The following is a 576,716-nucleotide window of genomic DNA, read 5'->3' on the forward strand; positions in this document are numbered from 1 at the left end:
GCAATTGGGATTTTGGTGGTGTTTTTTCAAAGAGAAAATAAAATATTTCAAATGTCTCAAGTGCAGTGTTAAAAACAGTATTCATGTGTGGGTATAAATTCCTGACTAAAATGTTGTATTTAATTTGTTTTAGGGAAAGCAAAATTCTTTACTCAGACCTCATTTTGTTCACTGGAAGTCAGTGTTTGGGTGCTTTTCTTAATCTGTCACCATTCCCTACTCTGGAATAAGATAAGGTATGAGCTATTTTCTTTCCTTCCTCTGGTTTTATCTTTACAGAGCTTTAGATGTTAAATAAAAACTAGATAAAGCAGAAAAACATACTACGTATTTTAGACTCTGAAATGTTGACTTTGGTGACAAAGTTAATAGTTTCTATTGAATTTTGATGAATTAACCCATTATTATGCTTATCAATAAAAAAATGGTTCATGGCAAAGCTATTGCCACTTTATTAATGAAATTTTTAAAAGATCAGTATAGCATTTTCCATGGGTGAAAACACTAACAAAATTTAAAATATAATTAAAAGGTCAGGCTGTTTATGCACTTTTTAAAAATTAATTAATTAATTAATTTTTGGCTGTGTTGGGTCTTCATTGCTGCGTGCAGGCTTTCTCTAGTTGTGGCGAGTGGGGGCTACTCTTCATTGCAGTGCGCGGGCTTCTCATTGCAGTGGCTTCTCTTGTTGCGGAGCACGGGCTTCACTAGTTGTGGCTCACGGGCTTAGTTGCTCCGCAGCATGTGTGATCTTCCCAGACCAGGGATAGAACCCGTATCCCCTGCATTGGCAGTTGGATTCTTAACCACTGCTCCACCAGGGAAGTCAGTTTATGCAATTCTAATAGTCCATATTTATAGCAACTTATGTGTAAAAGAAGCACATAATTCGTAGTAATACTGGTTGAATTCTTTTTTGGCACTAAAATGTCTCTACAGCTGCTATTAGATGAATTTTACTTATTGGATATTATTGCTGTGATTAACTGATTTGACACCAGATGACAATATATAATGTCAGTATAATGTAGTATTATAAAAGAACTAACTTACAGAGGTTTACAGTCTACCTTCTAGTACTCAATATTAAATGATTTGCTTCTAAGTGCCATCTCCTTGGATTCAATGGGCTGCATATTGAATTTCTATGACTATTCACATAATATTAATGAAATTAAATCTTTCAACAAGATGTAAGAATGAATACATGCTCCATGTCCTGTGGAGATAGTATGTGTTCAAGAAGTATATTTTTAGAATGAACAAACACATAAGTAAATATACCTATAGCTAAAATCTCCCTGAATCCATTGTCCTTCTATGCTTTGGACAGTATGTTTCCACAAACCTTACAATGAGTAAGCGGCTAGACTACCATTATTTAGTTTATTAAACTAAAATTGTTTGGGCCTTTAAATTTTTTAATTTTAATACAGTTAGCTAACACCCAGCTCTTACAATTTTACTTCGAATAATCATTCTATCGGAGATTTTGAGGTACTTAGAATATATTAAATAAGCTGACAGTACAACTGTCATTTAGCTACTATATTCCTCCAAACATGTCACAAATCAAGGTATTACTTTTTGTTTTGTTTATAAAGGGTAATGGAAACAATTCTATTTTTTATTTTTAAAGTGAAAAATCACCTCATATTAATTCACTGTAATCATTCTTTATTAAAATTTATCCTTTGTTTTTTAGATTATCAAAGTACATACAATTTTAATGTAAGATCAATCTATTTCTGCCAACTTGATCATTTTATAATGTGCCTATTAGAGACTAATTTCAGCTTTCAATAAAAATGGAATTATTAAGAAATGGTTTACTGTTACATCTAGTGAGTAATTCATCATGGCCCTAGGTACTATTTTCTTTGGTTTTCCATCTTAGGTTATAATACCGAGACATTTCCACTTTTATATTTCTACTTGAATTGCTTCTGCTTAATGGTTAATAAGCTTTGCTTTGTTCTGATCCACCTAAGTTTCACCACCTATAGTAGAAAGAAAACCAATGTTAGTTTGCGTATTTTACTCATTTAGTTTTTAACATGTTTTTAAAGAATTCTCTTTTATGCTACACGTTCTTTGCAAGGCTGCCCTTAACTTAAGCGTAAGTGTTTCCTTTCAGATCGCTTCCTGCAACGTAATTTTGACAGAATTGTCACCCTATCCACATCTGATACATTGGTAGCCTTCTTAGCCTTCTACTTGGCTTTTTGGTAGATTAAACTGAACAGCTGCCACAACAAACTCACAACAGGAAGTCATGTGGTCTTTCTTTACACTTCTATCTTTCAGGACTGACTTGGCTCCCTCTGCTGGTTAGTAATATAATTCCTTTCTTAGTTCAATAGGGTACATATTTGTATTGGTGAAGTATTTGGGGTGAATAAGCTTTGGTTCAATAATTGAGTTTGAGATTCTCATGTCAGTTCTCTAGAAAATTTTGTGTTTAGCTGAGGTTTTAATCAAACTAGGCCTTAAACATCTATAATCAAAAGGGAGCTGGTATCATATGTCTGAAAAAAAACCTTTCATTAACGCTCACCAACATTACAATACTGAAATCTATACTGAAATAAGGTGAAATGGTAATGAAATGTTTAACTTTTTCAAAATGTCTAAATTTTATTAAAACATTTCAGTATAACATAATTCTCATTTTCTGTTTGGTAGGTAGTTTTCATCCCACTGATCACACTATATTGCCTCCCTTTAATTCTATACACAATTCTCTCATTTTAAAATTTCCCTTTTAAATTCTGCAGACAGTTTTAAGTACATTTATTTAAATACACAGATGAGCTAGATGGCAAATGAAAGTTAACTATTTACTTAAAGTTAAGAAATTATTATTTACTTTGGCCAGAGAGAAAAACCTTATTGAAAGTTTGTTATTTTTCAGGAGTTTCATTTTCAGGGAATAACTTGTTTGTATGATAATCACTTTGTGAAGGTAGCAGTTTGCTTTGCACTCCTATGACTAGTTAATATCTGTTTTGAGATTGAAGGGAAGGTAGGAAGAAGCAGAAAAACATTTTTTGCGTTTTATTTATTATTCTGCTGTATTGGGCATCTGAGATTAGAAAATGCGCTACAACAAATCAGTAAGAAAATAGTTATGGACCTAAACACACCAAATTTAGCTCCACTAGGAAAATAATTCCTTCTCACAACTTCAACCAAATTTGATGTTTCCATTGATACATAGTTTATTACCTACCTCTTACCTTAAGATCACCTTTCTGTAACCAATATCAAACTTCTCTAAAATATCCTAGTGCCTCCTCTAAAATTCCTCACTATTTCATAGGCAATCAGAACTTTCTAGCATTTTTCTTTTTCATTTTCTAAGGGGGGAAGTAAAGGAAAATCTGAACGGTAGATAAAACGCTACTTTTTCTGGCCTATACCCAGAATAAAAAATATATTTTACAAGGTAACCCGGCACATGCACACACATAAATGGAATGAATGTTTATAAATACAGACTTTACCATGTGTGATATACTCTTAGATTTTCTATTCTTTCCTCTATTTCAAATAAAAAACGCTAGTCTCAACCCACTGAATTTATTTCATGACCCATAATGGTACATGACCCAGTTTTAAAACACTGGTCTAGAGGAGGTGCTTTGAAATGTGCATCATAAGCACTCCCTTCATACCTATTTTAGATGTTAAGTTTTTAATGGATTTTGTATTTTTCCTTCATTGATAAAATCTTTTTTTAAACAGTGTTGTTCCAGATTAGTTTAGTATTAAAATGCGTGTAGAGTTTAATTCTCTGGTTCACATTCAGCATATGCATAGGTTCCATTAAGATGAGGCTTTCATGATGATTTAATGACCCTAAATAATTTTATATTGAATTTATATTTCAGAAGTGCACTTTTTGAGGGCCCTACAGTAATGCAATGCACAGTGAAACTTGCAATGTAGTATAACACAGAACTAGTCACTTTGATCCAGGAACATAAGGCATAGCTACACAAAAATATAAATAACAATATAGGAAAGTCACAGGATTATAAATGGATAGCATGAATAATAAAATCTGTGAATTTAGAGAAAATCCTTAATTAGAGGCGAGAAGGATTCATGAAAAGACAAAGCCTGTTCTCCAAGGCCAACATGAACTAAGTCATTCAGGGGAAAAACAATTCATTTCTATCATCTTAACAAAAATCGATAAGATATGCTGAATAACCTTCATAAACACTATCACAAATTTGATAAAGGTATTTACTTTGAGAACTTGAAATAGAAACATTTACAGACTATTTGATATTTTTGTAGCTCACCCTCAAATCAACATCTATAATTCTTTGTCAAAGTTTAAGATAAAAACATTCCTAAAAGTAACCTTAATTATCCGATATGTGAAATAATTTTGGTAGTTTGAAATAATCTATGAAACGTATATACACTACATGTCTATTTTTTCAAAATCTGTTCCTGTAAGTTAATTTTATCACTAACAAATGATAAAACTGGTAGAAAAAATGAGAAGAAAATTATTTTCTAAAATTTTTTATTCCTATCATTTTATGGCAAATTGTATTTATCTTAAAGAAAAATATTTTCAATAAAAATAATTCATAATTTGCCAATTGTACCAATTCCTGTTGATGACATTCAGTAGTTAATACTTAAAATCCATTTTAAAATATTTTATTAAATCTTTTGCCATTTATTGATCAAGAATACATACAGGAATATCCAGGAATCTCCTTGGCAAATAAAATGAGTAGTGCAACCCAGTTCTTAAAGCAAGGAGGCAATATTAGGTCAGATTAAAGGTTTACTGGGCTACCCTACAAACTAAGAATTGATACATCAATGATCTAACAATGAAACATAAGCCCACCATAAATCAACTGATTTTGGACATAAAGGTTTTAAAATGTAAGAGCGAAATAAATAGATGGTGGTGAGGAAAATAATTATTAAGCAAAAAGACCCCCAAAAAACAAACACCAAGAAACAATGAAATAGAGAAAACACTAAGATTATATTAATAGTCTACACAAGATCTCAACTTGGATACTTAAATTTAGGCAAGCAAAACACTTGATTTAATGGAGAAATATCCTGATATGCACTGAAACAATTTCATTAATTCTATGATTTGGAAAAAAATTGGTATAAACTATATACAAGTTAAAACACTTAAAGGCAGGGACCCTGTCTATTTTTAATTCACTAATGTTTAGGAGGTGCCTATTGTAAAGCTAATTATAGCACCTAGTTAAGTCCTTAATAAATGAGAGAAGAAACTAAAAAATATCTAAAATTTTAAATTAAATGCTACAATAATGCCAAGAATTTCGTTACCTGGACATGCAAAATTATCAGCTTACCAGTAACATTTAAGGAAGTATATAAGAAGATAATGGTGCTTCTCTAAGCAAACTGAAATATTAGTATTTTGAAAATGAACAAAAAACATATTCTAAACCATCTATATATTAAAGCTATTCTTTAAGATTAAAAGGTACACTTATAATGAACAAGCGGATTTACTAATCAGTGTCTAATTAATTGTATTAATGGTTATAAAATACCTTTTCTTGTCCAAAAATTCCATACATGAAATATGATTATTTGTAATATCACTGCCAAAGGCTTATAGCATAGTTGTTAGTTTCCTGGCATTTGTATTTTAATTTAAAAGCCCTGTTTATCCAACCACTAGAAAATAAAAATTCTCAATTTATTTCAGTTTTCAAAAATCATTTATCAATTAATTTATTGGTATACCTGGTGCTTATCATAAAGTAAGTAAATGTAAATGAACAGCAAACTAAGAGGTGGATTAAAATATCCACACTAAGCCTGACCTCAGCATTCACTGAACCTTTTCTTCAGAAGGAAACTGTAAAAATAAATCTCACTAGCGTTGGCTTTGCTTGACAGCATAATTGAGTAGTAACCAAAGTAGCCATATGTGGTCCTTTAAGCCTCAGAAACACAGCACCTTTTGAATCTTTGTGCTGGGCACACATTTTGTGCCCGATAGATACTTGCTGAATGAACTTTTACAGTAGTGCTGGGTTTGTGCTAAACCAACCAAATTTTCAGACTTTAATTTAGTGATTAAATGATTAAACGATTTTGCAAGAAAGAGGACAGACTGGATGAAGAACGCAGGTTGTCATTCAGGAAGAGAGCAAAGCTAACTGCCCCAATATGCATACGATTATATAATCCAATAATGCACTGTCCTCTAGCAAGCCCATTTACAGAAACCCCAAAACAAATAATTATCACAGTTTGTGGGCTTCTGGTGTTGTTGTGGACGACTTTCAATGTCTACAAGTAGTACCGTTTCCTAGAACTTTGTAATAAACTTGCATTTTTTTCCCCTAGGTTTTTTTTTTCCCCCATAAATCTTTCATAAAGTTCTCTGTAGTGTGTAAGTATATACATATGTAAGGGACAGAGTTCAGAAACTGGTGTATTGTGTGGGTGGGGTCAGGGCCCTTACAATCGTCATTCATTCATTAACCAAATATTAAGCATCTGCTGTGTGTCAGGAATTATTTTCTCCACAAAACAACAGTGGAGGAAAAAAAAAAACCTCGCCCTCCTAGAGCTTACGTTATTCTATTGGTTAAAACAGATAACGAGATAAACATGTAAGATATGTAGAACGCCTGAAGGATAAAAATGGGGAAAAGGTACCGGGAACTAGCAGTTTAAAGAGTGGCCACGGAGCCCCGAGGACACAGTTGCGCAAAATCCTGAAGGTGAGGCAGCAAACTCTGTGGTCCTTGGGGAAAGAGCCTGGCCGAAGGAAAAGCCAGGACAGACGTCCTGCCTGCAAGGCGGCCGAGGAAGCCTCCCCCGGCCCCACCGCGCGCACCGCCTTTAGGCCGCGGTCAAGGCTTTGGCTTTTACTCCCAGCTAAACAATGGCAGGGTCTAGAGTCAAGGAGTGACAAGATCTGATTTAGTCCTTCGAGTGATGTGAGGCAAAAGGAATAACCTGTGGGGAAAATTTTCCTATTTAAGCGTACCGGTACATATGCATATATAATTAACATACCATTTAAGTAAACTCATGAAAATATAACACAGATTTCGTCCCGTTTGAGTAAAATTAGCTTACCTATGCACTTTTTACCTGAAGAATAGCCCCCTTTTAATGTACAGAAGTAAACTTAATAGTGACCTGTACGGTAAAGTTATTTCACGTGTTTCAGTCAGAGACTACAGGAGGCTTGGAACTGTACACACAATCACATTTGTACTCCAGCCTTGGCCAGTACCTCACTGTTTCGAACGTAAAGGAAAACGAAGTCTGAAATCGTCTGGCCCCAGGCCCCCCCGCGGCCCGCACTCCGCCGGCTCTCCCCGCGTGCTCGGCTCCACCCACAACTAGAGGGGGGCGCGGACTGGCTCCTCGCTCGAACAGCGTCGCCTATAGGCCCTTCTCCCGACTGCTAGGCAAGAGCCAAAACCACAGGCAACAAAATGCAAGACCAGAAAAGACCACATATTTCCAGAAATATATGCATCACAAACATGGTTCCATTTCAATCCAGCTGAGAATCTTCGTCTCCTCCACGCGTTGCGTTCCCACTCCTCAGAAATAATGCAGAGACTGGCGTAAAGTCTGGCCTCTCAAAAGGAGAGAAAGGTGTACAATACGATACATCCATCCACCCGGCTGCAGGGACACCATTTAAAAAATGCTCGGTCGCCGTCGGATCGCGGGCGTCCTCTACGTGGCCGCCCCGAGCTCGGCTCCCGAGAGCTAAAGACGAACAGTTGGGGCGGCGTGCGCGGGCTGCGAGACGGTCCGGGCCTGAGCGCCCCCCACGCACGCTACCACCACCGAACTCGGGCCCCGCTCCGGTCGGCCTCCAGGAAAATAAAGACCGGGAAGACCCGGCCCGCCCGTGCCGCAGCGAAAACGCCGCTCCGCAGGATCGACACTAAAAGGCAACATCCACAGCCGCCCTGAGGAGAAAGGCGCAGAGGAGAGCCGCCGCCGCCTTGCTGCCGGCCGCCGCCCGGCCCCGGGTGCGGTGCGGAGCGGGCAGTGCGGTGCAGCGCAGCCGAAGACGCGAACCGAAGTGGCGGCGGCGGCGCGGCGGTGGCGGAAGTGGAGTGGGGAAGAGGGGGTGGTTGTTAGTGTTTGGCGCCGGCGGAGGGAGTCATTCCTGCAGCTGCACTTCCGGTCGGCATTTTGTTCTGAGAGGGAGAGACGAAACGAGAGAGACACACACACAGGGCTCCTTCCCCCCCCGCCCTCCCCCCCCTCCCTCCGTCGGTACCGACTCACCCGACACCACCAAGCCGCAGGGAGGGACGCCCCCGCCGACTGGAGGATTGGTTCCCGGGCCGGCGGCGATGCCCCCCCGGTAGCTCGGGCCCCCGGTCGGGTGTTTGTGAGTGTTTCTATGTGGGAGAAGGAGGAGGAGGAGGAAGAAGAAGCAGCGATTTGTCTTCTCGGCTGGTCTCCCCCCGGCTCTACATGTTCCCCGCACTGAGGAGACGGAAGAGGAGCCGTAGCCACCCCCCCTCCCGGCCCGGATTATAGTCTCTCGCCACAGCGGCCTCGGCCTCCCCTTGGATTCAGACGCCGATTCGCCCAGGTAAATTCCTGCTCTTTATTTCGGCGGCGGCGGCGGCGGCGCCAGGTCCTCAGCGTCTCTCCTCCTCGCTCCCCTCCCCGCCGTTTCCTTAGCGGCCCCAGGTCTCCTCCACGGGCGAGTCTAGAGTTCGCTCCTCTCTGGTGGCAGTCGCCCTGGGTGGCGGTGGTTTGGTACCCTCTCCCGGCCGGCTCCGGTGGCGGGGACTGGGCTCCTGCCGGGCGGCCGGGGAGGCGTAGGCCCGGCGGAGAGTGCAGGCCGCGGGCCAGCGGAATCTACTTGAGCTCGGGGATTAGGAGAGCTTCGGGCTGAGCGGAGCTACTGCTGGTCGGTGACAGGCCTTGCCCGGGAGAAGAGCCGTAGCTAGTGAGGAGGCGGAAACAATACAACTAACAGCAAATGTGCCTTGACCGTCCCCATATTTACAACTTTCCTGGTCCGGGAGTGGGGAACGTCCCAGTGAAACAAACAACCCCCCTTCTTCCCCCTGTGACCCCATGAAGGGAGGAAGTAGTTTCAGTTAGTGAGACAAATGTAAATACTCAGACACGGATCCAGTGGTAATTCTTTTCCTGTGTAAAACTTGTTTGGACGTTGGAAAGTTAATAAAGACTCATTTTCTTTTTAAAAAGAATTAAGTCGTCCACATGAATATTTCATATAGGAACCCGTAGTGTGGTAGACAACTGCATATGACCCCCACCCACGCAAAGAGCTTTTATGTTGCTGTTTGACAGTGTGTTGCACATGGACTTTTTATTCAAAGACAAGTATAAAGTACTTGACAGGTTTACCCTGCCACTTTATATTTGTGTGCGTTGTATAAGGACAGTTTTAAACGATTATACATAACACACTTAGGTACTTCCTGATCTAAACGTGTAGAAGCTTAAAAAAGATTTTTTAAATGTTCTGAGAATTGTGCTGAGATACAGGTACAACCAATTTTCTTTAGAAGGATGGAAATTAAGTTATGCTTAAAATCCCTGGGAGGTTAAAAAAAAATGTAGAAGGTGCCATCCTTTCATGTCAGGGCAGATCTTCTTGAGGTCCCAGGATTGTCATTGGCTGTTTGTGCCCATGATGTTTGACTGTGTAATGAGAGAGGTGTCATTTTAATAGGTCAAATGTATCTGTAAATGCTGGAGAAAAAGGTCAGTTCTATCTTAAATTCTAGTTCACAAATAAGTTAAGTGTTTAGGTCTTGCTTATGGAGGCGTTGGTAATGTAGGTTGGCATAAAGGAAAAACCAGTTTAAAAGTCCTCAGCCATACAAGTTGCACAGAAAAATAAATGTACCTGGGTTAGACTGTTTTGATACTTTGTCTCATAGTCACTGAAGGAAACCTTTCATTGCTTAAAATGAAGCAACACTGATCAAAAAAGTCCCTTGTTTTATTAGTGGGTGTTAACATTGGTTCGAATTTTTTGTGTCTCATTGAATTATTATTGTCATTGTAGAAGTAACTTTTCTGAAGGTTGTTCTTGAGTTTGGCCCTCTGCTTAAAATAAATTGTTCCACATTTCCTGCAAACGTATGGATAAATGTTAAAAAGAGTGAAGTTAATATAGCTGTCACGTACGAGGCATGTTTTTAATGCTATAAATCCGTGTAGTAGTCAGTAGCGTGTCCGTGATTTGTATTGGTCAGGGAGCAGTTTGAATTTTAAAAAGCCTGAAGCTCCTGCTGAGCCCCAATCCCGGCCTCCCTCCCTCCCACTAATCTCCCATTCCTGTCTTTGTGCTGCCTGCTCCTGTTAGACACTGTTTGCTACAGGGCCTCAGGCCTACACTGGGTGGGGGGCACGCTAATGGGGGCTGGGGAAGGGGGGGGAGAATACAGAAGGTAGGAACAGTTCACTTCTTAAGCGGAGGATTTGGGGGTGGGAGGCGGGGTAAGGGCTTCAATGTAAATGTTTAAAAGGCCCTTATATGAACCTGCGATTGTCTTTACAACTTAAAATACTGAGACCTATGTCAAGGGATGAACATACTTCTACTAAAGGTAATGGAAAGAGGAGTTCTGCTTGCTTAGTTTTCATCAGCAGGAACAACTTATCTTTAGCGTTTTATATAGTTAAAGGGAGCTTTCTTACACAGATGTTTAAATCAGTATATTAGATATCTATTTATGTGACTGATTTTTTATTGTGACTTGGAATTAAAGTGAATTAGTTCTTATCAGACCCTGTTTTCCTAATTCTACATATTTAGTAATCTGTAAGTAATATAGGTTGTGTGATAGCTTTCGTTCAGATACCATAAATATTTCTTTAAATTACATTGAAAATATTTTTTGTTTAGTCCAAACCGATTAAATAGATTATTTTTAAAGGAGACATTGTGAAACTTGAGTAAAACCTAAACTTGAACTTTACATTTTTGATAACTTAGTTGGAAGGAATAATTTGTGTTTCCCTAGAGATTAGGAATAGTCTGCTCTACCTCCCCTGTATTGGTCGGGATAGTCACCAGTGGCTAATCTTGTATTTCCATTTTTTTTTTTTTAATTCAGCGAAAGGAAACAACTATAAGTGTTCCAGAAATCTTATAATGCTGGTTATATTATAGGATAAATATTTCATAATATACTTAGAAGAAATTTCAACAGTATGGTTTATTGTTTCTTTTGAGTCTGCAGAGTTACCAGTAACTTATAATAATTACTTGAAAAGAAAGTAGTTTTAAAGTATATCATGAAAGTCTAGTAAATCAAATTAAAGTTGAATAGTAAATAATTACTCTAGTGTTTTGAGATGAGTATATTGGATGCTTCCTTTTGAAAGCCATTCAACAAATTTGTTTACTAAAGTTATTCGAAAGCCTTTTGAACCTGTGCTATGGATCATTATTAATACCGTCCACCTTTAAGAAGAAAAGAGTTATCTTCGAAGAAAGACTATTTCAGATTCTCTTTGGGGATGAAAAGTGAAAGTTTTCAGTATGGTAGTAAGCCTAGTTTTGGTTTTCTGCATAATGATCATTATTAAATTTCAAAAATATTATGAGCAAAGCTGTACCAATTCAAACATGAAGTTTTCTTTATTTGGAGCCAGGCTACCCAACTCAAACATGTATTTTCTATGGCTTCCTAAACTAATTTCATATTTAATTTTTTGGTACCGATTCATCATCAGACTGCTATAGAAACATTTGAACCCATCTGTGTTATATTTTGACATACTCTTCTATGGTATTTTTACTCTCCCAAAATAAGGTGTAAAAATTAATAATAAAGAGTAAATAAAAACTAAAGAGTTTGTGTTTTACACAGTTTCATTTAACTTTCCGCACTCTGTTGCTTATTAGGAAAAGCATAATTTGTAAGTAATTCTGAAATTTTTTAAATAATGTAAGATTTCAGTTTTATATAAAGTGACTGGGAAGACTGAGGTAAATAAAAATTCTTTTCATAGAAATGTAACTTCAGTTCCGTTTATCACATTTATTTGCCATAAAACGAATAGGAAATTACTGACTAGGAACTTTATAGAAGCCTGGTAATTAAGTGTTTAGTTGACATCTTTAATATCCTGAGCATACTAAGTTGGCTTTGGTGGTAATGTATGGTCTTATGTAGCTTTTACAAATCATTTAAAAATATACTTTTTGAACAAAGTTTTTTTCTATTTTTAGCAGATGTCAATAATTATTCTCTGTATTTTTAAGTCAGTCCTTTTTCAGGGTGACCTGAGTTCATTCATAAATATTCTCATTTCCCTGCAAGGTAAATGACCAGCGTGATTTCCATTTTTTGATGAAAAACTCAGAGGCCACATGATTTGTAGAGATTCATGTAGTGACTCAGTGGGAGATTAGGTATTCTCTGACTCTTAGTAGTTTCTTATTAGATTATGTTGCTGTAAGAAACCTGTGAGCTTTGGTCATGAAGCTAGGTATTGCTCAGTGCTGACACTGATACCATTTGTGATTTTTTTCAATTATCTGAGTCCAAGGTGCTTTTCTCATCTCCATAGAGAGATATGATACTTGTCTTTTGGTTGTATTTTCCTGGTATAAAAATAGTACTTTTACATTAGAAATCTTGACCTTGTGTGTATATATTTGGTGTTCAGGTGATTAAGTTTATTTACATATGTCCCTCTTCAGGAGTGTAAGTGAATTAACTGTATGTGTAGTAAATAATGACTCCTTAAAGTTTTATTCTTATTCTGTTTTTTAACTACTAGAGTGGAATTTTAGTGTTTCTAATTGATTTAAATGCGATTTTAAACACCAAGTCTGCAGTCAGTTTTAATGAATTGAGTTTTGTCAGATTGCATTATGTTTTAAGGCAGGTTTCTTTCTATTCCCAAAGTGATATTACTAGGAGAGATCATTTCTTGATACAGCATTGCCAGCTAGGTAAGATTTTGAGGGGTTATTATTTGCCAGGAATTGTGTTAACGTGTGTATGCCCCCCCAATATTACCTCATTTAATTCTTCTAACAGGCTCCTGAAATAGAAACAATTATCATCCACAATTTACAGATGAAGAAACTGAGGCTGAAAATGTCAGAAAACTGTCTATTGTCTTATTAGTATGATCAGTCTGACTTATATTTGTTCTTAAGGACTTAGGATTCCACATTTCTGGTTTTAGTAAATTCTTAATTATTATCCTTTAGTTGCTCAGTTGAATCAATACTTAAAAGTCATGTAGTCAAGGAAATTATGTACTTTAGGCAAAGAACTAAAATAGAATCTAGACTATATATGCTATATATATTAATAATAATTTCAATAATTTTGAAGTCAGCACATCTTTACTGTCTTACATTGTAATTTTGAGTTTGTTAATCTGAATTTTTTACTTCTTTTAAGTTTTTTATATTGAGTTGAAACTGTCAGAGCATCTTTTTAGAAAGGGAAAATTGAGCTTTAGAGTGATTTTATTCATAGAAATGTATATGACCAATTTGTATTGTAGTAGATGAATCTATAAATTAGTATGACTGGTACTTTTTAAAAATTCCAGTATTTATATAGCCAAAGAATGTGGATTGTTTTGACGTTCTCAGCTTGGGAAGTTGTGCACTTATTCCAGAGCTGTTGCCATTACATACACTCTTATGGGGATTCTTTTAGTGAATACCTTTATAGACCTCGAGCTAGTATTTTTTTCTCATTCTTAATGGCATACGTTTATCTTCAGGGGTGAATTTGAATTTTAGAGACAGTAAAAAAGTAATTTAGAACTTAGGAAAGCTAAGATTTAAGATCTTTTTTGTGTCAGGCATTGTGTTGAGTGCCTTACATTTGTAATATGTAATATTATTGAGTGATTCCCATGTGCCAAAAACTGTGCCAGGAGCTTTATATGGATTTTCTCAATTCTTCAAGGTATAGTATGAGTTTGGTTATATTTATTACTCTAAGATATTAGAGAAAACTGAGATATAGAATGATTAAGTGACTAAGGTCATACAGCTAACAAGTGGAAGAAAGTGGAGAAAGGACTCTGGAGTTGATGCTTCACCCACCACCCTTAACCACTACACTGTTTATCGTGATTACCTCCCAACTATCCAATGAGGTTAGTGATAATGTTTTTGTTTTACAGACAAGGAAGTTGAAGCTCATCATGTTTAATAACCTGTCCAAGGTGGCAATTCTAGCAGGTGTTAGAGATAGGATCCCAACTCAAATATGTCTAATTCTAAAACTTCTATTCTTTCCATTCTGCCACTCTGTCTCTTCAAGATTTATAATACTTTTGTTTGTTTTTTTTTTTTTGATAAAAAGAGTAGGCTTGATTATAAAGTAGTGAGACTTGTTTTTCTTGTGTGGCTTATAAAGCTATCCTATGGCTTAAAAAGAGGAATTCTAAAGTTTTTTGGTCAGTTATAGCTGATACATTATCTGATTACAGTCTTTTAAAATACACCTTGTTAACTTTACACTATACAAAATGTTCCTATGTACAGATGTGCATTTAAATAGAATATTGATGTTAAATATAATGCATGCTGTATTTTTTGAAAGTGTGGAAAAGCCACTTTATTTTCATAATATTGTGATTCTTGAATTATTTTTTATAAAAACATTAAGCATTAAAAAATATTCTCAAGAATACACTAAATTTTTAACATAATTAATGTAGGTAAATTTTTTTGCCATCTTACGTTTGTGTAACATTTAACATGATATAGCAAAACTCTTAAAAATTTTCTTTTGTATGTATTTGCCTTTTGGCAGAAAGGAAAAACTTTAACAGGATGGAAAAACATGGAATTAGCAACATTGATTAATTTATTTATTTAAATAATTTTGTATACTTTTACCTCTCCTGAGAAATTCAGAAGCTGTGACATAATTTTGAAATACTGGATTCCTTTTCGTTAGAATGAACACATTTGGGTCACTTATACTCTCAATTCTTTAGTCTTGTGCCAATAAAATGCATGTGTACTTCATAAGTACTGTTTTTTAAAAATAGTCATTGATTCTAGATACGTTAAAAACTAACAGTGCTTGAAACACTAATGAATTATTAAAATTCAAACTATAGTTTACTGTAAAAATATTAATATTTATGATGGTATATTTAATTTCTTTATTTACAAACAAACAAGTCCTTGAAATTAGTCCTAGTAAGGAAATAGGAGTTTTTTCAACATTCAGTTTTCTCAACACTGCTACTTGGCAACCCGTTTGGGATTTTATTTTATTTGTTGTTTTGCTTGGTTTTTTCCTATATTTGCTATGTTTTATTTTATTTGGTTTTTTTTTAATTGAAGTATAGTTGATTTACAATATTGTATTAGTTTTAGGTGTACACCATATTGATTCAGTATTTTTGCAGATTATATTCCATTATAGGTTATTATAAGATAATGGGTATAATTCCCTGTGCTATCCTATATATCCTTGTTGCTTATCTATTTTAACCCTTTCAGGATTTTAAAATCTGCTTTTAGTTCTCTTTGTCTGATAGGATTGCCAGTTTCTACGTAAAGAAATTGATGATCTGAGTATAGGCTATACATAATTTAGTTTTTCTTTGGTAATGACCAAATTGAAATTTTACATGGGTATATATTGGCCCTAACTCCCATTAAAAAAAAGTACTGTTCTTAAAAAATTGTTGCACATAACATAATCTTTTTCCCAGGGTTCTGCCTATGTCTCAGAAAACTCTTAAGGTTGAAAGTTGAAATGTAATGGCCTAAAAGCTACTGCTATCATTTTTTTCCCTTTGAGAAAAGAATTAAGAATCCAGTATTCATGCTGTAACCTACTCCAGGTTATCCTGAAAGACATATATGCAGTATGCTTTTTATTTAACTCTACTAATATTCTGTTTCCCTTTTCTTATGTATCTCTTTCTCTCTCTGTCAGTGTGCAATCTTTATCTCCCCCCCTAAGCAAATTTTTACACAGCTTGGTGAATATAGGTGATATTTTTAATGTTAATGAAACCTAGAGCAGTTTAAAAGGCCTCAGATTCTGAGATCTTCATAAGTTCAAAATATTGCTGGTGAAAAAGCATTGACACTAACTGTGAAAATATATACTAGGGTAGCATTCTTACTTTGTTCTGGAGGTGTGTTACTTCTCAAAACGTCAGCTCAAGGACCAGAAATTTTTTTTTAAGGAGAAAGAGAAGGCATGGCCTTTTTTGTTTAAGTTTCCCTGGCCATTTAATTTCATAGCATTTGTCAGTTTATTGCTTATACCTCTTGATAAAATAATTTGTTCCTATGTTTTTCAGACATACTAAACCACCAGCTCTATGAGAGCAAGGAGACATTTTCATGTTTATGTCTGTAACACCATCGCAGTGCTTGTCCTGTGCTAGAGGTATTCACTACATTTTTGCTGAACTGATTAATTAGAATTAAACTATATGATAGTATTTACATATATCCCAATCAGTACATACATCACATAACTTATGTATTAAAAGAATCAAAGAAAAACTTAAAACAGTTATTTTTTTAGCTGTTAAGATTGTAAAGCATAGGAAGGAGCTTTTGTTTTGCTCCCTTGGGCAGTAGAATTGAGAGTAAGATACTGGGATTTATTGTAAGAGGGAAAGTATCTAAATACTTTGTTTTAAGCTTAAGATTGGTTTATTGTAGTTTTTGTTTTCTTTGCTAATTTAAGTATTATATATAATAACAATTTAGATAATTAGAAATACATTACAGCACATTAAAAATGCTGTTTAAATATAATAGTGATATGGTGACTGAATTTTTTTTAAATAAGACTTATTGAGGTATAATTTACACTATAAAATTCACTATTGCCGTTGTACAGTTTGATGAGTTTTGACAAACATTATCTTGCAACTGCTGCCTTAATCAAGACATATAATATTTCCATCACCCCCCAAAGTTCCCTTATATCCTTTTGTAATCAGTTTCCTACCCCTAGTCTAGCCCCTGGCAGCCAGATCTAATTTCTGTCCCTGTAGTTGTGTATTTTCTAGAATGTCACGTAAATGGAATCATACTTATATAGGCTTCTGGGTCTGGTTTCTTTCACTTAGCATAAGGCTTTTGAGATCCATCCATGTTGTTGCCTGTATTAGTAGTTTGTTGGTATCTGAATTTTGAAATTGAATTTGATATACTCTTTAACTTTGGTACTACCCTGTCAAAAAATACTTTGAATAGTTTTAGATATTTGTCTCAGATTTTGCAGCTGCTTTATTATTGGACATAATTTTACTTGCCCATGTTTACCCCTCAACTCCAAAAATCTTGTAATTTACATTACTGTTGAGTGGCGTGCATTTATACTAGTCAATTCTGTTAGGTTAGCTGCTCTACCAAGTAGGTAAAATAGACATTGCCCTCTTTTTCATCATAATTAAAATAGGTAGCATCGTGTATTTTGAACATACAGCACATAGAAACTGGAACAATGGTGCAGTGATAACTTATCCAGAAATTGAGTTTACACTTTAGTATAAAACTGCTGTTTATACTAAAAATAGAGCATAGGTTATAGTGAAGAACAGTCATCGCTTCTCCTCTAATCCTTAAAGTTAGAGAAGTAGTGCTATTTCCTGAAAGTTGGGGCAGATAATGATGAAAAAGAGTTATTTTGTTTGACCACCTATTTTGTTCCCCCTCCCTCCTCCCTTTTTGAAACCGCTTTCTCTCTTGGGTGCAAGGATATCAGTCTTATTTGTAGACTCTTTGCTAGCTCTTCCATCTCTGCGCACTCCTTAAATATTGGTATTCCCAAGGTGGTTCTTCAACCTTCATTCTGTTCTCTCTTCCTATTGATTTAATCTATTCATTTGACTTATTTTACATGCTGATGACTCACATATCTCTCTCCAGAATATAATTTTCTTCTGAGACATATCCAGCTGTCTTACCAGGCACCTCCTGATGTCCCATAAATACTATAAATTCAAAAGTAGTGTAGAAGTCTGAACTCATGTGTCAGTTCTTCCCTAACCTTATCCCCTCCCACTCAAAAAGAAAAAGTATTCTTAGAACTATGTGAAGTAGGTTAATGTTCCCATCATTAACTCAAGTTGCCTAAACTAGAAACTTGGTGATAATGCTTGACCCTTCTTCTTTAGTGTATCTCCAAACAAGTTGTTTACCCAGTTGTTCACCCATTCATAGCACGTCCCTGAATATCACTTGAATCCATCCCTCCTTTACAGTTTGATTCTGAGAGTGGGCGTGTACGTGCAGCTTGTTGGATGGAATAATTTATAGCATTTTAGGAAAGATTTAGAGGTAATTGTGAAAGATGTATTTAGTGTTAGGATACTTTTTGCTCATATGCTTGGGCTCTGATAATTTAAAATTACGGTGTAACTTTCAGTACCTTTCATGTTTTATAGCTTAAATGTCAATGTTTTCTGTACCCATTTCCATATTTAAAATCCAGAACTTCTTACGTTAGAACCCAGTGTATCAAGTAGAACAGTTTGAACTCAGTCTTCTTTCCATACCTTACTTTTAGAGCACTACATTTCATGGATGTGTACGTTCATTTAAATGCTGCATGTTTATGTGTTCAGGGGCAGAGTCTGAATTGAGAAGAAAATGAGAATGTAGGAGCAAAGGAAGGCTTTTAATTGACTTTCCTGTACTGTGGAAGCAAGTTTACTTGTATAACATTTTCATTTTTATTGCAGGTAACAAAACTAAAGAAGCAAATGCAGTGGGGATATGATACTGTTCAGTTGCTAGGCATGCAAACATTTTTAATGGCAAGAGTCACATATACTGTAGCTGTATTACATGTTTGTGAGTTAGGAGGTTGTTGCTCATGGTTTTGTATAACCTTGCAATGTTTCTTCCTTAGAATAAGAAGTTATCTCCTTATTCCCCAGTTTGAACAGAAGGGTATGCTTAGAGTCACTGATTTAAATAACCCTAAGTATCTCTTGTGAAGGGCATCTTAAAATGTGATGCTACCTTGAATAATGAAGTAAACATTTTCCTCACTGTATCTAGAATTTATAACTAAAGAAATAATAGGTGCTGTATTTTGTTCTAGTGCTAATTGCCATGTTTTTGAGAAAATGGGATCAATCCAAAGGCTGTTTACAAAGACTGACCAAGAACCTTGCCTAGTTATTGAGTTGTGGTGGCTTGCACATAGTAAGCATTCAACGAACAATTGTTGAATACATGAATTTGAATTATATTTTAGTTTTGAGATATAGGACTGATTGGAGTGACAGCAGATAGGTGGGGCTTGCTAAATATTAAGCAAATTTGATAGAGGAAAGAGAACACTGAGCCCGTAAAAGGTAGGACAGCCTTTAAAGCAAAGAATTGTGTAATTTAACTACTTGTATTTGGATAATTAGGTTTGTTTAGCTGGATAAGAGGAAGATCTATGTACAGAAGTGTTTTTGAATTCTTTCTATTCTTTTATTCCCACTCCAGTTCTGCTTCTGATTTCAAGTATTAGCTCTGGACTTCCATCTTCAGTGGTAAGGGACGATGTAATAGGCTCAGGGATAAAATGACCTGCATAATCCAGATATGCATATTAGGACATGGGAGGTGTTGGTGGGAAAGGGAGAGATATTATAGTTCTTCAGTCGTTTCCAATTATTCATGGTTTTTAGCTTATGTCAAAGTGCCATTGTCCTCAGTATTGAGATGAGGGGGCCTAAACACTAGAATTTAAAACGACTTAGAGATTACAACATGCTTGTTACTATGCTACCTCGATCTTGAGCCATGTTGCCACCTATGCTAATTATCATATGGTTTTAGTGATTCTGTTTTCAACTAGACGACAGCCACCAAAATTTTAATGTTCTTTATAAAATTTCATACTTCAGCCATTCTCCATTCCCTTAGTTTTCTTGGGAACCAAAACTACTTATAGTGTGCTGGTATGATAGGTAAGGCTAAATTGTGGGATTTAGAGCTTAAAAAATTTTAAGAATCTCAAAGCGAAAGCTTTTCCCTCTCTTTTTTCCTTTAATTATAGAAGCAGTATGGAAAAAAACTACATGCTATTTGGAAAATAGGAAAAAAAATATAATCTCATATTTTATGTTTTTCCCTACTATGTTTTTAATAAAAATATTTGTAGAATATAATTATGGTTAAATATGTATTTACGGTATAAATATATGTACCTAGTCCTGTTTTCTCTTAAGGTTTTATCATAAAGATATTCCTAATTTTTTATATAGTGTTCATAAATATTTAAAATGTTACCCAACATTCTGTCAGTGGATGAACCGTAATTTTCTTAGTATTCTACTTTGGACATTTTACTTGCTGTCACTTCTTTCTGTACGAAAATGAGGCAGTGGAACATCTTTATATGTACAGTTTTTTTCCCCCTTTGGGGACTTTATTCATTTAGAGTAGAATTCCGTTAGTGGTAGTTAGGCCAAAAGGTTTGAACCTTTCTGTGGCGCCTAATATGTATTTCCAAAAATAGTTTTACCCTTCCATAATCTTTATTTTCATTCACGTCTTAATTCATTCAGTGAATTCATTTCTTTCATATGATGCACCTTTCCTATTAAGATTATTGTTAGGTCATTTAAATGCTCATCTCCTCCACTGTTGTGGCTGTGGTCTCTTTTCAATATATTTTTGAACTTCATAATAAAAATAATGGGTTTTTCAAACTGGGTATATCATTTGGAGGTATTATATAGTGAAATTAGCATAGAATCTTGTCTGAACTAGCTACTAGCCAAGTGACATTTAGACCGGTCATTAAGCCCATTTCTTCAGCTGTAAACTGAAGGAGTTCTCAGCTTTTAGGATTTTTGTGGACTAATAAAAACACAAAGCAAAGGGGGAAAAAAGGAATTTAGATAAATGAAAGAAGAGAGTAGGTAGGTCCTAGAGATACAGTTATAGTTAAGGGATCATCAGTCTTTTATCTGCAGAAAAGTAGTAGGTAGATTTTAGATTGGAACGTATGAAAAAGAAAAATCAGTTTTTTGGTAGGTCCTATTACTTAGACTTAATTTTTGAGATACGAAACATCTAGTGTGATGTGGACTTGGCTTTGATCTCATATTCATTCTTTTGTTCATCAAACATCAAGTGTTTCCTCTATCTCAGGAACTATAAGGCATTACAAGTGGTGAAATAAAATATTTCACTCTTGCCTTCAAGGATCTTACAGTCTAATAATAGATAAAGATTTTGTTACAATATCAAGATTAACAAAGAGGATACAGTAGGAACACTGAGGGGGATCACCTAATTTAGGCTAGAGATGATGTATAAACTAAGTTTAGAAGGCCATTAATTAGACTTGGGAGTCTGGGGCAACAGTTTGATTTTGGAAACTGCAGATGCTTTGATTATTGGAGCATAGGGCTGGAAAAGGAGCGTGCCAGAAAGATTTGAAGCTACAGAGAGGGGCAGGGTCCAGATTATGAAGGAATGTATATGCCTTTAAGAATTCTGCATTGGCTTCTGAGTTGAGGATTGATTCTCAAGTTCCTTGTTTCTGGGCCTTGAAGTATGAAAGTTCCATTCACTAAAGATCAGGAATATAAGAGGAGAAGTTTATAAGAGTTGGAAGATGGGGTTGTAGAGGAAGGGAAGGAGATGATATTACAGTTTTAGGCATGTCAGTGGGACATTCAGGTTTGTGGTAGATATGAGAGTCTCAATACTTCAGAGCTGAGAAGACATTAGGCTTTTCTTTGGCAAAGTCATAATTATGAATTAGTCTATTAGAGAATTATTTTTATGAGGACATTTCTAAATCTATGTAGACTTTTAAAAAGGATATGTAAAATTTAAGTTTAAAACCATGTTGATATCCTAGAATTTCTTTTATTACCTTAACTGAGACTATCCAAGGCAATATTCAATTTATTATTATAGTTCTCGTATAGATATACAAATTAGAATTAGCATATAGCTTTTATTTATTTATTTAATTTATTTTTTAACATCTTTATTGGAGTATAATTGCTTTACAATGGTGTGTTAGTTTCTGCTTTATAACAAAGTGAATCAGCTATACATATACATATATCCCCATATCTCTTCCCTCTTGCGTCTCCCTCCCTCCCACCCCTCTAGGTGGTCACAAAGCACCAAGCTGATCTCCCTGTGCTATGTGCCTGCATCCCACTAGCTATCAGTTTTACATTTGGTAGTGTATACATGTCCATGCCACTCTCTCACTTCATCCCAGCTTACCCTTCCCCCTCCCCATGCCCTTAAGTCCATTGTCTAGTAGGTCTGCATCTTTATTCCCATCCTGCCCCAAGGTTCTTCATGACCTTTTTTTTTTTTAGATTCCATATATGTGTGTTAGCATACGGTATTTGTTTTTCTCTTTCTGACTTACTAGCATATAGCTTTTTTTTTTTTTTTTTTTTTTTTTGTGGTACGCGGGCCTGTCTCTGTTGTGGCCTCTCCCGTTGCGGAGCACAGGCTCCGGACACGCAGGCTCAGCAGCCATGGCTCACAGCCCCAGCTGCTCCACGGCATGTGGGATCTTCCCGGACCGGGGCATGAACCCGTGTCCCCTGCATCAGCAGGCGGACTCTCAACCGCTGCGTCACCAGGGAAGCCCACTAGCATATAGCTTTTGAAGCCAACATAAAATGAATAACTTTTGGCTGGTTAGTAGGAATACAGTCTACCAAACACTGTATCACTTTTCACATTTTGGATGGAATGGATATTAAAAAATTTAGTGACTTGGTCAAATTGTTGTAGATACTAATAGTCATTTGAAAATTTCTTTCAAGGCTGACCTAGAAGATCTCTCCAAACAGTCTTAAATCAGGGTTAAAGGTAGTATTTAAAAAAAAAATCTTACTTGGTTTAAATTACCAGAAGATAATAATACCATTTCTTCTTATGGCTTTGTTTTCCAGTGTACTGACTATTACTATGAACTTAGGATAACAAAATGAATGTTCTTGTATGACTATTTTCTATTGTATAAGGCTGTTCTTAGGGCCTTCCTGGTGTATTTGTCTATCCAACATAATCTGAAGACTGCTTCTTTAGTTGGTTTTATACTAAATGCATACATATTATGAGATCTTTAGTGAGAACTATGTTGCTTTGCTCATGAGGGGATTGTCTTTACAGATATAATTTAAGGCCTGCTTTTAGAATAATTAAATAAAAAATGAAAAGCAGTAGCTTTTCAAAAGTATTATATGCAGGAATAATTATGAAGGAATCAAACTGATTTGTCAAAAATAATTTACCAGGTCAATATCAAAATGAAAATGAGTGCTTTCCTAGTATTTAAGTACATTTAAGTAAATGTACTTCTTGTTTTTTGTTTTTTTTTGGATTAGAGAGTTGGCGTGTCAGAATCACCTAGGGAACTTTTTCAAATTATAACCCTTTTATGGAGATGTAAGGTAAATTTTATAAGTTTCTCTATTAGCTAGTTCCTTAGTAATCATTCCACAAGAATTAATTGAATAACTATTGTGCTCTCAGCAATGAATTCTAGGCATTTGATGCTAGGAATTTTTTTCAGCCTCCCTCTCAAAGTTTACATGGGTGCCTAAGAGATGCCTCTATTTTATTTATTTTTTCTATTTCTATTTTATTTTTTCTATTCTATAAAAATATCATCTGCGAGGCATAAAGGAGCAAAGAACCATGGTGAGCAGAGTTATTAATGCCTTAAAATTAAAAATAGAGGTAGAATGGAGTGGAGTTTCTGGATACGAGAGAGATTGTAGTAGAATCAAGGAAAGAAGAGTAGCAGATACTACAAATGAATTTGGCAAAAGAATTAGTGAGAAAAATTGAAGTTAAAAACTCAAATACAGGGCTTCCCTGGTGACGCAGTGGTTGGGAGTCCGCCTGCCGATGCAGGGGACATGGGTTCGTGCCCCGGTCCGGGAGGATCCCACATTCCGCGGAGCAGCTGGGCCCGTGAGCCATGGCCGCTGAGCCTGCGCGTCCGGAGCCTGTGCTCCGCAACGGGAGAGGCCACGGCAGTGAGAGGCCCGCGTAATGCAAAAAAAACCCTCAAATACAAGTTAGCAACAGTACTTAGAATAAAATAAAAAATGATGAACTGACTGATCTCTTCGTAAGGGTGGCTTATGTTTAGAAAGTTTACTTAAAAGTCAAAGTGCCTTATTTTATATATGTTGGATATACACTTTTACAAAGTGATGTGTAAAATGCTTGGAACCGTGCTGTGCACTTACAATAAGTCCTCAGCAAATATTTATTCTTCCCAAACCCGTGTCCCCCGCATCGGCAGGCGGACTCTCAACCACTGCACCACCAGGGAAGCCCATATTTATTCTTTTTATTTGTTGACAGCTACCTTTCTAATTGGTGATTTGATGAAAAACATACTTGTCAAGTATATTTTTAAATAAAAGTCTGCTAGTTTTTGACATAATAAATTATTATTAGGAAGGTATTGGATAAGAAACAGAAAGTTATCAAATCAACTCAAGTTCATCTGGTATTGAAATGTGATAAGTACTCCTTCACAACACAACTTGGCTATATACCCCAAATCAAGTGAAGTATCCCAAATAATAACTCTACTTATACAAGGAACTTCATTTAACTCATTCTGTTATCTAAAGTTAATTATGCCTCTAAAGGTATTGTACTATACTGCTGTGTATGGCAATATACATATATATACAAATATATCCACTATATTTTGTTAGCTCATTTTGTATTTTCCAGCTTCACACCTTTTAGTCAAAACATTTACCTCCTTTTCTCTCCATCTATCCAAATCCTACCTTCTTTCTATGAAGATCTTAGGGGTTTTGGGTAGTAATGGAGGTAGGTAGCATATTAGAGTCACCTGGGGTTTTTGTGGGTTTTTTTTTTTTTTTCCCCCAAGCTTACATTTTCTCTCTTTGCTCTTGCCCCAATTCATGTGATCTCTTCCTTTTCTAATACATACCTGAGTGTAGGAGTTAGTAATTTAAGTTATATGCTGACTCATCACATTTTCATATTGTATATCAAGCTATGGCTTATTTTGTTTCATTTTCACGTTATTTATATTTATAATCAGTCAGATTATAAACTCTTTGAGGGCAGGATCTGCCTGTGGTACCTTATAAAGTGTCTTGCCTGGAGCAGGCTTTTAGCAAGCGTTCGCTGATTAAGTGGCTCATCTGAACTAGTTTGAAAAGGTTTGGAAACTATTTCACATTCTTAAAAACCATAAAATTCACTCTTTTAAAGTGTACAGTGGTAAAAGTTCAGTGGTTTTTAGTATATTCACAAAGTTGTACAACCATCATCACTGTCTAGTTCCAGAACATTTTCATTCCCCTGAAAAGAAACCCCATACCCATTAGCAGTCACACTCCATTCTTCCCGCAGCCCGCGGCAACCACTATCTACCTTCTGTTGCTATGGATTTCCTTATTCATATAAGTGAAATCATACAATGTGGCTTTTTTGTACCTGGCTGCTTTCACTTGGTCATCCATATTGTAGCATGCATGAGTAGTTAACTGCTTTTTATGGCCAAATAATATTCTATTGTGTGGGTATACCACATTTTACTTAACCTTTTGTCAGTTGATGGACATTCGGGTTGTTTTCACCTTTTGGCTATTATGAATAAAGCCTCTTCTGTGTTTTCAGTTCCCCTGAGCAGATACATAGGAATGGAATTTCTTGGTCATATGCTAACTGTATGTTTAACTCTTTGAGGAACTGCTAGACTGTTTTCCAAAGAAGCTACAGGGTTTTTACATTTCCATTAACACTGAGGTTTACACTTTCTCAGCATCATCTCTAATACTTGCTATTGTCTGTTTGAGTATAGCCATCCTAGTGGGTGTGCAGTGGTATCTCACTGTGGCTATGATTTTATTTTGGGCATCTTTTCATGTGCTTATTGGTCATTTATCTCTGGAGAAATGTTTATTCTAATCGTTTGCCCATTTTTAAGTTGTATTATCTATCTTTTTATTCTTAAATTATTAAAATTTTAATATATTCCGGATATGTGTCCCTTATCAGATGTATGATTTGCAAATATTTTCTCCGATTCTGTGGATTATCTTTTCACTTTACTTTCTTGATAGTATCCTTTGAAGTGCAAAAGCTTTTCATTTTGTTGATGTCTGATTTATCTGTTTTATTCCTTTGGTTGCTTGTGCTTTTGATACCATGTTTAAGAAACCATTGCCTAATCCAAGATCATGAAGATTTACACCTATATTTAGTTTGAGCTCTTTAAGTCTGATCCATTTTGAGTTAATTTTTTGCATATGGTATGAGGTAGGGATCCAACTTCATTCTTCTACATGTGACTATCCAGTTGTGCCATTACAATATGTTGAAAAGACTGTTCTTTTCCCATTGAATGGTCTTGGCACCCTTGCCAAAAATTAATGTAAATATAAGAGTTTATTTCTGGACTCTCAATTTAATCCATCAATCTGTGTGTCTCGCCTTTTGCCAATATCATGCTATTTTGATTACTGTAGCTTTGTAGTAAGGTTTGAAAATGAGAAGTATGAGTCCTCCAACTTTGTTCTTCTTCCAGATTGTTTTAGTATTATGGACAGTGTACAAGTGTTGCACTTCTTTTGTTAAATGTGTTCCTAAGCATTTTATTCTTTTTGATGATACTGTAAATGGTATTATTTTCTTAACTTCATTTTTCAGATTGTTCATTGCTAGTGTATGGAAGTACAATTGATTTTTATATATTGATCTTGTATCTTGCAACCTTGCTGAACTCCTTTATTAGCTCTAACTTATACTCCTTTCTCTAGGGACAATTTACGTTTGTTCAGTATGGTTCATTCTGTTCTCCGTTCTTCCAGACACTACATGCCAACAGTAGTTACAAGACAGAATTTTTCCTGTTGTCCAATTCTGCTGCTTTGTGGGCTGGAAAAAAACCAGACAAACTTGTACATATATGGAAAGTAAGATTAGATAGCTCAGAAGAAAAATTATGGTCACATTATGTCAAAATTTTCATTTAGTGCTATCTGGCTATAGCATAAGATTAAAAATTGAGGAATTGTGATCTAGAACTTAAAGCAGTGTGCTTTACCTGTAGTAAGGGCTATCTCAAATGTTTGTTGCGGGAATAAATAAGTGCTTATGATAACGATGTGTATATATGGATGCAGAATAAATTCTGTTGGTTAGTAATTTCTAAAGTCTTTGTCTTCCACTCGTCAGTAAGTGATTTTCATTAGTGCATCTGGAGAGCTTGAACCATACGGGATGTGGGGTGGGGGGATAAAAAGAATGACTAGGCAAAGAGGGTAAGAGTATTAGGGAAGAGGAAAAGAAGGTAAGAGAGAAGAGAGGCAAGGAGGCAAGATTAATAAGTTGACTTTTGTTAATACAAGCAATATAATGATATAAAAAATATATCTGCTGATTAGAAACAAAAGAAGAGAAACAGTGATAGTGCATTATTATTCCTCAAATTCAAACTTCTGTTTTCTTTTTAAATTTATTTATTTATTTATTTTGCGGTACGTGGGCCTCTCACTGTTATGGCCTCTCCTGTTGCGGAGCACAGGCTCTGGACATTGCAGGCTCAGCGGCCATGGCTCACGGGCCCAGCTGCTCCGCGGCATGTGGGATTTTCCTGGACCAGGGCACGAACCCATGTCCCCTGCATCCGCAGGCAGACTCTGAACCACTGCGCCACCAGGGAAGCCCCAAACTTCTGTTTTTTTAACCTGAGTCAGAAGTCAACCTAAAGTGGCAAGTACGTATATAAAAAGATGTTCATCATCAGTGGCAATTAGAGAAATGAAGAGGTATACTCTAGTTAGCTTATGATGTGTTCTGTTGATCAACAAGGATTAATCAAATGCAAAAGTACCTTAAAATTGTTCTTATTAGATAAATTTTAGCTTCCATTAACATTAATACTGTTCTTATCACTAACCTTTAAGTGTTGTAATACATATAAAAATGGGTAGGGTAGTTCTTCCTGCTCTCCCTCCCCCTCTTTACACAAACATTTATCAAAAAATTTCTATATATTACTCATTGTCATATTTAACACTCTTAGAAAAAACCTTCTGGAGTAGATATTATTTGCATTTCCAGGTAAGGAAATTGAAGCTTAGGAAGTCAAGGTTATACAGCTTACACAGGAGGAAGGAGAATTTGAACACAAGTTTTTCTGATTCTAAAGCCTAGTTTTGAAATCTTAACTACTATACAAGTACTGCTTCTCCAGTTCCTTTGAGGAGCCTACACTGAGGTTGATAATGTTATACATAATACTCCTTGGATCCTTAAACTATAAATAACTATTAAGTAAGATTTAAAGCAGAATTTTAAAGTTGGATTTTAATTTTACTTCAGAAAAATCTCAGGTCTTTGCTTTTGGAAATCAAATATAGTGTTTGCCCATTCTTTTAATGTTGCTGTATCACTCAGTTTTTGTGGTTTCAAAAATTTCTTTAGTGTCCTCACTTTGGAAAGTTGGCTCTTAAAACTCACGGAGTCAGGCTTTGAGTCCAGAAGCTAATAGACTCAGTAAAAGAGGAAGTCCTGGGAGAGTTCCTTGAATAATTTTAGGATGATAAGTTTAGCTTAAAGAGATGATGGGTCAAAGTTAAGAGTAAAAGAATTCTGAGTTTTCTCTGTTTTGAAAACTTCTGTTTTATCTTAGATCTTAACCAGAGTAAAAAAAAATAAGTGTAATGTGGTTACCTTATAAGTACTTAAAAATTAATATGTATTATATTTCTTTTTGATTGAGCCTCTGTGGAAGTTTTATATCATTTGCTTTTTTGTTATACCTTTCTTGCGGAATTCCACATTCAGTGCACATCTTTGTTTTGAGTTTGGTTTTGTTGAGCTTTGAACAATAGGACTTTGTAGAATGAAATTTAGTTTAAAGAAATCATCCAAAACTTTGGATGGTGTTGTGCCCTTTTAAAAATGACTTTTTAAATAGGTTTAAAATAACTGATAATCCTTCCAAAGGATTGCTTTCTAAATCTTGGGTCAGAGACATGTTTGGCTCCTGATTTTGTGAACTTTTTCAATTTTAATCCTCAGTTTGTTTATTTTTTTCCTTTCCTCTTTTTTCATCAATTACTGCAGGTCTCTTATGCTGTTCAGAACATCCCTTCCAATGTATATCAGTTTCTTATTTTTAATTCTTAGTTTTTTAGATTTTAGGCCCATAGTGAATTTATTAAGGTTTTCTGTCTGTTATTCAATATTACTTCTTTTAAAAAAAAAATTTTTTTTTTTTTTTTTTGCGGTACGCGGGCCTCTCACCGTTGTGGCCTCTTCCGTTGCGGAGCACAGGTTCCGGACGCGTAGGCTCAGCGGCCATGGCTCACAGGCCCAGCCTCTCCGCGGCATGTGGGGTCTTCCCGGACCGGGGCATGAACCCGTGTCCGCTGCATCGGCAGGCAGACTCTCAACCACTGCGCCACCAGGGAAGCCCTAAAAAAATTTTTTTTTTATTGGAGTATAGTTGCTTTACAGTGTTTCAATATTTTTTTCTTTAAGGAAATCTTTTTTTTTTTAAATAAATTTATTTATTTAGGCTATGTTGGGTCTTCGTTGCTGCGCACAGGCTTTCTCTAGTTGCGGCGAGCAGGGGCTACTCTTGGTTGTGGTGAGCAGGGGCTACTCTTGGTTGTGGTGCATGGGCTTCTCATGGCAGTGGCTTCTCTTTTTGCACAGCACGGGCTTTAGGCACGCGGGCTTCAGTAGTTGTGGTGCATGGGCTTAGTTGCTCCGCGGCATGTGGGATCTTCCCAGACCAGAGCTCAAACCCGTGTCCCCTGCATTAGCAGGTAGATTCTTAACCACTGCATCACGAGGGAAGTCCAGTATTACTTCTTAAGTACACTTATACACAGAGTTGAAAGTCCTGCTACTAATAGAATCAATCCCAGATTGTATCATCAGAGACTATGTCTGTGGATAGATTAAGTGTTATTTTTAGTACTCTTTTGGGGGGACATTGTGACAGACTAGGGGTACTTAGTGCCTTGGTTGATGACATTATTGCTTCCTATACTTTGTAGAACCTAGAAGGAGTGAAACAGAAAAGTGTCCTTTTCAGTTCCTTAAGGATTTAGAAAACAGAAGAATTCTTTACTAAAACCTTTAATTGCCTTATTCTTAGCAATGAGGATAATAACAGTAAAAGCAATAATGGCTAATATTTATTGAGCTCGCTGTTTTGAATATTTTACTTGCATTATTTAATTCTCACTACAATCCTTTGAAGTATACATATAATATTATCCCCAGTTTACATATTAGGAAACTGATGCTTACAAAGAATGTGACTTGCCCAAAGGATAAGAGAGGGAAGGAAATCTCATGAGCAATTCGGAGTTGGCATAATTAAAATGAAAATATGCTCTCCTAAGTTGAATTAGACTCTAAGTTCCCTGAGGTCGAGAACTTAATATCATGTTTATTGCTTTGTTTGTATTACCTAACGGGATTTGAGTTTTGCACAAGTGCCAGGTGTATGGTATATACTTAGTTTTTTAAAATGAATAAATGAGGTTGTGAGAGGATGGTTCATTAGCCTTAGCCATGAGTCTTCTGGATGGAATCCATACGAATCTCATTTGCATTGCATACTTGTTCTTTTTCTTTAGACTACCATTTTCCCTGTATCTGGCAGTGTACCTGGCACATTTCTGTTCATTTTTCAAGTTCCAACTAATTCCATCTTTTCTGTTACCCCTTCTTGTCTCTTTTAGGCAAGATTTGTTGTTCCATTCTTTATCTGCCCATTTTTTTTCCTTTAGCCTTTATTATAATACCTATTATATCATATTGTAATTATCTTCTTCCCCTATCCTGGGAATCCGTATAGGTCAGGAGAAGGGTGGTGGTAGACTGTGTCTTATTCATCACAATTAAATTCAACAATGAGTATAGTTTCGGGCACTTTAGGTGCTCACTAAATGTTTGGGGCTGAATGATTTCATACAAACAAGCTAAAAGTAGACTTGTGGGTGAATGTTGAGGGACTTTATTTCAATGCTGTCCTGTCTGAATTACTGTCATTTGCTTTGTGACTTTAGATTAAGAAAAATCATTCGTCTAAACTGCTTTCTTTCAGAAATAATAATTGAGGAGATACTGTAGTATCTCAGGATTGTTACTAGGGCTTTCTAAGAAGTTCTTTGACATCCTTACCCTTTGGGGAAAAAGATTTAAGAAAGGAGGAAAAAACTTCATAAAAGATGTGCTCATAGATAAGCCAAATATCTAGGAATGAACAAGTTATTTAACAATTTGATTAATATTAGATTAAATTTTAGGATCCTTAAATACAGGACATAAGTCAGAATTACATTTGTTCTTACACATACCACATTGCACATGGAATTGTTTATGAGGTTCAGTAGAGATAATAAGAATAGAAGTGCTTATAAATAGGATAGTGCTATATGTTAGTTTCTGCAAAAGGAATTTTATTCAACTATTAGGACACTGTAAATTAAATGATTCTTAGGAATTTTGTCAAAAACCATGTTAGTTACCTATTGCTATATAACAAGTCACTCCAAAATTGCACAACTTAAAACAGTAAACACTTATTATCTCCCAATTCCTGGTTTAGCTGGGTGCCATGTAAACTCTGGGTGTCTCCCAAAGCTACACTCCTCCTACAGTCAAGGCATCATTGGGGGCTGCCGTCATCACAAGACTCGACTAGCAGAGGATCTGCTTCCAAGCTTACTCACTTGGCTCTTGGTGGACTCAAGTTCCTCACTGGTTATGGGCTGGAGACTTCTGTTCCTTGTCGTATGGACCTCTCTGTAGAGCAGCTCACAATACAGCAGCTGACCTCCCTTAGAGTAAGAGAGGGTTCTCCTAGCAGAAGCAGTAGTCTGTTTATAATGTAACCTCAGAAGGACATGTTGTCACTTTTTCTGTTATTGATTTGTTAGAAGCAAATCACTAGGTTTAGCCCACACTCAAGACAAGGGGGGGTTACACAAGGGCATAAGTACTGGGACGATGGCATCATTGGGGGCCATCTTGGAGACTTCCTACCGCAGTGCCCTATGGGATTAGAGTAAGGATTTAAGTATTGCAAAAGTTCAAAAATGCAACAAAAATAAGAACAGGTCGGGAATTCCCTGGTGGTCCAAGTGGTTAGGACTCGGGGCTTTCACTGCTGGGGCCTGGGTTCAGTCCCTGGTTGGGGAACTAAGATCCTGCAAGACACATGGTGTGGCCAAGAAAAAAAAAAAAAGGAACAAGTTGAGTTTTTTAAACATACTTTTAATGCATAAAGGATAAATTGCATAAAATTATTAGTCAAGATAAAAAATATGTAGTTTGTCAGGAATCAGTTGGAAGAGGTAATAAGGAGTGAATTTGAGTAATCTAACTTTAAAGATAGTATTACTACAAAGTGTGCCTTCGTGGAATAGGGTCCTCTCTTGGTATACATTTCTCGTTTCTGTGTTGATTCTGATATAGAAATCTTTTCCTGGTTGAAGGAGATCCACTAATGGAGGATTCTTATTTGAAGATATGAGACTTAATAGTGGGTGATTGAGCAGAAAAGCCTACAGTTCGCTTATAAGATCAGGGTTAGACTTGACTATGGAATACTTTCTTAAATTTAGTTTTTCATGTACGAAAAGGGCAGTTTCCCTTGTGCTTTTTTTTCTCTTTCCTAAATTAGTCTTAATGAGGAATGTATGTGACATATAAAGAAAACTAAAACTTTGAGAAAGGCAAATAGAGAAAATATTTTGAAGATACCTATTTCTGAATCATTTTTTGGTTTAATATATTTTCAATCAAAATTCAGTGAGGTGTTGTGGAAACTTGAAATAACATTTATGTAATTTATCTAAAAATAAATAAGAAAAATTTGAAAACTATGAGTTAATAGGGAGGGGAAAACAGACATGCTTTACCATATGTTAAAGCATATTATCAAGTGACAATAGCTAAAACATCACTATACAATAAATCATAATAGGTAAGTCAGTGAAACAGAGCAACCATAAAATAAATCCTGCTATCAACTTATGTCTGCAAATTAAATATATAATCAGTATAATATGTAATATATAGTATATAATAAATATACATAAAATATGTAAATGAATTGTGTATTTTTAGCTCTCCTAGAACAATTTTAAATAGTGATAGTGATACTAATAATATTATGATATCTTGGGACTGTTTTAAGACTAGTTTTAAAAAGAATAATTTATGTTAAACATAATCTTGGGAGCTGTTTACGTAATTTTTCCCGTTAAAATCATTGTGTTGTCTTTATTAGTCTTTCTATTAAGAATGACTTTTTTTTCTAGCAAACTACTAATACAGTGGCTTTTTAAAATTTATTCTGTGTTCATTGAATGTATCAATGAAAATAACAGTCTTGGTGGCTCCGAGTCTTCAGTGCTGTCTACTCTGATTCCATCTCCACTAACCACTTTAAAAGTTATTCAGTAAATAACTTCTTTGGCAAAGTGAGATGTCCAGGAACCAAGGATCTACCTGATGCTGTTCCATTCAGCTCCAGGTCTTGCTCCAGTGGGAAATAGATTTATAATGTTAAAATGATTCACGTTCTCAAAGTCCCACCCACCAGCTTACAGCACAGAAAGATGCCCAGTATACATTATAAGCCTGTATAGCTTCATCAGTGGTCTTAAAATGATCTTAGAAGTGGAAGCCAGTAGTCCTCTTAGGTAATCTTTCTTTTACTGTAGCCTCAGACTCAAGGTTTTCTCCTTTCCTTTATTTATTTATTTGTTTGTTTATATGAAACATACCACTGTAACTGAACAGATTTTGTTTTATTTATTGTTAGCTTAAAATTGTTCTCTGCAGAAGGAAGTGAGGTGAAAATTTGATTACAATATATGGACTTTTCCTCTCTCCCTAATAATTTTCCTTAAATTAACTACGTACATTGATAAAAAAAAAATTAATTGACTTTGTTGCAACCTGACTTTTTATTTTGTCAGTATGTAGTTATCTTTCTCACTAAGTCTTAAATAGAAAGTATAGTTAATACTTAGTGATTTCTGAGTATTGGAGAAAAGGGCACAAAATTGAAGAGTGCTAGATTTTGAATATTTTCTAGAACTTTAACCTTTTTGTTCTTTGAGGGAATGATAGCTTATTAAACACTGTATTGCTATGGGAAAACTGATCCACAAGAAATACAAATGAGTTTCAGAGTAGTGCTAAAATGCTGTGGTGTGTTTCTTTGCACAGGTAATGACTGTGGTAAACTATGGATTCCACCTGTCTTGGTGAGCCATTTCAGGTGTCTGCATTCTGAAACAGTGGTTTTCAAACTTTGCTACATATTACAGTCACCAGGAGGGTGACTTAAAATCCTGGTTTTCCCAGCCCATACTCCTAACAGTGAAATCAGTATATACAGGGGTGGTAACCAAGGCATAAGTACCTGTTTAGAGTTTTCCAAGTGACTCAAGTATGCAGCCAAGTTTAAGAAACACTCTTAAGAGATGCTCACTGAGCATCTTTTTTTTGTTTTTGCGGTACGCGGGCCTCTTACTGTTGTGGCCTCTCCCGTTGCGGAGCACAGGCTCAGCGGCCATGGCTCACGGGCCCAGCCGCTCCGCGGCATGTGGGACCTTCCCGGACCGGGGCGCGAACCCGTGTCCCCTGCATAAGCAGGCGGACTCTCAACCACTGCGCCACCAGGGAACCCCTACTGAGCATCTTTTAAAATGCAGATTATGATTCAGTAAATCTGGAGTAGGGTCCGAGAGTCTGCGTTTCTAACAAACTACCAGCTGGTATGATACTTCTGGTCTGTATTCCACACGTAGAGTAGCAAGGTTCCAGAGTACTAAATTGCCTAGATAGACTTTAGTTGTTTTGATGTCTTTATTCAAAAAATACTTCATTCTGTTCTTGGTCTCATAATTGCAAGATATTTTGTTAAGTGAGTCCCATATGCTTTTTCTATTTTAAACTTCACAACACACCTGCAAGAGTGTAGTACATGTTCATTATGAAAAATTCAGATAAGTGATGAGAAGAATAATAAAATTAGGTAGCTACCAGAAATTAAAATCATACTTTTTTATAGCTTTGTCTAAGACTCCAGGTAAAAGAACTTTAAGAAGCGTTTCATTATGTTGTCCCCTTAGGTAAAGGAAACAAAATACTGTGGGAGCAATATGGCTAAAACTGAAATGCATTTGCTCATAAAAGACCAGAAACAAATATGCCAAAATATAATGCAGTTACAATACATTAGGGTGACAGAATTATAGGTACTTTCTCCTTTTACCTTCAGTCTAAAATATTTATAACGTGCATATATTACCTTCACAATAAAAAGAAAAGAACCTTAGACTTCTCAAAAATGCCTCTGAAGAACAGGCTTGACTAAATAATTGACAATTCATATGAAAATCACCAAGATTTCAATAGATGAGCAAAGAATAGGTACATACTTTCTCCTAAAAGAAGTGCTTTAGAGCTGATTTCCAGTGCTGACAAGGTACAGTAAAACTAATATATTCATTAATTTCTGGTGGCACTCTGCAGCCTTTTGAAAGGCAATATGGTTAATGCAAAGAAAGATTATATTTAATATAATGGCAATAAAATACAAAAGTACTGTACACACTCCAGCTGCCACTATGCAGAATGTTTACATGCCGAAAGACAATTTTTTGAAGTAAAATCCCTGATTTGAGTGTAAAGAGATGAGACTGCAAAATGCTTTAATATTTACCAAAAAAATTATTTAATCTTGCAAACTGTCTCTTCAACTTAAAAAAATCAAGCCTAAGTTAATTTTACATATGATAGTCTTCTGACTATAGGGTGAACAAACCACATTTTATATATTATGGATGCTTAGGTTTTATTTGTTTTTATGTTTTTGGCCCTCTTCAGTCTATGTCCTATAGAAGTTTCCTAAATAATAAACCAATTTTCATCGAGATTTGTTTGTAAATTTCCTAATATTAAAGAGCCAACCTTTTATCGAAGGTTTTGTGTATGTATGTATGTATGTATGTATTTATTTATTTATTTATGGCTGCACTGGGTCTTCGTTGCTGCGTGAGGGCTCTCTCTAGTTGCGGCGAGCAGGGGCTACTCCTGGTTGTGGTGCGTGGGCTTCTCATTGCAGTGGCTTCTCTTGTTGTGGAGCACGGGCTCTAGGTGCGCAGGCTTCAGCAGTTGTGCCTTGCAGGCTCTAGTAGTGTGGCGCACGGGCCCAGCTGCTCTGTGGCATGTGGGATCTTCCTGGACCAGGGCCCGAACCCCTGTCCCCTGCATTGGCAGGCGGACTCACAACCACTGCGCCTCCAGGGAATCCCCTAGTGAAGGTTTTTTGAGCTGACTTTGTATGTCGTACAGGTACTGTGTAGGGAACACAGAATTAGGACCACAAAGAAATTAAGATTTTAAGAAATAAAAAGGTATTAAAGATGTTGCTTCAGAAATGACTGAAGGACTTTGGGCATCTTTAAAAAATAATCTCTAAGTTCTGGTTTCAGTTTCTTCTTTCCAGTATCCAAGGTTGCATCCAAAATAGTGCAGCCACTGACAAACATATACCTTAAATCTTGGAGAGCAAAGAGAGAAATAATCTATGCCAGTAAGCCACAACAGTCAAAAGTTGAAGCAGGGAATTTCAGAAGTAATAAGTCAAATGCAGTTTCTTTAGAAACTTGAAGCCTTACCAAAGGAACTAGGTAAAGGAAAAGAAACTTATAATATTGCAGATAGTTCACAAAGCTCAAATTGTTACTGTGTCCCCACTTGAACCTCTTTGACTGTCTTTCCAGGCTTCTTAAACCTGAAATTGAGCAGCATACCCCAACTGTATATTTCCCAAACACAGGTTGGGTGAGTTCTGTTGGCATTTTGGGCAAGACATTCATTGTGCTGGACTGCTCTGTGGTCCAGTGTCTCACTCACTGTTGTCAGATGCATCCCTCAGGTATTATGAATACCAAAAATGCTCTCATAGTTTTCTGTCGGTTGATCAGTGAGTACCACCTTCCGTTGAGAATTTATCAGTCTAGTCTCTAGAAGAATGCCAGTTAACTCTTTTAAAAATAGATTAACTTAATGTTGTAGAGTTTAGATTGAAACTTCACATTGGACATGAGTGAAAAAGATTAGAGTTCAGTGTATTGGGAGGGATTTGGGTCTTCTTTTTTCATTCCAACAATTGATGGTTTAGAAATGCAGGAGAGGACTTGTTACAATCTTTTTGGAGGGTGATTTTGCACTACTGTGTCAGTCTAAATTTTAAATGTCCATTACTCACTAACACCACTTTGAGGAATCTGGCCAATAGAAATCTTGGAGGGCATAAAAATTCATATTTTAGGATGTGCATTTGCAGTATTGGTAATAGTGCAGTACAAATACACAGAAGTTGAAAAAAACAAACAATTAACCAACAACAAAAAACCCCACCCAACTAAGTGGCTATAAATAGCAGTTAAATAGTTGATAGTATATTCTGTACATCTACTTTTTTTTTTTTTTAAAGGAAGTAGGACTCTATATACTGGATAAATTGTTAACAAACAATATACCATTAAAGGAAAAAAAACAAGTTCGAACAGTATGATTATTGCAGTTCCAGTTTTGCAATAAAATTGTGTGTGCATTCAAGTATATGTGAGGCCTGGAAGGTGATTTTTGATACTGTTTAAATGAATAAATTAAAAAGTAGAACCAACCAATTGTAAAACAGATAGCTAGTGGGAAGCAGCGCATAGCACAGGGAGATCAGCTCGGTGCTTTTTGACCACCTAGAGGGGTGGGATAGGGAGGGAGATGCAAGAGGGAAGGGGATATGGGGATATGTGTATACATATAGCTGATTCACTTTGTTATACAGCAGAAACTAACACACCATTGTAAAGCAGTTATACTCCAATAAAGGTATTAAAAAAAAAAGTAGAACCAAGACTTTCAAAGGTTGAGAAAGCGACAGTGTAATACTTTCTTTGTTCTAGCATACAGTTAGTTCCCCTATCATTTAACCTTCATTTCATCCTTTTTCTCCTTTAGAGAACCCAATTACATTCAACAGAAAAGCTTGCTTCTTGAATCTCTACATCAAAAGGCTTGAAAAAGATGTAGTAGCTAATGGGTCAGCACTTTCTTCATGGGCACCCTAGGCTCAAAATTATTTTTTGACTATTTCTCTCTTTCCTTGTACCTCTTCTTCACTTCAGTTGTTGGGTCCAACCTGCAAAACATTGTTCTCATATGTACCTTTGTTCTTATTGCTTTTACCCTAGTTCATATTCTCATTACTTTGTTTGGACTATTATAGTAACCTATGAAATTGGTTTCCTTTCAGCTTCAGCCCATTCCATTTCCTTGCTAAGCAGTGATTTCTGAGCATATGATAGTCAGGGTTAGTACTGTTATCTTAAATGCGCTTGCAGAAGCAGTCTTGTGTTGTGTATTTTCAGCTGTGCACAGGATACCCCAATAAAAAATGTTGCTTTTGCAATTTGTACCTCTTTCCTCTGTAAAGAAACAAACTTTTATCTCACCTCTTTTAGTAGTGGGGAGAAAAGGTAAAAGAAAAGGGAGATATAGAAGCTGTTACTACTGTGTTTCAGTACCAGTGTTCTATCCCTAAATAATTATTACATAAGCTTATACACTAATTCAGCTCTTCCAGGAGGAAAGGATGTTATTATAACCAAGATTTAAAGTAGTTTTATTTATGGGAAGAGCTTGCATGGTGAATTGTGTTTTAGGATAGAAATGCTATAGTGAATAAGCATGTCTGCTCTTTTCATATCTTTTAAAGTCTTGGTTTGCTTTATTCTTTTGATGTCATTCATCTTCCCTTTGAGAAATTCTTAGCCAAACTAAGAGGAAAAAAGGATTTTGTTATTGTGATCTGTGTCTTGACTAGCATTGTATGAAGACTGTAGAAATCTGGAGAAACTTGCTTAGAAGTGGTCAGATGTCCTTTTGAGAGCAGATTCTTATTTAGAGGGCAAAAGAACCTCAAGAGCTTTTCCCCAAATGACACTTAGCAGATTCTGAGATGGCATCCCATTTATTACCATTCTCCCTTTGAGAATCGGTTTTAATGAGCCATTATTACTAAAATAATATGTCATATTCCTCATGCGTGTAGGGGCAGAAAACTGATTTAGAATAGTTGCCTTAGAGAAAGTGAGTTGGCAATAATTATGATTATTTTCTTCACACTCATGCCCAAACCTTTCATATTCTTCAAGGCTGCCAACTGCCACCTCTTCTAGGAAATCTTCCCTGACTTCTTTCCAGCCTTTCCCACTCAGAAATAATTTCTCCCTCCTCTGAACTTACTTGGATCTTATTTATGACCCTGGTAGTTTTCCGCCTACCTGTAATTGTATGTGTACCTTTTTAAAAAATCTATGTTCTGTACTGGAAACTCTTGCTAGAACAGGGTAGATGTCTAACTTTTGTATTTCTCACAGTACTTAATACAATACCTTGCACATACTGTAGAGGCTAACCAAATATTTCCTGATCAAAGTATTTGTTGTGAAATTTACATAGAATAAAGTTCATGAACTTCAAATGTCATTGTTCTTCTATCTCCGTGAAATGCCTTTTGCCCCAGAGGAAACTTATGGCAAAAATTATAAAGCTGATATCCAGTGACTAAAGTGAAGAGAGTGATGTAACTGAAAAAAGTACCAGTGCAAGTTAAGAAGTGTCTAGAAATGTAGATAGGCAATCAACTTTGTAAATCTGTGTAGGTGATGTTGAGTTTGAACTCTGTTATGTTCCTCAAAGAGGAACCATCGAAAGGTTTTAAGAGGTGAGTCATTTGATCAGATTTGTGTTTTGAATACATTAAACTGTTACAGTGAGGAAGGTATATCTTAAGATGGTAGCTGGGACCCAGTTAGGCTATTGTAAGAGGTCTAGTAAAGAAAAAATCCTAAAATTCTAGAACAAAGGCAGTATAGTTTGATAGAAGAGAATGGATTTAAGAAATACAGATTAGGGCTTCCCTGGTGGCGCAGTGGTTGAGAATCTGCCTGCCAGTGCAGGGGACACGGGTTCAAGCCCTGGTCTGGGAGGATCCCACATGCCGCGGAGCAACTAGGCCCGTGAGCCACAACTACTGAGCCTGTGCGTCTGGAGCTTCTACTCCGCAACAAGAGAGGCCGCGATAGTGAGAGGCCCACGCACCGTGATGAAGAGTGCACCCCGCTTGCCACAACTAGAGAAAGCCCACGCACAGAAATGAAGACCCAACACAACAAAAATAAATAAATTAATTAATAATTAAAAAAAGAAATAGATTAAATTGATAGGTCATCTTGGTGTCTTAGTTGATGTGGGTTAAGGCAGAGAGAAGTGTCTTGACTGGGCTTTAGAGATTAGATGAAGTGCTGATATTTGAGTTAGAGAAGGAATATAGGAGGAAGGAGAGAGTAGCATTAAGTTTTGTGGCTGAGTTGTTTTGAACATGCTACTGTAAATTTGAATTGTCTGTAGGACAGCCAGTTGAAAATACCCAACAGTCAGTTGGTTATATAAGCCTCAGGCTTAGGGAGCGTCATCGGCATGCAGTTTCAAAGTAAGAGTGGTTAATGTTTTCCTGGAGAGTATGTATTCTAGAGTTTAAAAACTCATTTCTTCTTCAGTGCTTTCTGTGATGACCCCACTAGCCAAGATTTGTTATGGTTTACTTTCTATATATTTTTTATTATAAAAACACAATCTCTTTTAACTTGACTCTAATCATGAGGGAAAAAAGCAAAGCAATTGAAATTAAGGAAAACTCTATGAAACAATTGACATTAACTCTTCAAAATACCAGTGTCTTGAAAGATTAAAAATGGGAATTCCCTGGCAGTCCGGTGGTTAGGACTAGGTGCTCTCACTGCCAGGGCCCCAGGTTTGATCCTTGATCCCTGCTCAGGGAATTAAGATCCTGTAAACCACGTGGCACGGCACCCCACCCCCCAAAAAAAAAGAAAGAAAGAAAGATTAAAAACACAGGTCGGGAAATGTTTCTGGGTTAAAGAAGACTAAAAGAGACAATGACCAAATATAATGTCATCCTTGGTTAATTGATTGAATGATCCTGGATTGCCCCTTTAGGGGACATTATTGAGGTAATTGGGGAAATTTGAATACGGACTATATAGCAGATAATTTTATCAACATTAAATTTAAGTGTGATAATTTATTATTGTGCAGGAGAATGTCCTTTTTCTTAGGGTGAAGTGTCATAGTGAAACTAAATCAAGTGGTTCAGCATCCAAAAAAAGAGAGTGTATAGGTAAAGAGAAAGGTGTAAAACAAATTGGGTTTGTATTGTAAGAGTTTTTTTACTTATGTGAAAGTGTATTTTCATAAAATTGTCTAGTTTTCCAATTTTCCATTGGCTTTTAAATATTTCAGCCATGAAATGATAAACAGGTCGTTTCTACTTGTAGCCCATTAACCAGAACCAGTTGCATGGCCCTACCCTATTGGTAAGGGTCTGGGACATGTGGACAGCACATGGATACTTGGTGAGCAATAAATGTCTCAAATTTTGTAGTTCACCTCAAGAAATTTTTAGCATCGATAGTCTTTAAAACCTATGGATAATGGCCATTGTTGCCATAACTCTGCTTATTAAACTGTAGGAAAAGTTTTTATTACTTTTAGTGTCAGGAAGTAGCTTATTACTTTTATATTAACTATTTCTCACATAACCCATTTTTATTTATTACCTTCAAAACTGTATAGTAAATGTAAACTGAATTTGAGGGAAGTTTAGTAATTTGCCCAGTTACAGAGTATATCATTTGGAGAACTTGTGTTTTGAGATTTTGCTTTGCCATTTTATTATTTTTTTTAATTAATTAATTAATTTATTTATGGCTGTGTTGGGTCTTCGTTGCTGTGCACGGGCTTTCTCTAGTTGCGGAGAGCGGGCACTACGCTTTGCTGTGGTGCGTGGGCTTCTCATTGCGGTGGCTTCTCTTGTTGCGGAGCACAGGCTCTAGGCGCGCAGACTTCAGTAGTTGTGGCACGCGGGCTCAGTAGTTGTGGCTCGCGGGCTCTAGAGCGCAGACTCAGTAGTTGTGGTGCACGGGCTAGTTGCTCCTCGGCATGATCTTCCCGGATCAGGGCTCGAACCCACGTCTCCTACATTGGCAGGCAGATTCTTAACCACTGTGCCACCAGGGAAGTCCCTGCCATTTTAATTTTAATGATAGCTACTTTTAAATACTACTTTAACATCAGACTTTTCTTGAGATTTTTAAAAAGGGGGTTTCCTCAGGTTTTATTTTTTATTTAAAAATTTGCATTATTTACATTTAAACTAGCATTAGGTACTGTTTTTTCAGTGTCGTCTATCAACCACTTGTATATAACCCTGTATATAATCATTCCTTTATTCTTAGGCATTTAACTTGACATTTCTCAGAGGTAAACATTCTAATGTATTTCTGAACAAATATCCAAAATGTTTATCTTAAATGCATTTGAAAAAGCTACATAGATTAATTAAACCTATATAAACTTTAGTAACATATTTCCGAGGTATGGTTCAAAATTAATTTCTAATATTAAAATTTTGGGTAGAACTACAAATAATAGAAAACTTCATTTCGAATATCTAACCTTAGGATGTTTGTTCTAAATCTATTACAAACAAAATCAGTTAGCCAGACTCCTTGGTTGACCAAATTGGGTAAATTATAGGCCAAAGCTCTTGTTAAGTGAAGTTCTGAGGTCAGTATGGGTTCAGTACAGCCTTTTTGCCTCAGTAATTCTTTTTTTTTTTTTTTAATTTATTTATTTTTGGCTGTGTTGAGCCTTCGTTGCTGTGCGCGGGCTTTGCGGCGAGCGGGGACTACTCTTCATTCCGGTGCACGGGTTTCTCATTGTGGTGGTTTCTCTTGTTGCGGAGCACAACAAGGCGCGTGGGCTTCAGTAGTTGTGGCACACGGGCTCAGTAGTTGTGGCTCGCGGGCTCTAGGGCACAGGCTCAGTAGTTGTGCACGGACTTAGTTGCTCCATGGCATGTGGGATCTTCCTGGACCAGGGCTCGAACCCATGTCCCCTGCATTGGCAGGCAGATTCTTAGCCACGGTGCCACGAGGGAAGCCTTGCCCCAGTAATTCTTGATGGGAGTTTTGTTCTCAAAACAATACCCTTATGAAAACACATTGGAGCTGTATCATAACTGTAGAATCAAAAGGAGATAATTATTTTAATATTAAGAATGTATTAAGGTTTATATGCTTGAAACAGTAACTTTCTTTACCTTTTGTTCATTCATAGTCAAAAGAGGATTTTTAAAAAATAGCCACTCCTATTCATCATTCTCATTTAAGTAGTTTCTGACCTTTCTTTTGACATAGAAAGATGGTATAAATCTTATTGCATGGTAGTATGCGGTCACACATGCCTAAGGCTCTCCATGGCACGCCTTCATCTTTTGTGGAAGTGATGCTAACTGAACACATCAGAAATTCCTTGCATTTGTATCAGACTCCCTAAGGATCCAACTGTTAGCTTATAAGTCAGTGAAATCATATTTCATCATTTATTATCATTGGTAGGACACAGACTAAAAAGAAATGCAGCTGGTATCCATTTCTTTACCCAGAGCATTATCTTCAGTGGAAAATATATGTGAAATGACTGCACTCAGCTGCAAATGAATTGTCATTGTCATTTTATTTGTGGCAGTTTTCCTTTCTTTTTCCCCCAAACCATCTATTTCCTGAAGAAAAGGAAAATTAGTGAAATTTCTTCTCTCAGAATACTTTATCCAAGTTTGAAGTTTCCTAATAAAACTAGATAATTGCCTTCTGGAAGGTACAAGTTCATTTTGATGTTTGAATTTGTTTTTCTGGTAAGTTAGACGGATGACCCCTGTTTTCGAAGTTATTTACTAAAGTATTGCTTTAATTGAGAAGAAACCGACAGCTTTCTCTGAAACTTTCAAAAATACAAGTAAGCACCTCGCCAAAGTAAAGCCATCTCTTTATTTTTGTATTGGACATGCCAAGGGTTTTTTTTTGTTAAGTTTTAAAAGAATTTTATTTATTTAATTTATTTTTGGCTGCGCTGGGTGCTCATTGCTGCCCATGGGCTTTCTCTAGTTGCGGTGAGTGGGAGCTACTTTTCGTTGCGGTGCACGGGCTTCTCATTGCGGTGGCTTCTCTTGTTGCGGAGCATGGGCTCTAGGTGCGCGGGCTTCAGTAGTTGTGGCATGTGGGCTCAGTAGTTGTGGCTCACAGGCTCTAGAGCACAGGCTCAGTAGTTGTGGCACACGGCTTAGTTGCTCCGCAGCACATGGGATTTTCCCAGACCAGCGCTCGAACCCGTGTCCCCTGCATTGGCAGGCAGATTCTTAACCACTGAGCCACCAGGGAAGCCCCTGCCAAGGTGTTTAAGTGTTTCACTAGATGAAATTGTGGGACAGAATTGTTAACCTCCCTTCCCCCCAGGAGGGGACACATTTAACACAAAAAGGGTAAAGTAGGAAAGATAAAACTGCAGAATCAAAGACAGTCCTTCCATATATTAGTTGACAGTATCACATTGATATATTTATGTCTTGCATTTATCTTTAATTCTCTTTTCACCATGTGCTTCTGTGAACTTTATTTTCACCCTTATTTGAAAAGCATGATTTTGAACGTTATCTTGTGATGAACTTTACAGTGCTTATTGCAATAGAAAAGGAGCTTTTGATTTTGTAGGGAAAGTATGTGGCAAGTACATGACTAGTAAAACAAAATATTTTCATTTGAAGTAAATTTGTTTGCATAAGCAGAGAATTCACTACTTTTTTCCTAACACAGCAAATTGATCCATATGCATGATGAAAAAATCCTCTGATGACATTGACATACAGATTCTCATTAATTGCAGTGTTCACAGGGATAGAATTTTTTTAAGTACCACACAAACCAGGTGTTTGGTAGCCATCAATACTGGGCTGAATACTCATTAAGCCAAGTACAGACTTTAACAGAACTATCTTGGTTATCTTCTAAAATTATCCTTTAAAACTTGTTGTCAGATATTCTAGTTTATCTTATTAATTCTAAAATGGATTGTGACAGGGAGTCCATATAGTGTAGTCTTTAATGACTTGGACCCTGAAGCCAGGTTTCCTGGGTTTGAATCCCAGCTCTGCCACTTACTAATTATGAAACTTTGGATAAAATGGATTGTTATATTTGAAACTCACTAAAATTTCTCTTGCACATTTGATGTTAATATTCTTTTGCCATTTTCAGGATATAGGCTCTCATCATTTTTAGCTGTTACATTAGGTAGCCTTTTTGGAAGGGATAGGGGATGCAAATATCAGAAAAATATAAATATTGCACATTATGTCCCTGATTTCATAGGTAAAAAGGAGTAGTTAAAAAAAGAAAAAGCTTCACAAATGACACAAATGCAAACATTTTCAAAGACTAGGAAGACATAAATAGATGATGGCAGAACTTGAAAGGCATTTAGGTCTGTGTCACTTGAGAAGCACTTGTTGCAAGCATCTTATCGATTTGTGCTGCGAGCATTTCAACAAATAGCCATTTTAAAGAAAAACATTAGGTAAATAATGGTACACAGGTGATACTCAGATATGGTGAAGTCGTACAGGTAAACCTTGCATTAGAAGTGAACGTTTTAGGATGTATGTGACTCTCAACTTTTGATATTTGACTATGCAAGTTTAGAGTTGATACTTTAATTTTTTAGTAGGGTGAATTTGGGATTTATTGACTGATATTCTTTGGATAACAAAGAACACATTAATGTAGAATAAGAAACAGTGTTCTCAAATGGTAATTACAAGACTTTCATATCTATGTTGAAGCATGGACACAGCACATTATGTTCTTTGGCTATTAAAATAGACTCATTTTATAATTGTTTTCCAGCAAAGAATAACTTTGCTTGTTGCCATGGCCACCACCACCATTGCATTCCTCACCTCAATGGCTTGGCTACCTTATATATTTTCTTTCTCCCCCCCCCCTAATTTTTATCTATCTATTTATCTATTTATTTATTTATTTATTTTTGGCTGCGTTGGGTCTTTGTTGCTGTGCGCAGGCTTTCTCTAGTTGTGGTGAGCAGGGGCTACTCTTCGATGCGGTGTGCGGGTTTCTCATTGCAGTGGCTTCTCTTACTGTGGAGCACGGGCTCTAGGCGCGCGGGCTTCAATAGTTGTGGCATGCGGGCTCAGTAGTTGTGTCTCGCAGGTGCTAGAGTGCAGGCTCAGTAGTTATTGTGCACAGGCTTAGTTGCTCTGCAGCATGTGCGATCTTCCCAGACCAGGGCTTGAACCCGTGTCCCCAGCATTGGCAGGCGGATTCTTAAGCACTGCGCCACCAGGGAAGTCCCAAGCTACCTTATGTATTTTCAATGGCATCTTTAACCTGTGTCTGGGGTCTTGCATATCTTTTTGTTAGTTTCCTGTTTTCTTCAAAGACCACCTGAGCCTTTTCTCTCATCTTCAAGTACTTTGTTGACTAGTTTTAGCAACTTTTGAAAAAGCTTAAATCATAAGGTTTAACCATAATGTTTAAATCAAACTTTGAAGATGTTTAAGTCATGCCTAGACTCAGAAATAGAGATCTGTATTCCCCAGCCTCTTCTCTACATGTGCCATAGGCACTTTACTCTCCATTCCAGTTCTTTGTTTTAACTACTGCAAAGTTATCTTTTGATTTTGTCATTGTGGGCCTATGTAAATTACATTTTACCATGGGTCAGGTAAAATTTCTATTGCTGCCCATTGCCTACTCTCTTGTTTTTTACATATGACCTTGGGTTTTGACCCATTTCTTAAAAATTGTAATTTCTTTATTGTAATTTCTGTACTTTTACTGTAAATATGCCTGTTAGTTTGATTTTTGAATAAGGAAAATCATGCTATTCATAGTATAGGTTAAATCTCATTTTGAGGTTACCCAATTTGGGAGTATATTCTTAGAAAGAAATTTTTGAGTCTATTAAGAGCTACATGTGAAAACTGGAGTTCAATTTTCCTTTGGCCGTTAACGAGTGTTACACTTTTAAACTAGGATGAGCTGTGGGAAGTATCAAGCACACTTCTAATTTCTCTGGGCTCACTCTGGCTTTCTTTCTGTGGTATTTGGGACTACTACACAGTGAAATAAAACTTATATTAGGTTTTATTCTAGAAAGTCCTGGATTTGACTTTCCTGCTTACTCATTTTATGAAGTTGGGCAAGTAACAGTCTCTCTGAGATTAATTTTTTTTTTTTTGCTTTTCTAATATATCACCTAATTTATCTGAAAGCGTTGTTATGCCTAGAGTTGATAATTTTATGTATCATGGCAATTTTGTTGACAAGATAAATGAAATGTCAAAACGCAGACCCTTGTAAATTGGTTTATCTTCTTTACCCTTCCTTTGATAAAGGGGATTTTAAAGAATGTGAGTGGTGACAGGGTAGGCAGTATGTTTGTAGATTTGAACTACCGCTTTCTTTCCACCACCTTTCAGTACTTTTAGGTACTTCCCAATAATATTTCTGTAGACAGAGTTAAAGAAAAATACATTTGAAATAAAATATTTGTTATAACTGAACTGATTAAAGTTGGCTTCTGTGGGCCAGTGATGCTGTTCTCTAAGTTGAGGGTATTATCTTTATTGATATCTCTTAATTTGGTAACTGGGTTATTTTTACATTTTAAAAAAAGTTTTTATTAAAAACTACTTATCAGGGTCATCTGCAGAAATTGACCATATCTCTCTTGTATAGTTCTTTTTTCTGTGACCTGAAACATAGAGTATTTGGTTATATTACTTTACAACTTAGGTGTATTCTTATAAATACTCATCTTGTGAAAACTCATATCCAGGAGAAATCCTTTTCTGCAGGCACAGAAGTTACTTATAACTTAGCTCAGTCTTTTAACCTCTTTTGGCTTTCTGTGTAAAGTCTGTGTTATATACCAGCTGTTTGGCTTGAATATGAGACTAAGGGGATATTTATTAATAAGTGATAAAACCCAGCTAACACTGGTAGGTGTCAAAGTGTTCACTACTATTTGTAGAAACTTGAAATATAGTAGTATATGAGAATTACAAATAGAGTCTTTTCAGTGTTTAGTCTTATAAGGTGTAAGGTGAGATCCAATTTCGAGAGTGTTTTATTGATGACTAATTTCCATTCTAGAAGTTCCTAATGAAGGTGGTTAAGAATTTTGTTTGCAAGTTCCAAGTTAGTTGTCTGCATTCTAATAATTGTCCTATAGATGGCATTGTTATAATTTGTTTGCTCATGCCTTTGCTTTCCACAAAGATCCCTTATTTTCATCTTTAGGACTTTCTGATTTATTAATGTTTGCTTAAGTGATTAATCAAACTAGATCAGATAATACAAAATTCTATGAATATAGCTGTTAACTTTGGATAACAGCTATTTTTCTCCTGAACTAATATCTGAATTTTTAATCTTTTAAGTGTTAAAACAAGTTAGCACAGAATATTATTGAATTAAAATTAAATAAAATTATTTTATTATAAATTATTAATAAAACATTTGAATAATGTGATTGCTTTTTATGTTTCTTAAGGAAGTTTTATATAAGTTCATATAGTTTCATAGTTGGTCAGCATTATAGAAGTTTTTTAAAAATTGTGTTAAGGGCAGGGACACGGGTTCGTGCCCCGGTCCGGGAAGATCCCACATGCCGCAGAGCAGCTAGGCCCATGAGCCATGGCCACTGAGCCTGCGCGTCCGGAGCCTGTGCTCCGCAACAGGAGAGGCCACAACAGTGAGAGGCCCGCGCACCGCAAAAAAAAAAAAAAAAAGAGAGATCATGGTTCTTTTGCTGTTTACAAAAACCTTAGAATATTTTATTACATACTGAAATTTGCTGTCATAATCGCAGAAAGTTAAAGTAGTTATATGTTGTCATTTAAGTTTTAAGGAGTAAAGTGGGAAATAAGTTAGAAATAGTACATATATTTGGTTTCCAGAAAAAAGGAAAAGAAAATATAGGTTTATTAAATTTCTTTGTTGCTGATTTAATAAAAATGTTACTATTTGAGTTATCTCTTGCTGTGTAACAAAATACCCTAGAATTAAATGTGGCTTAAATTAACAATCATTTTCTTATGTCTCAAGATTTTGTGGGTCAAGAATTCAGGTAGGGCTCAGCATTGTTCATGTGGTGTTGATGGAGATTACTTGAGAGATGTTCAACTGACTGGTTTGTATGGTCCAAGATGGGCTCACCCAATGAGTGCTACTTTAGTGGAGATGGCCAGAAAGCTAAACTCAGCTGGGACATCAACCAGAGTACAGAATCACAGACATAGAATCACCAGCATGACTGATTCATGGTAGTCTGACATTTGACATAGTGGATCAGAGCTCCCAGGGAGTATAATAAAATGCTTGTGTGGAAGCTGTAAGGTTTCCTATAACTTAGCCTTGGGAGTCCCAGGTCATTTTTTGCCATATTTTATTTGTCATGAAAGTCACTAAGGTCAGGCCAGGTTTAAAGGGAGGGATATTAGACTTCACCTCAATATGAGGTCTAGCAAAGAATCTATGGCCATTTTTAATCTGCTACAGTGAATCACACCAGTTATCTGAGATTGTGCAAATTCAAGTGAAAAATGAATTGGTGGTAGAGAGGGCAAATGATTTCATGTATTTTCTACCATGAACAGATTTAAACAATTATTGTTAGAGCAGCTGTAACTGAAGATCTTTTCCTGGAACTCAAGAAAAATATTTATTGGTTTGATTTGAAAGGAGATGGTTTTTTAACATTAGAACTATAAATCCTTTTCCCTATAAATGTGTGTATTCTCCCTGTAATATTTGTTTTATAATTAACAGTATAAAGCCATATACTTTTATCTCACATGTCTTGAGTTCAAGAAGTTAGCTGTATGGGATGTGATGAAAGACAAAGAATCCCCTGCTCCATTTCTTAGCTTCTGAGCCAACATTATATCTTTTTAACCAATTTATATAACACTTAAATATTATAAATAATGTTTCCTAAAATAAGATGCAGGCTAGTATTTTACTGAGTGAAGAAAAGAGTATTAAAGCACATTTCTGGTTAAGAAATATTATAATTCCTATTCAAAACTTGTATATCATTTTAAAGATTCTGGGTTTTATCCTGACTGAGAAAGGAAGTTATTGAAGGATTTTGATCAGAGAGGAGTGACATGATCTGACCTATATTTTAACATAATATCTGGCTGCTCAACTTGACAAGGAGTGGCTGGGTTAGAAAAGACCAATTAGAAGCCTATGAGGGAGGAAGGCGGCTTGGAAATGGTTGAATTCCAGATATATTTTGAAGGTAGAGGCTCATGATCCAAAAGTGGGGTGAGAAAGATAGAAGTCAAGAATAATAACAAGGGGCTTCCCTGGTGGCGCAGTGGTTGAGAGTCCGCCTGCCGATGCAGGGGACGCGGATTCGTGCCCGGGTCCGGGAAGATCCCACATGCCGCGGAGCGGCTGGGCCCGTGAGCCATGGCCACTTAGCCTGCGCGTCCGGAGCCTGTGCTCCGCAACGGGAGAGGCCGCAACAGTGAGAGGCCCCCGCGTACCGCAAAAAAAAAAAAAAAAAAAAAAAAGTCTTACAGCATACTTCTAATGAAGCGTATTGTAGAGTCATTGAATTCTAATGAAGCATATACTGCAACCTGATTGCCACCTTCCTGGTTTCATATAACATTGTCAACAATTGTTTCAGTGATTTTTCTGTAGCTCAAAAAACAAACGTTATTATTTGTAAGGTTAACAGATTACTTGCTGCTTTTACTTAAAAGCCAATGTTAGTATTATGGAAATATATTTTTGTTGTTGTTGTTTGTTACCTAAATTTTTTTTCCCTACCTAAACACTGTAAACCTTTTGACAGAAAACTTTCAGTCTATCAGAAACATTATAATTTTCAATTATTTGTACAGTTTCTTCACATTCGTTTAAAAACTTTGATTTTTAAGTAAGAATATCCAGCTTTATTGATGGAGCTGTTTGAGCTTTTAAGTGGATATAATCCCAATTCAAGAGCCTAGGCAAAAAATAAGAATAGAAAAACACAAGTTTAATAGAGGAATTAATTGAATTAGAAGTACAGGAATTAAAGCTTTTAAATGAGGGTAAGGTTTCAAGAATAGAAGAAAATTTCAAAGGAGGATGGTATTCAGTTCTGGAATAACACAATAATATCTAGAATAGTGGTTTCCAAAGTGGTGAATGTGTACAGGAAAAGGTGTAGTATGGTGGGACTAGGGATATGCAAAATAATTTAAGCTTATTGTGCAAAGGAAATTAGAACCTGTAGACATTTAAAAAATCTTCTCCTTTTAAAATGTCTATATTGTGGCTTTTCTAATAAGCATAATTTTTGTATATTGGAGATGTAAGCACAAACAATATTTATTGAAAGGAATTGTTTGGAGATCACTGCTGTGAAGTATCTGAAAGAAGTGTGGAAAAATGGGCATGGGCTTTAAAATCAGATAAATTTAGTTCTTTTAAATTTTGGCTTTATTATTTATAAGATTTCTAGTAACTATGGCAATTTAATTATTATTATTTTTTTAAATGTTAGGGTTTTTTTTTTTTTTTCTTTTTTTAATTTGGGTGCACCAGGTCTTAGTTGCAGCACACGGGATCATCGTTGAGGTGTGTGGGATCTTCACTGTGGTGTGCGGGATCTTTAGTTGCAACATGCAGGATCTAGTTCCCTGACCAGGGATCGAACCTGGGTCCCCTGCATTGGGAGTGCCACGAGTCTTAACCACTGGTCGGACCACCAGGGAAGTCCCTATTTTGAATTTCAGTTTCTCCAGTTATTAAATAAGGTAATTCTCGGGCTTCCCTGGTGGCGCAGTGGTTGGGAGTCCGCCTGCTGATGCAGGGACGCGGGTTCGTGCCCCGGTCCGGGAGGATCCCGCGTACCGCGGAGCGGCTGGGCCCGTGGGCCATGGCCGCTGGGCCTGCGCGTCCGGAGCCTGTGCTCCTCAGTGGGAGAGGCCACAGTGGTGAGAGGCCCGTGTACCACCAAAAAAAAAAAAAGGTAATTCTCTTCATGAGGATGTTTTGAGTACTAAATGAGATAATAAATATGTAGAAGGCTCTCTAAAATTTCCCTTCCTTGTTTGTAGAATACAAAAGGAACCAACAATTGGGGTTACAAGAGATTTGTTCATAGGGTGAAAAATTAATCATTTGCTTAGCTGTTGCCTAGATATTTTCCCTGTGATTATTTTTTATAATCTTCTACCATTTTCTTCTTTCAGTAAAACCATAGTCAGTGCACAGAAAGAGCAGGAAAGTTAGGAGAAAGTTAGGAAGACCGGAAAAGATTGGGAAGCTTTACAATTAACTTTCAAAAGTGTGCTCTTGAATGTGTCATTTTATCTCTTTGCTCATATGTAAAACAAAGGGATTGGACTAAGTTATTTATAAAGATGCCTTCCTTCTCTTAAGTGTCAGTGATTCTATTCAAAGTAAGGTAATTGTATTGAATGTAACTGCCATCATAGGGTAAGTGAAATAGTCTTTACATGCTCGTGACAGTGAACTTTCTTAAATAAACATGATTGCTTTCCTTATTCCTCACTAGAAGTTTTAGTCAAGTGCAGGTTAGAGCTAGTTAATGCCACCAAATCAGTGTCTGTATTTGAATTCCCAGAAGTTGTTAGTATATGACTAATATGTACAATGTTTTTTAAAAAATTATGTATCATTATCTTTTTAACCAGTCTTTTTTTTTTTTTTTTTTTTTTTTTGCGGTACGCGGGCCTCTCACTGTTGTGGCCTCTCCCGTTGCGGAGCACAGGCTCCGGACGTGCAGGCTCAGCGGCCATGGCTCACGGGCCCAGCCGCTCCGCGGCATATGGGATCCTCCCAGACCGGGGCACGAACCCGTGTCCCCTGTATCGGCAGGCGGACTCTCAACACTGCGCCACCAGGGAAGCCCTCATTATCTTTTTAAAGAAAAAAAATATTGAACTATGGAAAAACATATATAGCCAGCTCAGGGAGAGTAATTTCTCCAGTTGCATTTTTATTACTTTATTGAGGTATAGTTTACATGATATAAAATTCACCTGTTGCAAGTATACAATTTACAGTGTTTTTAGTAAACATTTAGAGTTGTGCAGCTATCAACACAATACAGTTTTAGGACTTGTCCATCACCACCAAAACACCCCACAAGCTGATCTGTGCTCAGTTCTCACTCCTATACCCCTTCCCCAGCTTCTGGCAACTACTGATCTGCTTTCTGTTTTTATAAATTTTTCTGGACATTTCATCTAAAGGGACTCATACTATCCATGTAGTCTCTTGCACCTGGCTTCTTTCATTTAGCATAAAATGTTTTTGAGGTTCATCCATGGCATAGTGTTTATCAGTATTTTGTTCCTTTTTAATTTCTGAATGATATTTCATTGTATTAATATACCATATTTTATTCTTTCATTAGTTGATAGACATGTGGATCATTTCCAGTTTTTGACTATTATGAATAATGTGTTTTTGAACATTCATGGACAAGTCTTTTTGTGGGCATATGTTTTCACTTCTCTTAGGTTCCCAAGAATGGAATTGCTGGGTTGTATAATAAATTAGCTTTTTAAGAAACTGCCAAACTGTGTGGCTGTACCTTCCTACCAGCAATGTATAGGGTTTTAATTTCTCCACATTCTCCAAACACTTGGTCTTTTTTTTTTTTTTTTGCGGTACATGGGCCTCTCTCTGTTGTGGCCTCTCCCATTGCGGAGCACAGGCTCCAGACACGCAGGCTCAACGGCCATGGCTCACGGGCCCAGCCTCTCTGCGGCATGTGGGATCTTCCCGGACCGGGGCACGAACCCGTGTCCCCTGCATCAGCAGGTGGACTCTCAACCACTGCGCCACCAGGGAAGCCCGGTCTTTTTGATTATAACCAATTTAGTGGGTGTGTTGTAGTATCTCATTGTGGTTTTAATTAGCATATTCCCAGTGACTAATAATGTTGAGCATATTTTTGTGCTTATAAGTCATTTATATGTCTTCTTTGGTGAAATGTCTATTCAAGCAAGTCTTTTCTCTTTTTAGATTGTTGTCTTATTCAGTTGTGAGAGTTTATCTGTATTCTGATACAAGAGTATTGCCAGAAATATTATTTGCTTATTATTTTCTCCTAGTCTGTAGCTTGTCTTTTTCTTGTCTTTTTGGTGTCTTTTAAAGTGCAAAAGTTTTTAACTTTAAGGAAGTCCAGTTTATCAATTTTATCTTTTATTCATCATACTTTTGTTATCTAAGAACTCTTTGCCTAAACCAAGACTCAAAGATTTTCTCCTGTAGTTTTCTTAAATGGTTTTATTGTTGTAGCTCATACATTTAGGTCTTTGATCCATCTGAATTAATTTTTGTGAATGGTGTGAGGTAAGGGTTCTCGTTTTTTTTTTTTTTTTTTTTTTTTTGCAAGTGCTATCCAGTTATCCCAAAACCATTTGTTGAAAGACTATTCTTTCTCTCATTGCATTATCTTGGCAATTTTGTGAAAATTCAATCAAACATAAATATAAGGTTGTTTTTCTGGACTCACATTCTCTTCATTGAATTATCCTTATACCAATATTACACTGTCTTGATTACTGTAGCTTCATACTATGTTTTGAAATTGGGTAGTAAAAGTCCTCCAACTTCCTTGTTCTTTTTCAAATTGTTTTGGCTATTCTCAGTCCTTTGATTTCCCTATAAAATTAGGATCAGCTTACTTCTATTTTTTTTTTTTTTTTTTGCGGTACGCGGGCCTCTCACTGTTGTGGCCTCTCCTGTTGCGGAGCACAGGCTCCGGACACACAGGCTCAGCGGCCATGGCTTACGGGCCCAGCCGCTCTGTGGCACGTGGGATCCTCCCGGACCGGGGCATGAACCCGTGTCCCCTGCATCGGCAGGTGGACTCTCAATCACTGCGCCACCAGGGAAGCCCCTTCTATTTTTTAAAAAGGCCAGATGGGATTTTGAAAAGGATTGTGTTGAATCTATAGATCAATTTGAGGAAAATTGCCATATTAACAATATTGAGTCTGTTGGTCCATAAGCATGAAATGTTTCTGTTTATTTAGATCTTTTTCTTTGAGCAGTATTTTGTAACATTGTATAAATCTTATACTTCCTTTTTTTCACATTTTAAAAATTGAACTTTTAATTTTGTGATAATTGTAGAGTCACATGCAGTTTTAAGAAATACTACAGGGAGACCCCTTGTACCCTTTACAGTTTCCCCCAGTGGTAACAACTTGCAAAACTATAGTACAGTAAGTATCACAGTCAAGATGTTGAGATTAAAACAGTCAAGGTACAGAATATTTCTGTCATCACAAGGATCCCTTTTATTGCCCTTACCTAACTCCCACTTCTCCCTTCTCCAACCCTGATACTTCTTTTAAAGGTTTTTTTCCTAAATATTCTTTGTGGTGCTATTTTGAATGGAATTGTTTTCTTAATTTCATTTTCACATATTTGCTAAAATATAGAAATGCAGATGATTTTTGTACTGTGATCTTATATCTTGTGACCTTGCTAAGCTTGTTTATTGGTTCTAGTAGTTTTTTAATGGTTTCTTAGGATTTTCCATATGCAGGATAATGTCATCTGGTAATAACAGTTTATTCTCTTTTAATTTTTTAAATTTAATTTTTAAAGTTTCTTATTTTTTGACAACACTGCGCTGGCTATAACCTACGGTACAACATTCAGTAGAAGTTGTAAGAACAGACATCCTTCTGTTATTCGGGGAAAGCCTTCATCATTAAGTATGATGTTAGCTGTGGACTTTTCATAGGTATCCTTTAATAAATTGAAGAAGTTCTCTTCTATTTCTAGTTTTTTGAGCATTTTTTATAATGAATTGATATTGGAATTTGTCATATGCTTTTTCTGCATCTTATGAAAATGATCATGTGGTTTTTTTCTTTATGAATATGATGTTTTACATTAATAGATTTTCAGATCATTAAACGTACCTTGCATTCTTAGGATAAATCTCACTGGGTGATAATATATAATCCATTTTAATATGTTGTTGAATTCAATTTGCTAATTTTTTAAGAAGGATTTTTGTATCTATGTTAATGAGGGATATTGATCTATAGTTTTCTTGTGTTTATGTCTGGCTTTGGTATAAGGTAATAATGACCTCATAGAACGAGTTATTTCTTAAATATCTCAAAAGCTTCATTAGTTAAACCATCTATTCCTAGGCTTTTCTTCGTGCGAAGATTTTTAATGTGTAGTTCAGTGTCCTTAACTGTTATAGATCTATTCAGATTTTCTGTTTCTTGTAGTCAGTTCTGGTAGTTGTGTCTTTCTAGGATTTTTGACTTTTTAATGTAAGTGCTATGATTTGTTGGTTTAAAGTTGTGTATCATATTCCATTGTGATCCTTTTCATTTCTATAGGGTCGGTAGTGGTTTCTTCTTTTCCATTTCTGATTTTGGTCATTTGTATCTGCTGTTCTCTTATTTTATTTTTTTTTAATCATTCTGAGGGTTTGTCAATTTTCTTGATTTTTTTTTTTTTTTAAAGAACCAACTTTTGAATTCATTGATGTTTCTCTTTTGTTTTTCTGGGTTTTGTTTCATTCATTTTTACTGTAATCTTTACTATTTTTAAAAAAATAAATTTATTTATTTATGGCTGCGTTGGGTCTTTGTTGCTGTGAGCAGGCTTTCTCTAGTTGGGGTGAGCGGGGGCTACTCTTAATTGTGGTGCATGGGCTTCTCATTGCGGTGGCTTCTCTTGCGGAGCACAGGCTCTAGGCATGCAGGCTTCAGTAGTTGTGGCACATGGGCTCAGTAGTTGTGGCTCGCAGGCTCTAGAGCACAGGCTCAGTAGTTGTGGCCCACGGGCTTAGTTGCTCCACAGCACGTGGGATCTTCCTGGACCAGGGCTGTAACCCGTGTCCCCTGCATTGGCAGTCAGATTCTTAACCACTGCGCCACCAGGGAAGTACTACTATTTCTTCATGCTTTGGATTTAATTTGCTTTTTTCTGGTTTCTTAAGATATAGAAACTTACATTACTGATTTGAGACTGTTCTTTTCTGATATAGGCATTTGAATCTATAAATATTCCAATAAATACTGCTTTAGTTGTATCCTATAAAGTTTGATGTATTGTATTTTCATTTTTATTCAGTTCAAAATATTTAATTTCCCTTCTGCTATCTTCTTTGACCCAGGAGTTTTCCCAGATTTATTTCTGTTACAGATTTTTAATTTTATTCTGTTATTATCAGGAAACATCCTTTTTGTGATTCTAAATTTGTTTAGATTTGTTTGTGGCCCAGCATGTGGTCAGTTTTGGAGAATGTTCTATGTGTGCTTAAAAAGAATGTGTATTCTAAAAAAAAAAAAAAGAATGTGTATTCTGAACAGTCTTTGGGTGGAGTGTTTTATGAATGTAAGTTAGGTTAAACTGGTTGATAGTGTTACTCAAGTCTTTGGCATCCTCGCTGATTTTCTCTCTAGTTCTGTTTGTTCATTCAATTTCATTATGTCACTTTTTGCCTCACGTGTTGGCAGCTCTGTTGTTAGGTATGAGTGAATACATTTGTAAATGTGATATCTTCCTGATGTATTTATTAACTCTTTTATCATTATGAAATACTCCCTCTTTGTCTTTAGTACTGTTTATCTCAAAGTCTATCTCATTTGCTATTAATAATAGCCACTTGAGCTTTCTTATTGTTACTGTTGATATGGAATAAATTTTCCATTCTTTTACTTCCAACCAGTTTGTATCTTTAAATCTAAAATGTGTCTTTTGTGGAAGTAATGTCAGTTGGTCTGGGTAGTTTATCCATTATTTTAACGTCTTGGCTTTTGAATGACATGTTCAGTCTATTCCCATTTAATGTAATTATTGATATGATTGGATTTATGCCTGCCATTCTTATCTTACTGCCTTCTTTTGTGTTAAATATTATTCTAGGGTACCGTTTAAGTTCTTCCTTTTTTTTTTTTTTGCCACTTTTACGAGTTGTTTTTTTAGAGGTTGCTGTAGGGATTACAATATGCATCTCAACTTATCACAGTCTACCTTTATAGTTGAATTTTTATCCCAATAGAGTAGTGGAAAAGGAAAGTTAAAACTAGATTTGTCTAGAATGGTAGTCGTAAAGTATTTTCTGAATAATCATACATTTTTTAATACAATGATGATTCTGTTTATATTTCTTTTTTTGTTTTATTGTGTTTTTTATTTGTTTTGTGTTTTTGTTTGTTTTAATTGAGGCATAGTTTAAGTTTCAGGTGCACAACATAGTGATTCACAATTTTTAAAGGTTATACTCCATTTATAGTTATTATAAAATATTGGCTATATTCCCTGTGCTGTACAATATATCCTTATAACTTATTTATTTTATACATAGTACTTTGTACTTCTTGATCCCCACCTGTATCTTGACTCTCCCCCCCTTCCCTCTCCCTACTGGTAACCACTAGTTTGTTCTCTATATCTGTGAATCTGCTTCTTTTTTGTTATATTCACAAGTTTATGTTTTAGATTCCACATATAAGTGATATCATTATAGTATTTGTCTTCCTCTGTCTGACTTATTTCACTAAGCATAATACCCTCCAAGTCCATGCATGTTGTTGCAAATGGCAAAATATCCATTCATCTTTTGATGGACACTTAGGTTGCTTCCATATCTTGGCTGTTGTAAATAATGCTGCTGTGTACATTGGAGTGCCTATATCTTTTCGAATTAATGTTTGTTTGCTTTGGATACATACCCAGAAGTGGAATTGCTTCATCATATGGTAGTTCTAGTTTTAGTTTTTTGAGGACGCTCCATACTGTTTTCCACAGTGGCTCCACCAATTTGCATGTCCACCAACTATAAACAAGAATTCTCTTTTCTCCACATCCTTGCCAGTGTTTGTTACTTATGGTCTTTTTTTTTTTTTGGCTGCATTGCATCTTCGTTGCTGTGCGCGGGCTTCCTCTAGTTGTGGCGAGCGGGGGCTACTCTTCTTTGCGGTGCATGGGCTTCTCATTATGGTGGCTTTTCTTGTTGCAGAGCATAGGCTCTAGGCACGCAGGCTTCAGTAGTTGTGGCATGTGGGCTCTAGAGCACAGGCTCAGTAGTTGTGGTGCATGGGCTTAGTTGCTCCGCAGCATGTGGGATCTTCCCAGACCGGGGCTCAAACCCATGTCCCCTGCATTGGCAGGTGGATTCTTAACCATTGTGCCACCAGGGAAGTCCCCTACTTATGGTCTTTTTGCCGATAGCCATTCTAACAGGTGTGAGGTGATATCTCATTGTGGTTTTGATTCACATTTCTCTGATGATTAGTGATTTTGAGCATCTTTTCACATGCCTGTTGGTCATCTGTATGTCTTCTTTGGAAAAATGTTTATTCAGGTCTTCTCCGTATTTTGTTTATTTTATATTTCTAAGCTATGATATTGTTCTAGTGTGTTTTCCATGGTAGTTAACTATGCATTTCAGTATTTTTTTTTTTTTTTTTTTGGCTGCGCTGGGTCTTAGTTGTGGCACGTGGGGTCTTAGTTGCAGCATACGGGATCTCGTTCCCTGACCAGGGATCAAACCTGGGCCCCCTGCATTGGGAGCACAAAGTCTTAACCACTGACCACCAGGGAAATCCCATGTGTCAGTATTTAATAGAATTTATATCTAGTTAAAGGTGGTATCAGAAGCTATATTGAGTTCTGTTATTATGTGAGTTTCACAGTTAAAATAAATTACCAGTTTCCCTGTTACAACAGCTGTAGTAATGACATTTCTCCACACTGTTGCTCCCCAAAAGTTTTGTAAATATGCAGCATTCCTGTTTCTTATGTAAAATAAGCAAGTTGGACTAGTAATCCTTAATTTTTCTTCTACCTTGAAAATTTTCTGATTCTATTTAGTCAAAAGATCTGTGGAAATTATAATATTTAATTTGAAACATTTGCATAGTGGTTATTTAAAACTTACCCATTTTTTGGCTGATATCTGATCCGATAGCAGTAGAGACATTTCTGGGCTTTGGTTTTAGAGAACTTCATCTCTTAATTTCAAGAAGAAAAAAGAGGCTTGTAAATTTAGGAGCCATCACATGCCGAAAGTAGAAGTTTGTTTTTAATATCAACTTGGTAATTTTTGATAAAGAATTTAATTTTTTTTAAGGATTTAATTTTTTAATATAGTAATTAAATCTAAGACTGAGCAGATTTTAGTTGTGGTTTCAGAAGTCAATAGCGAAAATTACCAGAGTCCATTTAATTCAGCACAGATATCAAGTGGATCTGATTTTTTACCTCTCCTGTTCCCTCATCAGCTGTACAGCATTTATGTTTGATAAGTAAGAAGTTAGTAATATTACTAGCTTCTTATGGAGCTGTTTGGGGCTTTATCCTAGATTTTCCCAAGGATTTTAAATTATCAGTTTGTGTAAAAGTTCAACTCTAACTTTTCTAATCTCCTTAATAAGGTTATTGAAAGGGGGGAGGAGAATTTTAGAGTTTAACTGATAGGTTTCTCTTAAAATGTGTTTCCCTTTCCAATAAAAACAGATATGAGGCTGCTAATATAAGCTTAACGTGAAGATCATTGTTTTAAGGTCATCTGATTATGTTCAATTATGACTCCCTGCTGTCATCACCTTATATATGGACTTGCTTAGCATCCACATTTCAAGTTCTTTTTACCTTGTGTTTGATTCTGTAAGGCCTTGAGTTATTTGTCTAATTCATCTTCTAGCAGTTTCCCACTGTTTTCATTTCTATTTAACCTACTAACCATGTGACCATCATTTTGTTAGGTATTATGGGAAAACGGAAAAAAATTAATGAGACAAGATTTTGCCCTTAAGGAGCCAATGAAATGATTAGAGAGAGTATAGCTATACATGGCCAGATCCTGAGTTGTATGCATGTAACACAGGAGTTAATTAAAGGAAAAGATAATGAAGTACGGTAGTGGAAGAAGATTTCAAGGAAGAGGAGCTTGAAGAATGGGTAGAAATGGTTGGATATAGAAAGGAAAAAGAACAGTATAAGGAAATGTATTGGTGCAAGATTTGAGGATAAGCATGTTTTGGAAATAGTGAAAAGACCAGTCTGGCAAGAATTGACAGTTTATATTGGAATAAAGGAAAATATACTTGAAGAAAAAACTAAATTATGGAAAAGATTAAATGTGAGGATAAAGGCTTTGGAATTAAGTTTGTAGATGTTTTTATTATAGTTAATTATGGAAATAAATAATAAAAACAATTGTTTAAAGGCAATTCATTGCATACCTATATGAAGGACAGCCAAAAGTAGAAAAGTACGGAAGTTAAAAAAAAAGACTAGCTCGTTGGTAATCAGAATAATCCAGGTGCCTGAGAATGAGATTTTTTTAAAAATGCAGGTTAGAGTTTGGGTGGATTTTTTTGTTTGTTTGTTTTCTGTTTTGTTTTGATGCTTATAACCCAAGAGTTTGGATTACTATGAATGGGAACAGTGGTAGAAATCATAAGATACAGGAATTGATTTTCATTTTAGAAGTGTTATTTGAGGTTCTGACACTTTGAGGGAGATGATTGTTGAATGTCAGACGTATTGACACATTGGTACTGTAAGAGTTTGAAGTGCCAATGAAGAATCATGAATGAATTCTCATATAATGAAGCCATACAGGTCTTTGAGAAGCCCATGAAAGTAAATGAATTTTGGAGGAAGTATACATAGAGTCGAGTAGCTAGACTTGAGAAATGATGAAAGGTAGTAAACCATTGGAGAAAGTGGAATCAGTGAAGAGTTAATCAATAAGGTACAAGAGAGAAGATAGGGTTACAGAAATCAAAGGATTAAATTATTGCAGGATGGAAAGACTTATTCACAAGCAAAGTCATCCCTTGGTATCCACAGGGTAGATTAGTTCCAGGACCCACCATGGATACTCAAGTCCCATAGTAGGCCCTCTGAGTCCACAGATTTGCATCTGTGGATTCAACCAACTGCAGATTGTGTAGTACTGTATTCACTTTTGAAAAAAAAAAATCCACTCTGTGAGTGTGCCCCCACGGTTCAAACCAGTGTTGTTCAAGGGTCAACTGTACTGAATGTTTTAGTACTGTTTTTCTTTACCCTGATACCCCTATTTCTCATCTTATACCTTAAATTCAAAGGTCAGTCATAGGAACCCTCTTGCACTGTTAGTGGGAATGTAAATTGAATCAGCCACTATGGAGAACAGTATGGAGGTTCCTTAAAAAACTAAAAATAGGGCTTCCCTGGTGGCGCAGTGGTTGAGAGTCTGCCTGCCAATGCAAGAGACATGGGTTTGAGCCCCGGTCTGGGAGGATCCCACATGCCGCGGAGCGACTAGGCCCGTGCGCCACAACTACTGAGCCTGCGTGTCTGGAGCCTGTGCTCCACAACGAGAGAGGCTGCGACAGTGAGAGGCCCGCACACCGCGATGAAGAGTGGCCCCCGCTTGCACAACTAGAGAAAGCCCTCGCACAGAAACAAAGACCCGACACAGCCAAAAATAAATAAATTAATTATTAAAAAAAAAAAAAAAAAACTAAAAATAGAACTACTATACGACCCAGCAATCCCACTACTGGGCATATACCCTGAGAAAAACATAACTCAAAAAGAGTTATGTACCACAGTGTTCATTGCAGCTCTGTTTACAGTAGCCAGGACATGGAAGCAACCTGTACATCGACAGATGAATGGATAAAGAAGATGTGGCACGTATATACAATGGAATATTACTCAGCCACAGAATGAAATGAAATGGAGTTATTTGTAGTGAGGTGGATGGACCTAGAGTCTGTCACACGGAGTGAAGTAAGTCAGAAAGAAAAACAAATACTGTATGCTAATGCGTATATATGGAATCTAAAAAAAAGAGAGAAAATCATTCTGAAGCACCTAGGGGAAGGACAGGAATAAAGATGCAGATGTAGAGAATGGACTTGAGGACACGGGCAGGGGGAAAGGTAAGCTGGGACGAGGTGAGGGGGTGGCATGGACATGTGTACACTACCAACTGTAGAGTGGAGGGCAGCCGCGTAGCGCAGGGAGATGGGCTTCGTGCTTTGTGACCACCTGGAGGGGTGGGATGGGAGGCTGGTGGGGGAGATGCAGGAGGGAGGAGATGTGTGTGTGTATAGCTGATCCACTTTGTTGTAGAGTGGGGGCTAGCACACCATTGTGGAGCAGTTGTACTCCAATGAGATGTGAAAAAAAATTAAAAAATAAATTAAAAATAAATAAATAAAAAAGTCAGTCATACTCGCTCCCTTGCATACATTTTCAGTTCCTTTGGCCTTCTCTGTCTTGGCAAAACTACAACTATGGTTAAATTTCACTCTTAACAGTTGAATAGAACTGGAGAAAAATAGTAAAACCATGATGACTGGTCTTACTCTAAAATAATAACAACAACAGTATACTCTTAATGCTCTCAGCATTTGTACCACACTTATTTGATCCTTTCACTTTCCTAGGTGACTATTTCATAATTTCTCCCCGTCCTTAAAACCTTCAGCATTTTCTCCCTCACTTTAATTTTAGCTGATGAACTTACTTTCTGTAACAGTGAGAATATTGAAGCAATCATAAGAGAGTTTTTATAAGTACCTGGCATCACATTTATTTATCTATCTACTTACCACTCTCTATACTATATATGCTATAGAATACATGTATACTCTATTTTCTCTTCTGTCACTATAGGTGAGCTGTCCAGGTTCCTAAATCCAACCCTTCCACTGGGGTCTCACTCCCTCACGTACTCAAAGATACCACACTCCTGTATTCTCCCCTCTTTCCTGTGTCATTTTTTTCCCTCTTGATCATTCATTTTCATGAGCATACAAACATAATGTTATATCTCTCATTTTAAACAAAAACTTCCTCTTCTCTTGACCCTCCTGCTACTGCTCAAAATCTCATCTCCCCTTTATAGAAGGTTTGTCTGTAATTCACTCTTATTCCTCTCCTCCCATTTTTTCTTAAGCCTATCCTAAACAAGTTGTTGCTGTTACATTCCTTTACTTTCTAAATTGGTCTTCTCAGTGTTACCAGTAATTTCCATGCTGCCAAGTCCAGTGGTCATTTCTCAGACTTCAGTAGTAAGTGACACAGTGGAAGATGTTCTTCACTTGACTTCCAAGACCATATTGTATTTGAATTGCTTTATTAACACCACTGCCAAAATAAAACACACTAGGCAAGTTTCAGGATTTCTCTTCAATCTTTTCTGTCCTTAGAATATATCCCAGTGCATTCGTTTACCAGGGCTGCTATAATAAATTACCACAAATTTGGTGGCTTGAAACAACAGGAATTTATTCTCTGACAGTTCTAGAGGCCAGAAGTCTAAAATCAGGGTGGTAGCAGTCTCATTCTCCCTCCAAAGGCTCTGGGGAAGAATTCTTCCTTGCCTCTCTTCCAGCTTCTGGTGGCTCCAGCCATTGCTTGGTTTGTGACTGCGTAACTCCAATCTCTGCCTTCATCTTCAGGTGGCCTTCTTTACTGTGTGTCAGTGTGTCTCCCAATTCTGTCTTTCATAAGGACACGTTCATCAGAACGTTCGTGTCCTTATCGGCCCTGATTTAGGGCCCACCCTAAATTCAGAATGGTCTTATCTTGAGAGTCTTACATTCTTACATTTGAAAGACACTTTTCCCAAATAAGGTCACATTCATTGGTTCCAGGTGGACATATTTTGGAGGAGGCCGCAATTCAACCCACCACACCCAGTAATGGTTTACAGTAAGAGCACTGTGGTGAGAATTACTTGGATTAAATTTTTGTGTGTGTGATGATGTTATTATTTGATAGTATAGTTATGCTGCTTGTGTTTGATTTTAGGGTTTGCTTTTTTATTCAGTTTGATTTAATATTGATTTTTGAATGTAACATTTACATGGTTCAAAAGTCAACACTGTATTTGGAAGGTATACTCAGAAGTCTTGCTACAATTCTATTTCCACCTTCCCTATGGATAATGATTTCATTACTTTCAAGTTTATCTTTCCTGATTTCTTTTTATGATTAAACAATACCTATATATAGTTTCATTTCTTCTTCTTCATTAGAGAAAAGATTGTACTCTGTATATACTTATTTGGTACCTTGCTTTTTCCACTTAGTTTATCCTGGGAATTACTCTGTCTTGGTTCATAGTTATTGCTCATTCCTTTTAACTGCTATATAATATTCCACGATGCAGATGTACTATGGTTTATTCAGTCAGTTTCCCATGCTTGGACCTTAGAATGATTCCAAATATTTATACTGCAAACAGTGCTGTAATGAATAACATTGTGCATATATGTTGTACATATTTGTGGAGGGTCAATTTCTAGAAGTGAGGTTACTGAGGCAAAAGTTTTTGTAAACGCATATGTACTTCTGTTAGATATGCTAAATTCAACTACATTTTGCATTCGTACTAGCAATGTATGAGAGTGCCTGTTTCTCCACAGCCTCCACAATAGTGTCTTAACATTTCTCATTTATCAGGTTGGCTAGAATTCAAAAACTTGCTTTCTCAGTGTAGTTTTAATTCACATTTCTCATATATTAAGAGTAAGGCTGAACATCTTTTTTTGTGTTTAAGAGACATTTTATAACTTTTCTATCGAAATGATGACAAATTGATTTTGAATACTGATACCACATTTTAACTAATTATTATATTTTGGGCTAGTCATTTAAATTTGTTCTCATCTTTAAAATGAAGATAATGAGACATATTCATTGGGTTATTATGAAGATCAAATGAAAAATAAAAGGAGAAGAAAAGCAACTGGCACAGTGCCTAGCTCATACTAGCAAGTGGTAGATACAAATTTTTTTCTCTCCTTCTATGCTGCAGAATATAGGCCATATACTGCCTACAATTAAGCAGTCTAGTAAGTGTATGGGGCAGGGGGGACTTTTCTATAATGGAGATTTGTGATGTGTTAAATACTATAGGCAATATTGCCTAGAGTAAGATGTTTTATTAACTTTCTGGCTTTCAGATTCTGAAAATTGCAATAACATTTTGCATAATTTATAGTTAGTAGAAATTTGGCACCATGATCTGCTCATTCATCCATGCATTAGAGCAGCATCAGAGTTTCTTTTTGAAGAAGAAGATTCTAACCTGCCTGAGGTTTCTATGTAGAAGTGGGACATGTTTTGGGTAAACTTCTTAAACTTCGTAATGTTATCTTCTCTTCATTTTCCTTGCCTTGATTGATTGTTTGGTAAAACATATATTGCTGCCCTTAGTAATATTGCATGTTTGTATTCCACCATGTACTCTGGACCATCTCAATTTTTCAAAAGCCCAGTTCTGAGAAAATGTATTAATGGAGGACTGCTTAATGGCGATATTCTGTCCATTCCTCTGAATATTTAAAATTTTACTCTTAGATTAAACCATACCATTAGAGATCCGTGTACTTGGATAGATTGCATTATTTTGGCCCCTTGTAGATTTGCTTTTACTGAATTGTGCATTTAGGATGTGATTTTTTTTAAGACATTAAAAAAATTAACTCAAAACAGATTTTTGGTTTTTTTAGGGATGCTTTCAAAGACTTTCTCCATTATATCATCCAGAATCTTCTTTATGAGGACTCACTGGTGAAATTTCTCTCAGATTACAGTATCTTAGAAAAGCTGGTACTTCTCCTGAGCAACTGATTCACTTTTAACAGGCACTGTGTATTTTCTTCTTTGCCTTGCTAACTAGGAGGCTTAAGCCACATTTGAAGGCCAACTCTCGGAGTTTTGGAGAGCAATATACTGTGCTTTACTCTGTGCTATTTTTACTTATTTTCTTTCTCTATTTATTTTCCTTATCCCAGTGTATCCTTTGCCTTGAATCCTTCACCTATTTATTTTTCATCCTATGTATTCTTCTGGTAAACTGCCTCAAATCCTCGTGAAACAACGCAGGATGTGGTGTCTTATGTTTATGAATGAATGGGTATGTGCATATTACACCTTCAGTTGCCCAAGCTAGAAGCTGTAAGTTGTCCTAGATTCCCTCTCACTTACTCTCCACATCCAAGTTGTCACCAGATTTCTCTCTTTTATCTCTGTATATCTATCCCTTCCTTGCTGTTACCTTGCTGTGTCTTGGTTCAGGTCTCATTGCTTCATTACTTTATTTCCTACCTTATTGTTCTGCCTACCTTCTGGCACCTTCCTACAAGTCTGGCACCTTTTCCTTTTCCACAGTGCTGCTATAGAGCATGTTCTAATATCAGAACCTGTTCATATCATTTTCTTAATACAAAAATCTTCTACGACTGCCTGTATCAGTCCAGTCATATTTGGACTCTTTAATCTAGCACATAAGGCTTTTTAATGATCTGACTTCTGTTTAACCTTTCCTCAGTCCACATACTTGTCATGCAGTTTCACACCTATCTGCCTTTGCACTTGCTTTTCCCTCTGCCCAGAACACCCTTCCCACTCTTCATCAGTTCCTACCAAGCTTTCAAAATTCATTACAGGTGACATCTTCCTCAAAAGGTTTTCCCTGTCTCCCAGCCCAGTAGTTACCAGTGTGGTCCCTGGATCAGTAGCATTTGCATCATCCTGGAAAATTTATTAGAAATGCTAAATCCTTGGGTATTGCTCAAGGCTTACTGAATTAGAAACTCTGGGCATAAGGCCCAGCAATCTGTGGTGCCCATTGGTTTTCAGATTTTAGCATGCATCAGAATCACTGGGGGTGGGGGGTGGGGGCTTGTTAAAATATCAGATTCCATTTCTGAAAAGTCTTGGGTTGGGTGGGTGTGATGCATTGTATTAATAGCCCCAGTTCTTCACCCCTCCCTGCACCAAGCCCTTTCCCAAGTGACTGTGTAGTTCCTCCCACTCTTAAAGAAGCAGAGAATATTTCCCTGCCCCTTGACTTTGTATTTGGTCACAGGACATGCTTTGACCATTGGAATTAGTGGGTGTGACATGACCAAAGGCTTGTAAAAACGTTTGCAGGATTGGGCTTGCACTTTTTGTGCCTCTGCCATGTCTGAAAACCAACATGTCCAGCCTGGCCCACTGGTTCTAGGAGGAGATTGAGAGACTATTGTTTTAAGCCACTGAGTTTCTGTTGCGTATATACCTAGGAGTGAAATTGCAGGGCCTAGGGTAATCACCTAGCAGATAATGTCCCTTATCCAAAGTGGTTGTACCCATTTTATATGCTCCCACCAGCATTGTATGAGCATTCCTGTTGTTTACTGTGCTGCCATTCCAACAGTTGATTAGTCTTTTTAATTTTAAGTGAATCTCATTATGGTTGTAATTTGCATTTTCCTGAAGACTAATAAAGTAAAGCACCTTTTCATATGGAAAATTGATCCAGTTTTCCGTATTATGATCTAAGCTCTGTGAGGGCATACAGGGATTGTTGTCTGTTTTGTTCACTGCTGTATCCCTAGCCACAACAGTGCATTGCACATTGTAGGCATTCAATAAATATTTGCTGAATAAACAGTGTAAGAGCAGAACTTGATGAGCATTGAATTGAGAATTTGCTGACTTTGGCTAATAATTTATTCTGTGACCATATTCAGGATACCTGACATCACTAGGTCTTGGTTTTCTTGCCTGTAAAATAAAAGAGTTGGTTATCCCTGAGATATTTTTTGCCTATGAAATTGTATGATTCTGGAATTTATGAATTGCTTTTTCACGTTTATATTATTTTGGGACCCCTGCTTTTACATATTTGTTTTCTCTTGATTCTCTGTTTTTCATTTAATGTGCTTGACTTACAAACGATACACCAGTAGCAGAGAGCACAACTAGCACTGTATCTAAATATTATTCTCCACTAAATAGAATCAGAGCGCCTCCCTCAAGAAAAGGCTGGTTTCCACTACCGGGATAGGGAAAGTACGAGATGAAGTTGGAACATCTTCTTGCACTGGAAAGTAAGGAATCTCTTAAAGAATGATAGAGCATAACAGAAGGATAAGGAAGTCAGCTTGAAGGAGCTGCCACTGTCCAAATCTGGGACAATTTGAGCATCAAAATAAATGAATAATAATAGATTGTAACCCATTCAATAAAAAAGAAGTTCCCAGTCCATACTGATATGAATGAATGAATGAATAGGGAGGAAAGGATGTTCCATTACAGTAGAATGTCAACAAATAAATATAAAATCATTAATGGTGTTAAAATTCAGGAGTAAAAGTTCAATGGGAATCAGATATTTAATAGCCTCTCTCAAAGTCTCTCTCTGCAAATTACTTATTAACTAACTGCAAGGGGTAACTTTATAGTGGAGAACATGTCCCACACCACATTAAAGTGACCAAAGTTAACATCACCAAATTAGCAAAACAGACTGGTATCAGGTGCTTCCTGATATAATGCACTAAGAACCTTTGGTATACCTACCAAAAACGCATCACTTGAATCCCAAATCTACAGATTTCCCTATCTACAGTGATTTGAATTCAAGTTAATAAAGACTAAGTAGAGTCTGTGTGAAAACGGAGAAATGGATTAAAAAATTAAGCAACTGCAGTTGATGTGTTCAGTAACTAAGATATGTAAATGGCCAGTAGATTACTTTTTTTTTTTAAAGTGGCATGAATCGAAATCAAAAGCCCCTCAAACTGGCCCATCAGGCTAGGTATGATCTAATTTGTATGTACCTTTTCTCCTTAATCTTGTATCAGTCCATCATTATGTACAGCCACATAATCTTCTTTTCCTTTGTACTAGGTTCTGGCCTTCTGTAGGGACTTTAACTTGCTATTCACCCACCCCCCACCCTGTCCCCATTTCTTCTTCCCCTTTTGCCTATCTAACTCTTATTCATGAGACTTCCTTAATGAGTCATGGTTACTGCCCACCCTCCAATATAAACTTGTTACAGTCTTTTCTTCTCTCAAAGTGTCCAATTCTTTTCATTTAGGAAAAGAGCAAGGACTCCAGAATGTTAAGATCAGGCACTCTGGAATCAGACCTTGGGCAAGTCACTTACCTTTATATGCCTCAGGTCTTATTATCTTAAATGAAATTAATAGTAGTACCTGTTTGATAGGATAAGGATTAGCTGAATTAAAATATGTAAATATGAATGAACTAAATATAAATTAATATGAAATTAAATATGTAAATCCCTTAGAACAATTCCAGGCATATATTAGATGCTAAGTGTCACCCATTATTGTTGTGAAATGTATCACAATATGTAGTTATATGTTACATGGTGATTATTCATAATATCACTTCTACTGGACTCTCTAAGCTCTATGAGGGTATTAACCAGGTCTGGTTTTTTTTTTTTTTACCACATTATACTCAATACCCACCATCTGTCAGATCCTATTCTAGGTGTTAGGTGCTAAGTGCATAACAGTGAATACATAAAGACTTAATGTTTTAAAAATCAGGAAATCAGGTCATCAAGAAAAAGGAAATGAGTCACTTACACATTTCATCATCAACTGATAGGCATACTTAATATTATCAGGTACTGGTAAAGAGAAGCTAAACTACTTCCTCAAGTCCAGGCAATTCAGTATTCTGATTGAAATTGAAAGTGTTTATTTCCATTTTAAGTTTAGTTTGCTTTCGTGTTTATGTGTAATAGTGACTTGTGTCAAAATATTATTTGAGAAACCAACCTTTTTATTTTTTTAAAAAACTTTTTAAAAAATTTATTTATTTATTTATTTTGGCTGAGTTGTGGCATGTATGCGGACTTCTTAGTTGTGGCATGCATGCAGGATCTAGTTCCCCGACCAGGGATCGAACCCAGGCCCCCTGCATTGGGAGCATGGAGTCTTACCCACTGGACCACTAGGGAAGTCCCCAAACCTATCTTTTTACATCCCTCTTTTCTGCACACCTTCCTCCTCCCCACCAATTTTACCTAGATTTCTTAAACAACTATAAAAGTCCTCTATAACACACAAAGTCATTTTATTCTGTATTTCCGTTAACCTTCTACCTTAGAATATAGTTGATGTTACATTTTCTTTTTAAGTAAACTTTCATAGAAAGTTCACTTTTGTGTAACTCATCATTATATAAATCAGAAACTCCACTTAAAATTTAAAAATCCATTTTTCCTAATGAAACATTAGTCAGACTGATAATGAGAGAATTTAAATAACCAAAAATTGTTTTAATTTTATATACAGAAAGGATATGGCATTTGATGTTATAAACATCTGCATTTTATGATTAGTTCATTTTTCAAAAATATACATCCTTAATTTATATACTTATGTCCTATAAAGTGACATAGTGGGAGGGACCTAGTGGAAATTATTTAAAAGTTTCCTGTAGGTATGTGGATGAGAAATTGCTTTTTCCATTTATTGTTTCTTTTCCTATAAATTGAACTATTTAAAATAATTTTGATATTGAGCTTCTTAATAAGGAGTTGTTTGTTATTGGTTTTAACTGACTTTTTACAAGGTTATCTTCCCTGAAAAGGTACCCCAATATCTTTTCCACATTCATTAGTTATATAATAATTATATTTGGGTCTCTTGAATTCTTTTACTGTTTTTTTAAAAATACCAATTACAGAAATAGAGTCTGAGGGAAACATGGTATCTTAGTCCATTTAGGCTGTTATAACAGAATACCATAGACTGGGCGGCTTATAAACAACAGAAATTTATTTCTTACCATTCTGGAGGCTGGGCAGTCCAAGGTCAAGTTCCCAGCAGATTCATTGTCTTGTGAGAGAACCCACTTCCTGGTTCATAGATGGCCGTGTTCTTGCTGTGTCCTCATATGGCGGAAGGGACAGAGGAGCTCTCTGAAGTCTCTTTCATGATGGCATTAATCCCATTTGTGAGAATTTGACCCTCATGACCTAATCACCTCCCATGGGCCCCACTTCCAAATACCATCACACTGGGGATTAGGGTTCAATATACGAATTGGCGGGGGGGGGGGCGACACAGACATTTACTTCATGGCACATGGTTTAGCAGTAATAGGTCTGATAAAGAAAAGGCTTTACTTAATTCTGACTTAAATATGAGACAATGATATTTTGTACCCAACAAAAAATTTCCCTTAATTAAAAAAAATTTTTGAAACTTAACACATTTTATATCAACTATATTCCAGTAAAAATTAAAGAAAAAAAAAGAAAAAGCAAGATACATATGAAAAAAAAGCTGTTTATTATGGAAAACTTTGTATGTGCAAGGTAAACAGAAGAGTTTAATGAATGCCCAGTGTCTATCACTCAGCTTCCATAGTAATCAACATGCTATCATTTTAATTTCATCTATACCATCATCCATTCTCTAACCATTGCTAAATTATTATCATTATTACTTTTGCAGTATTTTGGAATTTGGTAATATTTAGATATATTGAAAAATAGAAATCTTGGATATACTCATGTAACCAATATCTCTCCATGATATAGAACATTTTGATCACACCAGAAAGATTCTATATGTCTCTTTGTAATCAAATCCCACCACCACCATCATAAAAGCATATATTTATAAGTTGGACTTCATCAGAATTCCAAAAGATATTAAGAGGATGAAAAGGCAAAGCAAAAGATGATGATAAAATATTTTTAAATAGTATCTAATAAAACTTTTATCTAAAGCATATAAATCATGCTCTCAGAAGTCAGCAATAAGATTGCCAACCTCTACTCTAGACCTGTACTTACTGGACATCAAAGCAGAGATGTTGAGTAGGTAGTTGGATATATGAATATAGTGTACGGGGGAGAAGTCAAAGTAGGAGACATAAATTTTAGAGCCATCAGCATACAGGTGCTATTTTAAAATCATGAGATCAGGGACTTCCCTCGTGGTGCAGTGGTTAAGAATCCACCTGCCAATGCAGGGGACATGGGTTTGATCCCTGGGCCGGGAAGATCCCACATGCCGTGGAGGAACCAAGCCCGTGCGCCAAAACTAATGAGCCCACCTGCCACAACTACTGAAGCCTGCGCGCCTAGAGCCCATGCTTTGCAACAAGAGAAGCCGCCGCAATGAGGAGCCTGCGCAATGAGGAGCCTGCGCACCGCAATGAAGAGTAGTCTCCGCTCACTGCAACTAGAGAAAGCCTGCAGGCAGCAACAGAGACCCAATGCAGCCAAAAATAAATAAATAAAACTTTTTAAAATGAATGAAAAAAATCATGAGATCAGATGAGATCAACAGCAGAGGTAGGACAGGAAGATGAGAAGGAACCAAAATAGGATTCAGGAGTGGCCTGTGTCCTATGAGGAAAAACCAGAAGAATATGTTGTTCTGGAAAACAGAAGATTGATCAACTCTGTTGAATGCTAAGTGAAATCAGATGAGATATGAGGTTTGTCCATCACGCTTAGCAATGTAGATGCATGCCATTACTAACCGTGGCAAGACTTCTGGTGGAATGATAAGAATAAAAACACATACAGTGTGGTTTCAAGAGAAAGGAGAATTAGAGATGAATATGGACAACTGAAGGAATTTTGCTGTGAAAGGAAACAGAAAATTAAGTAGTTGTTTGATGGAGGGTATAGGAGTCAAGGGTTTTGTGTTTTTTGGGGGGGGGAGTAGTAGGAGTTATCAACATATAGATGTTCATATGCTGATTGGAGTGATCCAATAAGAGGGAAAATTGATACAGGAGAGAGAAGAAAGTTGCTGGAAGTGACATCTTTGAATGAGTTAGGGCAGAATAGGGATCATTAATGCACATTATGCATGAATGATCATGATTTTTTTGCATATCTTCTGTGTATACCCTTTCTCAGTTGTTCTTTTAGGTACTTTAAGTAATGATCTTTAACTCTTGAATTGGAAGAATTTCCTAAAGTACTTGAAACATATCCATTTATTCTCCTACTGAGTGTCTTAAAGAATTTATTGTTCCTAGGGAATATGTCACATAATGAGGATCAAAATAACCAGACAGAGGACCTGGATAGGCTTATAGATCATGAAGACTTATAGATGGCCAAGAGGCATGTGAAAAGATGTTTGACATCACTAATCATCAGGGAAATGCAAATCAAAGCCACAGTGAGATAGCACCTCACACCTGTCAAAATGGCTACTTATCAAAAAGTCAACAAATAAGGGAACTCTCATGCACTATTGGTGGGAATGTGCAGCCACTGTGGAAAACAGTACAGAGGTTCCTCAAAAAATTAAAAATAGAAGTACCATACAATTCAACAATTCCACTTCTAGGTATTTTTCTGAAGAAAACAAAAATACTAATTTGAAAAGATACATGCACCCTATGTTCATAACATTATTTACAGTGTATGGAAGCAACCTAAGTGCCCATCGATAAGTGAATGGATAAAGAAGATGTGGTTATGTGTGTGTGTGTGTATATACACACACACACACATTTTTTATGGCTGATGTCATTTGCGACAACATGGATGGACCTAGAGGGTATTATGCTAAGTGAAACAAGTCAGACAGATACCATATGATTTCATTTATATGTGGAATCTAAAAAATAAAACATATGAACAAACATAAGAAAACAAAAACAGAGATACAGATACAGAGAACAAACAGGTAGTTGCCAGAGGGGAGAGAGGTGAGGGGATGAGTGAAATAGATGAGGAAGATTAAGAAGTACAAACTTCCAGTTACCAAATAGATGAGTCACAGTGATGAAATGTACAGTGTGGGGGATATAGTGAATAATAATGTAAGATCTTTGTATGGTGACAGATGGTAACTAGATTTCCTGTGGTGGTCATTTGAAATGTATAGAAATATCAAATCATTATGTTGTGTACCAGGAACTAATAACATAGTGTTATGGGTCAATTATACTTCAAAAACAAACTCGTAGAGAAAGAGATCAGATTTGTGGTTATCAGAGGCGGGGGTTGGGAGGTAGGAAACTGAATGAAGGTGGTCAAAAGGTGCAAACTTCCAGTTGCAAGATAAATAAGTACTAAAGATGTAACGTGCAACACAATAAACATGATTAACACTGCTGTATGTTATATATGAAAGTTGTTAAGGGAGTAGATCCTAAGAGTTTTCATCACAGGGAAAATTTTTTTTTTCTTTGTATCTGTATGAGATGATAGATGTTCACTACACTTATTGCGGTAATAAAAAAAAAAAATTTCCAAGTAGCCAGAGTTTTTTTGAAAAGATTCTTAGGGCAGCCAAATTCCAAGTAGCTAACAGGACCAAGATGGCTAATAAGACTATTACATACTTTTATCATTTAATATTAATGTAGAAGTCTTCATGTATTCAGGCTTTTCTTATATTTTATATGCATCCAAAAAATTTGCTTGTGTGTGTTTAAACAAAAAGAATTACAGACTTCAGGATCTCTTGCTTTCTAGTGGTGTTGAATGATCAATTCAGAAGAATCTGGCCAATATATTTGATGCACTAGAAAAAAAAGTGAATTAAAAATTTTTACAGTAGTTGAAAGTGTGCCCTCTTGTGGACTCTTCAGTAATTTTACATAAAAGCATTTTCTCTCATAATTTAGATTAAATTAATTGTGTATCATCAAGTGTGTAATGGTCAAAAGTTGTAGGTTAGACCTACATCCAAATGTTATAGTTCTTTAAGACCTCAGCCTCATTTAGAAAGAAATAAAATGACCATTGTTTGATTTTTGTATTTCTAATACCATTGTATAGGAAATCATCTTGTGTTATAAGAATCAGTCTTAAACTATATTGAGATAGGCTCTTTCTTTTGCAGTGGAAAAGAATGAGAAATAAAATTTTCGATGTGAAGGTGTACTAGTAACCCAAATAACTCGTAGTAGCACTTGGAAATTTCCTCCATGGCCTCTATGTTTTTAAAAAAAAAACAAAACAAATTCCAGGGCTCAGGACTATTTTTCTCCTGATGAAGCTTGCAGTTTTGTGTATTTTGTTATCATTAGACATCATGTAACTACTCTGCACCTCTGTAAGTCAGTTTAACTGTCATAATCAAGGGGGACCTTTTAAGGTAATATGAACTTTTGTTAAAGTCAGTTCAAATAAAAATGCATGTGAAATAAATTGATAAGAACAAGACTGATTAGAGAAATATATAAAGTTATACTAATTGTTTTACTTCTCAGTGAACATACACATATTCTATAAAGTGCTTTTGAGACACCCTAAATCTCAACCAGATTTACTTCTTAGTGACTTCTCTTTCTCTCTCTTTTTTTTTTTTTTTTTTTTTTTTTTTTTTTTTTTGCGGTACGCGGGCCTCTCACTGTTGCGGCCTCTACCGTTGCGGAGCACAGGCTCCGGACGCGCAGGCTCAGCGGCCATGGCTCACGGGCCCAGCTGCTCCGCGGCACGTGGGATCTTCCCGGACTGGGGCACGAAATCGTGTCCCCTGCATCGGCAGGCGGACTCTCAACCACTGCGCCACCAGGGAAGCCCTCTTTCTCTTCATAATAGTACTCAGTAATGTAAATATATCTTCCTATTACATACTAAATATATTAAGATATAACAACATTGCTGAATACGCGTTATTGGTATCCAGCATGGTGGCTGCAGAGAGCTCAGGATTCCAAAAGCAAAGCATGTGTTTAGAGAGAGCTTTAGAGCTTTGTTTTATTTTGCATTTTTCTTATTTAATGGAAATAATTTAGAACTATAGAAAGGGAGAAATGTTTTAAAGAAGTGAAAATTTTTACAGACAGCTGATTGGGAACTGTTTTTGAGCTAGGATTTGAAGAAGGTCTTTTGGAAGTGTCTTTAAACAGAATGAAAAATTCATTCTTAAATAGTAGGCAGCAAAAAGGAATCTGGAGGTAACTTGATAAAGTGAAAGGATTCTGCTGGAGAGGTGCCACTCTAGGGGGTCGCTGTTACCTATTTAAAATAGTAAATAGTACAACATGTATTTATTTACTTATCTAGCTACGTAGGATTTACATGCCACCTATTTCCCAAAAGAATTTGAGATAGCTTATTCTATTAAATGTAATATAAACTGAGACAATAAAACTGTACTAGTTTTAAGCCCTCTCGGGAGGGAGCCTCCTTCCTCACCAAAGAAAAAAGAAGGAAAAAAAGAAATTAACATTACTAAGGAAGAAAAGTGCTAATTAGCTAAATAGTCCACACATATAAAATGTTGGTTTATTCAAAATAATGTTATAATCATGTAAGACAATGTAGTATAAAGAATACTGAACTAGAAATCCAAACATTTGTAGTCTTGACTAGGTCACTTACAAGCTGTGAGACCTTCAACAAACATTTAGCTTCACTGAGGAACATTTCCTTTACCTTTTATTGGTTTGTCTTTTCTGTCCTAGCAATGTAGATATTTCCCGGTTTTATGCCCTTCAGATATGCTTGAGAATGTAAGGTTTGGTTAGAAACACCTGAGTTCACATATCATCTCTGCTGTGTGCTGTGTAGCCACAGGCAAAACATTTAGGCTTTTAGCCTTATTTTTGCATCTCTGAGCTAGAGATCATCTTCACAATCCTCTGACTTTGGTAATTAAGGAAATGTATGTGTTAATGTCTGGCATGTAAGAAGTGCTAAAAAAATTTCTACTACAAAAGTTACCTGGTCTCTTGCCTGTCTCATCTGTTATTATAATTTAACTGTTACCAGTCTTCTATGGATCACTTCCATATTTATAACTGTATTTCTGACCTCTTTTGTCGATTCCAGAATTTCCAAGTTCCTACTTTAGACATCTCCTACAACTGGATGTTACTTTGGCATTTTAATCTGAATGCATCCAAAATCAGACCATCATTATATTTCAATATTGCAGTATTCTTCCAACAACTTACTGCCTCTATTTTCATTCTCTACCACCCCATCTTCCTTATCACTCTTATTTTAGTCTTACTAAGTTCATTTATATCAAGGGTATTAGAAAAAAAAATCAGGGCTTCCCTGGTGGCGCAGTGGTTGAGAGTCCGCCTGCCGATGCGGGGGACACGGGTTTGTGCCCCGGTCCGGGAGGATCCCACATGCCGCGGAGCGGCTGGGCCTGTGAGCCATGGCCGCTGAGCCTGCGCGTCCGGAGCCTGTGCTCCGCAACGGGAGAGGCCACAGCAGTGAGAGGCCCGCGTACCACCAAAAAAAAAAAAAAAGAAATCAACATTTCATAACAAATACTTTTGCAGGGTCTAATTCATCTTTCTGGCCTTATGCTCTGGCCAAAGTGCTTATTAATGTACCCTGCATATTATATTAGTCTTTAACACCTAGCACCGGGTCTTCATACAGTAGATTCTTAACATAGGTTTCATAGATAATTATACAAATATACCACAGAAATCTGTGTACATATAGCAGCACCTATTAGAAGGCTCATTTAATGTTTTTCATTTCAATACATATTCTATATCATTGTTGTTCTGATTTATAAAATAATTGTCTAATAGTTTTTTTTTAAATCCAAGCAACACAGATATAAATATTACAAAAATAGGAATTCCCCAAAATACCAGAATACATCCTAACCATTGCTAATGGTTAAAAAATATATTCTTAAAGAACCTTTTTTCATGCCTATCATTTGTGTAAACATGTATTTTAAGCAAAAATGGGCTTGAACTGTACACATTGATATTATTTTCAGTTTGCAGTATCTATATGAGAAGCTAACATCCGTCTTCTCATGTAGATACAATTTAAAAACAGGAAGAAAAAAGGGAAAAAATTTTTTTCTCCTTGTACCTCTTAGGATTTAGATTTATTCTCTTAACAACTTTCCTATATATCATACAACAGTATTAGCTATAGTCATCATGTTGTACATTACATCCCTGCTAATTATAACTGTAAATGTGAACCTTTTGACCACCTTCCTCCAATCTCACGAGCCACTCCCCCACCCCCGTGTCTGTTTACTACAACTCTTATCTCTTTTTCTGAGTTTTGTTGTGTGTTTGCGTGCGCACGCATACGTGTGTGTGTTTAGATTCCACATATAAGTGAGATCATACAGTATTTGTCTTTCTCTGACTGATTTCACTTACCATAATGCCTTCAAGGTCCATGTTGTCACAAATGGTTCAGGTTTTAATTCAATTATTGTTTTTCCTTTTCTCCTCCTGGAAGATACACTCCCTTTATAACATTCCCATAGCCAGACTCAAATTTCGAACGATAGAGACTGTTGCCATCTTGTTAACCATTGTACTTTGCTTGGCTAGCATAGTGTCTGACACAGTGACACAGAATACGTATTTTGGATGCATCGTCATGAAGGGCTCAATACTATAAAAGCACAGTGTGTTCTTTTGGCTACCATTTATAACTCAAGGAGTAGCTAGCTGTGTGGGTTTGGATGAGCTATTGATCTAACCTAGTATGACATTTTGAGACTATTTTAACTATCAGGTAAAAGGAAAATGCTTTAGTTAGGTCCAAAAAAAGGTGACACATATTTTCTGGAGAACAATACAAAGTACAATTTAATGGAATTTCACTTATTAATTTAAGGCAGACTGAATGGCTATTATGGGAAAAGTTACCAAATTGATATCTTATATTTAGCATACATTTATCTCATCGATGATATGCTCAGAAATGGAGGAAATAAGGGGTTTGTGCTTGACAATATTTAATAAAATGTTATTATATTATGCCAATTTTTAGAAGTTATTAACTCAGCATAAAAAGTATGAGGGTGTTAACTTATTCTTTATAATCTTTTATCAAAGACTGATTTTCTTCAACGTGAGTTTTCCTTACTGCTCTATAGTCCGATCAAGAAGAAAGTAAGAGTACTTGAAGTACCATAAAATGTGAACCAAGTTCAAAATAGACATGGTTATAAATTATCAAGTAAGGAATCTGATTCCATAAAGCCATAGTTGCCTTACTTTATATTTACATGATATAGTTTACTGAATAATATTCATTTAAATTTGATATTTCAGTCGAGCTATAAAATAATATTAGAAAAAGAAGGAGACATATCTGCATTTATGAAAGATTTCTGAGATAATGTGACAAATCAAGAAGTTTCCTCATTAAATAAAACTGGAATATTAGTACCTCAGGTTTATATAAGAATTGAATGAGAGTACATTTGATGTGTTTATTACCAGTTTTTATTATATAGTAGGTCCTCAATAAATGTTAGTTATCATTTCTACCAGTTTTTCACTACTAAAAAAGTGCAATTGTTGAGACAGATTATACACATTTTGGGGCTGTGGGGTACAAAGTGGCCGTCCAGGAAAGTTTATCTACCATCAGATTATGAGATTGCCTTTTATTCCAAATCCATTTCAATTTGAATATTATTATTATAACTTTTACCAATACTGTTTTATTTTCATTTCTATCATTTACATTAGGAAATCATAAATTTTGAAGTGAAATTAAATGAGTGAAGGACTAGGGTCTTTAAAAATCTTGGCAAGTGCTTAGAAGTTCCCTTCAGACTCATTATAATGGGCTGAAATAGAAATTTACCAAAATATCTTCCACTAATTAACGATTAGTAATTGTAGGTGTCTTGTATTGAAAGACCCCTTTCCCCTTATGCACCTGTGTTTCCCCTCTGCTCCTCCGGAAGTGTTTTTCCAGTTAGCAGTAACATTGTTAACTTTCTGGATCACTTACTATGTGCCAGGTAGTATGTCAAGTGATTTACATGCATTATTTTATTTCATTCTCATTACCACTTACGCAGTGGGCTACTTTCTTTACTCTTCCATTTCTTTAAATCAGCAACTTTCAAACTGCTTTGATTTGGTGACCCATAATTAGAAAGACATGTTACCTAGACTCTCAAAGCAATGTGCAGTGTAGCCTTACAGTTCTATTCTCTCCATCTCTCTCAGTATTGCTCTCAACCCACTAAATTTATCTTACAATCTACTATCAGTCACCATTCACAGATTTTAAATAAAGCACTGCCTTAAGCGACAGTTCTAAAGCACTCATTATAACCTTTACCATTTGGTTACCATTTCATTCTGGACACATTCTTCCCCAGAGATAATGACTTTCAGCTTCAGTTTTGGTAGTTTCATGAAAGACAGTGTACTTTCACAGAGGCAGGTGAACCAAACACTACCCAATCCAGAGCCAGAAATGCCATGTCTAATTAGGAGTGTGTATATTCACTTTTAGAGTTCTAGGAATGTTGTTTCTTGATGGTCTTTGGTCACCTTCTAGCATAAGGCAGCAACATTTCTATAGATTACTCATATTCATTAAGATCTATGACCTTAGCTACAATTGTAAGTCTGTTTCTACCGAAGTCTTCTGTTCTTCAAAATCTTCGATTACATGAAGTTGTCACAGTTCAGCAGTATGGTGTAAATATTTGTCAGTAGCCAAATACTTAATTCATAGTTAAAGCACCAGGCAAGCACTGTTGCTCCCTGCTTTTTCCCCCGCTTACTCCCAGTTTTGAGTTGACATCAGAGTGTTTAGATGCCTTTATTATATCAACTGAGAAAAATATTATGGTTAGATTTATTAATCTTCCAATTCACACATGATAACTTAATATGTAAATCTTTTTAGGCTAAAAAAACCTCCAGCCTAGGGTTGGGTCTACTTTACATGTTACTCTTCTGAAATTCAGGAAAATAGAATAAAGTCAAATAGCCCACAATAGAATCCCCTAGCATATTGTTCTTTATGGGTTCCTATCCTCTGAATTAAATACTTAAACATGGTCACTTGTTACTTAATCTGCTTGAATGAATATGGCAATTTACATGTTCAATAGTGAGTCATGTATGAATAACAGGAGGTTTTGTGCTGTTCCATACATAATTTGCATTCAGTGATTTTTTTTCCCCCATCAATTACTAATCATAAAATGGAACTTTCTTATTAACCTAAACTTAGAAAAACTGTACTGTGTTTTGATGACTCTGTCAGCTTTTAAATTCTGACTGATTTTTTAAAGTGCTTGATGCAACTGTTAAATATGCAGTGCTTCTTTAAACTTCTTTAGTGATTATTAAATAATCAAATTAATTACTTCAAAGTGTAAAGTCCATCGTGTAGCAAAAGGAAAAATAGAGGATAGCCAGTAGTAATTGTATCTTTCCTATACTATTTCCTGTGCCTTTTCCCTATAGTGGGCTTCTACTAGCAAGTTTTGTGTCAGTCATTCATCAAAGGAAAACAGTGTTTTTTCCTTAGCCAGCTACTAAAAAAGAATGTACATATAAAAGTCATTAAAGGAATAAAAAGAAAAGGAAATGATTACTGTTGATAAAAAGACAGGATAGTTGTTATCTTTAGAAGGAGCTAGATTGCTAGAGTGGTTCCATGGATGCTTTTTAACTGTTAAACCATACATATATGTTTTAGGAAGTTTCTCAGTATATCTCATTTATCATAAAAGTGAGGAAAAAGAAAGTTCTTAATTTTAACTACTTATATACTTCTACTTTTTTAATGAAAACAACTTAAATTGTAAAGTTGCATTAAGATATAGGAGTAAGGGGAGTTATTATTATATCATTACACTGTTTTGAAGTTTTTAATTCAAAAAACTTAGAGGTTCTCTTAAAAGTTAATGACTAGCAGGTATAACCTCAAAAAACAAAAACATTTAAACTGTTTAAACTAAAAATTACAATTCAGTTTTCTATTTTAGCACTATGTCTTAGATAATTGATGTAGAGCAGACTTCTTTTGTTTGCCATTTATTTTATGAAGCTATTTAGTAAGACAAATCTTTTAATAATGTGCACATTATTTACTAGAAAGGCAAGTTGAAGCTAAATTTTTATGTATTTATGATGTGGAAAAGAAAATAGTGCTTGTCAAAATTGAGTATCCCTGTCTGGAAATATAGCCTACTAGTTACACGGACTCTTGAGCCAGATTGCTTGGGTTCTAATCTTTGCTCCACAAATTACTTGAAACTTCATGTAAATTAATTTCCTCATCAGTAAAATGCAGAAAATAATAGTACCTACTTTAGTTGGTTGTTGTGAGGACTAAATGAGTTATTGTATACAAAGCACTTTGCAGTGTGTAACATACAGTAAGTGGTGTATGCATGATGGCTATTATTGTTATATAGCTTGAGCAAACAAGAAAAGCAGAAAATTTTATTTTTTAAGCACTTCCCTAGTAGTAATATATTCGACATATTGTTACAAATAATTGTCTGTTTTTTGTTGCAGTGTTTGGGAAATGGGAAGTAATGACAGCTGGCACCTGAACTAAGTACTTTCATAGGCAACACCATTCCAGAACTTCAGGATGAATGGGGATATGCCCCATGTCCCCATCACTACTCTTGCGGGGATTGCTAGTCTCACAGACCGTAAGTTTGGTTATTTTATCTAATTTATGTTCTACTTTGACATTGATTTTTAAAGAGACTGTAACATTAATTATTTGCAGCATCATAAATAACAAAATGTGTAAAGATTTTAGATTTTGAATGACACACAACATTATTTTCTTTGGTTTATTGGCATAAATGTGAAAGTAACAGAATTAGTGTAGTCAACTAATAATAGATAAGACCTTAATTTCTGTTTCATGCTAAGGACCCATTAAGAAATGGTAGTGTGTGTTTGTTTAAAGGTCTTATATGATAAAGGGATAAATGCAAAAGTAAGGATCAAAGAAGATGAAACAAAGCATTAAGAAAAATCAAAACCAGAGAAGCATGGGTTTGCATATAGGAACTATTACAGACTTTTAAAAAAGCGTTTATGGAAATGGTAAGTGAAACTGCCCTTCAAAGAAGAAAATTTGATAGCCCAACATAATCTGATTTCTTAGTGACGTTTATTTTGGATGTCATGTTTAGTAATCTTTTGGAGTTTGTCATAGATGTCAAGAGCCTATTTTACCCTGAACACTTAAGTTTAAGAACATCTTCATTCTCTTGAGATTTAATTAGTGTAGCATAATATTTTAGGGACTCATTCTTTTGGTAGGCAACTCTGATTCTCAGTCCCTGGGTAATGGTGCAAAAAGCTCCTCACAATGTTAGTCTTTATCCTACCTGAATAAAGGGAAAAAGAGATATGAGAGGGGAGGGTAGACTGTGAGGAGATGACATACTTTTCTTTGTATAGCAAGCATTATGCAAGATATGGGGCTTCATAAAAGGAGCTATAAGAAAATAACTTCAAGAAATGTTTTCATCTGTTTTCCCCAAAATACTATTTTTTTCTGTTATTAATTTCCAGCTAGTTTAAGTGGGGGTAAAATAGATAACAGCCTACAGCTTTGCAGCAGGGCTAGTTTATAAAATCTGACATAACAAGAAAGTAGCCAGTAGGGTTAGAATAACTCAGGTAAGAAAGCTTTTGAAACAGTCTTTAGTTTTGGTTATCACTTTGTTATAGGTAAGGCATAAATTCATATAATATGTAGGAGTACAGAATCAAATATACTACCAGGAATTTCTTTGCTGGGGGGGGGTGCGGTGTCTGCCCATTATCTCAGCTGTACCTCATTTTAAAAATTTGCCCAATAAGCCCTACTTATTAAGTAATAATTTGTTTCCAGTGTTTTTATTAATAGAAACCGTGTTATTACCCATTGTGGCTGAGTGGCATGATAGTTATACTATATAGGTGATTAGAAATTAAACCAAAAACAAAGACACTGTAGTTAACTTTAACTATTAGTTTAGACAAATGAACAAATTTCATTTATATGAAGACATTAAATAACTGAATTTAAACTACTGTAAAACGTTTATGCCCTTTTGTTTGCTGTCAGAATAAAATGAAGAGAGACTATTTAGTAATTTATAACTTAAAGCAAAATTCCTTAGATATTTTTCTTCCTTCAGAATCCTATTCTGTGGACATTATTCTGCTACCAAAGTGAACTCTTTATTTTTGTATTTATTTAAGCTTTTAAAAACACACATTACTTGTCTATCTGGTGAAGAGTCAGGTATTGTTACTTGGTTTATTTATTTGATTCTGATAAATCTTATAACAGAAATAATACAGTCTCAGTTCTTGGAAATTACTTAGTTTTTAACCCTACTTTTTTTACTCACTTATTAAATTAATAAAGATTTAAGACATGAAAAGTTAGCACAGAGTTTTATTCTTAGAGAGTAGTATAATCTATTATGGTCCAAGGGACGTTTGGGGAGTTTTAATAGAGTTGTTTGGGGTTTATTGGGGGAGAGACGGAATGCCTTTTAATAAATTTGTCACATTTATATTTATAACTTATTTTTAATCCCCAAATACATTTAAACACTAAAGAGATTTCTTTCTGTCACTCAGTTTCTAATAATATGATTTTATTCCCAATAGTCCTGAACCAGCTGCCTCTTCCATCCCCTTTACCTGCTACAACTACAAAGAGCCTTCTCTTTAATGCACGAATAGCAGAAGAGGTGAACTGCCTTTTGGCCTGTAGGGATGATAATTTGGTTTCACAGCTTGTCCATAGCCTCAACCAGGTATCAACAGATCACATGTAAGTACAATCTGAAATAAAATGAAAAGTTTTGGTCTTACTAAGAGAATCAGTATTCCTGGTTTTACTTTCATTTCAAAAAATTTTAATACATAGTTTATTTTAAATTATTTGAATATCCAAGTGAGAATATAGCCTGTGATGAGATATTAATGAGATTTAAATAGGCCATAGTTATTTTGAGACAGTAGTTCTGACCATGTGATTCTATGAGGATCTTTTCGATTCCTATAATAATCATGGGATTCATCAAGACGGATGTGTGCAGAGGTCTAATGTTGCTCACGAAGTTAGCTCTCTTTTTCCTGGAATTGCTGGAGTAGTTAGAATTCCCAGGCACTAGGGACTTTAATGCTGGCTTTATTTGGAGTAGGCTTACATGCTTTTCATGTAAAGTATAACAGGAACTCAAAGATTAACTTCAAGGCTACTACAGAATTTGGGACTAATTTTTTTCTAGAATTTATCATACAATCTGAACATAGGTGTGTATTTTCACACAATAGACTTTTCAAATAATATGCACTTAAATTACGTAGCTTATTTACAGGACTTTTGCACGAGTAGACTTTTTAAAATTTACTTTTTACTACAAAAGCAGTAAATACTTGTAATATCTCAACACAAAAATGTAAAAAAGTTCAGAAGCCACTACTCAGCGGTACTCATGTGTCCTTCCATTCTTTTACTGTTGGTTAACTTAAAGTTCATTATTTAGGGGAATGAGGATAAAGCACATTATAATGGAGAGGTCTCTGCCATTAGCTGTAGCACATACTTCAGGGCCATTTTTAAAGCTGATGAATTTAGGTGAAATACTAAATGTGAATTTTCTGATGGAGAAACTGAGAAATGATTGGTTATGTCACTCCAGAAATTCAACAGTGTCTAAATATTATATCACTTCTTATACATGTACATCCTTAATCAAAAGTTTTCACCACATATTTAAAGAGATAAGGGAAATAGCACATGTATAGTTATGATTTACTGTATGGAGAGCTGCTTTAACATTGCCCCCAGAAATTAATTTTATCAGTGGATACCATCTTTATGAATCGTACTAGATTTAATGAGTGGAACAGTGACGTGTAGAATATAAGATTTAAAATACTGCCTATATTTAATTTTTTTATCATTTACCTTCCATAGTTGTGAACTTAATTTGCTACTTCCTAATTGCAGCTATTCTTAACCACTTGCTTGGGTTTTTTCCCCTGATGGCTTTATTTGAGAAGAGAATAAAGAGGGGAAAATTATGTAACCTTGGGTCTTGTCTTAACCAATGTGCCAACATTATTTCATTCAGAGGACATGCTCAAAAAGACAGATCCACTCACATTCAGATGTAAGGGAGAAAATATATTCCAAGCCCAAATATCAACTTCTGTGCATAATTATCACTTCTACCCTTCCATTATTTTGAATAGTTTAGAATAGACACTATTTTCTCCTTTGAAACTAATATGAACATTCTTAAATAAACTTAAAATTCCATAAAATAATGTTTGGGGGTTTTTTTTTTTTTTCTGTTTAAAATAAAATTGGGGGAGGAAGAAGTCCGTAGAAGAACTCCCCTCTATCATTTTTTTGATAATTCTCTTTCTTCTAGGATTAGCGTCTTCAAAAATCCACGAAACTGTTAGACATGCTTGTGTAATTTATTTTTATACCATGTCTTCTTGATTTTCTGCCTCAGCATTTTCTGAATTTCACTGGTGAATTCTTAATCATCCATCACTGTTTTAATGTTTTGTATTTATTTTTTCAATGCCAGAGAGTTGAAAGATAACCTTGGCAGTGATGATCCAGAAGGCGACATACCAGTCTTGTTGCAGGCCATCCTGGCGAGGAGTCCTAACGTTTTCAGGGAGAAAAGTATGCAGAACAGATATGTACAAAGTGGTGAGGTTTTTAATAATTGAATTTCATAGTATATATATATATTTTTAATGTGTCCCATATTAGAACTTGTTTCACATGTAATTAAAGTCAGGTGTGTCCTTTAACAAGCTAGCTTGTCATCTGTTAATGCCGTGTTGATACCTTGAATGAAGCCAAGAACGAAAAGGAAACTAAACGGATGTTAACATTCTTGCAGTTTAATATGTAACTAAATTCCTTGGGAATTAGGCAAAGCTTAATATGTGGTTTGCTAGATATTTCAGACTTTATTAGTTCATTCAATGAAAGAGCTTTAGGAATTTTTTTATTTAAAAAAATCATAGAATAGATATGAAAGGAGTCTTCATTAATCAAATAATAAATAAAAATATCTGCAGAGCTTCTCAACATGTAGTACATGTATAAATAATTATACCAGGTATTAATTTTAGAATCGATGGTGACTATATTCATGGTTATGTAGTAATTGGTTTAACACTTCTGTTGCCTTAGCAATAGAAAAAGGTTTATAATAAGTATTACTATTAAGGAAAATTCTATTTATAGTAAGCATTAGAAAACCCATAAAAATGTGATGTCCAACACAGATATGATTTTTCTGTAGTCAAGAAGAACCTTTAAGTTAGGAGCATTGTTCTGGTCTGAAGCTTACTGAATCAGGCAAGCCCAAGTACTTGCTTCCCTCTCAAGATTAAAACAGTCAGAAGGGAATAGTTTAGAGAACCCAGGAAGGTCTAGTTTATTTAATTGGTTACTTGTATTCAAGAATATTGCCACATTTATTGACAGTACCTCCATGAAGCTTGCCATTCCATTTCTTAGTTTTATTTTTTAATAGTATTACTTTGTTGATTCTTTATATTTGTGTGTAAGTTGTGTTTTTAAAGCAATTGCATAGTTACTATCCATTTCCCAAAGTGAATCCAGGGAAATTTCCTTTCAGGAAATCAAAGGTAGGTATGCAGGGCAAGACTATATCTTCATCAGAACTAATAAGCTAGATGGCAGTCGTAGGAGACAGATAGGAATGGTGAAAGGAAAGCTAGAATTACACATACTCTGGAAGAGTGTTGGAATGAAAGAAAATATGGAGAGATTGTTGATTGGAAGAAAGGCTATAGGCATACCTCGTTTTATTGCACCTCGCTTTATTGCGCTTCTCAGATATTGCCTGTTTTACAAATTGAATGTGTGGCAACCACACACTGAACAAGTCTGTCAGTGCCATTTTTCCAGCAGCATTTTACTTTGTGTCTCTGTCACATTTTGTTAATTATCACAATATTTGAAACTTTTTTATTATTATTGTATGTGTTCTGGTGATCTCTGATTGGTGATTTTTGAAGTTACTATTGTAATTGTTTGAGGGCACTAGGAACCGCGCCCGTGTAAGACAGTGTAATCAATAAATGTATGTTTTGGCAGGACTGGCAGTTCCCCTCTCCTTGGGCCTCCCTATTTTCTGAGACACAACAACATTGAAATGAGGCCAGTTAATAACTCTACAGTGGCCTCTTAAGTGTTCAAGTGAAAAGAACAGTCACATGTCTTTCACTTTAATCAAAAGCTAGAAATGCGGGCTTCCTTGATGGCGCAGTGGTTGAGAGTCTGCCTGCCGATGCAGGGGGACATGGGTTCGTGCCCTGGTCCGGGAAGATCCCACATGCCGCGGAGCGGCTAGGCCCGTGAGCCATGGCCGCTGAGCCTGCGCGTCCGGAGCCTGTGCTCCACAACGGGAGAGGCCACAGCAGTGAGAGGCCCACGTACCGCAAAAAAGAAAAAAAAAAGCTAGAAATGCTTAAGCTTAGTGAGGAAGCCATGTCAAAAGCCAGGATAGGCCAAAAGCTAGGCTTCTTGTCCCATATAGCCACCTAGCAAAGGAAAAGTTCTTGAAGGAAATGAAAAGTGCTATACCCCAGTGAACACTTGAATGTTAAGAAAGCTAAATAACCTTATTGCTGAGATGGAGAAAGTTTTAATGGTCTGGGTAGAGGATCAAACCAGTCAGAGCATTCCCTTAAGCCAAAGCCTAATCCAGAGCAAGGCCCTAACACTCTTCAATTCTCCGAAGGCTGAGAGAGGTGAGAAAGCTGCACAAGAAAAATTTGAAGCTAGCAGAGATTGGTTTATGAGATTTAAGGAAAGAAGCTATCTCCATAACATAAAAGTACAAGGCAAAGCTGCAAGTGCTGATGTAGAAACTGCAGCAAGTTATCCAGAAGATCTAACTAAAATAAAAAATGAAGGTGGCTGTGCTAAACAAAAGATGTTCAGTGTAGACAAAACAGTCTTGTATTGGAAGAAGATGCCACCTAGGACTTTCATGGCTGGAGAGGAGAGTCAATGCCTGGCTTCAGAGCTTCAAAGGACAGGCTGGCTGTCTTGCTAGGAACTAATACAGGTGGTGAATTTAGGTTGAAGCCAGTGCTCATTGACCATTCTGAAAATCCTAGGGCCTTTAAGAGTTATGCAAAATCAACTCTGCCTGTGCTCTATAAATGGAATAACAAACCTGGATGACAAACATGTTTGTTTATAACATGGTTTATTGACTACTTTAAGCCCACTGTTGAGATCTGCTTCTCAGAAAAAGATTCCTTTCAAAATATTACTGCTCATTGACAGCACATCTGGTCATCCAGGAGCTCTGATGGAGATGTACAACAAAACTAATGTTATTTTCATGCCTGCTAGCACAACATCCATTCTGCAGCCCATGGATCAAGGAGTCATCTCAGCATTCGAGTCTTATTAATTTAAGAAATACATTTCATGAGACTCTAGCTTCCATAGATAGTAACTCCTCTGATGGATCTGGACAAAGCAAATTGAAAACTTTCTGAAATGTTTCACCATTCTAGATGCCATTAAGAACATTCATGATTCATGGGAAGAGGTCAAAATATCAACATTCACAAAAGTTGGAAGAAGTTGATTCCAGTTCTCATGGATGACTTGTGAGGGGTACGAGACTCCAGTGGAGGAAGTAACTGCAGATGTGGTAGAAATAGCAAGAGAGCTAGAATTAGAAGTAAAGCCTGAAGATGTGACTTAATTGCTGAAATCTCATGATTAAAGTTTAATGGATGAGGAGTTGCTTCTTGTGGATGAGCAAAGAAAGTGGTTTCTTGAAGTGGAATCTACTTGTGGCTGAGATGCTATGAAGATTGTTAAAATGACCACAAAGGATTTAGAATATTACATAAGCTTTAGCTGACAAAGTAGCAGCAGAGTTTGTGAGAATTGACTCCCAATTTTGAAAGAAGTTTTACTGTGAGTAAAATGGTGTCAAATGGCATTGCGTCCCACAGAGATGTCATTCATGAAAGGAAAGAGTCAATCAATGCAGCAAACTTCATTGTTGTGTTATTTTAAGAAAGTGCCAGAGCCACCTCAACCTTCAGCAACCACCATTCTGATCAGTCATCAGCCACCAACATTGAGCAAGACCCTCCACCAGGAAAAAGATTACAACCTCACTGAGGGCTCAAACAATGGTTAGCATTTTTTAGCAATAAAGTATTTTAAAATTAAGGTATGTACATTGTTTTTTTAGACATAATGCTATTGTACATTTAATGGACTACAGTATAGTGTAAACATAACTTTTATATGCACTGGGAAACCACAGGAAATGCATGTAACTCCCTTTATTGCGATATTTGCTTTATTGCGGTGGTCTGGAACCGTATCTGCAATATCTCCGAGGTATGCCTGTAATAGGAAATAGGATAAGGGCATTGAGTATAGGATGACGTAAATAAATGTAAGGTTGAATAAAGGAAGTCTTCCGAGGCTATTTATACTACATTTTTATAACTTATATCTTTAATAAGAAACTTCGAGTATTCACCTTTCAGTCACATATTCTGTGGTTTTTACTATATATGCTTATTTTTTAGTCTGAAACATTGTTTCATTTCTCCATATCCTACTTTGTAAAAACAAACTAGCATTTAAAAACTGATTCATTGCATGTTGTGATTTTTTTTTCCTAAGCATTTTCCATCTGGCTTTAAAATTTTAAAAGGTGATTTTTTGGTTGTTAAATATAAATGTGAGTCACACATTTAGAAAAAATTTAATAATGTGCAAATCACTTTGTTCATAGTTCTTTGGATCTCTGAGAGAATCAGAAAGGACTACTAGTATTTCATTTGCCCCTTTTATTTATAAAGCCACTGCCTCCAAACTAGTAATTCCAGCTTGTCACAGTGATGACTGTTAATTCAGGAGAAAATACTTTTTAATTCCCATCTCATGGAGTCTTGCCCCCTTTCTCTCAAAAAAAAAAAAAAAAAATTCAGCAACAGTAGTTATAGTAATTAAATTATTAAGCCATGGAATGTATGATTTAGTACTGAATTTGAGTTGGAAGAGAAAATTCATAAATTGAAATTTAGACTACATAGAAAACACGCTATTAGTGTTAGACTTTGAGGTGCTCTCATCTCATTCAGCCACTGTGGTAGAGCTAGAATCCTTTCTGTAGTTCCTGGCAAATGAACATGTAACTTCTGTTTGAATGTTTCTGGTGAAAGGCACTTTTCATAGCAGCAGCAGGAAATGAAATTTGGGGAAATAATGTGATACTTGAAACTCCCAGAAAGATTGGCTATACATACCATAAGAAAGGTCAGAGTTAATCATAGATTTTTATCTTTGATTTTAGAGTGTCTAAATAGCTGAATTTTTCTGCATCTCCTATATAACAAAATGCCACTTATGCAACAATTGAAGGAACAGTGTCTAACTTGAAAAGAAATGTGAGAATCTGAAAGCTCTTTTCACACTTTCATTCACTAAACAAATATTCACTTAATCCTATTTTATGGCAAGAATTACTGTGGAAGAAAGAACAGGAGCATTCTGTTGTTTGTTAACAGACTTTCAGATGGTAATTTCAGTACTTCAGACTTTGGACCCTTAAGTAAAGTACTTTTTAAAACTTAGGTCCCGGGCTTCCCTGGTGACGCAGTGGTTGAGAGTCCGCCTGCCGATGCAGGGGACACGGGTTCCTGCCCCAGTCCGGGAAGATCCCACATGCCGTGGAGCGGCTGGGCCCGTGAGCCATGGCCGCTGAGCCTGCGTGTCCGGAGCTTGTGCTCCGCAACGGGAGAGGCCATAACAGTGAGAGGCCCGCGTACCGCAAAAAAAAAAAAAAAAAAAAAAAAAAACTTAGGTCCGAATCACAATGAAATAGAGTTGTAAAATTAAGCTCCTAAGGTGGGAGATGTATGTAATAAAGTATTCCATGTAATAGAAAAACCATCCAAAAGCCTGTTGTAGACAGAAGTGTGTAGTATTTGGAAAGAGGTTAGATAGAGCAACTTCTGAAGGTTCTTTTCAATTCTAAGGCTAAATGATAGGACAATAAGTAAGCAAGTAAATTTAAAAACAAAAAATTATATCTCTGTCTCTGTCCCTGGATTAGTTATATGCTAAAAGGATGTTTTGGTAAAATTGGTTGTACTTGAAATTTATAGTTTCTATATTTTGCTCTACAAACTTAACATGTTGGTCAAAAAGAAAAGAACAGAAAGAACTTTTGAATGTTTGTGAAAGAATGATTGATTTAAATCACTTAAAGAATGCTTTACCATTGGAAGAAAATAACATGTTTTACCATTTTTGTATGTTGTGTAGGAATGATGATGTCTCAGTATAAACTTTCTCAGAATTCCATGCACAGTAGTCCTGCATCTTCCAATTATCAACAAACCACTATCTCACATAGCCCCTCCAGGTAATGTATATATCATTTTATTAAGTACTGTTTTCTGTAGTAAATATGCTTAGGAATATATAGTGTATACATACATTTAGGTAATGGTGAATTACGTGTAGTTAAAAAGTTTAGATGCTTAGCCTTAAATAGTAACCCACATGAATATTTGCCTTAAAATGTTATATGTGGAAATGCTCTAATATACTAATTTAAATAAATAGTAACTTATTTTCATACAAACAAAAGAATGTGTTAAAATAACCAGCGTGTTTGAGATAAATAAGAAAATTCATTGAGTAGAATTTAGGGAGCATGTAAAATAAATGAATTACTCCAGTTTTTACAAACTGCTTAATATAACTCTTAGATTATGAATTGTGAATGACTTTTGTATGTTATTTATTTTTCAGAATTTTTCTGTGTACATATATTTTATACAAATTAGAGTTTGGAGAATTTTATGACAGTGAAATATCAAGGAATATCATATTTATTTCATTTCCTGATATTGTTTATTTGGATTTTGGGTTTTAGCCGGTTTGTGCCACCACAGACAAGCTCTGGGAACAGATTTATGCCACAACAAAACAGCCCAGTGCCTAGTCCATATGCCCCACAAAGCCCTGCAGGATACATGCCATATTCCCATCCTTCAAGTTATACAACACATCCACAAATGCAGCAAGGTAAGAAAGTTGCTTGTTTATTTAAAGGGAATGCCTCTAGTTCCCAGCAAATTCATTTTTTTCTTTTTATAAATTTTAAAACACAAATACTAAACTGTATACTTTTTTGTCAGTGAACGTTTCTTTTAAGCTGTGGCTTATATTATTAAAAATGTTACATTTATTACTTGGGAAGTCATCTGGGAGATAAAAAGATCAGTGTAATTTGACTCTTTGGATTACCTTATTATATTATACAACTGAGTATATCTGGTTATGAAATTAGGAACTGCTTTATTTAATTGGGCTTCTTACAGTAGCACTAAGTCAAAGAAGAATTACGTTTTAATTAGTAAAGTATATGTTGTGTGAAAATTATAATATCAAGTAGATACAGTACTGGTAGAGGAAAATTAATAATCTTGGATTCAAAATTTTCTGGGATTAGATTATTAGTTCTCATTTGAAGTCAATTGTTGATGATATGATGTCTTTTTTTTTTTTTTTTTTTTTTGCGGCACGTGGGCCTCTCACTGTTATGGCATCTCCCGTTGCGGAGCACAGGCTCCGGACGCGCAGGCTCAGCGGCCATGGCTCATGGGCCCAGCCGCTCCGCGGCATGTGGGATCTTCCCGAACCAGGGCACGAACCCGTATCCCCTGCATCAGCAGGCAGACTCTCAACCACTGCGCCACCAGGGAAGCCCTATGATGTCTTTTTAAGATCATACTGTGTTGGGCTCTATGTCATGGCTATTAAATAATGTATTTACTAGTATATTGTACTTTTTTAAAGAAATTTTGAAAAGTACAAAAGATAATATAACAGATATCTGTGTTTTTATCCCTCATAATTAACAGCAGATTTTTAACATTCGCAGTCAGTCATTAGTACCTGTTTATATTCTTGGTTTTTTATTATGCATGGATCAAAACATGCTTCATTTATAAACTTTTATCTTACAAACTTTTAACTTAGTGTCATCTATTAAAACAGCCAACTTCTGGTTTTCCAAAGCTAGATAATGAAATGGTAGGTTGAGCCTATTTGATACAGTAAGTCAAGGAAAAACTTGGAGACCAATCACACCTTTGGAATAGACACCTCCAAAATTTTAGAATTTAGTGTGAGTACTGAACAGAAGTATGCGTGTATATGGGCTCTTGATACTTGTGAAATATTACTCTGGTATGCCAAAGTTATGTGAAACATTTTAAATGTAATTAATAAAGAGGGAAAATATTGAAAGGACATATTTGCTTCATACGGAAATATCCACATAAATATGTGTAGAAAAAAAACAAATTTTTACTCTAAACACTGTTGTTGTTTTATAACAAGATAAACCCAGCTTTTTCAAAAGAATACATTGAAATCACAAAATCAAAAGAAAAATGTAGTTTGAGGGCCTATTCAGTAATGAGTCATTTCTTAGAAATTCTCAGATACTTGAGAGACCAAAAATAATACAAGGGATTAGCCCCACACAGATACCAAAATTACTGTAAATAAGAAAATTTAATGTGGTAAGGAACAAATAGATTGGTAAATGGGACAGTAATGGGTCCAGAAATAAGGCAGATGTCTGTGGGAATATAGAGTTTGTGAAAGGTAATATTTAAGAAACACTTTATAAAAAAAACAAAAAAAACACTTTATATTATAAAAATTTTAACCATGCAGAAAAGTTGAAAGAATAGCACAGTGAAACATTTCACCAACAGGCATTCTGCCTCTCTGTCCTTAAATACATCTGCTGGGAAGTCAGTTCTCCTTTATAAACACCAAGTGTAATAATTTACCCCTAAAAAAATTAAGAACATTTCTGTAGTATCATCTGATGCCATCTACATTGTTTTCACCAGTTGACCTCAAATATGTCTTTTATAACCTTTTTTTCCCCACATAGGATCTAATCTAGTTTCTCACACATTGCATTTGGTTTTTACATCTCTTGACTCTTTTAATCTAAACAGTCCCATACCCTTTCCCCATGACAGTAATTTTTGGTTTTTTGAGGAGTCTGTGCTACTTTTGTTGTAGAATATCCCATATTCTAGACTTCACTGTTTCCTCATTGTGTTGTTTAATTTGCTTATATACTTTCTATATTTCCTACCAACTGGAAGTTATCTTTAAAGGCTCTGTTAGTTTCTAGTTGTATATTTTTGGCAAGGGTACTAAATAAGTAATGTTGTACACTTGATATTGCATCACATCAGAGGGCATATAATGGCAAGTGGCTTCATTATTAGTGACATTTAGGTGATGACTACTCCATGTCTTCTTTTATAAGGAACATAATATTTCTTTGCAATCAGTGAGCAATCTGTCAGGTGATATTTTGAGATCATGTAACTGTCCTATTTCCTATTAATCTTTATCCTAAAGGGTTTACCATCCAATGATTCTCTTTTCATCAATTTTTACACTGGTCATTGGAAAATGGTGATTTTCCAATTTTGTCATTCTAAAGATGGTATTTTGAATCAGTGTGTAATAATGGATTGTTTAATAAATCATGTTGGATTGGTTGGCTAGGCATTTTGAAATTTTATTTGGATTCCTAGATCATCTAGAGCAAAAGTGTTCTAGACGGATGAACTATTTACGTTTGTATTTTAAGTCATAAAATTATAAGAAGAAGGGGCTTCCCTGGCGGCGCAGTGGTTAAGAATCTGCCTGCCAATGCAGGGGACACGGGTTCGAGCCCTGGTCCGGGAAGATCCCACATGCTGCGGAGCAACTAAGCCTGAGTGCCACAACTACTGAGCCTGCACTCTAGAGCCCGCGAGCCACAACTACTGAGCCCGTGTGCCACAGCGACTGAGCCTGCGCTCTAGAGCCCACGCTCTGCAACAAGAGAAGCCACCGCAATGAGAAGCCCGCACACCACAACGAAGAGTAGCCCCCACTCTCCGCAGCTAGAGAAAGCCCTCACACAGCAAGGAAGACCCAATACAGCCAAAAATAAATTAATTAATTTAAAAAGAAATTATAAGAAGAAAACATGGGGTGAATTTTGGATACCTTAGGGTCAAGAAGGCCTTGTTTCTAAGCAGGACTGGATTCTAGAAATGGAAAAAAAAACCCAGATTAATTCTAAATTTCTGTGTAATAGGAGAGAACAAATAAGAACAAGTAAATTTAGGGAAAAAACTTTTTCAATATTTATTACAAAGTATTAATTTTAAATACAGCAAGATCTTATGCAGGTTGATAAGAATAAGACAAAAATAGACTGAAGAATTAAACAATTTACTGAAGAAGAAAAACAAAGTGGATACGGAAAGATTTAATACATATACGAAAGTACGGTCAACCTGGCTCACAATTAAAGAGATGCAAATCAAAATTAAATTGAAATAAAATTTTATATCTGTCAGATTAGTAACATTTTATAGTGTGCAGGGAAATTTGAACTTCATACAGTCTTCATAGGGACATAAATTGATAAAACCATTTTAGAGAGCAGTTTGACAATATCTGTTCCCGTTTAAAATACATACCTCCTTCAGTTGTTAAAAATCTATCTCCCTGGGCTTCCCTGGTGGCACAGTGGTTGAGAGTCTGCCTGCCAATGCAGGGGACGCGGATTTGTGCCCCGGTCCGGGAAGATCCCACATGCCGCCGAACGGCTGGGCCCGTGAGCCATGGGCGCTGAGCCTGTGCTCCGCAATGGGAGAGGCCACAACAATGAGAGGCCTGCGTACCGCAAAAAAAATCTATCTCCCTTACAAGTAGGAGTGGGGCTAAAAATGCTCAGGCAGTTTTATCTCAAGTTCTAGCAAGCATTCATGGAAAAGATATTCTATTCTTACATGGATTAAAGACTAAGTGTGAAGAAACAAAACTATGAAACTTTTGAAAGAAAATATCAGAGAGTAATTTTTATGATTTTGTGTTCAGTAGGGAATCTGAATGTCCAATACACATGAAAGATGCTTGGCTTCACTGTTAATTAAGGAAGGAAATGCTAATTAAAGTGGCTATCAGAGACATTTCCCATCTTCAAATTGATGAAAATCATTGGCAAGGATATAGAGCAGTATGAACACTTATCTACTACCAGTAGAGTGGACATAAATAATTTGGAAAGCTATTCGTTAATATTTAGTAAGGTTTAAAAACAGGAATATCCAGCAATTTCACTCCTAAGAAACATTTGTAAAAAAGTCATATACAAGAATACACATTACAGCATTGTTTATGATGACAAAAATACTAAAGCGATCGAAACTACTAACAGGGGACTTCCCTGGTGGTACAGTGGTTAGGACTACACGCTTCCAATGCCGGGGGCCCAGGTTCAATCCCTGGTCCAGGAACTAGATCCTACATGCATGCCACAACTAAGAGTTTGCGTGCTACAACTAAGAGTTTGCATTGCCACAACTAAGGAGCCAGCAAGCCTCAACTAAGAATCCCGCCTGCCGCAACTAAGACCTGGCACAAACAAACAAATAAATATTTTTTAAAAATAAAAAAATAAACTAGTAACACAAGGATGGATAAAGTGTGTACATTATGCAGCAGAATATATGTATTTATTCAAAGTAAATGAATTTAAAACTACATATATAAAAATGGATACATTTCAACACAATATTGAATTTAAAAAGCAAGTTATAGAAGGATATATACAATACATATACCATTTATACAAAGTTATAATGTGCAAAACAGTGCTATGTGTTATTTAAGAATATATTCATTTATAGCAAAGGTAAAAAGGTATTCATAGGTAGAGTGAACTCTGAATTCAGTATAGTGATTACTTTTAGGGAATAAGGGGAAAGAAATAGAGGAGAGGAATATGCAGATATATGGAGAGCTTCAGCCATATCTAATGTCTTATTTCTTTTCAAAAATCAATCTGAATGACTTGTGGCAAAGTGTTAAGATTTGATCAAGCTCTGGATAGTCAGCCAGCTCATTATATTAGTCTTTGTAATTTATGTATGCTAAAATATTACTTGTGAGCAATTATTATTGTCCTGTAAGAATTTTAACAGTTTATTTTTATAAAGCTTTTTTAAAATTCTTATTAATTTCAGCATCGGTATCAAGTCCCATTGTTGCAGGTGGTTTGAGAAACCTACATGATAATAAAGTTTCTGGTTCGTTGTCTGGCAATTCTGCTAATCATCATGCTGATAATCCTAGACATGGCTCAAGTGACGACTACCTACACATGGTGCACAGGCTAAGTAGTGACGTATGTAATATATTAGTTGTCATTAAGGTAATAAAATAGTTCTAATATTTGTCTTATAACCTAGTATTTCAGTTCTGTAATTTGAAGGATATCTACCTTTTATTGAGGATTATACTGGGTCTGAGAATCTAGCTGTACCTGTAGAGCAGGGTTGATAAACTGGCCAATAGTCTGACCCATAAACTAAGACTGATTTTCACAGTTATAATAAAGAGTTTAAAAGAACAACAACAAAGAATGTTATGTGACAAACTGTATATGATCCATAAAGCCTGAAATATATACTATCTGTCCCATTACAGAAAAAGTTTGCCAACCTCTGGTCTAGAGGTTGAGGTCCTTAATGAAATATACTTCATTTTTAAATGTTTGCTCACACAGATGTCCTCTTAAATAATGAGCCTTTATTTATTAGTGCTTAGCTCTTTTTCCCTCTAAGACTTGTACAGAAATTTTTTCCCTGAAATTTAATGTTGCTTTAATGTTACTGAAATATTCCACATACTGGAAATCTGTCTTGTCATTGGTTTGGTGGTATTATCGCATAAGTTACATGTATTTAAGTTTAACAAAGATGACATTGGACTCTGCCCTCAAGACATTTACATTTACAGCCTGGTGGGATGTTCAGAGCTCCTTTGGTAGAAAATAGCAAACAAAAATGGAGCATACTAGTAATACCAGTTTTCTTATTCATTGCTATGCTTAGGCTGTTGATTCTTTTGGATACAATTTCAATTCTTCTAAGATATACCACGAAGAAAACAGGAAAGTGCAGAAGAATAATGCTTTTGAATACCAACACTTTACCTGTCAGTAATTTATGTCTTTTATTGGTTCTCTTTAAGATTTCTATAAAGCCTCTTCTATCATTCAAGATATAAATGTTATACTCTATTCCTAGGATGGAGATTCTTCAACAATGAGGAATGCTGCATCTTTTCCCTTGAGGTCTCCACAGCCAGTATGTTCCCCTGCTGGAAGTGATGGAACTCCAAAAGGTATCATTGTAACTAAAATTTCCTTAAATTTTTCACATTTCAAGTTGAGTAAAGAATTCAGACTTCTTAATGCAGTTACCAAAAATTATTCTCTATTGTTTTTCACTTATTGTAGAAAAAAATGAACCTGTACTTACTCATACTGTTTTCAGATATATACAGTATCATTCTTACTAATAATCCAGTGGTCTTTTCAAACCACAGTCTTTTTCATCTTTCTTAAATATTTGAAATTATTGATCAGCTTTCCCTAATCTTCACCCTCCCCCCCAAACTTATTTTATATTGAATCCACCTATTTTCCTCATCCTTTTTTCATTGATTTTTTTTTTCTTCATTAGCTCTTTTCTCTGCTCTATCGTTTCTCAAGATTTCTGTCATTAGATTTTTAATCTTCCATTGTACTTTTTTCCTTGGCTATTTTACTCAGTTTTGGTAATAGCGTTTGTTACTTTTATGAACAGGGCCCCCAAATCAATGTCTTTTGCTTCCAGTCCTGTCTCCCAAGTTGTAATTTTTCATTTCTGGACAAAACCTCCTCATATCTAGCTGGTATTTCAAATTCATGTTCAAAATTGTACTCACTGTTCTTTCTGCCATTCCTGTTTCTCTTAATGCTATTCCAAATCCTGAATTATCTTTAAAGTCTTCTCTTACTTCTTAGGTAGTCATTTATCAGAATCTGGCCTGTTCTATGTTAATTACTTCACTAGATCTCTTACACCTACTTTCATCTCTGCTTATTAAAATCGTATTAATTCTTCAAATTCTAAGTTAAATGGGTGATCTTCTATTGACCCTTCCCTGGTTTCCCCAAGCCGTTAGTTTCTGTTTTTTCTAATAACTTATCCTGTACTATCTTATGGACGTGAATTTTATTTTATCTTCAAATTCCCAAAGAACCTTGCGTGGTCTTCTGTGTATAATAGAGTCACAAAATTCTGAGTCCATGTTTGAACTATTTTTTAAAATACTTAAAACTAAGGTCTAATAATTGGAGTCATCCAAGTTTGTTGGAAGAGAATATTGTATCCACTTTAAAGAAGTAGCTTTTAATTAATTGCAATATAGCTGATAATAAATTTTATCTATCTGTGACAAATTCTAATTATAGCCGTCTAAAACATGGACTGGTCTGCCTCATTGTAAAGATTTTTTTTTCAGAGATTATGTTCCAACTCTTTGATCAGGGATATTCTTCATGAGGTGAAAGTTGAACTTTTATGAGCCATTCTAATTCAATAATTAGAACTATGAGCCATTCTAATTCTATAATTCTGTGAATTTCCAGACATAGAAGTAACCCAGCTTCTGAAAGAGAGAACAACTTCCAGAGTAACTCTATTTGTACTTTAGGTGTCAAAGTTAGGTACATATCTCACAAGTATTTTCAGAGTAAGAAATAATCAGAGTGCCAGGGAGGAATAACAGTGGGATAGCTGGTTGCTCTAGATAACCAGACCATTTTTCCTCTAACTGTTGAGGATGGATAGATGAGTGAATGGATGAATGGATTGTTAGGTGGATAGATAACTTTAGATAGAAAGAGAAGAAAACTTTAGGACAGTTAACCTCACGAACACATTAGTCATCAGAAGCCTCTATTTCTGTTCGTGAGGGGTTTTTCCAACTAGTTTTGAAGGTTGAATGCATCTTCAATTAGCCTAGTTTAATTTTTAGATAAATTGTTGGAATTTAAAGTTTGTTCTAAAATATATATAATGTGACATGTAAACTTTAAATAAAAAGGCAATATGACGTGTTATAATGTGTAAGATGTTATGGAAAACCCGAACGAACATTTTTTGGCCAACCATATATAAAGCACTTTTAGCTTGACTGATTTTTATAATTTCCTATGGGTTTTTTAAATTTTTATAATTAATTCAAAGAAATGTATATATTATTCAGATACAATTATACTTTTATTTCTGAAGCATATTGATGTAGTTCTTCCTCATTGACAACTTGTTAACTAGGAAAAATTTTCCCATTCGATTAGCTTACTTTTAACACTTCCTTATATTGTATAGTGTTTAATTTAATGGGATCTGGGCTGAAGATATTTTATTTGCTGGCCCTGCATATTTTTCTAATAAAAGGAGGATTAGCAAGCTGAAGAGAGTATGTGAATGATGTTAAGTGGAGGGAGAAAGAGAAGACCACATAAAGGTATAAATTAATACTTTACCACCAATTTTTTAAGTAAGTGAAGACTGATCATTGTAATTTTTCCCACTTCCTTTTTCTTATACCATTAAGTATTCCTGTGAGTGTACACCCTAGGATTATTTTTTTTATTTTTTTGTAATTTGACAGACTTATTTTTACTTTATACACATCAGTTTTCTTAGATAATAAGTGAGAGAATAGAGATTATCATACCCAAAATATTTGTGTTGCATCTTTAGAAATAGTGAAGTCTTTGCCATTTTCAAGCTAAGTATTTATATTTTTTACGTGAAAAAATAGAAATAATACTGGTCTGGAAGATGGAATACTCATATTTTAATTCAAACCTGGATCATCTGCCAGCAAGCAAAAAGACCATGGGGGACACATCTTTAGGCTTTCTTTTCATATTCTGTAAATAAGTAGCTTGGATGAGATAATTTAACATTTTTTCTAGTGGTACTGTATTGTCACTTATTTAATGTGTCTATCACATTGTCTGAAAATGTAAAACTAGCACAACTGTTCGTTCCTGTTGAATTGTTTTTCTAGGATCAAGACCACCTTTAATCCTACAGTCTCAGTCTCTACCTTGCTCATCACCTCGAGATGTTCCACCAGACATCTTGTTAGATTCTCCAGAAAGAAAACAAAAGAAGCAAAAGAAGATGAAATTAGGCAAGGATGAAAAAGACCAGAGTGAGAAAGCTGCAATGTATGATATCATTAGCTCTCCATCCAAGGACTCTACTAAACTTACATTAAGACTTTCTCGAGTAAGGTCTTCAGACATGGACCAGCAAGAGGATATGCTTTCTGGTATGGAAAATAGCAATGTTTCAGAAAATGATATTCCTTTTAATGTGCAGTACCCAGGACAGACTTCAAAAACACCCATTACTCCACAGGATGTAAACCGCCCACTAAATGCTGCTCAGTGTTTGTCGCAGCAAGAACAAACAGCATTCCTTCCAGCAAATCAAGTGCCTGTTTTACAGCAGAACACTTCAGTTGCTACAAAACAGCCCCAGACTTCTGTGGTACAGAATCAGCAACAGGTATCACAACAGGGACCTATATATGATGAAGTGGAATTGGATGCATTGGCTGAAATTGAGCGAATAGAGAGAGAATCGGCTATTGAAAGGGAGCGCTTTTCAAAAGAAGTTCAAGATAAAGGTAAAATAGTCTCATTACTACCACTTCATGCTCTTGGCAAATATTTAATTATAATGTCAAAAAAGTTTTTTAAAGTAACTCTTCTTTTTCTCATTATATTTTATAATTTTTAATGTTTCTCCTCAATTATGGTTTTATTACTAAAATGCTCGTCCCTCAGAAGTTAAAGCTTAATTTCATTTTTTATCTAAAACCACTATCTGAGATATGGTAATTCTATATAACACATCTGTCACCTATTATATACCAAGTGATTTTATCTGTGTTTGTCTACTAAAATGAACATAAGCATTTCTATATTACATGTGTTTTCCACAAGTTATGTTAATAGAATTTTGCATCTTTATCTTTTTTCTACCAAAACAAGGTTAACCACTATAGAATTATTTTGAATCATTACATTTACGAAAAGTTTGTATGTTTATTATGCGATTAGATTTTTCACTTAGTTTCTAATTCTGTCATCTCTTAATAAATGTGAGGTTTTTTTAAGTAAAAAAATTAGGAAAGAATTTTAATATGAAATAGCAAACTTTAAGAATCAGGGATCTTTTGTTGGTGATTATGGTTAAGTGTTCTCTTTTGTCTGACTAGTGTATTAGGATGGGTTTTCAAGACACCTGTTCTATGAGTTTATGGGCTTTCTTTTTGTGCTTTATAAAAATTATAATCAAAGTAAGTTTTGTTAATTTCTTGATTATTTGGTGAACATTGTGTATAAAATCTCTTAAATTTTTAGAGAGACTAATGAATCAGTGGTTGAAATTAGTAATTTATGAATTTGATGTCTCTACAGTAGACGCATATACATATTTGAACATTCAAACCAAAGAATACTTTAATATTTAATTTTATAGTTAACTATTCTAGATTAATTTATAGTTCTTAGAGTTTCTATTTGGTCATTATAAAACAAAACTTCTTGATGTTGACTAGAGCTTATTTTTATCTATGATCTTGTTCATTATGTGACAGGATCATTTCTAGATAATTGTGTTCCTCTGCTGAGAAACATGCTGAAGATTCATACTATGTTTCCTGTCTATCATTTGTCTCTTTTTAATGTTACTGGAAAAACAGACTGTATTTGGTAATTGTTGTATTACAGTGTTTGCTAAGTGCGTAAATCACGGGTAGATGCAAATAAAGAGATTGCTAGAAATCTTCATTTTATTGGCTAGGGAACTGGTGGTGTTTTTTTGTTTTGTTTTTAACTAGCAAATCATGGACATTAAAGATGAAATAAAGTGTTGCTTGCCCTTTTTCTCTTTGCTTAGTAGTGTGGGATTTAGGAAATAACTCTATGTGTTCCAATATATATCTCTTCCTCTAACCTCTTATAAAAGTATACGCATGTCAAATGAAGAGAGCAATATTATTCAGCTGCTCTCAATAATATTAACCTTTCCAAAATTCCTGAGTCCTGTGACAGTTTTGCAGAAAACATATACAATTGTAATTTCTTGACCAAGAAATATTAGTTGCCTTGAGAACTGAACTTTTGCATGACGTTTTAATCTGTGTTTTGGAAAATTATATTCTTTAAAAGGAGTATAATCTTTTTTTAATGACCTGATTGTTGGTAGGAATGAAAGCAGAGGAAATGGTGAACTTTTTTTCTTACTTTTTTGAACTTTTACTCTGTCATATTTGTTAAAACCAAAGATTTTACTTATAAAAACTGAATGGAAATAAGGATAGTAAATAATGCTAATTGCATGTTAGCAAACTTATTTTAGACTACTAACTTTTCTTTGGGAGATTAAAACAAAATCGACAAACAGCATCATACTGTTCTTCCTGACACTTGTTATGTATATTTTAATTTTAATTACCAGTTTTCTCTGTAATCTCTGATGGTGTGACTATAACAAAGATAATTGAAAAGTTGAGTGAGCAAAGTTGACTTACAATTTTGAAACAATGTAATTTGACTTACAGAGGTATCTGGTTCTATGAAGATTTAAGGGAAAAGATGAACTATCTGATTTTCAGTTTGATTTAGATGGTTTTTCCAAATTGGTTATGCTGATTTGGCCGACCTCATATTAGTGCTGTCATCTCTAAATTGCCTTCTGACAGCTTTATTTGAAAGCCTTTGGAATTTTAGGTACCAGCTGACATTTGTATCTTGTCATTTTGTATTCAACTTCTGCATTGTATGATGAGATAGTGTTTTATATATAAGCAGTTATCTTGAGATTTTGGAAAGATTAAAGGGTTGGTATGTTGCTCTAAGTTTGTAGGTGAGGTCATAAATAAAAGTAAAGTTTTCTGAAGTGGTAGTCTTACAGTCGGCCCTTGAGAGACGAAATACTTCTTTGAAATGAATTTATCACTAGTTACCACTACATTTTAGAACTACTGTATATTGTAAAATTGATATTTACTGTATTCTAAAGTTTGACACTGAGTACTTTTTTATAACTATTTTATTGCTGGTAGCAAGGAGCAAACAAGACTACTTGTGTGGTATACATGGTTTTACTGAGTGCTCTGCTCTAGTTTCTGAGCTTGTTTCCCATTATATTCATTTGTTACGAATGAATGAAGCGTTCCCCTCAATAGACCATAAATCAAAAACCTGTACCTTGTAAATAGATTAGAAAGTTTGGCAAACATGGTTGTTTGATAACTATGGAATTCAGGAAAAGAGATAGAATACTCTTAGAAATATTTTACACAGGCTGTGGTATAACCTAATACACCTCTGTTGCACACACAGAAGACACTTTTCTGGCTGCTAGATATTTATGTTCCTTTGGCCTGTTCTCTCTTCTTTGGAGAGATTTATATACACTGATAGGTTAATTCTGTGCAACCTAATATTTTATAATATTCCTGAAGGACCTTCTTCTCAGTCTTTTGCTCAAACTTTTAACATCTGTAATTACATAAATTAATTTCAAAAGGCTCTTTTTCTTTGCTTCTGGGATGAGCTGTCATAGACATTAATATCTCCATGTGCTGAAAATTCCTGCTTTCTCTTGTTTAAGAGGGGGTTTCTTTGTTCATCTTTGCCTGTTTCATCTTTTCCCAAGGTCCACTTTCCATGTTAGCAAGTATAAGGAATGGTCTAGCTTCACTAATGTTTTTTATGATGTTAAAATATTCTTGCACTGTAACCCTGATTAGAAGTAAATTATTATCTATTGTCATTTGGAATAAGAGACTGGGATTTGGGACAGGAATAGGACAATTAGTCACTTAGCCTGTACTGTGGTTTAGGTATGGGACTTTTTCATTTTTTAAAATTGGCTATTGTGTGTACAGTTGTTCTGCTTTTTGCTTTAAGTGTTTTCATTTATCACTTGTAGATTTAGGCAAGTGATATAGTTTGTTTCGTACAAGCACAATTGAGTTCACAATTTCTTTAAGGGCCAGATATTATTTTCAAAATACCAGTATCAAGATGACAAGTGTTGTTGGTCTTAAAATTATATCTTTTTGTATGCATTTTCTTCAGGAACACCTGTATTTTGATAGCTAATTTTATGGCTCCCAGTGCTTTAGAGGGCTTACAGGTAATAGTGTCCCAAATATTAAAATTATTCTTCATAGAGATGGCTTTCCATCATTAGGTGAAGATTATTATATAATGAAGACTGATAACAAAAGTGAATAGACAAAAGTGGCCTGTGCTGATTCAGAGCCACTTTACAGGAATAAGTTCGTGGTGGAACTGAATCAGATGAAGTGAATCAGAACCTGCATGCTCTTAACGTATCCAGGAGTTCTTGCAGCAGTAATGTAATTTTTCCAGGTTTTACAGAACAGGTGTAGTACCTTTCAATAGTTGAAAAATTTGAACTTTGTATTTAGCAATATTTTATGCATAGTAGAGAAAATTATAAGATCTTCCCCAATCTTCATACACCACTCATGTGCAAATGCTTTTCATGTTTTTATTATAAATAATCATAGTATCTATAAAGATAACTAAATCGAACATGATAATTTCTTTGAAATTAAACACTTTGCTAAATTTCCATTTTAATAATGAAAGATAAATTAGAATGAGGTTAATGATCTATTAATTATTAAGTATTTTGTAATCTTTTAAAATTTAGCCTTCAAGTTATTTTAATGTTCTTCTGAAAGACAGATTGTTCATATTTATAGGATGAGCCACAGATCTCTTAAGAGAGATCTTCAGATGCCTGAGATCTATGTTATTAATAGTTCTTAAGTATGCTTAGGTTACCATTTTAATGCCTTTCATGAAGCATATTTCATTGAAAAATATAAAAATCTTAGATTAGATTATACTATTTAAATTTCTAGATCCTTAAAATTTTTTTCTAAATGCTTATCATAGAAGTTTAAGGGATAAGTATAAGGTTACAAGCATCCTGTTTTTGAGGTAATAATTATTTGGTGTGCCCATTGGCAAGATATAAAGATGATTTTGTGTGGCAGAACATTCAAAAGCAAAATTCTATAAATTAGTATTCTAAGTGCTTTTTTCTTAGGTATTGATGCAGAAAGCTTCATATAAGTTCTTACCAGGTTAGTTTTAACTAGGGAAAACAGTTTAATGATAATATACTTTATTATTATCATCGTGTAGTTATTTCGCAAGTGGAGTATATGTGATGATAGATTTGACTTCTGAATTACTGAAAAAGCAGAATGGCTTAGTTCTTCAAAAAATTACTGGCAAATATCTGAAGTAAATTTTAGTAATATTTGATTAGATTGTAAGCTGTAAGGGACTGCTACTTCTCACTTTCAAAACAAAATGATGAAACTTTGGTGTATAAAAGCATCATTACTATTAAAAACATTTTTTTCAGAACTTGGTTCCCTAATATTAAGGGGCTGTTTTTAGTGGTCATTTTGACTTTTCACCTTGTGATCTTTTCCTTAAGTGATACTGTATCACATTAATGAATAGTATAAGAGAATCTAAAGATTCTCCTGAATAATAAAAAAGATTAAAAATAACTTTTAAAACAGCCAGGCAATTCAGCAAGTATCATTAAAGCAGGCAAAGTCTCAGGGTGCTATAGTGTTATAGTTATATATCATGTTATGATTCCCAAGACCTAATTGGAAATTCAATTTATAGAATTGGAAATTCAGTTTATAGAAAATGACCTAGGAGCCTCTTGAGTCAAGTGGAATCATGCACAGAAATACATAGCTGTTAAAAATACCATGACATTTTATTATAGTGGTAGATTTGTGTTTGTGTGTATTTTTGTCTTTAAATTGCACATAAATACTGTAAATAATTTCTTCTTAAGCCAGTATATAGACCCCTAGAACTTTATGTTGAAGAGCTGAAGCATTTTTCTTCAGTTGAAGTTGCTTAAGAAAGATAGCATTTATCTAAAAAGTTCTTATTATAATGCTTCTCATTTTTATAATTATGTTTCCTTGTCTAAAGATACTTCTAACTGTGTGTTAGCTTTTAAATTCCATTTGTGCTGTTGACACCTTGAAGAATTTGAATCCTGGATCAAAGGTTAATAACAAACTATTAAATTCTTTTTTTTTTCTTACTCTCCTCATTTACCTATTTTCCAGTGGCATGATTTCTATTTTCTTTTGAGTTTTATTCTTTTCCATACTTCTCTTACATGTGACAAAAGCACCCTGTTTTGTATGTTGGCAAATTTGGGGCTCTTTGTAGTTTTTATTCAGTTAGCAGTTTAAATGATCTTTATACTATACTTGTTAATATTTATTGAGGTACAGCAAGCATGAATATTTCCTCAAACATTGGTTTAAAAGTATTACGCCATTCGTGCCTACTATTTTATATATGTGTATTGACATTTGCATTCACCACATTTTTTAAAAATGTGACTTTAAAAAATAGTCAAAGTCCATATGGTTTTTAATAAGATAAGAATATATGTCTATTACTGATACTGAATATTTATCTTTGAATTTCAGATAAGCCTTTGAAAAAAAGAAAACAAGATTCTTACCCACAGGAGGCTGGGGGTGCTACAGGAGGTAATAGACCAGCTTCTCAGGAGACGGGTTCTACGGGAAATGGGTCAAGGCCAGCATTAATGGTTAGCATTGATCTTCATCAGGCAGGAAGAGTGGACTCTCAGGCCTCTGTAACTCAGGATTCAGACTCCATAAAAAAGCCTGAAGAAATCAAACAATGTAATGATGCACCTATTTCTGTTCTTCAGGAAGATATTATTGGAAATCTTAAATCTACACCAGAAAACCATCCTGAGACTCCTAAAAAAAAGTCTGATCCTGAGCTTTTAAAGAGTGAAGCGAAACAAAACGAAAGTAGATTGGCAGAGTCTAAACCAAATGAAAACAGATTGGTAGAGACAAAATCTAGTGAAAGTAAGATAGAAACTAAAATTGAGGTACAAACAGAAGAACCTAAACAGAATGAGAACAGAATGATCGAATCCAGACAAAATGAGAGCACCACAGCCGAGCCTAAACAGAATGAAAACAGAGTGTCTGACACAAAGTTAAATGACAACAAACAAAATAATGGCAGATCAGAAACAACAAAGTCAAGACCCGAAACCCCAAAGCAAAAGGGTGAAAACCGACCTGAAACTCCAAAACAAAAGAGTGATGGGCATCCTGAAACCCCAAAACAAAAGGGTGATGGACGGCCTGAAACTCCAAAGCAGAAAGGTGAGGGCCGACCTGAAACTCCAAAGCAAAAAACTGAAGGTCGGCCTGAAACACCAAAACATAGGCATGAAAATAGGAGGGATTCTGGAAAGCCATCAACAGAGAAAAAACCTGAAGTGTCTAAACATAAACAGGACATTAAATCTGATTCACCTCGGTTAAAATCAGAAAGAGCTGAAGCCTTAAAGCAGAGACCTGATGGGCGATCTATTTCTGAGTCACTAAGACGTGACCATGATAGTAAACAAAAGTCAGATGACAGGAGTGAATCTGAACGACATCGGGGGGATCAATCTAGGGTTCGAAGACCAGAAACATTGAGATCCTCTAGTAGAAATGAACATGGCATTAAATCTGATGGTTCAAAACCTGATAAAATAGAAAGAAAACACAGACATGAATCAGGGGACTCACGGGAAAGACCATCTTCTGGGGAGCAGAAAGCAAGACCTGACAGTCCTCGTGTTAAACAAGGAGATTCTAATAAATCAAGACCTGATAAGCCTGGTTTCAAATCACCAAATAGTAAAGATGACAAAAGGACAGAGGGTAACAAGAGTAAAGTAGACAGTAATAAAACACACCCTGACAATAAGGCAGAATTTCCAAGTTATTTGTTGGGGGGCAGGTCTGGTGCATTGAAAAATTTTGTCATTCCAAAAATCAAGAGGGATAAAGATGGCAATATTACTCAGGAGACAAAGAAAATGGAAATGAAAGGAGAGCAGAAAGACAAAGTAGAAAAAATGGGATTAGTTGAAGATCTAAATAAAGGAGCTAAGCCTGTAGTAGTCCTGCAAAAACTGTCTTTGGATGATGTTCAGAAACTTATTAAAGATAGAGAGGATAAATCAAGAAGTTCCCTTAAACCTATCAAGAATAAACCATCAAAGTCAAATAAAGGTAAGAATACTTACTCTGATGTCATCTGTGTTCTAGTGAGTTTTCTTTTAAGTTTTAGGGTTACTATGGATAAAAAAAATGGAAATTTACAAAAATTGAAACACTACTGCATGGAAAGAACAATATAAAACAACAGTGAAATTATTTGCCGTAATAATAGATAAAAAGTTCTCATTGAAAATTCTTTTTCTCCCACCCCTACTACTCACCGTAGTCGTGATTTTTACTGTTGGTTCACAGAGAAGAGTTCCTTTTGCTGTTTAATTATTTCAGTATTTTTGAAAGTTGCTTGCTAATCAAGTGAATGATTTGAATGGATGAGTGAAATAGATGTATTTAACAACTTTTTAAAAAGTTATTTTGACTGTAGAGAGAATCCATTCTCTATAATTAGGTAATAAATTGACTGAGTTTTAATTTCTAAAGTCTCAGTAAAGCTATGTGGTATAAAAAACTCAACATTATAAATTCTTTTAAGAATATTAAGTGTCTCTTAATATTGTTTTCTCACAGATCTGTCTCTGAGTTAATTACTGATGAATAGTTTGAATGTATATAGTTTAGAAGGTTATATAAAAGGTTATTTCATCTTTTTGTGGAGGAGGTGATTAGTTATGAATGTATCATTTTTTAAAATATGTAGTTTTACCCTTTTCTGTGGAAGAGTAATAGGGAATGGTAGTTACCTCTTAAATTGGGTTAAATCATCAGTTTTAAAGGTTTTTTGGTATTTTTATTTGTTTGGGTTTTTTTTGTTTTGTTTTGTTTTTGGGGTTTTTTGTGGGTTTTTTTCTCATGGTTCTGAGTTAAATTCTCTGGTTACATAAATAGTATTGTTTCCAGGAGGAAAAAAAAGTCTTAAGTGCTGAGAATACAGTGGCAGTTTGTATAGAAAATATTATTTTGTGTTCTTTTGTATACTATTTTTTTATATATGTATATATAAAATTTAATGATGCTGTGTGGTAAGACCTGTTTAGCCCATGCAATATAAATAGATTGGGATATAGTTTTTAAGGCAACAGAGGTGATAGTTTATTTGATTTTTAAATTCATATTCTATGAAAGAAGTTCATTAAGAACTTAGATTTATACTTATTAACAAATACATGAGGGGCTTCCCTGGTGGCGCAGTGGTTGAGAGTCCGCCTGCCGATGCAGGGGACACGGGTTCGTGCCCCGGTCCGGGAAGATCCCACATGCCGCGGAGCGGTTGGGCCCGTAAGCCATGGCCGCTGAGCCTGTGCGTCCGGAGCCTGTGCTCCGCAACGGTAGAGGCCGCAACAGTGAGAGGCCAGCGTACCGCAAAAAAACAAAAAACAAAAAAAAAAAAAAACCCCAAAAAAAAAAAACAAATACATGAAACTCTAGAGTTGTGATGTCCAATATGACAGTCACTAGCCTCTTTAGGCTATTAAGTTTAAACTATATACAATTTAAAATTTATATTTTCAGTAGCAACATGTGACGTGTTTACCTTATTAACACAGAGAGAGAACATTTGCATCATCACAGAAAGTTGTGTAACTGCACTTAATGTATTAGGAGATACAGAAGGTGTATTGGTTATTAGTTTTGTAAAATGCCGTTGTACCTTCTCTATCAAAAAAAGTTCGTTGAAAACAGTATTACTACTAAGAACTGTATTCGAATAAATAACGTGTCACGACTAATCTGTTTTTATTCTTGTCTTCTCAAACGTTTACTTTCTCACTGTTAATTTATTTGGTTTTGTCTTTCAAAAATGAAAAAAGATTGCCTCTGAATCACTAATATTTGTACTATTTTAGTGAAGCTTTCAGATTTTAAATTTGGCTGTCAGATCTATAAAAATTAATTAAGATTTTAGTTTTAATTAATAGTCTTTAGTATTTAACTTGAATGCATCTTTTCAGAATCGTTTAGGTAAAAGAGCTTGTTAGAATGTAGTAGCTTGCACTAGAATTGTTGTCTTTTAGATAAAGATTGTCTTTATTAATTTTCACTGAAAGTTTGGAAGTGGCTTATATATATAAACTAAAGAGTGTAAGTTATACAACTTTAGAAGAGTCAGATGGAAAGATGGAAAGTGGTACCCTCTTGTCCCCTTGATCTAGACCATCTTTTTCTCCCCTGCCCTCTGTCAGCTTATTTATGCCAGCCTTGCTTTTCTAAACTCTGTTCTAACAAAGAATCCTTATAGCTGAATATCAAGAAATGAATATAGCTCCTAATTAGTAACTGCTGTATTATTTCTCCTGGTTTTTTCCACATGTGATTTCATTGCTTGTGAATACAAAGTTTTTAGTACTAATCCAGTGTTTTTCCTAAATATACCTTTTAACACAAATGTATATACTTGATATGTTGATGTTAGTGAGTAACTAATCTGGGTGTGTCTGCCTGTTAGAGTATGGTGTTTGTGTGTATGCATGTGCATGTATGTATATACACACACATATATCAATATATATGCAACTATATTAACTGAACCTTTTCATCAATGCTTAGATTCATTTCGGGATCCCATGTAGATATCTTTTTGGCTTTGTTTATACCATAGAATTAATATCTGCTTTTCAGCAATGTACTAATTTTGCTTTTATTTTAGATCTCTGCTACTAAGTTTACAATAGCAGAGGTATATAATTGTGGACTTTTTAAATTACATGCATAGGAAGGCCAGTTGTGGATTACTGACGCTTTGTAGTACACATTACTTGGTATTTTCTTCAGAGAGTCACAGAAAATCACATATTCTGACATATTGGTGTTTTCTAAGTAAAAATTGAATATTGCTGGGATACTTTTTTGTTGATCCTTAGGGCCAGAATTCTTGGTAGGTTTTCCTTTCTTGGAAGAGCCATAAAATTTCATCTGATACCCATATTTAAAATAGCCATCCTTTAGGGTAATTTTAAATTCCTTGAATATGCTTTAAGCTGGTAAATTTTGAATGGTAGGGGTATAGGTTTATGACTCCCAGTATAGGTTACTTACTTTTGTCTGTTGTGTGAACTTATTAAATGTAAAGTGACATTGTTACATTTAATTTTATTTCTTTGGGGATCTGTGTATGCCCTAGTACCTAGCATAATACCTAGTACGTAAAAAGAGCATATTGCGCTTCCCTGGTGGCGCAGTGGTTGAGAGTCTGCCTGCTGATGCAGGGGACATGGGTTAGTTCCCCAGTCCGGGAAGATCCCACATGCCGCGGAGCGGCTGGGCCCGTGAGCCATGGCCGCTGAGCCTGCGCGTCCGGAGCCTGTGCTCCGCAACGGGAGAGGCCACAACAGTGAGAGGCCCGCATACCGCAAAAAAAAAAAAAAGAGCATATTAAATGCCTGTTTAATGAATAGACAGTATTGCTACCATGTTAGAAAAGGCTTTTGTGTGCAGATTAAAATTGTATATGTATCTTTTATGTTCCCACCTGTAGATCCTAGCTCAAAAGCTACATAATTTTCAGCTGTTCCCTGAACTTTGTAATACCTCTTTCCACCCTGTCAACTACTAGTTTTTGTTAAGCTCCAAAGGAGACCTACTCATATTCATGTCTGTTTAATTTATTCTTTACCTTTATTTTGCTCTATAGCTGTTACAAGATTGGCTCAGAATCCATTCTGTTCTGATTTCCTGGGGCTGTTATCTTCCCAGTCTTTTTACCATCACCTTGTTTCTTCCTTGCCAAGGGGAGATGGGAGTGGAGAACCAACATAACCTTTGTAAAAACGTTAAATTAAAAAAAAATCTTCTATCTATTAAAATATACTTCAAGCAGTATACTAAATGCAAAAATAATGTCTTTATGGTTAAAATATTTTTACTTAAAATATTATCCTAATATACCCTAATGTACAGTATGTCTCCAAATTAAAATATAAACTTATACCATCTTTAAGTCTGGGCATGATCATTAACTAATTTGCAGTATGTGTTGCTAACAGTGTATTATTTGTAATTACACACCATAACAATTTGATTTTGGTTTTTTACAATTCCTGAGTGTCTCAAAATACCTAAGGTTTATATCCAAGGAAATCACTTTTTCTTCTTCCTCCCCTTACTTCCTTCTTAATAGTGTATTGTTTTCCATCATTTGCACTTACTGCTTTCAAGAATATAACATACCATCTGTTATTTGAGATCATGGCCTTTAAACTAAAAAGTTATCTAACAGCTCTAATAGTCAATAGTGTTTAAAATATAGTGCTCATTTGATTAGTTAATGATTGCAGTCATTATTAGAGGCAGTTATTTCACCTCAGTTACTACTGTAGTAAAATGTTGGTCACTAAAATTAGTTTTTGCCTTTTATGTAGCATTCATATTTTATGTAGTATTGGATTGTGTTTAGGACTCTAGGCTTCGTAAGTCTGAGAGAAAGTACTGTTTCTGAGAGTGAATTTTTGGCATAGTTTATGAATTCCTAAATTGAGAAATCCTCAGTAAAGTAGTTATGATTATAATATTCAAAATCCTTAATTATGCTACAGTAGAAATTTACTTTGGCTCATTTGAACAATATATAAAATACTTTTCTAAAAAAATAAAACTTTTAGTTTCCGTAAAGACTTTATCATTAGTTATATCTTTAGGAAGTTTTTGGAGAGTATTTATTACAGAAGTTGGCATAATACACACTTGACTTGTAATTTTAGAGCAATACTTTGAAAAATTTTGTCCATGATTTCTATTTATAGAATTTCTCTGGTTCAGATATTACTCAGTAGATAATTGATATAACTATTGATTTAAAGAGATTCATTAAGTAGAATTTTTTCATAAAAATTAAATGTATTGAAGTTTGCTAGCAGTGTTCTCTTTCCTTCCCATTCATTATCTCAGGCCAGCTAAAGTCATAGCTTCTATAAGGTTTTCTTATCTGTAGAAATAGATATATGGTTGAAGGGTGAGAGAAAACAAATGATTAATTCTAAGAGAACCCTCTACTGTTTATGAAGAAATACACATTACTCCAACATACTGAATTCTCTCATTCTAAAAAATGTTTTTGAAACCCACCCCTACAAGAGCGTGGTACAGATATTAAGATAATGAATAGCTACTTGATAACTGTAACATTGTATGTATATCATAGTATTATATTAAATAGTTAATATATTTTAATATTATTGTATATAGTATAATACAGTATGTTATAATACATATTATAATGTATTATAGTATATCAAGTAGGTATTCATTATCTTAATATCTGTATCAAGTTCTCGTATGGGGAGGTTTTCAGTAGTTTTTTTAAAAATTCAGTATGTTAGAGTAATATATATTAGAGTTAACAGTATATGCTGTACTATACTATGATATAATATGATACAATATAATATGAATTTTTAAATATGGATCCTCTTCTGCACCTACAAAAAAATAGCATTCTTTGACTACTGACATGCTAACTTTTGACAATTCCGTTAAGCCCATTATACATTGTAGTTCAAAGAGCACTGGAATCAGAGCCTTCAACAAATCATAGCCTTTCAAAGCTCTGATTCAGAGTTCATTCACTTTTAAAATAGAGGAACCAGTTTTTTTCCTACTTTGTGCAGTTATGAAGACCAAAGTGAATCTTATAGTCAGAGCTAAAATTTGTCTAGTTTTTTTATATAAAGAAATGTAGTCATCCCTTTTTTTTTTTTTTTGCATTACACGGTGCTCTCACTGTTGTGGCCTCTCTCGTTGCGGAGCACAGGCTCTGGACGCACAGGCTCAGCGGCCATGGCTCACGGGCCCAGCCGCTCCGCGGCATGTGGGATCTTCCTGGACCGGGGCACGAACCCATGTCCCCTGCATCGGCAGGCGGACTCTCAAACACTGCACCACCAGGGAAGCCCCAGTTATCCCATTTTTAATTGAATTTATCTAATGAAGTAATTTTTTAAGATAAGTCTCACTTGTGTATACATACTTTATATTCAGTGTATATCTGAAAACATTGCTGCCATCATTTATTTCATTCCAGTTTTATTGAGATAAAATTAACGTTGTTAATTTTAACAACGTTATATATAACATTGTTTTAGTTTAAGGTATATAAAATATATAATAAACGTTGTTTTAGTTGAAGGTATATAAAATATATAAAAACGTTGTTTTAGTTTAAGGTATATAAAATAATGATTTGATATACAGTCATCTCTCGGTATCCACAGGGAGTTGGTTCCAGGACCCCTCACAGATGCTTTCAGGTCCCTATATAAAATGGTATCATACAGTCAACTCTTTGTATCCGCAGGTTCCCCATCCGCAGATATGAAGGGCTGACTATACGTATTTATTGTGAAATGATTACCACAGTAAGTTTAGTTAACATCCATCATCTCATGCTGTACATTGTATTCCCAGAACTTATTTATCTTATAACTGGAAGTTTTTACCTTTTGACTGCCTTTACCCATTTCATCCACCTCCTACAGATTGCAAAGATCAATCTGTTCTTTGCTTCTGTGAATTCTGTTTTTGTTAGATTCTATGTATAAGTGAGATCATACAGTATTTGTCTTTCTCTCTCTAACTTATTTATCTGTCTTAGCATAATGCCATCAGAGTCCACCCATGTTGTTGCAAATGGCAGGATTAACTTCTTTTTTTGGTTGAGTAATATCCCATTGTGTCTATATGCCACATTTTCTTTATTCACCCATCAATGAGCTAAACAACTTAGGTTTTTTTCCCATGTCTTGGCTATTACAAATACTGCTACAGTGAAAATGGAAGTGCAGATATCTTTGAGATAATGGTTCCATTTCCTTCAGATATATAACCAAAAGTAGAATTGCCCAATCATATGGTAGTTCTATTTTTAATTTTTTAAGGAACCTCCATACTGTTTTCCATAATAGCTGTACCCATTTACATTCCCACCAGCAGTACATAAGGGTTCCCTTTTGTCCACATTCTCATCAACACTTATCTGTTGTCATTTTCATAATAACCATTCTAACAGGTGTGAGGTGATATCTCATGGTTTTGATTTTCATTTCCCTCATGATTAGTGATATTGAGCACCTTTTCATATACTTGTTGGCCATCTGTATGTCTTCTTTGGAAAAATGTCTGTTCAGATCCTCTGCCCATTTTTTAATTGGATTGTTTGGTTACTTTACGTATTGAGTTGTATGAGTTCTTCATATGTTTTAGATATTAGCCCCTTATCAGACATTGGATTTGCAAATGTTTTCTCCTATTCAGTAGGTTGCCTTGTTTTGTTGATGGTTTCCTTTGCTATGCAAAAGCTTTTTAGTTTGATGTAGTCCCATTTGTTTATTTTTGCTTTTGTTGTCTTGCTTTTGGTAAAAATCATTGCCAGGACCAATGTCAAGGAGCTTACCGCCTGTTTTCTTCTAGGAATTTCATTGTTTTGGGTCTTACATTCAAGTCTTTAATCAATTTTGAGTTGATTTTTGTGTATGGTGTAAGATAGCTGTCCAGTTTCATTTTTTTGCATGTGGCTGTCCAGTTTTTCCAACACGATTTAATGAAGTGACTATCATTTTCCCATTGAATATTCTTGGTGCCTTTTTGGTAAATTAATTGACCATATGTGCATGAGTTTATTTCTGGACTCTCTGTTCTCTTCCATTGATCTATGTCTCTGTTTTTATGCCAACACCATACCACTGAAATTGCTGTATCTTTGTAATATAGTTTGAAATCAGTAAGTGTGGTGCCCCCAGCTTTGTTCTTCTTTCTCAAGATTGCTTTACTCTTTGTCTGTTTTGTGGTTCTACACAAATTTTAGGATTGTTTGTTCTATTTCTCTGAAAAATGCCATTGGAATTTTGATAGGGATTGCATTGCATTGAATCTGTAGATTGCTTTGGGTGGTATGGACTTTTTAACAATATTAATTCTTCCAGTCCATGAGGATGGAATATTTTTCCATTTATTTGTATCTTCTTCAGTTTCTTTCATCAACTATGCCTTACAGTTTTCAGTATACAGATCTTTCACCTCCTTGGTTAAGTTTATTCCTAGATGTTTTATTCTTTTTGATGAAGTTATAAATGAAATTATCTTAATTTCTCTTTCTGGAAGTTTGTTAGTGTATCAAAAAAGAACTGAATTTTGTATATTGAATTTGTATCCTGCAAATTTACTGAATTTGTTTATTAGTTCTATCAGTTGTGGTATAGTCTTTAGGGTTTTCTGTGTATAATAACATGTCATCTGCAAATAGTGACAGTTTTACTTCTTCCTTTCTGATTTGGATGCCTTTTATTTCTTTTTCTTGCCTAGTTGCTCTGTCTAGGACTTTCAGTACTATGTTGAATAAAAGTGGCAAGAGTGGCCATCCTTATCTTGTTCCTGATCTTAGAATGAAAACTTTCATCTTTTCACCATTGAGTGTAATGTTAGCTGTGGGCTTGTCATATGTGGCCTTTATAATGTTGATGTACATTCCCTCTGTACCCATTTTGTTGAGAGTTTTTATTGTGAATGGATGTTGAATTTTGTCAAATGTTTTTTTTATGCATCTATTGAGATAATCATGATTTTTATCCTCACTTTGTTAACGTGGTGTATCATTGATTGATTTGTGGTTGTTGAACCTTCCTTGCATCCCTGCAATAAATCACATTTGATCATGGTATGTGATCTTTTTATTGCTAATATTTTGTTGAGGACTTCTGGATCTCTGTTCATCAGGGATATTGCCCTGTAATTTTTCTTTTCTTGTAGTGCCCTTGTCTGATTTTGGTATAGGGGAATGCTGGCTTTGTAAAATGAGCTTGGAGCTGTTTCCTCCTCTTCTATTTTTAGAAGAGTTTGAGAAGAATTGGTTATTAATTCTTCTTTAAATGTGTGGTAGAATTCACCAGGGAAGTCATATGTCCTGGGGTTTTCTTTGTTGGGAGGTTTTTGGGACCAGTCACCTAGTAATTGGTCTGTTCAGATTTTCTATATCTTCATGATTTAATCTTGGTAGATTATATGTTTGTAGGAATTTATTCATTCTTCTAGGTTGTCCAATTTGTTGGTGTATAATTGTTCGTAGTAGTCTCTTACAGTCCTTTGTATTTGTGTGGTATCAGTTGTAATGTCTCCCCTTTCATTTTTAATTTTATTTGAGTCTTTTTTTTTTTTCTTGGTAAGCATAGCTAAAGGCTTGTCTACTTTATCTTTTCAAAAATCCAAGTCTTTCTTTCATTGATCTTTGCTATTCTCTTTTTAGTCTCATTTTTGTTTATTTCTGCCATGGTGTTTGTTATTTCCTTCCTTCTTCTACTAACTTTGGGCTTAGTTTATTCTTCTTTTTCTACTTTATTCTTCTTCTTCTACTTTATTCTTCTTTTTCTAGTTCCTTGAAGCAAGTTAGGTTGTGCTTCTGTCATTTCTTTTTCTCACTGTGTATATATATTAAGGAAAGGATCTTATGATCCCTGCTCCTAGTTTCTATATTAGGTAGTAGTAAATTGTCATTTACATAAAAAACTTCTAAAATAAAATGTTTCCTTTTGTAGTTCTTCCTCATGGTAATTTGACAACTGCACAATATCAAAACCATGATGCTTAAAACAAGAGTTTTCTTAAAATCTTTTCTTGTGCATTCTTCATTTGTAACAGTGTTCTTTCAGTTGCTTTAAACCAACTCCTTGGTATTTTGTCTTCATTAAATAAACCAATTTGCAGTGGCCTAAACTGTGCAGAATATACCTATATAGTGACTGCACTTGCAGGCTGGGTGGCACTTTGTTTCATATTGAATAAAGTATAACAGGATATAAATTGGGGGTAGGCAAACTTCTTGTGTAAAGGCCCAGATAGTAAAATATGTTAGGCTTTGTAGGCCACTTATCTCTAACATTGTAGTACGAAAGCAGGGATAGACAATATGTAAATGATTGTGTGTCAGTGTATTCTAATGAAACTTTATATACAAAAACAGGTGATGGGGCAAATTTGACTCACAGGTTTTAGTTTGCTGAACATAATATAAATATAAAATTGAAATTTTATATAGGTGCATCTGATAACTAGATTCCTTATTCTGTAGCAAATGAGACTCAAAATTTGTATTTCACACTATCATTTGAGTATTAAAAAGACTGATCTAGATAGAGTTTTGAATTATTTTCCTATTTTTTATCCAATATTTATAAATGTAGTATGAAATTAGCCAAATATAATATTTTTGCCAGGATATTTAATATTTGTGAGCACTTAGTTTTATGTAGTAGAATTATATATGTTATTCGTATATTAATATATAATTGATATATTAAATATAAACATATAACAAGTGTATACAGGCTGAAATTACCTTTAAATATTTTATACTTGTTGCATGTCAATTATGAAATCTTCTCTCCCATCTTTTCATTTTGTGGATAACTTCTCTGTAATTGTCAATGTAGAACAACTAAGAACTGCTTTCAGGGTTTAAAAAAGAATTTTCAATTGGAAAAATTTCTTGAAAAATCTCATAAATTTATTCTAATGATTACACTAATCATTCAATAAATATTTATGGCCATCTTCAACATCCCATGCGTTCTGCTAGATGATGCAAACTGGAACACAAGTCTGTGACTTTATCAAGCTTATGATCTCATGGAGAATATGGGTAACTAAAGATACAGTGACAGTGTAATATTCTTAAGAAAAAAGGTGTATATGAATCCAGAGGAATAAGGAATCACATGTGTTTTTAGCACAAGGGCAGAAGGAAAAAGCACTACAAGTTTAGAGAAGTTAAACATTTGGCTAATTTAGAGTACAATGTGGCAGAAGTAAGGTAAGAGTAGATTAGTTAAAATTAAACATTGTTTTACAGCCATTAGTAGTAAAAACATAATCAGGAAATATGCCATTCCTAGTGTTGTTAGAAAATGTTTTTCTAGCATATTATAAAATAAATGTTGCTAAAATTCCCTACGTATTCAACCTAATTTAATAGTAGTTAATTGAATAGCTAATAAACATAGTTTAATACTTGATCAAATTGATTAAAATATTTAAATAACAGATGTCAACAGTGAATTTTGTTGTCCTTGATTTCATATTTTCTGGTTTCTTCGTGATCTTAAACATGTTAAATAGTTAATATTATTTTGAGCTAAATATTCCTTTCTAAAGTTTGGCATGATAAGTATATAATAGTAACATTACCACTTTTCGAAAATGGTTAAATTCATGGCATCTACTTACTTTTTTCCTGAGACATATTGAATATCTTTTAGAAGATTTCCTTTCTAATGTCTTTCCCCTTCCAGTCCATCCCACAAATTACTGCTAGAGTAACATTTCTAAAGTACATTCTGATTCTGTCCCTCCTCAAAAAGACTGTAACATCTAAACCCTACCTACTTTCATGGGCTTACCTACTTTTTCTCCCTATTGAATATCATGCTCTGTCCAGAGCAGACAGAGCTGGAATGCTGTAAAAGGGCTACCAGTTCCTAGTGCTTGTCCCCTGTTCTCCATCCTCTACCTCAGTCCACCTCATCTCTGTTGAAAACCCACTGTGTTCATGAAATACCTCCTAATCCCTCACAAATAATCATTGACCTTTTTCTTGTTTCCATAAAATATAACTTTTATTTCTTTAGGAAAATTCATCTCAAGTTGGTATAATATTAGCATTCATTTCCTTCAACTCCTGTTACAAATATCTTTTACAAAGGTGCAATGTAGTATACCTATCATTTTGCATTCTGTTTTCTTTACATTTACTATCTCTGTACTAACATTGTTCATAATTATACTTAATATGATTTACTCTTCCACTGTGTTCCCCTGTTGTTGGACATTTTGATATTACAATAGATGAAACTGATCTAAACATCTTTCTTCATAGAACCTTTTGTTATACAAATTTCCTTGGAATAAATTTCCAAGGATGGTATAAATGGGTTGAAGGATTTGAACACCATTTGCTGTGTGTTATATATTCTATCTACACTGTTAGCAGAATCTGAGTGTACACATTTCAGCAAATTGCAAGCAGACCTACAGAACTCAGAAGGAAAGCATAGATCATTTTATATCATTTCAAACAGTCTTATGCATAGCAGTTAACTCCTAAAGGCATTGCCATGTAAAGCAAAGTGGAAAACTTGATCTTTTCAATGATGATCATGAGTCAAGAAACTTGTCTTGTTAAAAAAAGATGCATAAAGTGCTTTTTTAGAAAGGTTTACATAAAAAATAATTAAAAGAGTAATTTCTGAGTATCCAAGGTTTTATTGTAACAGGGCTTCAAAAGTGTAGTATTGGCAACTTTTATATCAGACTTAAAAATGTAGATAATTAAGTTCTCTGATACAAGGTAGTGAATATTCTATCAACATAAGGTAGTGAATATTCTATCAACTTAAGGTAGTGAATATTCTGTCAACTTATAATGAGTAGAATCACTTTGATTTGAGTATATTATTTAAATTATAGTTTATTTTTCACTGAACCTGTAGTTTAAGAAACAATGGGCTGGGAATTCCCTGGCGGTCCTGTGGTTAGGGCTCCACGCTTCCGTTGCAGGGGGCATGGGTTCAATCCCTGGTCAGGGAACTAAAATCCCCCAAGCTGCCTGGCATGGCCAAAAAAAAAAGAAAAAAAGAAACATTGGGTAGATTAAGTTAGAAGGACCTTTTCAATTTGAATTGATTCCTGTTTTGAGAAACATGGCAACCATAAAGTTTGATTGTGACCTAAGACAAATAAGATGCATGTTGTGACCTAATATGCACATACAAACACATAATAACAACACCTACCTTTACTACAGGCATAACACTAACATCTTCTCTTTCATTTTAAACATATTGCTAGTCAACACCTACAAAACTGATTCCACAACTTGCTTATGGGTCACAATCTGCAACTTGAAAAATTGCTGGCTAAAACTTAAAGGGAGACTTGCCAGTTCTTAGGTTACAGCATTCTTTATATAGTGATTATATAATGATGATTTACATTAGTTTCAGGAGTATTTCTCAAAGACCGTCAGGAAGAGAATAGCTTCAAATTTGACCCTGATGACTGCTCCATAGCCACAAATGAATAACTAGTCTTTCTTTTTAAATTAAAAAAAAAAAAATAATCCTGAACAAGCTTCTAGCTAATGCTTAGGATTTCTGCCTCTTTACCAAAATTATGACAACTTTAAACATGATTATCTCATTATACATCATTTCTTTTTATCCTGAACCATCACAAAAAAACATACCTTTCAGTTATTTCTTGATCCTTTTCTTCTAGAGGGTGTAGTCTACCTGATCCCCTCTTTCCTTAAATTAAGACCTCCTCTTCAGTTATAAACAGATCCAACCCCCTTATTATCCTGATGACTGTTAACATCTACTGTAGAAGATGTGAATTTCACTCCCCTCATTTTCACTCAACCAAGGAGCCTTAGCACCAAAAAGTAATATCTCCTTTTTCCTAGTTTGCTATTGCTCTTTCCAAATAATTGATAAAATACACGTCAGAGTTCTTTGTCTAAGGTCAGCGTTTTGTGACCTCAAAACTTTTATTCATCAATATTCAATGTCCCTACATTCACTTTGGATTTTGGCTGTTAGTGCACAGTCTTCCTCTTCACCCCTTGTTCTGCATCAGATTAGGTAACGTTGGGGGTGCCTGTGGAAGGAACATTCAGTGTTCTGGTCTCATAGTTAAACCCCACGTTTTTTCAGCTTCTCTTCACGTTGCCTCCCTTTGTTTCTGCCTCCCAAATGTTAACTTTCTTCAAGGCTGTGTCATCAGCATTTCATACTCTTTGGATGCTCTTCCTATTAGTGGCTTCAAATAAAGAAGTTGACTTGCATTTAGAAACCATTTGCACCAAAAAATACATGTCTTCAAACCATATTAACTTAGGATTCCAAGAGGGGCAGATTGACAACCTGCACTTCTGAACTTTTTTTTTTCTTTTTGACCCTGATTGAAGTAAAAGATCCATTTGTGCTAGGTTATTGGAAGGATTGTCACTGAACTACATTATGACTACTCAAGGTTTTTTTATGACTTACCAAATTTGGAGGTTTATGTGAGTTTCTTGGTTTGTTTCTGAACATGACTGGCTTCCATTGTCTGAAGCTTCAGTCCTAAAGAGTTCATTGATTGAAGTGATTTATTTTAATCTCAGGATTTCCACATTTAAAGAAACAGACAACACAATGTTAGTTATCAAATCAGTGACTCTTCGGGACTTTTAAGTCTTTTGATGACTTCTGGTTTTAATAATCTGGTAAATGTGCTAGCTAGTATGAGTGATTTATACTGGAAAACCAAGGTTGCTAAAATATAGCATATCTAGAATTAAATGTATTCTTTAGCTTTATTAGAGCCAGAAAACAGAGATACACTGTATCTAATGGAATATATATCTACAGAAGTGTGGTGCCAAACAAAATTGTGACTAAATGGCATTATCCCTCAAGCCACTAAGTTAAAATTTTGTGGTATTTCAAACAACCTGATGTAAAGCATAAAGTAGCTGGGACGAGAGAAATGAGGTGAGAAAGATAATCATAAAGTATTAGCAGTCTGAAGGTTTTAAGAACAAATAGTTCAGCAAACAACAATAATCTCTAAAATCATCAACGTATTAAGAGGTAGCCAGTTAAACACTGTATTTGCATTATTTAAAGGACTATTTCCTACCTAATTCAGGGAAAAGAACGTAACCAGATATGTTCTAGGGATCATTTGCAGTACTCACGTTTTTTTCATTTCTCTTGAAGCTGAGTCAGTTATCCAAACTTTCATGTATTAAAGATCCTGAGTGTGAGTATGGGAATGTCAAGCATTTTATTGCTTACCCTTTATAATCAAGGGACCTTGCTGAGTCAATTTATAAAGTGTTTTATGAAAAGGAAGAAATACAGAAAATACATAAAACTGTGGAAGAGATATTTCTATTCAAAATGAGGCAGTCCACTTTTGGAGGACAGTATACTGAGAGACATTAACCATTGCTGGGTTTTTTTTTTTTTTAAGTTGGTCATCTTTAGAAGTGGAACAGTTGGTCTTTGAAATATACTGCCGTAACTTTCAGAGTTGTACAGAGGTTAAAATGATGTACAGAATAGTAGAGCTCTTAAATCTGATAGTATTATTTTTAATTTAGGGAATAAGAAATGGTAAACTACAATGAATAAACTTTGTTACCTGCTTTATCAGATATAAGACATAAATTTTCTGTATTTGGCTATTGTGCTGATTTTTTTTTTTTAAAAAGAGAACAAAGAGAGTAGAGTCCTTGTTCTTGGGATATAATAAACCATTGTAAGGAGAGTGCAAGTACCCATACATATCTTAACCCTTGATTATTTATTGTATATTTATCTGCAGAATAATTCTATGATATTTTATCAAGTCAGCATATCTTTGTGAATGGAAATTTAAGCAGAACATAACAATTAGGTAAATCTGCTTCTTAAAATCTCATGGTGAACTAAAAGCCAAATACTTTGGGTTATCCATATTTATAGACTCCAAAAGGTTATGTTTCATGTAGTACAAAAAAGAATTTCCATTAAAAAAAATTTGGAACTGTCTTCATTTGTATAAAATATAGCAATTCTGAAATTATACAGGAAGTACATCTGTAAGTGAACATAAGTAATTGTGAACCAAAGAGTCAGAAATCATTTATTGACCGTCTATATATACATACTTAATATTGTAGGTCATGTGGAAAGGGGAAGATACATACTAGAAGATATGATCCTTCCATCAAAAAACCACATATTTAGTTAGTTAGAGGTGCTCAGAGCATTAAGGACTTCTAAATGAGATGAAGAGTGTGTTTACCTTGGGGGGTTGAAGATCCAAAGCTAAAGTTGATTTTTTACCTCTAATAATATTCTAAAAAGTGGAGCTCACTGATAAGATACAGTTAAATTAAGAAAGACAGAACAAAGAAATGTAACATGATTTGAAAATGACACAGATAAGTTAAACTCAACATGAATATGTCACAATTCCAAGCAATGAAGTCTTTGGAATATTACTAGTCACGAATGTTACGTCTTTGTTGGGTAAAATTGTTGCTGTGGGTGTCCTTAGAAGAATAGAGGTTAACAGTTACTGAAATAACTCCATGATGTTGAATAAAAGTTTCATGATGAATAAAAAAAGGATTATTCTTCATTTGAGATTAATAATTTATGTTTCATATTCTTATATTATTAGTATTGTATATTCTTGAGGCTTTTAAATTGTCTTAATCAGTACCCATTTATTTTTGGAATTATTTATTTTTATTCTTTATTATCATTTGAATGTTATAGTCTTAATGTTGATTATAGTTACTAATACTTCCTGCTGTAAACCACTAAGGTACTCTTTGCTCCCAGTTCTTAAAATTTAGCAGGTAAGACATCATTTTTATACTTCCACTCAAAGATTTGCATGGTTAAGTTTAAATCGTCATCTTTAGGCATCAAGGACAAATTATCCTGAATAAATAACTTTTTCTAGTTCTGCTTTATTTTTAAGCTCTCAACAGGATGTTATGGATTTATTTCTTCATAGCAGCTGTTTGTGTGTTTGTGTATATGTGTGTAGGATTAAATAGTTAATATTATGTTAGTAGTTCTAATTATATTTTGTTGATATATGTTTATCCTGTCTTTACTCTTTCATGGAAAAATATGAATTTATTTCATAACAGGCTTGAATTTACTCTTTTCAGTTATTGACATTTATATATTAAAGTATTGTTTTCCATTTATCTTGCCTTTCATGTTCCTGTTATGTTCAGTTAAATGCATATTTTGGTTTATCTGTTTGAGGAAATTTTCCGTAACAGTAAAGGCATTACCGTGCCTCTCAAATAGACAGTGATGGGTAAAAGCATATAAAGCTCTTGTCACAGCCACGGCACAGGGCCACCAGGATGATAGCGGATGAGAAGCAAGTGTTAAGTAGAAGAGAATGAGGTGATAAGTGTCTTCCAACTCTTCTCATCTGTACTGATGGATAGCATTGCTTTCAAACTAACTGCTCCAGACCTCTATAAAACAAATTTGGGTGCTACCAAGAATGTGAGATGTACCCCCGACTACAAATACACCTGATAATGCAAGTGGATCTCTAGTTTCAGAAAGTTTTTAGTCAATGCAGACAAATGAAGGCACTAATTGTAGTAAAAATTGATGATATAACTACCCTCCGTTGCTATGATAATAAGTATGTATTTTAAAAGTTGCTATATGATGATATATGTATTAAAAGCTGCATTATCAGTTTAGGATTAAGACTGTTACAGTTGTAAATATGAACGTGTCTTATTAAAATACAAAAGTGACTTAGAAAACTTACATAAATATTAATATTTCATTGTGCTTAATTTAGTTAAAATTTCCCTTTTATCTTCAGATTTATATTTTTTCTTACCTTTTATTAATAGGTAGTATAGATCAATCAGTGTTAAAAGAATTACCCCCCGAACTCCTGGCAGAAATTGAATCCACCATGCCACTTTGTGAACGTGTGAAAATGAATAAACGCAAGCGTAGCACAGTTAATGAAAAACCAAAATATGCTGAAATCAGTTCAGATGAAGATAATGATAGTGAAGAAGCTTTTGAATGTAAGTATATAACTTTATTATTACTTTAGAATTAAAAAGCAGATTGATATGTTTGTTTCATTTATAATTTTGGGGGGTTAGCAAGAGTACCGTGATCATAATATAGTATAGCAAGTTTTTTTCTTTGTACTTAAAAATGTGTGAAAGATGAGATCAGTTGGCACCAAGAAAAAAATTTTTAATGAGTTATAATTAGTGTCAGATAACACAAGTATGCCTCTATATGCATTTAGCAAACATTTATTGAGCTCCTACTATCTGCTAGGCAGTGAGAATAAAAATATAACAAATAGGATGTGGCCCCTATCTTTGAAGAGCCTTCAGTCTAATGGGGGAAATATGTAAACAATTGTAGTACAGTGAGAAGAGTGCAATGATAATAGTAAATCCAGGGTGCTGTGGGAGCACATTGGATTGGCATCAAAATTATACTGGGGTTCAGAGAACGCTTACTGGAAGAGGTGACACTTGAGTTGAGTCTTGAAGGACACGTAGGAGATAGCCAGATGAAGAAATATTTTAAACCATACTATCACTAAATTATGAATGGATTAGCCACATTGCCAATTATCTGTGTGGTTTGGACCTGGCTTCTCCTTTTTGCCCAGCTGTGTCCTGGAATTCCTCCCTTGTTTCACTGTTTTCCAGAGCTGGCTTCTTCACTACACAGCTACCTCTCTACAACACTGTGATCACCTGTCTTTGCACTAGACTTGCTATACCTCGCCTGTCTTCCTACTGGTCCACTGAAAAAGTTCTTCTCTTTTATCCCTATCTTCCTTCTACTGGAGCAAGAGAATTGAGCCTAGCCAAGAGGGGTCAGCAACCTTGTTTGACTTAAACGGCATTCAGTGGAAACAGACTATGGGAGATCTTCACTTGTGTGCCAACTGACTTAGTCATTATGACCAAAAGAAGTGGGAAGACTACCAGTGTGTTCTACCTTTTCCACCTAGTGTCCGTAGATTGAGGTGTGACAAGCAAGGGCAGGAAGGACAGATGCATGCTGCCATTTTAAAATGTATATCGCTGATGGAAGCCCTTCACCTCCAGAGTTTTTAATCTATGTTCGTTTACTCTGATCTTCTCAAAATTGTGAGCTCTTGAGCTATGAGCAGTAGATTATGAATACTGAACAAGTCTGAACAAAGTTTTAAAATTGAAATAAAATATGGCAAAATTAATCTGACATTTAATTATATGTATAAGTGTTATAATTTGTATTATCATGAGATGTATTTACATGCAGTATATTTCAATGGCTAAAGCTAATATTTTTATTATAATCAAACATTTTGTTCATACGGGAACATATGATCTGGAAAGAGAGAAGAGTAAGGAGATCTGGTGTCCTAGAAACTCACTCCCCTTTGTATACATGCCTCTGCTTCACTTTCCTTCCTTTCCCCTGATACCTCACCCATTTCTAAAAGGAATAACTAAAAAGGAGTTCCTTAATTGCAGACTGATTTCAAATCACACTTCAACTCCAGTTAATTGAGAGTGGCTGCCTGCATTGCTAAGCTGATGAGAATTTTGTAGCTACCTCACAGTTAAGTAAAAAGGGTAGCATAATCAGAAAAGCCCACCAAATGTAAAATAGAGGAGAGAGCCACACATGCCTCATGTTTGTCCTCATTGCAACCTCTGTTCTTTGCTTTCTATGATGAGAGATATTGTCTCATCTTACGGGAGCACATAATTACATCTTAAAAGCCATGGATCTATGCCCCAAAATATTGAAAGCTAATATTAGTTAAGGAACCTTAGCTTCAGCCCCTGCTAGGAAAAAGGGAAGTTTCTCTGGGTTTTTCAAGAGACCTTAGAATATAGTTCCCTGGTTTGGGGGGGTTTATTTCTGTACAAGTAACTATAGAAAAGTTGACTCTGAGGCCACTGAAATGAGTGATGAAAGAAGCTGACATAAACAACCAAATAACCATTATACCACACCAAAAATAATGTAATAAAAATAGAGTACAATACAAAATGTAAAAATATTATGAGAACATAGTAGCAAGCATTATCCTGATTTGAGAGAGAGAGACCTTTTTGAAACAAAATTTTATTGCAATTTAATCAAACTGGTTTCCTAAAAATCTAAAACTACGGAAATAGTTTTGTTGAAAGATAGGGGGAACTATTGAGGGTTAACTTTGAAAGTTCGGCCACAAAGATTTGGATAGTCATAGCACAATTACAAAGTCTCTGGGTTGCTGGGGAAGGAGGAGGGGAGATAGAAGAAGCTAAAGAGACATACAGGTGAAATTTGGAAAGGGTTAGGGTGGAAAACACCTAAGTCATATTTTACATACCTCTCTGTTGAATTCTTCCCCTGCTTCTTCCAGGGTAACAAGACATATAGAGAATGAACAGACGAGTCATAATGAATTGGGATCCTGATAGAACCTTATTGCAGCATACAGTGTATCATAGAAGTTGTGTTTCTTTTTTTCCTTAGTTTGCCATTCCTTTTTTTTCAAATTGCTTAGTTTAATGAATGTGAAAAAAAAATCTCCAAGACCTATAAAAATTACCACCGATACAGCATATTGTATGTACTTGCTAACCATAAGGTTTTTCAAGCATTTTCTACTCATAGAATTAAAGGATTGAAATAAATTTCTTATGAAATTAATTAAAATTCAAAAAGACTAACTAGGTCATATTTGAGGTCATAGAATACTACTTTCTGAACAAGTTTGCTTGTTAGTTGTTATTCCTCAAAGTAGGTATTTCGGTACTTGTTGAAAAAACGTTTAGTGAATGCTATACATAAACGACCTGTTTCTCTGACATATGCATACACACCTACTTTTATTAGTATATGAGACAACCCCTCACTAAGAGAATGTTCCAGGGCGCACTAATCATAAAAGGGGGGAAATCCTCCCTCTCCTTCATATATTTCATAGTCAAATTTTTGCCTAATTATGAAGAAAATCACTGAAGATTTAAATACATCCGTTTACATTCGTCCTCTTGCTATGCCAAACCTATGACCACAAAGAAGAGGAAACAAAATTATCTTTGCCATGCTGTCAGTAGATTCTTGAATAGGAATAACTAGGGCAGCATATAAAGGTAAGATTAGCCAAGGTATAGACATTGATTACCCACACAGAAGGACATCGGCATAAGCATAGATGCAAAGCAACCTTTGCATGGGCCAAAGGTTGGCATCCTTAAATCTTAAGCCAAGTAGGGGACTAGGGACTCAAACAAGAGTTTTGTCTTAAATACTTGGGTATTTGTCATAGTTAAGGATTCAGAATAGAAGCGAGTCACAAGAAAGCAAGGGAGTCAGATTCAGATTAACAGACTAGAAAGTAATTCACTGTCAGCAACAAGTGGTCACTCCAACAACCAGTGTATGATCCCAAGATGTAGAACATATCAGTTCTCTATCCTGGTTTTAACGTGGTAGTGCTTATACTCTAGAGCAGGTATAGTAAATATTTTTCACTTGTATTCCCTCCAGTTCTCACTGGACAGGCATTTCTAATCAGTCTTTCTTGCTGAAATAGAGTGCTTTGTCTCAGGGCTCAGAATTATTCTCAACATTATGCTTTAGGCAGCTACTACCAGTTGATCAGAGTTGATGTGTCAGATGAGATCTGTTTGCCAGTTCTGCCTAGAGGCTCCTGTCAGTACTGATGATTTTAGCAGAATGCTTATACCTCTGGAAGAATGGGGAAGGGATTGAAGGTAACATACATAAATATGCTTACCTAGCATGCATAAGCTCACAAGTTGTCTCCTTGGGTTTAAGCAAGTATATTGTTGGAGAACTGAATTCAGTATGTGAGTATTTACAACTATACAGGTTTATTCTGTCTTTGTAGTTTGCAATGTTAGGTTATCAGAGTTTGTTGAATTTATAGCTGAGTTGTGGGCTTAACTTGGCTGTTAATTGACAGTATGCGTGGTTACCCACATTCTGTAACACTTTCTCAAAAGTTTACTTTTCCTCCAAACCCCACTCCCCATTAACAATCCAAATGCTTAAAGGTGTTTCTGGTTTTTATCCAAACTCTAGATAAAGTTTGTTTTATATGTCTTAATTAACCCTGAAGTTTAGATATTATCTTTACTGACTCACTGAATACCTCTTTGAAATGAGCACTGTGGTTTAATTCCCAGAACATTCCTATCTACATTTATTAGCAAACCCATTTCATGTAAAATTTTCTAAATCTAGATAAATGCTAAAATAAGTGATACCATTTCTGTACCACAATTTATATTTCTGCTTAAACAGAATGATTCAGAATTTCCTAGACCCCCACAATGAAGATTTTTTCTTCCATGTAATTCATTTTAAAGTACAAGTTTTAATAGTCTTTTAAATGAGGTAAATTATTTGTCATGGGGATTTGCTTCTAGCCTCTAGGAAACGACATAAAAAAGATGATGATAAAGCTTGGGAATATGAAGAGCGTGACAGAAGAAGCTCTGGGGATCATAGGAGAAGTGGCCATTCTCATGAAGGAAGAAGGAGTTCAGGTGGTCGTTATCGAAACCGAAGCCCGTCAGATTCTGACATGGAAGATTATTCTCCTCCTCCCAGCCTTAGTGAGGGTAATTCATCAGTGTCAACGGATTTCTTACATAAGCTGATTTTAAATTTAGGGCTTTAACTTTGAAGAATTTTTATACCTTTTTTATGGACTAATAACTAATTTTTAATCAAGACAAAAGTTTGGATTGGCAATGATTATTGTTAAAGTATTTAATGTTCAGGAAGAAAGTGAAACAAATACATATATTTTAAGTTGTAATTACTGCATTTCAGTATTTCTTTTTGTTCATTTTAGTTGCTAGAAAAATGAAGAAAAAAGAAAAACAGAAGAAGCGGAAAGCTTATGAACCAAAATTAACACCTGAAGGTAACATTTTAGTTTGTCTTTATTCATAGTCTTCGACTTCAGTTTTCTACTTGGAATGTGGATAATAAGTTTTGGATTTTTTTCCCTCTGTTCCAGAAATGATGGATTCTTCAACTTTTAAGAGATTCACAGCCTCAATAGAGAATATTTTGGATAATTTAGAAGATATGGATTTTACTGCATTTGGTAAAATCATTTTAAAATATATTTGTTTACCTCTAAATATAAACTGAATTTAAGATATATTTATTTACCTATGTGTTAAGCTTTCTGCCAGTTACTCTAGTGGATACAGAGTACAGAGGCATGGTCTGTGCTCTTAAGAAACTTGAAACCTAGCTGTGGAGTCAAGTCTAGTCTGTGTTATCAAGTAACTGAAAACTTTGGTATAAAAATCAAGTATTAAATTAGTTGAGTGTTGATAGTGTTTTTTTAAGAGTCCTGAGAGTGCAGCTACCGCAGTAGGTTAGAGTAATTAGTAAAGCCTTTATGCAGATGAAACTTGAATGGGCCCTAGATAAGACGGGTACTAATATGAGTAAAGATGTAGAAATAGGAACATATTTAATTTATTCTAAAAGCCAGTATTTATTAAATAATTGCTGTTTGTCAGTAGTATGTTAAGTGCAAGAGGTGCAGAGATAAATACCCCAACCTCTGGCTTTAAGTAATACAGAATCTAATATGGAAAACAAAATAGAAAAGCAATCAATACAGTAGGATTAATGTAATATTACATTTACGGTAATATGTAAAGGTCATATCTATAGATCTAAAGGTGTTAGGCTTATAAAAAAACACTGCTTACAGTGTTTAGAGCTACTCTCAACAATTTTATGCCACTTTCAGTAGATACAAACACTAATTTATACAACAGCTAGATGGCGTACAATAATTCTGATATTAGTACATCTATTTGAAAATGCATTAAAAGGTATATTACCCTTTATTTTAAAAGTATTTGTTTTTGTGACAGTTACTTGCCTAAGTATCATTAATGCATTTCCCCATTATTTGAAGTATCTATCTCATCATTTCTAAAACTTTCCAATTCTGTGCTGGGAAACTGTCTTCCATGTCATTTAAGATCCGAACAGGAAGTCATATGGCACTCTCAAATTAGGATAATTTGAGAAGGAGTTATTTACAAAGAGACTGATTACAAAGATTGGGGCAGAATACAGCCAAAACCCAGACTTCGAACTTTTACCATCCCTACACCCAAAGGAACAAGGGTAAAGTGAAATCAACAGAACTCAGTCAATAGGAAAAGGAAAAAAAGTTGTAGAATAGGTTGCCGTGAAAAAAGAAGTAATCTTTTGGTCAGAGGACATAAGCAGCTTGAGCAGACCTTGCAAGGAAGGAGTCAGGGATATAAATACCCTGACCTCACTCTCCTCCTCTTTGATCTTCTGACAGGGCAACCCACTGGCTGAACCCAAACAGAAGCCAGAGGGCATGGGAGACTGTTGATGTAGTCCATACAGGTCAGCCTCCTGGGGCAGAGAGTTTGGTTGAGAAGGGTCATAAAGTAGTTAAGATAAGATATCTCATCTTCCCATCTTAGTCAGAGCTCTAATTTTAACCTCTGTCCCCTTTCATTCAGGGTTTGCTTGAGGTTTACAGAGGCGTCCTAGGATGTTATTTTAGTTTGTTTATATCTGTTTGTATATCCAGAAATTATTAAGAAATAAAGCTTACTATTTTGAACTGTTTCTTTTACCTAAACTGTGTATGTTTGGATTGGTTTTTCAGGTGATGATGATGAAATTCCTCAGGAACTGCTGTTAGGAAAACATCAACTTAACGAACTTGGCAGTGAATCTGCTAAAATTAAAGCAATGGGTATAATGGATAAGGTATCTACTAAAGTAAAATTTATAACTTTACTTAATTGAAATTAAAGTTTTAAAGGTAAATTGCAAAGTTTACATAAAATAATGATGAAAAGAAAATTCACGGTTGCCTTCTGAGAGTGTAACAGAATTATTATTTATTTTTTTAAAATATATTTATTTATTGTATTTATTTATTTTTGGCTGCATTGGGTCTTCCTTGTGGTGCACAGGCTTCTCATTGCACTGGCTTCTCTTGTTGAGGAGCGCGGGCTCTAGGCGCGTGGGCTTCAGTAGTTGTGGCTCTCGAGCTCTAGAGCGCAGGCTCAGTAGTTGTGGCACACAGCTTAGTTGCTCCACAGCATGTGGGATCTTCCCAGACCAGAGATCGAACCTGTGTCCCCTGCATTGGCAGGCGGATTCTTAACCACTGTGCCACCAGGGAAGTTCCCAGAATTATTTCATAGAAAAAAGAAAAAAAAAAAAAAAAAAACAGGGCTTCCCTGGTGGCGCAGTGGTTGAGAATCCGCCTGCCGATGCAGGGGACACGGGTTCATGCCCCGGATCCGGGAAGATCCCACATGCCGTGGAGCAGCTGGGTCCGTGACCCATGGCTGCTGAGCCTGTGTGTCCGGAGCCTGTGCTCCGCAACGGGAGAGGCCACAACAGTGAGAGGCCCGCGTACCACAAAAAAAAAAAAAAAAAAAACAAAACAACAAAGCTTGAATCCAAGAAATATTCTGCAATCATTCTAAAGAAAATCATTTTTGCATTGAAAGAGGCACAGTCCTGGATTTTTGTCACTGTTTGTTTTTTCATTGTCTCACATATTTAGATTATTTAAATGCAGAAATACACTAAATTTTTCTTTGACATTTCCTTTAGCCATTTACATTGGTGAAAGAGTAAAGCCACGGTTTTAACCCATTAATTGTTGGGATTTTTTTTAGTTTATTTATTGAAGTATAGTTGATTTACAATGTGTTAATTTCTGCTGTACAGCAAAGTGATTCAGTTATACATCTATATATATTCTTTTTCAGATTCTTTTCCATTATAGTTTATCACAGGATATTGAATATAGTTCCGTGTGCTATATACCTTGTTGTTTATCCATCCTATATATAATAGTTTGCATCTGCTAATCCCAAACTCCCAGTCCTTCCCTTCCCCACTCCCCCACCCCCTTGGCAACCACAAGTCTGTTCTCTATGTCTGTTAACACATTAATTGTTAATAAGTACAGAACCTCATTGCTGTAGGCTTTATAATGACTTTCGTGAGTTGTCTTTCCTCTGAGCTCTCTGTTGCTGAGTAGTCTCATTACACTAATGGAAGAGCAGAATATTTTTTCATTAATAATAACTTTAAACAATAGTGACAGCATCAAGGGCTAGCTTCCCATAATCTTTATGAGCTACCAGTCACCCCCTAAACCACTGCATGATTGCTATGCAAATATAATTTCAAGACAAATCCTCTCTCCTCATCTTCTAATCAGTCTCCTCTTATACACAATTATCTACTCTTAAGTCTTAAGTTTCTTAGTCTATAATGTAGAGATAATGATTTGTTCTCCAGGAATAGTAAAAGAATTAATAGAAGACTATATTTACCTGAAGAATTTATCCTCTCAACAAATTAAACTTATTTATTGAGTTTTAAAGTAGACTGGGAAATATTTTAATGTTTTTTTCCAAAGATAAGATATAATCACTTACTCATTTTGTATTCATTTATATTAGTTTCAGGTGTACAAGGTAACAATTCAATATTTGTATGTATTGCAAAATGATACAACGGTAAATCTAGTTAACATCGTCACCACACATAGTTACAGATTTTTTCTTATGATGAGACCTTTAAGTTGTATTCTCTTAGCAACTTGCAAATATAAACTGCAGTATTATTACCTATAGTCACTGTGCTGTACATCATATTCCCAGGACGTACTTATCTCATAACTGGAAATTTGTACCTTTTGACCACCTTCACCAACTTCACCCACCCCCACTTCCCACCTTTAGCAACCACCAATGTGTTCTTTATATCTATGAATTCTTTTTTTTTAGATTCCACATATAGGTGAGATCATAATGGCATTTATCTTTCTCTGTCTGACTTCTCTTAGCATAATGCCATCAAGTTCCATCCATGTTGTTGCAAATGGCAAGATTTCCTTCTTTTTCATGGCTGAATACACACACACACAGACACACACACACACACACACACACACACACACACACACACACCACATTTTCTTTATCCATTCATCTACCAGTGGAGTGGACACTTTGGTTGCTTCCATGTCTTAGCTATTGTAAATAATGCTCTACTGAACATGGGGGTGCATATAGCTTATGAATTAGTGTTTTTGTTTTCTTCAGATATGTACCCAGAAGTGGAATTGTTTGATTATATGGTAGTTCTATTTTTATTTTTTTGCGGAGCCTCCATACCGGTTTTCCATAGTGGCAGCACCAATTTACATTCCTACCAACAGTGCACAAAGGTTCCTTGAGTTTGGTTTTTAAAGCTATACAGACATATCACATAATTAACCAAGAATTAATGTACTGTTAGTTCACATTGCTATTACTGTGTGCAATGAGGAATATGTTGATTTCTTTTGTATACAGGAATATGGCTTCAGTTTTCTGAAGTGCCAATGCCAATCTTAGGTTTTATTTCATAAGTTCTATAGTTACATGTAACTAATATTTCTATTTCAAAAGGTGAATTTGCTGAATATTTTCAAAGCATGGACAGTTTACCAAAAGTCTCAGTAGTTTAATCTGTTGTGAAATTATCTAAAGCAATATTTGGAGGAAATTTTTTCTGTAAGCCAGCATACGAATAATCAAAATGTACTTAATGTCAGGTTATTTTGTTGATGCTCCCATTTGACTCTTCTGGCTGATTCCAGTAAGTGTCCTAGCTGCATGATAAGAGTCTAAAAGGAGACCTATTCAGTCAAGGGAATGAGTAACAGTTGCTTCCTCGCAGAACCTCTAAATCAACTATTAAGTTTTTAAATATAGGAAACATTATTTGTAAGAAATGAAACATATTTTAAAAATAAGAAAAATTTCTACCAAATAAAGCAGTGTTATCACATTTGTAACTTTTATCATTCTCAGATTCAGGCTTCTGTTATTCAAAATATTACCTGGGATTTTAAGACACCCACTAAATAACATTGTAGTGTGGAAACCATGTTATAATTAATTCAACAGATGAAATGTTTAGAGAGTGTGTGTTTGTGCCTGTGTGTTCATATGCATGTTCAGTGTCACTTTCATGAGAGCAAGGGGCCAGACATCAGAACAAATTCAGTCTTAAGTAGCTATGTGGTAAGATTTGAGTTAGTAACATACATATGTGCCCATTCTGTGTTTGCTATCTGTCTTTCAAAAACAAGTAATTAAGTTCTCTACATAATCAGATTTTAGTAGAGGATCTAAGTAGGAAAGTTTTATGTTTCCACTCTTTAAGAGGGTGTTAATGCTGTATATTCCATTGGCCAAAGGGAATAATTGTACAGAATAGTTCTTGAATAATTTATTACATTTACCAATGATTGATGAAAGAATTTATGCTTCAATTTTAGCTTTCCACTGACAAAACTGTGAAAGTCCTAAATATCTTGGAGAAGAATATTCAAGATGGGTCAAAGCTCTCCACTTTGTTAAATCATGTAAGTTTAAGATCCATGTTGTTAATTTTACCCTTTCTATTGTTAAGATGTAACATTTTTCATATGGAACTTTGATTTATAGAGAAAATTCCGAATTTCATTAATTTGAGCTTGTTACCACATTTACTAGTTCACATTAAGCCTTGCAGTTAGAATTGGATTTTTTGCTGTTTAAAATTAATGTTACACATTATCAATTCACAGATTTGATATAAATAAGAATAGTAACAGATGTAAATTCATTCAATTCAAAAGACCATTCTTTAATCTTACATTATGCTCTTCCTTTTGTAAGTGGATGAGTGTTTAAAATGTCTTTTCATTTATAAAATGTTAGTAGGTAGTAATTCTTTTCCTTGAACTTCCCTGGAGAAATAAATAGTTGGAAACCTTATGGTGATTTCCTAATGTATCCTAAAATGTTAATCCTTATGTATTGTTTTTATATGTAGCTCAAATGGTTGTTGAAAGGATATTAAATAAATTAATTCATGTAACCTGCTTAACAATGTCTGGCACATTATAAGTTCTCAATAAATGTTAACTGCAACTGTCGTTACATTTTAGTGTGTTTTATCAAAAGCAGTGGCAACGTGGTATAATGATTTATGAACTGGGATCTACCTTCCTAGCATTATAGCAGACTTTCAAAATCATATGTGCATTTGAATTGATCTTGGTGTCTAACATTAATGAATTCAAACACTAATTCTTATTGGAATTTAATGTAAGAGATAAGGATCTGGGAATGTTTTGAGTTAATGAAATTTCTTTATTTTTAAATGACTGATTACAAAAGTAGTGTATTATAGAAAATTTTCAAAACACAAAAAACAGAAAGGTTCCATTTTCATCCAGCAGCAACCACTGTTAACAGTTTTGGTAGATAATACTTCCATTCTCATATGTACATATATACTATATGTATTTAGCACGTGCACTGGATTATATCTCGTGAGGGAAATGTTCTTGATATGTTTGCAGAAGCCACAGGAGTGCTAAGTGATCTACATGGAATTTAAAAATGTAGAGAAATAATGTCAGGTGGTATTTCTATGCTTTATTAAATATATCCATATTTTTCCAATGCCCTTTTTAAATTAGTTTTTGAATCATAGAAACTAAGGGATTAGAGGACCTATAGTGGCAATATACTACATTTTTAGTCTACACGTTTTATTTAAAACACTTTGGCAAGAAATTGTGGTAAATATCAAGAATCTACAGTTCTGGAGAACTGGCTGAGTCAGTTTTAATGAAATTATTTTCATTCCTGAAAACCTTAGCACTATTTAGTGTGTTGCATTTAAGCCTTAATGTTTGATATGAGCGATGAGCCTCCTAAACTGACTCTTCGAAACAGCAATTTCAATATCAAAGAAAAGTTACTTTATTTTTTTAAGTAGGTATGTAAGTAGTAAAATGAAAGAGATAGAGTTTTTAGGCATGAGTGATTTAGAAAGCCCTTCTGTGTTTTACAAATATTATATTTTATTTATTCCTTTTCCCAATGTTATAAGCTTTGAATAGCATGCATACACAAGTATTCCTAGAACATAAAGTTGATATTTCATAACTAAGGATGTGATAGAAGAATTTTCACTTTAAAAGTAAGATTTAAAGCACTTTTTCCCAATTGTAATGCAGGTTGCTGATGTGTAAATTAAAATATAGTCTGTCAGTTGTTGAATAATCTATTTTAGAAAATAAATTATGTTTTCAGTAGTCTACATAATCACCACTTTTTAGTCTCAGTTTCAAAAATACAGTATTGTTGAAAAACAGTTATTAGGAGTGATTTGAGTCGATAACATTTTACTACTTTTAAATAAGGGTCTATCCTTTGTTGTTAATTTTTATTTGCTCTCACAAGAGCAAGCAGAACTAAAAAGCTTTAATATTATCATAATGTTTTTAACCCCAAACACAAAATGATTTATGTATAATTATGATCTTTAACTAAAATCGTAGATTTGAATAAATTACACAAAAGATAAACATAACTATAAGTTTGTGATTGGAATGTCATTTAGTGGTGAAATTAGGAGATAAGAGTACATTATGTTTGAAAACATTGAAACAAATCATACTTAATGTAATATAAGTATTTGTACTTCATTCCTGATTTCTTTAAATATACATACACACACCATAACTCTCACCAAGTTTTCAACCGTGAAAATCAAATATATTATAATTTTTTAAAAATATTTAACCTATAAATGTGTTTATTTCCATTTCATTAACAATGTACTGTTTTATAGAATAATGATACTGAAGAAGAAGAAAGGTTATGGAGAGACCTTATTATGGAGAGAGTGACAAAATCAGCAGATGCCTGTCTTACAACTATCAACATTATGACATCCCCTAACATGCCAAAAGCTGTATATATTGAGGATGTAATCGAAAGAGTTATACAGTACACTAAATTTCATTTGCAGAATACACTTTATCCTCAGTATGATCCTGTTTACAGATTAGATCCTCATGGAGGTTAGTTTGCCCTTTTATACTGATAGTTTTTTAGTATAATATCAAAATTACCTGTTATATAATTTTACCACGTCGGATGGGTCAGAATGCAGTGACTTAAAATGGCACCGAAATTGTTTGATTATATAAATTGTAATAAACACTGGCTTACATTTGACTAGAATATAGAACTTGTTTTAATCCAGTACTTGTTCAGTAATAATTTCTTTAGCAACTATTTACATATAATAAGAAGTAATTTCTACTGGTCTGAGATTTTCCTAGGTAATAGTAGCTTCTGGTTCCATTTATCACTTCCCCCAAATTTTACCCAAAATACTATCTACAAAATGGATTGATTAAAGATATATAATTCTTTCTCTTATTTATAATCTTTATAAATGAGTCATGTATGTTAACATGTATACATTTAAAGAGGAGGGCAAACTTGGATCACGAATACCTACCATTAATTACCTGTTGTTTAATTATTGCAAGTTGATTTCAAGGGAAATATAATCTTAATATCCTGCTCCAGTCAGTGGAAAAAAATAGAAATAAAGTAATCCTTAAGATACAAGAATTTAATAGCCACTGAAATGTACCATGAATTATCTGTTATAAGGATGTTGACTTTCTAACTGAATATTCCCTAAAGAATAATTTTCTCTTTTAATAAATAGACAGCTTTATTTGCCAGGTTGTATTTTTATATAGGGGGGGAAAAAGGTGTGTTCTTTTAATTCAGAAAGCGGTTTTATTATTTTTTAATAAACATTATTAAAAGTTGATATATTCCTTGTTTTGATTTTTTTTTCATTTTAGGAGGCTTGTTAAGTTCAAAGGCAAAACGGGCTAAATGTTCTACCCATAAGCAAAGAGTAATAGTAATGCTTTATAATAAAGTTTGTGACATTGTTAGCAGCTTATCAGAACTACTAGAAATACAGCTTCTTACAGACACAACAATTCTTCAGGTAAGTTTTTTTCAAGCATTTTCCATATTTCTAGACCAAAAAAATAAAGGAGAATAAGGGACCTAATTGAGTTCAGTATAACCTCGCTCACTCAATAATACCAGCACTATGTTAATTTTTTCCATTCAGAGTATTTTATATCTAAATGGAAGAAATAAGAGCCTAGGGAAGTTTTAAAAAGAAACGTTTGGGGCAGAAGACAGGTGAATGTAGTATAAATTCTAAACTGTAAATTATTTGAAAGATAAATGATCATTTCCTTTAAAATGTGTGAGGATACTTCTTCCAGAACAGTGAACTTTTTTTGTTTTTTACATTCCTGTGACATTTATCAATCCAGAAGTTAGAAATCAGAGGAATGGCAGCTATGAAGGAAGGTCTGTGCTAATTTGCTTGAGGGTGAAAGGGAACAAAAGGAAAAACTAGGTGCTGATTGATGAGGGAAAAGAAAATGCTCTCGTTGTTTTCCAGAAGTTTATGAATGCTTTGGGATTTAGTAAGGCAGAATGTTACTGAAATCTCTTACAGATGTGTACTGATTACTGTCTGTGTCTGTGCAGGTATCATCAATGGGAATAACACCATTTTTTGTGGAAAATGTCAGTGAATTACAATTGTGTGCCATTAAGTTAGTCACTGCAGTAAGTATAATCACTTCACATTTTTAGTTATCTCTCAGAAAAATAACAGTGGTATCCTTCAATCCAAATGTGCAAAAACTAATGCAGATTTGAGTTTTCTGTGAGGACTATTTTAGTATGCCTTAGATTTCAAACACTTCTAAATATTTAAAAATATTTTAGTTAATTCCTTAATATTTACTATAAAATCAATTATTTTAAATCATTTAAATCTTGGCTTACGTTTCAAACCCAAGATATCATATTCCTCTAGATGAAACTAGCATACTATGACTTCTACAAGAATGTCATAATTAATGATAGAAAAGTTGAGCAAATTAAGTCATTGCCATCGAAGATGATGAAAACATTTTCATTCTGAATGGCAGATAATATTTTTTATCACATGGTATAGTATCATTTTTGTTTATTTTCAAATAATTATAACAAACTAAATTTGGAATCTTATAATTACTAAATAGGTATTCTCAAGATATGAAAAACATAGGCAGTTAATTTTGGAAGAAATTTTTACTTCACTTGCAAGATTACCTACCAGCAAGAGGAGCTTAAGGAACTTCAGGTAACTAACTATAGCAAAGTCTGAGTATAATGAAGAACTCCATTGTACTGTAGCCATCATATTTTAATTCTTTATCATTTCTGTCTGATTTTTATTTTGATGATCAAATAAAAGAGAGGCAATTCAGTCTCAGAACAGCGTGAAGAATACCGTAGGTGTGAGAAATAACAATGCACATTTTAGAGACTTAAAAGTTCAGTGATTCTCAAGTGTAAAGATCTGTGGCAAGGATTTTCAGTCTTGGCGTTATTGACATTTGGGGCCAGATAATACTTTTTTGCAGTGCTGTCCTGTACATAGTAAGATGCTTAGCAGCATCCTTGACCTCTACCTAATAGATACCAAAAGAAATGCACCTTTTCAAATTACAATTACCAGAATTTTCACTAGACACTGGCAAATGTTCTCTGAAGGGCAAAATCATCCCTGGTTAAGAACTATTGGCCTGTGAGAAGAGCAATAGGAAATACGGCTCCAGAGTCAGAGGCAGTTCAAGGATTTTATAAGCCTTACGAAGGAACTTGAACTTAATCCTTTATACAGTAGTAAGTCATTACATAATATTTTTAAAAGAGAGCTGAAAAATTACTCTAACAGAAGTATAGAAAATAGACATGACAATTAAACGCTCTTAATCACTAAGCACAGAGTAACTAAGGAATGTTATCCACTGCTGTGGTCAGCATTATTGCCTTTGTTGGCATAGGTAATCATCATGATTTTCATAACTATCATTATAATATTCCTGGCTGATTAAATGTGTTGACCTAGCATATAGGGTTATATTTAGATTGCTTTGAAGGCTGTCTTCTGTAAAATAATTGTTTTTATCTTAATTTTTTAGACTGTGTATTGATAAACATCTATTGTCCATTAAAACCTGAAGAAAAGCTATCAACATCTAAAGGAATTCTTACGTTTTTAACTATTTTTTAAACAAAAAGATTTAAAATTTGATTTTTTATATTCTATGTCATAAAATATTCTATAACATAGATTATTTTATATTCTGTGTCACTCATACTCTAACATATGATCAGGAGCTGACTATGTAGCAGATTTTAATAAGAAAATGAATACCAGAATGCCTGGGCATTGGGAAATCCTGAAGACTTCTCATTTTAAAAATCATTTTGAAAAATATTGATATTTTTTGTTATAATTGTTCAATCTGCAGTACGTATATAAAGTATAGAATTTTATATTAAATACTGCATTTTTCCTTTGACTATTTTAATTATCTATGCATACGCATTTAGTTGGTTTTTTGAGAAGTTAGAAATAATTAGACTTAAGGATGCTATTATAAGCAGTAAAGACAATGCCTAGAAATATTGGTAAAGAAAGCATCCTGAAACTTTCAGATCATAGATGACATGTAAAATGAAATTCTCTTCATACTCTGTAAGATTTAAATATTTTCTTCTCCATTAAAGGTTAAACAGTAGTGATATGGATGGAGAGCCTATGTATATTCAGATGGTTACAGCACTGGTTTTACAACTAATTCAGTGTGTGGTACACTTACCATCATCAGAGAAGGACTCTAATTCAGAAGAGGACTCAAATAAAAAAGTAAGGAGTCATTTGTAAGTTTTATAACTGTGTATTTTTGTAGGAGGAAGCAACTATATTCTCTGCCATTCTTATAAAACTGAAGTTCTTAATTAGGGCTTCATGACTGGGCTTGCAGATCCTTGTAGAGCATTAAACTAAGTTTTAGGAGACTTGCGTTCTTGTCCTGACTATTATATCCACCAGTCATGAAACATACAAATCATTTTACTCTGAGTTTGTTTCTTCAGCTATAAAATGGGGATGATAATACCTAACAAGCCTACTATTACAAGTTGTAAGACTCAAGTGAGATATTGAATGTGAAAGTGAATAATATTATAATTATAATATGTAGTATCTATAATCACATACAGTAAATAATCGTTAATATAATTAATGTTAAATTCATGCAGAAAATGAGTTTATGCCCTCACTATTGAATAACTCATAGCTAAGATTTGCTTTTGGTTTTGTAGCTCTTACCCATCAACACTTAAAATTTTTCCAAGTTTTATAGTTTTACCTCAAAGAAGTTCAAAAGAAAGAGGGATAATTTTATTTCCTAATTCTGTTATAGTCGTGGCTGTGTGTATAGTAATAAATAATAAAGTGACTGGTTAATAAAGTATAAAATGAATATCAAAAATGTTGAGGTCCCTGTTGTTCTCCCCTTCTCCTAATCTCACTGTTCTCTTTTTAGTTTTTTCCTTACCATTGGTGAATGTTTATCTTCGTCCATTTATTTATTTATTTATCTGTATAAATTTGATGCAGAATTTTTTAATTTACATAAATGATATAGTGACATATTTACAGCTAATTTTTTCACTCACCATTGTTTTTAATACATGTAACTAATGCTAGATTCTTTTTGATTTAGGTTAAACACATCATATATGACATACAACAACTTGAAGCAAAAGTTTCTCTAGATATACTTAGAAATAGAATATTAAATCATAGTGTACATGCACTTTTAACTTCACTGGAACTTGTCAGTTTTCTCACTAAAGTGGTGTTCTAGTTTACATTCTTACATTTTGATTTTGCCTAGTCTGGTTAGTATGAAATGATACCATGTTTTATTTTGCATTTTTCTGGTTACTAGTGAACTTTTTCATATATTTATTCACTTTTCGGGTTTCCACAACTTTGAATTAACTATTTATATCCTGGTCTTTAAATTTGTAATGAAGGAGTTGAATTTTTTTAGTATTCTAGCATTCCATAAACTTTGAGCTTGGAATTTTTTTTGAAATTCTTTTTGTGTTGATATTTTCAATCAGAACTGTTCTGATCATGATAAACAACTGTTGATATTTCATTTGTTAAACACATTTGTCACTCTTAACATATTTTAATAAATAAAAATGAACTCTTATCAATATTTTAGTTTTTATGAAGTATTGAAATATATTTAGTATGCTAATTGTAGCTTCTCTTTTTATATCTAATAGTTAAGATTTTTAGTATTTAAATGTATTGCCCCTATATTCAGTAATAACATGGCAGTAGCAACTGAAATAACTTGTAGGTTATTTCTTATATCTGTATAAATTCATTTTTCTCAATCTAGGTTGACCAAGATGTTGTCATTACCAATTCTTATGAAACAGCCATGCGAACAGCCCAAAACTTCCTTTCCATCTTCCTTAAAAAGTGAGTAAAATTAACATAATCTGATTTTTATTTTCGCCATATAGAGAATAGTTCATTTATTTTATGTAAAAGATTAATCCAACTTCCTGCCATAATCTGAACCTTGACTATATCTCCCTGACCCCTGATTTCCTTATCTTTAAAATGAGGAAATTAGAATATTAAAAATCTAAAATTTTATAAACTCGCTCATATGTTGAACTTCCAAAGTTAAAGTTCTATTTGAAATTCTATAATTTTTTTTCTGTGAATTTTGGAACTTTCTAATTGAATAGGAAAGTTTGGGGAGAGAGGTTTCCTTAGCTTTCATAAGAATTTATAGTAATCTCATAGAAAAACAATGGTCATTATTTAAAATGTGTTACACTTACCAGAAAATTATGTTAATGTCAATAAATGAATTCCCTGTAGTAGGGGGAAAAAATGAAGATTGAGAAACAGATTCATTTTAAACCATATTTTATTTAATGTACTCTCTTATACCATGTTTAGTTGTGAGAGAAGAGGAAAACTTAGTTAACAAAGTTTTAGTCATATTGGTGAACATGTCACCTAAATTCACAGCCTTTCCATTATTTATCTTTGAACAGATGTGGTAGTAAGCAAGGTGAAGAAGATTACAGACCACTATTTGAAAATTTTGTTCAAGACCTTCTTTCAACAGTCAATAAGCCTGAATGGCCAGCTGCTGAACTACTCCTTAGTTTGTTAGGGAGACTGTTGGTAAGAGTATAGCATTTAAAGATTATTAGATTACTAGAAGACAACATAATGAGGATGTACTCTGATTCACAGATGATGAATTCTTTAAAAATGTGTAAGGAAATATGACCATTGCATCTCTATTTTTGCATGTGCATAACTGTACACAATACTGTCAGTACCTCGTAGAAACTTTGAAATGTTGTGACTTTCGGTGCTTTCATTTCATTACATAAGATAACAGTGCTTTAAAAAACTTTTTTTTGTTGTTGTTTTTTGTTTTGTTTTGTTTTGTTTGGAGGTATTGTTAGTTAAAAGCATCTCAACACTGAGTCATAAGTTATTGTAGTTAATTCATTTCAAAGCATGAAACTGATTAATGTGAACTCTGTCATCTTTAAGAGTATTTCTAAAAACATGACACGTTTTAGTCCTAATGTAATATTGTATTAGGGAAATGCAAAGAAATACTATTGTGATTTTTCTTTTTATCTTTAGACTACATTTGGACTTGTGCAATTGTTACAAAGTTTTTGGGACCTTACTTTTTGTCAGCTGGAAAACTTAATACTATTCTGAAACCAAGATAATTTTTCATAGGCATCAGAATTCCAGCCTAACAAATTCTTACTCAGTAATAATCCCATTTTATAGAGTTTAGCCTACATTTAAAGAAAGTGACTGTGTTCTTAGGAAGGTTTAATTTTATATATATATATATATTTTTTTTTTTTTTTAATGAAAATGTTAAAAATTCCAGAAACTCAAAAGGCAATTACTGGGAGTTTCCTGGTGGCCTAGTGGTTAGGATCCTGGGCTTTCACTGCCGTGGCCTGGGTTCAGTCCCTGGTCTGGGAACTAAGATCCCATACGCTCTGGGGTGAAACCAAAAAAATAAAATAGAATAAAATTTTTTAAAAAAATTACTTTGTGGAACAATATCACAGGGGAAAAAAGTGTTTAACTTTCAAATAATACAACATAGATTTGGTACTTATAAGTTGCTATTAAAAATAGTATAAATCGGTTAAATTAAAAGAAAATTATTTTTCATGTGTAGGTTCATCAATTCAGTAACAAGTCAACAGAGATGGCTTTAAGAGTGGCATCTCTTGATTACCTTGGAACTGTTGCTGCACGACTGAGGAAAGATGCTGTTACAAGCAAAATGGATCAAGGGTCTATAGAACGAATTTTAAAACAGGTATTGAGATAAAGAATTTGAATTTGGGGGATAAGTAATAGTTAAGTACTTTTTTTAGATATTCTTCTGTTAGTGTTGCATTTTATTTTGTAGATTCAGAATAAAATGTTACTCCTAAAAATGGGCTTTTTCAAAAGCTCCACTGAGAAAATTTATACCGTAGGGTGAATTATGTGTAATAGGAACTTTCAGATGATTTATATAATCCTTAATTTACTTTCTTTTTGTGAACTACTGTTATGAATGTATGATGCTATTTTTCTATTTGGTTTAACAATACCTTTTTTTTTTTTTTAAACTATGGACGAGATGGTAGTAATACTAAAAGTTACTTAAGAAAATTGATAGGTAAATAATCTCTAATCATACCATGCACAATGTTTTCATTTTCTTTCTACTCTTTTTTCTTTTTTTAATGTCCATAACCATATCCATTGCTGGCCATGACAAATGCCTCTAATTTTTTTTTCTTGTTACTATACTTTGTATTTTGAAATAATTTTAAACTTACAGAAAAGTTTTAAGACTAGTACAAAAAGTTCCCATTAATCTTTCACCCAGATCCCTTACTGGTTGACATTTGCTTTATCATTCTTTTTCAAAATACACACGCATATGTATCTGTATATGCATTTTTATTTTCTTCTGAACCATTTTGAGCAGACAGGATGCCCCCATGACCCCTGAATTTCAAAGTGTGATTCCCTGGACAAGCAGCACCAACTTTTACATCACCTAGGAACTTGTTAGAAATGCAAATTCTCAGGACTCTCTCTGGAACTACTGAATCAGAAGCTCTGGTGGTGGGGACAAGCAGTCTGGTTTAACAGACCCTCCAGGTGATTCTGTTGAATGCTGAAGTTTGAGAACCACTGCTTTGTGTATGTTTTCTACGAACAAGAACTCTCACTTAAATATCCACAGCACAGCTATGAAAAGCAAGAAATTACCATTAATATAATACTACCATTTAATGGAATATTACCATTCCTGTTGTATTTGATAGATTATCATTTGTTGCTGTCATTATTGTAGCACTCAAATTGAACTAGATTTGACCAGTGGGAGCCCCTTTAAACTGCCTTTTGTATCTTTTTGATATCTTCCCATCTTTCCTTGAGGACTTTGTGGCCCAAGATGTTTCAGACTCATCTTTTACTTTCCTTGTGCCAGCCCTGGAATCAGCCATTTCTCCAAGTATTGCTGATTCCTTTCATTGAAGAATGGTAACTAGGTGATTTTCAGTATTTCTGAGAGTAGACCTAGGACCTCTTATTTGCCACATACGACCATGTACTGTACACTGTAAAACTTGAGGGGAGTGATCCTTGGTAAATATTTTTATGACTCTTGACAGACTTCCGAAAAGCTTTTGGAACTTTACAGTGTACTAGTTTACAGTTCTATGACTAATTTCTGAATGTATCCATTTCACTATACTCCAAGAACATAGGTTATTCTAATCTTTGTTTTCTACTTAGATATATTCTTAACCATATATTTGGCATTTCACATGGTAAACCAGAAAATAAGCTATAGACATTAATGTCAACTCAGAGTTAATTTCTCCTTCTGTATTGTTCTTGACAGAACCAAAGACTCAGTCCCTTTCTGATTCTAGATCAAATGCACAGCTCAAATATACCTACTGTATATTTAATATCCTACATGAAATAAAGTACTATTTTATGTTAATTGCAAATAAAAATATTTCCCTTTCAGAATGTTTTTTTAAAATAATATCCCAAAGACACCTGTAACACATAATAATTCAGGCAATAATTAGTTTCCATTTACTAGATTAAAAGTTTGGAATTCTCTCTTACCAAACAGAAAACCAGTGCTAGACCTTCCTACCTCTGAAGATTTACATACATGTTGTTCTAATAATTATTATGTCAGCTACTTACGAGCTTCTTTAAAGAAAGTTAACATGTAGTTCATAAAAATAAAGGTTAACCTCAGCTCTTAGTACACTTCAGCTATCGATATATAACGTTTTTCAAAAATAGTATTCTTCTGTTTCTTCCTATACTTATATTTTTATCATTTATCAGATTTTTCCCTCAGATTTGTATGTGCAACTGGATGATTTGTTAAAAAACATTAGTAATATCTTTTTCGTTACTACTTGGTTTATTTTGTAGGTTTCAGGAGGAGAAGATGAAATCCAACAGTTGCAAAAAGCATTGCTTGATTACTTGGATGAAAACACTGAGACTGATCCTTCACTAGTGGTAGGATTCTATTCTCCCTTTTTATTGGAGAGTTTACATGTTTGTTTCAAACTTGGTCTGTAAGAAAGTTGAGAAGTGTTGTAAAGAGGAAAGTTGTATTGGAATCTTGATTTATAAAACGGGTACATGATAGTCTAAACGAAAAAGAGTGATTATGGAATGATTTGTCTTAAATGGAATTCTGGTACAGATATTGTAGTGTACTAAAATTGTGTGACATGGGAAATATTTAGAAATCTTTCCATAGGTTATCTTTGAGACCAAGTGAGATCATTTGTCCAGGTGGTGCATGAGATGATCTGTTAGCATATAAAAAGAATATTAGAATTTTATATCTATATTTATTTTTAACTATAATCCTTAATTCTGTTTTTTTATATATTAGGTATCCAGAATATTAGTAAAAGAAGTTTATATGTAAAATTTATATACTATATTGGGGCACTTTTTAATTTTTTTTTTAATTGATGGGATATGCATCTAAAGTGGTTGGAGATAACTAAGCTGTTCAGCCAACTACTGCAGGTTTTCAGTCTTCGTGGAAAGGAACAGATTATACAGTGATGTACGTCCATTATTTCTCAATAAAAGTGAAAAAATAAACAGGAACAGATTAAAAGGAACAGATTATAGGTGTACCTTAGTGTTAATATATTTCAATAATAATTGGCTATGTATTTCTTGAAGAAGTAAGGTGAAATTTTGAAAATAACTATAGAGTCTTCTACCTTCAGCATTTTATCCATGTGTTCTAAACTTTTCTAGTTGACCCATCATCTCTAATTTTACTAACTCGTTGTGTGATACCGTCCTTAGTTAAGTAGTTATAGTAGTATTGTAGACTTAATACAGTTGTGTTTATAAAATTATCTTTTGATGTCATTGATATAACAGTTAGGACAAAGTAAAATAATAAGTTTTATATCATTTAGATATTCTAAAAGTTCTAGCTTTCTTAAAATCTGTCTTTATCTGATGGAAGTTTTTTTAAAGTAAACCTTGATATTTGTATTCCTGATTGTGAACACTTTATCAGTAGGTTGGAAATTTTGTTACTAATTTCATCAAACTCAAATCTCACCAAATTTCTTTCCAGTTTTCTCGTAAATTCTATATAGCCCAGTGGTTCCGTGATACAACTCTGGAAACAGAAAAGGCGATGAAATCACAAAAAGATGAAGAATCATCTGAAGGAACACATCACGCAAAGGAAGTTGAGACAACTGGTCAAATTATGCATCGAGCTGAAAATCGGAAAAAGTTTCTTAGGAGCATTATCAAAACCACACCTTCTCAGTTCAGCACATTAAAGTAAGATCCAAAGAGAAAACATCTTTCCTTTTTCAGTTATCTCTTTGATATCTATTTACCTACTTTACAAAAAAATTAAATAAATTAAAATTTAATGACTTTTTGTTGCAGGATGAACTCTGATACTGTGGACTATGATGATGCTTGTTTGATTGTTCGATACTTGGCCTCTATGAGGCCGTTTGCCCAGAGCTTTGATATTTATTTGACACAGGTAAACTGGACCAGAATTCCTTATACAATGAAATTGATTTTTCTAATTCTGGTTACTTGCGTTTGAGTATGATGTCTATTCATTGTTGAGAACAGATATTTTAAAAAATCATGAAAGTAACATTTGTTTCTGTGTTCCATATTTGTTAAAATATCTTTGTTCTGCATGCCTTTTACCTATTGATTCTTGTTTTACAGATAAATGGATATGTATCTGTATGGTACAGGTAGAGTGATGGTATATAGGTAGAGTGATTGATGTTATAAAAATATTCAATTCCAAGTTATTATTTAAATGATACTAAATATCCTTGATTAAAGTTACAGATAGGAAGGTTTCAGTGGGGCTACAGGTTCTTGCAGATGAAGCATAGCAATAAAAAACAGGTTTAATTGAGAATGCCAGGATAAAGGAAAGTCCCTAAAGCATAGAATGCCATACCATGTTTTAAGTTAAAGCTTTGGATCAGTAAGATAACAGATCTTTTACTCACTTATATAAAAATTAAAGGAAAGTGAGTATGATATTTATTTTAATTTTTTTGCATGTTTTCTTTCTATATTTTGTTAAATGTTATGTGTTCTAAAATTGATGAAAATGTCAATATTTGCTTGGCAGATCCTTCGAGTTCTTGGTGAAAATGCAATTGCCGTTCGAACAAAAGCCATGAAGTGTTTATCTGAGGTTGTTGCTGTAGACCCCAGTATTCTAGCAAGGGTAAAGAGGAGCACAGATGATTCTTTTTATTTGAGTTTTCTATTCAAATTAAAATATTCGTTCTACTTAGTATAAATTACGTTTTCTTTATTTTTCTTTAGCTGGATATGCAGCGAGGAGTTCATGGACGATTGATGGATAACTCCACTAGTGTCAGAGAAGCAGCAGTAGAATTACTAGGTCGATTTGTCCTTTGTCGACCTCAGCTTGCTGAGCAGTATTATGATATGCTGATTGAAAGAATATTGGTATGTTTGTTATGTCATTTTTATTGTAATTTATGAGTATAATTTTGCCTTCCTAATGTCACTTTTTAAAAATGTTAAGCTAGAAATGTAGATATCAATTATGTATTTATATTACCTAATCTGTAAACTATAGCAGCTTTCTAAAGAAGGACATATTTCAAGAGGAGGGCTGCTCAATATTGTAAAACAAATCATTGGCAAAAATTGGATTCCTTTTTACAGTTACTCTTGCCTTTGATTATGCCAGTTTACAATGAGTAAATGATAGGAGCTACATGGCATAGTTAAATATTTTGGACAGGAATCTAGAGTAATTATATATGTACATATATAAACAGGAAGAATTGTTTCAGTGAGAACTAGGTATAGAACTTTGGTGTCTGACAGTATTTTTGGCCATTATGTATATTCGCATGTTTCCTGAAAGCTGAATTATGACAAGCTCAGATACCTGCAAGTTAAACAAGAAAGTCATTTGAGTCTTAAGACCAAACTTAAGAAACACTATTCTAAGATATTCTTTTCTTCTATGTCATTGAATTCTCTGGCCCTGAAGTATTTCCCTGGAAAATGAAAGAATGAAAAAATGAAACACTGGCATTACAAAATATCTGTAGAATTTTCATACCACCCACTGCGGACATATTGATTTCTTCTGTAACTCAACAGAGATGCATTAGGTACAGGATTAGGTATTTCTGAAATGATAAGAGTTTATTTTATCACCTTTAGCCCAGCATTAGAATACAGTGGGACTGAGAGTTACAGATAATTTCATCTTCAACTAGCATAAAATCTTGATGGAAACAAAGAATTTTAAGGAAAGAGTGGAAGAATTTTTTCCATTTTAGTGCCTCACTCTTTTCAAGAGTGAAAGACAAACTCCTCAGGATTTTCAGATATAATGAACTCTGACAGTGTCTACCTTAGTAATGTATCCTAAAATATTTTCACAATTGCTAAATTGCATAATGGAAATAATTTTACAGAATAACTGTTCAATGCTTTTTATTTATTTTAAAAATGCTTTAATTATGAAAACTTGTAAAGTTAAAGAAAAATATTACAATGAACAGCCAAGTATCCACCACAATATTTCACCTCTATTTTTTTTAATATATAAATTTATTTATTTATTTTTGGCTGAGTTGGGTCTTCGTTGCTACACACAGGCTTTTTCTAGTTGTGGCAAGCGTGGGCTACTTTTCATTGCGGTGCGTGGGCTTCTCATTGCAGTGGCTTCTCTTGTTGCAGAGCATGGGCTCTAGGCACACGGGCTTTAGTAGCTGCGGCACGCAGGCTCGGTAGTTGTGGCTCGCGGGCTCTAGAGCACAGGTTCAGTAGTTGTGGCACATGGGCTTAGTTGCTCCACAGCATGTGGGATCTTACTGGACCAGGGCTTGAACCTGTGTCCCTTGCTTTGGCAAGCGGATTCTTAACCAGTGCACCACAAGGGAAGTCCCTCATCTCTATTTTATGTAGAGTATTCTCTAGCTCTTTTTTACACATATCCACCATGACATTGACTAATTTAAAAAGGCCAAGCCAGAGACTTCGCTGGCAGTCCAGTGGTTATGACTTTGCCTTCCGACGCAGGGGTGCAAGTTCCATCCCTGTTCAGGGAGCTAAGATCCCACATGCCTTGGGGCCAAAAAACCAAAAGATAAAACAGAAACAATATTGTAACAAATTCAATAAGGAATTTAAAAATGTTCCACATCAAAAAATCTTTTAAAAAAAGGAAAATATCATTAAAAAATAAATAAATAAAAATAAAATAAAATGGCCAAGCCAGTATTGTTATTTCCTCATGGTTTTTTTCATTTAATCTGTTCCTTTGTTTCTTATATTTACTATAAATCATAATATAGTGACAATGGTTTGAAAGAGTTAGGTTAAACATTTTTGTTAAATATACTTCATATGCTGTTTAAGCGCCAGACACTGTCCTAAAAGTTCCATGTTTGTTATCCCATTTAATTTTGGCAAGCTTATACTCTAGTCTTGTGTTCAGTGCCATTTCGTATTTTTCCATGTATTAGATATATTTTAAAAGCAAAGACAACATAATAAAATAACTTAAATTTATAGTAACATTAATAAAAGAGCATATAAAAAGGAAATATATAGACCATGTTTATCATGTTAATAAATAGTGTATATACTGCTTGTTGGTATTTTCTGATTTCATTTTACCAAATTTCCCACACCTAAGCATCTCAATTTTTCTGATGTTTAAAATACCTTTCTATTCCTAGGATACTGGTATCAGTGTCAGAAAAAGGGTAATAAAGATTCTAAGAGACATCTGTATTGAACAACCAACATTTCCAAAAATTACAGAAATGTGTGTAAAAATGATTCGCAGAGTGAATGATGAAGAGGGTATTAAGGTGAGATAAAAATGTTGACTACTTTAAATTTCATTTTTTAATTAATGTTTTAAATAATTTAAATGTTTATTTTATATAAATTTTGTTAGTTTACATATATATACTTTAAAGTGAATCATTTTAGATTATAAATTCAAGAAAAAGACATATATTTTTATTTCTAGATCTTGCATTAATTAATAAGATCTGATCTTAACCAATTTAGCAATTATAATATTTAATATCATTGTAGAGATTGCATTGTATATAGGTAGTTTATTATCAAGTTAAATTTATTTTGATTTTCAAATGGTATATGCTTGGTTTTCTAAATTAGTAAATACTTTGTTGAAAGTTTAATCCTGAGTTCATTAGTGAATTTACGTATATATGATTGTCCCTATATTTCTTTTGGGGGTTTTTCTTTTGTTTTTTAACAACTTCTCCCCCAAAAGTAGAAAAAATGTGTTTTTAGTTTGATTAAAAGCATTTGAATGTGTACTCTCCAGAAGTTCTATACTAGGCATCGTATTACCCATTTAAAATCATTGCCAAGTTGAAAAATATTATAATTTTTGTAAGTTAATTGCTGATTTAAAAAAAAAAATGAGGATGTCATACCAGTAGTTTCTGGTAATTTGTGTTTTGTTTAGTTATTTATAGGTTTTTTTTTTTTTTTAATAGTTCTGTTTTGGGCTTTAATGAGAATTGGGGGTTAAGAATTTTGCCACATTCATTGTAGTTACTTAGTTTGAAATTTTTCTTTCTTCTAGAAATTAGTAAATGAAACATTCCAAAAACTCTGGTTTACTCCAACTCCACACAATGACAAAGAAGCAATGACAAGGAAAATTTTAAATATCACTGATGTGGTAAGAAGGACTGGAATAAGGGTGGTCCCTGTGGATGCAAACCTCATTGAGGTCTGCCTTGTCTTACAAAGGGAGAGACAATGACAAGATATTTGGTTATTCTCTACTGCATCCCTTCCTTTATATTTCTGGATGTACTCAAGGGATGCAAATAAGATGAGAGTGTTGTTTTCACCTAGCCCCACTTGTTGGCATCCACTGAGTTAAGCGCTGATATTAAAATTCTCCAGATTCTTCCAATGATTGAAAACTGAAAGGGAAAGGAGAAGTGGGTAAAAAGATAACAATAACCCATGGATGGCAACCTGAAATGACATAGTAATTTCTACCTTTTTCAGAAAACATGAATTAAGATTAGTTTCATTATGTTTAATTATACACATAAGCCTCAATTTTTCTTGACCCAGAATACTGTTCATGTTTTGAACATAAGAAATTTTATATTATGGATTACATGATCAACTCTGTTTCACTAATGTCTTTAAATCTTCTATCTAGAAGGAAAATAAGAAGCAAACATTTCCATTTTTATTGTTTTTAGACCTTACAGATTTTTCTGATAGTATGTGATTCAATAATACTGTTCAGAATGTATACCATTTTTAAAATTTCAATACATTAATTTCTTGAATGTCTTCTAAGATATTTTTAGAATAAAGTTCTTTAACATGGTGAATTATTGGCTCACTGAAAAAATAGTTTACTCTAAAAATAATTTTTTTAATTTAGAACTTTGGATATTTATATACTTGAGGCTACAGCATAGCAAAAGTATATTTTAAAGTAAATTTCTAACTTTGATAGCTTCACCATTTCTCCCCTTAGGTTGCAGCATGCAGAGATACTGGCTATGACTGGTTTGAGCAACTTCTTCAAAACGTGAGTTTTTGTAGACTTTATGATTTAAAAGAAGTTTTTCAGTTATTTTTTAAGTATATACTTTGTGGTAGGGAAAATTTATTTCAATATATTAAGCTGAATGTTTTGGTTAATATCCCTGTTTAATGAATTGTTCAATTGCTTGCTACAAGTAAGTTTTCTAAATCACTAATATTGATATTCTGTCTTCCCATCCTTCTAGATAATTTTTTTATCCCTTTAATCTAGATGATAGACATGAGATCTATAAATAGGTATATAGATTACATTAAATATATATTTACATTATTTGACATGTTATAAAATATGTAGAATTTCCTATAGTAGTGCAGGATTAAACCACAATTAGTGTTCTTTAAAAATTTTGTAAATTGAAATGTGAATTTTTTTTATTTAAGAATTTTCAAATAGATAGAAGTACCCATCACCCAGCTTCAAAAATTGTTAGCACTTTCCTAATATCTTATTTATCTCTATCCCTCCCCCATCTTTTTTTTTTAATTTTTTTTTTTTTTGGCTGTAATACCTTTAAAGAAAATCCCATACTTTGTATCATTTCACCCATAAATACTTTAGTATTGATCTCTAACAGAAATGACTTTTTAAAAAATAACCAGAATATCTTTATCATCTATATCAAAATAAATATTAATAAAATTATTTCCTAATATTTAATACCTTGTCGATGTTCACATTTCCCTGATTGTCTCAAAAATGTATTTTTATAGTTGGTTTGCAGTTGCTTTGGTTGACATGGCTGTTAAGTCTTAGTCTATAATAGTCAACCCTTCACTCCTTTTTTCATGCCACTTACATGTTTTCCTGTAGAGTGTCCCACATTCTGGATTTCATAGACCTCTTCTTTCTGGTGTCATTTAAGTTGTTCCTCTGTCCACCGTTTTTTTCTGTAAACTCTTAAGTTAGATCTAGAGGTTTACTAATACTGAAGTTCAGTTTTAGGAGTATAGACAGAAATACTTCACAGGCAATGCTAAATATTATTGCCTCACATCAAGAGGCACATAATGTTTGGTTGTTACATTTTCAGTGATTTTGATTGCCTGGTACATCTGTTATACAGTCTTTCAGGACTGGTTTTAAATGATCATTACCTAGATTCATTATTTTCAGTAGAAGTTGCAAAACACCGATTTTTTTTCTAGTTATTTTATTTATTCCATATTAATTAGCAAGGATTCTTCTTTAAAGAGGAATTTTGTCCTAATATTTGGCTACTGTAAAATATAGTTTGTACAGGAAGGGCAGGAGAAATACTTTATTCTTTTCCATTACTTAATCAAGTTTCAGAATAATGAGTTTTCCGGTCAATATCAGTGTGAACTAAAAGATTTTTGTATCTCTGTATTTTAATTTATTGCAATCATAATTCTTTTTGAAGCTCAAATTGTCCCGTGTTTGCCCAGTGGTAGTCCCTTCAAATGGATCTTGTATCTTTTTGGTATAAACTCATTATTCTTTTGTAGCCTGATTACTTTCTGCCTCTAAAAGATGCCCCAGACTCAACTTATACATTTTCTGTCCCAAACCTGAAATGAACCATTTTTCCAAAGAACCATGAATCCCTTTGGTGGGAATAATCTGGGTGCTGTGGATGTTCATTGCTAACAGGTTATCATAGCTTTGGGCCTTTTCAGAGGATAGAGCTAAAAGATATATATTTCTTAGAAAGAAAAACATAAATCAAGAATTTATATTGTTGTTGTTTTTTTTGTTGTTTTTTTTTTGCGGTACGCAGGCCTCTCACTGTTGTGGCCTCTCCCGTTGCGGAGCACAGGCTCCGGACGCGCAGGCTCAGCGGCCACGGCTCATGGGCCCAGCCGCTCCACGGCATGTGGGATCTTCCCGGACCGGGGCACGAACCCGTGTCCCCTGCATCGGCAGGCGGACTCACGACCACTGTGCCACCAGGGAAGCCCTGTATTGATATTTTTAATTCAAATTTAAGATTATGAGATTCTGCTTCTTTGATTTTATTATTTCCTTTAGGCTAAAAATCTTATTTCCAAGGAAAGGGACATAATTTCCTATTTGCTTTGCCCTACTATATTGACAGTAAGATTACTGGATACAGTTTAAGATTTTTTTTTTGCATTTCTTTTTATCTGTAGCTCACTAAACATATACCATTAAAAATCTATCATGAAGTAATTTTTTCTGTTCAATTATGTCAACAATTTACTATCTGTTAAGTCTGTTTACTTTTTTATTTTTAATAATACTTTTAGTAATAAAACTGTATTTAGCAATATTTTTAACAATCAATCAAAATTATTTTATTGAGGCATAATTTACATGCAAAAATATTCACCAGTTTTAGGTGTACATTTTGATTAACTTTAGTAATTATTTACAGTGATGTAAAGAATATCACTCTTAAAAGCTTCCTTGTGCCTCTTTGTAGTTGATCCTCTCCCCTTGGTCCTTGGAAGACACTGATTCACTTTTTGTCACTACAGTTGTCCCTCTTGTAGAATTTCATATCAGTAGAATCATACAACATGTAGTCTTTTGTGTTTGACTTCTTTTAACTAGCAGAATGTTGCTGGTGTATTAATGTTTTATTCCTTTTTATTGCTGAGTAGTGTCAATAGTATGGATGTATCATAATTTCTTTATTCACAAATTTATGGACTTTTGGGTTGTTTTCAGTTTGGACTATTATGAATAATCCTGCTATGAATATTGGTGTGCAAGTTTTTGTGGGGATAGGTGATTTCATTTCTCTTGGGTAAATTCCTGTGATCGTAGTTGTTGGGTCATGTGGTGAGTGAGAAACTGCCAAGCTGTTTTTCCAAAATGGCTGAACCATTTTGCATTTCCACCAGCAATGTTCCAGTTGCTCCACATCCTCACCAGTACTTGGTATTGTCATTCTTTTTAACTTTAGCCCTCTGGTAGTATGTAGTAATATGTTGCTTTTAAAAAAATTTTAAGATGCCTTTTTTAAGCATCCTCATGGTGTTTGCCTCTGTTATCCAGTCTGTAATATCTTTGACTCTCTTCATCAGTCATCTTCCATTTTATAATTTTACATGATATATTTGACATCCTTTCCCTCCTAAGTCAAATAATTAGCTCTATATTATAGAGCCTTATGACTGTCTTAGTTATATTTATGTCAGCCATTCCAAAGGGGCATAATTCCTAGAAAACTCTACAACAACGTTTCATGTGATAATTGTAATAAAAGTTAAAGTAAGAATTAAGTATAGCTATCAGAAATGTCATTAGTTAGTATTAATAAAAAGAATCTAAGATAATATCCCTATGTGTTATTAGCAAGTTGAAAGTAGAAAAGAGAACACTAGATTTATAATCTCTTAGTAGTTTTATATTCTTTATATCTTTACTCTCTAGTCCTCTTTTAGTTCATTGCTTTCTGTTGCTCCCTATTCATTGCTTTCCTCCTTTAGTTTCTGCCAACAATTTAGTTTACCAAAATGACATTGTGACTTTCTGATACAGTCATTAGACTAGCAGAGTTTAGTTTAATGAAATAAAGAAAACTAAAAAATATTTATATAAATACATCTGATGGAGATATAACCACTCTTAGCAGTTGTAACAGCACTGTGCATAAATTTTAAGAGAAGCTGGGAAGGATACATAGAAGGGACTACTGGAATTGTTTGAAATTCTTGAATCAAAAATAATTAGCACTCTTACTGTTTCCACATGGATTCATGTACACACATTCCATTCTGTCCAATTTCAGATATTTCTCATTATTATTTTTATGTTGGGTCAGCTTCGTATAGATCAGTGATTCCCAATTCATGGAATATGATTTCCTAGGCAAACTTGAAGTACTACATGAAATAGCTTCATATTTACACAGGCATCAAACTCTGTCCACTAAGTACATATACACATTTTGTAAATGTATGGAAATTCAATTCCCTTATAACTTAATGAATTCATAGCTTTTTTGTGATTTTTTTTCCAGTAGTATGTGAAAGAAAAAGTTCTATCATGAAAGTCCTTACATTTTTTTTATTTCTAAAAAGTGGTTCAATTAATTTAAACCACTGTCATAGCCTATGGTGGGTACACAGAATTAATTTTACAGAGCCACTCATTGTCATCGTTTATGATCTAAGACTACAGCCTTTTTTTAGTTTACAAGAAAATGCAGGCAATGAAAAAACTTGAATAAACTATATTTCATCTGTTCCTGGCCTTTGTAGTCCAAAACAAGATCTCCTTCTTGAAGTTTACAATCAAATACTCTTATTGCCATCAATCAGTGAATGAATAGAGAAACCGATATATCCATACAATTTGATAGTGCTCCACATCATAAAGGAACAGACTGCTGATACATACAGCAACATAGACGGTTAATGAAAACACTGCAGAATGAAGGAAGCCTTACACAGAGGAGTACATACTCTGATTCCATTTATATGAAGTTCGAGGAGAAGCAAAACTAATCTGTATTGGAAAAAATCAGAGGAGTGATTGCAGGGGTCAGGGATTGACTCAGAAGGGACATGTATTAGTCATGTTTCTCCAGAGAAACAGAACCAACAAGATACTGAGAAAGGGAGACAGATTTATTATAAGGAATTGGCTTATGTGATTATGGAGGTTCTTAAATCCCACAGTCTGCTGTCTGTAAACTGGAGACCCAGAAAAGCCCCTAGTATGTAGTTTAGTCTGTGTCCTAAGGCCCGAACCACGGAAGCTGATAGCGTAAATCCCAGTCCAAATGTGGGAGGAGACCAATGTCCCAGCTCGAGTACTCAGAAAGTGGTTGGATTCTCCCTTCCTCTACCTTCTGTTCTATTCAGCCCCACCCACATTGGAGAGGGCAGTCTCCTTTGCTGAGTTCACGAATTCAAATGCTAATCTCATTTAGAACCACCTTTACTCACCAACACATCCAGTAATAATGTGTAACCAGATAACTGGGCATCCCTTGGCCCAGTCAAGTTAACACTTAGAATTAACCATCACAGTTCTACCCTTTGTTAACTTGGTACCCATATACATCTACTTAAACCATACTAAATCTCCAAATAAAGACAATAACAAGGTCATGGTTCTACCTAACATGATACAACTATCATGCATGTAACCAAAAATGCACCAACCCCTTCCCCAGAAGAAGTCCTTGAGTGATGTTTACTCTTCTTGATATCCCATAATTTAAGTACTGTGATGTCAGATTAACAACATTTAAATACTGTGATATGAAGTCAGTACACTTTATGTTATGTGATAAAGGAATAAGCGGGGGGTGGGGAAGAAAGATATTTTCTCACTTTCCCTCTCCCCCACCTCTGTACACACAACACACACACACACGCACACACACACAAATGTATTCATGACAAAATAAGTAGGAAATACTCATGGCAATTGAAGTCCTTATTTCTATAACTGGTAATGTGATCACAGCTGGTATAATACTAAGAGATGGCCTAAGGGATCTCTTGTATTCCAGACATACTCTTCCGTACCTCCATTATAGAGTAGTACTCCAGTTTCTTCTTGGTAGTCAGGATCAATCACTCCATCCAGAACCCTAACTCCCTTCTTTGTTGTTGATTCAGAAGCATGAGGAGCACACAGTAGTTGGGTGACAGTACTAACTTTCAGTTCAGTGGGATTATGGTTGTGTTTCCTGGTAGAAACATTCCCTCTCTAGAACCTCTCTCTAAGCCAGCAGAGCATAAAGTAGATGGAAGAGAAGCAAAAATTTTGCTAATGGGTCAATTTTGCTAATGAGTGATGCCCCTCAAATTTCCACCTCTTGATTCCTGGACTAATCCTGGCTATGGACTAAACAGCACCATGTATCAGTGCTGACTCAGAGCATAAGAGCCTGCTGGAGAATCTTGCCTGAGCCATTGCAGGATATTGCCACCTATCTGGTGCTGTAACTGCATCTTTAAAGGGACATTCCACATTCTATCAAGTCAGCTGTTTCAGAATAGTCGGGAACATGAGCATGGGCTTGTTGCTACACTTCTTTTGCTGTGAAGTGAGTTTCTTAATCAAAAGCAATGCTGTTGGGAGTACCATTATGGTAGATAAGGTATTCTGTAAGTCCGCAGGAGATAGTTTTGGTAGAAGCATTGCCTGCAGGAAAGGCAAATCTGTATCCAGAGTGTCTATTCCAGTAAGAACAAAATGCTGCCTCTTCCATGATGGAGGCAGTCCAGTGTAATCAACCTGCCACCAGGTAGCTGGCTGATCACCACAGGAAATCATTCCATGTGAGGGACTCAGTGTTGGTCTCTACTGCTGGCAGGTTGGGCACTCAGTGGTAGCCATAGCCAGTGTGGCCTTGGTGAGTAGAAGTCCATGTTGCTGAGCCTATACATGGCCTCTATCTCTGCCACCATGGATAGTTTGTTCATGAGCCCATTGGGTGATGACAGGAGTGGCTGGGGAAAGAGGCTGATATCCTCAGAGAAGGTATCTGCAGAACAGGTCATCCTATCCACTTGATTTTTAAAATCCTCTTCTGCTAAGGTTACCCTTTGGTGAACATTCATGTGGGATATAAATATTTTCATGGATTTTGCCCATTCAGAGATGTCTCCACATGCCTCTTCCCCAGATTTCCTTATCAACAACTTTTCAATCATGTTCCTTCCAAGTCCCTGACCATCCAGCCAAACCATTGGCCATGACCCATGAATCAGTATATAATCACACATCTGGTCATTTCTCCTTCCAAGCAAAGTGAACAACCAGATGCACAGCTTCAAGTTCTGCCCAGTGGGAAAATGTCTCTTCACCACTGTCCTTCAGGGATGTCCCAGAAAGGAGTTGTATTGCTACAACTGTCCACTTTTGGGTGGTACCTGCATATTGTGCAGACCCATCTATAAACCAGGCCCAAGTCTTCTCTTCCTCTGTCATCTGACCCTAGGGTCTTCCCCATGGTCAGCTGAGGCCATAGGTGCAAGCTGGGAGAGAGAAGGTAGTGTAGCAGAAGTGGGAACCACAGGCATTTAGGCCATTTTTTCAAGTGCCCCTTAGCCTGCTCTGACCTAATCATGTATATACCACGTACATTTGATAATAGAGTACTGCTTTTCACACCCAACTTTATGGCTTGGTGAGTCAGAAAACACCCAGTTCATGACAGATCGGAATGCATGATAATTTGGTGGCCCATGGCTAGGCATTCAGTATCTACTGAGGCCCAGTAGCATGCCAAGAGCTATTTCTATGGAGGATGGCAAGCCTTTGCTCCGAAATCCTAAGGGCCTATACTGCAGTTCACCTATGGGGGCTTGCCAAAGACTCCAAACAGCATCCCTGTCTTCCATTAACACTTCAAGCACCACTGGATCTGCTAGATCATATGGCCCAAGTGGCAAAGCAACTTGCACAGCAGCCTGGACCTATTCCAGAGCCTTCTTCTGTTCTGGGCCCCACTCAACACTGGCAGCTTCTTAGGTCACTCAGTAAATGGGCCAGAATAATATACCCAAATGAGGAATTTGTTGCCTCCAAAATTCAAAGAAACCCACTAGATTTTGAGTCTCCTTTTTGGTTATAGGAGGGACCAGATGCAACATCTTATTCTTTACTTTACAGTGAATATCTCAACATACCCCACACCACTAAGCCCCCAGGAATTTCTTTGAAGTAAAAGACCTCTAAATTTTTGTTGGATTTATTTCCCACACTTTGACACGCGCATCTTACCAGTAAGTCTAGTGTAGTTGCTACTTTTTGCTTACTACATACAGTCAACATAATGTCATCAATGTAATGGGCCAGTGTGATATCTTGTTGAAGGGAAAGATAATCAAGAACATGCAAACTAAATTATAATGTATGGCTGGAGAGTTAATATACCTCTGAGACAGGGCAGTGCAGTGTATTGCCGGCCTTGCCAGCTAAAAGCAAACTGCTTCTGGTGGGCCTTTGACAGGGATGAGAAAAAGGCATCTGCCAGATCAGTAGCTGCACACCAGATCCCAGAGGATGTGTTAATTTGCTCAAGCACTGATATGTCATCTGGTGCAGCAGCTACAATGGAGTCCCGACCTGGTTAAGCTTATGCTGATTCACTGTCATTCTCCAGGATCCATCTGTCTTCTCAGGCCAAATAGGCAAGTTGAATAAGGATGTGGTCGGAATCACAACCCCTGCATCCTTCAAGTCTTTGGTGGTAGCACTAATCTCAGCAGTCCCTCCAGTGATACAGTATTGTTTTTGATTTACTATTTTCCTAGGTAGAAGCAGTCCTAGTGGCTTCTAGTTGGCCTTTCCCACCACAATAGCCCTCACTCCATTGATCAAAGAACCAACGTGGGGATTCTGTCAGCCTGTGAATAAATCTATTCTAATTTTGCATTCTGGAACTGGTGAAATAACCAGAGGGTGGGTTTAGGGACCCACTGGACTCACTGTGAAACAGACCTGAGCTATACCTTCATTGATCATCTGACCTCCATAAGCTCCTACTCTGATTGGTGGGCCACAGTGATGTTTTGGGTCTCCTAGAATTCGTGTCAGTTCAGAGCCAGTGTCTGGTAATCCCTAAAAGGTCTAATAATTTTTTCCCCCAATGCACAGTTAACCTGGTAAAAGACTATAGGTTCCTTTGGGGAAGGTTGGAGACAGGATTAACAGTATAAATTTTCAGTAGTGCATGGAACTCCTTCCTCAAGAGGATTCTTCAAAGAATGCTGTGGATTGAGTCTTTGTTGAATCTTCAACATAATGTTGAAGCTTAGTACCCGGTGTGATGGTATTAGGAGATGGGGCCTTTGGAGGATAATTAGGTCATGAGGGTGGGGCCCTCATGAATCAGATTAGTGTCCTTCTAAGAAGAGACATGAGAGAAATTACCTGTCTGCTCTCTGCTGTGTGAGGATACAACAAGAAGACAGCCATCTTCAGGCTAGGAAGAGGATCTTCACCAGAAACCAACCATACGTTGATCTTGCACTTCCCAACCTTCAGAACTATGAGAAATAAATTCTATTGTTTAATCCACATAGTCTATGGTATTTGTTAAAGCAGCCCATACTAAGAAATTGGTATCAACAAGTGAGGTGCTGCTGAAATAAATACCTAAAAATGTGGAAGTGACTTTGGAATTGAGTAGTTGGTAGACACCAGAAGATTTTTGAGGTGCATACTAGAGAAAAACTGATATTGCTGTGAAGACATTTAAAGGCAATTCTGATGAGGGCTCAGAAAGAAAAGAGAAGAACTATAGGGAAAGCTTCCTTCTCTTTAAAGCATATATATAATCATGTACAGAATGTTGGTAGAAATATGGATGGTTAAAAGCCATTCTGATGAGGTCTCAGATGCAAATGAGGAACATGTTGACATTCTCAGTCAACAGAGAAAAGTGAGTCTTTGTTATAATGTGACAAAGAACTTGGCTAAATTGTGTTTCTGTTCTAGTGTTTTGTGAAAGGTAGACCTTCAAGTAATGAAATTGAATGTTTAGCTGAGGAGATTTCTAAGCAAAGTGTTGAAGGTGCAGCTTGATTTCTCCTGCCTGAGTTTACAATCAAATAGTGTCTGTCTCCATCAACCAGTGATGGGTTAAAAAAAACCTGATGTATCCATACAACTTAATAGTACACCATATCATAAAGGAACAAACTATTGATACATACAGCAACATAGGTAAATAATAAAAACATGCAGAATGAAAGAAACCTTACACAGAAGAGTACATATTATGATTCCACTTATATGAAGCTCTAGGAGAGGCTAAACTAATCTATATTGGAAAAAAATCAGAAGAGTGGTTGCAGGGGGCCAGGGATTGACTGGAGAGGAACATGAGGGGACTTTCAGGGGTGATGGTAATAATCTATATCAGTGGTTCTAAAAGTTATCAAGATTACCTGTGACTTGTTAGAAGTGAAGTTCTAAGGCTTTACCCCAGACTTAATCCATAACTCTGAAGTAGGAGCCCACCTAAACAAAGTCTCCAGATGATTCTGATATAAGTTAAAGATGGAGAAAGACTGTCCTTTATCTTGATAGGGAGTTTGACTTATATAGGTGAATACACTTAACAAAACCGGGCGAGTACACACTGAAGATTTGTACATATTTCATGTAAATTTTATCTCAAAAGGAAAAAAGAGGGCTTCCCTGGTGGCGCAGTGGTTGAGAGTCCGCCTGCCGATGCAGGGGACACGGGTTCGTGCCCCGGTCTGGGAAGATCCCACATGCCGCAGAGCGACTAGGCCTGTGAGCCATGGCCACTGAGCCTGTGCGTCCGGAGCCTGTGCTCCGCAACGGGAGAGGCCACAACAGTGAGAGGCCCGCGTACCGCAAAAAAAAAAAAAAAAAAAAAAAGGAAAAAAGAGGAAATACACTGATGTCTGCAGCTTACTTTGAAATGCATCAAAAAGATGGATAGAGATGTGTATATGTTTACATATACATATGCACACATATATCTATGCATGCATATCATGGGGCTGGTTTAACATCACATGTGTGTATGATTTAACATTAAACAAAAAATAATCATGTCAGGATACAGGAGAAATCGTTGATAAAATTTAATACCCTTGAATGATAACTTCTAGTAAACTAGGAATAAAATCTGACAGAGAATAAACTATAAAACCTAAAATGAAAATCGTGCAAAATGGAAAGATATTAAAAGATCTCATCAAAATCAAGAACAAAAAGTATTCATTAACCTGTCAAAGTGATTAAAAAATGTATATGGAAAAGTAAAGAGCTGAAAATAATTGTCACTTCTGAAAATGCAGGGACACTGATGTGCCTTAACACACATATCAGGACTTATTTTTAGAGATACAGTAATTAAGGTAGCATGGATTTTTCAATAAATGAGACTGGGTCAAGTGGCTATCCATAAAGATTTTTTTTTTTTTTAATTCTTCAACTCAGCAGTCAATTCCATATAGATTAAAGGAAATCTTTAAAACTTACAGAAGAAAGTATATGTGTGAATATATTTTTGACCTTTCTTAGGGAAGAATTTCTTAAGTCACAAAAGCCATTAACCTGGAAAGATTGATAAATTTCACTGCCTTAAAATGAGGAACATTTATGAATCAAGAAAACACAGGTCACAAACTGGGAAAGATATTTGATACACATATAGCTAACAAAGGATCATTGTTAAAAGTATGTAAAGAACTCCTGTCCTGCAAACCAGTATAAGGCAGGAGTCCTGGCAGGAAAACAGGAGAAAGTCATGAATAGGCAGTTCATAGAGGAGATAGCACACATGGCCTATAAGGTATTCAGCCTCATAAGTAATATAGGAAATACAAATCAAGACCCCATTTTACACCCATTTGATTGGCGAAAGTTGAAGTTCGGTGATAACAAATGATGGAGAAAAGATGGATTAAATAGCATCTCTTAAACACTGGCGCTGAGAAAATATTACAACAAAAGTTTTTAAATTTAGTATTATTTCATAAAGTTGAACTTTCATATATCCTATGACCCAGTAGTTCCACGCCAAGGTATATACCCAAGAGAATCTTGCATATGTGCACCAGGAGACAAGAATGTTCATTATGCCACTAAAATTTTAATTAACCTATCTTCAGAAGAATGGATAAATGAATTGCAGTATGGACATAAAACGGCCTGTTGTATAGCAGTGAAAATGAATAAAGTTGTTTCATGCAACAACCTGGATTACAGTTAGTGACATGTTAAGTGAAAAAGGCACATCTCAGAAGACTACATCCAGTATGATACCTTTCAGAAAGTTGAAAATCCAGCAAAACTATAAACAGTATTTAGCTTAGACAATTTTTTTTAAGCAAAGAAATGGTAAAATTCCTGATAAGTGGTACCTTGAAAGTTAAAGAGGAAGATGGGATAAAGGAAGGAGCACATTGGGAAATATAAGTTATTGGAAATATTCTTGAGTTAGGTTCATAGTGCATCATTATATTTATAAGTAAATAAATTAAAAGGGCACATAACCAGTATTGGCAATGTCATGAACTAAAATTTATGACTAATACTTTTATGTAAACTTGATGTCTTGGAGAGCAGAAAGAAAAAACAGGCGAGGAGATTGTTTTCTACTCCTGCCTGAAAAAGACCAGACTAGCATATAATTTTAATAGCTGCTTAAGGTTGAGTTATAGAGCAGGACAAGGAGAATTTGCTGTTCAGAGTTGTAACTGGGTAAATTGAAGTTCTCTTGCTTACATTTATTTCTTTAAATTGGAGGGAGCAGGGGAAATGTGTGTGATATGTTATTCTGATTGCTATCAGTTTTAATCATCCACGCATATTGTAGTGAAAGTTTAAACTTGTGCTGTCCCATACTAGCCACACATGTTTTTTCATTTAAATTAACTTGAATTTTTATTTACTTTTAATTCCTCAGTTATACTATCCACATTTGAAGTGTTTTGTAGCTGCATGTGGCTTGTAGCAGCAATAATGGGCAGCACAGATATAGAACATATCCATCATTGTAGAAAGTTACATTGGACAGCACTGGAACTCTTTTCAGAAATTAAACATTTCAGTTTCTTTAATAGCTCCAGAATTGTATTAGCTATTCTTTATTAACAAAACAGATATACCTTAGATGACTTTACCATTGACCTCTGATTATTATGAAAGATTGGATTGGTTTTATTTTTTGGCTATAGTTAAACTGATCTCTTTTCCTCATATCATTATTCGTAACACTTTTCTAACATTGTTTATTAATAACTTGGTAAAAGATAACACAGGGAAGAAGTCCAGCCTTGTGTTTTATAATTGCGAATTATAAGGTGCAATTCAGATGTAGTTACAATTATTTTAAAAATGTACTTAACCCATAATATACTTTTTTGAGACATCAAAGAACTTGAAATAATAAGGAATGGAATTCTCATTCTTTAAAATCATTCAACTAACATTGAGTGGTACTCTTAAAAGAAGGTCACCGTTCTCATTTCTCTCATATTCTACCTTAGGTCCTACACATAGCAATTTAAATAACTTCATACTAAAATTGTTTGAAAGTATCTATAAATTACTGGTTTATAAGATATTTTTAAATATTTGTTACATATTTTTGTTTATTAATTTGCATTTTCAGTATTAAATTGTTAATAACCAATTGAAAAGCTTATTACTTATGGACACATTTAATGCGTTTATATTATTATTGTCTAATGAATAATTATACTGGGATTTTTTTTTTTTTATATATATACATATATAGTTGTTGAAGTCCGAAGAGGATTCCTCATATAAACCTGTGAAGAAAGCTTGTACTCAACTTGTTGATAACCTAGTTGAGCACATTCTTAAATATGAGGAATCTCTAGCTGGTAAGACATTTTATATATTGGTCGTTAAGTTGATTTTATAAGATATTTTAAAATACTTTGGGCACATTTCTCATTTTTGCCTTTAGCTCTGCTTAGCCTAATAATTAACTACTTCACTTTTAAATGAAATCTGTTTTTTGTTTGGTGTTGAATCCTAGGTTATATTGTTATGGTTGAGTAATATTATCTAGAGCAGTACAATAAAAGCATAGGACTTGTCTCTTCCACATACCTTTCAATAGCACATAATTTTAGATGTCATAATGAACAGGAATTAAAGTAAGTCCAGGGGCTAATATGTATTTAGCTAAATGCACTCATCCAAAAACTGTTCAATATCTTTTAAATTATATAAAATTTTCTATCAAAATGAAATTGTTTTAATTATTATAAAAATGTTTTTAAAAGATTTGTAGTATATACCTAATATCATTTATAATTATTATATAACATGTGCTTAATCTTGACCTAGAAAGCTCTTAATATTTTTAATTGAGAAATTCCTTAAATATTTAATATTTTATATTATTTATCACACTGTCAGTCACAAAATTGAAGTTAATGAAAATATAAATAATTATATAAAACTTATAAAAGTCATAATGGATATCTATTGCTTAAAAGCACACAAGACTAACATTATTTCCCATCCCCTAATGTACATTAATGAGGAACAATAGTCAGCCTCAGTCAGTTTTCAGAATTGGGGGCCAGTTGCCTCTATACAGAGGTATCATTTATGGTAAAATTGTTGATATTCTTTATATTTTTATTGCAGTTTTTTTTCTTTAATTTTTTTTTCATTTTCCATGTTTACCTCTTTTTCTTTGTATATTTTGTTGTTTCCCCTACTTTTCCCTATCCTAGATTTTAAGGGTGATACTGTTGTCACTTAATGTTAAAAAGTTTCTAATCTCCTCTAAAAACTCCTGAGAACCAAGAAACATTTTATCTCCTAACTAGCAACATTTTCCTCTCACCTGAACAGCATTTTGTTTACTTTTCTAATATAGCACTGGTCCACCTTCTTATCATTCCTGTCTTCTAACATTCTTCTGCCACAGCAGCATCTCTTTTTCTCCCCAGTACCCTTAAACACAGTATCACCTCAGCTAAATTGTCTTTGTCCTCCTTTGCTAATTTTCTTTCCCATACTCATTTCCATCCAGTTTTAGATATAATCAATACCATGTTTATTCTGAAAATTCCATCTCTAAACTTCCCAACTTTCATTCTACTTTTTAACTTCAGTCCTACTCCCCTCAGTGTAAAACTTGCCTTCCCTAGTGCAGCCTCCTTGTCCTTTATCCTTTACATATGTAATATAACAAAGAAAAAATGAAATGCAGGAAGTCTAGCATCATAAGAAATGCTAATCTGTTGTATTCAGGCATGCACTGAATCTATTCAGGGGATAGTATTGAGTAATTTAAATAATATTCTGTATAATTTCCATTGCCTTGTCATATTTTAGTGTCTTATTTCTCTGTTTGTTTTTCCAGACTCTGACAATAAAGGTGTGAATTCTGGACGATTGGTAGCTTGCATAACCACTTTGTTCTTATTCAGCAAAATAAGACCCCAGCTCATGGTTAAACATGCCATGACTATGCAACCATATCTTACCACTAAATGTAGTGTAAGTATTAGAGCTGTCCTATTTTTCTCTTATATAAACCATGTAGTAAATATTTTAAATTTAAAATTCACATTGTGTCATCCACATTTTCACTGACAGATGACAGTCATTTTCACTGACAGATCAACTGGGTTATGTACTCAAATGTTTGTTCTAATATTTGTGGCAAGTTATCTACAAACATCCTTTTTCTGATGTATTATAAATAAAGTTCAAGTCCCATTTCTTTGTGAACTCCTCAAGATAAATCCTCAGTAATGCTTAATAAACGTTGTAATTATCGTTAGGACTTAAAAGGTGAATGAGACAGAGTTCCTGTCACTGAGAAATTTACTGTCTTTCGGATTCTGATTTTGCTTTTCATTTGTCATTTTTGATATATTTTATTTATTTTTATAACGTATCAGTATATTGAATATGGAAGACCTAGGATCATCAGAGATGCTAGGCTGTTATTTTAAGTTAATATTACACATACTATATTTTCCTAAAATCAAATGTGAAGATTAAATATTACTTGAGTAAGATAATCTAGCAACTTAACATGACAGCTTGGTGAGTTAAGTGGCTTATTATAACACTAAATTTTAAAATACTCTAAAAACCTATAAATGTAAATAGTTTTTTACTTACTATGTTCCCAGTGTTCCTAAGGAGCTAACTTGAACTGTTTACTAAATTTGTTTTGTTGCCACAGTCAGGTTTTTTTGGCGATCTAAATTAACAAATTCTAGGTGAAAATCTTCAGGATGTCCTGAGAAATTTTAAAGACAGAGGAAAGTACCAGAAGATAAATGCATTAAAAACAATATATAAAACAATATATAGGGCTTCCCTGGTGGCGCAGTGGTTAAGAATCCACCTGCCAGTGCAGGGGACATGGGTTCGAGCCGTGGTCCGGGAAGATCCCACATGCCGCGGAGCAACTAAGCCCGTGTGCCACAACTACTGACCCTGCGTGCCTAGAGCCCGTGCTTCGCAACAAGAGAAGCCACCACAATGAGAAGCCCACACATCGCAACGAAGAGTAGCCCCTGCTAGCCACAACTAAAGAAAGCTCGTGCGCAGCAGCGAAGACCCAATGCAGTCAAAAATAAAATAAATTTATTTTAAAAAAACAAAAACAATATATAGTACTTCTGAAAACAACATTTAAGACAACATTTAATTCTATCTTTAGGACTTAGATCTTGGTGTTAGATCCAGAAATAAATTGATTAATATGTAATCTGTGGCTAATAATAATAGATAATATTTATTGAGCACAGTGCCAAACACTGTGAAGAATTTTACATACATTATCTCATTTACATTTTGAGGTCGGTACCGTTATTATCTCAGTTTTACAGATAAGGAACGAAAGCTTAGAGAATGTAACTAACTTGCCTAGTGTCACACAGCTAACAAGTCCCAAAACTAGAATTCAACACCATGGCTTGCCTCTAGAATCTGAACTATAATGGAACCTTTATAAATTGTCCTCTTTTCAGTCAATATTTTTTTAAAACAAGGTTACTTTGAAAACATTTTGTATAATTTGTTACGCATATATACATATTTTTATATATACACCAATATAGAGTTTTATATAAATAAGGCCATCTCATAAATACAATAGACACATTTTAAAATTGTTTTTGTTTTTTATATCCTACCCCCATCTTTATTCCTCCTCTTCTCAAGATAAGCAATCTGGAATATCCTTGCCACTTTATCCATGTTTCTATAATTGTAGGCACACATAGACATGTAAACAAATGGTTGACCAGATTTTTTAAATATCAGGTCATGTTATATACATATCTGTTAGGCATTTTTACTAATCTCAAAACAACTGATATATGTTTAATTCATCCTTTTGAATGGCTACATAATATTCATTTTATGGACGTCCTGTGATTTATTTAACCATTTCCCATCTTGGCAGGTACTTATTTACATTGTTTCCTATTGATAGCCACTACAAACGATTCCTTAATAATCATTCCTATTCATATACTTCTAAATACTGGTGCTTTTTTTCTTTTGGGGTAGATTCTGAAGAATTAACTTCCCAGCTTGAGGGAATTTTTTTTTTAGTTTTGGTTTTGGTTTTGAATAGATCTTTCCAGATTGCTGGTGGACATGTTTCATAGCCTCTTTGGAAACCAGTAAATGACAATCTGTGTCATTTTTGTACTCTTTGCCAGTCTAACAGGTGTAAAAGAGTATAGTTCATTGTTGCTTCAGTTTCCTTTCCCTGATTTCTAAGAAGGTTGAGCATCTTTTTTATGATATTAACCAATTGGACTTGATTTTCTGTGATTTGACTGTTGTTATCATTTGCCCATTTTACCTTTGAATTGTGGACCTTTTTTTGAAAACTCTTTAAATGTTTGAGATACTGAACTATCTTATGTATATTCATTTCAAATATTTCTTATGTTCTACAGCTCTTTTCCTTCATGATTTACATCTTCATTTAAATTTTCCTTCTAGAATTTAAGATACTTCATTTACTTGATTTTTCAAGCCAGTTATGTTTCAAAAATTTTTTACTACATATTTTTAAGTAAAATTTCGGCAGTGATTCTCAAATGAATTTATCTTACTTGACAAAAACTAATTTATCCCTACACCCACTTTAACTCATCCCCTGTTGCTTAAAGGAGGTGGGAGTGGGAGATGGCAGGGAACAATAGGATATCTATGTTACTTGGAAAAAAAACATTCATCTTAGCCTGTTTTTTTATTTAATCCTCTGTGTATCCTGAAAGGAAGGATGAATGTAAGGTCAGAAAGTTTTTAACCAGTGCGGTAATAATAAGCTCAAAGAGTTCAAAATGAGTGTCAAAAACCTGTTGCTAAGAATAAGGAATGAGGGACTTCCCTGGTGGTCCAGTGGTAAAGAATCTGCCTTACAATGCAGGGGATGCGGGTTCAATCCCTGGTCAGGGAACTAATATCCCACGTTGCCACAGGGCAACTAAGCCCATGTGTCACAACTACTGAGCCTGCGTGCTGCAAACTATAGAGCCCACACGCCACAACTACAGAGCCCACGCACCCTGGAATCTGCACACCACAACTAGAGAAGAGAAAACCCGCACACTACAACTAGAGAGAAGCCTGTGCACCACAATGAAAAATCCCGCCTGCCTCAACGAAGACCCCGCATGTCACAACTAAGACCTGACACAGCCAAAAATAAATAAATAAAACAAATAAATAATAAATCTTTAAAAAAGAAAAAAGAATAAGGAATGATAACTTGGCTAGATAAAAAAACGTATGTTAAAACCTTAGTCAAGGAAGAAAGAGAAAGGAAGGAAGGGAGAGAAGAGGAAAGGAAAGAAAGAACTAGTAACTTTATTTGCCTATGGGCAGGGACACCCCTGGTTGACTGGAGGACAGGGGTAGGAAAGAGACTTTTTACTGTAAATCCTTTAATATCTTTTTTTTTTTAATCACTAGCTTTTACTTTATTTATTTTTAAGATGTTTTATTTGGCCCTGCCGCCTGGCATGTGGGATCTTAGTTCCTCGACTAGGGATCAAACCCGCGCCCCCTGCAGTGAAGTGCAGAGTCTTAACCACTGGACCGCTAGGGAAGTCCCCTTTGTTTCTTGGTTTTTTCGTTTCTTAATGTTCTACCTATTTTTTAAACCGCTTAGTTTTTAATCAGCTTTAAAACTTTTAAAATTAAAAAATAATTTTAATAGAATATTTTAAATTTTAAAATAAAGGAGACTTATACCTAGTTCTGGGATTCCACATTTTCATCTATCATAAGAAGGGTTAACACAGGGCTTTTCAACCTCAGCACTGTTAACATTTAGGGCCGGATTATTTTTTGTTGTCAAGAGCTATTCTGAGCATTGTAGGATTTTTGGCAGTATACTTAGCCTGTATCCACCAGATGCCAGTAGCACCCCTGTGCCCCTGTTGTGACAACCAAAAGTGTCTCCATATATTGCCAAATATCCATTGGGGGGCAAAGTCACCCTCAGTTGAGAACTACTGAGTTAACATACCCTAGTTTGAAAAATACTAATCTTGAAAACGATACCAGTCTTGGTAAAATACTCTGTTAGTTAAACCCCATTGTTCAGAATTGACTGTTAGTGCATTTTAGGAAGAAAAAGAGTAATTGTAGCATTGTGATTAAGTGACCCAAAGATCACATGGTAAGTTAGTGACAGAGCTAGAATCCAGGTTCCTGTCACTATCTGCTGCTCTTCCCTTCATTCTTTAAAGAAGTTCTTTTCTACTAATGTTTTTGTTTTGAAAAAAAGCTTTATATAAATATACATATATATATATATATATATATAATACCAAACCTCCCAACTACGTAAAGCTGTATATAGTTTGTTTTCAGATTTTGTTTTTCATAAAGCACTAATTTTATCCTTATAGACACAAAATGATTTCATGGTTATCTGCAATGTTGCAAAAATCCTAGAGCTGGTTGTACCACTGATGGAGCATCCAAGTGAAACTTTCCTTGCCACTATTGAAGAAGACCTAATGAAGCTTATCATCAAATATGGCATGACTGTAAGCATTCACTTTACCATCTCTGTGTTGATCAGTATATAATTCACAAATGATAACTTAATCATGTGTTTTTACCTTTGTCTTTAACTTTTGTCTAAACAGTAACATTTTCTCTCTTTTAGGTAGTGCAACATTGTGTAAGCTGTCTTGGGGCAGTTGTAAATAAAGTGACACAAAATTTTAAATTTGTGTGGGCCTGTTTCAATAGATACTATGGTAAGTTCAGTGCCTGGGCTTTAAAATCATTCTGCTAGATCCTGCAGTGTATACAGTTCCTTTTTAACACATCTGATAAGAGGTAGTGTCAAGGGAATTATAAGAGGTGTGATGATTGTCCTCTCTGGTCCACTCTCAGAAGCAATATTTTCTGGTGTCTTTTATATTCCCTTAATAACCCAGTATGATTACTTCAGAAATTTATCTCCTCATAAGTAAATGTTGGTAAGTTTTTTGTCTACCATGTAAAATAAAATTTAAATATCATTTTTTTCTTACATTAATTCTTTTAGTCTCAATGGAATGCCCTTATATTTCTAGACGTTTAATACTTAGAACCGTTAGTAAAATTTAATTTTAATTTATTAGCAGTAATTATTTGAACATAACAATTTAAGGATAGAGGGTGTGTTATAAATAAATATTACTTACTTTATTAGGTGCCATTTCAAAATTAAAAAGTCAGCACCAAGAGGACCCAAATAACACTTCACTGCTAACAAACAAACCGGCACTTCTTAGATCCCTTTTCACTGTTGGAGCACTATGTCGGCATTTTGATTTTGATCTGGAAGATTTTAAAGGCAACAGTAAGGTAAAGATCCTAATATTAATTATTTAGTATGCTTTAAAAACAGAACTGTGTGACCCTGGGCATTGAAAATGACTGTAATGACTCAGGATGAAGGCGGCATTAGGGTAGTCTGGTTTAGTTCTGAAACAGTGCTACTCAAAGCATGGTCCTCAGACTGGCTTCTGATCCATGAACTGTTTGTTACAGGTCCATAATAAGATAAGTTTACGCAAGTTATATCAGCTTTGTGTTAGTAGGCACACTGCTTATGTCAGCAGCAGTTCATTTTTTTAACATTCTCAATGAATGTCACTGTTCTAAAATTTATGGATTTATAAATGTATTGGTGAATTATTCCTTAGTAAAGTTCACATGTGGAAATTCTCATTGTTTGCTTTTAGGTATTTTTTTCCTTTATAGTTGAAAACCGATCTAAGTTAACTCTTCCTTATACACTTTAACATGGTTTTTTTCCCCCTTAGGTTAACATAAAGGATAAGGTACTTGAACTATTGATGTATTTTACAAAGCATTCAGATGAAGAAGTACAAACAAAAGCTATCATTGGTCTAGGTAAGATAAGTCTAAATTTCTGCATATTCTTTAGTTGTTTGAGAGGTTGAGCAAATTTTAAAATGTTGTGAATTTAAATTGTTGAGTTATTTAAGTATGTTTTTGTTTAAAGTAGGATCTGGTATCTCAAATATAAGTCTGGGGATTAAAACAACTGGGTTCCATTATTGGTTCATCCAGTGACTTCCTGGGTAACTTTGAGCAAGTCGTGTAACTTCTATTTGTCAGTTTCCTCATTAGTAAAATAGAGATGACAATACATTCTTCTACCCCTAATTCATAGGGTTTCATAAAAACATTCATTAAAATACTTTAATAAAGAAAGGTGATATAGAAGAATTTGTGCTGTTGCATATTTTTTAAATTGTTCTTTTTCTTTGCAAAGTTTTGTCATTATATGTGTCTGCCTCTTCTAAGGTGAAAACAATGGGCAGTCTACCCAAACATTTATTTATATAGAAGCACAGGGTAAACAACCCCACAGGAACAATTTGGATGTATACTTTTCCTGTATTATTGTTCAGGGATCATTGATGTAATAAATACATGTCTTTGCAGAAAATTAGGTTTTTGTGGCTTATCTGGAAAGATATTGGTATATGGGAGAAATATGAGAAGGGTAGAATTAAAGTACCTGAAATGAATGCACTGTAAAAAAAATTAGAAGAGCACTCTCTCCAGGTTTTTGTGTTGTTGTTGTTTGTTCTGTTTTTTACAAATACGTGTAAAGCTACTCAGTAAGGTTAACAACTTATTTAGAAATTTTATTTTGGCAGCATTAGCAAGGTTTATAATTTAATATGCATGGACAGTTGCTAATATTTCTAAGTCACCCAAACTTCATTAAATGTTTACTGATTTCTTTAAATAAATTTAAATCTTAATATCTTATTACTTCTTCATCTCTTTCAGAAAATTACATATAGCAAATATAGTAAAAATTCAGATGTCACTTACTAGAGAGTTATATTGATAGAGTATTATCTTTTAAGTCACATGTATACATTTGAATATTCAATCTGGACATACATTCTATAAAGTGGCAAAAACTAATAGTGTTACATCTAATTCAGAGAACAAAGAGTGTAAATTTTAACTTGCAGCACTATCCAGAAAATAGTGCCTTTAGACTAGTTGATAAAAGACATCTTGCCTGGGCCATAGTTATCCTGTGTCACCTTGGGCTAGTTATCTGATCACTCTATGCTTTGAATTTAGTTTGTTATTTGGCATCCATAATACTTGCTTTCATCAAGGATCTTCATTTTATCTCACATAAATAAGCATTTTGTACAAATAAACATGGACAATATTATTTTGCTGCTTATTAGCTTGTGGTTGTAGAATTCAGCATTGTGGCTTCAATTATAATGACATATGAGAAACAAATAGAAGATTTTAAGCTTTATTTTAGAATTATTCCATTTCATCAAATGAATATATTTCAATATATATATTTTTAGTAGCTCCAAGGTAGTACCTTCTGCTAGGAATCTAAAAAATGTTTGCAGACATTACCTCTTAAATCCTGAAAATATCCCATTGAGGTAGGTGGGTGGTAAATATTATTGTCCCCATTTTACAGATGGAGAATTGAGGCACAGAGATATTATGTGACTCACCTAAGGTCACACTACAAGTCAGTGGTGGAGCCAGGAATAGAACCCAAGACTCCTGACTCCTAATCCACTCCCCTAGCCACTAGGCCCTGCTCCCTCCTCAAGGTTTCCTCTTGTGTGAAATTCTCCTTTGAAATGCAATTTCTTGTTTTTAATTCATGGGGAAAGAAGTACCTGCTGTAATACTTCTCTAGGTAAGGCCACCAGCATATTCTTCCAGTCATTTTAAGTTTTAATTTTTGAAATAAGGAGCTGTTTATATAATTTTATCAACATTAAATGTTATATTTAATTTTAATGTGAATATATCAAGAGAATTTTTGTTTTCTCTCTTCTTTAGGATTTGCCTTTATTCAACATCCAAGTCTAATGTTTGAGCAAGAGGTGAAAAATCTATACAATAATATTTTATCTGATAAAAACTCCTCAGTAAATTTAAAAATACAGGTGTTAAAAAACCTCCAGACCTACCTACAAGAAGAAGATACACGTATGCAGCAGGCAGATAGAGACTGTAAGTAAAAACATACTTTCAAAAATGCAGAGTGTAGCTGCAGTTAGCATACCCTATGACTCTTTTTTAATCCAGATATCTAATAGATAAGGAATTTTAGGTAAAGGAGTTCCGTTAAAGAAGAATCCTTCATAAACTCCCTGAAGTAGTTTATAAAATTTAATATATGTGCAGACGAAAACATTTTGATGGAGGGAGAGAGATTATAGTTCTCATCAGGTTCTCAAAGAGTCTCTAACAGACCCTCCTCCCCCCAAAAAAAAAAAAAAAATTGAGAACCATTGGGACAGCTATAACATTTTGTGCTTTTGGTTGTGGCCTAATTTAGAGTATTTAGTAAAGTTAATGTACATGTTCTTAGTATGTTTACTTCCTTTTGTAGGGAAGAAGGTTGCAAAACAGGAAGATTTAAAAGAAATGGGTGATGTTTCCTCAGGGATGAGTAGTTCCATCATGCAGCTTTACCTCAAACAGGTGCTCGAGGCGTTTTTTCACACCCAATCAAGTGTACGCCACTTTGCCCTAAATGTCATTGCATTGACTCTAAACCAAGGTCTTATTCATCCAGTTCAGGTAAGTATGTTTTATAGCAGCGGCACTTAGCAAAAGAGCCAGATTTGTTGCCATTTGACGACTTGGTGATTAGAAAATAAGTAGTTCGTTATTCCTCTTAGTTGTTGATTTTTTTTGTCCCAAACTCTTAAGAATCCAAGTTTTAGTCCATCTTTTAGGTTGTCTTTACTGCAAAATACCCATATATTCATAACATCTCTATTAAACAAACTTCCAATTTATATTTGCAGAATACGTACTCCGAATTATTTCTTCTGAAATGATAGATATGTTTTAATTGATATTGACTCTTATCTCTAAGAACCAACCGTATGTAATGTCAAATATGTAATGTAACTGGGGTTAAGAGTATAATCTGTCTTAAACAGGGTGGATTTTAGTCCACAGAAAAATAACCTATATAATCTGAACTCAGTTCCTTCATCTTTAATTGGAAGTAATATCAAGTACCCAACACCTCAAAACACTGATGTGTAGACTAGATGATGTACTCAAGACATATTAGTACTACAAGGAATTGGCAGCTAATTCTGATGTTGTAGTATTCACCATCTGACATGTTCAGGAGGGGCAGAAGTAAATTTGTTAGATAACCAAAGCCTGTACCCTCAAGATTTTTATTTTGGCTATGTTTTGTGGAACTTTTCTAAAATATGCTCTATGTTGTTATGCTGTGTTCTTCCCTGTGTCCTGAAACAAAACACAGTAATGCGTATTTAGCCTGTTCTTCATGATTCAGGGCAAGATTACTTAATTAAGTATACAGTACTATGTTGATACTCCTGAATTTTTTAGATACTTAGGGCTCTTTGCTGGTATTCTAAATGGTCTCAGGTGGTTGTGCTTTTATTATATCTTCTCTTTTTAAGCTTTTCTTTTAAATTTTACAATTATAAAAAAAATTGCAAGAGTGGTACAATAAACTTCTTTATACTCTTCACCTATATTTCACCATTTGTTAACATTCTGCCACATTTGCTTTCTCTCTCTCTCTTAATACGTACACTTTTTTCCAAATCATTTGATAGTAAGTTTCAGATATCATGATTCTTTACCTCCAAACACTTCAGCGTATATTTTTTTAAGAACAAGGACATTCTCTTACAAAATCATAATGCAGTCATCAAATTCAGGAAATTTAAGATTGATACAATATTATCTAATATATAGTTCATTTTCATATTTTGTAAGTTAAGCTAATAATATTCTTTGTGGATTTCTCCCCCCCACCCCACCCCAATTCAGGATTTAATTCATGATGACCCATTTCAGTTAGTGCTGTGTCTACTTTTTTTAAGTTGTTTTTTGTTTGTTTGTTGTTGTTTTTCTCACCTCCTCACCTCTATCTAATTCAGATTCACTTAACATAGTAGTGGTGTTTCCTGACTTTTAGAAGTGTACAGTGAGTATGGCTGTTACCAAATTGCTAGCTATCCAACTGTCTGACCATTGAAGCCATATTTAAAATCAACTTTGTGAGAAAAAATTTATATTTTTCTAGGTTTGAGTATGGAAGACAAATTACTTTTTCCCCTCTATTATCTTTACATAGAAAATTCAGTCAGGCTTGAAAAATTATTGAATTATACATTTGTAGTATATATCATAATCTTAAATGGATATTCTTAGTCTGGGAGCCCTTTAGTTTTAAAGAACCTTAAAATCACACTGAAATTGCTTAAATTTCACCACATTATTTTCTTGCTGATACTCCAGTGCTTTTTTGCTTTAAGGGAAAGATTTAAGGGAAGGTTAATAGTTTTTAAAAAAAAACACTAAACCATGGCATTTATAGGAAGGCCTATAAAGCTAAATTCATATGTCCCAGATATGTAGCAAGTTTTAACATATATCAAGATACATATAGAGCTTTTACTATGGTGATGTCTTATGAATTCTTTATTTTTATTTCCAGTGTGTACCATATTTAATTGCTATGGGCACAGACCCAGAACCAGCTATGCGGAACAAGGCTGATCAGCAGCTTGTGGAAATAGACAAAAAATATGCTGGATTTATTCATGTATGTATTTTTAAATTGTGCAATCTAAATTTAAACATCGTTCTTTGGTAAACCATTTCTTTAGCAAATGTTGTGCTCAGATTCATATTAGAATAAAATATTTTGCTTAGTAGTTACTTTTAAACATGCAACTAAGTTTGTCCCCCAGGGTGTTTACTCTAGTTTAAAATTAACTCTTAAAATTGAGCTAGAGGTAACAGTACAGCACGCACACAGGATAAAAATCAGGATGCATGGGTTCTGGTCCCTACTTTGTATCTTGGCAGTGATGGCTCTTCTGAGTCTCCATTTGTTTCTTCTATAAAATGAGCAGATTGCAGTAGATGATCTGCAGTATTCCTTCCAGCACTTGCATTCTATGATTTTTATTATTTTAAAGAAAACCAAATAATGAAGTTTGCCTTGAACTATAATACTCAAAATTATATTTTTAATTTGACTCTTCTAATTTCTGTGACAAAAATAAGGCTTTTATTGATTTCAGATGAAAGCGGTGGCTGGTATGAAGATGTCTTACCAGGTACAACAGGCAATCAATACATGCCTAAAAGATCCTGTAAGAGGTTTCAGACAAGATGAGTCCTCTAGTGCTTTGTGTTCACACCTTTACTCCATGATCCGTGGAAACCGCCAACACAGACGAGCCTTTCTAATTTCTTTACTCAACCTGTTTGACGACACAGCAGTAAGTATTAAAAACTTATTATTTTAAGAAAATAAGTGTTCTATAAATTTTATGCCTAAAGTAGCCAACATTTTAAAAATATTACCATTTTAGTAAATAATAGAGGCTATCTTAAATGTGTTTATTTAGGTCTATGTTAATTGCAAGGTATACAGTCAAAATTGAAGGGGAAATTTTGCATGAGAATAAACACAATGAGGGATAAAGTATAATTGTGGGATAAAGTATAATTGTGTTTCCATACTGAGTGTCTTATAAACTTTGATAGCAGTTCCTTTAAGCATACCTTTAAATAAGCTACGTTACTAAACTGTCACTTCCAGGGATAGATTACATAGATAGATGGATGGATAGATGAAGTGAAATTTCGCTTGTTTCTGTCAGACTTGAATGCTGTTAGAGTAACTATTCTAATACGGTTTTGGCTGCTGAGATCCCTGGTTGTTCAGCCTGACCTCCTTTAATGAAGAGCCCACTTTTGTGTAATTACAATTTTGACCCTTTAGGAGGCTATTGCACAAGTTGTATTGGCCACGACCATAAGGCAAGAAAATAAAACATCCTGTTCTTTAAGCTTATCTCAATTTTTTCATTCATCTTATATCAATATTTATTCGTTATGGTAGCATTGTGCTAGGAGATGAAGATAAAATAGTAAATGGGACAGATGTGGTATCTTTCCACGTAGAGCTTACCAATTAGTGTATTGTGTAAAGCTTTAAAAAGAAAAAAAATACTTTTTTCCTATTTTAATCACTTGATAGCTTAACTTTGTTGCTGTTCCAACACCAGATTTTTTCAATAAAGTAAAATTAAAATTACCAGAATGTAGATGTCTTATTAGACCTCTTCTTTTTAAGTACAACATGAAATTTTTGGATATATTATCTAACAAATAAATATAACAAACTTCTATTTTAGAACTACTTGGACTATAATTTTAGTCATCATCAGGGCTGTCATCAGTATTAAGCTTTCATTGTGTGTAAGATATTTAGATAGGAGTACAAAATGCTATGATATAGTGCTCTTTTCCTCATTGGATCTTACCTCCAGTCGGAGGGATAGGACACTAAGTAAAGGAACTAACGGTTAAGATTAGCATAATCTGAGTCCCGGTGGTTTGTATCGATACTGCCCTAGTCTTTATCTCCTTTCTGAGCTTAATTCCTACGTGGTTTCATTGCCTGCTGTATATCATTAGCTGGATGCTCTGTCACCTCAGCATGTGAAATGCTAAACTGGAAATCCAGCTGTCATAATACAGTGGATGTCAGAGGAGGAACAAATCTCTGAAGGCCTAGGGGATAAGATGGATCTACTCTTAAGGCAGGGCAGGTGTAAAAACATGAATAAAGGTACAAAGATAAGAATGTGTGGGAGGGACTTCCCTGGTGGTCCAGTGGATGGGACTCCATGCTCCCTACGTGGGGGGCCTGGGTTCAATCCCTGGTGGGGGAACTGGATCCTGCATGCATGCCACAACTAAGGATCCCACATGCTGCAACTAAGGATCCCTCATGCCGCAGCGAAGATCCCGCATGCCACAACTAAGACTGGTGCAGCCAAAATAAATAAATAATAAATAAATAAATATTTTTTTTAAAAAAAGAATGTGTGGGAAATAATGAATAGATGTTATTTAACTGCAGCAGCAAGATCATAATGAGGCATGGTTAATGGAGGATCTTGTAGACAGTGGAAAACTGTTGAAAGTGTTAAATTCAGTGATGAGGACAGGTGCCAGAGAGCATTTTAGGAACACAGATTTTTTAGCATTGTGTTCACATTGAAGGTAATACGGGATTGACCTGTTACGATGAAAGCTGGAAAGAAAACAATGACAGTAGGAAAGAAAAGAAGAAACGTTGTGAGGAAGGAATAAATTAAATGAGAGTCTGTGAGAATAGTCAAAGGATAACTGAAATATTTTTGTCCTAAGCACCTAAAAGAACAGAATGTTGCTAAAAGCAGTTTGAAAAGGAGTTGGTTTGAGGAGATAGAAGAGGAATAGTCAAAGAGCTAGGAAGAGAAAACTAAGGAAGAAGGTTTCAGGAAGGAAAAGGCTTGTCTGTATTTTTCCAACTTTAACATGTAGGTATTGATACATATTTAAAAATAAAAACGTGCGGGTTTCATGAGTACTAACAGCAAGTTCATTCCGTCTGTCCTATGGGATTTTTGTTATTACTACTGCTGATACTGTATTTTATGTTGTTTGGACAGCAGGATAAGGGAGATGGTAGGAAGGAGTGTTTTTTAATTGCCTATTTTTTCTTTTTTTTTAAGCTATAAATGTTTTAAAGGAATTTAAGTATTAACATGTCTTTCTGTTTATATTCTGTATCATCATGTAAATGCTGAAAATCTCAGTTTGTTACTTCTTTTTAAGCAAACAACTAGTAGTAACCATAATTTGCCAGCATTAGTTTTTTGGTGTGAAACTGGTAACACCGTCAGAATGACTCTGATATTCTAAATTATGTACACATAGGAAACTGACAATTGTTTTATGAGTACATGAACTTTGATTTTTTTTTAACCCACATATTAGTACTATAATTACCACTTACTTTTGAAGGCAGAATAGTAACTGTGTGTAACTGATCTCCATATGGGTTAAACTTTTAGAGGCACAATGACAAATAATTATGAATTCATATGTATACTTTCTGATGTGGTATGGATTTATCTTAAAGATTCTATATACTCTATAAGAAAACTTCAGGGACTCCCACTTGGGTGCACTAAAAAAGTTCACCCCTTCCCTTCTTAAGGTACCATGGTTTAAGTCATTATGCAATCTCTTAAAATGGGTTTAAGATTATTCTGTAAAATCCGTTTCTGTTCCACATCCTCCCTTCTTCCTTCCCTCTTCCGCTCCCCAACTCTCTCTCTCGTTCTGAAACATTAACTGAGGTGAAAGTGCCCTGTAATATTTTCTCTAAAAAGGCTTTTGTGATGGATTTCTAGATTATCCACTAAACATGTGTACCTTTTTTTCTAAAATTTACAGAAAACAGAAGTGAATATGCTCTTGTATATAGCAGACAATCTAGCCTGTTTTCCATACCAGACACAGGAAGAGCCGTTGTTTATAATGCATCATATAGACATTACACTCTCAGTTTCTGGTAGTAACCTACTGCAGTCGTTCAAGGAGGTAAGTTACACACATTACTATTCTTAATCTTTCAAAGTACAGGCATGCTATTTTCACTGTTTTGTTTCTCATTGTTCTTTTTATTCTTTTCATAGGTATATAAAATCTTTCTAAATAAACTTAACTGAAATCTGGGTAGTGCTTGAATTGGGGAGAGGAAGTGGGTTGCCATTTCATTTCCGTTAAGAAAGATCTTAAAACCATTTCATTCCAGATCATTTAGGTGGAATTTATACACACACACGTGCACGTGTGCATGCGCGCGCACGCACACACACACACACACACACACACACACGTGGATTGTTCTCTTGATAAGCCATCCCGCTTTATCTCACTTCAAGCATTGACCTTAAGTGTTTGGTGTTCATTCATATATTTGTTTAAACCCCATTTTAAAACACTTTGCTATTTTATAAATCTGGTAATGCTGTAGATAATAGTAGTATACTTGAAGAAATACAGAATAAATATAAGTAGCTTACTTACAAGTAAACACAGAAAATTTATACTATTGATTTGCTTATTATCCCTGAACACCAGCATCATAATGGAGTTGGCATATTGTATGCCCAAAATCTTTACTAACTTTTTTGTTGTAAACTTTGTATCTTTTCTTTCATGGTTTTTAAGAAGGAAATATAATTGGTTTCATTGTAAAAGCACCTGGTATAGCCCTGGGTACATAGTAGGTGCACTCAGTAATTTCCATTCTTTGTAAATTAATTGGAGTATTTTCATGTACCTGATGATATAAGTATATATCTCATTTTACAATATCGTAGTGCTCAAAACTCAGCCTGGTCAAACTCGTAAATCAGGGAGATCCTTTTTTGGTTTTGGTTTTGGTTTTTTGTTCTTTTGGGGGTTTTTTGCTGTATGCGGGCCTCTCACTGTTATGGCCTCTCCCATTGTGGAGCACAGGCTCCAGACGCGCAGGCTTAGCGGCCATGGCTCACGGGCCCAGCCGCTGCACGGCATGTGGGATCTTCCCAGACCGGGGCACGAACCCGTGTCCCCTGCATCAGCAGGCGGACTCTCAACCACTGCGCCACCAGGGAAGCCCAGGGAGATCTTTTTAATACCTAAGGGTTGGAATTACAGAAGTATCTAAACCCTTGCTACTGGAAGTGCGGACCGAGACCAGTAGCACTGGCCTCACCTGAGAGCTTGTTAGACCTGCAGAACCTCAGACTCCACCCTAGACCTGTTGAAACAGAGTTTGCATTTTTAACAAAATCTCTAGTTGTTTAATATGCACATTAAAGTTTGAGAGGTTAATAATTTCCCAGGAACTTGATCCATCATGTTATCTTATTTTACTTCACTTACTGTTGTACATATACTTGTATTCTCCTGTTTTATTTTTTAGCAGTTACATTTTGAATATTGCTTTGTAATCTGGTCTTTTCCACCTTGAAACCAGCTGACTTTGTTTCTTTTTAAAAGCTAACAGTTTCGTAAAGTACAAAAAACCAGAATTTAAGTATTTAAAGAAAGTTGCACATTATCTTGCTGAAAAGTTCTTAAAAGGGAGAGTTTGATAGAAGCTGGGGAAATCAAGCCTATTATATTTTCCCCAGTTAAATTATAATTACTGGCTTCCCTGGTGGCGCAGTGGCTGAGAAGTCCACCTGCCAATGCAGGGAACACGGGTTCGTGCCCCGGTCCGGGAAGATCCCACATGCCGCAGAGCGGCTCGGCCCGTGAGCCATGGCCGCTGAGCCTGCGTGTCCGGAGCCTCTGCTCCGCAACGGGAGAGGCCACAACAGTAAAAGGCCCGCGTACCACACACACACAAAAAAAAATTATAATTACTTCTTTTCCTCTATAATGGCTTACCTGTATATCAAATTGTTACTTCTATAACTAATTTATCTTTCATTACTATAAGAAAATTCTCTCCCTTTGAATGATATTTCAGAATGGTTTAGGGAGGGTGGAACAGTGGTTGAAGGAGTGGATTTTATTTAGTCTTGGAACATAATTTTTTCCCCCAAGGATTGCATCCCCAGTTGTTTATGGAAAATCAGAGGGTTTCAGTATATAAAATATTAATATAAGGATACTTCTGAAGCTGTTAAATGGCACATATGTATAGTTGTAGTCGTATTTTTGTTTTATTATTTTTCAGACAGAATAATTTCCTCTTTTTTTTCAGTCTATGGTAAAAGACAAAAGGAAAGAGAGAAAATCATCTCCTCCTAAGGAAAATGAGTCAAGCGAGAGTGAAGAAGAAGTCTCCAGGCCTCGGAAGTCACGGAAACGTGTAGATTCAGATTCAGATTCAGATTCAGAAGATGATATAAACTCAGTGATGAAATGTTTGCCAGAAAATTCAGCTCCTTTAATTGAGTTTGCAAATGTCTCCCAGGGTATTTTATTGCTTCTGATGTTAAAACAACATTTGAAGAATCTCTGTGGATTTTCTGATAGGTAAGGTTGCATAAGCAGTGAGAGAAAAAACTTGCTGTGTTCAAATAATGAACAAATATGAAACCCAGTTTTGATTGCATGCTGAATATTTAAAATGCTCTTTTTAAAAAAGGAATTTGTTCCTTTTAATTGGTGTATACTATTTTGTTGTATAATCTACCATAATTTGTCCATTCTGTTATTGAAGAGAGGAAAACTATTCCTCTAATTGGAGATAATGCATTATAAATTATAAATTAGAGGACTTAAATCCTTAATATACTTAAAAGAGAATTATATATTCTTTTATTATATATATATATATTATACATATATAATATATTCTTATATTATATATAAGTATTAATATACTTAAAAGAGAATTAGACTAACCTTAAAAATAGATAACAAATTCAAGTTTTTAAAGAGCTGTGGGGACTTCCCTGGTGGTGCAGTGGTTAAGAGTCTGCCTGCCAATGCAGGGGACATGGGTTCGAGCCCTGGTCTAGGAAGATCCCACATGCCACGTAGCAAGTAAGTCCGTGCAGTACAACTACTGAGCCTGCGCTCTAGAGCCCGCGAGCCACCACTGCTGAGCCCGCATGCCACAACTACTGAAGCCGGCGTGCCTGGAGCCTGTGCTCTGCAACAAAAGAAGCCACCACAATGATAAGCACGCGCACTGCAACGAAGAGTAGCCCCCGCTCACTCGCAGCTAGAGAAAGCCTGTGCGCAGCAATGAATACCTAACACAGCCAAAAATAAATAAATTTTATTTAAAAAAGAAGAGCTATGAATGAAGAATAGATGCAGACCAACTAGGCTAAGTTCTAACAGTCTAGCAGCCTTTAATGTACACTATCAAATAAGAGATAGAAAAGTACTAATAACTTAGAGTGCCCTATAATTTTACCCATTGTCAATCACTATAGGTATCTCTTTTCTGCCTGTACCCGTGGAATTCTGGACATTTTTCACATTCATTGAAACCCTATGAAGTCACATGTTCGTAGGGACAGATAATGAAATGAGTAAAGTAGACCTGGTAGGTCAGTGGCAAAATGAAAAGAACATGTTTCTTCTAAAGGGTTTAGATATTACTCAGATGTTCATCAGCTTGTTGCCATGGAAGAGAGTGCGAACAATGTGGCCAGAGCTTCCATCTTTTCAAGAGAAGCTAGATAATCCAGATTTTAATGAGAACTATCTCGATGTTAAATATTGGCAGCCACAGGCATACCTTGTTTTATTGCACTTCGCAGATACTGCATTTTTTTCAAATTGAAGGTTTGTGGCAACCCTGCATCAAGCAAGTGTGTCGGCTCCATTTTTCCAACAGCATTTGTTCACTTTGTGTCTCTGTGTCACATTTTGGTAATTCTTACAGTATTTAAATTTTTTTATTATTATGTTTTGTAGTGACCTTTGATGTTGCTATTACAAAAAGATTACGATTCACTGAAGGCTCAGATGATAGTTAGCATTTTTTTAGCAATAAAATATTTTTAAATTAAGATATGTATGTTGTTTTTAGACATAATGCTGTCGCACACTTAATAGACTATAATATAGTGTAAACGTAACTTTTATACACATTGGGAAACAAAAAAATTCATGTGGTTTGCTTTATTGCAATATTTGCTTTATCACGATGGTCTGGAACCAAACCCGCAACGTCTCCAAGATACGCCTGTAATTCAGAATAATTTAAAACGTTGTAAAGTCTTGGGGCAGTGCTAAGGTGTTGGAAAAATTTTGAAACAGAGTTGTTAATAATGTGAAACAGGTTTGTAAGCAATAATTCTGGTCACTGTGTAGAGAATGAATAGTTGGGGCACAAAACAGTAGAAGGAGGTAAACCAGTTAGGTAGTATTGAGTAGTTACATTAAAACTGTCCTACAGTCACAATCATGGTGCTAAGAAATAGACATGAGAAACTACTTTCATTTAGATGATACCTCTATTCAAGACAAATACTGACAGAAACAAGAGAGTATTCTTTTTAATCTTTGATTTTGTGTCTTTACTTCCCTTTTTAAAATTATATTTATTTTGTATACAGTTTCACTGGTTAAAATCTATATAACAAAAAGTTTAATTATAACTAAATAAAATTTAACTAGAATCAATTTAAATGTAAATGCCTAAAAAATTTGTTTTAAGTTAATGGTTTTGCTTTCCCAAAACAGTAAAATTCAGAAATACTCTCCATCTGAATCTGCAAAAGTGTATGATAAAGCGATAAACCGAAAAACAGGAGTTCATTTTCATCCCAAACAAACACTGGACTTCCTGCGGAGTGATATGGCTAATTCCAGAATCACTGAAGATGTGAAGAGGAGTATAGTAAAACAGTATCTAGATGTGAGTAGTGAAACCAAAATATATTTAATTTTGATAATGACTTTTTTAAAAAGTAAATTCTTTTGAGACAGATAGCTACCTCCTTTCATTGAAGGTATGCTTCGCGACCCATCACTCCTTATTTTTGTCTATGTAGTTTTAATGAGTTAGTTTAAGCTTGTCTTTCCCGCTTCACCCACTGCACTACAATTGTTTTTTCCTAGGAAATACCAGCTGACCACTAACTTTATTTTAGTGAAAAGCAAAGTTTTTAGGCAAGTTTTAGAGAAAAGCTGTGACTATATATGTATTTTTTTAATTCAGTGGATTACATGGTTTATATTTCATCAAAGGAAAAACCATGAAAAGTCATCCTCCTGCCCTCTTCAGCCATTCTATTCCTCTTCCTTCTGGCAACCAGTATTACTACTTTTTCATGTATTCTTACAGAAGCAGTACAAGTGTGTGTGTGTGTGTGTGTGTGTGTGTGTGTGTATTTGTATATCTGTTACATATAGACCCATCTAAGAAGTATGTGAGTATGTGAGTGTATAAACTGTGCTTTTGAAGTGTCTTTAAGAATAGGCAAATTCAGGGAATTCCCTGGCAGTCCAGTGGTTAGGACTCCGTGCTTTCACTGCCGAGGGCCCAGGTTCAATCCCAGGTCAGGGAACTAAGATCCCTCAAGCTGCAGTGTAGCCCAAAAAAAGAAAAAGGCAAATTCAGAGAGTCAGAAAATAGAACAGAAGTTACGGGGTGGGGGGGCAGGAATGGGGAGGAATGGGGAGTTGGGTGGGGTTTTTTTAGATTTTTTTTTAACTTTTTATTTTGTATTGGAGTATAGCCAATTAACAATGTTGTGATAGTTTCAGGTGCACAGCCAAGCAACTCAACCATACATATACATGTATCCATTCTCTCCCAGATTCCCCTCCCATCCAGGCTGCCACATACCATTGAGCAGAGTTCCCTGTGCTATACAGTAGGTCCTCGTTGGTTATCCTTTTTAAATATAGCAGTGTGTACATGTCAGTGCCAAACTCCCTAACTATCCATTCCCTCTACCCTTCCCCCGCAGTAGCCATAAGTTCATTCTCTAAGTCTGTGAGTCCATTTCTGTTTTGTAAATAAAGCTCATTTGTACCATTTTTTTTAGATTCCGCATAAAGCAACATCATATGATATTTCTCTTTCTCTGTCTGACTTCACTCAGTATGACAATCTCTAGGTCCATCCATGTTGCTGCAAATGGCATTATTTCATTCTTTCTTATGGCTGAGTAATATTCCATTGTATATATGTACCACATCTTGTTTATCCATTCCTCTGTTGATGGACATTTAGGTTGCTTCCATGTCTTGGCTATTGTAAACAGTGCTGCAGTGAACATTGGGGTGCATGTATCCTTTCGGACCATGTTTTTTTCTGGGTATATGCCCAGGAGTGGGATTGCAGGGTCACATGGTAGCTCTATTTTTAGTTTTTTAAGGAACTTCCATACTGTTCTACATAGTGGTTGTACCAATTTACATTCCCACCAACAGTGTAGGAGGGTTCCCTTCTCTCCACACCATCTCCAGCATTTATTGTTTGTAGATTTTTTGATGATAACCGTTTTGACTGGTGTGAGGTGATATCTCATTGTAGTTTTGATTTGCATTTCTCTAATCATTAGCAGTGTTGAACACCCTTTCATGTGCCTCTTGGCCATCCGTATGTCTTCCTTGGAAAAATGTCTAGGTCTTCTGCCCATTTTTTGATTGGGTTATTTGTTTTGATGATATTAAGCCACATGAGCTGTTTGTAAATTTTGGAGACTATCCCTTGTCAATCACATCATTTGCAAATATTTTCTCCCAATATGTGGGTTGTCTTTTCATTTTGTTTATGGTCTCCTTTGCTGTGCAAGAGCTTTTGAGTTTAATTAGGTCCCATTTGTTTATTTTTGTTTCTTTTTCTATTACTCTGGGAGATGGATCAGAAAAGATATTGTTGCAATTTATGTCAGAGAGTGTCCGTTTCTGCCTGTGTTTTCCTCTAGGAGGATTTATAATGTCCAGTCTCACATGTAGATCTTTAATCCATTTTGAGCGTATTTTTGTGTATGGTGTTAAAGAATGATGTAATTTCATTTTTTTACATGTAGCTGTCCAGTTTTCCCAGCACCATTTGTTGAAGAGACTGTCTTTCCACCATTGTATAGTCTTACCTTCTTTGTCATAGATTAATAGACCATAGGTGGGTAGGTTTATTTCTGGGCTTTCTGTCCTGTTCCATTGATCTGTAGTTCTGTTTTTGTGCCAGTACCATACTGTTTTGATGACTAAAGCTTTGTAGTATAGCCTGAAGTCAGGGACCCCGATTCCTCCAGCTCCATTTTTCTTTCTCAAGATTACTTTGGCTATTTTGGGGTCTTTTGTGTCTCCATACAAAGTTTAAGATATTTTGTTCTAGTTCTATGAAAAATGCCATTGGTAATTTGATAGGGATTGCATTGAATCTGTAGATTGCCTTGGGTAGTACAGTCATTTTGACAATATTTATTCTTTCAATCAAAGATCATGATATATCTTTCCATCTGTGTCTTCTTTGGTTTCTTTCATCAGCATGTTATAGTTTTCGGAGTACAGGTCTTTTGCCTCCTTAGGTAGGTTTATTCCTAGGTATTTTATTCTCTTTCATGCAGTGGTAAATGGGATTGTTTCTTGAATTTCTCTTTCTGATCTTTCATTGTTAGTGTGTAGAAATGCAACACATTTCTGTGTATTAATTTTGTATCCTGCAACTTTACCAAATTCATTGATGAGCTCTAGTAATTTTCTGATAGCATCTTTAGGATTTTATATGTATAGTATCATGTCATCTGCAAACAGTGACAGTTTAACGTCTTCTTTTCCAATTTGGATTCCTTTTATTTCTTTTTCTTCTCTGATTTCCGTAGCTAGGATTTCCAAAACTATGTTGAATAAAAGTGGTGAGAGTGGGCATCCTTGTCTTGTTCCTGATCTTAGAGAAAATGCTTTCAGCTTTTCACCATTGAGTATGATGCTAGCTGTAGGTTTGTCTTATATGGCCTTTATTATGTTGAGATAGGTTCCCTCTGTGCCCACTTCCTGGAGAGTTTTATCATAAATAGGTGTTGAATTTTGTCAAAAGCTTTTTCTGCATCTACTGAGATGATCATTTGGGGGTTTCTTAATATATAGATTTATTTATTTTTGGCTGCATTGGGTCTTTGTTGCTGAGTGTGGGCTTTCTCTAGTTGCAGCAAGCAGGAGCTGCTCTTCATTGCAGTGCACAGGCTTCTCATTGCTGTGGCTTCTCTTGTGGCGAAGCATGGGCTCTAGGCGCGGGGGCTCCAGTAGTTGTGGCACGTGGGCTTAGTTGCTCCACGGCATGTGGGATCTTCCCAGACCAGGGCTCAAACCTGTGTCCCCTGCATTGGCAGGCAGATTTTTAACCACTGTGCCACCAGGGAAGTCCTGATCATATGGTTTTTGTCAGTTTGTTGATGTGGTGTATCACACTGATTGATATGTGGATATTGAAAACTCCTTGCATCCCTAGGATAAATCCCACTTGATCATGATGTATGATCCTTTTAATGTATTGTTGAATTCGAATTGCTAGTATTTTGTTGAGGATTTTTGCATGTACGTTCATCAGTGATAGTGGCCTGTAATTTTCTTTTTTAGTGGTATCTTTGTCTGGTTTTGGTATCAGGGTAATGGTGACCTCACAGAATGAGTTTGGGAGTTTTCCTTCCTCTGCACTTTTTGGGAACAGTTTCAGAAGGTTAGGTGTTAGCTCTTCTCTAAATGTTTGATAGAATTTGCCTGTGAAGCCATCAGGGCCGGAACTTCCGTTTTTGGGGAGTTTTTGTTTGTTTGTTTGTTTTTTGGCTGCGTTGGGTCTTTGTTGCTGCACGCGAGCTTTTTCCAGTAGCAAGGGGGGCTACTCTTCGCTGCAGTGCACAGGCCTCTCACTGCAGTGGCCTCTCTTGTTGCAGAGCACGGATGGGCTCTAGGCATGCGGGCTTCAGTAGTTGTGGCACGTGGGCTCAGTAGTTGTAGCTCGCAGGCTCTAGAGTGCAGGCTCAGCAGTTGTGGCTCACGGGCCCAGCCACTCCATGGCATGTGGGATCTTCCCAGACCAGGGCTGGAACCCATGTCATCTGCATTGGCAGGCGGATTCTCAACCACTGAGCCACCAGGGAAGCCCGGGAGTTTTTAAATTACAGTTTCAATTTCAGTGCTTGTAATTGGTTCATATTTTCTAATTATTCCTGGTTCAGTCTGGGGAGACTGTACCTTTGTAAGAATTTGTCCATTTCTTCCAGGTTGTCTATTTTATTGGCATACAGTTGCATATAGTAGTCTCTTATGATCCTTTGTATTTCTGTGGTGTCAGCTGTAACTTCTCCTTTTTCATTTTATTGATTTGAGTCCTCTCCCTTTTTTTCTTGATGAGTCTGGCTAAAGGTTTATCAGTTTTGTTTATCTTTTCAAAGAACCAGCTTTTAGTTTCATTGATCTTTGCTCTTGTCTTCTTTGTCTCTATTTCATTTGTCTCTGCTCTGATCTTTATGATTTCTTTCCTTCTACTAACTTTCAGTTTTGTTTGTTGTTCTTTCTCTAGTTGCTTTATGTGTATTGTTAGGTTGTTTATTTGAGATTTTTCTTGTTTCCCAAAAGTAAGGTTGTATTGCTATAAACTTTCCTCTTTGAACTGCTTTTACTGTATCCCATAGGTTTTGGATTGTTATGCTCTCATTTTCATTTGTCTCTATAGATATTTTTTTTATTTCCTCTTTGATTTCTTCAGTGATCCATTGGTTGTTTAGTAGCATATTGTTTAGCCTCCACGTATTTGTGTTTTTATAGTCTTTTTATTGGAGTTTATTTTTAATCTCACAGTGTTGTGGTCAGAAAAGATGCTTGATATGATTTCAGTTTTCTTAAATTTACCAAGGCTCACTTTATGGCCCAGGATGTGGTCAGTCCTGGAGAATATTCCATGTGCACTTCAGAAAAATGTGTATTCTGCTTTTGGATGGAGTGCTCTATAAATATCAGTTAGGTCCATCTGATCTAATGTGTCATTTAAGGACTGTGTTTCCTTACTGATTTTATGTGTGGCTGATCTGTCCATTGATGAAAGTGGAGTGTTAAAAGTCCCCCACTATTATTGTGTTACTGTAAATTTCTCCCTTTATGGCTGTTAGTATTTGCCTTATATATTGTGGTGCTCCTAAGTTGGGTGCATATATGTTTACAATTGTTATACCTTCTTCTTGGATTGATTCCTTGATTGTTATGTAGTGTCCTTCTTTGTCTCTTGTAACAGTCTTTATTTTAAAGTCTATTTTGTCCTATATGTGTATTGCTACTGCAGCTTTCTTTTGATTTCCATTTGCATGGAATACCTTCTTCCATCCCCTCACTTTCAATCTGTATGTGTCCCTAGGTCTGAAGTGGGTCTCTTGTAGACAGCATATATATGGGTCTTGTTTTTGTATCCGTTCAGTGAGCCTGTGTCTTTTGGTTGGCACATTTAATCCATTTACATTTAAAGTAATTATCGGTATGTGTGTTCCTTTTGCCATTTTCTTAATTGTTTTCGGTTTGTTTCTGTAGGTCTTCTTTCTTTCCTCTTTTGTTCTCTTCTCTTGTGGTTTGATGACCATCTTTAGTGTTATGTTTGGGTTGCTTTTTCTTTTTTCTGTATCTATTGTAGCTTTGGGGTTTGCTGTTCCCATGAGGTTTTGATATAGCAGTCTGAATATGTACAAGATTGTTTTAAGTTGCTAGTCTCTTTCCCACCTAGAGGAGTTCCTTTAGCATTTGTTGCAAAGCTGGTCTGGTGTTGCTGAATTCTCTTAGCTTTTGCTTGTCTGTAAAGCTTTTGATTTCTCTGTGGAATCTGAATGAGAGCCTTGCTGGGTAGAGTATTCTTGGTTGTAGGTTATTCCCTTTCATCACTTTAAATATATCGTGCCACTGCCTTCTGGCTTGCAGCGTTTCTGCTGAGAAATCAGCTGTTAACCTTATGGGAGTTCCCTTGTATGTTATTTGTCATTCTTCCCTTGTTGCTTTTAATAATTTTTCTTTGTCTTTAATTTTTGTAAATTTGATTACTGTGTATCTTGGAATATTTGTCCTTGGGTTTATCCTGCCTGCGACTCTGCACTTCCTGGACTTGGGTGGCTATTTCCTTTGCCATGTTAGGGAAGTTTTCAACTATAATCTCTTCAAATATTTTCTCTGGTCCTTTCTCTGTCTCTTCTCCTTCTGGCACCCCTATAATGCAAATGTTGGTGCATTTAATGTTGTCCCATAGATCTCTTAGGCTGTCTTCATTTCTTTACATTTTTTCTTTATTCTGTTCCGTGGCAGTGATTTCCACCATTCTGTCTTCCAGGTCACTTATCCGTTCTTCTGCCTCTTATTCAGCTATTGATTACGTCTAGCATATTTTTCATTTCAGTTATTGTATTCATCTCAATTTGTTCATTAATTCTTCTAGGTCTTTGTTAAACATTGCTTTCATCTTCTCAATCCTTGCCTCCATTCTTTTTCCAAGGTCCTGGATCATCTTCACTGTCATTATTCTGAATTCTTTTTCTGGAAGGTTGCCTATCTCCACTTTATTTAGTTGTTTTTCTCGGTTTTATCTCGTTCCTTCATCTGGGACATAATTCTCTGCCTTTTCATTTTGTCTCTCTGTGGTTGTGATTTTCATTTCACAGGCTGCAGGATTGTAGTTCTTCTTACATCCACTGTCTCAGGAATGGGGGGGAGTATTGAATGGGTACAGATTGAGTTTCTTTGGGGGATGATGAAAAAGTTTTTGAAGTGACTGTGGTGATGATTGTACAACAGTGTGAATATACTTACTGTCAATGAATTAAACACTTTTAAATGGTAAATTTTATGTTATGTATATTTTACCAGAATAAAAGTTTTTTAATGTTTTCAAAAAATTTTTGAGATTGTCCTAAAAAGTAAAAATAAAGTCTTTAATTTTAATCTACTTAAAGCTAGTAGTTGAACACAACTAATAATGACTTTTTTTGACCAAGAATGTAATGTACACAGTGGTTTTCATATTATTCATAGACTGCAAACCTTGTACTCTAAATTTGACATTTATTTTAGTTCTTTAAAATTCAACATTTTTTGTTTCCTGTTGTATCCTCTTATCTTGGTGGAGAGCAGAAAATGGGGGCAGAAATGTTTAAAAGTCTGTCAATAATTAGTAATCACTTGGCTGCTTGATAACTTGGATCAGGGTCCGCAACATCTGGCTTATGGGCCAAATCTGACCAACTGCCTGTTTGTGTAAAATAAAGTTTTATTGAAACAGCCATGCCCATTCATTTTTGTATTGCATTTTGGCCTGCAAAGCCAAAAATACTTACTATCTGGCTCTTTACAGAAAATGTTTGCCAGCCCCCAACTTGGACAATAGCTAAAGTCTGTTTCACCCACACCAAACCACTACCATGGAAAACATTTAGGAAAAAATTTTAAATAAAGGAAAACATTTAGGAATTTGGCAGTCTTGTTTGAAAAAATTTACTTAAAATTCTAAATTAATATCTAATTTTTGTAGTTCAAACTTCTCATGGAACATCTGGACCCTGATGAAGAGGAAGAAGAAGGGGAGGTGTCAGCTAGCACAAATGCTCGGAACAAAGCAATTACCTCGCTGCTTGGAGGAGGCAGCCCTAAAAATAATGCAGCAGCAGAGACAGAAGATGATGAAAGTGATGGGGAGGATAGAGGAGGAGGCACTTCAGGGGTGAGGCGGAGGAGGAGTCAACGTATTTCGCAGCGTATTACGTAAAATGATTTTTATGTGCTTATATATGTCAGTCTATTAAATGTACACCAAGTAATGTAATACTTATGAGAGAAAACATTTTGTAGATAGAAATTCTCTACTTATCCATTTATACATCCTTTTGTAGAAAGTTTAACATAAAAGACAATAAAAAAGAAAAAAACAGAAATGAGATTTATCCAGCATAAAGGGTTATTAATTTTTCTTTGGATTGTATTAATGTGTGTTATCCTTTTTTATTGTTGATAAGTTTTATGTAGCTTTATGGTTCATATGTATATATAATTTTATATATCAATAAGAGTAAAGACACGGGTACAAATTAAGAGTTACATGGTTTTACAAGTATATGTTAACCCCTTGGCGCTGGCGGTCACGGTGCGTCTCATTGCCGGCAATGGAAGTGTGCTGGGAAATCCCAACTCCCGGCGTCAAGGGATTAAAAGCAATAAAAACAATAATTTCACTAAAATTATTTTGTGTAACACTTGGTCTTTTTTCCCCCCTCCCAATGTTTTAGTCATTGAGAAGGTCAAAACGAAATTCAGACTCTACGGAGTTGGCAGCACAGATGAATGAAAGTGTTGACGTCATGGATGTCATCGCTATTTGCTGTCCAAAGTACAAAGATCGACCACAAATTGCAAGAGTAGTACAGAAAACCAGCAATGGCTTCAGTGTTCAGTGGATGGCAGGCTCCTACAGTGGCTCCTGGACTGAGGCTAAGCGCCGTGATGGCCGCAAACTGGTGCCTTGGGTAGACACTATTAAAGAGTCAGACATTATTTACAAAAAAATTGCTCTAACGAGTGCTAATAAGCTGACTAATAAAGTTGTTCAGACTTTACGATCCCTGTATGCCGCCAAGGACGGGACTTCCAGCTAATGAATTTGTACATGCAGCCAAATTTACAGGAGTTTTTTTTTAAAGGCAGAAAAACTTGAAATATCAACATTCTGGCAAAAAAAAAATCAGTTTTATGAAGAGTAAGAATGGAACCTGGGATGCAGGAACAAAAGAAGGAAATGTTGGGCAAAACATTTTTGTGGGAGCTCCCTTCGCTGTTGTGCAGCAGAAACAGATTCTCAGTTCATTTTTACTCCCACTGTATTATAGTTTAACAAAAATTGTTTATATCTTGGAAAAAAAACTTTCTGTTTAAAAAATAAACAAGTGAATGTTGGAAATTAGTCTGTTAATGTTCTTAATAAAGTGTTCTTGGAGTTTAACCTAGCAGCGGATGGCTTTCTTTAGCTTAGCCCAGTTTCCAGGGAAGCATTGTTTTTTCCAGGCTGTAAAATGGCAGAATCTCCTGGATATATAATTTATTCTGTTGGAAAAAAAAAAAAAAAAAAGCATGCAGTATCTATGACCTATCTGCAGAAGGAGTTTTTGTAAATGTAGATTTTGATGTATTAGGTCACCCTGAAAACAATACAAGAAAAGGGATCCCCAGGCAATCTGGTGGAGCGAATACTGCAATAAATTTTTTTACTTCTCTTTGTTACTTGTCTGTTTCCATTTGAATTTCTTATTGTAAAGATCTGTTTAAATCCATTTATATTATTTTGCAGTCTTTTATGTAAAATTTATTATATCACTGGTTTTCAAAACAAAACATGAAATATTGTTTATACAGTTTGTATAGGCTGACTTCTGAATAATTGGTATCTATTATTTTCATTCCCATAAGAGGGTGTAAACAGTTAATTCCAGGGTTTTATTGTATCCTGCAATATTTAGTATTAACTATATATGATTTAGCACTGTGCCAAACACATTTTCAAGAGTACATTTTGATATAAAAAGAAACTATAGTTTATTCCTTGTATGCTTCAATTTCTTTCTAGTAATGTCATGATGGTAATATTTATTTTTTAAACCTTGGGAAAAGATAACAGTCTTGGGGAAAGGTAACAGTCATGCTATTTTGGAAAACTAGCATTTCTCTTAGTTAAAATTATGCCATGTGTTATTTTCAAAATAGAATTGAGATGACTATGACACTTCATAATAACATTACATTTTTCACAAGTTATTTTTTAATGCTGAAAAAGGAATAATTTTACTAGTTGAGATGTTTACTCATTTTCTATTCTAAATGTTTTATACATCTTTTGGGAGCAGTTGTCATTTATCTGTTACTACAGATGGGGAGGTGGGTATTTAATTAGTTGATTTGCATAGTTGATGCTCAGAAATAGTAATGCCTAAAATTTACAGGGGATGAGGTCTGTTTCAAAGTTAAGTCTTTTTAAAAATATGTACTATTTTTAAGTCAGCTTTTTAAATCTGACCTCTAGAATGTTAAGTTTTATGAAATTGGCCAATAAATGAAGATACTCAATTTGTGAGGAAGAGTGACATTGCCATAAAGTACCTTTTTGTGAACACCTATTAAACCACTATGAAAATACCTTTACAGGATCCATTTCCTATGTGGAATTATTTCAGAACATTTTCTTGAAGGAAATGTTTTCTCATTCTTCTTTTTCTTCCACTTAATTGCATGTTTCCTCTTCCTTTTTACCATGAACCACGTGGGACAAAACTATTATAGATTGGGTTTTTTCGCCTCTGGAGTTTTATCAGCAAAAGATTTGAGGTGGCTTTTGAAAACAACAATGATATATCAATAAGAGTAAAATACCAGTTAGGAAAAGTAGAATGTAAAACCCAGCCTCTAGAATTTTAAAGAATAGAGATGTGGGTAAAAAAAAAACAGCCAGTTTTGAATGCTGACATTCAGTGATGCATGGTGTTTGTTTTTTTTTAAAGGAACATTTATTTATTTGTTTGTTTGTTTTTGGCTGCGTTGGGTCTTCGTTGCTGCATGCGGGCTTTCTCTAGTTGCGGCGAGTGGGGGCTACTCTGCAGTGCGTGGACTTCTCATCGAGGTGGCTTCTCGTTGCGGAGCATGGGCTCTAGGCACGTGCTCTTCAGTTGTGGCACGCGGGGTCTAGAAACAGAGGCTCAGTAGTTGTGGCACACGGGCTTAGTTGCTCCGCGGCATGTGGGATCTTCCTGGACCAGGACTCGAACCTGTGTCTCCTGCATTGGCAGGTGGATTCTTAACCACTTCACCACCGGGCAAGTCCCCATGGTGTCTTTTAATTTTTACAAAAACTCTGCTAGTTAAATCTTTTTTCCCCATTTTGTAGATAAGGAAAACTGAGGCTCAGCAGGATTTAGTAATCTGCTTTTAAGTGTTATAATAGGGATTTAAATTTGGAGTTGGAGTAATTGCATCTCACTACTCTTAAGTTAATTGAACATCAAGCATTAAAGGAGAGGATCCCTCTTGAAAGTAAACAGTTCTTAAAGGATCCTTGGAGTATATATACTTGGGGATCCTATTTAGAGTAATGCTTCTGTTAGCTTGGTTGGTCATAGATGAATTGCTGTCTTCAGGAATTTTCCATCTATGCTAAGCTCCAATATTTTAGCTATTAATATATTAATATTGATATAATTGATGAAACCCTTAAATATACAAACCAAGGTTTTCAAAAAGTAGATTTCTCAAATGTGATTTTAGGTCTTAACACTAAAATAAGTTAAGGCCTTGGCAGTCAATTATACAAAATCAAAATTTTGAAGTGTATTGGGAATATACAAATTTCAATCTATAGTTTGTTGATAAGTAGTAAGCTGTACCATGTTTTATTGATTTGTATTGAAAAGAGGTTATATTTGAAATGAACATTTCTAAGTATGCCTTCACTTTTTATATTAATATGAAATTTAATATTTTCTTATTTAAATTATTTGTTGTTTTGACGAATGGGTCATTTTTTAAAAAATCCATACCAAGATACAAATTCAGGAAATAGAATTTAGTAATCTCTAGGAGAAGAAATTCTGAACTTTTAGGGGAAAGTAGTATATGGCTTATTCTGTTAATATGTTGAGTATTTGAATTGTTAGCAGGTAAACTGAAGGACACGGCAATTTGTAACAACTGTAGTCTGTTTCATGAAGACAGGTAAGTCTTTTTGGCCAACCCAATAGATTTCATGACCAGCAAGCAAATTTATCATACCTTCATTTAGAAAGTGAATTTAACCAAGAAGGTGTATGGTTCTCCCTCTCCCACACACCATTTTTAGTTGCATAAAGCACTCATCCTGGTCCCTATCTTAATGTTCAGGTAGTCTGCATCTTTAGAAATATTGATATCAACTGGAATAAGATTACTTTTGCAAATATAAAATGCATCAGTTTACCCATTAAAAATAATAATTTGAAACATTCGATAGTAATGTTTGCTCTACAAAAGTTCTGCTTGTGTGAACCTTTTGCCTTGCTCATTTTAAAACTATTTATGAAGTTTAACCCTTCGCTAATTTTTGTCATAGGAGATACTTATTACACAAATTGATTTTATTTTTATTTATGTGAAGGTTTTTTTAATTCACTTGTCCTATTGGTCCCATCTGAGAAACATTTGTGTGTAAATTTGGTATGATAGAAAGGTCACTGACCAAATTGCAGTTTGTATAGTATATTGACCAAGTGGTCATAAAATCCTCATACGTTTTGCATGACAACCAAGAGAAAACCACCAACCCCCCCTTCCTTTTTAAGACTCCCGTTGTGTATGGCTTCGTTGCTCATAGTGATGCCATATGCACACAATTTTTTTTTCTCATCAGAATTTAACTTTTAACTTTTTGTTATGGAACCACCATGTAGTTACCACTCAGTTTCAATCAATTCTGAATTTCTGATCAAGCTTGTTTGCATTATACCCTATACACTCCTCTCCCTCATTTTTCTGAAACAAATCCGAGGCATCATATTATTTCATCTATAAAAATATCTTTAAATGTTAAATACTCCTTGACCTCAAGTATCCAGTAAGTGTTCATATTTTCACTTTCCTCAAAATACGTCCTTTTTTAGTTTTTATATGGATCTTCATCTGCCTTTTATTTGCAAATTTTTCATGAATAAAGTCTTTGGATTCTTAAGAAAATAGTTAATTCTAAATAGAGGGATAACAGTTATTTTCTGGTTTGTAATCATTTTTCTTACCTGAATTTATTGTACATTTAAGAGTCGTTGTCTCTCATCCAAACTCATGTATTCTTGAGCGTGGATAATTAGAACAGAGGTACCATTACAGAGATAATGAAGTAAGGAGATAGGTCTAGTTTTCAGACAGATGGTGATAAACATCCTTTGAATTCTACTTGGCAAATGCCAAGCAAGCAATTGGAGATAAAGAACTGAAGTAAGGAAACAGAGGTTTAAATAGATAACAGAGGATACCCTAGGATTATAGTCCCTCTGTTAGAAACTTTTGTGTTAATTATTGTTTGAAATAAGTGGACTACAAACTGATTATTTTTTACTCTATAGTTCATAGGCATTACAGTTTTTGCTGAATGGAATTTTGCCTCTGTGTTTGTATTTGTTATTTTTTTCAGTCATTGTTTAATCTCAGTCACTTAGACACTTAGAAATGAAAAGTTATTTTGTGTTACTTTGTCAAGTAGTTCTAGGGTCTTCACCTTTGACATTAGCCTTTCTTCTGCTAAGACATGCCTGTAAGTTTGGCTTGATCATAACTTGCCTAGAATTATAATTTAGGCTTACCCTTATTAGATTTAGATTCTGAAATGAAAGGGAAAAGTAATTATAATCTAGGTTTGTCATAAAAGCTAAACCAACAGTGGATCTGCACATTCCATAGTTTTAAAAATACAGAATTACACAATCTGAGGAATCTGAGAAATCCTTTAATCCAGATGTTCTTAACCACTTTGTAATTCATGAACTTCTTTGAGAACCTAATGAAAACCATGAACTCTCTCTCCTTAGAAAACTGAACAAATTTATATCCAGAATTGTGCATACAATTTCAAGGGATTTATGGTTACCCCACCCAGGTCTATGTATGAATGACCTGACTTGAAAACCTACGGATTACAAGTTAAGAGATCCTTTCTAATCCAAACCCTTCTTTTTAAGGTGAAGTTGAAGCTCAAAGAGGTGACTTGTTACCTATAAGCTACATACTTACTTAGAGCCAAGAGTGAGCCAAGAGCAACCCTCCAGATGTGCTTAATAAGGAAGATTTCGTCAGGTCATTCTTCAGGCACACGTTGAAATCTGAATGAAGGCTACTTGATGGCTAAATGTAACTTTTGAGATGCCCACCATCCTGTTAGATAAATGGATATGGTAAAATGTAGTATGTATATATATATATTTAATTTATTTTTTGGCTGCGTTGGGTCTTCGTTGCTGCGCCCGGGCTTTCTCTAATTGCGGTGAGTGGGGGCTAGTCTTTGTTGCTATGCACAGGCTTCTCATTGCAGTGGCTTCTCTTGTTGCAGAGCACGGGCTCTAGGTGCACAGGCTTCAGTAGTTGTGGCTTGTGGGCTCTAGAGCGCAGGCTCAGTAGTTGTGGCGCATGGGTTTAGTTGCTCCGCGGCATGTGGGATCTTCCTGGACCAGGGCTCAAACCCGTGTCCCCTGCATTGGCAGGCGGATTCTTAACCACTGCGCCACCAGGGAAGCCCAAAATTTAATATTTTATGTGTTCTCTTTTTAATTATCTTTTACATTATCTGGCTTAATATAGAAGACTAAAACTTGGATTGATGAGAAGTCAGAAGACATAGTCTGAAGCCATTGTTTCAGAAATAAGTGTTACATGAAGTTTGGTAAATAAAATCATTTAGCCATGCTAAGTGGGAACTTGAAGTGTGAGCAGCACAGGGTGTGGGTAGAAAAGTATCGAAAAATGAAGTTACAGAACTAAGGAGAGGTAAGTATAGAATTACGAGAATTTAAATGTGTAGGGAGTGGAAGGACCTTAAGCAAGGGATTACTGAAAGCTCACTCCGGCTGCTACTAGAGGATAGATTTAAGGGTGTCAAGAAGAGGATATTAGTGCAATATAGTCTCAGGGATGGTTAGAGCCTGAACTAGGATAATGATAATAGTAGGGATAAAGAAGATTGGAGAGATTGCAGATGTATTTAGGAACTAAAAACAGCAAGACTTGACAGTTGACTGATAAGGTAAAAGAAGGCCGTTGTCTAGAATAGCTATCGGGTTTCTCTACTTTAGATGACTAGTTTCAATTTTAAATCTGTTGAAAGTGAGTGCCTATGGGATGTTCAGGTGATGTGCAGAAGGTGGGAACATGACACTTTCGGGGGGACGTTTGGTCAAGGGCTGCATTTGGGACTCATCAGCCACGTAAGTTGTAGTTACAGCGAGCAGTGCAGAGCCAAAGAACAACCTTGGAGGCTACTAACATTTAAGGTGCAGCAAGAAAATATGCATTTGTGATGGAGGCAGGTGAAATGATTAGAAGAGCCTGGGAAGAATCCAGAACTAAGGGATTATAGAGTTTCAGGAAGGTAGAGAGCAGCACGTGAAATGCCACAGTAAGACTGAGACTGAAAAATGCTTGATCCCGCCATTCAGGATGTAAATGGTAAATTTTAGGGAGAGTTGTTTCAGGGAGGATGAGAGCAAAGCCAGATTGTGGTTGAGTTGAGAAATAAATGAGAATCAGGGAGAGTGGCAAGGGCGGGAAGAGAGACAACAGAGTACTGAAATGCTGAGTAGTGAAGCTAGAGAGAAAAGCAGATAATAAAGGGCCTAAAAAGCATATTTAAGAGTTTGGAAGGGCTTTAAACAGTAAATATCCTCAGGGTTGTGGTTCAGAAAAAGCACTCACTGGCTACAATGTGGGGGATTGTGAAGATGCCAAACGGCATTATTTTTCCCAGCAGCACTCAGCTGCACAGCAGGAGTGACTCATCAGTGAGCCAGGGGCGGGAGTTTGTTGGGGGTATAGTTGAAGAGCTGGACTGAGAGAAAATGGAAGGATCAAAGTTCAGAGGTCTCCATGAAGTGGGAGAGCAAGTAGAATGAGAGTGGCGGAAGTGGAGTAGTGGAGTGATAAAGTCAGAGGACTGTGTGGGATTTCTGAGGTAGAGTGGTTCTGGAAACCGGGTAGAGAATGTGACCGTAAGAATGAATGAATCAAGTGAACAGGTGGAGTTTGGTACTGCAGAGATGAAGGAATCACAGGCTACATTCTGCACTCCTTTCCTGAGCTTAAAGCATTGGATTCTACCTCTTTTTTTTCCTGTCATACTGTTTGTCTTGGAGATCACTTGGTATTGACACTGGTTCATTACTTTTAGTTTTTGCAAATTCAGTTATTTTACAAGTATTTGCTGAGTGCATACTATCAGCAACAAACTGTGCTGGACCCATTGGCAACAAGCTTGTGTTTCTAGTGGAAGAGATAGGAAATGAACCACAAAGTACACAATTATAGTTATTAAGTTACAGTTGAAATGAGTGCTTAAAAGGAAAAGTAACAGAAATCATGAGAGTATGTAGCACTAAAATAGTCTGGAGGGTTGGGGGAGACAAGAAAGGCTTCCTTCTCCAAGTGAAACTAATCCTCGGATAAAGCCTGACATGTAATATATATAATAGATACCAAATAATGTTGGTTGAACCACTGATAAAAGGGAGAACTTCTCTTTTTTTTTTTTTTTTTTGGTTCCCAGCAGTTCATTCCTTAGGGACATGATAGTTGAACTCTGTAAAGTCTGAGGGAAAAAAATTAGATGAAAGAAGGGGATGCAAGAAGAATCCCAAATTGATGACAAGGCATATGCAAAGGGCCTGAAGAAAAGCGCATATCGCTTAAAGCTTTGCAGTTCCTGTGAATGGCAGAGAAAAAAAAAGTAATGATGAAGCTGATGAAATAGATGGGCCAAATCACGCTTTTGTAGGCCATGTTAAGGATGTCCTATGAGCAATGGGGAGCCATTAAGAAATTAAGATAGGTGGGAAGTAGAACAGGGATTTGCTTTTGTGAAGTCAGATTTGCATTTTTAATTATTTATTTTTAAATTTATTTTATTTTATTTTGGCTTTATTGGGTCTTCATTGCTGTGCAGGGGCTTTCTCTAGTTGTGCAGAGTGGGGGCTACTCTTTGGTGCTGTACGAGGGCTTCTCATTGCGGTGGCTTCTCTTGTTGCGGAACCCAGGCTCTAGGCACGCAGGCTTCAGTGGTTGCAGCATGCAGACTCAGTAGTTGTGGTGCGCAGGCTCTAGGGTGCATGGGCTTCAGTAGTTGTGGTGCATGGGCTCAGCAGTTGTGTGGCTCGCAGGCTCTAGAGCGCAGGCTCTGTAGTTGTGGCGCACGGGCTCAGTCGCTCTGTGGCCTGTGGGATCTTCCCAGACCAGGGATTGAACCTGTGTCCCCTGCACTGGCAGGCGGATTCTTAACCACTGCACCACCAGGGAAGTCCAGATTTGCATTTTTTAAAGAGCACTGACAATGATATGGGGGGACCAATAACGCCCTGTGGAAGGTGATGATGATAACTCTGGCTGGGGTGGTGGTGGTAGAAGGAGAGAAGTAGCCTTATTTGTAGAAGTGGTTAGGATGTTTAAGTTGGTCACATAGCTTTGGTAGGCTGAAATAATGGCCAACAATTAAAAATTAAATTGTAACAAGGAGAGAACAGGTGTGAATTTCCTTAGTAAGTTTTGATGAGTGAGACAAGTATTCCTGGGTAGATATCCACACAAAAGACAACATGACTTACCCCTGATTCATCTGGAGGACAGCCCATGAGGAATAATCATGATTTGAAGTGAGGAAAGGAACCAAAAAAGAGAAAAATAGTCTTGGATAGCTTAAAACTGTCAACTGAATCTTTAAAATCCTTTTTATACAGTTCAGAGTAATTCCAAGATAGATTTTAATGAGACAGGCTTTTAATATAATTACAGGCAACCACTCTGATTTCCTTGGGTAGCTAACATGCATATTTCTAAAGAATGTACTGTTGCAATTTATTAACTCTGGAACTTAGATATTGAATTATATTATCATCTATTGACTTAGTTTATTTTTGCGGCACACGGGATCTTTGTTGAGGCATGTGGGATCTTTTGTTGCAGCGTGCAGGCTTCTCTCTAGTTGTGGCATGCAGGCTCTAGAGCACGCGGGCTTAGTTGCCCCGTGGCATGTGGGATCTTAGTTCCCCGACCAGGGATCGAACCCGTGTCCCCTGAATTGGAAGGTGGATTCTTTACCACTGGACCACCAGGGAAGTCCCCTATTGACTTTTTTATGATAAAGACTTGGCTCTTATAGTCTTTCCCTCTCCTCCCAGTATGGATATCAGTATATTTAATAGGAATTTATGTAATATAAAACTATGTAAATATTGTTCAATTAGAGCTAAGTTTACTATGAATACATTTCCTTTATCGTATATTCTTGTTTTCCTTTTAGTGAAATTGCTTTGCTTTTTCACTTACATAATTTCCACATAGAGCTCCAAAAGAATTACAGATTTCTTTCATATCATTCATTTGTTTGAGTCTTCTCCCTCCCTGCCCCTCTTGCATTCCTCCATCAAGAAACTCCTTCCTGGAGCTGTTCTTACTTTTGCACCAATCTGGACCGATTTTTCAGGACTGCTGCAAAGGTGTTCTACCAGACTTTTTCTATCCCTCTTCTGGTAGGATCCAGAACCCATGTCTGGAACCCAAAACTTCCTCCTTTTTGCTTAAAAATGTTCAGTTTGGTTGAGCATATCCTGTAGTAGTTTCCTAAGAATGGACACATAAGGACAAAATTTTCGAATCATTAGATGTCTGAAAATGTCATTATTCTCACCTCATGGTTGATAGCTGGGTCTAAAATTCTAAATGGAAATTTTTCCCTTTGAAAGTATTTTCACCATAATCTAGCCTGTGTTGTTGCTGTTAAGAGGGCTGCTACCACATTGATGATTATTCCTTTGTTTATGACTTGTGCTTTCCCGCTCTAGAAACTTAGAATATTTTCTCTATTTCTCATATTGTAAAATTTCACTATGGTGTTTCTTAGTGGATCTCTTTGTGAAATTCATTCTACAGAGCATGTTATAGACTTTTGATCTGTGTTCTTAGCTATGGAGAATTTTCTTTGATAATTTCTTCCCCTTGGTTTCTTCTCTCTATAATTTTTTTTTAAATTAATTAATTTATTGGCTGTGTTGGGTCTTCGTTGCTGTGTGCAGGCTTTCTCTAGTTGCAGCGGGCAGGAGCTACTCTTCGTTGTGGTGCGTGGGCTTCTCATTGCGGTGGTTTCTCTTGTTGTGGAGCATGGGCTCTAGGTGGATGGGCTTCAGTAGTTGTGGCACATGGACTCAGTAGTTGTGGCTCGCAGGCTCTAGAGCATAGACTCAGTAGTTGTGGTGCATGTGCTTAGCTGCTCCGCGGCATGTGGGATCTTCCCGGACCAGGGATCGAACCCGTGTCCCCTGAATTGGCAGGCGGATTCTTAACCACTGCACCACCAGGGAAGCCCCTCTCTATAATTTCTGTTAGTCAGATATTATTCTTCCTGGACTGATCTCAGTTACGTTTTTTGCTTTTTTTTTTTTTTTCTTTTGAGTCTATCTTTGAGAGTTTTTCGACTTTATCTTCTAACTCTGCTATTAAAATTTTTATTTCAGCTATATTTTAAATTTCAAAGAGTTTCTTCTTGTTCTCTGATTGCTCCTTTCATACAGTAACTTGTTTTATTTTATGAATGCAACATCTCATATTTATCTATCTGTCAGATTAAAAAGTAGCATCCTCGCCATTTGGAGGCCTGAGCTCAAGCCACAGCCAGTGCTTCACGTGTTCAGAGTTAAGGAGGCTGATAAATCACATTCCTCAGTCCTTGGAATTCTGATTAGAATTATAAACTGCAGTCAGATACAGATAAAACTAACAGCTTTATTGTCCGTAGAGCCAGGGGAGAGAACATATTGTAGCCTGGACTTGCAGTCCAGCTGGCTGCCATTTGCCCCAAATCTAGACACCCATCCATCTGCTGGGGGAGTGCTCTGCAAAGCAAACATTTAATCTACTTAGCTTCCTGAAGTAGCTGCCCCTTACTCGTCAAACGCCAGAAGTAGGGACTTGGTGAATGCATGTATACTCGTTTTTAAAATGGGAATCAATTGATGTTGAACTCTTGCCACTCACCAATAAGAAATATGTCTTCTTTATTAACGGAAATGTGAGAATAGGGCTTCCTCTGTCGTTGCCTGAGCCTTCCAATTTGTTAGCTTTAAAAAACCACTTGTTCTATTTCTTGCATGATCTTTTTGTTGTTGTTTTGCTCATTTAATTTTGACTCTCCCTTTCATGAAAAGGGCTTTCTCTTTGTGTCAAGTGATGCCTAACTGTCCATTCAGGTTTTTGAGCAAGGTACTAGAAAGCTTATTGAAGCTCTTTATTGAAGCTCTGAAGGGTTAGAGGTGGATTTCATCTGGTGAGCTCCACTCTAGAGCAGTGGTTGGCAAACTTTCTCTAAAGAGTCAGAAAATAAGTATTTCAGGCTTTGCAAGTCACATGGTCTGTGTAGCAACTATGCAACTCTGCCACTGACAAGCAAAAGCAGCGTAGATATCATGTGAATGGATGGGCAGGTTGTCTTTCAGTAAAACTTTATTTACAAGAACAGAAAGCAGGCCAGATTTGCTGGTCTCTGCTCTAAAGTAATCAGGTGGGAAGTTGGACTCCTGCCTCGGGCATAGCTACTGGGAGCTCTTTGCACAAGGGATACAGAGATGAGGAGTTGCAACTGTTCTAAGACTTACACCGTGATTGTCTCCCTGGGTCCCTTTCTGTGCTTGTCAGCTCTGAGTCTTAAATTCACTGTTCGTCACTATCCTCCTCTGCACAAATTCTATTATGGCCTCCTCACCCTCTTACACCTCCTGTGACTTCTCTCCTCCAGTGATATCTCCTCTCCAGTTCTCTTCGTTTGTGTTGATTTGTACATTTAAAAATTCTTTTATTATCCTTTCACTTAGGTCTTAGAAGGAATAAAATTAATTTATCAGTAGGAGCTGAAGTAGGAAAGGAAGGCTGCAGTTGGTGTTTCTAAGCCAGGCCCACGGATATAATTTCTTGGCGGCTTTGTGTCTGAGCTTCCTTTGCTAACAGATTCCAAACTCAGCCAGAATTAAGAACAGGACACTCAGATGTGGCTTTAGTTTAGATATACATGATACTAAATGCCGTATATTTTCTAATAAAAATGTGAGCAAAATAATATTGTTTTGAGAAATTGGGGAATCCTTTTGATAACTGGAGGTATTCCCAAGCATGGTAAGTGCTTGAAATCTAGATATGGAAACTGCTTCTTTTAACCCTTGTTTGGAAGGTATGCAGTCTAGACCCTTCCTTGTAAGGATGTTTCTTTCCTGTGTCAGGCATGCTACAAAACTGTCGTACTGCAGTTTTTTGAAGACTAAGAGAACATATTCAAGCTAGAGGCTGGAGGCTGCCTAGGACCATCAGTCTTCTGCTGACATGCTCTACCCTCCTTCAGTCCTTATTTTCAGGTTTGCTGTACGGATGTAAAATTGACTGAGACCAAGAAAAGACTTCCACTTGCAGCTATGACAAAGTAACTGGCACGTGACCAGTCTGCATGCCTTAACCATAAAATTGGACAAAAAATGTGAGGCAACTGCTTTTAGACACTGGACAGCATCGTGCAGTGCGAGACAGTGATCCCCGAGGGAAGGGAAGCTCATGAGGTAAGTCTCATAAATGCTTGGCTCTCTGCTTTAAGGGTATTATCCCAACTCCAGCATAACGAGCTATGTCCAAGCAGACCACAGTGGCCCCACTGAGCTGACAAGGCAGAGATCAAAGTGCAGGGTAGTAGCAGTGGCCAGACTCTGCAAGGCACCCAAAGTATCCAACTCTTTCTACCTCCAAGGCTTTTCACGATACAGGGCAGAGGACAGAAGACCTGGCCCATGTGGAACATGTTTTATTTAGAAGTTCAGGATTAGTGGAAGGTGGCTGGTTCCTTTTCACCCCACAGCCAAGTCCTACACAATTTTAGGATATCTTTTAAAATGGAGTTCATTATTGAGCGTCTCTGGTGAGAGTGTGATTTTCTTCACCTCAATGAAAGCATTTTTTTTCCTATCAGGTTGACCCAGCTAAGGTTGCTTCTTAAAACTCAGGGGGTAAAGGATGAGGCAAGACAGAAGGTTTTTATTGAAAGAAGCTTAAATATTATACAAGCTTGGCTTGAAAGGTACTGTTTATTTCATCATTTAAAAAATTATACCTAAAGATAATAAGTCAAATGCAAAAACATATAACACATCTATAGTTAACCCCTTTCCCTCGAAGGCAAACTTATTGAGAAATGTTTATTTTTCCTCTTAAAATGTCTAATCCAGGTAATAATATGCCTGCAGGTGGTAAATTCACATTGCTTCTTTCATTGCTTCTCTCCCTTAAACCCCCAGATCTTTCAGAACTACAACACTGAGTTGCTGGCCTTTGCGTGGAAGCAGAGTGACATTCAGGTCTTACAGGTCCAGGGCCCGGTGGACAGACGGGCTCTTGTCCTCCACACCGGCCACCATATCTTCGACGGCATCCCAGTCAAGCTTGCTGAGGATGCTGCCTGTGCTCTCAGACAAGCTGTCCGGGCCACCCACCCCAAAAGGAGGCTCTGGCTTTTCTTCAGTTGGTGATGAGTCCTATCAAATTGAGAAAGACAGTAAGTTGTGGTCCTAGCCTGAGAAAAAATAAATGGAACATGAACTAAATTTTCCAAAGATTCTAGAGCTGCTCATCCACCGAGCACTGAAGGAAACATGAAGGGAACCAGGGCTGCGGTTGCCCAGCACATCTAGATTGGCAATGGGCTGAATGAGCACCACCCGACACAAGATGCTGGTGCCAGGTCTGAAGAGTGGACAGAATAGATTTTTATGTCTATAGTACAATGATCTGTTCTTACATTTTTGTTGTTGTGTCTTGTTTTTTGAGTCTTTTTTTTTTTTTTTAGATTAAAAAGAAAATACACAGTCAAGGAAAATTCTGCATGATATATGCTGGAGTACTAAGCCACAAGTGTAGATGCTTTGAATCGCTACTTCAAACTGACCTAATAATCTTTCAGTATGTCTACATCCCACTAAATAAATAAATAAACAACAACAAAAAAACCCTAAAGAACCCAAGGAACCACTAGGCAAACTGGAACCTGGAACAACGTGTACCTGTAGAAGGGAACTGTGACTCTCATACAGAATCGCACGGATGTCTGAAGGTACCATCCAGGGGCTCACCACAGTCTCCTCTCTCTCATACTCTAAACATACCTCCTTGGTTTGAGGGGCAAGACCAGCACTTGTGTGATTTTCTGTACACCGCAGACAGGGAGCATTAGACCCTTTCAAGGGAAAAGAACAATGCATACATTAGGACTGATTCATTTATAAGTTTGTTACTTACAATGACTTTTATAATCAAACCCAAGGCAGTCACACCTTACCTAATATTTAAATCACAAGGTCTGGATATGGTTGGCTTTAGGGTTCCAGCAATTCCTATTCTATGTGAGAGAAGGAAATTGAATTCTGGCCACCTCTTTTGTTTTGTTTTCCTTTTTATTTTATATTGGAGTACAGTTGATTAAAAATGTTGTGTTAGTTTCAGGTGTACAGCAAAGTGATTTAGTTATACATATACATGTATCTATTCTTTTTCAAGTTCTTTTCCCATTTAGGTTATTACAGAATATTCAGCAGAGTTCCCTGTGCTATAGTAATAGTAGGTCCTTGTTGGTTATCTATTTTAAATATAGCAAGCATGTATATGTCAATCCCAAACTCCCAATCTATCCCTCCCCCCCACCCTTCTCCCCTGGTAACCATAAGTTCGTTCTCTAAGTCTGTGAGTCTGTTTGTTTTGTAAGTAAGTTCATTTGTATCATTGTTTTTAGATTCCACATATAAGCGCTATCATATGATATTTGTCTTTCTCTGTCTGATGTACTTTGCTCAGTATGATAATCTCCAGGTCCATCCATGTTGCTGCAGATGGCATTATTTCATTCTTTTTTTTTTTTTTTTTGCGGTACATGGGCCTCTCACTGTTGTGGCCTCTCCTGTTGCGGAGCACAGGCTCCAGACGTGCAGGTCCAGAGGCCATGGCTCACGGGCCTAGCCGCTCCGCGGCATGTGGGATCTTCCCAGACCGGGGCACGAACCTGTGTCCCCTGCATCGGCAGGCGGACTCTCAACCACTGCGCCACCAGGGAAGCCCTATTTCACTCTTTTTAATGGCTGAGTAATATTCCATTGTATACACGTACCACTTCTTCTTTATCCATTCTTCTGTTGATGGACATTTAGGTTGCTTCCATGTCTTGGCTATTGTAAACAGCACTGCAATGAACACTGTGGTACACGTATCCTTTTGAACCGTGGTTTTCTCAAGATATATGCCCAGGAGTGGGATTGCTGGATCATATCGTAGCTCTAGTTTTAGATTTTTTAGTAACCTCCATACCGTTCTCCATAGTGGATATACGAATTTACATTCCCACCAACATTCCTTTTCTCCACACCCTCTCCAGCATTTATTGTTTGTAGACTTTTTGACAATGGCCATTTTCACTGGTGTGAGATGATATCTCATTGTAGTTTTGATTTGCAATTTTCTAATAATTAGCAATGTTGAGCATCTTTTCATGTGCCTCTTGGCCATCTGTTTATCTTCTTTGGAGGAATGTCTATTTAGGTCTTCTGCCCACTTTTTGATTGGGTTTTTTTTTTTGATATCGAGGAGCTGCATGAGCTATTTGGAAATTTTGGAGATTAATCCCTTGTTGGTCACATTGTTTGCAAAAATTTTCTCCCATTCCATGGGTTGTCTTTTTGTTTTGTTTATGGTTTCTTTTGCTGTGCAAGTTTTTGAGTTTAATGAGGTCCCATTGGTTTATTTTTATTTCCATTACTCTAGGAGACGGATCAAAAAGATATTACTGTGATTTACCTCAAAGAGTGTTCTGCCTGTGTTTTCCTCTAAGAGTTTTATAGTATCTAGTCTTAATTTATGTCTTTAATCCATTTTGAGTTTATTTTTGTGTATGGTGTTAGGGAGTGTTCTAATTTCATTTTTTTACATGTAGCTGTCCAGTTGTCCCAGCATCATTTATTGAAGAGATTGTCTTTTCTTCACTGTATATTCTTGCCTCCTATGTCATAGATTAATTGACCATAGGTGTGTGGGTTTATCTCTGGATTTTCTATACTGTTCCATTGATCTGTATTTCTGATTTTGTGCCTGTACCATACTGTTTTGATTACTGTAGCTTTGTCATTTAGTCTGAAGTCAGGGAGCCTGATTACTCCAACTCTGTTTTGCTTTCTCAAGATGTCTTTGGCTATTTGGGGTCATTTTTGTGTTTCCATACAAATTGTAAAATTTTCTGTTCTAGTTCTGTGAAAAATGCCATTGGTAATTTGATAGGGATGGCATTGAATCTGTAGATTGTCTTGTGTAGTACAGTCATTTTGACAATATTGATTCTTCCAATCCAAGAACATAGTATATCTTTCCATCTATTTGCATCACCTTTGCTTTCCTTTCATCAGCATCTTATAGTTTTCATAGTACAGATCTTTTTGCCTCCACAGGTAGGTTTATTCCTAGGTATTTTATTCTTTTTGATGCAATGGTAAATGGGATTGTTTCCTTGATTTCTCTTTCTGATTTTTCATTGCTAGTGTATAGGAATGCCAGAGATTTCTGTGCATTAATTTTGTATCCTACAACTTTACCAAATTCATTGATGAGCTCTAGTGGTTTCCTGGTAGCATCTTTAGGATTTTGTATGTATAGTATCATGTCATCTGCGAACAGTGACAGTTTTATTTCTTCTTTTCCAATTTGCATTCCTTCCTTTTCTTCTCTGATTGCTAGAACTTCCAAAACTATGTTGAATAAAAGTGGTGAGAGTGGACATCCTTGTCTTGTTCCTGATCTTAGAGGGAATGCTTTCAGCTTTTCACAATTTTGTGTGATGTTAGCTGTGGGTTTGTCATATATGGCCTTTATTATGTTGAGGTATGTTCCCTCAATGCCCACTTTCTGGAGAGTTTTTATCATAAATGGGTGTTGAATTTTGTCAAAACCTATTTTTTTTTTTTTTTTTTTTTTTGCCATACGCGGGCCTCTCACTGTTGTGGCCTCTCCCGTTGCAGAGCACAGGCTCCGGATGCACAGGCTCAGCAGCCATGGCTCACGGGCCCAGCTGCTCCATGGCATGTGGGATCTTCCCGGACCGGGGCACGAACCCATGTCCCCTGCATCGGCAGGCGGACTCTCAACCACTGCGCCACCAGGGAAGCCCTATCAAAAGCTTTTTCTGCATCTATTGAGATGATCATATAGTTTTTATTCTTCAATTTGTTGATATGGTATAGCACACTGATTTGCAGTACTGAAAAATCCTTGCATCTTTCGAAAAAAATCCCACTTGACCATGGTGTATGATCCTTTTAATGTACTGTTGGATTTGAGGTTTTTCGTTTGTTTTTTGTTTTATTTGGCTGCATTGGGCCTTAGTTGCGGCAGGTGGAATCTTCACTGCAGCATGCGGGATCTTTGTGGTGTGCGGGCTCTTCGTTGTGGTGTGCAGGCTTCTCTCTAGTTGTGGTGCATGGGCTCCAGAGAGTGTTGGCTCAGTAGCTGTGGTGCACAGGCTCACTAGTTGCAGTGTATGGGCCCGGAACGTACAGGCTCAGAAGTTGCAGGGGTTGGGCTCTCTAGTTGTGGTGCGCGGGCTCTAGAGTGCAAGGACTTGGTAGTGGTGGCACAGGGCTCACTAGTGGCATGTGGGCTCTAGAGCACACGGGCTCAGTAGTCGCCATGACTTGCCCTGTGGCATGTGGGATCTTAGTTCCCTGACCAGAGATTGAACCTGCGTCCCCTGCACTGGAAGGCGGATTCTTAACCACCGGATCACCAGGGAAGTCCCTGGATTTCGTTTGCTAGTATTCTGTTCAGGATTTTTGCATCTATATTCATCAGTGATATTGGCCTGTAATTTTCGTTCTGTGTGTGAGTGGTATCTTTGTCTAGTTTTGGTATCAGGTGACACTGGCCTCATAGAATCAGTCTGGGAGTATTCCTTCATCTACAATTTTTTGGAATAGTTTCAGAAAGATAGGTGTTAACTCTTCTCTGATTGTTTGATAGAATTCACCTGTGAAGCCATTTGGTCCTGGACTTTTGTGTGCTGGAAATTTTTTAATTGCTGTTTCAATTTCAGTGCTTGTATTTGGTTTTCATATTTCCATTTCTTCCTGGTTCAGTTTTGGGAGATAGTACCTTTCTAAGAATTTGTCCATTTTTTCCAGGTTGTGCATTTTATTGGCATAGATTGCTTGTAGTAGTCCCTCTGTATTTCTGTGGTGTCTGCTGTAACTTTTTTCATTTCTAATTTTATTGATTTGAGCCCTCTTTTTTTCTTGATGAGTCTGTCTGGCTAAAGATTTATCAATTTTGTTTATCTTCTCAAGAACAAGCTTTTGGTTTCATTGATCTTTGCTATTGTTTTCTTTGTTTCTATTTATTTCTGCTCTGATTTTTATGATTTCTTTCCTTCTACTAACTTTGGGTTTTGTTTGTTCTTCTTTCTCTAGTTGCTTTAGGTGTAAGGTTAGGTTGTTTACTTGACATTTTTCTTGTTCCTGAGGTAAGATTGTATTGCTATAAACTTCCCTCTCAGAACTGTGTCCCATAGGTTTTGGATCATGGTGCTTTCACTGTCTTTTGTCTCCAGGTATTTTTTGATTTCCTCTTTGATTTCTTCAGTGATCCATGATGTTTATTATTATATTGTTTAGCTTCCACATGTTTGTGTTTTTTACAGTTTTTTCGTAGTTGATTCTAATCTCATAGCATTGGGGTCAGAAAAGATGGTTGACATGATTTCAGTTTTCTTAAATTTACCGAGGCTCACTTTGTGGCCCAGCATGTGACCAATCCTAGAGAATGTTCCACGTGCACTTAAGAATGTGTATTCTGCTGCTTTTGGATGGAATGCTCTACAAATATCATCAATTACATCCATCTGGTCTAATGTGTCATTTAAGGCCTCTGTTTCCCTACTAATTTTCGGTCTGGATGATCTGTCTACTGATGAAAGTGGGGTGTTAAAAGTCCCACACTATTATTGTGTTACTGTTGATTTCTCTTTTTATGGCTGTTAGCATTTGCCTTATATACTGAGGTGCTTCTATGTTGGGTGCATATAAGATCGTTATATCTTCTTCCTGGATTGATCCCTTGATCATTATGTAGTGTCCTTCTTTGTCTCTTGAAACAGTCTTTATTTTAAAGTCAATTTTGTCTTATATGAGCATTGCTACTCCAGCTTTCTTTTGATTTCCATTTGCCTGTAATACTTTCCATCCCCTCACTTTCAGTCTGTATGTGTCCCTAGATCTGAAGTGCATCTCTTGTAGACAGCACATGTATAGGTCTTGTTTTTGTATCTATTCAGCCAGTCTATATCTTTTGGTTGGAGCATGTAATCCATTTATGTTTAAGGTAATTATTGATATGTTCTTGTTGCCATTTTGTTAATTGTTTTGGATTTGTTTTTGTAGGTCTTTTTTCTTCGCTTACTCTTTTGTTCTCTTTTGATTTGACTACCTTTCATGTTGTGTTTGGATTCCTTTTTTCTTTTTTGTATATCTATTGTGGATTTTTGGTTTGTGATTACCAAGAGGTTTTGATACAGCAGTCTACATAAAAAGGATAGTTTTAACTTGCTGATCATTTAATTTCAAATTCATTTCCAATATCCTCCATTTGTACTCTCCTCACGATTGCTGCTTTTGATATCATACTTGTGTGTGGATGACTTCCTACCTTTACTGTATGTTTGCCTTTACTGGTTAGCATTTCTATTCATAATTTTCTTGTTTCTATTTGTGGCCTTTTCTTTTCCACCTAGAGAAGTTCCTTTAGCAGTCGTTGCAAAGCTGGTCTGGTAGCGCTGAATTCTCTTAGCTTTTGCTTGTCTGTAAAGCTTTTGACTTCTCCATCGAATCTGAGTGAGAGCATTGCTAGGTAGAGCTTTCTTGGTTGAAGCTTCTTCCTGTTCATCACTTCCCTTCTGGCCTGCATACTTTCTGCTGAGGAATCAGCTTACAACCTTTTGGGAATTCCCTTGTATGTTATTTGTTGCTTTTCCCTTGTTGCTTTTAATATTTTTTCTTTGTCTTTAATTTTTGTCAATTTGATTACTATGTGTCTTAGCATGTTCCTACTTAAGTTTATCCTGCCTGGGACTCTCTGGGCTTCCTTGGACTTCCTTGACTTTCTCCCTTCCCATGTTAGGGAAGTTTTCAGCTATTATCTCTTCAAATATTTTCTCAGGTCCTTTCTCTCCCTCTCCTCCTTCTGGGACCCCTATAATGCGAATGTTGGTGCATTTAATGTTGTCCCAAAGGTCTCTTAGGCTCTCATCATTTCTTTACATTCTTTTTTCTTTATTCTATTCTGCAGCAGTGATTTCCACCATTCTGTCTTCCGGCTCACCTGTCCATTCTTCTGTCTCAGTTATTCTGCTACTGATTCCTTCCAGTGTATTTTTCATTTCAGTTATTGTTCATCTGTTTCTTCTTTAATTGTAGGTCTTTGTTAAACATTTCTTGTAACTTCTCTATCTGTGCCTCCATTCTTTTTCGAAGAACTTGGATAATCTTTTCTGTTATTACTCTGAATTCTTTTTCATGTAGATTGCTCATCTCCACTTCACTTAGTTGTTCTTCTGGGGTTTTATTTTGTTCCTTCATCTGGGACATATTCCTCTGCTGTCTCATTTTGTCTAACTTTCTGCGATGTGGTTTCCGTTCTGCAGGCTGCAGGGTGGTAGTTCTTGCTTCTGCTGTCTGCCCCCTGGTGGGTGATGCTAAGAGGCTTGTGCAGGCTTCCTGGTGGGAGGGACTGGTTCCTGACCACTGGTGGGTGGAGCTGGGTCTTGTCCCTCTGGTGGGCAGGGCCGTATCAAGGGGTGTGTTTCGTGGGTAGCCATGTGCTCAGGAAGACTTTAAGCAGCTCTCTGCTAATGGGTGGGGTGGGGCTGTGTCCATCCCTGTTGATTGGCCTGAGGCGTCCTAGCACTGGAGCCTACAGGTTGTTGGGTGGGGCAAAGTCTTGGAGACAAAATGGCAGCCTCCTGGAGTGCTCACACCAAAGAGTACTCCCCAGAACCACCGTGTCTTGTCACCACACTAAGCCACAGCTGCCCCACCACCACCTCTGCAGGAGACACTCCAATACGAGCAGGTAGGTATGGCCCAGGCTCTTATGAGGTCACTGCTTTTTTCCCTGGGTCCTGGTGCGCACAAGACCTTGTGTGTACCCTCCAATAGAGGAGTTTCTGTTTCTCCCAGTCTTGTGGAATTCCTGCAATCAAACTCCACTAGCCTTCAAAGCCAGATTCTCTGGGGGCTCCTACTCCAGTTGCCAGACCCCCAGGCTGGGGAGCCTGACGTGGGGCTCAGAACTTTCACTATTGTGGGAGAGCTTCTGTGGTATAATTATTTTCCATTTTGTGGGTCACCCAAATTTTGTGGGATTTGATTTTATTGCAATTGTGCCCCTCCTACTGTCTCACTGTGGCTTCTTTGGATGTAGGATATTCTCTATGGTAGGTTCCAGTGGGTTTTTTTTGTCTATGGTCGTTCAGCAGTTGTTATTTTCATGCTTTCCTAAAAAGAGGTGAGCTCACGTTCTTCTCTGCCATCTTGACTCCATCTCCTCTGGCCACCGCTTTTGATTTTAAAAGTAATGGTAACCGAGATTGGTTCAAGATGGCCGAGTAGAAGGACGTGTGCTCATTCCCTCTTGCAAGAGCACAGGAATCACAACTAACTGCTGAACAATCATCGACAGGAAGACACTGGAACTCACCAAAAAAGATACCCCACATCCAAAGACAAAGGAGAAGGCGCAATGCAGGAGAGGTGCAATCACAAACAACTTGTGGGTGGGCAACTCACAAACTGGAGAACAATTATACCACAGAAGTCCACCCACTGGAGTGAAGGTTCTGAGCCCCACGTCAGTCTTCCCAACCTGGGTGTCTGGCAACAGAAGAAGGAATTCCCAGAGAATCGACTTTTGAAGTCTAGCGGGATTTGATTCCAGGACTTCAACAGGACTGGGGGAAACAGACTCCACTCCCGGAGGGCATAAAGTAGTGTGTGCACCAGGACCCGGGGGAAGGAGCAGTGACCCCCCTAGGAGACTGAATCAGACCTACCTGCTAGTGTTGGAGGGTCTCCTGCAGAGGCGGTGGACAGCTGTGGCTCACCGTGAGGACACGGACACTGGCAGCAGAAGTTCTGGGAAGTATTCCTTGGCATGAGCCCTCCTGGAGTCCGCCATTAGCCCCATTAAAGAGCCTGTAGGCTCCAGTGCTGGGTCAACTCAGGCCAAGCAACAGGGAGGGAACTCAGCCCCACCCATCAGCAGACAAGCGTATTAAAGTTTTACTGATCTCTGCCCAACAGATCAACACCCAGCTCTACCCACCACCAGTCCCTCCCATCAGGAAGCTTCCACAAGCCTCTTAAGACAGCCTCATCCACCAGAGGACGGAGAACAGAAGCAAAAAGAACTACAACCCCACAGCCTGTGGAATGAAAACCACATTCACAGAAAGTTAGACAAAATGAAAAGGCAGAGGACTATGTACCAGATGAAGGAACAAGATAAAACACCACCAGAAAAAGAACTAAATGAAGTGGAGATAGGCCACCTTCCAGAAAAAGAATTCAGAATAATGATAGTGAAGATTATCCAGGACCTCGGACAAAGAATGGAGGCAAAGATCGAGAAGATGCAAGAAATGTTTAACAAAGACCTAGAAGAATTAAAGAACAAACACCTAGAAGAACTAAAGAACAAACAAACAGAGATGAACAATACAATAACTGAAATGAAAATATACTAGAAGGAATCAATAGCAGAATAACTGACGCAGAAGAATGGATAAGTGACCTGGAAGACAGAATGGTGGAATTGACGGTGGTGGAACAGAAAAAAGAATGAAAAGCGATAAAGACAGCCTAAGAGACCTGTGGGACAACATTAAACTCACCAACATTCACATTATAGGGTTCCCAGAAGGAGAAGAGAGAGAGAAAGGACCAGAGAAAATATTTGAAGAGATTATAGTCAAGAAGTTCCCTAACATGGGAAAGGAAATATCCACTCAAGTCCAGGAACTGCAGAGAGTCCCAGGCAGGATAAACCAAAGGAGAAACACGCCAAGACACACAGTAATCAAATTGACAATAATTAGAGACAAAGAAAAATTATTAAAAGCAACAAGGGAAAAATGACAAATAACATACAAGGGTACTCCCCTAAGGTTAACAGATGATTTCTCAGCAGAAACTCTACAAGCCAGAAGGGAGTGGCACGATATATTTAAAGTGATGAAGGGGAAGAACCTACAACCAAGGTTACTCTACCCAGCAAGGATCTCATTCAGACTTGAGGGAGAAATCAAAAGCTTTACAGACAAGCAAAAGCTAAGAGAATTCAGCACCACCAAAACAGCTCTACAGCAAATGCTAAAGGAACTTCTCTTAAGTGGGAAACACAAGAAAAGGACCTACAAAAACAAACCCAAAACAATTAAGAAAATGGTATTAGGAACAAACATATCAATAATTACCTTAAAGGTGAATGGATTAAATGCTCCAACCAGAAGACACAGGCTCATTGAATGGATACAAAAACAAGACCCATATATATGCTGTCTACAAGAGACCCACTTCAGACCTAGGGACACATACAGACTGAAAGTGAGGGGATGGAAAAAGATATTCCATGTAAATGGAAATCAAAAGAAACCTGGAGTAGCAATACTCATATCAGATAAAATAGACTTTAAAATAAAGACTGGTACAAGAGACAAGGAAGAACAGTACATAATGGTCAAGGGATCAATCCAGGAAGAAGATATACAATTATAAATATATGTGCACCCAACACAGGAGCACCTCAATACATAAGGCAAATGCTAACAGCTATAAATGAGGGAATTGACAGTAACAGTAATAGTGGGGCACTTTAACACCTCACTTACACCAATGGACAGATCATCCAGATAGGAAATTAATAAGGAAACACAAGCTTTAAACGCCACAATAGACCAGACAGATTTAAGTGATACTTATAGGACATTCCATCCAAAAACAGCAGATTACACTTTCGTTTTTTTATTTTTTATAAATTTATTTATTTTTAATTTTTGGCTGTGTTGGGTCTTCGTTGCTGCACGCAGCCTTTGTCTAGTTTCAGAGAGCGGGGGCTGCTCCTCGTTGAGGTGCACAGACTTCTCACTGCAGTGGCTTCTCTTTGTTGCAGAGCACAGCCTCTAGGCACACGGGCTTCAGTAGATGTGAAACATGGGCTTCAGCAGTTGAGGCTCGCGGGCTCAGTAGTTGTAGTGCACAGGCTTAGTTGCTGTGCGGCATGTGGGATCTTCCTGGACCAGGGATCGAACCATGTCCCCTGCATTGGCAGGCGGATTCTTAACCACTGTGCCACCAGGGAAGTCCCTACACTTTCTTCTCAAGTGCACATGTAACATTCTACAGGATCAACCACATCTTGGGTCACAAATCAAGCCTTGGTAAATTTAAGAAAACTGAAATCATATCAAGCATCTTTTCCAACCACAACGCTATGAGATTAGAAATAAATTACAGGGGAAAAACATAAAAAAAACAACACATGGAGGCTAAACAACACATTACTAAATAACCCAGAGATCAGTGAAGCAATCAAAGAGGAAATCAAAAAATACCTAGAGACAAATGACAATGAAAACACGACCATCCAAAACATATGGAATGCAGCAAAAGCAGAGTTCTAAGAAGGAATTTTATAGCAGTACAATCCTATCTCAAGAAATAAGAAAAATCTCAAGTAAACAATCTAACCTTACACCTAAAGGAACTAGAAAAAGAAGAACAAACAAAACCCAAAGTTAGTGGAAGGAAAGAAATCATAAAGATCAGGAGCAGAAATAAAAGAAATAGAAACAAAGAAAACAATAGCAAAGATCAATAAAACTAAAAGCTGGTTCTTTGAGAAGATAAACAAAATTGATAAACCTTTAGCCAGACTCACCAAGGAAAAGAGGGAAAGGACTCAAATCAATAAAATTAGAAATGAAAAAGGAGAAGTTACAACAGACACGCAGAAATACAAAGCATTCTAAGAGACTAGTACAAGCAACTCTATGCCAATAAAATGGACAACCTGGAAGAAATGGACAAATTCTTATAAAGGTATAATCTTACAAGACTGAACCAGGAAGAAATAGAAAATATGAACAGACCAATCACAAGTAATGAAATTGAAACTGTGATTAAAAATCTTCCAACAAAAAAAGTCCAGGACCAGATGGCTTCACAGGTGAATTCTATCAAACATTTAGGCAAGAGCTAACACCCATCTTTCTCAAACTCTTCCAAAAAATTGCAGAGGAAGGAACATTCCCAAACTCGTTCTATGGAGCTACCATCACCCTGATACCAAACCAGACAAACATATCACAAAAAAAGAAAATTACTGACCAATATCATTGCAGAATATAGATACACAAATCCTCAACAAAGTACTAGCAAACAGAATTCAACGGCACATCAAAAGGATCATACACCATAATCAGGTGGGATTTATCCCAGGGATGCAAGGATTCTTCAAATCAATCAATGTGATACACCATATTAACAAATTAAAGAATAAAAAGCATATGATCATCTCAATAGATGCAGAAAAACTTTTGACAAAATGCAACACCCTTTTATGGTTAAAAACTCTCCAGAAAGTGGACATAGAAGGAACCTACCTCAACATAATAAAGGCCATATGACAAACCCACAGCAAATATCATTCTCAATGGTGAAAAACAAAGCATTTCCTCTAAGATCAGGAAGAAGACAAGGATGTCCACTCTCATCACTCTTATTCAACAGTTTTGGAAGTCCTAGCCATGGCAATCAGAGAAGAAAAAGAAATAAAGGGAATAAAAAATTGGAAAAGAAGAAGTAAAACTGTCACTGTTTACAGATGACATGATACTATACATAGATTATCCTAAAGATGCCACCAGAAAACTACTAGAGCTAATCAATGAATTTGGTAAAGTTGCAAGATACAAAATTAATGCACAGAAATCTCTGGCATTCCTATACACTAAAAATGAAAGATCAGAAAGAGAAATCAAGGAAACAACCCCATTCACCACTGCAACAAAAAGAATAAAATACCTAGGAATAAACCTACCTAAGGAGGTCAAAGACCTGTACTCAGAAAACTATAAGACACTGATGAAAGAAATCAAAGATGACACAAACAGGGCTTCCCTGGTGGCACAGTGGTTGAGGGTCCGCCTGCCGATGCAGGGGACACGGGTTCGTGCCCCAGTCCGGGAGGATCCCACGTGCCGCGAAGCGGCTGGGCCTGTGAGCCATGGCCGCTGAACCTGCGCGTCCGGAGCCTGTGCTCTGCAACGGGAGAGGCCACAACAGTGAGTGGCCCGCGTACCACAAAAAAAAAAAAAAAAAAGATGACACAAACAGATGCAGAGATATACCATGTTCTTGGATTGGAAGAATTGATGTTGTGAAAATGACTATACTACCTAAAGCAATCTACAGATTCAATGCAATCCCTATCAAATTACCACTGGCATTTTTTACAGAACTAGAACAAAAAATCTTAAAATTTGTATGGAGACACAAAAGACCCCAAATAGCCAAAGCAATCTTGAGGGAAGAAAACGGAGCTGGAAGAATGAGACTCCTTGACTTCAGACTCTACTACAAAACTACAGTAATCAAGACAGTATGGTACTGGCACAAAAACAGAAATATAGATCAATGGAACAGGATAGAAAGCCCAGAGATAAACCCACACACCTATGGTCAACTAATCTATGACAAAGGAGGCAAGGGTATATATACAGTGGAGAAAAAACTGTCTCTTCAATAAGTGGTGCTGGGTAAACTGGGCAGCTACATGTAAAAGAATGAAATTAGAACACTCTCTAACACCATACACAAAAATAAACTCAAAATGGATTAAAGACCTAAATATAAGACCGGACACAATAAAGCTCTCAGAGGAAAACACAGGAAGAACACTCTTTGACATACATCACAGCAAGATCTTTTTTGATCCACATCCTAGAGTAATGGAAATAAAAACAAAAATAAACAAATGGGACCTAATGAAACTTAAAAGCTTTTGTATAGCAAAGGAAACTACAAACAAGACAAAAAGACAAACCTCAGAATGGGAGAAAACATTTGCAAACAAATCAGCGCACAAAGGATTAATCTCCAAAATATATAAACAGCTCATGCAGCTCAATATTAAAAAAGCAAACAACCCAATCAAAAATTGGCAAAAAAAAAAAAAAAAATTGGCAGAAGACCTAAATAGACATTTCTCCAAAGAAGACATACAGATGGCCAAGAAGCACACGAAAAGCTGCTCAGCATCACTAATTATTAGAGAAATGCAAATCAAAACTACAGTGAGGTATCACCTCACACCAGTTAGAATGGGCATCATCAGAAAATCTACAAACAACAAGTGCTGGAGAGGGTATGGAGAAAAGAGAATCCTCTTGCACAGTTGGTGGGAATGTAAATTGATACAGCCACTATGGAGAAGAGTATGGAGGTTCCTTAAAAAACTAAATATAGAATTAACATATGACCCAGCAATCCCACTACTGGGCACATACCCAGAGAAAACCATAATTCAAAAAGACACATGCACCCCCAATGTTCATTGCCGCGCTATTTACAATAGCCAGGATCATGGAAGCAACCTAAATGCCCATCGTCAGATGAATAGATAAAGAAGATGTGGTACATATATACAATGGAATGTTACTCAGCCATAAAAAGAAACGAAATTCGGTCATTTGTAGAGACGTGGATGGACCAAGAGACTGTCATACAGAGGGAAGTAAGTCAGAAAGAGAAAAACAAATATCGTATATTAACACATATATGTGGAATTTTGAAAAATGGTACAGATGAACTGGTTTGCAAGGCAGAATAGAGACACAGATGTAGAGAACAAACGTATGGACACTAAGGGGAGAAAGCAGGGGTGGGGTGGGCTGATGAATTGGGAGATTGGGATTGACATATATACACTAATATGTATAAAATAGATAACTAATAAAAAAGAAACAAAAACAAAACAAAACAAAAAAAGCAACAGTAACCTCTAGGACAAGAGAGTCCAGGGAGGAGAGGCCACAGGAAAAAAAAAAAATGGAACTCTGGAGAAGTTCCAAGTTAAAAGCTGGATGAACTCAGAGAGCTGGGCCTTCCTTGCCTCTCTCTCTTATGGAAAGTCTCGTGGAAGCTTCACAGGAGTGATGTTCTTGGCATCGCCACTCACGCTTCACAGCTACAATTCACCTTTGGGCATAGGCATCAAGGTAAGTGCAGTAGCCACACATTATAGCCCCCTTCCTCCTTCCTGAATATCAGTATTTGCTGAAAAGAAACATTCATCCCAGCTCTCGCGCACAGGCAGCTTAGCGCATCGGCCCATCGACAGCGCTTCTCCGCACGAGGCCTGGAGGAGCTGGCCCCACCTAACACACTTCATGTTCCAAAGCCAGTATTACAGCACATTCTACCCCTACTGGGTGACCTGAAGAAACACCCAAGATGGTTGTATATGTGGGGTATACGATGGGAAGTAAACTCAGCTCCCAACAAGCAGGCCTGTGGCTCCTTGAAGAGGGGAAGAAGAGGTAACAGAGTGCTAAGGTTTGGGCCACCTGGTCTTTCATCTCTCTACCAACCTCGTGCTAAGGATACCTCCAAGAAATAAGCACCCCCCGGCCCCCAAATAACAGCAGTACACATTTTGGCATTTACTATGGGCTATGCACCGCTACCTACATTCAGTCCGCTGAATTACCAGAGAGCCCCAGGACCTGGTCATTGGTCTTTTTACACATCTACATCCTCCCTCGCTGACCTCATCTAGTTCCATGGCTGGAAATACCTACATGCTGACAACTCTCAAACCTGTATCTCTAGCTTCACAGGGCAAACGGCCTTCTTGACACCTTGCCTTGGATGTGCAATAAACATCCCAATATTAACATGTCCAAAATCAAACTGTTAACTTCTGCCCTATTCCGGGGAAATGCTCTATATTCCAAATCGAATGACTTCCCCCCATTTTTATTATTATAACCCTAGTCCAAGGAATATCTCTGTGCTTGTCTGCTGCCTTCTGTTCTTTTTCTCCCACATGTTCTAAAATGTAAATTATATTATCTCCCTGCTTAATTCCCTCCAATGGAGTCCCACTGGATGCAGAGTAAAATCCAATCCAGGCAATCTATCAAGGTTGCCTCTGTAGCAGGGCTTTGAACTTGCTCTTCTCGCCGCCTGGAACTGTTCTTCCTTATTGTTACATGACAACCCCATTTTCAACATTCAGCATCTTCACTCCAATGACACCTCCTAAAAGAGACCTTCAAGGTCTCCCATATCTTATTTTTGTGCTACCGTCTGCGTTGTTCCTGACTGACAGTGCCTGGTAAGTAGCAGGAGCTCAACAGACTGCTGCAGAATAAATACTCTTCATGAAAGTCCTGTGGGGAAACAGTTACTATCCCCATTTTGCAAATGAGGAAGGTGAGGCTTAGGGCGTTATGTAATGGCCCAGATGAGAGAGATGATCTATGCCCAGAACCTGAGCTAGTATGTTAACTTCCTGTTCTTTTGGGGGAGGGAAGAATAGTACTTAGAGGGCTCTTTTGGATAATCTTCACATCTGTAAGTGAGAAACGGGTCTATTTATCTGGATCCCCAAGGCAGCAGCTTTCCAATAGCTTGCTTCCTGGATTACAGGGAGAAGGGTGGCAGTACAAGAGGGCTTAGGGATTCTTCTGATTAGCCCCAAGGGTCTGAAACAGAAGTAAGGTTAACATCATCCTGTAGCACCTGTGGTCACCACTTCAGAATCCAATGTGAGGACTGTGCTCTAGTTGAAAAAGGGCTGACTTTTTTTTCTGCTATTTAAAGACACCACTGAGTATTTTGGGGTGTAATTGAAAGTTTCATATTAAAATAATTATTTCAGTAAATATTACTAAGGAACAATTTTTGAAAAACTGTGAAAGAAAAAATATCTATGAATGCACAATTGGAATGCACATGTGAACACACTGTGTTTAAAAAAAAAAAACAGCTGGTAAAACAGAAAAGGTTGAGACTGAGGATAAAAAGAAGAGAAACCAACAGGTAGTTAAGCAGTATTGTGACTACAAGGGTAGGCTGTCCCTCCAGAGTAGATGGAAACAATGGAGGCGGGGTGCTGAAGTTGTTCTTTCAAGTCTTCCAGGTATGGTAAGAGATTAGCAAAGATTGTGACCATTAACTAATCCCACCCCTATCTCCGCTGTAATTAATTTGGTATCTAACCTTTGCTACTCTTGTTTTGTCAAATGAACATAATTACTGCCATCTAGAAAGAATGATAGATCATCACCAAGTCGGCTGATACTAAGGTTAATAAGCCTACATTTTAGGGTAAACTTTTACCTGTGGGGTATCTACAAACCTCGAGAGGCTATCACTGGCTTTCTCTCACCTTGCTTTACACAGGGATGGCTTTGTAATTTCCTTTGCTTCAGATCAAAGTGCACTTCTCTAGATTTATTTGGGATATCCAATTTTGAGATAAAAAAACAATATGAAAAAAATTCTGTGAAACGGAACATGTGCAAAGCTTCTCCAGGTGGGGTGTTCCTACCCCAACATGGCCAGGGAAAGCTTTCTAAGGTCAAAAGTAAGTGATATATCAAGAAGAAACCCCACAGTGGAAACTAGTGGGCAAGTGCACCAGCTTCCCCTAAAGTAGCATCTTTCTCTGTAGGAGAGTGAATGCCGCCTCTGTTTCTTCATTGCCAAATAACTCTATAGAGTCTTGCCTGAGGAGTCTGAAACTGAACAGTAACCCTGAGTCCATTAGCTCCATCTCCCCTAGAAGAAAACCCTGCTCCTCCTCTTGCCCAACCTGGGCCAATTATTAGGCCACAGTCTAGACAAACACCCAAGCTAGAAACCTGGAATCATACTCTCAGGGGCTGGACACTGGACAGTGAAGGAAATACTTCTCTTTGCCTTTCTACGGGCAAGGCCTCATGCTAGGTCATAACTCACTTCAAGAACACAAAACCCTGAGTCTCCGGAGGCTTCATAATACAATACAAAGGTACATATAATTTCAGCTATTTTTAGGGGTAACATTGTATTTTGGGGCATTTTATCTGTTAAAATAAACATTGCTCCATATTTGCTTAGAAAAGAATAAAAAGCTATGGGGTATTCTAAATTAGAAAACATCGTAACAAAAGATTAAAATGAGAAACTTTGAAAGAAAAAAACTAGCCTGGGATTATAAAATTAAAAGCACAGGAAATGATGCTTCTTGGACTCAAATTAATCCCAGTAACTGGAGGCTTGGGTTTTAATGCAGACAGTGGGGGAAAGTATGGAAAGGACCAAGTAGAATTTCTAGAAGGTATAGCCATCGACACTAAAACTTGATAAATATGTTAAATAGCAGAGTAGACACAGCTGAAGAGAGATGTGATGTAAACTGAAAGAAGAATCTGCAAAGAAAGGAGACAGCAGTGGAGAGAGGCATAATAACAGGAACAGATTAATTCACATCTCTCAGCATTTTTATGGTATATATGAATTAGTGTTTTCATCATTATTCCCATCAAATTTAGTTCTTTAATTCCACAGATACCTCACTGGATTAAATGAGATCATGCACATAAGATGTTAATACAATGCTTGGCATCAAGTAAGTTCTCTATAACTGCCAGCTGTTCTTTCTATTGTTCTAAGGGGATTTGAGCAGGCCACTTGGCTTCTCTATACCTCAGCTTCCTCAGCTGTAAGATGGGGATAAGAGTTGCCCTGACTATCTACCAGGGTTGTTACAGACAGCTAATAGGAGGATGAATGTGAAACTGTTTTTTAAATTGTGGAGAGTAACAGCAGTTGAGGGGTGGGCTCGGGGAGATGTCAGGGACTGAGATAATGATGTATAATTTCCCTCTCTCTCCATCAGAGCAGAGCTAATTGGGCCAAACTTATGGGTCTGTGTGCTCCATGGCTATGTGATCACAGCACCTTCCTGAGTACTTGTTTTTATGTTCAGCACTGTGCTTATTAAACCCATTACCACCACCTAGCCACACTCTTCATACTGAAATCCGTATTTGACATTTCTAAGAGTGATTTATGATTTAAAAATTTTTAGTATTAAGCTCAAGAACTTTCTAACCTTTATCCCATACCTTTTTGGATGGTAACTGGAGACTGCACAGCCTTTCTTACTGCCACTTTGGCTCCACCAGCTTTCCTCTGTATGGTAAAAGTAGCAGTTCCTATAAAGACAGGCAAACTTCTTTAGCCTTCCATATGCACCTTTCATGTTGTAAGTTCTTTGATGACCGAAATCTTCTGCTTAGTAGGGGCCCAATAAATGGTGGTTGATTTGAACCAAGAAAGCAAAACAAAAGTGCAGATGAAGGAAGGGAAAGTCTACTTTGAGACTTGGTATCCTTATAGCACAACCACGGACCTTTCTCATATGGCAAATGTGCCCTGGCAACTGGAAAAGCCAGGTGTATAAGCCTATTTCCAGTAAATACCTAGACAAAATGCAAAGAGAATGATCAACTAAGGTTTCTTAAATTCCAGGATTAGTAGCAACTATTTACTGTTTGTTATGCAAAATGTTTTATGTTATGATCCACAACAGCTCTATGTGGTAGGATTTAAGAAACATCTGAGAGCACAAAGTGAGCAGCAGAGCTGGGCTATGAACCTAGGCCCGGATGATTTCAAAGGCTAGACCTATTATTTATGCTTATAATGCTTCTCAGATACTTATCATATAGTCCTTATATATTGTTTTTGACAGAATTAAACACAAAACAAGCAAAAAAAAAAAAAGAAAGAAAGAAAACTCTTAAATTTAACAGTTTGCGCACGGGGCTGAAGAAGTTAGCCAAAAACTGTATACTGCTTTATAGAAGACAGATAGTTGGGACTTCCCTCGTGGCACGGTGGTTAAGAATCCGCCTGCCAATGCAGGGGACATGGGTTCGAGCCCTGGTCCAGGAAGATCCCACATGCCACGGAGCAACTAAGCCCGTGCGCCACAACTACTGAGTCTGTGCTCTAGAGCCCGAGAGCCACAACTACTGAAGTCCGCGCGCCTAGAGCCTGCACTCTGCACCAAGAGAAGCCACCGCAATGAGGAGCCGGCGCACCACAACGAAGAGTAGCCCCTGTTCGCCGCAACTAGAGAAAGCCCGTGCGCAGCGATGAAGACCCAACCAGCCAAAAATAAATAAATAATTTAATTTAATAAATAAATAAAAGACAGCAACATATAGTCAAACTCAAAGAATTTTCAGGAAAACTTCTTTTCCAGAAGAACTGCAGGGAATTTTTAAATCTTGATGGATCCTCACTTCCCACCTGTGCAACAATTAAACTTGCCCCAGCGGGCTCATGTTGTCTGTGTCACGGACTGGAAGAGCCCGGTTTCTCCCACTGCCGCTGAATGTTGTCAGGGGAATGGCTGGGTTCTGGATGTGGCAGAGGCAGTCAGGGAGGTCAGTGTGTTCACAGTCCCTCAAGTTGACTCTCCTACCTTTGCCTTGGAGGTCCAGGAAGCTGAGTGACAGGTCAGCTCAGATAATAGTTAGGCATATGGTGTTCTATGACACAGTATAAATACTACAATACCTGCCCATTAATATTCTTGAACAATAATTAGTTTATATATAGCTATTTTTAAGCAAAAAAGCTAAATAGCCTTTTTTTCCATTTATCCAGTTATTCAATTATTTCATTTGTTCAATGTGAAGGGGTAACACAGATGTAGAAAGTGTTGCTACCCTCAAATCATTTAGTCTATCCCGGGACATAACCAAGTTTATAAGTAACTACAACATAAGACCTGTTGCAGTAGTGCCTCAAGAAGGGCAGAAACACATGACTGAGGGTTCAGAGGACAAAAAAAATAACTATATTAGTTACCAATGCTACTATTTGTCTCTAATATTCACAACTACCATGCAAGTTAAGTACCAGCCAGTTAAAAAATGAAAATATGGATGTTAAAATTCATTACACTGGGTTGGAAGAGCTAAAGAATTAAAATTAGGGATGCCTTCCAAGACACGGAGGGGAGGCATTTAAGGTATAAGGGAAATTTTCAAGGCAGGAATGGGAGCACACAGCACGTGTCTGGAAAACAAGCCTGCACGTGCTATGGGTCATCCGGATTATATGCGGAAAGGAGGCTAAGGAGGCAGAAGGGGAGGACACCTTAAAGGCCAGGGAGAGGGTTTGGACTTATCTGTGTGGGGTACTGGTCACTGAGGACTTCTGAGTCTCTGGGCAGCAGGAGCATCTCATCAAGCATAGCTCAGCAAGGCAGGTAAGGGGACCAAAGAGGGCCAAGGCCTCAGCCCAGCCAAGTGCAAGGTAACAATACAGGCCTGACATTGGACAGGTCCAAGAAAAAGACATATTTCCACATAATCCAAGACTTTAAGAAACCGTGATTCAAGTTTAAAATCTTTTCCAGTTTTGGATATTTCTTTTCTTTAATTTTGGTAAATGTATCAGGTATAAAATAAAACTTAAAAAATTTTTTTAAATGGTTACTATTTTGAAATTCTAGTTTAAAAAAGAACAGTGTTTTCTTATTGTAATTCATCAATCAAAAGCAAGAGTTAACCAAACTATAAAGTTCTATCAAAAAGACTGCAATATATGGATACTTCCATTTTCTCAGTTAACGTGCATACTGAAGTTCAGGTTCTAGGTGTGGAGGCTCTAGACCCAGACTGGGTTCAAATCTAGACTCTACCACTTCCTAGATATCTGATCTTAGGCAGTTATGTCAACTTCCTCTGCCTTGGCTTTCTCTTGTTTAAAATGGGAACATAATAGTACCTTTCTCACAGAGTTGTAATTCAAGTGCTTAAATGGAACCTGGCACATTAGTTATTATTATACATTCTTAGCTGTACCTATGTATACTACATGTTAACTATGATTATACATTTTAAAACAAATAAGTATGTTTTACTTTAGTAATCAAAACCCACATATGGCAAAATGAACTAAAGGCAGGCTAGTAATAAATAACAAATACTATATCTTCAAATGTGGAAAAGAATATTCAAAAAGGGTAAAAACGATACTATTTCAACCTGCTCCTGTTCTATTCCTACTCTATTATATATATCCATCCTGAAATCTATCAGAACTTGATTTGTAAAAATGCCTACATCTTTAGCCACACAAAAGAAACAGATTCCCAAATAAGTCATATCACACAGAACTGACTGTTCAAATTCTATTACAAAAAGGCCTTTAGTTTAAAAAGATTCCTAGGGTCTTCTCATTTCAAAGCAATAGAACAAAATCCCAGTACCGCTAACTCTTTATCAATCCCTTGCATTCTGTTGAAATGGGAACTGCTTTTCACTAAGATTTACAACTTTTACTAATGAAAACACAACTTTGGAGACAAGAAAAAATAGGTCCAAATTACACAAGATAAAAAAAGTTTTCAGTCTTACCACATGGCCAGGGTGAGCCTTGAGTTTGCCCCAAAAGTCTCCCCTTTTGGGTATAACTTGGTTTGATGGATATATATCTGACTTTTCCAGGTCTATGTATTGGAAAATTGTGATCATGTCGATTCTCTCTAAAGTAGAAATTACACAGTTATTATATTCCTAGAATCTTCTATCAGTGATAAACTACAATATTTCAAAAGATATAAATTCCAGCTCAGATTAATACATTCATTTTGTACCTCAGTGATGCATTCAGTGTATAATTCTCCTCATATCTCAAACTTCACTCATTTTTTTCCAAAGAACTTGTTTTTATCTCTCTATCCATTTCAAATGCTCTATACATTTGGCAGTTATTTATGTATTAAATACCATGCAGTATTCTAGGAAATATTCAAGGGGAGTCTCTGCTCTTTTGATTACACCCCAAATTACACACACACAAGTAATTTGATTACGTCTAGCTTTGTGTCGGGTAGCATTTCCTCTAGGCTCTTAAGTTACGTGATTATGTTTACAATCCTAATCAATTATTTTGCCAAAGGTGGTAATTTTTAACAACACTATACTGTCAATTCATTTCCTCCTTATGGGTCATTAACAAATATAATTTTGTGTTTGTTTGCCATATATAAGAAACTTTACACTTGGGTACTTTTCTTTAGTATCTATGTTTAATTAATTCTTGCCTAATGAACTAATATCCAAACCTAATGCAGGTCATTAATTTAAGAAGAAACATGTAACAGTATCTACAATTGAATCAGCAATAACTGGGTGGGAAGAAGAGGGAGAAGTGGTAAGCTGGTGATGACTATCTGTTTCTACAAGAAACAGAGCCAAGCAGAGAAACAGGGGAGCAGTTAGGAGGCAAATTACAGAAGGAATTATTAACAAAAACTACAGAAAAGAAGAAAACAGGATTGAATGGACATAAAAATTGTATTAGGCATACAGAAGTGCTTTGTTATATCTTAATTAGACATTTAATGACATTTTTGTCTTTTTCCTTGGTGATTAAAACTAATGAAGACCTCATAATTACGGCACCATTTTCCCCTTCACTTTATTATCATAACTCAGAACAAGTCCACTGAACTTGAGTCACAAGAGCGCTTCACACTTATCACGCTTGACATTATCTTGCCAAATGATGTGCCAAACCTTGTCTTACCCTCTTGGAGAAAGGGAGCGTTGCCTTCTGGGAATTTGAGCAGGTCTGGGTTTGTTAGGCAATGGTTTCTGTGCAGTTGCTGGAAGCTGTACTGATTCAGATAACAGTTCATTCATCAGACTGTATGCTTGTGAGATTCGACGACTATAGTGGTCAGAGAGTAGCAATCTTTAGAGAAAGAATTAAACAACATTTAGTAAAAGAGTCACTTTCAGTTCATATTTCTAGAGGGAACATAGTGTTCAAAGACCACCTAGCATTTATTTTCTTCCATGCATTTCAATTCAAATTTCAGATTTCTGAAAACCATTAGGAGGTATTATTAAAGGCATCTGTAGTTATGGCCTTTGGGGTATTTTCAAAATGCACATACATATCTGGATTGGGAGAGGGAGGGGAATAGCAGAAATAAGGTATAAAAATTGAATGGAATAAATAATATTTGAAAGCAAATTCCGAAAAAGGCTATTGGAGTCTAATTATTTTCCTTGCAGTTAGCTCCCATAATTTTCTGTTTATCAACAAAAAAGGGACTACTATGCAAACCAGAATCCCTAAGGCATTATCTACGGCCTTGAGGAAGCAAGAGAGAGAATGATCAGGGTGCAACCACCAAAATCACCTGTCTTTTTCGTGCTTCATCTTTTGTCTCAGCCTGATTTCCCTTGAAGTCATGTAAAACTGCACAAGAAATAACCAGTTAGTCCATTACTGTTCAATTCAAATAATTAAACCATTATGACCCTTGGAAAACATGAAAATTCCACTAACATATTTTAATAGGAAGTTAAAACATAATTTTGTTATTTAGTAAACAGTACAAAACACTGTCATATTTGATGAAGCTTCCTACCCCAGCACAAAATATGAAAATGTTAAATTAAAGCATCATGTAATTAAAATAAAATCCAATTTAATAAATGGAATGCAAAGTCTATTTTAGTAAACTAATGTATTTTCTCAAAAGGAGAAATCCTTATCAGCTGCATTTAAAATGGAAAATAGGAACATTTTAACGATGGAGACACCCATACTTTGTACTCTGTACTCTGTCTTATGATTAATCTCACCAAGAGCTTGGTTGATTAAAGCAGAAATGAGTCAGACATTTAAAACCATCACTTTAATGTTTTAAAATGTTTACCAGAAACCTACTATAGTGGGTTCATCGTGACTTGTAAACTCTTCAAAACTTATGCACCATGGGGTAAACTGGCCAACATCAGCTATATATGTCTTATTCCAGAACATTAAGAGTTACTGTTGAATTACTAATGAGGGTAAGTCCTTTCACATACAATTGTGTATATAAAAACGTACACACAGAAGTGGATTCACTTTCTCAAGGTCCTATACAGTAGTCAATAATAAATTTAAGGTCTTATTGATTTCTGATAAAAATGAAAACGAAAATTTTGATTACATTAACCCCTCACTAGTCCCATACCTTTACCCAAACAGAAGCTAAAAATAAACAATTATCTGCGATACTGAAGGAGATGTCACAAAGTCTATGAACAAAACAGTCCCAGTGCCCTCAGAGTTCATTTATTCTAAATTTGGATACAATTCTAACCATCTGGGGAATCTGCTTGGCTGACAGGGAGGGTGATATGCAAACTCATCCTCCGTGGGGTAGAAGAGCACAGATATACACACACACGGTAAGATTCTGGTCTTCAAGTAGCCCTGAAGGTCATTACCATGTCCCCAGAGCTATCAACAAAATGTCATCTAACATCTGCATGCTCTCTTCAGACACAGGTAAGTAAATTACACTCTTTAAATAATAGTTCACCTACTTTTGCACCATTTGGTGCTGAAATGTGACAACCTTATCTGGAAAATTCACTTACAGAATATGTTCCCCCCATGATGCTGAAAAAAGATGAAGTGCTATTATATTTTATTTCAGATGACAAAGTGAAAGATAAACTATAATCCAAGTGTAATCTAAATGTGAGTTTCACAGTTATGTAATCATCAAAGGAACACTGCTTTGTTTCACCTTCTGAAGAAAAACACTTTTGACCTGGCCATGGTGATGTCCATAGTCAGGGCTCAGGAAACGAATGTTGACAGTTTAACGGACAGTTGAAGCACACACACAGAAGTGCCACTGTTCTGTTGGTTCATAACTGGACCATACTTTATGGACCATACTTTAATAGATTTTTTTGTAGATAACTTATGGAGAGAAAATTGATTTTTAAAATAGCTTTACTACACACACAGTTGTTCAACTGCCACTGACTTTCACTGAAAATTAAGGGAGTGACTCCAACTGGTCACCCAACCCCTCGACCTCTTCATTTGGTTAAAATGCTAGAGCCACGGGACTTCCCTGGCTGTCCAGTGGTTAAGACTCTGTGCTCTCAATGCAGGGAGCCTGGGTTCAATCCCTGCTCAGGGAACACTATCCCACACACAGCAACTAAGTGCCTGCACGCCACAACTAAGACCTGGCGCAGCCAAATAAATAAATTAATTAATTAATTAAAAATAAAATAAAATGCTAGAGCCATAATTATCCTCAGGGAGAAAAAATAATCTAAGATAGTTCAATAGAACATGGTTTGTAGAATTCCCTGCTACATTTTGTTAAGGTAATTTCTTAACTTTTCCAGACTTAAGTAAAATGCTGACTTTTCTATCAAACAAAAAAATGCATCCAAATTATGTTAATCCTTTTCTTGAATACTTGCCAGGAAAACAACTACACGTATTCTGTGATAATTCCATTACCCTTGATACTGCAGACTTACTGGGTTGCTCCTGGGGCAGAAAGGACGATGTTCTTGCCCTCTCTTTTCTGCTAGCTGATTTAAGTACTCTGCCATTCTTTCTTTTCGTTTTCTTTTCATCCAGACTTGAATCTCTTTTCTCTCCTTCTCAGTTCTTTGTGGACGTCTACCAGAGGAATGCTGAATCCTAAGAAATTTAACCACCAGGGCATAACTTGATGTTAAATTTGTTATGGAGATAAAAAGTATCACAACTACTGTTTCTTTGGACAGATTCTGCCGCATCTTGAAGAGTCAACTTGCTACAACCTGTCCCATGAAATCCACTGACAATGATCTCAGGTCACTGACAGCCTCTTCAGTCTTCATCTTACTGCACTTCTCTATAAATTTGGTACAACTGGCTTCTCCTTCCTGCTTTAAACTCTCTCTTACCTGGATCTTTCTCTAACTCTCAAAACACGATGCAGCCTCTTAAACTGGTGCCTTTCTTCTCTGCTCACCATGAGATATTAATGTCTTTAAAGGTTCTGGTTTGGATTTCTTCACTTATAACCTATTTCTGGACTATCGCAATCACTTCCAAAACTTATACTACAGAGGTGACTTCTAAACTGATGCTTCTCTGGATGTGGCCTCACGTTCGTGCCCAGGCCGCACCTCCCAAGGGCCAACCCGAGCTAACAACCGAGCGTGGCAGGGATGTTGTGGCTGGCCCCGATCTACAGAGACAGGACTCCTCTGATGGGCGATTTTGGCAGGATGTCTCACCACTGACCCAGCTGAAACACGCTTAGAGCTACACTATACTCTGGGATTGCTTACCCAACCCTCTCTCCTTCACTGGCAGGGGTCAGAACTGCATTGGGGTCTGATGCCTCGCCCCACTTCTGATGTTTCCCTTCACAGGCATTTCTCTCAGTAAATCTTTTGTACATCTAATCCCATCTTGGCTTCTACACAAAGAGTACTGAGAGTGGCCCAAAAAAACAGGTGTTGTAGACGGGGATTTGGGGCAGACTCATCACCAAGTATGCGAAGAAGACACCATCCTAACTGGAAGATGGGTCACGCATACAGACGATGTGGCTGATACTGAACACCTGATTTCCTTCTGAGAGACTGGACTCTTTGTACATGCCAGGCAGAGGGTACCCTACCCAACCAGCCCCCAATGAATCAATAAGCCAAAAGGCATATGTATCCCAAAGAAGCATTACTAGAAGAGGCAGCCTTTATTCTATCAGGAATGAGTTCTGGGCCCAGGAAAGGCTACAAGAAAAAAACATTTTACCTAATGTTCCAAGGAAAAGCTATTTAAAATGTATTCTAAGGGTCCATATTCAGGGTAAAGTACTGTGAAATAAATCATTAATGCTTCTAAGAAGAAATAGGATTAAATCTATGTTGTACTCAGGGTGATGAGACCTTGGGAAAACTCAAAGGATACAGATGTGCTGTATTAGTTAAATAAACCAATCTATATATTGGAGGAGGGGGAGGAATGACATACACACCACAAAATGTATTTACAAAGAAAAAATCTATTTTAAGCTTTGAATTCGTTTCTTAAAAAATCAGAAAATTAGAAATCAATTAGAATTCAAATACAGGAAAAACAAACTATAAAAAACAAAAATACATGGAGGCTAAACACTGCACTGCTAAATAACCAAGAGTTCACTGAAGAAATCAAAAAAATTTAAAAATACCTAGAAGCAAATGACAACGAAAACACAATGATCCAAAACCTATGGATGCAGCAAAAGCAGTTCTAAGAGGGAAGTTTATAGCAATTCAAGCTCACCTCAAGAAACAAGAAAAACCTCAAATAAACAATCTAACCTTACACCTAAAGCAACTAGAAAAAGAAGAACAAAGAAAACCCAAAGTTAGTAGAAGGAAAGAAATCATAAATATCAGAGCAGAAATAAATGAAATAGAAAAAATAAAACAATAGCAAAGATCAATAAAACTAAAATTTGGTTCTTAGAGAAGATAAACAAAATTTATAAACCTTTAGCCAGACTCATCAAGAAAAAAAGGGAGAGAACTCAAATCAATAAAACTAGAAAACAAAAAAGGAGAGATTACAACTGACACTGAAGGAATGCAAAGGATCATAAGGGACTACTACAAGCAACTGTATGCCAACAGAATGGACAACCTGGAAGAAATGGACAAATTCTTAGACAGGTATAACTTTCCAAGATTGAACCAGGAAGAATTAGAAAATATAAACAGACCAATCACAGGTAATGAAATTGAAACTGTAATTAAAAATCTTCCAACAAACAAAAGTCCAGGAAGAGATGGCTTCACAGGAGAATTCTATCAAACATTTAGAAAGGAGTTTTAACACCTATCCTTCTCAAACTCTTCCAAAAAACTGCAGAGGAAGGAACACTCCCAAACTTGTTCTACAGGGCCACCATCACCCTGATACCAAAACCAGACAAAGATATCACAAAAAAAGAAAATTAGAGACCAATATCAATGATGAACATAGACGCAAAAAATCCTCAACAAAATACTAGCAAACAGAATCCAGCAACAGATTGAAAAGATCATACACCATGAGAAGTGGAATTTATCTCAGGGATGCAAGGACTCTGCAATATATGCAAAAAAATCAATGTGACACACCATATTAACAAATTAAAGAATAAAAACCATATGATCATCTCAATAGATGCAGGAAAAGCTTTTGACAAAATTCAACACCATTTATGATAAAAACTTTCCAGAAAGTGGCATTGGGGGAACCTAACTCAACATAATACAGGCCATATACAATAAACCCACAGCAAACATCATTCACAATGGTGAAAAACTGAAAGCATTTCCTCTAAGATCAGGAAGAAGACAAGGATGTCTACTCTCGCCACTCTTATTCAACATACTATTGGAAGTCCTAGCCACAGCAATCAGAGAAGAAAAAGAAATAAAAGGAATACAACTGGAAAAGAAGTAAAACTGTCACTGTTTGCAGATGACATGATACTATACATAGAAAATCCTAAAGACGCTAACAGAAAACTACTGGAACTAATCAATGAATTTGGTAATGTTGCAGGACACAACATTAATGCACAGAAACCTCTGGCATTCCTATACACTAACAATGAAAGATCAGAAAGAGAAATTAAGGAAACAATCCCATTTACCATCGCAACAAAAAGAATAAAATACCTAGGAATAAACCTACCTAAGGAGGCAAAAGACCTGTACTCAGAAAACTATAAAACACTGATGAAAGAAATCAAAGATGACATTAACAGATGGAGAAATATACCATGCTCCTGAATTGGAAGAATCAATGTTGTGAAAATGACTATACTGCCCAAAGCAATCTATAGGTTCAATGCAATCCCTATCAAATTACCAATGCCATTTTTCACAGAGCTAGAACGAGAAATTTTACAATTTGTATGGAAACACAAAAGACCCCAAATAGCCAAAGCAATCTTGAGAACGAAAAACGGAGCTGGAGGAATCAGGCTCCTGACTTCAGACTACACTACAAAGCTACAGTAATCAAGACAATATGGTACTGGCACAAAAACAGAAATACAGATCAATGGAACAGGACAGAAAGCCCAGAGATAAACCCATGCACATATGGTCACCTTATCTTTGACAAAGGAGGCAAGAATACACATGGAGAAAAGACAGCCTTTTCAATAAGTGGTGCAGGGAAAACTGGACGGCTACATGTAAAAGAATGAAATTTGAACACTCCTTAAAACCATACACAAAAATAAACTCAAAACGGATTAAAGACCTAAATGTAAGGCCGGACACTATAAAACTCTTAGAGGAAAACACAGGCAGAACACTCTAGGACATAAATCACAGCAAGATCCTTATTGACCCACCTCCTAGAGTAATGAAAATAAAAACAAAAATAAACAAATGGGACCTAATGACGCTTAAAAGCTATTGTACAGCAAAGGAAACCATAAACAAGACGAAAAGACAACCCTCAGAATGGGAGAAAATATTTGCAAACGAATCAACGGACAAAGGATTAATCTCCAAAATATAGAGCAGCTCATGTAGTTCAATATTAAAAAAAAAAAACCCAATCCAAAGATGGGCGGAGAACCTAAACAGACATTTCTCCAAAGAAAATGTACAGATGGCAAACAAATACATGAAAAGGTGCTCTCAACATCACTAATCATTAGAGAAATGCAAAGCAAAACCACAGTGAGGGGCTTCCCTGGTGGCGCAGTGGTTGAGAGTCCACCTGCCGATGCAGCGGACACGGGTTTGTGCCCTGGTCTGGGAAGATCCCACATGCCGTGGAGCGGCTGGGCCCGTGAGCCATGGCCACTGAACCTGCGCGTCTGGAGCCTGTGCTCCGCAACGGGAGAGGCCACAGCAGTGCGAGGCCCGCGTATCGCAACAAAACAAAACAAAACAAAACAACCACAGTGAGGTATCACCTCACACCGGTCAGAATAGCTATCATCAAAAAATCTAAAACAATAAATGCTGAAGAGGGTGTGGAGAAAAGGGAACCCTCCTGCACTGTTAGTGGGAATGTAAATTCATACAGCCACCATTGAGAACAGTATGGAGGTTCCTTAAAAAACTAAAAATAGAGCTACCCTATGACACAGCAGTCCCACTACTGGGCATATACCCTGAGAGAACCATAATTCAAAAAGAGTCATGGACCACAAAGTTCACTGCAGCTCTATTTACAATAGCCAGGACATGGAAGCAACCTAAGTGTCCATCAAAAGATAAATGGATAAAGAAGATGTGGCACATATATACAATGGAATATTACTCAGCCATAAAAAGGAATGAAACTGAGTTATCTGTAGTGAGGTAGATGGACCTAGAATCTGTCATACAGAGTGAAGTAAGTCAGAAAAAAAAAAAACGAATACCGTATGCTAACACATATATATGGAATCTAAGAAAGCGGTACTGATGAACCAAGTGGCAGGGCCTGAATAAAGATGCAGACGTAGAGAATGGACTTGAGGACACAGTCTGGGAAGGAGAAGCTGGGATGAAGTGAGAGAGTAGCACTGACATATATACACTACCAAATGTAAAACAGATAGCTAGTGGGAAGCTGCTGCATAGCACAGGGAGATCAGCTCGATGCTTTGTGACCACCTAGAGGGGTGGGATAGGGAGGGTGGGAGGGAAGCTCAAGAGGGAGGGGATATGGGGATATATGTATACATATAGGTGATTCACTTTGCTATAAAGCAGAAACTAACACAACATTGTAAAGCAATTATACGCCAATAAAGAGGTAAAAATAAAGTCACATAAAATATGGTCAATTTTAAATATTCTTAACTATAAACATTTTAAGCAGGTTAAAAATGAATTATTCAATGATTACCTGGAGATGCTCCTCGCCTGTTGTTCTGTTAAGCCAAGCTCTTCACTGGAAACTCCATCTTTTGCTATAAGGTCATTGATAATGTCTGCAATATCAGTCAGTTCACTCATCTGGAGCGGATCTACTGAAACACTTCATTCCCAAATGCAGTATGAGAGATATAAATCAGTATCTACAACTTAATTACATTAAGCAAAAATGAACATGTAAAACTATGCTCTCCAAGAGTATAAATGAACACAAAAAATGATAAACATATAACTAATTTCCTTCTATTGCTTTAATTCCAGTAATCCTCGGTGGAAAAGCCTAATCATCAATAATTGATAACTTCATATGCACTCTCAAAGGAGTAAACGTAAGGCCTAGGGGACAACTGGGACAACTAGGACAACAACCTGTCCTGCCTATTGAAATTTAATACATACGTAGTAAAAGAAAATGTAGCAAATGTAAGCTACTGTATTCTAATTACCTATGCTGAACAGTAAGGGATACAATATAACAATCCTCAGTTTCTTAAAACAGGAGGCCCCACCCCGGGGCTGTGGACCACTACTCCGCTACTGGTCTGTGGCCTGTCAGGAACAGGGCCACACAGCAGGAGGTGAGCACGGTGGGTGAGCGAGAACTTCATCTGCCGCTTCCCACTGCTCGCATTACTACCCGAACAATACTCATCCCCCAGCCCTGACATCTGTGGAAAAACTGTCTTCCAAGAAACCAGTCCCTGGTGCCAAAAAGGTTGGGGACTGCTATCTTAAAACACCCCATTCCCAATGGGAATTACATTCCTTTAATCCACAAAAAATATGTAGTGTAGAAGTTTATATACATATGAACAACAAAATTTCCACAACACATAATTTATACCTAACTCTAAGTAAAACTGTGAATTAATTCTTAAGATATTTACCTCTCAAATAATTCATCACTGTTATTCACACCTTAAAAAAAAAACATTACTATTAATAAAAATTTCAGGTCAGTTACTTTTTCTATTTTCGATTATTAACCTGATCTAGAAATTATATATACAGAAACTGAAATATTTTTAAACCTCCATTTGGTAGTGAATATTGTCCACATTTTAAGATTATTACTTTTCTATCCAGAGTACTCTGAATAATACATTTTAGGAGGTACAATCTTTCTTTGCTTCATACACAGTTTAGAATACTGGAGTGAGATTTACTAAAAAAACAAAAAACAAAAACTTCTGATGATCTAAAAGGAATACTTTTGGGAAAATATCTAATTTAACTCCAAGAGCCTTTACTTGGAAGAATATGCCCCAAAGAATAATTTTTAAACCTTGTCCAATATTAACAACACGTCTTTAAAGCAAAACACTTGGTCTACTCAATTTTCTGTATGTTTAACCCTCAAAGAGAATTGAGTTAATACAGGGAAAAGTGTCCTGACATCTCTTGTCAAAAACACTTCCTTGTTAAGATTTTCTTATCCTAAGATAAATCCACCCTGCCTCTAAGACTTAGAACATCCACATTTTTTTTTTTGGTTTAAGGCCCATGTTCATCATGTCCTTTATTATATCATCCATGCTCACATGTTTTTAATATTAAAACAATTTTGCTTTCTTAAGCACATGTTGTTTTGTTTGTTAATCCTCAAATCAAGAATTTTACATTATCTTTGCTCTCAGAGTCTGGTCATTTGCGAGTTCTTCGATAATGGTGTACATATAGGCTAATGAGATATAAAAGATCTGACTAAGAAATGAAACATTCCTTTCATCAAAAGGCAGAGAAGTGTTATATTCAAATAACTACTTTTAAAAGTAGTTACATAGGAAGATTCTATCCTTACTTCATTTTCAAAGCATTTTTGGAACTTTTTCTTTGGGACAGGCTTCACAATTTACTAGACACAATGGATCAGCTTCATTCCTTGATAGTGACGATTCCTTTTTTTAAAAAATTCCAAACAGTGACACTCAGCCTGATCATTTAATTCACTTATCAGAAACACCTCTGAGTAACTTATGGCTGTTAACAAAAATTAAATCCATTCTCAGTGACTAAATTATTTGGCACTGACAAGAACACTCAGAAGAATTTGCTAAGAAGTTAAAGTCAGTTTCAAAAGAGTAAATTTGAGCTATTTGTGAGCACTAGAAGTAAAGGAATGACTGTACATCTTTCCAAGAAGTCAACCATGGAGAAGAAAACACCCATTAGGGCATCTAAATTCTGCACTTCTAAAAAAATACTAATTAGGTTTCTTTTTTAATTTATAATTAAACATTGAATACTAGAGAAAAAACATTTTTATTTATCCACCTTGACATGTGTTATGACATTTATTGACACTTCTCCTTGTTTTTTCTTCTTGCCTTAGAGTTTAAGAAGCTATTACAATCCTGAATGAATCATCGCCTTAACCTGGTACTCTCAATTTCTCTTTTCCTAGTACTTCCTTTTCTTCTGCCTTTAAACATAAGAGTTTATATTTATCCCCAACTCGAAATGATCTTTGACTTCATTTCATTTATCTCATTTCTATCTTCATTTTTCTCATTTCCTTTTACTGTCAGAATTCTTAAGTTGCCTACACTTAACAGCTTCTTGAGCCTGTCTTCGTCCCCAACCTTCTACCCTTGATATTACACTGAAAGTCCTCAAGTCCTTAAAAAAAACTCAGTCTTCATTCTTGACTTTCTGGCGGCTTGTGAAACTGTTAGTCACTCACTTTTTCTTGAAAACCCCTTTACCAGAGTCTGCTCATCCATTTCCCTCACTGGAGGTAGGGGCTCCCCTTGCTCTCTAATGGGTGGCATTTCACAGGTTGGTCCTCAGCTTTTCTCCTTTTTCCATCTTTCTTGCAGAAAACTGATACACTCTCTAAGTCTTAACTATACAATTAGGCAAAAGGCTTTTACATCTGTTTTTTAAGCCTAAAGCTCTCAGCAAGCTCTACTTCCTTATCAAAAACTAAATCCTAAATATGACATGGCCCTGCATCACCTTAAATGCTACATGTGGTCCGAAAATGCTCTAGAGTTTGATGTTAAGACCTGGTGATATCCTTGCTCTTAGTTTGACAATGCTAACCAGCCATTCACGTTCTCCTTCCTTTCCAACCACTTAGTCAGTGCGTATCATCAGCTGCCTATTCAGAATGTCTCTTGTTGCTTCTCCTTTCCCACAGCACTGCCCAGGCCCTCATCACTGCACAGGTCAGGTTAATCTAACAGCTCACTAACTGACCTAGGCCTCCACCCTGGTCCTCTTCCTAACCTCTTCCTAACCTCCACTGCTCAGAATTTACCAATGATTCCCAAGTACAAAATGGAGTTTAGACTTCTCAGATACAGCTAGAACCCACTAAAGCCTCTTTAACCTCATTTCTCAATTCTCTCCCCACCCATAAGAGGGAAGAGGAAAGATACTGGTAACCAAGAACCTATAGGAATCAAACAGATTCTCAGCTAATTGCTCTCTATATAGTACCTAATCTTCTCAACAACTCTATGAAGTAAAAATGATTATACCCATGTGATGATGACTGAAATACAAAGAGAATCTAGAAAGAACTTAGAGAAAAAAATTACAAAGTTTAAACCAGCTTCTTAATAGCTTTTGTTTAAATAACAGCAATGTCATTTAAAAATAGCATTTCTTAACTGATTATATTAAGTTAATAATGGTAATAAAACATACTGTAAACATTCAGTAGAATCATCATTATTGACCATAAATATCTGAGGACAAAAAAAATATTTAAAGCCACTGTTAGTGGTACAACTGTGATATTTAGTATGCCCTGCTATTTACCCACTGCGCCACCAGGGAAGTTCCTAGTATGCCCTGCTATTTATATGACACAAAGTATTTGTCAGGACCAAGGGACAGCATTTTGAATTGCCAGCTCCAAATGAAATGGAATGAACTGTGGCACTGAACTTGTCTAAGGCTCAATATCCTCAACTGTAAAATGGGGATAATAATGGTAGCTACGTCACAGGTCAGGCTTACACCAGGGTCAATGCATGTAAAACAACGTCTGGCACATGGCAGAGGCTCAATAAATTACAGCTATTATTATTGTTTCCAAATCAAAACTCTCATAATTGACAGAGTTGGAATTTCTTAATTTTTATAAAACTCAAATATTATAGTGTTATAGTATAATATACCAGTATAATGGTATAATACTTCAGTTGCTATGTATTTAACATTAATAAGTTACACAGAGATATGACACGTTTGCAGTGTATCTTATGAAGGTGACAAGATGACGTAGCTCTTCACGTGAATAGCACAATTCTTAACATCCCTTCCCCGAAACTTATAAGTATTGCCAAACGGCTTCACGAATCCTTCACAATTATATTCCTAGTAAGTACTCTTCAGTACGAGTATTGGAAAATAAGAGTAAATGAAAAAAGTTAAGAACGATACCAGGAGAAGTCAAATTCTGGTCACTGGAAAGGCTGACAGCTGAATCGGCAGAAGGAAACACACAGGTTTTCTGACTAGGATGAGTTTCCGTTACTGAAATCTGTTCGTTGTCCCTTTGATCTTCTTTATTCGTATGAGTCAGGAAATGCACTATCCATAGTAATATATTACAATTAAAAGAAAACAGCAGAAAAAAATCACATGGGAAAGACATAGCACTTAGCTAACACTTCCACATGGCAACAGACACATTAGAAGTTTACAACATATTATTCTGATAGCTTTCTATTTACCCCATAATAAAATAATTTAATACAATATTTAAAATTTAAATTCCCTCATGGTTAAAAAAAAACAAAAAACTATTAAAGTTACTATCAACTTCAGATTGAGCTACAGTGGATAGGCCCATGCCCTGTTATAAAACAAAGGAGAAATGCTAAATTTAAAAAAACAAAACAAAACAGTTTCATACACAACCAAGACCTGTAAATAAAGAAATCTTCTGGTGCCATAAAAGCAAAAGGAATTCAAAGCTGGGCAATAAATGGACAATGATGCTGGCATAGTCCACGGAGGAACAGGAGACGTGGTTTCTGCAGATTGCAGTGAGGGGAACTGAGCTACCTTCCTATGGCTCAGAGTGCTGAAGGACAGTTCTGTCCATAACATGCAGGTAAGAGGGCTTCCCTGGTGGCACAGTGGTTGAGAATCCGCCTGCCAACACAGGGGACATGGGTTCGAGCCCTGGTCTGGGAAGATTCCACATGCCGTGGGGCAACTAAGCCTGTGCGCCACAACTACTGAGCCTGCACTCTAGAGTCTGAGAGCCACAACTACTGAAGCCCATGAGCCTAGAGCCCGTGCTCCGCAACAAGAGAAGCCACTGCAATGAGAAGCCCGCGCACCACAACGAAGAGTAGCCCCCGCTCTCTGCACTAGAGAGAAACCCACGCGCAGCAACGAAGACCCAACGCAGCCAAAAACAAATAAAATTTTTTTAAAAATGCAGATAAGAAAAACTCTGCCCTAAAAAAGCAGCAAAGAAGTTTTCTATCTCCATGGATAGTGGACGGGAGAAAAATAAAAGTCAACTCTGAGAAATAGAACCCCCTGTCTTGCTACAGGCAAATGTGGGATCTGAATTTATACTATCTATGTAGTACAGCAACTCCAAGCCAAAAAAATATATATATAAACTTGTCCCCATTTTTTTATACTTCAGTAACAGCAAGAAGTAAATATAAAACCACTCCAGGGCTTCCCTGGTGGTGCAGTGGTTGAGAGTCCACTGCCGATGCAGGGGACACGGGTTCGTGCCCCGGTGCGGGAGGATCCCACATGCCACAGAGTGGCTGGGCCCGTGAGCCATGACCGCTGAGCCTGCGCGTCCAGAGCCTGTGCTCCACAATGGGAGAGGCCACAGTGGTGAGAGGCCCGCATACTGCACAAAAAAAAAAAAAAAAAAAAACCTCCAAAGAAAAACATATACAACCTAGCAGAACCACCCCCTACAAAATAAGCTCATGATAAAAAAATTAAAACTCACACAAAGAAACAAGCAACCCTGAGGACAGTATATAGATTTGACAATCAAGAATATGCACACAAGAAAATAAAATAATCTGAAAGGGCATAAAATATTACTAAAATAATTAAATTGATGAAAGAAGGTATAGAAACCACAATAAAAGAACAGGACAGACTACATCCAAAGAACAGATAGATTTGAAAAAGAAACAAAACTTCTAGACATTAAGAATGCAGTCACCAAAATTAAAATCCTACAGCAAAGACAACACAGCAGAAGAGAGAATTCGTAAACTAAGAGAGAGAGATCTGAGGAAACATCCTGAGCACATCACTGAGAGATTAAAAAGGTGGAAATTAAGAAGTGATTAAAAGACAAGAAATAGACTGAGAAGTTCCAACATACCTCTAACAAGTGTTTTAGAAAACAGAACAGAAAGAATGGGAAGGAAGCAATACTCCAAAAGAAACCAGATGAAAAATTCCCAGTGTTAAATCTGTAAATTAAAGAATCATTCCTCCCAGGCTGGTTCCCTGTCCTCCAAAGCCCCCTCCAGGTGGCGTGGGTACTGAGGGCGTAGGAGGGAGACCCGGGGAGATCAGGAGAGGCAGGCGGGAGAGGCCCTCCGGGACCGGAGGAGCAGAAGAGGAGAGGAGGGCGTTTGCCCTGCCCACTTGAGGCCAGACAACCTGCTGGGCTCCCAGGTGAGGTCCCCCACCCTCTGAGACCAGGGGTGGGGGGCACATCTGGGCCCCTTCTGTTCCTGGAGCCTAGCCCCACCCTCCCATAGCCCCCAGGGCCTTTTCCAGTCCTGTGGGTCCTGAGCTTTGGCCCCGCCCACCACCTAAACCTCACCCTTGCTTAGGACCCACCCTCCACAGCCAAGGCCTTTTCCCTGTTGTTGTTTTTTTTTTCTTTTCTTTTCTTTTTCCCTCTTTTCCCTCCTTCTCTTTTTCACTATTGTGTACTGTTGTACCTTCTGATTGTTGATTCAACTATATTTTTATTTTTATATTCTTTCTAACATATCTGTTAGTTTCCTAGTCTATTTTTTACTTTGTTATTGTTCTCTCATTTTTTTTTTTTTTTTTTTTTTGCCATCACATGCGGCTTGTGGGATCTTGGTTCATGAGCAGGAGGTCAGACTGAAGCTCCTGCGGTGGGAGCTCTGTGTCGGAACCACTGGACTAACAGAGAACCTCAGAATATTCATTGGAGTGAGGTCTCACGGAGGTCCTCATCTCAGCACCAACACCCAGCTCTACCCAACAGCCTATAAACTCCAGTGTTGGAAGCCTCAGGCCAAACAACCAGTTAGACAGGAACACAATCCCACTTATTAAAAAAAAAAATGAGACGGCAAAAAGATATGTCACAGATGAAGGAGCAAGGTAAAAACCTACAACACCAAATAAATGAAGAGGAAATAGGCAATCTACCTGTAAAAGAATTCAGAGTAATCATAGTAAAGATGATCCAGAATCTGGAAGTAGAATGGAGGCAATACAAGATTGAGAAAATACAAGAAATGTTTAACAGAGATCTAGAAGATCTAAAGAACAAACAAACACAGATGAACAACAAAATAACTGAAATGAAAAATACATTAGAAGGAGTCAATAAAAGAATAACTGAGGCAGAAGCACGAGTAAGTGAGCTGGAAGACAGAATGGTGGAAATAACTGCCAAGGAGCAGAATAAAGAAAAAAAAATGAAAAGAATTGAAGACACCCTCAGAGACCTCTGGGACAACACTAAACGCACCAACATTCTAATTATAGGGGTCCCAGAAGAAGAAGGGAAAAGGAAGGGTCTGAGAAAACATCTGAAGAGATTATAGTCAAAAAGTTCCCTAACATGGGAAAGGAAATAGTCACCCAAGTCCAGGAAGCCCAGAGAGTCCCATACAGCATTAACCCTAGGAAAAACACAACAAGACACACATTACTCAAACTAACAAAAATAAAATTCAAAGAAAATATATTAAAAGCAGCAAGGGAAAAACAAAAAATAACATATAAAGGAATCCCCATAAAGTTATCAGCTGATTTTTCAGCAGAAACTCTGCAGGTCAGAAGGGAGCGGCAGGATATACTTAACATGATGAAAGACAAAAACCTGCAACCAAGATTACTCTACACATTAAGGATCTCATTCAGATTTGAGGGAGAAATCAAAAACTTTTCAGACAAGCAAAAGCTAAGAGAATTCAGCACCACGAAACCAGCTTTACAACAAATGCTAAAGAAACTTCTCTAGGCAGGAAACGCAAGAGAAGAAAAAGACCCACAAAAACAAACCCAAAACAATTAAGAAAATGGTAACAGGAAGATACACATGGATAATAACCTTGAATGTAAATGGATTAAATGCCCCAACCAAAAGACACAGACTGGCTGAATGGATACAAAAACAAAACCCATATATATGCTGTCTACAAGAGACCCACTTCAGACCTAGGGACACCTATGGACTGAGGTGAAGGGATGGAAAAAGATATTCCATACAAATGGAAATCAAAAGAAAGCTGGAGTAGCAATACTCGTATCCAATAAAATAGACTTTAAAATAAAGACTATTACAAGAGACAAAGAAGGACACTACATAATGATCAAAGGATCAATCCAAGAAGATATAACAATTATAAATGTTTATGCACCCAAAATAGGAGCACCTCACTACATAAGGCAAATGCTAACAACCATGAAAGGAAAAATTGACAGTAACACAATAATAGAAGGGGACTTTAACACACCACTTAAACCATAACACACCACTTAAACCAATGGACAGATCATCAAAAATAAATAAATAAGGAAACACAAGCTTTAAGTGACACAAAAGACCAGATAGATTTAATTGATATTTATAGAACATTCCACCCAAAAGTGGCAGAATACACTTGATCTTCTCAAGTGCACATGGAACATTCTCCAAGACAGATCACACCTTGGGTCACAAATCAAGCCTCGGTAAATTTAAGAAAATTGAAATCATACCAAGCATCTTTTCTGACCACAACGCTATGATATTGCAAATGAATTACAGGAAAAAAAAACTGTAAAAAACACAAATATATGGAGGCTAAAGAGCGCGCTACTAAATAACCAAGAGATCACTGAAGAAATTAACGAAGAAATAAAACAACACATACAAACAAATGACAATGAAAACACGATGACCCAAAAACCAATGGGAGGCAGCAAAAGCAGTTCCAAGAGGGAAGTTTAGAGCAATTCAATCTCACCTTAAGAAACAAGAAAAATCTCAAATGAACAATCTAACCCTACGCTTAAAACAACTAGAGAAAGAAGAACAAAGAAAACCCAAAGTCAGTAGAAGGAAGTAAATCATAAAAATCAGAGCAGAAATAAATGAAATAGAAACAAAGAAAACAATAGCAAAGATCAATAAAACTAAAAGCTGCTTCTTTGAGAAGATAAACAAAATTGATAAACCCTTATCCAGACTCAACAAGAAAAAAAGGGAGAGGATGCAAATCGATAAAATTAGAAATGAAAAAGGAGAAATCACAACAGACAACTCAGAAATACAAAGGAATACAAGAGACTACCAGAAACAACTGTATGTCAATAAAATGGACAACCACGAAGAAATGGACAAATTCTTGGAAAGCTACAATTTTCCAAGGCTGAACCAGGAAGAATTAGAAAATATAAACAGACCTATCATAAGTAATGAAATCCAAACTGTAATTAAAAATCTTCCAACAAACAAAAGTCCAGGACTAGATGGCTTCACAGGCGAATTCTATCAAACATTTACAGAAGAGCTAACACCCATCCTTTTCAAACTCTTGAAAAAATTGCAGAGGAAGAAACACTCCCAAATTCATTATACGAAGCCACCATCACCCTGATACCAAAACCAGAAAAAGACATCACAAAATAAGAAAATTATAGACCAATATCACTGATGAACAAAGATGTAAAAACCCTGAACAAAAAACTAGCAAACAGAATACAACAGCACATTAAAAGGACCATACACCATGATCAAGTAGGATTTATCCCACGGATGCAAGGATTCTGCAATATATGCAAATCAATCAATGTGATGAAACCACATTAACAAATTAAGGAATAAAAACCATAAGATCAACTCAATAGATGCAGAAAAAGCTTTTGACAAAATTCAACACCCACTTATGATAAAAACTTACCAGAAAGCGGGCACTGGGGGAACCTACCTCAACATAATAAAGGCCATATATGACAAACCCACAGAAAACATCATACTCAATGGTGAAAAACTGAAAGCATTTCCACTAAGATCAGGAACAAGACAAGGATTTCTGCTCTCACCACTTTTGTTCTTTTTTTTTTTTTTTGCGGTACGCGGGCATCTCACTGTCGTGGCCTCTCCTGTCGCGGAGCACAGGCTCTGGACGCGCACGCTCAGCAGCCGTGGCTCACGGGCCCAGCTGCTCTGCGGCATGTGGGATCTTCCCCAACCGGGGCACGAACCCGTGTCCCCTGCAACGGCAGGCGGACTCTCAACCACTGCGTCACCAGGGAAGCTCCTCTCATCACTTTTATTCAACATAGTTTTGGAAGTCCTAGCTACGGCAATCAGAGAAGAAAAAGAAACAAAGGGAATACAAATTGGAAAAGAAGAAGTAAAACTGTCATTGTTTGCGGATGACATGACACTACACATAGAAAATCCTAAAGATGCCACCAGAAAACTACTAGAACTAATCAATGAATTTGGTAAGGTTGCAGGATACAACATTAATGCACAGAAATCTCTGGCATTCCTATACACCAACAACGAAATATCAGAAAGAGAAATTAAGGAAACAATCCCATTAACCATCACAACAAAAAGAATGAAATATCTAGGAATAAACCTGCCTAAGGAGGCGAAAGACTTGTACTCAGAAAACTACAGAACACGGATGAAAGAAATCAAAGATGAAATAAATAGATGGAGGGATATACCATGTTCTTGGATTGGAAGAATCAACATTGTGAAAATGACTATACTACCCAAAGCAATCTACAGATTCAATGCAATCCCTATCAAACTGCCAATGGCATTCTTCACAAAATTAGAACAAAAAATTTTACAATTCGTATGGAAACACAAAAGACCCCAAATAGTCAAAGCAACCTTGAGAAAGAAAAACGGAGTTGGAGGAATCAGGCTCCCCGACTTCAAACTATACCACAGAGCTACAGTAATCAAGACAGTATGGTACTGGCACAAAAACAGAAATATAGATCAATGGTACAGGATAGAATGCCCAGAGATAAACCAATGCACATATGGTCACCTAATTTATGACAAGGGAGGCAAGAACATACAATGGAGAAAGGACAGCCTCTTCAATAAGTGGTGCTGGGAAAACTGGACAGCTACATGTAAAAGAATGAAATTAGAACACTCCCTAACACCATACACAAAAATAAACTCCAAATGGATTAAAGACTGAAATGTAAGACCAGACACTATAAAACTCTTAGAGGAAAACATAGGAAAAACACTCTTTGACATAAATCACAGCATGATTTTTTTGACCCACCTCCTAGAGTAACAGAAATAAAAACAAACAAAAAAAACCAAATGGGACCTAATTAAGCTTAAAAGCTTTTGCACAGCAAAGGAAACCATAAACAAGACAAAAAGACAACCCTCAGAATGGGGGAAAGTATTTGCAAATGAAACAACAGACAAAGGATTAATCTCCAAAATATACAAACAGCTCATGGAGATCAATACCAAGATAACAAACAATCTAATTAAAAAATGGGCGGAAGACCTAAATAGACATTTCACCAAGACATAGAGATGGCCAAGAGGCACATGGAAAGGTTCTCAACATCACTAATTATTAGAGAAATACAAATCAAAACTACAATGAGGTATCACCTCATGCCTGTCAGAATGGCTATTATCAAAAAGTCTAGAAACAATAAATGCTGGAAATGGTGTGGTGAAAAGGGAACCCTCCTGCACTGCTGGTGGGAATGTAAATTGATACAACCACTATGGAAAACAGTATGGAGGTTCATTAAAAAACTAAAAATAGAACTACCATATGACCCAGCAATCTCACTACTGGCATATACCTTGAAAATACCATAATTAAAAGAGAGACATGTACCACAATGTTCACTGCAGCACTATTCACAATAGCTAGGACATGGAACAAACCTAAATGTCCATCCACAGATGAACGGATAAAGAAGATGTGGCACATATATACAATGGAACATTCCTCAGCCATAAAAAGAAACAAAATTGAGTTATTTGTAGTAAGGTGGATGGACCTAGAGTCTGTCATACAAACTGAAGTACGTCAGAAAGAGAAAAACGAATACCGTATTCTAACGCATATATGTGGAATCTAAAAAAAAAAAAAAAAAATGGTACCGATGAACCTAGTTTCAGGGTGGGAATAAAGATGTAGACATAGAGAATGGACTTGAGGACACGGGGTGGGAGGGGGAAGTTGGGCAAAGTGAGAGTAGCATCGACATATATACACTACCGAATGTAAAATAGTTAGCTAGTGGGAAGCAGCCGCCATAGCACAGGGAGATCAGCTCGGTGCTTTGCGATGACCTAGAGGGGTGGGATAGGGAGGATGCGAGGGAGGCTCAAGAGGGAGGGGATATGGGGACATATGTATGCATATGGCTGATTCGCTTTGGTGTACAACAGAAACTAACACAGTATTGTGAAGCAATTATACTCCAATAAGGATCTATTAAAAAAATAAAAGAATCATTCCTACTCCCATATAGTATAAATAAAAACAAATATACACCTAGACAAACTGTATCAAAAATGCAAAATAAACCAAACATAAAGAGGAGAACTTTAAAAGGAATAAGAGATAAAAAACAGCAATTAGACAGCACATAGGTATTATAAACTCAGCAATTAGAGATGTCAGTGGAAAATGGAATAATATCTTTACAATGCTGAGGGAAATAAGCATCAACCTAGAATTTTGTACTTAGCTATAAGCCATCACTCACAAATTGTAGTAAAATTAAAACTATTTTCAAAGACTGGGAGAACTTGCTACTAACAGACTCTAGTTGAAAGAACTAATAAAGGAAGGAAGAAGAGAACAATCCTCGAAGAAGTGGATGCCAGAAGCAATAATGGCACAGAACAGAAAATGCCAGAGTGCATATCAGGCAATAAGGACAAGTATTATTTGATGAAACTTCTGTTTTGGTTTCATATATTTATTGTTTACATATGTACACTATTCAATTTACAACTTTTTTTAAAAGAGAAGCAACTGAGGGGAAAGAAACTGGCAAACATGCTGATAAATTCAAATTAGTATTTACTTAAAAAAATACAAGACAGTGCAGTGGTTAAGAATCCACCTGCCAATGCAGGGGACACGGGTTCAAGCCCTGGTCCGGGAAGATCCCACATGTCACAGACCAACTAAGCCCGTGCACCACAACTACTGAGCCTGCGCTCTAGAGCCCACGAGCCACAGCTACTGAGCCCGCGAGCCACAACTACTGAAGCCTGCGTGCCTAGAGCCCATGCTCTGCAACAAGAGAAGCCACCACAATGAGAAGCCCGCACACGGCAACAAAGAGTAGCCCCCGCTCGCCACATCTAGAGAAAGCCTGGGCGCAGCAACAAAGACCCAACCTAGCCAAAAATAAATAAATTAAAAACAAAAAAAATGTTTAACAACAACAACAGCAAAAATACAAGACAAAGGAGACTAAGTGGGTGGGTTAAAAACAAGGTAGAACAAAAATACTAGAAAACATTATCAGAGAAAATGTGAAAAGGCATATCAGTGTTAAAAGTCTAAAGTCCTTATATTGTTTGGGAGGTAAATATATTCATCTCAACACTCAACTCTGAATGTTGAAAACTGAAGAATAATCACTAGGAGATTAAAAATAGAATGCATTATTTCTAAACAAATAGGGAAACAGAGAATATAGAAAACTCAATACAAGAGACGGAAAGAAAGGACAGAAAGTAAAGAAAAAATAAGGAGTAAATAGGAAGCACAAAATAAGATAATAGAAATAAGCACAAATATATCAGTAATCACAGTAAATGGAAACTGATTATACTTGATGATTAAAACACAAATTATGTAGTTATTTAAAAGAATGAAATCTAGCTGTATGCTGGACACAGCTATAACATAATCACTCAGTTTGAAAGTAAAGGGATGTCTAATGTACAGGAAATACAGGGAACAGAGGAACATGTTAAACGACACCACAGAGATTCAATTAGTAAATTATAGATTCCAAAAAATACTTAAGGACAAACAACAAGGTTTCTTCAACAAATAAACTAGAAGGGAAAAAGAGAGATAAAGGAGTAACACAGAAGTTAAAGGAAACTTTTACTCCATCAACCAGCTGCCATGTATATGGACTCCAACTAGACCAAATAAACTATTTTTTAAAATGAGGCAACTGGCAATAGTTGAACACTAATTAGATACATGACAGTATCAAGACTTTTTAAAAAAGAAATGACAATACTATTATTTTTTCAAAGGAGACCTTATCTTTTAGAGATACATATAAAATATTTATGGATAAAATAATGTGCTGTCTGGAATTTGCTTTAAAATAATTCAGGAAAAGGTAGAAGAGTGGGTGGGATTGGCCATGAGTTTGTAATTGTTAAAGGTGATTGTTGGGTACATGAAGGTCAATTATACTATTCTGTCTGCTATTGAAATATGCTTGAAATTTTCCATTATAATTTTTTAAAAATAAAAAGTACTAAAAAAGATATACCAGGCAAAAGAAAGCAGGAATGGACATATTAATATTAGACAAAATTGACTTTTGAGTCTAAAAAGCATTACTGCGAATAAAGAGCGTCATTAATGATAAAAGGGACAAAATTCAACAAAAATAATCATCATGAACTATATTCATTTTATAGCATAGCCTCAACTACATAAAGAAACATTTAACAGAATTATAAAGAGAAATAAATAATTCCACAATCATTGTGGGTAATTTTTAATGCACCCTTCTGAACAGTATAATTTAGAAGTCTGACTATTATATATGTGTGTGTGACTACATATATGAATTTATTTATTTATTTGTTTGTTTGGCTGTGCCGGGTCTTAGTTGCACCATGTGGGATCTTTGTTGCCGTGTGCGGGATCTTCGTTGCCATGTGCGGGATCTTCGTTGAGGCATGCAGGATCTTTAGTTGCGACATGTAGGATCTTTAGTTGCAGCATGTGTGCTCTTAGTTGTAGCATGCGGGATCTAGTTCCCTGACCAGGGATTGAACACGGGCCCCCTGAATTGGGAGTGCAGAGTCTTAACAACTGGACCATCAGGGAAGTCCCCATATATGAAATTTTATGTAGGATTTTATGTAGGAGATGTGTGTGTGTATATATATAAACCAACATAAAACGCTTATTCTTTTCAAATAAACATAGAATATTTACAAAAACTGACTGTATATACTGAGGGAAATGTTAACAAATATCTAAGAATGACATTATTATACACTCATCTAATCACAATACAATGAAAATGGAAATAAATTACAAAAATATAGCCCAAGCCCCATAATATTTGGAAGCTAAAAACTCCTTTTATGAGCTAAAGAAGAAACCTTAATATAAACTGCTAACTATTTCAATCTGAACACCACCAAAAGATGTAACATATCAACACTCTTATCTGGGTCCTTTCAGAAACATGTTCAGCCTCAAATGCCATTTATTAGAAAAAATAAAAAAAGAAAGAATGAAGTTAGGAAAAATCCAACAAGGTAAGGCCCCAAAAGCAGAAAAAATAATAAAGCTAGGAGTAGAAATTTATGAAAAAGAAAATTAAGAAACAATAGAGAGAATCAATGAACTAAAACCTGTTTTTTGGCAAAATGCATTAAACTGCTGACAAGACTCAATGAGAGAATGTAGATATAAACAACTATAGTTACAGTAGAAATTTATTTAAATAACTACCCTAATTCCATTCATTCAATAAGAAACGAAAAAACGTAATACTTCACCATTGCCGTGTCATTTAACCTGAACCTCAAATTCTAGCTCAGCTGATGACCACAGACAAACAAGCACCTCAGCACAAAGCTCTGTGTGACCCTCAGCAGTGTGTGGCCGCGGATGTGGAGTGACAGAAACTAAGGTCCAGCCCACAGTGTCCACCTCTGGTTCAAACGCCAGGGGAGGGTACAGCGTCGGGCTTCTCGGAAAAAACACTGGCCTGAGGTGGAAGCCCTCATCTAAAAATGAGGGGACGGATGGCTTCAGCTCCCATAAGAAAACTATTCTCAGTTCTGGCACACCAAAAAGAAATACTTATTCTTTCAAAGAAAGGCTTCAGTCCCACCCTTGACCCCTCACAAACCTTCTTCAGGAATGTTAACGGTTTTTGAAGGCAGTGTTTTTTCAGATTCAGCGCCAGAAGACAGCTCAATGTGATCTACAGGTTCAACCTGTAGAAAAACATGCACAACAAAATAACTGCTACAAATTTTATGGTTTGATAATTTCAAAACATCATAAACGATTTTATGTAGGTTTTACACATTTGTATTAATGCAACAAATGAAAGAATAGGATTAAATCCAATATGAGCTAAATGGTGAGAACTGATGAAGAGGAGTAAATTTTTACTTATTTTGTATCTTAACCGATTTAACCTTTTAAGAGGTTCAGGAAAATTGCATTATAAATTTTACAATGGGGAGGAATGATAACTACCATCTAGACAAAACTTTTCTTCTATTTACATAGTTCACCTTTATTTTATTTATTTTTTATTGAAGTATAGCTGACTTACAATGTTATACTAGTTTCAGGTGTATAACACAGTAATTCAATATTTTTATACACTACACATCATATAAAGTTATACAATATTATTGACTATTTTCCCTGTGCTGTACATTACATCACCATGACTTATTTTTTTTAAAAAATAAATGGTAGTTTGTACCTCTTAATCCCCTTTACCTATTCGGCCCATCTCCCATCCACCTCCCCTCTGGCAACCACTGGTTTGTTCTCTGTATACATGAGTCTGTTTCTGTTTTATATGTTTATTTGTTTTGTGTTTTAGACAGTCTCTTCAACAAATGATGTTGGGAAAACTGGACAGCTACACTTAAAAGAATGAAACCATTTTCATAGACCATTTTCTTACACCATACACAAAAATAAACTCAAACTGGATTAAAGACTTATATGTAAGACCTGAAACCATGAAACTCCTAGAAGAAAACAGGCAGTACACTCTTTGACGTTGGTCTTAGTGATATATTTTTTGGATCTGTCTCCCCAGGCAAGTGCAAGAAAGCAAAAATAAACAGAGACTACATCAAACTAAAAAGCTTTTGCACAGCGAAGGAAACCAACAACAAAACAGAAAGGCAACCTACAGACTGGGAGAAAATATTTGCAAATACTATCTCCAATAAGAGATTAATATGTAAAATATTTAAAGAACTCATACAACTCAATATCAAAAAAACAAACAATCCAATTTAAAAATGAGCAGAGGACATGAACAGACATTTTTCCAAAGACAACATACAGATGGTCAACAGGCACATGAAAAGATGCTCAACATCACTAATCATCAAGGAAATGCAAATCAAAACCACAATGAGATATCACCTCATGCCAGACAGAATGGCTATTATCAAAGAGACAAGTATTGACAAGGATGTGGAGAAAAGGGAACCCTTGTGCACTGCTGGTGGGAATGTAAATTAGTGCAGCCACTATGGAAAACAGTATGGAGGTTCTTCAAAAAAAATAAAAATAGATCTAACATACAATCCAGCAATTCCACTTTGGGGTATTTATCTGAAGAAAACAAAACCTTCCATTTTAAAGATGAGGGAATAAGGCCCAGAGAAATTCAGTGACTTGCAAATCCAGAACATGAACCCGTATCTTTAAGGCATGTAGTCGGTGTGTCCACGGTGTCCCTCAGCCTCTTCCAGACCTACAAGCTGTTTTCTTAAACTAAAATGGGCAAGTAAAAATCTTTGTATTTATGTGTGCATTATAATAGGGTGAGAACATTTTAAGCCAATATGCCAAACCTTTCATTTAAATCAATTCTATTTCCTTCAAAGTAGTCACCTCGGAAGAATAGAGTTTGATCAACCATTTTTAGAACTCTTCTTTTGAAATTGTCTCCCAAGCTTGTACTATAATTACTAATAACTGTTCCATTAGTAAGTCTTTATTATATGAACATGATTTTATTTCTGTCAGAATCTAAAAATGAGAGCACGGAGACAGCCATTAAATAAAGTTATCAATTGCCTGCATGCACCAAGCAAAAGACATAATCCCTACCTTCCAGTTTGGAAAGGCTTGGGCTGAGAGGGGACCTGTATCAGAATTTGCGGGAACTTCAAAAAATACAAGTGTGTGACCTACGCCCTCCTCCTTGCAAAGTCACTCCCCTTCCTCTCTCTCCGCCCCACGCCTTTCAATAGGGCTGGCATGTATATTTTGAAGAAGCATCCCAAGTGATCTTGACATGCACAGCTGGTCCTTTTATCTAATGACCCAGATCTGTGGAAATTCTTCTTGAAATTCCTCCTCTGGCTTGCTTTCTCCTGAGCATCTTCCCTCCCTCAGATTATTTTCTTAAGCTTTGTTGAATCCCCATCCTTAAAAGTTAGTGCACCCACAGAATTCTGATCTTAACCCACTTTTTCCTTACTCAACATGCTCTCTCTGGGTGAGTGCCCTCACTATTGTAATTTGAACTTTCTCCTAACTGATGACTCTAAAATCTGTACCATCACCCCGGATCTAGCTCCTGAGCTCCAGAAGCATCAACAGATATCCAAATGCCTACTAATCTCACAGCACCTCAAATTTCACGTGGCCCTCACTGAAATCTCTGTCTTACTCCTCCCAAAAGACACACACTTCCTCTACCCTAGTTTAGAAAATGACTCCAACATTCACCCAGGCTGGAAATCTGGAGTCTACTGTGAATCTCTGCATTATTCTTCACCTTCCCACAGCCACTCAACCTCTGAATCCTGCTACATCCTCCCTCCATCCCCAGTGCCAAAGTTCAGGTTATTATTATTTCTTGGCTTGGTACTATTCACCAGATCCCAAACACCAATCAATAGACCTGATATAGGGCTTCCCTGGTGGGGCAGTGGTTGAGAGTCCGCCTGCCGATGCAGGGGACACGGGTTCGTGCCCAGGTCTGGGAAGATCCCACATGCTGTGGAGCGGCTAGGCCCGTGAGCCATGGCCGCTGAGCCTGCGCGTCCGGAGCCTGTGCTCTGCAGCGGGAGAGGCCAAAACAGTACGAGGCCCGCGTACCGCCCCAAAAAAAAAAAAAAAAAAATAGACCTGATATAGAGCTAACTGATTAAGAATCATTTATGAAACTTGTTAATAATACAGATTCCTGGGCTCTAACCCAGACCTAACTAAAATCAGAATTTCATAGGTATGGGGCCCATGAGTTTGCACTTCTGACAGTTCCCAAGTTGATTCTAACAAACAGCTAGCCTAGAACTACTGTGACCCAACCAATCTCCCTGTTCCTAGTCTCTTCCTCTCCATTCTATTCACCACATGGCTGCCAGAGTGTCTGATCATATCATTTCAGTGCTTAAAATTCCTCAGTGGTTCCCTATTGCCTGCTTATAGAATAAAATCCTACTCTCTTGGCACAGCAAACAACACTTTCCATCCTTCCCTATCTGCCCTACCTACCTCTCCTGCCAGGCATCTTAAAGCCCAGTCCCATCAACTGCTACCTTCCGCTAACATTGATGTAGTTCCCCAAATACTCTATGCCATTCTGCTTTTGCTCACGATGTTTTCATCAGCCCCTGCTCATCGAACTGATGAATATCAATTCATTATCAGTTCAAGAATCACCTCTACGAAGCCTTCTCTGGTGCCATAGCTTCACTTACCTATACAGTCACAACAGGCCATATGTACCTGTGTGTCCTTACAGCACCCTGTTCACATGTATTTTTGGTGCATACATCTATCTTCTTTTATTAGATTCTAAGCTCCTTGAGAGTAGGGACTATGCCTTATTTACTTTCCTATTCCCAGAACTTAGCACAGGGCCTAGCATGTGGTAGAAGGTCGATAAATGTTTGTTAAAGGAACGAATGATTCATGGGCTCTGGAGAGAGTGAACAAGCCAGGAACAAGACTAGATTCAGGTGTAAGCAACATATCTGGCTTTAGATACGCTTAATAAACTAGAAGATAAGGGATTTTGAAAGGGATTCCTTGGAATATGGACTTCCAAGGACAACTCTGACACTCAACATTAATTTGGATATAACAGATCTAAACCTGGATTAAAAACAAAAAGGAAAACAACCAACAAAACACCATAATGTCATTACTTAATAGTAGTCCTGAAACTAACACAACATTGCAAATCAACTACACTCCAATAAAAATTTTTAAAAAACCCAGTAGTCCTACTTCATATATTTTTTTCAGTGTAGTTTCACATATGTTTAACCTTAACCTTTTAATAATTGTTAAATGTCTGGATTAAAGAAATGCTGTAAACCTAATAAATTTATCTTTTAAAATATCAACATCTTAGCAACCTAGAATATTTGTTAGACATGTCACTGATGGAATTCGTTTCCTGCAAACCAATTTGCATTTCTCAATATAAGGCTTTAACACATTCAAAATATTTTTACCATTTGTTCATTAACCTTTATTTTATATAAATTTTATTTCCTAAAAAAAAAGACAGGATGCTTGTGCAAAGTAAGTAATTAACGTTTGAGACTTCCTTCCTATTGGTCTAACTACCATGATATACCAATATACATAAACATCAATCTCTTTATCCTGAATACTTTTTAAAGATACAGAAAACTTCTAAGCACTAGTAATCCCGTTGTATAAAATATCTGAAAGAAACAGAATTCAAAATATAAGGACAACACTGTTTGTAAAGTTATAAAAATCTTGCCGAAGAAAATGATACTGAATTATGAGCAGGGTTTATCTAAAACCACATTCTGGTTTTGTAATTCATATATTTATTTTCCTGGTAGGAAGCAAGAGTTCACTTCTTAAAAGGTTAACGTTTAAGTGGTTCTCAACTGGGAGTGATTTTTTCTCCCAGGGGACATTTGGCAATGCCTGGAGACATTTTTGATTATTATAGCTGAGGGGAATGCTACTAACAGCTAGTGGGTCAAGACCAGGGATGCTAATTATCTTACAATGCATGGGACAAACTCCCACAACAAAGAAATATCTGGCCCAAATGTCAACAATGCTGAGGTTGAGAAACCCTAGCCTAAAGATACCAAATTTCCCATTATTTTGAAAAATCAAGAGTCTAAAATTATATAACACTACAAATTTAATAAGTAGGTAACAAACAAAAAACTAAAATAAAGACAGCCTACCTTAATACAATGTCGGTCTAGCATGATACGTCTCGGGTAATTCTGCTCTATGTTTTCAGCAATGTTCTGTATTGCTAACAGCTGTTCATCAATTTTCTGAAGCTTTGAGGTGAGATGCTCTAGCCGGCGAGCTGCAGGGCTTGGTGCAGGACGAGTGGCAGAGACATCCTGTAGTAGTTCCCACAGCGGGTAATCTGAGGCATCTGACTTTGAGCTTGGTTCCTTGAATCGAAGATCTGGCTTCGGAGTATCTAAATATTAATAAAGGTAATATCAGAATTGACTACAATTAAAACAGAAGTAGGGGCTTCCCTGGTGGCGCAGTGGTTGAGAGTCCACCTGCCAATGCAGGGGACGCGGGTTCGTGCCCCGGTCCGGGAGGGTCCCACATGCCACGGAGCGGCTGGGCCCGTGGGCCATGGCCGCTGGGCCTGCACGTCTGGAGCCTGTGCTCCGCAGCGGGAGAGGCCACAAAAATGAGAGGCCCGTGTACCGCAAATAAATAAATAAATAAATAACTTGAGTTCAATAACAAAAAAAATCATAGAATAAATTTTTTTAAAACGAAAAAAAAAACCAACCAAAAAACAGAAGCAGGGCTTCCCTGGTGGCGCAGTGGTTGAGAGTCCACCTGCCAATGCAGGGGACGCAGGTTCGTGCCCCGGTCAGGGAGGATCCCACATACCGTGGAGCGGCTGGGCCCGTGAGCCATGGCCGCTAAGCCTGCGCATCTGGAGCCTGTGCTCCGCAACGGGAGAGGCCACAACAGTGAGAGGCCCGCGTACCACAAAAAAAACAAAAACAACAACAACAACAACAAAAAACAGAAGTAGATGCAGATCTACTTTTTTGAAGACCTCATTTTAAGTCAGCATAACATTCCCTTCCAGATCAGTTTTAACTTAATATACTTAGAAATACCATTTCAGCTTCTTGACTTCTGAGATTTGTCTTTGTTGTGAGATAAGAATACATAACAGTGTTACCATTACCACAAAGTTCCATATACAATGCAATTTGAATGTTACTTTTATCTTCTGCTACAAAAATACACTTCATCAAAAAGCAACCTTACTATTTTTATGACTTTTTAAAACTCTCCTTGAAAACCAACAATGTCACACAGTAAAACCTAGGTCCAATGTTGGCCATTACTGCTTCTACGTGGGCCCTTAGGCAAACATTAAACCTCCCAAGGCCCATATCAAAGCCAATGACTGACTCTACTCTTAAGCCCAACTGACTGTTGTCACAAATTTAAAACATTTTTGGCTTCTGGGTCTTCTCCTCCCTATCTCGCTCTCCCTTCTCAGTTGTCGTCTTGGTCTTCCCTTCCGCCACCCACTCCTTTTACCCTTCAGTATTTCCAGCGCGCCAGTCTCAGCTCACGTCTCTTCTCACTCAACCCACCCTCTCTGGGTGAGGTCTCAGATGCACTGCTGACTCTCACATCCAAATGGCACTCTTTCTGAGCTCCAGCCCTTAAATCCATCTGTATCCTGGTCATCTCAGTTAGGCTGTCCCCAAAGCATATAAAACCAAACTCATCACTTCAGCCCATTCACCTTGCTCCTTCCCCGATTCCCCAGCTCAGGGAGTAAGCACTATCATTCACCCAGCTTCCCAAGCCAGAGGCCTGAGACACATTCGAGGTTCTTCCTTCCTTCAGTTCCAACGTGACACCAAATATTGAGGATCCACGTACCTATCATCTCCTCATTCCTACTACCAGTGCTTAGCTGAAGCGTTCACAACCAATGGACCCCAAACAGTATCCTTATCTCTAACTTATTTCACTTCTCTCTAGCCCAACTTCCACACAGGCCCTAGAGAGATCTTTTAAAACCCAAATCTGGTATTTTTCCTTTTCCACCTGAAATCCTTCAGCGTTTCTCTAATGCCTTCACCTTAAAAGTTCAAATGTCTCAGTATGAGAGACAATGGCATTGTCTTCCCTTGGCCTGCCTATCCAGCTCATTTCTTGCTATTTCTTTAAAAAACAAAAATTCCAAGCACACTGAACTTTAATTTTCTCACACTCAGCAAGCTCCGTCAAACCTCTGAGTCACTGCACAATCTATTCTCTCCATCTGTATGCACCTTTCCCTCGCTAGATCCTACTTCTAAGATTCCATTTAGGTGGCTCTCCCCTAAATAGCCCCAATCCTCCCCAGATATGGATTAGATGCTATATTTCCCAACAGTCTCATCCTTATCACTGTAACTGCACTTACCATGCTGTATCATAATCATCTCTTTACTTCCCTGCCTTCCTTCCCCCCATATATGAGCCCAAGGACACAGAGCCTGGTATTACTCTCTTCCTCAGTTCCAATATATTGTCCCTAACTTAGTGTTGAGTGAATGAAGAGTTGGTCAAATGAGGATTATGATGCCTGTCCTACCTAACTCATAGAGATTTTGTGAAGATCAAATTATCCAAAAAAATACTCTGAAAACTGTGAATTACTAAACAAATGTTAAGTAGTGATTATACTTCAGTCCCAGTCTAAGGAGAAGCTTCCCATGAGAAGATAAAGGTAAATTCCAGTGTTGGCAATGGCAGTCACATAATCTTTCCCTACCTGTTTTGGCCCTACCCTTTTTTTAGCTTGACCCCCACAGTACTTTGACACCTATCCTTCTTGTTTCTTGGCATCCTGCAGTATCTCCCTTATTCACGCAGGAAAGAATCTGGTGTGCAAACTTCAAGTAGAATATACAGCAAAAAAGAGATGGATGTGCTCAAAATCTGGAATGACTTACATACATAATGAAACTAGTTTCCCTTCCTATGGAGAAACTGTTCCACTCTCACTGACTAACTGAAAAAAAATCACTTAGGAGGTGATTTAAGATACTGAGTTCCACTGACCCTGCAATGCTCTCCCTCTGCCTAGCAAAGCTCTGCTTGCTGTTACTGATAGTATTCCTGTTGGAGATGGTTTCTAAAATAGTAAGCTACTGTCATTCAAAATGGTGAGGTCTCACTAAAACAGAAATGTATTGTTTGTTTGGCTTTTGCTTTTGTTTTAAATACCTAAGAACCCTGTCCCTCCCTTCTCCCAGCCTTTTCTTATAATACAAATCCCACTCAACTCTACGGTGACTATATTCTGAGTCTTTAAAGTATACTATGTATACCATGACAGAATTTAATTTCACAATATAAAACTCTTCCTTTTAAACTGGCATTTTTAAGTTCTCTTTAGTAATAGCAGAAGGGTCCACTGACATATTTTCATGACCGATCTCCTCAGAGAAGGATCTTCCAAAAGGTTGAATATAGACTTGATCTCACTGATGGAGGAAATTAACCTGTAGCTTATAGTCATTTTAAATGCTGTCCTAAGATATTCTGAGGTCACAGGGAGATCAGTCCAGTTCTAGTTTGTCAGAAGTTCAAAAGTCAAGTTGGTGTGAAAATGAAAGGAAACTAACAGGGTACTTAAGTAGTCACAGGCATTTGGCTAGATGTAACCCTCATGACAACCCTATGAGGTTGTATCCTACAGAGATACAAATGAGGATCAGATAAAGTTAATTACCTGCAAAAAGTCTCCAAGCTATTAAGTAACAGGGCTGAGACTGAAAGCCAGGTCTGTTCTATTTGAATCTACTGATAAAAGCCAAGGTCTTGTCATTTCCCCACACACTTCCCCAGCCTGAAAGACTGTCAGCTTCAGACATCCTCCCTCCACTACCCATGCACCTAGCAGTCCCATGGCAGGGGAGAGAGAGGACAAAGGCTTCAAAATCTGAAATGCTGGTACTTATTGTATACGCAGCTGTAATACACATGCTCTAACACATCCTAAGGTGAAGTTTCCCTGCTACCCATCCCTTCCTTGCTCCTCACATCTCCTGAGTGTCTGCTGTTGATGCACAATGAAAAGGCAGTGCTGGACTTTGCACCCAAGCAGCTGATGACCACAAGGATAGGCCCATTCCTCCCAACAGTTGTGGAAGCCAGAAGAGGCATTAGGTCTCTGCTGCAGGAAGTCTGATTACATACTAGATTAATCTAATGATTCGCAGATGTAATAAGTTTAGGTTTTGGAGAAACATTCTTGTAAATCTTGCAAATATTTTACAATAATGCAACCTGATTTATGACTATAAAACTGAATATTTTACTAATAAAGTACTATTGGCTACCAAGCCTGTGTATTTTCTATGTGCTATTCTAGAACTTCCCACCTTCTAAAATATGAGAATTCCTTTTTAATACCAAAACACTCATGAAATTCCACAGGATATTTATTTTTAGCCTCATTATTTGAGAAAAGACATATGCACAAACAGATCTGTAGTTTCCTTGCACAATATCCCTGGGTCCCAAGCTTGGAACCATGACTCTATCTCATTTACCTATCTGCCCCTACTCTCCTGAGCAAGGGAAAAACCCTTTTTCTGGTTTCCTCTGCAGTGATCAAGTTTTAGTGCTTATTTCTAATATAACGGTTAATTCAGAGAAAGGGGAAAGTTATGCTATAAATCTAGGGCATTCACCTTTGTCCTGCTGTATGTCTGATGGTGGAGGTGAGGTGATGCAAGGCTCCTTCACTTCTGGAATGCCTGCTCTCCAGCTTCTTCCATCCAGAAAGGTTGGAGACACTTCTGCAGGTTTAAAAAATAAATCCATAGCAGAATTGCCAGATTCTATCAAGAATACGAAAGGCATAAAAAGATTGATTCTAAACTTATAAACAAGGTATTTAAAAGATTAATAGAACATTTCTAAATGTGAATATAAACATCTAAAATTATGAATTTGGACTTCCCTGGTGGCACAGTGGTTGAGAATCCACCTGCCAATGCAGGGGACATGGGCTCGAGCCCTGGTCCAGGAAGTTCCCACATGCCACGGAGCAACTGGGCCCATGTGCCACAGCTACTTAGCCTGTGCTCTAGAGCCCGCAAGCCACAACAACTGAGCCCATGTGCCTGGAACCCATGCTCCGCAACAAGAGAGACCACTGCAGTGAGAAGCTCACACACTGCAACGAACAGTCGCTCCCGCTCGCCACAACTAGAGGAGGCCCGTACGTAGCAACAAAGATCCAACACAGCCAAAAATAAATAAATAAATCAATACATACGTTTATTAAAAAAATAAATAAAATAAAATTACAGTGGATTTGGAGGAGGAGAGCTAAGAGACATAAGTAGGGGTAACAATGCTATATTAAAGAATTTTTCAAAATGTTTTAAATTTATTTTAAAAGTAGAAAAAATTATTACCTTGACTCTTAAAATTGTGCAGGGGAAGAGCATTAGTAACTGAAGCTGCCATGTAATGTAATTCTGCAGAAGATGGGACTTCTAGACGATCGCTTTGCTGTTTGATACTATTATCATCTGAAGGCTTTTCTCTAACAGGTAATTTGTGTAGATCATCAGCTTCAATGTCAATCACATTTATGTAAGTGTGCCCAATCTGAACTTCTTTTTACTTATAGTACGGCCACTCTACCCTACCCCTGCCCCAAAAAGGTTTAATTCTCAAGGCAAGAAGAGCTTATATAAGCCTAACTTAGGGCAAACTTCAGGAAGTATGTGTGATGGTTTTGGTTTACAGTATTTGGGGGCACAATATTTAAATTTTAAACTAATTTTTGACCTTTCCAACAAATCTATGTAGATGAGATTTTTGGCCTCATTTCACCTACACAACTGAATAATGCAGATGACCATAATAAAATTTAGCACAAAGGTATTATTAAAACTTCCAAATTTAGTACCGTTTCACTTGCTGAAGGTGACAAAGGTTCCTCTGGTATTTCAGTGGAAAGTTTGAGATTCAGATATACATCTGGTGCCAAAAGTTGAGGAACATTGAAAGATTCATGTTCTAAAAATAAGAAAAATCAGGATAGTAAAAAAATCTGTAAATAGCTCTATGTCATTAACTTGGTAAGAAAAAGTTAGCAACAAACAACATTAAAGACATTTGTTGGACGGACTTCCCTGGTGGCGCAGTGGTTAAGAATCCACCTGCCAATGCAGGGAACACGGGTTCAATCCCTGGTCCAGGAAGATCCCACATGCTGCGGAGCAACTAAGCCCGTGCGCCACAATTACTGAGCCTGTGCTGTAGAGTCTGCGAGCCACAACTACTGAGCATGCGTACCACAACTACTGAAGCCCGCGCACCCTAGAGCCTGCGTGCCACAACTACTGAGCCCACACACTGCAGCTACTGACACCCGCGTGCTCTAGGGCCCGTGCTCTGCAACAAGAGAAGCCACCGCAGTGAGAAGGCTGCACACCACAACAAAAAGTAGCCCCTGCTCGCTGCAACTAGAGAAAGCCTGCGCACAGCAACGAAGACCCAACGCAACCAAAAAAAAAAAAAAGGATATTTGTTGAAAATCTAAGTAGAAGTTTCATAGGTATAAATAAATTAAAGCAAACTGTATTCTATTCTAAGGGCAAATTACTCTAGAATAATTCAGAATTGATGCATATTGACTATTGCTTTTCTCATATGAATGGCTCACAAGAATAATGAAATATCTAAGTCATACCAAGAACATGCTATAATTTCATTTTTCAATTTCAGATATATTAAGTCAGTTTTGCTTGTTTAAAATTTCAATAAAACCAGGCTTTAGGAAATTAATCATAACTAATTTATTTTTTTACTTTCCACACTGTTTCTTGTTGCTTGTTCGCTTGTTTAACCAGCTTTATTGAGATGTAATTCACCTCCTTTAAAAATGTACAATTCAGTAGTTCTTAGTATATATAAAGACCATAGTTAAATTTTACCACTTAAAATGTTTAATATCTTAATTTTACAAAAGTCATTAGCTTCTTATTCAAAACAGTATAGAAGCCTGTCACAATAAGTCAGCAGTCTAACTCTGTGCCTTTTGTCCTACAACTCTAATCTTATTTCCTAGCATTGTATTTTTTTTCCCTAGCATTGCATTTTTAATAGAACATTACTTTCAAATTTCACAAGCAAAATATAACTCGTTGCAATACTGAGTACTGGAAACTTGGCACCAAGGCTTGAATTTAAACCACATGACAACCAAAAAACTAGAAAAAAAGGGCTTCTCTGGTGGCACAGTGGTTAAGAATCCACCTGCCAATGCAGGGGACACAGACAGGTTCGAGCCCTGGTCCAGGAAGATCCCCCTATGCCGTGGAGCAACTAAGCCCATGCGCCACAACTGCTGAGCCTGCGCTCTAGAGCCCACAAGCCACAACTACTGAGCCCACGTGCTACAACAACTGAAGCCCGCGTGCCAAGAGCCCATGCTCTGCAACAAGAGAAGCCACCGCAATGAGAACCCGATGCACTGCAATGAAGAGTAGCCCCTGCTTGCCGCAACTAGAGAAAGCCCGTGTGCAGCAACGAAGACCCAATGCAGCCAAAAATAAATGAATAAAATAAATAAATGTTTTAAAAAACTAGAAAAAAAGAAAGTGAAAATACTTAAATTCTCATTCTATCTCTATTAAATCAATTGATTGGTTTAACTGCTTTTTTTTATGGGGGTCGGTAACTCCTGTTTCGGCCGTCATGCGGACATAACCTTTAACTAGTCATGGTGTTCTCAGAAAAAAAAAGAAAGAAATCACACCTGATGAGGAAGAAATGATTTGCTGATTTTTATGACATTCAGAAACAACTTCTTGAGAAGCAGCATCTTTATCTTGTAGTCAATTAGGAGATTTGGGACAAAAAGAGAAAACAGAAAAAGGATTTCACAAGCACAGAAAAAATTAAATATACAAGTGCAGATTTTTATATATTGTGTATAAAACGTGGTAGAAAAGTAGACAGCTTAAGAATTTAATTTTTTAATTAATATGATAATTTTAGATTTTATTACTATTTATATCCTGGGCCTGATCACCTGAATGAATAACAAACTTCTAGCAAATAGGCTGCTGACTTTAGAAGACTACAGAGCAGTCAAGTACCTCCTAGGCTTTCTCAAAGATACATTTAAGAATGTTTCTCAAATGCGCACTCACCATTTGCATCAAAAAAATCTTATTAAAAAAAAACTTGTACATGTTCAACCTCATTCAGAAAGAAATAAAAATTAAAATAACAGAGGCCTTTTTCTTTAATCTACTGGATTGGTAAAGGGTAAAAGAGTTAGCTAAATCATAGTGATGAACAACGACAACAAAAAAGGCTCTATGCAAGAAGTTACTCACTGAAGCATCATTCATAGGAGAAAAATACTGGAAACCACCTAATACATTCATTCATTACGTTAATGAAGAAGTCTGTCAGGCAAAATTCCAAAAAGTAGCTTCTCCAACATTTATTTCCTCTATTTTTGGACACAGTTACATATATTCTTCCCACACTAAACCCAATCTAGTCCTTCTCTTCCTAACTCAACTTCAGTAGCCACGGCTTCAGGCCTCTCAATCTTAGGCATAAAATTCTAGTAAAGTCAATTATGGCACAGAGAACCCAAATTCAAAATATTATTTCTACCAGGACTTCCCTGGAGGTCCAGTGGTTAAGACTCCACTCTTCCAATGCAGTGGGTGCAGTTCAATCCTTGGTCAGGGAACTAAGATCCTACATGCCGCATGGCGCAGCCAAAAAATAAAAAATTTTAGAATATATATTATTTCTACTGATTTAGGATGTAGTCCGTGGCATTTTTAAACAAATATCTATTACGCTTTAATGAAGTTACCATAAATTCAATTTAAAATTTAATTTTAGTTTAAAATGTGTGAAGTATATACCAGGGCTGAGGACAAGAAGCTGGGATGAGTAACTAATATCACATAATTTTATTCATTTATTTTTTACTTAAATATTTATTTATTTGGCTGCGCTGGGTCTTAGTTGCGGCATGCCGAATCTTCATTGCCATGTGCGGGACCTTTAGTGACAGCATGCAGGATCTTTAGTTGAGGAATGAGGGATCTTTAGTTGTGGCATGCAGGATCTCTCAGTTGAGGCATTCGGGATTTAGTTCCATGACCAGGGATTGAACACAGGCCCCCTGCACTGGTAGCGTGGACCACCAGGGAAGTCCCTATCACATAATTTTAAATTCCCTTTAAATCACTGTTTTGAAAAAAAAGTTGAGATATATTAAATATTACAAAATGTAATGAATTTTAAAAATTAAAGTGAAATAGCATTTTACCTGGGTCTGTATTTGTACTTGCATCCTGACATCCTTTAACTTTCTTTTTTACAGAGGCCATGAAATGCAATCCAGCTGATGTATTAACATTATCCTGGAGTTTTTCTTAAATATAACAACAAAACATTGGAAGCAATCATTGAGAAGCCAATATATTACCAGGAGCCCAGAAGCAGAGTACCTAACTCAAGGGAGGTGAGGAATTCAGTGTCAAGATGTTACCAAAATGGACTTTCTGAGTGAAGTGGTATCTAAGTTGATCCTCACAGGCAGCTCAGTAGAATTAAAACCAAAATTGTGAAGGACTCTGTATGCCCAGGCTAGAAACCTATTCTTCTGACTGATGCAGATCCAGTAGAAGTTGTTGAGCAGGGAAATGATATGGTCAGACTGATGTTCTAGAGAAACCACCCCAGCCAGTGTGTGGAAAATAAATTTGAGTGGATAAAATTAAAGTAAGGCAATCACATAGATGAGGTTGCTGCAGCAGTTCAAATAAGTACCTAGTAATGGTGAGGAATAGAGGAGAGAGGATAAATTTAAGAATTACAACGATAGTAAAATAGGCAAGAACTGGCTACTGATTGGTTGAGAGGGGGAAGGGGAAAGCAGAACTCAGAATAATGTGTGTTTTGATGTTAAGTTGGTAGTGACACAAAAGGAGAAAGAGAACACAGAAGAACAAACCAGTTGGTAGGGAAGGGATAATGAATTCAGACTGCACATGCTGTACCTGAGGTAATTTCCACCCTGGAGGAAACATTCAGCAGGAAGTAGAATCAAAGTCCAAAGACTATTATGGGAGTTTAGGTTTTGATGTGGATATTCCTGGGAGTGTACCCAGGGAGTCTAAGTAGAATAAAAGAGTATCAATGATGGCACTTGGTAGTATAATAAAAAATATTTATATTTGGTCTTTGTCCTTGGTTCCAGGAACAAAACTCCTTACACCCTTGGATTTTCCTGAGTGGTAGGAGTATGTTTTGTTATTCATGATGAGCCCCTTTTGATCATATCTGAGTTTAGGCTAATGACTCCTGGCAGGCCCCTAGATACTTTCAGGATGGGTGCTGGTCACCAGAGGAACCAACTATCAGCCCCACCTTACTCCCACCTCCATGGAAGGGAGAGCAGCTGGAGTTCAATTACCAATGGCCAATGATGTAATCAATCATGCCTATGTAATGAAATTTCAGTAAAACCCCTGAGACAACGAGGCTAAGGGGGCTTCTAGGTTGATGATTAAGTGGATGTGCTGGGAATTGGTGCACCCAGAAAGGGTGTGGGAGCTCTGTGTCCTCAAACCCCATACCTTGCCCTATGCATCTCTCCCATTTGGCTGTTCCTGAGTTGTATCCTTTATAATGAAACTGTAACCACAAATAAAGTGCTTTTGTGAGTTCTAGAGTTGTTCTAGAGAATTAGTAAACCTGGTGGTAGGGGGCGGGGGTGTCATGGGAATCCCTGAATTCATATTTGACCAGACAAAAATGCAGGTGTTGGGGGACCCCATTTGCAGCTGGTGTCTAAAGGAAATAGGGAGTCTTTTGGGACTGATTCCTTAACCTCTGGGGTCTGTGCTAACTCTAGGTTATTAGTGTTAGAATGGAATTGAATTATAGGACACCCAGTATATGTCACAGAATTGGAGAATTGTTGTTGTTTGGAATGACACAATATACATTCACTGGAGTACTACGCAGTCATTTTAAATGACATTGTAGAAGAATATCTAGTAAAATGGGAAGATATATACCTTAATACTAGTAGTAAAAACAAGTAAGTTATAAACAAGTAGAGGAGGTATTCTTTTTATATATAAATATATATATATATACACACACATATATAATTTATAGATATATACAGAGTAGGGATATTCAGAAAATAAACTCTAGAAGAATATTAACACTGGTTATCTCTAGACATAAGGATTATTGGAGATTTTAATATTGGTCTTATTTTCTACTTGCGTTTTCTAAATCTTCTCCAGTGAATATGTACCACCTTTGTGAAGAGAAAGAATGTTATCAAGAATGAAAAAGAAAATGGTTTTAAGACAAGTGCGTGGAAAAGAAGAACACCAGACGGATTAAGAAGCTGAGAAACAGAAGCTAAGCAGGTCAGTGAGGAGACAACTGCTCAGCACGCAGAGGCCTGATGCTGGGTCGTGGCACCAAAAAAGGGAGGGAGCACCAGGCCAAGGATTATGTGAAGGAATGGGGTAACAGATGTGAGGGATAAATCAGGGGTGACTTCCAAGGTAAAAATCTTGTCCAATCAAATGAGTGGTGATATCACTAATAGGAAAATGCCAGTTTAAAATGTGGACATTGGGCTTCCCTGGTGGCGCAGTGGTTGAGAGTCCGCCTGCCGATGCAGGGGACACGGGTTCGTGCCCCGGTCCGGGAGGATCCCACATGCCGTGGAGTGGCTGGGCCTGTGAGCCATGGCCGCTGAGCCTGCGCGTCCGGAGCCTGTGCTCCGCAACGGGAGAGGCCACAACAGTGAGAGGCCTGCGTACCACCAAAAAAAAAAAAAAAAAAAAAAAAAAAAAAAATGTGGACATGTTTTTTTTGTTTTTGTTTTGGCCACGCCATGCAGCTTGTGGGATCTCAGTTTCCCGACTAGGAACTGAACCCGGGGCCACCACCGTGAAAGCCCAGAATCCTAATCACTAGGCCACCAAAGAACTCCCGTGAACATGTTGAATTTAAGGGGAAAGTAGAAAAGAAAGAGAGGGAAGATGTATATTTGAATGTCACCAAAAAAATTTAAGAGCTGAAGTCATGAGAGTGAATGGTTGCAGAGGCACAAGAGTGTTTGTGTGTATATGTGTGAAAAATACTGAAGAGAAAGCCTGGAGAACATGTACATTCAGTGGCAAGAAATGAATTGACCAATTCAAGAAAGAAAAGAATTTACTATCTGTAAACAAGTTCTTTTTTCTGAACTAATTCCTTTACTTTAATGTGTATGTATTTTCTATGATTAATTTGACTCCAGGCGTGTTCTCCAATAATTTCCTTTTAGGCCTTATATATCAATATCTTATTTGAGATTCTAATTAATTGCATTGCTCTACTATAGGGGTTGGTAAACTCTGTAAAGGGCCAGATGATAAATATTTTAGGCTTTGTGAACCATATGGTCCCTTTTGCAACAAATGGAACCTGCTGCAATGTGAAAGCTGTCATAGACAATGTGTAAATAAATGGGCATGCCTGTGTTTCAATAAAACTTGATTCACAAAAGCAGGTGTAATCCAGATCTGGTCTGTGGGCCATACTTTGTCAACCACTGCTCTAACGGATAACACATCAAAACAAACACATACACATACATACACACATAAACACCATCCTGTCAAAGATAACATGAAAGCAATTTGGTCTCATTTTTATCTACATATTTTTATATTTTTTTCATATATCATAACTAACATTTTAACAGTGCTTACAACATACAACACTTACATAAACATTTCTGCTTTTCCCAGTATCCCTGGGAAGTGGGTGGGTATCTACATATTTTTAGAAAGCTGATTTTAACTCTGAATGGAGATGTGACATTAATCATGCATATACATACCAAAAGGAATGTCAAAGTCTTCCAAAGGCTGGGAACCATGATGTTCTTGTTGCTCCTAAATGAATCCCCAAATGATCAAGTTATGATTAACTCAAAGACAGTCATTATTTTGGGAAAAAATATTCAATAGCTATGAGAAATGTTGATTTTTTAGGTATAGTTTAAAATCCTTTAATTCTAGAAATATTTATTCTATCAAATTATTTACTCTATCAAAGTAACTCCACAAAGATACTTACGAAATTCACAAGTCAAACAATAAAAAAGAGGATTACCAATTTAATGCAGTTACTAAATTACAATATGCAATTCTCTCCTGCAAGACTAGCTTTAACTCACAAATAATATCAAAACTGTTCATGGACTCAACATTTTACTAAGTGCCTCTAGACATGTTCTTGAGGACTTACTGAAAAAAGGGTGCTAAGATTCAAGTAAACAAAACTATTTCTGTTTATTTAAACTCTTGTTGCAAATACAGGTAAATAGTCACCAAATTTAGAAGGAGTGTTCGCAAAGATCTGATATAAAATATAGGTTGCGTAACAAACCTATGTTTGGGAAATCCTAGAGGCACCTAAAAGAGTTAGGTGAAACTATCATAGGAGAAACCCAAATAACATGATATGCATTAAGATGTCATAGAAAAAAGGAAGAGTGATTTCAAATATAAGTCACACAAGCAGATGCTCTAAACTACAGTTTTTGATTTACCAACAAGTTGCTTTTCACATTCACAACTGTTTGTCTACTGTTGCACAGAGGGATGCAGCAGAGATTTATGTGCTTAATGATGTTAAGGTTCTCCTAGTCACAATCAGAAGCTTCCAGCAATCAGACGACTAGATAAACCACAGACATTCTAAACTCTGTGTACATGCAGACCAGGGAAGAATGTATTATAGTTTTTCTATACCTTGGGCTTCATAACTATTTCTGAATCATTATCATTAACGATGAAATTCTCTGTTTGGAAAGTCACACTTGGTTTTCTCCTTAGTTTCTCTGATCTTTTTTCTTGCAGCTCTTTTTCAGCTCGTCGTCTTTGTCTATTAAAAACAATAGTGCAAAATATATTTTTACTATTTTAGTAACATCAGTTTTTCATTTGTATCATGCTATGCAGTGGGACAGTTATCAAAATTTTGCCAATAAATTATTTTCAGTGCCATTTAATTAAATTAGCAAGATATTCTGCTAGAATACAAGCAAATATAAGCAGAAGTCAGGGACCCATGAAAGTTATTTCTAGTTCCTCTACTACTGAACTGACTTTTCTGTGTTAGTCACTAGAGTCCCAGGTTAGAGTTACACCTTTTAGGTAATTTTCAAATTCTCTTTTCTGCAGATTCTAAGCTGGCCCCAGAAACCTTACTGGATACCTCTATTCACCTATCTGAAGAAGTTAGGCAAACTCAGTCACCTCAGCAAGGAGGAAATCCCAGCAAGGAGGAAGGAGAGCCCAAAAAGTTAAGGGGAAAACTTACTTTGAAGAGGGTTTACCTGGAAAAGATGGAAGGAAAGACCATTTCTGGAAAGAGAGCACTGGTAGTAGATTTTAGGGTCTGATAAATGTGAAATTTTTAAAGTACTTTCTAAACTAAGTAATAATCTACCAGTTAATACATGTTTTGAACATCCATTATGAGTAAAACATTATAAATGCTCTTCATTAGAAGTCACAGCCTTGCTTTTTACATGCGCATTTCTTAGTGCCCTGAAACAATTCACATCACTGCTTCCTGTAAGAGTCTGGAGGATAATGGTAAGAAGAATAACAATAAACGTTACTTCAGTGTATTGGACAGTATATGGAAGATTTCATGATATCAAATATTTGTGCTGCAAAAGATGACTGCTCATCCTGTTAGAGAAAAATGTAAAAAGAAACCTCTAGCCTATGAATGCCAGGAAAGAATTCCTTAATAAAATGTAAAAAATAATAGTATTTGTTTCTCACATTATAGGAATTTTTCTCATCACAAGATGTGTTCAAATGCATGACACTTGACAAGGAAACTGAATACGCAATTGTGTCAGGCTGGGAGGCTGAACCAGATAACTTTCATCTTATAACTATATTATTGTCACTAATAATAAACTTGCAGGTACATTTGCAGGTATATGCTCAAATAAAATTTCACTTAAAACTTGCCTTTTTTTACTGTCCTTTCCTTGTCTCAATTCAGATGATTCTATTTTGACTTGTAGAAGCTGGAGGTGTCCAGGATCGCCTTGTTCAAATAAATTATGCGTTAATTTTTGTTGCATTTGTTTAAATGCAATAAGGTTTTCAAGTGGAATAAGTTGTGGGTTTTGGTACTATAAGAAAAAAACAAAGCATAGTAATTTACAATTACAAACCTCAATTAGGCAATATGTTAATAAAAAACTGAGAAAAACATTGGTTTAAATTAAACTAAGACGTGCAAGAAATAGAACATATCAAAGAAAACAAACTGATTTGGACTGGTAAGATGAGTACGCAGATCTTAAAGTACAAATGATTTTAGAAATCATTTCCTGAAAATTTCAACTGGGCATTTTATTTCAGAAAATATGTTAAAAGTCCTCATCTTCTTAATTTCTTTTTCATATTAAAAATCTTCCTTCTTAAAATTATAAATGAAGTTATATAACGTCTAGCTTTGATTTAAAATTCTTTGGAATAGGGAGGATGCACACGGGTGGAGATTATGGATGGAACAGATTAGCAATATGTTGATAACCACTGATGCTGGGTGATGGTAGCTTGGGGGTTCATTATACTATTCTAATTAAAAATATTTCTTTAGAACCTTCCCAAAATGTCTACTTTTCCACTCCTTTAATCCTTTCTTTTTTGTTCATAATACGTTCAGAAGAAAGGAAGGCACGATAAGTACTTTTTCTAAGGAATGACCATTTCTTTTCCCAGCACCATTTTCAAATCTTAAAAGTGTACCAGAGAATGAATTACTCAAATACTCAACTATACTGACTTACAAAACTAGAACCTAAAACAATCTTAATTTCATAAATCAAAGGTTACAACTTTAAAGATGATTTGGTGGGTTTATAAAGATTTAATCTTTGTGTTTAAAGTATTTTAAAAAGATACAATTTTTTAATATGTAAAACTACTTACAGATCTGGGTCTAAATTTAACAATTTTAACCTGTAGTAGATTTGAAGGGAATCATATCACGATTGCTAGGAACCCCAAACAATGCTCTCTCTCTAGACAGACAGATATACACACACACACACACACACAAGAACACTGGTCATTTTATTTTACTTCTTATTTCTTCTCTGAGCAGAATCTCAGAAACATCTTTTTGAAAGAGTCTAGAAAACTCTGGTACTGATACACGAAAAAGACCTAAAACCTTTAAGGTACTCCATTATTTTTTTAAACCAAATTTTGTATGTTATTTTCAATAACAGAAGCATTATTTCTTTAAAAAGAAGTGTGTGGGCTTCCCTGGTGGCGCAGTGGCTGAGAGTCCGCCTGCCAATGCAGGGGACACGGGTTCGTGCCCCGGTCCGGGAAGATCCCACATGCCATGGAGCGGCTGGGCCCGTGAGCCATGGCTGCTGGGCCTGCGCATCTGGAGCCTGTGGTCCGCAATGGGAGAGGTCACAACAGTGAGAGGCCCGCGTACCGCAAAAAAAAAAAAAAAAAAAAAAAAAAAAGAAGTGTGTAAGAGCTTTTCACTGAGTGTATATTTATGGTATGAAAAAGGCAGGACTGTGCTTTTGTATCACTCTGCAAAAATCATTACCATATTTTCTTGGGCTAGACATGAATGAAGTAGTGATAGTCTTGGGTATTTGCTTTCTTCTGCTACAGTTCTAATAGGTATTGATGGAACTGTAACTGATGCTCTTGAGGCAGAGGAAAATACAGAAGGAGGTTTAAGTTGCAGGTGCAATAATGGAAGTCCAAAAGAATTCTGAGGAGATATCTCAAAGGGCCCTGGCTTAACATCAAACAGTTTTTCTGGTTTTATAAATGTTGCAGAGTCCTGCTGAGGTGTCAAGTTTTCTTGTCCAACGTACTGATCCAAGTTCACATGCTTAGGAATTTCTGTAATTATTGTCTCTGCCCATTTCTTCTGCTCAACTGCTTTTTTTATGGCTTCAGTATTGTACTGGCTCAAATTCAAATGGGACATTGAAGTAGTGTCCATTGCTCTCTTTGGCAAAGGAGGCTGGAAGAAATCAGATAATCCCCAAGCCACTCTTGGCTGTGGTGGAGGACTGAAGGGAACTTGAGGAACTCTTTCTGTATGGAAGGAAAGGGGCTTAAATTCAGGCTTGGGCTGAAATTGAAGCAAAGGAAAACCATCACCAGGTCTGAAAGTTTTTGCAGTGGGGATAAGTTCAGGTGTCTTCAGAATGGCAGAAGACGTGGACAAAAGGTGGAGGTGAGTATTTCCAGCAGGAGCTGGAGACAATGAAGTGGTTGGTAAGCTCTGAGATGCTGGAGTTAGTCCTCTATTCTGGGTTTGGCCTTCTAATTGACAAAAAGGAACACTCCTATGTGGAACATTCTGGAAGAGAAAAAAATATTATGTAAGATTAAAATACATTATGAACTCCTACTTTTTAAATGATGTTCAATATGTTTTGGAGGAGGTGGAATATAATTACTAAATAAGTTACTTACTCAAATAACCAACAACTGAACTACTAGGACAACTTTAATGGTATTTTAAAATGCATTACCTGTAAATTTCCATTACTATTTTCATCAGATTGCACAATTCCTTTATGGCAGTGTGGGCTGTTCTTGCCAGGCTCTCTGGTGTACTCTCCCATGGGTTGTGGTTTAATGAAAAATCTCTCCTTCAGATTTCTACTGGTGTCTTCAACATCATTACTCCCTCTTGTGGGGTTTGATCCTTGGCTTCCCACCAAATGCACAGACTGAGACTGCTGTAGAAGTTGATGTATATCCGGGAGGTTAGCAAAGGATGATCCTACTATTTGCATTAGGCTCATGAAGTTGATCTGTTGCAGCTAGGATAAAATAAAAATTAAAGAAACATCTTAAAATATAATGAAAAGAACCTAAAGAAGCAACAATAATTATCTGAGTATTCCAGAATAGTCATACTTCTGTCTTAGTAACTGCTGGACCCGTAAATGCTGAATAGGAAGCAGAGCTGGGAGAGATTTTTAAAAAAAAGGAAAAGAAGAATAGCTTCCTGTTTTCAAGGAGCTGTCAACTAGGAATATGAACTCCTAGTGAGACTTGGGACTATCTGTAAAGCAGTTTACATAAACATCCCTGGGACCATAAAGGAGTGGTCTGATGGAGTGGGTGAGGATAATTAAAGAATTCCTAAAATGGGTGTGTTGTGGCAGGGTTTTTTCAGGAAAGAAAAAAGCAGAGATTAGCAACAGGTGAAGAGAGAGGAATTCCTGTGGAAGGGCTGACTGAGTGAAAGGAAAGGTATGCACTGTGGCTGACAAACCTTGAATAACAAAATCACTTGAGGAGCATTTAAAAAGTCCCAATGGCCAGGTCACACCCTATACCAATAAAATCAGAGTATCGGGGGATGTGAGCCAGGATTAGTATTTTTTAAGATGACTAGGTGATTTCAATGTACAGAAAAGCTTGGGAACCACTAGCATGTACACTGGCTTAGATGGAGCAGGAAATTTATAGCTAATGAGAAGAGAAGTTAGTACAGTGGTCCAAACTGTAGCATGCATCAGAGCCACCTGTAGGACTTCTAAAAGCACTCTTTGTTGAGCCCCATCCCCAGAGTTTGATTCCAGTAGGTCTGGGATGGCAGCCTGAGAATTTGTGTTCCTAATATCTAAGTGATGCTGATGCTAATGGTTCAGGGCCCACACTTTGAGAACCACTGGACTTGTGAGAGTATGGTGGGAAAAGAGGGAAGATAAAAGCTGTCCATGGGGGTCTTTCAAGCCCAACAGAGGAATTTGCACTTCTTAAAACAAGCCAATAAGGAAACACTGCGGGTTTTAAAAAAAAATGTAGGTCCCTTCAATTACAAAAGAAATATATGCTTATTACAGAAAAAAAAAAGGATAAAAAAGAAAATTAAAATGATTCATAATCTTATTCCCAAAGATAACTAGTATTGACATTTTTTAGTGTATATCCTTTCATTCTTCGTATTTTTATTTTTTTATTATTTATTTATTTATTTATGGCTGCTTTGGGTCTCCGTTGCTGTGGGCTTTCTCTAGTTGCAGTGAGTGGGGGCTACTCCTCATTGCACTGCACATGCTTCTCACTGTGGTGTCTTCTCTTGTTGCAGAGCATGGGCTCTAGGCACATGGGCTTCAGTAGTTGTGGCACGTGGGCTCAGCAGTTGTGGCTCACGGGCTCTAGAGCGCAGGCTCAGTAGTTGTGGCGCATGGGCTTAGTTGCTCTGCAGCATGCGGGATCTTCCCAGATCAGGGCTCAAACCCATGTCCCCTGCATTGGCAGGCAGATTCCTAACCACTGCACCACCAGGGAAGTTCCATTCTTTGTATTTTTAAAACATGACTGATATCATATAGTATACAAATTTGTGTCTGAAATTTACTGAAGATTTTAAAGCCGGAAAATAAGAGTATTAAAACAATATCTGGGGAAAAATGTCTCAGAAATGCATATATGAGACAATGGAAGTATGAAGTTCTAAGAATCTAAGGTTGGCTACCGCTATAGAAATAGCAAGTAACTGTACTGACATACAATGTAGGCAAAAGAGTCAATAGGGCATAGTAAAACACTGGATATGCATAGTGAAAGAAGGTAAAGATGACCCTCTAAGACAGTGATTCTTAATCTTCTCCAGAATTATCCGGAGAATTTGTTAAATATACAGGGCAGTGACCAGCAAAGTCCCTAGGTAATCCAAAAAACAAGTTTGACAAATGCTTCTAAAACCTTAAGCAGGTAAAATAGGTCATGCTAGTAAATAGAAAAGGGAAAGAAGAGACTCAGAAGAATAAGAATAAAATCAGTTTCAAAAAGTTCCATGGCACAGTGGGACATGCTGAAAAAGTATTCCCATCAGGACCCATAGTTCAAAGATTTTTTTTTTTAGTATAAACATCCCAGCAACAGCACATGGGGAGCTGTCACGGAGGGCATAGGTCTCTATTGGAGGAGGGGTGTGGGCAGGGCATGAGGAGGGGTATGGGCATGCTAGGAGGATGGGAACAGTCCTGGCTGCCCCACAGTGGGATGTGTGAGGGTCTCTGGCCAGGCCACAGTCCACATGGGAAGACACCAATCAGTCACGAAGTCATGGGAACGCCATGGGAACACAAGCCTGGCTGTGGGCCCAGGCACCACACAGGCACATTCACTGTTAAACTATACAGGATGAGGCTGTACATGAGTTAATTACAAAAGAGTCGTATTTATAAAAATCTGTACACATATTTGAAAAACTCACAAAATTAGTGCCCAGAATTATCCATATAAAAATGGTATACTGGGGCTTCCCTGGTGGCACAGTGGTTGAGAGTCCGCCTGCCGATGCAGGGGACACAGGTTCGTGCCCCAGCCCGGGAAGATCCCACATGCCGCGGAGCGGCTGGGCCCATGAGCCATGGCCGCTGAGCCTGCGCGTCCAGAGCCTGTGCTCCGCAATGGGAGAGGCCACAACAGTGAGAGGCCCGCGTACCGCAAAAAAAAAAAAAAAAAAAAGCTATACTGCATCACATAAAAGGATATGAGGGCTTCCAGGGTGGCGCAGTGGTTAAGAATCTGCCTGCCAGTGCAGGGGACATGGGTTCACACCCTGGTCCATGAAGATGCCACATGCCGCAGAGCAACTAAGCCCGTGAGCCACAACCACTGAGCCTGCGCTCTAGAGCCCACAAGCCACAACCACTGAGCCCGCGTGCCACAGCTACTAAAGCCCGTGTACCTAGAGCCCATGCTCCGCAACAAGAGAAGCCACTGCAATGAGAAGCCCACGCGCGACAACGAAGAGTAGCCCCTGCTCGCCACAACGAGAAAACCCACGCACAGCAACTAAGACCCAACGCAGCGCAAAATAAAATAAATAAATAAAAAAGAAAATTGTACAATTAAAAACAAAAAGGATATGAAAGTGAATGTAGAACACATGAAGAGAAGAGAAGATCTGAGGGAAATTAATGTTTAAGGAATAAAACAGAAAAGGGAAATATTTAAAAATTGTTGGTAGACAGAGGAAAGGATAACCAGGTGAGAAAAAGATGATGGAAGGCAAAGTGAACAATACTTTAAAATGCAGCTGACAATTTCAAACCAAGCCAACATTTGGTTTGGGGATGATAAATGTGACGTGACAGGCTGTGTTAGAAAATAAACTTTGCGCACTTTTGAGCAGGGGCCGCTGGTCTGGTTTGATTATCCCCCACCTCACTTTTGTGAGCAGCTCTGCATCCCCAAGAGCTCAGTAAAAAAAAGTCGCCATGGGAAGTAGGGAACTCAGCCTAGACTCTAGTCCCTAGAGTTAGGACTTCTGAATAACAAAGCAAGAGTGCCCAAAGCAGAGAAGCCCTGCAATTTAATTTTAACTTGTCCGTCTCTGGAAGTTTGTTCATATTTTAAAACCTTACATATATATCATGTGTAGACTTACTTATTTATATGAAGATGTGCTTACCTGAACTAATTTAAACATTTCATCTTGGAGCATTTCCCTAACAGAATCGGAATAATGTGATAACTGAGCCCTGGGTTCGTTTCTCTGGGTTGGCTGAGCTGTTGGCCCAGGTGTTTGTGAAGCAACAGTGACTCTATTTGATACCAAAGGTGGAGCTGAGGAAGATTTATCTTTACATGCAGAGATCCGTGCACTATGTGGAAGCATATAAATAAAAAACACACATTAATCAAGAAAGAAACAAATTAGATGTCTATGAGCTGAGTATTTTGATCCTACTTTTTAATTCTACTTTAAAAGCTTTCTGGAGGTTTTCAGGAAATTTAAACTCTAAAGCCGATCTCACTCTATCCCTCAGCCCCCAGACACATTTGTCATCAGCACAGTTATTCATCCAAATGCTGTAATTAAAGGACATGTAATGTCTAGTCAGCCATGGTCCTCTCCCTATGGTGTTACAACCCAGGACAGTTCTCACATTCATTTTACTTGCCTGGTCCCTACAGGCATCTGAGTTTGAGACCTGTGCAATCATTCTGATTAGGTGTACAGAGTATGTAATTTGGCTTAGGAATATATTTCTTGGACTAAATTTAATGATCCAGAATGGATTTAAGAAAACTGTGGAAAGTATGGGTTAAAAAAATGTTTAATTCTAACATGGATAGAGCAAACTCCTGTCGTTCTTCATTAAATGTGAAATAACAGTATTGTGAACATTTCATTTCCAAACAGTTGATATTAATAATTAAACCCTAACGAAAATGCTTATTTAGAAATAAAAGTTAAAAATCAAAGTAAGTTTTGTTTTATAAAATGATTGTTTGGGGATGATTCCTTAAAACATAGAAGGGACTCAATGTTGTACAAGCAAATCAATTTTATAACCTAAATTAGGGAACGGGCACTATCATGTCGAAATAAACTGATCATTGTCTCTATAAAGAAAATAACACATTAAACTGTGTTTATATTTATTTGGATTTACATTCATTCCCTTTCAGCAATAACATTTGCCTTTTATCAAGCATCTCACAACCTTAATAACAAAACTATATTTGGGAAATCCATAAAAAAACAGGCGTTACAACTGACTTGCCTATTTTAAGACAACTTTATTGGCCTTTGCTTTCAACAAGTAACAAGGAGATAAATTCTAATACTGGAGAATTTTTTTAAAGCAAATTTGTGCTATATCATTCTCCTATTTCAACACGATTTGTAAACACTAAACACTGTTCAACTTCTGTAAAATAAATACAGAAGACAACTGGATGACTCTTTTCTATGAGAGAATTAGAAGCATTTCATATGCTATTAGAGATCTGCTAGAGGCTGAAAATGAGCAAGAACTACATCTTTCAATAATATATCCACTACTTCTTTTTTCCAGAAAAGACTTGTTCTAAAATAGTTCCTGCATGTCTTTAAAACACAACTGTTAGAGGAAAATCTTTTACTCTCTTAGTTTTTGGTCAAGATGTTAGTAATTATTTCAAAATGGTACAGCAGGCATCATTTCATTCTCTTATCTATTTGTAATTATATCAATATGGTACAGTATGCAAAAATTCTCACCTAGAAACTTCTGAACTTGTATCTACACCAAATGAATGAGGAGTGATGTGTTCTGGATCTATAAAGCCTTCGATCATTCTATAATTAAAGATTAATAATCAATTAGGAAGCAAGATATTCTTCGCATTACCTAAGGTCCAGGTGATCTAATGCTCCACAATCTAAGAGTCTCAACATCCTCTAATCTTCTGTAATGCTTAGCTCATAATTACAATCTATTTACATCTGTCTCTATAGCAATAGTAACAGATTCAAACAAAAGCAAAGAATATGTCTGGATGGCTTTAGTATACGACTTGACCACTATTAAATGCTTGGCAACAGAAATAATATAATCTAAAATGAGCAGAAATGAAGTTAGCTGGGACCTCAAATTTTACCTAGGAAGAAGCAGACACTTTGCTCAGGAACACTACAGAGACCATTATCACATCTGAAACTGTAATGACTAGCTTTTTATTAATAGAAATATCTATATTACTTGTAAAGGCACAGGACATTAAACATATTTTTTTGTTAATTATCCACAGAAGACCCCAACAAAAAAGAAGAGAAAGAAAATCTAATTATGTTGCCTCTCTTATCTGAGGTAATTCTAAAATTCTAAAACATCAAAAATTCTAAAAATTAAGAAATCATGCCCAAACTGCAACAAATGAAAACTGCTTGCAGCTATCCTTGAAGCAATAATAAGCTAGCGGGCTTCCCTGGTGGCACAGTGGTTGAGAGTCCGCCTGACAATGCAGGGGACACAGGTTTGTGCCCTGGTCTGGGAAGATACCACATGCTGCGGAACGGCTGGGCCCGTGAGCCATGGCCACTGAGCCTGCGCGTCTGGAGCCTGTGCTCTGCAACGGGAGAGGCCACAACAGTGAGAGGCCCGCGTACCACACACACACACACACACACACACACACACACACACACACACACACAAATAATAAGCTAGCAAGCAGAGTATGTGTCCATCAAAGCCCTATGGACAGTGTGCAGTAATCATACCATAACACTGAAAGATTATACATATATGACTCATAATGATTCTTTACTTGACCCATGAAAAGTGGAATTAGTATGGAAAGGGAGTACCCTAATTAGCAGCTGAATAACTCTGGTATATTCATAGCTATATTTTACTTTAAGGTTGATAGTAACAGGAGAACAAACAGCATTTTAGACATCATTATTTATTTCACTCTACCAAGATTTAGAAGTATAGAATTTACTAAAAATCATCACTACCATTACTATTAAATTGAGGTTACAATTTCACTAGGAACACAGTATCACCATAAAATATATATTGTCAATGATGAGGAAAACAAAAAACCCTCTTCATCAAGTGAATCCCAGATGAGCTCTGAAAGCTTTCCATACTTTTTCCCCCTTACCCTTTCTGTTCAGTTGATTTTTCCTCCACACATGTCTCTAACACTTCTTCCCTTGGACACTGAACCTCTCCTGTGGAATGCTGTTAAAATTAATAGTACCCAAAAAGAAAATAGGTGAAACAAACAGGTATTACTGTCTTAGGTATCTTGAGTTTCACGTTAGCCATTCGCCTGGAATAAAAACAGTCTAAAAGCAAGTGCGAAACCAAACATTAAAATGTACTCCCAGTCCTGCTCTGACTAGACTTTTATTCTGTGATGCCTTTGGCCCATCACCCTGAGCCACTGAGCATATTAAACTACAAAGACAAATGATGTCACTAGAAATCATTTACAATGTATTTACAATGTATTTGTAAATTAAATTACACACACATCACTACATAAGTAAGTACAACTGACCTTTGAACAACAGTGGTCTGAACTAAGGGGGTGCACTTATATGCAGATTTTTTCAGTAAATACACTACACCATCTGGGGTTGGTTGAATCCGCGCCAGGTCCTGGAACCAATCCTCCGTGAATATTAAGGGATGAATGGATGAGGATTTTTGACTGCATGGGGGTCAAAGCCCCTAACTGCCATGTTGTTCAAGGGCCAACTGTACGCTGTGAAAACAACTAGAATATCAGAAAAAAAAAAAAATCCTTCTTAAAGGAATTGTTTCAATAATTAGAGATGTCTGTGTTCTACCTGGAAATCCAGAGTATAGGGTTTTGAGAAAAGAAGTAATAAATAAAAGTGCATGTATGTGTACAAACTGCACACTACTGCTGAATTATACATTCTGAATGTGGAACACTTGCATCACTCTTGATTAAATTAATTTACTACAGCAGTTTATGAAATTAACATTTCATTGCCTGAAATTATTAGACATCTAACTAATTATAGAATTTCAGTGAAAGAAAAATGCTGCATGGCTACACTCTACAATCCACAGTACACTTTTGAGAGAGAATAGCCTTGGTTGGATATATTGAAAAAAACACTATAGTGTTACCATAGCATAATTTAAGTAACTTTATCCACTACTTATAGACTTACTTCTTCTAAATGCTGTGGTAAAGTCTGCATCTGCATGTAAGACGCAATACTGGGACTTTTAACAATTCCAACAGATTCTTTGGCATCCTCTACACGGAAACAAGAAGGAAGAGAAAACTGACCTTTTGAAAAATAATCAATTTTCTTTTTAGAATGTTCAGAAATACTATAGGAAACAATATAATGGCAGAAACATTTTCTATCCTCCTTACAAAAATATCTTTAAACACCTAGAGACAACCCCTCTTCATCAAGTGAAGCACAGGTGAGCCTTGAGAGGCCTCATATCAGTGTGTGTAACTCCATATAAAGCTCTGAGAGTTTCTGTTTTAAAGAAGACTGCCAAGGAAAGGTTCATAGAATTGGTTCACAGCAATGAGGAGACCCATAATAATTACACAGCAAGGCAAAAGGCCTCAAAATTGTATATTCAGGTTATAAGTTAATATGCTTAATGTTTCATAAATATTAAATACTCTTTAAATACTTGGCTTTAGGCTATTATAAACATGCCAATTTAGATGTAAGACTAAGTTATCTCAGATAATCATTCACCAATATCAAATTAGTAAGGTCAAACAAAAAGATTAGCTAAATGAACTGACCTTCATAGTCTGATGGGTATATATCCATTTCCTCCTGTGCAAATGTTTCTACTTCTAAAAGATCCTCCTCAATATCTACAAATACTTTTTCAGTATCATCAGTGACAGAAATAATTTCATCATTGGTTCCTTTTATTTCGGGATTTTTTACTTCAGTTGGCATTCTACTGACAAAAATTAAGCAGCTAAAATTATAACTCATTCTTGGGAACAAAGAGCTTGCTTTCAATTGATTCAGTTTATTGAAAAAGAACAAACTAAGCTTTCGTATTTATAAAGTTTGTTTTTTAACCATGTATGGCAAATACCAGAAGCTTAACAAAAGGTTGTTCAATAAGTAATTGAATGTCCCGTTTTTATTTACTCAAAGGATTAGAATAGTTTCGACTTTTCTAAATTTGCCATTCTCACAAAGGAATCTTCCTGCTACCAAGGCTTCAGCTTTAGTATTCAAAGATACATTACTTGTAGTATTACTTAATATGGAAAAATGGATGAGATGATTAGTTCAACTTCCTCTGACACAGGAAATCAATGAACATAATAAAGGGATCTCTTGGGATGAATTAGCTCCTCTCTTACAAGATATAAGCTAGACCAACACGTAAAGAAACAAAATTTGTAATGAATTGTTAAAGTACTTCAGAAAGCACTTGCTTACTGCTTCTCTAGTTCAAAGAAATGCTCATTTCTTTAACCTTCAAGGGTTCAATTCTCCTTTAAGCCCAAACACCATCAAACAAGGTACTTGAAAAGGAAGGTATAATCAGCAACTTACTTCAAGATACTTTGACAAGATTCATTCTGATCATTTCTTTCCTCACCCCCACCTTGAGTGGATACTGCAACAGAACAACCAGCATCTGTTTTATAATCACTCTCTATATTGGGTCCATTCTGAGGCTCAGGGTAATTATTCTCTAGCACCTAAAACAAACCATTTATAGTACTTAATATTCATTACTGAATCCCTTACTTTTCATTATATTTTTAGATTATTAATACTTTCTACAGAACTTCTCCTGATTAAGTCTCTTATTCATTTACCAAGTATTTACTGCATTTCTAATACTCAATATTTGATGCTGAAGCAATGACTGTCTTTATTCCACCTAGAAAAAATAAGCTTGACTACCTAAAGAGTATTCAAAAGAAATCAGCCTTACACACTTGAAAGGTATATCACCAGTGTTTTCAGGCCACAGAACAATAGCAATAAAAATGTAAAGTTGCTTTCATTTCACTCTCTTTACAGTTATAAAGACATTTAGTAATTATTTCAAAATGACATAGTGGGCAAAAATATATGCAGCTAAAAATACAAGGGATGTACCTCTTTTGTTTTACTTAGAAATTTAGGTATGCATCACCTAGAAACACTTAAAAATTTCCATGACAACAAATATCACAGTATCTTCTAAACTACCTTACAATAACAGAAACTGATCTCAAAAAAAGGGGAAAAAAAACACAAAAAGAAAACATAAAACAACAAAATTTCTTCAACCCAGAATAAACTAGTTTAAAAATGAAGGCAATTCAAAATAGAACAAACGAAGAATTAAAAAGTGTGGAGGGGTGTTGACCAAGATGGCAACACAGGAGGCTCCTGGATTCTCCTCCTCTCACAGACACACTGAATGTACAACTACACACAGAAAATTACCACTGAAAGAAATCCAGAAACTCACTGAGTGACTCCTACGCATCAGGGGAATAAGAAAACACATGTTGAAACAGGCAGTTAAGGCTGAAACACAATCTGACCATAAACCCCAACCCTGGAACAGTGCCCTACAAGCAGGAGGGAACTTCTAACTTCCAGCTTCTAAAAAGCAAAGGGTTTCGACCCTACATTTAGTGCCCAGACTTTTAAGACTCCTACTTGAGAATCAGGCCCCCAAAACACCTAGCTCTGAGAGCCAAAGAATCTTGTATCCATGAAACCCACAAAAGTATAGCAAACAAAGATGCAGTTATTAACAAGTGTGTGAGCACTCCACTGCAGCTATCCCCACAGGGCTTAGCACAGAGGGGCAGGCAAAAACAGCCATCTCCCAGTCTTCCCCTGGAATAAGTCCATCTGCATACTTTGTAAGCTGCTGCCTGGGGATCCCGTGCCTGGCTCCAGCCCTCCCCAGACACCAGGGAAGCCAAAGGACACCTCCTCTATCTTCTCTATCTAGCCTGCTCCAAGTCATCAGTATCTCCCTAGAAGGAGCCTGTACACGCATATGTTGCCCCAGTTTTTGCAGCTGCTGACTCAGGGGGAGGTCCCTGGACCACCTGCCTCTGATAGCCAGTACGGCTTGTATTCACAAGTCCTACAGGACTGTAGCAAACAAAGAAGCAGTTCTTAATGGGTGCAGGAATACCCACAATGGCTATACACATGGGCCCAGACCACAGGGAGCAGGCAAAAATACCCATCTCCCGGTTACTCCCCAAGAAGGGCTTAACTACATACTTTGCCACATGCTGTCTGAGGGTCTGGCTTCCAATCAGCCTGCATCTGGTGCTAAATGTGATCTACCCCTTTGGGACACTGACAGGTCTTCGCATAACCTCAATTACTAGGAATCACGAAGAACAAAGGAGGCTTAGATAATCACAAAGGTTTCAGAGACAACCAAAAGCTCAAGCCAGGCTAACTGATGAGGTTCATCTCCTACATAAGACCACTCTGTTCAGACTGGGCGATGTGGCTATTTTATCTAATGCTCAGAAACCAACAAAGAGACTCAAAGAAAATAAAGAAACAGAGGAATATGTTCCAAACAAATGAATAAGATAAATCTCCAGAAACAGATCTTAATGAAAGAGATAAGTGATTTACCTGATAGAGATCTAAAATAACAATCACTGAGATGAGGCCAACAATGCATGAACGAAGTGACACTTTCAAGGAAGAGACAGAAAATACAAAAAAAGTACAAAACGTAAATTAGAACTGAAGAACACAATAGCTGAACTGAAAAAGTCACTGAAGGGATTCAGTAACAGACTAAATCAAGCAGAAAAAAGGACCAGAGAACTCAAAAATAGGGCAGTGGAATCAAAGAAGCAAGAAGGAAGAAGAATAAAAGAGTGCAGATAACTTAAGGGACCAATATATGCATTAAATTACAGAGGTTCCAGAAAGAGAGAAAGGGGCAAAAAGCTTATTCAAAGAAATAATGGCTGAAAACTACTGAAACCTGGGGAAGTAAACAGACATCCGATCCAGAAAGCCCAGAAAGTTCAAAATAACATAAATTCAAAGAAACCTACACCAAGAGACAAGAGTTAAAAACAAGGAGAGAATCTTAAAAGCAGCAAAAGAAAAACAATTTGTTACATATAGAGGAAGCCCTATAATGTTATCAGTAGATTTTTCAGCAGAAATTCTGTAGTCCAGAAGGGAATGGCATGATATATTAAAAGTGCTGAAAGAAAAAAACTGCCAACCAAGAATACTCTACCCAGCAAAGTTGTCCTTCAGAATTGAAGGAAAGATAGTTTTCCAGACAAGCAAAAGCTGAAGGAGTTCATGACCACTAAACCAGCCTTACAAGAAAAGTTAAAAAGAGTTCTTCAAGCTGAAACAAATAGATGCTAATTAGTAGCAGAAAAACATACGAAAGTATAAAACTCATTGGTAAAGGTAAATATATAGTTAAATTCAGAATATTCTAGTGTTGTAATGGTGGTGGGTTAAACACTCATAACTCTACTATGAAGAATAAATCACAAAAGTATTAAAGATAACTATAACTACAATAATTTATTAATGGATACACAATGTAAAAAGATATAAATTGTTACATCAAAAATATAAAATGCAGGGAGAGGGGTAGTGTAATAAATATGCAGAGCTTTTGTATGCATTCGAAGCTAAGTTATCAGCTTAAAACAGACTATTACAAATATAACTTGTTTCAGTATAAGCCTCATGGTAACCACAAAGCAAAAGCCTATAGTAAACAAGTGAACAAAAAACCCACAAAAGATTTTTTAAAAGGAATCCAAGCATACCTCTACAGAAAATATTCAAATCTCAAAGAATAGAGCAAAAGAGGAAGAGGGAGTTCCCTGGTGGTCTAGTGGTTAGGATTTGCATTGTCACTGCTGTGGCCTGCATTCAATCTTTGGGTGGGAAAGAAACTGAGATTCTGTAAGCCATGTGGCATGGCCAAAAACAAACAAACAAAAAAACAGCAAGAGAGGAAGAAAAGAACAAAGGAAATACAAAACAACCAGAAAACAACAAAATGGCAGTATTAAGCCCATACATATCCGTACATATCTATAATTGATTTAAAGGTAAATGGACTAAATTCTCCAATCAGAAGACATGGAGTAGTTGAATGGATTAAAAAAAGACCCAACTGTATACTGCCTACAAGAGACTCGCTTCAGCTTTAAAGACACACGCATACTGAAAGTGAAGAGATGGAAAAGTATTCCATGCAAGCAGAAACCAAAGGAAAACAGGGGTAGCTATATTTAGACAAAACGAACTTTAAGCCAAAGACTATAACAACAAAGAAGCTCATTATATAATGATAAAGGGGCCAATTCATCAAGAATATATAACATCAATTAATATTTATGCAGCCAACATAGAAGCCAACACAAAAATTAACTCAAAATGGATTAAAGACTTGAAAGTAAGACCTGAAACTATAAAGCTCCTAGAAGAAAAGACAGGCAGTTAAAGCTCCTTGATGATGATTTTTTGGATTTGACACCAAAAGCAAAGGAAACAAAAGCAAATTTGAATTATACCTCAATAAAACTGAAAAAAAAAGAACAAATTTCGGTACTATTGGAATTCTCCAAATATTAAAAAAAAAGTCCATGTCCCAACTACTTTACCATATAGAAATTTGTTTTCCAAGAAATTCACCTCCATCTTTTTCTGGAGTACAACAGCAAGTACTCAATCAAAAGATATTTATGAAAAAAATACTTGCCTTGCAAACAGTTAGGTTAAAAGAGCAGCCTTTTTCTTGTCACTGGGTAGAGAAAAGAAAGAATAGCCCAGGCTTCCCTGGTGGCACAGTGGTTGAGAGTCTGCTGATGCAGGGGACACGGGTTTGTGCCCTGGTCCGGGAGGATCCCACATGCCGCGGAGCGGCTGGGCCCGTGAGCCATGGCCGCTGAGCCTGCGCGTCCGGAGCCTGTGCTCCGCAACGGGAGAGGCCACAACAGTGAGAGGCCCGCGTACCGCAAAAAAAAAAAAAGAAAGAATAGCCCATAAGCATTAATTTCTCTACTGATATCCATCTGCCTTCCTAGGTTTGGTCCTCCAACCTCATCTGCCAGATAGTATAAGAAACGATGATCCCCTAATACATACAGTGAGATATCAGTAATAAAAACTGGACAGCTGCCTAGTTCTTCCTCATCTGAACAAAACCCTAAAACTTTAAAAAGAAATAACAGAAATGTAATACCACTTGTAATATCACTTAAAATTATCTCCTTTTTCTTCCTCTTTTTTTTTTTTTTTTTTTTATTTTGGCCACGCCACGCAGCTTGCAGGATATATCAGTTTCCCAACCAGGGACTGAACCCGGGCCACAGCAGTGAAAGCACCAAATCCTAACCACTAGACCACCAGAGAACTCTCTCTTCTTCCTTTTTATAAACACATATGAAACCTCAAAACCTCACAGCCTCTCTGAAAGCACTTTAACCCTAATTTATCATTTTTAAGAATTAAAGGAACCACTTTAAAAAATTAGGTGATACAGGTTATAATCAGCATTGTCATTAACTTTGTTACTTAGTGATTCTTTATTATATAAGGAAATATAAATATAGCTTTAATCTAAAATGAGAATTCTCATTTGTATGTAATTAACAATTCAAGTATTTACCTTAATAATGGCATTTTTTGCCTTATATGTAGCAAAATAGGGTTGTTTCAAAAGCCACAATGATGTAAGAATGGCAGCTGTAGAGGTCTTTACACGAATGACGGGACTGTACTCACAGGATGACGCAGTGAAACCAAAATCACAGAGCAGTCTTCTATCAGACCATCTTATCATCCATTCCAACAGCCTTCTTATACTGCCAAATGTGTTATTTAGTGCTAGAGGAAGATCTTCTCGAGGGTTAATATCATTGCGTTGAATTGCTTTGAAAATACATCTTCTAGTTTCAACAGACTTGGGAGTGTAAAAACTATGGTTTGACCATCTCTGTATTAAAGTTTTCTCTGCGTTGTCATCTTGTATTCTGTAAAATGACTTCTGTTTTAAACCAAACAACCCACTCTTCCCTTCATTTTTACTGACTTCATTCAAAGGGTTCTCTAAAAAAGGCCTGACCCCTTGATTAACCAGTACAGAAGCTGAAAGTGTCTGGTTTTCTGATTTTTCATACTCATACGACTCAGGAGCAACAACAAAGCAAGAGCCAGCTCTAAATACATTCTGGCTTTTGGTTTTGCCCTGACGTCGTTTTAATGTTGTATGTACATCAAAAAGTAAAGAATTAAGTTCATGTTCTCTAAGATGTCCAGAAAAGCTAGTTAGAAATGGAATGCCAGCATCCTTGGAACCAAGTAGGTCTCTTTCAAGAACATAACTCAAGAAGAGTTCAAGGAATTTAATATATTCATCATCGTCACGTTCAAATTCCCAAACACCTATTACAGGAAGTGCATTTTGTAACAACTTTTCATGATCTTCTTTTCTTTTAGGGTTTTCCTTCTGATTACATATTTTCTTTTTTCCATTGGGCTCACCACTCAATGTTAATTCCATGTGATTTGGGGCATTTCTATAGCAAAATAAAATTTAAAAAGATCATTTAATCACTAAAAATGATCTTTTAATCATTTAATCACTAAAAATGATCTTAGCATTTAATCACTAAAAATGATCTTAGCATTGACAATAAAAATTCTCTCTGCTGGTTAAGTCATATCTCTTGTTTTTTGATGCCTTGATAACCTATCTTTCAATTAAGGGGCAAAGATCTCTAAGTATTCACTTGAGCTGAACATTCTGAGTCCAAAAAATATAACAGATTAATATCAAAAGGGAAATTTTATGTTAAAAAAGATTAAAATGTGTTCACAGAAATTTCACTATTAAAAAAAAAACATGACTTTTTCTGGGGAAAAAAAAAAGGTCCTCTAACAGGTCAGAATTTAGAAATACTATACAAAGTCAATAAAAAATCACAAGCCACCAATACACATCACAGTTTACAGTTTTCTGTTTCTCTCTTGCATCTACCCCTTTCAGCTTCCCTGTATGACATGCAAGAAGCAGGACTGCCCTCAGGATTCTTTACCACACAAAAGTTGGGTATTTTTCTACACTTTCTGCTGCTATTAACCTGTTGGGCAGGCACCTAACTACCAGCCATAATTACTTTTAAATCTGTTTCCTTTCAACATGGTTCTTAGGGCAGAACACAGATCCTTAGTTCCCTCAATAAAAGAAAGCTTCCAGTTAGGCACCTGGGCTGAAGCCGCCATGTCTCTTCCTATTAAGAATACAAAACAAGCAGTCTCCAAGGTATTCCTGTGCTAACACTGAATTTGTTTGGTGAAACAAGCACATCATTTATGATACTACCAGATACAGTTTAAGCAGATGTTTGAAGTAGATGATATTATTTCACTTAAGCAAGATTATGGTTGATTATATAGTCTTTCAGTCATGAGAAGGATAAACTGCATTGTAGATACTGAATTATAAAGAAAAAAATCTGCTTAAATCAAAGTAACAGAGGTTTAACTGATAAGCAAGAATTTCTCAACAATTTACAGACAAGCTTTAAAGATGAATGTGCAAAAAGAAAAAAAAAGATGAATTTGCAAATTCCTTCCCTGGAAACTCCAAAAATAATATAGCTAACCAAATAATCCTGAATTATTTAAGTCTAAGATAGCTGAAAGAACTAAAAGTCCTCCAGTGAACTCTAGAATTTCATCTACTCATTTTATTTTATACCTTCAGGTGGCAAAATTATTTTGTATCTCAGTAATATTTTAAATGGATTTTCAACAGTCTCATCTTACACTCCTAACATTCTTGTGGGTATGGAGGGTGGTAATAATACAATCAGTGAGGTTACTGGAAATAAAAATCAGTTGCATGAAAATACTGAAAGTACTTTGTTCCCAAAGGAAGTGAATGCTTTCTATTACAAGATCTCAATTGTACCTTTGAGAGAAATGTATCCTACTTTTTTCTCCAGCCAACAAAGCTTCTGAGAAAGTATCAGCTGTATCTGCATCACTGTGGACCACAGAATTCCCTGGTTCTGTGAGTGTGCTCCTGCTCAAACTAGTTCCCAAGGAAAACTTGTCAAAACCTAGAACCTCAGCCGGTTTTTCTTCTTCAGTTGGTTCCCATATATTCATCTCAAAAGAACCTATATTTCTCTGCACACGTTTCAGAGCTTTCACCCTCACTTTATGGATAGAATGCATGATAACAGACATCATTTCTTGAGTTTGGGGACCTAGAAAGAAAAGAACAAAAGGCCTTAAAGTTCATTAAAATGTTTCAACTCAAGACATAAGGGGACGCAATTCTGGTCCCCCCTGGGAACATGAAATCTAACTGATGGCTAAGGCTTAGTTCTACAATCTTACAGATCATGCTTTTTTTCAATATCTGTTAGAAAGGTATGGTCCATATTTTTAAGGTAGAACAGGAGAAGCTAGAAAAGGTCCATTAAAGAACAATAAAAGTGACTCCATAAAAAAGTATGCCCTGGAAAACAAAAAATTTAGAAGCAATTTAACTGGTTCAAAAATCTGATAATTAGAGAAAGAATCACTAACATTCTTCTCACTCCCATAGAGTGGCACACAAGAGAAAATAAGTATAATTTCAGCCAAAGAAACAAAAACACCTTTCTGACTTCAAGTAACAGAAAACAGTAGAAAGGGAGGTTTTTCAAGACTACCTGCATAAAAATTTTTAAGTATCATTAATACATAAACATGACATTTTAGAGATTTCAAAAAAGTCTGAAAAAATATAAATACAATGTAAGTACATTAATGCAATAATGTACATCATAGGATATTACTAGACTTAAATAACTATAGTTCTAAAACAGAGAGTAATCTGAATTCTTTAAAAATTTCTACAACATTATGAATACCTCATTTCATTGTACTTCACAGATATTGCATTTTTTACAAATTGCAATATCTGTGAAGGTTTGGGGCAACCTTCAAGCAAGTCTACTGGTGCCATTTTTCCAGCAGCATTTGCTCACTTCATGTCTCTGTGTCACATATTGCTAATTCTCACAGCATTTCAACTTTTTCATTATCATGAGATTTGTTTTGTTGACCTGTGATCAGTGATCTTTAACGCTACTACTGCAAAAAGATTATGACTTGCTTATGATTATGACTCAGATAATGGTTAGCATTTTTTAGCAATAAAGTACTTTTTAAATTAAGGTATATACATTGCCTTTTTTTAGAGCACACTTAATAGACTATAGTATACTGCAAACATAACTTTTATATGCACTAGGAAACCAAAAAATTCATATGACTTGCATTACTGCATTATTCACTTTATTATGGTGGTCTGGAACCAAACCTGAAATATCTCCAAGGTATGCCTGTGCTTAATGCCATTGAACTGTACACTTAAAAATGGTAAATTTTGTATTATATTTTACCACAATAAAAAAAAATTTTCACAAGGTCATCTTGAATGCATAGTATAAAATAAGGAGCATAAATAACCATAAAAGGAGAATACTAGTTTTCAATAAAATATCTGATTATACAAAGCACTATATATTCATTTTATATATTTTATCTTTTTTAATCCTCTTTCAATACATATTCATAAAGAAGTATTAATATACTCATTTTACAAATAAGGAAAAGAGGCTCAGAGATACGGAGCAACTTGCCTATGGTCACACAGTTACTAACTGACAGAGCCATGACATGAAGTCAGCTTTGTCTGGTTCCAAAGCAACAGAATTGGTGCTTCCGTAATGGGGAAGTGCTTCTGACTTCTCATACTCCTATCTCCAAAGAGAAATGCATAAAAACATAAGCACTAGAAAATAAATGCTTTCAAAACAAAATGAGAATCTTCAGCAATTTATCTATCAGATATCTAAGAAATGACAAATAATACCTTTCACAACATAGTGTCTGAGTCTCTGTTGAAGAGAGTGATATTTTTCTCTTACAGGAACCCTTATGTCCTCAGGATTGGGAAACGCTTTCACAAAAATTTCTGCTACCTTCAGAAAAATGTAAAAATGAGTTTTATGAGCATCATTCTTAATTATAAATAAAATTAAAATTCTTTAAAGTCTCTGATTCTGATTTAGTTTATTTTCACCTACATTTACATTACCTCTCTGATTGGTGGCAGTTCTCCAATGAGGCTCAAAATTAGATCCTGAATAAGTTCTTCAATATTGGAAAACCGAGAGAACGGTAGCATTCTACAAGCCCATTCCACTGCACTGAGACAGTGCTCAACCATACAAGAATCAAACTTCACTTCGAGGTCCTAAATGGATATTGAAAAATATCATTTCCTTTTCACTTTAGACAGATAGACTAGATTCTTCAATCAAGCAATTATTTCCCAAGTAATATTTATTTTTCTTATTCTTGTGTAATTGATACCTTTTTTCCCTCCACATTTTCCCTTGCCTTCTGATATTGCCTGCAACTATAGGATAACTTATCACGGACATGCAGCATCCAACACAAAGCACAAAGTTCTCTGAAGCAACCTAAATCAGGAATGGAAATATGAAAGAAGACTGTATGAGTATATACATTAATATTATAACAACTGTTGGTTATTTTTTTTCCAAAATAAATGTCTTTATACTGTTGATTACAAAAGAAACATGCTCATACTCAATACTTTATATAAAAGTTGTGGAGATCCTTACAGAATTTTTACACATATTATTCCAGAATATTTCATACATGTCATACTCGCATGAAAATATTAAAAACACTTTATAGAGTAAATAAGCTACTCTATTTATTGGTAGTTTACTTGTTTTAAATTTAGAGTATATTGTAAATATTTTTCAAAGCCAATACACATAGCTCTACTTAATACCATATTGTTAATTTATTTGGAAAATCACTTATTAATAGGCATTTAAAGGACTTCCTGGTGGCACAGTGGTTAAGAATCCGCCTGCCAATGCAGGGGACACAGGTTTGAGCTCTGATCCGGGAAGATTCCACATGCCGCGGAGCAACTAAGCCCATGTGCCACAACTACTGAGCCTGCACTCTAGAGTCCACGAGCCACAACTGCTGAGCCCATGTGCCACAACTGCTGAAGCTCGCGTGCCTAAAGCCTGTGCTCCACAACAAGAGAAGCCACTGCAATGAGAAGCCCGTGCACTGCAATGAAGGGTAGCCCCCGTTCACCACAGCTAGAGAGGGCCCGAGCACAGCAACAAAGACCCAACACAGCCAAAAATAAATAAATAAATAAATTTATAAAAAAAAAAAAAATAGGCATTTAAGTTAAAAAATTTTCAATATTAGAAATATAATTTCCAATATAAAACAATTTTTTTATTAAAAGTAATACAGGTACACAAAGATATATAAAATCATACTATGTATATACAGTTTTGCAACTATCTCTTTTTTTTCACCTAATGTATCTTAGATATATTTCCTTTTTTTTTTCTTTTTCCCTGGCCGCACCACGAGGCATGCAGGATCTTAGTTCCCCAACTAGGGATCAAACCTGTGCCCCCTGCAGTGGAAGCGCAGATTCTTGACCACTGGACCACCAGGTAATTCCCTCAGATATATTTCCATGGTGGCAACATACACATACGGTCTTTTCATTATCAGCACAGTATTGTTACATGAAACTTCCCCGAATCAAATGTAAAATATATCATTACTAATATTTAGGCCTAATTTATAAGCAAACAGCTCATTTTGGACAAACCTATTGCTTTAATGGACACTTCATCAAGCTTGTGGTCTCCAGTTGTCCCGGGTCGAAAGAATGCTACACCTCCTTTACAGAAATTAAGTAATGACTGAGGGAAAGGACTCAATGAAGGAAGGGATCCTTTCATTCGAATCTGAAAGTAAAGAAAGAATATGTTAATTACCAGTCATATAAGTCAATTTTTTTTTATAAGTCAATTTTTAAGGAAACTATAAAGCAACAAACAAGGCAGGTAAGATAAACCATAAAGAGTGGAAAACACAGCATGGTTCCCATACAATGTAAGACAATATCCCTGAAATCACTTGTACTTTCAGAAACGTAGCTCACAAATTTAACTCAACAAATTCACTAGGCTAAATCTCAAAGGAAAAAAAAAAACGTTCTAGCCAAATTAACCTCTCTTGTCACTCAGTTTTGCCTAAAAAGTTCTGTATAAAAAGAATTTAATGCTATTTCCCCTGACTTTCCCCAAAGGAATAGTAAAGAAAATAAACTTAAGTATCTAACTCTACCTACGTGCATTACCTAAAAACTAATACAGAAAAAGGTATATCTACATACAAAACTTTAAAAAACTAATCTATAAGTGACAGAATTATAAAGTCATCATTTGGCAACTCCTAATAAAAAAATGACTCTAGCGAGGATCATCAATAAATGCTAAATTAGGTAAAAAATTGATGGGTTGATGGAGAACATGATAGTGGGTGGAACATGACCCAAATTCACTGATCCATCTCATACCATGAAAAGTGAAAGAAAAAGACGTATGTGCAACATGATATGCTGCAGAGGGGAAGTATACAATACCACTTATGAAGGATTCAATTCTAAGAAAATGTTAACCTGAATTTAATCAAATCTGTCTACTTTCATGAGGATAGATTAATTACCAGCTTATAGAAAATAAAAAGAAAGAGGAACAACTTAAATGACACTAAATGAAAAATGACAGACAAATCCAAAATATAGTTCAGGACCAACTACCTAATCTCTCTAACAAATCAAGAATAGAAAATAAAGGAAACTACTGTGTGTTAAAAGGAAACTGTGGTAGAATAAAAGAAAAGCGGGACTTCCCTGGTGGCACAGTGGTTAAGAATCTGCCTGACAATCCAGTGAACACGAGTTCAAGCCCTGGTCCGGGAAGATCCCACATGCTGTTGAGCAACTAAGCCTGTGCGCCACAACTACTGAGCCCGTGTGCCACAACTACTGAAGTCCACACACCAGGAGCCCGTGCTCCACAACAAGAGAAGCCAACGCAATGAGAAGCAAGTGCACTGCAAAGAAGAGTAGCCCCCGCTCGCCGCAACTAGAGAAAGCCCACACGCAGCAACAAAGACCAAACGCAGCCAAAAATAAATAAATAAAAATAAACTTATTAAAAAAAAGAATAAAAGAAAAGGGATCTAAGAGACATAAACCTGGGAAGAAAAGGATTAGCAGTAGGCTTGTAATCTATTTTCTCCCTCTACTATTCACTTCCAGAAAGACATGATCTAGTCAAATCCCCTTGTAAGCATGCTAAGGACAGACTTCTTGCCAAACAAATTAATGGTATTTACCAGACGTACAGAGTCAGTCTAGGCTGGTTATTAGAAACAAATCTAGAATGTATGGATTTATGGAGTATGACCCCTGGAAAATGTTACCCAAGCTATATAATTAGAGAGATATAAAAAGGAGATGTTAAATAACTGAAATAGTTCCCTTTTGTGTCATGACATTAAAAAAAAACCAGGACACATTCTTCTACAGTGAGAAAAGACTTGGAGCAGTGTATGCAATTCCAGAGTTCACTACATATCATCTGTATCTTTTGGCTACCTATATCCTTGCAATTATTGGTGCAGTTTGACCCATGGATGAAAAACATGTGTCTACACAAAAACTTATACATACGGGCTTCCCTGGTGGCACAGCGGTTAAGAATCCGCCTGCCAATGCAGGGGACACGGGTTCAATCCCTGGTCCAGGAAGATCCCACATGCTGCAGAGCAACTAAGCCCATGCGCCACAACTACTGAGCCTGCACTCTAGAGCCCATGAGCCACAACTACTGAAGCTCGCGTGCCTAGAGCCTGTGCTCCACAACAAGAGAAGCCACTGCAATGAGAAGCCCGCGTCTGAGGCCATGCCTCAAAACTTCCTTTATAAATGTCCAGGAGTATTCTACTTTGAGAAGCAGGTTTCGTACTATAAATAAGCCTGAAATTTATGGATTTATAGGGCAGGACTCCTTGGGAAAATATCACAGTTATAAATATTAATAAATATTAGTATATTTAAATTGTTTACCATACTGTTACCGAGTCTAAGCTCATACTGCTTGCTGCACTACAGGCCAATAATCGAGAACTGAGTTCTTGGGGCAAGGAATAACGACTTTATTCGGAAAGCCAGCCAACAGAGAAGATGGTGGGCTCATGCCACAAAGAACCATCTTGCCTGAGTTAGAATTCAGGCTCCTTTTATACTAAAAGGGGAGGGAGTAAAGTCAAACACTTCCTGGTTCCCATCAGCCTCTGGAGGGCATGTGTTAATTTCTTCCTCCCTGCAGTCATTCACAGGTGGGCCTGGTCAGGATGTTTCCTGTTAGCTAAAAAGAGGTATTTTAGCTTAATGCTCATTACCAGGGAAGCAGGGTTCCCAAAGATGGGCCATTATGTATAATTCAAGGTTAGAAGCAATAAACCTTTAGTGATTAACTTGCAATAGAATACAAAAGGTTCTTCCCTATTTCAATAGCACATAAGTGACTAGGACATTTCCATACCTTCTGCATGACTTTTCTTGCCCATCTCAACTGCAAGATGTACCACTGTGCTACAGGAAAAGAACACCGAGCTGCCCGGAAAAGCAAGAGAACACGTTGAAGGATTCCAGACACCTTCTGGCGATTATCTTTTTCAGCTTTTAGAAGAAGATCATCACCATCTTCCTAAAAAGAAACAATAACAACAATTTTAGTAGCTAGTAAAACAGAAACTTAAAATGTTAAAGTGAAAATAAAGATAGTGCTTCTCAAAGTAGAATACTCCTGGACATTTATAAAAGAAGTTTTGAGACATGGCCTCAGAGATTAACTATTGCTATTTCTAGTGTCAAGGAAACACTTCTCTCACCTCAAACAATGTAAAGGGGTGAGTCGACCCTAATCCCAAGTCTTTGGCTACAACAGTTGAAGCCATCACCCCGGGCTCCATGGGTGGAATGTTACAGAGAAAGCTCCTTTCAAAAAGAATGACTTTTCCCTTCCTCTTCCTGGAAAAATCCCATTATATTTCAATGTCACCTCCTCTGTGAAGCCCTCCCATTCTGTGCTACTATGAGTCTTTGCTCAGACTTCCATTATAGCTTTCACTAATCTATTCTTGCTGATTTATGTATCTGTTTCCCACACTATTGAGAACTACCCAGGAGCAAAGGTCTTGTCATATAGTGCATAGAGTAAACTCCAATATGTGGTAGGATCCAACAAAATGTTTCTTGAATAAACACAATTCAAGTCAGTAGCTACAGATTAATTTCCCAGAGAATGAGATAATGTGAATACTGTAAACATTTGCTTCCCCAACCTTCTCCTACCATTGTCACTTCTTAAGAGTATTCAGTTTTTATTTGGGTATCTGCCCCTCTCCTACATAGCCAAATGATTCAAGGAGAGCTGATCCCATATCCCTAGCTGCCAAGGAAGGTCCTAGTCAATTGCCAAGCAGTACTTTGTATTAGCCCTAGTCAAGGTGTTTGATTCGAGGACAGGGAAGTGACCTCAGTCGGTCTTACAAGAGTAACTCTCAGTACTCTTGCTTGGAATGCTGGGAAAGAAATACTTTTTTACTACTTTTCTTTCTCCCATTCCCACTCCCTTTGGACATGGACAAGGTATCTTTAGAAGCTACTGGCAGCCATTCTGCTCCCACAAAGGGAGCCAGCCTTAAACTGAAGCTGACACCTTAGAAAACAAACTAAAAGAAAGAGCCCAAGTCTTTGGTAACATAACTGGACTTCTCAATTATGCCAGCCAATATTTACCAAGTTTTCTGTTACTTACAACCCAAAGGGTTCTAACTGATACAGAGGGACATTTAAGAAAAATCCTACCATTGGAGATTATTTTACTAAAAAATAATAAAATGAAGTACTACTAAGGATAGGTACCAAACTAATATCAGCACAGCATATCTAAAAATATCTTAAATGCTATTTCTAATTCCTAAACCAACATACTGAAGACTCAGATATGAGAGGAAAGAGGAATTACTGAGAAATACCATGGACTACTTATTCTTTCCATTTGTAATATATTACACCTGAAATATCAACAAATGAAATATTTTAATCTACTGAAACGTAACTTGAAATATAACAATGAGAATACAGCAAATAAGTCTAAAAAAAGAAAAAGAAAAAAAGTTGCTAATTCTGAAAAAGTAGTAAAGAAACAATACCAGAATCAATTTAAACAGCTAATTGAATATTAAAACAATTTAAATGTAAATAATTTACATTAACACTTTAAATCCTAAAACCAGCTATGTTATGATTTTCAATAAGAGCAGAGGAAAAGTTCCTGAGAGGAATACAGTATTGCTATTTATAAGACAGAACTATCAATTGAAAAGTATAGGAGAAAAAAAATGACCTTTCAAATCAAAGAAAAATCAAACTAAGTCTTTCAAAAGAGGCACAGACAATGAGATGAATAAAAGACTAAAATAATGTATGGCTTGGGACTTCCCTGGTGGCACAGTGGTTAAGAATCCACCTGCCAATGCAAGGAACACGAGGTTCAAGCCCTGGTCCTGGAAGATCCCACATGCCGCAGAGCAACTAAGCCCATGCACCACAACTACTGAGCCTGCACTCTACAGCCTGCAACCTGCAACTACTGAGCCCACATGCCACAACTACTGAAGCCCACATGCCTAGAACCCGTGCTCCACAACGAGAAGCCACTGAAATAAGAAGCCCACGCACCACAACGAAGAGTAGCCCCCGCTCGCCACAACTAGAGAAAGCCCGCACGCAGCAACGAAGACCCAATGCAGCCAAAAATAAATAAATAAATAAAAAATAATGTATGGCTTCTAAATTCTGACATTCTTTTTGCTACCCTAAACAAATGTTTATTTTTTAAAAATCTGGATACAGAGAAATATCTCTTAATTTTGTTTTATTATTGAAATAATTTTAACATTTATTGAATGCTTACTATGTGTCCTAGGCCCTAAAGTAAAAGCTTTTACAGGATATCTCATTTAATACTCTCAATAATGCTGTCAGAGGTACTATCATCAACTTCATTTTACAGATAAGGAAACTTAAACATCAGTTTAGTACATTGCCCAATATTACACAATAAATAAACAGCAAAGCTGGAATCCAGAAGTTAGCTTCAGAGCCTGCATTTTTAACTTGATGATTATTAACAAGTTGATTATTTTAAAAATTGGACAAAATCAACTTTAAATTAATTGAAAGATTAAGCACTAAGCTTACTTCACTAAGAATAGCTGGCTGAGGACAATATAATGGAGGAGCTGGAAGATACAAGCCGACCGGCACTAAGCCCCACAATCTCTGACTGAAGTCCTTGGCAGAGTTTATCAGAAGCTGAAATGTCTCTGAAAGAATATCTGCATCAGCCATAACTGCTGCTTTCAGTACTTCCTGCACAGAACCAAATAGCAGATCTGCATCTTCTTCTTCAATGGGATCTAGCAAATACAAAATTAGGTAAAGTAGTTAAAATTTATATTATACTTTTCATGTTATTTTGTAGGATAAAATTTCATATCTGAAAAAGCTGATTGCCAAAAATGAACATATTGGTTGACATGCAAAACACCCAAACTTCTAGATAGAAACTTAATAAAGATTCTCTTACTTTTAAGATTATAGGTAATCAGAGCACAAAGACTTTTCCAAAATTATACAAGACACTGTAATAACAATTATATAATAAAAAATTCTTGGAATATAGTTGTGACTCAAAAATAATAATAAAAGAAAAAAATATTAATGGGAAAAATAAAATGTCAAGAAAGACTCCAAAATAATATACAACATTACATGAAGGCAGTGAGAGAGTAATTATTTTCTTTTTCATAATAGTCCATCACAGTACTTTTATAATAAAAAGGACTTGTGAAGCTAAAAAAACCCCCAGAAATATACAAAATAGTCATACAGTATGGCTTCAATTATATAAGTGTATGTACATATGGAGACATGTTCCAGAAGGCAAAATGCAGAGATGCAGGTGGCAGAATTGGAGACTTACGCACTTTTATATTAGGAAATATTTTAAGCATACTTTAAGGTATAGAATATAATATGAAAACACTCACGTACTGACTTCATCCTTGTCTGATATTAACATGTTTCCTACATTCAATTTAGATTAAAAAAGAATGTTGCAAATACAGCTGAAATTCCTTAGGTACCAATCATATTTCACTTCCTCTCTCCAGAGGTAGTCACTATCCAGAATTTGGTGTGGCTCTACTGAAACTCCTATTACACATATGTTGTGTCTTCCACAACATTCTATACAAAGTTTAACTTCTCTTTCATATTTTCCAACTCTTTTCTTTATATCTATACATTTTTATCTCTCTCTATATATTTTTTTTGTGTGTGTATATATACAGAGATAGATCAAATTCATTTTCCAGTTCACTAACCATCTGCTGAGTTTTTTGTTTTTAAATCAGTTTGTTGAGGTATAATTTACGTACACTAAAATTTATCCTTTTTAAGTGTACAGTTCAATGAGTTTTGTTTGTTTTCTGTTTTTTAAAATATTTATTTGGCTGCACTAGGTCTTAGCTGTGGCACGTGGCTTAGTTGTGGCATGCGGGATCCAGTTCCCTGACCAGGGATGGAATCTGGGCCCCCTGCACTAGGAGTGCAGAGTCTTAACCACTGGACAACCAGGGAAGTCCCCAGTTCAATGAATTTTGACATTTTCATCACTCCACAAAAGTTCTTATACCCTTTTGTTGTCAATTCCCCCCTTACTCTCATGTAACCATTGATCTGTTTCTTGTCCCTATCGTGTTGTTTTTTATAAAATCACATAAATGGAATCACACAGTGTGTAGTTTTATTTCTGAGTTCTTTCATTCAGCATAATGGTTCTTCAATTCATCCATGTTGTTGCATGTTATCAGTAGTTTGCTACTCTTTATTAATTATTATTCCATTGTACAGATAAATTGCAATTTGTTCTTCCATCCACAAGTTGATAAGCATTTGAGTTGTTTCAAGTTTTTGGCTATTATGAAAAAGCTGCTATGAACATTCAATATACAGGTTTTTCAGTGGACCTATGTTTTCATTTTTCTTGGGTAAATACCTAGGGGTGGAATCCATTGACTTTTTCTCTTTCTTTCTGACCCCTGGAAATTTCCCTTACTTTCTTTAAATCTTAGCCTTTAAATGCATATCTTTATATTTTATCTAGAAACACACTGTATCTATGTATTTATTGTAGGAGAGTTTTCAGATCATCTAAAACAATATATTGCCAGAACTGGAAGTTCAGACTGGGAATTTTTTAGTCCTTTTTTTCAAAATCAACTTTCATGTAGATACATTATCCTTTCATTACTTAAAAAAAAACCTGACAGAAAATTATCAAAGAAATTTTCAGTCTGATTTCCAAGTATTATGAATTCTTTCCAGAAAGAGAAGTTATAATTAATAAGCTCTACGAATCTAGAGAAGTCTCACTCCTTAATGGAGACAAGCACTAATAAAACAAAACAGCTATCCTGGTTTTATCATTAAATATATGACTTTAAATAACAGACTTCATTACTTTTTGTCTAAATTTCCCCCTCTTTAAAACAGACGAATTTTATAGGGCTCCTGGGTAAATCCATGTATTACATGTAATATTATATTATTTTTTTATAATACCACTCAGAACTTTTCAAATTAAAAGCAAAAAACAACTCTATGATTTATGCATTAGGCAAGAGGTTCTAAGTACCCCTTGACATCTGAGATTCTACGATTCTATGACTGCAAAAGAAAACAATCTAAATGCAGCAAAATACCACTAGTATAAAGAAAGGCTATGTATGGAAAATCAGAATATCATTCAGATACTGAACATTGTATTTTGAACTGCATCAGTTTGGGATGCTCCCATTATTAAGAATAAATAGCAAAATTTTATTTTTGATAAGCTTATTACTTCAAAGCATTAATATATGTGTGGGTACTTAAAAGCTTTTTAAAATACCATAAGCTTTATATTAATTAAGCCGATACATGTGTCGACCATACATAGGTAACACACCTGTAAACTGTTTGTATTTTGAGCCCATTTCTTTTTTTGCTTCCAAAGAGGCCGGCTGACCTAAAAAACACTGCAGTTTTTCCTGGAAAATCTGTGCTGGAGTCATATTTAATGGTAGATTCAGACCCTTTTTCCTGGACCTGAAATCACATCAAATTAAGGGAAAAGAATACAAATTTTGAAAAAAGGAAACATACACACATCAAGAGCTAAACATGAAATTTTAAAGAACAGAGAAATTCTCTTTATTCATCCTATATTTAGACAAGAAATAAGCAAGGAAATACTGTATTAAGGATAGTATTAAGGCTTTCCATAATTATGGTACTAATATATCTCCTCATCCTTACCTCCCACTGCTGCCCTACAAATGTACTCTATCCAAACCAAGCCAAACTTGCTTTTGCCAAATGCCTTTGCTCTCATTTGGAATGTTCTCTCTCCCTACAGCTACTCAGTTTGTCATGATCCCATCTTCCCTTCAATGCCCATCTCAAATGACATCTCCCACATAAAGTATTTCCTGTCCTTCCCTCACTTGATACTAGTGCTCTCCCTACTGTACCACAGGCACTTTTCTTACCATACTATGTAAATTGTAATAATGTTTTGTCCTGTTTTCCCTATTAAACTATAAATGCCTAAGCATAGAAACTATGTACCATTTAAGTTTACAATCCACTAAAACACCTGGCATAGAGCTTGATAAATAATAATAATAAACATACATACATTGTTAATAACATACATACATTGTTAATAATAAACATATTAACAATGTATGTTAATAAATAAACATACATTGAATTATTGAATTAAAAAATATAGAAGACACAGCAATACCATAACCTTCAGAATAGTTAAAATATAGGGATTAGTTTGATTAGCTTAAAACTCAAATCCTGTTTGGGAAAGACAAACTTTCCCATTGACTGTAGGCCCTTTGAGGGCACTACTAACAAATTAATGTGCTAAATAGATGTTTTAACACTGTAAGTAAGCCTCTGATCTGTCCAATACAGTAGCCACTAGATGTATACAGCCCTCTAAATTTAATTAAAATTAGATGGAAAATCCAGTTCCTTGGTCTTATTATCCACATTTCAAGTGCTCAATAAATATATGTGGCTAGTAGCTATCAGATTGGATAGCACATACAGAATATTTCCATTACTGAAAAAAGTTCTATTGGACAATGCTGAACTAAGGATTCCACAAAATGCATAAATACCAGCAATGACTGAAATAAAAAATATTTTAGATGACCATCATACTTTCCTAAAAATACATACCTTGTGAAATTGCTATCATGTTTACAGAACAGCTGCAAGGCCACACCAATGGAAACAGACGTCTTCCAGTCTCCAAGTTTCTGTGCCAACCACACAGCTTCTGGAACCAGGCCACCAATAAATAATAATTCAAGGGCATATTCAACTGTCCACACATTAGAAAGATTCTGCTCTCTAACAACACTGGCCACCTTCGAGTGTTGCAGAGGAATAAGTCGAAAGGGCTGCTCTGTGAGTAAATTAAAGAAAATGGATTTTACAATTTTATATACAAGAACTCACACCTCTTTTTATAGATCTCTTCAATCAGTATTTCCTACACAAAACCACAACAAGGAAGATACATACAAAATGGCCTAAAATAATGCTTAACGTACTCTAGAATAGTCTTTTTAACATTGAACACTGTGTCTCTTTAGTGGGTCATGAAGCAAATGTCAGCATTCCTAAAAACATGAAACTGAGTAGACATAGAAACAAAAGAGACAGTATCAGAGTGCATTACACAAAATAAAGGTAAATAAGTACAGTTTAATGAAACTTTTTGGTCAGATAATATAAACGTACACACACACGTAAACGTACCGGTCACAGTGTACAGTTTACTACTGTGGGCTGCTCTGAAATATATAGCTATTTCTCCTACTGCATTATGAAATCTGGAGGGCAGAGACTGCATCTTACCTGACTTTGCATTCCTCATAGTGTCATGGGATAAAAATCTAGTTTGAGGTAATACTCAAGCATATTAAATGTTCAATGTTCAGTGTTTAACAGAAAGTAGAAAACTGTGATTTTCAGTAATCCTGAACAAATGACAAGATTTCAGTCTGGCCTGAGATTAAATACAAAGGGTAATAATATCCTTCTCCCCAGCCTTCTGTATCTTTCCCTAATTAAAGTAACTTGAATGAGAAATTTGAAAATACTATGACAGAACTGTTATCTTTTAAAAAATACATATTGCTAAGATTTTCACTCACTCCCTCAAAATAAAACTGGTAATTAGTATATGAAGGTTTTTGCTCCTTGAAATGAAATGATTAGTTTCTTATGTGATCTGCATAGGCTCTGCCCACACCAAGCACTAACATTTTAGCTCTTTGACAAAGATATGGAAAGAAACGAAAAATTTAGTCAATCAATGACTGTTTGATTCTGCATAGGCAAACAGCCAGGAGATTGATGAAATTTTTCCAGTTTTTAATTCACTATGAGTAAGGCACTGTACCATTAAAAGAATTTAAATGATTTAATTTTCTGAAATTTTTACTGCTTTCACACAGCAAACATCATACCAAATAAGCAACTCAAATCCGCAATACATTCTGCCACTAGTTCTGATTTAAAAGATTAACATGAAATATATTCTAAGTCAAGCCTGCTAATATCATTTTTCAAGACAGAGGGAGATTAAAGAAATTAAAGGATATATAACAAGTTTCAGATATTTAAATTGTCAACAATCATAGTCTAGTCTCGGGCATAGGAAAAGAACACAAAGTCTTCTCTCCTACTCTCTCCTCTAACTGGGAAGATATTTACGTAGGGAATAAAAAGGTATGTCTCTGAGCTTTTATGAACATTTATGAGTCTGCCCAGAAACAATTCAATAACTCTGTCACTTTTCTTCACAAAGTGTGATAAATATCAGTCTCCCTTAGGTATGTAAAGTCATCTGTAAAGATAAAAATCATTAGCAAAGAGCAAAAGTCCTATAAATATTGTAGGACAGAAAGATAAGAAATTGAGATAAATCTTCTGAATACCAGGATTGTACTTCTTTTTTTTTTAAGATTTTTCTAAAAACCACATGAGGGCTTCCCTGGTGGCGCACTGGTTAAGAATCCGCCTGCCAATGCAGGGGGCACAGGTTCGAGCCCTGGTCCAGGAAGATCCCACATGCCGCAGAGCAACTAAGCCCGTGCACCACAACTACTGAGACTGTGCTCTAGAGCCCGCAAGCCACAACTACAGGGCCCACGTGCCACAACTACTGAAGCCCACGTGCCTAGAAGCCACCACAATGAGAAGCCCGTGCACAGCAACGAAGACCCAATGCAGCCATAAATAAATAAATAAATATTTTAAAAAATTAAAACCACATGAGTTCTGCCTCTCTCCTTCAGTAAAATTATATGGATTAAGGATACAATTTGTTATCAGAAACATTATTACCAAAAATAGGGAGCACAAGTAGTAAATACCTCACTTGTGACAAAATAAAGAGAGCTTAGATAAAAAACTATTGTAATAATTAGTGTCAAATGTACAAGGAAATAAGTAATATCCAACTGAGAGGTTCAGTCAGAGGAAAGCATAAAGTGAGAGAAAGAAGCACAGGCTGTTCTCAGGGAGAAAAGGACAGAGCACCAGCTGAAACTGAGTTAGTGGCCAATGGAGAGGGAAAGGGGAGAAGGTAGATCCTGGAAAAACAGAGCACCTGTTTCTCTGTTTACACCAGCTCCCTAAGAGAAGCCATAATCAGGTCAGGGCCAACTTTTCTTCCCCAGGGAAGCAGACACCTCTGAAAAGGAACCTCTAGACAATTTCCTTTCTGATCCTACCTTACATATAAGGCTCTCTAGGGTCTAGAAGCTCCTGAAAACCCTGACGACACTAGAGTCTAACACTACTGTTGAAGCATCCAAGTGGGTGAGGACAGTCCTCCACTCCCACCCACACCCTGAGAAAATTAGAGTCCAAACACATAGTTCAAAATCCACAGTTCTGTGATTAAATCTGATGACCACTTGTTGCTACTTCTATTAAACTTCTAATTATATTACATCTTGTACTACTCTATGTGTGCCTTGTACATGTTTATCAGTTCGTGTTATTTCCTGCTTAAAGCCCTCCAATAACTTCCCACTGTACCTAAAATAAAATTCAGATTTCATACCCTGGCTTACATCACCTGGCCATCTATCTCTGTCTTCATCTCATACCACTCTCTACCTCACCCTCTGTGCTCCAGCTACACCAGTCTTTCAGTTTCTCAGACACATCAAGTTTGTCCTTGCTCTAGAGCCTTTGCACAGGCTCAGCATATAATGCTCTAAGTCCTATGCGTCCATGGCTGGCTCCTTCTTGTCATTAAGAGTTCAGTTTAAATGTCACCCCCGCAGAGAGCTCTTCCCTAAAGTCACCACCTCAACTACCGACTCAGTCACAATACATTTCTCTACTTAGTTCTCTGCATAATAATTGTCACCATTTGATAGATCTTTGTTTATATATGCATCTATTTAATTTTCCGTCTCAATCTATTAGATGTACTTCCATAAAAGAACAGGTATTTCATCTGTTTTGTTCATGGCAGTTAGGATAAATCTGTTCCAAATGTCAAGACAAGACAAAACTACAGATGTTTTCATATTATTAATCTCATATGGTGCAAGCTAATATATTTCCAGCACCTACAACACTACTTGACACATAGCAGGCACTAATAAAAATTATTGGAATGAATGAATATCACAGAAATCTGTGTACATGCTTATTTCCATTAGGGTAGGGCAGTTACCTCACACAGATTAGGTACATTTTGACTCTATTAATGAAATGATTAAGTAGAGCAAAGAAAATGATTCAAATAAAATTATAAAAGTAAAATGTCCAAATAAAATTAAATTCTAAATTAGCATACTCAAAATTTGTTAAATTACATTTTTATAGCCCTTTTACTTTAAAAATGGAAACTTTATAAATGCCAATGTGTCCAAAATTCCCAATTTAAAAATACATATTCAATAAAAACAAGTCCAAAGCAATTACCTTTCTCAGATTATATTCATTCGTAAACAGTCACTTGTGTATCTCCTTAGCGTTCAGGCACTGAGCTAGAACAGTTTTATTTCCATGGACTAATGATCACCGTATAATATGATTTTAAATATTACGTGCAAAAACAAGGTGAGAAAATTATTTGTTTACCTGTTTTAATATGAAGGGGAGGAAGAACATTCACATTGTGAGGTGGCAAAATGCAAAGCAGCTGATTGGTGAAATAGGAAGCCATGAAGCGGGCCATGGACTGGACAACCTTCACCGCCGCTTCAGGATGAACGTTTCCAGTCACTCCAAACTCACAATGAGACTTCTCAGGAACTGCAGGATACACCAAATGACCAAAGGAGATTCTGATCAAACTATCAAAAGTAGTAATATTTAAGTTCCCAACATTATGCAAGAAGAAAATTATAATTACAACTTTTTTCTGAGATGAACACCCATGGCCTACACAAGTTAATTTATAATAGCTATCAACACTTCTTGAAGACAACAGAACAAAAATAATTAGCTCGTAATTATGAGCACATACACTTAGGAACTCTTTTAACCTCAAGCTACTAGTTTTACCTAAAAACATGGAAGGATCTATACAAACAATCCAGCCATAATGGACTTGCAAGTTTAGCATTTCATTATTTATTTTCCCTACTTTCTTCCCTTTCTAATTTTCTTTCTTTAACGAAAGGAGGCAGGGTTTACTACAAAGATAATCTGAAAAGCACCAGAGCAGTGATTCTTCATGCTTTTTTCTGTACCATTAGGTCTGGATATTATGATATACTTCCATTAGTAAGAGTAAGTCCTTACCATAAGATTCTTCTGGGAGGTATGGACAAAAGGAACACGTGGAGTGGAGGGAGAAGGCAGGGGAGGGAGAGAGTTACATCACTATTTCTAGGGTGACTCTGATATAAACTAGTAGGAGCAAACATGTGTCATCCCTATTTGAAAATCAAAACTCAATAATATAAATTGGCATTCAGATATATGTAAATAAACAGTTAAAACTATTAAACACAGATAAATACTAAGTTAACATTAATTTTTATAAAATGTATGGCCCCAACAATGGCAAAGTATCTTTCTTTCTCAGAAGTCACTTGGGGGGAATTCCCTGGTGGGCCAATGGTTAGGACTCCGTGCTTCCACTGCAGGGGTCCCGGGTTTGATCCCTGGTTGTGAGAACTAAGATCCCACAAGCCACGTGGCACAGCCAAAACAAAAAAAAGAAAAAAAAGAAAGGAAGTCACTTGGTAGGTATTCACAATAATATTAAGTTCGATATGTGTATGGCCATTTCTATCTTGTCACTTCTTGGAAGCTTGTGCCTGGTTTCCTCCGGACTTCACCCCATGCTCCTTTTCCCTTTGCTGATTTTGCTTTGTATCCTTTCATTGTAATGAATCATAGGTGTGAGTACAACTATACACTAGGCCCTGTGAGTCCTCCCTGTGAATCCCTGAACGTGGGGGTAGCCTTGGGGACTCCTGACCCAGTAGGGGTATGATTAATATACTCTAAACAACTGTCATTAAAAATTAAAACAAATACATTACAATAGGTTCAACTTATCTTGAAATTTATTATCAAGTCATGACAATACTACCGAAAAAAAAAAAAAGAATATCAGTCAGTTAAAAAGTCACACATAAAAAAAAAAAAAAAAAGTCACACATAAAAGTCTTCCACTCATACACAGCTACCAGTCCTTTTGGAGGGCAATTTGACACCAGGCATCAAAAGTCTTAAAACCATGGATTCTCTTTGATCCTGTAACCTCATTTCTCAAAATTTAACCTAGAGATATTATTAGTAATGTTCACAAAAATTTATGTACACTACAGCATTATTTAAAACATCAATAGTAAATAGGTGGCACCAATCTAAAATGTGCAATAATGAGGAAAAGGCTTAATAGGTTTTTAAAAAGAATTATTTACATTGGAAAATATTCATAATATTAAGTTTAAAAGATTATAAAACAGAATATACATACATAAATGTATATAGACAAAAAAGGGTAGATTAAGTGATTTTATTTTCTTATTTAAACCTTTCCATATTTCAAAATTGTCTAAAATGAACTTGTACTACTTCTGTAATGAACACAACATTTAAAAAGACAAATATCACCAAAAGTAAGAAATCTATAAACAGTGGCTGCATATGACATCACTTATATGTGGAATCTAAAAAGATGATACAAATGAACTTATTTACAAAACAGAAACAGACTCACAGACATCGAAAACAAACTTATGGTTACTAAAGGGGAAAAGTGAGGGGGAGGGATAAATTAGGAGGTTGGGATTAACAGATACACACTACTATATAAAAACTAGATAATCAAGAAGGACCTACTGTATAGCTCAGGGAGCTCTACTCAGTATTCTGTAATAACCTACGTGGGAAAAGAATCTGAAAAAAAATGGATATACGTATAACTGAACCACTTTGCTGTATACCTGAAACTAACACAACATTGTAAATCAGCTACACCCCAGTATAAAATAAAAATTAAATTTTAAAAAAATGCAGAGAAAATATGAATACCAGAATAAAAATGTCATGGTATTCTACCATCTATCTCACCTCAAAACAAACAAAACAAGGGGCTTCCCTGGTGGCGCAGTGGTTGGGAATCCGCCTACCAATGCAGGGGACGCGGGTTCGTGCCCCGGTCCGGGAAGATCCCACATGCCACGGAGCAGCTGGGCCCGTGAGCCATGGCCACTGAGCCTGCGCGTCCAGAGCCTGTGCTCTGCAACGGGAGAGGCCACAACAGTGGGAGGCCTGCGTACCACAAAACAACAACAACAACAACAAAAAACAGCGGCTGAAGCCAAAGAAACCAACACTGTTCTGATAAACTAGTGAAAATCAAAGAAAGGGTTTTACGTAAGAGATGGGCCCCACTTCTCAAACTATTTTTAGAAGACTTTGTAAACTAACTTCTTTTGATCACTATTTTCCATCAGTAAAATGATGTTCTAAACCAATAATCAGTTATTAGAAAAAAACCAAAACAAACAAACTCCATTAGAGTCATGAACTCCATTTAGAAAGTTCTGATATATTGAGCCGTTCTGACACATTCATACGCATAGTATATATCTAATGGTCTACGACCGTATAACTATTATAACTATATTATGTGTTCATTCATATATATCTTTTACTCTGGTTACTGCTTAATTTAAATACACCTCTTTTAAGAAGGACAATCTAAATATTCTGCAGCCTATTAAGCAATTTTAAAAAGAATACCTCAGAAAGAGATTTTCATCACTTTACTAAACAACCTTAAGCAACCATTAAAGAAAATATAAACATATCAAGGAAAAGTACTTGGGTACCTGATATTATGTCTAACAAATAGGGCTGTGACACAACAATTGTATCAGTTCAGCAGGCAATTACTGCTAAGCCTAGAGACCCAAAGATTAAAAACAAACAAAAACATGATCCTTGCTACTGAGAAGCTGACAGTCCAAAATTTACCACAATAGGGCAGAGCAACCAACTTTTATGTATAAGCAATTTCATATCTACACTTATAAATACAAAGTATTAACATTAAACAAACTGATTTTTGAAAAGCATACCTGAACAATCTTCATCTTCTTTTACAGGTAGGTGGGACCATATCAGTATTTCTCTTACTAGCTGATCACATAATCCTTGAGCATCATTTAAATTATAGTTATAGAGGTGGCAGTACAAAAGGGAAAGATAATAGCGTATCTGAAGAAAACATATCCTTCTTCCTCCTTAAACAGGGAAGAATTACATTTACATTAAAAACATGTTAGCTAGGTAATGTTCTTGATCTGGGTGCTGGGTAGACAGGAATGTTCAGTTTATAAAAATTCATCAAGCTGTACATTCATGTTATGTGAACTTTCCTGTACCTGTTTTATACTTTAATAAAAAACAGGTAAGCAATATTTTGTTCTTTTTCATTTTAAGTTCTGAACAATTTTATTTTCTTTGATGAGGCCCTAGGATGACTAAGAATTTATCCAAAGAGAGGTGCACATCCTCCTTATCTCGGTACTAAGGTCCACTAATGACATCTATCTCAAGTACACATGGTATGAAACAGAAGGGAACATGCTAAAAATAAAAATTTTTTAAAAACCACACAAGAAATCATACAAATATCAGACCATCAAAGACACTTTCCAAAGGAGAAGAAACACTATCCAATAAGATAGGAGTCCCTGACCACTGCCTTCAAACATCTGAAGGGTGCTTAGGACTGAGACTGCTGGCTGCCTATTCCTTATCTATTCTTTCTGAGTAAAAGAATTCTAATTTTATTTGAGGTTACAATGCACCCAGATCACAGTTTCTTGCTAGATGTGGCCATGTGAAAATATGACAAGTTCTGAACCAAGAGATAATATTGTATAGAACTGCTAGAAAAGCTGCTTAAAGAGAGGTAACTCAACTAGGAGGTACACCCTTTTCTTGTCCTTCCTGCCTTCCTCCTTCCTGTTAACTAGATTATGTACACGATGCCTGAGACTTCAGCACCCATCTTAACTCATGTAATGGCCTTAAGACTGGAAGCAACGCACTAAGGACGACGGTGTAGAAAAACTAAAGGAGCATGAGTCCTTGATGAGACCACAGAAACACCGAAACAGCCCCAGACTATCAACTTCTGGCCTCATTTCCTAAGAAAGAGAAATAAACTTCTTTCTTGTTGAAGCCAGTTATTTTCAGTCTCCATTACAAGAAACCATACCAAATGGATACAGTTGGAAAATAAATTAAATGAAAAGGTCTACAATGAGACTCACTACGAAAACTTTTCTTCATGAGAACTTATCACCTTGAATGTCACTCTTCTTCATCCAGTTGGACAATCCCCAAATCTGAGAACTACAGTAGACTTCTCTACTCAAGTCCAATTGATCAAACCTCTTAAATACCTGACAAATGTGACTTCTGTCCTCCAGTACTCTTGATGTTGCTTTGGTTCAGGACCTCCTCAACTAACTGTCTTGCTTCTAGGTAAAACCCACATCTCTACACCACATTCCTACAAATGGTCCTCCATAATGTACTGAAGTGATCTTTCCAAATGGCCTATATTTATTTGAAAAGTTCTTTTTCTTACATAAAGTATCTTAACTGACCCCACTGTCTTCAGGATAAAATCTTAATCCCATGGCACTGCAGAATATCTTCCTTTATCATCTGTTCTCTACCTCTCACTTTAGCACTCACCACCCTATCCTCAGTATTACACACATATTTCAAATAATCTGGTCCTGTTAAAACTACCTGCACGTTTACCAAACTGCTATGGTTTCCCATGCCTTTTTGCTTTAGGAATGCTATATCCTTTGTTAAACCATTCCCACTCCTTCAATTGGACAATTTTCACTCAATTTTAAATGTCAGCTCCTCCAGGTTTTCCCCAGACTGATGTTTGCACTCCAGCTCAGACTGTGTGCTTTCCCGGCACCTACCATAAAACATAATTAGAAACATGCTAGTTGTTTATGTGATCTCTCCTCCAGATTGTGGGCAACTTTAGGGTAAACTTGTTTATTTCAGTTATTCCTACTGCCTAATACACATAGCAGGCCCTCAATAAATACCGGTTAAGTAGATAAATTAATGAAACATACAAAGCCACATCAGTCAGAAAATAAATTTAATAATTGGCCAAACCTGACCAGGTAGTAGTTGCAGTCAAGGATAGCTCCAAGGTCACTACCTGAGAACCTCTGTCATCTTACTCATACCCTCAGCCCTATATCATAAAAGCTATCACCAGTTTCTAGAATCCACACCCCTAGATTCTCATCAAAACCTCGATGCAGGAGACCTTCCCTGTTGGTCCAGTGGTTAAGAAACCGCCTTCCAATGCAGCAGACACAGGTTCAATCCCTGGTCAGGGAACTAAGATCCCACATGTCACGGGGCAACTAAGCTGGCACACCACAACTTCTGAGCCTGCGAAACGCAACTACTGAGCCCATACGCTCCAGAGCCTGAGTGCCACAACTAGAGAGAAGCCCGTGTGCTGCAATGAAGATCCTGTGTGCTGCAACCAAAACCCAATGCAGTCAAATAAATAACTATTAAAAAAAAACCTCCATGTAGCCCATAATAAGTCTAACTCACAAGAAATTCTTTTTTTTTTTAATTTTTTAATCTTATTTTATTTTTGGCTGCGTTGGGTCTATGGTTGCTGCACGTGGGCTTTCTCTAGTTGCAGTGAGCGGGGGCTGTTCTTCATTGCAGCTTCTCTTTGTTGCAGAGAACGGGCTCTAGGGGTGCAGGCTTCCATAGTTGTAGCACGCAGGCTCGGTAGTTGTGGCATGTGGGATCTTCTCAGACCAGGGCTCGAACCGTGTCCCCTGCACTGGCAGGCAGATTCTTAACCACTGCGCTACCAGGGAGGTCCCACAGGAAATTCTTAAAGTTGAATTACTTAAGAACAGAGAGCCTTAGCTCCATGTTTCTATAAGTCTGTAATAAGGTGACAAATTATCTGACCCATAGTTTGTCATTTAGATACTTGCAGTGCACTAAATGACAAAATATATATTTTTTAAATTTGGGATTAAGTCTCATTTTTTTCCCTATCAACAATCAATCACAGGTTCCATCACTAATCAAAAAAAGGACAGAGGAGCCTTATCTATGGATAACAGAAAAAATTCTTGGTGCTACAATTTCCAAGACTAAGAATAATTTTAAATAACTATTTCTGACAGTAAAGGTACCTACAATATGTATTCTATTTGAGCATTAAGAAATTGTGAGCACTCAGAAATCTGAAATAATTTTGAAGCTCAACAGCATGCTAGAATATGGTCCTACCAATATTATGGCAAATATTATTTTTTAACACTCCCCTACCTTTCTCTTGGGTTTCTTGAAGAGCTTTCTTCCATAGTTGAACAGACTTTTCATATGATCCTAATAGGAAACACTCTTCCCCTACAAAGTTTTTAACCAAAAATTAGTGCTGGTTAATTAAATTCCTTTATAAACATGTACTTGTTTTAAAATTTAGTGGATACAACTCCACCAGAAATTATTTTGAAAAGCAAATAATTGCAACCAATTAATAAAATCAAAGTCCCACTAACTATATCACTTATTCCTGGAGTTAGAAATTGTTTATAAGATACTGACCATTGATAGATTTAAGTTCTAAGGTCTGGTTCAAGAGAACTCCAGCAGTCTGCAATTTAGCCTGTATATGACATAACAGGGACGTGACAGTAGATGCTTCATGTGTCATCTTTTCAGTTAACTGTATGTCATCTTCAGGAACTCTTTGACTTAATTGTGTTTGATACCATAAAGTTTTTCTGTACAATACTCTCCAGAGAACAATGAATCTGCACACAAAATCAGGTAATCATAAGAATCAAATTTCAGACTAGGGATAAGAATGAGTATAGCCTCCTCATTAGCCTTTTTATTTCTGCATGTATTCTTCACTGAGGTAATAACATGTATACAAACTGATCAGATTTAAATATAGCACAAAGTCCACGGATCAAAAAATGCATATTTTTAAAACTTTCATAAATGCTTTATGTACCTGTGGTCATTTTTCTATAGTGCTTATCTAAACCAAAATCCTTCAACAGTATCATGGATGCCCAAGACTAATAAAATATATGTGTTGAATAATATCTGGCATAAATTCTATAACATAAAATCTATAATGCTGAGTGCTAATGGGTACAAGGTTTCTTTTGAGGGTGATAAAAATATTCTGGAATTTGTGCTAATAGTTCTACAAGCCTGTGATTATACTAAAGATCACTGAATTGTACACTTTAAAATGGAGAATTTTACAGTATGGGAATTATATCTCCATTTTGAAAAATCTATAAAGCTGATGGTCTCCTAATATTAAAGTCATTATACCTGTGTCCTGGCTGTTGAACAAAATTTAATACTTGAGGACGAATCTTGAAAGACGAATTCCAAGACCAGTTTTTCCGAGCACCACTATCTTGAAACATTTGAAAAATGGGTACCACCAATGAGTCTTGCTTTGCTGTTCTACTTCCATCAGTTGATGCTGAAATAACTTCTGGTTGAAGACTGTATACGCCATTTAAATGATCAGCTACCATTCTGAGTAAATGAAAACAGGCTAAAAGTTTCTCTGAGAATAACTGATTCTGTTGTTGCTGTGTCAGCAAAAGCTTTATAGTATTTGAGGTCAGCTTTACCAAATGTCCTACATCTTGTCTGTATCTCATATCCCAGTACTGGATTGATAAACACTGATGAAAAAGTTGAAAGATACAAAGTACCCATGCATTATGTCTTGGGCTCTTGCTTAAAAAAAGATCAAGTTCGGGGAAAGGACATTTTATAAATTGAAGAATGTACAAAAAATGAGTGATACAAACTACTGTGTAATTTAACATTAATTTTTTTTCTGTCACATTTTTTGAAATTCCTATAGTCCATGCTGCAAGGAGATTTTTCTGGACAGAATGCAGTTCTGTAACAGTTTCATCTGTCTCCTCAATATTATCTTTTGCATGTATGGTATCAAACATAGAAGCAAATTCCAGTCTTCCTTCTTGGGCACTACTAAACAACAGATCCTTCTTTTGGTTCCAAAAAGAAAATAAGTTGTTTGGAAAATTTTCGCCTTCATTAGTTTCTTCAGCTTCAAAATCCTAAAACATGAGTGAAAAAAATTATACTTAATATCATTTGATTCCTTACAAGTAGAATCACTTTAGTGCTCTCAAATTTCTCTTCCTTTTAATGAAAGAAAAAGAAAATATGTTTCTTGGAATAAAGTCAATACGCAACTGTTCAAAGTAAATAAAACACTGTTACTAAGTACCTGCAAATCTGCTATTTCTTCATTTAATTTCATTGTTTCTTCTGCCTGCAAGAATCTGGGAACAGTAGAATCAGCTAAATTTTCATTTCCGTGGTGTTTTAACAAGCTAGATCTTAGGGAATCCAGTGATTGCAAGTTCAGCCCTTGGCCTTTTGGCTATAGAAGAAAAAAGATTTCCAGAGCAAAATTTTATCGATAATTGTACTACAAACAATTAAAACATCTACAGATAACTGTATACAATCCAAGGCTGTCAGTACAGTTTTAAATTTGAAAGGACTAAGAAGTCAACTTTTACTAATGGTACCAAAAAGCACTATACCTTAGACAATATCAAACTTTGGTATGTTTTCTCAAGCCTCTGTGCTGAATCAAGTAGAAGGGATCTCACGAGCACTGATGGAGACAGATTATCAAGAAATCGAAGGGTTGTGACCATGTATCCATCAGAAATAATGAGGTAGGGTAACCGTGAATGTGCTTTTATAGAAAATCTCTGTCTCATAGGGTCACTATCAGAAGCTGATGAATCTACAGAATTATCTGAATCTTGAAGTGTAAACTGCTGTGGTCTAGCAAACAAACACCAAAATTCAAGAATTAGTAAGAGAAAAATCTTAAAGGAAACAATTATGTTATTCCAAAGAAAAAACAATTAAAAGTTCCAGAATGATGAAAATGCAAGCAAATTAAATGCAAAAATATTAAATGTGCATATATCTATGAGGAAAACATACGTGATTAAATAATAGAGGTTTATGTGTTTTTTTAAAATTTTCCCAGCATTGTGGCACTTACTCTGTCTTGTTTTTAATATAGTTTTATACAACCTTTTCCAGAAAATAATTGAGGCAGTTCATTTTTACTATTGAACTTACCTTTCCTTCTTACTATCTATTTAAATATACTTATAAGAATATAATTAGGAGCTATAAGTATATTTGTTATTAAGGAGGAGAAAGAAAAGAAACAGAGCACATTTGGAGAGGATGGTGATAAGTATAATTTTATCAGCTTAAGATTAAATCTGACTGAGTTTCCACATAAGTGTAGTTATTTATTGTTATGGTGGTGTACCTGATTCTGACTACTTAATATCACTGATTATTAACTTTGAAGCTTTATAACTATAAAGAAAATAGCAAAAATATAATTTTTTTTCTGGTTAGGAAACGAATCAAATATAGATTTTATTAGCCAAATGATCCACAATAGAAGATTGGTTTCAGAATGTACATGCTTTGAAATTTATAAAACCATTAAAAAGTGACTCCATGGGGCTTCCCTGGTGGCGCAGTGGTTGAGAGTCCGCCTGCCGATGCAGGGGACATGGGTTCGTGCCCCGGTCCGGGAAGATCGCACATGCCGCGGAGTGGCTAGGTCCGTGAGCCATGGCCGCTGAGCCTGCGCGTCCGGAGCCTGTGCTCCGCAACGGGAGAGGCCACAACAGTGAGAGGCCCTCATAACGCAAAAAAAAAAAAAAAGAAAAAAAAGAAACTAATATTGTTATAAATGTTATATAAAATTTTTAATTTTAGAGGACAACACACTAAAATGCTAATAATTGTTATCTCTGAGGAATAGGATTACAAGTCTCACTTTCTACATTATCTAGTTTTGTAACATTTGATTTTTAAGTTTTTTTAAAACAATGAATATGTATTACTTTTGTAATCAAAAAAAGCAATCCATTTTGAAAGGCCCTAAATACTAATTTTAAAGGAAAATGTGAGGAAATTTAAGTCAATTATGAATCAGACCATAAGAAATAAGGAAAAACACTTTCACTGCACAAAGTGACAAGTTTTTCCATTAGAATTTTCTATTGCTAAAAATTAAGCAAAACTTTTTGCTAAATATAATCAAGGACACATCCCTCCTCAGTTTCTTTTCTATACAGCAAAGGGAATGGATTAATTTCAAAGACCTTTTCCAATGCTTCTGATTTGTAAATAGGTGTCTATATGTGTCTAGCCATATATAATAATATCAACATCAATAACAGCAAATATTTACTGAGCACTTATTTTATGCCAGAACTGTGTTAAAGCAATTTATAATTATTTATCATCTTACTTCATTCCCTCAACTCTAAGAGATTATTACTGTCATCTTCATTTCACAGTAAAAGAAACAGAGTCTTAAGAGTAACTTACCCAAAGTCACACAACTAATAAGTAGAAGAACCAAGGTTTGAATCTTGTTCTGACTCCAAAGCCAAAATGCTTCATGATCTCACAATTAAAAATTAAAATATGGCTAAATTCTAAAGTCTACTACCCATTTCCAACAACTTTTCTCCTTTTTCCCTCTGGGAGAAAAGTAGATACATATGACAAGTTAATTTTTATCTAAGTGCTCTGCTTTTGAAACAATAAAAGATATATCACACTTCTATTATTTTTATATCAAAGAAGTTACTTTTTTTAGTGCTACTGAATATTTAAATAACATATACTTACATAGTCACCATGTCAAATTTTCACCAGGATTAAGCCACAAAAAGAAACAGAAGAAAACTATAAATAAGAAGCGGATATTGAGATGACAGACTCAAAGAAAGAATAAGACAATTTGAAAGATGAAATTATACTAAAAAAATACACAGTAAAGTAATACCAAAAGAGAAAAACTTCTGTGAATAAATTAAAACAATTCAAATGTCTCACCTATATGTTATTAGTGGGTGAAGAGGAATAAATTCTGCTGGCCCAAATTCTATAGAGCAACCAAATGTAATTAACGTTAGCAATTCACCTTGGCAGGTCAATAAAACCAGGGAGCCACGTTTTAACACACAAGCCAGAAAAAGACTATCATGAGTCCAGCTGATATCACCTACCCAGTAGGACCTAGAAAAAGCAAGACAATATGTTTAGAAAGGACTCTCTACAATGCCTTTGACAATTTATAATGGCCAAGAAGGGGTGAGACGCTTCAAAAAATAAGGTCAAAAGAATGAATAGTAGGCAAATGTCACATACATTTCATGTATTTTACTTCCCAGAAAAAAAGTTAAGAAAAAAGGAGTTTGCTCATAAACATCTACTCCATACAACATACAAATTAGAAATTTACTTAGATTCATAAGCAAATCATAAGATGAAAATAAGACCTAACAAAGTAAAGTTTTTGTCACTTACATTATAATTAGAACAACTTCTAATCCTAGTGGTGTCCAAAACTAAGATCTACTGGTAGATTTGAAGGTCAATACCACACCTGTCTTCTCTGCAGCCTGCCAGAGCTCCACTCAGTAGCAGACTCCGTCTTCCTAAAGCCATCTTTACTACTCCTTAACTATCTGATAATATTAATGTTTCTTTCATGGAGACAGAAAAGTAGCTCCTCCTCATGTGAATGATGGACACCCTAAGTCAAACAGACCACTGAACTGAGACTAGTAATTCTTCTAGAAAGGAAATTTTGGGGAGAGAAAGAAAATAAAAAGGCAAGGCTGGATGAACCTGAAAACTTTGGAAATTCAGAGAGCAGCAGAGAAAACAATTCAGAATAGGAACTTAGGAGGATCCAAGAGGAAATTTTCCTACTCTATAATCCTTCATAGGTCCACTTGCCATCCAAAATCACCACTTATGGTACTATCCACCCGTATGCAGAGAATGCTAACTTTGTTTAAAAAGCTAGAAACACCTCAGCCTGAGTATATAATGGTCTTCCCAACCCAGGTTTTTTCATTTCAGCCTCTCTAACTTAGCCCAGTATTTCTCTACCCAGTCATAATTCAACTCCTCCCAAGATAACATCATCTATCTAAATATCTATTTAGACACCTACTGAATTATCAGTGCCTTAAACTTATTAAACTATTAAAAAAGAAAATAAAAACACTATTTAGAAATACAAAAGAACCCTTACCTGATAAGTGTAGCTGGAACCACAGGATTCTTATTACTACATCCTTTAAGGCTACCACAGAGTGTAACAAAATTCAGTGTGTTTATAAATAATACCTGAGTTGCCTAGAAAGAAAAAAAAAAAGATTAAAAAAACCATTAAAATTATTTTACTTATAATTCTGAAGACCTAGAGATCTATTATATCAATGAACTACCTAGTCTTTGCCAACTGGAAAGATAATACCGACCACCTATAACTTTTCTCTCTTTTATACTACATTTTAAGAATATCAGTTACCACTTTGCCCTTCTTTCTTCCTTTTCCATTATCCTCTTTTCACCTCTGAAGGCCAAATTCTGAAAATTACGGCAGCTAATGTAAATAACTTTACCAATTTACAGTGTCGAGGTGGATCAGAAAACACCAATTTAAAGAATATAAAGTAATATTAAGGAAAAAAACTATACTCGGGGAAAAAAATCTCAAAACTGAACTAAACTCTCTCTTTTACAGGTTACTTCCAAGATAGATTATATTTACTGACCTTTGGGTCTTTCTGATTAAGAGTTACTGCCAGGGTAATGCCATCTCTTGAAAATGCAGAAATTAGAGCTCCTCTTGACTTTACTGATTCACATTTAGGAATCAGACTGCACAGAAGGCAATCTTGTTGTGCCCACTGAACATCGTAAGTCAATGATCTAAGTAGTGAAATAATTGAAAACAGAAAGTATAGTAACTTTTAAATTAATATATACTTCATTACAAAAAATTAAAGGGTCCAACTAAATTCGTACATGTGCACATATATTTGGGGTCTCGTAGCAACTGTTCACAAGTTTCATCCAGGACACAAAAGAGCAATTGCTAGTTAAACAAGGTCCATATCAGAGTTTTGTTAATAACGGCATGTTCTGTAGCCAGCCCCAAAAACATCTGCATCCACTAAAAGTTTAGATACACATATTTCTACATTATTACAAACATTTTTACAGGTATTAAATAGGTGAGAAGAGGGGATTTTTAGGATAGTGACAATGTTCTATATTTGATATGAGGATGGTTACAGGCATATGTACATTTATCGAAGTCCACCTAGTTGTACATTTAAGATTTGTTCATTTTACTTTATATAAATTATACCCAAATAGAGTACTGCTAGCATAAGAAAATAAAGAAAATAAACAGAAAAAAAAAGCCTCACTATTTTACTAAATCTTAGTCACTATATGCTTTTAACGCATTCTTTCTATTTCATTGGGCTTTTTAAAATAAATAAAATTACTTTTAATTGAAAAAATACTTGAGCATTTAAAAAGTACAGTAGTAAATTCAAGTTATTTCCTTTTCAAAATTCAATTGATTTAGAACATCTCTGGTGGCTCAGTGGTTAAGAATCCGCCTGCCAATGCAGGGGACATGGGTTCGAGCCCTGGTCTGGGAAGATCCCACGTGCCGCGGAGCAACTAAGCCTGTGCGCCACAACTATTGAGCCTGCACTCTAGAGCCTGTGAGCCACAACCACTGAGCCCACGAGCCACAACTACTGAAGTCCTCACACCTAGAGCCCATGCTCCGCAAGAAGGGAAGGGACTGCAATGAGAAACCCATGCACTGCAACGAAGAGTAGCCCCCGTTTGCTGCAACTAGAGAAAGCCCATGTGCAGCAACAAAGACCCAATGCAGCCAAAAATAAATAAATAAATTTATTTAAAAAGAATTCAACTGAATTACTTTTCAAAGGAGTTATTTTTATAGTCTTAAGACAAGTAAGACCATAGTCTGTCTGCCTTACCTTTTATGTGTTCTTGATTCCAAGAAGGGAAATAAAATAAAAACAAGAAAAACTTTCTATAATAGACATTCAAAATGAAAACTAAAGAAACAGAACAATACTTACAGGAAGACAGAATCTGTAAAGCCTCAGAAGCTGATATTCACATTTCACTTACTAATCTTATTACGTATTTATGGGCCAAAAGATAACAATGTTTTAAAAGGGATAGAGGGACCTCCCTGGCGGTCCAGTGGTTAAGACTCCATGCTTCCAATGCAGGGGGCACAGGTTCAATCCCTGATAGGGGAACTAAGATCCCACATGCTGCATGGAGCGGCCAAAAAAAAAAAAAAAAAAAGCTGATAGAAAACTAGGAAGAAGGAAACATTTATCTCACCTTATAGATGTAAATACATTTTCATGCCACCGAATTGCTAGAAATGTTAACTTCAGGCATTCCCCAGAATAGAAAGTAAATGAACACAAGCAGCAGTCTCCAAATAACTGTAGATAAATTTAATATACTTTAGTATATAATTAATCTGAAAATAAATCAAGAGGACCTAGAGATTGTCATACTGAGTGAAGTCAGACAAAGAAAGAGAAATATCGTATGATATAGCTTATATGCGGAATCAAAGAAAATGATACAAATGAACTTATTTACAAAACAGAAACAGACTCACAGACTTAGAGAACTAATTTATGGTTACCAGGGGGTAAGGGTGGGGAGGAGGAATAGTTAGGACGTTTGGGATTCACATATACACACTGGTATGTTTAAAATAAATAACCAACAAGGAAAAAAATAAAATAAACTAACTAAACTATAAATAAAATAAACTAATCCCTGAAAGAACAACAAAAAAAAAAAACAACAACCAAACAAAAAAAACTCCACATATTTCTCATCATAAATAAAATAAATGAAACATATCAAGAGCCTGCTCATATTTTTACTCTTAACATGTAGCTGAACATTAAGCTAAAGACTAAGTAATTAATTTCTGAGCCACAGGCATATCTCAAATGGGAAATCAAGGTGCAGTTTACTCTCTTAAGAAAACACGGCCTTTACTCTGGCTACAACTGGAAATATTCTAACATATTTATTTTTCTCTTCTTTTACAGTTACATATTATGTATTTATTTTTAATTTATTTATTTTATTTATTTGGCTGTGTTGGGCCTTAGTTGTGGCATGCGGATCTTCGTAGCAGTGTGCGGGCCTTTCTCTAGTTGTGGCTCATGGACTTTAGAGAGCACAGGCTCAGTAACTGTGGCTCTCGGACTTAGCTGCCCTGCAGCATGTGGGACCAGGGATCGAACCCACGTCCCCTGCATTAGAAGGCGGATTCTTAGCCACTGGACCACCAGGGAAGTCCCTATAGTTACATATTATTTAAGTTAGGGCACTACCCATGGGGTGGAGGAAAACAACAAAAGTTCAAAATGCAATTTCTAACAATAGTAGATTGGGTAATAAAATGTTGGTCCATACATACAAAGAGTATCATGCAGCTATTCTGAATGCTTTTAGTTAATGAACGTGTTATTTCCTGGGATTTAAATGGCTTACTTAATATCCCTAATTCTAGCTTTTTTAAAAATCCTTCCAACAAATATTTATTTATTTGTTTATTATTGGAATATAGTTTCTTTACACTGCTGTGTCAGCTTCTGCTGTAGAGCAAAGTGAAACAGCCACATGTATACATATATCCCGTCTTTTCTGGATTTCCTTCCCATTTAGGTCACGACAGAGCACCAAGTAGAGTTCCCTGTGCTATACAATAGGTTCTCATTAGTTATCATTTTATATTTAGAAGTGTATATATGTCAATCCCAATCTCCCAATTCATCCCACCACCCCCTTCCCCCTTGGTATCCATCAATACATTTGTTCTCTACATCTGTGTCTCTATTTCTGCTTTGTAAATAAGATCGTCTATACCATTTTTCTAGATTCCACATATATGCGTTAATATACGATATTTTTCTCTTTATTACAAAACTAGTTATATTCTAAAACTAGGGAAAAGTATAACTAGGAAGCTCTAAGTTCAAACCATTTTTAATACACATCTTTTAAAATGTGACCAAGAAATATAAAAATACCTTTTCCGTGGTAATTTCACCATTACTATGACAATTAATGATGCCTGGAGATATATAGCTATGCCATTACACACTCTGCTCAACAGCTTCCCAGATGGTGTCTGTTCTTAGAGTCTGAGATCTCCACCACTTCTATAATACCCTGTCTGATTTGGATTTTACCTCATTTTTTATAAAGACAGCATGCACTACAGCTTCTTTATCTTCAGTGGAAGGCAAATGAACTGCTTCTTCAGGTATGATCTGGGACCATTGGCCCACCAATGACGGGCTTTTAGAAGATAAGATATTCTTGAATTCCAAATGTTCCCAAAGAAATATGCATCCAGAAGGAGTTATAAGCAGAACTCTTTTCCCATTGCCAGATACATACAAGTACAGTCTCAATGAGCTTGCTAGAAAACAAAAAAAAAAAGTAATTACACCTCTGAAGTCTGAATTCCCACAAAAAAGTACAAATTTTATCTATTCTGACAATAAGGAACCTAAATGATGTTTCCATTCAGAATGTAAAACTAAGGCACTAGTAATAAACTAAAAGTACAAATTATAATAACATTTATCATGTACTCATATGTGATATTAGGAACCCACTGTTATCACAGATATGTAAGGCATGCCAGATTTTTCTTCAAGATGAACCTAATTGTCACAAATAAACGCCACCAAAAAAATACTTACAGATATAAGGAAAAATACATATATATACAGATATATATATTTACACAGAGATATATTTCTTTTCTCCTATATATCAAGTTAAACCAATTTAAACAAATAAAAATCTCCCACCTACTGCAGCTTTAATCATTTCTTTAGGCTTTTCAGTTGCTTGTATAGTTTTCAAACAATCTTGATCTTTGTTCCAGAGGAAAAGCTCCCCTGTAGCAAGTACCCCAGCCAGCCAGGCATCTGCTTCCAAAAAGGAAACGCAATACTTATAATCTAACATTTCCCTTAATATTACTCCCAAAATTATTTTTAAAAATACAGTTAATCTAGTCTTTTGAAAATATCAGTACTACTTAACCATTACTGGACGTTGTTAGGACTGTAACATCCTTCAACAAAGGCTGGAGACTGGGAATTTTCTTCTTTGTCCTTCCTGATAGCAAATTAATTTCATTTATGAATTTATCATCCAAAAGAAAAACAGCTTCATTTTCCTAAGAGAAGAAACATGTGAGAGACTTAAGAGATGCCAGAAGTTAATTCAGCCTCTTACCTAAGTAAGTTATCCCAGAAAAGAAAACAAAGTGACATTTAAGAAAGATCGTATATTTGTAACCTGAAGATTTTTCATTCTATCTTAAAGTACCTCTTACTAGAATTACTAGGTAGGATGACCTAACAGTTGCACTGAGATTTCTTTGGAGTTTAAAATTATAGGAGTGTCTTCCAATTCTGCTAGCCCAAACTGAGTTACCTGCTGTTATCTCATCAATCTGAACAGTAGTATGGGTAAGTTTTAAATTATCTACTTAGATTAAAATAGACATGGCTTCTCATTTCTGAAGCAGTGTCATGCTGCTCCTAGACTTCAGTTTTAGAAAACATCGAGAAAATGATCTGAGCTTACTGGAAACCTTCCAATTGGACACCACGCTGCTTCATCACCTGTGTGGGCATTCCAAGATTCACCAGGACACAAAACTCACCAAACATGTGCTTTTGCTCAAAAAGACCCTGTAGCTGGTAGTTTGCAGAGTGAAAGCCATGCTCATCCTCAACAATTGCAGAGAGGTCTTCTGGCTGTGCAATCTCAAAAACTGGGACTTGCAGGGTGAAGACATTATGTCCCAGCATTCCCAGGAGAGCACAGCAGATGAGAGTGAGGATGATACATCATCCCAGGTCTCCAAGAGCAAAGCAACAGAGGACTGTGAAGAAGATTAAGCAAGTTTATGGAGAAAAGGAGCAAGAGAGTGATGAGAGTGGTGGCAACTCTGATTAGACCACAGAAAGACTGATGCTCCCTCCCCATCTCTGCCAGCCTGTTACCACACAAATACACAAAACCCTGCTCAGTAGGCAGGTGATCCTTCTACAGATGATATTGTATTTTGTGAAGGCCATAGAACATTCTTTGATCTTAGAGGCAAAGCACACAGTTAACACATATTAGAACTGATATTGTATGATTAAAGAAAAACCTACCTGTCCCAACCAGGAGACTCGTGGCCAGGGTTTTTTCTGCTTGATACTCGTTGAAGTCAAAACTTCTAATCTTATCTCCATGCTTGCTGAGATATCAATGACCAATTAAGTCAAAAGTCACAAGATGCTGTAAAAATCAAAACAAACAAAAAAATGATAATAGCCCATAATACTGAGGATCTTAATTTAGAATTTTCATAAAGTTTTAGTAGATTACTTTTTCATCAGCTCAAGTTAACTCTTTTTAAGGTAAGATGCTGACAATTTATTCAGTATCTCATCTTGAATAGTCAGACAAAATGTATTTGCTTTTCGACAAGTTATTTCTCAGACTATGAAGATAAACATGAACTAGGAGAACATCTTGACAATATAGTTTCTATGTGATTTGATTTTCTCAGTGTGGCAGGTTGTATTTTCCAAAGATGGCCACAAAAATACCTCCCACCCCATATGCTCTTCTTACACTATGACCTTAATACTCCTCTCATTGAGAGCTCTGGTCTATGCCTCATCCCTTGAATTTGGGTCGTTTTTGACTACTTTGACCAAGAGTAAAATGGAAGTGATGCTATGCACTTCCCAAGGCTAGCTCATATAAGGCAATACAACTTTTACCTTACTCTATGGAATAATCACTCTTGAAGCCTTCAATCACCACATAAACAGTCAAACTGTCCTAAGTCACAGAGCTGTAAGAAAGCCCAAACTAGCTGACATAAAAATGAAGCCCTGAGATAACATGAAGTAAAGATGCCCAGCAAGTCCCCATGCTGGTTGTGGGGATAGTTGTGGTAGAGGCCATGAACAGTTTGTCAGAGCCCTATTTGGGTGAGGGAAGCATAATCTTGGGTGAATGGTCCATTCTTGAGTGAATCTTGGGAGGATGCTCACGCAGTGGAAGAGCCTGGCACAGTGTATTGGAGCCAGGCACAGTGAGGACACAGAAGCCATAATGAAAGGGATCCCATAGACCAAACTGAGGACAATTTAAGCATCAAAACAATTACATTAATGGATTTAAAATCCATGGAATAGGGACTTCCCTGGTGGTCCAGCGGGTAAGACTCCACACTCTCAATGCAGGGGGCCCAGCTTCAGTCCCTGGTCAGGGAACTAGATCCCGCATGTGTGCCACAACTTAAGAGTTCGCATGCCACAACTAAAGATCCTGCGTGCCGCAACTAAGACCTGGCGCAGCCAAAATAATAAATAAATAAATAAATATTTAAAAATAATAAATAGGGGGCTTCCCTGGTGGCACAGTCGTTGAGAGTCCACCTGCTGATGCAGGGGACATGGGTTCGTGCCCCGGTCCAGGAGGATCCCACGTGCCACGGAGCGGCTGGGCCCGTGGGCCATGGCCATTGGGCCTGCGTGTCTGGAGCCTGTGCTCCGCAACGGGAGAGGCCGCAACAGTGAGAGGCCCGTGTACCGCCAATCAATCAATAAATAATAAAATCCATGGAATAAAACAGGAAACCATGAATCCATATAATAATAAGTAAATTAATAAATTGAACACTTGATGAAAAATGGTATATTTACATTGTTTCAAAATATCTCCCTATAAAATACTCATTAATTACAAAAGAGAAAAAGTAACTTTACAATGAAGGAACCAGGCAGATTCCATTTTGTCTAGTGATCAAAATGAAAATTATCAGAATGGGACAAATGGAAATCACGTGCCACCTAATAGTTAAAATGAGAAAAACATCTCTGTGACATATGTACAGAGGAACACAACCTGAATCTAATCACAAGGAAATATCAGGCAAACTCAAACTGAGGGACATTTTACAAAATAACTGATCTGTAACCTTCAAAAATTTCAAGTTTATGAAAGTTTTAAAAAGATTGAGGAACTGGTTCCAAACGGGAAACTTGACAACTAAATGCAGTCAGTAATTGTAAATTTTATCCTTTCACTATAAAGGACAATATGGGACAACTGGAAAAACCTGAATAGGAAGAAAAACTGAGGATTAGATGGTTGTAATAGATGAATGTTAATTTTGTGATTTTGATGGTTGTCTTGCAGTTATATAGGCAAATGTCCTTCCTTGTCTGTAGAAAGTAGATACTAAAATATTCAGGGGTAAGAGAACATCAGTTGTCACTCTCAAGTGGTTCATGAAAAAAAGTTCTTTGTACTCTATTTGAATTTTCGTGTTAAGTTTGTGACTGTTCCAAACTGAGTCTTTTTAAAATTTTTAATATTGTGAAATCTTGAAATGATGGCATTTGGTCATTGGTCTGGATTGTATTTAATCACAGCCTTATTCCTTTTTTTTTTTTTTTTACTTTTATTTACATTTATTTTTTTGTGGCATTTATTCCCGGGCTGTAAGTTTTTGTTTCTTCAGTTTCTTCTGGGATATCTTTTTCTTCTGTGCAACCTCCTCTTCTGGTTTAGGAACAATCTGTTCTTCAGTAAGGATCATCTCAATGTGGCAGGAAGAGCTCATGTATGGGTTGATCTGACTATGAGCTCTGTAAATCCTGTGCCACATCTTGGGGGCTTTGTTCACCTGGTTGTGCTCAGTGACCAGAGAATCTACATCTAAGCCCTTAAGTTCAGCATTTTTGAGCATCTGCAGTAAAAATTCAAGACTCTTTTTGGGTCACCGACCCCGCATCCAGCCGCACTATTTGTCCTGGGCACACCTACCAACTCCACCACTGTAAAAATGAAATGGCACACATTGCTTCTTTAAAGTAACATCCTTCAGATGCTTGGTGGCTTTTCGGATATGCATACCCTTAATGTACTGGGCAGTTTCCTGAGTGTTCTTAGAGTGAACACAAAGGGCTTCCCTGGTGGCGCAGTGGTTGAGAGTCTGTCTGCCGATGCAGGAGACGCAGGTTCGTGCCCCGGTCCGGGAAGATCCCACATGCCACGGAGCAGCTAGGCCTATGAGTCATGGCCGCTAAGCCTGCGCGTCCGGAGCCTGTGCTCCACAACGGGAGACGTCACAACAGTGAGAGGCCCGCGTACCGCAAAAAAAAAAAACCGAACACAAAGATTTGAACCTCTTGATTTGAATGATTTTGTGGGGTTTTCTGGGTCAAGGGAATAGCGAACCATTTTTAGGGGTCACTTCAGACCACTTTATAGCCTTATTCTTTCTTTTTTTAAAAAATTCTATCTTCCTAATTCTTTTTAGTTTACGAAATCCAAAAAACTGACAAAGGATTAATCTCCAAAATTTATAAGCAGCTCATGCAGCTCAATAACAAAACAACAAACAACCCAATCCAAAAATGGGCAGAAGACCTAAATAGACATTTCTCCAAAGAAGATATACAGAGTGCCAACAAACACATGAAAGAATGCTCAACATCACTAATCATTAGAGAAATGCAAATCAAAACCACAATGAGATATCATCTCACACCAGTCAGAATGGCCATCATCAAAAAATCTAGAAACAATAAATGCTGGAGAGGGTGTGGAGAAAAGCAAACCCTCTTACACTGTTGGTGGGAATGTAAATTGATACAGCCACTGTGGAGAACAGTATGGAGGTTCCTTAAAAAACTACAAACAGAACTACCATATGACCCAGCAATCCCACTACTGGGCATATACCCTGAGAAAACCATAATTCAAAAAGAGTCACGTACCACAATGTTCATTGCAGCTCTATTTACAATAGCCAGGACATGGAAGCAACCTAAGTGTCCATCGGCAGATGAATGGATAAAGAAGATGTGGCACATATATACAATGGAATATTACTCAGCCATAAAAAGAAACGAAATTGAGCTATTTGTAATGAGGTGGATAGACCTAGAGTCTGTCATACGGAGTGAAGTAAGTCAGAAAGAAAAAGACAAATACCGTATGCTAACACATATATATGGAATTTAAGAAAAAAAAATGTCATGAAGAACCTAAGGGTAAGGCAGGAATAAAGACGCAGACCTCCTAGAGAACGGACTTGAGGTTATGGGGAGGGGGAAGGGTGAGCTGTGACAGGGCGAGAGAGAGTCATGGGCATATACACACTAACAAACGTAGTAAGGTAGATAGCTAGTGGGAAGCAGCCGCATGGCACAGGGATATTGGCTCGGTGCTTTGTGACAGCCTGGAGGGGTGGGATAGGGAGGGTGGGAGGGAGGGAGACACAAGCGGGAAGAGATATGGGAACATATGTATATATATAACTGATTCATTTTGTTGTGAAGCTGAAACTAACATACCATTGTAAAGCAATTATACTCCAATAAAGATGTTAAAATGAAAATAAAAATATTAAAAATTTAAAAAAATTAAAAAAAAACTGAATTTATTTGGTATTATTAATGCCATCTTTAATAATAGCTGAATTTTTAAAAATAAAATAAGCTTTAAATGAAAGACTATTCAAATACAGCACAGAATGACCTATTAAGATGCTAACCACCCTCATATTTTATACTGTAACGTTATGTTTTTCAATTCCTCAGAACGGTAATATTCCAGATGACTGCTTCCTTAGACACTTTATTTTTAAGTAATTTATTTAAAATAAATAAATAATTTCAAATATTTATTTTTTAATTTTTAAATATAAATATTAAAATCATAAATAAAATTAATTCTTTAAAAAGCGCTAACCAAATGCAAGAGGAATAATGGCATTAGAAAAGCATTATTTGCAGCTCCCAATGAAATAACAGATCTAGTCAATAGTATCAGTGGCTGCTAAAACTATTAGGTGAAAGTATATGGGTAACTCTATAACAGGTGGACTGACATGCCCCACAGGCCCAGCCGCTCCGCAGCACGTGGGATCTTCTCGGACCGGGGCACGAACCCGTGTCCCCTGCATCGGCAGGCGGACTCTCAACCACTGCGCCACCAGGGAAGCCCGAATTTTTTTTTTTTTTTTAAACATCTTTATTGGAGTATAATTGTTTTACAATGGTGTGTTAGTTTCTGCTTTATAACAAAGTGAATCAGCTATACATATACATATATCCCCAAATCTCTTCCATCTTGCGTCTCCCTCCCACCCTCCCTATCCCACCCCTCTAGGTGGTCACAAAGCACCAAGCTGATCTCCCTGTACTATGCGGCTGCCACTAATCAATCTTAAAATTACTAACAGTGAGACAAATAGACATTGTATTCCCCGTGACATGATGCTTTGTAGACAGGAAGTACACACAGCCATCTATGAAATATTCTTACAAAGACAGAAAATTAAAAACTGAACCTGAATCTGTGTCTGAATCAAACTACCAGCTGACAAGAAATAAAGAAAATGAAGGAACATATTAAACACACCAGGAGAATAAAATCAACCAAATTGAGAATGTAAAAAACTCTATAGGATAAATGATGTATACGTATGTATATGGAGAAAAGGATATATATATATATATATATATGTATACACACACACATATATATATACATATATATATATAAAAAGAGAGGCTCAGTAGCTGTGGTGCACGGGCTTAATTGCTAGCGGCATGTGGGATCTTCCCGGACCAGGAATCGAACCTGTGTCCGCTGCATTGGCTGGCGGATTCTTAACCACTGCACCATCCAGGAAGTCCTCTGTATAGTTTTGACTTCTGTAATTATGTTCATTAAAACAAGAGGGTCTTCCATGGTGGCTCAGTGGTTGAGAGTCCACTTGCCGATGCAGGGGACACGGGCTCGTGCCCCCGTCCGGGAAGATCCCACATGCCGCGGAACGGCTGGGCCTGTGAGCCATGGTCGCTGAGCCTGCGCGTCTGGAGCCTGTGCTCCGCAACAGGAGAGGCCACAACAGTGAGAGGCCCGCGTACTGCAAAACAAACAAACAAAAAAACAAACAAACAAAAAAAAACACATTGGCGAAAGCAGTTTCAAGAGAATCCAACTGACATGAACACACTGCTATATTTAAAATGGATAACCAACAAGGACCTACTGTATATAGCTCAGGGAGCTCTGCTCAATTAAAAAAAAAAAAAAGAGAGAGAGAGAGAAAAATCCAAGTTGTTCTGTTTCCACCACAGACGAGTCTAAAAAATCGCGTCCATTCCTCCGTGCTCAATTTATCACCCACTAAGGTCAAACACAGGAGCTTCCCCACTTCGCACAAGTCATCCCCAGGGGACCCCTCTGAGATTCCCTACCCGACCCTGCGGGGCAGCGCCGCCCTCTGCCCCGAGAGGTGCCACCGTGGTGCCCACCCGAGACAGGGCGGGAGCTGCAGGACCCCGGTGCGGGGCCGAGGTCTGGCCCGAACCAGACGTCGTTCCCAGCCATCCGGAGGGCGACCCGGGCCCCTCGGAGCCGCCGAGCCTCCGTCAGGCTGAGCGTGCGGCGGCCGGAGGACGACCCCGGGGAAGCTGGGGGACCGGGAAGTGGTAAAGGACGAGGGGGCTGGGTGCGGCGGGGTATGGCGGGGCTGGGGAGGTCGCGAGCGCGCAACACTAGAAGGGGTGAGGGGGACGAAGGAGCCCGAGGACCCCGCGGGCCGGACAGCGTGGGGAAGAGGCTGGGGCCGTGAGGGGCAGGAATCTGCGGGCAGTTACCTCCGCCAGGGTCCAGCCCGTCCGGGGAAGGAGAAGCGCTGAGAGGCAGAAGGCGAAGCCGGCAGCGCGGGGCAAAGACCTGAGGGTGACTCCCGAGGGCCCAGCCGCCGGCGCAAACGCGAGCCTGCGCCCTGGCGACGGCGGAGGTGGGGGAGGGGACGCGAGCGAGCCGTGCCAGTGCGCCTGCCCCGAGCCGGCCGGGAGCGCGGGCGGGAAGCTGGACGTGCTCCTCCCTCCTCTTATCCTCCGGGTCTCCTCGGGTTTCCCCCCGCCCCTTCCTCTCAGCGGTCCCGCGTCCCCTCCGCTCGGCCGCTCCTCCTCCCGTTCCCGGTCTCCTCCTAAGCTTCTGCGGGTCCTTCTGTGTTCACCGACCCCATGCGTTCCTCAGACACTCGCCTTTGAGTGCCCAGGCGATGCGCGGCGCTCTACAGGAAACCGTTTAGTAACCGACTAAGATGTAAATCACGGGATGTCAGCACCCTAGTGGAGACCTCTAGAGACCTGGGAATGAACGGGTTGTACACTGCCCTCCACGGATCAAGTGGGCAACTTAAAGCGCTAAGGAAAGCGTTTCTGTACCCACACTCCTAGTGACTTCTGTTTATTTACAGCACTGTTTTCGCTCCTGTCCCGCTCCTCCGCACGGTCTGGAAACAGGGGGCAAGAACACGCAGCTCGAGATCTATATTCGGTCTGGAAAAGCATTTTTCTGTAGCTTAAATTTGTATGCCTTAAGCAGGGGCAAGCTTTCCGTTCCCTAGCCGCCCTCCTCTTCACTCACTGATGTCACTGGCCTGGTGTTCGAAAACATTTTGGCTTGTTACCTTTGGCTAGGCTAGGTATGTTCTGCTGAGTAAATCGCTCAGCCCTCTCAAATAGAAAGATATCGTTATCAAATTGGTTTATATTGGCAAGCAAAGGGTACTGGGCAGGAGGACTTCCCACAGCATCGTAAATCACAACTCTCCCTGTGTCTCGGTGTGGGATAAGTGGCAGCTGGGATAATTACCACTTAGCACCGTTTACGTCAAAGGTTATAGAACTGAAGTGGTCCAAGGCTACTCAAATCACAAACACCTTACATAAATCTTGCTGGAGTTAGCCCAAGAAGTCTGAAGCAGAACAAAGAAATCCTAACTTATTCCCACAATTTTGTGTTTCCATTTCTAGGTCTTCAGATGTGATAACAATAGGATAACTGTGTCTGACTTTGCTGTGTGGCCATCAGACCTAGAGGTATTGGTGCAATTCTGGAGTTGACTGTTGTGCACATTTATTCTTTAAAATTTCATGGGAATGCCTACAATTGGCTCAAATAGAAATTAGTGGATGCCTATTATGTGTCATGTGTCAAACATGATGCTAGGTGTAAAGAGAGGAAAACGATGCTGTTCCTATTCAAAAGAGATTCATAGACACTTAAATTACAGTGCAGTGATAAATTTCATGATAGCAGTATGCACAGAACACATTTTTTTCTCTCTGGGAGATGGGCAGGTCAGAAGTATCTAAGCTAGGTTTTCAACAAGGAATAGTTCAATTTGAAGCACATTCATTTTGTGGTGCCTGTGGACTTGCAGGTGAGCAATTAGAGTCATGGTTCAGAAGCCCAATGGGAGAACTGTAGATGTAGAACAGGTAACCTAACCATCTGTCTCTCCATCAGCCTGCCCTGCACTTTTTTAAAGGTCACCTCTCTTTAATATATATTGATGAATAAGGGTTTAATGGAGAAGACCACTTCTTATGAGAGCATCAGAGGGGTGAAGAGAACCAAAAAAGTGGTGTCAGGAAAGCATGAAAGCGTAGGAGGGAAGAGCCTAGGAAGGAGTGGTCAACCATGTGTGAAAGTCTGAGTAAAGTGAAATAGAAATAAGCTCGAAAATTCCCCCATCCGATTTGGTGTTTCATAGTTACAGTGCAAGATATATAATAACCTAGGTCCTTTAGGTAGCAGGTAGTAAAATCAAATCTAACTAGCTTGAGCAAGAGAAGGAATTTATTGTAGGGAGTGTGGAGTATCCCACAGAATCTAAGGAATGATTTCAATAACCAGTTCTTAGGAAGTACTGCAACCAGGACAGATCATAGACTTTCTCTCTAAAGCAATGCTATCCAGTAGAAATCTCTGTGATGATGAAAATGTTCTATGTCTGCTTTGTCCAATATGGTAGCCATTAACAACGAATGCTACTGAGCACATAAAATGTAGCTAGTGCAACTGAGGCCCCAAATTTTTTATTTTAATTAAATTCAAATAGCCACATGTGGCTAGTGGCTCCTGTATTGTACAGTGCAGCTTTAAAGCCTTTCCATTAACATGACTCAGCTCCAATTTTTCTCAGCCTGTGTCTCAGTTCAGAATTGCAAATCTCTTGGAGGGAAAAATGCAAGTGGTGCAGTTTGGGTAAGAGATCTACTCCTGGAGCAGTCAGCTATGGCTAGGATCACATAGTGCAGAAATGGCTGCTGAGGTCCTGTCTGTGTGTATCTGAGGCCATTCTCCCCCAACAGGGGGAATCATTATAAGCTGAGGTCTATTATAAGATGGAGTTGTGAGTTATTTAGGGTAAGAGTAGGCTGCCATATCAAAAAGCCTCTACCATAAGTTAGTGGCCTAGAGAACATAGGCAATTATTTCTTTCTTGTGTAACTGTTACAAGGTGAGTGATTCAGTTTGTTAGGGTAGCTCTGCTCCACACAATTATTCAGACATCTGGGTTCCTTCGAGATACTCACTCTGTAATTCTCCAGTATCTTGTTGCATAATCAAGACTGGGTTCCAGTGGATTCCAGCCAAAGGAAAGGAGAAAACGAGAGAGCATACCCACAGTTTTGAGACCTGGGCACAGAAGTGGTACACAGTATTTCTGGTTATGTTGTATTGGAGAGAACTTTATCACCTGGCCATACCTAACCGCAAAGCAGGCTGGGAAATGTAGATTAGCAACATACCCAGTAAGACTGAAAGAATGATTTTGGTGGTCAATTAGCAGTTTTCATCACAAGTGGTTAGAATATAAAAAATAGTAATACATATTTCCTGTCTTCAAGGGTATCACAGGTTTGTTGAGGAGATAGAAGAGTACGTAACTAGCAATGAATAAGGAACATGCTGTAAGAACCCAAAGAAAAGAGTGACTTAAAACAGTATTTCTCAAACTTTAATGTACCTACAAATCATCTGGGAATCTTGTTAAAAATGCAGATTCTGATTCAGTAGGTCTGGGGTGGGTGGGGCCTTAAGATCTGCTCTCCTAAGAAGCCCCCAGGTGATGCCGATTCTGCCAGTCCTTGGACCATACCTTGAGTAGCAAGCAGTTGCAGGTGCAGCAAACACCACAGAGGGAATGGCATTTGAGCTTTGTATTATGGTACAGTGATTAAGAGTCAAATTTTGAATGTTAGACATTTTACGTTCAATTCCCAACTTTGACTTACTGGCTGATTTAAATTGCTTATCTTTAAGCCTAATGAAGATCTTAAGCAATAGAGAACCCCACACAAACTAGATTTAGCAATAAGAGAAGTTGATTGTCTCATTAACCCAGGGGTTCAGCAGGTTTCTTGCAAGTTTCGATCAGGCAGGGCTCTTGTTCTATTTTTCTCGAATTCTCTTCACTCTGCTCTTTGTCTTCAGGCTGGCTTCTCTTGTGGTAAAGTAAGAAGATGGCACATTTACACTTATTTTGCAAGGAAAATGTAGTTTTAAATTTTTTCTGCAATTAAACATTCTTCTTGAGCCTCCAACCCAATGTATAGCAGGGAAAGTCTTTACCTTGACAATTAATGGTACTTCCATTTCTTCTTTGGTAAAGTCTCTTTCAAATAAATGCTGTATCTTGCAGATTGTCTTTTTCTCATTCTACTCAATCTATAGGGTAGATTCATAAGTGATAATGGTAGGAGGGGTTGCCCTAAAGGCAATGGGGGAAAGAGTGCTTGCATTCAAATTTTGTTTTTTATATTCTTAGTCATCCCTGCTTCCGGATGTCTGATGTTGGCTCCTGGGTCTCTTGCATTGGTGTCTACTGTGGTGTCTATAGCTAGAGAGTCTCTAATTTCTCCCTTGATGATGCCACTATGCCCACTAAGCCTCAGCTACATCCTTCATCTGTCTATTCTGTTGCCTTTACAGTGGGGTCCCCTTGCTCTCAAGTGCCCCAGAGCATGTGAGAATGTTCTATGTCTTGAGCTAGACGTAAGAGCTGAGAGCAGGTCAGGAATGATGACTAAACTCTTTTCTCTAATTGTGACACGTTACCATGTTTTATTCTGCTGGGATCACCCCCTCCCCCATATTGGGAGAGGGGGAGCATCCTAAAGGATAATCTTTTCCAATAATTTGGAAAAGCTACTCTGCTCTCAACATCCTCGTCAACCTCATCCCCATGAGATTTTACGTTGAAATACATGCATGTCTGATTCCTTGTTTCCACTAAATCAGAGGCGCTTTCTTCCTCCTGAAGAGTGTCCCCCTTATGTATTTTCTGAGTCGTCTCTTGATTGTCCCTGCATTGTGGCAAAATTCCATATTCAGACTTTAATGCATTGAATTTGATATAACAAGAAATTTAGAGAGTCCCTTTCTCTGTGAATAAAGGTGAATTTTTTAGTATGTGCAAAGAACAGGTGTGTTACCCTGGAGGGCAGTGGCTGTTAGGCAGAGAGGGCCTGAGGGTCTCTCAGGGGTTCAGGGTTCAGGGTGACATCGGGAGCCGAATTGCAGGGCCTGAGACCAAGGAGTTGATTCACAGAGACATCTTTGGCTTGATGATGGCCCGCTCTCAAGGCTTCCATGCCCTGGTGCATACATGTTTGGCTGCTGACATACATACAGAGGTGAAGCAAATGAAACATAGAGGCAAGATACCTCGCAGGGTCTCGGGTGGCATTGCCCTTGTCCCCTGTGTGCCTGTGCACCTTCCTCAGGCATGCGTGTGTCTTCTCACCCCCACCTAGGAAAAAAGAAAAAAAAAGTGAACTATTTAGACAGTTGTTTCGCTAAGGAATTGAATAATAATTTTGCTTGGAGACTTGAAGCTGAAAACAAAACCTTTGTTCTAGGTGGTTTCTATCTTCTCTACAAAGGGGTGAATGCCATCGATTCAATGAATGGGTAGTGTGGTGACTTTATAATGTGTCAACTCGGCTAGGCTGAATTACCTTTCCCAGAATTCCCTTCCCTGTGTGTTGCTAGGTAGAATAGAACACAGGAGAGATTATTATGGGAGATTTGAGGGCAGAATGAAGCAGCAGCTATTTTGGAGCTCACATATGTGGTCACTTATCTGCTGGCTTACCTCACTGTAAGGCAGTGGGAGAACTTGCAGCTGCTCTAATTTCCTTTGGATCCCCTTTCAGAGGCTCCAACTCCTGTGACAGGTGTAAATATTTAGCTCCAGGAAGGTCCCAGCCTCTGCAGGACACCAACACCATTAAGGTGACAAACAACAGGAACTGATAGGGATTTGGGTCCATCCTCAAGAGCTCCAGCTCAAGCTTTCAGGTCCCAGACTTTCATTACTCTCTTCCATTTTGCAGCCATTTTCTCTTGCTGATTGACTGCTCTGTGAACTTCACGCTCCAGCATCTGACACAAAGACAACAGCTGTACAGAGACTACTTGAACCAACTCTCATGATTGCGTAAGGTCAAATTCCTGTAAACACGCACACACACACACACACACACACACACATTTTCTAGTGCTTCTTTCTCTTTGATTGAACCCTGACTGATATAGTGTGCAAGGCAACAAGATTTAACAAATATAAAATTACTTTCCAAAATATTCTTTTAAAATATCATCTCTGTTTTGGTAGCAAAGAGGCTACAGATGGACCAGACCTTACGCTGTCATACCCTACTATCTAGAAAAAAAGATCTATTTCCCCAACCTGGGCTTCACTCTGATTGGAACAACTTAAGTCACATACTCACTTTGAGTCAATCATCTGGCCTTAAAAAAAAAATGTATTGATTGCTTTAGGCTTTAGTTAAGTGTCACTGTAACAATGTGAGTTGCAGGATTGCAGTGGCAATAGTTAATCCCAGACTTTCCCTGTCACCTGAAATGCAGCCATTTTACATTTTAAGTATGCCTTCCATTACTTGTCAGGTGGAGGGTTAATTTATCACCTACTGGGACAGATAATGAGCAGGTGGCCAGAAGCCATTTTGACTATTAAACTGAGTTATATAATCAGTTGGAGTTGCCAGAGTTGTCAGAGACAAAGGACTTTCTCATGGCGAGTGCTATGGATCCGTATGTCATCCCAAGAGTAGAGGCCATCCTCCAATTTCTCTTCCAAGGTTCTGCTTCAGAAAGTGGACCCAACAACTGTAACCTGGTAAATGAGTGGCTATGCAGGGATGCCTCAATAGTTTATCCAGCCACTGTTTGGACCTTATCTTTAGATGAGTGTAACAGTACCATCATAACATGCAACCTTTCAATTTCAAGTCCTAAGTTCTCTTCTTGTTTAAATGGCAGTTGGAGTTATTCTACTTCCAGAAAACCCATCAGAAGGAAAAAGACAACCATTATAGAGGGAAAAAGTAAGTCAAATACTAAGACCTGGGCTGTCAGGACAGGAAACAGGAAAGAACATGTGCTTTTAGATAAGGTTCTGTATTTTGATTGAGGTGGTAGTTAAACAAGTGTGTTCACTTTGAGAAAACTTACTATTCTATGATTTGTGTACCCTTCTGTACACTATTTCAAGTAAAAGTTTGTTTTTTATTTTTATTTTTTAAAAATATTTTATTTATTTATTTTGGCTGCATTGGGTCTTAGTTGTGGCATGCAGGATCTTTTCGTTGCAGCATGCGAGCTCTTAGTTGCGGCATGCATGTGGGATCTAGTTCCCTGACCAGGGATTGATTCCGGGCCCCCTGCATTGGGAGCGTGGAGTCTAATCCACTGGACCACCAGTGAAGTCCCAAAAGTTTGTTTTTTAAAAACATGTTGAAAGCTACCATTTAAACCAAAATAAAAATTAAAGCGGTCCTCTATTGGCTCCCAAACAGATTCAGCTTTAAAGGATGAGTAGGACTTTGATAGCGAAGTGGAGAAAGATTATGATTTCAGTTACATCATATGGAATGAATGTAGGACATATTCAGGGAATGTAAAGTGAGTTCCTGTGGCAGATTCTAAATACAAGGCATATTTTGGGTGCTACCTTAACAGACTCTCTCTTTGAGAACTGCTGTTCTACACACTCAGAGGTGGATCTTAGCAGCCAGAACCCTGTCCTCTCATGTTGTCCCATCCCCAGCTAACTAACTAGCCCGATAGGACTTAAGGCAGTGGCAGATTGGTAAATATTTAACAACCTTCTCTAGGAGGTGGGGGAGATGTCATGATTTATAGCATTTGCTAACTTCTGTGGGGTAAATTTTCCCACCATGACTGCTTTCAAGTTAAAGCCTGACATCAACCAGCTCACAAATTTCCTGAAAATTTAACAAACAGCTCTCAAAACCCAGTACTAGGGGCCCCAGAATACCACTGACTTGACTTGAGGCAGGCAAGCCACAGTCATCCTGAGAAGGAGAACAATCCTTTTGATAGATTTATCAGAAGAGTGAGGAAGTGTCTTTCCCATAAACCCCCCTCCCCTCACATCTCATTCACCTAGATTGAATCACATGCCCTGGATATAATGTGTCTCAGGTTTCATGAGACACAAACGCTGTGTGAAGATGGGTAGGTTGTATTGGCTTTTACCTGTGAGGACCTACTCTGGTTTATGCAGGGGAAGGGAAGATAATCTAATGAAATTGGGTTTCTGTTAGGAAGGTGAAAGAGAAAATGAATGGATAGATTTTAAAATTCATTATACCAGACTTCCCTGGTGGTGCAGTGGTTAAGAATCCGCCTGCCAAGGCAGGGGACACGGGTTCGAGCCCTGGTCCAGGAAGATCCCACATGCTGTGGATCAACCAAGCCTGTGCGCCACAACTACTGAGCCGGCACTCTAGAGCCCATGAGCCACAACTACTGAGCCCGTGTGCCACAACTACTGAAGCCTGTGTGCCTAAAGCCCGTGCTCCACAACGAAGAGTAGCCCCCGCTCGCCGCAACTAAAGAAAGCCCGCACGCAGCAGCAAAGACCCAAAGCGGCCAATAAATAAATAAATAAATGTATTTTAAAAAAATTCATTATACCAAGTTCCCTTATAATTAGGTACCCCAAATCAGGTTGCTAATCAGGAAGCTGAAGAACGGGTCATGAATAAACAAAAAATATCCATTATACCAAGTACTGTATCCATTCTAAGATGCACTTCCCATTTCAACATCTCAAACTGGGATGAGTTTTACAACAGTTGTCAGCCAGGTGGCGGTAATTGCCTTTGTATGCATATCAAAATCTGCAAAATGGCTGTCAGCAGCGTGGCAGGAAATTCCTGGGTCATTAGTAGAACACTTTTTTTTTTTCAGGTATATATGTATATATATATATATATATATATATTCTTTTTCATATTCTTTTCCATTATTGTTTATCATAGGATATTGAATATGGTTCCCTGTGCTATACAGTAGGACCTTGTTATTTATCCATCCTGTATATACTAGTTTGCATCTGCTGATCCCAAACTCCCACTCCATCCCTCTCCCACCCCGCCTTCCCCTTGGCAACTACAAGTCTGAGTAAAACACTTGTAAGAAATGCCTCATCACCATTTTTGATGGTCATAAATTGTTATTTTCAGGGTTTGTGAAGATTGGGATTTTACCCTACTCACAAGCTAACAAGCTCTCCTGTTACTGTTTTTCATGGATGCTGGCAGAAAACATCAGACTCCTGTGGTTAGAGAGAAAGGACTTTATTTCTTAAGGCAAAAGCAGTAGGCAAAGTGTCAGTATCATATTCATGAGGTTCCCTGTGACTCCCAGTTCCCACAGGGGCAGCACAGGTGCCTAGATGGATGAAGAGGGTTGTGTTACAGGAGAGGAATGTTGAGCTGGAGGATTTCCTGCTTTTATAGTGAGTGACAAGTAGGGCCAGCCCATTGTTTGGGACATTACCTCAGCAAAAACCCTCAGAATTGGCCCGGATATAGAACAGTCTGGGTTTTGCATTCTTGGCATATCCTGCAAGGGCATAGGACACACAGGGTCTTGGCAGATTGCCTATCCCATCAGTGAGTCCAAATATAATTCAGAAGACTTAGTCTGATAGTGGAAAACAATCTAAAAAAGAATATATATGTATATGTATAACTGAATCACTTTGCTGTACACCTGAAACTAACACATTATAAATCAACTATATTTCAATAAAAAATTTAAAAACAAAGAGTGACGCCCCACCCCAAAAGAGTTAGTCTGTCAGTGTAAAATCGTTTTAGGAATACGTTAACCGATTTATTTAGCTTCTATTTTCTTTTTTATGAATGTGCAAAAATGATATAAAACTCTATTTTAGAAAACAAAAGATCTCTCAATAAACATAAAATAAAAATTCTAAGTGATGAGTCCATTATGTCAGTTTGATAGGCAACATTTTTTCCTTCTTGGTAGTATATTAAAAAGTGATTAATTGATGGCATTTGAGACTAAATGAAATATTTAATATTTTCCATCATGAGGCATGTCATAACTTTCACTATAAACTCTATTTTTTATTACTGGAGTGTGGAAATACATTGTAGTCAATTTACCGTACAATGTTGCTAGCCCTCTTATTTTCTTATCACATTGTGTTTTTGATTCACTTGGTTTTTCAAGATATGTAATCATGTTGCCTTCACATGGAATTATTTTGAGACTTTTACTTACATTTATCCTTTTACATTTTGAAGTTTATAGAATTCTTTTTTTGTGCATCTTATTACAATTGCTAGCATCTGAATTATTGTGTTCACTAAAAATGGTGTCAGAATGGATGGACTCTAGTCCTTTTTCTTCAGGATATGAATTATACGAGAGAACAAATACACTGGCAAAACGTTAACTGTGACAATATGTGAAAACAACGGGTACTTCGATTTGATTTGCAAAATTCTTATGACTTATAAAAGATTGTGTTGTCCTGGTCTGGACATTTTTTTAAACACATGGAATTTAGAAATTAATGTGTATTTAAGTCACTTCTCAGAAGTGACATAATCACAAGGATATAGTCTCCATTAATCTGACCCAGTACATTATTAATTCTAAAGTTATCATGTAAAGTTATTTTTTCTTATAAAATATGTATTAATTCAATTCAGCAAACATTTGGTGGGGCTCCTATTACATGTAGACCATTTGTTAGGCTGAGAAATAGATACAGAGGAGAATAAGACAGTCCTTGTCATTAAAAAGCTCACGTGTTGTTTTTTTTTTTAACATCTTTATTGGAGTATAATTGCTTTACAATGGTGTGTTAGTTTCTGCTGTATAGCAAAGTGAGTCAGCTATACATATACATATATCCCCTTATCTCCTCCCTCTTGCATCTCCCTCCCACCCTCCCTATCCCACCCCTCTAGGTGGTCACAAAGCACTGAGCTGATCTCCCTGTGCTATGTGGCTGGTTCCCACTAGCTATCTATTTTACATTTGGTAGTGTATATATGTCCATGCCACTCTCTCACTTCATTGCAGCTTACCCTTCTCCCTTCCTGTGTCCTCAAGTCCGTTCTCTATGTCTGTGTCTTCATTCCTCTACTGCCCCTAGGTTCTTTAGAAACTTTTTCTTTTTTTAGATTCCATATATATGTGTTAGTATACAGTATTTGTTTTTCTCTTTCAAACTTACTTCACTCTGTATGACAGTCTCTACGTTCATCCACCTCACTACAAATAACTCAGTTTTGTTTCTTTTTATGGCTGAGTAATATTCCATTGTATATATGTGCCACATCTTTATCCATTCATCTGTCGATGGACACTTAGATTGCTTCCATGTCCTGGCTATTGTAAATAGAGCTGCAATGAACATTGGGGTACATGACTCTTTTTTTTTTTTAGCCTCTTTATTGGGGTATAATTGCTTTACAATGGTGTGTTAGTTTCTGCTTTATAATTAAGTGAATCAGCTATACATACACATACATCTCCATATGTACACCCTCTTGCGTCTCCCTCCCACCCTCCCTATCCCACCCGACTAGGTGGTCACAAAACAACGAGCTGATGTCCTATGCTATGTGGCTGCTTCCCACTAGCTATCTGTTTTACATTTGGTAGTGTATATATGTCCATGCCACTCTCTCACTTTGACATGACTCTTTTTGAATTATGGTTTTCTCAGGGTATATGCATAGTAGTGGGATTGCTGGGTTGTATGGTAGTTCCATTTTTACTTTTTTAAGGAAACTCCATACTGTTCTCCATAGCGGCTGTATCAATTTACATTCCCACCAAAGTGAAAAAGGGTTCCCTTTTCTCCACACCCTCTCCAGCATTTACTGTTTCTAGATATTTTGATGATGGCCATTCTGACCAGTGTGAGGTGATACCTCATTGTAGTTTTGATTTGCATTTCTCTAATGATTAGTGATGTTGAGCAGCCTTTCATGTGTTTGTTGGCAATCTGTATATCTTCTTGGGAGAAATGTCTATTTAGGTCTTCTGCCCATTTTTGGATTGGGTTGTTTGTTTTTTTGATATTGAGCTTCATGAGCTGCTTGTATATTTTGGATATTAAGTCTTTGTCAGTTGCTTTGTCTGCAAATATTTTCTCCCATTCTGAGGGTTGTCTTTTCGTCTTGTTTATGGTTTCCTTTGCTGTTCAAAAGCTTTTTCTGCATCTATTGAGATGATCATATGGTTTTTTTTCCTTCACTTTGTTAATACGGTTTATCATGTTGATTGCTTTGCATATATTGAAGATTCCTTGCATTCCTGGGATTAACCCCACTTGATCATGGTGTATGAACCTTTTAATGTGCTGTTGGATTCTGTTTGCTAATGTTTTGTTGAGAACTTTTGCATTTATGTTCATCAGTGATATTGGTCTGTAGTTTTCTTTCTTTGCACCATCTTTGTCTGGTTTTGGTATCAGGGTGATGGTGGCCTTGTAGAATGAGTTGGGGAATGTTCCTACCTCTCCTATATTTTGGAAAAGTTTGAGAAGGATAGGTGTTAGCTCTTCTCTAAATGTTTGATAGAATTCACCTGTGAAGCCATCTGGTCCTGGGCTTTTGTTTGTTGGAAGATTTTTAATCATACTTTCAATTTCAGTGCTTGTGATTGGTCTGTTTATATTTTCTGTTTCTTCTTGGTTCAGTCTCAGAGGGTTGTACATTTCTAAGAATTTGTCAGTTTCTTCCAGGTTGTGCATTTTATTGGCATATCGTTGCTTGTAGCAATCTCTCATGATCCTGTGTATTTCTGCAGTGTCAGTTGTTACTTCCCCTTTTTTCATTTCTAATTCTACTGATTTGAATCTTCTCCCTTTTCTTCTTGATGAGTCTTGCTAAGGTTTATCAATTTTATTTATCTTCTCAAGGAACCAGCTTTTTGTTTTATTGATCTTTGCTATTATTTCCTTCATTTCTTTTTCATTTATTTCTGATCTGATCTTTATGATTTCTTTCCTTCTGCTAATTTTGGGTTTTTTTGGTTCTTTCTCTAATTTCTTTAGGTGTAAGGTTAGGGTGTTTATTTTAGATGTTTCTTTTTTCTTGAGGTAGGATTGTTTTGTTATAAACTTCCCTCTTAGAACTGCTTTTGCTGCATCCCATAGGTTTAGGGTTGTCATGTTTTTATTGTCATTTGTTTCTAGGTATTTTTTGATTTCCTCTTTGATTACTTCAGTGATATCTTGGTTATTTAGTAGCATATTGTTTAGCCTCCATGTGTTTGTATTTTTTACAGATTTTTTCGTGTAATTGATATATAGTCTCATAGCGTTGTGGTCGGAAAAGATACATGCTATGATTTCAATTTTCTTAAATTTACCAAGGTTTGATTTGTGACCCAAGATATGATCTATCCTGGAGAATGTTCCATGAGCACTTGAGAAGAAAGTGTATTCTGTTGTTTTTGGATGGAATGTCCTATAAATATCACTTAGGTCCATCTTGTTTAATGTATCATTTAAAGCTTGTGTTTCCTTACTTATTTTCATTTTGGATGATCTGTCCATGGGTGAAAGTGGGGTGTTAAAGTCCTCTACTATGATTGTGTTACTGTCGATTTCCCCTTTTATTTCTATTAGCATTTGCCTTATGTATTGTGGTGCTTCTATGTTGGGTGCATAAATATTTACAATTGTTATATCTTCTTCTTGGATTGATCCCTTGATCATTATGTAGTGTCCTTCTTTGTCTCTTGTAATTGTCTTTATTTTAAAGTCTATTTTGTCTGATATGAGAATTGCTACTCCAGCTATGTTTTGATTTCCATTTGCATGGAATATCTTTGTCCATTCCCTCACTTTCAGTCTGTATGTGTCCCATGGCCTGAAGAGGGTCTCTTGTAGACAGCATATATATGGGTCTTGTTTTTGTATCCATTCAGCCAGTCTATGTCTTTTGGTTGGAGCATTTCATCCATTTACATTTTAGGTAGTTATCAAAATGTATGTTCCTATTACCATTTTCTTAATTGTTTTGGGTTTGTTTTTGTAAGTCTTTTCCTTTTCTTGTGTTTCATGCCTAGAGAAGTTCCTTTAGCATATTTTTGAAACTGGTTTGATGGTGCTGAATTCTCTTAGCTTTTGCTTGTCTGTAAAGTTTTTGATTTCTCTGTGCAATCTGAATGAGATTCTTGCTGGATAGAGTAATATTGGTTGAAGGTTTTTCCCTTTCATCACTTTAAATATGTCCTGCCACTCACTTCTGGCTTGCAGAGTTTCTGCTGAAAGATCAGCTGTTAACCTTATGGGGATTCCCTTGTATGTTGTTGCTTTTCCCTTGCTGCATTTAATATTTTTTCTTTGTATTTAATTTTTGATAGTTTGATTGCTATGTGTCTTGGTGTGTTTCTCCTCGGATATATCCTGTATGGGACTCTCTGCGCTTCCTGGACTTGATTGACTATTTCCTTACCCATATTAGGGAAGTTTTCAACTATAATCTCTTCAATATTTTCTCAGTCCCTTTTTCTTCCTCTTCTTCTTCTGCGACCCGTATAATTCGAATGTTGGTGACTTTAATATTGTCCCAGAGGTCTCTGAGATTGTCCTCAATTCTTTTTTTTCTTTTTAATTATTTTATGTTTTTATTTATCTTTGGCTGTGTTGCATCTTTGTTGCTGCACATGGGCTTTCCCTAGTTGCAGCGAGTGGGGGCTACTCTTCATTGCAGTGCGTGGCTTCTCATTGTGGTGGCTTGTCTTATTGCAGAACATGGGCTCTAGGCACGTGGGCTTCAGTAGTTGTGGCATGCAGGCTCAGTATTTGTGGCTCCGGGGCTCTAGAATGCAGGCTCAGTAGCTGTGGTGCGCGGGCTTAGTTGCTCCGTGGCATGTGGGATCTTCCTGGACCAGGGCACAAACCTGTGTCCCCTGTATTGGCAGGTGGGTTCTTAACCACTGTGTCACCAGGGAAGCCCTATCCTCAATTCTTTTCATTCTTTTTCTTTATTGTGTTCTGTGGTTATTAGTTCTAGTATTTTATCTTCCAGGTCACTTATCAGTTCTTTTGCCTCAGTTATTCCGCTACTGATTCCTTTTAGAGAATTCTTAATTTCATTTATTGTGTTGTTCATCATTGTTTGTTTCCTCTTTAGTTCTAGTTCCTTGTTAAATGTTTCTTGTATTTTCTCCATTCTACTTCCAAGATTTTGGATCATCTTTACTGTCATTATTCTGAATTCTTTTTCAGGTAGACTGCCTATTTCCTCTTCATTTATTTGGTCTGGTGGGTTTTTACCTTGTTCCTTCATCTCCTGGGTAGTTCTCTGTCTTCTCATTTTGCTTAACTTACTGTGTTTGGGGGTCTCCTTTTCTCAGTGTGGAGGTTCATAGTTCCTGTTGTTTTTGTTGTCTGCTCCCAGTGGGTAAGGTTGGTTCAGTGGGTTGTGTAGGCTTCCTGGTGGAGGGGACTGGTGCCTGTGTTCTGATGGATGAGGCTGGATCTTGTCTTTCTGGTGGACAGCACCATGTCCCATGGTGTGTTTTGGGGTGTCAATGACCTTATTATGATTTTAGGCAGCCTCTCTGCTAATGGGTGGATTGTGTTCCTGTTTTGCTAGCTGTTTGGCATAGGGTGTCCAGCACTGTAGCTTGCTGGTCATTCAATGGAGCTGAGTTTAGCGTTGAGACGGAGATCTCTGGGAGAGCTTTCGCCGTTTGATATTACATGGGGCCGGGAGGTCTCTGGTGGACCAATGTCCTGAACTCGGCTCTCCCACCTCAGAGGCTCAGGCCTGACGCCCAGCCAGAGCACCAAGACCCTGTCAGCCACACAGCTCAGAAGAAAAGGGAGAAAAAGAAAGAAAGAAAATAAAGTTATTAAACTTAAAAAAATTATTAAAAATAAAAAAGTAATTTAAAAAAAAGAGTGAAAGAAAGAAGAGAGCAACCACACCAAAAAACAAATCCACCAATGATAACAAGTGCTAAAAACTATACTAAAAAGAAAAATGGACAGTCAGAACCCTAGGACAAATGGCAAAAGCAAAGCTATACAGACAAAATCACAAAAAGAAGCATACACATACACACTCAACAGAAAGAGAAAAAGAAAAAAATATATATATATACATATATATATGTATATATATAAAGGAAGAGAGCAACCAAATCAATAAACAAATCTACTGATGATAATTAACTCTAAATACTAAATTAAGAGATACATAAAACCAGAAACAAATTAGATGCAGAAAGCAAACCCCAAGTCTACAGTTGCTCCCAAAGTCCACCACCTCAATTTTGGGATGATTTGTTGTCTGTTCAGGTATTCCACAATTGCAGGGTACATCAAGTTGATTGTGGAGATTTAATCTGCTGTTCCTGAGGCTGCTAGGAGAGATTTCCCTTTCTCTTCTTTGTTCGCACAGCTCCCGGGGTTCAGCTTTGGATTGGCCCCGCCTCTGCGTGTAGGTCGTCTGAGAGCATCTGTTCCTTTTGGGAGGTCTGAGGTCTTCTGCCAGTGTTCAGTAGGTGTTCTGTAGGAGCTGTTCCACATGTAGATGTAGTTTTGATGTATTTGTGGGGAGGAAGGTGATCTCCATGTCTTATTCCTCCACCATCTTGAAGGCACCTCCAAAGCTCGTGTTTAAGTGCTTTCTTTACAATGACTAAATGATTCATAATAATTCATTCAAATGTTTGTTTTCATTTAATTGTAAAATGTAGTATATACACAGAAGAATATATAAAATACCTATGTAAGATTTATAAAATGTGGAGTAAATATCTATGACACATCACCAACCAGGTCAAGAAAGAACATTAACTTCCTAGAAGGCATGCACATCCCATACCCACGAAGTTCCCCTCTCTCCCCACAGCCATCTCTCTCCCTACGTTCTGGAAGTAACCATTAGACCAACTTTTATGATAACCTTGGTTTCTTTAAGGTTTTGCCATCTATGTATACATATCTAAACAATCCAGGGCAGTTTTTTTGTTATTGTCTGTTCTTGAACTTTGTGTAAATGGAATCATACTGCATATATTCTTTTTGCTACTTAACTCTCTCTTAACACCATATTGTTGCTTATACTGGTATGGTACTTCATTGCATGACTATATTACGATTTATTATTTATTCAACTGTTGTTGGAGATTTTGGTTGTTTCAGTTTCTGGCTATAATGAGTAAAGCTGTTATGAACATTCTCATACAAGTTCTTCTGTGGACCTAAGTTTTTATTTCTCTTGAGTAAATATTTGGAGCAATAACTAGCATTACAGGGTCACAAGAGTATATGGTTAACCTTAACAGAAACTGCCGGTTTTCCAAAGTGGCTATACTGTTTTGCATTCCTACTAATCATGTACAAGTTCCAGTTACTCTGCATCCTTGTCAATGGCCAATCTTTTAAAATTCTAGCCCTTTTTGTAGATGTGTAGTGGCATTTTATTATATTACATTTCCCTTGTAACAATGTTGAGCATGTTTTTGTGGGCTTATTTGCCATTCAGATATTTTCTTGGGTAAAGTATCCAAATCATTTTGCCCTCATTTATTGTTTTGGGGGTGGGAGTTGTCTATTGAGATCAAGTGTTTTATCAGATCTGTGGTTTGCAAATCTTTTATTCCAGTCTGTGGCCTGGCTTTTCATTTTCTTAATGTGTTTTTTTTTGAAGAGCAGATGTTTTAAATTACAGTGAAGTTCAATTTATCAGTTTCTGATTTGGGTTTTTTTTTTTGTCCTAAGAATTCTGCCTAAAGTCACAAGATTATTTTTATCCAGTTTTCTTCCAGAAGTTTCATAATTTTACCTTTTATATTTAGGTCTGTGATGCATATTAAGGTAATTTTTATATGAGGTAAGGGTTGAGGATTTATTTCCATGTAGATATTCAATGGTTCCTGCACCATTTATTGAAAAGACTGTTCTTTCTCCTACTGAATTACCTTACCACCTTTGTTGAAAATCCACTGTCCATATATGTGTGCATCTACTTCTGTACTTACTTTGTTCCATTGATGTGTATATCCTTATACCAATGCTACATTATCACAATTACTGTAGTTTTATAACAAAATCTTGAAGTCAGAGTATATTCTCAAATTTTATCCTTTTTCAAAACTGTTTTGGCTATCCTAGGACCTCTGATTTCCATATAAATTTTAGAATCAGCCTGTCAATTTCTACAAGAAAGTGTACTGGAAATCTGGTTGACAGTGCATCAAATCTCTATATCCATTTGATGAGAATTCATGGTTAATAAGTTTAGTCTTCCAATCCATGAGTATTGTATATTTCTCATTTAGGGTTTCTTTAATTTCTTCCAGCACTATCTTATAGTTTCCAGTGTATAGGTCTTATATATATTTGGTTAAAATTAATCTTATTTAATGGTTTTGCATGCTATTTTCAGTATTTAAGATTTTTTGATTACTTGCTGCTAGTATATTGAAATGCAATTGGTTTTCATACATTGACCTTATATCCTGTGATCTTGCTAAACTAGTTCTAGCAGTTTGTTCTACTTAGTATTTCTACTATTTTCTGTATATTCTATAGGATTTTTTACATAATTATGTTGTTTGTGAATAAGCACACCTTTAATTCTGCTTTTCCAATTCGTGTTTCCTTTGCCAAATTGCACTGATCAGGACCTCCAGTCCTATGTTGAATAGAAACATTCATATTTTGTTCTCAACTTTAAGGAAAAAGTGTTTAGTCTTCCACCATTAAGTGTAATGTTAGCTGTACATTTTTTCATAGATGTCTTTTATCAGGCTGAGGAAGTTCTTTTATTTCTAGTTTGCTGTCTATATTGTGCTTATGTGTGATTTTGTCTGTCCTACTCTGGGTTCATTGAGTTTCTTGGATCTATGCTTTTGTAGTTTTCATCAAAACACAAGGAATGTAGTGGTAAGTAAGGTAGGTGGACAGATACAGTGGACTGATGTGTGCCGAACATCCAGTTCTTTAGGAAAGCACTTCTTCCCTGTTACGTATAGTTTGGGAATGATTCTGTACCCCAAAACTGAGTCCATAACTCAAGCTGGGTCAATCAGCACCCTTCCTGGGACTTGTCTGTTGAATATACCTCTGGGTTAGAGTAAATAGAATGAAGTACCTTGACATTGCCTGCACTCTCCCAGGGCTTATGGAGCAAACTGTAGAAAGACAAAAAAATAAAGATGGAAAGAAAAGCAGAATTGACCTAGAGACAGCCGTGAAGATACTGAGGTTCTGGATCTAGTCATGTGGAAGTAGCTCTATATTTGGACTTCTTAGTTTTGAGGGCCAATAAATTCTTTGTTTGCTTAAACTAACTTGAGATTCTTTTTTTATTTTTGTCAACTTCAGTGGAGTCCTTGTACGTCACACCAGGAATCTGAAATTTCTTCTGAAGAAGGTGGGGGTATAATATATTTAGGTTTACATTTTTAAAAGAAAACTCTGACTTTAGTGCAGGGAAAAAATGAAGACAGGGTCCAATTAGAGGCGGGAAAGCCACTTAGACACTATTGTAAGCATCCAAGTGAAATAGGGTACCTGACTAAACTCTAAAAAACTAAAATAGTGAGGTAACTGGACAGATACTTCTTTATCAAGTAAATAGACTTGCTTAGAAATTGGTGACTAACTGGATTTGGAGGGAGGGGAAGGAATTTAAAGATGAGACCTGTATTTCTGATTTGAGTAATTAGATGATAAAGACAGGTAGAAAACAGAGGAGGAACAGGAGGAGGCAAAGGGCAGAGAGATAGAGGAATGAGTGCAGATTTGGTCACATTTTGAATGAGGATCTTTGGCAGTCATTCAAGTGGAAATGTTGATTACACAAGTAGACACTCAGGTGTGGGCTGCAGATACGACAGTCCTAGTTCCCACATGGCAAACTGATTAAACTTAAAAAGAGTTATTCTTCCTGCTAATAGGAGCTGCCAAATACAAGAAGCATAGCTGAGTTCTAAAACAAATGTTTAATTTCAAACATGCCATAATGCAGTAGAAATGTTTATTTGAAATGAAAAAGAGTAAAAACAATAGTATTTTAACTAATATGTGAAGCAGAACAACAAAACTGAATAAAAATAGATTACATCAGTTCTTACAAATTTTGGATTTAAAAAAGTCTTATCATTTAGCTTCAATCTCCTTATGAGGAAACTTTCCTTATGAGGAAAATAAAACTTCAAAGAGTTTAAATGATTTACTAGAAGACTCAAAAATATTCTGCAAAATTTTTTTATTATTAAGAGAATTTAAATGAAAAAACTGATAGAAAATGAAAGGAAAGCATGTGCCTTTCAAGACCTTCAGATTCAATGTTCTATTTCTTTATTTTCCTGATACAACTGTATCACTATCATAATTTCCCCCTCATGAATAAGAGGAAAAAAGATGGAGGTGGGAAGTATCCTGAGGAAGAGAATGAGTAATATGTGAGTCCTGAGATGAAATCAACTATAAAACATATAAGTGGAGGAAATTTATGTGGTTAGCAGAGAGGTTTTCAATGAACAAGTCACTAGTAAGTCCAGGTATATTATACTAAAGAAATGCTGAACATACATTTCATGAATTTCAGGATCAATATCCCATACCTTGTACAGTTAACTCAAAATAGATTTTTCTCTTTCCTAAACATTTTGCCATACTAAAATGATCTGTCTAAAATATAAATATATGTCAAAACAAAGACTTTCAGTGACTCCTCACTGCCTACAATGAATGCACTGTTTCATACGTTCCACTTATTATTCATTGCCTATATATGTTTAATAGTCACTATAAATACTGTGTTGAATGAACACCAAATACAAAGTGTATAAATGAAGTGGATGAATGTGCTAGAACAATGCTACTCCAAGTCTGATCCACTTACCAGTTTCATCATCACACTGAAGGTGGAACATCTGTTTTAACAGGCTATCGAAGTGATTCTTATGAATGTTAAAAGTTTTAGAAACACTCTTCTAGACAACTAAAAAGAAGGAGGGGATCTTAATTTCTCTTAGAAATCTTACCACCCTCCAAAGGATACTGAAAACATCTGCTGTGTGGTTAGAATTCTTAAACCCTCTCAAAAGATTTTATGTAAATGAAAGAAACAGGGTTCAGATTTCTGATTCTTAAGGACCATTTAGCCACATTAGCCCTAATGAAAGATGTAGCTTCATTATTTTCAGTTCAGTATACTTAGCATATATATTAATGTGCTTATATGTAAATGTGCTTAAAACAAAAACATGTAGCAGAACTGGAGTTGTGGCTAAGTACAGTATTTAAGCAAGACTTTCATTTTAAGTAGACATGACAGAATTTTAAATTTACAGAATTAACAATGTGTAGCATACATTCATTTTACATATTCAAAAAATCTAAACTCAGGGAACTGAAAAGCTGAAAAACGAGAGGCAGTGGTACCTAATGAGTGGTATTTTGACATTCTATTAAATATTATAAATTAGAAGATTATAGGAGAAAGGGAGTTAAATTCTAAGAGAATACGGAAAGGGCAACCCACGGTCTTGGGGAAAAAAATAAAAGTGGAAGGAAAAATATTTTCAAAATGTATTTTGAAAATTGTTAGACATACATTAGTGATAATAGGTAGAAGGTAATTACTCTTGGTAGCATAAAAGGTAAGAGGAAAGGAGTCCATGTTCTTGTTTTTTTTGTTAGACCTGGTCATTCCCACTTTTTTCTCCCTCCCTGTTGCCATGACTTGGGGGCACTTGGTTTTGTCATCCTAATTTTGAAGATGAAAAACTATTTTAAAACTATTTTTATATTACTATTTTGCTTCATATATGGTGTGTCTTGGGTGAAACGTGTGTTGTGGTTATTGATGGGGGAGGGAAGAGGAGGAATCAGATAGGGAGCTCAATCCATAAACTAGTAGTATCCTCTAATGCAATGGTTCTCAAACATGACATGTACCAGAATGTCCTGAAGGGCTTATTAAAACAGAGTGCTGGGACTCATCCCAAAGCTTTGGGTTCAGCAGGTTTGGGACTGGGCTGGAGAATCTGAATTTCTAACAAATTCCCAGATGATGCTGATGTGAGAGTTTGGTGTGTACATTTTGAGAACCACTGCTTTAAAGGAATCAGTAGTCCCAGGCCAAAGAAGAGCTAGGTGAACACTGAGGGAAAACAGTATCTCCCTGCATAGGTTTTTAAGACATAGAACATTAGTTACAAGTTTATCACTTGCTCAGAAAACAACCAGGTGTGTATTACAAGGACTGTAACTGACCAAATCAGTAGTTGGAAGAAATTTCTTTCCAAGGTTAAACCCAAAACCTAAATAACTTTTAGAAAGAGACAGTGTTTATTTGTCTATTTAGGAACTGTTGTAGAATCTAGTATTATGGGACTGGACCTGCTCAGCTAGCCTATTTAAGTTTTGACACTTGAACTAACTTGAAAATGAATACTATAAATTCAAAATAAGAGTTTTTTATTTTTTTATCTTTGTGTTAAAATCATAATCTTATTTCATTTGTTTAACCTGATTATTAAAAAACAAAACAGTATTATGTAGTAAAAAAGAATTCACCTGCAAATGTACTGTCTGCTGATACCAGCCACTTATTAAAAACATGTTTCTACTAAAATTATTCTTAAATTCTTAGACTTATAGCACCTGAAATCTGGACCCAGCTGAGCTTTTATTTTACAGATCAAAACGCATGGATGAAAATACATTACAATAATTAATGAAGCCGTTCTAGTTTAGCCTGAAGAGATTTAAAATTCCCAGTGATGGTCTGTACTGTTACTGAGGAGCTCATAGACTGGAGCTCAACCAGATAACCACAAACGGCATCCAGGCAGAGATTTGTGAATCTTCTCCTGTAATGAAAAAGACACCTGATCAACCATCTACATATTTAGAAGCATTTCCTCCTACAGGACTTCCCTTCAACTTCTGCTAACCTTACTTATTATAGTCCCACATGAGAGCAAGGATCATGTAATTAAGTAAATGGCAAATAAATGAAAATAGAGAAGGAAACTCAGGGGGTAGGTGGATTGCCACATCACCACCATTTCCCTTTTGAAGATTATTATAATGAGAAGGAGGCAGTAAGGGATGACTCCTTAAATTAATATTATTTATATTCATTTGGCCTTTTCAAACAAATATATCTTGAAATGGCCATTAATATCACAAATACATAATTGAACTTCCTAGGCCACTAATTCAAAGTGAAAGGTGTTTAGGAGTAATTCATTAATTTTATCCTGTCACCTTTAGAAAGACTTCAGGACAAGGGTTGAAAAATGGAAAAAACTCTAACCTTTCATAAATACTGACTGATATCATTCAAATAGTTATTGCAAACATGCACAAGAGCTTAAATCTCGCATACTTCTTTTAGTTTCCATATCGTGCCCCACTGTCTCCAAATTTGTTACCCAGGTATTTATTAGGTGCATTTAAAAGCCTTTGGTATATAATAAAGTATATCTAATTCATACTTACCTCTCACAATTTAAAACTTGGCTAGGATTTTCAACATATCTTGTCAATAGTACATGTATACAATCCAAAAGGTGCAGTGGCTTCTTCATTCTGTTCCAGAATGGATCCTATAAAGAAAAATACATCATGAGTTGTAAGGCAAATTGTGTCAACTGATTTTTTAATCATTTATGTTAGTTAAAATAGTCATCAATGTCCAAAGCAAAATTTACTGATATTAAAATAAGCATTTAATATTATGTGGTTACTAAATTATATATCTGATTATGGTTAATAATGAATAGCACTGAAAACTTCATTGTGATGTTATTTAGGAAGAATATTTGATGTATCGATCCACTGTGTAGAGCATACAAATTTCCTGCTTAGGAACCTGAAGTAAGAGAAGAAAATCCATCTCTTCCTATTGGCTGTGACACCATTTTTACTTTGAACTTATGCAGACTTAATCCGATAGTGTGAATAAGAGACTAAATCAGGAGTCAGAGAATCTTAATTCTAGTTCTAGTTTCATCACTACTAGCCATGTGACTTGAGCAGGTTATTTAACCTCTTTGCCCTTGTCAGATGTAGTAGAAGACGGGGATACTACTACTTGCTCATTTCCATCATGGGCTCATTATGAGTTTTAATGAGATATACAAGTGCCTTGTAAAGCACTGTATGAATGTTTTGACGATGGTACTATAATCATGACTAGTATTAAACGCAATCCAGTTCAACAGGTTTTGTTTGGTTTTTGACCTTAGGATAAAAATTACAAAATATACAGTCCAATAAGGTTAAATATGGTGAGAAAGATCATTTTTAAAAAATTGAGGCATAATTGACATATAACATTATATTGGTTTCAGGTGTACAATACAGTGATTCACCGTTTGCATTCACTGCAAAATGATCACCATAGTAAGTCTAGTTACCACCCGTCACCATACATAGTTAAATTTTCTTTTCTTGTGGAAAGATCTTTAAGCACTGATATTTTAGATGAGGTTACAGTGAATAAACACACTGATATTTTGTTTCTTTGAAGTAAATAATAATTCTTCATGTATTTAGCCTGTTCCACTAAAAGTAAAGCATATATAATTATGTTTATTAATATTAAAAAATATTTGATTTTTATCACGATATATAGCAAAGCAACTCTCATTACTGGTTTTAAAAAAGTCTGAAGCATAATTTGCTTAACCAATGAAGCAAATTTCTGATACAACTGTATTAGATGAGATACTTACAAACACACAAGCAAAATACTCCGCTCCTGTATCTAGAAAGTTAATTGATTTAACTAAATAAATTATTTTATTTTATTTAATATTTTCCTTACCCGTGACTTGAACAAGTGATCATATACTTCCAGTAGTCTAGGTAATGGCACTCCAATTTCATTCATTGTCTGTATCACAAAACCCACATCCCAGTTCAAAGTACAAACTTGCTGCTCTAAGAACTGCACAATAAAATCTGGGGAGAGAAAAGGACCAGAAGTTGGGATTGTTAACTCTTTTTTTGCGCCCAGCGTTACTGAGATATAATTGACATGTAACGCTGTCTAAGTTTAAGGTATAAATGTGATAATTTGATACACATACATATTGCAAAATGTTTTCCACAATAAGGTTAGTTAACATGTCCTTCACCTCATATAATTACCATTTTTTTGTTGTTGTAGAATTGTTAACTCTTGATACTAAAAAGTAGGCCTTACTCATAACTGAACAGTTTCTACAGGAAAATCTTTAAAAAAACAATTTAACAATTTCTTTTAATAAAAAATAAGGCATATACCGAAATATAGGCAAACCTATAGAGATAGAAAGTAAAACAGTGGTTGCTTAGGGCTGAAGGTGGATATAATTTCTTTTTTGGGGTGATGAAAATGGTCTAAATTTAATTGTGATGATGGTTGCACAACTCTGTAAATATGCTAAAACCATTCAATTACACACTTTAAAGCTATTAGAGAAAAAACTTATAGTGAATTTGGAAAACAGCAAAAGAACAAGAAGAAAATAGAGAGCATTCACAATTCCACTATTGGAGAGGACCCACTGATAATATTTAATATCTTGAAATACTGTACCTTCAATTTAACAGCTTTTCAGAAAAGAAGCACTACTGCATCTAGATTTTAGAAATATTAAATGTAATATTCATAAGATTCATAAGTTATTTATTTTGATGATTGTAACTGTGGTCCCAGTCTCACTTTTTACTACCTGTTACATCATAAATAAGATTTTTTGTTTTAAATTGATTGATTGATTGATTGTTGCGTTGGGTCTTCGTTGCTGTGCGTGGGCTTTCTCTAGTTGCGTCCAGCGGGGGCTACTACTCTTCGTTGTGGTGCGCGGGCTTCTCATAGCAGTGGCTTCTCTTGTTGTGGCTCGCGGGCTCTAGTGCACAGGCTCAGTAGTTGTGGCACACGGGCTTAGTTGCTCCGCGGCATGTGGCATCTTCCTGGACCAGGGATCGAACCCATGTCCCGTGCATTGGCAGGCGGATTCTTAACCACTGTGCCACCAGGGAAGTCCCATAAATAAGATCTTAACAGTAACAATCAAATTCTTATTTATAGTACCTAAAATCTGAGACTGACCAATGTGAGTAACCATGGGCAAGAGGAGTCACTGAAAATAGTGCCACTGAACCTGCATCTCCCCTACAAATTACCATACAGAGATTCTGGAAAGGTAATAAAAATTCTAAAGACTCAATTTGTTCTAGTTTGAAGCCCCCTGGAACCTGTTTGCCATTGAGAGAGTGATAGAAAAAGGAAGGCCTCTTCTACCCTGAATTTTATTGGGTTCAACAATTAAAAATCTTAAGTCAAAGCAGAAATACCCTCAAAAGGGATTGTGTACAATGTGGCCTTTTTGCTATTAAAATTGTCAGGTTTCACATACTCATAAGACATATATATACATTTGCTCTTTATTTTCTCTTTATTTTCCTGATCAATGAAATGGCATGGCAGTTTTTTGTTGTTTTGGCATGGCAGTTTTTAATACTGTACTTACAAGAAATAAGGGTATGATTATAATAGTTTTATTTCTTACCATGTCCAGGGAATAAACCCTAAATCAGAGAAGGTCTATAAACAAGTCTGGATCTTCCTATTTTAAAAACAATTTGAGGGTTTCCCTGGTGGCGCAGTGGTTGAGAGTCCGCCTGCCGATGCAGGGGACACGGGTTCGTGCCCCGGTCCGGGAAGAGCCCACATGCCACGGAGCGACTAGGCCCGTGAGCCATGGCCACTGAGCCAGCGCGTCTGGAGCCTGTGCTCCGCAACGGGAGAGGCCACAACAGTGAGAGGCCCGCGTACCGCAAAAAAAAAAAACAAAAAACAAAAAAACAATTTGATGTTATGTTATAAGCGTTTTCATGTTTCTCAACATTTTTCAAAAACACAAAGTGCTTATTTAACATTCTACTGTATGAATATATTTATGTTGAGTCTATTGGTTTACAACCGAGGAAGACATTATAGGTTGGCAAATGGCTTATAACAGAGTCTCCTACATAACAAATAGTCAGTATATCTGGTTAAGAAAGGAGTTCACAAAAATTACATTTTTAACAAAACTACCTGCTATTTTAAAGAAAAATATGCCCTCAATATAACAGGGGGCAGTTGAATCAATCACAGATCATCCATGCACAAAAACACCAGCTATTTTCCCCTTCTCTTCAAGCGTGTATAGGGTTACCAGTAACATAACCACTACGGTCTGTTAGTCAGACTATCCCAAGATAGATATATCAACTTGGAAGGTCAAGCAAAGAGAGTTTCATACCCAACTATTCATCAACAAATTCTGCTATTCTTTGGAGGTGTTTCTTTCTGGAGAGGTAGAATGAAACCGCAGAGCTAATAAATAGCAACAACAAAATGATTTTGCCCTACAAACCATTATTTTTCTATGTCAATGAAGAAAACCATCAAAACAAAAAGATAAAAGCCCCACAACCGTAGCTAAGGTTATGGCTTACCTAGAGGAAAGAAACGAGGTGTGCCGGCATACATCTTGCCAAGGAGCACAATCTTGAGACTAAGAGCATGCATCCTGTCTGGGGAGCTCAATGTCACGCTTTCATTCAGTTCTGTAGGAAAGAGACATGTCATTAGAAACCCAAGCTGTTTTTATTGTGAAAATTTTAAATTGACTATTTTATTCTGTTTCAAGGTACAAAATACTAGAACTTCTATGCACGTTAATATAATGAGCAGATTCTGTGTTTCTGTTACTGTCTGATATACTTTCCACTTACCAGGGCACTAGTTATGAGAATCCGAGCTAAGTGTCTCAGAATCCCTTATTAAGCAGTATAAACCACAAAAATGACACATCTTTTCTGAGGGTCCTCTCAAATATTTACTGGGATCATTCTCTACAGGATCGCTCTCCACCATATCAAGTACCCTCTACTTCCCTCTGTTTAGGTATATACAATTCTCATGAGCCCTAAATATATGACCGTTAACAGCTTGCATTCATTCTTCTACTAAGTCACTAAATAACGTACAGCTAATACATCTATAAATGAACACTTACCTTTCTCTATGATATCTTGCCAAAGTGTCTGCACCAGTATAGGGTCTGAATAACCGGCACAATGAATTATTGCAAGTTTACATTCTGCCAGTTTAAATGGGTCAGCAAATTCCCCATAAAGCTGTAGGAGAAAATGCCAACATCCAACCAGAGATTAGTATTCAGAAATTAACAGTGAAGAACTCCCTCAAAGTTAAAAGTAACCAAAGATTTTATCTAAAGTTCCAAAAATATGATACAAAGATGTGATGACATGTAGGTGGTCGTAATGCCAGATTAAGAATGGTAAATGCGGGCTTCCCTGGTGGCACAGTGGTTGAGAGTCCACCTGCCGATGCAGGGCACACGGGTTTGTGCCCCGGTCCGGGAAGATCTCACATGCCACGGAGCGGCTGGGCCCGTGAGCCATGGCTGCTGAGCCTGCGCTCCACAACAGTGAGAGGCCTGTGTACCGTGTACCGCAAAAAAAAAAAAAAAAAAAAAAAAAGGTAAATGCACGGAAAACACATTTAAACAGATTTAAATATGTGTGCCTTCTTTTTTCTTGGCTGAGAGCAAGATACTGCAATGACATTTCTTTTAGAATTAGTGTTGTCTAAACTAAGGTTTGAAAAATCACGGAAATACTGACAAATCTAACGGTGCTTCAGGGTACTTAGAGAAATGTCCATGAATAATTGAAAAAGAAACTGTTCAGAAGGGTACAGAGTGGGAGAGGCTTGGAGAGTTAAGCAAAGATAAACTACTTTTTCAAGATAAGAAACAAGGCCATAAAATAGGTGGCAGGAGTTTTAACAAAGCCCCATGTGAGGCTGATAGATTCTTGATAGAAATTGGCCTGGAAAGAGAAACATAGCTTTTTCTAAGAGTGAGATACCACAGTGGTGATGTGTCAGCTCAGTGATATGCTTCCAAAGACGGCTTATCTTAAACACAAAATAAAATGCAAAAGAAACAAGATAATAGGTGACTACTATAGGAATTTCAGTTGCTTTTTTATTACCTTAGTTATGTCCATTAGCTCAGAGTCCAGCTGAGAAATTGCATCCTGTACAGAAGAATGATGGGAATATTGCCTTTGTAGTGTCTCTTGTATCTGAAGTTGGATCCTAGCAACCTAGTTTGGGTAGAAAAAAATCAAATCTTAAGTTCTTCATGATAAATCACCAGGTACTTGAAGGAATGACTCCTAGTATCTGACTTTAAGTTTGTTAAAATAAAAATAATATATAAATAACAGCATAGTGACTACAGTTAATCATACTGTGTTGCATATTTTGAAAGTTGCTAGAAGAGTAGGTCTTAAAGAGTCCTCATCACAAGAAAATAAATTTTTTTGTAATCATTTATGGTGACAGATGCTAACTAGACTTACTGTGGTGATCATTTTGCAATATATAGAAAAATTTAATCATTATGTTGTATACCTTAGCAACTGTTATATGTCAATTCTACCCAAATTTAAAAAAATGTATAAAGACTTTTATCATAACAGACTAGCAACCCTTCATTACAATAGAAGATTACACAGGGACTGTGCTGTGACAGAGAGCCTTTGCTACTCACCAACACCTGTTTTGCCCATGATTATAGCCAGACAAAATGGCCAGCCTCTACTTCCCGGCCTCCTCTGCTAGGAGTATGGCTGTAAGACTATGTTCTCTTCAAAGGAATGTCAACAGAAGTACAGTATGCCACTTCAGGGTTGAGGTTTTTTAAGAGTGAATGTGCTTCTTACATGCTCTTTTCCCCCTTCCTCCCTTTGATCAAAGAAAAAGGTAAGGCCATTGGAATGGTAGAGCCAGAAAATAGAACTTGGGAACTGACGTCACCAAGTGGAAGAAAGCAACATGCCAATCAGGAACACCAACTCTGGATTTTGTGAATGAGAAATAAGCTTTTGTATGTGGACCATTATACATTTTTGTGTCTCTTAGTAAAGGCAGTTTAGCCCACTCTACACATCTACTTATTAGCCTCCAGAATAAATGGTGAATGTGACATAATCTGCTTGGTGTTAGAATAGTTAGAATAAATCTTTAGAAATGCCATAGAGAAAACTTTTAGATTACAGCAATGTCCTAGGACCCAAATGCTGTATCATTAAAATCTTTTAAAAGATTTATATATAAATATGAAAAGAAAAAAAGAAGGCATAAGAGATTAAAATTAATACTGACTGCCACAGACCTATTATCTACTAGGGGAAGAGAGGAAGTGGACTAACACGTGGCTACTAATCAATGTGGGTAAGACTTAAGTGTCGTTAGCACTTACTTCCATTTTTTCTTCTAATTCATGAAGGAATTCACCATCTGCAGCTATTGATGAAATGGCAGTGGAACTTTTGGCACTAAGAATGGCACGAGCAATGTACTCTAGTCGCTGCTGAAGTGAAATTTCTGTGCTGGGGGGAAAATCCTTATTTTTATTCATGTGAATTCTTAAGGATCCAATATACATATATATCAGCTATGATGTACTATTTATGCCAAATTAACATAAAAGGCCATTTGAAACTTGAAAAATTAGAGGATTTCTAATAAAAGAGATCCACAACTTAAGTCAACACATAAATACTTATGTTTACATCCAAAAAGTAACTTCCTATTTTAAAACTTCAGTATATTAAAACTTGGATTATTCTAAAATTAAATTAAACTTATTATTCCTCATATTCTTCACTTCTCTACCTTAATATGGCAAATACTACATTTCATTTTCCACACAGCAACTAGAGTGACCTCTTAAAAACAAAAATCAGATCACGTCACATGCTTTCTTAAGACCCTCCAATCTCCTTTACCTACTCCTCCAACCTCCTCTCATTCCTCCCTTGTTCACCATTTCCAACCCTACTGGCTTTCTTTTTTGTACCCTAAACATGATAAACTTAAATCTGATGCAGTGCCTCTTCAGAGACCATCGCTTCTGTGCTTAAACCACTTCCTCCATTTCTTTAATAGCTGCCTCTTCCTGTCATTTGAGAATCAATTTTAATGACAATTTGTCTGAGGCCTTCTCTGACCAATCTTAACTAAAGCAGCTCCCCATTCCCCAAGGCACTTTCTACTGTAAAATCCTGTTTTTACTGTATTTATAGAATCTGAACTTGTCTGTCTATGGTCTTTGCCCACTAGAATGAGAGCACCTTAGGAGCAGGGATGGTGTCGATCTTGTTCACTACTCCCTTCCTCAATGCCTTGAATTATCACTGGTACTCAAAATCTATTTGCTGGCTGATTGACTGACAGGTGTCAGAATGCCCTAAGCATGTATCCACATCCATGATTACCATCTTCAGTCCTTTCTAATCCCCTAAGTCCATCAGACCTGGGTCTTTGACATTATAAAGCAACTTGGCATTAAAAACAAACATACTAACTCATTTAGTTGTTGGCAACCCCTCAGATCAACAAGTATTAAATGAAACTTTTGATATCCCCATTAATGCCAATCTGAATCAGGAAAAAACTGGCTTTCTTTTACTTTCAGAGAAGGTCTTACTTAAAAAACTGTCCTTCTACATAGCTATGGCTCCTATAAGTTTTCCCCTTCCAAAAAGAAACCAAAAGAAAGAAAATATTAACTCCTTTCTCCTATCTTGCAAAGTACGTGTGTGGATGACAGGTAATTAGCACTGACCATCTCTTAAGATCAAATATAAAGGACTCTGTACCTTTAGGAACTTTGCTTCTAAGAGGCTTTCCTTTACCTCCCCTCTCATCTCTTAAAAAAAAACCCACTTGAAACAAACATTTTCAACATGGGTCATATTTCCAAATTAGTTAAAGTAGAACACTCGGGCCTTCCCTGGTGGCGCAGTGGTTGAGAGTCCGCCTGCCGATGCAGGCGACACGGGTTCGTGCCCTGGTCCGGGAAGATCCCACATGCCGTGGAGCGGCTCGGCCCGTGAGCCATGGCCGCTGAGCCTGCGCATCCAGAGGTTGTGCTCCGCCACGGGAGAGGCCACAACAGTGAGAGGCCCGCGTACCACAAAAAAAAAAAAAAAAAAAAAAAAAAAAGTAGAACACTATAGCCGCCAACTTACTTGGTGCAGCCTACATATGTACAAAGAGTGTCATGAGGGCTTCCCTGGTGGCGCAGTGGTTAAGAATCCACCTGCCAATGCAGGGGACACGGATTCAAGCCCTGGTCCAGGAAGATCCCACATGCCGCGGAGCAACTAAGCCCGTGCACCACAACTACTGAGCCTGTGCTCTAGAACCCGTGAGCCACTACTGAAACCTGTGTGCCTAGAGCCCGTGCTCCACAACAAGAGAAGCCACTGAAATGAGAAGCCCAGGCACCGCAACGAAGAGTATCCTCCTGCTTGCCGCAACTAGAGAAAGCCCACGCACAGCAACAAAGACCGAACGCAGCCAAAAATAAATAAATAAATAATAAATTTAAAAAAAAAGTGTAGTGAGAAAGAGTAACATAATAGTCGGAAAAAGATTTTATTGTGGAAAGAGACGGTAAGCTGAGAGCTGGTAAGACGTATAGGTCTCTCACATGAGGAGGAAATTAGGTTATGTGTGTGTGAAGTAGAAATGGACAATGGGCACTGTTCTTAAAAGTCAGAGGATTTCTGAATATTTTATAACAAGAGTATAGTAACTGTTATAACAAGGAACAAGGTCAGTAAATATTAATGAAAGGGCAATTAAGAGCCACTCTAGGGGGCTTCTGTGGTGGCACAGTGGTTAAGAATCCACCTGCCAATGCAGGGGAAATGGGTTCGAGCCCTGGTCCAGGAAGATCCCACATGCCGTGGAGCAACTAAGCCTGAGCACCACAACTACTGAGCCTGCACTCTAGAGCCCGCGAGCCACAACTACTGAGCCTGTGTGCCACAACTACTGAAGCCCACGCGCCTAGAGCCCGTGCTCCACAACAAGAGAAGCCACTGCAATGAGAAGCCCACACACCACAACAAAGAGTAGCCCCCGCTCGCCGCAACTAGAGAAAGCCTGTGTGCAGCAACAAAGACCCAACACAGCCAAAAATTAAAAAAGAAACAAAAAAAAAAAAAGAAAAAAACCAAATGACTATTAAGACCAAAGATAGCAAGAAGACCAAAAATGCCTTGGGCCCACACATGCAATAATTACAACTGCATGAGCACACACACAAACAGATACACAAACTCTCACACTTGCTATTAGCCATATCTGGGTGATTTAAGTAACCATTCTGATTAACTTGGTTTAATAACAACCTTGTCTCAAACACCTCCTTGTCCTAACTTAACCAATCTCCAGATTTTGGAAATAGCACTGCACTATTGTGGCAAAGAAAATTCCAAATGAAAAGAGGGTCAAATTAATGATCTGTCCAAAATTTTAAGTTGTCTTTTGATACGACAACCTAATTAGAAATTTCAATGCACTCTTTAACAGGATTCTTAACAATCCTCAATATATATGCTCTAAGACCTATTCAGTAATTTAAAGAGAGTAGAGGAAATTAGCCTGGAATTTGTTAAACGTTTAAAATTATAAAGACTTTGAGAAGTATTTATTGTCCTTTAGTTAAAAATAGTAATTAAGGGACTTCCCTGGTGACGCAGTGGTTAAGACTCCACGGTCCCAAGGCAGAGGGCCTGGTTTCAATCCCTGGTCAGGGAACTAGATCTCACACGCATGCCAGAACTAAAAGTTCTCATGCCACAACTAAGGAGCCAGTGAGCCGCAACTAAGGAGCCCACATGCCGCAACTAAGCAGCCCGCCTGCCTCAACTAAGACCCAGCGCAACCAAATAAAAATAAATAAATATTAAAAAAGAAAAAGAATAGTAATTAATTGCTGTTAATAGGAAAGAATCTAAAGACATACTTTAAAGAAAAGGATTTACAAGACAGTTTGAATAGAGAGTTTATTTAGTAGGAGGTATTTGGTACCTGCTACACATTATTAAAAACAAACAAAGAGAGAAAACTATAAACTTTAGATAAATCCAAGTAAAAGCATAAAAATTTTATATATGTATAACCTGAATAAGGTTTTATTTAATATTTGAAATCTGGATGTAACTAGATATAGCCCAGTTATCAATTATTTGTCACAGTGAGAATATTAGGCCATACCTATGCATGTCAGCCAATTTGGATAGGACACGAGCAGCATTGCTAAAACTTCTGTTCTTCTCATAATACCTCCAGAGTAAATCCATGTAACGAACTTTGTTTTGATCAACTTTGGCCATTCGGACTAGATGTGGCTCCAGAAATGGAGAAGCAATCTGGAAATTGTAAAGTTAATCAGAAACATTTTCTGACTACCCACTTGCTCTTCAGATAGCAAATATATCATTTTATAGGTGTGCCTTGTTTTATGAATACATAAGCAATATTATAATCTAGTAACAGATAAGAGAGGGCAATTTTTCTCATTATAAATGATTGTTTTACCACAGTTAATCAAAGAATTGCTATGATAGTTGCATTAGGTTGATAAGAACAATTTATTATAATCCAATTACAAATCTTTTAATAAACTTTGAGAACACAGCTATTGATTCCTAGATTCTGAGCTCAAAAGCATCTTTGCAATTATCAAATTGCAAAGAGGAACACTATGACTTAGGGTAGTGAAAGGACATTTATTTGTGAAGTGGCTTAATGGCAGAGCTAAGACAAAGTTCAGGTCTCCTAACTCATAATCCATTGATTTTCACCCCACAATGTAAACAATCCCAATCAGCTTCTAAATAACAAGAAAACTAGACCAACAGACGACCTTGCTCACTAGGAAAAGGTATTACATTACTTGGCTTTTCACTAACACCTAACGGTTGGTACAGGGTGAAAAACTGAATTCCCTTATGACTATATGTGCTTAACCCACTGAGTTATGCTACTTAAAAATATAAATTAACAACAATGGTATAAAAATATTTTTTACCTGTAGCAGTTTATCTGCAAGGTCAGCTTGTATTAGCCAATTATAAAGGGCAATACTAAAGAGTTCATCTTTGGATCTTTGAGACAATTTAAGCATTTGTTCAAACTAAAATAAAGAAAACAGCAAAAATTAGCACAGTTAAAGGCTCGACATGACTCCTTAGCCTCATAAGCTTCTGGTAAGAAATCAAGAATCCTTAAATGGTAAGTTCTAAGAGTTACTACCCTTTCCAAGATGGTTATGCCACCACCACCACACAGAACATCTAAACACAGTGTATTTGCAGAACGAAAATATGCTATGTCCCTTACATGATGGCCTGCTTCTTCATTACTCAGCATATTGGGATCAGACGACAACACTGGAGGTCCGGGTTTTTTGGGCACGCTGGGAGACTGAGGAGCAGCCTTACTTTGATTTACCAGTTCTTGAAGTGTATCTGTAATACACTTGTAACTGTTTAATCTGAAAAAGAATGAAAAAGGAGCAATTCCATGATTTAGTTATCAATTGGTTTATCTTATGTAATTGAAATATAAACTAAAGAGAATTTTGGAGGAAATACACACACACACACAATTTGGTATTAAAAATAATACAGATCATTAGTTATCTATTTTATACATAGCATCCATAGTTGAGAACCTGCTGTGTAGCAAGCACAGTGAACTCTACTCAACGCTCTGTAGTGACCTAAATGGGAAGGAAAGCCAAAAAAGAGGGGATATATGTATACGTATAGCTGATGCACTTTGCTGTACAGTAGAAAGTAACACAACACTGTAAAGCAACTATACTCCAGTAAAATTAAAAATAAATAAATAAAAATAAAAACAGGGCTTCCCTGGTGGCTCAGTGGTTGCGAGTCCGCCTGCCGATGCAGGGGACACGGGTTCGTGCCCCGGTCCGGGAAGATCCCACATGCTGCGGAGCGGCTAGGCCCGTGAGCCATGGCCGCTGAGCCTGCACGTCCAGAGCCTGTGTTCCGCAACGGGAGAGGCCACAGTGAGAGGCCCGCGTACCGCAAAAAAAAAATAAAAACAATACAAATCATATGCTCTTTCAATAGGTTTGAGAAGCACTTGTTTAAAAGGGTAAAGTCATAAAAATGAAACACATCTTTGGTTATGTATTTCCTTTATGGACATACTTTTTCTTTTTTTAAATATTGCTTATTTTACTGTTCTTTTTTTTTTTAAAATAAATTTATTTATTTATTTTTGGCTGCATTGGGTCTTTGTTGCTGTGCACTGGCTTTCGTTGGTTGCAGCGAGCAGGGGCTACTCTTCGTTGTGGTGTGTGGGCTTCTCATGGTGGTGGCTTCTCTTGTTGCGGAGCACGGGCTCTAGGCGCACAGGCTTCAGTAGTCGTGGCACGCAGGCTCTAGAGCGTAGGCTCAGTAGTTGTGGCACACGGGCTTAGTTGCTCTGCGGCATGTGGGATCTTCCTGGACGAGGGCTCAAACTCGTATCCCCTGCATTGGCAGGTGGATTCTTAACCACTGCGCCACCAGGGAAGCCCTGGACATACTTATTTTTTTAAACAGTCTCTAATAATCTGTGAACATTTAAAAATCATCCTTTAAAATACTAATCTTCATCCAGAACCAGACATTGGCAGTGGGGCAGGTGAGGCAGCAGTTTTGTTTCCAAAATCGTAATTGCATTTCAAATTGACATTAATACAATCTCAGGAAAACCAAAGAGCCAAGTTCAAAAACATTTAGGTCCTTAAGAATTCCCACCAGGCTATAATTTTATCCCTAGGCTAATAATTAGAATACTGATTCACACCTTTGATAAAACAAGACATTTTTAGGTGAAAGCGTAATTCAATTTTATGAGTTGTACTTGAAATATTATTTTCCTAATACCATCAATCAAACTTTACACAAAGAAAAGTCTATATCCATAAAGTTGCATCTGTTAAGGTGATAAAACTCACCTTTCTTGGAAAGCCTGAAGTCCCACGATGTCTTCTTCTGGTTCTCCATGTTTATAGAAATGAAGTCCAAGACCCTGAGGATCTTTTTTCTCTGCAGCAGTAAGAGAGAGCTCCACTACACCCTCATAAAAACGCACTAATAGGAAAGACAAAGGACAAAGAGTTAAGGCATATTTTTAAGTGGATACATTTTCCTTAGATGGCTTATAAAAATACTGATCAAGGTTATTATGTTTACTACTATGAGGTTTCTACCGTATATCAGTCACCCAGGTGACAACATCATGTAAAATATTTCTGATGAGTCTACCGAAGAACTAGGTTCCAACATGCCTTAAAGGCAGCTGTTAAATGTATTTTCTTCATTGCAAAAAAATTTCATATTTAAAATAGTAAAAAGGAGCGTTGCAGTTCCTTGATGGAAAAAAAATCTTAGGATTCAAAGTAGTACCTGTACTAACAGTTACTATGTTATGTTAGATTAGATTTAAAGTAATTTTAAAGTGAGCAGACAGGTAGTATTTTTAAAATTAGTCAAAAGAATCTAAAGCATCTGAAAGATAAGTGTAACCCAGAAAGCAATCTAACACAGGTAGTAGTTTAACTGGAATAGGACTGAAACCCCAATGTTAAAAAGTTACACATTTCAAGACATAAAAAGAGCGTTATAGCTTTTGTAGAAGCTGGTGCAGTCATCAAATACTAAGACATAAGAAATGAATTCCCTATGTCATATCACTTGGGCTACTGAAAGCTGAAGGAAGATATCCCTCCGAGTTAAGCAGAAGGTATGAAGAACATTTTGTTTCTCGCCTTGTCTATACTGAGCACAAACACTGGACAGGTCCACTTGATTGCTGATTTTTTGATACTCCTTTAATGATTCCCTTAACATTCTTTCCTTTTCAATCTTATTTTGAACTTGTCGGGAACGCTGGAGAAGCTCATTTGCCTAGAAGTAGAGATGACAAGAACTTAAAAAGATACAAGCACATGGATGATGCTGTCAATACAAGTTTTGTTTAGTCTATGTTTAAATTTACATCCGGGTGATTATCATCAAAGATAAAAACAACTCTACAAACTTACTTCTTCTTAATTTTAAACAGAAAAGTTTTTGACCAAAAAATCCTAGCTATTCTTAATTCCTCTCACAAATATGTAAGCAAGACAGCTTTTGACTGGTAAATCTCTTGCCTAGTCAATACATTATTGGTCAGCAGGCAGTCCGAGCAACACTGATTTTTAAAATTTTTTTCACCTGTAGGAAAGGATCAATAAAAATTGCCCAATTAGCTCTAATTTATTACAGAGTTTTAGTGATTTTTTCTTAAATTTTAAGGAAAGGCATAGTTAACCATTTTTTAAATACCGTCTAGAAAATACTATCAAAGATTCTTTATGAAAAAGTTATATACGGATTTTAAGAAATAATATATTCCAATGTCTTTCTTACACAGATGAGGATCCTGACACCATGGAAGGTTAAAAGACCTACCCAAGGTCGTATGTCAAACAAAAGACAACAGTTCCTGATTACAATTCTAGTGTGCTTTCATCATACCATGAAACCTCCTCTAAGAAACACTGAAACGGGTAACAAAGCATCATACCTTAGAACAAACTGCATCGTCAGTGCTATACAGCAGTGGGCAGATGTCCTGTAAGTGTAAACTAATGCCATCAACAGCAGCATTATCTCTGATGTAGCAGTTGATTAGAGAAGCAATTAATGCCCCGGTCAGTTCCTTGTCCCTGATTACCAGATCTTTAAAGGTGGTGATTTTCAACTGTTCTTGAAATTCCTAGGAGTATAAAAGAAAATCCTCTTCTGATCAAAAATATAGGAATATTGTATTTTCACACAGAATGAAATTTAATAATTTAAAATATCAAAACATTAATAGACTCTATAATTCAAAAGATAAAATATATTAAACTATAAAAAATAATAAAATTTTACAGATTTTCATAGAATCATTGAGAATTGTAAAAGAACCTACAGTATGCCTATTCCAAATCTCTCACTTTACAAATGAGGAAAGCAAAACCCAAGTGGAGTCAAAATTCGAGACAGGCCTCCTGACTTTAGTTATAACCAGGAAAAAACAATCAATTAGCTACATTAAATAATCTTGGGCTTACATTTATTTTTCCAAAATAACATTTGAATTCTATTATTCAAGGACTTCTAACATTGGAGTTTGATCTTATTTAAACAAATCTGCTTGCTAAAATGGAGTTCTAAAGTATTGAGGTGATTTATACTATAGTAACATTCTGTTTAGTGATCTGACTGCTATTTCTTTTTTCTAAATTTCAGCAAATAGACAATCTATGTTCAAATTTCTGGGATTAATATTTAATTTGCATTCCTTGAGCATATAGGGAAGGAAAGCTTTGAAGGTGGATCACAAAAAAGATACCTAGGCTAAAAACTGACCTACATTATTCTTACCAGCCAATAAAACTAAAAATCATTATTCTACCTGGCATGGAAAAGGAAATAGCTTTCATAATTAAACATATTCACTTGAGTTTTTAAAAGAGGAAAAAAAATACGTGCTATTCTTTATCAAATAAATGGACCTGGGGATTCCCTGGTGGCACCGTGGTTAAGAATTCACCTGCCAATGCAGGGGGCATGGGTTCGAGCCCTGATCTGGGAAGATCCCACATGATGCAGAGCAACTAAGCCCGTGCGCCACAACTGCTGAGCCTGTGATCTAGAGCCCATGAGCCACAACTACTGAGCCCGTGTGCCACAACTACTGAAGCCCATGCACCTAAAGCCTGTGCTCCGCAATAAGAGAAGCCACTGCAGTGAGAAGCCCGCACACCGCGACAAAGAGTAGCTCCCACTTGCTGCAACTGCAGAGAGCCCGTGCGCAGCAACGAAGACCCAATGCAGCCAAAAATAAAACAAATAAAATAAATAAAAAACAAACAACAACAAAAAAACTGAACTTATCAAGCCTCTGTAGACTTGACTTCCATTTCATAGAAAATTCAAGAAATAGATGAACAAGTTCACTACAAGGAAGGTAAAGACAACCTCAGAATGTTGGGATTCTACAAGATTGATGACCTGATGCCTACAAGGCAATAGCAACACGCCCCCACCAAAAAGAGAGAGAGAGAGAGAGAGACAGAGAAAATTGCTCTAGACTGAGAGATTTAAGAGAAAAAACAACCAAATTCAATGAGTGAACCAACTGTTTAGATTCTGATTAGAATGAACCAATCTATAAAAAGATATTTTTAAGACACAGAAATTTCATTATTTTAGATGTTACCCAGAAGAATTAGTGGTAATATTGCTAAATGTGATAATGACATTGGTATTCAAGAAAATGGCCAAAGGAATACACATTAAAATATACAGGAATGAAAGGACATGATGTTAGGGATCTACTTTAAAATAATTCAGTAAAGAAAAAGAAAATAAGGGATAGATTAAGCAAAGTTGGTAAAACTGTGAAAATGTTGAATGAAAATAAATTGTGTATGGGGGATTATTTGTTGTACTTGCTGTACTTTTGTGTACGTTTAGAAATGCTCACAATTAAATTAATAGGTAGGAATACCTTCCCCCTAAATGACCTAACATTTAGATAAATGCAAATTACCTTTATCCTTAAAAAGGATTCCAATGAGGACAGCAAGAACCATTCATTTTCCACAGTGGCAAACGTTTTTCTTTAAAGTAGGAATGTTTAATTTTAATTTAGGTCACTGGACTTCTTGAAATTACATGCAAAAATTTTATGTATGTGTCTGTATGCATCCTTTGAAGGTGGTGAGAAAGAGTTTTGATCAGATTCCCAAAGGGATCTGTAGCCCAAATAAAGGTTACAACCTACTGTTTGAAAAATATTTTTGGTAAAGTAAGAGTTCATTCACATATCACAACGAAGTTCTCATATACTGTAACAACTTGTGGTTTTGATAATGAACCCCTCAAGTTATCATGCTTTAGTGCAATTTTCTCATAACACATTAATTTGATCATAACCTAAATGCTGCCCAAAATAATCTCCTTCTGAAACTAAGTGAAAGATTACAGCTCACTCAAAAGCAGACAAACTGGGATTCCCTGGTGGCGCAGCAGTTGAGAGTCCGCCTGCTGATGCAGGGGACACGGCTTCGTGCTCAGTCCAGGAAGATCCCACATGCCGCGGAACGGCTGGGCCCGTGAGCCATGGCTGCTGAGCCTGCGCGTCCGGAGCCTGTGCTCCGCAACGGGAGCCACCACAACAGTGACAGGCCCACGTACCGCAAAAAAAAAGCAGACAAACTAGGCACAGAATTAATAGTACGACCTTAGGGGGAAAAATATCCTACCTTCTGAAGTTCTCCTACAATGGCAGTGAACTGATGTTCACAAAGAAGTTTCCATAAAGCCAGAGCCTGGTATGATTTTCGAACCAACTGCTGGATTGCCTGAAGTGAAACCTTTTCACTCAGTTGAGCCTCTAATTACAAAACACAACTCATGAAGTTTTGAAAAATGACAGGTTAAGTTGTTTTAAGTAAAACAACACTTTATCTCAAATAACGACAACTATAGTTAAGGTTGAAATCCTCATTGTTCTCCTTCCTCCCCTCATAGGCAACCATGATCATGAGTTGTTGAATTCACAGTTTTATCCTCTCACTATATATAAGTGCTTCTGTGTGTATGCATACATAAACAGTAAAAATGTTGCTGTTTTTAGACAATTTACACCATTGCTTTTTCTGCCCAGTTATATTTTCAAGGCTACCCATACTGATAAGTAAAAATCTAGTATCAATACATTTATTTTAATTGCTGAGTGTTCCATTATGTAAGTATACCACAATTAGGTCCATTTTCCACATGAAGGACATTCCTGTTGTTTCCAATGTTTTGCTACTACAACAATAACGCAATAAATATCCTTAAAAAGTCTCCTCAAAAACACAGTCAGGTTTTGCTACGACTGTTTTTCAAATTAAGATGCATTGGTGAATCATGAAATCAATTCAGTCAATCATGACAGATTTTTTTTTTTCCCCTTAAAAAGGAAATAGAATGAAAAAGGAAAAAAAATATTAGGGTATAAAATAGGTATAGCTATTTCTTAAAATTCTGTTGTGTGTATATGCTTTTAAACATCTGGGTCATAATATAAAAATTATTACTTATTGTGGGGAAAATGTCTGATAAAGACTGTTCCTGAATATATACCTAGAAGTGAAACTGCTGGCTTTGAATGCATATGCATTTTTAGCTTTTAATATATATGATCAAACTGCTCTCCAAAGTGGTTATTTCAGTGCATACTGTCAGCAATTTGAATGCTCCCCTTTGTATAAATCCTTACCAATGCTTGTATTTTGTCAAGTTTACTTGAAAAGAAGTACTGAAAGAAGAATTTACAAAGTAGTGAACAGAAAACTAGGTCCAGCAGGGAGGAAAGAAAGTACGTTGGAACAAAAGTAAATAGCTGAGTCTTAACTAGCAAAGTTCTATCAGCCAGAATAATTGGCTCAAACAATGGAAGGCAAAAGAACTTAAAAAAAAAACTGAATGGCAGGCAAAATTTAAACAATATTTTATTACTATGCCAATTCACATCTGGAATAATTATTGGTTATAAGAACTTTTCAGTTCCCTTGCTGTTTCCTTAGTTGTTACTTTTTTATAATAAATAAAAAAACACAACCTAACATTTGATTCACATTTTTAACACTCCAAGAAATACCACTTCACACACATTAGGATAGAAATGGTTTTTAAAAAAAAGAAAGAGAAAAATTATTGGTGACAATGTGGAGGAATTGGAATATTTTGTGTACTACCAGTGGAAATGTACCAATACAATGGTATAGTTGCTATGGAAAAGTTATGGTGGCTCCTCAAAAAATTAAAAACAGAATTACACATAATCCAGCAATTACACTTCAGGATATATAATAAAACAATTAAAAGTAGGGACTCAAATTTCTATTTGTACACCATGTTCATAGCAGGATTATTCACAATACCCCAAAGATGAAGGCAACCTAAGTGTCCACCAAGAAATGAAAGGATAAACAAAATGTGGTTGATACACACAATGGAGTACTATTCAGTCTCAGAAAGGAAGGAAATTCCAACACATGCCACTACATATGTGAACTCTGAAGACATTATATGCTAAGTGAAATAAGGCAGTCACACAAAAAAACAAATACTATATGACTCCACTTACATGAGGTACACAGGGTAGTAAAATTCAAAGACAGGAAAAAAAAAAAGGTGACTGTCAGGGGTTGGGGGCAGGGGAAAATGGGGAGTTATTGTTTCATGGGTACAGAGTTTCAGACTAGAAAGATGAAAACATTCTGGAGATGGATAGTGGTGCTTTTTGCAATCACCATGCTACAGGAAATCATGTGAACTTAACTTACTGAATGCCACTGAACTGTACACTTAAAAATGGTTAAAACGGTAAATTTTATGTTATGTATATTTTAGCACAATAAAAAAATTCATTAAAAAAAGGTGTGTATCGGGGAATTCCCTGGTGGTCCAGCGGTTAGGACTCCTCGCTTCCATTGCAGGGGGCCTGGGTTCGATCCCTCGTCGGGGAACTAAGATCCCACAGGCCACGGGATGCAGCACTCCCCCTGCCCCCAAAAAAAGTTAAAAAAAAAAAGTGTGTGTCATGTTTTCTGGTGGCAGAAATGAAAATCTTTTATGAGCTGAAAGTTGTGGAAATACATGATGTCCATATCATCTTACTTTTCAAATCACACTAATATTACTTTAATAAAAACATTTGTTACCATAAACGATCTTATCAAGAGATGTCCACTCTTTTCTATTCACCTAATAAAACTCTTTACTGGGGTCATGTACATTTAACTATTCAGAAGCAATAATTTACCATGAAACTTCCTCTGCAGCTCCTGTTGCATTTGCTGGGTATTTCCATTTTCAGGGCGCATGAATCCTATCAGCCTCTGCTGCACTTTGGCAGTAGTACTGAAACAAAAATTCCAGAAAGTATATTCAAAGGGTTGTGCAATTATCACCACAACTTAATTTTAGAACATTTTTACTCACTTTCCATTAGCAGACAATTCTCATTTCCCCCACCCTACCCTAAGCAACAGCTCATCTACTTTCTGATTCTATAAATTTGCCTATTCTGTATATAGTGAACTGGAATATGTTGTAAATATTCTTTTCCTCTGTAGATTAGTGAAATAATCACTGACAAATCAATACAACAATTTACACCTGGAGCATTTTAATCTCTCAGATGCTTAAATTTTCACTGAGAGTAAATGGTTAATAATAATAGCTTCCATTTATCAAACACTTGCATTCTGTCCCCACCAATGATTTAACATAATACAACAACTCTATAAGGTACATATTATTAAGAATACCATTTTACAGATATGAAAACATCAGGACAAAAGTGAAAAGCAAAGAACCTGCTGTCAGGAAATACTGGTCACTGAGAGAAATGAGCTAATAAAAGCATTTGGTGCTCATTTGGTGAAGAATCTGATTATTTCAGGTTTTAATGCAACTTCAGGGATGCAAAGAAAAGAATGATGAACTTAAACAAAAAATGTATATACAAAACAGAAACAGACTCACAGGCATAGAAAACAAACTAGTGGTTACTAAGTGGGAGAGAGAAGAGGGAAGGGGCATATTACAGGTAGGAGATTAAGAGATACAAAATACTATGTAAAAAATAGATAAGCAAAAAGGATGTACTGTATAGCACAGGGAATTACAGCCATTATTTTGTAATAACTTCCAATGGAGTATAAACTGTAAAAATATTGAATCACAATGCTGTACACCTGAAACCAATATAATACTGTAAATGGACTATACTTCCATTTAAAATAAAAAAGAGGGACTTCCCTGGCAGTCAAGTGGTTAAGACTCCATGCAGGGAGCACGGGTTCGATCCCTGATGGGGGAACTAAGATCCTGCAAGCCATGGAGCATGGCAAAAAAAAAAAGTATGACTACTGAAGCTATAACAGGTACACTGTCGGATGAGGTTCGTAAGTGATTAAGTCAATGTTGTTAGAAAACAAAATTTTTAGGGTAAAAGCAATACAACTATACTATAAAAGAAACTGAGCAAATTCTCTTTAATCTTAAAGCTGAACTGAAAAACAATACAAACTCATAATTTTGTTGTTTTAAAAAAAATAAAAAACAAAACAACGTATAGCACGACCAGTAGGAATTAATACCTCTAGCTGTAGTCTCTAATACCCTTTCCTACCAAAAGAAACTAGGGCTCCCTAGAGAAATGGCCAAATCCAGTTCTAGGGCAAGAATTGTACCAAATGAGCCTGAAATGTCCTGTCACGCTAGAAAGCAAAGATGCTACCAAATACTGTCAAAAAGGACTCAGAGCAGTCTGAAGAGGCAAAAGGTTGGGATAATTTTCCATTGGAAAAACAACCTGCAATGGATTAAAACACATTAAATACGTTTGAAACCAGATTCACATAATGATACTAAATAAAAAACTCAACTGATGGTGCTGGCCAAGATGGAGTAAGCCTGTTACAGTCTCTCTCATTTGGACACGATACAAAAAGCAACTATTCACCTGAGGACTCTAATAGCACACAGATTGATGAGAGGAAGTCAAAACTCGAATGATAATCCATATGGAGGTGAGTATACTGGGTTCCCCCCAATTCCTTTATCTTCAGGCTTTGTCCAAAGGTGAACTGAGTCTCAAAACAGTATGGTGAGTAAAACTCCCAAGGAACATTCAGCAACGTCTGGAGACATTTCGAGTCATAACTGGGGAGAGCTACTGGTATCTAGTAGGCAGAGGCCAAGGATAATCCTAAACATCCTACAATGCACAAGACAGTCCCCAGCACCAAGAGTTATCTAGTCTACAATGTCTACAGTGCCAAGGTTGAGAAACACTGGAGCAGAAGAACTGAGAAAAGGGGGCCGTGTGGTTCAAAAAGTTTGGAGGGAATCAGTTATTTCTCTTGATGCTTTGCCCCAAAGGCACCACCACTTCTGCAAAGCTGTATGATAAGACAGTGAAAACCGGGAGAAAACACTGACTTTCTATCCAGAGGACCAGTAAAAGAGGCCTCTGGGAGCTAGGGAATATATGAGAAATCAGAGCAAGAAGAGGCTGGAGGAGGAGATCCCCTAATTCTGAGGAAGACGAACACAACTTCTGGGCTCACCTCCCAGGCTGTATGTGCATGGAACATACCCAAAGAAGCAAAGCAAAGATACTAAGACTCTGAAGACCACACACTGTATGATTCCATTTATATGAAATGTCAAGAATATGTAAATCTACAGAGACAGAATACATTAGTAATTGTTTGGGGCTGAAGGGCAGAAATGGGGAGTGACTGCAAATGAACAAGACGGATGTGGTCTAAAAATGGATTGTTGTCATGACTGAAGAAATTCTATATATTTACTAAATCACTGAACCAATTTAAAACAAGTGAATTTTATGGTATGTAAGTTTTATCTTAAAAAGCTATTTAGGGGCTTCCCTGGTGGCGCAGTGGTTGGGGGTCCGCCTGCTGATGCAGGGGACACGGGTTCGTGTCCCGGCCTGGGAGGATCCCACATGCCGCTGAGCAGCTGGGCCCGTGAGCCATGGCCACTGAGCCTGCGCATCCGGAGCCTGTGCTCCGCAACGGGAGAGGCCACGACAGTGAGAGGCCCGCGTACCGCAAAAAAAAAAAAAAAAAAAGCTATTTAAAAATTCCCATACTCGGTGAGACTAATGTTGCGAGGGTTGGTTGAAATTAGGAAATCTCTTAATAAAGGTAAGGAAAAAAATTATACAATCATCTCTATAAGATGTAGACAATACATTTGACATACTTCAATACTCACTTTATAAAAATACTCAATAAAATAGAAATGGATGGATACTTTCTTATCATGTTAAACTATATCTAGGCATCTTCTTTAGTGGGGAAACACTACACACTTTCCCATTGAAGTCAGGAGTAAGAGCAGGATGCGCACCATTATCTCCACTCTTTAACACTATGTTGGAGATATTAGCCTATGCAGACAGAAGAAAGCAACTAGAGTTAGAAAGAAAATGGTAGAACTATCTCTATTTGCAGATGACAGGATGACATATTTGAAAAATCCAAAAAACCCAATGAAAAAAACTACTAAAAACAGTAAAGAGAAATTAGCAAAGTAGTAGGTTACAAAATCGAAGGTCATAATTGAGGCTATAATTGTAAATTCAATAAACTGCTTAGAAACTATTAACAGAAGAATAATATAATGGTGGAAAAGAAAAAGAAAAAAAAAAAACACCTTCCAACTAAAATTCCAGCTATGTAGGAAGAAGGACAGTGGTAGAGGGTAGGGGAAGGAGGTAAGATAACAGATTCTGTTCAATTAATGATGACTGAGATGTATATTTTTCAGAATTTAAAACTAACTATCAGAAGAAGAAAAGTCATACATAAAACTTTTAAATCAATCCAGTAAAACGGAAGGGGAGAAAAACAAACAAACAAATCCCAAACCACAACAAAGTCCACAAGTTCAGGATGGTGAGAAACAGATCAAACATTTAATTAACCCCAACAAAATGAGATGGAGTTAAAAGACAAAGATTCTTTAACTGAATTAAAAAGTGGCAGGGGCTAGAAATCAATATATACATGTTAAGATACACTTAAAAGAGTTCTGAAGGCTAAAAATAATTGGTATAACCTTCTCAGGGGACAACCAAATACTACATACCAACATTTTTAAAAGCTCTTATATCCCAAAATTTTACTTCTAAAGAAATTCATCTGAATACTACTGAACAAGTACACAAACATGTATAAAGAATACTCACTGAACCCTGTTTATACCATCAAGAAATAGAAACAACCTAATTACGCATAGAGTTATACCACTAATTGCTTGAATATAATGGAATAACATGTAGCCAATACAAACAAAATTTATTCTATTGATTTTTGGAATGCTCTAAAGAATATACTGAATGTAAACAATGTTTCACAAAAAGTATGCCTACCTAGATCCTATTTTTACAGTGGACTACTACTCAGCCATAAAAAAGAACGAAATTTTGTCATCTGCAGCAACATGGATGGACTTGCAGAGCATTATGCTAAGTGAAATAAATCAGAGAAAGACAAATACTGTATATCACTTATATGTAGAATCTAAAAAATACACAAGCTGGTGGATATAACAAAAAAGAAGCAGACTCACAGATACAGAGAACAAAACAAGTGGTCACCAGTGGGGAGGGGGTGGAGGGGTGGGCAATATAAGGGTAGGGGAGTGAGAGGTACAAACTTCTGGGTATAAGACAGGCTATGAGGATGTATTGTAAAACACAAGGAATATAGCCAATTATTTTTTAGTAACTGTAAATGGAGTATAAGCTTTAAAAATTGTATTAAAAAAGAAATGTATATGAATATATGAATATACATTCATATACATGTGTGTATATTCATATATTCATGTATGTTCACATATGATTTGAAAGTTTATATTGTCATACTTCAAATTAATTCATCAGGGGAGTGATGTGAATTTTTTACAAGTCCATATTACTTTTATAACAACAGCAACAAAAAATGTTCATCCTAAACATGTGTCCATGCAAAAACTTTTACAGGAATGTGCATATCAGCATTATTCATAATAGCCAAAAAGCTGAAACACAACATTGTAAATCAACTATACTTCAATAAAAAACAAAAAAAATCAATTAAAAAAAAGAAAAAGAAAAAATGGTGAAACAAGGCAAATATGCATCAAACGATGAACTGAAAAATGAAACCAAGTACTGATATACACTACAATATATGAACATGAAAATATTATGCTAAGAGAAAAGCCAGAAACAAAAGGCCACATACTGTATATCTGCATTTACATAAAAGATCCAAAATATGGCAGATCCATAGAAAGAGATTGGATTAGTATTTGCCAGGGACTAGGGGAAAGACAACTTTGCAGTGTTACCAACTGAATGTTTGTGTCCCACCAAATTCATAGTAATCCTCAAAGCGATGGTATTTTTGGAGGTATGGCCTTTGGGAGGTAATTAAGTTTAGGTGAGCTCATGAAGGTGGAGACCCATGATAAGATTACTACCCTTCTAAGAAAAAACCAGAGGACTTGCTGTCTGGTTTTCTCTCTGCCATGTAATGACACAAAAAGAAAGCAGCTGTCTGCAAACCAGGAAGAAGGTCCTCACCAGAACTTGACCATGCTGGCACCCTATCTCAGACTACCAGCCTCCAGAACTATGAAAAATAAATGTTTGTTGTCTAAGCCAGTCAGTTTATGGTATCTTTGTTATTTCAGCTTGAATTAAGACATGGAGTGACTGCTAATGGGCATAGGGTTTCTTTTTGGTGTGATGCAAATGTTCTGGAACTAGATAGTGGTGATGATAGTTTAACTTTATGAATATACTAAAAACCATGAAACTTTTTAAAAGGATGAATTTTATAACATGTAAATTAAATCTCAGAATAAAAAGGGAAATAAATCTTATTTATTCCTACTTTGGATTTCCTAATGGTCCTCCTGTAAACTGGGAGTTTCTGTCTAGAAATTCTTGCAAACCTTTCAGTTCTTGTAGCACTGACTCCAGCAGCTGGGAGGGAACACTACTTTCAATCTGAAAGAAAGGAAATATTTTCAAATATTTAAAAACAATGAAAAAAAAGCTTCTATAAAAAACACATATGCTGTATACCCATAATTGAACATGAAGTTTTAATTCTAAGGTACCCTATCTTCATAAACAGTAAAGTTATTTCTTTTATCAATTTATACTTGGTGACCAGAATAAAGGGCTAGACACCCACATCCCTCTACCCCCTGCTGCTCTGGTTTTAATGAGGTATAATTTACAGACAGTAAAATACACAAATCTTAAGTGAATACCTTGATAACTTTTTACATCTTTATATAGTCACCACCCAGATCACAATATTGGGTATTTCCAACACCCAAAAAAGTTCCCTATTGCCCCTTTTCTAGTCATTAGTCATTCTACCTCCTAGGTAACCAACCACTTTTCTTACCTCTATCATAGAATATAGACTGGTTTTTTCTGTTCGAAATTCACACAAATGAAATCACATACTATGTTAATACATTCTGATTCTGAGAAACTTTAAAATTTAGAACTTTAAAATAGAGTATCAGAGTTAAAAAGATGTTTAGTATCTTTCCATCTTAAAAAGAAAAAAAGCTTAAAATAAATTGCATGCATACTTCACATTAAAAAAAAACCTTTAATACCTGAATTTATGATAGTACAAATTTCTGTGTTTCTTAAAGCACTCTGGAAAGTACACCAATACATGGAAATTAGTGCTAGGTTCTTGGAGTTTGGGGGCATATAAGCAATACATTAAATTGTAACTTTGAGCAATATTAAGTATTAGGACTGATTCTATTTAGCCCCCATAACAATGTTATGAGGGAGATACATTCTCATTTTACTGTGAGATATCAGGCTCTGAAATGTTAAGAAATTTACACATCATCAGTAAGTGACAGAGCTGAGATGTAACTCAGGGGGTGAACAGTTTACTGGACGAGTACACAAACATGTATATAAAGGAATAATCATTGCATGTTGTTTATAACATCAAGAGATATAAAACAATCTACTTCCCCATTAATAACGTAAACTGGCTCCACAGAGATAATGGAATACTGTTATTTATATAACACACTTACTGCAGTGATCTCTCTGTTGCCACTCTTGAATATTCTCTCCACAACTAAACTAGCATCCCAGATGTTTCTGGAACAAAAAATGTTTTAATGATTGTGCTGTAGATGAATAAAAACAATTACAATAAGTAGTAAATTCCTTTCTATGTGTTTATTTAGTTTTTAAACTGTAGCAATGACTTCATTTAACATTTTACTAAGTTATCTGAAAACAAAAAAAAAAAAAGGAAAATTTCCAAACCTGACAGATCTAAGTCATTTCACATAATGAAATACTGTTGAAGAAAAATCAAAGACCCTGGGTAATAAATTGGAAACAAGGAAGCTTATAAAGTGAGTTCTGCACTGTTTCACATTTTTAAGCAAATGATTCATATGAAAGCATACAACTCAAATCTAAGAAAAATACACACCAGACATGATAATTAAGTGGATCTGGTAGAATGATTGAAAAATGGCTGTAATTCTTTATCCCTCCCCACACCTATTCTCTTTACAATATGACTCTGATGCCTCCTTTATAACGAGGAGTCTATTTCCCACTTTTTGAATCTGGGCTGGCTTGGAGATGTCCCCCTGCCAAGTAAGTCAGGCAGAAGTGATAGGAGACCTATTCTGAGCCCAGGCATCCTGAGGCTCTGCAAGTTTCTACTCTCTCTCATGGAACCTTACCACCACCAAGTCTATGATCCCTGACTAGCCTGCTAGAGGATGAGAGACCATGTGGAGAACAATCCAGCTGTCTCAGCTGAGGCCATTCTAGACCAACACACAAACATAACCCTAAACATGTGAGAGTCCAGCCAAGAGTGACACAACTCTCTTCAACCTCAAAGCTGATTTCAAATGCATAGTGGGCCTAGCCAAGACCAGAACTGCCTAACTGACTTGCAGACACATGTCACTGAGTTATGGGATGGTTTGTTACACTACATATTAGTATATACAGATATATTTTGAAGATATATATATACATATATAAAACACAGTAACAAATACAGATGGTTAGATAATAAAAAAGCTGAATGACAGAAAACAATCTTATTAATGGACAAGTGAGCTTAAACTATAAGTAAAATTTAGTAGGCACAAATAATGTCCCAAATTTAAAGTTAAAAATGTTCAACTATACACAATAGAACAAGGTAATCAACAGTTAATTATCCCATGAAAAACTTACCCCATGATTCGAGAAAAGTAAATGCAAATACCATTGTGTTTTCCAGAGTACACAATCTCTGGTCCAGCCATACAACTCATACTTGTGGCCTGAGTTGCTGGATTTCCCATAGCACACACTGGAGTTGACATAGCAGGAGGATGAACACCTTGTACACACGTAAGAAAAACAAATCTTAAAACTTAACATTAAATATTCAGAATTCTCAATAACCCAAGTCAGTTGTCCCTAGACCCATAGGTAAAAACAATTACAAAAATATTGAAATAAATAGTTATTTAATTTGGTTTTCCTTGATAAGAAGAGAGATTTAGACTTGGAGAGGAACTCCCAAGTTGGCTTTCAAGTGTGGGCAATGCAGGATGAAAAGGAAAGCAAGCTTGCAATCACTGCACATTAATGCTGGGAGTAAAACAGGACTAATTATACAGTTCAGGGCTGGTAATTAAGTCCTGATACTCAAAAAGGGGGCTTTCCAGGTCCACTAAGTAAAGGCATTCATGGCCAAATGCCAATACTTGCTTGGATGCCACTTCTATTAAACTACATTATTTTCAGGGGAATAGGACAAGTTAATCTTTCCCATTCTAAGCATTAAGAATAGTAATTCACAATGTTAGCTCCTCAAAAAGAATAGTAGTAGCAACCTAAAACAAAGAAAAGAGGTACCTTGAGATGGTGTTCCCAAAAAGGATGGATTCAGGTATGTACTACCACTAGGAATAGGAGAACCTAAAAAGAAAGAAGAATATAAAGATTTATAAAATTATCTCCCAGTTTTTTTGTATCTGATCAAAATTAGACACAGAAACTGTTTCTAAGTGTAAGAGTGAGGAGTGGCACCACCCATAATATATTCAAGAATTAGGGACTCATTTCCCAGCAACTTTCTAACAATCCCCACTTTGGAAAACATTGAGGTGGGAGTTTGTTATTAAACCTCTCAACTCTTTCCTTTTGAATAAATAACAAATGAGTTCTGTAAATACTACTGGTTATATCTTATTTTGTTTCCCAGTATACACTAAAGATTCAATATTAATATATCATAACACTAAGAGTCAGACATCTATAGAATTATTCCCTAATAATGCAGTAGCAGTAAAGAAAATACAATGAAATTTTTTATCCATTAAAATATACTACAAAGCTTCTAAAATTCAACTCTATTAGAAACAGTTTCATTTCAATGTTTCATACTCACCAGAGTAGACAGGAGACCCCAGGATGGGACCAACATTACTTGGAGCGGGGAGAGTGGCTGGAAATCTCATCTGTGCTTCACCACCATACCTATTTTTATGACAACAGGGGCTGAGTTTATTCAGTGAAACTATACATCTTAAAAGCTAGAACTGTTTCAAGTCCTGCTTAGCTTCCAAATAAATGCTTTAAACACTAGAGACTTTCCTGGTGGCACAGTGGTTAACAATCTGCCTGTAAATGCAGGGGACATGGGTTCAATCCCTGGTCCAGGAAGATCCCACACATCACAGAGCAACTAAGCCTGTGCACCACAACTACTGAGCCTGTGCTCTAAAGCCCGCGAGCCACAACTACTGAGCCCAAGCACCACAACTACTGAAGCCCACGTGCCTACAGCCCGTGCTCCGCAACAAGAGAAGCCACTGCAATGAGAAGCCTGTGCACCTCAATGAAGAGTAGTCCCCTTTCGCCGTAACTAGAGAAAGCCCACATGCAGCAACAAAGACCCGACACGGCCATAAATAAATAAATAAATATTAAAAAAACATTAGAGACTTTAAATGCATTGTGTTGACAGTAAAATATACACAGATACATAATAAAATATTTAGTAAATGTTGACTTCAAATTGCTAACAAGAAGAATCATAAGGGACTCTGGCAATTTCTAAAGAAGAGTCTGCAATGCATAGAATGTATTTAATAAGTATATGGTACTGTAATTTTCATACTAGATTATGGTTAGACCACTCAAAAAATTCTTTTAAACAAAACTGCATTTTAAATTTATTCTTAGCTAAATATTTTCCAAATAATATCTCTTTGATATCAAGTTTTCTAAAAGTGACTCAATCTCTCAATGCAAATGATACACATAAAGCAGAACTGGTAGTGTTTGAGGAAGTAGAAAAGATAGATGAGATAATAACTGAGGTAGAAGACTAGACAAAAGAAGTTGGAGAAGAGAATCCAGAGAAAGAGTAACAATGCATAAATTATGCTAATCTAGTTGCTTCCAGTAGTATTATCACCTTTCCAATTTAAATTTTACTAACTTGCCTATATAGTTGCTCAACTGTTTTGCAAACCCTTAAACAACCACATTAGCCAATGCAACCATTAATAAAAAGTGGCCAAGAACAAAAGAAAGTGATATATACCTGAAGAAAGCCCGAGTGGCCCAAGCAGATACTTCTCTGTCACAGGCAGCAGTGGAACAAGCAAGAATAAGGCAAGTTGCACAGGCCTGGTCTTCCTGTAAAAAAAGAGTATCTTTCCTTATGTAAAACATAAACATTTCAAAAGAAGTTTTGTTTACTTCTGTATCCAGTGTTTAAACCCATGCCTAGCACAAAGGATGGTCTCTTTTTCTTTTTATCTAGATTCTACTTTAGTTTCTGGTTTAGTCCCCCACTACTCCCGGGTTTTTTTCTCATGGTGTTTTAACCTTTTAGAAAATAACAATAATAGCTAACATTTATTAAGTACTTGTCATGTGCCAGGCACTATTTTAAGAGTTTAGAGCATATTAATCCTCACTCCACATATTATAATTTAATACACATGAGGAAATGGAAGCTCAGAGAATTCAAGTAATCTACTCTGATGGTGGAGCTGGTAGTTTGAATTCAGAGTGTGTATATTTAACTTTGATCTGATATTCCTGATTTTAAACTAAGCATTCCCAGTTTTACCTCATCATTTCTAGTTGTGGCTTAAAAAAAAAAAGTTTTTAATTAAAAAAGTTATTTATCTATAAATATCTTGTCCTTTTAATAAAAATACATTCATCATATAATTTGAACATCACACTCTTACTAGTACACTTTAATGATAAGAATTTATCAAAAACAGAACAAAAATCTGAGCATTTACCATAAACCCTTATAGCATATTAATACTGCTCCCAAGTACCAGTACACATACAGTGATTAAGGCAAAGAAAGGAAGACTAGTATTAACCACAGTATTTTGATCCTAACTTACATAATATCATCACAATAAAAAAAGGTATAAATAATTACCTGATGTAATTTAAAGAATCTTTCAATCTCTTCTCCATCTCCACCCACATTACTCACAAGTAGATGCCTCAGTTGATCTACAGGTCTAAGTTTATGGAACATAAGACTCCCCTAAGAAGTTCAAAAAGAAAGAGGATGAATAATAGATTTATCAAGCATGGCTAGTAGCAACTGACCTTGCTACCTTATTTAATAAAAGCAATGAAACAAAAAAGTAACTTCAAGAATATGAAGTAAACTGGTCAAAAAGATCATCTACACTTCAATTCCTAGCCTATACTAGATCTATATATCCATGCAGAAAACTTAATAAGAGAACACTGCCCCTCCCCGCTAAAAAATAAAGCAAAAGGGTGCAGGCTCTGTCAGACACAAACATATTATAAACCTTTATCTTATGCATGGTATTAGCACATGAATAAACAGTCAGATAAGTGGAACAAAACAGAAAGTTCTGATATAGGCTCAAGTAAGCACTAGAACTTAATATATGATAAAAGCTGCCCCTCAAATTAAAGGATCAAAGTTAGATATTTCATTAATCATGTTGGCACAAGTATGTCCACTTTGGGAAAAAATGAAGCTGGATCCATACTCATACCTAAAACAGGATAAATTCCAAACAGACAGGACAAAATAAAACTGTAATAGTAGTAGAAGAAACTCTGGGTGAATTATTTTATGAACTTCAGAGTGCGGATGGTCTTTTTTTTTTTAAACTTCAATAGAAATCCCCCCAAAAAACTGAGTATTTCAACTACTTATAAACTTATCCACATGGGAAAAAAAATCTCAGTGAACAAAATAAGATGGCAAACCAGGAAAAATATCTGAGACTAAATCACAAAAAGTTAGTTTCCTTGACATATAAAGAGCCTCTATAAATAAAAAAGAAAAAGACAACTTAATAGAAAAGTGGATATAGAACAGGAACAGACAATTCACAGAAAAATAAACACTAGAACAGACAGTCAATCTCACTCTTAATACGATGGTATATTGTACTTGCACAGGATGTAAGGAAACAAGCACTCAACATTCACTGATAGTGAATGTATGTATATATACAGGGAACTTGGCAACATCTATCAAATTGATAAACACACATACTTTTTGATCCAGTAGATGTAATTCTACAGCTTTACTCACACACAGGCAAAACGATATATGCACAACGTTGCAGCATTATTTTTTTTTATTTTTATTTTTTTGTGGTACGCCGGCCTCTCACTGTTGTGGCCACTCCCATTGCGGAGCACAGGCTCCGGACGCACAGGCCCAGAGGCCATGGCTCACGGGCCTAGCCGCTCCGCAGCATGTGGGATATTCCCGGACCGGGGCATGAACCCGTGTCCTCTGCATCAGCAGGCGGACTCTCAACCACTGCGCCACCAAGGAAGTCCGCAGCATTATTTTTAAAGGCAAAAGATGATCTATTAATAGGGGCCTAGTTAAATATGGTACATCCATATAAAGGAATGCCTTTCAAATATAAAATAGAATGAGAAAGTTCTTTATATATTACTATGGAAAGATATCTGAAATGTATCTTTGAAACATAAAAAGCAAAGTATAAAACAGTGCATACAATATGCTAATGTGTGTTTATAAATATACTTATATTGTTTGTATATTGATATCATAACATATCTCTGGAAAGATATAGATTCTGATGACATGGGTGTCGGTAGGGAGGGGACCCAAACCAGAAGGGAGATTTTATTGTGTATACCCCTCTGCTTACCAGTGGAATTGTCAATGCATCGCTACTCAAAAAATAAATACTAAAAGATTCTTTTTTTAACAAGTGAGGACTACATGATAAGAAATAAACATAGCTTGTTTTACTAATTTTATGCTGAATACTATTGATAGAAATGCTACTTTAGAAAAAGTATAATAGCAATACTTTATAAACAGCAAGCTCTTGGATTTCCCTGGTGGCGCAGTGGTTAAAAATCCGCCTGCCAATGCAGGGGACACAGGTTTGAGCCCTGGTCCAGGAAGATCCCACATGCCGCGGAGCAACTACTGAGCCTGTGCTCTAAAGCTCTAGAGCCTGCAAGCCACAACTACTGAGCCCGCGTGCCACAACTACTGAAGCCCGTGTGCCTAGAGCCCGTGCTCCACAACAAAGAGAAGCCAACGCAATGAGAAGCCTGTGCACTGCAATGAAGAGTAGCCCCCCCTTGCCACAACTAGAGAAGGCCCGCATTTTTGGTATTTATAAACTATTCCTTAAGAATATTTTAAGAATAAACATTCCTAAGTACTTAGGTAAACGACTCTATTAAGCAACTACTGCAGAATACTTTGACCAAAACGTTAAATATGGCTTCTCTTCTTTTTCTCTCCACCTTAACAGATGATGTAAATACCTGTGCTGAGAGGAGAACAAACTTCTTTGGAGGCAACATGTGCTGCTGTACAACAACTGGTGAGTCAGTTATGGGAATATGATCCTTATTTAAGGGTGTGATTATCTTATCTACTTTGAACTCATCTATTGCAGAAAGAGCCCAGGAATGACCATCAACACGAGTAGTCATCTATGTAGAAGAAACAAACGTTTTATACATATTATTAAAGTTACATGAGGCAAAACCTTCTAAAAAAGAATAATACAATCTTTAAATAATGTAGGGTTTAACAGATTAATAATAATACATCAGCACGAATATTCTCAAAAGTCTGTATTTAATTTTCTAATGTCTATTCTTTTAATCAGGCATCTTCTATGATAGTAAATCTTTTCATACCAGAAGACAAAGGCAAAATTTTCTTAGGATGAACTATAAATAGTATTTACTAAAATTACAATGTTTTCAGTAACTGAAGACTATACCTTCTACCCTCTTTCCAGGGTAAATTGATCTACACTGGTAGGTTCAGTGCTCAAATCTGCTGACATACAGTTTTTGTTTTCTTCTGAAGTTACATCTGCTTTCTAAACTAAGATACTCTCTAAAAAAAAGTGTCTAGTCTTCTAAAATATTTTATTATAAAAAATTTTAAGCATTAATAAAATGTTGAAAGTACAATAAATGTCCATATGCCTGATACCTAGATTCAACAATTGATAGCATTTTGCCCTATTTGCTTTCTTCTTTCTATATTTTTTCATTTACTGAACCATTTGAAAGTTATGAATATCATGTCACCACTAAATACTTTTGCATGCACCTCTTAAAAATAAGGATGTTTTCTAACATAACCACTATACTATCCTAACATGTAAGAATATTAACATTTCTCTAATACAATCTAATGCCCAGTCAATACAGAATTTTTCCATTGACTTAATGTCTTGTATAGCTGTTTTTGGGAGACCAGAATTTGATTAAAGTTCATGAGCTATATTTATATATATATATTTAAAGTCCACATTTGTTTGAGAACTCAAGTATTATAGAGGTGAAGTGATATGATATATATGATATATAGTATCTACTTTAAAAGTAGCTAACGTTTATCGAGTGCTTCCTGTGTGCCAGGTAGTGTTCTCAGCACCTTACACACATGAACTCATTTAATCCCACAACCACCCCACAGAGGTAGGTACTATTAAAACTGTTATAGATTAGGAAATTGAGGACCAGAGACACGTTAGTCCTCTGAGTCACTGCTTTGAGGAAATAGAGCCAGATTTCAAACCTGCACCCGCTAACACTGTGCTCCCATCAAGACAGGGTTTATATCTTCCTGAGTTCTGAATCCTTACCGTCTGTCGCATAATGAGGCAACACAGTATGTGCTCAGTAAAGTTCAAAGGATAAAGAAAAGAATTTGAGAAAGGTGCTCCTTGCCTCCATACCTACCTCCTGACTCTACCCCAGCTGCTTAGGCCATGTAAGCAACTTGGAAGAGTCCATTCAAACCATGCCCCCATTCCCAGGAACTGGTTCTTCCTCCTCCCATCTACACACACCTTTTCCCACTCCCCCTAACCAGACGGGTTCACGTTTGAAAATAACCAGAAGCAGCTAGTGACACTAGAACCAAAATGCCTTTAAAGAGATGGCTCCAAAGAGAGGCTCAGACATTCACACACTAGTGGGGGTTGGTCTATCTCGTTTGATCAGCAGCCTCTGGGGGCAGGTAACATGAGCTATGCTAGGGCATCTAGGAGGACAGATGGGAGTGGAGTAGGGGACAGCAAGGGGAGTGAGTAGAGATGGCCTCCTCTCAGCATCTCCTGGGCTGGGGGCTGGGGTGGGTGGCCTAGGTGTGGGATTGGGCCAGGATAGGCCGGGGCCGCACCTCTCACCCAGGACCTCTCTGCTGACTTCGTGGTATACGTGATATTTACTTTTAAAACACAATCAAGTGTTTGTGTGTATACATTTATATACGTGGGGAAGAGATATGAAACAAGATGGAGAAATGGGTAATTTCTTAATGTGGGGTTCAGTTTACCATTCTATTTTTTGCATATATTTGAAATTTTCTATAATTAAAAGAAAAAACGTTAAATATTTAGGCGGAACTACAAATTAAAGAGATCATAAGAATAAAATTCTAAGTCATAACTATAATACATGGCCTCATAATAACTAAAAATATAATATATTTAAGTGGGACAAAGATCATTTCAGAAAAGATATAGGCATTTTCAGGTACATTATGAAGAACATTCTAAAAGGGTTCCAATGTTTTTTGTTAAAGGTGTTTTTAACGAGTACCATAATGACTTCTAATCTCACAGAGGAAAAACAAAAAATTAACAGTATATACTTCTTTTCAGTACGACTGCTAATCATATTAGATTATTAGAAGCAAACAGTAATAAATCAGAAGATAAAGTTTCTCATAATTTTATTCTTCACTTAAAATTATGTAAAAAATTCTTTATAATCTCTCAGGATAACTTACCTGGGTTTCCATCATTGGCTTTTGGAAAGGAAATGTATCATGGTTGACACACCACAAAATGTCATTATCTTCATTTTCTGAGGCTGCCATCAGTAGAATACCTAAAAGTTTAATATGTAAAATCTTATATGATGTCAAATAATATATATCCTCAATAATCATAATTATTATATTAGTGACATTAATAATTAGTGACATTAATACAGATACATAAATATACAGCATTAATCTTTATAAATAAACAAGTCACAAAATAAACAAAAATAAATCCCCTAAAAGGATATATAATTAGTGCCAGGGTAGCATTATTAAGTGTTCTAGACCTTATACTGCATTTCTTTCAGGTAAACACAACTTTTTTTTTCACATTTTAACATTTCTAAAGTTACCATATGATCCAGCATTCCATTCTTAGGTATATAGCCAAAAGAAATGAAAATGTGTCCACTCAAAAACTTGTACATAAATGTTTATAACAACATCATTCATCATAGCCAAAAAAGAGAAACAACCCAAATGCCCACCCAATGCTGAATGGGTAATTATAATGTGGTACACTCACACAATGAAATATTATTCAGCAAAAAAAAAAAAAAAAAAAAAAAAAGAACCTGCTACAATAGATAAACCTTGAAAGCATTATGCTAAGTGAAAGAAGCCAGTCCTATATTTTCCAACTCCATTTAAATGAAATGTCCAAAAGAGGCAAATCCATAGAAACAGAAAGTAGACTAGTGATTTCCCAGGGCTGGGAGAAGGGGGAAATAGGGAGTGACAGCTAATGGGTACAGGGTTTCTTTCTGCAGTGATGAAAATGTTCCGAAATTAGATAGTAGTGATCGTTGTACAACTCCATGAATAAACTAAACACTAACAGATTGTACATTTTAAAAGGTATGTAAATTATATCTCAATTAAAGCTATTAAAAATGCTATGAAGGTACATGATACAATGTACTTGAAAAAATTCTATTTGTGAAGGAAAGTTTAATTTGGGTGTTGAAAAATAAAATATTAGAAGACACAGTACAATAGCAGAGAAAAGGCTTTAAAATGATTAGAAAATAAAAACAAATTGTTTTACGAATGCTTTCTCATATTGGGGAAAACCACATATGGATTTTTCAAGTTTTGATGTTTAACTAGAATCTCATTTTTTAAACTTAATTATTAATCCAAAAGAGTTTGTTATTAAAATTTCATATTTTGACAGGCAAAACTCTCCATATCCATAAAGACACTGACAAAGCAGGCGTGGTATCAGGAAAGTCATTTGAAGTTTATAGCAGTTTATAACTGTTTATAACAGTTTATAACACTGATTTTGACCAGTGAGTTCATGTACAAGGCTAATAAAACAATTTTAAAAGTACTTAGATACTTTAAAAAACTATATTTTTAATATATATGCCAATGAAAAATTTGAAATATAAGCTAATATTAAAAAAAGAGTTCCTGGATTAAAAAAACCCATAACATCCTGAACTTCACTGGAAATCTGTTAATTTCAAATGCCTCAAAATGCATTCTGATTTTAATAACTTTAAGAATCTAATATTAAATCTGATAGTATTTCAGAATTTACCTTTACTATAAAGAGCTTTATGTACTTTTGAAGGCTTTTCCACCGTTGAAGATGCTGAGAATCCAGGAGGTAAGCGGATGTGGACCAGTGTCAATGTATTAGGGCGTGTCCATGGCTGTCTGAATGGACAAGTGCTGAAATACAGTCTTACACCTGATGATGGGGTAAAATTATCCATTATTAACAGGAAATAAAAGACATGAGGTACATGTGTTGTTGAAACAATTCCACAGAAAAACACAGAACTCTGTTAAAGCCATATATCACTTTCCTGACTGATCTTAAATCATCATGCATACTACCAGCTGAAGTGGTTTCTAAGACATCACTTGGAATTGAGAGGTAAATCAACACATTTCAGTAGAAAGAACCTACAAGTATAAGACAAGGGAGCCTGCGTTCCAGTTCAGGCTCTGTCACTAAACGTGAGCCACTTTACCTTTCAGGCCTGGTTTTACATCTATAAAATGAGGAGACAGAGTGAGTGGAATCTTCTGATTTTTCAAAAGCCTTAATTTTACAAATTATTAGTATGGCTTATAATTGATACAGAAGTAAAAACATATTTTCAGTCATAAATTTCCAAACCTGAAGATTATAAAAAGTTATCACATTAAAGCACACATATAAATAAAACAACATACCTGCATGTGTGACAGCCAATAACTGACAGTCCAGTGATTCGGAGTTTTCAATCACTGCTATTTGAACAATTGGTTTAAAAACAGAACGATCTATGGTCCTAGAAGAAAGAAAAACTAAAGTTTATTTTTAAAGTATATCTACTCAATTACAAGGAATATATTCCACCAGGATTTTTTTTTTTTTTTTTTTTGTGGTACGCGGGCCTCTCACTGTTGTGGCCTCTCCTGTTGCGGAGCACAGGCTCCGGACGTGCAGGCTCAGCAGCCATGGCTCACGTGACCAGCCGCTCTGCGGAATGTGGAATCTTCCTGGACCGGGGCACGAACCCGTGTCCGCTGCATTGGCAGGCGGACTCTCAACCACTGCGCCACTAGGGAAGCCCCTCCAGTAGGATTTTTACATGTTTAAACATGCTAAAATAGTTTTAAGGCTACTTTTTAGGAAAGTAGTGCAAAAGGAGCAAGAACTGGCAAAAACCCAGTGTGAATGTGTGTTCTTTACATTAATATTGTTAAGAGTAATCTTTTTTCAAAGACCATAAAAGAAAGCTAAATCCATTGGGTAAATGGTTAATGGGGAATAAGGTGTCCTTAGAGCATCAAAATATCATTGAAAGGATTATCACTAATTAAAAAGGGGGAGGGCTTCCCTGGTGGCGCAGTGGTTGAGAGTCCGCCTGCCGATGCAGGGGACACGGGTTCGTGCCCCGGTCCAGGAAGATCCCACATGCCGCGGAGCGGCTAGGCCCGTGAGCCATGGCCGCTGAGCCTGCGCGTCCGGACCCCGTGCTCTGCAACGGGAGAGGCCACAACAGTGAGAGGCCTGTGTACCGCAAAAAAAAGGGGGGGAAAATGAACCTTCATAATGGTGAGATCTGGTGAATACCACCTTAACCAAGTGTTCATAATAGGAAAACTGGTACTATGTGCCTCTTAATGTAATACTGTAAGAAGTTCGCATCATGTATGTGATATTGGCTAAAAAAAATATTATCCTGGGACTTCCCTGGTGGCGCAGTGGATAAGACTCTGTGCTCCCAAAGCTGGGGGCCTGGATTTGATCCCTGGTCAGGGAACTAGATCCCACATGCATGCTGCAACTATGAGTTCTCATGCCACAGCTAAGGAGGCCTCTTGCTGCAACTAAGGAGCCCTGGAGCCACAACTAAGACCTGGCAAAACCAAATAAATAAATAAGTAAATAAATAAACAAAAAACAATATCACCCTGAATCTATAGATAAGGAAAAAAAATTCAGAAAATGGGATATTCTACAAATAACTCTCCTGCCCCTCCCCACTAAATGTCAACATTTGAAAAAGGCAGTAAGAGGTCCGTTTTATATTAAAGAGACTAATAACCAACGTAGCTCATGTGCTCTGGCTGAACGTGGAGAAAAATGTAAAGAAAAACGCTATGAAAGATCTGGAGGAGTACTGAGTAATTTTAATATGGACTATATAATTAGGATAACATTATAAAATTATTAATTTTTTAGGTGTGGTAATGATAATGTAGTATATAAGAGCTTAGGAGATGGAAGCTGAAGGATTTAAGGGTGAAAGTCATGTCTGCAACTTACTTTCAAATAGGTCTTAAGAGTGAGCAAATAAGGCAAAATGTTAACAACTGGTGAATTTAGATAAAGGGTATATCAGATTTTATCATGCTATTCTTTTCATTTTTCTGTGGATCTGAAAAAATCTTTCCCCCCAAAATTAGAAGAAGTAAAAGGAAATTTTGTTTCAAATTGCCTGCCTTGAGAATTTTTTGGTCATTGAAGACCAAGGAAAACATGCTATCACTAGGATATCTGATTGTAGCAGTGACCCAGGCACACAGAAAACAGAAATTGAAAATCTGAGGTCTTTGTTAGGTGAGGAGAGTTTCTGAAGCTAAGTCACTTGTGACATATGCAAACAGTGTATAGTGTCTGAAAACTTGGCTTTTAGGTTGGATCTCAGCACTTACTTAGGAGTTAGACCTCAGGCAAATCATAACATCCTTAGTTTTAGTTTCCTCAAGAATACAGTGAGGCTAATACAACTGTGAAATTCTGTATTTCCCGAAATGTACTTGTGTCCATTATCAGACCAATGAAACTACCATGTAGACCTGTTAGAAGGGTGGAGTAGTTAAAAAAGAGGAAACTTTGAGACTTGCAGTTTCCTAGTCATGATACCTATAATGCCTGCACAGACCACTTAGAGCATAATTTCAAACTCCAGGGAAAATCACAGGTCAAGCTGTCCTTTACCCTGTAAAACTAGTCTGCCTTATGTTTCAAACCATCCAACATAAGAATAAAAGGAAGCATTGCTAGCAACTGTTTCAAACATAACCTATGATGTCACCTCCTTCAACATTTCTTACTTTCTGGAGATATTTCAAGGAGGGAATAATTTTAGTATACTGCATATAAATAATATAATTATGCCTGCAAATGAAATGCCTGAGAATAAATTACATATTACCTAGCAATGTTTCCAGCAGCAGAAACAATAGAATTCTGTGACACTGAGGCAACTCTGTTCATTCCTTGTCCATCATGGCCCAAATCATACACCTGTGAATAAAAAATCATACCCACTTAAACATGATTATAAACTGTATACACTTTATAAAATAACCTTTTAAATAAATTTTTATTAAGTAAACTTTTCCTTTTTAGGGATCCTTTAATTTTGGTACTTCATATAGGTATGAAAACATTCAGAGATTAACAATTTCATAAAAGGGGGCCTTAAGCAGCGGGTTTTTTTTTTTTTTTAAAGCACACAGTTCATAGGAAAAGCCCAAGAGTGACTAAACCTTGTTCCTTAAAAACAGGGATATTCTTCCCCTCTTATATGGTGGTATAATATTAATACTTACCTGTATTACTCCTTTCTCCGATCGTGTATATAAAATATTTCTTGAATTATCAATTGCAATTTGAACAATAGGATCTAAAAATAAGACAGAGGAAGAAAAAAAACGGAGGTTAACAAATCAAACACAGTAGCCACTTACAACCAATTAAAATTGCTGATTTACATTCAGGGCTTTTCTTTTGTTTTGTAGGTAAGTCTTAGGGTAGCTGCACAAGGACAAAGCCAAGAAGCATTCAGGTCAGACAGCACGCGAAAAAAAGCAAACATCAAATACTGTGACTGGGTTAAGAGCATCACGAATAAGTTATTCTGTCCTTTAAATTAATTTTAAGCCAAACCAAAAACAAGTTCCAAATTATTCCTACATTCAACATTTAATGAATGCTTACTATATGCTAGAAACACATAAAATAATTATACCTGGTCCATTCCTTCAAGAAACTTCCAGTTTAGTTTAATAATTCATTGTGTAAAAGAAAATAATTTAAAAATTCAGTCATATTAACATTTTTAGATATATTTATCTTACTTTACTGAAGCATTTTAAAATTACTTCACCTGGCTAAATCTCTCAATTAAAAACTCAGATATATTCATTTTATGCTGGGAATTTCTTTCAGACCAGGCAAAACATGTATTAAATGTCTGAATGTCTAACTCTCTCACAAACACAGACACGGGTGGTTTAAGTATATATAGCTATTGTAGACACATGTTCTATGGTGCTACATTTATAGGAACTTGGGAATAAAACTCATGCTATCTGTTTTATCATCCCTTCTCCCTTTAAAAGATGATATGACTATATAACAAATACTGTTTAGTAAGAAACTGTTTCAATTAAGAATGAGAATTTCTGAAGAAAATGTTAGGGCAGTGATTTGTTAAAATGTTTTGTTTGCCAAATTTGTTTTCTACTCACCATCTTCTGAGAATGTGAACTGTAGTAACGAAGGAACAAGGAAAGAAAGTGCACTCTTTGAGTGGTTTATTTTCCTACACCTCTGGCTAAACCAGCCTGCTTCTGCCTTCAAAGAAAAAATTGAAAGACATAAACTTGTAAATGTAGGTACCTCCATCATAGCAACTAAAATATACTCATGTTTATAAAGGTTCTCAAATCTTAGTAAAATACCAATAATTGTAAAGTAAGACATACTACTCAAAAATAAGTACTGAGAAGTACTGAGTTCAGTCCTGTAATTAAAAATAGAAAATGTATTTAACGAAAATCAAATCACTATGTCTATCAGCTATGTCTATTCCAGCAACCTGAGTAATGCTATGTTAGTGAACTCATTTTAATTATCTTAAAAACTCCTATTTGAAAGCAGTAAGGGAAATAATAAGCGTAGTTTATAAGTGTCAAAAGTACATAGGATAGAGGTATTTTTATCTCTTCCCACTACTGCTAAAAGGAAATTTAAAAAATAGTAGCCACCACCATCATAATCTACAGTCTGCCCCTCAATGATCGAGTTTTGCCATACTTAAATCTACAACAAAATCTTCTTTTTGTAGTTAACAAAACCAAGAGAAATTGGGTAAGGAAGAGATACAATATAACATAAAAATGCTAACCTCAGTTCTAATCCTATCTCTGCCACTAATTAGCTGTGTGCCTATGAGAATACTTGTCTTATCAGTTTCCTACTGTTTACCTTATGATAAAGGCAACAATACAGTAAGGGGGAAAAAATAATGGAGCAAAGGATACAAAGACATTTCAGAGTAAACACAAATGACCAATAAATACATGAAAAGATGCTCAACCCAACTAGTAATAAAAAACAATTGTCTTCTATCTGACTGGTCAAAATTTATAAGTTATAAAATACCAGGGTTAGTGAGAGTGAGGAGGGAGAGGAAAGGGATACAATCAAAGATGCCTGCTATGAGTCTAAAACTCTTAAGAGGGCAAAATGAAAATAGAAAATTCAGTTTTCAATACACATATACTATAATACAACTATTAGAATTCTAAGTCTCCACACTAGAAAACTTCTACACATGTGCACAAGGAGGCTTGTAAAAGAACACTTATCACACCATCATTTCTGAAAGGTATAATAAAAACCTAGAAGTCTATCAAGAAAGGAATTGTTCAATCATGTATCAATACATCCATTTTATGGACAATCATGCAGCAATCACAAAACATAACACATATCTATCTACCAGATACTGACAAGGAAAGACTTTCAAGGCACAGTTAAATGAAAAAAGCCAATTATGGGAATTTCCTGGTGGTCCATTGGTTAGGGCTCGCCACTTTCACTGCCTTGGCCCAGTTTCAATCCCTGGTCGGGGAACTAAGATCCCGCAAGCCACACGGCGTGGGGGGAAAAAAAAGGCAGAAAAAGGAAAAAAAGCCAATATGAAACAAAACTTAAGCAATAATACAAGTAAAAACATATACACAGAAGTATACTATGTATTCGTATACATGTATACACACAAATAAATACATATATATTATCTATAGATATTTAAAGACATTTATAGGTATTTAGAAATGTATGCATCATATTCTACAATGACATATACAGAACTGATAATGGCTGTTACCTTTGTGGGGAGGACTGGGTTTTACAGGTATGGTGTAGTCATGAAGGACTACAACTTTAACTGCATGTTTGACTACTTTCCATAAAAATATATTAACGTGCTATATAATTAGAAGATAAAGACTACAGCTTATCAGAAACTAACACAACACTGTAAATCAACTATCCTCCAATAAAAAAATTAATTAAAAAGAAAAGACAAAAGCTTATCTAGTCTTACTCCATCAAGAGGGAGGAAAATGAAAATGTTTACAAATGCCAGACTTACTTGGTATGCTACTTCATATAAACAGCCATCCTTTCCAGCCAAGAAAATTCTGCCATTATCAGTGGAAGTTATCGTTAAAAGGTAAGTATTATCAGTAGGAAGAGAATATAAAGGATCTGGAAGTAACTGCATTCCACCACACATACTGTCATTGAGAACTCCAGAACCTATTTTTTTTAAAAGAAAGAATATAGGAATCACTTTAAGAGCTTTCTAAAAGTTTTAAAACAATCACTGTATTATCTTCAGAATTGATACTCTTACTGAGTTCATGATATGCTCAAAAATGTCAAAAAAATGTATGTATAACATACATTTCAAAATTACTATAAAAAGTCTGATAGGAACAGTTTTATAATTCACGTTAAATAGAACCTACAGTATGTATATATAACATATGTAAAATACATAGCACATATATATATAACATAGTAAAACATCAAATAAAAAAACTAACCCAAAGCATTAAATTTTGGAAAAAAGCCTAGGGATATGGTAGTAATAATCATTAATTTTTTCTTTTTTCCTCCACCCCACCCCAATAATCATCAATTTGAGGCTCTGAAATTCAACATTATTTTACCTAAAACACTGGTAGAATGCAAAAGAAACCACTGAACGTGCTTGTAACAAATTAATTGATGGTTTCTTACTTTAAAGGAAAGAGTAATATACATTTCAATGTTCCATATGTTAAAATGGCCATTCAAAAAATTAAAAATGAAGAAATTGAAGGTATTATTTAAAAATCACTGGGGCAACTATTTCTCTTCTACTACCCTTCCTTTATATTGGACATTTAAGAAATGTACACTGATATGGTAAGTAAATCCAAAATAATTTCTGGTGGAAATATTAACCTGAAAGATACCATACCTACAGGGAAATATTTTCCTATGAGCAAATAGACCAGAAAGTTAACTTAGTGAAAAAGATTAGTTTTCAATTATAATATTAAACTGGGCAACATATTTTATTTTAAAAAACACAACATGTGGGGACTTCCCTGGTGGTCCAGTGGTTAAGACTCTGCGCTTCCACTGCAGGGGGTGTGGGTTCCATCCCTGGTCGGGGAAGTTCCACATACCATGCAGGGTGTGGCCAAAAAAACAAACCCCCAAAGCCCCCACAACATGTGGGTTGCTCTACCTGTTTGCAAATTAGTATAACTGAGTCCAAGAATCACTATATCCACAGGGGTTGCCAAAACCAGAAGATGTCGTACGTGAGGTTGAAATATGCCTAAGATAAAGTAAACATGAGTTAGGCACTATTTTCTGGAAAACACCCATCATTTAAGCATTAACAGAATATGGTTACCTTTAATATGAGCTGTGGGTTAACCAGCATATGAAAAGTGTAAAGCTAATTCAATGTTGATGCTAAAACGTTACCACTTATGATCATTTAAATAAGCAGATAATAGTAAAAAAACCAGCCAAACAAACAAAAAACCCAAATCTTAGACACAAACACTTCAGTATTTAATGACATTTAGAATTAGTGTTACAACAATCATAGTAGGGGACTTTAACACCCCACTTTCACCAATGAACGGATTCAAAAAAGAAAATAAATAAGGAAACACAAGCTTTAAATGACACATTAAACAAGATGGACTTAATTGATATTTATAGGACATTCCATCCCAAAACAACAGAATACACTTTCTTCTCAAGTGCTCTTGGAACATTCTCCAGGAGAGATCATATCTTGGGTCACAAATCAAGCCTTGGTAAATTTAAGATAATCGAAATCATATCAAGTATCTTTTCCGAGCACAATGCTATGAGACTAGATATCAATTACAGGAAAAAAAACCTGTAAAAAATACAAACACAGGGAGGCTAAACAATACACTACTAAATAACCAAGAAATCACTGAAGAAATCAAAGAGGAAATCAAAAAATACCTACAAACAAATGACAACGAAAACAGGATGACCCAAAACCTATGCGATACAGGAAAAGCAGTTCTAAGAGGGAAGTTTATAGCAATACAATCCTACCTCAAGAAACATCTTAAATAAACAACCTAATCTTATACCGAAAACAATTAGAGAAAGAAGAACAAAAAACCCCAAAGTTAGCAGAAGGAAAGAAATCATAAAGATCAGATCAGAAATAAATGAAAAAGAAATGAAGGAAACAATAGCAAAGATCAATAAAACTAAAAGCTGCTTCTTTGAGAAGATAAACAAAATGGATAAACCATTAGCCAGATTCAAGAAAATAAGGTAGAAGATTCAAATCAACAGAATAAGAAATGAAAAAGGAGAAGTAAAAACTGACATTGCAGAAATACACAGGATCATGAAAGATGACTACAAGCAACTATATGCCAATAAAATGCACAACCTGGAAGAAATGGACAAATTCTTAGAAAAGTACAACCTTCTGAGACTGAGCCTGGAAGAAACAGAAAATATAAACAGACCAATCATAAGCACTGAAATTGAGACTGTGACTAAAAATCTTCCAGCAAACAAAAGCCCAGGATCAGATGGCTTCACAGGGGAATTCTATGAAACATTTAGAGAAGAGCTAACACCTATCCTTCTCAAACTCTTCCAAAATGTAGCAGAGGAAGGAACACTCCCAAACTCATTCTACAAGGCCACCATCACCCTGATACTAAAACCAGACAAAGATGTCACAAAAAAAGAAAACTACAGGCCAATATCACTGATGAACATAGATGCAAAAATCCTCAACAAAATACTAGCAAACAGAATCCAACAGCACGTTACAAGGATCATACACCGGGCTTCCCTGGTGGCGCAGTGGTTGAGAGTCCGCCTGCCGATGCAGGGGACACGGGTTCGTGCCCCAGTCTGGGAAGATACCACATGCCGCGGAGCAGCTGGGCCTGTGAGCCATGGCCGCTGACCCTGCACGTCTGGAGCCTGTGCTCCGCAACAGGAGATGCTACAACAGTGAGAGGCCTGCGTATCGCAAAAAAAAAAAAAAAAACTCTCCAGAAAGTAGGCACAGAGGGAACTTACCTCAACATAATAAAGGCCATATATGACAAACCCACAGACAACATCATTCTCAATGGTAAAAAACTGAAACCATTTCCTCTAAGACCAGTAACAAGACAAGGCTGTCCAATCTCACCACTACTATTCAACATAATTTGGGAAGTTTTAGCCACAGCAATCAGAGAAGAAAAAGAAATAAAAGGAATCCAAGGTGGAAAAGAGAAAGTAAAGCTGTCGCTGTTTGCAGATGACATGATACTACACATAGAGAATCCTAAAGATGCTACCAGAAAACTACTAGAGCTAATCAATGAATTTGGTAAAGTAGCAGGATACAAAAGTAATGCACAGAAATCTTTTGCAATCCTATACACTAATAATGAAAAATCTGAAAGAGCAATTAAGGAAACACTCCTATTTACCACTGCAACAAAAAGAATAAAATACCTAGGAATAAACCTACCTAAGGAGACAAAAGACCTGTATGCAGAAAACTATAAGACACTGATGAAAGAAATTAAAGATCATACAAACAGATGGAGAAGATATACCATGTTCTTGGATTGGAAGAATCAACATTGTGAAAATGACTATACTACCCAAAGCAATCTACAGATTCAGTGCAATCCCTATCAAACTACTATGGCATTTTTCACAGAACTAGAACAAAAAATTTCACAATTTGTATGGAAACACAAAAGACCCCGAATAGCCAAAGCAATCTTGAGAACAAAAAACGGAGCTGGAGGAATCAGGCTCCCTGACTTCAGACTATACTACAAAGCTACAGTAATCAAGACAGTATGGTACTGGCACAAAAACAGAAATATAGATCAATGGCACAGGATAGAAATCCCAGAGATAAACCCCCGCACATATGGTCACCTTATCTTTGACAAAGGAGGCAGGAATGTACAGTGGAGAAAGGACAGCCTCTTCAATAAGTGGTGCTGGGTAAACTGGACACGTACATGTAAAAGTATGAGATTAGAACACTCCCTAACACCATACACAAAAATAAGCTCAAAATGGATTAAAGACCTAAATGTAAGGCCAGAAACTATCAAACTCTTAGAGGAAAACATAGGCAGAACACTCTATGACATAAATCACAGCAAGATCCTTTTTGACCCACCTCCTAGAGAAATGGAAATAAAAACAAAAATAAACAAATGGGACCTAATGAAACTTCAAAGCTTTTGCACAGCAAAGGAAACCATAAACAAGACCAAAAGACAACCCTCAGAATGGGAGAAAATATTTGCAAATGAAGCAACTGACAAAGGATTAATCTCCAAAATTTATAAGCAGCTCATGCAGCTCAATAACAAAAAAACAAACAACCCAATCCAAAAATGGGCAGAAGACCTAAATAGACATTTTGCCAAAGAAGATATACAGATTGCTAACAAACACATGAAAGAATGCTCAACACCATTAATCATTAGAGAAATGCAAATCAAAACTACAATGAGATATCATCTCACACTGGTCAGAATGGCCATCATCAAAAAATCTAGAAACAATAAATGCTGGAGAGGGTGTGGAGAAAAGGGAACACTCTTGCACTGCTGGTGGGAATGTGAATTGGTTCAGCCACTATGGAGAACAGTATGGAGGTTCCTTAAAAAACTACAAATAGAACTACCATATGACCCAGCAATCCCACTACTGGGCATATACCCTGAGAAAACCATAATTCAAAAATAGTCATGTACCCAAATGTTCATTGCAGCTCTATTTACAATAGCCAGGAGATGGAAACAACCTAAGTGTCCATCATCGGATGAATGCATAAAGAAAATGTGGCACATATATATAATGGAATATTACTCAGCCATAAAAAGAAACGAAATTGAGTTATTTGTAGTGAGGTGGATGGACCTAGAGTCTGTCATACAGAGTGAAGTAAGTCAGAAAGAGAAAGACAAATACCGTATGCTAACACATATATATGGAATATAAGAAAAAAAAAAGTCATGAAGAACCTAGGGGTAAGACAGGAATAAAGACACAGACCTACTAGAGAATGGACTTGAGGACATGTGAAGGGGGAAGGGTAAGCTGTGACAAAGTGAGAGCGTGGCATGGACATATATACACTACCAAAGGTAAAGTAGATAGCTAGTGGGAAGCAGCCGCATAGCACAGGGAGATCAGCTCGGTGCTTTGTGACCACCTGGATGGGTGGGATAGGGAGGGTGGGAGGGAGGGAGACGCAAGAGGGAGGAGATATGGGAACATATGTATATGTATAAATGATTCACTTTGTCATAAAGCAGAAACTAACACACCATTGTAAAGCAATTATACTCCAATAAAGATGTAAAAAAAGAAAAACAAAACTTATGCAAACTTGAAGAGGTAAAAAAAAAAAAGACTAACAAAAAGCAAGATAAAATTCAAGAATTGTAGTTTAACAATTTTAAAGGCAGACTCACTTATACCATAAGGTGAGTAAATTGTTAAATATTCCTAATCACTTTCTGTATTTCTAATTAGAAGTAATTTAGAACAAAACTTCAATAGGAAAGTTAATTACTTAAAGTATAATATCATTTAGTCCTTAAACATTTGGAATCTTATGTACAAACATAATTTAATCTTTATATTTTTATTTCTTACCAGCTTTTGGTTTTACAAGTCCCACAGCAAGAATAGTCTCATTAAGTCCATCAAAATAGGCAAGGTCTCCTCTGTCAACAGTTGAAGAAAAACATGTTATACATGTAAAGGAAAAAGTTTTATAATGTTCTTCAAGACTATAGAATATAATAAATCAGCAAACAAAACTGTTTTAGTTCCAAGACTCAGGCACACAGGCCTACCTAAGGCTAAGCGTAAACCAGGAAAAAGCGGAATGCTGGTCCCCATTCCAAACATCCCCCCCACCAGGTTGCAAGTCTCAAGCAATAACAGTCTACTGCTGCGGCAGGGGCAAGAGGACCCTCTCAGAAGCACAGGCTCACAGGGAGAGCCTATTGCTGGGGGAGAAACAGGAACACTGAGAAAAAATCCAGCAACCCAATCTGTACGCTAAGTGCAAAATACTTCTAAAGGAATTTGAAACCTGTGGTCCACTGAAGGTACCACTGCAACAACAAAACTACACTCGGCTTAACTCCTGAGTTGGAAAAAGTCAACTCCCTCACAATAAAGGCCTACCTGCTAGGCTCTAGCAAAGGAAGAGACGTGCCCACTTCTAAGGATAAAGGGTATTTATTGCAGTATTCACTGTCCTATACATGGTGTCTGGCTTTGCGTAACAAAACATGAGCAAAAGAGCAAGCAAAAAAAAGCCCCAGTGTCAAGAAACAAAGCAATCAACAGAAGCAGAGTCAGATGTCTGAACTATCAGACAGGAAATTTAAAATAAATATAATCAATATAGTATAGGCTCTAATAAAAAAGATGAGCAATATGTATAAACAGGTAAGGCATTTCAGCAGAGCAATGAAAATAATTAGAAATAAGCCAGTGAAAATGTTAGAAATAAAAAGCACAGCACAAAGAATATCTTATATGGACTTTTCAGTAGACTTGACGAAAGAATCAGTAAACATGAAGTTAAAGGTCAATAGAAATTGTCCAAATTGAAATAAAAAGAGAAAAAAGAATGGAGCGTCCAAACAGAGCATCCAAAATTTGTTGGAAAACATCAAGCAGCCTAACAAAAGTATAACAAATCTCAGAAAAGAAAGGAAGAGAACAGGAAAGCACAAATACTTTAATAAGACAATGGTTGAAAATTTTTCAAAAATAACGAAGACTTCAAACCTAGATCCAATAAGCTCAGAGAACAGCAAGCAGGATATATACCAAGAAAAAAAAAATGATCCAGACTTTGAGGAAAACTGGTTGTCCTGCAAAGGGCCACACAAGTGGACAGAAAACACCTACATGGCAACCTACGTGGGGCCAGGTTTCCCAATTTTCCCAATGCTGTGGAATTACACAGGCTCCTTCAACAACTGACACAGCCCCCAGAACTAAGAACAATATTGGGAGAGCTGGGGATTCGAGAAAAGTGAACTGAACAACATTACGTTTGTATCATCCAGATGGAACTGGGATTTATAATAGAAAGCTATCAGAATAACTGAAATGAAGGTTAAGGTTTTTATAGAATTGAATTTAGGAAGTAAAGATTTATATCCAGTACCTGTGCCTTGATTTTTTCAATAGACAATGTTCAAATAATTTTTCTTTAAATGAGTTTAGTTTGAACACACAATAAGGTTGAACCACACTTTCCATGTGGGCAGGGACTGTTTATTCAGTACTGTTCAAGCACAAAAAGTGATACATGATAAGCTCAATGTGGTTTTTAAATGAATAAGTTAGAAGTCAATGGAAATATAAAAATTTCATTAAAGTGAAAACCCTTTTCAACGAAATTATTCTCACATTTATCTATTTTGTAATTTTCTTGCATTAGGTTTTCTTGAAGAGATCAATGCCTAAATGAACAGGTTCTACTCTTTAGTATAAAAATGAATATGTTATGTGTAATATAACAAACTGGGGCAACGTTCATGATACATGAAGAACAATCACAACCTTATATCACTATTATTATGACTATATACCATTTCAACAATAAAAATAGCTAGGAAAATTTCTAATTAAAAAAGAACAGCAAACAAAAATGGTTTAAGCTACAAGTTCTCATATAGTGTCAATTCTGATTCAATGACACTGTATGTTTCTAACAAGTATGTTAACTACTCAGGAGCAAGAGTTACATCTTAATATGGATCTTCCTCTGGTTATCTCACCCCTCACCTAAAGATAATATGATGGAGAACTGGAAGGTAAAATTTTTCTCCAAATAGCCAAGAGTAAGATCATCACATCAATAAACTTTATTTAAGCAAGAATGCCTTGGGCCTTCACTCAGACTCTTTTATACACATTTAATTTACACAAGGTCAAGCCCACAGAATAACAACAAAACTGTTAAGATACTTCAATAAACTAACATCCTCCCACTCCATGATATGCAGGGAAAACAGGGGTCTTTAAAAATCTCAAACCATCCCTCAAAGAATTACTGCTAGACTATCATTATTATAGGAGTTTGGGAAATAAGACTGCTGCTACTCAGAGTGGTACCCAGATCCCCAGCATCACCTGGGAGCTTGTTACAAACGCAGACTCCTGAGCCTTAATGACTAAAACATAATCCACATTTTAACCCCATCCCCAGGTTGGTATGTATACTGAGAAGCACTGACCCGGATGTTAGAAGAATGAAAGATAAACCAGGCAGCTTTTAATGAGTAGAATACTAGTTGTAATAAAGATAATTTAAATTCTAATTATGCTAAAGCAAACCAGTCATAAATACATACCCATCTTCGTAGTTCCACATGAATATGTCACTGTCAATTGTGAGCCAAGCTCTACTGATAGCAGGGAACACGCCCATCATGCAGTTACACTGCATATCTGAGGTAGTGTGGATGTAAGGTAGAAAGATTTCAATCTCATTTTTCTTAAACTTGTTTCAAAAGATTTTGATTTAAAATGTATGATTAGGGCTTCCCTGGTGGCGCAGTGGTTGAGAGTCCGCCTGCCGATGCAGGGGATACGGGTTCGTGCCCCGGTCCGGGAAGATTGCACATGCCATGGAGCGACTAGGCCCGTGAGCCATGGCCGCTGAGCCTGCGCGCGTCCGGAGCCTGTGCTCCGCAACGGGAGAGGCCACAACAGTGAGAGGCCCGCGTACCGCAATAAATAAATAAGTAAAATAAAATAAAATAAAATGTATGATTAAAAAATCATGACTTATTCACTCTTCAATCAAAAGAGCAAATGAATTATCTTTATTTCCAATGAGTTTAATGAAAGCCATAGTGTATGACAGAAATATTTATTATAACTTCTAAATAAAGCTATCTGACCATTTAAAATGTACTCTAAATAACAAATGTAATGTTTTTGCCATTACTAACTTAAAAAAGTATTGATTCTGAGTAATACCATTGGACTTTAACAGTATAAACTGTTTCACTGGACCAGTTTTTCCAATGGTATAAAAGAGTGATTAAAAAAAACCAAAAAACAGGGACTTCCCTGGTGGTGCAGTGATTAAGAATCCACCTGCCAATGCAGGGGACACGGGTTCGATCCCTGGTCCAGGAAGATCCCACATGCCATGGAGCAACGAGGCCTATGCGCCACAACTACTGAAGCCTGCAAGTCTAGAGCCCATGCTCTGCAACAAGAGAAGCCCCCGCTCACCACAAGCAGAGAAAGCCTGCACTCAGCAACAAAGACCGAACGCAGCCAAAAATAAAAGTAAAGAAATTTATAAAAAAACAAAAACCAAAAACAGTCGGCACGCTAAAGTCACAGCCAGGTGACAATCTACAAGCCTCGTATAAAATGAAAAATAGACAAAGAATTATTTACGTAATTATAAGATAACGAAACAATTGTGAAAACAAAATAATTTCCGAATTAAAGAAATATCTCTTGTAGATAGTATAGTATTACCAGAGAATTAAAGAATATTAAGAAACTAAGCAAAGGTAGAGTATATGATAAGGTGTATTATTTATTTAATAACACTATTTTACAAAGTCTCAGAGAAACAATGAAAATATAGATTAGATTTTACTAGTTTTCCTATTTATTTTACAAGCATTTTCCCTAATTTTTCATTTGTTTTCTAAATCACACTGTATTGAAATATGAAGCCCTTTACTCTGAACAGATTAACATACTTTTAAAAGTCAGATTAAATTTTTATATAGCATCTTGATGTCTTTATTATGAGTTACAGACTGATTTTTATAAAAGCTTCCTAGCAAAGAACTATAAATATAGTCCTTTTATAGGGTATGCCACACTGTAAGAAAAACAAATAAAATCTTATTTTTAGAGGATAAGAAAACTCCTCTAACTTCTCAGTCTATGAAGATGGCATTAGTATCAATACTTCAGTTTCTTATACCTTTAGATACAGATTCTTACTGTAATTCTTAGAAATACAATAAATTATAAACTTCAATTCTAAGACACCAGTAAGTGTAAAAACACACCAAAAACTTTTGGGGGGGTATTTCCAGGAGAAAATACCTTGCAGTTTTATTTTAAACATTTTCAGAGCCAGTTCCCAGTTCTAAAATGTTAACATACAGGAAAAAATAAAAACAAAAATCATGGGTCTTTGAATTGAAAAAGAGTGGTAGTAAAAAACTCCCTGTATAGCACTTAATTGGAAAGTAATGCCTTGCCATATATCATTCAAAAATGCAGAGTTGCTTATAAACAATTTACTCTCCTCAATGTCCCCAAACAATTAAAATGTGACTCAATTTTCAACACTCAATTTTACATGAAATTTTCTAGGCACATGGCAAACTACCCACATACTTAAAATGTATTTTAAATAAAACCTTATATGAACTTATACACAATGTGCTAATTAAACACAAAACTAGAATTATAATAATGAGATTACCAATTTTTAAATTTTTTAAAGAGTTAAATACAAAGTAATAGGATACGTCCAAACTGTTCAACAAGTTCAGGTGGGAGAGGAACTCTTCGAATGGAACTGATCTCTGGCAGGTTGGGTACTGACAGCAAACCAGGTCCTTGTAGAGGATAATCCATATCTGACATGCCAGAAACAGTGGGATTATCTACAAAAAATAAAATAAAATAAAAAGCATTTATTTAAAATAATAATGTATTGGACGTCAAATGGGCATACAGAAGTATTGCAAGCTACAAAAAAAATTGTGCATCTGGTTCTAAAGGTATAGAGAGAATAAAGTAGTTCTGATCTGACATAAAGGAGGCCTGATAAATTCCAATGTTAAGATGGGGTGCAATTACTGGTTTCAACACTGAACAGAAGGTTATCTTTCACAAAGACTTTCTGCATAAGAAAAGAAATGTTTAGTTCAATAATTTATAGTGTTTTCCTATTATTTTACTAATCTGAAACGGGAAAAATATTATAAAACAGCTTTGTTATTCTCAGATAAAAACAACTGTGGACAAACAAAATACTGACTGGGGAAAAAACAGCATTTCCTTTCCCACTTAAAAATTTAAAGATTAAAACAATCCATGCCTTTTCCCATTATGTATCCACCCCCCACCCTCAGACCAATATACAAATAAAGGCAACCTCAGAGACGTTGTGGGTTTGGTTCCAGACCACTGCAATAAAATGAACATGCCCAGAAGCGAGTCACATAAATATTTTGGTTTTCCGATGCATGTAAAAGTTATGTTTACACTATACTGACATCTAAGTGTGCAACAGCATTATGTCTAAAAAAACAATGTACACACCTTAATTTTAAAAATATTACTAAAAAATTCTGTCACCTGACAAGGCAGGGGTGCCACCAATCTACTGTTAAAAAAAACAGTATCTGCAAAGCGCAATAAAACAAACCACAATAAAATGAGGTATGCCTGTAATTCCACAAAAGCAATATTTTATTGGGGGGAGGAGTGGGAGAGAATCAGACTACTCTATAAACTGCTCTCAACTGGCAACCTTCTCTTCCTCTAAAGCCCAGACACTAAGGACAAGAGCAGGCTGGTCTATTCAGCCTGTCCTTCCTAGTCCTGAGCAAGGTGTTTTAGTTCTGACTATTTACTATTATTATTTACTCAGGAACCTTTTCAGCCTCTCTAAAGTACAAAGATGTTGGAGGAAACTGACATATAAAACAAATTTTTAAATGTATTATGAAAATTTTTAAAATTTATACAACTAGAGAACAAATGCAATCAATCCCTATGTATTGAGTATCCAGCTTCAAAAATTACCAGTAACATGCCCAGTCATGTTTCATATATGTCAGTCACTATCCACTTTTTCCCTAATGTATTTTTTGAAGCAAATCCCAGACATTCCATTTACTCTTAAAACATAATTTTAATAGAACATTACACATGTTCAACTACAGTAGGAACACAAAGGATGGAATTAATAATTCTGGTGAGGATATAAACCTCACCAGAGTTATTTCTGGTTGAGAAAGCCTTCACAGAGAAAGTGGTATTTAATGGAGTCTGGAAGAATAGCTTGTCAAGCAAAGAAGAACATTCTAGAAATGATGAAGAGTACATGTAAAATGAAATCCTGAAGAGGGGGTTCTTATGGGAAACCTGTTAAATTCGGCATAACTGAAACAAGGAGGTCGAGAATAGGATGGAAGAGGGAAAGGAAATTTGGCTGAAGAGGTAGATGTGTGTAAAGGTGGATAGGTTGGACTGGGGTCAGATATGATGAGAAGACCAGAATGTATGGACTGTTTGTACACCTTGCTTTCAGAAATAAGGAGTACAAAGGGAAGAGCGCTATTCAGGATGAGAGTTGCTAACAGGCCACTCAGTTCTTTTAAGACAAGCCCACTGGTAAGTAGCTGCCAGGAGTAAATACTCTTCGCTTTGTTTCTGTCTTTTCTCTGATTATAAGTCAATTAATGACTTTTTATAAATTGTCAAAGCTGTCTTTTAGGTTTACATTGCAGATTAACCTGGTTAGATTATCTTGGTTCTTGCTTACCAAAAATCTTGTTTTTATCTTATTTACTCTTCTCCAATTTCCACCTCACAAAGGGGGTCACTTTTTTTCTAGCAACTTGTGTGATTCTATATGCCTTGAGGAGCCTGGCCTTAATTTAAAACAGATAAACAGAATATTTTACGGACACCTCTCTTTGTTGGCACAAAAATCTGCTTTACCCTCCGTGTTCACCCATCATCAGTGCTGATTTCCCTTCATTCCGCTAGTAGTTCTTTTTAACATCTTTCAGGACTTCATATTACACTAACTCCATACATAATAAAGCATATCTCTGAGCGAACATAGTAAATTTCCAAATTAACTTCGTATGCTCTTCAATTTTACTCCAACATTAATATGAGGTATTAACAAGGATGAGAATTGGATCAGGTGATCCTTCTCATCTGGTCTTAGCGATACACACTTGGAGGCAATGAGAAGCTCATTAAGGCTGGAAACTTTGCCTCTTTCTGCTTCAAATGGGGGCTTGCTCCTCATTCCTATCCCCTGAGGTGCCTGTAATGAAGAAAGTGAGAGAAGGAAAAACATTGAAAATGGGCTCTTTTCCGCCCTTCAAAATGCAGCAAACAGCGTCCCAGATCTCAGGATATCTTCGCCGATTCACCCTGCGGATAAGGATCTATTTAGGGAGTCAGACGAGAGTCCTTTGGGATGAGAAACAGTCACCAACTTGGCAACGATCACTCACTTGGGGCAGACACCATGAGCAGATCGGAAAGGTCCGGGTACATGCGGTCTTCTTGTAACTGACGGTCGATGAGCCGCCCCGCATTTTCCAAAGCTTCCTGCAGGGCTGCGGCCGACGTGGACGCCGGCATTGCCGAGCCCAGCAAAGAAGACGGCATATCGAAAATCGGAGACAACAGCGACCGGAGAAAGGCAAAAAGCAATGAGAAATAAGAGAAATCCCAAGACGCTAGCTCAGCCCCAAAGCTTAGGGCGCGCGCGCCAAACAAGTGCCCCGGCGCCAGCGCATGACGTACTTCCGGTTCATAGGGTGGGGACTATGAAGCCAGCTTTTCGGCGCTGGGAAGAGGAAGCTGTTAGAGGGGGCTGGACGTTGGGGGTGGAGCTAGTGAGCGGGAGGTGCTTCGAAGTGGGCAGGCTGGTTGTTCTGGGCGGGAGCGGGAAATCGGTGGTGGGAGTGGAGGAAGGGAGGGAAGGAGGGAGGAAGGGGAAAGGGGAGGGACTGGGGAAGGGGAGGGATGGGACGGGGTTGGTAGGGGTGGGGAGCAGGAGGGAGCGGGGTCCGGGTAAGTGCGAGCCGGTTAGTGCGGGGGCAGCGCAGGCTGCTCGGGTTCTGGTGGGTTTAGCGCGCGCTTGGATCTGAGTGCCTCGGGGATCGGAAACCTGCAACAGCAACTATTTTGAGTATGCGTGTCAATTTAGTGCTGCAAATAACTTGTCTTCTGAGAGTGGATAGGAGTTGGTAGCTGTTTGTTAAAAAAAGTTTACATATAAACCAAAATTTCACTAGAAATATGGGCTTCGGTGTAAATTAAAATTCATAAGGTTTTCTATTTCAGTATCGTTACCATTTGACTTTGTGGGACGTTACCGTGAAAAATTATCTTTATGGAATCTTCACAGCGTACAGGGACCTGATGCCTTGCTTTATTTCCCATTTCAGAGGGGAAGCAGGTGGTTCTAATTCACTACTTCATCCCCAGCGCATAGTAGAGGGACTGGTATAGAGTAAGCCACCTAATATATCATCTTCTACAGCAACTGAATTCTGAATTTGTGTCAGACATTGTACCTGTGCAGGGAATATCAAACTGAAACAACATTCCTCTTCTCAAGGTGCTTTATGCAGGGACACACAGGCAAAAAAAACCAGAGTGCATCACCATATTTTGTATATGGGGTATGTATTAACTGCAGTAAAAGGGTAAGAGAAATGAGTGAGGAGAGGCAGGATGGGCTTCATTTCATGCAGAAGACAGCTGGAGTGGTTAAAACAAAGCAGTAGTCTTCAAAGAGCAGTCCTTATTTAGAATACTTAGAATTAGTCCTTATTTAGAGTCTCACCTAAGTTACATCCGATTATATTCATAGTTTAGCAAATCAATAGCTGAATTGCTCTGAATTGGTCTTTTGCTATTTGAATTACTTTTTACTGCCTCAAATAAAGGGTTGACTAAATTTCTGAATATTAAAAATACTGTGATATTACAGATCTATACATATAATTTAAGACTTCATAGCAAGTATACCAAGAAAAATTAGATTTGTATTACTGGTAGATAAATAGGCAGAGGGGTCGCCAGTTGTCAGTTTTCTTTTATTTGGTAGACTACAGATTGAAAACTGACAGTCTGTCACAGGGTTGGTTTGTTTTTAATTTGAGACAAAAAAAAGTACAATAGAAAGTTTTCAACTCTACAAATTGGATATCTAACAATACTGGTCTAATAGTCCTGCACACAGCAACAGCATTTCCAAGGATCTAAGTCCAAGACCCTCCATTCATTTACATATTGCAATGGCTGCTTTTCAGCTGCAACTGTTGAGTTGAATAGTTGGTACACAGACCACATGGACTCAAAGCCTCCGATATTTACCATCCAGCCCTTTATGTGAAAATTTTGCTGAAGACATCTCAAGAATAAAGGTTCTAAAACTTTTGATACCTTTAAAAATTATTAAGGAGTCCAAAGAGGTTTGGTTTTTGTGTGGATTGTTGATAAAAAGTTAATCAGTCGATCTAAAAAAGAAATGGAAAATTTTATTTGTGCCAAGCTGAGGATTATAACCCGAAACAGCATCTCAGAAAGCTCTAAGGACTGTTCCGCTCATTAGAAGTCAAAACACAGTTATACAAGTTTTTCGAAACAGAGGGCTGTACATTAAATGATGTATTACTGACAGTTTACACAATCCAGATCTAACCATCATCTTGGCCACTTTCAAGATCAAGAAGGAACGTTATCTTTTAGGGAGTTGTCTTGTTGATGCTAGGAGAATGTTGCTCTTTATGGTTGAGCAGGTATTTCCGCTAATGGAGGAGGTTTGGTTGATACAAAATGCATATACACAGTGCACAGTAGAGAGGAGAGAGGAGGTCAAAAGGCAGAGAAATGTTTTTGTGTTTGAATTTTTCTTGTCTTGCGACAAAATATGAATTTTATTTCACAGGTTTATTTTTGTTAATAATTGCTAATATCTCATAAAAATGAGAAATTTAAAAAATAACTTATTTAAAAGAATAAGCCTAATCCTCGTTAATATAAATAACACGTATTTTATGAAAAATCGCCATAGTATCTAAAACTAAACCATTGGAAGAATGCTGTTATTTTACATTTTTGCAGATCTCTTAAATGTTTGGCTAAATAAGAGATAACCAGATTTCATATCTCTTGTTGTTACTTGTTTAGTTGAAGTACACGAAGAAAAGGGGTCCTCACAGAGTTATGTAGCTGGAAAAGGGAGTATTTTAATAATCTTTTTAGACACTTGTGAATATTCTCTGACAGCATACCAAAACTTAACAAATGGTAGTCTCTTAATGGTTAGTTGTGACGTGGAATTTGAAACCATCTTTAGAATTCTGAGGATTAAGTGTCACCTTGCCAGTAAACGCGCCTTTTTTTTGGGGGGGGGGGCTGCATTGGGTCTTCGTTGCTGTGCGCGGACCTTTTCTGGTTGCAGCGAGTGGGGACTATTCTTCGTTGCAGTGCGCAGTCTGCTCATGGCAGTGGCTTCTCTTGTTTTGAAGCACGGGCTGTAGGTACGTGGGCTTCAGTAGGTGTGGCGTGTGGACTCAGTAGTTGTGGCTCAGTGCACTCTACAGAGCAGGCTCAGTAGCTGTGGCATAAGGGCTTAGTTGCCTTGCGGCATGTGGGGTCTTCCCAGACTAGGGCTCAAACTGATGTCCCCTGAGTTGGTAGACGGATTCTTAACCGCTGCACCACCAGAGAAGTCCCGTTAAACGCCACTTACAAAGTAAAAAGTGTTACAGAAACTGCAGATAATATTCCCCTTCCCGTGGGTTCAATCTGAAGCCAGCTTCTGTGGCGCTTATACTCCGCCAGCCCGCTAGGGCGGCGCTGCTTAGGAGGCCTCTGTCCCTTCGCGGAAGGCGCCGCTCTTGGCCTTGGCGGCGAGGCTGACGCTCGGAGGCGATACTTCCTGCCTGGTTTGCTGCTACTCTTCAGCAGCTGTTTGGGCTGTGTGTGTTGCTGGTTCTGTGGCGGGTGGCAGACCATGGAGCGCCCCGGACCCAGCGGCGGTGGGTTCAGTGAGGCGAGCGCCGGCGGGGTAGGTCGGGCAGGGCCGACGGCGCTGGGGGCTCCGCACTAACAAGGCCTTTTCTCTTTTCTCTTGTCCCAGTGACAGGCTCAGACGCATCAGGACCGGACCCGCAGCTGGCGGTCACCATGGGCTTCACGGGGTTCGGTGAGTGACTGCCCTAGGCATGGTCCCGTTTCATTTTGCAGAGATTTTAAGAGCCGCAGGTTGGGAGGGGGGCCCGAGGTGTCACCTGTGTTTGTCACCTGTGTTTCCGCAGTGCCAAGTTCTCATTACTTTAGCTCTAATGTGTTTATCTTGCAATTTTTAGACACAGTCTTCCCCATCCGTTTTCTAACTCCTGCCTATCTCTTGGGACCAGCTCAGGTGACACTTATGAGAAGACTAGTGAGAAAGAAAGATTGCTTTGTGACCCACGCGGTGGAGGGTGTTGGTTGATGGAGGGAGTTGTCTCATTGCGTCCTGAGACTGAGCGCTAACCACTGACTGTGGTCTGTAATAAGGTGGCCCTTTTGGCAACAAATGGGCCATTAGGTGATGTTCTAATAGTAAATCTTTTATTTTATTAAGTTATAGTTGATTTATAATGTCATGTTAGTTTTAGGTGTACAGCACAGTGATTCAGTTATATATATTCACTTATATATGTATATTCTTTTTCCTTTTAGGTTATTACAAAATATTGAGTATAGTTCCCTGTGCTATACAGTAGTTCCTTGTAGGTTAGTCTTTTTTGATTCCAGTTTTTCTACTCCCGAATCTTCATTTCAGTCTCTCTTTTGTTCATTCATACATTCATTTATTCTGGTGACGTCTTGAGCCACAAAACATATTTACTTCTAGGTGGTCATGGCTACAAAAGTACTGGATACTTCTGTAGTATTTTGGTACTTATTTTTGTTTCAGTTCTTTTAAATAGCTTTCTCCCCAATTTCAAAGGGAGCACATGTAAATAGCAGGAAAATATAAAGAACCCAATAAATAAGAAGGAAGAAAGTAAAATCATTCATAATTTCATGTTCTAGAAATGAAGACTTAAAAGTTAGTTTGTTTTCCAGTTTCTCCTGTTGTAAGATCGTATATATGTACAGTTTTATATTCTTAATTATATAGAAATTGTTTAATTCTTAATAGTTTGAGGATTTTCCCATATTATAAAATGCTTTTCCAAAACATGATTTTTAATGGTTGAATAGTAGATAGAAATGCTATAATTTGTAATATTTTTAACTTTATCCCACATAGTTTCTAACTTTTATCAGTAATAAATAAACATTTTTATAAATAATTCTTTTATCTCCTTTTGTAAAAGGAGTTTTATGCATATTTCCATAGGGTAGATTTCTAAAAGGGACTACTTTGATAAAAAATACAGATATTAAAAAGTAACAAAAAATTGGGCATATAGCTTTTAAAGCTTCTTGATATATATTGTCATAATGCTGTTCAGAAAGGTGGTTTCAGTTTATAACAAAGTCAGTAGTGTGTAAGAAAGCCATTTTTATCATATTCTGGCAAACAAACATAGAATAGGTATTATTATTTAAAAAAAAAAAGTCAGTAAAAGCAAATACAGCATTGTTTCCAAGCAGATTCAGGTTGTCAGAATGTCAGTTCCTTGTGGTTTCCTTATTTCCTTATTGGCTGTCTGGTGGGAGTTTCTTAGCTCTTTTAGATACCTGCATCACTTGTCTTCTTGCCCCCTTCATCTTCAAGGGAACTGCAGCTCTTGTCAAGTTTCAGGTCTCTCTGACTTCTGCTATATCAATTCTGCATCTTTGCATGTAAGGGCTCCTATGATTAGATTGCGCTGGCCAGTATAATCTCCCAGTTTTTAAGTCCATAACCTTAATTAATCTGCAGAGTCCCTTTTACCCTGTAATGTAATATATTCTCAGGTTTCAGGGATTAGGATATGAATATTCTCTATTCTGCCTAGCACACCAGTGTTTTAGTTTCAAGGAGTAGGGTTTAGATGAATTACAGGAGGATGGGAAAGTTGGCTGGTTAATGTTATTTAGCAATGAGATTGTAATTAAAAATTCCCTGGAAAGTAAACTCTTTCTTCATTGATATTTTATGGTTATTTTGTAGCCCTACTATAAATTAGGTAGACTTAAGTGGTTATTGGTCAGTCAGTAAGTATTTATTTAGTACGTAAAGTTTGGCCAACTTAGTTCAGGAAAATCATAGTCTGCTACTTATTTCTGTTTTAGGGAAAAAAGCTCGCACATTTGATTTGGAAGCAATGTTTGAACAAACTCGAAGAACAGCAGTGGAAAGAAGTCGGAAAACACTGGGTAAGAAGTTCAGTTACTTGCTCTTTTATAGGATTAAATACTGTATCCAGCTTACACCAGTGTCCTACCAGTTATAAAATTATAAGACTGAAAAAAACTTCAAAATTGTTAAAAGACCATATGTGCTGGTTCCTTTGGAAGCAGACGCCTTTTTGTCTTTGTTTTTTTAAACACGATCAAAGTTGCATCTAAACAGGATAAGAAGGTCTGAGAGCTAAAATCTTTTAGTAGTGTGAGGTATGAACAAACAAGGATTCAAAATTAATTTATAAGAATCAGAGTAGTGGTTTCTTTATTACCTCTTCTCCCCCCCTCTATCTGATTCTCATTTCATTTTTTTCTTTCCTGCTTACAGCGGAACCAGTATTTGGAAGGCTGGGCGAGAGGTGGCTCTCAGAGCTGTGTACACCACTGACCGTTGACCCAGACAGTATAGAAAATTGAGACAAACAGTGAATGTGGCTGCTGCTGTTGAATCTCTGCATTAATAAGTTGTATCAGACATTTAATGAAGGCCTTAACTTCCAGACTGTGTGGTTTGATACCAGGTGGTTAGCAATTCTAGATACCACCTCAGGGTCTTAGAAGGAGACTGACTCCTCTACTGCTTTCTTTAGATCTGATTCAGATCATTCTTACACTAGAGAAAGGATAGATGTAACCTGATAGAGCAGAAAGGGCTAGAAGCCAGAGACAGGACTCCTGGAAAAATTTAAGTGAATGTTATTCCAGCACTTGTCATTGTTGGTTTTAAAATGATAAATTATGTAGCAGTAATATCTCATATTTGGGAAGCGCACTTGATATGAAATGTTTTTGGTTTTTGGAAGAATAACACTTTTTGTTGTGTATGTGTGGTGAAAAGACAGCTATCTACATATAGTATGTATTTTTTTAAAAAACACTTTCATTTCTACGTTCAGTGTAACATAGTAATGAACTCCCGTATACCTATCACACAGATTTAACTACTGTAACAGTTCATGGCCAGTGTTAGTTCCATTTACTTCTCCTCTTAGATTACTTTGACACAAATCCTAGGTACATTATCTCACCCATAAATATTTTAGTATGTCTTTAAGAGAGAAGGATTTGGAAAGATCTTAACCAAAATACTCTTACTACACCTAAAAATATTAAATAATTTAATATTATCAAACAATATGTAAACACATGCTATCTGCAGCATACACGAATGTGTTATACACTTAATTTTTAAATGTTTTAGTGAACACTTACACTGTTACAGTATAACTTTCTTGTATTTACCTCTTTCAGTGTGTGATACAAAATGCTTTGAATAGGGATTGTCTTATTCTCCTACCTAAGTTTTATAGTCCCTAGGACCATGCCTTCCAAGATAGATAGGTTCTCAATATATATTTGTGAAGATTGAATTGAATTTAAAACTGCAATACTGCCTTTAAAAAAATAAATCCTGCATCTTTGGAGAATGTTTTTAAATGGCATGATGAATAGTAAAGAGTTTGGGTTTTGGAGTTGGAGGATGCAGGTTTAAGGGTTAACCCCACATTCCACTAGATGAATGACATTGGATGGATTTTCAAATTTCAGATCCTTAATTTCCCCATCAGTTTGGTGGCAATAATAATAAGATCTCTCTTAGAAGATTCTTGAAGGAATTAAGATGTTGGGCAGAGTACTTTTCAAACAGCAGTGTTATAAATATCACTTTTAGTTCCTGTCATTTTTCTTAGTGAAGTATGTATGCATTTAGCACCTAAGAGGAATTCCAGTAAAGAGTTATTACATTTTTAAAATTTTGAAAAATTACCTCAAGACCATGTATTCCTATTGATATTTGTGGATGAATTAAATGCGTTCAACTTTCTTGATTTAGTGTTACAGTCTTGGATATGGGCTGCTGTTTCTACCCCTGATCTAAACACAAGAATCCAAAGTTTGACTTACTTTTCTTAAAAGAAACGTTAACAAATTCTGATATGGGCATATTTTATTTAATGATTGGTATTGGAATCTTTTCCTGGGCTTTGACATCAGACTTGAGGAAAATAAGAACTTTGGTCCCTTTTAATGGCAAGTTTAATTGTCTGTGTATACGGACGTGAAATTTTGGTTGTTAAATGCTCTAACAGAAAGGATGAGTTACTGTAAAACTTCAATAAAATATGTGTTATGTAAAATGTCAGGGAATAATGTTTCAAATTTTTTTGTTAATCTTTTACTTTTTAAAAATTAATTAAGTATATGCTTTGCCTGCATTGGGTCTTGGCTGCTGCACACAGGCTTTCTCTGGTTGCATTGTGGGAGCTTCTCATTGCTGTGGCTTCTCTTGTTGTGGAGCAGGGACCCTAGGTGCACAGGCTTCAGTAGTTGTGGCACGTGGGCTCAGTAGTTGGGGCGCGTGGGCTCTAGAGCGCAGCCTCAGTAGTTGTGGCACCCGGGCTTAGTTGCTCCACAGCATACGGGATTTTCCTGGACCAGGGATCGAACCTGTGTCCCCTGCATTGGCAGGCAGATTCTTAACCACTGTGCCACCAGGCAAGTCCTTGGATAGTTTGCTGTTTAACCTAAATGAGAGTTGCATACGTCTGGGGTGCTTTTGCAGAAATGGCTATCCAAAATTGGTAACTATCTGAGAGTAGAGAGTTAACAATAAAATGAGGTACTTGGAAGAATAAAATGAGGTGATGGGGGGTAGGTTAATTCACTTTTGTTAAGGGAACATATGGAGCATTTTTACAGTGTTTACAGTGTTCTTGGTCCTACGTTCAGTAAAAATATGTGAAAATGATCCCCTTGGTCAGGGAGCTACAGTTTATTGAATTATGTTTCATTTTGGTTTGTCCTCAGTCAACAATGAGGAAACAAAATATTTTTTTTCCTCAAAAATGTCTTTTCTTTTTTCTTCTTCTTGCTTTTATGAAGCAGCAAGTGACAGCAGAAGCCTCTCTGAATAGAAAATCCTTACTATTGTTAAAAAAAAAAGTTAAATTTTAAATTAAAAAGTTAGATCTTCACCAGGATGGGGCAAATAGTTTGGAGGATTCATCCCCTGGGAAGGAACTCTAGTTAAGTGGGTGGGTCATAGTTTCCAGATAGTCTGGTGACAAGTAAGCAATAAAGGGCTGTACTTTATGGCCCATTGGAGAGAGAGGCAGGCTCACTGTTTTATAAGGTAGGTGGTAGTCGTTGGATAATTTTACAGTCTCTAGAAAGTCTGGTCACATCAAGGAAAGTTACAGTTGTAGAGCCTCAATTCACTGCTTTGAGGCTTAATAGCTCTGTTACTTCTCTGCCTTGGATTTGTCAACTATAAAGGGAGGATAGTAGTATCTACTTAAACTGTATTGTATAATTGAAATTTGCTAGGACAGTAGAACTTAAATGTTATTACCCCCCCCCCAAAAAAAGGTAAATATGTGGGGTGATGGTTGTGTTCATTGACTCCATGGGGAGAATTCTATCACAATGTATTTTTGTACCAAATCATCACATTGTGCACTTTACATACCTCACAGTTTTATTTGCCAGTTATACTCCAATAAAGGTGAAGAAAAAAAGTTTCTACTTCAGGGATTGTTATGAAGATTAAAGGAGTTAATTTTTTTTAACATCTTTATTGGAGTATAATTGCTTTACAATGATGTGTTAGTTTCTGCTTTATAACAAAGTGAATCAGCTATACATATACATATATCCCCATATCTCCTCCCTCTTGCGTCTCCCTCCCACCCTCCCTAGACCACCCCTCTAGGTGGTCACAGAGCACCGAGCTGATCTCCCTGTGCTATGCAGCTGCTTCCCACTAGCTAGCTATTTTACGTTTGGTAGTATATATAAGTCCATGCCACTCTTTCACTTCGTCCCAACTTACCCTTTCCCCTCATATCCTCAAGTCCATTCTCTACATCTGCGGTAAAGGAGTTAATTTACAGGAAATACTTAAAAGAATGCCTACTACATAGCATAGTAAGCTCCATGTATTAGTTGCTATTATTTTTGTTAAAAAGGTTGATATTAAGATGCTAATGGTTACTTTCAAAGAAGTCATAGAAGACCTAATAAAAAAAATTGCTTAAATAAGAAAGGTTTAGTATTGCACTATGACAAGAACTCTGGAGTGGGGCTGTTCTGTCTCCTGCGTCCTGATATGAAGGACATGAAGTTTTTCCCCCTTTTTTCTGCTTTGCCAGCTTTAGACTGTTGGCTTGTCCTAAGCAGACTGTCCTCATGTCTCAAAATTTTGTCAGCTAAATTTTGTTACATGCAGGTGACCACCTCCACAGGCTGAAAGGAGACTTTCATGTAACACTTTTTAGGAGCAAGAAAACCTTTCTCAAATGTACCTTCAGCTGACTTCCCCTCACATGTTATTAGCCGGTATTAGTGTGGCACATCATTTGCAAAAACAGCCATTGCAAGAGCACTATGGTTGACTTGGAATCAAACTTCAGCCCCCCTGTGCAGGGAGGGGCCCAGCAGCTCCTGAAACACAGTGTTGCTTCTTACCTAGGGAGAACTGTGGTTTTGGCAAGGAGAAAGAGAGAAGTGGCTGTTGTGTAGGTGGCTAGTAACGTGTGCCTTAGTATCGTTTCCTGATTAGGGTCAGAACTGCCCCTAAGACCTGAGCCTACAGTTCAAGTGTGGCCTTCCCCGCTTCACTCTCCAATCCCCCCTCACCCTGGAGGGAATGGAGGGAATGTCTGGAGAAGCAGGATGAAGGTCGGAGCCCAGCAGGCTCACTCTTAAATTTGGGCATTATCCTTCTCTTATTGTTTTCAGCCTCCTCCAGCATCAGAGGGCCGAATTGTTAACTCCTAACCCAGCCCAGTGGAGAGCACAAAAAAATTAACCTGAGCTATGCCTTATCTCTTCCTGGAGAGTTTTATCTTCCATGTTTGAAACAAAAGACTAGTTGTTGACGCTAGTTGCTGCCTATCTCCTTGTTACTCATCCTCTACATCCTAGCAACGAAAGACCTAAAGAGTACAACATTCCAATTAATAAGTGCCCTTTGATACTACTTAACTTTGGGTGTATTATTCTTCATTATTAACTTAAGAAGTAAATGTTAAAGATTATCTCAGGTTATTGAGGATGGTGGCAATTGAGAACAAGCCTTATTCATATAATTAATTTCCTTCCTATGTGCTTTCCGCCCCACTTGTTGAGTGAGATTATCAGACGAGAAAGATTAGATTTCCTTGGAATAATTTTTTTTGTCTTTCCAAGGTAAACAACTCTGGAAACTAAATGTAATTCAACTTTCCTCATAATTTTGGTAGGAAGTCTCTGACCAAAAATCCAGTTTGGGAAATTCAGAAAGGAATTTTTGGTTTAAAATGTTAAAAGTGAAAGGTGAGATTACCTAAAATCTTACCTTTGAATGCTTTCTTCTGGTCACTTGCCACATCTTTTTACATAGTACAGTCATGGTTCATATAGTGTTCACGTGTTAATTTTGCTTAGTATATCTGTTTATATTTTCTCAGATTTGTACATTTTCCATTACTATTTTTTTTTTTTTTTTTTTGGCTCTGCTGCATGGCTTGTAGGATCTTAGTTCCCTGACCAGGGATTGAACTCAGGCCACTGCAGCGAAAGCACTGAGTCTTAACCACTGGACTGCCAGGGATTTCTCTTCTATCACTATTTTTATTGGCTGTATTTCATATTATGTTGATACACAGTAAACTTCAGTTATTTTCTCAGTGTTGGGCATTTAGATTGATAATTTTTTTTGCTGTTACTGGTAACATGTCTATGTTACATCTTTGTAACTAAGTTAATTTATAGCATTTTAAATAATAACAAATTTTGAAGCCTAACTGTTGAAAAAATTTTATAATCTTTTCAGAAGCAAGAGAAAAAGAGGAAGAAATGAACAGAGAGAAAGAATTAAGAAGGCAAAGCGAAGATCTTGAACCAACATCTTCAGGCTCAAATGTGGCCAGAGATTGCTCTAAATCATCTTCCAGGTGCTTGTCTTTCTCAAAAGAATGCTATTAAACTACCTTTTTCTAGGCGTTCGTAACACAATTTAGGCAAAGTTCCTAATACTAAAAGCTTGCATAATTTCTCCCATTTCAGGCAATTGTGTATGTCTAGAACCAGGAAAAAGTCATTTGTCACATTGTAAATCAATTGACTTTTTCTGAAGTGTTCCAGATGAAGTATTAAAATCTATGCCTTTTGGGCTTCCCTGGTGGCGCAGTGGTTAAGAGTCCGCCTGCCAATGAAGGGGACGTGGGTTCGTGCCCAGGTCTGGGAGGATCCCACATGCCGCGGAGCGGCTGGGCCCGTGAGTCATGGCCGCTGGGCCTGCCCGTCCGGAGCCTGTGCCCTGCAATGGGAGAGGCCACAACAGTGAGAGGCCCGCGTACCATAAAAAAAAAAAAAAAAAAAAAAATCTATGCCTTTTGACTGCAGAGCATAACTACGTAAAGTTGGAAAGATGTTGACAAGTTTATTATTTTTTTCATGTTTATTTTGTCATTTACATCTTTTGTCCCTTTCCCCAGACTCTGCATTCATAACCTTTTTTGGTAGGATCCTTTATGGAAATAGATAATAAGAAAGAATATAAATAGAGGCATATTATAAAGTTTATCGAGTTATAGGAGAAAGCAGCCATTGAAATTACTTTAAATTGAAATTTAATACTATGTAACTTAATTACTAAGAACTTTAAACAATATAAATAGGTATATAGATATCAAATCTAGGTGGATAATATGAGAATTCTAATGTTGTTTAGATATATTTTAAATCATCAAATTGGTTACATAAACTATTCATGGCAAATTTCACCAGTGGATTTCACTATTTCCTCTTTTTACAGTAGAAAAACATAAAATATCTAAATACACAAAATATCACTTATACTATGTAATTGCATTTTTTGTTCACCCAGAAGGTGCATTCTTTGGTATCTCAGTCTAGGCTGTTGAGCAGAATATCTCTCCATAATAGTGTTGGTTGGTCTTTTCTATAACTTCTCTTTGCGGAGGGAAGGGATATCTATATGGGACTACAAGTCTGGTTCTCCGTTTTCATAACAGTGCAACCTTAACATCTATTTAGTCTCTGAAGCATATGAGTATCTTTGCATATATTAGTAAAGAGCAGGGGTCAGCAAACTTTTTCTGTCAAGGACAGATAGTAAATATTTTAGGAATTGGGGTCCATGTGGTCTCTTTCTCAACTACTCAATTCTGCCATAGACGACACGTAAATGAATGGGCTTATCTGTGTTCAGTAAATCTTTAAAAAACAAACACTGGGCCAAATTTTACCAACCCCTGCTGGAGAGTGTCCTTTCTTTATATTAGTCAAAAAATGCAGTTTAGCATTGTCTATGGTTTTATATCAGTTGTCAGTCTTACAATGTCTTTGGGTTTCAATATGATAGGGAAAAAAACCCTTTTTCCTAAGAGGAACATTTAGTATTTACCTTTAGTTTCTTATTTTTGGGATGATTTAAGATGTCAAAAAACTACTGTTGTGTTTTTGGAAATTTATCTTATTGCTAAGCTTTTGACAAACAAATGGTTCCATTAATTGAAAATTGTAAAAATTTCAGTAGTTTTGTTGATTCTGTTTTTTCTGCAATACTAACTTTAAAGTCCAGAGATAAAGAACGTGCAGTATTGGTATTGAGAATAAATTTTATTGATATAACAAAACCCAGCATTACTTTTGTCATTAGTGATTAAAATTACAGAACTACTGTTGAGATTATAATTACAGATCTTCTTGACTTATGATGGGGTTATGTCCAGATAAACCCATCATAAATTGCAAATATTGTTAAGTCGAAAATGCATTTAATACACCACCTACTGAATATCAAAGCTTAGCCTAGTCTGCCTTAAACATGCTCGGAACACTTATATTAGCCTACATCTGGGCAAAGCCATAGAACACAAAGCCTATTTTATAATAAAGTATTGGCTATCTCAAGTAATTTATTAAATACAATACTAAAGTAAAAAACAGAATGGTTGTATGGGTACAGAATGGTTGTAGGTGTACTGATTGTTTACCCTGATGATTGTGTGGCTGACTGGGAGCTGTGACTTGCTGCCACTGCCCAGCATCATGAGAGAGTTTGGTACTGTTTATTGCCAGTCCTGGAAAAGATCAAAATTCAAAATTCAGTGTATGGTTTCTACTGAATGAGTATTGCTTTCACACCATTGTAGAGTTGAAAAATCGTTAAGTCTAAATTGTAAGTGGGGACCATCTATATCAAATATAAAGATAGGAATGATATATCAAGAAAAATAAAATAATACAACTTTATTACAGTATTTTGTTGATCAAAAGAATGGAAGTTTACTTATCCCTGTTTCAGAAGGCATTGAATGAATAATCCATGGCGGATGAATAGCCTGTCAGAAGCTTAACTGAGACTATATTAATATCAGATATATTTTATCTAGATTTTCTTTCTCTATTATAGGAGTCTTTAAGCTATTTCTGCTTAAACATTGAGTCTTGTTACTAGTGAAATAATTTCACTGTAGCTAAATTAAATTTGAAGTCCGTTTAAAAAAATAGCCATTTTAATAACATCTTTAGGGACTTCCCTGGTGGCGCAGTGGTTAGGAATCCGCCTGCCAGTGCAGGGGACACGGGTTCGAGCCCTGGTCCGGGAAGATCCCATATGCCGTGGAGCAACTAAGCCCGTGCTCCACAACTACTGAGCCTGGGCTCTAGAGCCCGCGAGCCACAACTACGGAAGCCCGCGTGCCTAGAGCCCGTGCTCCATAACAAGAGAAGCCACCGCAATGAGAAGCCGGCGCACCGCAACGAGTAGCCCCCGCTCGCTGCAACTAATAAACTACTATAAAATAAATAAATAAAATTAAAAAAAAAGGAAGAAAATATCTTGGACTACAACTTGTAGTAAATAAAGATGTTCTTATTTTAAAATTTATTTATTTCGGGCTGCGTTGGGTCTTTGTTGCTGCGTGCCGGCTTTCTCTAGTTGCGGCGAGCGGGGGCTACTCGTTGCGGTGCGCCGGCTTCTCATTGTGGTGGCTTCTCTTGTTATGGAGCACGGGCTCTAGGCACGCGGGCTTCCGTAGTTGTGGCTCGCGGGCTCTAGAACCAGGCTCAGTAGTTGTGGAGCACGGGCTTAGTTGCTCCACGGCATATGGGATCTTCCCGGACCAGGGCTCGAACCCGTGTCCCCTGCATTGGCAGGCGGATTCCTAACCACTGCACCACCAGGGAAGTCCCTAAAGATATTTTCTACTATATTGGTATGCATCCAATAAGTTATTTCTTGAATTTAGCACCAGGACGAAAAAATTCCTCTCTTCCCTAAGTGCTTTTTCTTATTAGACACTTGGAACACCATTGCTCTTTTTGCCATGGCTCCTAGAAAGCTTTTCACTCAATTTATTGTTCTGTGATTGTCTTATTCCACAACTCCAGTTTAGGGAACAGTGATTTTGTGCTGGGAACGAGCCTCATGTTCTGGGAAATGTTGGCACCATCTGGCTATAACTGAGTGCTTAGTTAGTTATCTTAAATATATTGCAACTTTTGCTTCCACTATTCAAAACATTAGTAAATTAGTGCCTCTAACATTTTTCATATTAAGAAAACACATGGAAACATCTAGAAATCAAGTAACTTTTACAAGGCCATTGAAGTCAATGACTGAATTGGTAATGGATTCAAACAAAACAATGGTGACTGACCTTTTGCCTATGCATTGTTTTTAAGAAAATATTTTAAGTTCACCTATGGGCGAGGCAGAGTTCTATATTCTAAGAAGTAAAAACAGTTAAGACAGGTTCCTAGGACTTCCCTGGTGGCACAGTGGTTAAGAATCCGCCTGCAAATGCAGGGGACACGGGTTCGATCCCTGGTCCGGGAAGATCCCACGTGCCATGGAGCAACTAAGTTTGTGCGCCACAACTACTGAGCCTGTGCTCTAGAGCCCATGAGCCACAGCTTCTGAAGCATGTGTGCCCTAGAGTCCGTGCACTGCAACTGCTTAGCCCGCGTGCTGCAACTACTGAAGCCCGTGCACCTAGAGCCCATGCTCCGCAACAAGAGAAACCACTTCAGTGAGAAGCCTGCATACCACAACAAAGAGTAGCCCCTGCTCGCCACAACTAGAGAAAGCCCGCATGCAGCAATGAAGACGCAACACAGCCAAAAATAAAAATAAATAAGTAATGTTTTTAAAAAAGAAAAAAGACAGGTCCCTATTCATAAGGACGTAACAGGCTAGGAATTCTTTATAGCTATGATTAGATAACTTCTTTCACTCTCATTTAGGTGTTTAATTTTACAATAGCTAGTGAAACTGGGTAGTTATCTGTTAGAAAGAAAAAAAGAGGATAAAGATAGTGATTTTGTTCTAAGGAGCTCATTTTTTCTTTTTAAAGACCTTCAGTTCTAACTAGAGATCAGCAAATAAATACTGTCAGATTTTAGTTTTCCCAGAGATATAAAGGAAGTGGTAACTTCTTTTGCTGATCACCACAAGTACTATGCATTGGCACTGTATGAAGCAGTCTTTATTGGTCCTGAGAAGGGACATGGTGTCCTTTTCCCTTGGGCAAAGAAACCATAATTAAAGGTAATTCTCTTTTGAAGTTTTGTAAAACACATTTTTAATAAAAAATAGGAAAATTCACAGTTGTTAAGGACTTTTAAAGTCTCTTTTGCCAGTGGCTTTCAAAATGCTTAAGGTAGCTTAAAAATAATTCCCTCTCATATATTAGGAAAGAAGTAACAGTAAATTATACAGGCAGAGAAAAATGTTAAATTTTCCTCAGTGAAGCATCTTAAAGTTTAATTTTTGCATATTCTAATTGCTTTGAAGCTATGCATTTTTTCTTGTGATTTTGATATATCTCCTTTTGAATAAATCTGATTACTTCTCCATTTATTTGAATTTTGACCTCATATTTTATATGTATGTTAATAAACTTTTTAGATTTGATATTTTTTCTTATTCTCATTTTCCCATCTGTTTGATAGTATTGTTTTAATGTATTTAAGATATCTCTTAGGCAATCAGTTTTCCTCACATAAGAGATTGTTATGCTATTTTCTTTTTTCTAGATTTAATAAAAATTACCTTAAGAGTTTAAATGAGAAATTATTATGAAGTATTTAAGACTTTCAAAACGGTGATAAAGTACAATACCTACTAGACAAGAAGTAAACTTTTGCTGTTAGGAGTGAACACTTCTGAGAACTATCTTCAATCGCATCCCCTTCCCTTCTTGTCGGAAGTAACCAACCTTCTAAATTTGAATTTTTTCCATGTATCTCTTTGTAAGTTTATTGTGTATCTCTGTTTCCCTAAGACTTAAATAATATTGTTTTGCATATTTAAAAATCTTTCTCCCCAGTGTCTAGTGTGCCACTTAGCATGTTATGCTGTAAACTATCATGTACTGTTTCTGTAGTGTGTTCTTTTATATGATTGTGGACACTGTAAGGTTAGGGATATTTTTCCCCTTAATTAGACAAAAATTTTTTTTTTTTTGCGGTAGGCGGGCCTCTCACTGTTGTGGCCTCTCCCGTTGTGGAGCACAGGCTCCAGACGCGCAGGCTCAGCGGCCATGGCTCACGGGCCCAGCTGCTCCGCAGCATGTGGGATCTTCCCGGACCGGGACACGAACCCATGTCCCCTGCATCGGCAGGCGGACTCTCAACCACTGCGCCACCAGGGAAGCTCGACAAAACATTTTTGTTATGAAGTTTGTCATACATATAAAACTTTAGATATCCTTCATTTAAAGTAAAGAGAACAATGAAACAAACACCCAGCATGTGAGACAGTTGTAGAGCTTTATCAGTGCTTTGAAATCCTACTCCTTTGCTCCACAAGGGAAACCTTCCCTGTATTTATCTTTACATCCTCTTTTTAATAATTTTACTATATATGAGTGTATTCCTAAATACATGTTGTTTTGTATGATTTCTTATTTTATATAGATGTCATTAATGCTGTAATGAATGTATTTTTTCAATTTGCTTTTTTTATTCAACAAGAGGTTTTTCACATTCATGTTGACAAGTGAATCTATAGTTCATTTCATTTTCAGTGCATTTTAGTTTTCCACTTAGAAATATACTACAGTTTATCCATTGTCTAGTCAATTTAGGTTGCTGTTTTTCTATACTATTATAAAATATGCTTTTAGAGATCTCCTTATAGCTATCCTCTGTTTTACTGTACAAAAGTTTCTTTAGAGTATATACCTAGTAGTAGACTTGCTAGGTCTTTGAGTAAGTACACGTTTATCTTTATTTATTTATTTATTTTTTCTGTTTTTTTTTTTTTGTTTGTTTTTTTTGGTACGCGGACCTCTCACTGTTGTGGCCTCTCCCTTTGTGGAGCACAGGCTCCGGACGTGCAGGCTCAGTGGCCATGGCTCACGGGCCCAGCCGCTCCGCGGCATGTGGGATCCTCCCAGACTAGGGCACGAACCCATGTCCCCTGCATTGGCAGGCGGACTCTCAACCACTGCGCCACCAGGGAAGCCCAGTACACGTTTATCTTTAGATTTGGGTCAGTTGTTTTCTAAAGAGTTTGTACCCACTTACTTTCCCACCAGCAGAGTGTAAGAGTTTCCGTTGCTCCACATCCTCATCAACACTTGTTACTGTTAGACATTTTTATTTTTGCCAATCTGATTGTTGTGAGGTGGTATCCTTATAGTGTTCATTTGCATTTTGATGATTACCAGTGTGGTTGTACATCATCATTTCAAAAGTTTATTTGTCATATATTTTTTCTTCTGAAGATATAGTAACAACTATGTCTTCCGCAAGATTTTCTCTCAGGTTCCTTGTGTTCTCCCCTTAATTGGTGGTTTACTATTACTATTTTTTTGTTTTTCAGTGGTATTTTTTTAAAACATAAGTTTCAAATGTTAATATATTCTCATTTTAACCTTTTCTTTTGTGATGTGTGCCTTTTGTTTAAGAAATGAGTCCTTACTCTGAGGTCATAAAGATAACTTTCTATATTTTTATCTAAAGTTTTTAAGTTTTGTTTTCCATATTTAGGTCTTAAATCAACATAGGATTAATTTTTTTGTGGATAATGTAAAGATGTTATTCATTTTTATTTTTTGCTCCATATGAATAATCAGTTTCCCCAGCCCCTTTATTTTTAATTTAAAAAATTTAGTAGAGTGTTTTTTAGAGCAGTTTTAGGTTCACAACAAAATTGAGCCGAAGGTACAGAGAGTTTTCCATATATCACCTGGCCCAGTACATGCATAGCCTCCTCCATTATCAACAGCCCCCACCAGAGTGGTATATTTGTTACAGTTGGTGAACCTACACTGACACATCTTCATCACTCAGAATCCAGAGTTTACATGAGCGTTCACTCTTTGATGTTGTACCTTCTGTCAATTTATACAAATTTGTAATGACATTTATCCACCACTATGGTATCAATCAGAGTAGTTTCACTGCCTTCACCATGCTCTGTGTTCCATCTCTTCATCCCTCCCTCCCCACAAACCCTTAGCAACCACTGATCTTTTAAATTTTTATCGAAGTAGGGTATACACATTACAAAGTCAAACATTATAAAGTCTCATTTCTCCCTGCTCATGATTCTGGCTTCCCAGAGGAAATGATTAAATTTCTTTTAGCATTTTTTTCCTTCAATTTACCTCTGTATTTCTAAATGTTTTCTTTTACTATGGTGTCTTGATTTTTTGAATTGGGGTAAAAATTTTTTTAACATAAGAATTTCCATTTTAAACGATTTAAATTATACAATTTAGAGGCATTAGTAATGTTTATAATGTTGTACAGCCATCATCACTATTTCCAAAAATTTTATCACTCCAAACAGAAACTTTAGCCATTAAGCAGTAATTCCCCATCTTTCACTGATGAACACTTGGGTTTCCATCTTTTGGGTATTGTGAGTGCAGTGAACACTGGCATACAGGTATCTGTTTGAGTCTTTGATTTTAATTCTTTTGGGTATATGCCTACGAGTGAAATTTCTGGGTCATATGGTAATTTTATGTTTAACTTTTTGAAAAACTGCCAAAATGTTTTCCACCATGGCTGCGCCATTTTACATTCCCACCAGCAATGTGTGAGGGTTCCAATTTCTCCACGTTCTTGCCATCACTTGTTACTTTCCATGTTTTGTTTTGTTTTTATTATAGTCATCTCGGTAGGTGGGAAGTGGTATCTCCTTGTAGTTTTTTTTTTTTTAAATATATTTATTTATTTTTGGCTGTGTCAGGTCTTGGTTGCTGCTTGCAGGACCTTTCGTTGCAGCATGCGGGCTTCTCTCTAGTTGTGGCATGTGGGCTCCAGAGCACATGGGCTCTGTAGTTGGGGCACGTGGGCTCTCTAGGTGTGGTGCGTGGGCTTAGTTGTCCTGCTGCATGTGGGATCCTAGTTCCCCGACCAGGGACTGAACCCACGCCCCCTGCATTGGAAGACAGATTCTTAACCGCTGGACCACCAAGGAAGTCCCTCCTTGTAGTTTTTATTTTCATTTCCCTAATGTCTAATGATGTTGAGCATTTTTTGATATGCTTATTGATCATTTGTATATCTTCTTTTGAGAAATGCATATTCAAGTCCTTTGCCCATTTTAAAATTGTGTTGTTTGTATTTCTGTTGTTAAGTTGTAGGAATTCTTTATACATTCTGGTTATTAACTCATCAGATATGTGATTTGCAAATATTTTATTCATTCTTTAGATTGTTTTTTTACTTTCTTAATATCCTTTGATGCATGAAAGCTTTTAATTTTGGTGAAGTCCAACTTACCTATTTTTTCTTTTTGTTGATCATGTTTTTCATGTCATATCTAAGAAACCATTGCCAAATTATAGGTCATGAAGATTTCTCCTGTTTTCTTCTAAAAAAACAAAGCTTTGGCTCTTACATTTTGCTTATTGATCCATTTTTTTTTTTTTTGCGGTACGCGGGCCTCACACTGCTGCGGTCTCTCCCATTGCAGAGCACAGGCTCCGGACGCGCAGGCTCAGTGGCCATGGCTTACGGGCCCAGCTACTCTGCGGCACATGGGATCCTCCCAGACCGGGGCACGAACCAGTGTCCCCCACATCGGCAGGCAGACTCTCAACCACTGCGCCACCAGGGAAGCCCTTATTGATCCATTTTGAGTTCATTATGTATATGATGTGAGGTAGGGATCCAACTTTTTTTGTTTTTGTTTTATTTTTGACCCATCTGGGTGATTCTTTTTTTTTTTAAATAAATTTATGTATTTTATTTATTTTTGGCTGCATTGGGTCTTGCTGCGCACGGGCTTTCTCTAGCTGCGGCAAGCGGGGGCTACTCTTCATTGCGGTGCATGGGCTTCTCATTGCGGTGGCTTCTCTTGTTGTGGAGCACGGGCTCTAGGCGGGTGGGCTGCAGTAGTTGTGGCACGTGGGCTTCAGTAGTTGCGGCTTGCAGGCTCTAGAGCACAGGCTCAGTAGTTGTGGTGCACAGGCTTAGTTGCTCTGCGGCATGTGGGATCTTCCCGGACCAGGGCTCAAACCTGTGTCCCCTACATTGGCAGGCAGATTCTTAACCACTATGCCACCAGGGAAGTCCCATCTTGGTGATTCTAATGTGTAACGTAAGGTGTGATTGCAGAGTAGTTTTCTGTTTTATTTTATGAATGTTCAGCATTCATTATATGGTGATAATTTTCTTCACTGTTTTTTTAAAATGCACACTTATTATATATAAGTTACTTATTATGATAATTTGAATTCAGTTCTGGGATTGGTCTTTTGCTCTCTTGGCTGTATTTCATTTGGTCCTATATATTTTAAGTATGTTTCATGTTAGATTTTCTCCTTTGTAGCATGTTGAGAGTCTGTTTCACAGTGCATACAGATAATTTAAAAAACGTCTACAATGTTGTTAAAATTTGGCTTAGAGAAAGACAGTAATCTAAAACTACCCTTTTTATTTGCTTAAAGAAATATTATATGGGTGTAAGTTATCATTCAGAAATCAAGAAGAAATACGTCATTTATCCTATGAAAAATAGCTGTAGGATAGTAGAGAAATACTGATATACTCCAGATTTGTAAGGTAGGAATCATTTAGACATTCGCACTTCCTTTTAAGAAAGTAGTACCAGAAACAATGAATTTTGCCTATGGATTTAATGAAATTGTACAACCATACATCTTATTTAATGCCTAGCTAAAATCTCACTTAAAAAGTCAGGTGGAAAAAAAAGTCAGCCGAGGAAAACGTTAGGATTGACTCAACTGTTTTCTCATCGAGTACATATTGTTTCTCAGGCTCTGGTTCATATTTGGGTACCACATTGAATCAAGGCGTATTTTAAACGTGGAATGTACTGTTTTCAGTCAAGGACATTTTTGGACATAATTTCATGGACTTTGTTTTTCAGGATTTTGAAAATATGTTAAAAATGGTTCATTTTTTTTGGCTTGTGCACATTAGCAGCAAAAAGCCAGAAGCAGAATTAGAAGCTGATACATTCTATCAGGTTTCATGTGGGTATTAGGCCTGCATAATCAGCCATGAAATCTATATGGATCTGTTTAGTTCTCAGTTCAATGATTATTTTTGAACTAGTTAACTGGGTTAAAGCATGGGTGCTAAGGGTTAACATTTCAATTTAGAGCTCTCTGTGGCCTTAGTTTTGCATTAAGGAAGTCTGTGACTTGTAACCAGTACAGTCAGAAATTTGTGATCTGATCACAAGAGAGAAAATTTGGGAGCATGAATAGTTTAATACAGATTTATTCAGTCATTCAAGTATTTATTGAACATCTTCTGGGGGTTAGGCACTGCTTTAGAAATTGGGGATACAGCATTTAGCAAGTCAGATGAGATCTCAGCTCATATTGCTGTGGGGACATTTGCGGGGATGGATAACAGATTACAAACAACTAAATAATTAAACAATATAATTTAGCAATGTACATAATAAAGATCATCAAAGTAAGGTAATTAAGGTAATGGTGACTGATGGGGATGTGTTTGAAAGTTTAGAAAGGGGTGTGTGTCTGAAGGCCTCTTTGAGGAGGTGACATTTGAGGAGAACTGAATGATGAGAAAGAGGCCATGTGACAAGTGTTTTAGCAGAGGGAACTGCAAGTGCAAAGACCCTCAGGCTGAACCAAGCTTCAAGTGTTCAGTTATGAAGAAGGCTTGTGGGGCTGGAGCACCTTGAGCTTAACTGTTGAAAAAAAGAGAAATTCTCTTTATGGAGGTTTGCTAGCTCCTGTCTTTGTATAAGGATAACATGTATGTGAGTATGTATTCCTTTTAATATTGAACCTAGATGAAAATAAAAAGAAAAATCCCATTTTTTTCTTCAGTAGATATTGACTGCCCATGTCAGGCATCATGTAGGTGCTAGAGCCACAGCAATGAACACAACAAATTTCTGCTTTCATTGAGCTTATATTCTAGAGATACTTCATTATTTGAAAATATTTGATAGATTAATTGATATAATTAGAAATGCAGTTCTCAACCTTTTGGGATGGGGTGGGAGGTAGAGGGATGGTGGATGGTGGTGGCTTCCGAATGTATAAAGGTGTTTGATATAGACTTTAATGAGAGTGTGTAATAGTCCTCAGGTGTGTTGGGTAGAAAAACAGTTGAGAATCAATATGATACTCCCTAGGGTAAGGTATCTTTACAATCCAGCAAAGCTATCAATACGTTTAACATTTTAGCAACTCAGCAAACTCGGATTAGCACTGAGAAATAATTTGTATTTCAGAAAATATATTGAAACATTTTGACAGTAATATTAACTTTCTTACATGACTGACTTTATTTACTCCTGTGGCAAACAGTGATCGTATTCACATATAGTGAATAGAAACATTGGTTATCTCAGTAGTTTTCTTTCTTATGGTGTAGTATCTAGTAGTTTTTCTTCCACATTCCAGTTGTTCTGCTGGCTCTTTATGAATGAGGATTATCTAATGGGCCTCTAACATGTAATTGCTCTGAGCTTTTGTCTCTGACTTTGTATTTAGGTAAGATAGATAAAAGAAGTTTTTTACTTTCTTTAGGTGAAATAATATTTGAGTCACACATTCAATGTTTGAATTACAAATTTAAAAACATTAAAAAAACTCAGTTGTTAAAAGGAGAGTCAGGGTTTCCTGAGAAATCAGTATTATCTCCAGAGTACTTTCTTTGTTTCAGCAAAGGCAATGAGTTTCTGTTTCTATATTTTCAGGGATACAAGCAGCAGTGAAAGTGAAGCAAGTTCTGAATCTTCTGATGATGAGTTAATTGGCCCCCCTTTACCCCTTAAAATGGCAGAAGAACCAGTTAATCATATGGAGGAAGATATCCTTGGTCCTTTACCTCCACCTCTTGGTGAAGATGTGGAAGAAGATGATGATGATGATGATGATGATGATTCAGAAGAGGAGGAAGTAAGTATTTCAGTAGTAATTTAAGAATTCAGTGGAGTAGTGTCTTTTAGAGTAGTGTAGAGATCAGTTCCCTGCTAGACAGTTATTCATGAATGATATCAAATTAAAAAAAAAATCTGAGTTTACTACTCACAGCCCCTTGTTGAAAGAACTCTAAAGAATGTATTTCAGGAACAAAGAAGTAGAACTCAAAAATAATAAATGGACAGTAGGAAGCAATGTGTTAAAAAGTTAATAAACATTTTGTTAAGTTTATGTAGCATTGAGTGTAATGTTGATGATGAATAAATCTGGGAAGATTTAAAAATAAAGTGGATCTAATATTATTTTGAACAATAATGTGGAAGATAGGAGAGTGGAATCAGTTCAGTCATTTTGAAATCATATTATTTGGGCGGAGGCTAGAGATGTTATTAGTTAATTTTAGATTAGCTTAGGTCAAGTTACAAGTTACAATTTTAAGAGTAAATGCCCCCAAAATAGAAATTGTGTAACCTCCAAAATAGTAAAAGGAAAAACATATAAAGAAAACCATTGATGTACTTTGTATTTTTGATACCTAGAATGGATCATTTTTTAATACCACCTTTCTCTATGTGACAGATTATTTTCAGTAATAATTATGAGTTGAAGCAAATAATAATGGTCAGAAGAGAAACTGACAACCTTTGCAGATCTGTCAGTGACTTCATCAAAATGGGCATTCTTTGCTTATTTGTGTTTACTACACAGTATACTAAATTGGTCATTCTATGTCTATTCATAGTTTATTAAAGAAAGCTTTTCATGCACACATGTGTATGTGTGTGTATGTAAAATTAGGAAAAGAGGAACATAAGGATAAATCAGGCAGTTTCATTAAAAATTTTGTTTTACAATAAATTCCTGAAACTGCAGTGTTGACCATATCATTTTTCTTTTGATGTCAGTCCTAGTGGCTTTTTAATATCTCTGTCCTTAAAACACTTTCACTAAAATCTCTTCTTCCAGAAAATCCATCATTTTCTAATATATTTGGTAAAAACTTCTAAAGTTTCTTCTGTAAAAATTGGAGAAAATGGCTAAATAATGGCATATGTTGTCATTAAATGATCCATTGCTTTAGAATGTTTTTTTTTTTAAATAGTAACTTTTTTTTAAATAGTAACTTTCTTTTTTTTTAATTTATTTATTTATGGCTGCGTTGGGTCTTCGTTGCTGTGCGTGGGTTCTCATTGCGGTGGCTTCTGTTGTTGCAGAGCACGGGCTCTAGGCACACAGGCTTCAGTAGCTGTGGTTCGAAGGCTCTAGGGCACAGGCTCAGTAGTTGTGGCACACGGGCTTAGTTGCTCCGCGGCATGTGGGATCTTCCCGGACCAGGGATCGAACCCGTGTCTCCTGCATTGGCAGGCGGATTCTTAACCACTGCGCCACCAGGGAAGCCCGCTTTAGAATGTTTTTGATGAAAGCAATTGAGGTGTTTAAACATTCCCATTTTGAATTCTTCTGCCAACCTAGTCTACCATATTTTGTCTTTTCCTCCTGGCATTGAAAGTATAGCAGAATGGAAGACTCTTTTTGTTTCTTTGACTTTATAATCATTATTTATTTTGAACCTACTGTTTAAATGCAAGAACATGAAGTACACCAGGGATTGGAGATATGAAACCACCCTTGAAGTAAGCTTGAATGATTCTGAACCATTAAAAATATTATCTGAACATGTGTGTAGCTGAGTACATTTGTGCATGTATGTGGTGCAGATAGTATAACTGGGAGTGTGCCAAACTAACTTCGTGTAGAATGCAATGTTTATTAAAAGATAAGTAATAAAAATATGCTAATTTGAAGCTTACATATGTGTTATCAAAACTCAGCGCTAATCATAGCAAAAAACAAAAAAACAAATTTCTAAACTGACAGTTTTAGAATTGCCAGCACCTGGTGATAATAAAAAGTAGTCTCATCTTTAGTTGATTTTATTTTTGTTTTTAAATTCTCTAAAGAAAATGTACCCCCTTTTGGTCTGTAATACTACCACTGAAATGCTCTTGATATGCCATTGAAGAAAGTGCAGTCATTCCAAAAAAAGACAGGAAAGGGGAAAAAAGAAGTAGATGAAAATCTTGGTAAATAGAGATCACAAAATAAGATGGTAAGCATGAATACAAATACAGTTGACCCTTGAACATTGCAGGAATTAGGGGCACCGACTCTCTGAGCAGACAAAAATCCGAGTATAATTTACAGTCAGCCCTCCATTTACACGGTTCCTCCACATCTGAGACTCCACATCCTCAGATTCAACCAACTGTGGATCATGTAGTACTGTAGTATTTACTACTAAAAAAAAAATCTGCATATAAGTGGACCTCTGCAGTTCAAAGTCATGTTGTTCAAAGGTCAGCTGTATATCATTATTCACAATAGATGTAAATGGCTAAACTTGCCACTTAAAAGACAAAACTTCTCAGATTGGATTAAAAAATTCAGGCATATTCTGCTTATGAATGATACATCTAAAATGTAATGACATAGAAAGGTTGAAAGAAAAAGGAATAAAGGAGACTATAGCAGGAAAATACTAACTGAAAGATAACTGATTAGTATTATAAAATTAATGTAAAGATAAAATGAGTGTCATTAGCTAATGGTAAAAGAAACAACTTATTCTCCAGGGAAATTTGATAGTCCTTAACCTGTGTGCATTTTAACACAATGTAATCAAAGCAAAAATTGACAGAATTATAAGGAGAAATGGACAGACCTACAGTGATAATGGAAGATTGTTCAGAAACAATTCAGGAATTGTTAAGATGGCAATTAGTAAGAGTATAGATTTTAGCAGTACAAATGCACAAGTTTTATCTATTTAACATATATAGAACCTTCATCCAGCATTTTCTTTTCAAGCATACATGGGTAATCAGAAACAACAGCAACCACACATCTAGGCCACAGTGTGTGGTGGACAAGGAAAAGATGTGTTTAATTATTTTGGGTGGTTCATAGAGTAGGTAATATTTAGGTTGAACTATCATATGTGAGAATGACTTACGTTTGTTTGTTATGAATGTTTGTGTGCCCCCCAAATTCATATGTTGAAGTCCTAACCTTCAGTGTGACTGTATTTGGAGATGAGCCTCTTTGGAAATAATCAAGGTTAAGTTAGGTCATAAGGGTGGGTCCTGATCCAAATAGGATTAGCCTCCTTATAAGAAGAGAGATACTAGAGAGCTAGGTCTGCACATAACAGCAAGAAGCTGGCTGTTTATAAGCCAGGAAGAAAGTCTGCAACAGAAACCAAATTTGCTGGCACTTGGCCATGGACTTCTAGCCTCCAAAACTGTGAGAAAATAAATTTTTAATCTTTAAGCCACCCAGTCTGTGGTCTTTTGTCTGAGCTGATGAATGCAGTTTGCAATGCTGGCAAGGTACCGGGGAAGAGAGAATAGAAGTATGAAGGGTGTTGTGAGGAGAAAAAAAGTTGCTATAGTGCAGACCTGAATGTGTGCAAGTACATGATAGTGTGGTGAAATGTCATGTGATTAGTGCATGGCTGTTTTTTCTTACTAGGGGGAAGTGGAAAGATGAGGCTGATGAGATCAGATCCAGAGAAGAAATACAGTAATCCCCCCTTATCCAGGGGGATATGTTTCAATACCCCAGTAGATGCCTGAAAGTGTGGATGGTACCAACCTTTACATATACACTATGTTTTTCCTATACATATATACCTGTGATAAAGTTTAATTTATAAATTAGGCACAGTAAGAGATTAACAATAGTAACTTATAATAGAACAATTATAATGATGTACTGTAGTAAAAGTTGCTGGCATACCTTGGAGGTATTGCTGGTTGGGTTCTAGACCACCACAATGAAGCAAATGCTGAAATAAAGCAAGTCACATGAATTTTTTGGCTTCCCAGTGCATATAAAAGTTATGTTTACACTATTCTATACTCTATTAAGTGTGCAATATAGCATTATATCTAAAAGAAAACAATGTACATACCTTAATTTAAAAATATGTTATTGCTAAAAAATGTTAACCATCATCTGAGCCTTCAGCGAGTTGTAATCATTTTGCTAGTGGAGGGTTTGAAATATTGTGAGATTTACCAGAATATGACACAGAGACATGAAATGAGCAAATGCATTGGAAAAATTGTGCCAATAGACTTGCTCCAAGCAGGGTTGCCACAAACCTTCAATTTGTGAAAAACGCAGTAAAGAGCAATAAAACAAGGTATGCCTGAATGTGTATGCGGTCTTTCCCTCTCTCTCAAAATATATTATTGGACAGGTATAATGCCTTTTCGATCTTAATTAAGCATTTAAGATCGTGCACTGTGGTCATAACTTTTGCAGTTTGAGGTGCGAACGCAAAACTAGCATTAATTTATTTTTGCTTCTTCATGATTTCACAGATAGGAGATTTGTTCTTACTGTAGATCCTAGCAACCTCTGCATACCATTTTTTTCCTTTCCTTATCAAGTTGAGAACTTTCCAACTTTTCACTTAAAGGAAGCACTTTATAGCTTCTTTTTAGCATTTTCAAATTGCCAGCATCACTCTTGCACTTTGGGGCTGTTATTAAGTAAAATAAGAATTACTTGAACACAAACACTGTGGTATCTTGACAGATGACTACTAAGTGACTACTGGGCAGGATACACTATACAAAGGGATGCTTTACTTGTTGGGCAGGAAGGAGCAGGATAGCTTGAGATTCTGTTATGTTACTCAGAAAGGCACACAATTTAAAACTTATGAATTATTTGTTTCTGGAACTTTTGATTTAATATTTTTATACCAAGGGTAACTGAAACTGCAGAAAGCAAAAACCAGGGATAAGAGGGGATACCTGTACTTTGTGGAGGAGGTGGAATTTGAATGAGCCTTGTAGAGGGTAACATTTTGATGGGTGAGGTGAGTGGAGGCCACCTCCTATCTAGGAAGAGTGAATGGCCGGAACAAAGGCACAGTGTACAAGATTAGATTTGGGAAGATGGGAAAATCAACTTCTCTAGAATAGAGGGTTAATGAAGGTTGGACCTTTGACTTGGAGCTGATAGGTGAGTAAACCCAAAGTGCAGCTATGCAGAGAAGGAAAAACATGCGTGGGTGTGGGGCTCAGAAGTCCATTTGAAATCTTATCATAGCTGTAATTAAAGTGTATCAGGAGACTGAATGACAGCTTTCTGTTTTTTTATAAGATTATGTGCTGGTTCTTTTTGGAAGTAAAGCATTAAGGCTTTTCATGGTGTGCCTTTCCTCTTGTAAACATAGTAAACAGAAAATGCTAATTAAATAACATGCAGGTCATAGCAAGTCTGTTGGTGATTTGTGCCAGTAACAGCTTCAGTTTTAAAGTATGCACTAATTGATAATGCAATACTTATCACCATTGTTAATGGATTAACTCTGAAAATTTAGATTGGAGATAAAACAAGAGTGGGAGATTCCTTATTTCCTTTCCATTTCTCCTTCTGTTTTTCTTTCCAACATATATCACAACCAGCATTTTCAAGACTAGGGCAGAGGTGATGGATGAAGCAGATAGCTTGGAAATTTTGTGAATGTGGCTTTGCAGTAGCCTTCCTAGATTCAGGTAAATTATATTGGCCTTGAATGGAGGCCTTCGATTTTCAGACTTTGTGGTTTGATAGTAGATGAGTGGCAACGTCAGTCTGTTTTTTAAGTTCTGAGTGAGAACAAACTTTTCTACTTTATTATATTTGATAAGTGGGATATTGGCAGCCTTCTAGATCAAACAGTAGTAGAATTAGGGATCATAGGCAAAGGAAATCTGTTGATTATTGTCTTGAATATGAATGTTATTGTGGAAAATAGACAAAGTGGCCTGATTCATTTTATTTACATTGCAGTGTTGGGCCTTGTTTCAACGCTGAGTTTCAAATGTTTCTGGCCTTTGAAAGAATTTTGTTTTTGTGGTTGGTTGGACTTAGGGCCTAGTAATTCTTTGCTTGTTGATTCAGAAACTTAATTTAGTTCCTTCAGGAAATCAGTTTGAGGTAATGCTAAGCAAAATTATAAGAGATTGTTTTATATATCAGAATGCTAGTTATATTTTTACAATTTGGGATATGTCAGAATTGTCCTGTCTACTTATTAAGGCTTAACCATTCTGTAGGTGCCTTTGATTTCCTTTCCTTTTTTCTCTCATACTTGGATTCATCACCATCAACCTTTTGTATTTTTTGTTTCCTTTTGTTTTAGCCTTTTTCTTTCTACTTGCTCTTGGCTCTAAGCTTGCAAACATACTGAAATCTTCCTTTAAGTCAGTTTCCCCTCCAACCTACTGTCCAATTTCCTCTTTTTCTTTATCAGCTAATGTCTCGAAAGCAGTATTTATATTTGCCACCTCTCTTTCGTCACGACACAGTTTCTCTCTGAATCTTTGTTGTCAGCTTCTGCTCTTACCATTTCATAGAGATCCCCAGTGACAAAATCCAAATATCCAAAGACCCTTTCTCAGTTCTCATTTTGTACCTACCTCTGCATTATTGGACAATGTTGAATTCTTCTTCCTTGAAACTCTTCCCTTGCCATTTCTGTATACTGTTGGGTTGCTGCCTATCTCTTTGACTTTTTTCAACAGATATTTATTGAGCACATCTTATGAGTCAGGTACTTTGCAGGTGTTAGGGATACAGCAGAACATAATGCAGACAAATCCCTGCTCTGGTGGTGCTTACATTTCCACTAGAGCCTCTTTTACTACTTCATATTTCCTTACATTTCTCCATCAGTAAGCATTCCCTAAGGGTATGTCCTTGTGTACCTTAACATTTCATATTTGGCCTGGGTGGAGTTTCTTACATCTTCCTGTACTCATGACTCCTATTCACTCAGAGCAACTGGAGGTATTACCTCATTTCATTTGAACTTCAGTTTCAGCTTTCTAACCACTCATGAAACATGTCCGTATTTAAGCCCCCACAATATTCTAAATTCAGCATTTAAGATCAAACTCAGGCATTTGCTTTCCCACTTGAACTTTTGCTGTGGTCACTTAGCTTATCTCTTTGCCTCTAGGATCTTCAGTCCCTTTTCCTCACTGCTGCAAGATTAAACTATTGATAACACCAGTCATATTGCAGGTAATGGTACTCATTCCCTAGATGAGGGAAAATAAACTACCACAGCAAGTGAGTTTGACTCATGGGGATTCCTGAATAGAATCTGATTTTTTTTGCTGCTCAGAAACTTGCAAAGCACTGTGACGTTTTAGAGACATTCTACTTGGTAGGAAAGCAGCCAAATTTACATACTTGAGTGGCCAGATATTTCAGCAAGTATTATTGAAATTAATGGGAAAATATTTTTAATAACCTAGTGATTCTTCGTCTGAACGTGAGAATCATCTTTGGTACAATTAAAAAACATGTATTTGTAGGTTCTGTAATCCAGAGATCAATTAAGTAGGACTAGGGTGAACCTGCCTCAACTCCTGCAATCTTGTGTTGTAACCAAAGGCTTAATAGGTTATTCTGATGCAACTCTTCCCAAAACACTTGTGACTGCTCACTTAAATAGTCACAGTTGGGGTCATAGGTTAACTAACTTAGGGTACCTTCATAGGTTATTATCTGTATCATGCCTCATGGATGCTTAAGGACATGGGCTATTGCTTACAGAATAATGTTTCCTAAAAACAAGGATATGGAATTGCTACCCTGTTTCTCTGTGCTAATGAAGCCACTTTGAAGTTTTCATATAAAACATATAAGAATATTCTTTCTCCCAGATAGCTTAGAAATAATACTTATTTTGATTTTTATTTTTTGAAAAATGTTTCTTTTATGATATGTGAAGGTTGATGTCTCTGAAAAGCATTAGTGTTTAATTGCTTCTGAAGATGACATGGGAGAGATGGTAAGTTCCTGGCTTTTTGAATCTCTCTCATTTTTATGTCTTTTTATGCCTATCTTGAATTATACCCTATTAAATTATAATAGTCAAACTTTGTGAAGGGCTATGAAGAGGTAGGTATTCTAGGAATTGAGCCAATAGCTCTGTCAGTTATTGAGGCTATATTACTAAATATCAGGAGCCTTAAAAATGTTCATTTCCTCTAAACTTAGTAATATCACTTCTAGGATTCTAGACTAAGAAAGTTTGGAAAAAACTTTATGTACATAGATGTTTATCCCAGTACTGCATATAGTAGTGGGTTTCAGAATGTGTTCCGTGGAATGCTGTCGGGGGGCAGTTGTGGTAGGGTTGGGTCCCTCCCCTACACTCAACAAGGTCAGCTCTGTTTCATGTTAGTCTTGCTCAGAGCTTTCTCTTGACAGTTTCCATGTCTAAAAAAGTTTGAAAATAACTGACATATTTAAAATACTAGAATAATTAGAAATAATGTAAATAAATATCTAATAATGGGAGAAGGACCAGTACACTGTTGTGTAGTCATATAAAAGCATTATGTAGTCATTAGACATGTTTAATAGGAGTTTTCAATAGCAATAGGAAAGGACATAAAACTGTATAGACAGTATGATTTCAAAACTTTAAATATTGCGTCTGTATGGAAAAAAGCCCTCCCATTGCTTACTTCTGTATTATGGGAGTGAGGATAATGCTTATTTCTGCCCTATACGTTTCTATTCCTTTCCAGTTTCCACACTGATCATAAACTGTGCCTGTCATTAGAAACAAATGATGGGAGTACAAACAGCAGTCCTCTGTTATAAGGCAGTTATGATCTTAATTCAAAAATCTAGGACAGACATAGGAAAAAACCCAAACAGAACAGTATCAAATATAAAATGTCTTAAGTACTGGTGAGTACACTTACTTTTTTTTGTGTTTTACCTTGTTCCAAAAAGGATTTAATGAAGTGAAATGCTATAAGAAAGCATAAGTTAGGAAGAATGAATGAAAAAAGGAAAACCAAGGTACATAAATAAAGTTAATATAAACCACACAGGAAACAAAGTTCTGTATTTGCTATGGGTAAGCCACAAAACCTCGTCACCATTATTGAGTCCTTTCTTTCCTTCTTACCCTATATCCAATCTCTAATTCATTAACTAGTCTTACTAGCTCTGTCTTCAAAGTTTATACCAGATCTCTCCATTTCTGTCTCCATTACTACCACCTTAGTCTAATCTGATACCACTTCAATATCCGTAGCCATGTAAGTCATCTATCAGCTTCTGCTGTTGACTGGACCACTATGATTGTAATCCAGGCAATAAAAAGAGACAAAATACAGATATAGGGAAGCAATATAGAGTAGTGATTAAGGAAATGGACTTTGAAGACTGATGGAGCGCTTTCACTTTCAAGCTGTGTGACTTTGGGCATTACATAACCTCTCTGTGTCTTTCTTTCCTCCTCTGTAAAATAGGGCTAATAAAACACCTAACTCGAGTTGTGTGGATGATTGAATAAATGAATGAATATATATAGAACCCTTAGAACGGTGCCTGGTATTTATCATTACGATCATCTATTTTAATATATAACAAAAAGAGAATTTAAAAAATTAACATGATTCCTAATAAAAACATTTAAAAATGAAACTAAAAGGGAACTTTAATATTGTATTAAATGATTCATTCATGCTTCATACCACCAGTCAGTGTTAAACATAATTAAGGAGCACTAGAGGTATTCCCTTTAAAATCAGAAATAAAAGATGGTAGCTGTCCCATTATTATATTATTCTAGACATTTTTGCTAATTAAACAAACTGAAATAATCAAGAGTATTAAAAGAAGTGAGAATATTGTTGTATTTGATATGACTCTACCAAACAACAAAAAGGGACTAATCCAAACAGATTAATAAGGGACTTCCCTGGTGGTCCAGTGGTTAAGACTTCACCTTCCAATGCCGTGGGCGCGGGTTTGATCCCTGGTTGGGGAGCTAAGATCCCACATGCCTTGCGGCCAAAAAACCAAAACGTAAAACAGAAGCAATATTCTAACAAATTCAATAAAGACTTTAAAAAACAACAACAACAAACTATAAAAAAAAACAGGTTAATAGTGTCTAGTTTAAAGGGTTAAAATTGAAAAAGAGATACCTGTATTACAACAGGAACAACAACAAAAATTAGAAGTAAGCTTAGTGAGAGATGCATCTGAATGTAAATATAAACACTATAAAGCTTTTCAAAACAAAAAAGAAGTAAGAACCACTAAATAATCAGTAAATATTAAATTTTTTCCCACAGAGGTTAAATAATTGGCCCAATTTATTCATTTACTCACTTATCTCACTATTCAGTGGTAGAGTTTCTGTTCAAACCCAGGCTGTCTGTGCTTTTAACATTACTGTGCTGTCTCCCATACTTGGAAGCCAGTGGCATTGAGCTTTGAGCCTTTGTTAGGTGGTGAACCTATATATCAGTTAGTACATATTGATTTGGCTGCCGGTGACAGAAAATGGAAAATAACAGTGACTTAAACAGCTAGAAGTTTTTTTTTTTTTCTGTCTTACATAAATGAAATAAAGAATTAAATAGACCAGGGCTAGTTTGCAGGTCCAGGATATCACAGATCTAAGCTCCAGGATATCACAGATCTAAGATCTTCTGTCTTTTTGTTCTTCCATCATCAATGTGTGGGCTTCAACATGGATGCTTTAGCTGTAGCCATTATTTTTGCAGTTTTGTCAGCAGGAAGGCAGAAGGGATAAAGAAGGCTACTCATTTTGAACTTTGTATCTTTCTGTCACATGACAAATACAATATTTACTTTAGGGATCCAGGATTCTAGCTAAAATTCAATGCTTCCATTACAAAGGATGGATGATGGGGGCAGCAACTAGCAACTATGTAGTGTGCATGAATTTATACTCAGTGCTTGGTACTTTCACTTATAGTAATTGCAAATTATTTACTTTTTAAATCTTTTTAGGCATTGTGAATAGTCCTTTAATATTGTATCGATATGACATACATATGTATACTCTATTTATTTGATTTCATTTTGCACATTGTGAACATATTAGCTGCCTTTCTCCAAAGTCTCAAAAGACATAGTTTATGTTTACTAATGCAATCTTTAAAGTGCTAGGATTTGGTTACTATATTAGCATGTATGGATTTCATTTGAATTCCTGTTTCATCCTGCTATTTAGTTATTCTACTGTTTTTATTTCTTCTGGAATGAGGTGCAATCTTTATGGTTCATTTTGTTAAGGAGAGATTCCATAAAACTAGTCTTGGCTAAGATTTTAGTCAAGTTCAACTATACATGTTAAGTTCGTTTATATAGAGGATATTTGAAACGTTCATAAAGAAATGGAGGCATAGGAATGGATTTTTGTTTTTAACTTTACAAAAGCATTCCCAGTAAGAGATCTTAACAAAGAAAGTACATTTTAAATGCTTTTACTTTAGAAGAATGTGCTTCTTTAGTGAAGCAAGTTATAACTGTAAACAAAATAAGCAATTTTCCCTCAATTGAATTTATGATTGTCATTTTTTTTTAAAAGAGTTTTACCTCCTTCCCACTTTCTTTTATTATTTCCCACAACTGACATATAATTCATTGTTCATTTAGCACTGGCTTTATCAGTAATTCAAGATTTTTTTTAAGGACATGTCTAATCTCTCATTAAGATAGGATAATATAGAGAAGGCCTGATTTGTAAATGTATTAGACCTCACCGATTCCTATTTGCCCATTAATTTTCTCTGACAAAAGAGTCTGTTAGTTTTGAGTGGACACTGATCAAAACGGTAATGCTTCCTTCCCATTCCTCCAGTTTCTGCTTGTTAAAATTCTGTCTAGCCTTTGGAGACCATCTCAAACGTGACTTCCTTCAAACAGCCTCTCCGGATGCTAGCTACACGTGCTACTTCCCAGGCCTGTTTTCTCCCTTGTGTAACAAACTTAAGCTATTTTTCTTGTGAAATCATTACTTGTATTCTTGTGTTAACTACTGTGCCTCTCCTTGGCAATCCTTTGTGGTGACCTTAGGTACAGGGATTTGTATATAAATAGTACACTAGTTTTTAAAAACTTGCAACCTCTGGTGTAGTGCCTTTAATGTAGTACATAGAGTAAATATTTGTCAGTTGGAATTGAATGTGTTTGGTTTTTATAATTGAAAACCTCATTTTATGACATTTGAGAGTGTTTTCTGTTTTTGACATATAAATCCCTAGTTTTTACAGGGAAAATGGAAGTTGGGGTAGAGGACTGAACAGAAAAAATGTGAGCATGAAAATGCAAAAAGACACCTTGCTTTGTAACAGCCATTATATATGCCTTGTCCTAAGCTTAAAATTTAGTTACATAATAGTTTAATAATTGTAAGAACTGCCCCACAGTTGAATGAGATTAGTTAATTTAATCGTATAGACTATAATTGCTTATGAACCTACCTTTTAAATGAGGCAAAATAAAGTTGTAGTTTTCTCTTCTTAAAACAGTCCCACAAAGTTTAAAATGTGATTGTTTTGATTGAGGTATAATTATATATAGTAATGTGCACAGATCTTAAGGTTTCAGTTTGAACAATTTTGACAGTTTTGTATACACCAGGTGTAGCCACCATCCCAAACAAGATACAGGACATTCCTGTCACCCAAATAGTTCTTTGTGCCCTCTTCTAGTCACAGACTTTTAAAAAATGAGCTCTTGATAGCACTAGAATTGGAAGGAAAATTACCAGAGAACATACTGATTGTTTTACATTAAGAACTATAGCTCCTGATTGTGGTTATTTTTTTTAATATGCATTTTACTTCAGTTGCTGGTTAGTAGTTGCTTTAGTGTTGCTGCTGAAGTCACTGGATTAGAAGTGTTAATGTTGTTTGTCATAATTTTTTTTTTTGATGACAAGCTTGCTTTTCACTCATTTTTCCTTTGTTCCATTTTACTTATCTACAGCGGTAATAAAATTGTTCTTTCAAATAGAATGCAAATGAAAATGGTATGCAAACCATAATTGAACTTTGCCAAACTATACCAACTGTTAAGTAATTAGAAGTATTTAGTGAGTATTTGAACGTATATTATTATTTTGCTTTGAACTGAATAAGTGAACAAAAATTAAAGGGATAGAGTCAGGAAAGAGGTGAAAAATGCTTTTTAAACCATATCTATTATATGTGCATAATTCTAATTTTTATTTTAAAGGTAAAGAAAGTTGTAACATAATCAAATGGAAACTCTGGGATTATTGAGGATTTTCATTATCCTTGCTGTCCCATTTCTCATTCCTACAGAAAATTGAAAGTTGCTTTTTTATCACTGTAACTAAAGGCTAGATGTAGCAGTGACTTTTTAGTTGTGAGCACCTGTTTTCCATGAGCTTTCTCTGACTCCCTGGTTGGCACGTTCTGTGGTGGAGAGTCCAATTTGGGTCACCACTGTGCTTCCCTGACTTCTGGGCTGAGGCTTCTCATCCCTTGGCCTTGGTCATTGCCAACCACCTGTATCAGTCAGTCTCTTTCCCTCATGCATAGGCAAAGGTTGAAGAATTAAAAGTGGACAAAAACTCTTTTATTCTCAGGAGTTGATCTATATGAGGAATGACATGATGCCTGTAAACACTTAACATATGGATTGACACATACTGAGTACTCAAAACTGCTGGATTTTAACGTTGTTTTCATCATTACCAATATTTGATTATTGACCAATTTTAATTTAATTGCAGCTGACTGGAGAAAAAAGTTTTTAAAAAACAATGTGAGGAAACTTAATGATTTTAACTTCAGAGGAAAATTAGTGTTCTTTAAAACAGAGCAATTTAATTACACCTGCAAGTTTCTGTCAGCAGAGGATGCTAGAAGCTCTATTCCAAAATCCAGTGAATGTGTTCATTACTATTTCCAAACTAATGTGGGAAGGTCTTCATTCTTTAAGATGGGCACCAGGGGGCAGTAGAAGCATTTTAGCTTTTGGCGTGAATCCATTTTTTTCAACTGTCTCCTTTCTACAGTGGAAGGAAAAAAAGAATCTTATAAACAATGTCTTCTAAAAGTTGGAACAGGTGAGGTTTAGGTTGAGATTAATGTTGGAGTAATTACCTTTTTTTTTTGAAGAATAATGTAGAAAAATTCTTTATTCTTTTGTGATTTGAGAATATTATGACAGTAGTATAAAGTTTGTTTTTTTAACTTTTTTTTTTTTTTTTTTTTGCTGTACGCGGGCCTCTCACTATTGTGGCCTCTCCCATTGTGGAGCACAGGCTCCGGATGCACAGGCCCAGCGGCCATGGCTCACGGGCCCAGCCGCTCCGCGGCATGTGGGATCTTCCCAGACCAGGGCACGAACCCGTGTCCCCTGCATCGGCAGGCGGACTCTCAACCACTGCGCCACCAGGGAAGCCCTGTTTTTTAATCTTTAAGCTTTTAAAATCACTAACAGATTCCTGTATAGAATAAGGCTTAATGGCAGGAATTTTAAGGATAGCTTCTTTATAATTTAAGTCTGTAAGGTCAAAGAAGAAGGTTTATATCTCTGATCACCAGAGTAATCCAAACTTTAAAAAACACGTATCAGATCTTGTCACGTCCCTGCTTTCTTTGTTACTTTCCTGTCAGTAAACTCTGCAATTTCTTCCTATCACATTGTTAAGAAATCCTCGTTCCTTGCCTTGATCTGTAAGGTGCTGCATGACTTGGCTTCTGCAGATCTCTCTGAGTTGATCTCCTTCCACTCCTGTCTTGCTCACTTTTCTCTACCCATGTTGACTTTTCTGCTTTTCTTTGAACAGCAATGCTTGTTCCCTCATAGAACCTTTCTATTTGTCTTTCTTCTACTCGAAATAACACTCAGAGCTTCTCATGACTCCCTCATTTCATTAGGATTTTTGTTCAAGTGTTACCTCTCTGACTACCTTATATACGTACTCCACCTCCATCCCACTGCTTTATGGTGCTCCATTATCTGACAGTTTTGTTTATTGGTTTATTGTCTTTCTCCTCACAGTAATTTAAGTTTCCTGAGGTCAGTAACAGTGTCTCTTTTACTGTTGTATCCCCAGTGGCTTGACCTGTACGTGGCACATAGTAGATACTCAAGGAATATTTGTTGAATGAATGACCATCTTTGGCTCTGGTTATAGTTACTCTCTTTCCCCTAGACATTTCATGGAATCAAAGCCAACTTCTGATATAGTCACAGTTAACCTTTAGAATCTCAGGAGGAATATTCCACTCTTACACTTCCAGGCTAGTCCTACCACAGTTCCCTTGTCAAAACTCTGCAGACCTTTTTAAGCTCCCATTTCTAGGTGGGCTTTTGTATCCTCTCAGGTGCCTTCTGAGAATGGTCCATAGTATGGGTCCTTTTTCCCTCTAATCAAGGGTTTTTATTTTGTGCACCTGCAATGTGAATGACTGCTAGTATGGACCATTTTCTTTATTTTCAGTAATTAGTGTATAGTGGGGAAGATGCAGACAATATGCAGACAATACAAAGGACAGTTAAGTGCAATGAAGAAGGCAGGAGGGTACTTTTTATCTGACTGATTGTAGTCTCCTCAAATTACAAGTTGTTTTAAAATGTAAGTATTCAGCATTAAATTCTGGTAAACTTCTATCAATATAATGGATATATAGTGAATTGCAAATCTCGCAGATGTAAAATTTAAGTCTATGGAAGTGATGTTAAGGAGGTCCCTCACTCAAAGCCATTGTCAAATGAGGATCTAGTTAAGTTAGATCACTTCTTTTTTTTTTTTAGTTTATTTAATTAATTTATTCATTTTTGGTGCATTGGGTCATCGTTGCTGTGCACTGGCTTTCTCTATTTGTGGTGAGCGGGGGTTATTCTTCATTGTGGTGCATGGGCTTCTAGTTGTGGTGGCTTCTCTTGTTGTGGAGCACGGGCTCTAGGCATGCGGGCTTTGGTAGTTGTGGCACGCGGGCTCAGTAGTTGTGGGCTCGCAGGTTCTAGAGTGCAGGCTTAGTAGTTGTGGTGCACGTGCCTAGTTGCTCCGCAGCATGTGGGATCTTCCCGGACCAGGGCTTGAACCTGTGTCGCCTGCATGGCAGGTGGATTCTTAACCACTGAGCCACTAGGGAGGTCCCAGACCAGTTCTTAATTGAAAAAGAGAAAATTGACAAGGATGAAAAACGATTTGAATATTAGGGGATTAAGAGCCTTGGAGAAAATTCACGAAGGTTTTGAATTTTTTTTTTGCAAAAACAGCCCCCTTAATGATCCTGCCAAAGTTGATCCTGTATAGTCTGTGATGCCATTTAAAAAAATTAATTAATTATTGGCTGCATTGGGTCTTCGTTGCTGTGCACAGACTCTCTCTAGCTGCGGTGAGCAGGGGCTACTCGGTGTGATGTCATTTTATGTTGTCTAAATTTTAGTTGGAAAAATTACTCCCTACTTCTTATAAAGTAATACCTGACTCATTCTTTGTGGATTGTAAGATTTAGTGTATTCTGAGATTTGATGTAGTTACAACTTAATTTTTGTTAAAGATTAAATAAACTATTTAAAAATTTAAATTTCATTTTAAGATATTTTAGTCAAACCTTTTTTTTTTTTTTTTTGTGGTACACAGGCCTCTCACTGTCGTGGCTTCTCCCATTGCGGAGCACAGGCTCCGGACACGCAGGCTCAGTGGCCGTGGCTCACGGGCCCAGCCGCTCTGTGGCATGTGGGATCTTCCCGGACCGGGGCACAAACCCGTGTCCCCTGCATCGGCAGGCGGACTCTTAACCACTGCGCCACCAGGGAAGCCCTAGTCAAACCTTTTAATGCCCTTTTTAATGAAAATTTAGGTCTCCTTTTCAGTTGACTACTTATCTTGTAATCATGAAAAAAAGTTATTATGTTCTCCCTTGTATCCTTTATTATTTATTACAGCCATATACTTATCTTCTGGATTCACAGAACCCTTGTTCATTTCTGCAAACAATCCCTTGGACATCTTCTTTCTCAAAACTTCTTTTCCCCTTTACCCAAGGATTTTTACTATCATCAGTACTTTATATGAAGTAATGAAATCCTCTTCTTCTTTTATTCCCCCTGACTCTCTCTGCTTATAACACCGTAGTTTTTTTTAACACTTTGTATTTTTGATCTTACGTTCAGTGGGTTGCATTATTTACACTTCATAGTCCTGTTAATACTATTGTAATTGGGCCTGCCAAAGTCCTTCACTTGTTATTTATCTATGTGTAATCCTCCTCTTTTTTATCTTTTGCTTTCATTTCTTTTTTTCCGGTTTCTTATGTCTTCCTACATATGCTTCACCTCTTGGCTGTGTTTTATGTATGTTTCATTTTACCTTAAAAATTTTTTTTTAACATCTTTATTGGAGTATAACTGCTTTACAGTGTTGTGTTAGTTTCTGCTGTATGACAAAGTGAATAAGCTATATGCATACATATATCCCCATATCCCCTCTCTCTTGCGTCTCCCTCCCACCCTCCTTATCGCACCCCTCTAGGTGGTTGCAAAGCACCAAGCTGATCTCCCTGTGCTATGCAGCTGCTTCCCACTAGCTATCTGTTTTACATTTGGTAGTGTATATATGTCCATGACACTCTCTCACTTCATCCCAGCTTCCCCTTCCCCTTCCCCATGCCCTCAAGTCCATTCTCTACATCTGTGTCTTTATTCCTGTCCTGCCCCTAGGTTCATCAGAACCATTTTTTTTTTTTTAGATTCCATATACATGTGTTAGCATACGGTGTTTGTTTTTCTCTTTCTGACTTCACTGTGTATGACAGACTGTAGGTCCATCCACCTCACTACAAATAACTGAATTTTGTTTCTTTTTATGGCTGAGTAATATTCCATTTTATATATGTGCCACATCTTCTTTATCTATTACCTTAAAATTTAAAAAAGAAATTGCATGCAGTGTAATTAAATTCTACCCCCCCCCGCCATTTTTTACTCTCAGTTTATTACTTTAAAGTTTTACTTTGAGTTACTTTATTTATTGATCTCATTTTGTTTTCTTCTGTCTCCCAACTAGTAAGTATTCTTAAGAGCAAAGGTCATGTAATTATTTTTTGCACTCCTCTAGATGTTAAAGAAGCAGTTTTTCAGGTTAGTAGGTATAAACACAGTATTTGAAAGTGAAACATCTCCGTTGACCTTTCACCCCTTCTATTTACATGGGTAAAAGTGGAGGATTTGCATATGTCAATTTTGAAAAAGATTTCTTAGTGCTTTAATTCAAAAAAGTGCTTTTAAAGAATCTTTACAAAATCATTAATATTTACCTGTATTGATATGTCTTTTAGTAGAATTGTACTTTCCTGTTACCAAGATTATAAAGTTTGTATTTGAGTACATTTTATATTTTTAAGTGCTAAATTGATAAAATAGCATATAAGTAAATATTTAAGCAGCACCAACAGAGCTTACTTTAAAAAAAAAATTCTTCTATAGACCTTGATTCTTATTTGGAGGGACATTTTGTTCATGCTATTTGTGCTGAGTGCTGGAAGTACAGCTAATTGTGAATTTGAAATAAGACTAAGACCACCAAGTTGATTCAGATAGCTGTTGGATAGTAATTTTGCCTCTGCATGCTGCAGAACCTTGAACACTACAAATGAGGTTTAAATTTTTTTTTTTTAATTAAATGAAGGAGTTAATGGCATAGTCTTGATTTTTACTCTCATAAAAAGTGATGCTCGGGACTTCCCTGGTGGTCCAGTGGTTAAGACTCTGCACTTCTACTGCAAGGAGCACGGGTTTGATCCCTGGTCCAGGTAGTTCCAAATGCCACACATTGTGGCCAAAAAAAAAAAAAAAAAAAAAAAAGTGATGCTCTAACAAACCAGGAATTCAATGTTAAGCCACAGTTCGGTATCTGCAGTCCCCTTTTGTTTGATTTATGATAAAGAAATGAGTGTATGCTCAAATCTAGAGCCCAGCAATAATGCTGACAGTAAGTGGATACTTCCTTTGTACAGCAAAGTTCTAAGCGCTTAAAGTGAAATAACTCATTTAATCCTCCTACTTCTATTATCCTCTTTTGAAGATGAGGAAACTGATACTCAGGGGCACTAACTTCCCCAAAGCCATGGTAAACGGTGGAGCCAGGTTTCAAATCTAGGAAAATCTACTCCAGAATACATGTGTTTAACCAGTATGCCTTCCTTTACCACTGGTTGTGACCTATTCTCCTTCTCAAGGTCATCAGTTGTCTCTCCTACACTTGTCTCATGCCCCAACCATACAAGCTATTAGCAGTCTTTGAATATGACTACTCTTTTCATGCATTCCCGCATGCTTTTCCTTCTGTGTGGACCCTGGTCAATACTTAGTACAACTCCATTCTCTTGGTAGTCTATGTAAATAGTGCCCCTGTGGGTAACGTTGTGACGGACCTGTCTCCATCAATGAAGAACCTTTTCATTTTGCAGGGTCCAATTTTTCTCATTGTGAAAGGAGTGCATTTTCTCCTTTTAAAAGCGTTCAGTGACAAAGGGAGAGTTGAATACCTCCTTCCTTATGCTACTTGTGTATCAGTTATACTCCTCTGTTATTTAAAAATTTTTATAACAGCTTTACTGAGATATAACTAATACCCTCAAATTCATAATTTTCAGATATGCAATTCAGTGGCTTTTAGTATAACCATAGAGTTAGTTGTGCAGCCATCACTGCTAACTCGTTTTAAAACATTTTTATCCTTCCAAAAAGCAACCTTGTAGCCTTTTACTTTCATTCCCTATTCTCCCTCTGCTAGCCTTCCTCCAGCTCTTGGCAACCACTAATCTACTTTCTGTCTGTATGGATTTGCCTATTCTGGACATTTCATATCAATGGAATAATACAGTAAGTAGTCTTTCGTGACTGATTTCTTTCACTTAGCATAATGTTTTCAAGGTTCATCCATGTTGTGGCATGTATCAGTACTTCATTACTTTTTTTTTTTTTTTTTGCGGTACGTGGGCCTCTCACTGTTGTGGCCTCTCCCATTGCGGAGCACAGGCTCCGGACACGCAGGCTCAGTGGCCACGGCTCACGGGCCTAGCCGCTCCGCGGCATGTGGGATCCCCCCGAACCGGGGCACGAACCCGTGTCCCCCACATTAGCAGGCGGACTCTCAACCATTGCGACACCAGGGAAGCCCACTTCATTACTTTTTATTGCCAAATAATATTCTATTATATGGACATACTACATTAAAAAAATGCATTCATTAGTTGATGGACATTGAGTGTATATATTTTTTGGCTATTATGAATAATGTTACTATGAATATTTGTCTAGAATTATTTGTACGGATGTATGTTTTTGGGTTTTTTGGGGTGTATATCTAGGAGTAGAATTGCTAGGTCATATGATAACTCTATGTTTAACATTTTGAGGAACTGCCAAACTGTTTTCCAAAGTAGTTGCACCATTTTACAATCCCATCAGTAGTCTGTGAGGGTTCAATTTCTCCACATCCTCACCAGCACATTTTATTGTTTGTCTTTTTGATTATAGCCATCTTGGTGGATGTGATGTGGTATCTCACTGTGGTTTTGATTTGTATTTCCCTAAAGAATAATGATGTTGAACGTTGTTTCATGTGCTTATGGGCCTTTTGTATGTCTTATTTGGAGAATTGTCTCTTCAGCTCTTCTGCCTGTTTCAGTAGGGTTATTTGTTTATTTATTATTGAGTTATAAGGGTTCTTTACGTGTTCTGGACACAAACTCCTTCTTAGATACTGTAAGGCCAACTGGCCTGAGGCAGGGGAACACAATCAGATTCACAGGTTGCATCAGACTGAAACTCTCCGGACCACCCAGTTCCAGAAACTGACCTGGAGACATTCCGGACCACCCAGTTCCAGGAACTGACCTGGGGACTTTGCACCCGGCCCCGCCTTCCCTCCTTTCGAGGGGCGGGACTAACGGTCCCCCAGGATACCCGAAAAGACCACCAAATAAGGAATACCCTGCACCCTCCCAGATGCACCACACTGCTTTCCCTTCTTCCCCTATAAAATCTTGCCCACTCGCCCGGGTGCGACTTCTCTGGCCCCTTTCTCTCGGACCAGTGAACCTCGCCCAGGAGCGCTCCCTAATAAAGCTCACTTGAAGCTTTCCTCTGTTTCGCGGTGCCGGTTGTTAAGATCCGACCTTATAGATACTTGATTTTAAGATCCGACCTTATAGATACTTGATTTGCAAATATTTTCTTTCATTCTGTGGGTTGTCCTGTCACCTTCTTTGATGGTGTACTTTGAAGTATAACAATTTAAAATTTTGGTGGAGTCCAGTTTGTCTGGTTTTTCTATTGTTGCTTGTGCTTTTGGTGTAATATCTAAGTAGCCTAACCCAAGGTTGTGAACATTTACTCCTATGGTTTTTTTTTTTCCTGCGAGTTTTATAGTTTTAGTCACATTTAGGTCTTTGGTATATTTTGAGTTACTTTTTGTGTATGATTTGACATAGGATACTCTCCTATTATTATACTTTCACAGCTATGATAAAATGATCATTGTTGTGATAGTTATTTGTTTACAAGTGTGCACCTTCTGTAGTTCCTGAGCTCTATGAAGACAGTGCCTGTGTCTTCCTTATTTGGGGTTTCCTGGTGTTTAGCGTATAGTACCTGACACTTAGGCTTTATTAGGTACGGCTTACAGTAAGTCTGTCTGTGGCCTTGAATGTTTTATCTTGAGGATACAGAAAAATGTTTAAGAGTAGATATAAATAGTTAATAAATACGTCCCCATATTTTAGAGACGATGGATAAACTCTGCTTGTGTATTTTTTTTTTCTCATGGATTTCATGTTAATTTTCTTTTAAAAACAAACTGTCATTACTAGGTGATTTATATCTTTAGTTAAGAATGAATATATTTGAGCATGTACTGTATGTCAGACACTGTGCTAAGTACTGAAGATGCAAATTAAATAAAACTTAGTATCTGTCCTCAAGGATTTTACAGACTAGTGAGGAGATGACAAGTAAATAATCTGCTTTTGTTCTCTAGCAAGAAATGCCCAAGAGCAATTTAAAATATTTTGTTGTATTAGTGGTGGCTTTAGACATTATGGAAAATATGATGGAGTGTTAATAACTTGTTCCATATTTGGTGGGATGAATAGGGTGTAGAATTGCTAGAGCTAGGACTGTAGAATAAATACAAGAGAATCTATACAGATTGGCTTTGGGGATGCCTTTAATTTTCACTGTACCTTTTACAGTTGTGAAGCATATACATGCTTTTGCATGTATGCAGAGTTACATTAAATAATATATGGTATCTATTCTGCAGTGTTAGTTTTCAAGAGAGCTGTAGTAGGGGAGAAGGATTAAAATATATTTTTTCTCAGTACGAGGTGAATATGATAAAAATTTATTATGTCTCAAGCTTCTTTTATTTTTCCAAATAAATTAATTCTCACTAATTTGACTGATACCTTGACATTTTTTGTAGTCAAAATTAGTACAGTCTGTACATCTTTAACTGAATATCAAAAGATTGCCCAAGTAATAACTCGATTTTTATAAAAAACAGTTATGAAATCTTAAACATAACTCAAAATACTACAGTGTATAACCCATGTTGAACTAATTCTGCACTGCATATCTAAGATTCTGAAAGTTGGTGAAACTTTTCTATCTCAAGGCATTTTATACCTGGTCTCAAACGTGTACTTTCAGGATAAAACCTTTATAGCCATAGTCTCGTAATAATGTCTTACTTATAATGGGGTTGTAGTTATAAAGTGTTGTGGCACATTAACTCATTTGGTCATCACGGCAGCTCTGCGAAGCTAACAGGGTAAGTGTTACTATAGAGGAGGCATTATGTTGTAATGATTACGTGCACAGACTTTGGGGCCAGACTTCTAAGTTCAAATTCCCTCTCAGTCACTTACCAGTTATGTGACCGTGGACAAATTACTTAACCTCTCTTTGCCTCGGTGTCCTCATCTTTAAAATGGGGTGATAATAGGACCTATTAGAGAGTTGTTGTGAGGATTAAATTACTTAGTATATATGTGGTGCCTTGAGCAGTGCGTGGCCCATAGTATGCATGTATATGCTAGCTGTTACTATTATTATTATTATTTATATACAGTAGATGGTTAAGGAAATAGAGGCTCTATGAAGAAGGGATTTTTTCATTCTTACCACTAGTAAGTAACAGAATCCAGATTCCTGTCCTGCTGTTGCCTTGACTCTTTAAAACAATATGAGTTTTATTAAGTACCTGTTGAATGAATGGTTGTATGAATTGGAAAAAAAATCCCATGTTGCCTGGCAGTTTGGAAAATTGAATTATAGAGTAAGATTTTTGCTTAATTGAAAGTTAAATTTGACTTCCAAGATTTTCCAATGAAAGAGAAAGACAAATACTATATGATATCATTTATATATAGAATCTAAAAAATAATACAAATGAATGTATATGCAAAAGAGAAACAGACTCATAGATACAGAAAACAAACTTGTGGTACCAAAGAGCAGAGGGAAAGGGGGAGGGACAAATAAGGGGTATGGGATTAACAAATACAAACTACTATATATAAAATAGATAAGCAACAAGTATATACTGTATAGCACAGAGAATTATACCTATTATCCTATAATAACCTATAATGGAGTATAATCTGCAGAAATACTGAATCACTATGCTGTATGCCTGAAACTAACACAATATTGTAAATCAACTATACTTCAATAAAATAAAAGAAACATGTTACATGTTAGTCTTCCTGTTCCGGGGTAATAAAAAATTAACAAATGGAAAAAAAAGATTTTCCAGTTGAGTATCTTTTTTTAGGTTATAGAAATTATCTTAAGGTATAAAATGTAGCTCAGACAATATACTATCAAGCTGTAATAGGACTGGTGAACTTGTGTTGCAGTAAAGTGGTAATCTCAGAAAACTTTTGCTTCTCATACTTTATTATTATTATTATTTTGGCCACGCAGCTTGCAGGATCTCAGTTCCCTGACTAGGTCACGGCATTGAAGGCCTGGAATCCTCACCACTAGGTCACCAGGGAACTCCCTGCTTCTCATGCTTTAATGTGCACATAAGTCTCCTGGGGACCTTATTAAAAAGCAGATTCTGGTTTAGTAGGTCTTAGAGAGGTCCAACATTCTGAATTTTAACAAGTTTCTGGGTGATGCCCCTGGTGCTGCTCTGTGGACTGTACTTTTTAATTTTTATTTATTTATCTATTTATTTTGCGGTACGCGGGCCTCTCACTGTTGTGGCCTCTCCCGTTGTGGAGCACAGGCTCTGGATGCGCAGGGTCAGCGGCCATGGCTCACGGGCCCAGCCGCTCCGCGGCACGTGGGATCTTCCCGGACCGGGGCACGAACCCATGTCCCCTGCATCGGCAGGCCGACGCTCAACCACTGCGCCACCAGGGAATCCCCTGGACTGTACTTTGAGTAGCAAGGCATTAGAGAGGCTTCTATGAGAACAGTGGCACTATCAGACTAAGGTTTGTATTAATCTTTACTCCACTTATAAAAGTGTTTTGTTTCCCAGAAGAATCATTGAATAACATAAGAATAACATAAGAACATAAGAACATAACATATGACATAACATAAGATAACATAACATAACATAACATAACATAAGAACATAAGAACATAAGAATAACAAATTCTTATTCTTTGTAGATAAGAGGCTAAGGACTTGAAGTTTTGAGGGGATAATTAGTTCAAGTTGTGAAGATGTGAGAATGGTGTGTACATTGTTGCCACTGACATGGTGGAGGTAGGCCTTTTTTAGGAATAGGACAAATGGTGAAACCCAGGGACTCCAGTCTGAGCTGGTGAAAATTTCCCTCTTCCTTTATAGTTGTAAAGAAAAGCCTTCTCTTTTGGGTAGGGGTAAAGAAGTGGGAGGGGAGAGTTTCATTATAGGGGTCTTAGAAAGCCAGGTTGTTCCTTTTTAATTCTGGCAAGCTCAACCTCTGTTCTTCTGTTCCTGCCTGGAGTGGTTAATTATGTGGGTAAGGGTGGGATCTTAATGCCTACATTGATAAGTAATCAATGAAAAATAAATACCACTGCAAATGATAGGAGTATTGATAGGCTCTTTAGAGATTAATATCTTTTGAGAAATGATCTGCTTTTTGATTATGTATGAAACCTTTTTGTTTTTTTAATGATATTTATTTTCTAGCTTTATTGAGGCATGACTGACAAATAAAAATTGTATGTATTGATACTTAACATGTATAATGTGATGGTTTGATATATGTATACATTGTGTAATGATTACCACAATCAACTTAATTAACACATCCATAGCCTCACACAGTCATCTTTTTCTTTTTTTTGGTATGGCAAGAACACTTAAGATCTGTTCTTTGAGCAAACTTCAAGTGTACAGCACAGTGTTATTAACTGTAGTCACCATGCTGTACCTTTGATCCTCAGAACTTATTTATCTTGTAACTGAAAGTTTGTACCCTTTGACCAGAAACTTCTTAAAAACATTAATTTTTCTAAATTTAACCTGGAATAACATTCTACAAATGAAAATTTCTAAAACAATATGTGTGATGCTCTGAGAAGTTACAATCGGGACTAAAGGTGGTGGAGAAACATTGAAGCTTCTCAGTGAGAAATGCAGTAGGAAGAATAATATCATGGTAGTGAGCAGTGTGGAGTAAAGTAAAGAAGATGGAAGTCAGGGAAGGACATGGGGTAGTGTTCTTAGTTCCAGATGTGAGTTTAAGGTAGACCGTGTCATCATAGAATGTCATGAATTACCTGGTCCAACTCTTTTCACTTTTACAAGTGGAAAAGCTGAGGTTCTATACAGTTAAATGGCTGAGTGAAGATTACAAGTGGCAGTTAACGTCAGAGTCATGTCTAGATTTCAAGTCTTTGAACTTAGAGAGCAAATAAGAATAAAAGCTGACATATTCATAAAATTTTAGGGTGTTAGGAAATGACAGGGTGTATTTTCATGGTAGCTTTGAAAATAAATGTCATTTGATATAAATCCTGTTGGCTAATTACCTGCCATTGTTTTATGATAAATAAACATAGAAAATTGTCATCTTTGTGTTTATTGCTAATGTCGTGTTTTTTTAAAAAAGTGATTTCTGATAAAATATAAGAATGAACTATCCTTTTCGAGTTTCTCGGCCCTCACACAAGTATAAAAATTATCTAACAGTGTGCTCTTAAGTCATGTTACTAAGAAATGTTCTCTAAGATTTCAGCTTGCAATAGGGCATAAATGGTTTGAAGGTAATTTAGAAGTGGTTTGGGAATACTGCTAATTGAAGGATTGGAACCAGCTGTGAGATTTACCTAGAAAATTGTCTTTCCTTCCTGCAATATTTTAGACATGTAACTTTACATTTTTGGAGGAAGATTTTAAACATTGGATAAATGATTTTTTTTGACACTTACCTAACATTTATTAGAGTATTGAGAAGTATTCAGGCATAAGAGTATGCATCTTTTAATCTTTTTTTGTTTGCTTATGTGTGTTGTATCTATTAAAATTTTTTTTTAGTTTTGGAAAAATACACATAATGTAAAATTTACAGTCTTAATCATTTTTTAAAATTTATTTTATTTTTAAAAATTAATTAATTAGCTTATTTTTGGCTGTGTTGGGTCTTTGTTGCTGCACTCAGGCTTTCTCTAGTTGCGGCAGGCAGGCATCTCATTGCGGTGGCTTCTCGTTGCAGAGCACGGGGTCTAGGTGTGCAGGCTTCAGTAGATGTGGCGTGTGGGCTCAGAAGTTGTGGCTTGCAGGCTCTAGAGTGCAGGCTCAGTAGTTGTGGTGCACAGGCTTAGTTGCTCCACGACATGTGGGATCTTCCTGGACCAGGGACTGAACCTGTGTCTCCTGCATTGGCAGGCAGATTCTTAACCACTGAGCCACCAGGGAAGTCCCAGTCTTAATCATTTTAAGACGTACGGCTCTGTAGTGTTACATTGCTGTGCAGCCAGTCTCCAGAACTTTTTCATTTTTGCAAAACAGAAACTCTATACCCATTAAACGACAACTTTCCATTTCCACCTCTTCCCCCAAACTCTGGCAACCACTGTGCGTTCTGTCTCTATGAATTTGACTACTCTGTATACCTCAGATGAGTGCAATTATACAGTATTTCTCTTTTTGTGAGTGGCTTATTTCACTTAGCATAATGTTCTCCGGGTTCATCCATGTTGTAGCATGTGTCAGAATTTCCTTCCTCTTTAAGACTGAATAATATTCCACTGTATATTTATACCACTGTTCCTTCATGCATGGATGGACACTTGAGTTGCTCCTACCTTTTGACTATTGTGAATAAAGCTGCTTTGAACATGAGTGTACAAACACCTCTTTGACACACTGCTTTTCATTTCTTTGGGGTATATACACCAATGGAATTGCTGAATCATAAGGTAATTCTTGTTTAAGTTTTTTTAAGAACTACCATACTGTTTTACATAGCAGCTGCACCATTTCCCTCCAGCAGTGTATGTGTTCCAGTTTCTGTTCATCTTTGCTAAGACTTATTTTGTTTTTCTTTTTTTCCCTTAAGTATTAGCTTTTGCATTGGGTATGAAGTGGTATCTCATTGTGGGTTGTTTGTTTTTTTTTTAATAAATTTATTTATTTATTTTTGGCTGTGTTGGGTCTTCGTTGCTGCGCGCGGGCTTTCTCTAGTTGTGGCGAGCAGGGGTATTCTTTGTTGCGGTGGTTGGGCTTCTCATTGCAGTGGCTTCTCTTGTTGTGGAGCACAGGTGCATGCACGGGCTTCAGTAGTTGTGGTGCATGGGCTCAGTAGTTGTGGCATGCGGGCTCAGTAGTAGTGGCTTGTGGGCTCTAGAGTGCAGGCTCAGTAGTTGTGGCACATGGGCTTGGTTGCTCCGCGCATGTGGAATCTTCCCAGACCAGGGCTCGAACCCGTGTCCCCTGCACTGGCAGGTGGATTCTTAACCACTGCGCCACCAGGGAAGCCCTCTCATTGTGGTTTTGATTTGCATTTCCCTGAGGGTTAGTGATGTTGAGTCTCTTTTCATATGCTTGTTGGTCATCTGTATAACTTCTTTGCAGAAATAACTATTGAAGTTCTTTGCCAAATTTTGAATTGGGTTTTTTTCACTGTAGTTGTTGAGTCATAGGAGTTTTAAATATATTCTGGATATTAACACCATATCAGATATATGATTTGCAGATATTTTCTCCCGTTGTGTAGGTTGCCTTTTCACCGTGTTAATTGTGTCTTTTGATGCCTCGGTGATCTTTCTGAAATCTCAATTCTTATCAAATTACTCTACATGGCTCAGAGCTTAAATTGCAGATTCTTGGCATTGTATACAATCTGGCTCATAATGAACTCTGGGTTAACATTAAAAAAAAAATACCCGCCCCCGCCCCGACACCACACATCCTTCTCCTTTTTCCTGCCCAGGAATTTAAACTCTAGCCAGGCAAAAATATTTGCAAATCAGAAAGTGTCAAGATTCATCTTATTCTCGCCTAGATGCCCTCCACATTCATCTAGGGAACTTCTGTTTTTCCAAAAGCATCTCAGACATCTCTTGTATGAAGCCTTTTCTAATCACTCTCTACTTCCCCAGGCACAGTGGAATTGAACGCTGAACCCTGTGTATCCTTCTGTCATAGCATCTGAAACATTTTAGTTTGCCTGTTTGTTTACCTGTCTGTTTTGCTTTGCTGGACTGATTGTTCTTCATGAGCAGAGTCTTTGTTATTGGTCTTTTTATCTTTAACTTAGTTCCTGGTATGTGGTATGTAGTATATAATTAAATAATACATGTTGTTAAGTGAATGTGTGATTAGTGAGTGAGTGAATAAATGAATTAATTTTAAGAGTTACACCAGAATGGACTCTAATTCTGGTTGCTTTTTGTTCTGCACTGGTAACTCTTTCCAAAGTGGTTTCTGGGAGAAAGTGGCACTCATTTTCAAACTCCTGGTTGGAAATCCCCATTCTCTGTCCCAACTGTTAGCCACTTCGTGGTAGATCTTTATTACTGAGTAGACTTTTTATTTTGACTCATACTACTATACATATATAACTTCTAAAATTTATGACATATTACCCCAGAAAGGTAATAAATGATTTGCAAGTCTTTTGAAAAACACTACAAGGATGTATGTATAGTATATCAGATGGAATTGCTCATGTTATTCTAGATATGTTTGCTATCATTGTTCTTACTGGGGTAAACGAAAGAGCCTGGGAAATAATCCTTTGGTTGGCATTTAAAACCAAACCAAAACAAAAACTGGTATCTTTTCCTCTCTTCCATTAAGACTGTAGCTCTTGTTATGAATTTTGGTAATAAATGACTTCATTTGAAGTCTTGTAGTTTATGATGTCCCCTGGCAGGGAAATCTTGAAAATATTTTACTGTTACAGCAAATTTCACACTGAGCCATATTTCAAAAAGTCATTAGTAAAAGTTCTGGAAAAAGAACAGTCACCATCAAGTGATATGCTACCAAAAGATGGATTGCTACTATTTTAGATGATTTAGTTGTGCCAATTATATGGGCTTTTTATGAGTTATGCCCTACATGATTTCCAGTAAAACTTTGATTTTAAATTTAAACAATACTTATTTAAACATTTAATTCATTCCTAATGTAAATACTGAGCTGTTCTGTATTCTTGTAAGTTTTTTCTTTAAATGTCAGAAATTGTCTGTATATAGGCACGTTCTGCATTGAATTCAGTGAAATAATTTTCATCCTTCCTTCTGGTGACAGTGTTTTTCTTTCCTGAGTGATGAAAAAGGAATTGGTTATGAAATGATACTGTAATAGATTTTTCTTTAAGTAAAACATTTGAACTGTTCTCCTGTTTCTTTCAGGAGTACTTAGCACGTTTATATGAGTTTTTATTACTTACAAATATTGTCAACTGCAAAGGGAGCAGTGGTTTACATAATTTAATGTAGGGGTAGTCCAGAATCCATTTGTTCAACTTTTAAATTATTTTGGAATTTGTGTTGGAATATTGGTATCTCCAATATTGTTGTGTGCAGGACTTTCCAAAACATATTAAACCATAGTGTAATGTCTTTGTCTTGAAATAAACTGCAAATTCTCCAGCAGTTCCTTGGGTTACTATGAGGTAAGTGTTTTTGTTCAGTGCCTCTTGGTTCCTGATCTCCTTCTTTACTGATCCGTGGTGGTAATCAACTATAGCCACTTCTCAGATGCAAATAGTTTAAGACAAAATTGCCTTTATTTCTCTATACTTGCAACTTTACATTTGCTTTTAGTCTGGGATAGAATCATTTGGTCTTCAAAGGTTTTCACTTTTGGAAAATATGACTCTGACTCACCAGGCTCACCTGATGGATAGCACCTACCGGATCTTCTTTATGGACATAAACATGAATGTTTGAGGTAAATTAAAAATAATCTAATGTGATTTACGAGATAGACATTTTAAGGGCCATTAATACACTCCAAAAACACTTGTGTCTGCCGTATACCAGGTGTTTTGTGGATTGGGGACCCAGAGACGATATATATACACGGTCTTTAAGAAGCATCTCTTGAGTTTGGTTACGGAGTGGTGTGGAGGGAGACCGGTCAAAAATTACAATGTATTATGATAGGTTCTGTGATAGACAAGGAGAGGGTGTCATGGGAGTGCATGGAAGGGTCATTTAACCCAGAGTTTGAAATGTTGAGAAATGCTTCCAGGAGCAAGTCACATCTGAATTGCGTCTTAAAGGGTGAGTAGGAATTAGCCAAGTAAAAAGGAAGAGAAGCCTGGAAATAGACTAAGATAATATGACAAGAGGGACAGGAGGTAAGCCTTAGAATAAATGGTGGCTGTCATTTATTGAGTACCTACTTTGTGCCGAACTCTGTATTATGAGCTTTAAACCACTTACCTCACAGTAACCTAAGGGGCAGGTGCTATTATCCTGTTTGCAAATGAGGAAACTGAGAGTCATTACTCTCCTGAGGTTATGACAAGGTTAATGAGTGTCAGAGCTTGATTTTAAAACCCTAGATTTTCTGGCTTTTTGTCAAGGCTGTTTCCTCCCAAGAAAGAATAGTTTCAAGTTGGAGGAAATAGTTAAGTAGTTATCATGCTGATGAAAGGTCAGACGTGCAGATTAAGTTCTGAAAAGTGTCCTGGGACATTTATAGTGACTTATTTATTCATTCAAGAAATATTTACTAAGAGTCCTTTAAGTACCAAGAACTGTGCTAAGTATTGGGAATTAAATGACAGATGCCAAAGTGGTAGAGGTAGAGGGGTGGAAGAAAGTAGAGACAATGAGTGCAAACTGTAGTGTGAGGAAGCTTGATTGTAAAGGAAAAGATAGTGGTATAGCAGTAAACCTGGGCGAAATTGGGGTGTGTGTGTGTTTTAATATGGGATGTACTTTTTTTTTTAATATAAATTTGTTTATTTATTTTTGGCTGCGTTGGGTCTTCATTGCTGCACACGGGCTTTTCTCTAGTTGTGGCGAGTGGGGGCTACTCTTCGTTGCGTTGCATGGGCTTCTCATTGCAGTGGCTTCTCTTGTGAAGCACGGGCTCTAGGTGCGCGGGCTTCAGTAGTTGTGGCATGCGGGCTCAGAAGTTGTGACCCATGGCCTCTAGAGCACAGGCTCAGTAGTTGTGGCTCATGGGGGCTTAGTTGCTCCACAGCATGTGGGATCTTCCCAGACTAGGGATTGAACCCGTCCCCTGCACTGACAGGCAGATTCGTAACGACTGCGCCACCAGGGAAGTCCCAATATGGGACGTACTTAAATTGTTCATATTCTGAGGAGAAAGAGCCATGGTAGGGGAAAGATTTAAGATAAAATAGAAAGAACTAGTGATTGATTGGTTCATCAAGGATCCTAAAGAAAGAGGGAAGTTAGGGACCAAAGTCTGTAGATTGCACGTTTTTGTTTGTTTGTTTATTTGTTTTGGGCATGCCACGTGGCTTGTGTTATATGGCTTGTGGGATCTTAGTTCTCCAACCAGAGGTTGAACTTGGGCCCTTGGCAGTGAAAGTGCAGAGCCCTAACCACTGGACCACCAGGGAATTCCCTGAACGTGTTTAATTAAGTGGATTGCAAGATAATCCTAACATGAATTTGTAATGGCTGTAGAATTTTAGTATAACTACCCTGCTCTTGGATAATGGAGACTTGACTAAACAATGAAACTTCTTATTTAAAAGATCAGTGTGTGGCTTCTTATGTCTGATTTATGCATCCATCTTCTTCATCCCTCAGTATTCTGTCCATACCCTTTGTAACATAACATGTATTATATTGAAGTAGAGTCATTGATGTTTCCCTCTTAGACCATATGCTTCTTGGGAGGAGAGAGGAGTAGAGGCTGTGTCTAACGCCACTTAGCATCTGGTATAATCTCACTTTAATAAAGCCCTGCTGAATCGATGAATCAGTGAATGACTCTGTTCCTTATTTGTACCATTTGAATATCAGTTTTTTGTTTTTTAATCTTTTATGGGTTAAAAGGTATGTATCTATCCTGTGCAAATTTTGTTGTGTGTTATAAATTAAGTACTTTAAGGTATGCCCAAGTACCAGTGAAAAGAGGACTTTAAAAATTTTCCATATAGGGAGGACCTTATGTTTCATACAACCTAAAGAATATCTTAGGTTTATCTTTTTAGAGATTTAAGATAAATTTATTATCAGCTCAAAGTGACCAATTGTAATCTATCTAGAAGTGCAGAAATAAGATATGCTTGCACTTTAAAAAATATTTTAATTTAATTTTTATTTATTTATTTTTGGTTGCATTGGGTCTTCGTTGCTGCACGCGGGCTTTCTCTAGTTGTGGCGAGTGAGGGCTACTCTTCATTGTGGTGCGTGGATTTCTCATTGCAGTGGCTTCTCGTTGCGGAGCACAGGCTCTAGGCGCGCGGGCTTCAGTAGTTGTGGCACATGGGCTCAGTAGTTGTGGCTCGCGGACTCTAGAGCGCAGGCTCAGTAGTTGTGGTGCACGGGCTTATTTGCTCCGTGGCATGTGGGATCTTCCCGGAGCAGGGCTCGAACCTGTGTCCCCTGCATTGGCAGGGGGATTCTTAACCACTGCGCCACCAGGGAAGTCCCACACTCACACTTTTTCCTTCCTATTTTTTAAAGTTTTGTGTTAAAAAGTCAGTGATGCAATTTTTAAAAATTAAATTTCCTGGGAGTGTGGTATGTAGTTCCCCCAAATATGTTATATTACTCATCAATGTCATGGAATTTTCTGTTTTCAGAATCCTGTCCAAAAGATCCCTGACTCGCATGAGATAACGCTGAAGCATGGCACTAAGACAGTAAGTTTTAAAAATTTAATTCTTCTCCCTTAATAACAGGACTCTCATGGAAAAGTGAACTAATAAGATATATTTATATTAAGGCCAATTATATAATCAACTGGTATCACAAAGCTATAGACATTAAGGAGAATACATTACTTTTCTGTTCAGTCAAAATAACCATTGCATTTCATTTAAAATAGGAACACTTACTGCCATTGTTATTGTTGGCTTTAAAACCTCTTTCTTTGATATAGGAACATTATAAGTGAAAGAAAGAAATGAAACTCAAATACTTTTTTTTTGTTATGGTGTGGGAAAATTTTTCATTACCCTTAGCTTCATTTCTATATCAGTAAGAGGCCTGAGTTCATTTTTTAGGTGGATGTTGAGATAAGAAATGAACATAAGATAGTTACTGTATGGCTCTAAGATTATATTACTTAGATTTATGGATTATATTTTCATATTTATGTTATTTAAAAATTAATAATGTAAACATTTTGAGGTATAAGATTAAATCATTTTATCTTATTGTAAAAAAAGATTTAATAATATCTTATTAAAAACTGATAGTTGAATGAATGAAACTTGCTTGTGAATGAATGAAAGAATAAAATTATCTTGCTTTCCCTTTATAATTAAGCTACCTTTTTCTAGAAGTCTGACAGGTAAAGAAGTAGGAAAATACATCCCATAATGAGGGGGAAAACATCAATCAATAGAAATAGGTCCAGAAGTAACACAAATGATAGAATTAATAGCCAAGGATTTTAAAATAGTGATAGTCTTTCCACTAAATTTTTTGCTTTTGAAAATATCATTTCCATAAAATATTTGTATTAAATACATTGGGTTTATTATTATTTTAAATGAAGTAAACAGTGAATATTTTAAAATGTCTTAATTTTAATTTTTGCTATGGTAAATACTGACACAAATAACTCATATAAACAGACATTTTGGGGGGTTCTCAAAAGATTTTGAGTGTAAAGGGTCTTGAAACCGAAATATTAGAACTGCTGCCTTAAGAAATCATTTCCATCTAATTCTTCATATTATACCTACTTTTTATTAAATCACACTTTTGATATTTTTATTCTGAAATCAGGAAAGAATTTTACTAATTTTCATGTTTTTAAGTAAATAAGAAAAAAATTATAGACTGTAAATACTTAAAAGGAAGCTTTCCTATCATTAAGTCCGGAAATTTTTACAGCTGAGAGATAGTTCATGTTTAACACATGTTTTATTTAGATATGCATATTTTTTCAAATAAATTTTATCTTTAAAAATATATATAATTAAAAAAATACTCCAAGTTATTTTACACATTAATAATCAGAGCTTCTAACTGTACTGTTAGGTTAACTAATTTTTTTTGCAGTCCTGCCTTTGCCCTGCATGTATTTCAACTTTTTGGAAATATGTCAGAGATTAAGAAGGTGACTGGCTGGTCTTTTTTGTTTGTTTTTAAACTAGTTACTGTAAAAATGTTTACACATTCACAGAAGTACAGAGAATACTGAAAGGAATTCCCATATATTTATCTCTGAACCTTACCAATTGTCTACATAAGGCCACTCTTATTTCCTATATAATTTACATTTCTAGTAAACCTCCTTCTCCCCATCCCATCTACCTACCTTGTGTGATTATTTAAAAACAAATTCCAGACTTCATATGATTTCATCTGTAAATATTTCAGTATGAATCTGTAAGAGATAAGGTTGGTCTTTCTCTCTCTCCTCCTCTCCCTCTCCTTTTCTCTCTCTCATAATCAGAACATCTTTATTATGTCTAAAGTTTTTTCAGTAATTATTTAATATCATCTAATATCCCATTATTCATATTTCTTCAACTGTCCCATTTTTTTTTTTTTAATTTTTGGCTGCGTTGGGTCTTTGTTGCTGCGTGCAGGCTTTCTCTAGTTGTGGCGAGCGGGGGCTACTCTTCGTTGTGGTGCGCCGGCTTCTCATCGCGGTGGCTTCTGTTGTTGCGGAGTATGGGCTCAGTAGTTGTGGCTCACAGGCTCTAGAGTGCAGGTTCAGTAGTTGTGGCACATGGGCTTAGCTGCTCCGCAACATGTGGGATCTTCCTGGACCAGGGCTCGAACCTGTGTCCCTGCATCGGCAGGTGGATTCTTAACCACTGCGCCACCAGGGAAGCCCCCATACATATTTTTCCAGTTAGTTTGTTAAAATCAGTATCCAGATGGTATCTGACTCACTCTGAGGAGAGTCATCATTGTTTATTTGTTATGTCTCTTAATCTATATGTTTTTCCTTTTTTTTTCTCCTTGCCATTGAGGAAATATATCTATTTTGTCAGTATACTTACCGTTGACCTGAAACAAATACACTACCAGGTATTTCTTCAGCAAAGATGGGTTTATCCGGGATCAGCAGAGAATTACAATTTGGGGTCTGCAACCATGGTGAGCCATGCTCAAGTTCCTGCATGGCAAGGGAAGGAGAACCTTTTTATAGGGGTGAAAAGGAAATTTGGATGGCTAAACAGAGTGCATGGCCTTTCACTGGCTGATGAGTCCTTGCCAGGAAAGAAGAGAAGTCTTTATTATTCCAATTGAGCTCTGCTATCATTGCAGGGTTTCCGTTTCTGGTATCCCAACTCTATTTAATTGAGGTTTCTGTTTATTAATTTTTTACATTTACATTGTAAATGTAAATGTAAAATAAAATTTACATTGTAAATTTTTTACATTTACATTTTTTACATTTGATCACAAGATTTTTCTCTGAAAGCATCACTGATTAAATGTCAGGCTGCCTAGTTTCAGCAGCCTTTTGTCCCTCAGTGTCAGGAAGGACCTTTCTTGGGTGTAGTGTCTCACATCAGAAGGAAATTACATAGATTAGAAACTTATTAAGATCACACTGGAATAACAAGGAGAGGTAGGAGGGAGAACTTTCTGGTACTTTTTATCTAAAGTCCATATGTTATCAAGATCATAGATATTGGAGATCGTCTGGAGCGTTATGTCATCATCAAAGGTTTGGTGACAAACTTCTAAGGGGGTTTCTCTGGATATCTTGGGAAAGCTGTCTTATCAGATGTCATCTGCTTCAATTCCAGGAAATCTTTACTTTCAGGTCGCCAGATGATGTGCAGGTCCAGTCAGTGTTCGGTGCTTTCTTTAGGTGTGTTATGTCACATGAATTCAAGAATCTATTCCTTGGAGTTTGGTGGCAAAAATATTGGTTAGCAGTGCCTGATAGGGGCTTCTCCAGGGAGGTTGAAAAGAGTTTCTCTGGAGGTGTCTTTTCCAATAGATGAAATCTCCAGGTTGTAAGGTGTGATGCTTAAGGTCTAGATTCAGTTTGCTGATATTTTGTTGAGGATTTTTCTGTTTATATTCATAAGGGATATAGGTCAGTAGTTTTCTTATGGTGACTTTGGTTTTGGCATCAGGGTAATATTTACCTCATAGAACGCTGAAAGCATTTATTTCTCCTATATTTTCTGGAAGAGTTTATGAAGAATTGATTAATTATTCTTTAAATGTTTGATAGAATTTACCTTGAAGCCAAATAGATAGAGACTTTTCTTTGTGGGAAGATTTTTTTGTTTTTATAAATTTATTTATTTATTTGGCTGCGTTGGGTCTTCGTTGCTGCGCGCGGGCTTTCTCTAGTTGCGGCGAGTGGGGGCTACTCTTCATTGTGGTGCGTGAGCTTCTCATTGCAGTGGCTTCTCTTGTTGTGGAGCGCAGGCTCTAGGCATGTGGGCTCAGTAGTTTTGTTATGAGGGCTTCAGTAGTTGTGGCTCATGGGCTCTAGAGTGCAGGCTCAGTAGTTGTGGCGCACGGGCTTAGTTGCTCCACGGCGTGTGGAATCTTCCTGGACCAGGGCTCGAACCTGTGTCCCCTGCACTGACAGGTGGATTCTAAACCACTGTGCCACCGGGAAGTCCTCTGGGAAGATTTTTGATTACTAATTTAAGCCCTTATTAAAAATCTATTCAGATTTTCTTTCTTTTTTCTTCATGAGGCCATTTTGGTAGTTTGTGTCTTTCTAATAATTTGTACAGTTCATCTAAGTTATATAACTGGTTGGCATGCAATTCATAGAATTTCCTTGTAATCCTCTTAATTTATGTTATCTTCTCTTTCCTTCCTGATTTTAGTAATTCTTTCTTTTTTTCTTGGTCAATCTAGCTAAAGTTTCTCAATTTTCTTGAAATTTTCAAAGGACCATTTTTTGGTCCCGTTGATTTTCTTTACTTTAAAAATTTCTCTTTTCTACTGAACTCTCCTCTAATCTTTATTTCCTTCCTGTTGCATGCTTTGGGTTTTGTTTCCTCTTCTTTGGTAATTTTTTGAAGTGTAAGCTTAAGTTATTGATTTGAGATCTTTCTTCCTTTCTAACATAGGTGTCATAGCCATAAATTTCCCACTAAAGCACTTCTATTTTAAAATATTGCTTAAATGAATAATTTACTTCTTTTTTTTTTAACATCTTTATTGGAGTATAATTGCTTTACAATGGTGTGTTAGTTTCTCCTTTATAACAAAGTGAATCAGTTATACATATACATATGTCCCCATATCTCTTCCCTCTAGCATCTCCCTCCCTCCCACCCTCCCTATCTCATCCCTCTAGGTGGTCACAAAGCACCGAGCTGATCTCCCTGTGCTATGTAGCTGCTTCCCGCTAGCTATCTATTTTACATTTGGTAATGTATATATGTCCATGCCACTCTCTCACTTTGTCACAGCTTACCCTTCCCCCTCCCTATATCCTCAAGTCCATTCTCCAGTAGGTCTGTGTCTTTATTCCTGTCTTGCCCCTAGGTTCTTCATGACCATGTTTTTTTTTTTTTTAGATTCCATATATATGTGTTAGAATACGGTATTTGTCTTTCTCTTTCTGACTTACTTCACTCTGTATGACAGAATCTAGGTCCATCCACCTCACTACAAATAACTCAATTTCATTTCCTTTTATGGCTGAGTAATATTCCATTGTATATATGTGCCACATCTTCTTTATCCATTCATCTGTTGATGGACACTTAGGTTGTTTCCATCTCCTGGCTATTGTAAATAGAGCTGCAATGAACATTTTGGTACATGACTCTTTTTGAATTATGGTTTTCTCAGGGTATATGCCCAGTAGTGGGATTGCTGGGTCATATGGTAGTTCTGTTTTTAGGTTTTAAGGAACCTCCATACTGTTCTCCATAGTGGCTGTATCAATTTACATTCCCACCAACAGTGCAAGAGGGTTCCCTTTTATCTACACCCTCTCCAGCATTTATTGTTTGCAGATTTTTTGATGATGGCCATTCTGACTGGTGTGAGATGATATCTCAATGTAGTTTTTTTTTTTAACATCTCTATTGGGGTATAATTGCTTTACAATGGTGTGTTAGTTTCTGCTTTATAACAAAGTGAATCAGTTATACATATACATATGTTCCCATATCTCTTCCTGCTTGCGTCTCCCTCCCTCCCACCCTCCCTATCCCACCCCTCCAGGCGGTCACAAAGCACTGAGCTGATATCCCTGTGCTATGCGGCTGCTTCCCACTAGCTATCTACCTTATGTTTGGTAGTGTATATATGTCCATGCCACGCTCTCACTTTGTCACAGCTCACCCTTCCCCCTCCCCATATCCTCAAGTCCGTTCTCCAGTTGATCTGTGTCTTTTTTCCTGTCTTACCCCTAGGTTCTTCATGACATTTTTTTTTCTTAAATTCCCTATATATGTGTTAGCATACGGTATTTGTCTTTCTCTTTCTGACTTACTTCACTCTGTATGACAGACTCTAGGTCTATCCACCTCATTACAAATAGCTCAATTTCGTTTCCTTTTATGGCTGAGTAATATTCCATTGTATATATGTGCCACATCTTCTTTATCCATTCATCCGATGATGGGCACTTAGGTTGTTTCCATCTCCGGGCTATTGTAAATAGAGCTGCAAATGAACATTTTGCTACATGACTCTTTTTGAATTATGGTTTTCTCAGGTATATGCCCTGTAGTGGGAATGCTGGGTCATATGGTAGTTCTATTTTGAGTTTTTTAAGGAACCTCCATACTGTTCTCCATAGAGGCTGTACCAATTTACATTCCCAACAACAGTGCAAGAGGGTTCCCTTTTCTCCACACCCTCTCCAGCATTTATTGTTTCTAGATTTTTTGATGATGGCCATGCTGACTGGTGTGAGATGATATCTCAGTGTAGTTTTGATTCGCATTTCTCTAATGATTGTTGAGCATTCTTTCATGTGTTTGTTGGCAGTCTGTATATCTTTGGCGAAATGTCTATTTAGGTCTTCTGCCCATTTTTGGATTGGGTTGGTTGTTTTTTTGATATTGAGCTGCATGAGCTGCTTGTAAATTTGGAGATTAATCCTTTGTCAGTTGCTTCATTTGCAAATATTGTCTCCCATTCTGAGGGTTGTCTTTTCGTCTTGTTTATGGTTTCCTTTGCTTTGCAGAAGGCTTTAAGTTTCATTAGGTCCCATTTGTTTATTTTTGTTTTTATTTCCATTTCTCTAGGAGGTGGGTCAAAAGGATCTTGCTGTGATTTATGTCATAGAGTGTTCTGCCTTTGTTTTCCTCTAAGAGTTTTATAGTGACCTGTCTTACATTTAGGTCTTTAATCCATTTTGAGTTTATTTTTGTGTATGGTGTTAGGGAGTGTTCTAATTTTATACTTTTACATGCACCTATCCAGTTTTCCCAGCACTACTTAATGAAGAGGCTGTCTTTTCTCCACTGTATATTCTTGCCTTCTTTATCAAAGCTAAGGTGACCATATGTGCATGGGTTTATCTCTGGGCTTTCTATCCTGTTGCATTGATCTATATTTGTGTTTTTGTGCCAGTACCATATTTTCTTGATTACTGTAGCTTTGTAGTATAGTCTGAAGTCAGGGAGCCTGATTCCTCCAGCTAACTTTTTCTTTCTCAAGATTGCTTTGGGTATTCGTGGTTTTTTGTGTTTCCGTACAAATTGTGAATTTTTTTGTTTTAGTTCTGTGAAAAATGCCAGTGGTAGTTTGATAGGGATTGCATTGAGTCTGTAGTTTGCTTTGGGTAGTAGAGTTATTTTCACAATGTTGATTCTTTCAATCCAAGAACATGGTATATCTCTCCATCTATTTGTATCATCTTTAATTTCTTTCATCAGTGTCTTATAATTTTCTGCATAGAGGTCTTTTGTCTCCTTATGTAGCTTTATTCCTACATATTTTATTCTTTTAGTTGCAGGGGTGAATGAGAGTGTTTTCTGAATTTCACTTTCAGATTTTTCATCATTAGTGTATAGGAATGCTACAGATTTCTGTGCATTAATTTTGTATCCTGCTACTTTACGAAATTCATTGATTAGCTCTAGTAGTTTTCTCGTAGCATCTTTAGGATTCTCTATGTATAATATCATGTCATCTGCAAACAGTGACAGCTTTACTTCTTCTTTTCCAATTTGGATTCCTTTTATTTCCTTTTCTTCTCTGCTTGCTGTGGCTAAAACTTCCAAAACTATGGTGAATAATAGTGGTGAGAGTGGGCAACCTTGTCTTGTTCCTGATCTTAGAGGAAGTGCTTTCAGTTTTTCACCATTGAGGATGATGTTGGCTGTGGGTTTGTCATATATGGACTTTATTATGTTGAGGAAAGTTCTCTTTATGCCTACTTTCTGCAGGGTTTTTGTCATAAATCGGTGTTGAATTTTGTCAAAAGCTTTCTCTGCTTCGATTGAGATGATCATATGGTTTTTCTCCTTCAGTTTGTTAATATGGTGTATCACATTGATTGCTTTGCATATATTGAAGAATCCTTGCATCCCTGGGATAAACCCCACTTGATCATGGTGTATGATCCTTTTTTTTCTTTTTTTTTTTTTTGCGGTGGGCGGGCCTCTCACTGTTGTGCCCTCTCCCTTTGCAGATCACAGGCTTCGGACGCACAGGCTCAGCACCATGGCTCACGGGCTTAGCCGCTCCGTGGCATATGGGATCTTCCTGGACGGGGGGCATGAACCCGTGTACCCTGCATCAGCAGGCAGACTCTCAACCACTGTGCCACCAGGAAGCCTGGTGTATGATCCTTTTAATGTGCTGTTGGATTCCGTTTGCTAGTATTTTGTTGAGGATTTTTGCATCTATGTTTATCAGTGATATTGGCCTGTAGTTTTCTTACTTTGTGACATCTTTGTCTGGTTTTGGTATCAGGGTGATGGTGGCCTCGTAGAATGAGTTTGGAAGTGTTCTTCCCTCTGCTATATTTTGGAAGAGTTTGAGAAGGACAGGAGTTAGCTCTTCTCTAAATGTTTCATAGAATTCCCCTGTGAAGCCATCTGGTCCTGGGCTTTTGTTTGTTGGAGGATTTTTAATCACACTTTCATTTCAGTGCTTGTGATTGGTCTGTTCATATTTTCTATTTCTTCCTGGTTCAGTCTTGGCAGGTTGTGCTTTTTTAAGAATTTGTCCATTTCTTCCAGGTTGTCCATTTTATTGGCATAGAGTTGCTTATAGTAATCTCTCATGATCCTTTGTATTTCTGCATGTCAGTTGTTACTTCTCTTTCATTTCTATTTCTATTGATTTGAGTCTTCTCCCTTTTTTTCTTGATGAGTCTGGCCAGTGGTTTCTTAATTTTGTTTATCTTCTCAAAGAACCAGTTTTTAGTTTTATTGATCTTTGCTATCATTTCCTTCATTTCTTCTTCATTTATTTCTGATCTGAAGATTTCTTCTGCTAACATTGGGGTTTTTTTATTCTTCTTTCTCTGATTGCTTTAGGTGTAAGGTTAGGTTGTTTATTTGAGATGTTTCTTGTTTCATAAGATAGGATTGTATTGCTATAAACTTCCCTCTTAGGACTTCTTTTGCTGCATTCCATAGGTTTTGGGTCGTCGTGTCTCCATTGTCATTTGTTTCTAGGTATTTTTTGATTTCCTCTTTGATTTCTTCAGTGATCTCTTGGTTATTAAGTAGTGTATTGTTTAGCCTCCATGTGTTTGTATTTTTTACAGATATTTTCCTGTAATTGATATCTAGTCTCATCGCGTTGTGGTCGGAAAAGATACTTGATACGATTTCAATTTTCTTAAATTTACCAAGGCTTGATTTGTGACCCAAGGTATGATCTATCCTGGAGAATGTTCCATGAGCACTTGAGAAGAATGTGTATTCTGTTGTTTTTGGATGGAGTGTCCTATGAATATCAATTAAGTCCATCTTGTTTAATGTATCATTTAAAGCTTGTCTTTTCTTATTTATTTTCATTTTGCATGATCTGTGCATTGGTGAAACTGGGGTGTTAAAGTCCCCTACTATGATTGTGTTACTGTCGATTTCCCCTTTGATGGCTCTTAGTATTTGCCTTATGTATTGAGGTGCTCCTACCTTGGGTGCATAAATATTTACAATTGTTATATCTTCTTCTTGGATCGATCCCTTGATCATTATGTAGTGTCCTTCTTTGTCTCTTGTAATAGTCTTTATTTTAAAGTCTATTTTGTCTGATATGAGTATTGCTGCTCCAGCTTTCTTTTGATTTCCATTTGCATGGAATATCTTTTTCCATCCCCTCACTTTCAGTCTGTATGTGTCCCTAGGTCTGAAGCGGGTCTCTTGTAGACAGCATATATACGGGTCTTGTTTTTGTATCCATTCAGCCAGTCTATGTCTTTTGGTTGGAGCTTTAATCCATTTACATTTAAGGTAATTATTGATATGTATGTTCCTATTCCCATTTTCTTAATGGTTTTGGGTTTGTTATTGTAGGTCTTTTCCTTCTCATGTGTTTCCTGCCTAGAGAAGTTCCTTTAGCATTTGTTGTAAAGCTGGTTTGGTGGTGCTGAAGTCTCTTAGCTTTTGCTTGTCTGTAAAGGTTTTAATTTCTCCATCAAATCTGAATGATATCCTTGCTGGGTAATCTTGGTTGTAGGTTTCTCTCCTTCATCACTTTCTGTATGTCCTGCCACTCCCTTCTGGCTTGCAGAGTTTCTGCTGAGAGATCAGCTGTTAACCTAATGGGGATTCCCTTGTGTGTTATTTGTTGTTTTTCCCTTGCTGCTTTTAATATTTTTTCTTTGTATTTAATTTTTGATAGTTTGATTAATATGTGTCTTGGTGTGTTTCTCCTTGGATTTATTGTCTGTGGGACTCTCTGTGCTTCCTGAACTTGATTAACTGTTTCCTTTCCCATGTTAGGGAAGTTTTCACTTCTATTCTCTTCAAATATTTTCTCAGTCCCTTTGTTTTTCTCTTCTACTTCTGGGACCCCTATAACTTGAATGTTGGTGCATTTAATGTTGTCCCAGAGGTCTCTGAGTCTATCCTCAGTTCTTTTCATTTTATTTCTTTATTCTGCTCTGCAGTAGTTATTTCCACTATTTTATCTTCCAGGTCACTTATCTGTTTTTCTGCCTCATTTATTCTGCTATTGATCCCTTCTAGAAAATTTTTAATTTCATTTATTGTGTTGTTCATCACTGTTTGCTCTTTAGTTCTTCTAGTTACTTGTTAAACGTTCCTTGTGTTTTCTCCATTGTGTTTCCAATAATTTGGATCCTCTTTATTATTGTTATTGTGAATTCTTTTTCAGGTAGACTGCCTATTTCCTCTTCGTTTGTTAGGTCTGGTGGGTTTTTGCCTTGCTCCTTCATCTGCTGTGTGTTTCTCTGTCTCCTCATTTTGCTTAACTTACTGTGTTTGGGGTCTCCTTTTTGCAGGCTGCAGGTTCATAGTTCCTGTTGTTTTTGGTGTCTGTCCCCAGTGGCTAAGGTTGGTTCAGTGGGTTGTGTAGGCTTCCTGGTGGAGGGGACTAGTGCCTGTGTTCTGGTGGACGAGGCTGGATCTTGTCTTTCTTTCTGGTGGGTAGGTCCACGTCTGGTGGTGTGTTTTGGGTTGTCTGTGGCCTTATTATGATTTTAGGCATCCTCTCTGCTAATGGATGGGGTTGTGTTTCTGTTTTGCTAGTTGTTTTGCATGGGGTGTCTTGCATTGTAGCTTGCTGGTCGTTGAGTGGAGCTGGGTCTTGGCACTGAGAAGGAGATCTCTGGGAGATTTTCGCCTTTTGATATTATTTGGAGCTGGGAGGTCTCTTTTGGACCAGTGTCCTGAACATGGCTCTCCCACCTCAGAGGCACAGCCCTGACACCTGGCTGGAGCACCAAGAGCCTGTCCTGCACAGAGCTCAGAATAAAAGGGAGATAAAAAAAGAAAGAAAGAAAGAAAGAAGGTAAAATAAAATAATAAAATAAAAAATAATTTTTAAGAAAAAAAAGTTTTAAGTAGTTAAAAACAAACAAACAAAAAATGGACAGATAGAACCCTAGGACAAATGGTAAAAGGAAAGCTATACAGACAAAATCAGACACAGAAGCATACACATAGACAGTCACAAAAAGAGAAAAAGGGGGAAAAATATATATCTTTGCTCCCAAAGTCCACCACCTCAATTTGGGATGATTCGCTGTCTATTCATGTATTCCACAGCTGCAGGTACATCAAGTTGATTGTGGAGATTTTATCCGCTGCTCCTGAGGCTGCTGGGAGAGATTTCCCTTTCTCTTCTTTGTTTGCACAGCTCCCGGGGTTCAGCTTTGGAATTGGACCCGCCTCTGCGTGTAGGTCACCTGAGGGCGTCTGTTCTTCTCTCAGACATGACAGTGTTAAAGGAGCAGCTGATTTGGGGGCTCTGGCTCACTCAGGCCGTCGGGAGGGAGGGGTACGGATGTGGGGCGAGCCTGCGGCGGCAGAGGCAGGTGTGACGTTGCACCATCCTGAGGTGCGCCGTGTATTCTCCCGGGGAAGTTGTCCCTGGATCACTGGACCCTTGCAGTGGCGGGCTGCACAGGCTCCCCGGAAGGGGGGTGTGGATAGTGACCTGTGCTTGCACACAGGCTTCTTGGTGGTGGCAGCAGCAGCCTTAGTGTCCCATGCCCATCTCTGGGGTCCACGCTGATAGCCGTGGCCGGCGCCCATCTCTGGAGCTCCTTTAAGCGGTGCTCTGATTCCCCTCTCCTCGTCCACCAGGAAACAAAGAGGCCAGAAAAATTCTCTTGTCTCTTCGGCAGCTCCAGACTTTTTCCCAGACTCCCTCCCGTCTAGCTGTGGTACACTAACCCTTTCAGGCTGTGTTCACGCCGCCATCCCCAGTCCTCTCCCTGCGATCCGACCGAAGCCCGAGCCTCAGCTCCCAGCCCCGCCCGCCCCGGCGGGTGAGCAGAGAAGCCTCTTGGGCTGGTGAGTGCCGATCGCCACCGACCCTCTATGCGGGAATCTCTGCGCTTTGCCCTCCGCACCCCTGTGGCTGCGCTCTCCTCGGTGGCTCCGAAGGTCCTCCCTCCGACTCCTGCAGTCTTCGCCCTCAGAGTGGCTTCCTAGTGTGTGGAAACCTTTCCTCCCTCCCACTGTTGCCGGTCACATCCCTATTCTTTTGTCTCTGTTTCTTCTTGTTTTTCTTTTGTCCTAGTCAGGTACGTGGGGAATTTCTTGCCTTTTGGGAGGTCTGAGGTCTTCTGCCAGCATTCAGTAGGTGTTCTGTAGAAGTTGTTCCACATGTAGATGTATTTCTGATGTATCAGTGGGGAGGAAGGTGATCTCTGCGTCTTACTCTTCCGCCATCTTGAAGCTCCGCCAGAGCTCTGTTTTCTGTTACTCATTACCTTTCATATCCTTTTGGTGGATCATAAATGGAGTATATAAGCAGCCACAGAGATCCTGATACTTTATTTATTTGTTTGTTTATTTATTTATTTTTAGCTGCATTGGGTTGCTGTGCATGGGCGTTCTCTAGTTGCAGCAAGCGGGGGTTCCTGTTTGTTGCAGTGTGCGGGCTTCTCATTGCGGTGGCTTCTCTTGTTGTGGATCATGGGCTCTAGGCGCATGGCCTTCAGTGGTTGTGGCACGTGGGCTCAGTAACTGTGGTTTGCTGGCTCTAGAGCACAGGCTCAGTAGCTGTGGCGCATGGGCTTAGTTGCTCTGCAGTATGTGGGATCTTCCTGGACCAGGGATAGAACCTGTGTTCCCTGCATTGGCAGGTGGATTCTTAACCACTGAGCCACCAGGGAAGCCCAAGGTCCTGGTACTTCAGAATGCTAGCATTGAAGATCTCATTTTGTCACTTTGCCCTTTGCTTTCTTCTTTGCCATCTTTCTTCTGTCCTTAGATTAAAAAAAGTGAACTTTGTAGTTTATCTTGTTCTTTCCTGATAGAGGGTAATTAATCTTACATTTGTCAAACTGGATAGCTGTTTGTTTTGTATGTGTTTTTTTAATTTACAGTCCTCGTTCCTTTTTTAAAAGGGCTATTTATTGTCACATTTGTGCCAGGCACTGTGCTGGGCACAAGGATGGTCTTTGTGCACATGGAATTTACACTCTTTTTTTTTCTTCTAGTTTTTAGAGTTTTTAACTCATTTACAAATAAGAAAAACTGATACATGCTAACATAAATAATTTTTGTGAAAAATTACTTTTTTGAAAGCGAAAAAACCCATTAATGAGGAGAGTGATATTATTTCACAGTTTTGCAAATCTCTTTAATATCTGTCTTAATAGAAGAGGGCTGGATTTATCATACCTGCTTTTTTGCATTCAGTCTTTTACAATATCACACATCCTGTAGCCTCTGAATAAAAGGCAAATGATGTCTTAGTATTGTAAAAATAGCTTTGATCTTGAGTACACTTGAAAGGGTCTTGTGGACCCTCCAGATCACACTTTGAGAACCACTGCTGTATTCTAATCTCCTCATTTTACATGTAAAGGCCCTGGATCTCGAGAGATTAAGTGAGAAATCCAAAATTACATGGCCTGTTCATGATGGGATACAGATCCTAGAGGTTTGTCTCTCTTCTCTTGGTTGGGATCCTCAGTCACAAACCTTGGAAATATACCCTAATGGCCTGTCCTGTTCTCTCTAGTTGTTGCCTCTAGCAAGGACTGTCACAGTATATTACTGCCCCCTACTCACATTTTTTTAAATGAAAGAAAAGAGGAAAATCAACAAACATGATAAATTCTGCTATAGGCTTACTGTGTTAGTATCTGAATTAGAATTTCTATTTGAACTAAAATGCTAAGGCAAATTGTATTGCACTCTATTCCATGTAAGCTGCTGATGACAGACTGCACAGTAAATATCACAGAGAGATATAGAAAGCAGATTAACCATAGTCTTACCAATTATCACATATTCTGTGTCTGAATGTAATGCAGTCACATATCCTAGGAAGATTTTCACAAGAAAAGGCTGAAAAGGTGGTGGGTATATTAAGAATTTGCAAATAAACTGGCAATCTTTTGGAACTTTTTAGATAAAATGGGAGTTTTTCTGAAATTAGATATTTTCCATTCCTTAGCCAGACCTTATTTTGTCTTCTTTTTAAAAAAATCAAAGAATCTTCTTGGCCACTTAAGAGATCATTTCCTTTGTATCCTACCAGATGATCCAGAGAAGGATCATAGCCTTGTTCCTTTAAACAACCTAATGCCCAGAAAAGCTGGTCCACTAGAGGAAATTCTTCCCAAGGAATATACTTCCTACTTTCATTTTTTTTTAGGTTCTACATTTTTTGGTTCTAAATTATGAATCACATCCATTTCTTTTTTCATTAACATAGTGACATAATGGTAATTCTCTTCCTCAGTGAAAGAATTCACAACAGAGAAATTCCTGGCGGTCCAGTGGTTAGGACTCTGCACTTACACTGCCGGGGGGCACGGTTTTGATCCTTGGTTGGGGAACTAAGATCCTGCATGCCGCGCAGCACAGTGAAAAAAAAAAAAAAAAGAATTCACAACGGCGAACGTTTTTTAGGTGAAGAACTGCTTCTCCCCAGGTTTCCCTTTGGGCACATTCTTCCCAGTTTACCCTGAAGTCCAAATGACCACCAGGAAGTTGGAAACTGCAGGTTGCAAACAACACTGTCCTTTTTCCCAGGAGAACAGTGAGGATGCCTGCAGCTGGTCACCATTCCTCCCACCCTGATTCAGGGCCTCAGCCCCTGTGGCTCCACACTGGTGGTCACGGGGTAGGAGCGAAATTTACACTCTTGAGGGGAGGACAGGAATAGAATAGACAAGTCACAGATGAATTTGCAATTTCAAATTACATTGTAGGGAGATGAACACTGGTGGGGTTAGCTTTATCAGGAGGAGGGACACCTCTAATTTTAACAGGAGGGAAGAAGGGTAGAGTGGGCATGGAGGCAAGTAAGTCTGTAGTTGGTGGTAGCAAGTCACTTCTTAGACTTTAAAAACTAATGTTTATTTAGTTTTATTTTCGATTGTTTTAAGACATATTGTTCAAGCATTCAAATGATAGCTCTCATTTGAATGCTTTCTTTAACCCATTTAGGGTACATATCTAATTTAAACATATAACAAGTTATTTGCTATATTTGTGTATAATTCCATTATATTCTGAAATCAGTATTCACAGGTAGTAATTGAAATGAGTGTAAGTTATTTTGTCAGTATCTGGTTTTGACTGCAGTAATTCTGTTACATTTAATTAACATTTCAAGTCTATTTGGAGGATTGATTTGTAGTGCCTTTCTTTATATAAAACTATGATCCTTTTACTGTCTCATGTATATGATAATCACATTTAATATTCCTAATGCAGTGTTTCCTTCTGAGAGGTCAGTAGATCCAGGGACTAAGTGCTTTGGCAAGAATGATAAATGTAGCTCAAGAACAGTGAGTTACACATTGGATATTTGTATGTGAATTGAACCTTGAAAAGTTCACGGGGAAAGCAAAGATTTTATGGAACCAGTATAACTGATATAATGTGGTTAGTTACTTACAAATTCAGCTTTAAAAATAATTGTTTAAGGTGACTAAACAATTAGCCAAATGCACAAGATAATAATTTCTACTTTGCTGTATTTTGTTAAATAGATTTATGGTTCCTATTGGCATTACTCATTTTGGGAATTTTAGATTCATGTGTTATTCATTTAGTGATAGTCAAACAATCTTAAAAGGCTTCCTCAAAATTGTTTATTGAAAAAGCTGAATTGTTTGTAAGATTTCTACTTATATACTAAAGCAACTTAGTTTATCATATGACAGCTATTCTGAGTACATGGTAGATAAGTTTGGATGACGCTACTGATTAGATTAAACTAAAATATTTTCTTGTATTTCAAAGAAATAATACTCCTAATAACAAAGCCACATAATATAGAAGGTGCTTTCCATTTTCACTTTTCAGAAGTAACAGCAGTGGTGATCTATATTTACAGTGCCTGTAAGGTAGGAAGTAGGGTTAGAGAAAGGAAATGGGGTTATAATAGACAATAAGTAGCTTTTCTCCATTTTTTTTTTTTTTTAAACCAGGTTTCTGCTTTGGGTCTGGATCCCTCAGGTGCCCGTTTGGTGACTGGAGGATATGACTATGATGTTAAGTTTTGGGATTTTGCTGGAATGGATGCTTCTTTTAAGGCATTTCGATCCCTTCAGCCCTGTGAATGGTATGTATTATGCAACTTAATACCTTCATATTTGAAGACACAGTCTCTTGTTATTTGAATTCTGTTTATGATGATTTTTACCAAAATACAATAAGTTTACATGACTATGTACTACGTTCGTTATTCAGATGAAAGCGAAGTGTACCTTTTATGTTTCTTTTCTTTAGTAAATTTCCTTTAGTTTCATTCATTTATTCTTTAGTAAATTTCCTTTAGTTTCATTAATTTATGTTTTAAAGACTGCCTTTTGTTGTTATGTTTTAAAGACTGTCTTTTGTTGTTTTTTAAAAAATATTTTAATTTAGAAATCGTTACCTTGCCTAGTTTATTTTAAAACACTTCATTAAGTACTGTGTAATACTATGTGTGTGTACAACGTATGTTAAGCCAAGTGCTAGTTGGTGCTGCACTGTGCAGGTATGGTCAGCTAGCATTATATTATTGTAAAGGACTTTACATGTTGCTACCATAAGCCACCCTCTTATTTCTACTTTTGACCATCGTTGATCTTTTAGCGTATTGGATATCAGAAATGGATTTTATTGGTGAAACTATCTTGTTAACTTGCATAACGTATGTTGGAAATGAGCTTTCAATGATGAGATTTAAAAATATTCAAGATATGTGGATTAGCTGAAATTACTCTGACTCAATTTCTTACTCTTGCATGAATGGGGTATAAATCTAGTTTTGCCTTCAACCTGAACTCTTAGGGGTTTTGTTTCATGTCCACTTGTAAACTCTGGATTTCATCAACTATATGGAGAAAGTTCCTGTCTGTGGACTGTTGAGCGTTTGCTTCCAGTGAACCTTTTGTGAAAGTGGTGGTTGGAGCATCTAAATGAGATGCTGGGATTTTTCTCAAGCCTGCAGAACAGATCATATGAATTGTTTGTGCTTACTTGCCAATAAATATTACATAATAGATGTCTGTCTTATGTGGATCAGAATTGAGTCAGACCTCAAATTTCTCTGGCAGTTATATAGTTATCTAGCAAAATAACCTTGCTGACTAAAGTGGCTCTGGTCAGTGTTCTACAAATCATTGATTTGTAAAGTTTGAAGTTATAACTCTTAAGCTGTCTAGTAGTAAAGATTTGAGAATTCCCTAAATAGATCTTAACAGATATAGGATCAATTGAAAGGAAAAAAAAAACCTGAGTATCTCCAATGATGGCTATATTTAAAATAGCTCTTATGATTTAAAATAGTGACATCTATCTTGAGTTAGTATGATGACCTTTTTTTAAAATACATTTATTTATTTTATTTATTTATTTTTGGCTATGTTGGGTCTTCGTTGCTGTGTGCGAGCTTTCTCTAGTTGCAGCGAGCAGGGGCTACTCTTCATTGCAGTGTGCAGGCTTCTCATTGTGGTGGCTTCTCTTGTTGTGGTGGGTGGGCTCTAGGCACACGGGCTTCAATAGCTGTGGCTCATGGGCTCAGTAGTTGTGGCTCGTGGGCTCTAGAGCACAGGCTCAGTAGTTGTGGCGCACGGGCTTAGTTGCTCTGTGGCATGTGGGATCTTCCCGGACCGGGGCTCGAATGCGTGTCCCCTGCATTGGCAGGCAGATTCTTAACCACTGCACCACCAGGGAAGCCCCATGATGACCTTTTAAAAATGTATTTAAAATATGTTGTTTAGGGCTTCCCTGGTGGCGCAGTGGTTGAGAGTCCGCCTGCCGATACAGGGGACACGGGTTCGTGCCCTGCTCCGGGAAGATCCCACATGCCACGGAGCAGTTGGGCCCGTGAGCCATGGCCGCTGAGCCTGCGCGTCCGGAGCTTGTGCTCCGCAATGGGAGAGGCCACAACAGTGAGAGGCCCGTGTACTGCAAAAAAAAAAAAAAATGTTGTTTATACCCCTTTTTCCCACATGATAGATAGTCTCTTGATTCATATAGGGATTGTGCTCTCCTTCTATCTCTACAACTATAAGGTGACTTGTTCAGGACTATCCAGTGCTATATCAATGATCAGCTCTGAATGGAATACATATCTCATGAGTCTCAAGCCAGGGCTCTATTATTCACTAAACTATGTCATTTGCTACACTGTTGTAATTGAAAATGCAGAAAAAACCAAGAATAAGCTTGTTTTCTCTTCTGTAATTAAATTGTTGCATCCTATATGTAATTGTGAGCTATCAAAGATTAGATAGATGGGAAGAAATAGAATTCTTGACAATTCATATAAAATTAATATAAAACTCTAATATTGCAAACATTATGTGAATGTTACTCCTTTAAATCATGAGAACTATTTAACTTTGCCATCACTTGCCCCTAATCTCAAAGTAATGTGACTCTGCTTTTTATGATGTTTTTGTGACTCAGTGTGTATTTTACATCTATTTACATATTCATCTATAATTCCCTTTTTACTGTAAAAAAGATTTCAAATGGAGAGAAAAGCAGAGGAATTAGTATGATAGCCATCTACCCTTTACCTAGATTTAAGTTATAAATATTTTTCTTTATTTGCTTCATCTCATTTTTGTAATTTTTGAATTATTTAAAAGTAAAGACACTGTTTGTATGTAACAAAACAGAAACAGACTCACAGATAAAGAAAATAAACTAGTGGTTACCAATGGGGAGAGGGAAGGTGAGAGGGGCAGGATAGGGGTATAGGATTAAGGAGATACAAACTACTATGTATAAAATAAATAAGCAACTAAGATATATTGTACAGCCTAAGGAAACATAGCCATTAGTTTGCAGTAACTTTAAGTGGAGTATAATCTATAAAATTATTGATTTGCTCTGTTGTACACCTGAAACTAATAAAATATAAATCAACTATAATATAAGAAAAATAAAGACAGACACACCTTTCACTTTGAAATACTTCAGTGTGTTATCTTTGAAAAAGATAGACGCTTTCTTACATAAATGTAGTTCCATTATTATTTTTAACAAAATTCTTCAGAATTCCTTAATATTTCCAATAAATATTCTGTATTTAAATTTCCCCATTTGCCCTCAAAATGTGTTTTTTAAAAAATTTATTTATTTATTTTATTATTTATTTTGGCTGTGCCGGGTCTTAGTTGCGGCAGGCAGGATCTTTAGTTGCAGCATATGGACTTAGTTGCAGCATGCATTTGGGATCTAGTTCCCTGATCAGGGATCAAACTCGTCCCCCTGCATTGGGAGCACAGAGTCCTACCCAGTGGACCACCAGGGAAGTCCCTGAAAATGTGTTTTAATGCTGGTTTGTCAGACATGGATCCAATCAAGTAATACACATCACATCTATTTTATATCTCTTACGTCTCTTTTAATCTACACTGACCCTTCCTTAACCATTTTCTTTCCCATAACTTTGTTAAACAGACAAGTCTAGTCGTCCTCTATGAGATTCTTCCTTCCTCATTTTCTAATTGCTTCCTTTTGGTATTATTTAAGTTGTTTCTTTATCTCCACTATTTCCTATAAAAGATCCAAAGGCTTGATTTTAATCCATATTGTTTCACATCAGATGGCATGTATTGTCTGGTTGTTGTCACTATTAGTAACTAGCAATTAAGACTGATCCCTGGAGTAAGCTGGGACATCTGATTCCTCCATTGTAAAGTTAATATTACATACTTGAGATAGGCAAGAACTTTGGGGGGAAGATACCTTGGTACCATGTAAATATCCAGATTCTATTCATCCTTTCACTTAATAAGTTTAGCATCCATTGATTATTCATACCTGAATCATTTATTTCATCGAGGGCTGCAAGATAGTGGTTTTCTAATTCTGTTGTTTCATCTACTTTTACTTGCTGGCATTCTTCTAAGAGACGTACTTTTCCTCATGCCTGATGTTATTTGGTTCCCCTGAAATACAGTTCCTAATGGAGTGTCAGGATAAATGCTTAGTTATTTCCCTTTTATTACTCATTTTTAGCTTATGGGTTGGTGTTGATAAATCAGTTGTTGCTGTTATTCATGGTGATAGTTTTTTTGCTTTTTCTTTTTTGATTACTGGTATTTATGATTTTAAAATTTTCATGTGTTTCAGTCAATTGCAGTCATTTTTCTTTTTTTTAAAAGAATTTTATTTATTTTTGGCTGCGTTGGGTCTTCGTTGCTGCACTCAGGCTTTCTCTAGTTGTGGAGAGCGGGGCCTACTCTTTGTTGCCATGCTCAGGCTTCTCATTGCAGTGGGTTCTCTTGTTGCAGAACACGGGCCCTAGGCGTGTGGGCTTCAGTAGTTGTGGTGTGCAGGCTCAGTAGTTGTGGCTCTTGGGCTCTAGAGCACAGGCTCAGTAGTTGGGACGCATAGACTTAGTTGCTCTGCGGCATGTTGGGATCTCCCCAGACCAGGGATTGAACCCATGTCCCCTGCATTGGCGGGAAGATTCTTTTTTTTTTTTTTTTTTGCGGTACGAGGGCCTCTCACTCTTGTGGCCCCTCCCGTTGCGGAGCACAGGCTCCGGACGTGCAGGCCCAGCGGCCATGGCTCATGGGCCCAGCCGCTCTGCGGCATGTGGGATCCTCCCAGACCGGGGCACGAACCCGTGTCCCCTGCATTGGCAGGCGGACTCCCAACCACTGCGCCACCAGGGAAGCCCTGGCAGGAAAATTCTTAACAACTGTGCCATCAGGGAAGTCCCAGTCATTATTCTTTTTGATGTTTAAAGTGTCTCAGATTTGGCCATTGGGAGTCCCTGATTGCTATGTAGTTTTGACATGACCTCATTAGTCTTTAAAAGCTTACTTATTTTCTGGAACAACATGTTGTAGGCTTCCCAGTACATGCCTTTCCAGGTCCCAGAGTGAGCATTTCCCCACAGACACCTGTTTTGTTAGTGGGAATGGTATTCAGAGACCAAATCTGGATGCTACACATGTTCATTGACATTGGGGTATCATTACTTCTTGACCTTTTCAGTGGAAAGAGGTGAAAAATATAGATAAGTGTGTGTGTGCTTAAATGATGAGATCATATTGACATTTCCATTTCAAAATTTTAGTAAACTTTAACTTTCTGAATAATTTTTAATATACTGAAAAGATATACAGATTGTCCAGAGTTCAGGTATACCCCTAACCCAGTTTCTCCTATTGTTAACATCTTACATTACCATGTCACGTTATGTTTGTGATAATTAAACCAACATTGGTACATTATCATTAGCTAAATGCCAAACTTTATTTCGATTTCACTTTTTTTATAAACTAATATCCCTTCTAAGATATTACATTACATTTAGTCTTCATGTCTGTTTAGTCTCCTCTGGTTTATGATAGTTTCTCAGTCGTTTGATTTTTATGACTTGACAGTTTGGAGGTGTATCGGTCAGGTATTTTGTAGAATATCCTTTGACTTATTTTTTAATGGCATTTTTCTCATGGTTAGACTGAGACTGTGGGTTTTTGGGCTGAAGATCACAGAGGTGAAGTGCCCTTCTTGTCACATATCAGGGGTACATGCTATCATGTTTTTAAGGTTTCTCCACTATAGAGTTACTTTTTCCTCACCTTTCCATATGCCATTCTTTGGAAGCAAGTCAACAAATGCTGCTCACACTTGGTAGAGTGGAAAAATTAAGCTGTCCCTCCTGAAGGGGGTGATAATTACATAAACTACTTGGAATTCTTCTGCAAGGAAGAATGTTTGTTTATTTGTTCATTTCTATTTATACCTTGAATTATAAGTCAATACTGTGTTATTTATTTTGTTGCTCAGATTGTTTCAGCTGTGGCCATTGTGAGCTCTTTCAGTTTGCCTCTTGTGTTCTTTTCTTTGACACTGTCTTTTGGTTATCCGTTTTGTGAAATGTCACGTGGGTTTATCCCTGGGAGACAAGGGAGGCAACACAATTATGTGCTTTGCTATCTGTACATGAACTAACACATGCACAGTGACCAATCAGGGACAGATTTTGGAGGAAGTGGTGTGATTGGTCATTGATCAGGATGCACAGCTGCTATTTATATAGTGATTTTTGGACTGAAGTGCTAGTAGCAAAATTTGTACTTTATGCAGTTACTCACAGTTAATATACCATAGTAACTGAAATTTGAACCATGTTGTTGGGGCCTGGTATTATTTATCTAAACCATAGCGACTGAAATTCATGCATATCAGAACCATGCAAAGCAAGGATTGCCTGTATTCGATATGCAAAAGTAAAAAAGAAACTCAATGGGACGTATAGAATGAATTTTTTTTTATTGTTGAAAATAAATTATATTCCTGTACTCTACTCTTCTGGTCTGCTAACAGACTAACAAGTTAATCATTAGTTTGGAAACTTATAAGCCTGGTTCTTGCTTTAAGTTCTGGGATAATTTAGTCAATAAAGTGTTTTTTAGTCAGATGTAACACAATTTCATACGTAGTAAGTATTGATTTAAGTGGTTGTGTACTTACATTCACTTCTGAGAAATTTTTTTGCAGGTTTACTTACTATATGATAATGGTTTTCAGTAGTTTGTTCATCGTTTGTGTCAGATGTTCAGCCTTTTTCAAGTGGATGAATGCTACTATTTTTCATCAGGTGTTTGTTGGTTTAAAATCGCTATTCATATAAATGTTAAAATAAGTTTCCACTTCAGAAGTCCACCAAAGATCCATAACTGAGGACACAGTTGTTTTGGGCCATGCATTGTGGAGATTGTCTTCCCAAAGCATTCTGTGAATGGGCACTCACTGGAACTGCTCAACTCTGACCGTTCAGCGTGAGGTCACTCAGCCCTGCATATTGCAGTAAATTCTGAGACTTGGCACATTACAGTTTTCTCAGACAGGGGTTTATGGGCATATTCTCAGGGGCTTATGAATTCTTTTTACTAATTTAGAAATTCTGTTTTTTTCATTTTGATAACCATTTGGCACAACGCTAATGCCTGCGTTTGTTTACCTTTGTGTTTAAAATCACCTGGGCTCAAATGCTCCATTCACTTTCAGTTGCCGTAGCCTCATGAGAAGGGAGCAGAGACACCCTTCATATATAAATGCCAAATGAAAGCCTGTTTTGTCATAAAGTGTTGTATGAACAAAGTTTTCATAGTAGTTATAATAGAGACACTTGGTGGAAAGACTGGATCATTGCTGTAACACAGCAAAATAGGCCTGTGCTAGTGCAGGCAACTGGTATTCATTAACTTGTTCAGCTGATGGCTGATTAAAGGACTGTGGCAGAGGGATATAATCAGTTTGTCTCACAATAAAGAAGTTGTTTCAATCTTTATAGTGTTGTGTCAGAAAACAACATCTTAAAATTAATTTAAATTTCATTGGTTATTTTGTTTTAGTATTTGCTTTTAAAAAAATCACTTTATTGAGGTTTAATTTATATACCATAAAATTCACTCATTTTAAGCGTGTAGTTCAGTAATTTTGAGTAAACTTACAGGGTTGTGCAACCATGACCACAATCTAATTATCATCACCCCAAAACAAACTTCATTCCTATTTGTGGTCACTCTCCATTTCTACCTCCGGCGTTAGGCAGCCACAACTCTGCCTTATAGGTGTGATTTTTCTGGATGTCTCATATAAATGGAATCATACAATATGTGGTCTCTTGTGTCTGTCCTCTTTCCCTTAGCATAGTATTTATGAGGTTCACCCATGTTGTAGCATACATCAGGACTTTTGTTCCTTTTTATGGTTGACTAGTATTCTGTTTTAGATAGATAGATAGATAGATGGCATATCTATCACTAGATGGCATATTTTGTTTGTCCATTCACCATTTGGTGGACATTTGGATTGTTTCCACTTCTTGGCTATTATGAATAATGCTGCTTGAACATTTGTGTACAAGTCTTTGGACATATATTTCCATCTCTTTTAACCTAAACTGCAAATTGCTAGGTCATATAGTAAATTTATGTTTAACATATTAATAACTTTACAGCTGTTTTCCAAAGTGGTTATACCATTTTACATTCCCACAAGCAATATATAAGGGTTCTAGTTTCTCTAAATTCTCACCAACAATTCCACATCCCCCGCCCCACTGTACCACGTGGCTCATGAGATCTTAGTTCCCCAACCAGGGATTGAACCCAGGCCCTCGGCAGTGAGAGCACAGAGCCCTAACCATTGGACCACCAGGGAATTCCCTCACCAGCATTTGTTTTTGTTTTTTTGATGATAATCATCCCTGTGGGAGTGGAGTGATAAGTGTTTACTTTTTTTTTTCAATTTCTTTTTATTTATTTTTGACTGTATTGGGTCTTCATTGCTGTGCGTGGGCTTCTCATTGTGGTGGCTTCTCTTGTTGCGGAGAATGGGCTCTAGGTGTGCAGGCTTCAGTAGTTGTGGTGCATGGGCTCAGTAGTTGTGGCTCGCGGGCTCTAGAGCGCAGGCTCAGTAGTTGTGGTACATGGGCTAAGTTGCTCTAAGACATGTGGGATCTTCCCGGACCAGGGCTTGAACCCGTGTTCCCTGCATTGGCAGGTGGATTCTTAACCACTGCACTACCAGGGAAGTCCTGATCAGTGTTTTCTCTTAAATTCATTGCAAATCTGTACTCTTGTAAGAGTTGTTAGTAAAAGGAGCCTAGTTATATGTTCATACTCAGTTAAATAATAATATAATAAAATTATTTATCATCACAAAGTGGTCTCTAAAATACTTTCCCATCAAAAGGAAGGTATTATTACTGAAGTTAAATGCACTACCTAAGGCATTGAGAAAGGGTTCAGTTGTGGAACAGTCTTCAAAATGTATTGAGTTAAAAAAGCACAGTATGGAATAGTACATAGTTTTTTAAAAAGCTTGGAAAAAATAATATAGGCTATTTGCTTATATACGCTTTAAATATTCTTGGAAAGGTACACAAGAAACCAGTAACACTAGTCGTCTATAGGGAGAAGAACTGATTATCTGGGAGACCAAGGTGGAAGGAAAATGTGTTATTATTTACCCTTTTCTATCTTTTGAGTTTTAGATACGAGGTGTGTATATTATTTAATACAGAGATACGTTTTTTTTTTTTCTAGAGAACAAAGATATGTTCTGTTTACCTAATAGTAATATTAATAATGTGTATCATTATCACAGCTAACATTTATTGAGCCTGGCTAGATTCTTTATATCAGTTAATTCTCCTAACTGCCCTATGTCATAGGTATGTTTATTATCTCCCTTTGACAGTGTGGAAATGGAGACTTAAAAATTAATTAGCCTAAGGTCATACAGTAAGTGACAGAACAGAGATTTGAATGCATGCATTCTAATTGTAGAGTTTGTGCCATTAATCACTATGTTATGCATAGGCACAGAGGGATTAAAACCATTTAGAGTAAGTGCCATCAGAAATAGTCAAGGGAGTTGTGCGTGTGTTTGCTTAAGTTCATTTATCAGTAAGCCTTACTTACTTTAACACTTTATTTACTGCCTTTGCCAGATAACTGAAGTAATACTATTTTAGCTTTTAGGTAAAGTTTTTAAAATTAGTTTACAGCTGATACTTATGCAGCATAATATTTAACATAATTGTGTGATAGATAAGTGTTTTTTTTCAGGCATTTGTGCTTTCTTTTGTTTTTCATGTTATCAGTTGTGAAAAAGAAACTGAAGATGGATAAAGGTTCCTCTTATAAAACTGTATTCATGATTTGTGTATGAGTTAATGTGTAAAGAAGCAGAGTTACATAAATTTCAGTAATCATATCATTGTAACTGTCTCATTTCTCCTGGCCAATAGCTCATTAATTGAATTCAAGTTAATGACAAAATGTTTTTGTTTGAACTTTTTATAATTATTAGTGAATTGGTAAACTCGCTTTATGAGTTTCCATAGTAATATTATTTTTGAAACTATTAGAGTTTGAAGCTTTTAGGGTAAGTAACCATAAGGCCAAATATGACTTTTTTCCCATAGATATCACTGATCAGTGGCATCATTAATTAGGCTCTACTTGAGAAGAAAAGTATAATATCAAATCCATCTAGCTACTTCAGTTTTGCATAACAAGCTTTTTTTTGTTTGCAGCTAATCTTGGATATCATCAATAGGAAAGAAAAAGTTATAAGATAACTTCATTCGTAAAGTTAGTAGGTTAATTAAATCACAAGTCATTCTTGGTATGTCAAGATAGTCCTAGGGATGACAGAACTTTCTTGTGGTTTACTAATTAGAAAGAAGGTTGTTGACGTGGTCTGTATGGAAGTCAGTGTGGGATCATGTGCATCACCAGAAAGCTTTAATATGAGGTGAAAGGTGTGTGGGAAAGCACAGTTAATATTCTTTGATATATATATACTACATACCTGAATATATTTTCTCCTTTGATATTTTCATTGTAAATTTATATAAGCTTAAGGATTTTTTTTTTTTTTTTTGCTTAATTTTCTGGGTTTCTGTTACCCTCTATAACTGTCATCAAGTTGCATAATTTGTGTATTTTGTCTCATTAACTGAAAACCAGTGACCTCTTGAGTTGTGTCTCAGCTCAGATGTCAGCTCTTCAAAGAGACCTATCCTAATAATCCTGTTAGAAGTAGCTTATCCTGTTTCCTTGATCTATATTTCTGTTTTTGTGCCAGTACCACACTGTCTTGATTACTGTAGCTTTGTAGTATAGTCTGAAGTCAGGGAGCCTGATTCCTCCAGCTCCGTTTTTCTTTCTCAAGATTGTTTTGGCTATTGGGGGTCTTTTGTGTTTCCATACAAACTGTGAAATATTTTGTTCTAGTTCTGTGAAAAATGCCAGTGGTAGTTTGATAAGGATTGCATTGAATCTGTAGATTGCTTTGGGTAGTAGAGTCATTTTCACAATGTTGATTCTTGCAATCAAAGAACATGGTATATCTTTCCATCTATTTGTATCATCTTTGATTTCTTTTATTAGTGTCTTATAATTTTCTGCATACAGGATAGAAAGCCCAGAGATAAACCCACACACATATGGTCACCTTATCTTTGATAAAGGAGGCAAGAATATACAATGGAGAAAAGACAGCCTCTTCAATAAGTGGTGCTGGGAAAACTGGACAGCTACATGTAAAAGAGTGAAATTAGAACATTCCCTGACACCATACACAAAAATAAACTCAAAATGGCTTAAAGACCTAAATATAAGGCCAGAGACTATCAAACTCTTAGAGGAAAACATAGGCAGAACACTCTATGACATAAATCACAGCAAGATCCATTTTGACCCACCTCCTAGGGAAATGGAAATAAAACCAAAAATAAACAAATGGGACCTAATGAAACTGAAAAGCTTTTGCACAGCAAAGGAAACCATAAACAAGACAAAAAGGCAACCCTCAGAATGGGAGAAAGTATTTGCAAATGAAGCAACTGACAGGATTAATCTCCAAAATTTACAAGCAGCTCATGCAGCTCAATATCAAAAAAACAAACAACCCAATCCAAAAATGGGCAGAAGACCTAAATAGACATTTCTCCAAAGAAGATATACAGACTGCCAACAAACACATGAAAGAATGCTCAACATCACTAATCATTAGAGAAATGCAAATCAAAACTACATTGAGATATCATCTCACACCGGTCAGCATGGCCATCATCAAAAAATCTACAAACAGTAAATGCTGGAGAGGGTGTGGAGAAAAGGGAACCCTCTTGCACTGTTGGTGGGAATGTAAATTGGTACAGCCACTATGGAGAACAGTATGGAGGTTCCTTAAAAAACTCAAAATAGAACTACCATATGACCCAGCAATCCCACTACTGGGCATATACCTGAGAAAACTATAATTCAAAAAGAGTCATGGACCACAATGTTCATTGCAGCTCTATTTACAATAGCCAGGACATGGAAGCAACCTAAGTGTCCATCAACAGATGAATGGATAAAGAAGATGTGGCACATATATACAATGGAATATTACTCAGCCATAAAAATAAACGAAATTGAGTTATTTGTGGATGGTGGATGGACCTAGAGTCTGTCATACAGATTAAAGTAAGTCAGAAAGAGAAAAACAAATACCGTATGCTAACACATATATATGGAATCTAAAAAAAAAAGGTCATGAAGAACCTGGGGCAAGACGAGAATAGAGATGCAGACCTACTAGAGAATGGACTTGAGGATATGGGGAGGGGGAAGGGTAAGCTGGGACAAAGTGATAGAGTGGCATGGACATATATACACTACCAAATATAAAATAGATAGCTAGTGGGAAGCAGCCGCATAACATGGGGAGATCAGCTCGCTGGTTTGTGACCACCGAGGGGTGGGATAGGGAGGGTGGGAGGAGGGAGATGCAAGAGGGGAGAGATACATATGTATATGTATAGCTGATTCACTTTGTTATAAAGGAGAAACTAACACACCATTGTAAAGCTATTATACTCCAATAAAGATATTAAAGAAAAAAAAGTAGGTTATCTCCCAATCTCTGTACCACCACCCACTCTATGCATTGTTCTGGTTTGTTTTCTTTATAGCACTTATCATTATCAGAAATGGTCATCTGTTTTTTATATTTTACTTGTATTCCAACACCTGGAATAGTGCCTGGCATATAGTAGGAACTTATTATTCATTAAATAAGCAATGAATAATGGAATCTTTTCATCCTTTTCTCCAAAAATTTCTTGCTGTGTGGAATAAAAAAACATTTTCATCAGGATGTACCTATATATATATATATATATATATATATATTTTTTTTTTTTTTTTTTAAAAGGAGAGGAAGTATTACGATTTCTTTTCCTGGAAAATTAAAAAATTTTGGCTTAAACCATATTAGTTCAGGGCAAATAAAGAACAGGCAGTTTTTGAAATCTCTGGCTCTGCATCATCATGCATTGGGCTTCAGGTCTCAGGTGATATGTTTAGCTCTTTAAAAAACAAAAAGTAGGACATGGAATCTCAAGGTAACTGATTTGAGAGTTTTATTGCATCTTACGATTTCCATTCACTTTATGTTAAAATTGACTGCCACTGAACTGTAATTTCTACTTTTTGAAATGGCATTTGTAGTCCTTGGCATATATCTGTTAGTTTCTTCTTTTGATTAAATAGTTCCAGAGTTCAAAGGAAAAAAAAACACAAAACCTTTACCCACTCATCTTCCTGAGTGAATCCTAGGTTCAGAAGTTTAAAAATTTCTGTTACTAGAAGTAAGAATGGGTGAGTCATTGCTGTAGCCATTGGGCATGATTCTCTGCTTAACTGGCTGAACTTGTGTCATAACTGTCAGTTATAATGGAGATGGAAGGAAATTTCATTACTCCCCCAGGCTTCCATTTAAGTATTTTTTCCCCCTGCTTTCTTTTCCATAGCAGACTGATTTATGTAAAATTCAGTTCTACAACTAAGTATTAGTCTAGGGTCCATGTGCATGATGGGCACGAACATGGATTCCATGTCATATGAGTCTGAATTTTTAATAAATTTATTTATTTTATTTATTTTTGGCTGCGTTGGGCCTTCGTTGCTGCACGCGGGCTTTCTCTAGTTGCGTTGAGCAGGGGCTGCTCTTTGTTCCGGTGCGTGGGCTTCTCACTGCGGCGGCTTCTCTTGTTGCGGAGCACAGGCTCTAGGCTCGCGGGCTTTGGTACTTGTGGCTCGCGAGCTCTAAAGCGCAGGCTCAGTAGTTGTGGTGCACGGGCTTAGTTGCTCCGCGGCATTTGGGATCTTCCTGGACCAGGGCTCGAACCCGTGTTCCCTGTGTTGGCAGATGGATTCTTAACCACTGCACCACACAGGGAAGCCCCAAGTCTGAATTTGAATTGTGCTTTGACTAGTTCATTTTCTGTGTGACTAGGTAAGTTTAATCACTTTGACCCTTGTTTTATTTCCCTGCAAAATAGAATGAATAATTCCATTTCTTTGGGTTGTAATAATGATTAATGGATAATATATGCAAAATGTGTGGCACAATGCTTGGTGCTTAGTAAAGCACTGTAAATATTAGCTCTTATTATCTTACTACTGTTTTAACATGAAGGAATTTCAGTACACAGACTCACAAATTGTTATCTTTAATGTATTACTAAGATTTTGTTAATCTCATAAGATTGGATTGTACCTCTAAAAATTCAGACTACTGTTGAAGCTATTATTTGTCCTGATTTCCTTTTTAGGAGTCCTGGCTATCCAGATCTATTATTTCTTCTCCATTTCCCTTTTCTTCTTTCTGACCCAGTTCTCTTTATCTTTTTATTTATTTTTGCTACAATCTGTGAGAATCTCTTAAATCAATCCACGTTACTAATTTCTTACCGTTTTAATTCAGGTCTTTATTGCTTTTAATGAACTTTTTAAAAGTCACATTTATTCAGGTATAATTTACATACACCCACCAGAATTCATCCTTTCAAGTGTACAGTACTGCAAGTTTTGAGAAATGCATAGTCATATTAACCACCACCACCACAATCAAGTTATAGAGCATTTTCATTATCCCAGAGAGTTCCTTCTAGTCACTTTGCAGTCATCTTTTCTCCTGACCCCCAGACAACCACTGTTCTGATTTTGTTGTTCCCTCTATCAGTAGTGTTTCCCCCTTTTTATTGTTGTGTAGTAGTCCCTTGGATGAATATACAACAGACAGCTTATCTGTTCACCAATTGATAGATATTTTGGTTGCTTCCAGTTTCTAGGTATTATGAATCAAGTTGCTATAAATGTTTCCATATAGGTCTTTTTGAAGATAGATGTTTTGATTCCCTTGGGTAAATACCTAAGAGAGAATTGCTGGGCTGTGTGGTATGTGTGTTAACTTTATAAGAAGTTTCCAAACTTTTCCAAAGTGCTGTACCATTTTGCTTTCTTAGGAGCAATATATAAGGGTTTTAGTTACTTCATGCTTACCAAATACTTGGTATTTTCAATATTTTTAAATTTAGCCATTCTTTTCCATGTATAGTGATATATACTTGGGTTTTAATTTAAATTTTCCTGATGAATAATAATGTTGAGCATCCTTTTATGTTCTTATTTATATTACATCTATCTTCTTTGGTGAAGTGTCCAAATCTTTTGTCCATTTTAAAAATTGGGTTGCTTTTCTTGGGTTGGTTGATAAACTTTATCTTATAAAGATAAAGTTCTTTATAAGATATGTTTATCACAAATATTTCCTCTTAGTCTGTGTCTTGCTTTTCATTTACATGATAGTGTCTTTTGAAGAGCATATTTAACGTGATTTTAAATATTGTTCTCTGTCCTTGCTTATTTTCTGCTTATGTTAGTATAAGCCATATTTTCTTGAAACTTTTTTAAATAAAAAGATTTCCACAAACGTTTATTAAATGAAAAATAGTTTTCAAAAAGATCTTATTTTTGTAATATATAACTCACATATTTCTGTCTTTCAATTACTAGGAGAGTTTAAGAGGTTACATTTTGGGAATGGACATAACTTTTGTAGTGGCAGTGAAGAACTTCCACTTTCTGATATGGCAAAACAGCATGAATTACTTTTATAATTAAAAAGCTGTCTTATACTTCAGAAAACAAAAGATAACATAGGCAAAATTAAAAGACAAATTATAAGCTCATAAAAAATTGAAATACATACTGAAAGCAATGGACTGCTAGCCATACATAATATATGAGTTTCTACAAACCAATAAAGGGGGTTATTTGAAAATTAAAACTGTCAAAGAAAATGAATTGACAGACAACAGCAGAAGAAATGAAACTGGCCAGTAAACATGAAAAATTGAAGAAACAATTGAAGAAAAAAATTAAAATGCCAGTGATGCACTACCTGTCCCCTGTCCCCTGTAAGACTGGCAAAGATGAAGAAGATCTCTACTATCCTGTGTGGGAAGAAGGCAAATGTGGGGAGAAGGCAAAGGTGGGATATCAATTTCCAAGCTCTTTTTCTAAAGAATAATTTGATAATATCCATCAAGATGGAAAATGTGAACTGTGATAAGATTTGGAGAAATAAGCACTTTCAGGCATTGTTGGTGGGAATGTACATTGGTACCACTCTGTGGAAGGCAATTTGGCATTATCTTACAAATTATAAACACAGATAGATACTCTGACCAGTAACCCACTTTAAGGAACTTCTCTGATACATGTATCCACACATGGAAATGACCAAGGAACAAAGTTTATTTATTGCAGCATTGTATACAATAGCGACAGATATGCTTTCTTGAATTTTATTATTAGCACTGAAACAAGGACAGTCTGAATATGTCTTCTTTTTCCTTAAAAAAAAAAAAAAAAAATTTCACGGCTATGTTCCTCATCTTTTTATGTTCTACAACAGAGATTAGCAAACTATGACCAGAGGGCCAAATCTAGTCCCTGGCCTGTTTTTTAAATTTTTTTATTTAATTTTATAATTTTTATTTTATATTGGAGTATAGTTGATCTTGGCCTGTTTTTTTTTTATGGCATTTGAACTAAAAATTTTACAATGTTAAAGGATTGTAAAACAAAATACAGCAAAGAAGAATATGTGACAAAGATTGTATGTGGCCTGCAAACCTTAACATATTTCCTATCTGGCCCTTTACAAAGGGAAAGTTTACTGACCCCTAGTCTAGAATCTCTTCCTTGTTATTTTACTCTCCTTGCCTGGTGACAAAGGCTGTGAATAGATTCTTCTTGTCTCCTCACTTCCTTAAAGGTAATAGCTTGTAGCTAGTGGAAGGAGCCTATGGTCTGAGGGAGTTTCAAGGGGCCTGCTTCTGGGAGTAATCCTTGCAAGGGAGTTTCCTCTTTATGTGATGCATATTCTGTTTCCCGGGAAGCTATTTTGTTAGAGTTCTGACTAGTTGGTGCATCTTTGTTTTGTTGACCCCTGTGTCATCTCTTAAACATCCTTTTTAGCTGCCAGCTGCCTAATGTGATAACTGTTTTCATAAGGGCAGCCTTTCTACTTTGAGAATGTGCTGCTCTAGGAATTCTTGGTTTGTGGGATATTTTCACGTGAGGCGGTTGTACCCTTTTTTGGGAGGTATTTTTGTAATCACTCTAGTTTTTTTCTTCTAGAAATTTCTGGGTAGTTTTTACCTTTCAGTTCTTTCAGTTTCTAATTCTGATACTTCTCTCTATTGTTATGTTTTTCCAGGTTATTTCTTTTGATATTTGGACTAGGGAAATCTAATGCGTAACTCACATTTTTTGTAGAAGTCTTCTATTGTATTTCCTGTTTTTAAGTTCTTAAGGACCCTGTCTTTACATTCTCTTTGCACTGTCTTCAGGATCTCCCCTACATTGACTGAATACATTTTAACATTCTTGGGTGATCTTTCACAAGTCCTTAATTTCTAAAGTCCTATGTTTATATTCTTCTCCTAAACTTCGAAGGACTTTATAGTTGTCATCATCTTTCTGTCTGACTTCACAACATGAAGGTTTCATTGCAGTTAGTTCATTGTTCCCACTTTCTTCCTTCCCCAGTACTTGGTCCTTCTCTCCATCCTTACCTGTACTCCGTACAAGTATTCTCCCTGCCTCTCCAGTTTCTTCCAGATCCCTCCTTCAGAATTCAACTCAAGCATTTTCCTTGCTTAAATCTCACTTAGAGTACTGCAGCAGTCTGTTTTCCCCCACTATTCATGCTAAATCCGCTTAATACCTTCTTGATGCATTTTGACTAAAACTCAAATGCTTTGCTCTGATTTGTAAAGTCCTATGTGATCTGGCCCCTGCCCATTTCTTCTCTTTTCTTAGTGTGCTCTAGTAAAACGGCTGAGGGATTTTACACAGTACTTTTCTCCTGCTTAGAACGCTCTTCCCTGCCCCTTCGTACCTGCTCACGCCTCACAAACATGGTTAGCTTATTTTTATGCTTAGGTCACCACCGAAATATTGCTTTTCTAGAGAGGCTCTCCAAACTAGGGCTCTCCCCTTATTTGCTCCCTTTTATTCATTGTTAAATGCTGAGCTGTTGTTCTGCTGTTAGAATTAAGACTTGAATTATTCCTAACTCAACATTATCATAAAGGAAGCTATTGGGAATAATCAGAAAAAGGACTTGGTTTTTGCTAATCATCCTTATTGGTTGGCTGTTCTTGATCGTATTTCTCTAATCCTCAGAAGATACGAAAATGTACTGTTTAGATATTTAGGTTCATTGTCTTTCAGCATGGAACTTGTCTGTGAGATCATATAAAGTCATGAAGCTGATAATCTGCACTTGAGTGATAGAGTAATTTTATCACATTAATAAACAAAAATACACATTTTAATGGAAGGGAAGAGTTATTTGGCTTTAGTAAAATATTTAGTCCTGGATAGAAATTTTCTGTGGCTTTAGTTTTGATTGACAGATACATTATTTTGTAAAGTCATTACTAGCTTCCAAACCTTTAGTATGTGAGTAGGTATAAAAAAATCAGAAAAGGCATAAGAATATTTCTCTTGAGCATTTTGGTTAGTAATAATTAAAACACATGCTAAACTTATACTAACTTAACTCGTAATGAATTTGAAATATTCAGTGTATTCAATTCAAATGTATTCATTACAGTCAGCTATCAAGATTTTATACCCCTCAAATAATCTTAAACAGCCCTTGGAAATAAAGAAGTAGTAATAATAGCAACTACTTATTTCACATACTGTGCTAGCTGCACATAGATATGTATTGTTTTTAATCTTCACCCCAATCCTATAAGTATTGTTTCTCCGGGTTTTTTAGTGGAGGAAACCAGGACTCAGCAAAGGTATAAAGCTGGTACGTGAACTCTGTCTCAGGGGCATCTCTGCATAGTGCTACCATCTAGTTCCATCTACTAATTTGGAAAAAAATGGGGAGACTGAGTCTAGTGAAGCCAAAGGACTTGCTCATCGTCACATAGCTAGTTAGCAGCAGAGTGAGCACTTGGCTCCCTGGCCTCCTGACTCACATTCCGGTGCGCTTTTCACTGTATCAGGACACCTTGGCTCCTGAGCCCCAAGTGACAGCCCCAAGCAACTGTGTTTATCTGTCTTGCATGTCCCAGCTTGTTTTGCTAGCAGAGCAAAAACTACTTAAAAGGATCCTCAATCTTCACCTTCCCACTCACCTCCACTTACACGCATATACTCCCACTTGCCCCATGAATAACTTCACAGAAAGAATTGTGCAATGTCACTAAGCCTTCCTCTGGTGTCAGAGTTACTCCCTGAGAGAACATTCACTTCCTCATGACTCCAGTTTACTGTCAGATTGGCTTTCGCCCTCTTCTCTTTGATTGGAATCTCAGTTGTTTAGGCAGGAATTTGAGGAGCAGATGTTATACCCCTTGAACAAGCCCTTTAAGTCTCCTTAGTACTGTGTCTAATGACTCTTAATCCTGTCCTTTTAACTCTGTGGCTAGCAGAATTAAGAGCAAAGTGGGACAGGAATGGGGAGCTTGATGCTGAACATTTCATTTTAATGTTGGCAAAGAGAGCACGTGAAATGAGACAGAGGGTAAACGTTAGGCTTTCCTGTAAAGCTAAAAAGCAAGATGAATGTTAGTGTGGGATTGCTGAGATTTTATATTTCCCTCCAAATGTAAATAGAGCAATTTGGTAGAGCAAAGAGCCAGAGAAATGGAGCCAGTGAACTGTTGCTACTACCCAGTCTTCTCAAATTTTGCTGTGTTTGGAAATGAAAATTGGTTCGCCAGAAAAAAAAAAAAGTTATTGCTTAAAGTATTTGATCTTCCATGGTTATTGAAGAAAATTAAGACTTCTCCAAAATGGGAGTACTGTTAGCAAAGATACACCCTGTGAACTAATTGGTTCATTCTATTCTTACTTTACAGACTTTGGTCTGGCAGTCTGAACTGACTAATTATCAGAGATCTGATCGGGCTTCCCTGGTGGCGCAGTGGTTGAGAGTCTGCCTGCCGATGCAGGGGACGTGGGTTCGTGCCCCGGTCTGGGAAGATCCCACATGCCGCGGAGCAGCTGGGCCTGTGAGCCATGGCCGCTGAGCCTGCGTGTCTGGAGCCTGTGCTCCCCAATGGGAGAGGCCACAACAGTGAGAGGCCCGTGTACCAAAAAAAAAAAAAAAAAGTATCTGATATGTTTGTTCATATAGTTAAAAAATTGCACTAAACGGCCTATAATTTTCTCAGTTCCTAATTATTTGCTTGAGATATGGTATATCAGAGGCTGATGAGGAGAGAGAAATCACACAGTAATTTGAATAGGGAAAGCTTATTATAAAGAACTACTGTCTGTAACAGGGGATTGGCGTAATGAGGGATTTGGCCCTAAAAAGTAAAGTGAACTCTAAAGGGTATACGAATAGCAAATAAGAAGAGTAGCCTTATTCCCAGCATATAGATAGAATATTTAAGGAAGACGCTTCCAGGATTGGGATCCAGACCTTATTTGCGAGGGCAAGGCTGTGGCCCACTAAATGATAAAGAAGCTTCTGTGGTGCTGTGACAGGAGAACTTGCCAGAAACTTTTTTCACCAGTTCACTCTGGTACAAAACTGTCTGAGGGAGGTGCTGGGGAATCTACTGGGTGCTGCTGGCTACTGATTGCTGTGCACACTTCAGGAGCCTGCTAGTGGAAAAGCCACACAAACTGTAGGAGTTGGACACTGGAGGAGCCATGTGTGGTGCAGGAACCTACCAAGAGGAGCACACAAGACCCAGGGAGGAATACCCCTTTCTCCTGCAGTGTCCGTCCAGCACTCTCTAACTTAACATCATGCCAGACTTAACATCATGCCACGTGGCCCAGGGAAAATATTTAAAGGACCCAAATCTATTTTTGCACAGCAGGCAGTGAAGGGTGAATTTGGAAATGAGAGGCAGTAGATGGACAACTGACACATTTGATCAAACAAATTTATATTTTATTATTATTGATGCCTCCTATGGACTTAATTTAAATTTGGGACCCTGGTCAGAATCTTGCCCAGGACCTCATTCCTTTCCAGTGTTTCAGAAAGGATGTCATGAGTCCAGAGAGACTTTTCTTTTTTAGGAAGGAAGGATCCTGGGCAGTAGCCCCACCTTTGCTTCTGTAGGTTACTTTTTCATGAGCATCTCGTTTGGGAGCTTCAGTTTCTCATCTATCTTGACACTTTGATCTTGGGCATTGTGGTGAAATTCCTCACATTTTCACACATTCTAACCTCAGAGCTCACTCAGATCTTTGTTTGAATTATCTTTGCCATTGGAAGCAGTACTCTGAATTTGTACATTAAGCATGGCCTTTTCCAGAATAAATATTTCAAAACCTATCAGCTAGAATTTCAGCATTTTAGGAGAAACAGTCACTATAAATTTTGAGCAGCAGTTTCTAGTTAGTGGTGGCTCTGCATAAAGGCAGTTTGATTGGTAAGTATCCGATTTGGATCTGATAACCAACCAGGAAGAATAACCTACTGAGGCCTAGTTAGACATACATAAATTTTAGCCTTTTGTATATATTCTATTTTTAGAAGACAACATTATCATGAGTTAATAGTTTTTTATGAAATACCAATTTATTTCTCAGCCTTAAAATTATAGACTTAGAAGGTAAATTGGACTAAATGGCCTAACATTTTGTTAAAATTGTTTTATTGTTGAAGTTAATTTTATTTTGAGTTTGGCCTGTTAGGATAAATTAAGGAATTTAATTAATTTTGTAAAAAGATTTTTATTTATTTATTTAGGCTGTGCCGGGTCTTAATTGAGGCATGTGAGATCCTTGTTGTGGCATGCGGGATCTTTTAGTTGCAGCATGCAGACTTCTTAGTTGTGGCATGCATGCAGGATCTAGTTCCCTGACCAGGGATCGAACCTGGGCCCCCTGCATTGGGAGTGTGGAATCCTACCCACTGGACCACCAGGGAAGTCCCTTTAATTAATTTTTTGACAGCAGAATTACATTCATAAGGGACGGTATAGCTGAAGACAGCTTTAAAAAAAAGATGATCATTTTTATTTATTTTTATTTATTATTTTTTAAAGATGTTGGGGATAGGAGTTTATTAATTAATTAATTTATTTTTGCTGTGTTGCGTCTTCGTTTCTGTGCAAGGGCTTTCTCTAGTTGTGGCAAGTGGGGGCCACTCTTCATCGCGGTGCGCGGGCCTCTCACTATGGTGGCCTCTCTTGTTGTGGAGCACAGGCTCCAGACGCGCAGGCTCAGTAGTTGTGGCTTACGGGCCTAGTTGCTCCACGGCATGTGGGATCCTCCCAGACCAGGGCTCGAACCCGTGTCCCCTGCATTAGCAGGCAGATTCTCAACCACTGCGCCACCAGGGAAGCCCCTCATTTTTATTTTTGATAGAGAAATTTTATGTTTTGGACTTTGATTATTAAGTTGGTTCTCTACCAGAGTTTTTTTTTTTTTATTAAAATATAGTTGATTTACAATATTAGTTTCAGTTGTATAACATAGTGATTCAATATTTTTATAGATTATACACCATTTAAAGTTATTATAAAATATTGGCTATTTTTCCTATGCTGTACAATATATCCTTGTATCTTAGTTATTTTATACATAGTAGTTTGTACCTCTTAATCCCCTACCCCCATCTTGCCCCTTTCCCCATCCCTCCTCCCACTGGTAACCATTAGTTTGTTCTTTATATCTGTTAGTCTGTTTCTGTTTTGTTATATTTGTTTGTTTTATTTTTAGATTCCACATGTGATAACATATAGTATTTGTCTTTCTCTGTCTGACTTATTTCACTAAGCGTAATACCCTCTTGGTCCATTCATGTTGTTGCAAATGGAAAAATTTTATTCTTTTTTATGGCTGAGTAATATTCCATTGTGTGTCTGTGTGTGTCTGTGTGTGTATATGTATATATATTACAGAATTCTTTGAATTTGTGTATTAATATCTATTTAGGGTGTTTATTTGTTTTCCATTCATATTTGTTTAGGGATATCTTTTTTAAGAGAATGACACCTGTGATAACATACCTTTAAGATTGCTCTGATGTGAGATACTTTACTTTGCCATGTGTGAAAAATGTTAGAGACTGTGTTTTAGCACGGTAATAAAATTTTTACCTGAGGAGTTTACTTCAGTAGTCATTTCTAAATTTGTGACTGAAAGTCACATTTAGGGAGCTGCACAGTGGCTTTTTTAGTATTGCTAGGTATTATTGTCCAAGTAGACTTTTATAGATTTCATTAGGTTTTCTTTTGTTTTTTTTTAAGAACATTTTACATAGCTTAGTATTCCATTGTTCATCCATCTTATGAGGCAATGTGAATCTTCTGTTGTTCCAAACTTGATACTGTCTTATATTTATTTCATATTGTTAACAGCTGCACTGTTCAGGTCATTAGCCACTAGCCACATATGGCTATTTAAATTTAAATTAAATAAAATTAAAAATTAAGTTCCTTAGTTGCACTAGTGGTATTTCAAGTGCTTGATAGACACTTGTAGCTAGTGGCTACCATAATGGACAGCATTGATATAGAATATTTCCATCATTACAGAAAGTCCTCTTGAAAAGTCCTGGTCCTATAGGATGTGAGATGGTGACAGACTCACATATAGTCATCTCTCTGTATCTGTGGCTTCCTAATCTGTGGATTCAGCCAACCGTGGATGGAATCCATGGGTGTGGAACCTGTGGGTACAGAGGGCTGACTATACTATGCCATTTTATATAGGTGACTTGACCGTCTGCAGATTTTGGTATGTGGGTTGGTAGTCATGGAACCGATCCCCCTTGGATACTGACAGACGCGACCATACTGAAATTGTTGATGTGATAGCTTTCTTCCTCACAGAGGGTAGATTTTTTCATTTCACCATCCCAGTAATAATTTTCCAGGCTCTTTGAGAATTTTATAATTTACTCTTTTTGGTTAAAATAATATATAATTTATTTTGCCCTAACAATTACATCTGTATATTTTTCAAACCCTACGTCGTGGAGGTAACTACTGTTAACATTGTGGTATTTATCCTTCTAGTCTTTTTTACTCATATATGTAAATATTTTTATTTTACAAAACTAGTATCATTCTGTACATGTTGTTTTATAACCTACTTTTTAATGTTTATACATATCACAAACAGATATAGTTGGAATTATTCTAAAATTTATATCCATTTGACAAGCATTTATAGAACACTTCCCGTGTGCCAGGTATTGTTTTAGGTTTTGGGCATAGAACACTATATAAGTATAGTTCTGTCCTCATGGAGCTTTTGTTCTAGTGAGGGAAGGCCAACTATAAACAAAACATATATAATAACAGATGGTGTTAAGTGCTATGGGGAAATAACAAACAGCTCCATGCTTAGAAACATTTATATACCTTTTTAATTTGTACTTCTGAGGATTTCCTTTAATAACATGTGACTGTCTGACATGTGGCCATAGCTGTGGTGGGTTCAGGATGTATCCCCAAAGCATCTTGCCTATAGACTGGCCTCAAGCCTATAAAGTAGTCTCATGGGCTTGTTCCTCCTAACTGTGGTCCCCTACACTGTCTGGTAATTAGTCATATTTTTTAATGTTTACATAGGACATTTGCATATAATTTGTGAAGTGTCTATTCCTTTTGCATGCTTTTTAGTGGGTTGTTGGTCATTTTTTTTACTTGTTGTACTTTAGGAGTTCTTTACATGTATTAGATAGGAATCCTTTGTCAGATACATACTATGAATATTTTCTCCCAGTCTTTGACTTGGCCCATTCATATTCTTAATAATGTCTTTTAATAAGGTTTATGAAATACTTGAATTATTTTTCCTACTATATTCTGTAGTTATAGAAAATCACATGAATCGACTGGATGTTAAACCCATATTGCCTTCCTTAAATAACTCTTACTTGATTGTGATGTATTTACATATTGCTGGATTCAATTTGCCAGTATTTTGTTTAGAAGGTTTTTTTGTATCTGTGTTCATAAGATGTATTGGCTATTGTATAGTACAGGGAACTATATTCAATATCCTGTGACAAACCATAATGGAAAAGAATATGAAAAAGAATGTATATATGTGTAGCTGAGTCACTTTGCTGTACAGAATAAATTAACACAACATTGTAAATCAACTATACTTAAATAAAATCTAAAAACAAAGGACATTTTATAATGAAAAAAGGTGCAATTCACCAAGATGTTTTAAATGTACTTGCACCTAAAGATATACCTCCAAATATATAAAGCAAAAACCAACAAAACTAAAGGAAGAAACAGGCAAATCCACAGTCATACTGGGAGTGTGACTTTCTCAGTAACTGATATTGCAAAAAGAAAAAAAAAATCAGTAAGGAAATAGAAGATTTGAACAACATAATTAATAAATGACTAATTTACATATGTTGTTCCAAAATACATTCAGGCATATAAATAATGCTTTTAAAATTGACATATACTGGTCTGTAAATCAAGTCTCAGTAAATGCCCAAAGTCTAAATGTTCTCTAATCCTAGTGGAATTAAGTGAGAAAGCAACTCTAAAAAATAATTTGAAAACAACCAAATGTTTGAAAATTAAGCAAATAATCCCTAGGTCAAAGAAGAAAACACAAGAGAAATTAGAAAGTATTTTTAATTGGGTGATAATGAAAAGACAATCGATTAGAACTTGTGACATGCAGCCGAAGCCATATTTAGAAGAAAATTTACACACTTAAATGCATACATTACCAAAAAAACATTTTGATGATCTAAACATCCATTTCAAAAAGCTAGAAAAAATATTAAGTTATATCCAAAGATCTCTAGAGAACAGAAAAAGTAGGAATGTTTTCCAGTTTTTTTCATGAGAACAGAAATACCTTGATACCAAAACCTGATAAGAAACTTTTGTTTATCCATCCTATATATGGCAGTTTGCCTCTGCTAATCTCAAACTCCCATTCCTTCCCTCCCCTACTTCACTTCTCCCTTGGCAACCACAAGTCTGTTCTCTATGTCTGTGAGTCTGTTTTTGTTTCATAGATAGTTGATTTGTGTTGTATTTTAGATGCCACATGTAAGTGACATCATATGGCATTTGTCTTTGACTTACTTCACTTAGTATGATAATCTCTGGGTCCATCCATGTTGCTGCAAATGGCATTATGAAATGTCCTTTATACCTTCATTAGTGTTCTTTGCTTTAAAGTCTACTCTGCCTGATATTAGTAAGATATACCAGCTTTCTTTTAGTCGGTATTTGTGAATTATGTTTTTGCATCCTTTTGCTTTCACACCTTCCTCTCTGTATGAAGTATCTCTTTTAAGTGAAAGCTTATTTTTTAATCATTCTTAAAAACTTTGCCTTTTAATTGTAATACTTAATTTAATTATATTTAATGTTATTGCTGATAAGTTTGAGCATAAGTCATCCATCTCATTCATTGTTTTCTATTTGTCCAGCCTGTTTGATTTCCCATTTACTGTCCTTTCCTTTGCATTAAATTTTTAATTAATTAATTTATGGCTGTGTTAGGCCTTTGTTGCTGTGCAGGGGCTTTCTTTAATTGCGTTGAGTGGGCTTCTTATTGTGGTGGCTTCTCTTGTTGCAGAGCACGGGCTCTAGGCGTGCAAGCTTCAGTAGTTTTGGCATGTGGGCTCAGTAGTTGTGGCAGATGGGCTTCAGTAGTTGTGGCTCGCAGGCTCTAGAGCACAGGCTCGGTAGTTGTGGCACACAGGCTTAGTTGCTCCGCGGCACGTGGGATCTTCCCGGACCAGGGCTTGAATCCGTGTCCCCTGCATTGGCAGGTGGACTCCCAACCACTGCACCACCAGGGAAGTCCCTGCATTAATTTTTTAATACTATATATTCTCCTCTCAGTTGGCTTGTTAGTGTCTTTTACTGTTCCTTTAGTGCTTACCCTAAAGATTACATTATATATTCTAATAATAGACTGAAATTTTATTAAAAATTAGTACTTTCACCCCTTCCCAGTCAATACAAAGACTTTAGAACATTTACCATATGTAACTACATTTATCCTCTCCTACACTTCTGCAGTTCTTTTCATGTATTTCAATTTTATATATGGGTATGTGTGTGTGTATACATTTTAAGTCCCATCAGATATATTATTGTTGTTTTATGAAGTCAGTAGTCGTTGAGATTTACTTATATATCCTCCCTTTCTATTATTTTTCATACCATACTCTGTATGCTTTTATCTGGGGTCATTTTCTTTCTGCCTGAGGGCTCTTTCCGTTAGTATAGTCAGCTGTTGACAAACTCTTTTGGCTTCTGTTTTTCGGGAAATTATTTTGTCTTTATTTTTAGTGATCCTATAATTCCATCTAGGCAGTTATTTTTATTCAGAACTTTGAAGATATCATTGCGTTGTCCTCTGGCTTTTGTTGCTTCTTTGCAAAAGTCTTCCGTTAGTTTTATTTTTACCCTTTTGAAGGAATTTTTTCCCCCCGCTCTGGCTGTTTTAAACGTTTTCCTTTTGTCTTTAAGTTTTCAGCAGTTTTACTATGATATGCCTGGGTGTGGTTTTCTACTATCCTTCTGGTATTTATAATACTTACTGAATCTCTGGTTTAGTGTCTTTTATCATGTTTCCAATTTTGACAGTCACCTCTGCACATTTTGCTTCTCACTCCTTCCATTCTGCAATTCCAGTATGAGACCTTCTTACCACATCTAATGTGTATCTTATGTTTTTTTCTGCATTTTCCATTTTTTCTCACCATGCTTCAATCTAAAAATGATCTTTTAACTGTTAATTCTCTGCTATTAAACCCATTTATTAGTTCTAAATTTCAGTTATGTATTTTTCATTCTAGAATTTCTTCATATTTCTTTTTTATTATTTTCAGTTCTCTATATAAGATCTCTACCTTGTCACTTAATTTCTTAATTATAGTTATACAGAATTCTGTGGCTCATGAGTTCAATGTCTGGTTCTCCCAATTTCTGTGAACCTGGATAAAAATTTCTTTCCTTTCACTAACTTCTAACTGAAATTTAGCATTTCCTTTAATTATGAAAGTAGGCAACAGAGTCACAGGTGTACCTGCAAATTTCAGATGCTTTCGTATCACATTACCATTGTTACAGGTATATTGAAAGATATATTGTTTATGATCATCACTGCTTTGAAATTACAGAAGTTATCAGACCTGCCTCTAGGCCTAGTTACTTGATACATTAGTGTAGAAACTCCATATTATGTCACAAATTAAAAAAATATATATTTTTATAGTTATTTCTTTATGAATGATTTCCATGGTGTGTCTAGTGTGTTTTTTTTTATGTGTTTAAAAACATTCTAAGAAGGGCTCCATAGACTTCAGACTATAAAATAGTCCAGGCCAAAAAAGTGGTTCTGTACAGAATAGGTCAGATTGTGTCATTTCTCAGCTCAAAATGCTCTAGTGGGTTTCCTCTCATTTCTTCTAGAGAGAGTAAAACCAAGGTCCTTTTGGTGCCTTACCTGGCCCTCCATGATCTGCACCACCCCACTGGCTGCATTCTGACCTTATCTCCAACTCCTGTTCTTTTTGCTCATTCTACAGCCACGTTGGGAACAAAGCAAGTATTCTCTTCCTGCAGGTCCTTTCTAGTAACTGTTCCCTCTTCTCGGAACACTCTTCCTGAAAATATCTGCATAACCTACTACGTCAGTTACCTGATAAACTATTCAGTCACCTACTTCCTGACCACTCCACTTAAAATATTTATTCCTGCCCCCTTGGTACGTACTATCTGCCTTCCCCATTCTGTTTTTCCCTGTACACGTATCACAGTCTTTCATATTATGTATTTTACATATTTATTAGCTTAGTATTGATTTTGGGAGGGGGTCTTACCATAGGCCTCTGTTACTGGCGGGTGGGACCTTCAGCAATAGTTAGGTCAACTTTGGAGAGCTGTTGTCATTCCCATGCATAACTTTCATCCCTGCTAGCACCACTGTTTCATTTATGAGCCTATTGCGTTAAGAGTGGAGTGGACGATGACAAAAGCTAGCTAATGTCAGCTGAACTGGCCACCTAACTTTGTCTGCATGGTTGTTCATTGCCTCTTTTAAGGTTGATGCTCTCTGAGGTTAACGTGTGATACAAAGAGCTTCATTTTTGGTGTCCACTTTCATATGTCTGTCTATGTGGATCTTCCCCACATCTCCTTTTCTCAGTCTCCTGATCTTTTCTAGGTTTTATCTCGCATCTCCTGGGGAGAGTGTTTCTAACAAATGTAGTTTAGACATTTTGCTCACCTGATATAGTTAACATGCTGTCATGGAGATCATGGACCAGCATGAATTTCTTTGGATTCTCCAGGTGATCCAGGTCCCTTGGGACTATTTTAAGACAAAGGACTAGAAAATTAACATAGCCCTGGTTCAAGCATGTAAATGTATGCTGCTGTTGATTTACATATGACTGTCAACTGCTTTTGGTCTTCCTTCCTAATAGAGGTAGAAAACACCTGCTTTATGGGATCAGTGACTGCATAGCACTTACCTGACAGAGAGCAATAACCCTGTCTTTATATGCTGCTAAATGGGCCCTCCGGCTTTCAGTCTGTAGTCTTTAATTGGTGATTAATCATCCTCAGCCTTTCATTGTCTTTCTTTTTTGCGCTGACTGCCCCTAGCAATAAGCTACCCAGTTCCATAGACCTTTCAATTACTTCCTTTTCCTGTACCTCTCAAATGCTTGAAGTATTGCACCAGCCAGTGCCTTCCCTTTGACCAACAGTTTTAGCAGTTGCATTTGCGCTGCTGCAGCTTATCAGGGACTATGTACCACCAGAGATGGGGTCCTCATTGCTAACCAGTCAGTGACACCACTGGAGTGGACTTCACAGGTCTACTTTTGCTACCAAGTCTCTCAGGTTAGGTTCCCCCAAAACATTTTGAAACTTCAGGATTTGCATGTAGGAGGTTTGTTGAGGAGTGCTTCTGGGATCAACCCCTAGGAGAGAAGGTGCAGGGAAACGGCATTAGGAAGATGGAGGAACTGAATTGCTTGGTAGTTGCAACAGCAGTCTCAGCTGATTCCCGCAGGGAGATCTGAAGCTGGAATAACCCTTCTGAGATATTCCTGATTGAAACAGAGGGCTGGACCATTTTATTGCACATTGACCAGTCATTGACTGTGGGATGTTTTGGGATGGTAACATAACCTTGGATGAGGGAGTTCTCTGTGATTCAGGGAAATTCCTGAGGGTTTAGTTTAGTTGTAAGCCACCAGCAGGCCAAATCCTGGAAGCTTGGGGGAATGAGTACTTCAGTCCTGAAAGGATTGATCTGGGTGGCACATCGTAGCATTCACTACAGCCACATGGCAAGATCACTTTCAGTGGGGTGGTGAGGGTGGAAAGGATACTACAGTGCTAGAGAAATAAGGAGGGAGATGAAAACTTGTTTAGATAGCTTAGCTGTGAAGGGGAGGAGAGAGAGGGAGAGTAGTCAGAAGTTACTGAGGAGACTGGAAAGGGGTGGGATCCAGAATATAGGTAGTAGATATGCCTGGGGCAGGAAGAGGTTCATTTTCACCATTGTAATCAAAAGGAAGAGGCAAGAGAGGCATTCAGAAGCAGATACATTTATAACAGTAATCAGAGGACATTGACGCAGTTCTTATATGTTTCTTCTGGGAAAGAGCAGGAAGAATCAACAGCTACAGAGGGGGAGTTGTTTGGGTTGAAGATTCTAAGGTGAGTAGAGATTTTAATAGCTTGCTGTGGAGAGTGGGAGGAGAACTTAACAGGGTAGGCACTGGTGTTGAGGGCCCATTTGAGGTTGATGTTCCTGATTTTGTAGAATTAACAATTTGTGGAGTTGTGTGACTGTTTTTCTGACAGTGCTTAATAAGTGAAAGTATAAACATGCTCAGTGTCTTACCAGATTGTCTTTTTTTTTTTTCATAGCCATCAGATCAAGTCATTACAGTACAGTAACACAGGAGACATGATTCTTGTTGTATCTGGAAGCTCTCAGGCCAAAGTGATTGACAGAGATGGTTTTGAAGTAATGGAGTGTATAAAGGGAGACCAGTATATTGTAGATATGGCCAACACCAAGGTAAGTATGACACAATATTTTAGTGAATTTAATTAATTCAGTACACATTTACTAACAACATGTTGGTGCTGCCATAATTTACCCCCAAAGTTAATGTCTTAAAAATAATTTATTATTTCTTGCAATTTTGTGCATTGACCAGGAAGTTCTTCTGCTTCATAGTGTCAGCTGGGGCACTAGGATAGTTGTAAAGTCCAAAATGACCTCACTCTGATGGTTTACAGCTGGTGCTCTCACCAGTGGCATTTCTTTCTCTCTTCCTCTTTCCCCTACCCCTTCTCTCTCTCTCTCTCTCTCCTACACACACACACGCACACATTCTCTCCCTCCAACCCTGCCCCCTTTCTCCTTCCACGTGTCTAGTTTGGGTTTTCTCACAGTGTGGTAGACACTTAGTGTGGTTTGACTTGCTGCTTGGTGACTAGGTTCCATGAAGGATGAACATGGGAACTTCAGATTCCTTAAGGTCTGGTGTTGAGTCTTACACAGCATCATAGGACCAGCCCAAATTCGGGGAGAGAGGAGATAGACGTCACCATTTGGTGGGTGAATGGCAAGATCACATTGTAAAGTATCACGGGGGTTGCGAGATATGAATGCAGCCATCTTTTGAAATACAGTCTACCACAAACCTACTATGTACTAGGCTTTAGGACAAGAATGAAAAAGGGTCTCATCAATCTTTTTATGTAAAGGATTTTAGTGGTATAATGATATTTTAAAATTAATGTATATTAAATACCAATTAACTGTAGTCCCAATAATGCTATGAAGCTTAATGGCTTATTTATAATTGCTAACATATATATGGGTTGGCTGCTCTTGCCTGGGCTTGGCTCCAAGCTGCAGATAGAGTGTAGGCTTGTTCTGTGTGACTCTGTTCCTCCTTGTACAAACAGACTACCTGAGGGCATGTTTTTCTTATGGTGATGGCAGAAATACAAGAAGGAAACTCCAACTCTGAAAGCATATTTCAAGCCATTGCTCATATCATGTCCACGAACATTCCACTGACCAAAGCAAATCACATGACCATGAGTAACATCTGGTCTCTAGTGAGAGGAACTGTAGTACCACATGTCAGAGGTTGTGGATACAGGGAGGGGTGATGGATTGGGAACAATAATGCAATTTTTAATTTAGTGACCACACTGTGCAGCACTTTGTGCATTCTGGATTTTAAAAGGTTTTTATTATGTATTATATCAAGTCTACCACTGTATGAGTGGAAATTAAGACTTTATGTAGTTTTTATGTGTTGTAATATTTCTCTAAGTAAATCTCTCCTATACATAAATAAAAATGATTTAAAGGTATGTTAAAGTGTCAGTGCATATGGTTGATGTAGAATTTTGAGCCTTCATTTGAATTCTGATTTTCACTCTTTCTTCCCCTCCTATCTAGTACCTTCTTCTAGTACCTTTTGGGTTGTGCCTAAGTCAGCATCTTACATGAGATTTGATTGTCTAAGAAAATACACTCGATCCTCATTATTTGTGATTTCTGTATTTGCAAGCTCACCTACTTGCTAAAACTTTTTTGTAAACCCAAAATCAATACTCACAGCCCTTTCATGGTAACTTCCAGACATGCATCTGGCAGGTGGCAAAAAAGCATTTGAGCAAGGCGATGCTATACCTTCTTGTTTCAGTTCTCATGCTGTAATCAAGTGTCCTTTTGGAAGTCTATTTAGTGCTACATTTTTCTTATTTTTGTGCTTTTTGTTGGTGATCTTGCTGTTTAAAATGGCCCCCAGAGCTGAATTGCTGTAGTCCTGTCAAGTGTTACCTAAGTTCAAGAAAGTCTTTGATGTGCCTTATAGAGAAAATACATGTGTTAGATAAGCTTCATTCAGGAAAGAGTTATAGTGCTGTTAGCTATGAGTTCATTGTTAATGACTCAACTATATGTGTTAAATAAAAGATGTCCTTAAACACAAACATATATAAAACAAAGTTATGTATTGATTGGTTGACAAAAATGTGACCAGAGACTTGCAGCAATCTAATCCTGTATTTGATAATTCAGTGTTTGCAGAACTTTGTAGACCATAACTACTGTGAGTAATGAGAATTGACTGTAATCTATTTTAGGCGCTCTAGTTGAGCTATTGGAATAAATTAATACAGTGTGTTTCAAACTGCCCTCTGCTGAAGCCTAGTGAAATGCTTCTTAATCCTAATGAGGATCACAGTCTTATGCCTTTCCTTTTGTTTATTGACTGTTTATTGAGTGTCCAGTGTGTGTTAGATGATTCAAACAGCATTCAAATATAATTTAAACATAATGCTATATGCAATTATATTGTAGTGGTGGCTTGAATAGTGTTTTTTTTCCCCCACGTATTCCACTAGAGTTTCTCTCCCCTCATCTTAAAATCATTGCCCTAAGGATTCCACCAAAGATGTTGTTTTGAGGGTGATGGTGATAAGGAAATAAAGCAGATAGGGCTCCAGATCAATCTCCCTATCTTAAACTCAAATAGTTCTGTTTTTATCTGTTTTATTTGAAGCTTTTGGGAATCTAAAACTTTATTTAAACAATGGGTTTGTGGAAAGGAAAGCTTTAAAAACTCTTATTTAACTTATTCTTTTTTAGTTTATGGTTACAATTTTGCTTAAATAATATGAGGAAGAGAAGTTTTTGCCAGTTTCTAAGCTCTTAATGATTTCAGCTGCTCAGGGCTTCTTACGTTATAAAAAGACTTAAGACTTTGTGGATTTAGGTTTTAGCCAAGAAAATTTCAAGAAGAAAGAAATCTGGTTGGTTCTGCATCTGGTTGTTTCTGCAGTTTCAGAAATATATATATGTTTATATAAATATATATATATATATATTACATATAGTAAGATTATTGGGAAAGTAGGATGAGGGTGGATAAACAAATCTATGTAGAAATGTAGGAAATTAAAATATTAAGTTAATTACCAATATGCAAGAAACAACCGTATATTGTAACTAAATATTATAACTCTCCCAATCTTGTCTAATATTATCTCTGCTTTGATTTCAAAATCATGGTTAATATTTACTCTCTCCATTTTCCAGAAGCAAATATAATTAACTATTTGTTTAGGAAACATTACTTGTAACTTAATTGTAGTCTTTGGCTTGAGTGATGGGTTTTAGAAATGCAAGAATTATTATTTGAAAGAAGCAGATTTCATTGGACACTTTTTCTTAATTTCTAAGCTTCTTTTCTGATTCCAAGAGTAATTATTAACTTGTGGCTTTACTGGAAAGTTCAACAAGTAGGACATTAAAGGAAACTATTAAATATATCTGATCTATTATTATAAAACATTATGTACTTCAAACATAAACAGGCCTTTCTAATTAGATTATTAAATTGTTATATCATTAGATTTTTATCTCTAATCTTTGTGTCTTTGTGTGTATGTGTATATTTCTTTTTAATGTGTACCTATAGTGGTACAGAATTTTTTTTTTCTGTTGCATACTGCAACACAATGCATTACATTACAGGGAGAGTATTCATATTTATACCTTTTAAAAATAGTTTATTGGGTTTCTAACTAATTCTTATTGACTATTAAAAATTTGGAAAATAAAAAAAGAAAAAATACTTGTAACTCTACTACCCAAATATAATCACTATTAAGATGTCCGTTTCTGTATTTTTTCTTTTATGCATCTGAAAAACATTTTTTCTGATCACACCGGAACCTTTACATCATTTATTGTTTGGAGCCACATTTTACATGTTCTGCAGTCTTGGGATTGTATGCCAGTGCCTCAGGGCCTGTAGTGGGGTGGAATGAGAGGCCTTAGAGTGTGAGTGAGGGGCAGCAGGCCTCCTCCTTCGGCCAGAGAAGGTCCAATTTTGTCTGTTTTATGTGTTGGAGTTCTCTATAAGATAGCCTTTGAAAATCAGGTTCTGCTGTGTCTTTAAAATATGAAGGTCACTGATCTGGGGTTCATGGGATTTATTGGTTATATTATCTGGGAAAATGGGACCTTACTTCTTCAGGTTTAAGTCATTAGGAAAGTAGGACAAGGATAAACAGGAATCAACCCTTAAACCATTCAAAAGCATGCTTTAAAAACTGTAGTTATATTGTCATCTAAAACTTACTTATTCTAAATGAGAATGTTAGTACATTACTTCCAATCAGAGAGTGTTTTTCTTTTTATCTGTTCTTTCTTTTTGACCGCGCCCTGCGGCATGTGGGATCTTAGTTCTCTACCACGGATCAAACCTGCGCCCCCTGCAGTGCAAGTGCGGAGTCTTAACCACTGGACCGCCAGGGAAGTCCCAGAGAGTGTTTTTCTCTATTACTTTAAACTCTTAGACACATACTTTGCCTTCAGCCTTTTTCTTTTTCAACATTAAAACAGTTCTGTGCCATTTATTTCATAATTATTTGGCTAAAGTGGGAGGGGACAGGCTCAGGGGACATCAGGATTCTTGAATATTTTAGTGGGCCATCTCTCTGTGAGTATACTTTAATTATGGAGATTAGAAGCTTTATAAGGAATTCTGGGGAAAAGGTATTTTCAGATGCTGTATTTATATTTGAATAGTACGTGTAGTTATTCTGATATCCAGCCACTCGAGAAAATTGCCCTTATTATTTGGAGATGAAATATTTTAGTCGTGTCCTTTTAATGGTAAATATTGTTTCTTAGGAGTAAAATATTGTAAACTGTGAATTCTAGGTATATTTTTATTTCCTTAAGCATTTGTAACTGATGGTTTTAACTGCAAATATAAACTCTAAAAAATGCAGTGATTTAAAGTACATTGTGTTTCTTTGCAGTTTCTGAATATTTCCAGAGCTTTTTATCTAATAGAAACTCCATAACACTGGTTTCTATCCTTTTGACATATCCCCATCATTTGGGGGGTACTTTCTTACATCTGGCACAACAAAAGTTCCTGGCTCACCTTGTACTTTTCTGTTCTGATTTCTCTAGCATTCCATGGCTCTTTTGAATAGGGAATTCTATTTACAAATCAACATCTGGGCACTGGATATGTTCATTGCTGCTGAGGTGTTAATGCTTCTAGACAATTTCAGAAGACAGAGCTGGGGCTGGGAGGATAAACCAACCAATCAAAAAATAAACAAAATATATTAAAAAATCATGAGTTCACCCTGATATATCTAATTGTAATCCAACTTCCTAGCCTTTCCCCATTCCATATTTGTATTTCACTTCTCCAGTGAGAAACTTGGCCTCCAGCATCACCAGTATATTTTCTCATTTCTTCAGTGGTATAGTCCATAGAAAGTAATTTAAGAATTGCTACACACACAGTCCTTGTAGGAAGAATTCTAAGAAGGCACCCAAGATTCCCTGCCCCTCCCCTTGGGTGTGGATGTGACCAATGACTATGATGAGATACTTCTGTGATGAGGTTATATTGTCTGGCACAGTTGTCTTTAAGAAAGGAAAATTATCTTCAGTGCATCCTGCCTAATCAGATGAGCCCTTAAAAGGGATTGGGCTCTTCCTGGCAAAAAAGGATTTTAAAATTCGAGGGATTTGACTCAAGGGTGATTCTCTGTTCAAGGCTTTGAAGATGCAAGCAGAACCTGAGTGATGAAGTTGGGTGCATAGCTATAGCCAAGGAGATTTCCAAGCAAAATGTTGAAAGTACTGCCTGGTTTCTTCTTGCTACTTATAATAAAATATGAGAGAAAAAAGGTAAACTGAGAGGAGTCTTGTTAAAAAGGAATGAGTACTAGATGATTTAGTTAATTTTGAACCTATCCAGATGGCAAAGAATGTTAAAATGAAGAAATTGCTTCTGAAAGTGTGGCATAGAGGAAAAAGCCCAGGGTGTGGCTATATAACCTTTTGCTAAAACCTCTGAAAGATCAAAAGGTCAGAATAGTCAGTCACACTAAAGACTCTTTCAAGAAATGAAGCATGTGCCTCACAGATTTTCTCAAACAAACCAGGTGACCTCTAGGAAGCTTAAGGAGGTTATTTCTTAGCCATTTCAGCAAGGGCTATGGTTAAAGAAGGGATTTCTTTTTCCCCTGTTCTTTTTTTTTTTTTAATTTTTATTGGAGTATAGTTGACTTACAATGTGTTAGTTTCAGGTGTACAGCAAAGTGAATCAGTTGCACATATACATATATCCACTCTTTTTTAGATTATTTTCCCATATAGGCCATTACAGAGTATTGAGTAGAGTTCCCTGTGTTATATAGTAGGTCCTTATTAGTTATCTGTTTTATATATGGTAGTGTGTATATGTCAAGAAGAGATTGTTTTTGCAAAGATTTTGGGGCATGGCTTTGCCTAATTCAGATTCAACAAGAGAAAGGTTTTCATTTGCTGGCTTTGAAGGTGAAGGAATCCATGTGGCAAGGACACAGCCTCTAGATGCTGAGAGCAGCCCCCAGCTGACAGATACAATGAAATAGGCATCTTAGTCCTGCACCCACAGGAAGTTGGATTCTGCCAGCAACCTGAATGAACTTGGAAACAAATGCTTCCCCAGAGCCTCCAGAAGGAAGCCCTACCGACATCCTGATTTTAGCCTATGAGACCCTGAGCAGAAAATTCAGACTTCTGGATTGTGACTGGACTTCTAACCCCCCAAACTGTTAGCTAATAAATTGGAGTTGTTTTAAACCCCTAAGTTGGTGGTAATTTGTTACACAGCAATAGAAAACTAACACGGTTCTGCAAATACCAAACATACTAAGTAATTATGAAAGTCCCTGAGGAGGTGGTAGTGATAGAGATCAGACATAAGAGCAGGAATTAGCTTTGAGTGGGAGGAGGGAATTTATTTACACTGGGAATGGAGGGATAAGGATGGGCTCATGTGCAGGTACGTTTATAGGTGGTGAGCCTTAGATAGGCAGTTGAAGGTATCACCATGTAGTCACAGGGTCATTTCCTAGTTTTGTGTTAGGAGGTGTTGGGATGAGGCCTTATGTAGGACAGTGAAGGCTTAGAATAGCTATTGATGGTGTGAGAGGAAAATTGCTGGAAGAGTTGTGGGAGCATTAATGACCACCAAATCTAAATTTGTAGATAGTCATTTGGCATATTTGTATGATATCCCTGAGTCTATTCATGAGCCCGAGGTGTTTGAATGTAGTACAATGATGATGAGGGGGGGTTATTCCATAACAAAAGTTGTGCATTATAAGTACAGCAAAAGGACACTCAGGTTTACACTGAGTGATTGGTTGAAATTTAGGATGTTGAAAAGAAAGTTCTTGATTTCAGAAAAGGAACCATCTGTGGACAGAGTTAGCCATAGTTGGGGCTGCTGAAGTATCTTAGAAGAGGTCGTTGGAGTTGAGTAGATCAAAGAAGAATGAATCGATCTCTTTGATATCTTCAAATGGATTTTAAAATTGCTCAGGAATTAGAAAGATTTGGACTTCAGAGTCCTTGATTCCTAGAAGTAAATTACTAAGAGTGTGATGGATTACAACAGGGGTCAGCAGGATATAGCCTGTGGTCCAAATCCAGCCTGCAACCTGTGTTTTGTAAATAAAAGTTTTACTGAAACACAGCCATGCCCATTCATTTACTATTGTCCATGACTGCTTTTGTACTTACAGTGGTAGAATTTGGGTAGTTGCCTCAATGACCATGTGGCCCAGAAAGCCTAAAATAGTTACTATGTAGTCCATTAGAGAAGAAGTTTGCCACCTCCCAAAATCAAGCTATGAACGTTTTCTCCAGCAAAATATACCGACAGAAAATCTTGCTGGCAACTTCAGAAAGTTTGGTGATTCCTGAAAGCCCATGAATAGACTTTGGTTAAGAAGAACTTTTGGATTAAAGCTCAAGGTATATTCCCTGATGCATTTCATCTCTTCATAGGAGTTGTTTCTGTTAGTTAGCTCACCATATGCCAAAGACATGGGTACTTTCATTTTTGTGGGTCACAGAGCCTCACTTCATTCAGTGAGTACAAATGGTGCTGTGGCGAGGCAGCTGTTTTACAGCGTTTGTCATGAGGCTGCCGCGGGGGTATGGACGGACAAGTACTGATCAGCACACCTCTCTGTGTGTGTGTGCGCGCGCGCGCGTGTGTTAGAGGAAACCAATAGTCGTCATGGTTTGATAATGTCCTCTCTGTATGCAAAGTTTAGCATATTATGAGAAACAAATGGATGTTTCATTCTTTCTACTAGGCTCTTTCCAGTTAAGGCTGTTAAATAAATGAGGGAAACAAGTTTTTTTTTTTCCAGGGGCGCCTGCCTATGTTCAGATAAAGGAGAAAGAGAGAAAACCTAGTTTATTTGATGAAAAAGTGTTTTAGTCACCGACTCTTCTTTAATAGATGTCACTTTAAAAATTTTTCCACTAATGTTAGCCTTGGTACTGAATCTGTTTAGTTCCATTTAAGAATCCTTAGTTGAACTTCATTTTTTGTTATGACTAATTTTCGTCACTGTTTTAACACAAGGGTACTTAACATTCCCATTGCCTTTGTCATACTCTTGTCTTTACAAACAAGAAACATTCATAGTCTTTTAGATTTCTTCAGTTTAACTTACTATTTGTGTTCATATTCTGTGTATTCAACAACTAAGGTGACCACCTTTTATCATAGTGTTCTATGTAATAAGGATCATCTTCTTTTGGTCCTCTTAGAACTATCCTTTATATTTCAAGATGCTATTTCAACTCTAGTCAACAAATATCAGTAGAAGACCTGTTTTCTGGAGCCTGCCTTCAAGACCTGTATGGGCTGGGTCAGTTTTGGGGTTGTTGTTATGTCAAAGCATAGTAAGTGGGATTCTAAGAACTGGACTGAGCAGCACCCATTGTGCTGAGAATGGGTGAATCCCTGAGTCTGGGAGTGGGAGAGGAAGATGGTAAACTAGGAACTGACTGGGAGGTAAGCAGGCTCCACATTAGATTAAGAGGCCAGGCGGAGATGTCAGTGGAGGTGGAGCTGAGCTAAGCAGAGCGGGAGAATGAAGGTGTGGAGTAGTGTGCAAGATTGAGGAAGCCAAGGCAGTTTAGGATCTAGGTCCTTGAAGGCAGGGCATATCTTGGGATTATTGGGGTGTTCTTTCTGTTGCAAGTCATGAGCTGTTTTCCCAGAGGCAGATATTTAATGGGGTGAAACTAGATCAGGTACCTATTTACTGCTTGGTATTAGAAATTCTTTTTTTTTTCTTAAATAAGCAAAGACTGGCAAATTTCTATTTTGGAAAGAGCTTAATGGGATCCCTGACAGTCCTATGATTTTACTCTATGAGCCAGTTTAATTACTATCTTTTAGTACCTTAGGTGCACAGAATTGAGGGGAACCTAACTCACTTATCTGTTCATGGCGCCCACCCATCATGCCATTCATATCTGGTGGTCAGTTCTCATAATACTGTAACTCTCAGCAGTGTCTGACACAGTTGATTATTCTCTCCTTGAAACGTCTTCTTTACTGCCCCCTTTCCCTCTCACTGCACATCTGTTCCATTGGCAAAACATGTTTTACCTACAAAGCTTTATGAATAAAGCTGCTATTAACATTGACATGTAGATAATTTTGAAATTGGAAAGTGTGAATCCTTCAACTTTGTTCCTTCTTTTCATGTTTATTTTTTAAAATTAATTTATTTTTGGCTGCATTTGGTCTTCATTGCTGCGTGCAGGCTTTCTCTAGTTGCGGCAAGTGGGGGGCTACTCTTCATTGCGGTGCACAGGCTTCTCACTGCAGTGGCTTCTCTGGTTGCAGAGCATGGGCTCTAGGCACACGAGCTTCAGTAGTTGTGGCACGTGGGCTCAGTAGTTGTGGCTCGCGGGCTCTAGAGCACAGGCTCAGTAGTTGTGGCACATGGGCTTAGTTGCTTTGTGGCATGTGGGATCTTCCCGGAGCAGGGCTCGAACCCGTGTCCCCTGCGTTGGCAGGCGGATTCTTAACCACTGCACCACCAGGAAGGTCCTCATGATTATTCTTAAATTAATATTTTTTGAAATAATAAAATAATAAGAATAAAAAATAATAATCTTGAAATAATAAAATGATTCTTGAAATTTTTTGTTATTCTTTTATTTTCCATGTGAATTAGTTCTCTTAGTTTTCTTTCATCTTAGAATGTCTTTATTTCACCTTCACTCCTGAAGTACATTTTCTGTACATTCAACTTGACAGTATTTTTCTCTCATTACTTTAAAAGTATTGTTCCCCTGTCTTCTGGCTTTCATTAGTTTGTTTTTGTTTTCAGTTCATTTTGTTTGGCATTCACTGAGGTTCTTAGATCTGTAAGTTTACATTTTTCACCACTTTGGGGACATTTTTAGCCATTATTTCTTCAAAAATTTTTTGCACCTATCTCTTCTTTCTGAATCTTATATAACATGAATACTAAATCTTTTGATATTGTCTAATATTATTGTCTCTGCTCATTTTTTCCCTATTCCTTTTTCTTCCTATGGTTTAGATTGAATTATTTCTATTGACCTGTCTTCAAGTTCACTGACTCTGTCCTCTGACGTATCCATTCTACTATTGGGCCCCTCCAGTGAATTTTTAATTTCCATTATTTTTCAGTACAACCATTTTAAAAAATTAGTCTGTTTTTCTTTGCTGAGCATGTCTATCTTTGTATTTGTTTCAAAAGTGTTTGCTTTCCCTTTTTGTATCATGATTGTAAACACTGATTTAAAGTAGTTTCCTGATAATTCTAACATTTGGGTCATCTTGTGGTTGGCATCTTTTGTCTTATTTCTTGAGAGCTGGTTAGATTCTCCTGGTTCTTTGTATGTTAAATTTTGGATTGTATCCTTGACACTTTGAATACTGTGTTATGAGATTCTGACTCCTGTCTAAAACTTCTGGAGAATGCTAGAGGGTTTTTTTGCTTATGTGAATATGTGGTTTCTTTTAAGCTGACAGTCAGTCTGATTAGTTTTAGACTGTATGTCCTGACCTGACTTCTGTGAGCTGTTTTTACTTCCAGTATTGGTTTAATTTCCAAAGCCTTTATGCCTTTGTATGCTATTCTGGTTTGTCTCATGTGTGTGTTACCCAGGAGTCTGTGTGGAACGTTGATGGTAGTCTTCACCATCTTGAGATCTCAGTGCTTTTCCTCAGTTGATTCTGACAGGTTTTACATATATGTACCTCAGGAGTGAGCTCAGGACTTTCTGTACAGATTTAGATGCTATTTTTCTCTACCTTTCTTATTCCTTAAGCCCATAATTTTCCCTTTACCCTCTGTTTTCAGAAGTTTTCTGTTCTGGTGTTCTTGCTGGAAAACCAGAGACTTACTCTTTTTGTGCTATGTAGCAGTTCCTATAACTGGGTATGCCTCTGGGCAAAGCTGGAATGGGATGGGGAAATCAAGTTTTACCTACCCCTCAGCAGCTGCTTCTATGAGTTGGTGGGAAAAGAGAGTGCTGCTAGTCTGTGTTGGCATTATCCCAATGTAAAGCATAGAGTATCAGAAGGTTTTTGTCCTACAAATGCTACTGTATGGTTGGAAGGCTTAGGCTTACTTTGTTGGCCTAGTAGAGGGCATGGAACATCAAAAGTGTTCTACCCCATTGAGGTTGCTGTCCTTGCTGCTTTTGGGTCAGGGTAGGAGACGCCTTGCCTCTTTGGTGCTGGCCTTTCCCTGGTGTAAGGTCAGGAGAGCCAACAGATATCCTCCCCGAAGGGCTTCTCCTGTCACCAGGGAGAGGGCAGTTACTGTTTTGTTGCTGGTAGTCATCTGCTGTGATCGCCTCACAGGGCCACTGCAGCTGGTTGGGAGGATGAGAAGGGCCACCTCAGAGCCACTGCTTGCCTGGTGTGAAAAGGAGGCAGTCAGTAGTTCTTTGGCCTGTAAAGGCTACTTCCATGTCTGGTACCAGCACTGAGGAGGGGAGACCGGCAGCTTTGTTCCTTGTGCTTGCCTGGCATAGGGTAGGTCAGGTCACAAGAGTTTGTCTCCCAGGTCCTTCACTACTCTCCCTACCCACCACCCCTACCCTCTGGAGATTGCAGCCTTTTCTTGGAACCCCGTCTATCTGCTCTTGCTCTCAGTTGTCAATGTGGGCTGCCCCAGAGCCTATGTTGGGAAGTGAGAAGGCAGAAAACATCCCCCCAGGAAATTCATCACCTCACTGCTCCTTGGGACCTGGGTTCTGTATCCTTTTTGCTTGATCTTATCTACTATTCAGTGTCTTCTGGCAGTAACTTTTAAAATTTTGTTCAGAACTTATTGTAATCAGATGGAGTGATAGGATGGAATGTGTATATTCCATCTGGAGTGAAACTGGAACCTCCTGCAAAATGTATTTAATTCACTGCAGTTGCCTGATAAAAATTATGAGCGAGGATTTCAGTACCTGTTATTGCAGCAGAAGCTTACTCTACTTGATTTATGTGTAATGAGAATGCTGGAAGGGGTGAATGACACTTGATGTGAAATGCAGGAACAATGCCCCCAAACCACGCTACAAACCTGGTTTGCTGATAAAATCATGAGGGCCACTGCCAGACATTGAATGTCACAGCTTGTACCACTGCTACTGAAGAGCAGGGAACTCTGTCTTGCAGGAGATGCAGTACTGCTGTCCTGAAGGAGAGTCTTCAGGTCTGAATGTTGTGTCTCCCCAACGTGATGTTACTAGGAGGTGGTGCCTTTAGGTGGTGATTAAGTCATGAAGGCAGGACTCTCATGAATGGGTTTAGTGCCCTTATGAAAGTGGACAGAAAAACTTCTCTTTCCCCTTCACCATGTGAGGTTATAGCAGAAAGACCGCATCTGTGAATTAGGAAGTTCGGACACTAAAACTGCCTTGATCTTGAACTTCCCAGCCTCCAGCACTATGAGAAATAAATGTTTGATGTTTATAAGCCACTCAGTTTATGGTATTTTTGTTGTAGCAGCCTGAATGGACTGAGATAGAAAGAGGGTATCCTCATTGTCTTTGAGCCACAGCTCAAAATGAATGTTGTGGCTGGAGCTCAATTGTATTTCCTGTGTCGTATCTGTAAGGGAGGCTGGCAAAGTTGGCACCTGACTTTTTGCTTCTCTATGAGTGGTAGCCTCTGTCTTCTACGAAGAGTCATTTTTGGGGCGAATTCCCTAAACACAGAATGAGGTTCATGTTCTCCATGGCCAGAAAGAATGACACGTATTTATACAGTCACCCCATTCACACAGTTGCTCAGATCACAGGCATTGGCTTCATCTGTTATTATAGCCCAGATCCAATTCTTTAGGGAATCCTATTGTCTCTGTCTTTAAAATGTATCCCAAATCTTCTCACTTCTGAACACTTTCTTGCTATTCCCTAGTCCAGGCCACTGTCAATTTTCACATGAACCACATCAATATCTTCCCAGTTGACCCTCTTAATTCCTATTTTGTTTTTGCAGCAGACTTTTCTTCACAGAGCAGCCAGAATATATTTTTTAAAGTATTTATTTTCATGTAATTTCAAATTTACAGAAAAGTTGTAAAGTCAGTACACAGCTTCTTTATACCCCTTTTTCAGATTTACCAATTGCTAACATTTCACCCCATTGCTTTATCTCCCCCTCATCTCTTCCTCCCTTCCTCCCTCGACTAATATACACTCTCCCTCCTTTCCTCCCACCTCACTTATATACCCCCCCAGACACTCACACGCATATGTATACGCACATACATAAAAATTATGTATGTGTGTTTAATTTCCCCCAGCTTTTGCAAACATCATGCTCCTTTGCTCTTAAATTCTTTAGTGTGGTGTTCCTAATAACATTACATTTTTTTATATAACCATGAATTTAACGTTGATAAAATACTATTTAATCCATAGTCAATAGTTTCATCAGTTATCTTAATGATCTTGTCCCTAATTATTTTCTCACCAGTTCAATCATCATGCCTTTTTGTCTCCTTTGATTTGGAATAGTTCCTCTGCTCCCCTGCCCCTTTTTCACTTTGATATTTTTGAAGACTGTAAGCCAGTCGTTTTGTAAAATGTAGAATTTGATTTTGCCTGCTTTTTTTCATAATTAGAGTCAGGTATGCATTTCTAGAAAGATTGACCCACAAATGATATTGTACCCTCACTTCCTCATATCAGAAAGTACATGATGTCAGTTGCATCCCAGTATTGATGATGTAAACTTGGATCACTTGTTAAGATGGAGCCTACCAGATTTCTTCTTCACTATAAAGTTACCATTATCTCTTTGTCATTATTAAGCCATTTGCAGGAAGATTTTGAGACCATGCAATTACCCTGTGTGTTACCAGGCTTTCCTCCATTAGTGTTAGCATCCATTGATGGTTCTTGTCTGAATCAGGTATTACTGTCATGATTGCAAACTGATGATTTTTCTAACTCTATAATTTATCTTATATTTATTAGTATTCTGTAAGGAAGAGCTTTCTCTTATTTACTTCTTTATTATATTAATATGCATTCAAGGGTTCTTATTTTAGTCAATGGTTTATCATCCATTACTTTATTTATTTTGATGCCCTAATTGTCCCAGGTTTAGCTGGTGGAAGCCTCTCCAACCTGCATTTTATCGTTTTTAGCATATCTCTGTCATTTTTGCAACACTTTCTTATTATTTTAACATAACCAAATATTCTATGTTCATCTTGTACTTTTCCTACCTCCGCTCCCAAAACAATCATTTCTCCAAGGAGCCCTGGTTCCTTTAGTGGAGAACGATATTTAGAAACCAGGATATCTGTGCTATGTTTGCTGAGGTGTCATTGTTTCCAGACATTTGCAGCATATAAAGCTAGAGAATAATTTACAAATGTACATTTACCCTTAAATTTACATCTACCTATTAAAAACCATGAGTTCATATTGATATCCCCAGTTTCAAACACCACAAAGTTCGTTCTAGTCTTCCCCTTTTCCACTTGAGTAACTCCCTTCTCCAACAGTGAGAAACTCGACTCCCATTATCTTCAACATATTTCCTCAAATATTGTTTAAATCTTCATTGTATTGAAAGCAGTTTCCGAATTGTTAACGCATACCATTGCCCAAAACGACGCAGACATATTAACTGGAATGCAGTATTTATTTACCGTTCTTTTGGTCTTTAGACTGGGAGTATATATTAGTAGTTTCCTAGGACTACTGTAACAGATGACCACACACTTGGTAGCTTAAAACAATGGAAATTTTTTCTTCCACAATTTTGGAGGGCAGAAGTCTGAAATCAAGGTATTGGCATGGCCACGCTCCCCGCAACGGCTCTGGAGGAATTGTTCCTCGCCTCTTCTAGCCTTTGGTGACTCTAGGCATCCTTGTGGCTGCGAAACTCCAGTCTCTGCTTCCATCTTCACAGAGCCTTTCCTCTTTGTGTCTTCTCCTCTTCTGTCTCTTATAAGGATACTTGAGGATACTTGTTATCAAATTTAGGGCTGACCCAGATAATTCAGAGTGACCTTATCTTGAGATGCTTAATTATATCTGAAAATATTCTTTTTCCAAATAAGGACCATTCACAGGTTCCAGTGATTAGGACGTGGACATATCTTTTGCGGGGGGGGGGGGGCACCGTTCAACCCACTACGGGGTGTATACTTACTTGGGTTATTATCTGCTGTTTATTTTTTCAGTGTATTTGTTATTCATTTGAAATACAGTAGGGTTCATTTGTTTCGGTTTATATTGTTTTAGGTTTTTTCCCATCCTTATTTGTTTATTTATGAATATGTAAAACATTAACACAGGGTCAAGAATCAAATAAGAAGTTAATAGATATAGCACTACGAATTACGGTGACTATTATCCAGGAAATGGACAGGTACTCTGGTAGAGAAGAACGGAATGGGCCATATTTACTTAGATAGAGGGCCAGGCAGTACTCATTTGAATAAGTAGCATGTAAGCTGAGATTGAAAGAGTGAGAAGAAGCCAGGCACCTAAAAGTGGAAAAAGGGCTTTCCAGCAGATGGAAAAGCATGTGTAAAGGCCCTGATGTGGGGAAAGAGTCACATGTATGGGAGGAAATGAAAGAAGACCAGGGAGGTGTGTGCATTATGGGCAAGAAGGAGCACAAAGTTAGGGAGGTTGTAAAGAAAGTAGGGGCTGGAAGATGTAAGCTTTTGTACACTGTGGAAAGACGTTGGAAAGCCTGTGGAGGATAAAAAGCAGTGGCGTTTTTAGAAGTATATTTTTAAAGGACGATATTGATTGCTTTTTTTGGGGGGGGGGTTACCTTAAACTTTATTCTTTTTATTTTTGTATTTTATTTTATTTTTTTTATACAGCAGGTTCTTATTAGTGATCTATTTTATACATATTAGTGTATATATGTCAATCCCAATCTCCCAGTTCATCCCCGCCTGCCCCCACCCCCCACTTTCCCCCCTTGGTGCCCCTATGTTTGTCCTCTAAATTTGTGTCTCTATTTTATTGATTGCTTTGTGGAGAACATTACACAAGAGTAAAAGTAGAGAGACTAGTCATAGGCCTGTCACAGTACATAATAACTGATGTAGAGACACGAGATAATGTTGGTTCATATAAGAGCTGTAGTAGTGAAAAAGGAGAAAAGTGGATAGATTTGAGATGTGTTTTGGGTTGAACTGACAGGACTAGCTCGTGGATTGAATCTGGGTGGGTAGAGAGAAGAGAGTTTAGGGGTTATTGGAGTCTTTAAGGATTACTTCCACGTTTGTAGCTTTAGCAACTAGGAAAGAAGTTTATTGCAAATAAAATGGGCAGTAAGAATCAAGATTTCCCTATTGGGCCTATTATGTTTGAAATGCTTATGACATGCAAATGGAAATGTCAATCAAGTTGATAGTTGAATATACAAGTCTTGAGCTCGGGAGAGGAAAGTGGAATCTCAAACTTCCTATCTAGTCCCTCCAGGCAGTACTTCAGTCCATTCTTTCCTACTGCAGGAAGAGATTCCAGATCTCTGGTCCCTGTTTGTACCTTTTTAACATAAACAGAATGTCAGGAGTTGGCCAGATACTATTTGAGGCATTGTGAGCAGCTGGAACTAGAGATGGGTCTCCAGGCCCATGTGTGGGTACTCCAGTTCCAATTCGGTCTTTCCAGAGAGCTACAGTTATTTTACTTCTAAGTCATTTAAATATGCACATTTTACTACTTTTAGTTTAGCTTTATTCTGGACCCTTTCAGAATAAGTGGCCTTGTCATTATTATACTAAAAAATATTAGGTTCTTTTCTGCCCCATCTGAACCTGACTTAGAGTATGAGACCACTGTAACTTACTTTGCTACCTAGGAGGGAATTGTGTGTGTGTGTATGTGTGTGTTTATGTTTGAAATGTATACTCTGTGATTGATTTGGTATGTATGTCAGTTTTTATACCAACATCACAGTGTTTTAATTGCAGTGTTTGTGCGGAGCCAGAGGAATCAGGCACCCTGACTTCAGGCTATACTACAAAGCTACAGTAATCAAGACAGTATGCTACTGGCACAAAAACACAAATATAGATCAGTGAAACAGGATGGAAAGCCCAGAGATAAACCCACACACATACGGTCACTTAATCTTTGACAAAGGAGGCAAGAATATACAAAGGAGAAAATTCAGCCTCTTCAATAAGTGGTGCTGGGAAAACTGGACAGCTACATGTAAAAGAATGAAATTAGAACGCTTCCTAACACCATACACAAAAATAAACTCAAAATGGATTAAAAACCTAAATGTAAGGCCAGACACTATCAAACTCTTAGAGGAAAACATAGGCAGAACACTCTATGATATAAATCACAGCAAGATCCTTTTTGACCCGCCTCCTAGAGTAATGGAAACAAAAATAAACAAATGTGACCTAATGAAACTTAAAAGCTTTTGCACAGGGCTTCCCTGGTGGCGCAGTGGGTGAGAGTCCACCTGCCGATGCAGGGGACACGGGTTCGTGCCCCGGTCCGGGAAGATCCCGCATGCTGCAGAGCGGCTGGTCCCGTGAGCCATGACCGCTGAGCCTGCGCATCCAGAGCCTGTGCTCCATAATGGGAGAGGCCACAACGGTGAGAGGCCCGCGTATTGCAAAAAAAAAAGCTTTTGCATAGCAAAGGAAACCATAAACAAGACGAAAAGACAACCCTTCGAATGGGAGAAAGTATTTGCAAATGAAGCAACTGACAAAGGATTAATCTCCAAAATATACAAGTAGCTTATGCAGCTCAATATCAAAAATATCCAAACAACCCAATCCAAAAATGGGTGGAAGACAGCAGTTCCACTACTGGGCATACACCCTGATAAAGCCATAACTCAAAAAGTGTCATGTACCACAATGTTCATTGCAGCTCTATTTACAATAGCCAGGACATGGAAGCAACCTAAGTGTCCATCAACAGATGAATGGATAAAGAAGATGTGGCACATATATACAATGGAATATTACTCAGCCATAAAAAGAAATGAAATTGAGTTATTTGTAGTGAGGTGGATGGACCTAGAGTCTGTCATACAGAGTGAAGTAAGTCAGAAAGAGAAAAACAAATACCGTATGCTAACACATATATATGGAATCTAAAAAAAAAAAGATAGTAATTCTGAAGAAGTTACGGGCAGGACGGGAATAAAGACACAGACCTACTAGAGAATGGACTTGAGGACACGGGGAGGGGGAAGGGTAAGCTGGCATGAAGTGAGAGAGTGGCATGGACATATATACATTACCAAACGTAAAATAGATAGCTAGTGGGAAGTAGCCGCATAGCACAGGGAGATCAGCTCAGTGCTTTGTGACCACCTAGAGGGGTGGGATAGGGAGGGTGGGAGGGAGGGGGACTAAGAGGGAGGAGATATGGGAACATATGTATATGTATAACTGATTCACTTTGTTATAAAGCAGAAACTAACACACCATTGTAAAGCAATTATACTCCAATAAAGATGTTAAAAAAATAAAAATTAAAAAAAAAAGGGCAGAAGACCTAAATAGACATTTCTCCAAAGAAGACATACAGATTGCCAACAAATACATGAAAAGATGCTCAACATCACTAATCATTAGAGAAATGCAAATCAAAACTACAATGAGGTATCACCTCACACTGGTCAGAATGGCCATCGTCAAAAAATCTACAAACAATAAATGCTGGAGAGGGTGTGGAGAAAAGGGAACCCTCTTGCAATGTTGGTGGGAATGTAAATTGGTGCAGCCACTATGGAGAACAGTATGGAGGTTCCTTAAAAAACCAAAAATAGAACTACCGTATGACCCAGCAATCCCACTACTGGGCATATACCCTGAGAAAACCATATTTCAAAAAGATACATGCCACAATGTTCATTGAAGCACTATATACCTTAGCCAAGATATGGAAGCAACCTAAATGTCCATCGACAGATGAATGAATAAAGAAGAGGTGGCACATGTATACAGTGGAATATTACTCAGCCATAAAAAGGAACTAAATTGAGTTATTTGTAGTGAGGTGGATGGACCTAGAGACTGTCACACAGTGAAGTAAGTCAGAAAGAGAAAAACAAATACCTTATGCTAATGCACATATATGGAATCTAAAAAACTGGTCCTGATGAACCTACTGGCAGGGCAGGAATAAAGATACAGATGTAGAGAACAGACTTGAGGACACGGTGGGGGAAGGGGAAGCTGGGATGAAGTGAGAGAGTGGCATGGACATATATACACTACCAAATGTAAAATAGATGGCTAGTGGGAAGCGGCCGCATAGCACAGGGAGATCAGCTGGGTGCTTTGTGACCACCTAGAGGGGTGGGATAGGGAGGCTCAAGAGGGAGGGGATATGGGGATATATGTATACATATAGCTGAGTCACTTTGTTGTACAGCAGAAACTAACACAACATTGTAAAGCAATTATACTCCAATAAAGATAAAAATAAATAAATAAAATAATTGCAGTGTTTTTGTATTATGCTCCATCCTGAGTAGGGCTAATCTTCCTGAATCATTTTAAAGATGTTTCTATTTTCTCACATATTTATTCTTACAGATGTATTGTAGAATTAAGATTGTTGACACATTTTAAAGAACGGATTTTTTTTTCCCCATCCTCTTGCTTTTGCCTTGGTTAGTTGTAAGTACTTTCTATTCTCCTTAATTCTTTTCCACTGATTTTTTTTCCCCATTGTCTTATTGTGGTTTTTCTTTTTACTTCGTTCCTGAAGAGAGGTTGTCATTTCCCCCCACTCTTTCTTTTTAAGCACCTGTTATATGTAAGCACTGTACTAATTCCTGGGCAGGAGGGTTTACATGGTGAATTAAAATTAAAATAAACAAAGTGAAATAAACAAAGCATATTATGAAATAAAACTGAAATAACATAATATCAGTTTGTAATTAAAATAGTGTGCCTTGGGGAGGACTAAAAAGTTTTACTTTCAAGCATACTATGTCAGCTTTTGGTCGGTTTGTTTATTTTTACATTTTTAAAAGAATTTTTTCCTTTTTTTTTTTTTTTTAAGGGTCATACAGCAATGCTTCATACTGGCTCATGGCATCCCAAAATAAAAGGAGAATTTATGACTTGCTCAAATGATGCGTGAGTATTGTTGATAATTCATCTAATACATTCATATATTTCAGTATTTTCTTTAACCTTTATATTGTAGCAATCTTGCCAGTAAACTAAGAGATAGAATATTAGTAATCCTGATGTTTATATAGTCTTGTTCTCAACTTTACCTTGAATTTAGCTGGCCGTATAAGGTTTGCTTAAATAAATATGGAAGCTATAGAAATGAGAGTTGGAAGAAATTCAAGTGGTGTTTATTAGGGAGCATAATGGATCAGATTGATGCTGTTAAGTTGACTCAAATGACTTTAAACTTTGTTACTTTTTATAGTAAAGGCTGATTTCCATCTGAATCTAATAGCTTATATAAATTTGTTTTTTAAATGGTTTTTTGGAAGTAACAACTGAAAAAATTGATTTAATGTTTATTCAGATTCTTTTTTCAAAAAATTAATTAATTAATTTGGCTGTGTTGGGTCTTTGTTGTTGTATGCAGGTTTTCTGTAGTTGCGGCGAGCAGGGGCTACTCTTCATTGCAGTGTGCGGACTTCTCAATGCGGTGGCTTCTCTTGTTGCGGAGCATGGGCTCTAGGCGCATGGGCTTCAGTAGTTGTGGCGGGTGGGCTCAGTAGTTGTGGCTCGTGGGCTCTATAGAGTGCAGGCTCAGTAGTTGTAGCGCACGGGCTTCGTTGCTCTGTGGAATGTAGGATCTTCCCGGACCAGGGCTCGAACCTGTGTACCCTGCATTGGCAGGTGGATTCTTAACTACTGCCCACCAGGGAAGTCCCTATTCAGATTCTTTTGCATTATATTTGTTGGCTTAGGATTCAAGAGTATTACAGGGAATATTTGAGCAGCTTTTTCCTGAGTTGTTATATTGTATGATTCATTTTTAGTATTAAGAGTAGTTCACAAGAATAAGTTATTTGTAATATTACAGAGAAACTTACAATGAAAAATCTTATAAATGAAAATATACAGATGGTATTACTTAGGTGAAACACATATTTTATTTATTTATTTATTTTTAATAGATCTTTATTGGAGTTTAATTGTTTCACAATACCGTGTTAGTTTCTGTTGCACAACAAAGCGAATCAGCCATATGCATACACATGTCCCCATATCCCTTCCCCCTTGATCCTCCCTCGCATCCTCCCTATCCCACCCCTCTAGGTCATTGCAGAGCACTGAACAGATCTCCCTGTGCTACGCTGCTGCTTCTCAACAGCCAGCTATTTCACATTTGGTAGTGTATATATGTCAATGCTACTCTCACTTCACCCCAGCTTCGCCCCCCCATTCCATGTCATCAAGTCCATTCTCTATGTCTACCTCTTTATTCCTGCCCTGGAACTAGGTTCATCAGTACCATTTTTTTTTTCAGATTCCATATATATGCGTTAGCATACAGTATTTGTTTTTCTCCTTCTGACTTACTTAACTCTTTATGACAGACTGTAAGTCCATCCATCTCACTACAAATAACTCAAGTTCGTTTCCTTTTATGGCTGAGTAATATTCCATTGTATATATGTGCCACATCTTCTTCATCCATTCATCTGTCGATGGACACTTAGGTTGCTTCCATGTCCTGGCTATTGTGAAAAGAGCTGCAGTGAACATTGTGGTACATTACTCTTTGAATTATGGTTTTCTCAGGGTATATGCCCAGTAGTGGGATTGCTGGGTCGTATGGTAGTTCTATTTTTGTTTTTTTAAGGAACCTCTGTACTGTTCTCCATAGTGGCTGTATCCATTTACATTCCCACCAACAGTGCAAGAGGATTCCCTTTTCTCCACACCCTCTCCAGCATTTATTGTTTGTAGATTTTTTTGAGGATGGCCATTCTGACTGGTGTGAGGTGATACCTCATTGTGGTTTTGACTTGCATTTCTCTAATAATTAGTGATGTTGAGCATCCTTTCATGTGTTTGTTGGAAACCTGTATGTATTCTTTGGACAAATGTCTATTTAGGTCTTCTGCCCATTTTTGGATTGGGTTGTTTGTTTTTTTGATATTGAGCTGCATGAGCTGCTTGTATATTTCGGAGATTAATCCTTTGTCAGTTGCTTCATTTGCAAATACTTTCTCCCATTCTGAGGGTTGTCTTTTCATCTTGTTTATGGTTTCATTTGCTGTGCAAAAGCTTTTAAGTTTCGTTAGGTCCCATTTGTTTATTTTTGTTTTTATTTCCATTTCTCTAGGAGGTGGGTCAAAAGGATCTTGCTGTGATTTATGTCATAGAGTGTTCTGCCTATGTTTTCCTCTAAGAGTTTTATAGTGTCTGGCCTTACATTTAGGTCTTTAATCCATTTTGAAGTTCATTTTTGTGTGTGGTGTTAGGAAGCATTCTAATTTCATTTTTTTACATGTAGCTGTCCAGTTTTCCCAGCACCACTTATTGAAGAGGCTGTCTTTTCTCCATTGTATTCTCTTGCCTCCTTTATCAAAGATAAGGTGACCATATGTGTATGGGTTTACCTCTGGGCTTTCTATCCTGTTGCATTGATCTATATTTCTGTTTTTGTGTCAGTACCATACTGTCCTGGTTACTGTAGCTTTGTAGTAAACTCTGAAGTCTGGGAGCCTGATTCCTGCAGCTCTGTTTTTCTTTCTCAAGATTGCTTTGGCTATTCAGGATCTTTTGTGGTTCCATACAAATTGTGAAATTTTTTGTTCTCGTTCTGTGAAAAATGCCATTGGTTGTTTGATAGGGATTGCATTGAATCTGTACACTGCTTTGGGTAGTAGAGTCATTTTCACAGTTTTGATTCTTCCAATCCAAGAACATGGTATATCTCTCCATCTTTGTATCATCTTTAATTTCTTTCATCAGTGTCTTATAGTTTTCTTCATACAGGTCTTTTGTCTCCTTAGTTAGGTTTATTCCTAGGTATTTTATTCTTTTTGTTGCAGTGGTAAATGGGAGTGTTTTCTTAATTTCACTTTCAGATTTTTCATCATTAGTGTATAGGAATGCTACAGATTTTTGTGCATTAATTTTTTATCCTGCTGCTTTACCAGATTCATTGATTAGCTCTAGTGGTTTTCTGGTAGCATCTTTAGGATTCTCTATGTATAGTATCATGTCATCTGCAAACAGCGACAGTTTTACTTCTTCTTTTCCGATTTGGTTTCCTTTTATTTCTTTTTCTTCTCTGATTGCTGTGGCTAAAACTTCCAAAACTATGTTGAATAATAGTGGTGAGAGTGGGCAAACTTGTCTTGTTCCTGATCCTAGTGGAAACGGTTTCTGTTTTTCACCATGGAGAACGATGTTGGCTGTGGGTTTGTCATATATGGACTTTATTATGTTGAAGTAAGTTCCTTCTATGCCTACTTTCTGGAGAATTTTTATCATAAATGGGTGTTGCATTTTGTCGAATGCTTTTTCTTCATCTGTGAGATTACTGTATGGTTTTTATCCTTCAATTTGTTAATATGGTATATCACATTGATTGATTTGCCTATATTGAAAAATCCTTGCCTTCCTGGGATAAACCCCACTTGATCATGGTGCATGATCCTTTTAATGTGCTGTTGGATTCTGTTTGCTGGTATTTTGTTGAGGATTTTTGCATCTGTGTTCATCAGTGATATTGGCCTGTAGTTTTCTTTTTTTGTGACATCTTTGTCTGGTTTGGGTATCAGGGTGATGGTGGCCTCATTGAATGAGTTTGGGAGTGTTCCTCCCTCTTCTATAGTTTGGAAGAGTTTGAGAAGGCTAGGTGTTAGCTCTTCTGTAAGTGTTTGATAGAATTCGCCTGGGAAGCCATTTGGTCCTGGGCTTTTGTTTGTTGGAAGATTTTTAATCACAGTTTTAATTTCAGTGCTTGTGATTGGTCAGTTTATATTTTCTATTTCTTCGTGGTTCAGTCTCGGAAGGTTGTGCTTTTCTAAGAATTTGTCCACTTCTTCCAGGTTGTGCATTTTATTGGCATATAGTTGCTTGTAGTAATTTCTCATGATCCTTTGTATTTCTGCAGTGTCAGTTGTTACTTCTCCTTTTTTTATTTCTAATTCTGTTGATTTGAGTCTTCTCCCTTTTTTTCTTGATGTGTCTGGCTAATGGTTTATCAATTTTGTTTATCTTCTCAAAGTACCAAGTTTCAGTTTTACTGATCTTTGCTATTGTTTCCTTCATTTCTTTTTCATTTATTTCTGGTCTGATCTTTATGATTTCTTTCCTTCTGCTGACTATTGGTTTTTTTTTTTTATTGTTCTTCTCTCTCTAATTGCTTTAGGTTTAAGGTTAGGTTGTTTATTTGAGGTGTTTCTTGTTTCTTGAGATAGAATTGTATTGCTATAACTTTCCTTCTTAGAACTGCATCCTATAGGTTTTGGGTCATCGTGTTTTCGTTGTTATTTGTTTCTAGGTATCTTTTGATTTCCTCTTTGATTTCTTCTGTGATCTCTTGGTTATTTAGTAGCATATTGTTTAACCTCCGTGTGTGTATTCTTTACAGTTTTTTTCCTTTAATTGATATCTAGTCTCATAGCATTGTGGTCGGAAAAGTTACTTGATACCATTTTAGTTTCCTTAAATGTACCAAGGCTTGATTTGTGACCCAAGATATGATCTATCCTGGGCAACATTGGTACAGTTTGTGTCAGAGAATGCTTTGCCTGTGTTCTATTCTAGGAGTTTTATCATGTCTTGCTTATATTTAAGTCTTTAAGCCATTTTGAGTTTATTTTTGTGTATGGTGTAGGGAATGTTCTAACTTCATTGATTTACATGAGGCTGTCCAGCTTTCTCAATACCACTTGCTGAAGAGACTGTGTTTTCTTCATTGTATATTCTTGCCTCCTTTGTCGAAGATTAGTTGACCGTAGGTGTGTAGATTTATTTCTGGGCTCTCTAATCTGTTCCATTGATCTATATGTCTGTTTTTGTGCCAATACCATGATGTAGCTTTATAGTATTATCTGAAATCTGGGAGGGTTATGCCTCCAGGTTTGTTCTTTTTCCTCAGTATTGCTTTGTATTCCTGCTGTTTTAAGCCGTTAAATTTTAAAAATGTTTTGTTATGCACCAGTTGTTAACTGACACAGATGATATTATTGCTTCATGTTATGTGGAATCATGGTTATATAGAAGAATGTTTGTTCTTAGAAGATACCAGCTAGTGAATTTAGGTGTGAAGTATCATGAGATATGCAACTTACTTTTAAATGGTATAACAAAAATAAAAAGTGCATTTGTATATATTTTTGTGCGTGTGTGTATGAATATATGTATGGAAAGAGAGAGACTGAGAATATAGATGTGACAAAATGAATGTTAGTGTATATGGTGTTTATTGGAAAAGGTATATGGGTGTTTATTGTACTATTGTTTTAACTTTTTTGTAGCTTTGAACCTTTTCCAAATAAAAAGTTGGGAGGATCTTCTTAATATTAGCTTATGTGGAAGTCATCCATTCCACCCCCAAACTAAAAGTTGAATATAAGATGCGTAAAAAGGGTAGTGGGGATTATAGTTTGTTGTACTCCACTTAAGTTTTTTCTTGGACATTTTCTCAGTGTATTTTAATTTTCTGCATATCAGTGCTGATTAAACTGTGAGAACCTAGTGATTAGGGATTGTAGCAGGATTTCCTAAGCTTGTTCCTAGTAATGCTAGTACCTGTAGGGTGTCTGTGGAGAAAGGGTTCCTTTGTCTTTCCCTTGGAGAGTTATAGTGCCAAGGACTAGAGATCCTGAGAAATATATTAACGAAAGAAAACAGCATTTTCTGGGCTTCCCTGGTGGCACAGTGGTTAAGAATCTGCCTGCCAATGCAAGAGACACGGGTTTGAGCCCTGGCCCGCGAAGATCCCACATGCTGTGGAGCAGCTAAGCCTGTGGACCACAACTACTGAGCCTGAGCTCTAGAGCCCACAAGCCACAACTACTAAAGCCTGCTTGCCTAGAGCCTGTGCTCTGCAACAAGAGAAGCCACTGCAATGAGCAACCCGCGCACCACAAGAAAGAGTAGCCCCCGCTCACCACAACTAGCAAAAGCCCACACGCAACAATGAAGACCCCACACAGCCAAAAATAAATAAGTAAATTTAGTAAAAGAAAAAAAAAAAGAAGAACTGAAAAAGCTGTAAAATTGGCCTACACATGTGAAGACTTTCTGAGGCATGTTATACCATGGTGTAGTAATGTATAAATTATGAAAATGTTAAATTATATTCAAAGCACCTAGAAATAAAAGGAAGCTAATATATTTTTTAAGTTTCTCCCAAAAATATTTAAATAGAAAAAAAACCCTTTGGGCTATAGAAAAGTTTAATTTTCTGAGATCCATTTATGTAAATCATCATTCCTTGGAGAATTTATAATTATATTTACATATGTTATTGATTATTAAAGTCAAGTCAAATATGCCTATCAGCCTTCCAGCAAAAGCCTGTAAAACTCAGTGGTAAATTGGCTGCTCAAGGTCATGATGAGTGGTGGAGCACCCAAGTTCCTCTTGGTCTGGAAAGTGCATGCTCTTTCTATTATGCCATGCCAGAATTCACCAAGAATTTTAATTGGTATTGTGCATCTTTATAAGCTGCAACGAAATAAAAAAAGATTTATAATTTACTGAATCCCACCATGAAAAGCATTTACTGGTGGCAACCTTCATTTCCCAAAATATATTCCTGGGAGCACTAGGCACAGAGTGTAAATGATGTTGTTGGCTGTAGGAGAGAGAGGGAGTTGTATCACTATGGCTGGAAAATGCTATTTTCTTTTTTAAAAATATATAAATTTATTTATTTTTGGCTGTGTTGGCTCTTCGTTGCTGGGTGCGGGCTTTCTCTAGTTGTGGTGAGCAGGGGCTACTCTTTGTTGCAGTATGCAGGCTTCTCATTGTCGTGGCTTCTCTTGTGGCAGAGCACGGGCTCTAGGCGCACAGGCTTCAGTAGTTGTGGCACATGGGCTTTGTTGTTCCGCAGCATGTGGGATCTTCCTGGACCAGGGCTCGAATCCGTGTCCCCTTCATTGGCAGGCAGATTCTTAACCACTGCGCCACCAGGGAAGTCCCAAGTTTTACTTTTTAAATAACATTAATTTTTGCCATCTCTGGCAGCTAGGAGACTTTTTCTTGCTTACTTTCTGATTCTGGGCAGAGTTTTATACTGTCCATGCTGCCACATAAGTAATGGTTCTTTTTGGGTGATCCCATTATAGAAACAGAAAGTGTCTCTTTTCAGATTTTAACTAAAGTTATTGTGGTGATCATTTTGCAGTAGGTACAGATATTGAATCATTGTGTTGTACACTTGAAACTAATATAATGTTATATGTCAGTTATACCTCAATTAAAAAAGAAAATATACTGTTTAGATCTTGTTTTTACACTATCTGACTTTGCTTTTATCTAACTTATTTCTTTGATCCTTTTATCTAATTCTAATTATTCTAATTATACCAGCATTTGTAAAATTAATAGCTTTTATTTTATTTTCACTGTGTGGGTAATTAAAAATATGTCTATATATTTTAAAGCATTTGTTATAGAAATTTTACATGAAACAATAACTTCTTTGAACGATTAATGGGATTTAGGGTTTAGCTGTCAGTAGAACCTAAATGCCAAAAATGTTCCTATTCATACTTTCTGATTGTGGTGAAATATGCTTATAATAAAAGACATAATTTACTTAGACACTTTTTTGTGTTTTTTTTTTTTTTTTTTTTTTTTTTTTTTTGCTGTACGCGGGCCTCTCACTGCTGCGGCCTCTCCCGTTGCAGAGCACAGGCTCCGGACGCACAGGCCCAGCGGCCATGGCTCACGGGCCCAGCCGCTCCGCGTCTTGTGGGATCCTCCCGGGCCGGGGCACGAACCTGTGCCCCCCGCATCGGCAGGCGGACTCTCAACCACCGCGCCACCAGGGAAGCCCTACTTAGACACTTTTTAAAGCTCTTTTTCTTCATGAGTTCTGAGACTAATGAGAATCTATTCTGAAATTACTGCTGTAATTGAGATGTGCACATTTTGGTGTTAGTTTGATTTAGCTTCTGTTGACAAGCTTTTTCTGTAGGCTTGAATGGAAAAAATGCAAATCTTTTAATTTTATCATAAATTCATTTGGTTCATATAAATTCATTCCTTTCAAAATAGTTTCCTTTTACTCAGCTCTATTTTATTTCTATTTATATTGAGAAAACACACAGTAGGTAAAAAGTCTGTAAGATTTTAAAATAATAATAATAGCTCACTGCAGAGCTAGCTACCAGGACAAATTCTTTAAAAGGTTAGGTTTAGAACTTAAAATTAGGGTTTATGATTGTGGTTGGGCTCTAAATATCACCATTCACCATTTTATGTGGATTAATTTGTTACACAGACTGTGGTTGGATTTTTGTTGTTTGTAATCAATTGTATTTTAAACTGAAGATGTCAGTGTTCTCAATTCCTATCATGAAACATAATACAATGAAACACAAAATCCTGGAAACGTATCTTAATTGGAAAATGAAATTAACAGTTATTGAGAACCATGCAGTATTTGGAGCTCTAGAACTAGTTTTCTCTTAGGAATTGGTAAGAGCATAAAATAGGGCATTAGTTAATCAGTTATTTTGCAGTGACTTGAAAACAACTCACCAAAAACAGTCTAGATATTTATTAAGTATATTTTGATCTTGTGGTGATTGAAAGTAATTGGATGCTGGTCTGAAGAAGTCAGCACTAGACGCAGAGGAGAAGTTTCACACATAATTTTACAGATGAATTATATATTACTCTGTTAACTGGTGACATGGTTTAGCTCCCTAAAAAACCCGATAATGTAATTTTTCAAAAAACTATAGCACAGTTTTTTAGTGTTACTAATGAAAGAGATGCAGAACTAAAAAACCTTTTATATTCTTCTTTTTAAAGCTCAGATATAATGTCATTTATATTTTGTAACTCAAAATAAGCTAATAAAATATTACTGGGGGAGTTAAACTTACTCAACAGTCAAGAGTTATTTATAATTAAGCATTTTAACTTTACATACATTTTAATTTTTAAGCTCCTGTTATGCTTGAATAGCCTTTGTTTGATTTATAGTTGTCCTAGCACTTTCGACTTACTTAGATAATATTTTTTGTCATATGTTTACAGTATAAAACTTCACCTTATGTCTCTAGGAATTATATAAAAATTTAATGTCACATTATCCTTGATTTAAGTTTTATGTACTTTTTATACAAAATGTTGCTCATGTGCACTGTATTGCCATACGTAAGAAGGGTAAGATGTTCATACCTTCAAAAATGTTGGCAGAAAGTTTGATCAAGTCCACGTTTATGTTTTACTTTATTGGCACACTTTTCACAGTTGTTAATCAGTAGCTTGTTTTGGCTAAGGGAACATCAGTGCTGAACAGTGATTTCTGTGTGGGGATTATAAATGGTGAGGGATGCTTTTTAGTATTTTCTTTATCTTGAAATCCATAAGAAAAACATTGTTAGTTTCACCAGTACATCTCTGTTACGTCAGTTCAATTTTTTAAATATTTGTTTATTTATTCACTTATATGTTTCTTTTTAAAGGGAATATGGATGTTTCTAAATGTTGAAGAGTATACTTGTTTACTGGCATCCCTAGGTTAACTGAGTATTTGATAGAAGGTGGTTTGAATTTCTTCTGGGGATTTCTAGGCCAGGCAAAGTAGCGTCAGTACGACTGGTCCACTCCATGCGTGACTGAATGGACCTGTATGTATGACTAATGTACCAGTATTCTTATGGTATGTGGTGGCCCTCTTGGCCATTTATGGAGTAGCTGTTTATGAAGAATATTGTTCCTGTGAAAACTGATGAATTGAATTTAGTTGCAGGAATGGGAATAAAAGATGTTTCCGTAGCTTGCATTTTTGCTCTTCTTGAAACTCATAATTCAAATTAAAATGTTTCTTTGTTTGACTCTCTGACTTTTTCTGAAAGTTTTGGCTACAAGCGATTTTTCCTTTTTATATTATCCTTTCCATTTTTTCCCTAAGCTTCTGTGACTACATGGCAAATGTAGATGTATACTGTTTCTGAATCCCTTGTTTTCTCTTGTGTTGTATAAGCCTGTTGAATCCATTCCCAACTTTGAAAAAATTGTCACCTCATCTTTTTAGTTTCATATTGACAGAGTTGATGAAGTTAGGATGGCATGTTATCAGGCACTTTGCTATGAGGTGTGAATAATGAGTTGAATTTTCCTGTTGCTTCTTTTTAAATCTAAGTTTATATGACTTGTAAAACTATTTCTGTCTTATAAACTATCCTTTCTTGTGATGGTACTTCTAAAATTTGTCTTGATGAAAATGTTAAATTTGTTACTGCTTTTTGAAAAGGCTCCAAGTGAAAATAGTTTATTCTTCTCTTGGTAACACTTTTCTGTTATTATAATAGTAATAAAATCAAGTAGAATATAAAGTAGAAATATCTCATAAATTGTTAATTACAAGCTTCCCTTTGATACATATTTCCTTAATGGGCTGTGTTCTATTAATTTGAATAAAACAAATGATATTGTTGGAAACTTGTACTAACTTATCTATAAATAGAGCTAGCACAGACTTGTTTAACAACACTTCATGTGGTTATTACATTCTTGCAATAACAGTCTGTGTTTTCATGGAGGAAATAAGGCTCACTGATGACATTTTTTCCAACAAAAATTTGGTTACATAGCTTTATCTCTGCATAGAATAACTGAAGAGGTAGAGCAGCTTCTGGTTTATATCACATAACTATGTTGTAGTTAGCATTCTTTATCTTTCTTAGGCGGTTTTACTTATATGCCCCAAATAGGCTGAAGATTATGACTCTTGTTCATAACGCATTACATAATTTATTTTTTCACAGAAAAATATATCCTTTGCAAACACAACTTTCATCATTCTTAATTCCATTGTGCTCTTGTAAAATCATTTTGTCTATCAACCAGCAAATATTTATTGACAACCCACTGTGTGCTCAGGCTCACCTAGACTTTGTGGGTAAATAAAGCAATTCCTGCTCTTGTAGAATTTAAAATACAGTGAGGAGATAGACATTTGAAAATATTTATGAATAGTTAAGTAAATAATTATGCATGTAAAATGCTGTGAAGGAACAATATATGAGGAAGACCTAAAGCATACTGGAGAAAAAGCTTTTATGAGGTTGTGATGTTTAAACTGAGATGTGAAAGATGAATGGTCATTGAAAAGAGGGGGATGCCATCCCAGACAGAGGAAACATCATATTAAAATGCCTATTATAGGAACTGAGAGAAATCCAGCATCACTAAAGCACAGCGAGCGAGATGGAGAGCAGCATGAGATGAATTTGCTTAAGTAGGTGGGGGCCAAATCATGCAGGGCCTTACAGACCATGTTGAACACATTTGGATTTTATTCCAAGGACAACTACAAGAGGTTAAAGGATTTTAAGCAGGGGAGTGACACAGTCAGATTTACATTAAAATGAATTACCCTAACATCTCTATGGAATAAATTGGATGGGTGAAGGTCAGGGCACTTGTAACCATATTCTAAGAATTTTATAATGAGTGGCTTTCATTCTGTTAGGTCAGTGATTCTTTTCTTTGCTTTTAGGGTTTTCATACATAAAACATACTCCCATCAGTAACACTGCTCATCATTTGTAGTGAATCTAATCTCCATCCATATGCTACCCATGCCTCCGGTGAGAATCACTGAGCTAGTCCAGATCTTACCTGATAGGAAAACTGATGTTGAGAGAAGTGACTTAGACAAGGTCACGTAGGTAGTTAGCCAATGGTAGAGCAAGCACTTCAACCCACAGTTGAGACAATCTTCCAGAGCCCTTTTCACATAATTTTTCTGAGATTTAGGAAACTAGCATCATCAGTTAGAATGTATTTACTAAGCACTGTGGATTGGCTATTGGACAACAAAATATATGTAGCAAATTCTCTAATATAAAGATATAGTATAGGAGATATAATGATGAATGAAACAGTGGTTTGCAACAGCAGTTTCATGGTGTGATCCAGGGACCTTTGGAGGTCTCTGAGATCTTTTTGCTGCTCTACAAGGTCAGAACTATTTTCATAAAAATGGTAAGGCATAATTTGGCTTTTTTCACTGGGTTGACATTTGCACTGATGACACCAAAGCAGTGGTTGGTAAAACCCCTGGTATCTTGGCCTTAATCAAGGCAGTGGTACCAAACTGCATGAGTAATCATTGTATTTACTGCCATACATTCATAATTCTTTTAAAAAAATGCCAGTTTTACATAAGGATGTCCTTGATGAAGCAGTAAAAATCATTAGTTTTATGAAATCTTAACACTTGAGTACATGTCTTTACTGTTCTCTATGCCAAAATGGGAATGGCATATAAAGCACTTCTGCTGCATACCAAAACATGATTGTTTGAAGGAAAAGCACTTGCATGATTGAGTTGTGAGCCAACTTTCTTTTTCATGGAACACCATTTTTACTTGTAAGAACTGTCAACAGACAAAGTATGGTTATTCAGACTGGACATTTGGCACACATTTTATTTAAAAAAATGAACAAAGTCACTATTATTTTAATGAAAACAACTGACAGATTTGTGTCCAGTGATGAAATTTGAGTTTTCAGGTAAAATATAGAACGTTGGAAATTTTAAAATATTTCTTTGAGCTTGACAGCTTCTTAGTACTTAAAAGGGTTTTGTTTTGTTTTGATGAAATCAGTTATATTAATGAGTATGTTTTTTGGGTTTGTTTTTTTTTTTACAATTGTTTAATGAAATATATCAACATTTTGAAGATTTTCATAGCCCAGTGACCAATATTTTTTAAGTGACCAGTGCACGATGTCACAGAAAGGATCTCTGCAAAGTTTAAGATAGACCTATAGATTTTAATGTAAGAGTGTGTAAAGTGTATTGACTTAGTTTCAGATTCCACATTGCAGCTTACTTTTAAGAAACTACCCACTGGTTGAATTTTGGTGCAGTATTGAAGAATATCCACAACTATCTGAAAAGGCTATTAAAATACTCCTTTTCCCCACTGCATACCTGTGTGATGGATTTCCCTTCATGTGGTTTAACAAGAACAGCATATTGTAACAGATTGAATACAGAAGTACTAAGTACTGTCCTCTAAAGTCACACTTCAAAGTACTGTCCTCTAAAGTCACACTTCAAAGTGATTTGCAAAAATGCAGAATAGTGCTACATTTCTTACTATTTTTGTTTGTTTCCTTTGGAAAATAATTGTTATATTTTCATGCGACACTTTTGTTTATATATATTTTTCATAAATACATGCTAATATATGAGTTTGTTAATATTCTCTCTCTCTCTCTTTTTTTTTTTGGCTGCGCAGCTTGTGGGATCTCAGTTCAGTGACCAGGGATTGAACCTGGGCCAAGGCAGTGAAAGCCCGGAATCCTAACCATTAGGCCACCAGGGAACTCCCTGAGTTTGTTGATAGTCTTAATTGAGTCAATAGATACTTTAAAACTTTGTGCTGTTGTGGTAAACATCTATAGGTAGGACACATATAAAGAAAAGCTCCTTGGGGTGTGTGGACATTTTAATGTCTGTTAATGCAATTTTATTAAATTGCCATCCATACCAGCTTTTAAAGGATTTCTTTTTCATAACACTTAGTCTACTTGTGGAATGCAGTTAAAAGTTCTGTATTTACTATATTTTTTAAAAATATGTAACTTAGCATTTTTGGTAGCTCATATTGAGCTTCTCCAGTTAGTACCGTCTATCTTAGTATATTAGCATTGGCAGAGAAAGCTATGTGTATCTTCAAAGCTCAGTGTTTTTTCATGTCACCCAGAGAATTTACAAAATATATATTTGTGCAATTTCGTAGCCTCGCTGCAAGTGTTAAATGTGGTAATATATGGAAAGCATAGTTCTTGGCACATAGTTGGTGCTCGATACAAGTTTAGTTCCATTCTGGGCTTTTTATTTTGTTCGACCAAATGTGTTTAAAATATACAAGGCCAAGTTTGCTGTTACTGTAATGCAAAGCTTGGACCATAAATTAATTCAACATCTGTCATCTACTACCTGTGAGAGCTTGGGCAACATACTTGCCCTTCCTGGACCAGTGTCTTCATCTGTAAAATAAAAGTCTTAGGCTGCATTAATTTAATTCTGCCCTTTCAATAAGCACCAGTTATCTATGTGAAGAACAATTCTAAAACTAAACTACAGAAAAGTTTAAGCCAATACTAAATAGGCTTTGTTTAGGAAAGAGGAGTGAAAGCAGTGGGTAGTGTAAAAATAGTTACCAACATGACTGTCCACTGTGGGAATGCACGAAGAAGAGGCAAAAAGGGAGTCATACAGAAATGAACCAGATTTGCATTTGGAGGATCTTTTCTCCACAGGCCAGAGCTAAGAAATTTTCTTCAGTTAAGCTCAGCAAATATTTATTTTATATCCATTGTTGTGGGTCAGGAGCTGCATTAGGCACCATGCTTTGAGCTGAATGCACAGAGATGAATACAACATGGTCCTCACTCTCCAGGGTGCTTCCCAGGCTCCCAGGATCATTGGGTACCCATAACACTATGATTTGCAACAAGGACATGGGAGTGGCTCATTCTGCATTGTTTCTTCAGAGGTACATGAAGCCCTGTTTGCTAGGAAACATGGATCTCATAATGGAAGAACATAGTTTTCCTCTAGTTACTTTTCAGCCTGGGCCTTAGTTCAGACTCACCTGGGAAAGAGAAAGTTTTTTCCAGAGAGGATGGTGCTTGAGTCTTCAGTAAGTTGTAGTATCAATCACTGGATCATTTCCTATTTCAAAATAACCCCAACCTCTGCTTTTATGAAAACTACTTCAAACCAACAGAGTGGACCCCAAGAGTTGGTGTTTCTTTATATGCGTTATGGGCCAGGAGCTTTATATACTCTGTCTCACTTAATCCTCACAGCACTGGCTCGAAGAAGGAAGCGACTCACGAGGTCACACATCTATTTAGAGGTGGAGTAGGGATTGGACCTCGTGCCTGGGTCCATGATACCACATTCCCTCGCTAGTTTTAGTTATCTTAAGCCCACAATCATCTGTATCCTGTGTACTATATCTTCCTTCAGAGTAGATGGTTGCATGGTAAAGCTGATCCTGGGGTAGTGCAGTGTGTTCCAGACTCCATTGTGAGACCCCTTTCGGGTCATGACCAGCATTTTTTGCAAAATAAAATCAAGTAGAAATTGTTACACTGTGTCACGGTTAGTACTGTTCTGTTTCAGTTGTAGGTGTTGGAGGGTGAGTGGGTGTGTGAATGTGTGGGTCTTAGCATAAGGTATTTCCCGCTATGGGAAAGTCACTCCCCATTTCAGTATAGGACATGACCACAACTTCACCATGTGTCTTTTCTCCAGGTTTTGAAAATATTCCATATTCCATTTAGTTACAAGGCAGTAAAATGTAGTTCTCAGCTTGGACCCTGAAGCCAGACTATGCAGGTTTGAATCCAGACCCTGCCATTTACAGTGACTCTTGGCAAGTTATTTCGTGTCTCCGTGCCTCTGCTCTGTCTTCTGTAAAATGGGGTTGTGTGAACGTTAAATGAATTTATATACCTAAAGTGCTTAGGATAGTGTTCATCTCATGGTAGCACTCCGTAAGTTATCTGCTGTTATTATTGTTGTTATTGTTAGTGTTGTTGAAAGGTTTATATCTCTCTCAGAGGGATTATGGACATATTGACTTAACAGCAGCTTTCCACAGCAGACAGTTGATTCATATGGTTAATTAATTTATTGCAAACTTTTCATATGCTACAAGAATGCTAACTTTGCCACTGTTTTAGTACAATTCTCCCTTTGTTTATACACTGGGATTGTTTTTATTTGGCTAACACCACCAAAGACAGCTACTAAGTAATGTACCTGTTTAAGAGTTATTGTGGAAAATAGTGAGCATGACTGTACCAGATCTTGGCCTGTGAAGAACTGGCTGTCTTTATCGGCTGATTTAATCTTGGTCATAGTTCAGCATTGCTGGCTCATAAAATCTGTGTTTATGCCCTGGCCCACCATGTTATAGAGGACTAAATAAGTACTATACCTAGGCCCATCTGCCTGAAGCTCTGTGGCAGATTTGGAGTAAGATGTTTGGTGATCAGGGAAAGCTTCACAAAGGAAATAACGTTTGAGTTGAGGGTTGAATATTTGAGTTGAAGTCGTCTAGGAAAGTAGCTAAAGGAAAATAATTCCAGGCACCAGTAAGATTTCATACCAAACTCTGAAGCCCAGAAGTCTTAAAATAGTCACAGAAAGGAAGAATAAGCAGAAGCAGTGAACAGAAGAAACTCTAGGCTGTTGTCTTCTAGGTTATCAATTACAGATTTTTATAAAAACTTACTGGACAAAAATAACCAAAGGTTAAATATGTGTTATAGAATTATTTGTATTATTTCAAATTATATTTTTTATATAACCAAACTTATAGTGAATAGTTAGCGACATTTTATTATGATGATCATTGATAGAATATTCTTTTGTTTATAGAATTGTGTGCTTTACCTCTTTTCTTCTTAGCTTCCATTAGCAGGTACCACCTAATGGCAGCCGGTAGAATTGCAGGCAATAAATGGAAAAATTTATTGGAAAAAAATCTATTGGAAAAATTCATGACTTAGCAGGGAAAGCCCAACCCAGTTCACGGAATAATTAGTACATATAATGTAGTGATATGAGTTAATCTTTTTTCATAGATCCCTGGGGTGAGCATGTTGTAGAGGATGGGAGCCAACTGCCAATATCTTTATGTCCAAATTAGTGTTATATTAGGAAGTGTATATTGTTGAGGGATTACACAGGATTTAATATTTTTATTTTCTTTTTGAATTATGTATTAGAAATGAAATCATTGAGATTTTGAATACTTCCAAAAGAAAAGATCAGTTAACTTAAATTGACTCGAAATATATGATCAGCCAGCATGAAAAGAAGTTAGTTATTGTTTCAAAACAGCAGAACTAGTGCTTGACATTTATAAAGTTCATTTTTAAAAAGCTTAACAAAATCACTCATGTTAATGACCACCCAAGTAGCTTTTATAATTAATGCTGATGGGCCTTGAAGAGCATTGGCAAGGCACTGACCCTGAAGATCACAATGAGTTTACCAAATATGGGTTATTTATTCTTCTTAGATAGTTTACAGAGAGTAGGACTTCTGTAAAACACTATTTTTGTATGGGAATAATAGCCAATGTTATTGAATGCTTGCTATGTGCCAGATGCACTCTTCTAAACACTTTGTATGTATTAACTCATTTAATTCTCTTGCAACAAGACACGTTGGGCAACTACAAGATCCCTTCTTCCTTTTTTTCTTCTCTTACCTACTTTTTGTGTAGGGATACGAAATCATTGCTTTGTTCTGGAGATTCACTTTGACAAAGGCTGGGAGGTGCTATAGTCTTAGTGGTAAGAGGAATGTTTCGAATTTGTAATAGTGTCAGTGGTGAGTCTTTGGTAGTTATATAGTTTCAATGTTAAGCATCTTCTAATAAGAATTTTATTTTGGTTTATGATAATTCTAAGTATTTTATTAAACATACTTCCCATGAGTAATGCATACATTAAATAATCTACCCCACAAGAGTTGACTATATAATAAAAAATGAATTATTTACATTTCCGTTGTGTGAACATTTAATTTAGATTCCTTTTGGAATTTATTTTGAAATATATTATGTATTATGTATATTAATTTATAATCATATTTATTTCTTAATATTAATAATATTCTTAATACAATTCGTATAAGAACTAGCATGACCACTCTATTTCACTCTAAGTATGTCAAATGCATTGGCTATTCGAGTTCCATTAATAGTAATATTCTATAAGAATTTCAATCATTTTTAGATGCAAAGAAAGCCCTTTGGAATGTCAAATTTAAAATAGATATTAGACATTTATTTAGGAGTACTTACTATGATGTAACCCATCTAGATTTTCTGACAGCTTCCTGTTTACTTTTTAAAGCTACAGTATTGCAGTAGTTGCCATGTTAATATCTGTTGGCCCTAAATTTTTTGTTTTGAACTCAGCATATTTAATATTTTCCTTTGATTCTTAAATATCCCCTTCTTGGTGGAGGTTTATTTCCCTGTTCTTCCTTGTCTACCAGCCATCTGTGTTATTCATAGAGATAAGTTTAAATTGCTCTATAGAGAAAAGTAGGTGGCTCCACAGTGATCTCATTCTTAGGCTAGTAAGCCTAGTTTTGTTGCTTCTTTTTTTTTCCTTATACCTGCCACCACCCTACCCTTAGCTAGAATATTAATAATTTATCTTTCTTTGATACTTATAATTATGTGTATTCTTAACCATATCTTCAAGCAAGACATATTGAACTTTGGTGTGGCATCACTTATTCTTCCCCCTTCTCCACTCGTCCTCCCTCTCTCCTCCACTTCCTTCCCCTCCCCCCTTTCTTCCCTTTCTCTTCTTCCATCAGCCATCCTCCTCCTCCTTCATCTTTCTCAACAACAAATATGAATCCAGAGCATACTGCTATAAAGTTGTATAGAAATATTGACTTATTTGGGTGTTATCTGATGGCTGGAAATGTGTTCATCAGTCGAAATAGAGAAAGCTTTTTGAAAGCCTTGGGAGATTATGGACTGGCTCTCTTTATCCTTCAATAACACCAAGCTTATTTGTTTTTCTTACATTAAAATAAAATTTCATTTCTTTCACTTACGTATTTAGTTTTGTTTTGACTGATGAACCTGTTTTTCACTGTATTTATTGCTTATGTCCATAACTTTTCAGAAGATAACTTTTACAGTTTTTTTAGTATTTCCCTTTTGATAGCAAAATTTTCATATTTTAATTAGCCAATTTAAGCAAAGCTAGCTATGGAGAGAATTAAAGCCAAGAAAAGCCATTAATAACTGAGTTTTGCCAAAGTAGCTTGAATTATGCATTTATATAATTCAAGATAGAGAGGTAGAGTTACTACATTTATTTTTCATGTGATTAAAATACTAACATTGTAGTGGTTTGGGGGACTAGGTCAGAGCCAGATATTCTTCAGAATCATTATGGATTAACCACTGCCTTTTGATGAATTATTATTATTTTTAATAAATTTATTTATTTAGTTGGCTGAGTTGGGTCTTCGTTGCTGCGCGCGGGCTTTCTCTAGTTGCGGCGAGTGGGGGCTACTCTTCCATGTGGTGTGCGGGCTTCTCATGTGGTGGTTTCTCTTGTTGCAGAGCACGGGCTCTAGGCACGTGGGCTTCAGTAGCTGTGGCTCGTGGGCTCTAGAGCACAGGTTCAGTAGTTGTGGCACACGGGCTTAATTGCTCCATGGCACGTAGGATCTTCCCGGACTAGGGCTCAAACCCGTGTCCCCTGCTTTGGCAGGCGGATTCTTAACCACTGTGCCACTAGGGAAGTCCCGATGAATTATTTTCTTTCTACTGTATTCAAAGGTATCTCTCTGACCTGTTGTGCCATGTATTTTTGCTGGTTAAAGTTATATAGTTTTAATGACAGCTAGATCATCTAGTTCACCTCCTTCCACTAAGATGTACAGTTTATAAGCTGCAGCTTATCCCCTTTCCCAGAATTCTCAATTTAAAGTCAAATATGTGAGTGTCTGGTAAGCAAAACATTAGCTATTATCTAACTGTCTATATTAGATTGACACCTTTCCTTTTTTTTAAAAAAAATAACATCTTTATGGGGGTATAAATAGTTTACAGTGTTCTGTTAGTTTCTGCTGAATAAAAAAGTGAAACAGCTACATGCATAAGTATATCCCCATATCCCCTACCTCTTGCGTGTCCTTCCTACCCTCCTTGTCACACTCCACTAGGTGGTCAAAAAGCACTGAGCTGATCTCCCTGTGCTATGCAGCTGCTTCCCACTAGCTATCTATTTTACATTTGGTAGTGTTATATATGTCAGTGCTACTCTCTCACTTTGTCCCAGCTTACCCTTCCCCTTCCCCATGCCCTCAAGTCCATTCTCTACGTCTGTGTCTTTATTCCTGTCCTGCCCCTAGGTTCATCAGAACCATTTTCTTTTTAGATTCCATATACGTGTGTTACCATATGGTATTTGTTTTTCTCTTTCTGACTTACTTCACTCTGCATGACAGACGCTAGGTCCGTCCACCTCACTACAAATAACTCATTAGTGTATAGGAATGCAAGAGATTTCTGTGCATTAATTTTGTATCCTGCTACTCTACAAAATTCGTTGATTAGCTCTACTAGTTTTCTGGTAGCATCTTTAGGATTCTCTATGTATAGTGTCATGTCATCTGCAAACAGTGACAGTTTTACTTCTTTTCTGATTTGGATTCCTTTTATTTCTTTTTCTTCTCTGATTGCTGTGGCTACAACTTGCAAAACTATGTTGAATAATAGTGGTGAGAGTGAGCAACCTTGTCTTGTTCCTGACCCTAGTGGAAATGGTTTCAGATTTTCACCATTGAGAACGATGTTGGCTGTGGGTTTGTCATATATGACCTTTGTTATGTTGAGGTAGGTTCCTTCTATGCCTACTTTCTTCAGGGTTTTTATCATAAATGGGTGTTGAATTTTGTCAAAAGCTTTTCCTGCATCTATTGAGCTTATCATATGGTTTTATCCTTCAATTTGTTGTATGGTGTATCACATTGATTGCACATATTGAAGAATCCTTGCATTCCTGGGATTAACCCAGTTGATCATGGTGTATGATCCTTTTAATGTGCTGTTGGATTCTGTTTGCTGGTACTTTGTTGAGGATTTTTGCATCTATGTTCATCAGTGATATTGGCCTGTAGTTTTCTTTTTTTGTGACATCTTTGTCTGGTTTGGGTATCAGGGTGTTGGTAGCCTCCTCGAATGAGTTTGGGAGTGTTCCTCCCTCTGCTATATTTTGAAAGAGTTTGAGAAGGCTAGGTGTTTAGCTCTTCTGTAAATGTTTGATAGAAGTCACCTGTGTAGCCATGTGGTCCTGGGCTTTTCTTTTTTGGAAGATTTTTAATCATACTTTCAATTTCAGTGCTTGTGATTGGTCTGTTTATATTTTCTGTTTCTTCCTGGTGCAGTCTCGGAAGGTTGTGCTTTTCTAAGAATTTGTCCATTTCTTCCAGGTTGTGCATTTTATTGGCATATAGTTGCTTGTAGTAATCTCTCATGATCCTTTGTATTTCTGCAGTGTCAGTTGTTACTTCTCCTTTTTCATTTCTAATTCTATTGATTTGAGTCTTCTCCCTTTTTTTCTTGATGAGTCTGGCTAATGGTTTATCCATTTTGTTTATCTTCTCAAAGAACCAGCTTTTAGTTTTATTGATCTTTGCTATCGTTTCCTTCATTTCTTTTTCATTTATTTCTGATCTGATCTTTATGATTTCTTTCCTTCTGCTAACTTCGGGGTTTTTTTGGTCTTCTTTCTCTAATTGCTTTAGGTGTAAGGTTAGGTTGTTTATTTGAGATACTTCTTGTTTCTTGAGGTAGGATTGTATTGCTGTAAACCTCCCTCTTAGAACTACTTTGGATGCATCCCATAGGTTTTGGGTTGTCATGTTTTCGGCGTCATCTGTTTCTAGGTACTTTTTTTTTTTGGCAGTACGCAGGCCTCTCACTGTTGTGGCCTCTCTCATTGCAGAGCACAGGCTCCGGATGCGCAGGCCCATTGGCCATGGCTCACGGGCCTAGCTGCTCCGCAGCATGTGGGATCTTCCCGGACCGGGGCACGAACCCTTGTCCCCTGCATCGGCAGGCGGACTCTCAACCACTGCGCCACCAGGGAAGCCCTCTAGGTACTTTTTGATTTCCTCTTTGATTTCTTCAGTGATCTCTTGCTTATTAAGTAGTGTATTGTTTCTCTTCCATGTGTTTTTTTTTACAATTTTTTTCTAGTCTCATAGCGTTGTGGTCAGAAAAGATACTTGATATGATTTCAATTTTTAAAAATTTACCAAGACTTGATTTGTGACTCAAAATATGGTCTCTCCTGGAGAATGTTTCATGAGCACCTGAGAAGAAAGTGTATTCTGTTGTTTTTGGATAGAATGTCCTATAAATATCAATTAAGTCCATCTTGTTAAATGTATCATTTAAAGCTTGTGTTTCCTTATTTATTTTCATTTTGGATGATCTGTCCATGGGTGAAAGTGGGGTGTTAAAGTCCCCTACTATGAATGTGTTACTGTCGATTTCCCCTTTTATGGCTGTTAGTATTTGCCTTATGTATTGAGGTGCTCCTCTGTTGGGTGCATAAATATTTCCAATTGTTATATCTTCTTCTTGGATTGATCCCTTGATCATTATGCCGTGTCCTTCTTTGTCTCTTGCAATAGTCTTTATTTTAGAGTCTATTTTGTCTGATATGAGAATTGCTACTTCAGCTTTCTTTTGATTTCCATTTGCATGGAATATCTTTTTCCATCTCCTCACTTTCAGTCTATATGTGTCCCTAGGTCTGATGTGGGTCTCTTGTAGACAGTGTATGTATGGGTCTGGTTTCTGTATCTATTCAGCCAGTCCGAGTCTTTTGGTTGGAGCATTTAATCCATTTACATTTAAGATAATTATCAGTATGTATATTCCTATTACCATTTTTTAAATTGTTTTGGGTTTGTTTTTTTAGGTTTTTTCCTTCTCTCGTGTTTCCTGGCTAGAGAAGTTCCTTTAGCATTTGTTGTAAAGCTGGTTTGGTCGTGCTGGATTATCCTAACTTTTGCTTGTCTGTAAAGGTTTTAATTTCTCCATCGAATTGGAATTTGATTCTTGCTGAGTAATCTTGGTTGTAGGTTCTTCTCTTTCATCACTTAAATATGTCCTGCCACTCGCGTTTGGCTTGCAGAGTTTCTGCTGATAAATCAGCTGTTAACCTTATGGGGATTCCCTTATATGTTATTTGTTGCTTTTCCCTTGCTGCTTTTAATATTTTTACTTTGTATTTAATTTTTGATAGTTTGATTAATAATTGTCTCGGCGTGTTTCTCTTTGGGTTTATCCTGTATGGTACTCTCTATGCCTCCTGGATTGACTATTTCCTTTCTCATGTTAGGGAAGTTTTAGACTATAATCTTTTCAAATATTTTCTCAGACCCCTTTTTTTCTCTTCTTCTTCTGTGACCCCTATAATTCGAATGTTGGTGCATTTGATGTTGTCCCAGAGGTGTCTGAGACTGTCCTCAATTCTTTTCATTCTTTTTTCTTTATTCTGCTCCGTGGGTATTATTTCCACCATTTTATCTTCCAGCTCACATATCCGTTCTTCTGCCTCAGTTATTCTGTTATTGATTCCTTCTGGAGTATTTTTAATTTCAGTAATTGTGTTGTTCATCACTGTTTGCTTGCTCTTTAATTCTTCTAGATCCTTGTTAAATGTTTCTTGTATTTTCTCTGTTTTGTTTCCGAGAGTTTGGATCATCTTTACTATCATTTTTAGTATTTAGAATTACTCTGAATTCTTTTTCAGGTAGGTTGCCTATTTCATCTTCATTTATTTGGTCTTGTAGGTTTTTACCTTGCTCCTTCATCTGTAACACATTGTTTTGTCATTTCATTGGTTTTTTTTTTTTTTTTTTTTTTTTGATGGGTGGTGCTGTATTCCTGTCTTACTGGTTGTTTGGCCTGAGACATCCAGCACTGGAATTTGCAGGCAGTTGGATAGAGCTGAGTCTTGGACCTGAGATGAGGACTTCTGGGAGGCCTCACTCTGACTGATATTCCCTGGGGTCTGAGGTTCTCTGTTAGTCCAGCGGTTTGGACTTGGAGCTCCTACCGCAGGAGCTCAGGACCAACCTCCGGCCTGGGAACCAATATCCCGCAAACTTCGTGGCACAGTTAAAAAAAAAGAAAAGGAAGAAAGAAAGAAAACAAGGAGCAGTACAATATCAAAGAATAAAAAACAAAATAAAATTAGAAAGATAAAAAATATATTAGGAAAAATAAAAGTATAATTGAAACAACTGCAGCAAGGTAAAAAAAAAACAACAGAAAAAAGGAAAACAAAAGGGGAGGGGTGACAAGCCAAAAGGAGAGAACAATATCAAAGTATAAAGAATAAAATAAAGTTAATAATTAATCAACAAGGTAAAACAGAACCCCTATCTAAAAGCCAGGAGGAGTCTTGGCGATGGGGGCGGAGTTTAAGGTGGGGGTGGAACTTAGGGAGGGGTGGGGTTTAGGTGGGGTGGGACCTAGGTGGGTGGGGGCGTGACGTTTGAGCATGGGGCGGGGCCTCTGATTAGGACCTGGGCCGAAGGGGAGAGGCAGCAAGTGGAAAGGAGGACGTCTGGAGTGTGGAGTTCCGGAGTTTGGAGGTAGGGCCCTGATGACGGTGTGTGGGTGGGGTTTAGGCCCAGGACGTTGGAGGGGGTCTCTGAGCGTAGAGGTGTGGCCCTGGGTGGGCGTGTGTGGGCGGGGTTTGTGCTCTGAGTAGCAGGAGGGAGGCTCCTAGTGCAGAGCATTAGTTCCGGGAGCCCCGTGCCAACGTGGGCAGCGAAGGCACTGGCCGTTCCCCTCCGTTCCTTCGTGCCCCTCCCCCACCATCTCCCCCAGGGTCTCCCCTGTCCCAGCTGGACCCCTAACCGTGGGGGGGGTCCCACTGGGTGTAGGAACTCCTTCCCTTCCCCAGTCTCCCCTCAGGGGTGCCGGTCCTGGAGGTCTGGCCTTTACTTTTGCTCCCCTTCCCTCCCTCCCACTCCCTCAGGACCCGCATGGCTGGAGGTGGCCTAGGTGAGCAGAGGATCAGGCCTGGGATCTTAGCAGGTTCCTGGGAGTCCAAGTGGGCAGGGAAAGCCTGGTGACGGTCCCTGTTGATCCTCTGCCCTCCCAGTGGTTCCCCAATTTCCCCCTTCGGGTGTGGGATCCCTTCCCCTCCCCCAGCCACCCCTCAGGGACGCCAGCCCTGTCCCTCCTCCACTTCTCCTCCCCCTTCATTGCCCCCGTGCCACACGTCCTACCTGGTTGCTGGGGGTTCCCCCTGTCGCCTTAGGTGTCCGCGGTCCCCCACTGGTGCCTGGTAGGTGCCCTAGTTGTGAGGAGACGCGAATTCCGCCTCCTCCTAGTAAGCCATCTTGACTCCGTCCCCCCACCTTTCCTTTTTATCTTTTGTGCTATTTCAAATCTTGAAAATACATGCCCTTTGACAGAACATGCAGTTGTATTTCTTAGTTATTGCTGACTGCTGTAGTATTTTTTCAAACCAGGCTACTGTGTATCTCAAATTATAAGTGAACCTGTCTGAGATGCTTTAATAGTTCCTAATAAAAAACAGGGACTAGTCCTATATGTTAGAAGCTTTGTGACAGTTGGAGTCATTTGGGCCTTCCCAGGACACCCCACCAGCTACTCATCATTTATTTTATTACATGACCAAGGCTTACAGAAGTCAGTCTTGAGGAAAAAAATACAGGTCAAAGCAATTTATCTAGTCAGGCAGTGGCTTTAGCTGAGTCAGCCACGTGGTACATGGTACCCATGACTGGTAGGCTCCTGCACATGTTCACTGTTACTATATCAACCTCATACTTCCTTTAATTTCATGAGACAAGTTGTCTATTATACATACTGTTGGGGGAGATCTACTAAGAAGGATGGCTATGATTGGCTACTGCAGACCCATTATGTCTCACCTCATGGGTATTGCAGAGAAAGACCGTTAGTAAATAAAGTCTATAGTACCATCCACTTAAGTGTTTTCTAATTATTTTCAACTCTGTTAATATTATCTCTTTAAATATTACTTTAAGTTCCATGAAAGCAGGAATATTTTGTACTTCTTTTATCCTCTGTAGGCTTTCTCGAAGTTTTAGAAAGATAGAATTAACCAATCTAGCGAACAGAGAGATAAGATTATTTTGGTCATCTTTAAAGCCATATTTTTGAGTTCTTTTAGAAATAAAGTCTTTCTCACTAATCGGTACCATAGAGATGGCATACACTGTGCTAACAAAACAACTGTTTAATTAAAGTTGTATAAAATGTTTGTATAAGATCATAGTCAAAACACATGGTCATAACAGATAAGGTTAGCTACCTTGGTAGGAAAATGGAGTGACAGTTCTCCAGAATCAGGAAGAATTCGTTTTTGGCAGCTGTTATGTTGGCATGGTGCTAAGGCTTGTTTTTTCCCCAACAAGGATAGGATTTACTGTAGGAGGGTCTCGGCAACAGGCCATATCATTATAAGGGTTATTTTTATAAAGCAAGTCTCATTGTATTTGCAAAGCTTAATCCTCTGGTGGGTGGAATTCTTTTTATTATAGTTTATACTGTGACATATTGCTTTTTTAGTAAAAACTAGAAAAGTTCTCTCCATTGATTTAACATAAAGGTAACATCTGAAGTTGTAAGTGCATTTGCTGTTTATATCTGTAAAAATTGTTTAATGTGTTAGTGTGGAAAAGGGAAAGAGAACTCATGGGTTTAGAGAATTCAGGCTGAAGGGAACAGTGGCAAGGAAGAAAGGGGTATTTGAAGGGAATGGGATAGGGCAATCACTGTAAGTACCCCTTGTACTGTAGGCACCCAAGATGCACTCATAGTCCTGGGGTCTGCATATGAGTAGATGATGCCAAATGCATAATCAGATTTTGTGTAGTCAAGTGGTAGGTTTTCTTTGTTCTTGTAATGACATTCTAGAAAAATCAGTAGACTTGGGTTTTAAACCTAGAAGCTGCTCAGTGGCTTTGAGGCTCAATTTCCTCATCAGCGATTATGTGGGCATGGTAGATAGTTTTGGAGGAAGCTTGGCTCTTTAGACTGGAGAAAGGAAAAAAGTTCCTTTTCCTCTCTTATAGTGAAATTTTGAGGCTACAGTTGGTATGACAACTGTATGAGATCTAGTGGTGGTTAAAACATGATATAAGAAAGAAAAAGGTTATCTGTTTTTACTGCTATTATAGTTTTTATTAATAACTCTTTACCTTTTTTCATTGGAGTGTTTCTGAATTATGGTTTTAGAAAAGATTTTTTCTATTGACATTGACATTTTTCTAATTGTGTCTGTTTTATTTCAAAGGCAGCGTAAGTGCAGATCATGTTTTTATGCATAAACATTTGCAGTAACTCATGTAGTTAAAATTTAAATACAAAATAAACTATTTTAAACCTTTAGAAGTAGCATCACCACAAAACGAACTGCTTTATATGACAGTTATATGATATGATAGCATAGACGATAATCTTACAGATCCTGCTCTTTCTTGATGTCCCAGTTGTGGCAAATTAGCTCTGATATTATCTTATAAGGTAGCAATAAGAAGGAACTGTTAATATAGCTCGAGTTTTGGTGGGTTTGAAATATCTGCAAAGAGCTTAGAGGTTAAGGAAAAATTTGTTGTGATGTCAGCACAATTCAGATATATTCATCTTGATACACAAAACTCTAAAGTCTAAATAAAAGTTACAAAGCAATTTACAACCTCGACAAATCAAGTCTTTTGCTAATCCCTTCTTTCTTCTTTTTGCTGCTTTGTGCAAGAGTGCTTTTGTGTCATTAGTAACTGAGCTGGTGAAATAGCTTAGCTGTTAGGCATATTTTGCTGCAAAAGTCATTCGCTTTTTAATTTTAAAAATTTTTTTTAACATCTTTATTGGAGTATAATTGCTTTACAGTGGTGTGTTAATTTCTGCATTATAACAAAGTGAATCAGTTATACATATACATATGTTCCCATATCTCCTCCCTCTTGCGTCTGCCTCCCACCCTCCC

General features: G+C 36.7%; 4 protein-coding genes and 1 pseudogene across 17 annotated transcripts in view; 2 read left to right on the forward strand and 3 right to left on the reverse strand.

Moving 5' to 3' along the window:
• Window positions 1–8,260: 8,260 nt before the first annotated feature.
• NIPBL (NIPBL cohesin loading factor) lies at window positions 8,261–201,528 on the forward strand. 4 transcript variants are annotated; one of them, XM_079916587.1, is made up of 48 exons: window positions 8,261–8,614; window positions 19,487–19,533; window positions 83,113–83,255; window positions 85,228–85,393; window positions 87,171–87,298; window positions 92,945–93,044; window positions 93,561–93,712; window positions 98,749–98,909; window positions 99,814–99,910; window positions 102,635–103,261; window positions 109,166–110,791; window positions 128,148–128,330; window positions 132,717–132,911; window positions 133,148–133,219; window positions 133,316–133,405; window positions 134,975–135,078; window positions 138,668–138,754; window positions 141,019–141,250; window positions 142,055–142,206; window positions 142,767–142,847; window positions 143,309–143,409; window positions 144,846–144,984; window positions 146,543–146,625; window positions 147,216–147,348; window positions 148,388–148,531; window positions 150,679–150,768; window positions 151,865–152,079; window positions 152,191–152,293; window positions 152,912–153,010; window positions 153,112–153,258; window positions 155,517–155,651; window positions 156,404–156,502; window positions 157,328–157,381; window positions 170,577–170,685; window positions 172,188–172,324; window positions 176,722–176,862; window positions 176,985–177,078; window positions 177,519–177,673; window positions 178,135–178,225; window positions 180,185–180,358; window positions 180,741–180,931; window positions 182,847–182,954; window positions 183,439–183,639; window positions 186,656–186,802; window positions 188,964–189,238; window positions 191,408–191,582; window positions 199,176–199,364; window positions 199,927–201,528. In XM_079916587.1, exons 3-48 carry the CDS (start codon window positions 83,192–83,194, stop codon window positions 200,290–200,292), a joined length of 8,412 nt encoding a protein of 2,803 aa, XP_079772713.1. In that variant the 5' UTR covers window positions 8,261–8,614; window positions 19,487–19,533; window positions 83,113–83,191; the 3' UTR covers window positions 200,293–201,528. The 4 variants fall into 4 exon arrangements, with proteins under 4 accessions (XP_079772713.1, XP_079772712.1, XP_079772714.1 ...); XM_079916586.1 differs by lacking the exon at window positions 19,487–19,533; XM_079916588.1 differs by lacking the exon at window positions 19,487–19,533 and having other exon boundaries at window positions 199,176–199,405; window positions 199,927–200,034.
• An 11,954-nt stretch (window positions 201,529–213,482) lies between these two features.
• On the reverse strand, window positions 213,483–343,433 carry CPLANE1 (ciliogenesis and planar polarity effector complex subunit 1). Of its 7 annotated transcripts, none has more exons than XM_079916592.1 (54): window positions 343,298–343,433; window positions 336,773–336,899; window positions 335,646–335,781; window positions 335,408–335,527; window positions 334,778–335,010; window positions 332,895–333,001; window positions 331,265–331,421; window positions 330,739–330,842; window positions 329,529–329,711; window positions 327,182–327,431; window positions 326,860–327,015; window positions 325,917–326,686; window positions 325,170–325,378; window positions 324,891–324,971; window positions 321,611–321,775; window positions 318,147–318,320; window positions 314,211–314,439; window positions 312,919–313,058; window positions 310,107–310,324; window positions 307,381–307,545; window positions 304,593–304,731; window positions 303,284–303,393; window positions 303,006–303,164; window positions 302,781–302,889; window positions 300,822–301,122; window positions 298,515–299,424; window positions 293,429–293,577; window positions 292,651–292,814; window positions 292,046–292,134; window positions 290,998–291,077; window positions 289,607–289,684; window positions 288,029–288,221; window positions 284,121–284,414; window positions 283,175–283,945; window positions 281,563–281,729; window positions 280,324–280,456; window positions 279,408–279,462; window positions 275,817–275,921; window positions 274,272–274,343; window positions 272,418–272,527; window positions 271,918–272,113; window positions 271,186–271,293; window positions 266,674–266,924; window positions 261,624–261,711; window positions 249,711–249,860; window positions 246,203–246,233; window positions 245,287–245,418; window positions 239,934–240,099; window positions 237,791–237,849; window positions 237,169–237,336; window positions 235,995–236,122; window positions 232,683–232,772; window positions 214,489–214,661; window positions 213,484–213,963 (listed from the first exon to the last, which is right to left on the reverse strand). In XM_079916592.1, exons 2-54 carry the CDS (start codon window positions 336,851–336,853, stop codon window positions 213,790–213,792), a joined length of 9,780 nt encoding a protein of 3,259 aa, XP_079772718.1. In that variant the 5' UTR covers window positions 336,854–336,899; window positions 343,298–343,433; the 3' UTR covers window positions 213,484–213,789. The 7 variants fall into 7 exon arrangements, with proteins under 7 accessions (XP_079772722.1, XP_079772718.1, XP_079772717.1 ...); XM_079916591.1 differs by having other exon boundaries at window positions 292,651–292,817; XM_079916597.1 differs by lacking the exon at window positions 274,272–274,343.
• On the reverse strand, window positions 338,868–339,982 carry LOC307184352 (large ribosomal subunit protein uL22-like; annotated as a pseudogene). The gene is made up of 2 exons: window positions 339,774–339,982; window positions 338,868–339,558 (listed from the first exon to the last, which is right to left on the reverse strand). The product of its transcript is annotated as a large ribosomal subunit protein uL22-like (transcript).
• A 21,839-nt stretch (window positions 343,434–365,272) lies between the features above and the next one.
• On the reverse strand, window positions 365,273–424,192 carry NUP155 (nucleoporin 155). 2 transcript variants are annotated; one of them, XM_079918747.1, is made up of 35 exons: window positions 423,924–424,192; window positions 421,188–421,325; window positions 419,025–419,121; window positions 416,296–416,366; window positions 411,836–411,928; window positions 410,687–410,853; window positions 408,774–408,879; window positions 407,853–407,926; window positions 407,453–407,544; window positions 404,979–405,076; window positions 404,335–404,487; window positions 402,750–402,850; window positions 400,256–400,426; window positions 397,878–397,988; window positions 397,014–397,108; window positions 395,853–395,941; window positions 395,318–395,380; window positions 394,649–394,796; window positions 393,472–393,538; window positions 392,283–392,398; window positions 386,624–386,721; window positions 384,072–384,202; window positions 381,341–381,532; window positions 380,541–380,679; window positions 379,728–379,863; window positions 378,095–378,248; window positions 377,784–377,888; window positions 376,967–377,121; window positions 373,155–373,284; window positions 371,881–371,994; window positions 370,878–370,998; window positions 370,315–370,425; window positions 367,649–367,785; window positions 366,319–366,425; window positions 365,273–365,684 (listed from the first exon to the last, which is right to left on the reverse strand). In XM_079918747.1, exons 1-35 carry the CDS (start codon window positions 424,078–424,080, stop codon window positions 365,546–365,548), a joined length of 4,176 nt encoding a protein of 1,391 aa, XP_079774873.1. In that variant the 5' UTR covers window positions 424,081–424,192; the 3' UTR covers window positions 365,273–365,545. The 2 variants fall into 2 exon arrangements, with proteins under 2 accessions (XP_079774873.1, XP_079774874.1); XM_079918748.1 differs by lacking the exons at window positions 419,025–419,121; window positions 423,924–424,192 and having other exon boundaries at window positions 421,188–421,284.
• Window positions 424,193–427,088: 2,896 nt separating this feature from the next.
• Window positions 427,089–576,716, forward strand: part of WDR70 (WD repeat domain 70) — a 308,244-nt gene continuing 158,616 nt past the window's right edge. The window contains exons 1-9 of one of the 3 annotated variants that reach the window (XM_079916599.1): window positions 427,089–427,469; window positions 427,571–427,636; window positions 429,706–429,789; window positions 435,632–435,752; window positions 447,998–448,199; window positions 481,331–481,390; window positions 497,707–497,840; window positions 528,492–528,645; window positions 549,004–549,080. In XM_079916599.1, the coding sequence (XP_079772725.1) occupies window positions 427,445–427,469; window positions 427,571–427,636; window positions 429,706–429,789; window positions 435,632–435,752; window positions 447,998–448,199; window positions 481,331–481,390; window positions 497,707–497,840; window positions 528,492–528,645; window positions 549,004–549,080 (923 nt within the window). In that variant the 5' untranslated portion in view covers window positions 427,089–427,444. Of the gene's footprint in view, window positions 427,470–427,570; window positions 427,637–429,705; window positions 429,790–430,144; window positions 432,501–435,631; window positions 435,753–447,997; window positions 448,200–481,330; window positions 481,391–497,706; window positions 497,841–528,491; window positions 528,646–549,003; window positions 549,081–576,716 lie in introns of those variants that run through there. The other 2 variants (XM_079916598.1, XM_079916600.1) reach the window with 2 other exon arrangements.

Source organism: Stenella coeruleoalba (genome assembly GCF_951394435.1).
Source record: "Stenella coeruleoalba genome assembly, chromosome: 3".
NCBI lineage: Eukaryota > Metazoa > Chordata > Mammalia > Artiodactyla > Delphinidae > Stenella > Stenella coeruleoalba.

Coding starts and splice junctions, on each gene's coding strand:
- NUP155 (XM_079918747.1), bottom strand. CDS start 424,080: ATGCCGTCTTCTTTGCTGGGCTCGGCAATGCCGGCGTCCACGTCGGCC. Junction 410,854..411,835: donor TTATACTAATTTGCAAACAG/GTAGAGCAACCC, acceptor TAAAAAAAATAG/GTTCTGGAGTTCTCAATGAC. Junction 407,927..408,773: donor GTTCACATTCTCAGAAGATG/GTGAGTAGAAAA, acceptor TCTTATTTTTAG/ATCCTATTGTTCAAATTGCA.
- CPLANE1 (XM_079916591.1), bottom strand. CDS start 336,853: ATGGAGATAAGATTAGAAGTTTTGACTTCAACGAGTATCAAGCAGAAA. Junction 321,776..324,890: donor TCAAGAAACCCAAGAGAAAG/GTAGGGGAGTGT, acceptor TCCCTGTTTAAG/GAGGAAGAAGGATATGTTTT. Junction 283,946..284,120: donor ATAGTAATGGAAATTTACAG/GTAATGCATTTT, acceptor TTTCTCTTCCAG/AATGTTCCACATAGGAGTGT.
- NIPBL (XM_079916587.1), top strand. CDS start 83,192: ATGAATGGGGATATGCCCCATGTCCCCATCACTACTCTTGCGGGGATT. Junction 135,079..138,667: donor CAATGGGTATAATGGATAAG/GTATCTACTAAA, acceptor CTTCAATTTTAG/CTTTCCACTGACAAAACTGT. Junction 155,652..156,403: donor ATGATGAAGAGGGTATTAAG/GTGAGATAAAAA, acceptor TCTTTCTTCTAG/AAATTAGTAAATGAAACATT.